The sequence below is a fragment of the Crocodylus siamensis genome, chromosome 4 (assembly GCF_052110815.1).
Source record: "Crocodylus siamensis isolate JL-2025a chromosome 4, ASM5211081v1, whole genome shotgun sequence".
NCBI lineage: Eukaryota > Metazoa > Chordata > Crocodylia > Crocodylidae > Crocodylus > Crocodylus siamensis.
The window spans coordinates 26,881,520-27,441,505 of record NC_143398.1 but is presented as its reverse complement, the minus strand read 5'-3'; the positions used below and the strand labels follow the sequence as shown (position 1 = coordinate 27,441,505).

At 45.1% G+C, this 559,986-nt stretch overlaps 5 protein-coding genes and 3 pseudogenes across 15 annotated transcripts; 6 read left to right on the top strand and 2 right to left on the bottom strand.

The window, feature by feature from the left end:
• The first annotated feature begins 14,086 nt into the window (after nt 1-14,086).
• LOC149865591 (fibrous sheath-interacting protein 2-like) lies at nt 14,087-60,614 on the top strand (annotated as a pseudogene).
• Nucleotides 60,615-100,478: 39,864 nt separating this feature from the next.
• LOC149865590 (uncharacterized) lies at nt 100,479-106,193 on the top strand (annotated as a pseudogene).
• A 42-nt stretch (nt 106,194-106,235) lies between these two features.
• LOC149865589 (uncharacterized) lies at nt 106,236-107,076 on the top strand (annotated as a pseudogene).
• Nucleotides 107,077-149,354: 42,278 nt separating this feature from the next.
• On the top strand, nt 149,355-259,087 carry LRRK2 (leucine rich repeat kinase 2). The gene is made up of 51 exons (XM_090042051.1): nt 149,355-149,708; nt 149,797-149,882; nt 155,442-155,548; nt 163,884-163,972; nt 165,494-165,628; nt 166,736-166,870; nt 171,438-171,569; nt 175,732-175,851; nt 176,845-176,969; nt 177,949-178,028; nt 179,550-179,656; nt 180,870-180,999; nt 182,546-182,670; nt 184,312-184,445; nt 185,652-185,796; nt 185,915-186,054; nt 187,443-187,571; nt 187,668-187,838; nt 191,102-191,360; nt 191,626-191,814; nt 193,348-193,466; nt 194,009-194,078; nt 194,559-194,779; nt 195,346-195,596; nt 197,921-198,069; nt 199,729-199,822; nt 204,988-205,174; nt 205,633-205,814; nt 206,233-206,462; nt 218,601-218,728; nt 221,165-221,383; nt 223,009-223,210; nt 223,767-223,855; nt 224,726-224,913; nt 227,366-227,520; nt 228,970-229,116; nt 229,825-230,016; nt 233,087-233,233; nt 233,550-233,650; nt 233,819-234,009; nt 235,310-235,470; nt 239,738-239,908; nt 246,202-246,302; nt 247,346-247,540; nt 248,567-248,760; nt 249,045-249,117; nt 250,675-250,859; nt 252,619-252,771; nt 253,309-253,517; nt 255,734-255,808; nt 257,289-259,087. The coding sequence occupies exons 1-51, from the start codon at nt 149,576-149,578 to the stop codon at nt 257,408-257,410; spliced, it is 7,572 nt and encodes a 2,523-aa protein (XP_089898177.1). The 5' UTR covers nt 149,355-149,575; the 3' UTR covers nt 257,411-259,087.
• Nucleotides 259,088-282,974: 23,887 nt separating this feature from the next.
• Nucleotides 282,975-324,010, bottom strand: ERGIC2 (ERGIC and golgi 2). 6 transcript variants are annotated; one of them, XM_090042046.1, is made up of 17 exons: nt 323,838-324,010; nt 322,064-322,111; nt 320,762-320,847; nt 320,440-320,486; nt 317,754-317,899; nt 313,591-313,699; nt 312,729-312,775; nt 311,403-311,473; nt 309,830-309,870; nt 308,636-308,737; nt 307,915-308,010; nt 306,805-306,860; nt 305,230-305,328; nt 303,870-303,967; nt 294,742-294,904; nt 290,411-290,490; nt 282,975-290,003 (listed from the first exon to the last, which is right to left on the bottom strand). In XM_090042046.1, the coding sequence occupies exons 5-17, from the start codon at nt 317,857-317,859 to the stop codon at nt 289,938-289,940; spliced, it is 1,134 nt and encodes a 377-aa protein (XP_089898172.1). In that variant the 5' UTR covers nt 317,860-317,899; nt 320,440-320,486; nt 320,762-320,847; nt 322,064-322,111; nt 323,838-324,010; the 3' UTR covers nt 282,975-289,937. The 6 variants fall into 6 exon arrangements, with proteins under 6 accessions (XP_089898172.1, XP_089898173.1, XP_089898176.1 ...); XM_090042047.1 differs by lacking the exon at nt 322,064-322,111 and adding an exon at nt 318,401-318,491; XM_090042050.1 differs by lacking the exon at nt 322,064-322,111 and having other exon boundaries at nt 282,975-289,781; nt 289,949-290,003.
• Nucleotides 324,011-342,506: 18,496 nt separating this feature from the next.
• On the top strand, nt 342,507-439,470 carry LAMB4 (laminin subunit beta 4). Of its 6 annotated transcripts, XM_090042038.1 has the most exons (34): nt 342,508-342,584; nt 344,016-344,081; nt 346,460-346,617; nt 365,109-365,244; nt 367,528-367,601; nt 368,710-368,898; nt 369,323-369,386; nt 370,948-371,162; nt 372,613-372,733; nt 374,836-375,024; nt 379,834-380,013; nt 381,280-381,389; nt 383,453-383,532; nt 385,672-385,822; nt 387,034-387,165; nt 388,910-389,031; nt 391,405-391,525; nt 393,546-393,723; nt 401,766-401,909; nt 403,120-403,351; nt 404,762-404,919; nt 407,791-408,015; nt 408,421-408,641; nt 413,037-413,133; nt 413,917-414,289; nt 415,765-415,925; nt 420,431-420,636; nt 422,078-422,281; nt 424,963-425,107; nt 428,029-428,236; nt 428,852-428,990; nt 429,217-429,393; nt 430,680-430,833; nt 432,949-439,467. In XM_090042038.1, the coding sequence occupies exons 2-34, from the start codon at nt 344,048-344,050 to the stop codon at nt 433,086-433,088; spliced, it is 5,238 nt and encodes a 1,745-aa protein (XP_089898164.1). In that variant the 5' UTR covers nt 342,508-342,584; nt 344,016-344,047; the 3' UTR covers nt 433,089-439,467. The 6 variants fall into 6 exon arrangements, 5 of the variants coding, with proteins under 5 accessions (XP_089898167.1, XP_089898168.1, XP_089898164.1 ...); XM_090042041.1 differs by lacking the exon at nt 430,680-430,833 and having other exon boundaries at nt 342,507-342,584; nt 432,949-439,470; XM_090042039.1 differs by lacking the exon at nt 374,836-375,024.
• A 2,165-nt stretch (nt 439,471-441,635) lies between these two features.
• Nucleotides 441,636-512,300, top strand: LAMB1 (laminin subunit beta 1). Its single transcript, XM_090042037.1, has 33 exons — nt 441,636-442,119; nt 442,249-442,424; nt 447,380-447,515; nt 450,700-450,773; nt 453,722-453,910; nt 454,011-454,074; nt 455,265-455,467; nt 457,873-457,993; nt 458,187-458,375; nt 458,732-458,911; nt 459,335-459,447; nt 460,634-460,713; nt 466,083-466,218; nt 468,878-469,036; nt 470,121-470,248; nt 470,772-470,895; nt 472,352-472,556; nt 473,356-473,499; nt 473,763-473,994; nt 475,260-475,423; nt 475,996-476,220; nt 477,647-477,864; nt 478,718-478,814; nt 495,480-495,849; nt 498,071-498,255; nt 500,073-500,314; nt 502,668-502,871; nt 503,271-503,415; nt 505,434-505,641; nt 505,845-505,986; nt 508,323-508,499; nt 510,418-510,577; nt 511,881-512,300. The coding sequence occupies exons 1-33, from the start codon at nt 442,080-442,082 to the stop codon at nt 512,015-512,017; spliced, it is 5,367 nt and encodes a 1,788-aa protein (XP_089898163.1). The 5' UTR covers nt 441,636-442,079; the 3' UTR covers nt 512,018-512,300.
• A 2,130-nt stretch (nt 512,301-514,430) lies between these two features.
• DLD (dihydrolipoamide dehydrogenase) lies at nt 514,431-536,990 on the bottom strand. Its single transcript, XM_090042044.1, has 14 exons — nt 536,870-536,990; nt 536,035-536,110; nt 535,763-535,842; nt 532,336-532,404; nt 530,361-530,430; nt 529,822-529,922; nt 526,155-526,298; nt 525,890-525,991; nt 523,931-524,121; nt 521,783-521,953; nt 521,081-521,270; nt 517,862-517,999; nt 516,053-516,142; nt 514,431-515,937 (listed from the first exon to the last, which is right to left on the bottom strand). Exons 1-14 carry the CDS (start codon nt 536,906-536,908, stop codon nt 515,872-515,874), a joined length of 1,527 nt encoding a protein of 508 aa, XP_089898170.1. The 5' UTR covers nt 536,909-536,990; the 3' UTR covers nt 514,431-515,871.
• Nucleotides 536,991-559,986: the final 22,996 nt, after the last annotated feature.

Below are 559,986 nucleotides of genomic sequence, written 5' to 3'. Positions count from 1 at the left end.
AAGCTTGCACAGAAGCACTGCAGAGTCCAGCAGCAGTGAGCCACCCTGAGGCTGAGCCAGGAAACTGGATCAGAAAGCACCAGTGGCAGCTCAGGGAGGCAGGTGACCAGCAAGGGGTGGGGCTAGGATGATATACATAGACACAGGCCCTGAGCCAGAGGAGGCCAAAGGGGAAGGATCCCTGCAGCAGACTGCTTGCTGAGGAAAGGCAGAGAGAGATCCTGCTGCCCCAGAGAGAAGCAAGTAAGGACCCGAGGGCTAGCAGAGAATGAGACTTGATACAAATGGGGAATTTCAGATAGCCAGTGTGCAGGGGAATTAAGTTGGAAACAGTGGACTGATGTTTTTATTTGCATTTTGACTGGTAGCTTCCAGACGGGACTGTGAGGAGTGGTCTGGAGGGCCCATGAGTTCCCTAGGGGCATGTGGTTGCCTTGAGCCCTGCTAGGGGCAGGCTTATGGCATAGTGAAAGAGCAGCCATCCCAGCACGGGGCAGAGTGTGGGCCCAGGAGCCTGGTGAGAGCCAAAGCAGGCTTAGTGCCTGAGGAGGGCTGGGACATGACTGGGACCCAGAAGCCAGGTCTTGTGCAGTGGGCCTAGATTACAGGAACCAGTGAGAGAAAAGGGGGCTGAGGCTGGGAAGGCTGAGTCCCAAGAAAGATATAAATGCCTGGGGTGGCCTAGTGTTGGGTTAAGGCCAAGTGCCTCAAAACCACTTAATTAGCCCAGGGCTGGCTTAACCCTTTAGTGGGCTGTAGACAAACAAACTTGTGGGCCCTGGGCCAGTTGAGACCCTGCTTCCCACCCTGGCACTGCTGCCAATGGGGAGTGGGGCTGGGAGCTACCACTAGAAAGCAGCCACTGTGGTGGCAAGGCCAGCAGAAGGGAAGGGAAGTGACAGGAGGTGGACAGGACCATTTGTGCTGCCACTGTGGAGGAAAGAACTGTCCACCCCTGCAGCTCAGGGCCCTAGGCATGTGCCTATTTTGCCTATGTGTTTATCTGGCCCTGATTAGCCCTTAAGGCAATAAACACAAATACCAGTGTCCAGGAAAGTAAATTTGACTTGGGAAGCCCTGGGGCAGCCTTCCTTTTTCTAAAAGACAATAACATCAAGGCATGGTGGGCAAGTGAAGGGGAGCCCAGGCCGTGGCTGAGTGGCCACCCCCTGGCTGCACAGTACAACCACAGCAAACAGGTTTGCTTTAAGACCCTTGGACCACCTGGTAGAGTCTGGGCAGAAGTGCTTCTGGAGAAGGAGCAGAGAAATCACAGTTTCTGTGGCTTTCGGCTCCTGCTCTTCAAGCACAGATGGCAGTGTAAGAATGGAAATCAACCAGAGAAGTAGCAGCAAAGACCTAATGCATTTGTAGTGTCAGGTTCTCTCCCCACAAATATTGCCAGCCATTACTGTTACTCCCATCAGCCACTAACAAAGTGGCCTAAAAAGTTTGCCCAGCCTTGCCTGTGAGTTGGATTGGGTCTCATTCTCTCCAAGCTACCACCTATCCACACTTTTCCTGGAACAGAGACACCAAGCCACCAGCTGGGGACATTCACCATGAAGCAATGCAACAGATGTCTAGTAGCAGTCGGGGTCCCAGGCAGAATGGCCTCAAAGCAGCTGCATATAGAGAAGTCATAATAATAATAACCTCTCTCTTCCCCCTCCCCCGCAAAAATAGGGAGGTATTGGTGCTACCTCCTCACCTTTGTCCATTACTATAAATCTGACACTCTCCCTGGAGCATGTCAGTATCTTCTGTCACTATGTCCTTATCTGGCAGCACTGCTGTAGCTGCTCTGCAGACAGTAATGAGGAAGAAAATAGCAAGTATCAGAGAACATGTTCTCAGACATGTGGAGGAAGGTAGACCCAGCTATTAGCTGGGACTTAGAATGGAAAGGAATCATGCTTCAGCAGCCGCAAAAGTAGCAACTGGAGCTCAGTAAGCATGCATGGGAAAGGATGGTGCAGCTTGGGGACCAGACATGGCAGAGAAGTCAACACAGCCAATACTGTGCTCTCCTCTTCCACCTGTCTCCCTGCAGACTATTGAAAATATTCAGTGTGGAAAGTTATATAACTCCCTGGACCCCACACCACAGATGCAAGCATTACTCACCCCATCTCCCAGGGGAACATTCTACATCCAGGGTCCAATTTTGAGTTCTCCCACACCAGCCTACAGGAGAATCAGCTCAGAGCACCCTGCCCCATTTCAAACTGTCATTGTTCTGTGGCTTGTTGGTGTTTCTTTGCAATTTATTACGGGTTGGTTTGTCACTGAATTATATACTGGTGAACAACCACTTCATAATACTTAGTTTTTGAGTTTAATAAACACTTATTTTTCCCTTCTGGACTTCACTTTTTGAGTAAAGTACAGGAAATGAATGCTGGCTCCTCCTCCACCCCTACCCCACTGCCCCAAAACAAATCCACAACACCAGATGTAGCCCCACAGGCTACTATCCCTGCTATTAAGATGACCCCAGTGTCCGTCTGCTCAAAATCTGTGGCAAGCTGCTGTACTCCTTACTACTCTACTGCTCTATGGCTAGAACCACCCCATTGGTCACATTCAGGTTGTGGAAGATGCAGCAGACTCTGATGTCCACAAGTATGCTTGCTTTGTACCTCATTATGAGACATCTCCAGTCCTTTCAGACATCCACAAGTACAGTCTACTACCATTCTGTTGTGGGTCAGCCTGTAGCTGAAACTCTCCTTGCAACTGTTAAGGCAGCTTCATGAGTCATGGCCTGAGGGGGTTTGCTAAGTTGCTATCAAGACAATAGGCATGATATCCCTGCTTAGTTGTGAGGATCGAGAAAAATATGTTCCTACATGCAATCTGCTGAGCAGACCTGTGTCTTTGAATATGTGAACATCAGCAGTATAAACAAGAGAGGCAACTAGGCAACAAACCTAGGAACTTACTTTTGGCATGGGGAGATGCAGTTTGCAAAAGCCACTGCTGCAGCTGCTAGCTGGCTACACCACCACCAACAGTGATGCAGCAGCTAGTGCAATCCTGTATGCCAGAGCTGCCGAGGGTGTGGAGCTGTCCTGCTGTGCCTCCAAGCAGCCTCATCCATTATCCCCAACCAGCAAGTAGTAATGTAAATTAAGTGGCTCCTGTGATCCAACACCCGGCACTGGGCACAGACACAAGCAAGCCAAAGTGCATATTGGTGTCGCATAGAGGGGGAGGATCACCTCCTTGGACTTAGGTCTACAGCTTAATTTTCTAATTTCAGCAATGATTGGCTGATTATAGAAATCAATGCTGTAAGCAATCAGAGTTTCAGTAATCTGTACTGGATTAAAACATGACTTCAGTGCACAATGGGGAAGACAAGATTTACCCAGTGTATGATACCACATGTGCAAAAGGACAAAACATGACTTAGCATCACACATTTTGCAGAAGAATTTAATAAAGCTCAGGGTGAAGATCATTTTGCAGAAGAATTTGATAAAGCTCAGGGTGAAGATCATTGTTTGGACCTTTATTTCAGATTTGGAAGTCGCTCATGTTTTAAGAAGTAATGCTTTGAGTAGGTCTGGAGAATGTCTGAATTTATCAGTTTTTAATAAGGTGAGAGAAGAGAGCTTCGATTCAAACTCAGTTTTTCACTGTAATCCATAATTTCAAGGGGAGAATTGGGAAAATTTACCATGTCCATTATTCAATCAAGATTTGAACACAACAGGTATGTCTATACATGCAATTAATGCGACTGAATTTATTCTGGTGCAATTTGCGCCAGAGTAAACTAATCCGGGTACAGCATCTACACGTGTATTTAATCACAATAATTTACTCTGTCATCCAATAACACCTGTGTCTGACAGGACTTTCCTAACACAGTAGTAAATTAGTCTACTGCACCCTAATAGTGGTACATGTGTAGATGGTGATGCTTTACTGAGGAGCAAATTAATCTACTCTGAAATAAAGTGCACTTGTAAATGCACCCCAAGGCTACAAAATTATTCAGTCTTGAAACTGTAATTTCTCAGAAATGTCAGTTCAAGACATGCTTCAGGTGTAAACTTCCAGCTGTTTCCGCCTCATGTCTAGTTAAGATGATGTGACTTCCATCTGCTGGATTCTTATTGAGACTAGCAGGAAGGGCACTGAATTAGGTTAGCATCCTGGTATAACTAGTTTCATGTTTATACATAAAAAATACTAAATTTTCCATTCTGTTGTCCATTTCCTTTCCCTTCAAATAAAGGAATCCATTGTTCCACATTGCAAAATAGACGTGTACTTGTGAATGAGGAAAACCTTCCTGCTAAGACTAACCAGAAATCGCTTCTCACTTTTCCCTAGTGTTAAAACTGAGTAAGATTCTGAGGTGAAGAGGAGAGCCACACGCATAATTAGAGTCAAGAGAGGAGGCCTTATGAGGAAAGGCTGAGAGGTATGGGACCCTTCAGCCTGGAGAAGTGAAGGCTATGGGGTGACTTTGTGGCAGCCTGTAAGTATATAAGGGGTGTGTACCAGGAACTGGGAGAACATTTGTTCACCAGGGCACCCCAAGGGAAGACAAGGTCCACTGGTCACAAACTCCTGGAAGACCATTTTAGATTGGACATAAGGAAAAATTTCTTTACTGTCTGAGTCTCCAGAGTCTATTATAGACTCCCCCCAGAAGTGCTGCAAGCACCTACTCTGGAAACCTTTAAGAAATGCTTGGATGCTTGTCATGTTGGGGTAATCTGACCCCAGATGACTTTCTACCCCTTGGGCAAGGGGCTGGACCCAATGATCTTGCGAGGTCCCTTTCAGCTCTAATGTATATGAAAGCTATCACAATTAATTTTCAGATTTAAATGATCAGTTATTTCATTTCATAAACACTAGTTGGGAATTATTATAATGCTAATTTAATAGAAAAGAACCTGGATTTCTACTGCAAAAAATAGCAATGCAGCTAGTGGAAGTTTTAGATAGAAACTATTATCTAATTATGAACTTGGGGTAGATGGGAAGAAAGATAGGATAATTGATACTATGTCACAAGAACATAGGACTGGAAGGGAACACCTGGGTCACTGAGTCTAGTCCTCTGCAACTGCCATTATTCATTGCAGTATTGTTAATGTGAAAAGGCATGCAATTAGTGTTGTACAAAGAATGTTAATAAGCTTGTTATATGAGTATTAGCTTTAATTAGTATAAATTACATATATGCTTTACACTGAGAACCATGAAGAATAATGGGAAACACTTAGGATAATTATCAGCATGCAAGAAACAGCTAAGACAAAGAGCAGGGTGTACCATCAGAGGCATAGCATGTTCATTCAGTGCCTGGGGTAGGTGGCGAGGGGAGTCAGCATATATTAGTCAGCATGCCAGTCAGGATGCTAGGGGGAAGAAAAACTGTCCCACTTGCCTGCCTCTTGTTCTCTGCACAGGGAAGGCTAGTGCTACTGCTATGGACACTGCCTTTGCTACAGAAGCACCAGCAATGGCAGCAGTAGCTTTCCCTGTACAGAGAAACCAAGCAGCAGCAGAAAGAAAGAAAGTCTAGTGGCAGCAGCCCTGTGGCGCAGGTTCCCTGGGAAGCACCCCTAGCACCCTACTTGCTCTCCTCCACCCCAGATATGCTTCTAGGCACAGGGCTGTGCCCAGTGTAAGAAAAACTCCCCAGGGGAGGGCACTGTTCAACTGCTGGCTGCTGGGCTGCACTATCCAGGTCCTATAACTGGGCAGCACCTGTGCCATGTTAAAGACTCTCAAGGGTATATTCTGGCACCCCCTCAGAGTCAGTTCCTGGGGCTGATGCTCTGCTCACCCTCTCTCCCCCTAGCCACAGTACTGCTTGCTGAAATCTTTCTAAACCTTTTTGCAAAATCACAAAAATGTAGGGGCCAGAAACAACCTCAAGAGATCACCTAATCCAATCATTTGCACCAAGGCAAATACACCTAGATCAGTGGTTCCCAGCCAGGGCCTGCAACACCCTGGGGTGCCACAAGACCCTCTCTGGGTGCTGCAACACGGGCACTGCTTCTACAGCAGGCAAGTAAAACTGATCTGTGTGCAGGGCTGAGGCACTTATGCACTCCTGCATAAGGGTTAACCCTAGAGCAAACAGCTGGTTTGAGCTGTAGTCCTTCCCAGTAAACCCCTCCTCTGATCACTCGTCTTGGAAACAGAGGCATCTGGGACAGTACCACTGGCCTGACAGGGAAAAGCCAATTCTCCGGTCTGTGTTAGGGTTATCATAGAGCTCTAATGCAGCAGGAGTGTGTGCACATGCCAAAGTCCTTCCCAGGATGGCTGTGCAGCACGCAACTGGGACAGTTTTACCTGGAGGCAGCAGTACCCAGTTGAGAAGTCCTTAAGTAAGTTAAGGCAGCACCAACAGTGGGTCTCAACCAGGGCTATCTCCACATTACAAAAATGGAGTGGAGGGATATTCTGGCTGTATAAAGGATGAGAACCACTGGTGATCCCCACAGGTGTTTATCTAATCTTTGCTTTAAAATATTCAATGCAAGAGGTTTCACAGTATCTCTAAGTGGCCTAGTTTCACCAAGCTAGCAGCTAGACAGATTTTATTACTATCCAGACTTCACTGTATTTCTTCTGGTCCTTCCCCCAGTCAATATGGAGAATAATTGATTACTGTCCTCTTTATAACAACTTTTTGTCCCTTTTAATTGTTTTCTTGTTTCTCTAAACATACCCATTCCTTCAACCTTTTTTCATAGTTCATGCTTTCTAAAACCCTTAGCATTCCTGTTGGTCTCCTCTGGACTGTCCAGCTCATCTATATCTACATCTTCTTGAAGTGTGCTGCCCAAAACCAAACTCAGTACTCCACCTGAGACCTCATGAGTGCTGAGTACAATAGAACAATTGCATACAACACTTGTTAAAACATATTAGAACGAGATCTGCCTCTTTTGCAAAATCATCACATTATAAATGCATATTCAGTCTGTGATCTACTACAACCTTCTGGATGTTTTTCTCAGTACTGCTGCATTGCTAGTTATACCTATTTTGTTGTTTTGCATTTGCTATGTCCTTCTTAAGTGTGGCACTTTGCACTTGTTTTAACTGAATTTCATGTTGGTGATTTCATACTCTCTTTCCAATTTGTCCAAAGTGCTTATAATCCCACTCATCTTAGTGTCATTCACAAATAAATAACATAATTATATATTCCATCATTCACTTTTTTGAAGAAAATATTGAATAAAACCAGGCCCAGGATAGATCCTATTTGAGATACTCTCCCAGTTTGACCATTGATAACTCCTCTTTGTCCACATGCTTAACAATGACTTCATTTATTACCCTGATTTTTTTATGAAGATGTCATGCAGGACAATGTCAAAACCCTTATTAAAGCCAGAATCTGTCATACCTACTGGTTATCCACTACCCTGGTCATCCAGCAAAAGGAAATTAAGTTACAGGTGACCCTCGTCATTCACGGGGAATATGTTCTCATATCCCCCGTGAATGGTGAAATCCGCAAATAAGGCACAGTAGTCATGAATGCCGTCTGCATTCATGAACTCAGTGCCCCGGTGGCTGGGGGGCGGGGGGTACATGGCTGCTCTGGCGACGGCAGGAGTGCATTGGCGGGAGCGCGGTGGCAGTGGCGGGATCCCAGAGGCAGCGGTGAGAGCCCGGCAGCGGCAAGCGCCGAGTTCCCGAAGAGCTACTTTAAGTGTATTTAAGAAGTGGGTTTGGCATTCGCAAATATTTAAAATCATGAATGCCGAACCTGAGAATAGTGAGGGTTTCCTGTAGTTTATCACACTCTCTTCTTGACAAATCTGTGTTGGTTATCGCATCACGTTTTATCCTGGGTGATTATAAACAGATTGCTTAATAATTTAGGTACCACTACCTTGCTAGGTACTGAAGTTAGACTAATTAGTCTGTAATTCCCTTGCTTTTCCTTTTTCTGTTTTTAAAGATATAGTCTATTTTTCCCTTTCTCCGCTCCTCAGTTTTCCTCTCTCATTCTCCATGAGTTATCAAAGATAGGTCCTTATGGTTCACAGTTCCTTTAGTATTTTAGGATGAATTCACCACTCCCTGCCCACTTGAAGGCATCTTTCTTATCTGAACATTTCTTAACCTGTCCTTTCTCCATGCTGGCCTTCACTCTTAGCTTTTGATTAAAGTTAATTTTGTTAAGCACATGAAGACTGAAGCACAGCAAAATAATTAATTTTGGAATCTGCACAGGGATGCTGCATATGTTGTCATTTTGTAACAATTGTAAAAGGAACACAGATGATATCAGTGAGTATTTCAAATTGAGCTCCTTCTTTCTCTCATCTGGGTGCATGTATGCACACAGGCACACACACACACATGCATGTGCACGCACTCCCATAGAATCCAGCAGTATCCCTCCACTCAGTTCAAATCCTTGAGTGGCCTTGCCTTTGCCTTCATTTTAGGGCAGTGCTAGGGGACTTAATGGTCTCTTGCTGTCCTAAGTGACTGGTGCCTCCTGGGGGGGTGTGGGAAGGGAGGGTTTCCCCAGTGGCCAGTCATTGACCCTGGAAGTGCCGGTGGCAAAACTGGAAGTGCCACCTGTGCTTCTCTCAATGCCCCCACTACCTGGCTGGCATCAATCTCGGGGGGGGAGGGGCACTGGTTGGCACTTCTCTTAGCACCCCCACTCCCCAGCCAGCAAGGACCAATCTTGGGTGGGGGGGAACATCCCCCCCATGTTCCCCTGTGCATCACCAATGTTTACTGTTAAACCTACCTGCCTTGGTGAAGTTCAAAGGAGCCTGCAAAAAATGCTGCATTGACTTTGTGGGCTCAGAACAAGCCTGTGTGCAGTGCTATGTGAATATGCACAGGCGAATGGTAGGGGGAGCACAGGGGGGCACGTGTCCCCACTGAGATTGGCCCCCGACTTGGCACTGCTTAGGATGGGGCAGGTTTTTTTTGTCACGTGGTCTGGTGGCATGTTGTGGGGGGCGGGGCACTAAGCCATGGCACAAAAGTATAGGAGTGGATATGGCCCACCCACAAATTGTGCCCTCCCCCCCTCCAACTCAGGAGGCATTAGTCACCCCTGTGAATATGGCTATGTTGCTTCTGGTCCTGAAGCCAGTGACATATCTGAGGATGGCATTACTTTGTGGTGTGTGGGCTGTTAGGCACAAAAGGCAACTTGCCCAAAGTTTCAAAGGTGACTGTAAAACAAGTGGGAAGAGAAATCAGATTCTGAGACAGTCCTGAACTTTAACCAATAGACCATCCTTTTTTCACCCACTAGTATTATTTGTTTTGCTTTTTCCTCTAAGAATACTAGTGCTGAAAGAGAAAAAGTCAGCCCACTAGGCATAAGCAAGGTAATATAGAAGTAGGTCAGCAACATTCCCTTTGATTTTACAGTATTATATCCTGAGAACGTTAGACTCTGATTACAACAATAAATATGATAATAGCCTTCATGCTGCATGTTAGTTTTCAATATACAAACTGAACACTGGGGGAAAAATATGTAAAGTAATTATACAGACTGGGGGATAATTTTATTTTAACAGCCTCATCTCTAAATCTTTTTTTTTGACTGGCTCCAATAAGGCAAAGATAATTGTTGTTCCAGGCCCTGTGGTTGAGTGGTAAACATCAAGTATTTAAAGTTGACTTATCTAATCATCTTGTAAAGAGATGATGATAAAAAGAAATGCTGAAGAGTTATTGCAAAGAAGCTAGCCAATCTTTCTCCAGTTAAAGTAATATTCCTGAAACTGTCCAGAACTTATCTATTGAGGATAGAAAAGCCATTTCTTACTTTGCAATTGTGTGAATTTTTTAGGGCATTTTCAGCATAAAAAGAAACAGAGATCTTTCTGTATGAGAACACTAGCAGCACTAGGAGGAGATTTGTTTGGCCATGTGCAGATGAAACGAGGGGCATGTGTGCACAGCACTTTAAAGGGGGTTAAATGCTTTTGCACCGCTTTAAGAGTATTGGTGTTTGCACACATCAGCAGCGTATTGCACGTAATTCCAGCTGCTGTAGCAAATTTGGTGGCATAATGTGCCTTAAATGACTTGGAGTGCAGCAAACTAAAACTCCTCCAAGGACATGGCCTCTGTTTGCTGCCCTACAGCCGCAGAGCAAAGCACCAAGCTCCATGTAGCTCAGGGGCTCTGTAGAAAGCCCGTGCAGGCAGCCTGGCAGCAGCCCAGGAAGGCAGGCTCTGCCCAAGAAAAAAAACCAAAACAGCAATCTTTTTTTTTTTCCTGGAACCTGCCTGCCTGCCTGCCTGAGCTGCACGGGTGCTTGGTGCTTCCCTCTGTGGCTGCAGTGCCCTCCGGGACTGTCTGAGCTGGGTGCCACCTTGCAGGGGGGACTGCCATGGAGGAAAGCACCAGCCCTCCCTCCCCCCCTGCATCCCAGGGACTGTTCTGACCACCAGCAGCTCGCCCTCCCCTCCCCGCCACCAGAATGGCAGGTAAGTGCATGGGTATGTGCACGACACTGGGGTTTACTTGGCCCTAAATTGAAGTGGTGTTTTTAAAAGCCCACCGCTTCAATTTAGGGCTCCCATTTTGTCTACACACGGCCTTTGTTTCTATGAAGGGTTCATTAAAAACCACAAGGTGGATGCAAATCTCCTCTGAGTACGTCTTTGAAATACACAGTGCAGAGGGAAGGAATCTCACTTTACAGACAGTGTGTTTTTACTGAGACAGAGGTGGTTTTCAGAGGTTTAAGTGCCAAAAAAAGAAGCCCAAGTGGGTCGTGGCATTGCCAGTGCACAGGCAGCCTATGGAGTGGAAAAACAATAGGAGTATGTCCTGATGTTAAAGAAAAACAGAGGCCATGTTCATACTTCCTTTGAAGTGAGCTTAGGGGTACCGAAGAGAGATTATCCATACCAGTCCCACATACTCCTGGCTCTGCTTAATTTATGGAGTGTGGACCATAAGGAGGAACAGCCATGTTAGGACCGCTGGGATCCAAACCCAGAGTGGCAAAGGCAGCAGACAAAGGTAAAGGCTACAGCACCACTAAGTCACATGCTAGCCCCAGCCCAACCTGGTCCCTCCCATGAGACCATTGATGAGGAGTCAGGTGACCAGAAGGAACCTATGGGAACCAAAAACCTCTGACAGGGGGACTATAAAACCCCTCCTACGTTCTGTGGGACTTGTCTCAGAAACAACACTCTTGTGTTTACTCCTTGGACTCCTGCCCGATCCCAGCCTTGTTGAAGTCCCTGCTGTGTTTGGACATCCCGGCTCTGATCTATGGTACTGTCTCAGTCTTCAGCCTGATGATTCTGACCGCAATGGACACCTGGTGACCAAGCCTGCCTACAGTAACTTGTTAAGTGACCACGTGTGGGAAGCCATACAGACATGCCCATAGACAACCTGGTTGCTCTTTTGCTTAGGTTGCTGAGCCTTGCTGGTAGCTTTAGCTGTAGGAGTCCTGTCAAGAGTTCCAACCACGCACAAAATAAAGTGAAACTGGATTTGTTTTTAAAAAGTAGCTTGCATTTTTTAGTTGCAAGTTGCATGTTTTGGGGCTTGTTCTTCTGTGTGTCACTAATTTTGGGTGCTTATTTGAATAAAATAGCTTAATAGCATCTTTTACCAACAACAAGGGTGTCAACAATCTGGTCTGTGGGCTGGACCCAGCCCACAGAGCCTATCATCTGGCTGGTGGTATGGGTCTTAGAACAGACCTGCATGCTGCATGCTCCAGATCACCCCATGGGGCTGAATGTAATGTATGTGCTACATGTGATACAGAAGGCAGGATCCATTGTGTGCTGTATGTGGCAGAAAGCCACTTTGGTTTCTCCCCAAAATCTCTGCCCTGTGACAATGTGATTAGATGGGCCAGCGCAGAGGATTCACACCTCACACCTCAGCCTGTCTCTTTCAGTAACCTGAGCTGGCTGAATTCCTGAGGGAGGGGGGGAACCTGCTCCCTCTGCCTACGGGACTGGCATCAGTTACCTGGGTGAGGGGTTTCTACCTGGGAAGCTGGAATATGCCCGGTAACAGGTGATGTATTTCAAATTGGTTGGCTGATGGGGAGGAAGAACCGGCACCACACTTACAGGTTGGGGAACTCCCCTCTTGCCAGCACGGAGACGGAAAAGGATCTTGGAGTCGTCATTGACTCCACGATGAACATGGCCCGGCAGTGTGGGGAGGCAGTCAAGAAGGCCAACCGTACCCTGTCATGCATCCACAGATGCATCTCAAGTAGGTCCAGGGAGGTGATCCTCCCCCTCTATGCGGCACTGGTCAGGCCGCAGCTGGAGTACTGCGTCCAGTTCTGGGCGCCACACTTCAAGAGGGACGTGGACGATATGGAAAGAGTTCAGAGGAGGGCCACTCGTATGATCAGGGGTCAGCAGGGCAGGCCTTATGAGGAGAGGCTACGGGACCTGAACCTGTTTAGCCTCCACAAGAGAAGGTTAAGGGGGGACCTTGTGGCCTGCTACAAACTGGTCAGGGGGGATCAGCAGGTATTGGGGGAGTCCCTGTTCCCCCGTGCGCTGCCAGGAGTGACCAGGAATAACGGTCACAAGCTGGCGGAGGGTAAGTTTAGATTAGATATTAGGAGGCGCTACTTCACAGTCAGGGTGGCTAGGGCCTGGAACCAGCTTCCAGGGGAAGTGGTGCAGGCTCCTAGCCTGGGGATTTTTAAAAGGAAGTTAGATGAGCACCTTGCCGGGGTCATCTGACCCCGGTGCTCTTTCCTGCCAAGGCAGGGGGTCGGACTAGATGATCTACCTAGGTCCCTTCAGACTCTAGCTACTATGAAACTATGAAACTGGGGCTGACCTCCACTGGACCAGGTGAATGAGGTCACAGGGGCTATATAAGTTGTGGTGGGGGAAAGAGGTGGTCTCTCTCTACAGCCATGAGGTGAGGCAGCAGCCAAGCAGGGGACACAGAGGAGCCTTGCCATCTGAAACTGTCTCTCTCTCACCCCAAAACTCACGAGCTAGAAACTGCCTGCTTTCAGAGGGGAATTGCACCAGCCTCTGGAAGATGCTTGTGAGTAAGCTACTTGAGATCTGATTAGATATTTAGCGGGCAGTAACTCAGATGCGTAATCAAAAGTCTACCTCAGCCACACTGTTTGCTCTTCAGGATTTCTAAGATATTGCTCAATCCTGTACCCTAGTTTACCCTACCCCTTGTAATCAATAAAGTTCTCCTTTGTGACCGGTGTGGGAGACTTATTGAGGGGTGGGTCTAGTTTATGCCTAAGAGACCCCTTAGGTCTGTGGACTAAGGGAGACTTTACTTTTTGGCCCCTGACTTGGGGAAGTGCCCCAAGTGCCTGTACCGGGTCGAGTACCCATTGGACTATTAGGCCTGTGTTTCCCCGAGGACACAGGGCCGAGACAGTCCCTTCTCGGGGTGGTGGCGGCTACGTTACCCCCAGACTAGTGAGTGTGCTCCGGGAGAGGGGTCGGCCGAGCATAAGGCACCCTTAGGGAGGCATTCGGAGCCTGGAAGGTGGGTGGGTGCAGGGAGGTGGGCGGCTCAACACAGGAGCGCCCCCTACTGGCCCGCCACACGTGGTGGGAGAGGTGGGATACGGATACCCTGCTGTTTTACCAGCATTATTTGGGAAGAGTAATAGAGTCACTGAAATTCCTTTAGCAAACAATTTCTAATTTGGCATCGGGTTGACTGGATATTATAGATAGCCAGGATGGCAGAGCAGTATGCCCAAAAGACCGTGCCTGAGCTGAAAGAGCTGGCGAAAGAGAGAGGCCTTCACATGAAGAAAGGGCTAAAGAAGGAGGAACTGATTAAACTCCTGTGAGACAATGACTCAGCCATAGAGCAACCTCCACACACACCAACTCCTGAGTCCTCCCCAGAATCACAGCGCCGCATGCCAAGTTCGCTGTCCTCGGGGAGATCAACCCCTACGGAGGAGCGACAGGGCAAGCTCAAGTATGAGCTGGAGCTGAAAAAGATGGAGTTGGAGTTGAAAAAGATGGAGATGGAGGCCCAGCGTGAGAAGGTACAGCTGGAGAAGGCAAAGATGGAGATGGAGGCCCAGCGTGAGAAGGCAAAGATGGAGATGGAGGCCCAGCGTGAGAAGGCACAGATGGAGAAGGCAAAGATGGAGATGGAGGCCCAGCGTGAGAAGGCACAGATGCAGATGGAGATGGAGTTGAAAAAGAGGGAGATGGAGGCCCAGCTGGAGCTGAAAAAGATGGAGCTGGAGGAGAAGACAGCACAGCGAGAGGCACCCAGTCAGCAGCCCAACGGGGGAGGTGAGAGCCCTCCGCGAGCACCCGGGGAACGCCCCAAACCAAATTCCTAGCCTTTGCTCGCTACCGACCCGGAGATGACCCCAACATATTCCTCAGAATCTTTGAAAGGCAAGCCCAACGGTTAAAGGTGCCCGAGGAGGAGTACATGCTACACATCGCCGTTTTGGTAGATGGCGACCTGGCAGTGGTCCTGAACAGCTGCCCACAGAAGCAGCTGAAAACTATGATACCTTTAAGCGGGCTGTGGCTTCAAGGTTCAAGTTAGGACTGGACTATTTTCGGAAAAAATTCCGGAATCTCGTCCCACAGTCCAAGAAGTCAATGACTAATTTTATGACCCTGTTGTGGGATGCACGCATTAAATGGGCGGACGGAGCCAAGGCTGACACTAGAGAGAAGCTGCTCCATCTTATGGCGCTGGACCAATTTTACTACCGATGTCCAAGGGAGATTAAAACCCTAGTCAAAGACAGGGGCCCCAAAACCAGCCCTGAGGCCGCTGAAATTGCGGATCAGCTGTTGCTTAACCGGGAAGGGTCAGACAAGAAGCCTCCCTACTCTGGGAAGGAAAATAAAGGGTTCCAAAGAGGGGGGAAGGGAGGGCCAGGTCCAAAAGGGGAAAAGGGGCCATCTCAGATGGAGCGTAAGGAGACCCCTGATTCGACCAAACCTCCCAATTCGGAAAAGAGGGGGTGCTATAACTGCGGGGAGCCGGGCCACATCAAGCCCAACTGCCCAAAGTTAAGCTTGATTCAGCATGCAGGACTGATTTGTGAGCCTGATCTGGCCCATGGATCAACCCCGCTTTGTTCATCCAGGCCACAGAGCCTAATGTGTTTGGCACCCCTGACCTACAGTGATCAGCTTTGTTTAATGCAAACTATATGCCATTCAGCAAAAACGAATCCCTCTCAGAACCACACGTCCTCAATGGAGTGGGTGAAATACAGCAGAGAGTAGGAACAAGTGATAGACTTAAAAGATGAGGTAAAGCCCATGGTAGGAAACAACAGCGAAACTGGCTGCAGGTATTATACATGTGAGCTTTATTTGCACCAATCTGCCCTTCTTCAGGACACAGGAATGACAAATGAAAGATGGATGTGGCACCATTTGCTTTAATCTGCCTACTAATGTTGGATTGACAGCGTCAAAACCTTCTGCTTGACTGTAAACCAAGCAGAGCTTATATTCAACTGTTGCTACCCAGTGTTTAGTCCTGTTGATCACCTAGAGATACTGGGACTGTACAGATATACCAACTAATCAACAGGGAAGGAGGACAAGCTGGTAAAGCCTATTCTGCTATCAGTCACTAGATGGCTCTCTATTTACAAGAGCTATATACAGGCACTGTACCCTATTGCAGAATATTAAGTGGCATTTTCAGCTTAGCAAGGCTAACCAGCAATATATTGCAAACCTATCAATAAAATGTATGTCCAGTGCCTAAAAATAGTTCTGCAAGAAGCAAGAAGCTATTCCAAATCAACTCTGGTAGTGCTTATAAAGTGCTAGACTGCCTCCAGTCTCTTCATTTTTTTCAGTCATTTAGATCAAGAATTTGTTTTAAAGAAGTGTCACCTTACCCGATAGTGAATGTCTTGAGGTCAACTCCAGTGAACCAGCCAGGGGTTTGCTCCATTTGTTGGGTCTGGAACTCTTTTTACTGTTGGTTTAGCAGATGCGAAGTTTGATAAGGCTGTTGAAGCTAATCTGAAAGAATACTAGACTTTCCCCTTGAAGCTACTGAACAAGTACAATCAAGACTTTCAGCATTTAATAAGCTGCGGACCTCCACATCAGCATTTAGCTCAGCTCTTACTTTTATAGGTCAGACCTAAACTGCATGATGAGTATTTTCATGATGAGGACAGCTTAGGAGATTTGGATTAATATCAAGCCATCAGTTTTCAACTTGATGGCCTCAGGAGGAGAACCAGGTGAGCAGTGATTTACTGACAAAGCCTCTTAGTAATACTGATGAAGAATGAGTGCTCTGTTATGGGTTAAGAAAACCAGGGATTTGCTGTAAAGATCTTGTCCCAAGGACAGATATGTTTTAGCACACTGCAAATTCAGCAAGGCAGCAGAAACAATGGGAGCTGGAGGCAGTAAGAACAAGCTTTTATAGTAAGAGTAAAAGTCTTGGTATTTGATTAGTTATGCCCAATGTATGATAAAGACATTTATATTTTGTATCATGATTTGTTTTACACATGCAGGAGAACCCACAGTTTTCATAGGGATTGTTCACTAGCTATTTAATTTGCCCACCAAGAGACCCAAATTTGGACTATTAGCAATGAATTCTGGGTTTTGCTGGTAAAAAAAGAACAAGTTCCAAATGTAAACATTACAACATGTATAAAGCCTGATAGTGAGAATTATACATGAGGAACACTTCCTGGATGGCAGTCACTTTAAAGGTTATGGATGTGGCTATGCATAAATATCTAGGATCAGCTAGCCAGTAAAGGTATGCTCCAAAGGCGTTTATGGACTCTCAGACCTATTTTGCCTTCACTGCACAGAGCAGGAAGATCAAAATGAATTCTCCAGTTTATTCTGGAGAATTCAGGTTGACTGTTTTGACATGTTTTTAAAGGACTGGCCTACCCTGACGACAATTTGTGAAACAAACCAGGATAAAACAGGTGGAATGCTCACAGCCAAAGTAGTCAACATTTGACTAAAGAGAAATACAGAGGATGTGCTGAGGATATGTTAAATACAGAAGCGGATTTTCATAGTTTGGATAAACTGCAAGAGGCTGGTTGCTCTATTCTTGAGAGTTTTTTTCTAAATTCCAACAAAAAACATTGCAGACTGAAGTACCCGAACTTGAACTATAGGTAGTGAAGGTGCAAATGGATCAAGCAGTTACTTCACCTCATTTTAAAGCCACTGTCCTCAGTAGAAATTCCCAGACTGGATGCCTGCCTAGATAGGAAGGGGCTGTTATGATCTGGGCATCTAATAACTGAACAGTCAGTCATGCCACTCATAATCAGTTTTAGGGTTGAGGGTAAGCCATGCAGTTTTAGGGCTGATGGCAAGCTGTGCTCATTAGCTGCTCAGGTTTTCAACAGCTAAACTAAGCAACTAAACTGGTAGGACATGATGGTTAAGCAACTGGAATACAAAGGCGTTTATGTCAAGATTGGGTTGCAGTTCTTACTTGCTGGGTGTGTGAGTTCGATGCTGAATTATATAAGGACTGAATTAAGCACAGGCTCAGACCTGGATGTTCAATTTAAAACTTTTATTGTTTCACAAAGTCATAAACTAAAGGACGTCTGTTGGTTCACGAAGTTCCCAAAAAGCCCTTGCTCTCTAACCTGGAGGCTAGATGAGGCTGCCTGTTTCAGTAGTCTCAGAACTGGTCAACAGCTCATTTAAAAGGAGTCCCTTATCTTTTTTTAGACAAAAGATACAAAACTGTCCCCATGGTGGAAGTGAGGCATCTAACATAACTTTACTATTAGTTATATATGATAACACTTATACATATGCATTTCTAATTTTTACTTCTATTGGTTATTTAGTTAACTTATCGATATTATAATATCAGGTGATATGCTTTGTATTATAATTTTTATGCTTCTTGTGCTAATTCTTAATTACCTTTATGTTTCTTATGTTTTTAGCAGGGTTAAAATGTCAAGGGTTACATAATATGCGGTTTTTCGTCATTGTGGTTTAGCCATACGGTTTCCTGTTTTGACAATATAAGCTGCAATTTTTATCATTGTTCAAGGGTCAGAAGGTGAGCATTTTTATCTAAGGGTCAAAAAGTGATTACCAGAATGTCAATCGCTGACTCCTCAACCTCCTTGAAGCATTCTGGGAGTTTTAGTGCATTGTTCTTAATGCTAGGCCTTGCTTAGCATAAGCACTATCTCACACTGGGCCATGTGAGCAATCACCAAAGAAGCAAACCCTTTCTGCTGGGCTATGGTAACCAGGGGGGTGTTTCAATCTTTGGGGTTGGCTGCTGGGAGTAGTAGCTCTGGTCTTTAGAGCACCATGTACAGTTGCCTCCTGATTCTTGGTTTGTGTCTTGCTTCTAGATATCAGCCCAAACTGGCCATGCCCAAGTTTTTAATTTGACCATCCCCTCATAGACCACTTCGTTGTATCTGCTGAGGCCAAAGTGGCCTTACTGAAACATTTCTGGGGTTGGACTGTGCAGCTGGGAATGAGTGAACAGAGGTGCACTGGCAGCCACCCTACCTGCGGCATGCTGCCACCATAGTACAGATGTATCCTGAATGCCCCTCAGCAGGCCCTGGCCATGCAGCCAAGTTGGTCCAAGGTCCTTGTTGCAGAGCTCTCAGGTGCCCTGCGACTGAGAGCAGAAATGGCTTCCCCCTTGTGGCGGGAAGGGGGAAGCTCCGCTGCCAGTCACCAGGACTGCACAGGTGCTGGTTGCCCTAGCAACCAGGGAAACCTAGAGACAGGAAGGGGTGGAGCTTAGCCCTTCTTAAGCCCAGGCAGAAGGCCAGGAGGGCAGTTTTCCCTCTGGCGGCCGAGGGAGGAGGAACTCAGCCAGCACAAAGGGGAGCACTCTGACGGTGGGAACATCCCCTGGTTCCTGCTGGGGGTTGATGTGCTCTCTCTCTTCCTGGTAGGGATGGATTCTTATTTTGACCAGGACGGTCTAGCTTTTATGTTGTAGCCCGGGGGCTTTGTGTTCTTGTGTTTATTGTTTTACCAGAGGACCGGGTGAGGCTATTAGGTGTTGGAGGAGGCCTCATAGGGACTCCACAGTAGCGTGGGGGTTCGTGGCACTGGAGAATGCACAGCATTGTTTGGGGTGTGTGGGCCCCAGCCCTGGAGTTAGGGGGCAGGGAGGAGCCCCAACTGAAGGGGGCAGTGAGGAGCCCTGGAGCTGGCAAGAAGTCCCAGAATGGGCAGTGCGGGACGAGCTAGAAGGCACTGCTAGGGGCGCGGGCTGTGAGATGAGCTAGAGGGTGCCGGCAAGGGTGCAGGCTGAGGGACAAGCCAGAGAGTGGCCGCGTGGCGCAGAGAGAGGAAGACAGACCCGAACAACACCAGATATATCTGTGAGGCTTGGGCTGCAGTGTAAGGGGAGGAAAGGAGCCGCAGATAGCGCCTCAGGCACCGAGACAGAAAATAGGCAGCCTCCCACTTGATTAAATCTTCCAATCAAGCAGATAACAACAAAGCATGGCAGGTGAGAAGGCGGGCGGTTGGCCCTTGATTGGTGTTGCGGGACCACTAATAGACGGCCCTTGGTGTTGGGGGACCACTAATAGACGGCCCTGAAGAGGCACAACTGTCACAGTCCTATTACTGAAAATGCACAGCAACAACTGTTGGCAGTTTCAGAGGGTTCTGAATAGGGGTTAGCCACTGTTTCTGTTGAAGCCAGAAATGTTTGTTATCAATCACACCAACATGGATCTGACTATCAGTCTATTAATCAAGAACATACTGGATTTGGCCTCTGCTCCTCAAGAACTGCAGCCCTCTACTTGAAGATGATTGTCACAGCCTATGTTCAAACCAGTCAACAACCCCAGTAATGGGTGTACTGCCAAAGTGGTGCCACACACCCTAAGGAAGGAACCACACCGTAGGTGCTGAATACATGGGGCCCAAGGGCCCTGGCCCCACCTTGGGAAGCCCATTCCTAATTGGGCAAGATAAATGCTCCCATTTCGGGACTAAGTCCCAGTCCCAGGCTGCATTATTGTGGGGCAGCTTTTGTCCCAGATTTGCAGTATTGTGCAGGGATCTGGGTTTTCTGTTCACTGCAAAAGTGCAGAAAATGGTTGGTTCCCCCTTGCAGGCTGACAGAGTTGCAGCCAGCAAGGGGCTGTGGGGAGCAGGATGCAGGGAGTGCCACATGCATGTGTGTGCACACATACACATGCATGTGGCCAGGAATACAGCCCCAGGCAGTGGTGGAGAGCAGCTCCCCCAGCTGCCTACAGGTAAGTTGGGTGGGGTGGGGAGGGGAGATTGAGACCCTCATGGTGAGGCAGGCACTGGGCTTGGGTCACTGCCCAGCCAGGATGGTGCATGGGGCCTAGGGCTGGGGCTGGGAGTGGGACAGAGCCATGGACAGCTTGTCTAGGGGGCGTGGGGGAGGGGGGGCAGTTCCAGCTGGTGCATGCGCTCCCAGGGCGGGGAGCATCAGGCACTTGCCCCCCGATTTGTATGCAGGGTAGGGGCAGATGTGGGCCCAATCAAGGGCCAACCGCCTGGCTTCTTACCTGCCATACTTTGTGGGGCAGGCAGGGGGCACCTCACCATGGCAGCACAGCCAGTGTGGAGCTCCAGGGGGCGAGGGCAGCAGGGCAGGGAGGCCCGAGCCCACAGCGGGCAGCCCACATTCACCCCCACTCCCCCAGGGGCTCTGCTCAGCTCTGCTTCGGCCATTGAGAGGGGCTGAGGGGGGAGGCATCACCTTAGGGTCCCCTGCCCCCGGCAAAAATAAATGTTGCCGCCTATGAGCCACACCTTGTTTCCAGCTGTGCTGCAGTTTCAGCATCATGTGTCCGACACCTCATGGAATGAGGAAGCCCAACATTTTAATTCCCCTCAAGGTCTAAACTGTGAAATTAATTGTTAGTTCATCTTGCAAAGCAGGGCTAGTGCAAAGCAGATTGCAAGCAGGAGGTCTCCAGCTCAGGCAGGCTCATACTGCAGGTATCCCAGAGATGCAGACTGCTCTTTGTGTTGCTCCTTGAAAAAAATACACTCAAAAGGAAACATGCACGTTCTGCTACCTGAGGAAAATGTAATGCATTGGTTATTAGCCATTACTGGCATATAAAGAGTAGTCTGTTTTTAAATGTTACTTTGTGTGTGTGCCTCCTTAGGCACCATATTTTCTTTCAGTTTGGGTCCCTGAGCTACATTAGCTGCATGGTACTCTCTTTCTCTCTCTCTTGTGTTAGTCTGAGCCCCATCACTGTCAAGGCACAGGGATATAACAGAAGACATGAAATAACTTCTAAGCAGCTGGGTGAAGCTGGAGGGAGCTGTTTCTACTGAAAGCACAAGGTCACCTGGAAGATTGCAGTTGCCTGCCCATCCCTACCCCATGCAAAAATCCTGCTAAGAGTCTTCTCACATTATTTCTGCAGTCAGGGCAGCAGCAGGCCTCTTGAGACACCAACACAGGCATGGCACACAGCAGATGGTAAGCTGAATCCCTGCATAGATTCTGAGCTGGTGCAAGTCTTCTCTCAGACAGTGGGGAGGGCAGAGATGATCCTTGCTCAAGTGTGGATGAGTGAGAGGGGAAGTGGGGGTAACAGCACTGAAAACTTCATGTTAGACTGGCTTCTTTTCCTTTAACCACAGGCTCAGCAAATGTGGAGCAACCACAACCCTGTAAAATACTTGCAGAAACATCTCTCACTGCCATGCCAGAGATGTCCTGTTCTGCATGCAAAAGGCAAATTTTGGGTCTGTGTCCTGGAGCTGTGGAACCTACACCCATGTACAGAAAGAGCAACCCATATGAACTGTGACCCCCGGACTCTCCCACCAGCAAGGTGGGTACTGGGAAGAGTGGCGGATGACTGATATATAGGTGCTTGAAGGTTAAGTCTCCTGAACTCTGGGCTAAAATCCTTTATTACCTGTGCTGTTCTACACCCAGGGCAGATTTCTGATATAAATCATAATAAATGATCCACATAAAGATAATGACGGTGGCCAGCAAACCAGCTTGGCAAGCTGCTAGCTGGGAACAAAAAGCCCTATTTAACCACAAAGGAATGCTCCCTCCTGGGATCCTTGCCAGCCAGTAACTGCTCGGCCACCCCCTGAATGCCATCAACAGTGTTCTGGATGCTGCTTCTGAGCTAGCCTTGTGCCATTGTGACAGTTGTGATCTTTGTCGAGAATCAAAATCAGCACAAGATGATGTGGCCAGCTAGTATCAAAATGATTCCACCAACACAAACACTGCATAAAACTGGAAAAGTGTGAATTCAACCAAACTCAGTAGAGTGTTTGGGATACTTCATCTCCTTGGATCGGCCAGTCCTGGGTCCCCAGGAAGTGTCTGGTATCCAAAATTAGGACCTGTCAGAGGACAAAGGAGAGCAGTGCTTTTGGAGGTCTGAAAAATTTTACCCATCCTTTGTCAAAGACTTTTCTGTCTGGTAGCTCCTTTGACAGTGCTTTTTGAGGAGGGTCCTCTTCCTTTAGTTTCTGGAAGCACAGCCCATACTGAACACAGCAAAGCAAATATTTACCTCAGCTCTGCTCCTAAAATATACAGATTCTTCCAAGCTATTTGCTGAAGAGACTGACACTTTCAGTTTGGCATTTTGGGTGCTCCTCCAAAAGAAGTATATCCCCAAACCTGACACCCCTTCAAAGTCCCAGATTATGCCAGTACTCTCCCCTTGTTAGGTATTCAGTTTGTTCAAGAGTCTCCAGCCTGAACCTTTTGATAGTTTAAGATGTAACCCAACATATAAATCTGTCTAGAACATCTTGATGTCTCCACCTGAGCCAAAGTACCCCAAAGAAGATCACTCATTCTCTTGTAATCACTGCCCCCACACCAGTCCTAGGATCAATGTTAACTTGCTTGTAGACCTGCCCGAGTATGGTAATAGTTGGGACTAGATCTGAGAATGGCCATGGCACTCCTAGTGACTCAACTAATCCTGTCCCTCATTCCAGCTCTTCAGTGTACTCCCTCTATCTCTCCTGCCATGTCTTGATGTAACCATCATAGTGTGTATAGAAACTGCCTTGAATCTTGGAGCGTTCCTGGTGGTACTGCCTATAGGTTCACATCCCTCACTTCACCAGGCCCTTGGTGCCCCTCATCACTAGATCTTCCCTCTGCTGACAAAATGCACTACTTGCCCTGCTGGTACCACATTTGTCTTCTCTGCGCTGATCCTGGCTCTACAGGTCTTACTGTCTGGGGCAATAATCACAGCATTCTCAGCCCCTAACTGCATCTTATAGGCTCTAATTATGGCCTCTAGCCGGGTTGGAAAGAATATCCCATGACCCACATCTTAAATTGAGCCTGGTGGGATTCTTAAATCAGATGTAGAGGACTGTAACTTGAACCTGGGACCAGCCAAGGATAGGAAGAACCAGCACTTGCTTGTGTTTCTAGCTGATAACTCAGCTGAGCTTATCTCCAGTAAGACTAGCTGACAGATTATTGATAGGAGCTAAAGAATATGAACACTTTCCCAGCAGATGATCATAGAATAGACAGTATAACAAAGGCAGGAGGTAGTGAGTGCAGTTTAGGGAAGAGGCAGAAAAAGGTAAACAGTAGACATTGGCTATGTGCTAGATAGTAAGAAGTGGCAGGAAGTGGAAATTTATAGTAGGGCATACAGTATAGACTCAGGCATCAAGAATACATAGGCTACTATGGATCCTCATCACAGGCTTAGGAACAGGCAATTCTGGGGTAAAGACAGTGTTGTGGAAAGGGATACTGGTTTTACAACTCCCACTGCTGCAAGTGAAAGACTGCGAGGACAACTGGTGGCTACAGAACATACCCTATAAACACCCCTATGAAAGAGAGAACTTGAGCTCAGTAACCATTGATCATAGTGTCCTGAAAAAGTCTTGAAAAGAATGGGTTATTTCCTTGCTTCAGTTTTTACCAAAAAGATCCTGGGGAAATTGCTGCATTTGACCTGTTCCATAAATGAAGATTTATTTCTGGTAATAAACATGGGTTACTTTGAAAGACTAAGATGTCAGAAGAAAAGGTGAAGCATGTTAATCTTTTAACAATCAGTAAGTCAACTTTATCCAGCTGGTATACCATCAGGATTTCTGAAGGGCTTCAGCATGAATTCAGGATGGTGACAACAACTGTCACAATTCAGTTCAAGAACTAGGTGAATTAGAGACACACCATAACTTCACATGACAACAGTATCAATATGCAGAGGCTATCAGTTTTTAAAATATCGTCTACTAACTATATAAGAAGTCAGGGGCTTGGGGAACTGCAAGTGGAGTTAGTGAGTGTTTGTGTGATTTACTGTCAACTCACAATTAAATCAATACATAAGTCTATCAATACACAATTAAATCAATACATAAGTCTATTGTATTAAATCAATACATAAGGACCATGGAAGTCCATGTTTACTGTATTAAAAGTAGTTTATTCATATCCAATGAAATAAGATGTTACTTATGAAAGCTTATACCTCTATGACTTAGTCTATAAAGTGCCACTCTGCTCTGCCTTCTGCCTGACTTGACACTAATACAGCTAACTACCTCTCAGTAGTTTACAGCATTAGATAACTGCACATGTACAAAATTGGCAGTGTAATTGATACCTTCCTCAGATTAGAGCTGTGTTTTACAAAAATGAGTATCTGTCCAGGATGAACAAAGAAAATATATACGCATTCAGATTGCTTGCATTTGCTTAGAACAGACCACCATGGGAGATATGAGCTGGTAATTGAATCTCTCTGTACCACGACTTGTCAGAGCTTTCTTTTTCAGTGCACATGCCATCTGGAACTGTATAAATAGTCTCCTGCACCCTGTAGATTTGGTAAATTCTCTCCATATATCTCCCTTTCCTCCATGCTCCCTTTTATTGTTGCTGTTGTTCCAATTTCCCATCCCCCACTTCCACATATAATCTTGATTTTGGTTATGGATTTATTAATACATCAAACTACATATATTAGGTCTTTACTTTGGTAGCAATGGGAGATAAGCACAATCAAACTCTATGTTGATGCAAGTGCTAGTATATTTCACCCTCTTCTCTTATGTTATGTGGATGGCTTCCAAGCCCGGTTACGTGCTGGTTGTAATGCCGAGTTTAATTTTGTAACCTTACTAGCTGTTACAATGGAACTAACTATAATGCTGATGTGAAGAAAAACAGGAAATAAATAAAACATTCACCCCAGGGAATGAGTCCAAGAGATAGAGAGAGACGAGAACACCACTTCCAGAGCAGCTGCTCCATAAAGATACAACAACTCCAAGAGGGGAGGGGCGGGGAATGGAAGGAACGGGCGTCAGAAGACATCCTGGAGCAGAAAGCTTGGGAAGAGAGTGGGGAATAAAAGAAACCCCAAGGATCTGGCTCAAGTGGGGAGAAGATCTTGAGGAGATCCAGGTAAGCTGGGAATCACTGGCAAAAAAAGGAAAGAAAAAAAAACCTTAAAAAGTAATACTCGAACAGTGAGCGAAAGGGAGCCGAGGAACATGGCTATCAGCTGCGTTACAGTGATGGCGGGTCTTGTTTTTTCTTTTAATTGGACTTTGTTTTGAGTCATTCATGCTCTATTGAAGACAAGGTCTAAAAGAGACTGGGTTATGACTATTTCTTAATGAGACTGTGACATATTCCAAGTTCTTGGGAAGGAATAACATGCCTAGAGACAACCCCTTCCCCCGACTAAATAAATAAATAAAACTCTGAGAGCTATAAATGGGACTGATTAAAAATGCTATGTTGACATTATAGATGTTAAGTTAAGATTATATGCGAGTTGAATTCTGTCTAAGTTTGACTGAACAATACGATACTGGTGAGAGATGGAGAAACCCTGGAATGGCTTGAATGTTGTTATAGCCAGATGGCTTAGGTTTATGGTATAGCCAAGAGGCTTGTGTCTTGTTTACTGTTTATGACCGGTGGTTTGGGTGAGGCTATTAGGGGTTGGAGGAGGCCTCATCCAGGACCCATGGCCGTGTGGGAATCCCAGCCCCAGAGCCAAGGGGGCAGCGATTTGATGAGCCCCAGAGGGCGTGGTGAGAGACGAGGGCTGCGGAGAACCCGAGCGCCAGGGAGGGCACAGAGAGAGAGACACAAGGGCTGTGGCTAAGATGAAACAACGTCTGGTACATGAGTGAGGCTTGGGGTGTGGTAAAGGGACGGTTGGAGCCACGCATAACCCATAAGGCTGGGGTGCACGGAAACCCCATTATAAGAACAAGACAGTAATAGCAGGAGAACCGTAGCCAAGAGGACAAAAGGCAGCCTCCCTATTATACCATATAAGATCAAGACATGGCAGGCGAGATTTGAGGATGCTTTGAGGTGAACTTGGTGCGGTAAGGGGGTGCTAGGGGAGATCACGGCCACCCCTAGGACCCCGCTCCATGACAGCGCAGCATGGGGAGAAGCGTCGCCGGCATCATCAAGAAAAGCAGTGAGTGGCTGGAGCACAGGGTCTGCTCTGACATGTGGTGCAGGAGTGGGTGGGGAGGAGTGGCAGCAATGGCAACACCAGTGAGGAGCATGAGCACGGGGCCCAGGGCCAGCAGGGCCCAGAGCTGGCTGGCAAAAGCATGGGGTCTGCTCTAGCATGCTGGAGGGAGGCTGGTGAGTGGGCAGGGAGGAGCAGTGGTGGTAAGGGGTGGGGTGGGGTGGGAGTGGGACAGCAGGAGCATGGGACGCAGGCTGGCAGGGTTGCAGGAGTGCGGGGCCTGGGCCAGGACCCAGGGACAGGGCGGGCAGGAGCATGGGGCCCAAGCCAGCACCTGGCCCCCAGGCTGGTGGCACAGCAGGAGTGTGGGGCCCGGGCCCAGGTCCAGGGCCAGCAGGAGCGTGGGGCCCACGCTGGCAGGGCGGCAGGAGCGTGGGGCGAGGGCTGGAAGATAGTGCTGGAGCAGTTGGCAGGCAGGCAGGCATGAAAATGGGTTTTGCTTGGCATGATTCCACTTTTTTTTTTTCCCAGAACCAACTAAAAGCGGTAAGCAGAGGTTGCCTGTATAGACCAACAATTGGTAGCATTACAGTGATGCAGCTGCGATGGTCCAAGAATTATGTGAGAGGCAAGACTTTCTTGAGATAATATCTTTTATTGGACGAGTTTTATTACACAGGTGTTTGGATGCACGACATTCTTCTTTAGGTCTTGCATTCAAAAGCTTGTCGAACTCTATCTCAGCTATGAAGTTGGTCCAATAAAAGATATATTACTCTAAGAAATCCTCGTCTCTTGTATAGACCAAGAGTTTTAACTGTTTTTGAGATTGTATACGTATTATAACTGAAAATTAGAAACGATTATGGGTCTATAATAACCTTAACTATAAATAATGACGATTAAACTCTTCATTGTCCGTAGGTAAGATTTTTTTTTCAGAACCATGTTATAAAGGAAATCAATTTCTTTTAAGAGATTCATGATATACTCAGACTCTTCTTGCTTCTCCCTGGGATGGAATGAAGGTCTTTTTAAGGTGAAAACTACAGCCTTTTTTAAAATTAGAGGTAGAAGTTGAAGTGCTGTTGTTGCCACGATGGTTCAGGAAATGTGCAAGAGACATGAATTCTTGAGTTGATGTCTTTTATTGGGCCAACTCTGTGGCTGGAATAGACAAGGACAACACTTCAGAAAATGGCCCTCCTGAATAACCTTGTTTTTTTCCCCTTATCAGGCTGTTTTTCTTATGTCTTGTTTTTATGTACAGATGGAGTTTCACACAAGGTTTTGTTCTATCTGCCACTTAGTTCTGCTGTGTCGTGTTCTCTCACAAAGACCTACTGTGATACCTGAAAGCTCATCTTTGTCTATCCCAACCGTGAAGTTGATCCAAAAAAAGTTATGAGGCAGAATTCTAATTCCATTTGAAAGAAACCATGTGTCAGAGTTTGCACACCTAATAGAGCTAATACTAAGCAGCACCTCAGTTGAGAATTGCTGCTTTCTAGGGCAAAGTCAGTGTTGCACATTGTGATTGTAAGATTGAAAAACGCAGCAGTTCAGTTTGATGCCTGAGGGAAAGAAAAGAACTTGGATGATGGCTGGTATGTCCTTGTTAGGCCTCCCAGTGGAAGAGGGGACCCATTGTCTTTTCTGCTCTCTGTAAAAGGATTATTTTTGTGCTGTTCAGTAAAAGCTCAGTTGATCCTGGTCCTCCAGAACTCAGTCTCTTCTCCCTCTGTTCCTCTTCATCTCTTTGGGAAAGGATGAAGACTGTCAGAACACACACTGATTCTATGATAATACAGAATCTGTCCCCAGGGAAATTATGGAAGCTGACTGACAAGTTATGAAGCTAATAAACTTAGTCTGAATTCATACTATATAGATTAAAAGAGTGCTGTCCAACTTCTGGGCAGCCGGGGGCCACACACCATGTGGGCTGCAGTCCCAGAAGCTGCATGAGGCACAGGCCACAGACCCTGGGGCTGCTCATTGCATGCCCTCCCCATCCCCATCCACCTAACGTTTCAGCTCATATGAAATAATAAGACTTGCCATTAAACCTCTAGCATTTATCTTTGGCCTTGAATTTTTGGCAGTACAACTTAGGAATAAAAAGTATTAAAGCACCAGGAGCACAGAATTAAAATATTACTTTAGGCTGATTAAATACTTTGGCTATCAGACATTTCTCTCTAGTATGTTGGATGCAAAAGGTAAGTTTTTGGAAATAGTTGGGCTATAAAATCTATTAGATTAACTGAGGCAATTGGCATCTTCCAAGGAACAAGAGATAAAAACTTATCAATAGTCCCTTTCAAGGGTAAGAGATTAGTGTGAAGTATTTCATTATTCAGTTATTAAGAAAAATGAATGAAGTTAGAGTAAATCTTAATCCTTTAATTATGAAACTGACTAATGATTTATGCAGATGGCAGGCCTCACATCCCCTCTTATTGTTGGATAAGAATTAATCCAATTAAAATGACTGTATTTCCCACATTACTTTTCATGCAGAGTACATTACCTGTTTGTGTCACTCCTTTCAAAAAAACTAATAATAGGTTTAAAACCTTTCTTAGTAAATAAACAAAAAGCCAACAATGTCATTAGGAAGCTTACAGCTATTCTTAGATCCAGCAGAGGGAAGTTAAATGACCCAGTATTACCATATTTTCTGACATATAACATACCCCACAATAAAATATACACCTTGTTTTTGAAAGGCAGAATAAAGGACTTTTTTTTTTTTTTGCCTTATAACAAGTAACTGAGTAGCAGGAACCTGGTCATTGTTCTGCTTCCTGTGAGCCCTGTGCAGGTTTTATTTCAGTTTTGCTTGGTAACTAGCAGAAACTGTTCTTACTATTTTTTGCATGCAATGCACACTGCATTTTCTATCAGCTGGTTTTTGGGGGGGGGAAGTGGCAAGTCTGTGGGAAAATATGGCAAGTTACATCACCCCACTGCTATTCTGGAACAGGCCATTTGATGGGTTAAATTATTATTGTTAGGCTGCCCAGCATGGCATTGAACAGAAAATGTAGAAAATTTATCTCCCCTGACTTTGCAGGTATAGCAGATTATGGGAGTTATTGTGATAGATCTGTGTTAACTGTGTCTGTGTTGATCTAATATTGTATGACAGGGTTACCTATAATGCTAACACTCAGGGAAAGAAGGGTTTATAGAGTCCCTGCCAAGTGTCATGGTTGGCCACCTGTGGAACAATACAAGATGTACATAAATGTATGCAGAGTCCTGAATAGCTTTGTTGTGAAGTGACATGGTCTCCAGCCAGGAGGCTGGGGGAGAGGGGAAAAGGGAGTTGAATGAGATAAGCCTTAAAGTGAAGAGAGGGCTGTGAACAAGCTGGGGTGTCCTATGAGGAAAGACTAGGAAGAAAGCCTAGGGTCAGAGACCAGCTTTGGGACTTTGAGGAGCTGAAGGGACTGGAAAGGAAACAGCTGAGTATCTTTGGGGGTGCCCTGGCCTGTGCAGACTGGATAAGGGACTGCTTAACCCTTTGAGGGGGGCCAGAGAACTTTCGGCTGCTGTCCTGATAAATATTGTGCTTGCAGAGCTGTCTGTTTGCTGCTTGAAGACTTTGGATTGGGATAAGTCTCCCCAGCACAAGGTAAGTTTCTCTCTCTCAGGAACAGAACTGGATGCTGGCTCCTTGAGTCAAGGCCAGGATGAGCCAGGGAGTGTGAAGTCAGGATCTAAGAACAGTAATTCAGAATTCCAAATAGGGCAGTCAAAAACGGGACACAAGGCCGGTGAGCTGCAATCAAGACAATGAATTTCATTGTATCCACATAATTAAATATTCAGTGCAAAGAGTTACTGATCAATTTTAACATACTCCTAAGATCTAGTATTTGCTATTGACATCTCACAGGAGGAAAAGAAGTCCTGGGCCAGAGGCTATGCTTAAGGTGACTGAAGAAGGAGGAAACTTAAGATGGTAGACAGAGATCATGAAATCAGGAGTGTTTGAGGTAGGCTGTAGTCCAGGGATCTCTCTAAGCTGAAGGAAGTGCTAGGTCTGGTGAGGCTACCTTCACAGTGGCTTAGGGTCCTGGACCAGGGTCGGGACCAGGACCAGGATGAGCATGGGTCCCCCAAACCTGGCCACCAACCTTGGCAAGAGGCAGAGGCAGATGTGGTGGGGTGCACTGGTGCACTTGCACCTCCTTTTGATTCTTGGTCACCCAAAGTTTAAAACAACTGCCTGGAAGTGGCAGCACCATTTTGAATCAGCTAGTGCTGAGGGAGACAATTGACTTCATGGCTCATTACAGTCTTCCTAATGCTTTTTAAATTCTTCATTCCACAAGTGTTAATGACCCTCTCCTTTTTTCTGTTTTTGATATTCCACCAATTAAGTTAGCCTTTGTTCTGCAATACTGCTGTCTGTTTGATGCTCCAGGTAATGAAACTCATCTCACAGCCCCACAAAATATTTTTAACTCATTCCAATTAAGTTATATTTGTTTTTGCTTCAGTCTTAAACTGAATAATGCAGCCATGGGTCACTAGCATTTAGCATCTAGTTTCTGATTAACTGGAGAAAAAAGTGTTGTTTTATATGTGATGATGATGCACCTCATTATCTGCATCTCCGTTTCAAAATTCTAGATCTGTCCATGGCAAGAAGGATATTTGCTACCATCTCCCCATGGTTATGGTGATTATATTGGAGCAGTACTGGTCACATAAAAAGTGACAACTGTGATATAAAGAAGGCATCAAAAATGCCCTGCACGTCCCACAGCCATGGGACAGACCATGCTCTAGAGATACGCATGTTATCAGCGTCACTGGAGCACCTCCAGCTTGGAAGGGTAGGGTCTCTTTCCACAGGGGCTAAATAAGGCCTGGCTTGCTGATCCTGATTCTATAAGACATCCTGCTGGAGTGGTAGTAATGGTTCCTCCACAGACACATCATAGATGAATTCCCATGCTGAGACATAGGCATCTCCTCCTCCAGTTCAGAGATGCAGCCATGGGGCAATGTGGGGGGGTAACCCCCGCTCCCCCCACCCCCACCGCCACGAGGCATGTAAGGCTAGTCGTGGGCTCTTCCCAGCCCTGGAGTGCCACTGTCCCATCTCACTTATCTGATCTGCTCTCCTCAATAACAAGCACCTGCAACTCTCACACATGCTAGGTAACACAGGCAAGGCTCCACTTTCACAGCTAGCACTGTGAAGGCAGAGTGACTTTGAACTCCCTGTAACAAAACAAATGCAGTCAGCATTTTCTCTTCAGACCCGAATCAGGGCCTCATTCAGAAGCTGGCAAGTAGGAAGGAAGAGGATGTAGGAATGGGTAAGCAAAAACACTGCTCTCAAATAGCCAAACAATACAGCTTTGTCCAGTAATTCCCCAGCTAGATGTCCTCCTCCCTCTCCTACAGGGCTTCTGATCAGCACACACAGTAGGCACAGTGCCAAGCACAAGATACTTGTTCAGAGAAATAAACCCTAGGCTTTAGGCAACAGAACTACAGATCTCTGTGTTTGTCATGCATATGCCTTTCTTAGCAGAAGATCCAAGAAGCCTACAGCTGCATCACACCAGCACACATGTACATACTTCACCATGCAGTTGCTTGCATATTTCAAAGAAAGAGTCACATGGCTGCAAGTTTGCATTCCAGATGAGATGTCAAGTTCAGCATTGTGGGAATGTGGGGCTGTTGTCCAGACTACTGAACACATCATTGCCCTTTTCTGTGTCTTCTGGTGGTTGGGCTAAATTGAACTGAAAATGAAAATGAAACTCTAAACTCTTCATTGCACAGATGTTAACGGCACCCTTATCTTTTTAAGAGTCATGATGTTCTACCAATCAAGCTAGCCTTTGTTCTGCAGTTCTGCTGTCTGTTAGCTGCTCCAGGTAATGAAGCTCCTATTTCACAGCCCTGCTTTTAATTCATTCCAATGAAGTTATATTTGTTTTTGTTTCAATCTTAAACTGAATAATACAGCCTGAGGCCCCTAGCATATTAGCAAAATTTCTAGTTTATTTTTAACTGGGTAAATACATGTGTTGTTTCATATGTTTTAATGAACCTCACCAACTTCACCCTCCTTTCCAAAATTCTAGATCCACCCATGGGCACATATCACACATGGTTACAAAGCAAGTTACAGAGGGTATACTTGCAGGTGAGGTTGGGTTTTCAGGTACACAGAGAAATAAAGGAAATTAGAGAATTTTGAACAATGGTTCAAAGAAATAGGGAGGAAGAAGATTTTTCATGAAAGGATGGCAGGCGTAGGTCTCAGTCATGGTCAGGTGACAAGAGCAGGCTATGGACTCAGCATAAGCCTAGATTATGACAGTATGTACTTAAGTATGCATTTGAGCCATAAGCAGTAACATGCAAAAAAATGAAGCCTGCTGGTCAAGGCCACTGGTATTGGGCCAGACCAGGTGAAAGTAATTTTTTTTTTTAAAACACTAATGGTAGAGCTACCAGCTTTAATAATTTGATGTTTTATTTTTTGCTGAGAAGAACTGAATTGTGTGTAGCTAATTAGAATCCTATTAAAAGACAGTACATTTTTGTTGACTGAATATGGTAATATGGAAATGTATAATCACTGGTTGCCAGTACAGATCATTTTCAAAGGGCCAGTGCCAGGATACAAAGCAGCGCTAAAGCAAGAGACCAGAAAGTCTTCTTCTGAGTGACCGTAGAATGAACCTTGACAGACATGACAACTAGCAAAGGAAAAACAGCAATTAACATGTCCAGTAGAACCAGAATAGATTAAACAGAGCACAAGGCCTTAAATTAAATATCTAAAATATACAGTACATGGTAGTTTTAGCTTATAGTTATCATTGGTGTAACCAAATGGGTTGAATATAGTTTTATAAAAGAGATTTATGTTAATTTTCTTAAGTTATAAAAACAAAGCTGTTTTGTCATGAAAACTACAAATAAGGTGACATGGTAACAGGACATCGTCAGACATTATTTCATGGCTGCAAAGGGAAAGAGATTAGAAGTCTTTCCCTCCAGAGTTGTAACTTTCACAGGAATATAAATCTCAACTAATTGACACTTTCCAAGTCCATAAGGCAACTAATTCAGTTCAGTTCTAAAAGTTTTAGTGAAATTTGAATAAAACCAAAGAAGGAGCAGTTATTAGAATATTAGAAAAAGTCATTCTTAAATATTGGGCATAAGCTGTAGGGAAAAGGAGGGGGAGCTCCCAAATTCAAAAAGACCTGTTGCCAGGCTGTGTGCTACCTCCTGTATCACCCATACACTCCCCAAGATGCTGAGAATCTTTATTAAACTGTATTATTTTGTGGGGTGGTTATATGGGCACTGGAATAAGCGTTTGTTCTTGTGCCTTTGAAGTGTGACAATGCAAGGTCAGGCTGTTGCTTTGTCTCTTGCTTGTTTTGCTGACCAGCTGGTGATAATTAAGGGAACTGTATCTTAATTCTGTGCTTAAGCTGGCAAAAGAGGGCCTGATCATATATGTGCTGCAATCTTTTCTCTCTAGAGGCTGAATGGTAATGAGTTTTTGGTAACACGCGGACAGAGAAAAATGAAGATTAGTCAGGATTTTTCAATAAACTGAAAAAGACAGGAAATAAGGGAATGTGGTATTTGAAGGATGAACGGGGGGGCAATACAGGGATGTGAAGCACATATTGGGGGCTCTTAGAGGTTTCTATCAGGATCTGCATACATGTAAGGCAGAGCACAGGTTGTGCTTGCCACTTTAAGAGGTTTCAGACAGGCTCTGAGTAGCTGGCCGGTGTAGTTTGACCCAATTAGATGGTCACATGACCAAAAGAGGTCCACCAGATTAGAGGAGGGCTGTGCAGCATCAGTATAAGCCCAGACCATAGGAGCAGAGATGGCAGTTACACCTAGAGAGCCAGAAGAGCTAAATCACTCAGCCTGCAGACTTCAGCTCCCCAAACACCTGCAGGTTATGGTAGGATCTAAGGGGATAGAGGAGGGGCATGACCTGAAATGACACCCTGCTGGGGTTGGGTGGTGTGGTGAGGCTGCCTGTGGCAGTGCAACCTCCAGGAAATGCCACACTTGTGTGTCCCCAGTGAAAGGTGAGGATGAGGCACTGGAAAGCCTCAGCCCCCACTGCCTTATGGGTACCCTGTGGAAGGGAAAGGCTAGGGGCCAAGGCCCATAGAGTAGGGCCTGAGGCCCAAGGGGTGTAAGGCCTAATGGCCCCAGTGAAGGGGACTGTTGCAGAGCACTAAGGTGCCTGTTCCTTTAAGGGCAGAAACTGCTTAGAGAGAGGGCCCCAGCAGCTAGGCAGAAACCCCACAGGTGCAGGTTACTGTGGCAGCAGGCTAATGAGGGAATTACCCTGCACCTGCACCCAGCCAGCTGAATGAAAGAAGGCAGGGCCCTGGACACATATAAACCCCAGGGCTGGGACTAGAGAGCTAGTTCTCTGGCAGCAACCAAGGGGAAAGGAGCTGTCATAGGGGAAGGTACTTGGAGATGCTTGACTGCCTCTTATGATGCCGGTAGGATTAAGGGGCTGTAGGAGCTCATAAGTGATTCCGGGGAGGCCCATTAAGCTGAGAGAGAAGCTTGCCTTCTTAAAAAGGGATAGAGTGTGGACCCTATGTTATTGTTGTGTTGTAGCCCAGGGGCTTGTGCTTTCTGCTGTTATTTAAACTGGTGGACTGAGCTGAGGCTACTGGGGACGAGGAGGCCTCATCGGGGCAGACTACAGTGTGGAAACCCCAGCGCCAGAGGGTGCGGTGATGGGGTGGGGTGAGCATACCCCAGCACCAGAGGGTGCAGTTACTGAGGCCAAACTAAACTGAGGCCTTAACATGAAAAGACAATGTCTACATACCACCTGTGTGGCATGGGGTATGATAAAGGGGCGGTGTTCTAGTCACACATCTAGCCCAAAAGGCTTGGGGGTATCATAAGGCACTTCCTAAGTGTGGGATCCAGTAAGGGGGTCCAACAACCCACAGGGTTTAGAGGAGTCTGTCAGAACTATGACCAAGCAGCAACTCAAGGGCAGCCTCCTGATTCATCATTTATATCAGATGTAGCAGGCAAGATTAGTAGGCACCCATAGGGTGGAGCTGGCTTGGTCATGGTCCCATAGGGAGATCTCGGCCATTCCTGGGGCAGTAACATGACAGGGGCAGAGAGGTCAAGGCACGTGTGAAGGAGTGAGACAGAACTTGCAGCATGAAGGGCTGGCAGGGCTGCAGCTCCCAGGAGTGGCTGTGATCTCTCCTGCTGCCCGCTACCATGCCAAGTTGGCAATCAAGCACCTTTGTTCTCGCCTGCCACGTCTTTGATGATAAGGCTTATTAATGGAGGCTGCCTTTTGTCCTCCTTGGCATGGTACCCTGGCGTACTCCCACCAGTACCCCATCTACAGATGATTCTGGGCACTCCTGCCCCAGGGCTATGTGTGGCTCCTACCACCCCTTATACCACGCCCCAAGCCTCTCAGATGTACCGGACATTGTTGAGTCAATTATTGTTGCCCATGCCCTCGCGGACTCCCTCTGGGCTTGACTTCTACTTGTGGCCCCACTGGGGCCCTTCTCCTAGTGCTCTCGCCCTTCCTGGGGCTTAACGCAAGCACCCTCTGGGCTTCTTGCCGGTGCCCACACTGGTGCTCCTCACAATTGGGGCTCAGGTGGCCGTAGCTGTGCCTGGCCCCCAGACCCCCTTCTCGGGTCTATGTTCCCTATCCGGCTCAGGCGGCTTTGGCCTTACCTGGCCCTCAATCCAGACTGCTGTGCCCTCTCTGGCACCAGGAACCCCCACACTACTGGGGAGCTCCTATGAGGCCTCCACCAACCCCTACAGCCTCATCTGGTCCTCTGGTGTAATAACAAACAAAACCATATGCCAATCAGTCCCAACTCAAAACCAAGCCTCCTGGCTAATACGCAAATTCTAGCCCTCTGACTAAACATCACTCAAATGCCTACCGGGGTAGCTCCTCCCATTCTCTGTGAACCAAAGCTAGCCATCTAGCTTGTTTAGGCTGCAATGCTGCAGCCGAGCTCCTTCACCCTTTGATGTTAGTGGGGAACTCCTGCTTGGCCTCAGCCTAGGCTGTTTATATAGGCCAGGCCCTGGCCCCTTCCGGTCAGCTGACTGACTGTGGTTGCCCCAGCAACCAGTACCTGTGCCTTTCCTAGGAGCAGGCACCTGAGTGCCCTGCAACAGAAGGAAAATACCCACCCAATTTCCGGAGCAGCATCTCACTCAGGATTGCTGGAGTGAGGCCGCTCAGAGGTATTTCTGGCCCCAGAGAGGGGCAGAGAGGGGATCAGCTCCCTGCAGGCCACAGAGACAGAGGAGCAGCTGAGCATCTCAGCAGGCAGAAACTGCAGAACATGCCTAAGGAACACTGCGGGAGTGACCCTGAGGCAGGTGGAGGCCTGCAAACACAGGGCTAGTGGCAATCTATGGAGCGGAGCTGCAGCTGATGATCCAGAGTGAGCGAGTCCACAAGGCCTGAGAGAATCTCTGGAGCGGAGGATTCCAACAGAGGATCTGGAGGAGGCCCTGAAGGAAAAATCTACAGCCACAGGTAGAGCTTTCCTGCACAGGGAGGAAACCCCAAAGAGACTGTGAACATTCATAGGGGTGCAGGGTAGGCTAGCACACAGCAAAGAATGGAGTAAGGGATTGTTTTGCCTGAATTATGGTGACTGGGAGGTTGAGCACCTGATCACAAGAAAAAGGGACATTGCCAGAGCCTGACAAGAAGACTGAGAAGTAGCCAGGGTTTTCTGTGATTTCTTTTTGGCTGTTTATTTTGATTATTTTTTTTTTTTTTTAAGCACAGGCCAAGACTGGCCCCTGGAAGGGTGCACCCAAAGAGGCACTAGGACACCCTGGGGTAGGGTCAAATAAGGTTAAAACAGACAGCACTACAACCTGACTGCAGAAGAATACTGCAAACACCATCTGGAGAGGCTAGGCTGGGACAAAGCGGATGTTTGGAGCCCCACAGAAGACACAGGGATCAAGACCAGGCAGGATCACTGTGGGCATTGCCTCTCAGAAATGTATAGGTCATCAAAGTCATGGCAGGTGAGAAAATGTAAGATCCACTTCCTGGCAGATCTGGTGATCCAAAGCCAAGGTCTACCCCATTGCCACCTGTAGGCAGACAAGCTCAGGACAGTACTAGCAAGCCCTATAATACCTACAGATGTCACAGCACTTCTAAGGACACCTGAGGTCAAATGTAGGCCAGAGGCAGTGTGGCCCAGCTAAGGGGCCAGGGGACTTGCAGATGGCATCCAAAATCACTTCCAAGGCATGGGACATGTTATGGGGTGATTCAGAGCTGTGTATTATGCCCTTGGCATCGGGGCATTAAATGGGCAGCCTCCCACCTATGAACAAGTTTTTAGTTGCAACAAAGGCATGGCAGGAAAGTCAGGTGGATGGACTGCCATAGAAGGGTAGGCAGGCCAATGTTGTAAACAGCCTTGTGACAGCCCCCTGTCACAGCATGATCTACCTAGGGGGATTTAAGGGCAAATTAAGTGAGGAGGATGGGAGGAAAACTAAAGTAGAATGGAAGGTAAAGGAACTTTACAGATCCATTGTTGAGCTTAAAAAATGGAGAGACGGGTTCCCAAAAGAGTTTTATGCTCCTTTTGAGAGATCCTAGGGCGAGATATAATAGAGCTATATAGAAGGGGGAGAAGGTACAGACAGTTCATGGCAAGAAAAGGGGTAATCACATTGTTGGAAGCCCATCATATTATTAATACTTTGATTGTAAACTTTTGGCAAAGATGATGGAAAACTGCCTAAAAGATTCTTTTACAAGATTAAAGATGTGCAGTACTGATTGGGTCAGTGAGTTCATTATGCTCTCTTATGATGGAAAGATGTGATCTGGTTTTGTAAGGAACAGAGGATGGGCATGGTAGGGTTAATTTGGATTTGGAAAAAGTGTATAATCATGCAGTGTGCAACTTTCTTTTGCCACACTGAAAAAGTGTCCCTTGCCTTTGCAATCTGGGTCCAAATATTGTATACAGGTGTAGCCAGCCAGCCAGCCTTTCATCCTTTCCATTCTTTTTTGTGTCCTTGCATAACAAGGTATTTATAGGCTTGACAGGATTTGATTTTTATGGATAAACATTGATAAACATACATTTTGATAAAAGTTTACATTGATATATATCGAAAAATATTCATTTCACCTCACACTCGTGGACTGACGGAAAAATATTCCCATCAGTAACAATCAAAATTTATAGAAAGGGGACTGTAACAGGGGACCTTTACTTCTGTTACAGACAATGGAGAAAGAGGGAGGGACAGAGGGCGGAGGGTTAAAGAGGAAAATAATGGGTGGCCTAATGACTCTTCAATTCGACAATTAGCTGCTTCATCACAGATGCAGGAAGCAGGGGAAGCAGGCTACTTAAACCCCTACCCAAAGAGGGCAAGGGCTTGGAAAGAGTATTTGAGGCTCTAACCTGGTGGCAGCAGGGTCTTGCCCAGGCAGGGCCAGCCAAATGCTGGGGACCAAGTGCACCCACCACCTCTCCCCATGTTTCCACAGCTCTGGAAGTGCCACTGCCCTCCTCTTCTGGTCCCTGCCTGCCTGGCTCTTTCCTAATGAATGAACAGAATGATTTAAATCAGGCATGATTTATTGATTTATGGACATTTACTTTTATATTTTGACCTGTGATTTTCTTTTTATAAAGCTTTTAACAGTATACTGTCATTACTAAATTGTCTGCCCCCTAATTTTGCTCAATCCTGAAAATTTAAATCAATAAAAATCTAAATAAATTCTTTAAAAAAAATTGATTTTAGCCAATTATTTAAAAAAAATAAAAATTAAATTCTGCCAAACCTACTTGTTTAGCATAATTTGCTTATTTGTTGAAATCTGACAGGGCTGTGCCATGAATGCTTCTGTTAGAGCCCAGAACTTGCAACCTCTGGGTTGTCAACTGTGTGCCTTAGCACCCACACCACCTCCAGATCTTAGTCAATGTTTAACACTGAAACAGAACAAGTAGAAGTGTTGTCAGATATGAGACTGTGTCCCATGTCTTCAATCTTGTTTGTATGTGCCGTGAAACTGCTGGTAGTGATAGGGTTACCATACATGTGGGCTTTCCCAGACATATCCTCATTTTTTACTCCTTGAGAGAGCCCTAGGATTTTCTGAGTGGTATACAAAAAATGGTTTCAATTTAAAATCCCCTGAAGCATTACCACCAAGCAATAAAGTAAGTCAATCCTTGGACACTAAGGCTGTGCGAAACTTCAGTCCCTGATTTGATTTGGCAGAGATTTGGCTTGATTCAGTGGCGAAATCTCCAAATCCAAATCAAATCAAATCAGGAGACACTTTAGTCTCTCCGAATCACACTGGAACCCTCTGAATCAATTTGGAGAGCTTTGGCAATTTGGACATAGACACAGCTTTAAATATTTTTTCTACATACCTGAAGGTACCAGAGGCTTGTATATCCTGAGATGTTGGGGCAGTATGGCCTATTCACTCAGCTAAAATGGAGTCTACAGGCAAAGTACAATGGCTGAGTGATTACAAGAACGGACTGGAAATCCAAATGTGTTTTCCCCGTACAAAATCAAATTCTGTCGACAGGAGAGGTTTGTGTCTTGAGGAAGGACATTGGACTAAATGATCTCTGGAGACCCTTGCTTTATTCTTCTATATTAAGTGACTGCTCTCTTTTCTCCGCAGCAGCTGCTGCCAATGTTCCCCCAAAAAATCTTCCTTTTTTAAGAAGATATCAAATGCTCTATCCAGAGTGCACTGTTGCCTACAGCACTACAGGAAATTTTGGAACATCGTACTAGAGATTATACCTACATCCAAAATTTTTTTAGGAAAAATATAAATAGAGTTAGGAAAAAATGTGGTCTGGCTGCTTATTGTACTTTGTGAAGTTGTTTGCAACTTCATTCCCATGTAGTTAAACTCAACAAAGAGGGCAGACAGAGAAGGCAGACGGGAGACCTACCTGCACAGGGAGGAGCGAGGCTCCTTTTAGGATGCATTATTCAGGAGTTAAGGTGCACTCCCAAGCAGTTGGCTGTACCATAGGAGGGGTGTTGGAGAGAGAGGTCAGGAGACAGCCCAACCAGCGGGTAGTGCCACAAAAGGCCAGAGAACTCCTTGAGGTAACTTGGAGGTACCACCTAGCAAGGGTGGGGAGTTAAAGCCAGCAGATAAAGCCATTTGGAGATGGCAGCTTTCTCCACCTGGAGTTGCAGAGTAATCAGAAGGCGCCTGGAATCACAGGTGCTGACATGTCATTCTCAGTGCCAGCAGAGGGAAAAATCTTCTTTAGCTACAACGACTGGGGTTTAACCCAAGCTCTCTAACCAGAAGAGCAGCATGGCCCAGCTGCCTGAGGGGAGCAAACACCCAGGACTGAGGACCAGTCTGTCTTGGCCTGGCAGCAGGGAGAGGTGAAGGGAATGTTCATGTCCCTGACCCCTGCTGTCCCTTGGGAGCTCAGGGCCAGCAGGGGCCTCCAATGAGTTACTGCACAGTAGCATCACAGTTAGTGCTGCCCATGCTATGTTGCCATAGGGACAAACTATGTTGCCATCACTCATTGCTATGGCCCTTGTTGTAGATGCACTCAGGGAGTGGCTGCTGAAAGGGAGAGTGAACAGGCTATGACCAGGGTTTTTTCCATTGTTCCTCACTTACAGCCTCCAGCATTTAAGGTTTAGGTCAGGGGCGATGCATAAGGGGTGCATGGGGGTGCATGGTCACCCCCTGAGAGCACCTGTGCCCCCTCTGTCAGGCTGTGCTCCCTGTGTAGCCGATGGGTAGGGGGGCAGGCAGGAGCACCAGTGCCTCCCCTGCAAGCACTGGCCAGGGAGCAGGGCTGCCAGCAAAAGCAGCTGTGCTGCTTCCAGAAGTGGCCGTGGGAGCTCCAGAAGTGGTGCAACTCCCCACCCCCCCAAGCCAGTGGGATCGGCTGCTGGGAGACCCCCCCCATCTCCGGCCAGCAGGATTGGCCACTGGGGGAGCCCACCGGTCACTGACTGGTGTCAGGGGGGCATGTGCCCCCCCGACTCAAGAGGCACCAGACACCAATGGTTTAGGTAGTTTTAATTCAGAGGCTGTACCCCTAACTCCTGTGTCTGCCACTTGGTTGTGGCACTTGGTCAGTTGGGCCACCTATAGACATGCAGCAAGGCTGCTCCAATGCACTGTAATTACAGCACGTGGGAGCAGACTTGAGTGTGCTGGAGCATGGTAATTACCATGTCTATCAGTGTCCTTGTGCTGAAAAATGGTGGCAGGGGTGCTTTAACTAAAGGTCTTTCAACAACCTGTAGCTAAATCACTCCCACAACCATTTTTTAGCATGGGGACACTGATGCACATGATGGTATGGGAGCTTTAATTAGAGTGGCTCTCAGAGCCACTCTAACTAAAGTGCCACCTCCCCCTGCCCCAACACACACACTGATGGAGCATGTGTATAAACACCCTTGGTTATGTCACTCGCAATGCTGGACAGCTCATACTCACTACACAGACTTTAGCAGAACTGTCCCATCTCTGACCAGACTAGTCCCCCAGTTGTCCAGGATTGGGTTTTCTTTTACTGTTCTCTCCAGCCTCTGGCACTGGGCACCATCAGGGATGGGATATGCTAGACTATACGGTGATGGTCCTGCTACAGATAGGGGATGAGCACAGCTGGGTGGGGATGGTGCTGCTACAGATAGGGGGTGAGCCCAGCTGGGTGGGGAGGGGGTGTGTGGGAGGGCACTGTTTCTGCCTGCCACTTTAAGGGCCTGAAGACAGCAGCCAGCAGGTGCCTGATTAGGGCAGTCATTTTGGATTCAGGGCTACCCATTTAAACAGGGCATTTTGCTGCTGGAAGGCCAGGCAACAACATCGCTTGGCTGCAGGGCTGCTGTTATCATCTGGAGGAAAGGGAGGAGCTGTAGAGGATGGTCAGGAGGCTCCTTGGTCCTGGGCATGACCTAAAACTGCACCCTGCTGGGAGTGGGTGGCCTGGTGGGGCTCTCAGTGGCAGGGGAGCCCCCAGGAAATGCCAGGCCAGTTACCACCCCAGTGAACAGCGGGTCAGGATGCCTTAACCCCAGCTCCCACAACCAGGTAGGTTACCACCTTGTAGGGTCTGGAAGGTGGGCCCCAGTGAGAGAGTGGAGCCATAGACTCAAGCCTGTCTCAACATCCCCCAACTGGTCCATGCTGGGGCCAGAACTGGAAAGGTCAAAGGGCCGGGGGCCCGCCGCAAGGAATGCCCAAGAGCTGAGGGCCTGGGATTCCAACTGGCCTGGAGGTGGGCCAGGGCCAGGGCCAGTGTCGCCAAAGGTCCTGGGGGGACCACAGCCATAAGGGGGAGCAGGTCAGGGAACTATGCAGCTGGGAATGAAGGCAGAATAGACTGCCTGAATGGAGGGATCTAAGTGGGGTTCAACTAGTAGGATTCTGGGGCCCTGTGTGGAGCCGGTGATGTTAGTAACATCTGGATGCCATCTGTGAGGCTTGGGCTGTGGTGTAGGGGAGGAATGGAGCCACAGATAGCACCCCCGCCATTGTGGCAAGAAATGGGCAGCCTCCCACTTAATTAACATCAATTAACAACAAAGCGTGGTGGGCGAGAAAGCGGGCAGTTAGCCCAGAAACAGGTGGGCGGGCCACAGTGAGATCGGCCTGGAGCAGGCCCCCTGCTACAGTGGGACAGACAGTGAAATCATAGAGATGCATTGGTAGGATACCAGGCATTGGGCCAGAGAGACAGTGACCTCATAGTAGGCTGACATCAGCCAGCAGGGCAAGTTCCAGAACCCCAGGCCAGAGGCTCAGACCTGAACAGACCTTCATGGTGGCAGGTCTCTCTGGCTGAAGCTGATACAGGTGAGGGAGAATCTGATTCCTAGTTCTGGTCCCAGGGCCACCTCTCTTATCTGTCCATCCTTCCTGCCCCCAGGAGGTGTCACTCCCAATAACTCTCAGGTTTGGGCCAAGTAGTGCAGTTAGGCCCTTTCTCTCTGCTTGGTACCCCAACCCTTCCTTGTAGTTAATGAGTTCAGGATTGTGGCCCTTCTCAGTCACTGTCTGTAATTTAGGCCCAGGTCACAGGGCCCTAGCATGAAACAACATGGTAATAACTTTGGTGTAAAAGCCAGTTGCGAGCTCTGTCAAATCTCAGCCAGTTCAGGCCCTCTGGCATGTCTGGGCTTGGGATAGAATATCCAGTTGTACCCTTTTGATGGATGGGGAACTTTCATCCCCATATTCCCCTGGAGCTCTGTCTGTCTCTCCAGCTGTCACTCTGACTTGGGTGCTGCTGCACCAAAAACAGGGGCTGCTCCAAGTTTCAGCCACTGGGGATCAGGCACAGACTGCTGGAGATCCAACAAGAGCTCCCCCGACTATCCTCTGACTTCCACCAGACCTTTCCTCACTGTTCTCATTCTTCCTTCCCTTCTCCTCCTTCCATTTCCATATTCCTACACTTCTTTCTGCAGAGCAGCTGAGCTGTGCCTGAAGAGATCTGGGGAGAGGCAGCAAAGGACTGGGATTCTCCTCAGGTTCCTTCCAGGGGGGCTCAGGTGAGTGGCAGAGACTCAGGGTCAGGAAGGTGAAGGGTGGGGCAGGAGGAAGAGGTATTTAAGGAAGTCAAGCATGAGGCTAGGGACTCTGTGTCTCCATGCCTGATAAAGGCAGTGCAAGTGAGAAGCAAGGGAGGGAGTCTTGTGGGGGGTGTCTTATTGGAGCAGGTGTAAAATTTGGGAGTGATGTTAGACAAGGGCACAGAAGAAGGTGCCCAGAAACTTGTCTAACTAAGCAAAAAGATTGTGACTGGGAGAAAAACAACAGAAAAAATAGAAATTGAAGTGGGGAATTCTTTCCCACCTATACAGTTGGTCCAAGAAAAGATGTCCCTAAAATCACCTTTATCCTTGCATATTGCCCAGACCATCATGGCTTCAACAATATTCAAACCCTACTGGGAGGAAGGATATGGCTTTTATTTAAATTAGACAGACATAGCCAATCATGGGGCAGAGCATTTGATGCTAGGAGACAATGGCCAGGTGGTTGCTTAGCACAACGTGATTGTGATCCAATTACTGCCAAAGAGAGTAGAGATTAAACCTGTAATTATATGGCCGTGACATCACATTACGTGATCCGTGTTTCTAATCATCTAATTCCCCCAAGTTGAAGATAATGAGGAATACAACTGATAGGAGGAAAACATTACAAAAAAAAAATACAAATGTAAGTGAAGAATCCTAGATGAATAGTTCATCATCTGGCCAAAGAGCCATGACAAAGAGAAATCTTTGTCTACATCCCTCTGCATTCAGCAAGAAAGGGAAGGCACCAAGTAAAGACCAAGCAGCAGTACCTGGCAAGGAGAAAAGGGGTCAATAAATGGCACCTGGTAGAAATTAGGAGAAGTGGGTTGACTCGGGAACTGACAACAACAATGGGTTGTCTGCCTCTCTGTCCACCAGTCTAGAGAGAGAGGGGAAGAGAGAGAGAGAGAAAGGAAAGGCGGGCGTGGCACACTTTATGAGTAAGGCTCACAAAAATTTGCTGACAGCAAAAAAGTGGGGAGACTCATGGATATTCAGGTCTATCCCGGGGTACATTCTAGTGACCCCAGGGCCCTGTGTCCATTCTTCCTCCTCAACAAACCTGACCTCTGCTTTTGGGTCTCCTCCAACTTGGCCTTGTCCCTGTTCCATTTTTCCTCATTCTTGGCTCCTTGCCAAGCATCCAGGCACTCAATTGGATATCTATATCCCACTGTCAGGCCTTACTATAAAATGCACGGAGAAGATGACTTAGAACATCTCATAGAAAAGAGAGATATGGACCATGGTCCTCTTCCTGGCTCAGAAGGGAAAGGTGCATCCTTCCACTCTCATTGTGCCTTCAAAAAGACAGGATGTGGCCTGTGTTAATTCATCAGCAATACACTCCACTGAAAGTTTGCAAACCTCCAACCTATAGCTGACAAATGGTATTAGCAATTTATTGGAATCTGTTTAAAAAATGTTACAATCACTTTAGCAAAAAGAAGCCTAGGTAAAGGAGGGGATGGGTGGAGCAGAAATTGATTGCAGCAGAAGTGATATTAACCAACTGTTTACATGTTTCTCAGGAGATTTAGCCAGGGTTTACAGTGACTATGAAAAATTCAAAAGCTTCTTAGAAGAAAAACATCAGATGGATGGACAGAGAAAGCGACAGAGCAAAAAGAAACAACATATGCTTCATAAAGCAATGAAGGTTAGAAAAAAGCCATAGTACAATTTTTATATATATATATGTATGTATATATATATATATCATATATACCTTAACGAGGTAATTAGTAAACAGGTAGAGTCAATAATAGCCAAGAGGGTTGTGCAAAACTTTAGTCACCGATTCAATTTGGAAAAATTCAGCCCCTTTTGGTGGCCAAATCTCCAAATCCAAATTGAATCAGGAGACCCTTTAATTTCTCTGAATTGAATTGGAACCCTCCCAGACACCCCCTCAGCAACCGCCGAGCCCCCTGCCGACCCCCAGCACAGCTGGAGGTAAGCGGGCTCGTGGTGGGAAGGGGTTAACTCCTCGCTCCCTGGGAGGAGGCCGCTGCCTGGTGCCGGGCCGGCTCAAGCCCCCACCCAGGCCCCTACTTGGCCCAGCCCCCCAGGGAGCCAGCTACCGGAGCCGCACGAACAGGCTGCGCAAACAGGTGCTCGAGTTAGCGTGGAGTTCGCACGGGGGAGGGCGCGGGAGGGCACGAGACCCTGCCTGCGACCCCCCCAGCCATAGCCAGCCCCAGCCGTAGCCAGCCTACCAGAGGCATGACACGGATGGGCACGCACCGCACCCCGAGGGTCCCCTCGGGCTCTGCGGCCCCCTCATTGGGCACCTCAGAGACGGCCGCCCAGACGGAGCCCATGGTTCCAGGCTCCACACAGACGGAGCCCCTGGCTCTTAGCTGCAGGGGCTGCCTGTCCCTTTTTCAGGCTCTGGGACCCGGGAGCATGTCCACCTCCCCTTGCGGGGTCTGCTCCCTCCTGGGGTCTCTGGCGCGCAAGCTGGAGGAGCTCCAGGCCACAGTCCAGAGACTGCGTGCCATCAGGGACTGCGAGCAGGAGATAGACTCCTACTGCCAGGCCCTTCTCCGGGAGCTGCAGGGGAGAGCTCCGTCTCCCTCCACGACTAAGGAGGACTCTGGGACCTCCCGCTCTGCCCAGTCAGGGGCATGGACCAAGGTGGTCAAGGGCCCAAAGGCTCGCCGCACCAAGGGCCCTCCCTCGCCGGAGCTTAGCAACAGGTTCACACCTCTTGCAGCCCCAGCAGAGACTGCTCAGTTGCCAGTTCCCGCAGGCAACCCAGGCTCGACTGCAGCTACTGGCCCCGCTCTCCCCAAGTCAAAGTGAAAGGTGTTTGTTGTGGGAGACTCCATCCTGCGGGGGACCGAGGGGGCAATCTGCCGCCCCGACCCCTTAGCTCGGGAAGTCTGCTGCTTCCCGGGGGCCCACATCCGAGACATTGCGGAGAGGATCCCGCAGCTCCTCCGGCCCACAGACCACTACCCCATGCTCCTTATTCACGTGGGCACCAATGACATGGCTTGGAGCACCCCCAGCCAGGTCATGAGGCGCTACGGGGAGTTGGGAGTGGGGCTTAGGGGTCTGAGAGCTCAGGTGGTGTTTTCGTCGATCCTCCCAGTCTCGGGCTATGGGCTGAGGAGGGAGAGGAGGATCCACGCAGTGAACCAAAGACTGCGGCGCTGGTGTCATCGGGAAGGCTTTGGCTTCCATGACCACAGCCTGCTCTTTGGTGAGAGAGGCAGTGAGCTGCTGGGAAGAGATGGCCTCCACCTCTCTCCCCTGGGGAGGAGGCTCTTCTCAGCCAGGCTGGCTGACCTGCTCCACCGGGCTTTAAACTAAGCCCGCTGGGGGATGGGGGGACTACTGCCCCTGCTGGCCCACTGAGTGACCCTTGCAAAGCCAGCGGACCAAGGCACTTAAGGGAGCCGACCCCTGCCTCAGCCCTGGCACAATCTGTGGGCAAGGCAAGAGCCCCCAAGGGGACACTTGCCTGCCTGTACACTAATGCCAGGAGCCTGGGCAACAAGCAGGACGAGCTCGTCCTCCTGCTCAGTGCAAAGAAATATGATGTCACTGGGATAACGGAGACCTGGTGGGACTCCACCCATGACTGGACCACGGGGATAGAGGGCTATACCCTGTACAGGAGGGATCGTGTTGACAAAAGCGGCGGGGATGTAGCTCTCTATGTGAAGGAAAGCTACATGTCCCTGCAAGCTGATGTTGGCGACCGGCATGGACAGCTAGAGACCCTCTAAGTAAAAATTCATGGGGAATACGGCACAGGGGACACAACGGTGGGAGTCTACTACAGACCTCCCACTCAAAGTCCTGAGCTTGACCAGGAGTTCGCCCGGGAACTGACTGAGGCCGTTTGCTCCAGGACCTTGGTTGTCATGGGTGACTTCAATTACCCGGACATCTCGTGGGAAGATCACTCAGCAAAATCCGAGCGGTCGCAAAGCTTTCTCTTGTGCGTGGATGACTCTACCTGACTCAAGAAGTCTATGGGCCAATGAGAGGCAAAGCACTGCTCGACCTGGTACTGGCTACAGGGGATGACCTAATCAGCGACCAAGTGATCGATGGGAAGCTGGCTGACAGTGACCACGAGCTGATCACATTCACCATCCGCCGTAAAGCTGGCAAGTCAGTCAGCAACACAGAAGTCCTTGACTTCAGAAAAGCCGACTTTGACAAGCTCAAGAGGCTAGTCGGTCAGGCCCTCAGGGACCATGACCCCAGGGAGTTGGGAGTTCAAGAAGAGTGGTTCCTTCTCAAGGAAGCGATCCTCAGTGCACAAGCTAAATCTATTCCAACAATGGAGGAAAGGCAGCAAGAAGGCACAGCAGCCCCCCTGGCTCTCCAGGGACCTAGCGGACCTCCTGTGGCTTAAGAGGAAAGCCTACAAAGGATGGAGGATGGGATTCACCTCCAAGGAGGATTACTCCGTGCTGGTCCGGTCCTGCAGGGAGCAAACCAGGAAAGCCAAGGCTGCAACTGAACTCCAACTAGCTTCAGGCATCAACGACAACAAAAAGTCCTTTTTCAGATATGTGGGGAGCCGGAGGAAAAGCAAGGGCAATGTTGGACCCCTGCTAAACCAGATGGGGCAACTGGCAACTGACACCCAGGAAAAAGCCAACCTATTAAATAGGTACTTTGCGTCAGTCTTTCATCAGTCCCATGGGACGCCCATGCCTGCTATGGGACAGGGAGATCCAGGTGAGGGGGATCCCCTACCCTCCATCAATGCTAACCTCGTGAAGGAACATCTTGAGAAGCTGGATACCTTCAAGTCAGCCGGCCCTGACAATCTGCACCCCAGGGTACCCAAGGAGCTGGCGAGCGTCATAGCCCAGCCCCTGGCACGGATCTTTGAAAACTCCTGGCGCTCTGGTGTAGTGCCGGAAGACTGGAAGAAGGCCAATGTGGTGCCGATCTTCAAGAAAGGGAGGAGAGTGGATCCGGCTAACTACAGGCCCATTAGCCTGACTTCTATCCTGGGGAAGATCCTAGAAAAGTTTATTAAGGAGGCCATCCTTGAGGGACTGGCCCAGGCTAACATTCTAAGGGATAGCCAGCACAGGTTTGATGCGGGTAGGTCTTGTTTGACCAATCTCATTTCTTTCTATGACCAGGTGACCTATCATCTGGACCAGGGAGAAGAGATTGATGTCATATATTTTGACTTCAAAAAAGCTTTTGATCTGGTATCCCATGATCACCTCTTGGCCAAACTGCCCAGTTGTGGCCTTGGCTCCCCCACGATCCGCTGGCTGGGAAATGGCTCCGTGGTCAGACCCAGAGGGTTGTGATTGATGGCAGTCACTCATCGTGGTGCCCTGTGACCAGTGGGGTCCCTCAAGGCTCTGTCCTGGGACTCATACTGTTCATCATCTTCATTAACAATGTGGACATTGAAGTCAGGAGTGGACTGGCCAAGTTTGCCGATGACACCAAACTTTGGGGCAAAGCATCCACGCCAGAAGATAGGCAGGTGATCCAGGCTGACCTGGACAAGCTCAGCAAATGGGCGGACGAGAACCTCATGGTGTTTAACACCGAAAAATGCAAGGTTCTCCACCTTGGGAGGAAAAACCTGCAGCATCCTTATAGGCTCGGCAGTGCTACGTTGGATAGCACTACAGAAGAAAGAGACTTGGGGGTCATCATTGACCACAAGATGAACATGAGCCTGCAATGTGATGCTGCGGCTAATAAAGCAACCAAAATGCTGGCTTGCATCCATAGATGCTTCTCGAGCAAATCCGAGGACATCATTCTCCCCTTGTACTCGGCCTTGGTGAGGCCGCAGCTGGAGTACTGCGTCCAGTTTTGGGCTCCACAATTCAAAAAGGATGTGGAGAAGCTTGAGAGAGTCCAGAGGAGAGCCGCACGCATGATCAGAGGTCAGGAAAACAGATCTTACGATGACAGGCTGAGAGACATGGGACTCTTTAGCCTGGAAAAGCGTAGGGTCAGGGGTGATCTGATGGCCACCTATAAGTTTATCAAGGGTGACCACCAGGATCTGGGGGAACGTTTGTTCACCAGAGCGCCCCAAGGGATGACGAGGTCGAACAGTCACAAACTCCTGCAAGACCGTTTTAGGCTGGACATAAGGAAGAATTTCTTTACTGTCCGAGCCCCCAAGGTCTGGAACAGTCTGCCAGCGGAGGTGGTTCAAGCACCTACGTTGAACACCTTCAAGAGTAAATTGGATGCTTATCTTGCTGGGATCCTATGACCCCAGCTGACTTCCTGCCCTTTGGGCAGGGGGCTGGACTCGATGATCTCCCGAGGTCCCTTCCAGCCTTAATGTCTATGAAATCTATGAAATCTATGAATTCAGGAAGATTCAGCGATTTGGACATAGACACATCTTTAAATGTTTTTTCTACATACCTCTAGGTAGCAGGTAGGTCATGAATGATGCGATGGTGGGGCAGATGGAGCATCCCACAGCGCTCGGCAGCAGACCTGGAAGTGGACCAGAAACACTTCCAGTCCACTTCCGGGTCTGCCAGGGAGCATGCTGCCTCCTCCTCCCCCCCGTGTGCTCCCCAGCGGACCCAGAAGTGGATCAGAAGTATTTCCAGTCCACTTCTGGGTTCATTGTTGAGCATGCAGGGGCCACCCTGCGCTCCTGTGGGTGGCTCCATCTACCCCACCATCACAGCATTCACAAGCTGTGCCTTGTACCTTGAGGTATGTAGGAAAAACACGTAAAGCTGTGTCTATGGTCAAATTGCCGATTCTCTGAATCAGCATTGAATCTTCAGATTTGGATTCAGCCGAATCGAATTGGGGACAGTGATCCGAATCAACAAATCAAAGCACTCCCTGATTTGAGCCAAATCTGAATCCAAATTAAATAGGGTCTATTTTGCACACCCTTAGTAGCCAATGGATTTGCTGGCAATTTTGTTTAGAATTTCATAAAGAAGTTGATGATTACAGCTCCAATCTAACAACACGCACATGCTTTATTTCAAGAGTGTCTGTGATCCCAGGGAGCTCAGTAGGTCTGCTCCCATGATTGTTTCTTAGCAAGCTGCATCAATGTTTGCAGGATCAGGGTACAACACAGAAGGAAACTGGACCCTGTCGGTTTATAAATTTGATGAGTGGAATTCTATAATGCTTGAAGGTCCTGATCTCCAGGTACTATCTCTACTGTCGTATCTGTCTTTTCACCATCTTTCCATTAAAATGGTTATGCACCTCAGGCAAAACTCTGGCTACACCCAAGTCAACATCAAAACTCCCATTTAATTCAGTAGGACCAAGTTTTACCTTTACTCACCCCCAGAGTTGGGTTTTTATAACAGAGTCTGGGTCAACAAGCAGTTTACACTCAACATTTAGGACTATCCTAGAATTTATTGTTTTTTATGTCAGGTAATCAGCCTAGATTTGTGCCAATTATTAATAAAAACACAAATGAGAAAAGATCATCTGACAGGTAAGAAGTCAGGGCATGGGGAGATGTCAAAAGTGGAAGCTAATGATGTCAAAACTGAAAGATAAAGTTCACCCTGCCATGACATGTATTGTTGTGCAGGAGTCACCAAATGCCATCGTTCCACACAATCTTACACGTTCTTTTTTGGAAACAAGTGAGCAGGATATAATGCTAGAAGACGTGCTGTATTGTAATTGGTTGTGTGACAGATACTCTTTTCTTAACACCAAGGGAAACAACAGAGGGACAAAACTATAGAAGGCACTACAGCCCAGTGGCCACAGATTAGTAGATAGTAGCATTAACCCACTTCTGCTATGTGTAAAATGGGGAAAGACTCTTTACCTCCTGCACCAGGGGCTACAGGTTTAATTAGCAAAAGCCTGCACAGTCCTTGAAAAGCATAAAAGCTGCACAGCAGATGAAGTGTTTAGATGCCTCATCCTGAGAGAGAGCAGGGAGCAGCACTGCCCAGGGAAGACACAGCTTTTGAGTTTTAGTGCAAGATGGAGAAAATGTCTGCAAATTAATTGATTCTTTTCTGTAAGGAGAAGTGAACTAATTGATCAGTGCTTTCTCAGGGGGTAGGAGGGGTGGGGGTTAGAGACAGTCCCAATGCCAGGCCTCATCACCTGGTCAAATATGAAACATGGAAGTAAGATTTCCTGTCATTTCCCTCTCAGCACGTGGCAGAGTCTCTGGACACAGGGTCCACTGCACAGAGTGTGTTGAGAGGTGTATCCAACTCCTAGGCCCCCTGACACTTGTAGTAGGGTAAAGTGGCAAAATTAGGTAATCTGTAGGCTCATGTGGGGGAATCCTGGCCCTGCTGAAATCGGTGACAAACCTCCCCTGGCTTCAAGATGGTCAGAATTTTCTTCCATGGTCTTCAGGCTGCATGTCGGCCCTTCAGAAACAAACTCTAAGAGAAGCAATGCTTATCCTAGTTTGTCCTTCACTGACCTTTCCTGAACTGGCTGTTTCTTTATTTCCTATATTTATTCTGTTGGATTTATATCCCACCCTATCCAAAAGGCTCCAGTGAATACATGTCACTTTTCATGGGGGGCGGTTATTGTTTATCCTAAAAGTTTGAATCGCACCTAGTAAACAGCTGTTGCCATTTACAGAAGGGAGAATGAAGGAATTAGTTAACACACTTACTGTCCTTTCTCTTTTGTCCGTTACAGAAAAACAAATGTAATGACATGGTTTGTGGCCGAGGTAACAGACATCATATATCCAGCAATAATACAATATGAAGAGAGAAAAATAGCTGAGAGAGACATGAGAGAGGAGGAGCCCAAAGCCAAAAAGTTTGCCCCTGCAGACAAAAAGGGAACACCCAGCAGATCACTAGGATCATCCCCCTGGACACACTAACCAAGCCAAGGGCAGTCTTCTCCAGAGTAACTCTACCCCAGATTGGCAGGCAGCTTGCAAGAAAGCCCTTCTTTTCATCATGCAGAAAGATATTTCCTGAAGAGGAAGTACCACATAAGGCAGTGCAGGGAGCTCACAGAAAGCCCCTGCCAACATACGCAATTGAGCCTCAGCCCTTGCAGTCACTGTCTAGTATTTATGCTGATGCTTTTTTGAGAGAAATATGTGATGAACTAATGAGCAAATTGGTCCCTTCACAAAACCTACATGCTCAAGACAGCGCAATCCCTGGAAGTGATCCTTCAAGTCTCAGCACAGATTACATTGATTCAATGTTAAATAAGTGATGCATGTCAGGCCACAGACCTGCAGCCTTCTGAAGATCAGGGTCTCCCCCCCGACATAGACACCTTGATGGCAAAAATTATTCACTCCAGTTTATCTGACCTTCTGCAAGAAAGTGCTTCCAAAGTCTCAGTTTATGCAGACATGAAAAGCAACAAGAATGTGTCAGCAGAGATCTTACGTGTTTTGATAAGGAGAGAAATTACTGATTACCAACAGGAAGAACCCTTAACAAAAGCACCCTCTTCAGCTCTGTATAAACCACTAGAATGTGGGGAAATTGATGAGACGCTTTTAGAAGATGCTACCAAAAGCAATGCCTGATGCCAAAGTCCCACACCATCTACTCTGGGGGTATGCCACAGATTTCTGGAAGATATAATCAGCAGGCTTTTATCTAACATGCCCCCTGCCACCGCCGGCACATCTTCCGCTACAGAAAAGAAAATGGAACTTGCAGAATGTGATTTGACTCGCATGAAGGTAATCAGCAAAGTTCAGGCAAAAATCTCTGAAGATGAGAACTCTTCCAGCCAACATATCGAACATCCGCATTCCAGGGAGGATGGTATGATTCAAGCAATTGCTGATTTGGTCTATAACAAGCTTTTGACACAGTTTCAGTCTAAATTCAACATGCAGAAGTGTTTAAGAAGTAGGTGCATGATTATTTCTGAAGCTCAGGGCATCCATTGCAGAACTCTTTTTCTGGAGAATTACCACTTCACCACTGTGCTGAAGCTGCCAGTATTGTTGAAAATACACTAAGACACATTACTGAGCCTTTGGATAACCCAAACAGGTTATCATCAGATCTTAGTAAAATAGTTCTTCTTATCATAGAAAAACTAGCAGCAAATCTTTTGTCATCATTTTCTTCCCGCTTTCCCACTGTGAATTTGGATGCAGAAAAGACTTTGTTACTGAATGATGCAATTAGAAATATACTACGTGCTTTGCAAGTACTCCTGTCAAAATATCAGATCAACATGAAAGAAGATATCAGTGAAGGAGAATTTTTAAACACTGAAGACAGCCAAGCTATGGGAGACCTGTTCCCTTCAGTTTGCACAAGCACTGGAGAACATTCCCATTCTGACATTTTTGTTTGCAGAGCCCTAACAAATAGGAAAGATATTTTAGCTCATAAAATAGCAGCTTCAATAGCAAAAGAAGTTCCCAAACCTGAATTTCAAACCAGTTCAGAGGAAGAGGCATTGCCTACATCATCTTCAACAACAGAAGGTGTTAGGATTGTCAAAAAACTCCCTGCTGATCTTAGCATGATAAAGAAGATTCCAAAACCAACTTTAAACCCACATATTCCTGTGGTCTTAAGTTCAACTGATGACAGAAGCCCAAAATATAGAAGATGTTTATCAAGAGTTGAAGTGAATGAAATTGCTGAGAACCTTAAACATGCCATGGGACAAGGCCTGTCCAAACATAAAATCAGCCTTGTGGCAGCTACAGATAAAGAACATCTCCATCCAGAACATGAAGAAGCAGTTAATTGAGTTGTTCTTTCTTTTTCCAGGAATATTTTACAAAAAACTGGATCTGAGTAAGACCTTTATGATGATGTAAAAGATTTCAATGTACTTTTTCCTCAAGAAGTGGCTACTATAATAATTGAGGAACTCTCCGATTGCCCCCTTTTACAGGCTGTTAGTGCCAGTCCACCAACACTGAGCCAAAGTATGATGAAGCCAGACAGAATTGCTGACAAAGCTCTTTCCCAAGAGTCTGTTAGTGCAGAGCATAAGACAGGGAGTTCTGAAAAAGCTATCCGGGGTTCAAGTGCAAATGAGACCCCATCAGAGACAGAGGAGCTGCCTGTGAAAATAATCCCTCATGTTAGAATCAAACGTACCCATTGCTCAAGACTTGGTGTCTGATCATTTACGATTCATTTCCATAAAAACAGAACCTCTTGAAAAACTACAAGAAGCATTTGTTGCTCAGACTGGGGATGGCCTTAGAGACCTACAAGCATCGCTGGCTGAGAAGTGTCTTGAAGATGAAAGTTTGAGATCTGAGGCACAGAGAAAAGAAGACAGTCGTTCCTCTCTGGGTAGCACAGGACAACTGGTTGTAAGACCAGGGGAGGTAAGTGGAAAGAATAAGACAGGGGCAGTCCTGTTTTATGAATGTCATTTTGTTTCTAACTGGATCTTTTGTTAAGATTTTCACGTGGCATTGAAAGTCCATCTAGTATGAATACTGAATTCTTATATAAGAAAAGGCTTAGTCCATCTGTCTGTCTGTCTGTAATGCTCTTGCAGCACTCTGATTGGGTAGTGAAACAACCGGAGTGTGGAAGCATTGCCATGACAGTAGAGATGGAGGGAATGAAGTGGGGGAGTTAGGCCAGCACTGCTGGCCTGGCCCCTCTCCCCCTGGCTGTGCTCCTTGGAGCAGAAAGCCACCATGATTGTAGGGATGGAGGGGACAGAGTGGGAGGGCGAGGCCAACAGCATTGGCATCTCCCCCCCCCGCAACTCCGTCCCTGCCATTATGGCAGCACTCTGCCTCCAAGGAGTAGGGCTGGGGGGGCAGAGGGGCAAAGCCAGTGATGCTGGAAGCAGCGGCAGCATGTGATGCTGGTGGAGAGGGATGAAAGGGGTGGCAGGGCAAGCTCCCCCCCAGCTCCTGATAAGCGGTGGTAGCATGGTGGGTGGTAGTGCTCCTGCATCCCCGCCTGCCCCCCATCATTCTTGATGGGCAATTCACTAGTGCTCTTATAAAGATGATGGACCCCTAGAGAGCCTGCAGTGGGCCATTAGTGTGGAAGACCCTTGCTAGCTGGGATTCTGGGTTAGTGGTCAGTAAATTCACTAAACTTGAATCTACCTTCTTTCCAAGAAATCTGGGGATAAGGAGAGGGCTGGAATCCCTTGGGCTAAGCATATGGACAAGACAGCTGTAGTTCTCTGCTTTGCTTACAGATGGTGGAGACTGGTTCAGACAGCTGCTCTTCAAGCCACAAGGGCCATGTGATCACTAGGAAGAGAAGACCACATGTGGTCTAGTGATCACATGACTCCATTTTGGCTGAGTAATTATAAGACTGGACTGGAAATTCAAAGATGTTCCCTGTACAAAATCAAATCCTGTCCTGTGGAGAACCCTTGCTTCATTCTTCCATATTAAGTGACTGCTCTCTTTTCTCTGCAGCAGCTGCTGCCAATGTTCCCTAAAAAAATCTTCCTTTTTTAAGAAGATATTGAATGCTTTGTCCAGAATGCACTCTCTTCTCTCCAGTTGCCTACTGCACTACAGGAAATTTGAGAAAGTTGCACCAGAGGTTATACCTACATCTAAAATGGTTTAGGAAAAATATAAATAGAGTTAGGAAAAAATGTGGTCTGGTGGAGGCTGCTTATTGTACTTTGTGACTGTTTGCAACTTTATTTCCGTGTAGTTAAACTCAACAAAGAGGGCAGACAGAGAAGGCAGATGGGAGACCTACTGCACAGGGAGGAGCGAGGCTCCTTTTAGGATGCATCATTCAGGAGTTAAGGTGCACTCCCATGCAGCTGGCTGTTCCATAGGAGGGGTGTTGGAGAGAGAGGTCAGGAGACAGCCCAACCAGCAGGTAGTGTCACAAAAGGCCAGAGAACTCCCTGAGGGCAAGATCTTCTGGCTTTGAGGTCTGCAATCTTCAGGGGGGTCATTGCTTGCAGTCTTCAGCCATCAGGGTGAAGCATGATCTAGTATTTGGTAACTGACTCGACGTCGCTGCAGCCTTTAACCATTAAATCACAAAAGGCTATTTTCACCTGCTGCAAGAGGACTGTCTTCCTTCATGTTGTTACATACATACATCATTCACTCTTTTGTTACCTCTTTCCACATATGCCAGACATGCCACAAACCTGCCACAAACCATGACTCACTCCTATGAGGACTGGAATCATCTCTGACCCATCTCTAATTTTCCCTCAAGGGCTGGAATTACTCTGGTGCTGGGGGAGGGGGTATTGCCAGCTTCACTGCTGCCCACCCCTAAAATTCAAAGCTTTGGGGGAAGAGCCCCCAAGTTAGTGCTGGCCCCCAAGTCATGAAGATTTCTTTAATATGGGCTACCTATACACATGTTCATTGGTGTTCTAATTAGAATACGTTGTAGCAGACATGATTAATGGAGTCTGCTCCACGTTCTAATTAGAATGCTGCAGCATCACCACAGCATCACATGTATTAAGCCGCTGCGCATTTTAAAATGGCCACAGGGTGCTTTAACTAAATCTCATCAAATGAAGTTTAGATAAGGGTCCAGCAGCAATTTTTAACCACATGGGTGCTTAATACATGTGATGGTGAGGCATTTTAATTAGAGTGACTGCCTGGGAACCGCTCTAATTAAAATGCTTCCCCTCCCCACCCACCCCCAAGCATGTGTATAGGCAGCCATGATTTCTTTAAGCTCTTGCTTTTTGAACTCCCCCACTCCAGAAGTGGGGACAGTTTCCAGGCTGATAGCTGCCATATGGGTAGAAAACGAAACTCTGATGCCTGCTCCCACCAGGAGCTTGCACTGCCTGCCCGAGGGCACCGCTGCTCCACAGTGATGTTCTAGCGTAAGCCACAGGCTGTGGGCTACTGACACCTGTTCCAGTGAGTCCACTTTCTGCTCTCTGCTGTTCCTCTTGCACCTTTAGTTTCAGGAGTGTTTTCCATCCTTTCCCAGGCCAGGAAGGGGCTCTACTGAAACCCCCCATACTCATTCTCAGGCCTCTTAGAAAGAATGGGCCTGCCTGACTTAGGGCTCACAGGATGAAAGAAGATGGGGGAGTGGTAGTGTCTGCACTGGCATTCTCCATCATCCTTCCATATGAGGCATATTGGGTTACTAGAATGAGGAGGGAGAGCTGCTGCCTCCTGAAAAGCCTAAGGTTACTATATGCTTGGGTTTTCCCAGGTATGTCCTCTTTTTTGTACCCCTGTTCTCATGGCCGGGTGGGCTTTTAAAATGCGAGCAAATGTCTGGGTTTTTACTTTGCCTTTGTGTTTCCTAGGCAAAAGCAGCTTGGATGCTTGGGGCTGGGAACAGTGGGCAAGGTGAATGGCTATTGGGGGTCACATGTTCTGCACACAGGTGTGTGTGTGTGTATGTGTGCAGGAATGCATGGGCAACAGGGCTGGAAGAACAGGGGTCTCTGGGTCAGTAGTGAAGGGCACTGGCAGTGCTGGGGGGCAGGGCCTTAGGAGTAAGGGGCAGAGGCAGGGGAGGGGAAGGAGGGCACAGGCCCCTCCCACAATCATATACACACACACACCCCCAGCTCCCTGACCCATTCCCCCCACAGCTGTCCTCTTTTTTTATCTTGAAAATATGGTAACCATAGCATAGTGACAGTGGCCATGTCTACATGAGATGCTGACTGCGCAGTTGTTACTGCATAGTCATTTTAGTACTTGCATGTACTAAAAGTATACAAGTACTAAAAGTAGTGTCCCTGCCTGGTTTCTTGGTGATGCTGAGTGTGCAGTAGCTCGATACTACTGTGCAGTAGCGTCACATCATGCTTCTTGCCGCTGACACTACTGTGCAGTAATAAAGAGGTACTCACAGTCAGCATCTCGTGTAGATGTGTATTGTGGTGCACTGACATATATAGTGTCTCGTGTACTGTGGTGCAAAGAATATTGATGCACAAAGCTCATCACTTATACAGATGATATAAACATGGTGTCCAGGGATAGATGATCCCTGGAGAGGGCATTAGGACACACACTGCATATGACAAAGTGGCTGGGACAAAATTAAATTTGTTTAAGAGCACATCCATGGTGTTCAGAAACATGGAGGCCCAGTGTACACCAGGGGTCATGGTAGGCAAGGAAAGGGGACAGGCATTGGGGGGGGTAGAGAGTGGTGTTGATTTTTGACCCAGAGTTGAGGGACTGAATAGCATGGGAAAATGAAACAGCAGCTGAACCTCTAGAGTCTTTACAAGTTGTCACTGGATGGGAGGGTTGCATTAACAAAGACTATGATCCTGCCTTTGCTGTTATATATGCAGGTGGTGTTCTTGCTGCTGTGGAGCATAATGTGCATTATTCAAACAAGTTTGTTTTCTTTTTTTTCCGTAGGATGGGAAGTATGGGTAGAAGACAATTCTAACCAAGAGAGTTTAATCACAAGAAATGCTGTACAGAGCACATGGGTGTAGGGGACTGGGATTTTCCAGATCTCCTCATTTTATTGTGGAAAAATACACAAGTTTTTGTTGTTTACTGATGGGGAGAGGGAAGGAGTCTAAGGTGGCCTGCTTTACCCAGCACCTTTTGCAGAGGAAAAAGGAAAAGTTATGGAGGAGGTGGGGCATGCTTATGTGACCAACCAGGTGACTGTATACTGGGGCAGTCATCATAATCAGGCACTGTTTTAGAGTCATTTAGAAACAGGCAGGACCCAAAGTGTTGCAAAAAATTTAGAAAAATCTGCAACTTTGTTAGAATGAAAAACAGACTTATACTGGTTGGGTGACTTACAGCCTAGAGATCACAGAGCACCACATTATGTGTGACAGCTTTGCCAATGATATCTTCCTATCAGTAGAGCAGGGTATAGGTGAAAAAGAAATTATCCCTGTTCTCTTTTCAAATTAGGCTATACCAATATTTAAAAAGTTAAAGCTGAACTTGAAACCCAGAAATCTGGGGGAAGGGAAAAGGAAATTAAACACTAGAGGTCAAGGAAACATGCAAATAATATAGAATGATATAGAAGATGGAGAATATTAAAACCTTAATAAAAAGATAAGTGAGGATGGTGGGCCTTGGTTAAAGTTTTCTTTCAAGAGAAGTAGTAGAGAGATGCCAAAATCAGGCACACTTTAGCCACTTATATCTAAAGCTGCAACATTTGAATTGGCAAATGGGACAAGGGTTTTAATTAACAGAAGAGATAAATGAAGTCAAGTGTCAGTTAAAGGGATGGTTTCAAGAAAAAGTGGAAGCTCTCTCACCTTGAACAAAGGAAGGGGCAGAATGATCCCATTATTTTAACATCAGAGGAAGGGCAGGTAGAAGGGAAAGCTCTGCCATTATTGATGAGAATAGATAATGTTCCAGGCCTGTGTGTCTTTGTCGGACAGGTGTTCATTTATTCTTCAGTGTAGTGATCCCCCAGTCTGTCCAATGCAGACAGCAGAGGAGAAACTAACAAGAAATGCTGCGATGTACTGCATAGTGACAAAAGAGGGATATGTCACTGTTCAGGAAAATAATGCGTTTCAAGGCAGTATTATGGAAGATGACGGATCTTCTTTGAATGTTTGGAGTGCACAACAGAAAACTGTCTAAAGCTAAGATTAATGTATTGTGTGTGGGACCATGAGGGCCTCTGGGAAGAGTAGGCAAATATTTTATGGAGAAAGAGAGGCTAGTCCTTATTGTTTGATTGAGTGATTTTTTAAATAAGAAAATCTATATACTGTGTATACATATGCATATGGGGAATCTGCTTAATGAGTAAAGTTTTTCTTTCCTCTGATCACCTTCACCATTTCTGGGGTGATGCAGATGACTTACGACAGGGATGTTGAATGTTCTTGTGTATGTTTTCTTATGTTGTGTTCTTTTTATTCACTTTGATACTTTGCCTTAAAGATACTTTTATGCCTGAAAACTTTTAGGACTGCTGTACGAACCATAATGGAGAGGAAGCTGGTGGGTCTTGAGTAAGTCAAAGAGGGGTTGGAAAAAGGAAAAGTATTTGTTACGTATACGAGTAAGAGTAGGCTTTATGACCCTGACCATGACCCTGTCCTGACACCATGGAACCTGGACTGATATCTGGCTTTGACCTTGCACCCTGACTTTCACTTTGGCAAGTCAGTGACACCAGGTAGGTCTAGCACAAACCATCAGACCCAACCACCTACACCCCAGTCAATCCTTATGTGTTTTGGTAGATGTCTGTCAGCTCTCTCCTCTGCTAGGGAGAGGAAGAGAAGGAAACATTATGTTATCTGCCTCTTTGGGAGTTCGTAGATGCTAGAGTCTGAAGGGACCTCAACAGATCATTGAGTCTGACCCCCTGCCTGGCCAGGAAAGAGTGCTGGGGTCAGATGACCCAAGCCAGAAGTCTATCCAGTCTTCTCTTAAAGACCCCCAAGGTAGGGAAGAGCACCACCTCCCTTGGAAGCCCATTCCAAATTTTGGCCACCCTTATTGTGAAGAAGTTTTTCCTGATATCTAGCCTAAATCTGCTCTCTGTCAGTTTGTGACCATTGCTCCTTGTTACCCCAAAGAGGCACCCTAGTGAACAGAGCATCTCTGATCCCTTGCTGCATCCCCTAATGAATTTGTAGGCAACCACAAGATCACCTCTCAGCCTTCTCGTGCAGAGGCTGATGAGGTCCAGGTCCCTTAGTCTCTCCTCATAGGGCTTGGCCTACAAACTCTTAACCATACGAGTGGCCCTCTTCTGGACCCTCTCATGGTTATTTCATAGATTTCATAGATTTCATAGACATTAGGGTTGGAAGGGACCTCGGGAGATCATCGAGTCCAGCCCCCTGCCCAAAGGGCAGGAAGTCAGCTGGGGTCATAGGATCCCAGCAAGATAAGCATCCAATTTACTCTTGAAGGTGTTCAATGTAGGCACTTGAACCACCTCCGCTGGCAGACTGTTCCAGACCTTGGGGGCTTGGACAGTAAAGAAATTCTTCCTTATGTCCAGCCTAAAACGGTCTTGCAGGAGTTTGTGACCGTTCGACCTCGTCATCCCTTGGGGCGCTCTGGTGAACAGATGTTCCCCCAGATCCTGGTGGTCACCCCTGATAAACTTATAGGTGGCCATCAGATCACCCCTGAGCCTGCGCTTTTCCAGGCTAAAGAGTCCCATGGCTCTCAGCCTGTCATCGTAAGATCTGTTTTCCTGACCTCTGATCATGCGCGTGGCTCTCCTCTGGACTCTCTCAAGCTTCTCCACATCCTTTTTGAATTGTGGAGCCCAAAACTGGACGCAGTACTCCAGCTGCGGCCTCACCAAGGCCGAGTACAAGGGGAGAATGACATCCCGGGATTTGCTCGAGAAGCATCTATGGATGCACGCCAGCATTTTGGTCGCTTTACTAGCCACAGCATCGCATTGGAGGCTCATGTTCATCTTGTGGTCAATGATGACCCCCAAGTCTTTTTCTTCTGTAGTGCTAACCAACGTAGCACTGCCGAGCCTATAAGGGTGCTGCAGGTTTTTCCTCCCAAGGTGGAGAACCTTGCATTTTTCGGTGTTAAACACCATCAGGTTCTCGTCCGCCCATTTGCTGAGCTTGTCCAGGTCAGCCTGGATCACCCGCCTATCTTCTGGTGTGGATGCTTTGCCCCAAAGTTTGGTGTCATCGGCGAACTTGGCCAGTCCACTCCTGACTCCAATGTCCACATCGTTAATGAAGATGTTGAACAGGATGGGTCCCAGGACAGAGCCTTGAGGGACCCCACTGGTCACAGGGCACCACGATGAGTGACTGCCATCAATCACAACCCTCTGGGTCCGACCACGAAGCCAATTTCCCAGCCAGCGGATCGTGGGGGAGCCAAGGCCACAACTGGGCAGTTTGGCCAAGAGGTGATCATGGGATACCAGATCAAAAGCTTTTTTGAAGTCAAAATATATGACATCAATCTCTTCTCCCTTGTCCAGGTGATAGGTCACCTGGTCATAGAAGGAGATAAGATTGGTCAAACAAGACCTACCCGCAACAAACCCATGCTGGCTATCCCTTAGAATGTTAGCCTGGGCCAGTCCCTCAAGGATGGCCTCCTTAATAAACTTTTCTAAGATCTTCCCCAGGATAGAAGTCAGGCTGATGGGCCTGTAGTTAGCCGGATCCACTCTCCTCCCTTTCTTGAAGATCGGCACCACATTGGCCTTCTTCCAGTCTTCGGGCACTACACCAGAGCGCCAGGAGTTTTCAAAGATCTGTGCCAGGGCCTGGGCTATGACGCTCGCCAGCTCCTTGAGTACCCTGGAGTGCAGGTTGTCAGGGCCAGCTGACTTGAAGGTATCCAGCTTCTCAAGGTGTTCCTTCACGAGGTCAGCATTGATGGAGGGTAGGGGATCCCCATCACCCAGATTTCCGTGTCCCATAGCAGGCATGGGCATCCCGTGTGACTGATGAAAGACTGACGCAAAGTACCTATTTAATAGGTTGGCTTTTTTCTGGGCGTCAGTTATCAGTTGCCCCATCTGGTTTAGCAGGGGTCCAACATTGCCCTTGCTTTTCCTCTGGCTCCCCACGTACCTGAAAAAGAACTTTTTGTGGTCCTTGATGCCTGAAGCTAGTTGGAGTTCAGTTGCAGCCTTGGCTTTCCTGGTTTGCTCCCTGCAGGACCGGACCAGTGCGGAGTAATCCTCCTTGGAGGTGAATCCCGTCCTCCATCCTTTGTAGGCTTTCCTTTTTAGCCACAGTAGGTCCGCTAGGTCTCTGGAGAGCCAGGGGAGCTGCTGTGCCTTCTTGCTGCCTTTCCTCCGTGTTGCAATAGATTTAGCTTGTGAACTGAGAATCGCTTCCTTGAGAAGCAACCACTGTTCTTGAACTCCCAACTCCCTGGGGTCACGGTCCCTGAGGGCCTGACCGACTAGCCTCTTGAGCTTGTCAAAGTCGGCTTTTCTGAAGTCAAGGACTTCTGTGTTGCTGACTGACTTGCCAGCTTTACGGCGGATGGTGAAGGTGATCAGCTCGTGGTCACTGTCACCCAACTTCCCATCAATCACTAGGTCGCCGATTAGGTCGTCCCCCTTAGCCAGTACCAGGTCAAGCAGCGCTTTGCCTCTCGTTGGCCCATAGACTTCTTGAGTCAGGTAGAGGTCATCCACGCACGAGAGAAAGCTTTGCGCCCGCTCAGATTTAGCTGAGTGATCTTCCCACGAGATGTCCGGGTAATTGAAGTCACCCATGACAACCAAGGTCCTGGAGCAAGCGGCCTCAGTCAGTTATCCACATCCTTCTTAAAGTACAGCACCCAAAACTGGACGCAGTACTCCAACTGCGGTCTGACCAATGCTGCATAGAGGGGAAGTATCACCTTCTTGTATCTATTTGTCGTGTATCTGCTGATGCATGATAAAGTGTGGTTAGCTTTGCTGACTATTTCCTCACACTGACGACTCATGTTCATCTTGGAGTTCACTATGACTCCAAGATTCCTTTCCGCTTCTGTGCTGCTGAGAGGGTCATTCCCCAGCCAGCAGGTGTGCTGGATATTTTTATGCCCTAGATGCAGAACTTTGCATTTGTCCTTGTTATACTGCATCCTATTGTGATCTGCCCACTTTTCTAACCAGTCCAGGTCTGCCTGCAATTGTTCCCTACCCTTCAGGGCATTCACTTCCCCCCACAATTTAGTATCATCTGCAAACTTAGACAGAGTACACTTCATGCCCACATCCAAGTCACTGATGAAGACATTGAAGAGTACAGGTCCAAGGACCGAGCCCTACTGTCCACATCCTTCTAGGTCGATATCTACCACCACTGTCTGAGTGCAGCCCCCAGACCAATTTGCCACCAACCAGATGGTGTAAGCATCTAAGTCATAGCTTCTTCATTTATTTATGAGAATGGGATGAGATACAGTATCGAAGGATCACTAAAAGAAGAGCGAGCTGGGGTCAGAGACAGGCTCTGAGGCTCAGAGAGCAAAGGAAAAGCAGCAGTTTGCCTCTTAAAGTGACAGATGCTTATTTCTGTTAAAGGGTGTGAAGGAATTATTCAATAAATGAAATCCTGGTGACTGGCTAGAATTTAATCACAAACGTTGTATATTTCATTAAAAGGGTATTAATTCTTCTTTCTCCCACCTTAAAGTTATAGCAGATGAGTCCCCCAGAGGAGTCAGAGGGTACAACATCTCCACCCCTCCTACACCCACGGTGTTCTCAATAGAAAATTGTGGGCTTAACTGCGAGACAGATGTCATGAAATGATGTCATGATGGGTGTTTCGGGGCACCCTACCCTTATGGGCTATGCATGGCTCCAACCACCCCTTTACCACACCCCAAGCATCGCAGATGGTACTGACGTTGTCCGGTCTGGGCCTTGTTGTAGTTTGGCCCCCTTGTCCTCCCTGGGCTCTCCGCAGCCCTGTCTCATTATGCACCTCACTGGCGCCTGGGGTCTCTGCAGCCCTGCAAAGTACTGCACCCTCTCTGGTCTGTGCACCCCAAATGCCGTGCCCTCTCTGGCACCAGGGTCCCCACGCTGCCGTGGGCCCCCTATGGGGCCTCCTCCTTCCCCTAATAGCCTCACTCAGACCACCAGTCTTATACAACAGCAAACAAAACACAAGCCCCTGGGCTATAACATAAATTCAAGCCGCCTGGCTATAACATCATTCAAGCCACACCGAGGGTGCTCCGTCCCTCACCAGTATCAGAAGCTGTATCTGCAGCCAGGCCTCTCCCTTTTGCTTGCTCTGAGAGAGCTCCTTCCCCTTTGGCTGCTGGCAGGAAACTGCCCTCTAGCTCATTCTGGCTGCCCTGGTAACCAGCAGCCTGGGCTCCCAACTCACTGGTAGGGCTCTTACCCTAGCAGTTTCAGATCTTTAAAGGAGCAGGACACCTTAGTGCCCTGCAAAAACATCCAGTCCATCCAAGTGACTCTGCACTAAGTCAGCATCAACAGTTGGTAGGCTTGTGTCCCTCTTGACGCCCATCTAAGAACCCATTAGGAGACTTATCTTGACCCTTGTTCAAGAACACTGAGGCAAAAAACTCATTGAAGTGCTCAGCCTTGTCCCCGCTGTCTGTTACTAATTGCTCCTGCTTGTTCAGTATGGTCCCTATGCTGCCCTGCACCTTCCTTTTACTCGCTACATACCTAAAAAAAAGACTTTTTGTTGTCTTTAATTTGTGTTGCCAGCCTCAGCTCTGTAGTTGCTTTGGCCTTTCTAACTGCCTTCCTGCAAATGAGGGCCAAGTAGGTATACTCCTCCTTGGTAGCTTCCCCCTGCTTTCACTGCCTATATGCCTCTTTTTTGCTTTAGATGTCCCTGGATTTTTCTGTTTAGCTAAGGAAGTTTTTTGGCCCCTTCCCCACTTTCCCTCACAATGGTATCATCTCCCTCTGTGCCCAAAGGATCGCTTCCTTTAGGAACAACCACCCTTCCTGGACTCCCATCTCACCAGTACTTGGCCAGTCTGCTTTTGACACCAATGTCCACATCATTAATGAAGCTGTTGAAAAGAATATGTCCAAGGACAGAGTCTTGGGGGACCCCATTGGTCACGACACACCATGATGATTGACTTCCATCAGGTACCACTCTCTGGGTCTGACCTCAGAGCCAATTTCCCAGCCAGCAAACTGTGATGTAGCCGAGGTCGCAGTTGGCCAGTTTTTCTATGAGATGATCATGGGATACCAGATCAAAAGCTTTTTTAAAATCAAAATATATGATGTTGATCTCTTCTCCCTTGTCCAGGTGATATGTCACCTGGTCATAGAAGGAGATGAGATTGGTCAGGTAAGACCTACCCACAACAAACCCATGCAGGGTATCCCTCAGGAAATTGCCTTTAGCTAGTTTGTCAAGAATGGTGTCTTTGATGATTTTCTCTAAGATCTTCCCTGGGATAGAGGTCAGGCTGATGGGCCTGTAGTTCCCTGGATCTACTTCCTTCCCTTTCTTGATGATAGTTACCACACTGGCCTTCTTCCAATCTTCCAGCACTTCATCTGAGTGCCATGAGTTCTCAAAGATCTGTGCCAGTGGCAGAGTTATGATGCTTTTCAGCTCCTTAAGTACCCTGAGGGGTAATAGGTCTGGGCCAGCTGACTTGAAGGTGTCCAGCCTCTCAAGGTGTTCCTTTACATGGTCAACATGGTTTGCCAAAAGGGCCAGAGCAACCTTTGGGGAGTGGCTTAGCCACCATATCCGTGATTAGCTTCTTTATTATAAAAAAACTATTTATATATATATATCACAATTAATATATTAGTTGAAATATATATAGTATTTTTTGTATACACACATATATATACACACATATATACATAGTATTTTGTACTATAGTAGCTGGTAAGTCAAGCAGTATCTTGAGAAGCCAGTCTGAAGTTTAACTCTTTAGGCTGAACCTAACAAAAATGCCATCTGACCTAAATAACCATATGGCCTGATTAGCTGTTTGATTGGCATTTGGCAACCAAAGCAGGCCTACTAATCCCATTACTGAATCAATCATCATCCTCTTTGAGACAGCTACCTATTCAAATGCTCTCCACTTGGCACTGTCTGTTGTCATCCCTGCCACTGTGTTTATAGGTAATCAGTCCAGGCTTCTACATCACCATGCCATTTCTTCCTTGGTCAACTCCTCTTTTCTTCCCTGCCACACAATCTTCTAGTATAACCTTATGTAGGCTTCTCCCATATTCTTCTCCCATCTTTAAAAAAGACTCTAAAGGAGGTATAGGGAACTACAGGTCAGTGAGCCTAACTTCTGTTCCTGGAAAATTGGTAGAAACAATAATAAAAAAAATGTTCAGGAATAATACAAAAATAGTTCATAAGTTGCTGGAGAGGAATCAACATGACATCGTCAAAGGGAAATCATGCTTTACCAACCTACTAGACTTCTTTGAGGGTGTCAATAAGCAGTGGATTGGGACAAAGTAAATTTGGCCTTTGACAAGGTTCCTCATCAGAGGCTCTTAACAAAGTTAGGTAGCCATGGGATTACAGGGAACATCTGCTCATAAATTAGAAATTAGCTTAAAGATAGAAAGCAAAGAGTGACTATAAATGGTCAGCTTTCAGGAAGGAAAGAAATAAACAGCAGGGTCCCTCAGGGATCTGTGTTGGGACCTGTGCTGTTTAACATATTCATTAATGATCTGGAAAGTGGGGTGAGTAGCAAGGTGGCCAAATTTGAGGAAGACAGAAAATTATTCAAAGTGATAAAGACCAAGATGGACTGTGAGGAATTACAGAAGAATCTGGCCCTGTTGAGTGAATAGGCAAATAAAGGGCAGATGAAATTCAATGCAGGTAAGCATAAAGTGATGCACATGGGGGGACCACACTCTTCCCTGCTCCCCGCCCCCGCAACTACTATCCCTAGACTATGATGGGCTCTACATTAGCTGTTGCCACAGGAAAGAGATCTGGGAGTCATTGTGGACAGTTTGTTAAAAACATCAGCTCAGTGCTCAGCAGCCACCAAAAAGGCAAACAAAATGTTAGGGATTATTAAGAAGGGAACTGTAAATGAAACTGAAAATATCATCATGCCACTTCCTAAATCCATGGTGCATCCATACCTTGAATACTGTGCCCAGTTCTGGTCCCAGCACCTCAAAAATATAGAACTATAGAAAGTCCTGAGAAGGGCAATGAGGATAATTAGTGGTATAGAGGCGCTTCCATATGACACTAAAGAAGCCAAGTGTATTCAGTTTAGAGAAGAGATCTGTGGTGGGGCATAAGGGTTTACAAAATACTAAATGGCAAAAGAGAAAGTAAATAGGGATTTATTATTTACTTTCTCACAATATAACAACTAGGGGTAATGAAATGAAACTAGTAGGCATTAAGTTTAAATCTGTCTAACAGGGCCCAGTCCCATTGAGGCAAGGAGGAGCATGTCTTGAGCCACCTCTGGTGGGAATTGTTGGGCATGCTTGCTCAGTGGAAGACATCCCAGCTTAGGCCTGAAGCACAGAGCAGTGGAAGCATTGACAGCATGAGAGAAGTAACGGGCAGTCCCCAAAGTAAAGGCAGCATGAGAGAAGTAACGGGTTTTTGGTGTGACAACACTGGGCACATGTCCAAGGACTCCTAGAGTAACACAGGTCATCAGGGGAGGCTAGAAGGAATGCCACGACCACTTTCAGATAAGCACATAGATGACACAGAGGCCGTGGACTAATCAACGGGTAGACGAAAATGTGAGTTGGAGCTGCCCTGTAGTCATTGCCTGGGTTAGGGGTCAACATGTCCAAGCTGCACTAGATACAGGATGTTTGCAGTTCCTGATTAGAGCTGATGTGGTACTGCAAGAACAACTACAAGGATCCACTCCCTTCAGGCTGAAGTGCATCCATGGAGAAGCAACACAGTATGAAAGGAAGGTCGTGCCCATAAGGGTAATGGAATATCAGGGTGAATTGAGAATCCCTGCCCTGTTGTCTCACTGTTTATTGTATCGTTATCCCTTCTTATTCCAAGTTGCTTGTCAATAATAAATCTTCATTATTCAACCTTTATACCCCTTTGTATCATCATTCAGGCCAATATAAAAAAATCAATCCAATATTGTAACCAGCAGCATTCAAGGGAATGTCAGCATTGTTAGGTAGCCCTTTCATCACCTCTTTCCAAGCCCAGTGAGGTTGGGGTAACACCTCCAAAACCTGCCTACAACAGATTGGTGTCTGTGTGTTGGAAAGGGTTAATTCTACACCCTTATTTATTTATTGGACATTGAAGGATTACATTTGTGTATTTCTGTAAATGTAAATTTCATCAGATTGGCATGTGTCCTGTCAAATTTGGCTATTAAAGGGTTAAATTCTCACAAAGTTGTAATTGAATGATTTAAGAGTCAATTATCCAAATTATCTATTTTACTAACAAACTAACCAGCTAACACCAGTGTATGTATGTTCATGCATGTTTGGGGGTTGGGTTTGAGTGTGAAATCTGTGAAGTGCATGAAGTAAAGGCGTGCTGGTTTGTTGGAGTGTTCTGGACCTGCAATAATTGGCAAATGATGTAGTTGTTTATATATGGTTTAATGATAGATTTGAGTGTTTTGTCATTTGGTTGTATTTGGAACTGTGGTAAATGAAGAGGGAAGAGCTGCTCCCTTTGTGGAGAGGGAAGAACTGCTTCACGGGAAAACCCAGTCCGCTTAGTGTTAACTACCACCCTCTCACCATTACAAATTCATCTGTTTTGTTTCTTTAAAGTTTAGTGGGTTTAGTGTGTTAGTGGTGTAGTCATAACGACCACTAAAGATCAGCATGGAGAATTTAAGTAACTCTAAAACTGAGGTTTTTGAGGAGTGATTTAAGATAATGATATGGAAGCAGGAAAACTCCTGATCTAGTCTTGGGGCAAGACTAGTTTGCAGGATAATGAATCCGCCTATGAATATTTTATGAGACAGAAGCCGTGAATAATTTATGCTGCGCATCATTCAAGTGTACAGTGCATTGGGGTTAAGGTTGAGAAAGATCATATATCACACTTAGTTACGTCTGTCCAGTGGGTGGTTAAACTGCACTATAATAATAGTTTTTCCTTTTGTCTCATTTCAGTAACGAGTCACAAAAGAAAATCTATAGAGGAATAGTGCAGTGAACACCCTGACCTAGAATTAAAAATGATAAAAAAAGACTGGCAAGGGAGACAAGGAGATTTTGCACTGCATGGTTTCTAAGATAGAAGTCACCTGACAGGCAAATCACATTACTGAACATTTGAACAGTAAGACTATTTGAAATTAAAAGGAAGGCAAACAAAGACAACACAGGCTATGATGGAAGCCTGTTTGGGAAGAACGAGACAACAGAAGGAGACAGCAGTGGATTTTCCTCACGATCGGATACATGTATTGTGCTCTGGGGCCATTCCAATGAATGTGGAATGGGTTCAAGCTATTTATTTGCTGTTTCACAAATGTGCATCAGCAGCTCGCATTTGCCCAGAACCTCATCAGCTGGAAGAAGAATACTTTCCTGAAGTTTTTGCCCACCAAAGCAGTATTTAAGGAACTTTTGAGCAGTGAGAAATGTTCTTTAGTAATTAATGAAACCCCTAAGCTTGCAGGATAGCTGGCAATTAATGCCCTTGCAGCATATAGGTTAGAAGGAGATGCCCTGGCCAGCATAATGGCAGAAAGGGACCTTGGGGTTATGGTTGATCACAGGATGAACATGAGTTGCCAGTGCAATGCTTTAGTCAACAGAGCTAATATCATACTGGGATGCATTAGCTGATGAGTTGTAAGCAGGGCCAAGTGATACTTCCTCTCTACAGTGAGAAAAGTACGTCTGTAAATAAAATTCTATTTAAATTCTCTGTTATTCTTCAGTGCAATGCAGGGGTCATATCAGTTTGGATTAATAGTATCATGGAAAATTAGGGTTGAAAGGGACCTCAGGAAATCATCTAGTCCAACCCCTTGCTCAAAGCAGGACCATCTCCAACTAGATCATCCCAGCCCAGGCTTTGTCTCTATCAGGGTCTTACAAACCTCCAGGGATGAAGATACCACAGCCTCTCTAGGCAATATGTTTCAGTGCTTCACTTAGCTTCCTTGTGAGAAGTTTTTCCTAGTATCTAACCTAAACTTCCCTGGCTGCAACTTGAAACCATTGCTTCTTGTTTTATTAAAAAACTGGGGGATTGTGGATTGGCAGAGTCCATGGTCAGGTGGAGTGGAATCTGGCTAAGGGGTTGAACCCAGAGAGTGTTAATGGACAGGTCTGTATAGTTTTGGCAGGAGGTGGCCAGTGGTGTCCCACAGGGTTTGGTTCTTGGCCCTATGCTGTTCAACATCTTTATCAACCATTTAGATGAGGATGTAGAATGCACACTGGCTAAATTTGCAGATGATATTAAATTATGGGGGAAAGCAGTTATGCTAGAGGATAGAATATGGATCCAAGTAGACCTGGACAAGCTGGAAAGATGGGCAGAGTGGAACCAGATGCAGTTCAAAAAGGACAAATGCAGAGTGTTGCATCTGGTGAGAAGTAACCAGCAACAAGAATACAGGTTAGAAGGAGATGTCCTGGCCAGCATGATGGCTGAAAGGGACCTTGAGGTTATGGTTGATCACAGGATGAACATGAGTTGCCAGTGTGATGCTTTAGTCAACAGAGCTAATATTGTACTGGGATGCATTAGCTGATGAGTTGTAAGCAGGGCCAAGTGATACATCCTCTCTACTTGGTGCTGGTGGGACCCCAGCTGCAGCACAGTGTCCAGTTCTGGGCATTACACTTCAAAAAAGACATGGAGAATCTTGAAAGGGTCCAGAGAAGGGACCCTTCTCTGGATGATTAAGGGCCTGGAGGACAAACATTATGAGGAAGACTGAGGGATCTAGAAATGTTTAGCCTGGGGAACAGAAGACTGAGGGGGGAGTGAGTGGCTGTCTATAAGTATGTACAGGCAGTCCTCAACTTACAATGGTTCGAGTTCCAACGAACCACAGTTCCGACATTTGTAAATTGACACGTAGGTTTTGAAGTTCTGACATGGGTTTCAACTTTACGATGCTGAATGCAGGATACAGGTCTGTCAGTGGAGGGGGAGGGGGAAGGAAAGGGCTGTTGGGGGGGGCAGATCAGGGCCCATGCGGGGGCGGGGGCTGGAAAAGTGGGGGGCAAATTCTTCTGAGTGGGAGCTATAGGTGGCAGGAGAAGCCGCAGTTTGTCCACCTGCTCCCCCAGCTGCCCCACCAGGGTGAAGCAGGCAGTGCCAGGGCTGCACCAGATGACCGTGGAAGAATCTGCAGCTCAAGCCACGGCTCATCTGCCTGCTCCCCCAGGTGCCCCTGCTGGGGCAAGGCAGGCAGTTCCGGGGCTGAGCCGGGCAGCTGCAGGAGAAGCTCATCTACCTGCTCCCCTGGTTGCCCCCACTGGGCAGAATAAACTGCCCAGAATAATGGCAGAAAAGCATAAATCCAGTGGAAGTGATGTTTCTTCTTCTAAGAAATGTAGAACAATTACTATCGGAACAAAAATGGAAATAATTAAGAGGTCTGATAAAGGTGAGACCTCAACTGAAATGGGTAGAGCTTTGGATATCCCCTGCACTATCGTGACCATCCTGAAAGACAAGGCAAGAATTCAGGAGCAAGTTAAGGACTTGGCTCCTATACACTCAACTGTGATAACTAAGCATTATATTGGACTTATTGCTCAGGTTGAGAAACTGTTAATTATTTGGCTGGAGGATTCAAAATAAATGCTGTGCTCCTGTGAGTTTAGGCATCATTCAGGAAAAGACTAGGAGTCTTTATGATGGTCTGAAGAAACAACAGGGGGAGAGTTCTAATGCTTTTACTCCAAGTAAGAGGTGGTTTATACATTTTAAAGCCAGAGCCAATTTGCATAACATCAGGGTCTCAGGTGAAGCTGCCAGTACTGATGAAGAGGCAGCTCGTGCTTTTCCCGAGACATTGGCTGAAATCATTGAAGAGAACAGCTATTGTGCTCAGCAAGTTTTTAACATTGACAAAACTGGACTCTTTTGGAAAAAAATGCCGTTGAGAACCTACATAGCCAAAGAGAAGAAATCCACGCCAGGGTACAAAACTGCTAAAGACAGGCTCACTCTTTTGCTTGGTGCCAGTGCTGCAGGTGACTTTAAACGTAAACCTTTACTTGCGTACCGTTTGGAAAACTCCGTAACTTTGAAGGGACATTCCAAGGCATTTCTCCCAGTGATATGGAAATCTAATCCTAAGGCATGGGTCAATAAGAACATTTCTGAGGATTGGTTTAATCATAGTTTTGTGCCAAGCGTCAGGGATTATTGCAGCAAAAACAATCCTGCATTAAAAGCGTTATTAATCCTCGACAATACCCCTGGTCATCCAACCATCCCAGATGACATGCATCCGGACATTAAAGTGGTGTTTCTGCCTCTCAACACCACCTCATTGTCGCAACCTATGGACCCAGGGGGTTATTGCATCCTTCAAGGCCTACTATTTTAGGCGCACATTTGCCCAGGCCATCAGGGCAGTTGAGAAGGAAGGTGGACCAACTCCAAAGGGATTCTGGAAGGGCTTCAACATTTGCCATGAAGTTAAGAACATTGGTCAGGCATGGAATGAAGTCAAACAATCACATTTGAATGGTGTTTGGAGAAAATGGTGTCCTAAGTTTGTGTCTGACTTCCAAGACTTTACAGACACTGTTGAACAAGTGATTAAAAATGTTGCTGAAATGGGCAAAGAACTCAACTTAGATGTTGCACCAGAAGATGTTGATGAGTTGCATCCCATTCTGACGAATTAACCAATGAGGACCTCATTGAATTGGAACAGCAAAAAGTGGCAGGGAAAGAAGATGCACCCACTGCTGAAGAGACTCCTCCTTGTAAAGTCTTGACAACAAAAGTATCGGCTGAAGCATTTCAACATTTAAAAGCTGCCATGTCCCTGTTTGAGGATCATGACCCTGGCATTGAATGCAGTGCATCAGTGAATAGGGGCATATCCAGCATGTACGGCTGTGTCACGGGTGGGGCCTAGGAGCGGCTGTGATCTCACTAGCACCCCCCTGCCGTGTCAATCAGGCAATCCAGCACCCTCTACTCACCCGCCACGTCTTTGATGTTACAAGGTTCAATATGGGAGGCTGCTTCTTATCGCCCTGGACACCGCGCTAATACTATTCCCCGTTCCGAGTGGGGTGCCTCAATGCACCCCTGCCTTATGGGCAATGCGTGCCTCCTACCTCCTCTTTAGCACGCCCCAAGGCTCGCAGCTCTTCCTGGACGTTATCTGGTCCTTAACCTTCTGCGCCCTACCTGGCGCCCCTGGGCTTGGCCCACAACCAGCGCCCTTCTCTGGCACCCCTGAGCTTGTCACGCAATCTATCAATTGGGCTCAGGCGGCCTGAGCCTTACCTGGCCCCTCTGGCTCCTTGGGGTTCCTATTGGTGCGGAAGCCCTCTGGAACACCTTTTAGACCACACCTGTCTTGGGGTGACTGTCAATAATACATGCCCCCCTTGGGGTGGCTTTATACCATATGTGCCCCGCCTGGGGCCCCTCTTCAGCACATGCCCGCTCCCACGGCTTCTCGGCACCTTCTCCGGGCCCTAAATAGCCCCTGGGTCGCCCTCACCAGGCTAATCGTCTTTGCAGCACCCACCCTAGGCTTCCACTCATGTGGCTCCCACACCTGGAGCCCAACATGAGTCCCTACAGGCTTCACTCAGGTGCTCGGCCCCTTGAGCGGGGTCCTCTGCCCTGCTCGGGCCTCTCACTATCATTCGCTCAGGGCTATCCGCTGTGCCGCCTCAGCACTGAATAGCTGTGCCGCCCCAGGCACCACTCTGTTGCCCACACAGGGCACTGGGAACCCCCACGCAGCTGGGGAGATCCCGTGAGGCCTCCTCACGCCCCTATAGCCTCACCCGGTCCTCCGGTATAACAGTAACTAAACCATGAGCCAAACGGCTGCAACTTAACAACAAGAAGCCTTCTGGCTTATAACATACGGCCTACGCTTCCTTGGCTCTCTGACCATGCCGTAGCCGCTCGGGTGGTCGTGTTGCAACCATCAGCTCCGCTCTCCCGCAGAGCTCCTGCTCCTGCCAGAAGGGAACTGCTCCTTAGGCTCCGGCCTGGGCTGTTTATAAAGGCCCGGCCCTGCCCCCTTCCGGTCACATGGCCCGCCCGGTTGCCGCAGCAACCGGCACCTGAGCTGCCCCTGGAGATTGGCAGCTCCACTTTTCCACTTCTAGGAACAGGGCACCTCAGTGCTTCCGTGACAAGCTGCTACAGATAAATTTACAAACAAGAGAACATCTGTCCGAACTTCCTTGCACACTTTCTTTAAGAAAGCGGACAAGACTCCTGAGAAGACTCCAGCCAAGAACCTTTCAAAAAGTCTCAAGTCACCTCAAAGTCCTTCCAAATAAATATGATTGCTATTTACAATATAAATACATAAATAAATACTTACAGACAAGTAATATAGCTATATTTATTTATTTTATATAATTGAGTGAGTACTGTACCTAATTATGTGTTATTTTGTGTGAAAATAGGGTATTAGGCCTTGGTTCAGGAACCAATTTCCCATTTATAACTGTTTCCCATGGGAAAATTGGTTCCGAGTTACAACGTTTCAACTTAAGACGTGGTTTTCAGGAACAAGTTGTGTCATACGTCTGAGGACTGCCTGTAAGGAATGAATATTGGGGGCTGGGAGAAAAACTGTTCACTAGGGTGCCCTAGGGGAGGACAAAGAGCAATGGTCATAAACTTTTAGAGGATGGTTTCAGGTTGGACCTAAGGAAGAACTTCTCTATGGTAAGGTGACCAGAATCTGGAACAGACTTCCCAAGCAGGTGGTGCAGTCCCCAACCTTGGAAGTCTTCAAGAGGAGACTGGACAGACACTTTGCTGGGATCATCTAATCTCAGCAGTATTCCTGCCCAGAGCAGGGGGGCTGGACTTGATCTTTTGAGGTCCCTTCCAGTTCTTAATTTCTATGATTCTATGAACCCCCCTTCAGGTAGTTGAAGGTTTCTATTAACTCCCCTCAATCATTTCTTCTCCAGACTAAATAACCCCAGTTCCATCAGCCTCTCTTCAGAAGTCATGTGCCCCCGCCCCCTTGCCATTTTTGTTGCCCTCTGCTGAACTCTCTCCAAATTGTCTACATCCTTTCTGTAGCGGGGAGCCCCAAAACTGGACACAGTACTCCAGATGTGGCATCACCAGTGCTGAATAGGGGGGAATAATCACTTCCCTTTGTCTGCTGGCAACAGTGCAGCCCACTATGCTGTTAGCCTTCTTGGCAACAAGGCAGTCTTGGCTCATATTCAGTTTATTGTCCACTGTAACCCCCGGTCCTTTTTTGCAGAGCTGCTGCCCAGCCAGTCAGCCTCCATCCTCTACTGGTGCACGGGATTGTTTCATCCTAAGCGCAGGACTTTGCACTTGTCCTTATTGAACTTCATGACATTTCTTTTGGTCCAATTTCTCAAAGTTACTCTGAATCCCAGCCCTACCCTCCAGCGTATCTACTACTCCCCTGAGCTTGGTGTCATCTGCAAACTTGCTGAGGGTGCACTCTGTGCCATCTTCCAGGTCACTGATAAAGATACTGAACAAAACTGACCCCAGGACCGACCCCTGGGGTACTTCACTTGATACTGGCAGCTAGTTATACATTGAGGCATTAACTCCAGGCAGTTTTCTATCTACCTGACAGTCTATTCATCAAACCCATACTTCCTTCACTTGCCTGCTAGAAAGTTGTGAGAGACCATATAAAATCTTGCTAAAGTCAAGATATACCATATCCACTGGTCTCCCCACATCCACAGAGCCAGTCATCTCATCACAGAAAGCAAGCAAGTTGGCAAGGTATGACTTGCCCTTGGTGAATCCATGCTGACTGTTCCTAATCACTTTTTTCTCCTCCAAGTGCTTAGAAACGGATTCCTTGAGGATCTGCTCCATGATTTTTACAGCAACTGAGTGAGGCAAACCAGTCAGTAGTTTCCTGGATCTTTCTTTTTTCTTTTCATAAATATGGGCACTATGTTTCTTCTTTCCAATCAACCAGGACCTCTCCCAATCACCGCAAGTTTTCAAAGATTATGGCCAGTGATTCTAGAATCACATCAGCCAGCTCCCTCAGCATCCTCATGTGCATCCCATCCAGTCCCGTGGACTTTTATATGTCTAGCTGAGGGACTGAGGTGAGGCTGACTGGTCTGTAGTTCCCTGGATCCTCCTTCTTTCCTTTCTTAAATATGGGCACTATGTTTGCTCTTTTCTAATCATATGGGACCTCTCCTGATCGCTATGTGTTTTCAAAGATGATGGCCAATGGCTCTGCAATCACATCAGCCAGCGCCCTCTGCACCCTCAGCTGCATCCCATCCAACCCCATGGACTTGTACACGTCCAGCTTTTCTAAGTAGGAGACCATATAAAAGCTGGTCCAGCTTTTCTAACCTGCTCTTTCAGCACTGAGGGCTGCTCACCTCCTCCCCAAACTGTGCTGCCTAGTGCAGTAGTCTGGGAGCTGACCTTGCATGTGAAGACTGATGTGAAATGCCATTGAGTACTTTAGCTTTTCCTGCATCACCTGTCACTAGGTTACCTCCCTCATTCAGTAAGCGACACACACTTTCCCTTATCTTTCTCCTGAAGGTAACATACTTGTAGAAACACTTCTTGTTATACATCATCTCCTTTGCTAGCTGGAACTCCTATTGCACTCCCACCTTCCTCTTTTAATTCCAGTATTCCCAGGCCATACTCTTATACTACTCCTCAGTTTTTTGTCCAAGTTTCCACTTCTTATAAGCTTCCTTTTTGTGAGTTACCTTACCAAAGAGTTCCCTTCTAAGGCAAGCTGGTCTTCTGCCATACTAACTAGTTTTCCTGCACATCAGGGTGGTTTGCTCCTGCACTCTGTAAGGTTTCTTTAAAGTACAGCCAGCTTTTCTGAACTCTCCTTCCTTTGTTTCCTCAGGATCCTGAACATAATCATCTCATTGACGCTGCTGTCCCCATTGCCATCTAGTCTTACATTCCCCACCAATTCTTCCTTTTGTGAATAGAAGGTCAAGAAGAGCATGGCCCCGAGTTGACTGCTCCAGCACTTGCACCAGCAAGTTGACCCAAACACTCTCCAAAAAGTTCCTGGATTGCTTGTGCGCTACTGTATTGTCCTCCCAGCAAAAGTCAGGGTGATTGAAAACCCCCATAAGAACCAGGGCCTGCAATTAGAAAACTTCTGCTAGCTCTACCAAATCTCTGTTATTTCAATCATGTCACAGTTCTGTGACTGTGCAAGGACTTCTAATTCCTCCTGCTTGTTTCCCAGGCTCTGCGTATTCGTGTACAGGCACTTAAGGTGACTAGCCAATTGCCTTGATTTCTCACGAAAAATGAGAATGCCTTCCCTGTTGCCCATTCCTGCTTGTGTTTCCTCCAGATCACCCATTTCCCTCACCACTTCCCTCAGGGTTTTGGTCTCCATCCCCTGGTGAACCTAGTTTAAAGCTCTTCCCACTAGGTTAGCGAGCCTGTCTGGGAAGGTGTTTTTCCCTCTCTTCATCAAGTGGATCCCATCTTTTCCTAGTAACCCTTCTTCTTGGAACATCGTCCCGTGGTCAAAGCCAGGACACTGGCAGGAGAAGCAGAGCAGGGATCGGAGACGGGCTCAGAGAGCAAGGGAAAAGTGGTGGTTTTTCTCTTAAAGCAACAGACATTTATTTTTGTTAATGGGCTTGAAGGAATTATTCAATAAATGAAATTCTGGTGACTGGCTAGAATTTAATTACATACATTGTATATTTCATTAAAGGGGTATTCATTCTTCTTTCTCCCATCTTAAAGTTGTGGCAGGTGAGTCCTCCAGAGGAGACAGGGGGTCCAACATCCCCAACCCTCTTACAACTGGTGCATTGGCCGGGAACCCATGAAGTGGGGAACGACTGGCAGGCAGGATGGATTCCATGGAGGTACAAACCCCAACAAATTGGCAGTGAGTGCATACCATGATGCTACATATACTTCAGGGGCAACAAGCCCAGGTAGAAGAAATGGTGAGAATCAGAACCAAGGAGGCGGAGGCCCAGATCTGCCTCTTCAACCACCAGCAAGACTTAAGTGAAAAAATCAAGGCGCAGCAGGTAACAATGACCTGGGAAGGGGAGGGGACCAGGTTCCCTAAGATATGCCCACAAGACAACCCAGAGATGTTCTTAGAAGCCTTTGAACAGACAGCCATAACCCTGACATGGAATCCAGCTGGGTGCGCAGTAAAACTCGGACCCCTACTGATAGGGCCTGCCCTAACCAGAACGGAGGCTTGGGACTATGGGAAAGTGAAAGCCATGATATTATACCAGCTGGAGATGTCCCCCAAGGTTTATCGGCAAAAGTTCAGGGATAAGAAAAAGGTGGAGGAGCTTAGACCATGCATACTGGCTCAGAGTCTGAGGGACTTGGCAGAACAGTGGCTCTACCCCAAGGAACAGACAATGGCTGAAATAATAGATCTCACTGTATTAGAACAATTCCTGGGAGACCTAGGGGGCCAGAATCAGAGGTGGGTCCAGAGGCACTGAACCAAAACATGGAAGAAGTACTCCAACTGGCTGAAGACTACATGGTGGCGGAAGCCGCAGGGGATTAACCCAAGAAGGGAGAGAGGAGCAGGGACATCCCAAACACTGAGGCCCAAAGAGGGCCAGAAGATAAGGATGGGGGAAGTGCCCCAGTACTCCACATGCAAGGGCAGAAGCTGGGAGAACAAATAATTCACTTGTTACCAGTGTGCAGAGAAAGGCCATGTGCCAGGGCCTGTCCCCAAAAGGCATTACGGGAGATGCCCTCCAACTACTCCTTGAAGAACAGATGGATTGTAGCTTTGAGAGACACAAAGGCCCCTGGAGAAACAACAAGCCAATGATAGAGGGCAAGATATGGGGGACAGTAATCCCCACTGTGGTTAATACAGGTTGTTCCCAGACCATGGTCCAGGCAGATTTAATACCACCCTGGATGGGGAGCCCTGAAACCACCATAAGCATGATATATATATACAGATTGTCATATACATATGAAAGGAGGCAGGTGATACTCATGGTGATGGGGTGGACAGCTGAACTGGCAGTAGGCCTGTCCGAGACCCTAACCTGCTCCATGTTGTTAGGGCTAGACTGGCCTTATCTCCAGGAGGTGCTGGATCGGGCCACAGAGTCCATCAGAGGAAGACCTGACCTACAAGTACCACCCAGTGTGCTATGGAGACCCTGTTGATTCTGAAGCTGAAGAGCTCGACCTGGACCAACTCATAGATGGGGACCAATTCCGAGAAGAACAGAAAAGAGAACCCTTGTTCAAAAACATCCTACAAGACCAAATAGCCAGATAAGAAAGAAAAGTGCTGGATCCAATGCGGGCAGGGCAACCCCCCATTTTGAGGTATGAGATAACATCCTCTATCGGGTTGAGATTGTAAAAGAGGGAATGGAACAAAGCCTAGATGCTACTGGGGAGACTTATTGAATGTGGCCCACACCCTCCCCATGGGGGGTGGTCACCTGGGCTGAAACAAGACTGCTGCCCGATTAACTAAATGAGCTTACTGGCCGGGACTCTATAAGATGGTAAAGAAATACTGCCAGAAGTGGCTGGCCTGCCAAAGGACAGGAGAGGCACAAACCTCCAAGGTACCAATGATTCCCCTTCCCCTGGCAAAGAAGCCTTTCAATTGCATCGCATTTCACACAGCAGGTCCTTTCCCGGTCAGTCAGGCGGGTCACCAATTTGTATTGGTAATCATTGATTATGCCACCCGATTCCCTGAGGTGGTGCCTCTACAGACAGTGCAGCCCTGAAGATTCTGAATACTTTGATGAAACAGGTGGCCTGGGTAGGGCTTCCCCAAGAGATATTAACTGACCAGGGATGTGGGCAGTGGAGTCCCCCAGGGCTCAGTCCTCAGGCCTGTACTGTTCAATTTCTTTATTAGTGACTTGGACAAGGGGGTGAATAGCATCCTGTTCAAATTCACTGACAACACCAAGATTTGGGGCGTGGTAGGCACGCTAGAAGGGAGACAGGATACAACTGGATCTAGACAAGTTACAGGGGTGGGTGAATGTGAATAGGATGAGATTCAATACTGACAAGTGCAGGGTACTACACTTGGGCAGAAAGAACCAGCAGCATAGCTATAGGCTGGGGAACTCCCTTCTTGAAATCACAGTGGCAGAAAGAGGTCTTGGAGTTATTATTGATTCTAAAATGAACATGGGCTGCCAATGTGAGGATGTGGTCAGTAAGGCTAACCATACCTTGTCGTGTATCCACAGATGCATCGTGAGCAGGTCCAAGGAGGTGATCCTCCCCCTCTACGCAACACTGGTCAGGCCACAGTTGGAGTACTGCATCCAGTTCTGGGAGGGATATGGCCAGCACTGAGAGGGTCCAGAGGAGGGCCACTCACATGATCAGGAGGCAGCAGGGCAGACCCTATGAGGAGAGGCAATGAGACCTGAACCTGGTTCAGCCTTCACAAGAGAAGGCTGAGAGGGGATCTATTGGTTGTCTATAAACTTACCAAGTGGGAATGGGTGAGACCCTGTTCCCCCGAGCACCTCCCAGAGTAACAAGGAATAATGGCCACAAGGTGATTGAGAGTAGGTTCAGGCTAGACATCATGAGACACTACTTCACAGTCAGGGTGGCTAGGATCTGGAACCAGCTTCCAAGGGAAGTGGTCCTGGCTCCTACCTTAGGGGTCTTTAAAAGGAGGCTTGATGGACTGGCCCAGGCTAACATCCTAAGGGATAGCCAGCATGGGTTTGTTGCGGGTAGGTCTTGTTTAACCAATCTCATTTCCTTCTATGACCAGGTGACCTATCACCTGGACGAGGGAGAAGAGATTGATGTCATGTATCTTGACTTCAAAAAAGCTTTTGATCTGGTATCCCATGATCACCTCTTGGCCAAATTGGCCAGTTGTGGCCTTGGCTCCACCACGATCTGCTGGCTGGGAAATTAGCTCCGTGGTCGGACCCAGAGGGTTGTGATTGATGGCAGTCACTCATCGTGGTGCCCTGTGACCAGTGGGGTCCCTCAAGGCTCTGTCCTGGGACCCATACTGTTCAACATCTTCATTAATGATGTGGACATTGGAGTCAGAAGTGGACTGGCCAAGTTCGCCGATGACACCAAACTTTGGGGCAAAGCATCCACGCCAGAAGATAGGCGGATGATCCAGGCTGACCTGGACAAGTTCAGCAAATGGGCAGACGAGAACCTCATGGTGTTTAACACCGAAAAATGCAAGGTTCTCCACCTTGGGAGGAAAAACCTGCAGCATCCTTATAGGCTCGGCAGTGCTACGTTGGATAGCACTACAGAAGAAAGAGACTTGGGGGTCATCATTGACCACAAGATGAACATGAGCTTCCAATGCTGCGGCTAATAAAGCAACCAAAACGTTGGCTTGCATCCATAGATGCTTCTTGAGCAAATCCCGGGATATCATTCTCCCCTTGTACTCGGCCTTGGTGAGGCCGCAGCTGGAGTATTGCGTCCAGATTTGGGCTCCACAATTCAAAAAGGATGTGGAGAAGCTTGAGAGAGTCCAGAGGAGAGCCACGCGCATGATCAGAGGTCAGGAAAACAGATCTTACGATGATAGGCTGAGAGACATGGGACTCTTTAGCCTGGAAAAGCGCAGGCTCAGGGGTGATCTGATGGCCACCTATAAGTTTATCAGGGGTGACCACCAGGATCTGGGGGAACGTTTGTTCACCAGAGCGCCCCAAGGGATGACTAGGTCGAACGGTCACAAACTCCTGCAAGACCATTTCAGGCTGGACATAAGGAATTTCTTTACTGTCCGAGCCCCCAAGGTCTGGAACAGTCTGCCAGCAGAGGTGGTTCAAGCACCTACATTGAACACCTTCAAGAGTAAATTGGATGCTTATCTTGCTGGGATCCTATGACCCCAGCTGACTTCCTGCCCTTTGGGCAGGGGGCTGGACTCGATGATCTCCCGAGGTCCCTTCCAGCCCTGATGTCTATGAAATCTATGAAATTACCTAGCTGGGGTCACATGAGCTTAAATTTACTATGGATCATACAAGCCCAGGGCAGGGGGTCGGACTTTATGATCTGCTCAGGTCCCTTCCGACCCTACATCTATGAACCTATGAAAGAACTTTATGTCTAGTGTCCTGAAGGGCATATGCAGGACACTTCAGATCAAGCAACTACAGACTTCAATCTACCACACCCAGACCGACAACCTGGTGGAAAGATTCAACCAGACTTTGAAAGGTATGATTCAGGTGTGTATCCAAGGGGACCCCAGTAGGTGGAATGAGATGTTACCCCCCTTATTCTTTGCTAAGAGGGAGGCCCCACAAAACTCTACTGGGTATTCACCCTTTGAACTGGTGTATGGGCACCAACCACGGGGGATCTTAGATCTGATCTGTTAGAAGTGGACAGAACCCAAGCTGGGGAGACCAAGATGGCCCTGAGTGGTGACAGACTTCCAGGAGAGGTTAAAGAAAGCACAAGACATAGCTCGAAGTAACCTGGGGTGAAATCAGACACAACAAAAGAGGAACTATGATGCTCACACAAAAGGGAGCTTGAAGAGGGGGACTGGGCTCTCGTATTACTACCAGACAGCACTTACAAACTGTTAGCCTGATGGCAAGGGCCTTTTCAGGTCTTGTGGAAAGTCAGACCTGTCAACTAGGAGGTATTGAGAACACACCCAATTAGAAGGAGACAGGTATACCACATCAATCTATTGAAGGCATCAGCGAGAGGGGTGGCTAATGCAGAAGGATATGAACACTGAGGACTTTGAGGACCTAGGAGTACCCGGGGAACAACAGGACCCACCTGGGGAACTAGAGGTAGGTGGGGACCTAGGACCAGATCAAAGAGAGGCAGCGAGGAGAATCATTAGGGAATTCCATGGTGTCTTTAACAGATGCCCATTAGAAGTCAAAGGTGTAGAACATGGAACAGACACTGGCTGGCATAGTGGTACGGAATCATCGGCGAAGGCTGCCCTGTAACCTATGGCCAGTAGTTAAGGAGGAATTCAACAAGATGCTACACCTAGGGATCATTGAGGAATCCCATAGCACCCTAGCGTAGCCTGATGCTGATCGTTCCTAAACCAGACGGATCCATATGCCTCGGCACAGACTACTGAAAAGTAAACAAGATTGCAGACTTTGATGCTTTTCTTATGCCCCAAATAGATGACATATTAGAAAAGATAGGCCAAGCCCGGTATATTCCATGGTAAATTTCACCAATGGCTACTGGCAAATTCCAATGACTCTGGCAGATCAGGAGAAGACAGTGTTTGGAGACCCCTTCTGGGTTGTGGCAATTTAAGTGGATGCCTTTTGGTCTCCACAGGGCAGTGGCCTCCTTTCATAGGCTTATGGATAAGATACTGGGTGCCCACCAGGGCTATGTGGTGGCTTACATAGATGACATAATAGTCTCCAAAACCTGGAACAAGCATTGCCAACACCTCTGAGTGATTCTAAAGGAGCTTTGACAGGCTGGGTCAACAGCTAACTCCTGCCAGTGTGTTCTGGGGAAGAAACAAACCCAATACTTAGGATTGATAGTGGGACAAGGGAAGATCCAAACTGTGGTGGACAAAGTGGCTCCCATATGTCAGTATAAACTACCCTGAACCCTGAGCTAAGGTTCTTCTTAGTATTCGCTAATTATTACCACCATTTTATCCCTGAGTTTTCCAGAATTGTGGTTCCTATAACTGAGCTAATGAAGGGCAGATGGAACCCTGTAACAGGGTCCCCGAATGGAGCCCTGTTACTTGAGGAAATTCCCTTGGCTGACAGTAATAATGCCCCAGCAGGGGCAGGGCAGGGAGATGCCCCATGCCCACAGTGAGCCAATGGGGCTCAGCTTCTGGAGATATAAGAAGGATGAAGCCCTGGGAAAGATGCCTTTGGGCACCAACGAATTGAAGAGGGGGTAGCTTGAGACCCCAGAGGGAGAGGACCTTGGCAGAGGGATTGGAGGCCCAGAGCGAAGCTGAGACTGAAGGCCCACAAGGACGACAAGTCGGCAATACCGATGGTTACTTATGGAGGAACTCCCACCGCCTCAGTGAGACTGGTGAAAAGCAGAAGCGTTGTACAGTGATGAGGTGAGAAGGAGCCTCAGGGTGAGAGAAGGAGAGAAGGATTAGAGAAGGAGCCTCAGGGTGAGACTTGGGAGGAGAAGCTGGCCACAACCCCAGAGCGTGGGGGGAACTGTTCCTGGGCCCACAGTGCTAGCTTGGATGGCAAGGGAACTCCCAGAGCTGCACCAGCATGAGCCATGGGGAGAGACCGCGGGATACCAATAAAGAGCCACTAATGAAGCAATCAGACTGAGGCACGGGCGTGGGAATCCCTTTTAGCCACTTCAAAACTGAGGAGTGACTAAGTCAACACTGTAAAGCACGACTGAGAACTGAGGGGGATTAAATGGGGTTGCTCCCCACATAAGCAGCCGGTGTGGAATAAGAGACGCCGTGCTCGTGGGTTGCTAATGAAGTAATTAGCACCGCCGGACATTGGCCAGCACTTACTTCAAGGATTTTGAAGCTGGAGATCCACTCCTGAGCCCAAGGCCAAGAACCAGTGGAACAGACGGTACCCCGTGGACATGATAACAAAGTGCTGCATTGGCCTGGAAGCGTGGACTGCGTGATGGAAGCATGGACACTCAGGCTCCCACAGATTGGCAGCAAGCTCATAACCTGACATTAAGACACCTCCAGGGCCAGCAGGCCCAGCTGGAAGAGATGGTAAGAATGCAGTCTCAAGAGGCTGAAGCAAGAATCCCACTTTTTGCACACCAACAAGACCTGTGTGAAAAGATCAAGGCATAACCAACGTTAATGGTACAAAAGGGGCTTTGGGCTGCCTCAGATGTCGGCTGAGGATGACATAGAAGCCTATCTAAAGGCATTTGAGTGGCCTGCAAAATGGGAAGTTGGGCAGCCAAGTTGGGGCCCCTCCTTATCAGGCCAGCCCAGGCTACCTACCATGCCCTCAATACGGTGGAGGCATGGGACTATAACAAGGTGAAAACAGCAGTTTTATACTGTCTGGAGATCTCACCGGAAACATACTGACACAAATTCCGGGCCTAGAAGGGCCCTGAAGTGGGACGGCTTCGATTACTGGCACAGGCCCTCTGGGACCTAGCCAAATGGTGATTACAGCCGGAAGCACGCACCACTCAAGAAATAGGGGACATGATAGTTTTGGAATAGTTCTTGACAGACCTCATGGGCAGCTCCCAGAGATGGGTACGGCATCACCAGCCAAAGTCTATGGAGGAGGCGCTCTGCCTAGCCAAAGATTACATGTCAGCAAAAGGGGAAGGGGAGACCCCCAAGAGGGACTGAGCTGGTGGCCCTGCACCCACTCCACAACAGACCATCACTGCGCCTTGCAGATGGGGAGAGACCGTGTGGAGGGAGGGATGTGCAGGGGGCTACCAGGAAATGACCTGCTACCGCTGTGGAGAGAAGGGCCATATGTCCCAGTTCTGCATTAGGCCACTCCACGCTCCGACCCTGCAGCTGAGACGCATGATGAGAAGACAGATTGTAGCTTCAGGCAGCACCAAGGTCTGGGCCAAAAGACCAAGCCTGTGGTGGAAGTTTGGATAGCCGACACAATCATAACAGCAGCTGTGGATACCGGCTGTTTCCAGTCAATGGTATGTAAAGATCTGCTCCTCCCTCATCTAGGGAGTCCTGTAAACCCCAGATCCATGATATGTATGCATGGCACGGCCTACATATATCAATGGAAAAGGGTAAAACTCTTGGTGCTGGGGCGCATGGAAGAGATCCCTGTGGGGTTGGCTGAGATGTTACTTTGCCCCATGCTGTTGGGCATGGATTGGCCACACTTGAAAGAGGTTATTTGCCAGCTGATTGCAGACACGCCCAAGGAAGAAGAAAGGGACCCCCTGGCCCTTTGCTTCGGGGATCTGGAGGAAGACCTAGACATGGACCAGAATATAGGACAAGGGGACTTTCATCAAGAACAACATCAGGAACCCTTATTCACAAATATATGGAGATCCCAGCTCACTGGACCTGAGGAAGAAACCAGAGATACGCAGAGACCCCCCCAAAACCCACACTATGAGGTAAGAAGAGGCCTCCTCTACTGCATAGAGGACCAGGAGGAGGAAGGAAAGAGAGGCCAGATCCTGGTGCCCAAGAGATATTGGGAGGGCTTGCTGTGGGTTGCCCATACCCTACCCATGGGGGTGCACCTAGGGAGAGACAAAACGAAGGCCAAGCTAAAATGCAGGTCTTCTGGCCTGCCATATACAAGATGGCAGAGAAGTTCTGCGCAGAATGCCCAGAATGTCAAAGAACTGGGGGAGTAAGGCCGGCAAGGGTCCCCCTGATACCAGTGTCCCTGATTGAACGGTGTCCCGGGGAAAGAAGTAACAAGGGATACTTACCGGCAACAGGAGACATAGCACAGCAGGGGCAGAAGGAAGAGCCCACGCAGCTCATCAGGCACCTCTTTATTCAATTAAGGCCAGTCGGTGACGTCAGCTCTGTAGGAGTAATTTAGTTGAACTTCTGACCTATTTGACTAGAAAAACAGACAGAGACCAGAACTGCTTATTTCAGTTAAATGTTCTGAGATAAGAAATCCTGCATGCCTTGGGTTATCCTTAGGTTATCTTGATATATTGCCCTGTGCATAGATAGTTTGTTTACGTAAACTTCCTAAATTTCTGTGTAATTTACTATTGTTTTGTTTCTCCAAGGTCGTATTTTTTTATCTCTTTCTCTGTCTTAAGTATAAATACGCTTGTAAACTTAAAGAGTCTGAGAAATCCTTTGAAACAGACAAGTGGGTGATTCGCTTTGCTGTATGGAATTCTCCCTGTGATCACAGTATGGCCCTAAATAAAGAAAAGCTGGTTCTGTCAGTTCTGATTCAACCGCAATGCGAAGTTTGATTTCTTCCACAGCTCCAAACACCGGCCGGCAGAGATAAAAATGGCGACTGATGCTGTAGAGAAGGGGGAAGAGAGCAGCAAGAAAGGGGAGTTACAGCCACCTCCGGGAGAGGCGAGATCTTCCCCATGGGACCTGCAGAGCCTGACGAGCTGGGGGCAGACATAGGCAGACTGGGGCAGAGTGCCCCGTCAGGAGCACGCACGGGACAGCAAGGGAGCGATAGGTACTCCGGACTTGAAGACGGAGCCAGAGCTACACCCAGAGCCCAAGCAGACCCCAGGTGGGAGTACTGAGACAACCAAGGTGAGGAGGAAGCCACACCAGAGGGAAAAGACACTGGGAGAGCCCCGAGGGGGTTACAATCGGGGTGGGTACCATCCCTGGTCCCAGCCGGGCCGACGGGAGAATGGAAATGAATCCTGGAGGTGATGGGCGAGGAGTAAAGCATCCCCAAGCTAGAGCAAGGGGAAGGATAGTATGGGGACAGGGTGTAGCCACGTCAGGTGGTGGCTTATCATTTTAGTGTTTTGTTGACACGTTTTGTTTGGTTGCCCTGTGTGAAGGGGGAGAGTGGAAAGTGCAGGGGTATCCCCGAGGAATGGGGCCGAGGCAAAGCCTCGGAAGGATTTTTTGTGTTTCGCCAAAAGAAGGGGTGGAGGCAAGGAAGGCAGAGGGGGCAGACCCACACGGGCAAACTTGGCCATGGGCAACGAGCATACAGACATCAAGCCATGAGATGCGATCTCACAAGAGGGGATGAGGCCGATGGAGGGACAACTCACCCGAGGGGGCGCGAGGCTGGGGTGTAGGGGTGGTGGAGCCCCATGAATGACCACTGGGCGAACCACGGGCCACCGAGCACACCTGACAAGCCATCCCGTCTACTGAGGAACAACAAGTAGTGGCAGGTGAGAATGGGTGAGGCGACTCGAGGGGGAGACACCTGCTCAGTCAACAACACGAGCCCGTACGACACCTTATGTTTACCACCAGGGCGAAGGTAGCACGAGAATGAATATTCGAAGCCCGGCGGCCACAAATGGCCATTTGACTGAATTGCTCTGGACATAGCCAGACCCTTCCTATGTAGTAGAACGGGGTACCAATTCATCCTTGTGATCATTGACTATGCCAGTCGGTTCCCCAAGGCAGTACCACTGAGGTCCGTGATGACTCTGGCCATAGTGATGACACTACTAAGATGGATTGCTTGGATGGGGATACCCCAGGAAATCTTGACAGACCAGAGGAAAAATTTCACGTCAAAGATTTTAAAGTGGGTCTGTCAGGTACTGAAAAGAAACAACTGCACACCTCAGTTTACCATCCCCAAACTGACAGCCTGGTGGAGTGGTTTAACTGCACCCCCAAAGGAATGATCGGGGCATGCATACAGGGAGACCCTTGGGAGTAGGACTCCATGCTACCCCCACTACTCTTTGCGATAAGGGAGGACCCCCCCCAGGCCTCAACCGGGTATGCCCCATTCTAATTAATTTATAGGCACAGCCCTCGAGGTCTATTGGACCTAATATGTGAGGAGTGGATGCAAGCTGGGACCGACTCATCTCAATCACGGGTGGTAGGGGAGTTCAGAGAACAACTGCAGAGGGCCCAAGAAATAGCACAAAAAAACCTTAGTCAATGTCAAGAGAGACAGAAACAATGGTATGACACCTGATCCACTGAGAAGAACTTCAGGTAGGGGACTAGGTAGTGGTATTGTTCCCAGACAATACTCACAAGATCATGGCCTGCTGGCAAGTGCCCTTTCGCATGACATGATGCATGGGGCCCATAAACTATGAGGTCTTACAAACAACACCGACATGGAGGAAGCAAATATATCACATCAACCTGCTGCGAAAATGGAGTCAGGGAGAAGGGTGGTTGATGAAGTCAGTAGACAAGATTGAGGAAGAGAATGGGACCACCATCTGGGACCTGATGGAAGCTCGAGGGGAGCCCAGAATAGATGATCAATTAGACCCGAGCCATCAAGCTGAAATGAGAACACTGATTGCCAAATTTCATGATGTACCCAGGAGAAGCTAGGGGGGGTCCACCACCATATTGTGACCTTGCAGGGACGCATAATTAGGGATCATTGGAGGAGGCTACTGCGCCACCTGTGGCTGGCTGTCAAGCAAAAAATTGCATAGATAAAGAGGCTGGGGATTATCAAAGAATCTAAAAAGCCCTGAAGGAGCCCCATAGAAGTGGTGCCAAAACAGGATGGGTTGATCCATTTGTGCATTAACTACTGGAAACTAAATGAAATTGCCACGTTTGATGCCTTCCCGATGCCCCAAATTGACGACATGTTAGAGAAAGTGGGACAGGCATGATTTATATCCACCCTGGATCTCACCAAAGGGTACTGGCAGACCCCGATGGCTGAGGAAGTCAAAGAAAAAATGGCCTTTGGGACCCTGTGGGGCCTCTTCCAATTTAAAAGGATGCCATTTGGGCTACATGGGGTGGCTGCCTCCTTCCAACGGTTAATGTACCGTACACTTGCCCCACACCAGGACTACGTGGTGGCCTACATAGATGATACTATCATTTTTTCACCTGACTGGGAAGCCCATCGTCGAAATCTGCAGCAGGTATTAGAAAGCCTCAGGTGGGTGGGTCTCACTGAGAATTCCAAAAAATGTGCCCTAGAAAAGAGGGAGACGCAGTACCTTAGTAGGCAAGGGGGTCATAATGCCAATGACAAAGTGGCTGCCATAAAACAACATCCCTTACCAAGGATGTTGAAGCAGCTCCAGTCCTTCCTAGGGTTTGCCAACTACTAACTGTGGTTTATACCCAAGTTCTCAGAAAAAGCAGCACCACTGATGGAATTGACTGAGGGGCGGCGCAACCCGGTCCTATGGGATCCAAGAGCCCTCCAGGCCTTTGACTAACTAAGGAAAGCCTTATGCCAACCCCTGGTCCTATATACACCTGATTTCCAAAAAACCTTCTTTTTACAAACAGACACCTCAGCAGTAGCCCTGGGAGCTATACTATTCCAAAAAGAGCAGGGAGCAGAAAGACCAGTGGCCTTTGCCAGTAGAAAACCCAACAGAAGCCTGTTATTCCACAATAGAGCAGGAAAGCCTGGCAATACAATGGGGCATAGAGCTCTTCCAGTACTTTCTGTTGGGCAGGGAATTTGTGCTCATCACGGACCAAGCTCCCCCCTGATGGTTACAGACCGCTAGGTTGAATAACGCCAAACTCATGAGATGGTCTCTGGCCTTACAACCGTTTTGTTTTTCAGTGGAACACTGAGCGACCCAAAGGAACAAGAACATAGATTTCCTATCCTGCCACAGAGACGACCCCAACAAAGACACACAACCCACTGGAGAAGGCACGCAGAAAGATCAGGTACCAAACCCGGACCTTATTACCTTCTAACTCAAGCAAGAGTTACCGAAGAGAGGTTTCTTGTTTCCTTTTTGGTTCCCCCTCCTCCCCTTTCTTCTCTCTCTCACCCCTTTCCTTTTGGTTCCTTCTGGATGGACCCCTCATTTCTGCTCCCCTTTGGGGCGGCCTCAGCAACCCCTTCTCCAAGCTGAACTGTCTGACACCCTCCAAAGGGAAGGGAAACCAAGAAACCAGAGGGGAAGGTGTGTAACAGGGTCCCCGACTGGAGCCCTGTTACCTATGGAAATTCCCTCAGCTGACAGTAATAATGCCCTCGCGGGAGCAGGGCAGGGAACTGCCCGCCCCATACCCGTGGTGAGCCAATGGGGCTCGGCTTCCGGAGATATAAGGAGGATGAAGCCCTGGGAAAGATGCCTTCGGGTACCAATGAACTGAAGAGGGGGTTGCTTGAGACCCCAGAGGGAGAGGACCTCGGCAGAGGGATCAGAGGCCCAGAGCAACGCTGAGACTGAGAGTCCATGAGGATGACAGGTCGGCAATACCGGTGGTTACTTATGGAGGAACTCCCGCCACCTCGGTGAGTCTAGGGAAAAGTGGAGGCTCCATGCGGTGATGAGGCGAGGATCCCCTGATTATAGAAGAAGCCTCAGGGTGAGACTCGAGAGAAGCTGGCAATGACCCCAGAGTGTGGGGGAACTGTTCCTGGGCCTGCAGTGCCAATTCAGATGCCAAGGGGACTCCAAGAGCCGCACCAGCATGAGCCATGGGGAGAGACTGCAGGATACCAATAAAGAGCCACTAATGAAGCAATTAGCGGCAATAGACTGAGGCACGGGCATGGGAATCCTTTTTAGCCACTTCAAAACTGAGGAGTGACTAAGTCAACACCATAAAGCATGACTGAGAACTGAGGGGGATTAAACAAGGTTGCTCCCCACATAAGTAGCCAGTGCAGAATAAGAGATGCTGTGCTCGCGGGAATGCCTGATTGCCAAAAAGGCGGCATACAACCGGTGGAAGGGGGGTGCTATCTCCAAAGAGGAGTATACCTCCTCTGCTAGGGCCTGTAGGGGGGCTGTTAGGAAAGCTAAGGTGGACATAGAGCTAGGACTTGCGTCTAAAATCAAAGATAACAAAAAGTCCTTTTTCAAATAAAGAGGGAGGATGAAGAAAGCACCGGGAAATGTGGGGCCCCTGCAAGATCCTCTGGGCAATCTGGTGGTTGCGCCACAGGAGAAAGAAGACCTCTTTAACCAATTCTTCACCTCTGTTTTCTTGGGCTGGGACCGGGACTTCCCAACCGTGATGCAAGACGGACTCGAGGGGAATGCCTCCAGACCTCAGGTTGGGGAGGACTAGGTTAGAGAGCTTCTGGAGGGGCTGGACGTGTTCAAATCACCAGGTCCAGATGCTCTCCACCCCAGGATGTTGAGGGAGCTAGCTGGGGTTATAGCAGAGCCCTTCGCATGGCTTTACGGTGCTCCTTGGTGCTCGGACCAGGTGCCAGATGATTGGAAGATAGCCAATGTGGTCCCCATCTTTAAAAAAGGGAGGAGGGAGGACCCAAGCAACTATAGGCCCATCAGTCTTACCTCAATCCTAGGGAAACTCTTTGAGAAAATTATCATGGAGCACATCTGCGATGGGCCAGACTCAGAGGTGATGCTCAAGGGCAACCAGCATGGTTTCATTAGGGGGAGGTCATGTCAGACCAACCTGATTGCCTTTTATGATCAGGTCACAAAAGCACTGGATGCAGGTGTTGCCGTGGATGTAGTCTTTCTGGACTTCAGCAAGGCCTTTGACACCGTCTCCCACCCCATCCTCATTAAAAAATTGAGCGACTGTGGCATTAATGCCTACACAGTCAGATGAACTGCAGATTGGCTGAAGGGTTGCACTCAGAGGGTGGTGGTGGATGGGTCATATTCGACCTGGGGGGAAGTGGGCAGTGCAGTCCCCCAGGGCTCAGTCTTTGGGCCTGCGCTGTTCAATTTCTTTATCAGCTATTTGGATGATGGAGTGTGTCTTGGAAAATTCTGTATACGTATGTGCTGACAATACAGAAACCGCTGAGTATGTGCCATGGAAACAGACCTAGCATGTGCCCCCTGTGTGACCTGCCGGCTTGCCACTCAATCCTGACCTACTTTTAGTAAAGTGCAGGCCCAGCTGCCACAGAGAGCTTGCTGCTGAGCATGCTCAGTAATTGATTGGAATGAGGTAACCCCTCTAGAAAGTTCTGACCACCACGCAGCCCGATTGGTTGAAGGACTGCTTTAAAAGATCAGTGAGCCCCTCCCTAGGGGGGGAGGCTCGCTAAACTCAGGGCGGAGGCTGGTCTCAGTGACTGCCCCTCAGTAAGGCCATGCGGCCTATTAGTCTCCTCCATAGCGAATCCTCGATACATCTTTATCCTTGGTCGTGTTTTGTGTACTGGTTCCCTGGCTTTGGACTTTTGACTTTGATTCTTACCTCGACCTCTGATCGCCCTGATGGTTCGACCCTTGATCCCAGCATTCTACTTACCTGGCTTCCGTTTGATCTCGGCTTTGTGTACTGACGATTCATCTCTACTCACCTCGGCTAGTTGCATCTCGGCTGTGTTTCATCGCGACATGTTACAGTTGTCGTGCGTTTGTAACCTTCTGATGAGCTGTTGACCAGCCCTGAGACTATCCAACAGGCAGCCGCACCTATCCCGTCAGGGGTAGAAAGCAAGGGCTTGTTGGGGAACCTCGTGGGCCAACAGACCCCTTTGTTGTTTGTCCGTTTATCACTGTAACTGAAGAATCACCGTGTCTACACTCCATAAAGCATAAGTTAATAAACCCACCTTGTTATTTACCAACACGCCTCTGTGCTGCTCAGAACTCCACCGCCGTTAACCCCAACCTGTTCGTTGGTTTCCCAATTGCCACCCTGTTCCACCGTGACCTCTGGGACCTTCACGAGGGGGGTATCCCAACATGTCATGAACAGGATCCATGGGAGGCGAGGAGTCTGAGCTGATTAGAAGCTGCCCATGGTGCAGCGGCATCCGCCCCATTAATGGTCCAGATGATCTACGGGCTCACAACATTTATCAACAGGCCATCGATTCAGCCAAAGTGTGATTAGTGGGTACCTGTCCCTCCGTGGGACAAGCGGGCAAGAATGGGCAGTTCGGCTCAATACCGGGGCATACCACTGCATACTGCAGAACCCCCAAGCTGTTTATTGCCCCGAGGAGGAAAACGGGACCGTACCTCCAGCCCGTACCATCCTTCCAGCCATGGCACGTCTCGGCCCGGCTCAGGAATTTTGTCAATGCATTCGGTATGTGAATGAGAGAGGTGAAATCGCCCGGGAGTGATTCTGGTGCCCAAGTGTTATGACTGGATTGAGGGGCCACGAGCTCCTGATACGACTCTGAGAGACTTTATAACGGGATGGCAAGAAGGCCAAATGGATCAGTGTTCGAAAATAGAAAAAGGGCTGTATAATAAATGTGTTGTTCAGCGAGTATCTTGCTTTACTGGGGGAATTTTTAGAACAGGGGAGACAGCTTGAACTTACTACCTGAGCTCTTAACGAAAAATTGGCTGAGCGGCCATTACGGGATGGCCCCAGCGAGGGGTGGGCGCGTGAAAAGACGCGCTGACGTCACCACCGGTTCCACCCAACTCGAGCCCGTCTCTTGCTAAGACGTCACGATGCCCAGCCCCACCTCCCCCCAGCCAATCCTCCGTTGTGGTCCCACCTCCACCTACTTGGGACCCACCTCCCTAGTCTCCTTTGTTATTCGTCACCACCCCCGAACCACCCCCACGACGTCATCGGCCTCCCGCAACAGCGCCACCTACTGAGCTCACATCGCCACCGCCATATGCCAGTTGGCACCGTAAGGAGGATGTGCAAAAAATTCATTCACAAACCAAGGCTAAGGAGGATGATAATGCAGGAAGACCTACCAATGACGGAGCCTGAAGTGTCGATGAAACAACACACAACCACTGTGTTGAGACCACTGCGGGTACACAAAGAACAAATAAAGAAGGAGTGGAGACACAGCAGAACGACAAACTAGAACTAGTCACCGCCTATCCTATCGCGGTCTGTAAAGTTGTTGCAGGCCCGCAGGGACAGAGCCGAGTTACAGTGACAACAAGGTCCAGAACTCGTATTGAAATGAGTGAATTGAAGAAAGAGACAGGGATCCGACACCAAGAAACTCCAATTGCCTGGTTAGGGAGGCTAGTAGCTGAAGCCAGCAGCAAAACAGTAGATCGAGATGAGGCCCTACAGCTAGTCCGCAGTGCGGACTGGAGTCGAGCCAAGGTAGTTGATCCAGTCCCAGTACTTGCTAATCAGTACTGGCCCATCCTGATTCCGGCTCTCATCGCAGAAGCCTTACAGCACAAGGTCCATTGCTGGCACAAGGGAGCAGCGACTCGGAACATTACAGCCACCACGCTCATTTACGCAATCATCAGGGCATCGTATCTCCTGTGGACTCCAGGCCACCAACCTCTGAACCTTACTCCTGCTCAGGTACAGGGAGCATGGCCCCATAGGTTTGTAACAATACCTGGGGACGTACCCTGCCTCAGCAAGGCAGTGCAAGCCGCAACCGAGATTTACGGGGGAAGCCATAGTATGACCGCCAAACTTTTGTTAAATCCGTCAATAAATGACCCAGTCATTCATACACTAGGGCTGTCAGACCAACTGCAAGGGGCGATGAGAACGAAGCCCCAGCGGGACGCCCACCCCGTCACCAACGAAGCCACCACAATCTACCCCATCGAGAAATCGTCTACATGCTATCGAAATGTAGATTCAAGAGAGAGCCAAGTGAACCCCGGCAGGAGGTTCCAGTCAGCTCCAACACCACCGCAGAGAAAACATCACTTCCATGGTTTGCCGCGTTCGTCCAGAAGACCCTCGTTCCACGGAAATTACTCATCATGTCAGCGGTCACCCGTGGAGAGGGCCATGTTTGGATTTCTCCTCGTGAAAACCGGGTTAACCAAGGAGAAACTGAGACTGTTGGGAGAAGATGGACAGAAGGATTTATCAAAGGCGTTAGGTTTTACTGAGTTTCGTGACAAACCAAAAAACGAATAGACGCCGTTGGTGTGGGTCTGGCGACCGGTGGCTGTTTAACCTCTATCCAGTGACCAGACAATCGAGAAATGGACTACAAACTATATCAATACGATGACAATTTAGGAAGCAGTGCATCCCTACGAAACAAACAAGCGACCCAAGGCGTGGTACAAATCGAGCACAACCAAAACAGATCCGAACGATCAGAAACTGAGCGAGTCGAACAAATTGAATTTAAAACGGGACAACTGGAACCTAAGCGGAAAGAGAAAAAAACCGTAACATTTATGAAGCCTGAAATACAAGAACCAATCAAAAAGTGCGACGAAGGACAAATCACCCAAATAGATGATGGTAAGGTTGTTGTGGCCGAGAACCACTCAAAGCTACTCAACGATGATCCACGACCTTACGTGTCAATAGAAGTACAGAACCCTGAGGACCCACTCGATATTACAACTGCCAAATTTCTCTTAGATACAGGAGCACAAGTTAATGTCATTAAGCCGTCTATCCTGCATTATTGAACTAGCAAAATCATAATGGTCCAGGGTCTCAAAGCCACTACAGTGACAGCTTGTGTTAAGTTCATTGTCAAGGGTTATACAAGGCGATTAGATGCAGTACTTGGAAGTCTTAACATCCTAGGGATCCCTGGTATCCGCGCCCTAAACTTGAAATATAAAGTTTTGGACGTACTGCCTATCACAACTATACCGAAACCTGAATGGCACAAGCCTGCGCTACGAATCAGCTCTCTATGGCGTTATACCCCGATACCTACCAAACCGCACCTACAAGACCCTCTTGACACCTTGTTAGAAAGCCTAGTAAAGGAAGGATCAATCAAACAAATACATGCAAGTGCTCACCTCTCCCCAGGCTGGGGAATACCAAAACCAGGAAGACCAAATGAGGTTCGCCTCGTGGTAGATTACCATGAAGTTAACAAAAAATGTGTAGTACTAACTCAACCTTCACCTTGCACTTCACCTCAAAGTATATATAACATGGCAGAATACCGGAATACCAAGACCGTGAGTGGGTAGGAGCAACCATAGATCTCAAGAACATGTTTTACTCCATACCCATAAATGATTTCAGGGGCATCCTTAATATGTGTGTGAAAGGCAAAGTCTGTTGTTGGAATGTGTGCCCCCAGGGCTACTGCAATGCTCCGGCGTTGGCCACAAGCGCCATTAATGACACCCTTGGAAGATTCGATCGGAGCAACCCAATGGCGTGGTCTGTTAAAATATGGACTTATATCGATGATATTGCCATGATGGGGCGAGACAGGGAGACAGTAGCACAAGTCATAGATGACCTCGTGAAACATCTAAACAATGAAGGCTGGGTTGTGAATGTCACAGCGCAGGGACCTAGGAGCGGCCATGATCTCCCTAGCACCCCTGCCATGCCAAGTAGGCAATTCAGCACCCTCTATCTCACCCGCCACATCTTGGTGTCATATAGTTTTATAATGGAGGCTGCCTTATTGTCCCCTTGGACACGGTGCTCAAGTATCTCCTGTCCCCTATCCTGGTTGTACTGACCTGGTGCACCCCAGCCTTATGGGGCTACGCATGCCTCCAACCTCCCCTTTAGCATGCCCCAAGCCTCGCAGATGTGCTGGACGTTCTCGTGTCTGTATGCTCACCCCTTCCTAGGGTCTCTCAATACGCGCCCCCCCCCCCCGGGGTCCCTCAGTATGCGCGCCCAATATACTTGCCCCTCCCGGGCTTCTGTTTACACTCCCGTGGGCTTCTCTCTTGTAAACGCCCTCTCCGGGGTCTTTCCAATATAAGCGCTCCTCTCCCAGGGCCTCTCCAGTATACACGCCCTTCACGCCCTTACTATATACGCGCCCTCTCCAGGCTTGTCAAATGTACGCGCAGCCCTGTCCGGGCTCCTGCCCGCGCGCTCAGCCCTCTCCAGTTTCTAACCGCGTGCTCAGCCCTCTCCGGCTCCTAATCGCGCGCTCAGCCCTCTCCGGCTTCTAATCGCGCGCTCAGCCCTCTCTGGGGCCTACGCTGCGCTTCTTGCGCCCCTTGCCCTCTCTGGGGCCTACGCGGCACTTCTCGCGCTCCTCGCCCTCTCTGGGGCCTATGCGGCGCTTCTCGCGCTCCTCGCCCTCTCTGGGGCCTACGCCCCACTGGGCAGAATACTTCCCCCCCACGGGGTCGGGGGTCACGACACCCCACAACGTCGCGCCTCTCTCCAGTGCTCACCCACAGTGCCAGCTCCAGCACCAATCGCTGTGCCCTCCCATGGCACCCAGGAATCCCCCACTCCACTGGGGAGCTCCTATTGAGGCCTCCTCCATCCCCTATAGCCTCTCCCGGTCCTCCGGTCTTTACACAAATAACACCACAGAACCATAAGCCAATCGGCTGTAACAGAACCATAAGCCTACCGGCTATAACGTACAACCCAGTCCCACCAGTCTCTCCTGCCAAGCCTCCCAGGGAGGGTTCTCTCTACCCTGCAACATGATGCCGCTACTCATTCTGTCAGTCTGCTTGACTCAGCCCGACTCCACTGCAGAGCTCTTGCTCCTCCGGCTGCCAGAAGGGAACTGCCAGCTAGGCTTTGGCCTGGGCTGCTTATAAATGCCAGGCCCTGCCCCCTTCTGGTCAGATGACCTGCTGCGGTTGCCCCAGCAACCGACACCTGGGCTGCCCTAATTTGTTCCTAGGAACAGGGCACCTGAGTGCCCCCGTGACAGTGAACAAAGAAAAATCCCAATTACGCCCCACTGACAAGATCACCTTTTTGGGGACCACTTTTATTTGAAGCACCCGTCGAGGGGTGGCTCATGATAATTTCACCCTCAACCTATGCGAAAATAAGACCTTATCGCGGAAAGTCAATTTTCAGTCTCTATTAGGAAAATTGAATTGGGTCCGACACTTCATCACACCAGAGCATTTACCAATCATAGCTCGGATCCAGCGCCAGGTTAGAGAGCAAACCAGGCGAAAAACTCCCTGGACTCCGGGAGATACCGACACATTGCGCAGCTTAGTTATGTCCGTTGAGAAAACAAGCCTTCATGCCATCGACTTGAGTACACCTTTAATCAGTGCAATTGAATACACAACAGAACATCTTTTCATGACCGTCAAAGATGTGGACGGAAACCTCGTATTCCTAGCACATTGCACTATTCAAGCGAGCCAACATCGGTACGGTACCATGGGGAAAACCCTTTTGGCTGCCCAACTGGCAGAAACACTTGCTATTGGAAAAGGAAAGCTACAAGCAGTTGGAGCAACCCTCATACCTCGCCTAGCACACAACTGGCCAGACCCATGTTTCCAAGGCGAACTGGCTACTTGGAGTGCCATGGTACTTAACCATCTTTACCAGTGGCATGCCTGGAAACATAAGGATTTACCACCACCACCGGTTATCGGAAAACCACGGAACATCATATTATTCGGGACAATGCAGCCAGCTTGGATGGCATCGGATGGTTCCACCCGTGAAAGCGGGAGGTATGGCTTTTACTGCCATCCATGCTCCATACATGAAATCCATCCTGGCTGTGGATTGGCTCAAAGGAATGAACTTCTCAGATTCTGTGCGGTCATGGAACACTGTCTAACAAATCATGATGAAACTCTTCCTGTTCCAATCATCGCCACAGATTCCCATTACATATATAAAATCGTAATGGGCACTGCCACGCTGACTGAAAATCTTGACGTATGGGAAGCACTGTACCAACTACTATCCCAGTTTTCTATACTACCTCTGATTCCACATACTCGCTCACACAGGAGTGATACTGACCCGGTGCACGCCCACACTGATAAATTATTAGAAAGTTCAGCCAATGATGAAGTCCTCATTATTAAGGACACCAACGACGCCGTGTGTATCGATCCGTACCTTAAGTGGCTTCACGAGTCTTGGAGTCACCCAGGCCCAAAGGCATGCTACCTTAGATGGCGCCAGGCATCCAGACAGAAGTCCAGATACGGCTTACATCGCAATTGCAAATGGGTCATCCAGGCTTGTGCGGCCTGTGCCAAAGAAAAAGTCCACCCGACAACAAATACCAGAGGCGCTCTTGATAAAGACACTTTCATCCCGGGTCGATCCTGGCAAATAGACCTTTTTGGCCCGTTGCCAGGGGCATCAGTCCCTAATAAAGGATTACTTGCTGTCGATCTAGGCACGCGCCAGGTGACTGTCGTGCCGCTCCGAAAATCACATGCCGCAGCAGTCGTCACAGCGCTGACAAACATCTTCGCCATATGGCAGGTGCCCGCCACTATTCAATCAGACGGCGGGCCTCCTTTCACCTCAAATACCATTGATAAATTTTCAAAGTCGTATAACATCGAGTGGCACTCACCTTATCACCCCCAGTCCAACGGAGTTGTTGAGCAGGCAGTGGGACTTTACAGGGAGGCGCTACGGGTGACTGGTAACGGCACCTACAGAAATTGGACATCCAGGAACCATGAGATCCTAATCAACCTAAATTCAACGAAACAACTTTGGGTACAAACTGCTGCGAAACCAATTGAACCTTGGATGGAAAAATTTACAAAGGAAGAACTCATATGGGTATCACTACCAGATCCTAAGAATCGTCACCCGCGAATCCTACAAGCTATAATTTGATCCGCAGAAAAGTATCCGAACACATACTCGGCTACCCTTGAGGACAGCGGACGTACTATCTTAGTGCACCACAACTGGTTGGCACGACAAGCTATCACAGACTCAGTAACGTAGTACCGAGGGATTGTAAATACCACTATTATTTTCTCTATTACAGGACTCATGAGACTGTTATGCCCTACAGTTCCTACGACTGAGGACAGTTGATTACTGCAGAGAAAAAGGCACATGCAGTGCTATTCGCATTAATGACAGTTTGTTTCCTGATCAGTATAACGTGCTTGTACTTTGCATTCCAGTCCGTAAAGCGAAAATTACAACTCACATTGGCTTACGTTTATAAGAAGTTACCACCCCATCTTGACGTCAAATTTGAACGTGATGTCGAGCAACCGTTATAGTTCCTGTGTTTCCAGCAAGGGGGCACGTATTTGTTCCCTTTTTCATCAGGTGCTGGAAAACACAGGAAGGACAGGCTCGCAAATAGTTAATGAAGATTAGTTTTGTGAAAGAACACGCTCTGTCTTGTTTGTATTTTGTAATTTCAGGTCTGTTTACTGTTCGGATAGGGAGGAAATCCCGAAGTCAGACTGGTACAACCATTTGAATCAGGAAACGAGACCACGAGAATGTCAAGGAGACAAAGAGACTTTGGACTGATTTGTATCTTAATGTATATATGTTGTAAGCGTGTTAACCCCATACATGTAACGTCGGTTACAGAATTTGAACAGCCCAGAAATTCGGTTCTATACCTGCTATCGATTTGGGCTAATACTACCGGAGACGAAGGGACAGGGAACGGCTTGACGGCATGTTTGAAAATGCCTTTGTCCGTTGAGGACCCGGTTCTCGACCCATATTTGAGCCCATATAATGTATCATCATGGTTCTGGGAAGTGTCGAGTAGTCCCATGTCACATTTGAATATCACTCAGGGGCCATATGATGATGGAAGTTTTGAAACCATTCAGTATGTCTGGAAGCCGAACTTTACTATTTTTGATTTAAGTAACACGAAACAGGATAGATGCAAAAAGATTACTATAAGCGAGCCTCCGTCTAAACTGCCGTGACCGTAGAAATCCCGTGTTCAAAGAACCCCTTGGGAGTGGACTCCGAGGAGGATGCCAAGTCCTGACCCGATACTTCACTAAGTTGGGACCCTCGTACAATAACCTCTCCTTGGGTGTTGTCACTTCCCCCTAAACCTGGTTCCGGTTATGTTGCTGCTGTTACCCAAGGACCTCTTGAGGCACCCCTACCCAAAATTCGGTGGGAAGTGAAGGGGGACGATGTGTACCTCCCTTATTATTATCCGATCCTTTGAGCTAAAGTATTGAGTGCTGCTTGCCACAGAATTAGAAGCCCCGTGGACGATTCAAAGAATAACTACCCAGAGCACCTGTTTCAATTTGGGGGAAAATGTTTGAATTTGAACACGCCTGCCCCCTAGGACTTGCTTGGGCTTGTAATGATGGCCAATTGTGGACAAAACTCCCAGCCATCCTTTCCGGGGTTCAATGTTTCTTAAGTTCGGTCATGTTTTGCCCACTGCTGAAGGCCTCAACAGCCCACCCGCCTAGTCCTGTTATCTCACACCGGCACATGAGATCCACTACTCCAGTGTGGAGCTCATTAACACATAGGGAGGTCACCCAGGGGCTCAGTTGGGCCTTTGAGGGACCCTTTTTATGGGGACTTGGGATTGCCAACGCCCCCATTGCTTTGGCCCAGTTATTGGAGTGAGTTGACCTGTTAGCAAATCATATGACCACAGGCTTTGAGTTGATAGACCAGCAGCTCCAGGCGACATCCCACATGACCCTACAAAACCGATTAGCACTGGATGCACTTTTGATCCAGCAAGGGGGGCTGTGTCAGTACCTGAATTTGACTCGTGATATGTGCTGCATAGCCATCCCCAATATTAGCATTGCATTGCAAAATCAAATTGTTAAAATTCGAAAGATTGCTGAAGAGGTAAACACTGTGGCAGGTATAGGCCAAGGCTGGTTGTTGAGACTCTTTAATCTGTTGGGTTTAAATGTTTCATCTTGGTTTGTAAATTTGCTGACACCGTTGTTGTCATTTCTATTCATTCTTATTATAGTTATTGGTATAGTAAGTTGTATATTCCGAATTATTTCCCGAAGGTTTCTAATTTGTCTGTTTGTATGTACTCCGCTATCCCTGGATACAAAGATGTTAAGAATAAAGACGAAACAGAAAAAGAGAGAGAGAGAGATCAGATTTGGAGGTCTGATTCAGAATTCAGGCAAGTATGCTCCTGTATTGACAGCAAGGGGGCATGTCTTGGAAAATTCTGTATACATATGTGCTGACAATACAGAAGCCGCTGAGTATGTGCCATGGAAACAGACCTAGCATGTGCCCCCTGTGTGACCTGCCGACTTGTCACTCAAGCCTGACCTACTTTTAGTAAAGCACAGGCCCAGCTGCCACAGAGAGCTTGCTGCTGAGCATGCTCAGTAATTGATTGGAACGAGGTAACCCCTCTAGAAAGTTCTGACCACCACGCAGCCCGATTGGTTGAAGGACTGCTTTAAAAGATCAGTGAGCCCCTCCCTAGGGGGGGAGGCTCGCTAAACTCAGGGCGGAGGCTGGTCTCAGTGACTGCCCCTCAGTAAGGCCACGCGGCCTATTAGTCCCCTCCATAGCTATTCCTCAATACATCTTTATCCTTGGTCGTGTTTTGTGTACTGGTTCCCTGGCTTTGGACTTTTGACTTTGATTCTTACCTCGACCTCTGATCGCCCTGATGGTTCGACCCTTGATCCCAGCATTCTACTTACCTGGCTTCCGTTTGATCTCGGCTTTGTGTACTGACGATTCATCTCTACTCACCTCGGCTAGTTGCATCTCGGCTGTGTTTCATCGCGACATGTTACAGTTGTCGTGCGTTTGTAACCTTCTGATGAGCTGTTGACCAGCCCTGAGACTATCCAACAGGCAGCCGCACCTATCCCGTCAGGGGTAGAAAGCAAGGGCTTGTTGGGGAACCTCGTGGGCCAACAGACCCCTTTGTTGTTTGTCGGTTTATCACTGTAACTGAAGAATTATTGTGTCTACGCTCCATAAAGCGTAAGTTAATAAACCCACCTTGTTATTTACCAACATGCCTTTGTACTGCTCAGAACTCCACCACCGTTAATCCCAACCTGTTCGTTGGTTTCCCAATTGCCACCCCGTTCCACCGTGACCCCTGGGACCTTCACAAGGGGGGTATCCCAACAGGGTGAAAAGCAACCTATTTAAATTTGCTGATGATACCAAAATCTGGGGTGAGAAGAGCATGCTAGTAGGTATCTTGTACCACACCCAATTTAAGCTGCCGTAAGCACAAAGTCAGACATCTAGTCACTGACATAAACTTAGAGGCAGTCAGGAAGAAAAAGTGGCAGGAAAAGCATCATACCATTTGATGTCATAGTAACAAGGGGGAGAAGAAGGGCAAAGCCTTTAAAAGCCGTGCCCAACCCGTGCCACAGTAGAAACCATCTTGGGACCCACTCGATCAGTCCCATCTGCCATGGTCCGGACAACCACGACACCGCTTCTCCGCCACCGACCGTCCCGGCGTACCCCTTCCCTGCGCATAGATCCGATTTATGATCCGCGAGTAAAGAGAGACATTTTGTTTGATTTGTAGTTAAACAGTTAGAACAGAAAGTATTTATCAAGCTGTTACACCTATGCATCTCATTCTTCAGCGTGTAAGTAAATAAAACTCATCTTTATTACAACCCATAAAGCTTGTATCCTGGTCTGCAACAGGAAAATTCCGCAGTCCGGAGCTAGAGAAAATCCAACTCCCTCCCTTAAAGGCAGGCGAACCTTCTCATTGTGCCTCAGGTCCTGACCCTGCAGTGCACAACATGGCATCAAGAACAGGATGCCAGAAAGGAGCGGAGAACATGGAGGGAACGTTGGTGAACCTCTGCCCTTGGCGGGAGGGCTCCCACTCAGTTACTGACTCTGATGACCTCTGGGCTCACATCATGTATCACCAGAGTGGGGGACTAAGCCAGGAGAGCAGAATAACTGGCTACCTCTCCCTGAAGTCACCGGGGGGAGGGAAAGAGTAGGCAGTAACTTTGGGCCCTGCAGCGTTTGGGTGTATCATGCGGTCACCCAGTCATATATCAACCCCAAGAGACGACTGCAGCATTAAGCCTGAGCAAAGTAAAAGCAGCAAGGGCCGTTAACCCCACCCCGGATCAGGAGTTTGCCCACTGCATCTGGCATATCAAGGAGGGCGGCGAACCAACCCCGCCTGACAAGTTCAACTGCCCGGGCCTAGAAGAAGGGTCCCACAGGCATGAGTTATTAACATGGTGCCGCAAAAGTTTAGAATCAGATGGCCGCATGGCTGTGAGATGGTCTGGGCCGATATGGGATAAGGGAAAAATGATTAATGCGTTGTTCCGCACTGTGTCCATTCTGTTGCGTGAGAACAACGACCTCACATCCCAGTTACGAACACTAGCACAGACGGCTGTTTAACAAGCCGCAGGGCCAGTGCCTGAAAATGGCGGCGGCAGCGTGATGGCGCCAAACCCCGAAAATGGCAGTGGCAGGAATGGGAGCGGGGCGGAAGAGAAGGAGAAGCCACTCCCACCGAAGCATGAACCGCCCACGGCGCCGACTACCTCTTACATAGAAGAGGGAGGGGTTGCGAGCAGAGGTGAAAGGAAAAGTGAAAGTATTTTTCCAACCCTCCTCCTGGAGACTCCGAGCCGTCACCGCCCACGACCGCTTATCCTATCGTGCTAGTCAAACACGTGGCTGATGGGCAGGGAGTGACCCGCACCACCATCACATACCACACCCGCACTGGAGTGGAGATGCAGGAATTACACAAGGAGTCAAACATTAGATCCGATGAGACACTTATGATTTGGTTGGGTCGTCTCGTTGTGGAGTGTGGGTTGGAGCAAGTAGACTTAGATGACTGAATCCTCCTACCTGACCCGCCAAGCCTCATGGAGCAAGAGGCATGTTACCGATCTAAACACCGTGATGGGTAATGTACAATGGAACATCCCGCTCCCATCCCTTGTTGCAGGACAGATCTATCACAAGTCCCATCTATGGCACAAAGGACGCCCTTGCCAAACCTACCACCGAACAGCTTTTGCTGAGCATCATAGGGCCGTCATATTGTACTTGGAATCCCAGAGTGTACCAACTAGGATTAACCGCAGCTCAGCGAAATGGGCCACGGCCTCAGCGGTTCCTAAGAAACCCAGGAGCCGTACCAACAACCATTGAGGCAGTGGAGGCCTGCGTGGAAGTTTATGGAGGAGACCACGCACTCACCCTCCACCTCCTTTTAGCCCCACTAGTTGGCCAGCCAGCAGGAAACATCTTGAGCCAACTACCATGACTCCAGGCACTCCCAAACCCTACACCCACTACCCAAACGCGCCCTGCCGCCACTGCGGACACAGGGAACTGGAATGTAATGGTGGCTGGCGCCCCAGCCCAAGACATCAATAGTGGATGGACGGGACCCCGAGGGGCACTTTACGAGTGGCCCAACCGCTTTGAGAGAACTCCACGAGAACGGGCCATGTTCGGATTTCTACTTGCAAAATCCGGACTCAGCAAGTCGCAGCTCCGAGCACTCAGAGACGCCGAACAAGAGAAACTGGCCGAGGCATTGGGATTCCGAGACAAGGCAAAAAACGAGTAGTTGCCACCGGTCGCCCTGGCGGCGATGAAGATCAATGACCCTATTACAACATCCACATACAACACCCAAATAACCAAAAACAACCAATTCCAGTATGATTCCTATTGGACACCGGGGCCCAAGTCAATGTTATACAACCGACTGTTCCTCATATACCGACCTCTGAAAAGATCGTTTAGGGCCTTAATTTGGTTAATCAAGTGCAACGAGTCAAGTTCTTTCCAAAACGCTGCCCAAAAGGCCTAACACCGGTACTTGGGACAATCAACCTACTCGGTATCCCAGGAATACAAGCCCTACAACTAAAAGAACAAATCCTTCAGGCTCTGCCCATTCAAGTGTCGCAGACACACACGCCCAGACTTACCCACCTCAGCCATTGGCGCTACAAACCGATTCCAATAAAAGGGACTAACAAAGCCACTGTAGGAATACTGCTTCAACGCCTCCTAGATGAGGGCAAGATACAATGGGAGACAACAAGCACATACCTGTCAGCAGGACGGGGAATATCAAAACCAGGAAGTAAGATGGCGGTGCGCCTTGTTATTGACTATAGGGAAGTTAACAAGAGGTGCCACACCTTAGCCCTATCCCAGTCCAAGACCCTATCACAAATCATCCTCGAGATGTCACAAGTACAAGCAAAAAACTGGGTGGGCTGTACAATTGATCTAAAGAACATGTTCTTCTCGATCCCCAACAACGATGAAGAAGGTCTCCTCAACATGTGTATTGACAGAAGTATGTACAAATGGAATGTATGTCCCCAAGGTTATTGCAACTCTCTAGCCTTAACATGTTCAGAAATGAACGCTACTCTACGATAATTCATGACGAAGGCAGGGAGGGAGGATCGAGATGTCAAAGTCTGGAATTACATCAACGACCTCGCTATCATGGGCTTTGATCTAAGCAAAGTCACCCGAGAAGCCAGCCAATTAGTCGCTCATTTACAATGAGAGGGGTGGACAATCAACAAGAACAAGTCAAGCCTCGAACGGACAACACGGATCCAGTTCCTAGGTACCACCTTCGATAGATCGACCCACCAAGGAAAGATGCATGACCTCCCTAATGAGCAAAACTGGGAAACTCACCCGCCCAAAACATGGCAAGACTTCCAAACTCTACTAGGCCAGCTAGTATGGCTCCGCTCTTACATACCCTCTCAGCACTTGCCAGCTCTGGCCAGAATACAAACTCAGTTGCGAGATAAACAGCGGAAAAGGCATCCTTGGACACCTTGGGACACAAAGAAACTGTCAGACCTACTCACTGCAACACTAGAAACCCACCTCGAGGCCTACAATCCAAGCAAACCAGTACACATCATAGCGCACCCTGTTTATACGACTGCAAAAAACGCCAAAGGGGAGCTGATCTTTAATATGCACAGGACACTCCAGACTTGCCAATTCCACTACAGGATTATAGGAAAAGCGTTATTCGCCCTTGAATTGGCACAACCCCTACACGGAGGGCAAGGGTCTGTCACCTTACCAGGAGGGGCATTATTACCACTTCTAGACCCAGGCCGACCGGACCCCACTTTCAGAGAAATGTCTATGTGGAGCGCTCTAGTACTCGAACATCATTACTGTTGGCACAACTGGCGTCACCATAATTCCCCAACTCCACCAGAAGAAGCACCACAGAAAGTAACCCTTTACGGAACGACTGAAGCAGCTTGGATGGAGTCGGATGGAACTTCCAAAAGGGGAGGAGCATTTGGGTTTTACTGCAAACCTGCCACGCCCTTGACATGCGTGTGGCAGATAACGACACATCCCCACAACTATGCCAGCTACAAGGATTCGCCCTTATGTTGCAACACTCTCTTGCCGATCATGATGGCACTTCACCTGTTCCAGTCATGTCCATTGACTTCCAATACATCTACCGGATAGTAACGGGGACAGCTGATCCCTCCGAGTACATAGATCTGTGGGAAGACATCTTTACAACACTCGCCAATTTCAAAAGACTGCCACTAATCAAATACACCAAGTCCCACCAATCTGAGACAGACCCCGTCCACGAAGTCATCGACAAGATGCTCCAAGACCCACTCCGCGAGGACACTACCTTGCCTCCACTACACACTCCGAGGCATACATCCGATGGCTGCACGAACATTGGGGCCATCCAGGGGCCAAAGCCGGATATGACTGCTGGTGGTGCACAGGGGATAGTCAAGAATACAGCCCGCAGCACCTTTGGAGACAAGCAGCGATGGCGTGTGAATCGTGCGCGAAGGAGAAGGCACACCCTCACAAAGCAGAATAACGTACCTATGATCCAAAATATTTTGCCCAGGGAAAGTTTGGCAGATCACCCTCATGGGACCCCTGCCCAGAGCAAAAGGGGCAACCAAGGGACTTGTCGCTGTTGATCTAGGAACCCGCCAAATTGCAGTATTACCCTTACATAAGACCCGTGGCAATGACGAAACCAAAGCCCTCACCAACATCTTCACAATCTGGCAAAGCCCAACAACAATCCACTCTGACGGAGGACCACCATTCACCGGGAAGACAATATCAACTTTCGCCACATTGCACAATATCGCCTGGCACCATCACCTCCTGTACCACCCACAGTCCAATGGAGTCGTAGAATGCGCCATCGGACTTGTAAAGGAGCGAATACGAGTCAAAGGAAATGGGACCTACAAAAACTAGACCGAACACCTAAATGAAGTCATACTCAATTTAAACACTGGAAAGGCCCTATGGGAGCCACGAACAACAGAAACACCTCTCCCATGGACTCCAAAATTTCAACCTGGAGAACTCGTTTGGGTCGCAATGCCGCATCCTACACAGAAACGCCCATGAGTATCCCAAAGAGAAATCGTATGAAAAGGAGACCATCCGAACACTTACGTAGTCAACATAAAAGACTCTGATACCCGCTTGTTAGCGCACCACAACTAGCTCTCCAGGCACTCAAAACAGAGCGTTAACCTATCCCAAACTCAGTTACTGTTCTTCCCTTTCTTATGTTATTTCCAGGTTCACTTTCGCCAACCTGAGACTACTCCTCACCTTACTCTCGCTCGCCACCCTGCCGGTGATGAAATGCGCAAGCCTGAGTCCCACCGCCGAGAACACCTTCCTAAATGCACTCTCCTTGATAGCTACTGAGTGTCTGACGACAGGAAGCGAAACCAATGCGAGCACCACTGAGTACAAACTGTGTTTTTCCCGAACAAAAAATTTGTATCAACTCTCTTTACTTCTCACTGTTTCATACCCAAACTGTTCTTTAAGCAACTGTACTTTTCATTTTAACAAATCTCATTGTAGTGTACCCCGCCCATCTGCCTTAGAAAGCACTAGCGTAGTCACGCAGTTAACCTAGTTCATAGATTTCATAGACATTAGGGCTGGAAGGGACCTCGGGAGATCATTGAGTCCAGCCCCCTGCCCAAAGGGCAGGAAGTCAGCTGGGGTCATAGGATCCCAGCAAGATAAGCATCGCATCCAATTTACTCTTGAAAGTGTTCAATGTAGGTGCTTGAACCACCTCCGCTGGCAGACTGTTCCAGACCTTGGGGGCTCGAACAGTAAAGAAATTCTGCCTTATGTCCAGCCTGAAACGGTCTTGCAGGAGTTTGTGACCGTTCGACCTCGTCATCCCTTGGGGCGCTCTGGTGAACAAACGTTCCCCAGATCCTGGTGGTCACCCCGATAAACTTATAGGTGGCCATCAGAACACCCCTGAGCCTACGCTTTTCCAGGCTAAAGAGTCCCATGGCTCTCAGCCTGTCATTGTAAGATCTGTTTTCCTGACCTCTGATCATGTGCGTGGCTCTCCTCTGGACTCTCTCAAGCTTCTCCATATCCTTTTTGAATTGTGGAGCCCAAAACTGGACGCAGTACTCCAGCTGCGGCCTCATCAAGGCCGAGTACAAGGGGAGAATGACGTCCCGGGATTTGCTCGAGAAGCATCTATGGATGCACGCCAGCATTTTGGTCGCTTTACTAGCCGCAGCATCGCATTGGAGGCTCATGTTCATCTTGTGGTCAATGATGACCCCCAAGTCTCTTTCTTCTGTAGTGCTATCCAACGTAGCACTGCCGAGCCTATAAGGATGCTGCAGGTTTTTCCTCCCAAGGTGGAGAACCTTGCATTTTTCGGTGTTAAACACCATGAGGTTCTCGTCTGCCCATTTGCTGAGCTTGTCCAGGTCAGCCTGGATCACCCGCCTATCTTTTGGCGTGGATGCTTTGCCCCAAAGTTTGGTGTCATCAGCGAACTTGGCCAGTCCACTCCTGACTCCAATGTCCACATCGTTAATGAAGATGTTGAACAGGATGGGTCCCAGGACAGAGCCTTGAGGGACCCCACTGGTCACAGGGCACCACGATGAGTGACTGCCATCAATTACAACCCTCTGGGTCCGACCACGGAGCCAGTTTCCCAGCCAGCGGATCGTGGTGGAGCCAAGGCCACAACTGGGCAGTTTGGCCAAGAGGTGATCGTGGGATACCTGATCAAAAGCTTTTTTGAAGTCAAGATATATGACATCAATCTCTTCTCCCTTGTCCAGGTGATAGGTCACCTGGTCATAGAAGGAAATGAGATTGGTCAAACAAGACCTACCCACAACAAACCCGTGCTGGCTGTCCCTTAGAATGTTAGCCTGGGCCAGTCCCTCAAGGATGACCTCCTTAATAAACTTTTCTAAGATCATCCCCAGGATAGAAGTCAGGCTAATGGGCCTGTAGTTAGCCGGATCCACTCTCCTCCCTTTCTTGAAGATCGGCACCACATTGGCCTTCTTCCAGTCTTCCGGCACTACACCAGAGCGCCAGGAGTTTTCAAAGATCCGTGCCAGGGGCTGGGCTATGACGCTCGCCAGCTCCTTGAGTACCCTGGGGTGCAGATTGTCAGGGCCGGCTGACTTGAAGGTATCCAGCTTCTCAAGGTGTTCCTTCACGAGGTCAGCATTGATGGAGGGTAGGGGATCCCCATCACCCGGATCTCCCTGTCCCATAGCAGGAATGGGCATCCCGTGTGACTGATGAAAGACTGACGCAAAGTACCTATTTAATAGGTTGGCCTTTTCCTGGGTGTCAGTTGTCAGTTGCCCCATCTGGTTTAGCAGGGGTCCAACATTGCCCTTGCTTTTCCTCCGGCTCCCCACATATCTGAAAAAGGACTTTTTGTTGTCCTTGATGCTTGAAGCTAGTTGGAGTTCAGTTGCAGCCTTGGCTTTCCTGGTTTGCTCCCTGCAGGACCGGACCAGTGCAGAATAATCCTCCTTGGAGGTGAATCCCGTCCTCCATCCTTTGTAGGCTTTCCTTTTTAGCCGCAGGAGGTCCGCTAGGTCCCTAGACAGCCAGGGGGGCTGCTGTGCCTTCTTGCTGCCTTTCCTCCGTGTTGCAATAGATTTAGCTTGTGCATTGAGGATTGCTTCCTTGAGAAGCAACCACTCTTCTTGAACTCCCATCTCTCTGGGGTCATGGTCCCTGAGGGCCTGACCGACAAGCCTCTTGAGCTTGTCAAAGTCGGCTTTTCTGAAGTCAAGGACTTCTGTGTTGCTGACTGTCTTGCCAGCTTTACAGCGGATGGTGAAGGTGATCAGCTCGTGGTCGCTGTCACCCAGCTTCCCATCGATCACTAGGTTGCCGATTAGGTCTTCCCCCGTAGCCAGTACCAGGTCGAGCAGCGCTTTGCCTCTTGTTGGCCCATAGACTTCTTGAGTCAGGTAGAGGTCATCCATGCACGAGAGAAAGCTTTGCAACCGCTCGGATTTTGCTGAGTGATCTTCCCACGAGATGTCCGGGTAATTGAAGTCACCCATGACAACCAAGGTCATGGAGCAAGCGGCCTCAGTCAGTTCCCAGGTGAACTCCTGGTCAAGCTCAGGACTTTGAGTGGGAGGTCTGTAGTAGACTCCCACCGTTGTGTCCCCTGTGCCGAATTTTTACCCAGAGGGTCTCTAACTGTCCATGCCGGTCGCCAACATCAGCTTGCAGGGACATGTAGCTTTCCTTCACATAGAGAGCTGCACCCCCACCCCTTTTGTCAACACGATCCCTCCTGTACAGGGTATAGCCCTCTATACCCGTGGTCCAGTCATGGGTGGAGTCCCACCAGGTCTCCGTTATCCCAATGACGTCATAATTCTTTGCACTGAGCAGGAGGACAAGCTCCTCCTGCTTGTTACCCAGGCTCCTGGCATTAGTGTACAGGCAGGCAAGTGTGCCCTTAGGGGCTCTTGCCTTGCCCACAGATTGTGCCAGGGCTGAGGCAGGGGTGGGCTCCCTTAAGTGCCTTGGTCCACTGGCTTTGCAAGGGTCGCTCAGCGGGCCAGCAGTGGCAGTAGTCCCCCCATTCCCCAGCGGGCTTAGTTTAAAGCCCGGTGGAGCAGGTCAGCCAGCCTGGCTGAGAAGAGCCTCCTCCCCAGGGGAGAGAGGTGGAGGCCATCTCTTCCCAGCAGCTCCCTGCCTCTCTCGCCAAAGAGCAGGCTGTGGTCATGGAAGCCAAGGCCTTCCCAATGACACCAGTTCCGCAGTCTTTGGTTCACTGCGTGGATCCTCCTCTCCCTCCTCAGCCCATAGCCCGAGACTGGGAGGATCGACGAAAACACCACCTGAGCTCCCAAACTCCTAAGCCCCGCTCCCAACTCCCTGTAGTGCCTCATGACCTGGCTGGGGGTGCTCCGAGCCGTGTCATTGGTGCCCACATGAATAAGGAGTATGGGGTAGTGGTCTGTGGGCCAGAGGAGCTGCGGGATCCTCTCCGCAATGTTTCGGATGCGGGCCCCCAGGAAGCAGCAGACTTCCCGGGCTAAGGGGTCGGGGCGGCAGATTGCCCCCTCAGTGCCCCGCAGGATGGAGTCTCCCACAACAAACACCTTTCACTTTGACTTGGGGAGAGCGGGGCCAGTAGCTGGGGTTGAGCCTGGGTTGCCTGAGGGAGCTGGCAACTGAGCAGTCTCTGCTGGGGCTGCAAGAGGTGTGAACCTGTTGCTAAGCTCCGGCAAGGGACGGGCCTTGGTGCGGCGGGTCTTGGGGCCCTTGACCACCTTGGTCCGTGCCCCTGACTGGGCAGAGCGGGAGGTCCCAGAGTCCTCCTTAGTCGTGGAGGGAGACGGTGCTCTCCCCTGCAGCTCCCGGGGGAGAAGGGCCTGGCAGTAGGAGTCTATCTCAATGCCAATAGCACCTGAGAATACATATGGAAGGGTGACGGTCCCCAAGCCCCCAACGATCACAAAAGTTGTGCCACCAATCTAAGTATTGTTTTAAAATCCTGTGGCAGGATGGCCCCTAGGGGTGCCGTGACCTCCCCTAGTGTACTTGTCTACCGTGCCAAATCTGGGTCTTTCACATCCTCCGTCTCGCCCGCCACGTCTTTGCTCTTATTTGTTCAGTGAAGGAGGCTGCCTTCCTACCCTTCTTGGCACGGAGCTGGTCTTACTGTGCCGGGATTTCCTCTGAGTCCCGATGCTGGTCTTATCCCGGGGCCAACCCAATACACGTGCCCTCTCCTGGGGCGGCTCTCTCTGACTGTGCCCCTTCTCACCCAGCACGGACATCCCAACCGGCTTACTCCCCTCTCGGGGCTTCGTATCTCCCAGGCAGCGCCCCACTCGGGCCTGCCTCCCTTATATTCCGCAGCCACTCGCGTGCTGGCCTGCGCCCTGCGGTCTCTACGCCTGCACTCAAGCCTGTGGTCACCTCTCAAGCTCTGCTGCCCACACTCAGGCCTTCTATGCCCCCACTGGGCCCTTGCTCGCGCCTCTTGCACTTGCTGCCCGCAGTCGGGCCTGTCTGTGCCCAACTTGGGCCTTTGCTCGTGCCTCTTGCGCTCGCTGCCCGCACTCAGGCCTTCCTATGCCCAACTTGGGCCTATGCCCCCCTGGGGCTCTTCCCAATTGGGGCTTCCAATTGGGGCCTGTCCCGGTACTGCCCATGCTGGGGCCGGGGTCAGGACCCCCCACTCGCGGCACCCTCCTTGGTGCCAGGAACTCTCCCACCTTACTGGGGAGCTCCTGCTGAGGCCTCCTCCACCCCTATAGCCTCACCCGGTCCTCTGGTGTAATACTCACAACTCCACAAACTAGGAGCCAGCCGGCTATAACGCATCATAAGCCCCAAACTCATAATGCCAACTCCACACTATGCTGGCTTTCTCTCTACCCCTGCATCATCGTAGCCGGTCAGGCTGCAACCACTGACTTGGGCTGCTCAGCTCTCCCGCAGAGCTCCTGCTCCTGCGGCTACCAGAGGGGAACTGTTTCTGGCCTCCGCCTTCCCTTCTTTATGAAGGCCAAGCCTCACCCCCTGGCGATCAGCTGATCTACTCAGCTCCAACAGCTAACACCTGCTGCCTTACTAACTGGCAGCTAAGCCATTTCCTGTCTTCAGTAGCAGGCACCCTAGTGCCCTGCTACAAAGCCCTACAGTTTAATCTAACTACCCTTAACCGCACCTCATTGTTATACCCTCATAGATAAAGCCAGCATTATCGCATGGTTTAGAAGGCACAGCATGCCTGTAGCCATTTTTTCTGGTCCGGTCCCACAAGAACTCTGTGTGTTTCTTTCTTTCTTAGAAGGCATGAACCGTGTGTGTGCCCCAAAACGCATCAGCCAGCCAATCAGGAACAAACCTGTTTGTCGCAGGCAACCTGAATGCCTCGTGCTGTTATAATCTAACAAGCATTACCATTCCACCTGGTGGTTATGAAAGGGTCCACGGTTCGGATCTTGACTGTCCTGCCTAAGAAATACTAACTATAGTCCCGATTTCACCATCTCCCTTTCAACCACTGTTGGTCAACTTATCAGTGGAATAGGCTTAAACGTACATGCATCATCGCAACTCTTCGACACTACATATTGTCCTGAACCCTATAAGCCCCACAACCTTTTACCTCATGGCTGGTTGTGACTCAACCTAAACACTTCTACCGTTTCACGTCATCTACCCCCAGCCACTAACACCTCCTTTACGCTCATCATGCCACTCCTTCCCCTCCCTGGTGTGTCCCTGTCTAACTGTTCAAGGGGGCACAACCAATCACCGATTTATGGCCACCAAAAGCATTCTTTAACTTACGAGCAAACCCTTATGGGCGGGTGGGATAAGTATGGACTCTGTTTTCCCATGTGGGGTTCGAACCAAAAGTCCTACAAAATCGTACTCCTCACTGAAGCCGTAGAAAAGCTAGCAAATATGACCCAACTTGGTTTCCAGAAAATTGAATCGGCGATCCAAGACCTTCAGCAAGCGGTCTACTACAACCATTTAGGGTTAGACTACCTCCTGACGACTGAAGGGGGACTATGCTCAGTCCTTGGAAACGCATCCCAATGCTGTCTCACTTTCCGTACAAAGTCCTTCAAACTTTCGGACATTGTCGCAGGCATTGACGAGGCCAAAGCCCTAATCACGCATAAAGTTAATGATAACAATGACTGGTTAGAATGCCTCTTCGGATGGACCAATTGGTTTAAGTGGGGAGGTCTAAAACGGGGTTTAACGTTGTTACTCTTTCTTATATTGTGTTTTGTAATCAGCATTACCTGCTTGTGTTGCTTAGTTGAATGGCCGAAACGCAAAGTTATACACTTATCCGCTTTTGTGTACACCCGCTTGCCGGCACAAGATCAAGAATCTATAGAAGGCGAAAGTGAGTTGTAACTTTGTGCTGTATGGCAAGGGGCCATGTCTTGTCTTCCACCTGATTTAAGCTGCCGTAAGCACAAAGTCAGACATCTAGTCACTGACATAAACTTAGAGGCGGTCAGGAAGAAAAAGTGGCAGGAAAAGCATCATACCATCTGACATCATAGTAACAAGGGGGAGGAGAAGGGCAAAGCCTTTAAAAGCCGTGCCCAACCCGTGCCACAGTAGAAGTCATCTTGGGACCCACTCGATCAGTCCCATCTGCCATGGTCCGGACAACCACGACACCGCTTCTCCGCCACCGACCGTCCCGGCGTACCCCTTCCCTGCGCATCGATCCGATTTATGATCCGCGAGTAAAGAGAGACATTTTGTTTGATTTGTAGTTAAACAGTTAGAACAGAAAGTATTTATCAAGCTGTTACACCTACGCATCTCATTCTTCAGCGTGTAAGTAAATAAAACTCATCTTTATTACAACCCATAAAGCTTGTACCCTGGTCTGCAACAGGAAAATTCCGCGGTCCGCAGCTAGAGAAAATCCGACTCCCTCCCTTAAAGGCAGGCGAACCTTCTCATTGTGCCTCAGGTCCTGACCCTGTAGCACACAACATTAGGGAGGGAAAGACCTGGATAGATTACAGGGGTGGGCTAGCAAAAAACAGGATGCGCTTCAATACTGACAAGTGCAGGGTGCTGCACTTGGGCAGTAGTAACCAGCAGGACACTTATAAGACGGGAAACTCCCTTCTTGAGAGCACGGAGGCAGAAAGGGATCTTGGAGCCATTATTGACTCCAAGATGAACACGGGCCGAAATGTGATGTCACGTTTGGCAGGGCTAACCAGATCTTGTCGTGCATCCACAGGTGCATCTCTAGCAGGGACAAGGAGATGATCCTCCACCTCTATGCAACACTGGTCAGGCCACAGCTGAAGTATTGTCCAGTTCTGTGCGCCCCACTTCAGGAGAGATGTGGACAACCTTGATAGAGTCCAGAGGAGGGCCACCCGCATGATCCAGGGACAACAGGGCAGACTGTACAATGAGAGACTGCTGGACCTGAACCTGTTCAGCCTTCACAAGAGAAGGCTGAGGGGGGACCTGGTGACCATCTATAAACTCACTAGGGGGGACCAGAAGGGTTTGGGAGAGACCTTGTTTACCCTAGCGCCCCCTGGCATGACAAGGAACAATGGACACAAATTATTAGAGAGTAGATTTAGATTAGACATCTGTAAGAACTACTTCACAGTTAGGGCATCTAGGATCTGGAACCAACTTCCAAGGGAAGTGGTGCTGGCTCCTACCCTGGGGGTCTTTAAGAAGAGGCTTGATGCCTACCTAGCTGGGGTCATTTGAGCCCAGTTTCTTCTCCTGCCCAGACAGGGGGTCGGACTTGAAGATCTACTAGGTCCCTTCCCACCCTACTTCTATGATTCTATGATGATATCTCCAAGAATGGTGGATCCAACTGGCGCAGTTATCCCAAGCCGAAGTCATGGATGTCTTCTTGTTGGAGCAGTTCTTGGTGGATCTGGAGGAGGATACGCAGAGGTGAGTGCGGCGACACTGTCCCAAGACATCGCGGGAAGCACTGCAGCTGGCGGAGGATTTCGATTGCGCCCAAAGTGAGCTACCTTGAGAGAGGAGAGACAAGAGTGGGACAGTAGCAGGCACTAGACCTAGTGAAAAGAAGGGAGACCGAGAGAGCCGGCTGCCCGCTCGAGCTTCAATGGCTGGACATACGTGTTTCTGATGCGGAAAAAGGGGACACTTCGCACGGGAGTGCCAGATACTTCCCCAACTCTCAGTAGCCAAACTGGAGGGCTGAAGAGATAGCCAAGGCAGCCACCCTGTGCCACAGGATTCTGTCCCAGTAAAAATGATGGACTGCAGCGTGGGAACTACCACAGAGGCAGTCTCCTGAGACAAACCCACAGTGATGGCCGTGGTGGCAGGAAGGGCAATCCGTGCCATTCTTGATACTGGCTGCGATCAGACCCTAGTTGGAGTGGGTCTGATACGATAGGAAGGAGCAGAGACCAACCCTATCAAGATGCTCCGCTTGCACAGGCAGGTTGCGGTATACCCCAAGTGGAGAATTCAAGTGAATGTACCAGGGTGATACCAGAGGGGATGGCAGCAGACATACCCTACCTAATGGTCCCCAGCCTGGACTGGCCGGAAATCTACATGATTCTCAAACACCAACAAACCCAGAGGGACTGGAGATCAGGTCTGATAGGAGAAGAGCAGCTAACTGATCCAGAACAGGAGATATGGACCCTCTGGAACCATGAAGCACTCATCTGTGGAGACCAGTTCTGGGAGACCCAACAGGATGAACTGCCTTTCGGGCCGCCTGGGAGACAGAGATTGCCCGCAAGAACAAACAAGTGGTCCGGCTGGAACTCTGTGATCAGATACCCTGTTGTGAGATGAGAGGTGGCCTCCTGTATCATGTCATAGGAGGATGGGGAGGGGCAGAACATATAGCTCAGCTCCTGGTTCCCCAGCGGTATCAGGCAAAGTTGTTACGCCTGGCTCATACTCCCCCCCTTTGGGGGGCAGCTAGGCCAAAAAAAACGGTGGCCAGGTTGACAGGAAGGTTCTTTTGGCCACATCTCTACCGAGACATAAAACAATTTTGTCAAAAGGTGAGCCTAAAGAAACCACTCCGGGTGCCACTACAGTCCATGCCAGTGGTGGAGAAGCCATTTTCACAGGTGGCTTTAGATATCATAGACCCATTACCTAAATCGTCAGGAGGCCACCAGTTTATATTGGTGCTGATTGATTATGCCACTCGTTACCAGGAAGCCATTCCACTTAGGTCAGTGACTGGTCCCTGAGTGGCAGAAGAGCTACTGAAGTGAATCTCCTGGGTGGGAATACCCTGGGAGATTGCCATGGACCAGGGTACTAACTTTATATCCCATGTGATGAAGAGGGTTCTGTCAGATTTTGCATATTAAAGCACCTCTGCACTTCCATAATACCACCCCCAGATAAACGGGGTAGTGGAGCAGTTCAACGGGACCCTTAAGGCCACACTTAGGTGATGTATACAGGAGGACCCATGTCAGAGGGACCTGTTGATTCCCCCTCTACTGTTCATCACTAGGGAAGCACCCCAGACGCAGCTGGGCTTTATCCCAATTGAGTTGGTTTTCGGACATACCCTGAGGGGCCTATTAGATGTCTTGAGGGAAGGATGGGAGAGCATAGAGGAAGGAGGAAATTCCCCCTGCCAATAAGCACAAGTGCTGAAGGAGTGGCTGCAAAAGGCAAACTGAATGGCCAGAGATAATCTTAGGGAGGCTCAGAGATGCCAAAAAAAGAACTATGACAAGAACTCAGGAGAACTTGAGTTGCAGCTGGGGCAAAGGGTTCTAGGGCTACTACCTAGCTCCACGACTAAGTTTCTTACCTGCTGGCAGGGCCCTTTCCAGAGGGTTGGGCCTGTGGCTTATGAGGTGCTGTGGCCTGGACATAAAAGAGAGAAACAGGTTTTTCACATTAACCTACTTAAGCGGTGGCAGGAACCGGAGGGGCTGTTAGCTATGCCGATTCCCGAGGAGGAAGATCTAGGGGAGACGGCAAGGAGGGGAGTCTCTATAGGCCAAAACCCTGACCATGGAGCAAGGCAGCAAATGGTGAAGATAGTGCAGAATTTTTCAGATGTGTTCAGTGAGGTCCCTGGAAACGCCCAGGGCGTGGTCCACAAGATTGTGACACCAGAAGGGGCCATAGTAAGGGGAAAATGGCAGTACAGTGCACCTTGAGAATGACCAAAGAGTGTACTTCACTGAGGAAAATGCACATGGTCACGCCCAGGTTCCACAAGACACAACTCTCACTGCTTTCTTCAGTCTCTGCAGGGATGATGAATTCACTCAGACACTGTTGTATCATCAGGTACCCACGTATTATAGTACTATACATGGAATGTTGACACCAAGAAGTGGGCCCACCACAAAGCAGGACAAAATATGCCAGATAAGCCAGACATCAAAGCCAGCGATGCACTTGGCCATGTGTACATTGTACATTCAAACAATTTTGCATGCTTTTACCTGAGACTGCTTCTGCATGAGGTCACAGGTCAAACATCATTTGAGAACTTGCAAATAGTGGATGCTACCATCTGTGAAACTTACAAACAGGCTTCCAGCTCAGAGGACTCCTGGAGGATGATACACACTAGAACAGCACATTGGAAGAGGCAACTGCAACTCAGTCACCAGGGATGCTGCGAAACCTGTTTGCCATCATGCTGCAGACACGTGCCATGTCAAATCCTCAACAACTACGGGGCAACCACAAGGAGAATCTGGCACAGGATATTTTGCATCAGGCACGAGTGCAAAATCCAAACCTTGAACTGGATTACAGTGACGCCATCTTCATTCAAGCTCTCGTTATCATTGAGGACAAGATCAAGGCTTTGGGTGGCTCTGACCTCAAAGCGTGGGCCTTCCTGACCCACGAGACAATGATAATGAGCTGATAAATTAAATTTTGACAGAGACCAACTACAACATTGACCACCTTACTAAATACATGCAAGATAATAAGCCGAGTCTGGTCCCAGACCAAAGAGGAGCCTTCAACAACATTACTCAAGCAGTTTTCAATGGCAGAGGTGGCATCTTCTTTCTGGATGCTACAAGTGGAACTGGGAAAACTTTTCTCTTCAGTCTTCTTTTGGCCAAAATCCAGCAAACAGGATTACTCTTGCAGTGGCATCATCAGGCATTGCTGCCACACTATTGACAGGAAGAACAGCTCACTCAACCTTCAAGTTGCCTTTAAATCTGGCAGGTGCAGAGGCACCAACCTGCAACATTGCCAGGGGTACTGGCAAAGAAATGGTCCTGCAGGAGTGCCAGTTCATTGTCTGGGATGAGTGCACAATGTCTCACAAAGCTGCCTTAGAGGCTCTTGATCACACACTCCAGGATCTTCGACATAATGACAAAACAATGGGAGGAGTAAATCTGGTGTTGGCTGGGGATTTTTGACAGACACTGCCAGGCATTCCATATGGAACCAAAGCTGATGAACTGGAGGCCTGCCTCAAAGCTTCATACATTTGGAAAAACATTCAGTGACTCAACCTCATGACCAGCATGCAAGTGCATCTAACAGGTGATGCATCTGCTGGAGAGTTTGCTGCAAGCCTACTCATGGGGCCATGGTTATCTGAGAATCAAGTTGGAAATATCTCAATGAACAACATTGGGAAAACAGTTGCAACACTTCAAGATCTGAAAGAGGCAGTTTTTCCAAATGTTGAGGAACTGAAAGAGGCAGTGTTTCCAAATGTGATGCACATCACTTTCATGACCACAAGTGGCTATGCCAAAGAGCCATCCTAGCACCAAAAAATGATGCGGTCAATACCATAAACAAAGACCTTCTTTCTCAATTGCTTGGCACTGTGAAAAAACAGAAGTCACTGGACACTGTCCCAGACACCACCGAGGCAGTCAACTACGCAACAGAATTTCTCAACTCTCTCAAACCACCAGGTATATCTTCACAGAATCTGGAGCTCAAGATTGATGCACTCATCATTCTTCTCAGGAATCTGGACCCACCAGCAGTGGAACACAGTTGCCTGTCAAGAAGCTCATGCCACATGTCACTGAAGCCACCATCATGACTAGCCGTGCAGCAGGACAGAATGTCTTCATTCCATGGATTCCAATCATTCCCTCTGACCTGCCATTTCAATTTAAATGACTCCAGTTCCCGATCTGCTTCAGTTTTGTCATGAGCATCAACAAGGCACAGAGACAATCACTCAAAGTTGTTGGCTTCAACCTGTGAAGCACATGCTTTTCTCATGGCCAACTCTATGTTGGTTGTTCCAGAGTTGGCAATGGCAAAAAACTTTTCATCTTGGCAACAGATGGCAAAAACATGCAACATTGTCTAGCCTGAAGCTCTACACGGATAAAAAAAGTGTCAAAAAGTGTCATAAACTGGGATAGAAAAATGTGATGTGAAATCCTCAGTGCTATGCTAAAATCTTACAAAGCGAACAAACAGGTAAGAGATAGCGGCCAGGGTAACGCTGGGACTAGGGGGTCAGTGCACACATCCACAGGAGGCCTGCTGGGAAGAACAGTCAGCCAGGTCTGAACGCTCATGTAGGTTCTTGGACAGAATGAAGGACCTCCATCTTACCCAGGAAGTGCACAGCCCCACCAGGGGTGACGCCTTGTTGGACCTAGTGCTGGCCACGGGTGATGACCTGGTGAGGGGGTTGCAGGTGCTCGACCACCTGGGCGACAGTGATCATCGCCTGCTGGAATTCACCATCCAGCGCAAGGTGGCAAAGGCATGCAGTAAGGCAGCGGCCGTAGATTTTAGGAGGGCAAACTTCAACGAGCTAAGGAGGATAGTTGGAGGAGCACTGAGGTCCTGGAGGGGAGGGGAGCCAGGTGTCCAAGGAGAGTGGTTGCTCCTTAAGGAGACGATCCTCCAAGCCCAAAAGTAATCCCAATCATCAAAGGATCAAAGGGATCAGGAGAGCACACAAGCCTCCGTGGCTCACCAAAAGCATCCGGGAATGTCTCTTGCTAAAAAGGAGGCTTACACCCAATGGAAACAAGGGGTCATCACCAGGGAGGACTATTCTGTAGTTGCTCGGGGATGTTGGCGGGTAGCTAGGAAGGCCAAGGCAGAGATGGAACTGGGACTAGCTTCCCAGATTAAGGACACTAAGAAGTCCTTTTTTAAATATGTAGGGGGTAAAAAGAAGGTCCTGGGTAATGTGGGGCCCTTACAAGATGCGTTGGGAAATTTGGTTGTCACACCAGACGGTAAGGCTAACAAGTTTAATGATTTCTTTGCCTCTGTCTTCCTAAGAAGGGACCAGAACAGCCACCTCCCTGCTGGGCCCCCCTCGGGCCCCAGGGGAGGCACACCTGGGCCACGGGTTAGCGAGGATTTAGTTAGGGAGCTTCTGGAGGGGTTGGACGTATTTAAGTCAGCCGGTCCAGATGATCTCCACCCTAGAGTTCTAAAGGAACTGGCCGAGATCTTTGCAAGTCCTCTGGCACGGCTTTATGAGCACTCATGGTGCTCTGGTGAAGTACCGGAGGACTGGAAGAGGGCCAACGTGGTTCCCATCTTCAAAAAAGGCAGGAAGGAAGACCCAGGAAACTATAGGCCAGTTAGTCTTACCTCAATCCTAGGCAAGCTGTTTGAGAAAATTATGCTGGCACACATCCAGGAGGGGCCAGCAAGGAACTGCATGCTTAGGGGCAACCAACACGAGTTCATCAGTGGCAGGTCCTGTCAGGCCAACCTGGTGGCCTTTTACGATCAGATCACCAGATCATTAGATGCAGGGGTAACAGTGGATATAGTCTTCCTGGACTTCCGGAAGGCTTTTGACACTGTCTCTCACCCCGTTCTCATTAAGAAACTGGGGGGCTGTGGTGTAGACACCCACACAGTCAAATGGGTCGCCAACTGGCTGGAAGGCCGCACCCAGAGGGTGGTAGTGGATGGGTCCTTCTCAACCTGGAAGGACATGGGCAGTGGGGTCCCCCAGGGCTCGGTCCTTGGGCCCGCACTGTTCAACATCTTCATCAGTGATTTGGACAAGGGGGTAAAAAGCACCCTGTTCAAATTTGCTGATGACACTAAGATGTGGGGGGACGTGGGCACACTGGAAGGATGCAACAGGCTACAATCAGAACTAGACAGGTTACAAGGGTGGGCGGATGAGAATAGCATGGGTTTCAACACAGACAAGTGCAAGGTGATCCACCTTGGGATGAACAACCGGCACCATACCTACAGGTTAGGGAACTCCCCTCTTGTCAGCATGGAGGTGGAAAAGGATCTTCAGGTCATCATTGACTCCAAGATGAACATGGGCTGGCAGTGTGGGGAGGCAGTTAGGAAGGCCAACCGCACCTTGTCATGCATCCACAGATGCATCTCGAGCAGGTCCAAAGAGGTGATCCTCCCCCTCTATGTGGCACTGGTCAGGCCGCAGCTGGAGTACTGCATCCAGTTCTGGGCGCCACACTTCAAGAGCGATGTTGACAGCATGGAGAGGGTCCAGAGGAGGCCACTCATATGATATGGGGACAACAGGGCAGGCCCTATGAGGAGAGGCTATGGGACCTGAACCTGTTCAGCCTCCACAAGAGAAGGCTGAGGGGGGATCTTGTGGCCTGTTATAAACTAGCCAGGGGGGATCAGCAGGCATTGGGGAAGTCACTGTTCCCCCGAGCACCGCCAGGAGTGACCAGAAATAACGGTCACAAGCTGGCAAAGGGTAGATTTATTTTAGATATCAGGAGCCGCTACTTCATGGTCAGGGCGGCTAGTGTCTGGAACCAACTTCCAAGAGAAGTGGTGCAGGCTCCTACCCTGGGGGGTTTTAAGAGGAGGTTAGATGAACATCTTGCTGGGGTCGTTTGACCCCAGTATTCTTTTCTGCCATGGCAGGGGGTCGGACTAGATGATCTGCTCAGGTCCCTTCCGACCCTAGAAACTATGAAACTATAAAAAACCTACCTCCATCAGAGATAAAGAAAAGCCCTGGTCAAACAAGGAGGCCTAACAACCCTCTACCCCATTAGGTTCACTATAAGTGATCAGTGTCCAGGACACCTTATGTGTCCAACCTTTCACTCCTACTGCTGCTTCTTCTATAACATCAGTATTACAAAGGGTTGCCCAATCAACATCCTCAAGTAACCAAATATTGCAACCAACTGTATACAAAAGACTCTCAATAGCTTCATTTTCATTTGTAGACAAGATGACACCTGAGGATCAGGGAAAAAAATGACCAAGCTCTTGCAAGAGCAATATATTTTTCTCCGATGCCATTGTCAATAACTAAAAATGCATACTAGCAGGAAGCTTTTAAATTACTAAGACCATCATACCATTTGCTAAGCAGACATTCTTTGAGCAAGCCTCTTTTAGAGTCAGAATATAAATATGTAATGCAATTTGTGCAAGGAAAAAAATCAATGAAGCACTGTGTCTTGCAGTACTTACTGATGGATGGACAAATGTGCAGGCAAAAGGAATCATAACCTTTGTGATAACAACACCTCAACCAGTTTTTTACAGAAGCACTGAAACAGGAGAGAACAGGCATACTGCAGAGTATATCAGTAGTCAAATATGTGAAGTCCTACAGAAGATTGGGAGTGGTAAAGTATTCACTTTGCTGACCAACAATGCAAGTAACATGAAAGCACCATGGGAGATCATAATGGATAAGGAAAGGTGGAGGAGTAGCACTCTACATCAAGGAGGAATATACTTCCTCGTTAATTAGCAAGGGGGTAGAGCGGGGGCACTCTGAGGTGCTCTGGGTTAGAGTAAAAGGCAGTCCAGGGGAGAGAGACTTAACGGTGGGAGTCTACTATAGACCTCCCAACCAGGGAGAAGAGCTCGACCAGGAATTCTTAGGTCAGCTTACAGAGGCAGTGAGGGCTAAGGATGTGGTCATCATGGGGGACCTGAACTTCCCAGACATCTGCTGGGAGGAGCAGTCAGCCAAGTCTGATCGCTCACGTCGGTTCTTAGCCAGAGTGCAGGACCTCCATCTAACCCAGGAGGTGCACAGTCCCACCAGGGGAGACGCCTTGTTGGACCTGGTGCTGGCCACAGGTGATGACCTGGTGAGGGGGCTGCAGGTGATGGGCCACCTGGGAGACAGTGATCATCGCTTGCTGGAATTCACCATCCAGCGTAAGGTGGCAAAGGGCTGCAGCAAGGCAACAGCCCTAGACTTTAGGAGGGCTGACTTCAACAAGCTAAGGAGGATCGTTGGGGAAGCGCTGAGGACCCAGAGGGGAAGGGAATCAGATGTCGAAGGTGAGTGGTTGCTCCTTAAGGAGACGATCCTCCATGCCCAAAGGGAGGTAATCCCAACAAGGGTCAAAGGGAGCAGGAGGGCACATAAACCCCCATGGCTCACTAAGAGCATCCGGGAATGTCTCCTTGCTAAAAGGGAGGCATATACCCAATGGAGAGATGGGGTCATCGCCAAGAAGGACTATGTTATAGTCGCCCGAGGATGTAGGGGGGCAGTCAGGAGGGCCAAGGCAGAGTTGGAGATAGGACTAGCTTCCCGGATTAAGGACAATAAGAAGTCCTTCTTCAAATACATAGGGGGTAAAAAGAGGGTCCCGGGTAATGTGGGGCCCCTGCAGGACACGATGGGCAACTTAGTCATCACGCCAGATGACAAAGCTAACATATTTAACGATTTCTTTGCCTCTGTCTTCCTAAGTAGGGACCAGTTCAGCCACCTCCCTGCTGGGCCCCCCTCGGGCCCCGAGAGAGACACGCCTGGGCCAAGGGTTAGCGAGGAGTTAGTTAGGGTACTTCTGGAGAGGCTGGACGTGTTCAAGTCCGCTGGTCCGGACGATCTTCACCCTAGGGTTCTACAGGAACTGGCTGAGGTCATTGCGGGACCCCTGGCATGGCTCTATGAGCACTCGTGGTGCTCTGGCGAGGTGCCGGAGGACTGGAAGAGGGCCAATGTGGTCCCTATCTTCAAAAAGGGAAAAAAAGAGGACCCGGGAAATTACAGGCCAGTTAGTCTGACCTCAATCCCGGGTAAGCTCTTTGAAAAAATTATCCTGGCACACATCCAGGAGGGCCTTGCGGGGGAATGCACGCTCAGGGGCAACCAACATGGGTTCATCAGTGGCAGGTCTTGTCAGACCAACCTGGTGGCCTTTTACGATCAGGTCACCAAATCATTAGACGCAGGGGTTGCTGTGGATGTAGTCTTTTTGGACTTCCGGAAGGCTTTCGACACTGTCTCTCACCCTGTCCTCATCAAAAAGCTGGGAGACTGTGGTGTCGATGCCCACACGGTCAAATGGGTCGCCAACTGGTTGGAGGGCCGCACCCAGAGGGTGGTAGTGGATGGGTTCTTCTCGACCTGGAAGGATGTGGGCAGTGGGGTTCCGCAGGGCTCGGTCCTCGGGCCTGCATTGTTCAACATCTTCATCAGTGACTTGGATGAGGGGGTAGAAAGCACCCTGTTCAAGTTTGCTGATGACACTAAGATGTGGGGGGATGTGGGTGCACTAGAAGGGTGCAATAGGCTACAAACTGACCTTGACAGGTTGCAACGGTGGGCGGATGAGAATAGGATGGGGTTTAACACTGATAAGTGCAAGGTGTTGCACATGGGGAGGAAGAACCGGCACCACACTTACAGGTTGGGGAACTCCCCTCTTGCCAGCACGGAGACGGAAAAAATATCCAAATATTACTGCAATAGGATGTGCATCCCATGGAGTAAATTTGGATCTTAATGACATCATGAGGTTGGATACCCACACATTGAAGAGATGCTTGTTCCTTAGAGTTCAGCAGCTTGTAGCTCCATTTGTAACAAAAATTAAAAATTCACTTTGCTGACCAACAATGCAAGTAACATGAAAGCACCATGGGAGATCATTAAATATCCAAATATTACTGCAATAGGATGTGCATCCCATAATGACATCATGAGGTTGGATACCCACACATTGAAAGATAAATTCAATTAGTAAACTTCTAATTCTTATCTAAATAAACTAAATGTTTAAATTTAATAAATATACCCAATATAGTAATTTTATGAGCAAACCAAGTTATACATATTATCTGCTTAATGTAGCAAATGAATTTAGTTCTGTAAATGGTGCTAAGAAAATAAGTATTGCATATATTTCAATTTCCCACATTTCCAGGGTTTTTTCCCAGAAAAAACCTTTTTTCCCCACCATGACTTCAAAATTTCTGGAAATTTTACATCTCTGCTCCTGCCGCACACAGCCCTGCGGCTGCCTGCATCACGCAGTGCTACACATGGCGCAGGGCACCGACCCAATGCCACATGCCCCACCTCAGGCAGGACAGGGTTGGTTCTTGCCGCCACCTGGGGCTACACGGGGCAACAAGAACCATCTTGGTCCTGTGCGACATGAGGGTGTGTGGCATCAGGCCAGGTCAGTGCCCTGCACCATGTGCAGCTCTGCAACCCAAGTGACGGTGGGAGCTAATGGGTGTTTCTGCCTGCAGTTGGCTGTTGCTACACTCACGGTACAATAGTTACCTACAATAACAAGTTAACAAACCACAGATCAACAAGAGGAAGAAATCAGTCGAAGCCAATATAGCAGCTGGGAACTCCCTGACCCTTCATTGTTAATGGGACAGAAGCCCCTGTTTGAATTAATAAGAGCTAAAGATCAACTTTTGGGGCTGAATATTGCCAGATTGACCGCTCCCAGAGCCCTATTCCTGACAGCAGCAAATTCATCAAAATTCCTCAACGGACTCCCGAAACTGCACGTACCCGCAGATGTGACTGACAGCTGCCATCCAGTAGCCACCAAGGGGGACGGTCCTACAAGGGTCACCGACCCCTGGATTGGGCAACCCGAGAAACAGGGGAGTCACCAAAGTCTGCCAAGGACAGATAAAAGGCAGTGAAGAGTGACCCTCAGGGCACCCTCTTGATTTCCAACTTGACTAGCACCTGACTTGTCCAACCAGAAGGACCAGCCGGCAACCCCACTCTGGAAGATAACACCACATTGGAAGAAGCCTCGACTGGCCATCAACAGCAGGGTCCAACACTTTGGGGATAGGTATACCCGACACCAGTGCTTTACAAATATTCATAGCTAGGTACTCTGTGTGTGCATGCACATGTATGTGTGTGTGTATTTGAGGGGATTGGCCCTAAGGTTTATGATTTGATTTCATTGCAATATTTCAATCCATCTAAAACCAGAATTTTAAAGATCCTGAGTTAACCATTTGTAACCAACATCTAAATCAGAGACGGGCAGTGTTGTGACTGAATGAGCTGAGGCTCCATTGTCCCTGCAAACAGCACGGTGCCAAATTTGAGGAGTGGTTAGAGCTGCGACTATGACAAAAGCATGCATGGTCATTTTCAGCTAAAGAAGTCACATTTGGGAAAAATGTGGACCTAATAGATACAGAGCTAGCCTATGAGAACTTATGTAGCCATTCGGTTACATGGATGGCCAAGAAAAAGAGGGTTGAGGAAGTGTGTAAAAAAGCGCTGCTCTTAGGCATGGTTGCTTGTGTGAAGAGCTTGTCAGCAAAAGCAAAGAAGGAGGTAGTCGGTGTCGCTAAGGAAGGTTTACATCAGGGAGTGATGGCTTTGGAATCTGACAAGATTACGGAAGTGAAATGCTTTCAAGGCCAGATTAGTGCTCTGCAAGGGGGTGTGTTGAAAGGCACCCAGGAGATTGCTATTTTAAAAGATGATTTGAAAGCCACCCGAAAGCAGTTAAAAATAGAAGTTAGCGATAGAAAGATGTGAAAAAAGGAGGCAGCTGAGTTGGAAGCAGCTTTCAAAATTATGAGAAAACAACACCTCTTGGAAATATGAGAGATAGAAGCTGCAGCTGTGAGACAGAGTAGTTGCCATCTTGAGTGAGAAAGGCAGATTAATGAATTGAAAGCTCAGTTTGGAGAGCTGAATGGTCATACTAAGGTGAGCAATAGACCGTTGAGGTATGAGAGTTCTGATAGGCCCGAGTCCTCATGCGGCAGCTTGTTCAGCTTTAAGGCAGGAAGGAATGGGGATAGGTCAATGCAACCTATTGCCCCACCTGAGGAGCCAGCACCCATGGCTCCTATGCAAGTGAAAGAGGTTTTTAGGACAGATCTGCGGGGACTGCACCCACAGGGAACAATAGAGACAGTTGTGGTTCCATTAACCGCAGAACAGGTAAGGGCTGTGGGAAAACAGCTTGGACCTCTCAAAAGACAGACATCTATTGCATGGTTAGTTGAATTAGCCATTCTAAGGGAAAGTGAGTGATATACAATCCCCGACCTAAATGACATCGTTCAAGAATACCTGGACAGCTGTAGTAACACAGATGGGACCCGTGTCATGGTCTGCATACTGTGTAGAGATACTGCAAAGTAGGTAGTGCTCTGACCTTTGTGTGACCTTTTCCTCAAAGGATTAGGTCATCACGTGAGACCCCGCCTGTACCAGTGTCATGCACAAAAATGGTGCCATGTGCTATAGGTAAAGGGTGTCGTATGCAACAGTGATATATAAAGGTCTGTGTGGGAACAGTTGGTTGTGTGTCTCCATCTGGGTGTGTTTGTGACTGAATGGAACCAAGACAGAGAGAGAGAAAGGAAGAGAAAGCTAGAGGTAATAGGGTGAGAGAGTGCCCATGAATGTGGTGTGTGCGTCTTCAAGCTGATTGAGGATCAGGAGCGTGGAGTTCCAGCCTAGTCGCCATGGACTGAGGAGGCCTCCTCCACCACTGGAACACTCCCGGGGATTATGATAGGGAGAGGCTGGCTCCCCAGTATCTTCCCACTGGGTGTGCTTGGCACAAGTGTAATGGCCTCCCTATCCTTTTCAGTAAGTATCTCCCTTCCCTCATAGCTTAATCCTTAGTGGATTGAAACAGCTCAGGAAGGTTCTGGCCGCTCCGGAAAGCCAAGGTCTTACCTCAATCTTGTTTGAATAAAGTTCACCCCCCTCCCTCCTCTTGAATAAACTCTTTGTGTTGGTTGTTTCTCAAGTGTTTTAACTTCTGGTGGTATTGGTGTTATTGTTTATAAGTGACTTTAGCACCAATGGTATGTGTGTCCAAGTTTCCTTTATTAATAAACCATCTTCATGAAATATAACATCTGTTATAACGCCAAAAATAGTCAAAAAAGTGACAGTGACAGCACCAAGAGTCATCCAATAGCCAGGCAAGGAAACAACAAAGAGCAAGTATATACAATGCACCTCACACTTAAAGAGGATACAAAAGCTGGTGATCAAGACAGGCATAAGTCAGTGCAAAAATAACAGAGATGGAACAATAATGATAAGCGGGAGCCTAGACCCACAAAGTTTGAATTATGAGACTCCATATGGAAGGAGGTCTTAAGATATACCTCCAAGCTGGCGATAAACGGGTTACCTACATTAAGGCTCCTGGAGATGCTGATACAATACAAACAGCAGGAAAATAAGACAAAGCATGAGGGTGGTGCAGAGGGATTGCTGCCACCTCTGGCAAGCCATAGATCTGACTAGGCCAGCCCAGCGCTTTCTTCATCCCAGGAACTGGCACCAATTATTTTTGATTCCTGGGGGCATCCAACAGGTTTAGTTAATTTTCAAGAAACGGACAAGGAAGTGCTGTGGCATTCACAGAGAATGCTGGTGGACACTGGTGCCTCTTTCAGCATGGTAAGCAATGAGATAATGCTGTTTTTGAACTGGATACCCAACAGGGTCAAATTATTTGAAGGCTTTGAGGGTTCTGAGAAAGTGGTTGGCTTCTCAGGCCCCAAAGTCACCAGAATTGGTATGAAAACAAGGACATTCAATTTTGACTTACTAAATTTGGGTCAATTAAGAATAATTGGTATTGACCTGTTGCACAACTGGGGAGTCATTATTGATTTACTTAATAGGGTCCTACGATGTACCAGTGAAGCTGAGGGCTGCCATACCAGTCTGACGAGGCATCGATGCGCTGTTTTGAAGGTGGCAGGAGCATTGAGTTTTCCCGACGAGTCAGGATGTGAAAGAGCTATCATCAATGATGTGTGTAGACTAAATGATATTTCCTGTTTATGCCAACGCAGTTGTGTTTGTCTTTGCACAACCTGGGATTTCCCACCACTCTAAAAGTCCATTTAGTGCCTTTAACTAACACTACTCAGAGAGGTGTTATTTTGTGGAGCTCCCCAGTTACACTGCCCCAGCTATGAATTTGTTTTGTCCAAAGAGCCAACAACTCCGAAGAGTTCTAATTAATTCCCTTTGCTGTGAGGCGGCACTGTGTTCCGGCCTTTAACTAGTAGGTGCTGCTGTGTGGCTTTGTTTTGTTTTTACCCTTGCTCACTCCTCCCTCAGAGAGCACAGAATTTGGCTCACAATTTTTTTCTTTTAACAAAATGAAATGGCAGAAGAACCCAATATCCCCCAAATTATTTACTACCCCTCTTAATTCTTCCGCTGCCCCCCCACCTATAGTTTATGTCTTCCCACGCATGCACCCTCCCATCCTCCTGCCCCCTCCCATGTATCATCCATCTGCGCCTCCCACCATGCTGCCGCTGCAGTGGGCATAGCTCCTGACGACAGCTGCAGCAGCATCACCATAATGATAAGTTTTTTGCAAGTTGTTTGAAACTTTGGAGCCACTGTGGCATGACTTCCTTCAGTATTGCAAACCTTTGGAACTTCGTCACATTCCATTTCAGAACCACAACCAATAGTACATGTGCAGGATGCTGCCTGCCATACCCAATGTCTTGGGTGATATTTAGGTAGTATTTCCCACCAACCTTTTGGTGGGGAGAGCACTGGGGGGGGGGGGGGGGGGGGGGGGGGGGGGGGGAGTGTCCTGTTTTTCTACTGTGCTCCAAATCCCACTGCTTCTTTCCCTCTCTTTCCCCTTCAGGCCCTGACCAGCTTTGTGTCCAGCCCAAGAAGCTACTGCACCCCTGCCCCTTGCTGGAGCCACTCGCTTCCCAGAGACAGCTCATCAGATTTTGGTCAGGATTGCTTTGTTCTCCCTTGCCATATCTCTCCTCTCAGCTTTCTTGTCTAGGACAGGGAGAAGGGAAGAGGGAAGCGAGAAGCAGCAGTTAAGTGTACCGCAAGTTTGGGCACATGATAAATTGGAATGTTGGTCATGAAGGTTCAACAAGATTGGAGTGCAAGAAAGGGATCTTGCCAAATTACTTGTGAAATACAGAGCAGGTGTTGAACTGATTTAGAAACCAGTTATGGATGTTTTGTGTTATGTTGTGTTTTGTATGGTTTTATGCTCTATTTTTATGGAAAAACCAATTATTATCGCATTACAATTTGGTCATACGATCAAAGGAAAGGCCCATGTGGACTACCAGGTCCAACCCTGGTTTCCCCAGGATCCTGCAGGACAGCTATACACCTTTGAAAGGAATACTTCAATATCTTACAGTTTTGTCAAGGGGATTGAGTTACAGTGTGAGTAAGTGTGATACCCCAAAAAATATAACTAGCGTTTATATGAACTACACAGGGATGCTACAGGCTGTTGAAGAACTAGGATCTTTTAGATGGTGGGAAATCATTGGCCCCACAGGGTTCCAAGATGTATTTTTTGTAAATATCCGAGTTCCATATATATATATATATATATATAAAATGCTAATATGATTTCTAAATTAGAGCATAGATCACAAAATTTTAGTCAATCCAAGTAAGAACAGTTAAGAAAATAGCCTTATCATTAAATTATACAGATACTGTTGTAATAAATCCATCCTGTGGTAGGTTTTTAAAACTTCTCCAGGAGGGGTGGAACTTATGGCTAGGTAAGACTGATACTCCCAATGCCATCCCTCCCAATATGGTACCTAGGTCACTTTTTGAGTTTCTTTGTATTAGAAGGGACGGCACTGGGAGTAGGCACTCCTAATGCCACAGATGTAGAAGTCATTAAAAGTAAATTATCTTTGATTGGATCAATTAGATAGTTTATCCAACCCAATTAATGATTCTTTGGTACAATGGGGAATGAGACTCTGGTTAAATTCTGAAATCTTACCACTTTGGGAACAAATGGAAGAAAATGATCACATATTGATTCTTGAGGCTGTCGATAAGAGTCAAGTTGATCTTTCACTGGCCTTATCATGCCTTCAAAAGCAACTGTGGGTGCAAACTATAATAGCACATCTGCTCAGACCTGGATACGAAAGTCATATTCCTATGGAAGTGTAAAAAATTATATGGGAAGTAGCGACCCCCAGGGAAAGGGAGTATTCTGACTGGTGGAAGCTAATCCATTTCTAATCAACATAAATGTATTACTGTATATGCATTGACACTAATTCCCATCATAGTCATGAAGGTATATCCACTAGCCTCAGTTGGAATATGGGTCAACCGATCTAAATTATTTACCATTATTGCCTAACTATGGGCAACGATTAATAATAAATGGAGGGCAGTTGATCTTAGCAATTGCTCCCTTGGGCCTTGTGAAAGTTTCCTATGTGAGGAACATAATTTAGAGGTTAAGAGCATGTGTGTAGACCTGACTACTACTGGGGAGTGTGACATGGTCGTCACTCACAAGACTCATATTCATCCAAGGTGAAAATGACCAATCAAGATAAGTTCTGTATTAGTACGATATGTCGTAAAGTCTTAGTTAATGAATGGTTTTGATTCATAGTGGGTGATCACAATAGAACCTTTTGCATTTTCAATGTCACTAAAGTGGAAGGATTAGATTTTTCCATCATAGTTCCCACCTTCTCTACCATGTTTGTTGAGCATAATTTTGCATTGTTTACAAATGTTGAACCCATTCCCATTGGCTTAGATATTAATTTATTGGAAAAGCATACATCATCCAGAATTACAGGACATCTTAAAAAAGAGTGCGAGGAGATCTTAACTGATTGCTGTTAGGCATAATGGTAAACACATCATTTCAGTACTACACTGAATTAAGAGTGTAGGACACAACCATTGGTGGGAATCAATTATGGATTGGTCCCCCACTGTGAGTGGAGTGCTGAATATTATGGTGCATCTGATTATTGTAGTATTACTATGCCAAGTATGTATCATTGTGGGCATGATACGTGTGTGGTATTGCAGGGTGAGACTATATAAACAAATGAAGCGATTGGTGAGAGAATGAAAACGTGACTAAGATTTACCTTTGTTATCCCACAAAGTTGTGTCGAGTTACATTGGTTGACAAGAGCCAAGTTTACTGTTGTTGTTAATGGTCATACTTGTGTCCTGCAGACAGCACTGCCCTACCAACATGTCTCCGTCAATGCTGCAATCATTTGGGCATCAAGGACATGGAGTCTACAGCCCAGGACATCAGAAATAGACTAATGGTGTGAAGTATTTTTGGAAGTTCCTCCTAAAGCCATCAAGGAGGGAAACTGTAAACAGTACGAGTCTTGGCCTAGTCATGACATTGGTTATGCATGCATAGGATGGCTAGAAGTTAGAAGTCTCTGGAACATCTAAATTTCTGACCTTGATGACGCTATGACCTACTTACAAGACTTAAAACATATGCAATTGGAGCCCTGTTACATAATACAAAGGCAGGAAAATTATATGAATAAGTTTATGTGGTGATGATCAATATGAGTGGTCCAGGAGAACAATGTTAACTGACAGTGATTCACTGGAATAGATGAACTGTGATTGGACCACTGGCATGAGTGACAGGTGGCGTAAGGTAGTTATCATAAAACTTGTTATGACTGTTACCTCAGGGCATGATTGACCATGAGACTGAATGCGTGTGTAGGGTCTGTATGCATCGTGACTGGGAGGCTGAGAAATTGAATCTATGCAGGGTAGTGATATTGATTAGTGCGCCTGCAGATACATGAGTCTCACCTGAACATACCTGTTTCCCAAAGAATGAGTAATCTATCACCCATCCCTCAGAGGTTCCAAATACTTCATATGTGAACGAAAGGACAGAAATCCTCTGCCTCACTGAGAACTAACAGGAGACCAGTCAGCCTGTCAGTATTCTTGGCTGCCACTGCTGGTGACAGGCCTGTACTGATTTTTGCCTGCACTCTCATGTATATGGTATATTCCATTAACTGTTTGCTTGCCTGTTTGTTTGTTCTTGTGATACCTTTGACTACTTATTTTATAATAGATGTTCTTGTTAACACTTACTGTAACAGGGACTCAAGCAGGAGCCCTGTTACTTGGGCACCCCAGGAGGAGTGACCTTCAAATGCACCCTGTCAGGTGGAGCGGGTTGCACACCTGAAAAGTGGTCAGATGATTAGCTCACAAAAACCAGGGATAAAACTGGCAGCAGGACATTTACAGATTGCCTTTGGGCACAAGAAGATGGACATAGGGGTGACCGAGACCCCAGGGAGATAGAAGAAGCAAGGGAGTCTAACTTGTGACTGAGAAAAGCACCAAGGGATTGGACTTCAGAGGACACACCAGGTCTGACACAAAACAGACGACTACCCTGGGAATCACAGTTGCACTGGTGAATGCGGGAATGTACTGAGGCGCCGGGAAATGGCTCTGCCAGGAGACTAGTAAGAGACAGCGTCTCTGGGACAATACACGGAGAGACAGAAATTAAGACAAGCCTCCGATCTCGTTGGGATGACTTCTTTTGAAAAGAGCAGGATGAAGTGTGGGGGGAAGCAGCAGGGGGCTGCTACCGGCATAAGCCACGGGCGAAGAGTAAAAGATGTGGAGAACGTGCTCCGCTAATGAGGTAACTGGCAGTAGAGATTATGTGAATTACAAAGTATCTTTGAAATATCCACTTGGCATTTTCCTCATACGCAGTTCAGGTTTGCCTTGCCAGTGAAGTAATTGGCAAGATTACCGTTACTGTATCTTGTATTTTGAAAAATAAACCAGCACCTTGAGCGTGTAACATCAGGGTGGCATTTATCAATCACCTTACTGATATCCTTCCTTTTCTTATTAAATCCAAGTCGTGGCAGGCGAGTACAGGAAGAACAAGTATATCACCCAACATGTTCACAAATTGATGCACTGGCTGGGAAACTTTCCTCAATCACTCTCAGATAGTATGGAGACCATGGACACTCAGGACCCAACTGACTGGCAACAAGCACACAATATTACCCTGCGGCTCCTACAGGGCCAACAAGTGCAGATGGAAGAAATGGTGCGAGTCTGTGCCCCAAAGGCACGGATTCGGCTTTTTTCCCCAACAGGAAGATCTGTGCGAAAAAACTGAGGCTCAGCAAATGTCACTGGGAAGAGAAGGGGAAGGAACAAGGCTTCCTCACATGTCTCCAGATGACGACATAGAAGCCTATCTAGAGGCATTCAAATAAACAGCTACAGCTGCCAAATGGGATCCATGAAGCTGGGTGGCTCAGACTGGACCACTCCGTATCAGACCAGCGCAAGCAGCCTATTGAGCCCTCAGTAGGGTGGAGGCCAGAGATTACAAGAAGGTAAAGGCAGCAGTTTTATATCGTTTAGAGATTTCTTCTGAAATGTATCATCAGAAATTTAGAGCCCAAAAAGGCCCTGAAGGAACCCGTACCCGGCTACTAGCCCAGATGCTAAGAGACCTGGCCGAAAGTTGGCTGCAGCCTGAAACGCATACACTTCAGGAGGTGATAGACCTGATAGTCTTAGAGCAGTTCCTGACTGATCTTAGTAGTAGTTCTTAGCGATGGGTGCGGCGTCATCAACCCAAAACAGTAGAGGAAGCTCTACCTCTTGCTGAAGACTATGCCACTGCGGAAGGTGAGGCTGAAGCCCCCAAAAGGGATTGTCTAGGGGATCGACATCTGGGACCCGGCAAGGAATACCCAGTCAGATGTGACGGAGTGAAAATAATTGGAATGCTGGACAAGAATCATGAACCTGGGACTCTAGAGAATTGACATGCTACAGGTGTGGGGAAAAAGGGCACATTTCCCGGTTCTGCCCAAGAAAGACCCAGATAGAAGTTCCCATCGATAGTTCTCATGATTAGAAGATGGATTGTAGCTTCAGCTGACATAAGGGGCCGGGCCACCAAAACAAACCAGTGGTGGAGGTGAAGGTAGGAGACACCATCGTACCAGGTGTGGCAGACACGGGCTGCTCTCAGTCGATGATACGAGCGGATCTCTTTCCCTCTCACCTAGGGAGCCCTGAAAGCCCAATGAGTATGATCTGCATTCACAGCATCTCATATACTTATGAGCACAGAAAAATAAAGCTCTCAGTACTGGGTCATACTGAAGAGATTGCCGTGGGCCTAGCAGAAACACTACCCTGTCCTATGCTCTTGGGAGCACACTGGTCATATCTAGAAGAAGTCATCACTCAAGTTGTCCCAGCCGCCAGCGGGAGGGCTCAGGATTGAGAGTGGTCAGGAATAAAAAGGTAGGAAAGGTTTGACTTAACAAACATGCAACTACGCGTAGTATAACAAGACAACGACAGACAATAACAATTTGTGGATTTAGCCTTTCTTGCTGATTTAACCCCAAAATTAAACAGTTTGAAACTTGAGCTTCAGGGAAAAGACAAATATGTGGCTGAAATGATCAGTGCTGTAAATTCTTTTCAATCCAGACTAGTCTTGTGGAAGTCACACATGGAAAGGAAATCTCTTCTGCATTTCCAAAATATGAGACAAATTATTGGGAGAAACGATTTCAAAGCCACACCATTTGTAAACCACATTAAAATGCACCATTTGTAGACCATGTTCAAAAGTTCACTGACATAATAGGGACACTGCAATTTGTACCAACAGTCCCTTCCTTGATGGGGTTTTTCCTGAAACCTCAACCAAGGGAAAGTTTGAAGAAAAGGTTCCAACAGTTTACCATAATTGAACGAATTGTACCAATTTTCTTGAACCCATTCAGCCCAGTAAAAATGACAGATACTGCTATGTTTATTAGAGAGGCCCTGCAAGGAGGAGTTGAAGAACTAGAACTTGAGATTTGGGATCTACAAAACAATCCGCTTCTGAAATCCCACTTAAGTAATAGTAATTTTTGGAACCTGCTTAACCAAACAAGTTTCCTTTGCTAAGAAGTGCTGCTTTTAAGGTAAAATCTTATTTTGGCTCAATGTACCTTTGCGAGTCAATGTTTTCAACAATGAAAATAAAAAACAGACACAGATCACCAATCTGGATAATTGTTTTTGAGCAGGGCTATCATCTTACGCCCCAAATTATGAAAAGTTGGCTGATGAAATGCAGTGTCAGTATTCATATTAGCACAGACCTGAATAAAGCCATGAATACCTCAGAATTTAATTTTGATTTGATTTACTTCACAATTTTTTTAACTTTGTATTCTTTTGAAGTTTTACGAATGTTTTCTGGAAAAATAAAATAAGTAGCTTGGCATTTGTCTTTTTTACCTAGAAATTTCTGTAAGAAAAGGGAAGCTGCATTTTGAAGTTGCAGATCTAATGCAATTAAGTAATGGATGAGATGATCAGATTGATCTAAATATTTTAAATTCATATTGGCGCCCGCTGCTTTGTCCTTGCAATTCAAATGTGCCCATGGGCACATAAGGTTGGGAACCTGTGACCCAAAACCTTGAAACAACTTAGGTATTTTCTAGGTTTTGCAAACTATTACAGGAGATTTATTAGAGTGGGGTGACCAATCAGAGGCTCCAGAGCCACATGTGGCTCTTCAGAAGTTAATATGTGCCTCTTTGAATCTTTGCACAGTCACATGGTGACCAGCTTCTATAGCTGTTAAGTTACATCATGTCACGTGATGTGACTGTTTACAGCGAGCACATTACTCAGTTTGGACTCAGAAATGGGAGTGTAAACAGTTGTGCTGCTGTGGAAATTTTTATCACAAATTTTTTGGATAACCATCTAACAATGGACGGCAAATGCAAATAGAAAAGAAAATACACAGATGAAAATCAAGGCTTCTAACAGGAGTGGGAGAATAAGCACTTTTCTTTGAACGTAATGGTAAGGCCACGTCTTCTTTGCCAGACGTGTATCTTTCAGTTCAAATCTTCAAACTTGCAGTGTCATTTCACTTTGAGCCATGCACATATGGGTCAAGAATTCCCACAAGGTTCTGAACTCTGCACTTTAAAACTAACAACTTTGAAAAAACAAATGGATGTGCAAGCCCAGTTCTTCACCAGATTTGCCAACCAATCACAGACTGTAATGTTAACCTCCTTTTATGTGGCCTGGCACTTGGCCTGTGTGAAAAAACCCTACTCTGATGGCAAGTTTATAAAAATGTTCCTCACTGATGTGATTTAAGTTCTTACCAGAGAATGAGAATCTGCAGGAGAAAATTTCTGGCCTGCAGGTTTCATGCCACACAACAGAATGCAGAATCTCATACCTGAACAGTAACATTGAATCACAACTGCACTCGCAACTTCAGCAGTGTGAGTATTTGAGCATCGCTTTGGATGAAACGTGTGATGTACAGGATAAACCTCAGTTACCGGTATTTGTCCACACTGATTCTGATGACTGTGTTGTAGGGAAAGAACTCCTTGATATAGTTTCAGTAAAAGACAGAACTCATGGATGAGATCTAAAGAAGGCGTTGATATTGGTAGCTGCAAAAAACAACTTGCCTTTGCAGCTCACAGCCATTGCAAAGGACAGTGCTCCATCCATGTTGGGATCTGCAAATGGATTAATAGGGCTTTGCAAGTCTGATGAGAGCTTTCCCAAATTTTGGACATTTCACTGTATTAGTCATCAGGAGCACCGGGTATCTAAAAATCTGAAGTCTGATCACATCATGAAACCTATCTTGGACACTGTAAATTCCATTCATTCAAATGCACTCAATCACAGACAATTTAGAAATCTAATTGAAGAGCTGGGTGAAGATGACTCCCCTGTTGATTTGCCATTTCACTGCACAGTGCAGTGGCTCTCAGAAGGTAAAGTTATTTCCCATTTTGTCAAGCTCCTGGAACCCGTAAAATTGTTTATGAAGCAGAAGCACAGAATACACTCCAAGCTTACAGATCCTGGGTGGGTTCTAGATTCGGCATTTCTTGCAAACATGCTGCTGCATTTGGATAAACTAAACATAGACTTACAATGAAAATTATGGCTGCTGTCTGATCTAGTGCAAAGTGTATTTGCGTTCATTAACAAACTGCAGTTGTTTCACAGACAAATGCCTGAGTGAGAACACACTTTCCCACAATGTCACTTCAAGCCAGATTAAAAGATCCCACAGAACACCTAAAACAAAGAACAACTAGCTATGCAAGTGTGATTAACCATCTTAAGGACAGTTTTGAAGAATGATGCCAAGATTTGCTGTGGAAAAGACCTCAAATCAGATTTCTGATTGACCCTTTTAGCGCTGAAGCCGATTGTCTGAAGCCCCCTTTAGTCACTGATGAAACATCCCAGATGGAAACAATAGAACTTTAGGAAGATGACAGAAGACAGAGGGACCCTTATGTTCTGGAAGTCCATTCCAAAGGATAAATACCCGAACATCAAAGATGCAGCCCTAAAATTAATCTTGATGTTTCCCTCAACCTATCTTTGCGAGTCTGTTTTCTCAACACTCAAGCATGTGAAGTCCAAGCACCAATCCGTTTTGACAGACAGCCACTTAAAAGAACTTCTGTGTGTGCACGCAACTGAACATAAAACAAACTTGAAGGGAACTGTTGAAAGCAAGGATTGCCAAAATTCCCACTAAGTAAAAGGGTACGTTTTTGTTATTATAGTAAACTATACATTATAAATGTATAAATTATTTATAGATTTAAAAATTATACAATGATTATGTGTGTGTGTGTGTATATATATATATATATATAAAAATATATATATATAATGATATATATATGCAGACACGCATATATAATAGTTACATATTACTGTGGCTCTTTGTCAATGTACATTGCTAATTTCTGGCTCCTTCTCAGGCTCAGGTTGGCCACTCCTGTATTAGACACTATAACAAAGTTTGGTCAACATGTGTGATAGGAACTATTGTTCAGCTGGTCCTCCACAGATACCAGGGTGTTAAATATAACATTACATCTAGTCATTGTTGTGTTTGCTGGTGAGATTGTTACATGAGTTAATACGTACGGAATGTGGTGTGTTCTGTTAAAGATGTATAAGAGGATGCAAGTGTTGACAAGAGAACAAACATATGGGAAGTTATGAAACAGTGAATATTTAAGTGTATAAAGTTTGGCAACACATTTGTCATTAATCATCGTTGGTTTTGCAGTTTACTGTAGTCCTTATTGAAAAGCTTTCACCAGCCAAGTGCTATCAGCAGTTTTAAGAACAGCACAGCCTCCACATGATATTGCTGGTGCTGCTACACAAGGTGGAATACACTGGGGGAGTCTGCAGTCTTGAACACTGCAACTTGGGTTGAGGTGGTGCAGGATTCTGGAAAAAACCCACCAAGGGAATGTCTGACTGATTGTGGTTGAATGGAAGATTGATAGGAATGGAGTGATCAGAATGGGTAAATAGGGCTGATTCTGAGGAACTGAGCATGTTTGGCGTGTGGGTGCTGCTCAGAGCTGCCATTGTGCAGTCACTAGGTGTGATAGATGGCTCGAAGGTTTTACTACAGTTCACAGAGTCAAAGATGATAATATCTTTGACAGAATCTAAGCCTAATCTTGGTGTTGAACTGTGTGCCTGTGACAGTCAGCAACACTGCAGCTGTCACAAGTCTGAGAGCACCGCTCTATTTTGATCTATGTGTATACAGTCTTCTAGAATCCATTGTATATAATTGTATTATTGTTCTTTCAATTTACTTGCCATATTTATATATCTTTTTAAGATTGTTTCAATATTGTTCTGTTGTTTAAGTGTTCATCTGAGTTTGTGGTCTTTGGTAGCTAATTACATATCCATCAGTTAGAGCTGGGCTGAAAGCTTACAGCTGACATTGTAACAGCACCCACCATTTAATTAAAGGAACACACATTTGCATAATTATTGTGTCTCCCTCATCACAGGCATGCATAGTACAGATTGAATTTTATTAGTAAGATTCACGAACAAAAAAAAGACAAAGCCATAAGGGAAATATACAGTGCCCAAGCAAGGGACTAATGTAAGAAGGATGGGGGTGAAGAGGGGAAAAACAACTAGGTTACAGAAAATACAATGTTAGCCAACTAAGCACAGGGGGGGTAATGATGTATGGCACTACTCAGTTTGACCTTTCTGTGATCCTGTGACTTAGATGGCTGTGGAGAATCACTGGGACTGGGACTCAGTATGGGTGAGGTTGAGCAAGCTGCATGGAAAGTTTCTGGGGCCATGTGCAGTTGGAACATAAAAGGAATTTTTGCCTCAGAGAGTATGGTGTGCTTGAGAGGGTGTATGAGAAAAAGAGTGTGTGAGGGAGGGAAAGCTAAGGAGTTGTATGGCCTGAGAAGTTGTTGCCTGGGAGGTGGATGTGTAAGATGTGTGTATAATAGGTAGTTTCAGTTGCAAGTGTTGTGAACTACAAACCAGGTTGTGTTGATTTACGGGATTTTGGATGTGTGGTCCCTGCTATGCCTTCCAGTACGTATACTGTTGCTGGTTGAATCAGGCTACATGTAGAGCGCGTGGGTGTGGGTGGGTGGCCATGAGTGGAAAGGGTGCAATTGGAATAGAAAACAACTGATCTCCAAATTGAGCAACCAATTCCATCTACCTGATGCAGTGATTATGATCCACCACTGGATAAAGGGGAGACTGCTAGAGTTGGTCCCAGTTTTCCTATCATTCCCTGGTAGTTCCAACTTGGGGTGTCCAAGTATCGCTCAACCCCCACACCTTTTCCTCCCTGCCTTAAATGTTCTCTGTCCTGTATGTCTTGTGACAGTTTTGTAAATAATCTATGTAAACAGTTAGCACAGACCAGTAAAATTTATGGATGTAATCATATGGAATTTTCTATTTTCCCTGAATAAACCACTGCTATTCATTTCAGTTAGTGATGGTGTATAGAGACTTTCTTCAAAATAGGTAACTTCAGAATTTTCCATACAGAGTAGTCAGGTATCAAGTTGATAGATGTTGGAGATCTGGCTAAGCTCTGTAGCGTCTGCCCATCAAACCCTTCTACTTGGCTGTGAAGCTGGATTTACCCAAGTCTCTTGAGTGTAAATCTCCCCTTGGAGTTTTCCAACAAACAGTGAAAGTGTGAGATTGGAATGCTTGATGAATGACAGGTGATTGATGACTCATTTGGTGCTTCTAATCATGCCCTCCCTACATGTAGAAGAGAAGCACCAGCCGCCAGTGGAGATGCTCTTGCAAGGACACCACCACCATTGGCTAGCACCCTCTACACATGCTGCGAGGGGCAGTGCTGGTGGGAGGTTTGGGGTGGGAGGGGCTATAGCCACCCCAAAATTTCCCTTCCCCTGTAGCCACCCCTCCCAGCACAAAGGTTGAAAGTCTTTTTTTTTAATTATGTGGATGGTGCTGGACACAGTGTTGATCCATACGTATGTAAATTTTAATTGCAGCAGCAAGTTGGTGACTTTCTCTGGCAGCTGCAGCATTATTTACAGGCAGTCCTTTATACAATACCATGACAGGGACAAAGTCCCACACCTGGTCACAGTGCTGGCACGCCCACCTGTCTTTTGGGCACACCACCTGCCTTACTCACTTGCCACGCCTTGTTGTAATTAGGATGTTACTTAGGTGGGAGGCTGTCCTCCAAGCACCTTTATGTCAAGTGACCATGCATACATGACTCCGACCTTCCCTTAGTTGTGTTCTATCCCTCACATATGACATCTGAGTTGTGCTATGGTCCAGCTTGAGGCTGAGCCCAACCTGACACACTGATAGGCCTCATACTGCCCTGTTCTGAGCCTCACACAACACCCCCCTCTCACTGGGGCCTCTACCACTCTGCCCACTCTCACCAGGCCTCTTGCACGCTTGCTCCTCACTGAGCCACATGCACCCTGACCTGTCCCCTGAAGCAGATACCGTAGGCCATTAGTCTTGTTTCTACACTCCTTGGCCAGTCGGCGTGCAGCCTTTTGGGCCTCTCTCATGACCCACACCTGAACGGTGGCCAGGCAATTCAGCAAACACTGCACTGACTTTACCCCTAGCCCATTACTTGGTAATTCAACCCACAGGTTCCACAACTGGAGCCAATTACTCACCCCTTCTACTCACGGCTCCCTCTGAGTCGGCGCACTCAGCGCCAGGTCCACTTGTGGCCTCACGCACCCAAAAGCTCACCTGAGCCTCACCACTCACCCCATCTCCCTGGGGCCTCAATACCCCCACAGGCATGCCTGGCACTACTCCTCTTATTAGACTCAGGTGGCTCCAGTTGGGCATGTCTGACCCCACTATTCTCCACAGTCTTTGACCCCTATGGACTCAGGTGCCATTCCCATGGGTATGCCTGGCCCTGCTCCCCTCTGATCTTAATAACTCACTGAAATAGGGAGGGGATGGGGTTTTTAGGCACCCCTCGTCACCTTTCACCAGAAAGGTAACTGGCCTGGCATTTCTGGGGGACTGTCCCACCACAGCCAGTCCAACCAAGCCGCCCTTCCCAGCAGAGTGCAGTTTTCAGTCATACCCAAGACCACGAGCCTCCTGCCATCCCCAATAGCTCCTGACCTTAACTCCAAGATGTTCGATGAGCAGCAGCGTAGCTGGGTGTTGTTGCTCCCTCAGCTGCTGGCAGCAAACTGCTGCCCCAGCCCTGAGAGCCAGGATCTTAAAATGGCTGCCTCACCGGGGCTGGCCTCCACCTGTCTGCTGCCTGCTCTCCTCAGACACCAAAAATGCTCTGCCACCCACCTTCCCCCTTAAAATGGTTCCTGGGGGAGACTTTCCCTGGTGTTTACAAAGAAATCTCACTCAGAGCCTGCAACAGCCCTTAAGTGGTGAGCGTCCCATTGGTGCTCCACCACAACTACATTACACAAGTACAAACTGAGCATCACTGTGAAACTGAGCAATAAATGGTAAATATTAGCATAATCTCATAAAACATCACATGACAATAGGTTGAAGATCAACAGCATGATAGAGTGAAGCAGTGAAATTGAGATACCTACATTTGTTGCTTGAGGGTAGTCAGGAGCCTCTGACTGAAGTGGATCTATTTCTATTAAATTGACTGTGTCATTATGGGTGCTTGCACTAGTCCAGATGAAAAGGCACTCAACTAGTTTCTAAAAATGAATCACTGTTCCATGCTTAAATTACCCCAGGTTCATGTTTTGTCTTCTAGACCTTTGAAGGGAGATAAGATCGTTCATTATGGCCAAATGTAGTCATAGTATATGGTCTATAATTAAGAAATGGTACAAAAGTTTCTTTGAACAAGTCTTACAGTCGAGAAAGTACCAGCATTACAACAAAAGCTGACAGCCCTGACACTGGCTAGCTACTAAGTATTTGCAATAACCAGAGATCCGAATGCAGTTCAGAATGCTTGTCACTCAAAATAACCAACCTTTTTAATAAAGGAGACTTCCCTGAACAGACTGCCCAAGAGCCAAGCATTAAGAAAAAAAATCAAGTAAGATAGCTTCAAAACAGCCAGATATTTTCAGCTTTTGTTGTTATTGTTCAAAATGACTAAAACATTAAAAACCAGAGATAAGTTTGCTGAAGTTATTCATTTCCTCCCTCTTTATTTAGCACTGTTCTGTGGGAGCTAATGTTCATTTGATGACAACTTACGAATTTAACTTCTAGCAATTTAGTGATAGCTGCCAGCAGTTTAAGTTTGCACCTTGCAAGAGCAGCGAAAAGTGCCAAAAATAAGGCAGTTAGAGGTTAAAAAGTTATAGACAGTATATATAACATTTAGCTTTTCTACTATTAATATTGCTCCATCTTGCCTTAAAATAGTTTGCTAATCATGGCAAAAATATTCCCATTTCTTATTCTTGCAAGCCACGCTTTAGGAATGATTTGATGTTTAGTGGCAGCTGTTATAACTATTATGAAAACACATCAGGTTGTGTATTTGAAATTCGTTAAATCAATTTGATTAAAATATTGTAATTTTGATTTCCTTAAAGGTGTTTACGTAGGCACAAAGGAAGTGTGCACTGATTTATAACCAGATAGATACATTAAGGCTAGAAAATTTGCTTTGATTTGAAATTTGCTTTTTCAGATGGCCTACCATAAGAGGTTATCAGTATTTTCCTTACTGAATTGACCAGTTGTTTTGTGAGTTTCTATAATTAGATATAATCAAGTGGAAGCTATTTTTCTTCTGTGCAAAAGCTCTACAACCCCAGTTTGGGAAACCAGATCACACAGACTTAGCTCTCCAAAATACATGTCAGCAAGATGAAGGAGCACACCACTCTCCACCTCTTCCAAACACCCTTATTTAGTGAGACGGGTTCTATTCACCCTTTTTACCACCATGAGGCCCTCCAAGTCGTGTTAGTTGAAGAAAAATCACCACCTGGTCCCCAACAGCCACACAGGGAGGTAAACAGGTCACAGCCCAGGCTTGCTCCTCCCTTCAAAGGGGTTTGTTACCTTAGCTGCATGGTTCCCAGGTTTGCTTTCTTACCCCGCCCCCCCTTAAGAACCTCTGTACTAGCTTAGGCTAAGGAGCAACTTAGGTATCCTATACGTTGACAGTGGCAAATAATGGATGTTTTAGAGAAACTAAAAGAACCAGGGAATTTGTAGAATTCTATCTGCGATCATACCATTTTGGTTAGCAGCAGCATAATAACATTTTGACTTTGAATATTATATGCAATAGCCCCCTATAAACCTGTCTTCCATAACCTAACACCTAACTCAGTTATATTACTGGCTTGAACATCCCGGGACAATGAATTCCACAATTTAAAATTATACATTGCGTAAAGAAGTATTTTTGTTTTAGGTGACTCCTAGCATTGGATGTGGGTTAAGAAATAAAGCTGTGTAGAAGGATATTTTCATTGGTCAGGGATGAAGAATGCAAGTGGTTGGGGCGGATCACTTTAGATTCTTCCTCCCACTTTAGGGAAGAGGGGAAGGGTTGTACTTTCTCATTATTATTTTATTGTCTCCCTTTTGTCATAAGCCACCCCAAGACTGTGTGAAAAGGTGTCACATGTACACAAGGATTGCTAGATTTAAGACACAGTTCCACCAATTTTTTTTTTCATTCCATGGATTTTTCTAGATGGTTGTTTCCCCCCACAAGCCTTTTAGCCTTTTCAGCTTCTCCTTATATGGAGGCCTTTCCACAGGCCTGATTTAGCTTTCTTGCCCCCACTCTCTTCCTTCACTAGTTGCAGCGTAGGAAAGTTCACCATGGACTTTCTAGTGACACAGCAGCACCTCTGCTTCATTCCCTTTCCTAGCAGCACTTCCTATCCTGTTTGCCTTGTCAGCTGGACGCTCACAGCAGCAGCCTGTCCTTGGAGACCCACCAATGCCCTTCAATCCATCTCTGGGGACAGGGAACCCACAATTTAGTCCCATCCCTGTGGGCAGCCAGGCCCGTGGGGTTGCTCAGTGCAGTTTTATCTGCACTTCCGTGGGTTTGTAAGTCTTTCTGGAACTCTCTGCCTGGGTCTGCCTGCAGCTGGGACTCGCTCCTCCCCTCCTCATGGCGAATGCCCAGGCCCCCTCCCTACTCAACAGACTACAGGGCCCCGCACCGCCTCACGCCGGGGCTGGGACGGCGACACAGCGTCCTGCACGCTGCCCTCTCGCTCAATGCCCTGAGAAACGGTCGGACGGGTGAGGAGACACCCCCACCCACAATGCACCCCCACCCCCCTTGCGCCGACCTCCTCTGCCTAGGGCGCAGTACTAGCTGAGCCCCGCGGAACCCTCCCTTATAGGGACGGGGGCGGGCCCGCAGGACCAGCACCGCCACCGGATTGGACTGCGCGGCTGTCAGTGGCACCGCCCCCGAGGATGGAGCCGCGGCAGCACCGCCTACAGGCGGTCGGGGATAGTGCCGGCCCCGCCCGGGCGGGACAGAGGCGGGCGGTGCGGGGTGATGGCCGAGTCGCAGGACGAGGCGGCCCTCGCCAAGCTGCTCGTGCGGCTACAGCACGTGCGGGACGGGCAGCGCCTGGACACGCTCGTGCAGACGCTGCGGGACGTGCTGGCGCTGGCGGCGCTGCCCACCGGTGAGACCTCCTCCCCTCCGCCCCGTCCCGTGTCCCCCCCCGCCTCCCAGCCTGCCGCGGCTGTAACTCGTCTGCTCTCCCCGCGCAGCCCCCGCGCTCTTCCGCGGCCGCGCCGCCCACGTGCCGCTGCTGCTGGTGCTGGACTCCTATGCGAGCGCCGCCGGGCTGCAGCAGGTAGGTGACCCCGGCCCGCGGGGCCCCAGCGCGGGGGGGCTGGGGCTGGAGGTGCTGCTCGGCTTCCCCTGGCGCGCAGCCCGGGCTGGGTGCGGGGAGGGACCGCGGGGAAAGACCGATGGGCTTTTGTGGGGTCACTCGGAAAGTGAGCTGGGTCTGAGCAGGGGGTCCTGTCCGGTCCCCCGCCCGCGTTCCTCTCTCATATGCAGCCTCCACATTTAAGGTCTGGGACAGCGGTTCCCAAAGTTTGACAAATTGCGCACCGCTACTTTAAAAGATAGGGCCTTTGCGAGTACCACCAGCAACTTTTTGTCCTATCGAGTCATTATAATAGGTCTGTTAACACGTACTTCTGACAGGTGGTCTGTAGCCTGTACTGCAGATTGGGAACCGCTGGTGAAGGTGGGGATGTCCAAATCAGAACTGCCTACAATAGCTACCTCTTCTCCAAGAATTTGTCCCTGCCCCTTTTTGTATCTAGGTAAATGGGCAGCTGTTGGTGAAAGTGAGCACCACGCTTGAATGACTCGCTGCAAGAAAAAGAACTTCCCTTTTTTTAGTTTTAAACTGACGACTTGGGCGTTTTCTTTTACGACCTCTAGTTCTTGTATTGTGAGCGTGAACGAGAAATCCCTGTGTACTTTCTTTCTTATTTGCATCCCCCAGCCTCTCTTTTATAAATTGACTAGGCCTGAATAGTTTTCAAGTTTTCCAAACTGAACAGGCACTATCTTCTCAGCAGTCAGATAATTTGATGCTTTACCTTTAGAGGATGTTTACAGATGATACAATGTTTGGATGTGTGCTTTGCATTTTGAAAGGAATTGGCATCATTAGAACCTTCTTGGTGTCTTTTAAAATGTCAGGTTGTTTAGAAGCCAGACTTAAATCATAAATAGCTGATCTAAATAATGGGGAAAGAACAAGTGAGAATTTGCGATGTTAAAAAATTTTGATTAAAGCAGCAGTTGGGAACCTATACCCTGGGAGCTGGATCCAGGCCACAGAACCATTGGATCCAACCCATGGAGCTGGATGGGGCTTTGGAAACAAGCGACTTCTCCTGAGCCATCAATGAGCTGGCAGAGAAGTACTGGCAGTGGTCAGGTATTAATTCAAGCTTGCCTTGTAGCCAAGATGGATCACTGTATCCTGCTGCCTAAAACCTTTGCCAGCCACTGGATTAAAGTATGAATTTGTGTCTTTGCTTCATTCTATGACATGTAGTTATTACAATAATAATAATTCCAACTGCTGCTTTAATTTGAGAACCTCTAAGCAATTTGCAAATACAAAACATTTAAGAAATTAAGTAATTAAGAAATTAAGTAATTAAGAAAGATATGGGGATTCATCTTCAATCCATTTTAGAGTTGAACAGGGATTTAATAATACTTAGCCAGGCCACATGAAAATTTAGAACAGGAAAGGAAAATTATTGCATCCATCAAATAGCAGCGGTGCATAGTTGTGCTACTAGTACATGTCTGTGGGGAACACCTGTGCCTGTGTGCTCTGGTACATGGCAAGTTGCCCCCCAGTCAGGTAGGGGAGGCTGGGACCAGCACGCATAGGCTGTCCTCAGCAGCCTTACCTAGGTCCTGGGGGCCTCCCAGGGCTCCAGCGATGGTGAACTGAGCACACGGAGCCTGACCGGAAACTGAAGAAAGGCTCCGGTAAGCTAGGCTCTGGTTTTGGATGTCACATGCTGCCACCATGTGCACTACCCACTCTTTTTTTGGCATGGGTTTTTAAATTAGCAGCGCAGCAAATATCTGCATGTGCAGTGCATGTGGTTTGTGGCACCACTGACAGGTATGTGGTGCTGCAAATCACATGTGTGCGCTCATCTAGATGCCTCAGTTTTATTTCAAGTGGTGAGTCCTCAGCCAGTATAGAACTCATATCTTTAAAATGCTGTAACTTTACTTTCCCCACTTACTATTTTCATGATATTTTAGAAGTATAGTGCACTAATGTATTCAGTGCTCTTTGCTATGTCTAATATGACTCAAGCGCAATAGCTGCGACATTTGAGGCTGAGTTTACTGCTGTGGTGGTGTACTATAGTCCTGGATTTTGAAGCAGTGTGCCTACACTTTTCAGTTGTCTGGACAAGCAAATGGATCAGTAGCTCTTCTGGTTTTATGGCACTGAAATGAATGACCTGCATTTTTGGATAACTTTGAGTAAGGGCTGCATCTGAGGTGATGGATATATTTCCTCCTGGTTCAGCTGGTCACAAAATAACTTGCTGTGTTGTTGTCCATCAAGTGTGCCAAGTAAAAGTCTCTTTGTCTCCTTCTTTCAGATTAATAGTGTGGGCACCAATGCAAGTTGGACTGTGCAAACTTCTCTGTAAGAAGTGAAAAACTTTTGGATTTTAAAAAAGTCAAAGGTGATAATGCCTTTGACAGAAATAAAGAACTATATATTTAGCTCTACAGCAAATATGGTTTCCTTCTGCAACCACTGGGTGTCAGTTATTGGCACTCATATCAGCGGTTCACAAACTCTGAAAGATTGTGCACCACCAATTTAAAATGATACAACCTTAAGTACCACCAGCAAATTTTTGTCATGTAAAGTAATTATAATAAATTTGTTAACGCGTACCACTGACAAGTTGTCTGCATACCACTAGTGGTACCTGTACCAGAGATTGGGAATCACTGCATTATATGATAGAATAAAAGACGCATTTAAATTCAAGTCAGTTGATGGTTATCATCAGCTTTACTTCTTCAGTTAGAGATTTGAGCCAGTGTAATACAAATTAATTGTATGCTAGGAATGAAAAAGGAGCTGATTTAAAACAAACTAGATTTGAAGACTGCCATCAAGTGTGGCCATGTATAAATGACATACTTCAGTACTTATAAGATTATGTTTGTTTGTTTTTTCCTTCCAATTTAAGATTTTTGTTCTATGATGATTAATTTGGAACACATACTTTTTCTGGAAAATTATTTAATAATTCTTCTGCAAAAGATTTAACAAGTTTTCAAGATCAGCAAACCAAATAGAAATAACCTGATAACATTTGAATTATGTAAGGGAAAATTTAAAGCCATTATTAAACTAATGTTTATCATATTCTGAATGTTACAAACAGCAGTGAGGTTTTTAAGAAGAGGGATTTAAAAATGCAGTTTATTAAGCAAAGCAAAACATTCATTAGTGACTATCAGTACCATGTTTTTATTATATAAATCTGAAAGTTATACCCTGTTTACTGTTACTAAGAAATTGTGTTTTGTCCTGTTAGTAACAGGATATAGTTGTAACTTTATACATAAATTAGTTTGGTTTTGGAACTACTCAGCATCCAAGGGGCTAAATCATTGAAATACTGTTCAAATTTGCTGATGACACTAAAATGTGGGGGATGTGGGCATGCTAGAAGGGAGGAATAGGCTGCAATCTGACCTAGACAGGTTACAGGGGTGGGTGGATAAGAATAAGACGGGATTCAACACAGACAACTGGCACCATACCTACAGGCTGGGGAACTCCCTTCTCGTCAGTACAGAGGCAGAAAAGGATCTTGGAGTCATCATTGACTCCAAGATGAACATGGGCCAGCAGTGTGGGAAGGCAGTCAGGAAGGCCAACTGTACCTTGTCATGCATCCACAGATGCATCTCCACCAGGTCCAAGGAGGTGATCCTCCCCCTCTATGCGGCACTGGTCAGGCTGCAGCTGGAGTATTGCGTCCAGTTCTGGGCGCCACACTTCAAGAGGGATGTGGACAACATGGAGAGGGTCCAGAGGAGGCCACTCGCATGATCAGGGGCAGCAGCGAAGGCCTTATGAGGAGAGGCTACGAGACCTGAACCTGTTCAGCCTCCACAAGAGAAGGCTGAGGGGGGATCTAGTGGCCATTTACAAACTAGTCAGGGGGGATCAGCAGGCACTGGGGGAGTCCCTGTTCCCCCGAGCACCGCCAGGAGTGACCAGGAATAATGGTCACAAGCTGGCAGAGGGTAGATTTAGGTTAGATATCAGGAAGGGCTACTTCACAGTCAGGGCGGCTAGGATCTGGAACCAACTTCCAAGAGAAGTGGTGCTGGCTCTTACCCTGGGGGTCTTTGAGAGGAGGCTAGATATGTACCTTGCTGGGGTCGTTTGACCCCAGTACTCTTTCCTGCCATAGAAGGGGGTCGGACTAGATGATCTACTTGGGTCCCTTCCGACCCTAGAAACTATAAACAACATCTCTAGCACAAATGACACCTCTTATAACACTGTCAGCAGGTGGCAGAGACCACTTGACTTTCCTGCTGTCTGCCTCCCCACTGCCTACTCCCTTGCTGCTGCTTTCCCCTCTTCATCAGTGTGGGGGATGAATTTAGGATGACCCTCCAATATTTAGATTCTGTGCATGGAAAATTATAACATTTATTTTAATTTTTTAATTTAATTATTTCAAAAGATTCTTTTAATTATTAGGGGTCATCTTAAATTCAGAGTCATCCTGGGTTTGGGTAAGTACAGTGATCCTGTCTTTGACTGGACAGAGTTAGTGTGGTGTTCAAATGTTGACATATGCAATGGGTTATGATTCATTTGACTATCATATATTTCTGAATATTTTGAATAAATACATTCACTTTCAAGATGTGAGTCTGTATATCTAAGACTCAGCATGCATTCACAATAAGCCAAGCACATTTGCCAGTGTTTTTTCTCCAGCACAAAATGAATAAGGAAGAACTCTGCATTTACAGTATTGGGTATCTTATTCACAGAGATATTTAAAAATCAAAGACTGCATATTATTGAGCAGTTGTCAAGGAAACATACTTCCTTTCACTGCTAGCTTCCTATTGGTTCTCTGTTCCTTGTACTTTCAAAAGTTCCATTTTCTTTAGTATGAGTTTAGAAAGTTCATAGATTTAAGTAGGGTTTGGCAATATACAGTCTGTAGGCTACACATGACTCACAGAACCAGGAGGCTTCAGCAGTGTCCTGATGGCAGGGGGCTTTGCCTGTGGCCAAGCTGGAAAGGCACAGTGAGGAGAATTACATCTAAGGGGAGGGAGAAGCAGTGGCAGGAAATACAGCTGTAGTGGCTAGTTCATAACACCAGCCTGCCTTGGACCTGAGCTTAGGAGCATTTCAGAGCCACAGGCCAAAACAACTAACTGCTTGAGTTCAGGATTGAGGATCAAATGTTTAAAAATGTTTAGGTGACCAAATTATCAAACTTGTTGGACACCTGAACACCTGATAAAGCTTGGCTTTAGCTCCAAAGTTTATAGGTGAACTAGACAAAACACTGAAAAATATGTTCAGGAGTGCACATCTGCACCCTTATTTGTTTCTTCGCTGTTAACTTTTTATGGCTTCTGTCTTGTCTTATATTAGCTCATTATATCTTATTTAGGTTCTCAGGACAGGTCGTATATGAAACAAAACATCTCCTTCCTAAAGGCAAGAAGAACAGGAGACAAAATTTTAAAGTTTTAAGTAGGAAATCTGTTCCTTAGAGAAAAAACACATAATAAGCAGTTTGACATGTCTGTTGGAAAATAACTACATTTTTTTACTTTTCAGGTGGGTTGGTCACTTCTTTGTAAATTAATAGAAGTTTGTCCAGCCACTCTGCCAAACATAGTGCCTCATGATGTCGGGAAAGATTGGGAAGTACTTGGTGTTCATCAGTAAGTAGAAAAGTTTTACAAACGGATGCTGTATGTATGTTGGTTTCTAGAGTTCGTCTAGATTGAAGTAGGAACGAAATGTGTTTTCTAGCATATCTTCAAAGAAAATGGTTATTTCTTGTATTCCTTTTAAATTATCTTTAGAATTTTATCATCGAAATAATGCAGAGTAAAATAAAATTTCGCTGGGTTTCCAATGTAATGAATGTGCTGCTAAAAACAGAATGATTGTTTGGAAAACCAACTAAAGCATCCTGCAAGACCGTTTCAGGCTGGACGTAAGAAAGAATTTCTTTACTGTCCGAGCCCCCAAGGTCTGGAACAGTCTGCCAGCGGAGGTGGTTCAAGCACCTACATTGAACACCTTCAAGAGTAAATTGGATGCTTATCTTGCTGGGATCCTATGACCCCAGCTGACTTCCTGCCCTTTGGGCAGGGGGCTGGACTCGATGATCTCCTGAGGTCCCTTCCAGCCCTAATGTCTATGAAATCTATAGAAACTGGCAGCATAGAGGAAGGAACACTTGTATAGAATGATTTGTCAGAAAGTGAACCAATAAATAGTGATTTTGTTTGTTTGCAACTCCCATGGTAGGAAATCCTCTTGAATTAACTTGATCTAGTATGCTATTAGTACCTTAGATATTGATCAGGGCGTTATGTTTGTGTCAAGTGATGTTAGTTAAAAGTTGTAGTGTCAGCTGGATTTTCTTCAGTTTCTATATATTCATTTCATGGGGCGTGATTATCACCAGGGATCCAGATCTTCCATTTCCCATGGGGAAAATGGAAAAAAAAATGTGGGTTTTTCTCCTTTGACCAAGAAAAACGCAGATTTTTCAGTTAAACATAGAAACATAGATTTTCTACTTTTGCAAAGAGCTGTCTGCAGGCTGGCAGAGTTACAGCCTGCAAGGGGCTTGGGGAGCGGGGAAGGGTAGTTAGGCAGGGTGCACCATGTGTGCACTCACACATGCACATGGCTGCCAGACAGCTCCCGCAGCTAAGTTTGATGGGGGGAGAGCAGGGATTGAGGCCCCCATGAGGAGGGAGGGAGGGAGTTGGGCAGGGCTGAGACTGCTGCTGCTGCCCAACCCAGGCAGTGCTTGGGGCCTGGGGCCAGAATGTGGGAGCAGGATAGGGCCGTGGACAGCTCGTTTGGGGGCTGGCGAGGGGGCTGACTCCTGTTTGCTGTGCACGCTCCCAGGGGAAGCATGAGGGGGCGTGTGCCTCCAGATACGTTCCCAGTGGGAGGGCAGGTCTGCTTGCTGCAGGCTTGGGTCTGCTGTCCTGCCTTGCTGCCTCCCCATTACAGGGCCACCATGGCCCAGCGGGTGGGACCCGGTGCAGCAGGCCAGTCCAGGGCCAGGCGGGGAAGCTTCTTGCTGCTCTGAGCCCTACTGCCATGGTGAGATGCCCTCTGCCTGTCCAGCAGCAGTGGGGGTGGCAGCCTGGAGTAGTGGCCCTTGCTGCTGCCAGGTGGTTAGAGGGCACCTTGCTAGGACAGCGCGGAGCTTCTACAAGTGGCCACGAGCTTCCCTGCCTGGCCCCACTCTGCCCTGCTGCACCGGGTCCTGCTCACTGGGCTGCAAAGGCTGTGGATGGAGAGCAGAAGGGCAGGGAGCCTGAAGCGCGCAGCCTGCCCCCACCCCACCGTGGGCTCGGCTTCAGCCATGCCAACCATGGGGCAGGGGGAGTCAGGCTCTGCTCTGCCACAGTAGCCACCACCTGCTACAAGTGGCAGCCGGGACTTGGGCACTGCTGTGGGGGCCAGGGGGCTGTGGGCCGGAGTCCCTAGTCCTATAGCCCTGACAGCTGGAGGCCCCCTCTGATGGGAGTTGGCGGTGCAGGTAGCCTGTGCATGAGCAGGGTTGGGGGAGACTGAGTGAGGTGCAGTGGCAGAGCCAGGTGGCTGTGGCTTGGGAGTTACGGCCTTGGGAAGCTCACCTGCATCCTGGTGAGCAAAGGGGGTGGTGGGGGCACGACCCTGATTTTTCCATGATAAAAAAACCCCAAATCAAATACCAGAATTTATAAGTACTTTAAAATGTATTATAGTGGTTGAGGCACTGATAGGCTTCCAAATGCTTTGTGTGTGTGTGTGGACTTGGCAGGGTTTACTCAGAATTTGTGATTTTAATTTTTTAAATGGAGAAAACCAGGATCCCTGATCGTCTCATGCCTGAATCTTTTAAAAGCATGGACAGGCACTGTGCCCTTGTTAGGCAGAATGCGCCAAAGGTGGATGAAGGCATATCCCAACCATTCAGAGAATCGGGGTGCATGGGTAGGCAAATGCCTTCAAAGGAAGGTAGGGTCATGGTGATGGCCTGACCTTCAAATTAATTAATTATTATTATTATTATTATTATTTTTTTTATCATTAACGTTTTCCTTAGGTTCGTATTCCAGAAACTGAATTTCATTCAGGGACTGATCTAATATAGGGACAGGAACAAGTGCCATTCTTAGCACTTAAAGTGTAAGAACTATAGTTGCGTAACATCTACACACTGCAGACTTAGTTGCAGGAGCTGCTCTTCAGGCTTTCTGCATGTGTGAGTGCGCACATGGTGCCCCTTGCCTAACTGCCCTTTTCCCATTTCCCCCAGTCCCTTACAGGCTGTAACTCTGCCAACCTGCAGACAGCTCCTCGCAAAAGTGGAAAATCCACATGTTTCTGTTCAGTAGGTCAGATATTTGATGTATTTGCCAAAGATATAACATACATATATGTTAAAATGGGGAGAGGAGAAAGCTATATGGAGTTCTGCAAATGAGGACTTGGAAGGTGGAGGTCCAGCATCTTGTTGCCGCCTTCTGGGAGAAAGTTAAATCTCAGCTATCTCAGCATACTTCCATTTGCTCTTACCAACATGACAGGATTTCAGGCATTAGATGCAGTTGCATCATACTGTAGTATGGGTTTGGAGGTATGTCCGTACCTGGCTAAGAAAAATAAGTTCCCTGATATGTTTACGTACACAGTTCTGGTTGAATTTGGATCTGTTGTCGGTCAGCTATCGTGTGACTACTCTTTGTAGTCTTCTCCATTATGCTCAGAAGGATACAAGATCTTTTGTAAATGGATTAGCTCAGATTTCTTCAGCAGTCTGAAGGCTCCTTGTTGAGTGAAGGGCCATATTCTAGGAAGAGAAGTGATAGTAGGTACTGCCATCCCTTAATGCATTCTAGAAAGACTGTCAACATTTGTGGTGAAATATTTACACAAGCTTCCCCAGAGGCCACACTTGTTGCCAGTAGAAACAAAGCTCTAGTCTAAACTCAGTTTCAGCATCCGAGTTTGAGAAATGTGGTCCACTGCTGATGTCATTCAACATCATTTTTTCCATGTACAGATAGTTTGGCAAAGTGTTCAATCCTGATTGAAAGCATGACAGTTCTGCTTGTTGAAGAGACTAGTAGATGTTCTTTGCATGGCAGGTATTCTGCTGGTGGCAAAAATAGAGCAATTAGATTATCTAGAATGCCTTCTGAGCATCAGTTGCAATGTGTTCATCAGTAAGTAGAGAAGTTTTACAAATGGATGCTGTATGTATATTGGTTTCTAGACGTCCTGCATGATGTTTGCAGATGAACAGAATACAGTGTAGTAGAGATGAAATATACACTATAGTGAAATATATCATCTATATACAAAATGGAATACTTACAGAGAATGATTTGTCAGAAAGTGATCCAATAAATAGTGATTTTGTGGTGACAATACATAAATGTATTGTTGGAGAAGTGTGTGTATTGTTGGAGAAACAAAATTTTAAGTTTAGATGTTGCATTTGGTTTATTGTTTCACAACATGCCCTGGCTCAGTCAAGTTACAGTAACTGCTGCAAACATCAGTGCAGCTAATATTACTGTTCCTTTTCTGATACAACTTTGAGTACTTAAAATAACCACTTACAAAGAGAAGGAAATTCTCTTAGCATGTCCAACCTCTTTCTAAATACACAGAGAAATTTCTTCAGACCTTTTGTAATCTGTGACATCAGGCCTTCAGAAAGTAGATGAGAGTAAGTGTTTCACTTCCTTACTCTTAATTACTCTCAAGATTAGAGGGCAAGTGAAAGGAATTTTCTCTTTGTACTTTTTAAGCATGGCTCAGCCTTTTGATCATAATAAGCATGTTCCATTGTATATGTATTTTGTGTTACTCTACTGAACTTGTCATGTCTTCAGACTGCAGGCACTTCAGGTCTGGAACTTGTTTGGCACAGGTGAGCTATTGTAAAGTGTCCTGCATACAGGACACATCTATACTTGTAACTAATGTACCTGAATTTTCTGTGCAGAAAATTCAGGCGTATTAAACTGTGGCCCCACATGCATCTGAACCCATGCCCATCAGAAGCAAATTTGCTCCTGACAGGAGCAGTTTGGTCCAGAGGTGCTCCTGCCCTTCTCTGCCTACCCTGTAACAGCCAGGGAGAGCTCCAGTCTCCCTTGGCTGTCAGCCTCAGGCTGGCAGGAGGCACGAGGGTTGGTCCTGATCTTGATGGGGTAGGGGAGAGCTGTCTTAGCTGCCAGGTATCTGCCTCCCAGCCACTTGGAGATCGGGACCCATCCCAAACTCCACATAGCTGGGAGAGCTGTCCTTATTGTTGGGCAGCTTCCTCCTAGCCACATGAAGATAATCTCGATTTCCATCCAGCTGAGCTCTCCCTGCCCCATGTGGCCCCTTGCTGCTTAGGCTGACCAGGAGCAATTTTCTTCCAGTCAGTGTCTACACAGTTTAATGTGCCAATTTCTAGTACCTGTATCTACAGCTACTAGAACATGGCACATTAGATTAATCTACTGTGCAGTAATTGGAAGCAGCAGAGCAGCTTGCAGGTGGCTGCACTCCCAGTCGGACATCATTGCCTGATTGGGAAGATCTAGTGTCGTTGTCCAGCCAGTCCTAATCTCCATTCCTCATAGTTCTTCAGACCCACTCTTCACCCCTAGGTTTTCTGTCTGACTGAGTTTGAATTAGACAGTAGGGCTGTGTGAAATTTCACCACCAGTTTTGATTCAACACTGTTTTGACTCGTTTCGAGGTTGAAACAGCAAAATAGAAATGAAACAGATATGGTCGAAGCAGCCTCGAAACATTTTGACTTGCCTCATTTTGTTTCGCTGCTTGTTTCAACATTTCACCCATAAGCTATAATGGGGAAGGTTGAAACAGCCGTTAACTTTGTCATTTCTGGCCTGATTTGGATGACTCTTACAGGAATGGTAGCCCCTGATGAGGGCATGAAGCCTGCCAAGTTTCAAGGAGATAGGTGCAGGGGTTTGGGGGAAACTGTACCTGAAGCTTCAGACAAGCAAAACTTGTGACATAGGTGACACTGTGTGTTAAGGCACAGCAGGGTGAAAGCTGCAGGCCTGCTAGCCCCTACTGAGGCCGTAAAGCCTGCCAGCTGTCAAGGAGATAGGTGCTGGGGTTCTGGGGCCCTGCACCTCTAGCTGCTGACAGGCAAAACTCGTGTCATGGGTGCTTTTGCATCTGTGTCTGTCTTGGGGCATGGGGGGGCGGTGGGAGGAACTGCTGCAGGGCTGGCTGCTAGGCCCTGCTGCGACTACAAAGCCTGCCAGCTGTCAAGGAGATAGGTGCAGGGGAGTTCTGGGGCCCTGCACCCCTAACTGCTGACGGGCAAAACTCATGACATGGGTGCCTGTGCAACTATTGTCCAGCAGGACTGAAGCTCCCTCAGCACTTGCCACCACAGACCCGGGGGTAATAATTAACCCCAGTATGAACGTGAGCCGGCAGTGCGATGCTAGAGCCAGCAGGTCCAATAATACCCTGGCCCCAGACCCCCCTCCCCCCGCACCTATCTCCTTGACAGCTGGCAGGTTTTGTGGCCACAGCAGGGCCTAGCAGGCCTGCAGTGGTTTCCCCCCACTCTCTGCCCCAAGACAGATACAGTCAGGTGTACAAGCACATGTCATGAGTTCTGCCTCGCAACCTCTGCACCTATCTGCTTGACAGCTGGCAGGCTTCGTGGCCTCTCAAAGGCTAGCAAGCCTGCAGTTTTGACCTTGCTGTGGCTTAACACATGCAAGTGACACAAGTTTTGCTTTCAAGATTTTGGGGTGCAGTTTCTCCAAAGCCCCTGCATATGTCTCCTTGAAACTTGGCAGGCTTCATGCCCTCCAAAGGGACTACCATTCCTGCAAGTTTCATCCAGATCAGGCCAGAAATGACAAAGATATAGGCTGTTTCAACCTTCCCCGTTATATCCTATGGGCAAAATGTTGAAACAGCAAAACTGTTTTGACCGAAGGGAATGGGCCAGCTGTTTTAATTTGAAATAGAATTTGAAACAGAACGCTGCCATTTCTCACAGCCCTATTAGACGGCTTTCTCCATGCTTCCTGGATGCATCACTGGGAACACAGTAGAGACAGGATCACTACTTACAGTAGAAATGCTTTGCTTAACAAAAGTCAGGAGATGTTAAAAATGTAGAAGGATTGTGCTCAGTAGAAAAGAAACACATAGTCCATTCATCATTTGGAGTTTTGAAAGTCTCAAGTATGCCCAGTGGGTGTGGAAGCCTCAGCTAGTTTAGCTGTAAAGCTCCATCATGTCTGTACTTAGCATGAGCTAACTGTGATTTTTCACACTTGGACAAATTAGGGGGGATTTTCATAGGGATACCAAAAATCACGTCTTCACACCAGAATTTACTTAACACTGAAGAACAGAGTATTCTTCCCCAGTCTCATTCTTGAAACAGTTGGATTATTTTGACTGCAGTTTTCCAAGATAATTCTGCCTGAATTAATATGTGTGAAAATGTGTGAAAAATATACGCAGTTCAGAGCAAGGTCTTATAATTGAAAGTATTATGCATCCTTAATAGCAGGGAATGCTACTAGCCCCTTTTGAAATTTTGGTGTTTTCACATGCACGTCACTCATAAAATTAGGACATCTAGACATTTAACGTCATAGATTACACTATCACACATTACTGTGAGAGATACAGAGTATTGTAAATTGTGACTTAAATTCCCTGAGCCAAGAATGTCAAGGCCATTTGGCTTTTCTGACCTAAATCCATACCACAGGGCTTCTTGTGAGTTAGATCTGTGCTACAGGGCAGGCAGTGTCAAGGAACTGCGAGGCTAATGCAGCCGTGGCTTACCCCACTGCTGCTGATACACACCTCTGTCCCATGTCAGGCTCCCTCGTCAAATTCCCAGTCCTTCCAGGAGCCTGGCAGGCTGGATGATATGGCTCTACAGGCCAGATCTAGACCCCACCAGCCATATATTTGACACTCTTGTCCTAAGCTTATGATGAGTGAGTAGATTTGTTTTGCTTAATGCTTACCCATGGCTGATGGGCACAGGCGGTACTACTATTCAGTTGGAGCTTTTTAGCCCTAAAAGTATGTTTGAGAGAGAAGGACAGAGAGCCAAGAAACAGGATCTCCACAAAGTAGCCTTTTGGGACCAGCAGCCTTCTAAAAGGAAATGTCTCTACTGAGCCACGCAGGGAATCCTACTGCCATGAGGGACAAGGATGTCCAATGAATTATGCAAAGTCCTTGGGACTTGAGGAGGTTGTCCTGTCTTCTGAGACTATGAATCTCATATGTTTTGGGGGTGGTACATGTGCAGTCCATTTAGCAAGAGGACCCAAGAGGCTCAAGGGTGCCTTTCTGGAGGTAACTGTCCATATTTTAAGAGTTAAATTCTAACAAGTCTGTAGTGGGCAGGGGCTCCAGGGACAGTGACGCACTCTTCTCTCATGGGTGGGACAGTTGTGAAGGAACTTGAAGTGGGAATGAGCTGGGGGGTGCTTAGTTCCTCTCCAGGAAAACCCAGCAACATGTGGTTATTAAATCTTCCTTATCACAGTACCTTATGTGTATGACATTAGTCATGCTGTGGAATCCCTTTTTTGTTTTTTTTATTGTCTTACTACAGGTCCAGCTACAGCTCTCATGCATGCACATCTCTGATGGCATCAATGGGAATTGTGCACATGTAATGACAATAGTTGTTCCTCTGCAATTAACAATTTATAAGTAGCTTTGCTCTTTCTTTTGTATGTCCTTGTATGTCATTATACTTAAAAGTACATAAGAAAAATATTTTTAAATGGTGATAATTATATACTTTAAAAAATCATCAAATGATAGAAATGGTGTGTTTCTACTTAATTCCTTTGCATAGGAATTTAAAAGGGCTTTAAAGTTTTCATTAGTTTTTTTTTAAAAATAATTATATTTCCTCAAGCAATTTCATGATGAATCCCAGTATTTGGTATACTTTACACTAACATTTCATTAGGCTTAACGTTTTTTTTTAAATTTTAGACAGATTCTCAAAATGCTCACAATCCACAAAGGAAAGGAGAACCTCTCAACAACAGGACTGAAAGTCTTAAATTTACTCCTTACTTCAGGTATTAGGCGTTTTACTTTCATAAATGGTATAATGTATTTCTGTGCAGAATATATAAAAATGGGTTATTAAAAACAAGCCCGATTCCCTTCTTCCTTGGACCTTGTGTAGTTAATTTACAGCTGTGCAACAGAGATGTGAAATGCTACAGAAATGCAAAAGGACGTATTCTGCATTTGCTTGCACAAGAATCATAATACCCTGGGCTGCAAGGCATTGGAGAATACAGCCACCTATACGCCCCCCCTCCAGTTTAAAGCTGTCAACATTAGTAGAGACAAATGCTTGCTGATAAGTAATTAAGCAAGAATCTATTTTTTCTTACTGACTAAAAGTGCAAGCTACTGTAAAAAGAGAACTTGATTAACTCTTAAATGATAAATTTTATAGTGGTATTTCTGAAAATACCAGATTATCTCTGACCTGGCAATTCTTATTCTGGTTTACAAGGACTGCCAGACAATAAGAACTTCTTATGAGCTATTGAGCTTCTTGACCTGAAATTAATGGGAGTCTGTGAAGTTCATATTCTTTCCCCCTTACTCACACTGAGTGATATCTTACTGTAAAAACAGCAGTGGGTTTAATCGAAAGCTGAGTGAAACCAGTGGAAGTCTTTCCATTGACTTCAGTAGGTTTTGGATATGGGCTTATTTTCACACCAAGGCACTATGTATGTAATAAGATGGCTGAATATGACCATTAAATGAATGAATCCAACAAGCCATTTTCCCTGTCTCATATCACAAGGCTCCTGAGCTATTAAGCTAGTTATTCCGTGCAAGTTATTCCTTACAGATGCTCTTCTTCCCAGGGATATAGTAGATATTATTGATTAACCAAGTTTTATCCTTCTTACAGTTTTTTGATTGTTTCTTCAGTAAATATAGATTTCATAGGCATTAGGGCTGGAAGAGACCTCACGAGATCATTGGCTGACTTCCCGCCAAAGGGCAGGAAGTCAGCTGGGGTCAGATCACCCAAGCAGAATAAGCATTCAGGAGCAAGGTAAGCATCTCCTGGATCTTCCTGGATTCTTCTTTGTAATGTGTCCAACACCAACTGGATTTACTGATAAATGGGAATAAATATATTTGAAAAGGTATGTTCTGTCTTTGGGTGTTTTGCCTAAGGATTGGCTTAGTGACAGGAAGTGACTGGGAAATCCAAGTGCACTCACTCTACCAGTTTACAAATTTACATCAGAGTGAAATACATAGTTACTTTTAACAGTATCAAAGAATATGTAATTTTGATAGTCAAGTACAGTGTTTCAAATAGAAGAGATCATTTGGAACAGACTGCCACCGGAGGTGGTTCAAGCACCCACTTTGAACGCCTTCAAAACACATTTGGATGCTTATCTTGCTGGGATCCTATGACACTGCTGCCTTCCTGCCCCAGGGGCAGAGGGCGATCCTCCGGGGTCCCTTCCAGCCCAAATGTCTATGAAATCTGATAGAAGAGATCAGCTGATTTGTGTAGCGATCAATCCTTTCTTGCCTTCTTTTCTGTTGTTTAGATGCAATTACATTTTTGCTCTTGGAGGAAGAGACAGATGTATTTTTATTGGTATTGGATGCTATGAACATCTTTCCTAAAAATGAAGAAATCCAGCAATATGGTTGTAAAGCTTTGCACAGACTTTTTGAGAAAGGTATTTCTCGTTTGTACTTTAGTAGGGTGGAATGATTTACAAACTAGGAATTGACTAAAGAAAAATAACTAGCAGCAAATAATATATGCTGTGAGTTCTTCTGGGTTTTGTTTTATTTCTGTGTGAGTAAAGAAAGGGTCATACTTCATCTAATGAGGTGAGTTAATACAAAACATAAGGAACGTGCATAGCCTTAGGACAATTTTCTTTGCTATTGCACTATACATGTGACTGAGTATTGTTCGAAAGAATAGCTGTAGGCTGACAAACAAAAACAATGGCACTCAGAGAAGCGCTGGACTTCCAAAGACATTTCTGCATTATTGGGAAGCTATTTTTAATGCAACAAGGTAGTTTACTGTATTTTTTTAAAGTGCCAGATTTGAGAATTCAAAATTTTTTTTAATTTTGAGAATTTTAGAATTTTGAAAGCCGGATTTATGAGGTTATATCACACTGTTGATTTTGAAGCAGTTTTTATCACTGATCTGAATAAAATTTAGCTTCCAATTTAATGTTATGAAGTATATCATAATTTTAAAATGTAAATAAAGTATTAGCCTTTCACGCTGTTATAGGCTATGTTAAAAATGCTAAGGGAAACTAGCCAAATGTGCTAATCCATATATCGGTGTTTCTCGACCTTTTTAGACTCAAGGCACTCCTCCAAAAATGCCTGCTCTTAGCTGTCATTCATTTTTTGACTATTGAAACATAACAGAGCAATTCTTTTGTTGCAAAGAACTCAAAACCCACAACAAGGCTGAATATTTTTGATGCTATGAATTCTTATTTGAAAATCCAAGTTTCTTATGCCCACCTAACAGTGCTAATACTGTGCAGCACCTTACAGCACACTTAAAGGTCACTCAGTACCCTAGGGTGCAATATAAGACTAGTTAGACAACAAGTTTTGTGACTCCATTTTTGTTAGCTGTATAATGAAAGTATTCTTGCCAACAGGAAGCTAAAGGTTTTTGTATAAAGAAAAAGTGACCTTATGAAAAATGTGTTAGATAAATATCACAAAACTGTATAAAAACTATTGTTTTACCTAATATCAAATTGGGCAAGTATATAAACTCTCTCTTTTTTACTTTAACTCAGTTCCAGAAGAGCAACTAACTGAATTTGTGGAAAGCAAAGATCATATGGTCATACTGAATGTATTAAAACAGTTTCAAGAAAAAGAAGATTTAATACTTCTGGCACTTTATTCTTTACATTCCTTAGCTGGTCCATGTAAGTGCATTATAACAACATGTGGGGTTGTTGGTCAGTTGTAGTAATTCATTTCAAGCCATTCAGTCTTTCTGAAAAATACTTTTTATGGTCTTGTACATTACCAGGACAGTGCAAAGAAAGGTCATAGCACTAGTGTGATGATTATAGATGACTTTTGGCATCTGGGGAGGTCCAGTTTCAAGTGGCTAAGCAAAGGCTGAAAAGAAGGCAGATGCCTAGAATGAGAGTGGTGTTGCAAAGAGAAATTGTTGTGAATTTTGTAATAAAATGCTTTTTAAAATCATTAAATATTGATTTGTCAGGACCAAAACTTGCCATGGAAACCTGCATAGCAGTTTTAATAAGGATGGAATTTCTTGTTAAAACCAGAAAGAAGGGCCTCCATCTCCCCGTAGTGCACTCACTTGGGATGTAGGAGACAGATTCAAATCCCAGCTCTGGCACCTTTTGCTGCCAGGGTTCAAAACATAGTCAAGAGACTTTCCAATTGAATACCCCAACTAGTAAGTTATTGACTCATTTAGGGTGGGTCTCTGTCCATGTCTCTTGTTAGAGCTGTTCCATTTCATATAAATAATGAATTATGTATTGGATTAGGGACTTGAACTACAATATCTACTGGACTAAAGACTCAGTCTCTTAAGCTTACCTGATGGAACTGTTTCATTCTTTTTTACATATTGATTGGCCGAGAAGGAGACTGACTGTAATCCAGTGGTTGTGCAACTCACTTAGGATGTACACAATGAACGTTCAAAGTGTTGTTCCAATAAATATTTAATTATTTTTACAAACTGGAATAGTGCCAACAATAGAGGCTCACCTGCCCCAGGGCATTCATGCGAGTCAAGCCCCCGTTCTGAATTGGGCATTTGTTTCTCAAGCACCTGGCACACATTACATTAATTGTGCCATAAATAGCAACATGCCACACACAGCCAATTTATTGGGTCATAAAATGGCAAGCCAGCCACAAAGATGAAACATCTTTATGGGTGGTTTGAAAGGAGCTTTAAATTGAACATGTGGCATGCCCCATCATTCTGATGCTGACAAGCAGCTGATTGTCAGCATCAGGACTTGGGCATCCTCAGGTCTGGAACCCTTCCCAAGCTGCCCTAGTCCCAATGCTAACAACTGATGATTGTCAGCATCAAACCAGGCTAGCTTTGCTACCATGCCAACAATGATCTATGGGGCACATGGGTTGCAAGCTTTCCAGTGAGCAGAGCTTCCCTTACCAGAAACCTTGTAACCCTTGTGCTTTGCAATTTAAAACTACCCTTTGGGCAGTCTACGTGAGACATTTACTACAGAGTTGACTGATTAGCTCTGCAGTAAACATTGTGTCTACAGGTGTGCCCCTATTAGGCTGGAGTAAATTAATTCCACAGCAGAATAGTACTTTTTTACTCACAGCAGCACACGTGTAGATGCTGCTGCCCCAGCTGCCTGGGGCACTAGGATTCTTCAGTGCAGGGGCTGCCTGCTGGCTAAACCCGTGCTGAAGTACCCTTGTATCCCAGCTCTGCAGCAAATTGGGCATCTTTACACATGCTCTGTGGGGAGGGGGAAGGAGGGGCCACACTTTATTTAGAACAGCTCTCAGGAGCCATTCTAATTAAAGCACCCAAAGTGTCTCATGTATTCAGAGTACCGTGCTTCAAAATGGTGGTGGGAGAGCTGCCATTTTGAAGCACATGGACAGTGAATACATGTGATACCAAGGCTGCTGGAGCATGCTAATTAGCTTGAACGTATCAGAGCAGGTTATTGGGCATGTGTAGAGGTGCTGACCCCTGGGGTTTCCTGCCATTCGGAGTGCTCCAACCCAGCTCAACATGCTATAGTCCTGGGTGCACGTTCAAAAGGCACACCCAGAAGCAATAAACAATAAGCACTGGGGTTTATTGCTTCTCATTAATTATACATGTACAAGTGCTTGTTATGTTCCAAGTGCCTATTGTTAGCCAGTCGCTAGGGATTGGGCTGGAGGCGGTCTTCTTACCTGAAATTTATGCTTCGTCCCAAATGTGCATCCTGCCACATGTGTCTGGCTTGTCAGGATGTGCAATGTTTGGGACGAGGCATAACATCTCTCAGATTCAGATTGCACGATTATTTTAACATCTGCCAGGGGCTTCAGTCTTTTTTTATCCCTGACAAGTCCCTTACCATACAATGGGTAAGGATTTTAGATTCTTCCATTTTTCATGAAAATCAGAGGAAGGTCTTTGAAGATTGAAAACATTATGAAATCTTGAGAAATTTCAGGAAATAAACATTTCCCAGCCATCTCTACTTGCAGCCTGCTCATTTACCCAGTCCTGGAAAACTTCTGGTATCTTGCAGATGTATAACTGCACAGTTGTTTGTCATAGTAAGAAATAAAATAAGTCAATTTTTGAAAATAAAGGGTTTCTAAATCATGGAGATTGTCACAATAATGAATAGCTATAACCGAATATAGCGGGTGGAAAAATGTTTCAACTAAGATGGTAAGATTTCTAAAGCAATTCATTTCTGAAGCAAAGTAGGTCACTTATTTTATTTCATTACCATTATGACCAAAGTGATTTTGTGAATGTCAAAGGCACCTTCCAGGCCTGATACTATTATGGCTCCACCCTCGTCTCTGGGCAAACTGCCCATCTTGCTTGTCTGCCATGCCTTGTTTGTAAATGATTATAGTGTCAAATATGTGGGAGGCTGCCCTCTGTGCAGCCCAAGTGACCACAGGCAATCAGTACACGTTCCTACCACCCCTACACGTGTTCCATGTCTTGCTGATGTCACGCTGTAAACAGAAACTGCTCCAGCTTACAGCTGACTCAGATAGCCCCTTGTAAGGCCCCTCACATACCACCCTACTTGGGCCTCTCTCTTACTGCCCCCTTTTACAAGGGCCTCTCACACGCTGCCTATCCAGGCCACGCTCCCATCACCCTACTCCAGAAAGATCCTCAGGCTTGTCCACTCATACTTCAGACAGACCTAGCCTAGCCTTTTGGGCCTCTCCCGTGACCCTCATCTAGACGGTGACTGCCAATTCATCAGGGAGGTTCTCAGTACTGGTATTTACATGGCCCTGCCCCAACACAGGTAGGACCACCAGGCCTCCCTATCCCAGCAGGGTGCAGTTTTAGGTCATGTCCAGGACCAATGAGGCCTCTTCCTTCCCCATAGCCTCACCCTTACCTCCAAGATATTCCTGGAGCAGGAGCTCCACCAGGCAATGTTACTCATAGATCTCAATAATGCTCTGCTCTTAGAGCTCTCCCAGAATGGCCACTCTCGTTAGCCACCTGGCAGCTCCCTGCTCCAGCCCTCGAAGTGACAGACACCCTAAAGGGGTGTTCTGTCACAGTTATTTAAAGATACGGTAATTTAAGAATTTGTTTTAAAAAGGTTAATGAATTAATCTGGCTTGCAAGTACTTAGTAAAATTTAGTAATATCCTCATTTTACGTATCAGAAACACAATGCGGAGAGGTCAGTTGACCAAGGTAACCCAGCAGTTTGCAGTGAAGCTCAAAATAGACCTGAATGGTAAAATCTTGGCTCCACTGGAGTCCATGATGATTCTCCTGTTGAGTTCAATAGGACCAGGACTTCATCTGTGATCTTTGAATTCATAGGTAGATCTTTCCTTACACACCAACATTAAACATATCACAAAGATTAAGATTCTTTGATTCTGCCTGCACACAGCAGTGCAAGAAGCTGCAAGTTTTATTTGGTAACTACCATTATGCACTTGTGACTGAATAGGCAAAGTGATTTTTTTCACCATCATTAAAGCATGATTTAGTATGTCTCGCTCATTTTTAATCTGAATTAGCTATTGTTGTTTTCTACCATACTCCCCACAGTGCATGTAAGTATAAAATTATTTGTAATTAAATTTGTATTTAGGAATATCATTTAAAAAGTTAGAAGCATCACTTAGCCGAAAACCTATAAGCACTTCTCATATATTAAATAAGCTCACTATATACTCAATTGTCATAGGCCAAAACTAGAACCAGCCAAGAGAGTAAACTTTTATAACTTGCCACAGAAAGAGAAGAGGTAGGAGAGACAGCAAGGATTTATGAAACAGCATATCTGGGGTTTTTTCTGATTCTGTTACTGAATTGTTTTATGGTCTTGGTTAAATCACTTAAATACCATATCAAAAATTTACAAAATACCACCACAAAAACTAAAATGTGAATGGGTTCATGTTATCTACTCATGCTAGTGCAATTAAATGTAATTACTATCTGTAAAGCACTCTTTATGAAAAGTACTTTTTAGTAATAAGTGAAGGTATTTTATCTGTTAAATAGCTAAACATGTAATGGCAGCAAATCAGTAACAATTTATGTGGAGTCTAAATTGACCTGAAACGGCATGTCTAAGTATAAATAATGATAAAAGTTGAAGATGATGATGAAAAGAAATACTCAAATTTTTTCACAATGCCAAAAGCAGGAACTATATTTTTAAACACCTATGCATATTCAAATCATATATGTGATTTTTCAATTTAATCATAAAATTGGTGTTATTTTTATTTTAGCTAGTAATGTTGAAGTGCTCATGTCTGGAAATGTTCGATGTTACAATATCATTGTTGAAATAATGAAAAGGTTCCCCAACAGTGAACCAATTCAGGAAGTGAGCTGCTGTTTGTTCCACAGATTTACATTAGGTAAGTTCATGAAACAACATTTTAGATATTGCTGATATTGTCTTTCTGTTTCTGTATATTAAATGTCTAATCAAGATAAAGCCTGCTTTTTTCTTAGCTCGTATTTTTACATTAAAATTAGAGAAGTGGTAAAAGCCTGCAAATTCAGTAGCTTCCTCTGAAATGAGATCGCCAGGATGGCAGACCTGAACAAAATAAAAATAATTTTATAACGCCTACAATACATGAAGTATCTTGCTCTTTTAGATTGCCTTTCACCAGGAAGGGAATCTGACAGTTTCTTACTGCCAGAGGGATATACACAAACAATCCACAATTGAAATGCAGAGGAAACAGCCAGGTAACAGAACACAGCCACACTACATAACAGGGCAGGGAGTGACAAAATATTGTATGCAGCTGCATTCACATGAATTAAGAGGAATAATGGTTCTGATTCTCCAGAGGGTTTCACTTTAAGTGCATGTTTAAATACTTTGCTGAATTGGGGCCCAGCAGGCTCAGTCCTACCTGGTGATAAGCACCCTTCTGTCCCTGGCGATGATACTGAAAGTGAATGTACTCAGCACTTTGGTTGATCAAGGCCATAACGAATTGGAGTAGACAGGTTTAACTTTTTGAGTATCAGGAACTCGCCATCACACCTCTTATGACCGCAGATGGTAAATTCCTCAGTTTTACAGCCCACCTGAAGGGCTTCAGAAAATGATTAGATCCCATAAATTTCATAATCTCATAATTTTTCCTGCCACTAGGGTGATTCTAATATTTACCGATTGAGACCCATTAAAAAAATCTAAACGTTGTAAATACAATAGAAAGATGAGCGACTGCTGGCAGATTATTTGTTTTCACAATAGGAATGAGGTAGTTTACTTTGGGTATGGACAGATGTTCAGTTTCAGCAGAGAGTGTCCCTGCTGTCTCAGGAGAAACTATGAGTATACAGAAGCTAGTAATTTTTCTCCCAGAGTAAAAGGATGTAGACAAAAGTGACAATTTTTGCCTGATCAGGCCCCTGAAAGCACTCTAACACAAGTGCATGGCTGCAGAGCACTGTAAAAGGGCTAATCCTGTGACAGTCTGAACCCTCATTACATGAAGTTTCAGATGAAGGCACTCCAAAGTGGAGCGCCTTCATTAACTTATGGCTGCTCCCATTGCTGTTTTCAGAATGGGAGAAGGGAGCAGAGGGAGCTTGTTCTGGGAGTTGCCCAGCCAGCACTGGAGGGTAGGATGGGTATATTACAGCACCCCCACAAGGTGGGGGGGGGCGTGCTTCAGTCTACTCACCCTTGCACTCCAGCACAGGCTGGGGAAAACCCGGAGCGGACCTCCCTCCCTCTCCCAGACAGCACAGGAGGATGGGAGACTGGGGGAAGAGCTAGGGGAAGAGGCTTCAAAGAGACCACTTCTCTCCCTGGATCGGTCCCAAATTGGAACTTGATCCCCCACCCTCTCAACCCAACAGCTATTGGGCTGGGGGGATTGGTCTAAGTCATGGTGCTTTCTGTAAAGTACCATGAGTTAGACCAGGAGCTGCACTTCTGTCTACACCCAAGGTGGCTACACTGGTAGAAAAATAACTTGGAAACAGTCCGAGAAAAGTTGCTTTCTGGAGAATATATCCTAGGAGACAGAACTTCCATACAGGCATCAGGATGCTGAGCCAATCTCTGCAATCTCAGTGTGTTTTGCTTCCTTGTTCCTCCACAGGTGGGGAGAGAGAGCATGTGTTAGTCTTAGCCAAGCAGGGAATATCACGCCCCCTGAGTGCTTCAAGCTGAAGCAGTTAGGGAGTATGTTCTGCTCCTAGTTTGTTCCCTGCCTGAATCACATTGCAGTACTTGGGTGCAGGGAAGTATACAAGCATATAACTTGCCTAGCCTTAGCTGACCTCCAGCACAATACAGAGGAAGAGAAAGGGCTTTTCTGTGCATGGCACAGACCCCAGCCCCACATTCACTTGAAAAAACAACACCCTCACCCCTCCTGCAAACTCTCTGGGCTGTGCGCTCTAGGGATGCATGGCAGGCCGGCATCCATATTACAGGCTCTTTGCTTTTCACTTTGAACTTCTGTACAGGTCAGTTTTTCTCTCAGGAAAACAAACTTGGGAGAGTTGTCCTGGATGATTTGAATGTGTGTATGCAGCCTTTATTTTCTGCCAACATTTCTTAGTCTGCACTTATGACAAGAAATACTACATACATGGTGGTAAATGTTCCTTTTTAGCAACATTTATTATAATAAACATTCTTTTTTCTAAAAGTCTTTAATTAGGAGTTTGTGCTAAACTCTGCTATATTTTGTGTGGAAAGATGCATATTTCAGAATAGAAGTTAAACAGCTTCCTAGCTAGGGTCAGTCAAGTGCCAGTTTAGGAGTCTACTATTAGTTCCCTTCTTGGGTTGCTCACTTCCAAGAAGGAAGTTATTTGATAAAAGGCATAATCAGCATTGGCATCAAGAACCAGAACTCAAGTCTTCCTCCCTCCTAGGGGAATGCCTTACTGAGCTCTAGTCAGGTTGCTTCTTGTTTGTTTTTCTAATGCCCAGCGACTGTTGCATTTGTTTCCACACAATAGTCATGCTTCAGCAGGACAGATACAGGGTGCCATTGGTCTTGCCTAACTGAAACCTGGTAAGTAATGCAGTTTCCAGGGAAGTGGAAGATGCAGATTTAAGACAGGATGAGGAAGGCCTGAACACAGGTCTCCTACTTCTTAGGCAACTGCCCTAAACACAAGGAACAGAATTTTATTGTATACATTCAAATAGCAGTTACCCACTGGTGTAAGTGCCAGATATGCATCTCCATATGTTCCTGCCCTAGGCCATGTTCCTCCATATGAATGTTCCTTCCATGAAATTGTAGCCAGGCAAAAAGCTGTGACTAGCAAATGAGTAGGGTCCTCCAAGATTCGGCCAGTGTGCTGCTTTCTGGCTGGATAAGTACCATGTGGGTCTGTAAAGTGAAAAGAATTCCAACCAAGGTTCTTGGGGACAGGTAGTTGGACCCTCACTCTGTTGTTCAGGTAACCATTTCACAGGGTAGAATAGGGTTGATATGGAGCCCTACATTCAGATACCTCTGTGCCTAGAGTTTCCTATTGGCTGCTAGTTGGAAATTCCCTGCATACCCTGGGTTGCTGATTAAAAGAATGGAGGAGCTATGCACCTCTGCAAGTCAGAGTCAGATGGATCTCTTGATGTACGTGGGCACAGCAGATGATAGGGCAAAGATTCAGGACTGCCTTGACAGCCTGGATTCATGGGCAGAACAAATAGAAGTGCAAGGTCCTTTACCTGGGTAGGAAGAACCCTCACAATAAATACACGATGGGTGGTAGTCCATTGGCTGGCACAGCACATGAATGAAACCTGGGGGTCGTGATCAACTGGAAGATGAATATGAGCCAGTAGTTCAATGAAGTTGCCAGAAGGGCAAACAGAACTCTGGTGCGCATCAGCCGATGTGTGGCCAGTAAATCCGGAGAGGTGCTTCTCCCTCTCTATTCAGCACTGGTGAGGCCTCAGCTGGAGTACCGTGTCCAGTTCTGGACACCACAGTTCAAGAAGGATGTGGGTAAGCTCAAGAGGGTACAAAGAAGGGCCACCCATATGGCTAAGGGCAGGCCCTGTGAGGAGAGACTCCAGGAACTGGGTCTGTTCAATCCAAGTAAGAGAAGGCTAAGAGGTGACTTGATAGCCGCCTACAAGTACATCGGGGTGAGCATCAAGAACTAGGGAAGCAACTCTTCAGGAAGGACATCAAAGGAGGATGAAGACCAACAGGCATAAACTAATAGAGGGTAAATTCAGGCTAGACATAAGAATCTTTTTCTCTGAAACGGTCACCAGAATCTGGAACACACTCCCAGCAGAGGTGGTGCAGTCACCCTCCTTGGAGGTGTTCAAGATGGGACTTGACAGGCACCTTGTTGAGCTCATCTGAGCCCAATAACTTCCTTCCCATAGCAGGGGACTGGACTTGATGATCTTACAAGTCCCTTCCAGTTCTATGTACAAGTTGCATCTCCCTTTGTGGAGTCACCTGAAATGTAGCACATAATGTTTGGCCATATCTATTAGGTGGAATAGGATCTGGGCCATAATTTTTCTAGATAGCAGATTCAGCTAACTTGTGTATTTATTTTTAGGAAACTTTTTCAATATTTTGGTTTTAAATGAAGTACATGAAGTCATTGTGAGTGCTGTTATAAGATACTCTGCAAATGCAAAACTACAAGCTGCAGCACTTGGTTGTTTAGCTCTTCTCAGTAAGTAAATTCCTTCCTATTTATATAAAGTCGCTGAATAAACCCATGACTATTTTTAATGGCAGCCATTGTGATAGGAGTTAAGAAATAACAGGAAATTATACTATCTCTGTTTCTTTTACACGCAGTTTTTAAAGTGGAATAGAGTTTAACAGTTGTGAACACGTTTCACTGTTTGTTATTGTTCCATGGCAGTACCCATACTCCTTAACCAGCATTGCTTATGCAACATTTAGTTGGTATGTGACGTCGTTGAGCCCTAACAAAGCAACGTATCCCCTCATAGGTTGCATACAGTATAATCCCTTCTTAGTTTAAAAATTCCTTGTTGCATTAGAATTGGAAATGCAGACACTTAAGCTAAGTTTGATGTTGAGAGTGTATCCATTACTCATTCTTTCAGGTTGAAGTCAGTGAGTGCCAAAGATAGCAGCTAACATACATACTGATATTCCTTCACAATTATAAAACAACTGTGCACAAGTGCCAAAAATGACTTGCTGTAAAATAACTTCTATTAAATGGAATTTTATTTTAGTTTTGCCAAGTACTTCTGTTTTAGCAATTTCAGTTTGTCCATCTTTTCCTAGTGACAAGAAAGTGCTGGGAGATCAAAGTGAATTTATAGTAAATGATGACATACAAATGTAATACAGCCATATTTTACCGCCTGCATGCAAACAGGACAATAAATGCATGAACATACATTTTTCTATTAGAATTATTGACTAATATATTATTGTGTACTTAACTGAACACATTGTAATGAGCTTCTGAAATCTTTTCATAATGACAGCTTATTCAGATACATACCAGAGCTCATGTAAAAGGCTTCTTGCTTCCCCTTCTCAAAAGAAAGGGATTTGCCACTTTTTCTGGTATAATCAGCTTCAACTGATTTAGGCATATAACCAACTGTATACTTCATTAGGATCAAATGTTAATCTTGTATTTTCACAATAAGAACTAAGTGTACATGTCTTACATTTCAAGCTGAAACAATATTTTTAAATCAAGACTTAGAGGAAAGAAAAGAGGAGGAGGAAGAAGAAAAAATATGTTGGTTGGAAGCATGCTACAAAGCATTAAAATTACACCGAAGAAACGTAGATGTACAGGTGAGAATTTCTGGTTGATATGGGTGCAAAAAAATAGAATTAATTAATTTAGCATTAATTAAGATTTTCAGCAAAATAGTTTTCCCTCAGATGTACCAAACATGTAGTCTAGAGAGACAAAAACATTGGGTAGGATGAATTACTGATAATTATTTCACATGAAAAGTTTAATGGTTATTACTCCATTCATTTTCACATAAAGGCTTACTGTGCCGTAGAGGATGTTGAGATACTGAGAATCAAGAGAATTCAGAATGGAATCATATGCATGATTTAAAAAAAATTGAAACCCAACAGGCAGTAAAATCAAATGTTTATTGGGATACAATCTCTTTTGTTGTCCTCAAATTACACTTTTGTAAGAGTGATGTCTCTTTATAGTACAGAATCGTCTTCTGTATGTAATTGGAAACAGGAATTAATTTTTCCTCAAATCAGTGCTGAATGTCAAGTAATGTTTATAAGTAATATCATTTATTGATAACAAAGGAGAGTTTGTATAAATGATGTATCATATAGTTATTTCGAGTAGCTGACACACAGGACAAAAATGACTTATCCTGGATGCACTGGAAAGCCAGAGAAATTTTTTAGGAATTCTATCAACTTGATATATGTTTTATTTCGTGTAATAAAACAACAAATAATTGGAATGTGACATACACATGTGCTTTTGTGTGCTTGAATCTTTGTATAGGTATTTGTAATATATTCCACAATTCAAGAATAAAAACACTGTTTATGCATCTCGCTAACAATGAAATTAGAGCTTCTATTGTTATAGCAATTAGAATACTTAGGACTAAATTAAAGCTTTTATTATATTTTGTTGTTTTTTATCTATTTTGACATAAAAACCTCCACTAGAAAGTGATGAGATGAAACTATTTTAGAAAGAAGATTTTAAAAAACAAATTTTCTCCATTTAGTATTGTATTTGTTTTAAAACTATTTTGTTCTGCTCTTGTTTTAAATTCAGGAGGCTGCATGTTGGGCTTTGAATAATCTGTTTATGTATCAGTGTAAACTTCATGAAAAGATTGGAGATGAAGATAAACAGTGAGTATTCCTTACTTGAACTACACATTTGGGAGTGCAGAAAGGTTTAAAAGCTCAGTTTTAGGTCATTTTGGCATCCCCAGATTAACTTTATTTCATTTTCCATTACAGTTTTTAGTTTGTGAAACAAGACATGGCCTTGTTGCTATTTCCAGTGGCAACAGCATCATGCTAAAATGAAGGATTCAGGAAGAGCTTGAACTCCCTGGTATCTAGGGAAGAACAATGAGGATAGATTAAATGGAAAGCTGTAATAGGGAGAGTACTACTAGAGTCAGAGAAGGAATCAAGATATCATGGATATATAGTAGATGAATCTGAACCACCAGAGATGCACGTTAGAGAGGGATGCAGTGAAGCACAGCATACCTGCTCTGCTCGCAACACACCCAGGAATGATACAGCAACAGTTCAGTCTCGCATGTGCTTATTAGAACATGCTCAGCATGTGCCCAGCCTGCTTTACTGCAGCACCGTTTAGTACAGTTTTTTGACAGAATAGATATGTTAAGAAGGACTCTATCCTATGTCCTTCTTAAAGTTTCTACGATACCCTAATTTTAAATAGATTATACTGTATTTCCTAATGGCTTTCTGCTCACCTAGGCAAAAATCCCTCTGATTTCAATGGGTTTAAGTTTAGATTAATATGTATGCTGTGCAATGGGCTTTCTCTTCACCTCTCAGTGTAGAAAAAACATTAGTAACTTGGTACTGAATTTTACAAATAAAAATTTACTCGGTGAAATCATTAGGAAACTATATTATAACTAGCAAATTGCCTGTCAAGAATGACAGGGGAAGGGGGGCTGACTGGGACCCAGTGCGGGTTCGACCCTGTTCCACCCCTTTTCCCCCTGCTTCAGGTCTGACCCTGCCCTTCCTCTGATCCACCCACCTCCACCCCCCCCCCCAGTTTGGTTCCAACCCCACTATCCCCCTCCCCCCATGGTTTGGGTCTGACCATGCCCCCCACTCCAGGTTCGGTTCCAACCCTACCTCCTCTGCCCCCCGCACTTTGGTTCCAGCCCCACCCCCCATCCTGGTTCAGGTTTGACTCCACTCCTCCTGGTGCAGGTCTGTCCCCTCCCCCTCCTGGTTAGGGTCTGACCCCAGCCCCCCTCTCCCCCCCGGTTTGGGTCTGACCCTGCTCCCTCCTCCCCCACTTCAGGTTCATCCCCACTACAATGGAAGGGCTCCTGCTTTTCCTCAGCTAGCCCTGCCGCTTTTTAAGTCCTCTACCCAATTTTTTTTTTTTTCCCCTCTGTGGAGGTGGGGCAGAGGGAGCCGCCACACTAGAGGCTGCAGGAGGAGGCAGGGCCGACAGAGGGGCTCCCATTTTAACTAGGCTAGTCCCGCCCCTGGCCACCCAGCCCATGCAGCAATTTGGTGCATGCGCAGTTGTGTAAAAGCGTTAGGGACAGACAGACACACAGACAGACAAACAGACTAAGCCTTTTATTATATTAGAATTTTAAGGTAATCATTGTAATATTCAGTGATTTATTTCTCTTGTGAAAGGTACCCAGCACACAGAGAAGTGATGCTAGCTATGGTGATTCATTCTGCATCAAAAGAAGTGTTTCAGGCAGCTGCTAATACTTTGGCAACTTTATCCAAACAAAATGGTAAGGGACTATGTTCACCTTCACTTTGAGCCTTCAGTAGTGCATTATAACTGTAATATTTTGGGATATTAGGAGTGTATTGTCATGTAATACTGTCACCTCTTTGGGTTGGGGAATACTTTTCTCTGTTTTTGAAATTATACAATTGTATATAGTAGGAAGTGTATTTCTTATTCTGATTAATCTGCTTTTAGCTACTGTTGATGGGAGAGTTTTTTGGAATGATGAACCGTTAGTTTATTTTAGCCAGCAAATACCAATTTTTAGAGAGTGAGGTAGACAGAGAAGAAAAGGTATCTTTCCATGTTTAATTTCCTCAGTCCCTGACCAAGTTTCAGTTTCATCAAGACAGAAGTCATCTGAGCTATGATTATGGCTTTAATACTACAGCCACTTACATGCTTGCTTAACTTTCAGATGTGATCAGGCCTTTTGACCTCAGTGGATCTACTCGCATACTGAAAGTTAGAAGTGCATGTGAGTTTTCAGAATCATGGCTATAGTTTAGATCAGGGTAGTCCATCTTCCAAGTACCTGAGGGCCATATTCCCCACAGGCCTTGCCAGTGGGGATCACTGCTCCTGTTCTCTCTCTCCTGCCCTCACACCATGCGCGTGGGTTTCCTGGCCCTACCTTCAGCTTCCCAGCCCCAGAAAGCTAAAGAAACTGAGTTATAAGCTCTGAACTCTGTAATATACAGGAAGAGCACACACCAACTGCAGATGCTTCCTCAGCCTGACGAAGGGTATTTGTAACGGAAAGCTTGCAAAGAAGAATTTTTCCAGTTATTTCAGTTGATCTAATAAAAGATATCAGATTTACCCAAAGAACCTTGTCTGCCTATGTCCTTAGACCAACATGGCTACAACCTATACCCCTGAACTCCATAATAATAACTTGACATACGTAGAAATAGGGAACATGTTTGCACTTATTAGGTACTTAAACAATTATAAAATGTATAATTGTGCAAACACAAGTCTACTTCAGTCCCAAGTCCCAGTCTAGTATGTGACTGTGTATATGGAAGATATTTGAAAATAGAGCATTGGTTCTGCAAAACCTTGCACAGCTTTTGAACTTTTTTCAGAAATATGAGTTGTCTTATTAAAAATTAACCAAAATAAAAGACATGCATCAAACATTTTCAGGATCATAACCTAAATTATTATATACAGGTTTGCTTATGCACTATTTGTAATTTGTTTTGTAGTTAGTATTAGGAAGGTTCTTTTGGCAAAAGGAGTACACATGAATGTTTTGAACATAATGAAGAAACATTCGCACGTCCCTGAAGTTGCTGAGAGTGCCTGCAAAATGCTGAATCATGTTTTTGAAGGAAGGTAATATATTTTTATAGTCCTGTGATCTCTTCCAAGACTGAATAATGTGGAAATCCAGTATTATAATTGTTTTAAATGTATAAAAATTGACAGCTAGAGTAAAATTTACTCCAGGCCCAAGGTCTAGTCTGTGTCCAAGCCTCATGATCAAATGTACAGATGAGTAGCTACAGAAACAACTCATGAGAGTATCTGAATCTCCTGAATAGCAAAATCAGAATGGACCTTCTGGCCTGCCCTTAAACTACAGTAAATTCCATTTATTGTTGGGTAAATATTGAAATCTTTTTCTACAAATAACCATTTCATTTGTTAAAATAACTTTGATTGTGTTCCTATTTTTTATATTTAATTTTTGTGAATATTCTAATGCACAAATTTATTGTCCAGTATGTTGCCTAAAATGGAAATATTAGCAGGAAACAAACATAAAACTCATAAACATAAGTATTCACAGTAGGAACTTGATTCTAAGTTTGTATCTATAAGTTAAGGAACAACAATATTGTATGGGACTTCTGTACCAAGGTCTTCATGGATAAGAATGATTCAAAGAAATTTTGTAGCAAATAATTTGGAGTACCAAAAAAAGGGGCCTGATCTGCCTCTGCAGGAGGGAGGGTTGGGGGTTAGCCCAACCCCCATCTGGCAGCATGGGAAAGAGCGTGGCCTGCCCCAATCCTGCTGTGTTGGGTTAAGGGGCATGGCCTGGCCCTAATCAAGCCAACAGGGTTTGGGAATTTGGCAGTCTGGTAGGGGTGACAGTATTAATTGCCACTACTTCCTGTCCCCAATTTCCTGATGCCTGTGGGCTGAATGCCATGACTTCATGGGCCAGATTTATCCTGCAGGCCAGGGATTGAGCATCCTTGTTTTAAAGTAAACATTGCTACTGAAGAGAGAAAGAGGAATAAATGAATTAATGAAGTGAATTGCAAGTTGTCAAGGACAGCAGCCCTGATGTGTTTAACAGCTAATTTTGCCATATTTAAAATAACAAGAAATACTTTCAAACAAATAAAGAAAATGTCCTTGAAAGTTAATTAGAGGCTCTGCTACCAATTGCTAATACCAAGCTAGAATTTTTTTTGTCTTAAAATATAATGCAAATATATTAGATTGTATTTGTAATCTGTCCATTCATTGACAACATATATAAATTATGAGGAAATGGAAGTTAACGAGAACATGTATCCTTTCATGTATCTTGACCAGAGTCTAAACTGGTACATGTGAAATGTTCAGTTCAGTCCCCAAGAATAAAATAACCTACCACATGTATATTACTATCCTGAGCTACGTTAAAAACTTATTTCTGATTGTTCTGGGACAGAAATAGTTTCATGCTGCATTATAAAATAAGTTTAAAAGCATGAAAACAGTAGATGTGCTAAATGGAAGGAAACTCTAGAGGAAGTTGTTTACTGTGAGACTGAGATTTACAGTATACGAAACTCCTACTACTTAATGCTGTTTAACAGAATAAACAAGCATACAATTTAGAAAGACATTTTTATTAGTTTTATAAATTATTATTTTTTCGCAGTTTCTTCCATCTGGATGTAATGACAGTTACTGCCTCAGAAGTTGTAAAAGCTATGAGGAAACATGAAAAGTTGCCATCTGTTCAGCTGGAGGCATTTCGAGTCCTTTTACATTTTATGGTCACTGGTAAGTCATCAAAGGAAAGCAGTTGACATAAGATTATTATACATCAAATGGGAGAAGGAAGAAGGCAATTTTTCATTGTTTCTTATTTCACTGCGAAACCTTCAGGTTGGACTTTTTCAGTGATTTTTATTTAGGTCTTAACACTGAAAGAACTTTTGTGACTGAAAGGTTAGGAACAGAGGAAAAGGTAGAAAAAAAACTTGAAAGGCATTCACCATCTCAGGTCCTAGTCATCACTGCTGAAACACTCCTGACTGTTCATCAACAATGATGAATTCAAGCCATTGCTGCTTACCATGCCATTACTGATGGACTCAAGAAGTATGGATCCATTGCCATCATTTTGTACCTTAACCATAAATGACAATAGGTAGTAGTAATGAACTTTCTGTCAAAATGGATTTACAAATATTGCTTTAGTACAGAGTCAAATAGAATATCATCACTAGCTTGTCTACTGACACCAAGAAGTTGGGGGAACAATTTCAAGTTTTGAACTATATCAGCTCTTGCCACCAGCAAACAAACAGGCAAGCTGGATGATTAGGAAGTTCTTGTGAAGACATTTCTTAAAGGCAATCTGCCAATACAAAATGTGTGTTCTCTTTTGTTCTTTGAGATCAGAAAAAGAAGGGTTGGACAAGGTTAGTAAAAGTTTTGAAAGTGTTTCCTGTTTGTCACCTTATTTTTAGTCTGTTTTTTTTGATTTTGCTGGTAATCTCTTTAGAGTAGAGTAGCAGCTTTTTAATCTTAATGGAAGATAAATTCCAGACAGCTTTCTGCAAGTGTTTACATGTCATTTTAGTTAAATATCAACAAAAACATACTTTTAAACAGTTTGATTAAAATGCAGGTTATTTGTATTAACTCAGATTTCAGTTTCTTTTCACTTGTGGTATAGTGTTCTTATTTCTCTATTCAATAAACAGGATATTTAATATGTGAAGTATTTACTATAGGAAGAGAAGCAAAAGAGAACTTCTTTTGCTAAAATGCTGGGAGTGTTTGTATAGCATAGTGAAGTAATAACACACATTTTTTTCATTTGCATATAATCATAGTTGGAATTTGAAGCATAACATGTGAAGAAAAGGCCTTTTATAAGACAAAATAATCAGTAGAAACTTGAATACAGAAGGGTCCTTGAAACAATCTCAAAGTACTTTCTGTAGTGCTACTTGGTCATGAGTGCTGAAATCTCCGTAATATATGTACTCTTTTATGTGTACTTGCCTTCTGCTGATGTTGTCTATGGGTATGATTTGGTTTCTGATGTGCTGCTAGGAAGAAAAGGATTTATTTCTAGTCTTTTCCTTTCAAAAATATCCAAAAGAAGGAGGCATTTTGAATTGGGTAGTAGGTCTACTGAAGAACATAGAGCTCAAATAAATAATTTCTTGCAGTGTATCACAACCAAAATTCATTGCCATACTAATTAATTCACAGCAAGTGGCAACGTGGCAAAACTGTGAGTGCTAACACTAGGTTCTTAGTCCAGTGTAAATGTGGAGTAACTCAAGTCAGTATTGTTAAATGGGTGTGAACACAAAAACAGAATTAAGCATTATGAGTTATTTGTAAATAACTGCAGAAGTTTAATTAAACTTGTTTTCCTGAAAAGCATTTTCCTTTGTGTTATAGGTACAGTGCAAGAACATCCAAACACTCCCTTCAGAGCTGTGGGAGGTGCTGACCTGGATCTTACGTTAAAAGTAATTAAAAACCAGTGTTTGCTGGAAGGGACTCACACACTGGTGCTTGATGCTTTGAACAGGGTATGGTTAAAGTCTTCATCCTGTTTAAATTTGGTCTGTGCATTGTAGTTGCAGGTGTTGTTTATTGCTTTGAGTACAGTAAAGTGATTTTCTTACTGATTTCTTAAACAAGATGAAATAAATTAATTCTCATCTCTGTGTCCAGCTGCATTTTTTTCTTACTTTGCTGTGTTCTGAAATATGTCAAAAGGTTCATCTTTGCAGTTATTTTAAAAATAATTCAAAAGAAATCATTAGAGAATTCATGGTATTCTTTAGACACTTCTGTTGTATTTTTTTATGGAATGGATGATGTTTTATAAATTAAAGACCATCTTATCCAGGCCCTGTATAAGCTAAAATTTAAAGTAGCTTGAATAAATATCTAGCAGTAGTTCATTAATGTGATTTACTAGAAAACAGATCTCTTGTTGCCAATGGAAACTTTTTTTGGCTCCCTCTTTCCCCCCACCCCCTTATCCTTGCTATTGGGAAGGGTAGGCTCATTATAATGCCTTAAAGGGAAACTTTGAGAATAAGAGGCCTGCAAGCTTATTCTACCTGAGTAGGGAGAAAACAAAATAGTTGGCTCCTTACTGCAGTAAAATAGCAGTTCTGATAAAGATGCTAAATCTTGTAGCACATCAGTAAAATGTCAAATCTGATAGCCACAGAATTTATCAGATCCACAGGGCTTTGAAACACCTGAAGTTCCCTCCCATAATATAGTCTTTAGACTAAAAATGGAAAAAAAGGAAATGGAGAAGACCAGTCATCAATTGGTCACATAGCTGAAAAAGAGATGTTTTAATAGCTTATGTGTATACTAGGCCTTGCCCAAAGTATTTTGACAGTCTTACGAGTTTATCTGCTTGTTTCACATTTTGCAGAATTCTTTATTTATACTTTTTAATTTCTTAAATAACAGGTCTGCTTTAGGGTGTTTTTTATTTTCTTATGCTAGCTGAATAGCTTCTGAGCAAACTTCCTCAAAAAAGCACGCTTGTGAAAAAAATTCAAGCATGGAAAATTTCAGCTTAAAAGGTGAAAATTTTAAAAAAGGGAGTTATAATAGAGAGGTTTGAATATTTAATTGCAGTAATTACTGTCAGATCAGCTATAATTTCACAGCTGTTGGAAACAGGAATCATAAGCAACTCTCCTTATACCATTGAATATCAGAGAAAAGACTGTGATCACCTTATTTTCTATTAATTTCTCTTTTAGTTTATTGGGAATCCTGCTATTCAGAGATGTGGACTAAAAATACTTTCATCTGTAGCAGAATGCTCTGGTGCATTAGAAATTTTATCCCAGCAAGGTGCTACAGATACTATACTTCACACACTACAGATGTATCCAGATGATCAAGGTATATAGATCTTTTTTACTTATGCAGGTTAAGATTCAGGGTTAAATCTGCAGCATATTTGTGTACTACATATTTGTCTTTCTGAGGATCAATAATTAACTATCAATCTTTTTTCTAGAAATACAGTGTTTGGGTTTGAGTCTTCTAGGATCTTTGATTACAAGAAAGAGTTTGTGTATCGCTACTATGCACGTGCTGGCAACAGTTCTGGTTTCTACTTTACGGAGGTTTAATGAAGTCACTGAAATACAGATGCACGTATGTGGTATCTATTACTGCAAAGATAAGAATGAATGAAAGAAGTGTGTATATGGGAACAGTTTTATTTTTTTTAAGTCACCTGAATTGTAGATCTTTATTTGAAATACCTGTTTTTTTTATTTTATTATGATAGCTAGGTAGCGAAGCAGACAAACTCTTAGCAGTATATTGAGGTTGTTATAGTGATGCATGTTTCAGTGATGCAGGTTGTTATAGTAAAGGCATGAATTCAGTCCAGAACTATGCAACTACAAGTTTTAATGTTGGTCTAAATCTGTGCCATCTGCAAAACAGAGTAAAAATCCCTTGATAACAATCTATCAGTCAGCCTTCTGATCTGTTACCATTTTATAAAGTGCCCATCATTGTGGTACCTGAGTGTGTTTTATCAAAGTAAACATGAAAACATCTGTTTTCATGCCCTACCAGCTGCAAAAAGTTTACAGTTATTGTATAGATGCTTTAACTATAAATGTAAATAGTTGTCTGAGAGAAGGCTATTGTGAGAATGATGTATTGAGAAGGTAGGGTGGGTTTCACATATGGTTTTGAACACAGTGACGACAGTACTCTTTATTCTATCTGGCAGTGAGTTTTGTAGCTCCTATGGAAGTGTTGGTGTAGTGTTGGAGTTGGTGTGGCTCACATGAAAGTTCTGCCTCTTGCAGATGTGAGGCTTTCCCTGTTTGTCATCCCCTAAATATTTCTAGTAAAGCAAAATTATCGTGTCAGGTCACTTTTTTGTGAGAGTTCCAGTACTTTAGTTTCAGCCCACACTGGAAATATCACAAGTATGACCTCTCCCTCACAAACTCCCTTTTTTCATTTCAAGCTTAGTTTAATGACTGGCATAGAGACACATGATTCACTCTCAGTGAGTTTGAGACAAATGTTCTTATATTTAGTCTGTGTCATCCATCTCTGGCTTATTGCATGAGATTTTACTTTTGCAATCTGCAGGGTTTTTTCTCATTGTTTTTTAAATTCACTCTCAGTATTTTTAACAAACTGATTTTTTAACATCATAGTGCAACCATGCTAAGACAGGGCATTGTCCCCTTCACTCCTTTGCTTTGTGTGGCAAGTGTTCTTTGCAAATTAATAGGAGGCAGCTGGCAGTTTCTGAACATTGGAATATTATTTTGTGTGACCCTTGCGCAGTGTATACAGAAAGAAAGGGAGAGGTTTTGTGACTTCCTTCTCCTATGTGTTCATGCCAGAGCCAGAAATGATTTGGCTGTATGCCACCATGCACAATATGACTCTGAGACTGCATGTATAGCTCTGTTCATGCTGCGAATTGAATATTTTACTGATGGGATTTGTCTGTTTTGTCTAACTTTAATTTCTTTGTTGCCATTCACATCATTTTACTATCTTTGTAGGGTTTTCGCACAGTCTTGACAATACTTGACTTGTCACCTTGTTTTGCTAAGCTACTGATACATGAATCATTTGACACAGTAATTTTCTATCAGATGTCCATGTTTTTCACTGAACAGAGAAATCAACAGGTATCTTCTCTCTATTGTTTACAAGTCCATGTCCACTTATTCTAAACCATTCTGACGTGTGCTACCCTAATTTCTATTATTTTTCTCCCTATTTAGTGTCAAAGCCTGTGTTGTAAATGCTTTGCCAAAATAGCTGACAATGATGATATTAAAAACGTGATGCTGGAGAAAGCATGCACTGAGTGCAATAGCGTTATGGCCGAATGTTTGCTTTTACTGGGTGCTGATGCTAATAAGAAAACAAAGACAAGCTCTTTAATTTATCAGGTAAGCACATGAATATAGAAGGGATTGCACACTGTTGAAATGTGTTGCTGTTTGGATTCTAAATTGTACGTGGGTATGTGAGCCTGCTTCTAACTATGACAATTGTTTGCTGCAATCCAGCAATTCCGTGAACATCCCTTAATGAAAGCTGAGTTCTGTCACTCTGTGGCTTTGGGCAAAGATCACTGAAATGAACAAAAAGACAACCATTGATTCCCTCGTTGGGAAGAATTTCAGTACCTAAGGGGCTTGGGTGCCATTGTCACATACACCTTCCAGAACTCCAGACTGATAGAAATCCCATCACATCTTTTACCATTTCTTCCTTTATACTGTTTTTTCTTTATTTGACTGATAACTACAGTACATTTAATAATAATTTCCTAACACTGAATATAAAACATGCATATCTTGTTATTCACAACTATTTTTTGGCAAATATTTTCACATACTGTTTTGCAGTGATTCATACATTGAAGCATCAGGGGAAATATTTCATAAACCGAAGCAGAACAAAGACTTTTCTGTTTCTAAAATGTCTGCATGAGTGTGTGAATTACAAGAGCTTTTTTAAACTTGAAACTGGTTGAGTAAAAAAAGGCGATTGAGATATGTTTAATTTCAATAAGAATTTCAAAACACTGCGTGTACGGACTGTTTTTTGATGTATGATTGACTGAAACTCACTAACCCACTGCAGTCTCCACTGAACAGGACCAATATTTAGAAGGCATGAATTAATATTCAAACTGGAATTTATGGGCACATTGTCCCTGTGCACCAGGGAGTTCAGAGAGGAGTTATGCCTCTCAGTCAGTGCTCTCCCTAGATTAGTGCTCCTTTTCTCTAGGTTGTGCTTAAAGACATGGTGCAGCCCTACAGCCTAATCTACACCTGGTTGTTGTGATGGTTTAATTATTTTGATATGGGTTGTAACTGTCAGTATAATGGACATACTGATGCATTAACAGGAATTTTAAGAATTGTTTTGAATGTTCAAGCTAAATACCATTCACTGCAGTGACAGTGATAGGGAATGTGGAAGGAGTAAAGCTGACTAAAGCCTTTAAGGCTAAGTACAGACAAAAAACCTGAGGCTGAATCGGTTCAGTCCTCACAGGTTAGTTTAAACTGCGTAGATTGAACTGATAAGTAAGTGAATAGACATTCACTTTTGATTCTGGAAATGCAGCCACATGCCTGCAGTGGCCCATGCCACAAGTCAGGGGGTGCTAGAGCAGCTGGTGCAGACATCTTAGACCCAGGTTAGTCTACCCACCCTGCGAGTTGGGGCTTTGCAAGGGGGTGGGGAAGGGGTACAAACTAGGGCTGTGCAAAGCTTCAGTTGCCGATTCATTTCAGAGGAGATTCGGCCCAATTCGGGGGCCAAATCTCCACATCTGAATTGAATCGGGTAACCCATTAAAAGCTCCAAGTCGATTCAAAGCATCCAAATAGTTTCAGAAAAGATTCAGATTGGCCAGGGAGAGCTGGGCAGCTGCAGGTTCTCCCATGGTTCATCTAGCTGTGCCTGCCTCTCCCCAGGTGGGGGGAGTTGCAGGGGAAGCCCCCGTGGCTGCTCTACCCAGCCCCAGCCCCCCGGCACTTTGAAGGGGAAAAAAAAAGAAAAGAAAAAAAACCCCCATACTCAATGTTTGCAGCAGTCCCCTGGAGCCCAGCAACGCTCAGCCCCAGTGGCCCCAGCTCCGAGACAGTATGCGGCGCCCTGCCGAGTTGTGCTGCACCCATGCCATGGGGCAGCTGCCGTGCAGGTGCCAAATGATGTGGCGGGGGCGATTCCTGCTGCCCTGCACTGCACAGGGGGCTCTGCCACGAGCACTCGGAGGCCCTGATGGCCACTGCTGCAGCCAGTGAGTGCAAGGCTTTTTTTAAGTGCCAGGAGGCTGGGGCTGGGCAGGGTAGACATCGGGGCTTCCCCTGTTGCTCTCCCTGGCCAATCCAAGTGATGAATCTTTCCAAATGAGCACCGAAACTTTCAAAGCCAATTCAGCTGAATCGAACGGGGATGGTGATTTGATTCAGTGAATTGAATCATTGTCCTCCGAATTGGCTAAATCCAAATCTGAATCGAATACTTCCCTATTTGCACAGGCGTAGTACAAACCATCCTGGGATGCTGCGGGACTGTGAGTTAACTTGAATCTGTAGCAGTTCTGGGACAAGTTCAATAAGCCTATTTAACCTAAACCTAAGTCTGATACTGCATCCATCCAGGTTTATCTTAAACTGGTTTTGGCCATTTTGAAAGTGGTTTATGTGCACTGAATTTCTGTTGTGTTACACACTTGAACTGGTTTCTGATCAGTTTATGTAATTTTTTTGTCCCTAGCCTAAGTGCCATATGCCAGGCTGTTTTCATTGGTATAAATCAGAGGTGTCAGACATATGGCCCCCAGGCTGGATCTGGTCTACAGAGTCCAGTCATCTGGCCCACAGACTTTTGCCCCAACTGTGGCTGTGATGGCAGCCAAGTATCTGGGTGAGAATTGCAGTGCTGGGGCCCTAGCAACACTGTGGGAACATACCCAGCACTGCATCTTGTTCCCACAGCTGCAGCCAGGCACCCACAATACTGAGCTTGTTCTTGTGGTGCTACTCCGGATCTAGCACTCTGACTCTCGCTCACTTGGCTGGCAAGCACCTGGGAGACAGCATCAGTACTGGAGCCCTGGCAACACTGTAAGAAATAACCTGGCAATGTGGCTTGTTCCTACAGCAACAGCCAAGCCCCCAGTATGCTAGACTTCTCCAGCTGGGTTCCCAACCAGCTGGAGCAGGTGCCACATGCTGTGCCCATCCCAGACTGGCCACATACAGCATCACAGATGATTTAGTCCCCAACAAGCCAGAAGCGCTGCGTGCATAGGATCCAGCATGTAGGGGGAGGGTGTCCATGGGCCCATCCAGCCTGAGGGGCTGGCTATGCATCATTTATCTGGCCCGTGGGACTAGGTAAATTTAAAACGCTTGCTATAAACCACCATTTATATGAATCACGGCAGAAAATTTAAATTACAGATGTCAGAGAGTTGTTTTAAATTTTGGAGGTCTGTCATCATACTTCTAGGTAAAAGCCATCCAGGAGCCTTCAGTAATGGAAATTGGCATTCATATTTCTTAAGCAGGTTTAGAAATCTCCATTGTGGTGTTTAGGAAATTATTTTATGGTTCATGAGGGGATACCAGGCCAAGAGGTCGCATGAAGTAAAAAACTGCTTCATATGTGCTTTTTTTGATAATAGGTTTGTGAGAGAGGAAGCAATTCTAAATTGGTTGAGCTCTTACTCAATAGTGGTGCTCGAGAGCAAGATGTCCGGAGTGCTTTGACAATCAGCATAAAAAAAGGCGATAGCCAGATCATCAGCTTGCTCTTAAGGAAGCTTAGCCTGGATATAGCGAATAGCAGTATCTGTCTTGGAGGATATGGCATTGGGAAAATTGAGCCTTCCTGGCTGATTCCTTTGTTCCCAGATAAACCTGCTCCTTTAAGAAAACAAACAAGTAAGTGTTCGTAAAATTTGTAATAACTGTCAAAATTCTAACAGTGCCTAAGCGTATTATAAAAACTTCCAGAAAGATATTTAAAATTGAAGCACAGGTAATTTGGGATCAGATATTTAGCCCTTGTAAATCTGTATACCTTCCATTGTTTCTAGGGTGCTCCCTAATCTTTAAAAATTAAAAAACAAAGCCTTTTTGGTAGTTTTAAATCTTGGTGAATCCACTGAAAAATGGGTTACCTGTTGGTTTTCTTTTACACTGTTAGATGCAGGTTCTGCATTGGCACGAATGGTACTCAGATACCAAATGAAGAGTTTTTCAGAGTACAGATCAAGATCCTGTTCTGATGTGACTTCCTGTGATGATCCACTGGATAAATCTTATGATTGGACCTTCCTTCCCGACCCGTTAGTGGACAATGTTTTTCGCTTGAGTGATGATCTTGATAGTGAAGGTACATTTACTCTAGCAACTTTGTCTTTCCTATGCAATGCTGATCTGCAGTATGGATTCAGATTCAAAAAAAGCTGTTTAATAACTGTTGGACTAATCAGTAAAAACAAACAAACCATTTTTTCCTTGCAATAAAATGCTTTTTATGTAAAACATTAGGATATGTATCTACAATTTTGTTTACGGTATATGTGGAAAATAGTTTTTGATAAATAAATATGCATATTCATTTCTACAGGTTCAGCAAAATAAAACTAAAGGTCTGTATTCACTTATCCACTCTCAAACCTATTATCAAAACTCAAACCTTGTGTGAATCCATGAGCTTTCACACAAGTCCAGGTGTCTATCTGATCTCTTGTGAAGAAAATGTACATTTTATGACTAGAACTCAAATTCTTTCCCAACAGCAAAAAAAATGTAATATTTGTAAATAGTTTTAAAACAACATTTCTGCATTTAATGGCAGTAGTATCTTAAAATTAGCTAGATGTTATTTAGTTTTGCTGTTTTTACGCAGCCTGGATTTTGAGCTGTTTGTTTGCTCATGGCACAGCTCCATGGCTCCGCCCAAGAAAAGTGGCGAGCCTGGGGCCCAATGCTTTCCTCCACGGCTGCAGTGCCTCCTGGGACTGCGCAAACCAGGTGCCTGCAGGCAGGTGCCGCCACTGCTGTGGAGGGAAGCGCCAGCCCTGCCACCTCTGCAGCTCAGGGACTGCTCTGCCTGCTGGCAGCTCGTCCTCCCTTCCCCACCGGAGAGGCAGGTAAGCCAGTGTGGTGTGTGCATGACATGGGGGTTTAATTAGCCCTAAATTGAAGTGGTGTTTTTTAAAGCCCACTGCTTTAGTTTAGGGCCCCCGTTTCATCTACACACGCCACATATTCCTTTACCAACAGCCAGGGGAGTAATGCCAATGCCACTTGTTTCTGCCACCAGCTGCCATCAGTTTTTATCACCAGCGGCAATCAAAGATGATAAATTCATTAGTGGGGGAAAAAGAGGAGGTGGAGGGAGCATGGTGGTGTTTAACAGAAGAAGAACATAAGAGGAGCCTACAAAAGAGGGCTAGAACTGCCAGAGGGAGGAGAGGGAATTGTAGATTGCCCAGCAGCAGCCATCACAGAGCAAGTGTTTCTAAGGAAATCTGAAGCCTCAAGTCTGAAATTCCCTTTAGGAGCCTATTTGCTGCCCCCATAGCTCAGATCTCCCTTGCTTTGGAAGATTAGGGGGAAATTTAAAAAAAAAGGTAAGTTATCACAGCTCTAAATTCATGAAAATTATATCATCATGAGTACAAAAATGCCATAGAAAACTGAAATGTGTGTCTGGTACTTGTTAACTGCATATAGTACCTATATTCTAGGGTATAGTAACATTTTCAACATACTGCACATTGAATTAGCTAATCCTGTTACTGTTAATTTGCCTGAAATGTACAGCTACAGTGTATATGTCTGTACCTCTGTTATGTGGTTGAAATAGGCTTACATTTTGACAGGTTGTCTTATTTTTTGTTTTCCTATTTTGCAATAGAGAGTGAAAGTTCATTTCATATGAAAAAGAAATCTAATTCCATTGCTGTTGCTGACCTGTACAGAGATACAGCCTTACAAAGATATTCTCCTACTTTGCGAAGACATTCTAACTCTGTGGTAAGCCAAGTTACTATCTACTATATAGCTATCTTAATCCATCATGTATGTAATCTGATGGAAAACTGTATTGGGAAATGACAGGTTATGACCATAAATGTTCTCCCTTCACTTTCACTATTTAGAAATATCTTATGAAAGTGATCCATGGCTGTACAGTGACTATACACATTCAGATTTCTGCGACTGATAAGATTTTATTTCAGGAAACTTTTATGAACAAATATAAATAAGCTATTTTGAGAATTGTTTAAACAAGTGCAGAAACAGATTTTTATTTTAGGCTGCCACATAAAAAGAATGTGTTAATTAATTTATATTTAAAATGTATTACTGTTTTAAATTTTGTGGTACTACAATTTAAGAAACACCAGCGGTAAATTTTCTGTTAGATTTCTAATGTAAAAAATTATCCACTTTTTTGTTGCAGCCTACATGATGTGCAAATCACTATAGAAAGAAAACTAACTGCATTCACATAGTTTTCAAGATATACAAATATTCACACCTGTCACTTTTAATTATATTCTGGAATTTTCCAGGGGCCTGGTTCAGACTATGAACCACACGTGAAGCAAAGGAGGAAACTACTCTCTTCAGAAGAATCTCTCAGTAAGCCACCGAAATTTTTGTCTAATAGGGTTATCATTTTTAACAGTGCTTGGAGATAGGTATAGTCTGTTGAAGGTTTTAGTTGCATTAAATGCTCTTTTACAAAGATTGCTCCGAATTTAACAAAATATACAAATACTGCATACACAGTGAACTACTTTCTTTTGGGCTTTGCAATGGATATTTGTAACTTTAAGTGGAATAACATAGGTTCATGCCTTAGAAGCATTTTTAAAAAACATGTTTATTCTGTAGCCAAAAAGTATCTCTCTCCTTCCTCTAAAGGTATTCATTGCTCCTCTTTAAACAGAAGTCCTGACTGGCTGCTGTTAAGTCAGTATCCACATAATAATTTGCTGTACTGGGTACAGAATTGGAACTCAAATTCTTTGAATCGTAATTAGAAAATTAAATTGCGCTTATTACATTTGTTGCATGTTTTCTCAGCAATGATGAATGTCTATCTTTTTGTTTTAATAGAAGGCATATCAAAACTCTCATCATCTGCAAGGCAATCAGATAGTCTTTCTTCACTGAGCTTGGAAAAAGAATACATTAAGTCACTAGACCTTTCATCAAATGAGCTGGAGAACATTGATGCTATCAGTCAGAATGGCTGCTTAACCAGTCATTTGGAACATCTTGAGAAACTAGAGTTGCACCAAAACACACTATCAAGCATTCCAGAACAACTGTGTGAAGTAATTCTTTGTCATTTTACGTAATGCAGGGCAATATTACTTGAAATACTCTATTGTACTTTTAAAATTAAAGATTTAATTTAAATAATCTCATATATATTCATATGTATGAGATTTGTACATATACAATAGGCATGCATAACTTACTGCATTTATTATTTTATATGAATCCCATAATCCCAGTAATCGAATGTCAGATTAACCGTTTACTTGTACAAACTTGCTCAGGGAGACTCCATGGGACATCTTTAGAGAGCCAATTTGGGAAGGATGTTACAGATAGTGTGCATGATTTCATTAAATAAATGGGAATGATAACAGATTCTTACATGCTAAAGCCATTTAGAATTGTACTAGTTAGATTTATTACAACATGCCTGCATATCATATTTTTTCTAATAAAACATAGCTAACCATATTACTATAATTACTATTTTCTGTCATTTTACGTGATAGAGAAAGAAAATAAACATGAATTAATTGACTAAAATATTAATTCAGTTTAAAGATTATAAATTATTGTTTCTGGATTGTAGTTTTAACAACAAATTCTCCTTTTCTTTCAGACTTTGAAATGTTTGACTTGCTTGGATCTACACAGTAACCGATTTACATCTTTTCCTACTTACTTACTGAAAATGAATTGTATTGCAAACCTCGATATCTCTCGAAATGACATTGGCCCTTTCATAACTTTGGACCCAAATATCAAATGCCCATCTCTAAAGCAGTTTAATTTATCATATAATCAGCTGTCATCCATTCCTGAATTTCTTGCAGATGTTTTAGAAAAACTGGAACAGCTAATAATGGAAGGGTGAGAATGGCACCAGTTAGTTTGATTCTTGCTAAACAAACATTCCAGGAAAGAATGGATGTATTTGTCATCTAAAACAGTGGTATCCAACCTTTTTGCCCTGCAGACAGGATGGGCAGTGCGTGGTCCATCTGCAGGCTGGATCCTGTTCACAGGCCAGGCATGAGGGGGCTGGAGCTGGCTCATGGGGGCGGGGGGAGGAACGTGGCCCAGCCTTTATCCAGTCATGCAGGTGTACTGGGGGGCCAACCTGGGCCCAGTCTGGCTGCATCGGGGGAGGGAGCATGGTCAGACCCTGATCCAGCCATGCAGGTGTAGAGGGAAACCAACTTGGGCCCAATCTGGCTGGGTGGAGTTTAGAAATTAGGCAGTGGGGGACAGGTGGCAGCATTAATTGCCACTGCTCCCCCACTGCCAAATTTCCCAACCTGCGGAGAGCTTTGTAGGCCGGATGCCATGGCTCCATGGGCTGAGGCTTGAGCAACCCAATCTAGACTATTAAGCGGTGTTGGATTTAAAGGATTTTCTAATCAGCAGCAAAATATGTTTTAGTGTGTAAATCAGCAGTTCCCAACCCTGGGTCACAACCAAAATGAGGGTTGCAGGGGCAATGCCGCACACAAAAGACTAGGCGTGTCAGGAGCTCTCCTGCCCCTGGGCTGCCGCCACCACCACCACACTCTGCTCCTAGCAGCGGGTCACAGAAGAAAAAGGTTGGGAACCACTGATCTAAATGTTTAATTGGTGACGGTTTCTGTTGGGATGACCACTTGCTACATTGTGATTTAGCATTAAGTAAGTAGTATTCTGGAGGGGGATGTTTCAAACAAATTAATAAATATATTGTAGTACTCGGTGGGTGTGTCTACACAAAATGTTTACTGCGCAGTAACTATCTCGGCATCTACGTGTGCACCCCTGTTAGGCCTGGAGTAAACTAATTTACTCCACAGCAGGTAAATTTCCTCTGCAGTGGGCACATCTATGTGAAATGCTACTGTGCAGTAGTTACTGTTCCATGCGTTGTCCATGAATAAACTGGGAACTTATTGCTCCAGAGTTAATTGCTCCCAGGAGCATGTTCAAATAATGTGTCCAGAAGCAATAAACTCCAGAGCAGTAAGCTCTGCAGTTTATTCATGCAACGTCATTTGGCATATAGACTCACTCAGTTCCTTTCTGCACTACGGTACATCACCAGGATTGTCTGATTTGTTTAGCTTTTGTTTCCAGTACAAGTTACTTTTTGCTGTTTTAGGAGGAAAGAGTCTGGCCAGCCATGAGCCCTGTTCGGATGGCTTCCAGCTGGTCTCCTTGGAGACCCCATAACAAGATCCTGGGGTCTCCATGGAGACCAGCTGGGAACCATGTAGGCAGGGCACTCCATCGGGCAGATGCGATCAGAGTGCCTTGCCCTCACAGCTCCTTGTTGGTCTCCATGGAGAGTTTGCCCCAAGATCCTGGGGTCTCCATGGAGACTGACTGGGAGCTGCGTTGACAGGGCACTCCACTGTGTGGATGCAGTCGCAACACCCTGCCCATGTAGCTCCTGGCCAGTCTCCATAGAGACCCCACCCCAAGATCTCGTAATCCTTGTGATATTGGCAATGCCAACCATTCCTTGAATTTTCAAATATTTCTAACTTCTAATATTCCTGAGGTGGTCTCATTTTATATTTCAGAGATAAATCTTTAAATGAGTACCCGGAGTAACAAGGAATAACGGTCATAAGTTGACAGAGAGTAGATTCAGGCTAGATATCAGGAAGTACTACTTCACAGTCAAGGCGGCTAGGATCTGGAACCACCTTCGAAGGGAAGTGGTGCTCACTCCTACCCTGGGGGTCTTTAAAAGGAGGCTAAATAGACACCTTGCCGGGGTTATTTGACCCTGGCATTCTTTCCTGCTCGTGGCAGGGGACCGGACTTGATTATCTGCTCAGGTCCCTTCCGACCCTACCAACTATGAAACTGTGAACTGTTCATGTATTTAACATCAAACACATGTTGTTACAAGGCTGAACCATAGTGAGTAATCAGAAAATAACACCTTAATGTGCATCCTGATGTTTGATTTATACGGTGAACCTAATGGTCTTCATACCAATCACTCTGGTATTCATATTGTCACATGTATTCATACAAATGACATACAAATGTGAATCCCAGTCTTTCAGGCCTTGAGCCAGGTTAGACTTGTGATACTATTTCACCTGCATAAGGGTAGTAGAATCAGGTTCATACTTTTAACTTTCCGTTTATTTAGCTTTTTCTATTAGTAGTTTTGTATAAAATCTTTTATTATTCATTTTACTTTTCCTTAGAAACAAAATTTCAAGTATATGTTCACCCATATGCCTGAAGGAACTGAAAGTTTTAAACATTTCTAAAAACAATATTTCATCCCTTGCTGAACATTTTATCAAGGACTGTACAAAACTGGAGATATTCAGTGCCAGAATGAATTTACTTGGTAAGTCTTCAAGGATTGCTAATAAAAAGGTAGAGTGAACTATAGATGCTACATAATACTGTCTAGATAAGAGTAAAGCAAAGAAGATCAGATAACATAAAGAAAGCTTGAAATATAGTGTGGTCTGATATAATGTACTAGCTCACTGGTGTCCAGGGATAAATGAGTGGTAGTTTTTCTGTTAAGAGAGGGAACCCAATTCTTTCCTCCCACTAATATAACTCCACGGATTTAAATTCATATCAGTTTGGTTTAGATGAGCCAGGCACAGAGTACCCACATAGCTTTATGCCAGTACTGTCTTCTGATAAGTAATACATATTGTGATTCAGTAGTTTAGCACATTTTATGTAGAAATTTAACTATGCATTTACTTATGAAAAGATACAATAAGTCAAACATCTGATGAATTTAAATTATTGGAAGAATTTCTTTCTTCACTATCGAAGATATAGAATTTTCTATTTAACACTTTCTTATGATCTAATTTCTTAGTGTGTCAGAAGATAGCCATTATGCCTACAGTAAACAGGCAGACCTAAATTTTGAAGTAGTCATATATTATTCATATAGATATATGTAGGCATATATGCAGGTATATCTATAGGTATCTATATAAAGATATGACTACTTCAAAATTCAGGCTTGCCTATTAACTATAGGTATAACAGCTATACAAATATAGAGCTATATATATATGTACATGATATATTATTATATTGATTATAGGAATGTATTGTGTAAGCAGCGCATCAGAAGGTAAATGAGGTTCTAACAAGGGGTCTGCTGTACTCAAGATAGTGGCCAGCCAATTTTGCAGAAAGATCCCAGGGCTGGCAGCCATTTTTGCAGGTGGAGCAAAGCGGGCCACCCCACGCCTCTGATTGGCCAAGGGGCATGGTGGCCCTGTCCCTCACCATTGATTGGTTGTGGGAGCTGCCCGTCATGTGGCCATGCCCCTCACCACCAATTGGTGGAGAGAGACAGAGCTGTATGACAGATATCCCTCTCAACCATAAGCAGTGAGGGGTGGGGGTAGCAGCCATCTTGCTGTGCTGACAGCCTCTCTTCCCCCTTCCCCACCCCCAGTGGGCAGTGTGGCTAGGTGGCAGTGGCTGCAAGGACTGCTGGCTCCCCAGAGGCAGCCAGCATTTTATTTACAGTAAGACTTTTATTTTTCCCAGGGAGCCCACCAAAAATGCAGAGCGCATGGTTTTTCTCAGAGCCCACCCGATATTGTGGTTTCAGCAAGTATCATGCAATTACAATATTTGTAGGTCCCTAGTTGCACGAATATTAAATAACAATATGAAATTAAATATCAGCATGTCTCATAGAAGTAAAAGTTTTTGCCAAATTATTTTGATAAAATAGGTAGCCTTTTACAACTCCTCACATGTGGATCTCACTTATCAAATGAAGTCCTAAAAAAGTAATCCAGGTCCTGTCTTTGAGAGGTCAGTCAATATTTGGGTGCACAATGTAAATATTTGTTTTGTTAAATGCCAGTTCGTGTGGCTGCTTTGCAAACACATGTGCCCAGTTCTAATTTCTGATGTTCAATCCATCTCTCAATATAGAAAACGGAATCTTTATAAACTAAGTTAAGTACTGCTGAAAAATAATGAAAGAAATCATTTACTTTCTTTCCTGTTTTAGATACCATACCTGATTTATCATCTGGCATAACAAGTTTGAATTTATCTCAAAATCATTTTATTGATATTCCAGGTGCAGTTCTTCTTCTTCCACAGTAAGTTGTTGTTTCACTTGTTAAAGCTGATGTCATTTCCTCTGCATAGGAAAGCCTAGTAAAAGAGTTGTTAATAAGCAGGAAATTCAGAATATTTCTACTAAGAGAGTTTCTAGGAAATCATCTTAAAAATACTAAGTCTAAGGTCTGATAGGTAGCAACTGTGTCACATTTTCTAAACAAATTGAAGAAAGATTGTCTTCTTTAGATTAGTGATTTTCAACCTTTTGGACTTGAGGCACCCCTCTGTAACTCTTGTGAATTGAATGAAAAATAATGAATATATTATAGAGATTACCTCCTTACAGTGCAGGTAGGCCTTGGCCAGAGAGGGGGAAGCCTGAGTCTGTGCTTATCTCCTTACATCTTGCTTATTCCCTCACACCTTACAGCATGCTTAAAGGGTCTCACAGCAACCCAGAGTGCCATTGCACCCTGATTGAGAATCAGTGCCTTAGTTCCAAACTATTAATCTATTTTTTTTACTAAAGGATACATTTCAGGAAATTTTAAGCTGTACATTTTTGCCACCTAAACTAGAAACAGGTTGGTTTACCCTCATACTAGCAATCTACAGAAGATATTGGCAGTATGCCGTTAATTAAGTCTAAAGCTTTATCCATTTGCACCACGGTGTGTTCAGATGAGCGTGCATGTGCCTCTTGCAACATCTCAAACCTCTTTGAGATGCTGCAAGAGGCATGTGCTGGAACATAACATTCCAGGGGCTCTCCAAGGGTCAAAAAAAGTCTCTGCTAAACAGCGGGGCAAGGCACAGTCAAGACCGTGCCCCAAGGCAACCAGAGACTTGGGTCCTCCGCAAAGACACTCTGGTAGTCAGCCAGAGTGTCTCTGGCCCTTGCCCTGGTGCTGAAGCATGCTGCCTGCCCGTGCAGGGCAAACAGCAGTGCAGGCTGCAGCAACTAGGACCTGGGCTCTGCCAGGTAAGTAGGGGGCAGAGGGGGCTGGAGAAGTGGGGAGGGAGCCATGGGGGGACCCTCATCTGGCCCCAGCCCATGCTTACTCCCCCGATCAGCCCCTGCCCATCCCCATTCCCTGCTCACTCCCCCAACCCCTGATTGCTGTCCCAGCTGTCCGCTGGCTACTTCCCCAGCCACAGCCTCCAGGCACTCAAAGCCCCACAATGACCAGCTGTAGCAGCAGCCATCAGGGCTGCTGAAGACTCATGGCAGAGCCCCCCATGTGGCAGCGGGGGGCAGCAGGGGTTGGCCCTGACATTTCTACTACCCCATCTTGCAGGCGCAGCACAGCTCCCCATACTGTCTGGGAGCTGGGGCCTCTCAGGCTGAGCAGTGCCAGATACCAGGTGACAGCTGGAGCCACTCCCGGACAGTGTGCGGCACTCTGCCAAGTTGCACTGCACCCGCACCATGGGGCAGCGGCAGTGCAGGTTCCAGGTGGCAGGGCTGGTCTCTGCTGCCCCGCCCCGCCCCATGCCATGTGGGAGGGGCTCTGCCATGAGTCCCCAGCAGCCCCAACTGCCACTGCTACATCCAGTGAGTGCAGGCTTTTTTCTTTTTTTTGAGTGCTGGGAGGCTGGGTGGGGGGTCAGCAATGTGGGGGGGGCTGGAGATGAGCCCCTGAAGGAGCAGGATGGAGATGAGCTAGAGACGTTCCCCTGCTCATCTCCAACTTTGGGAGACTGGAGATGAGCAGGAGATCAAGCAGTGGGCTGGAGAGAACAGGGGAACAAGCAGGAAGCTGGAGACAAGCAGGGGAACATCTCCAGCCCCCTACTCATTCCCCTGCTCATCTCCAGCCTTCTACTCATTCCCTTGCTTTTTTGCAGCCTCGAGGCTGGAGACGAGCAGGAGAATGAGCAGGGGGCTGGAGACTAAGAGGAGGGGCAGCAGGGGGCTGGGTAGGGCACTCTAAGGGGAGTGCTGTAGCCCCTGGGGGCAGGGGCTGGGACCCTGCAGGGGGGACGATCAGTTTGCTGGGGGGGGGGGCTCTGCCCTGTGGGGGGCAGGAGAGACACCCCTTCTAAGCAGTCCCCACACACGGTCCCCTCACGTCCACAGCCCACCCCCACACTGACCCCCATATCCCCCAATTCCCTCCACACCCACCCACACAACCATCTACCTCCCTCCTCCTGCATACCCCACATCCCCCTATCATACACCCACCATGTGATAAAGAAACCAAAAACAAACATTAAAAATACACACATTTAGGTTTTATTTTATGATGATGATGGAGGTACTGGTAGGCTTCTAAATTGCTTTAAAATTGTAAATATATCAGTAAAACATTGCCGAACTGATTTGCGAGCGGTGGGGTATAGTGGTCTTTTGTTTTACTTGCGGAAGAACATGGATTTGGAGGTATTTTAAAGAGTGACTTTGAGATTTTTTTATCAGGGATTTTACAGTTTTTAAATAGGGACCACCAGAATTCCTGCTAGTGAGTCAAGTGGTAGGACCCAGGCAGAGAAGCCTGCTCAGAACTCGCACCCAGGACCCAGCTGGAGGTTGCTGACCTGCTGGTTACTTGGGGCTAGGAGGACATGCTTTGACAGTTCAAAGCAGGCCACCACGCTGAGAACATCATCTGGGCGGTAGCTGCCCAGATGGCCAAGCGGTGGCACAAATGGTAACAGTGCCACACAAAGGCCAACTGTGTAGCCACAGCCCACTGACAGCTGGCCCAGAGGTGTAGATGCCTCTGATGGCCACACAGTCCCCCTCTGGGTCTGGCAGGCATGCAGCCTTGGGGCCACATGCTGTCTTAGGTGGCAGCAGGTCACAACCAGGCCACAGCCCCCACTGCCAGACTGCTACAGTCAATAGACGGTGCCGGGAACTCTCAGGGCTGCTTCAGCAGTCCAGCTGGCACAAGGAGTTGTGTCCCCAGGTACCAATTGGCCAGGTTCCAGAAGCTTTTGAGAGCAAGTAGCTCTGAGCTACTTGCCAGGGCAGCTTCTTATGCTGCAGGGGCCAGCACAGGTCCTGGTCTCAGCCTCTAGCTCCCCGTGGCTGCAGATCTGAGAGAAGCAGGGTTATTTTGCCCCAAGTGGCACAATTTGCCCCACACAAAAGTACGTGTCTGGGCACGTGTTCTGAGGCAAAAAGCCCCAGGTCAAATTTACACTGCTTCTGTTTGAGCTGATGCAAGAGCACGTGCCTGCATGTGTGGATGTGCCCCATGATTGAGTTCAGTATTACACTTTGACACATAATAAGTGAAGGGTTGTTTTGAATGATCTCTTTCACTGAACCAGCTGTGTACTCAGTAGAGCTGTTAGACAAGCTCTTGGGCACAGAGTAGAAGGGTACTCTTTCTAAAATCTCTCCCAAATATACTTTTGGTCCACTGAAAGAAATTGCAAAAAAAAAAAAACCCTCCTTTCTCTCATATTCTCTGAATCATCACAGCTACAGCACTTCCCAGACAGCAATGCTGCATGTGCCTCCTGGATTGACTTTTTCAGTAATTGCATGTGTGACATACTATCCTGTTCCTTCAAAGCATTGTTCCATTAAATATTAAGCATATGATGATTTCACTTCTCTATAAAAGTAACAGTCTTCAGTAGATAACTGGTATTGGATACCAGAAGGAATAATAGGAAGGTGTCACAGGAAAATTGGTTGGAGGTAGATGGAGGTCCAGAGCTAGAGCCAGGGGAGATAATGGGTAGAGGAGCAGAACTGGTATCTGAAATGTAAGAGGGGAGGCGGTGGGTTAAGAGCAGTGCAGAGGCTGGGAAGGTAGCAAGGAAGAGTGCTTAATCAGTCTAGAGTTTGAAAGGATGATGGCAGGGAGACAGTGTGAAGGAACTGATCTGAGAAAAGATGTTGAGACATATTTGAAATAAATCAGGTGCTTGCGCAGTAAATAAATCTGGACTAAGTATTTCTCCCAAGCCTAGCAGTAGCGTAGTTGTAATTTAATGCCACGTAACATGGTAAAATGTAACCTCACTGAAGAAAATAGACTTGTTGAAGGAGTAACAGTTCTTATGCTCCAATTATCCCAGCCCAGGCAAGTTGGAAGGGAGTTGAATGAGTTTCTTGTACCGGGTATGTTGCACATTGAAATAAACACAGGTTCATTTGTCCAGTATGTTACACATTGGAAATAAATGGAAATAGAAGTTTCGTTATGTGTTTCTCCAGCATACATATTCAGAAGAATTTTTAGAGAAATGCAGAGACCCAAATCCAACTCCCCTTTGTCACGTAAATAGCAATTACATTTGTCCTGAACTTAGATACATAAATGGCACTTGGGGCACTTACACAGATGTTAGAGCTTACTCCACCCTGGGCATTTGGTTTGTCCTTCTGAGAATGTTCAGAAGTGATTCTCTATGGCCACTTCTATTCCTGTTTCACCTGGGAGAGTGCATCAGTCTGTGTATGTATCTGAAATGTTAGTAGGAAAACAACAAGGCTAGCAATCATTTGACACAACAGATGGAAGAGATAAAAGTAGACATGTTAGTATGGTGAATTTAAAAGAACGCTCTTAAGTTTATTTATTTTAGCAAGCTATCCCATTACATATTGTCTGCTTATTTGGTTGTGCAGTTGAGTCATAACCCAAATTTTTCTCTTTGACATACGGCTGTTAACCTGGAGTAATTCCTTTGATTTCAGGTGAGTTTCTCAGTAATGACCCAGTGTAAGTGCAAGCAGAAATTAGTTCTGTGTTTTTTTTCTCAATCTGGCCATCACCATGTATACCTGTCATACTGTGTAAATAATGAGTGATTTTGTTACTATCCAGTATTAATGTGAATGCATGTGCAGCAGGTTGAAAGTGTCACCTTTGATTCCATCACTGGAATAAATATACACAATACAATCTGAGTGCTGATTTCCATAGCCATGTAATTTCACATGTAAAGTTTAATTATAAGTATAATTTACTGAAGTAGTGTATTTCTTTATATTTTTCCTTTCTTATTTTTTTCTGAGATATCCAAAACTTATTTCCAAAATCTTGCAATATTTTCCAATCAGCAATTTACTGTTGCTTTCTACTTTACTTCCTTTAAGAAAATTTCTATCAGAAAGCTGTGTTCTAATGCCTACCCCCTTTGTTTATACAGTAGTGTGCTTATATAGTTATAGCTAGTCTTAATTTTATTTTTTTCTGTTAATTTTTTCCTTGTTTACTGCTTTTTTTTCTTTCAGTTTGCGGTCAGTAGATTTAAGTAACAATAAAATCATAAACCTACCTGGACCTGTGCACTGGAAATCCTTAAACTTAAGGGAACTCTTGTTTAATCACAATCAGATAAGCATCTTGGACTTGAATGAAAAATCGTGCGTGTGGTCTAGATTAGAAAAACTACACCTGTCCCATAACAGGCTAACAGAGGTAAAGCATGAGTTTTTAGATATGAAAAAATCAAAATACTTTTCATATTTATGTGTGGTCTTTAAATGATCACTTTGTTTTCAGATGAGCCCTAAATCAAATCTGTTCCTTCTTGCACTACTTTTTATGACTGAAGATTCTAATAGGAAAATAGTCTGTCACCATGCATATATTACATTTAATCTCTGTTTTTAATGTATGTATTGTATTTTCCTATGACAATATAATATTTGTCTTGTTTTTCTTTGTAAAATGTATATAGCATCTTTAAGTTGCTTTCTCCTCCAATCGGAGATACTAGATTTGTGTATGGAATAATTTTACAATAATAACTGGAAGGCAGGAATTCCAGACGTGTTGGGTCTTATCAAATGTTTGCTTGAGACAGTCATCCTGCTGCACAAAAATCCCTCACTTTTATAAAATGCATAGTTGTTTATTGCCTTTCCTTTATCCAGATCCCTCCTCAGATTGGCTTCCTTGAAAACTTGACCTCTCTGGATGTCAGTTATAATCCTGACTTGAGTTCCTTTCCAGATGAAATGGGAAAGTTGTCCAAAATCTGGGATCTTCCTTTAGATGGGCTAAATCTTAATTTAGATTTCAAACATGTGGGATACAAAGCCAGAGACATTATAAGGTTTGTAACCTTGCTTATTGACTTTCTTATCTGTTTTTATACATTGTCTTGGTTTTCATTGTGAGTTATGCCTTTTAAAAATAATCCTGGATTGTGCATATGATCCTCAGTTTAGTTGTGGCTTTGTTGAACATGTAGTTTCTCAAAGCAGCATGGTTCATAACCATATTAAAATGTAATAGTGTTACTTTATTAGCTGAATATGTGATGTTCCTGACAACGAATGTGTTTTCATTCTACTTAAACTCACAGGGTAGTTGTTTGGTAAACATTTTTTTTAAAGCAGGATGAATATATGCTGTTAAAATAACACATGGAAATTAAAAGCTTGACATTAAGTAGAAAACTGAGTGTGTGTTCCCTTGTTTGTTCTTCTTTTGATCTGTAAAATATACTTATGATTTATATTTTATGCCAGGTTTCTTCAGCAACGGCTAAAGAAGTCTGTCCCTTATAACAGAATGAAACTCATGATTGTGGGAAACACTGGCAGTGGTAAAACCACACTGTTGCAACAATTAATGAAATGCAAGCGCTCAGATATGAGAGCTCAGAAAGCTACAGTAGGTATAGATGTAAAGGACTGGACGGTTCAAGTGAAAGGCAAAGTGAAGAAAGAGCTGATATTAAATGTCTGGGATTTTGCAGGTATTTGGTTCAACAATATATTAAAATATTGCCCTTATTAATACATCTATGTGTTGCTGTTTCCAAGAAGCAATTTGTAAAATTTCAAATGTCATGCAGCAGATTCTTACCAGTTCACATTAAAGACAGAGGAACGCATTGTGAATTGCTGAATTTTGTAAATTAGTAATTAATTAACTTTTAAAAATCTCAACAGTAATTGTACTCTGATTGCTTTTTTTGACAGTAGATGTTTAATAATGTGACTTCCAAACAGCCAGGAGGGCTGTTTGCAAACATTTGAGGTTATTCTCATTGTTCATACCCAGGATCACAAGGATGTCCACATTATGCAAGCTGTGCTAGGAGCTGGTGATTGCTGGACAGATCACCAACTCATCCATTTGGTAATGTCACTCAGACTGGTTCCCAAATGACAGTTGCAGCAGAAGCAATGCCGACAGAAGATCAACATCACAGGACTCAAGGACCCAATCAAGTGAGACATCTTCCATCAGTGCCTCAGCAAAAAACTGGCACTGGTGGAATATGCCATAAACAACAATGGGAGAATGTCGATAGCACTTGGGGTGCCTTCAAGTCCACTGTCAGCACCTGAGAAGAGGCATTTCTATTCTCTACCAGGAAACTTCAGGACTGGTTTGATGAGAATGACGAGAGTTGATGGACTGCAAGTGCAAGTCTTTCTGTGCTTGACCAAACAACATTAACTCCAAGCAAAAGAAATTGAATTACCAACAAGCCAAGGCAAAGGTCCAAAAGAGGACCCATCATATGAAGAACAGATGGTGGGAAGACAAAGTGAATGAGATTCAACATCTCGCTGACATCCATGGTATGTGAGGGTTTTTTCAGTGCCACCAAAGCCATCTACAATCTGAGCACTCGGGGACCAACCCTTTGTGACGTAAGGATTGAAGAGACCTGATCAAAGAAAGGAAGGAGCATTTTTAAGATCTTCTCAATCAAGACTCTGTTGTTTAAGAGGGTGCTCTCAACTCTATCCCACAACAACCAGTCAGAGACGATCCCAGAATTCCTCCAACCCTTGACGAGGTGAGGAAAACCATCAAGCAGATGAAAAACGACAAGGCATTTGAAGCAGATGGAATCCCCATTGAAATGTTCCAGCAGGGGTGAGAGGAATTCACATCTTAGCTCTGTGCCCTCATATTAAGGATTTGGAATGATGAGGAAATCCCAGACGACCTCAGGGACACCATGTTTATGACGATCTTCAAGAAAGGAGACAAGTCCAAATGTGGAAATTACAGAGAGATCGCTTTGTTATCCATCAGGAAATATCATTGTGAGAACCATTCTGAACTGTCTCCTTCCACTTGCTGAAGAGTTTCTCCCATAATCTTAATATGTGTTTAGGGCATCAAGAGGCACAACTGACATAATATTCACAGCTTGCCAGCTGCAGGAGAAATGCCGAAAACAACATAAATCTCTTTACATGATCTTTTTGACTTCATGAAAGCCTTTGGCTCTGTCGACCAAAAAGCACTGTGGAGGATTCTTCTGAATGGATGCCCATCGAAATTCGTGACCATTCTTTGCCTGCTCCATGACGGTATATGATTGGTGGTCCGCAGTAGTGGATTTATCACAGATCCCTTTGCGGTTAAAATGAGAGTTAAGCAAGGCTGTGTCATTGCTCCAATATTCTTCTTGAGATTCCTTACTGTGATGCTATATCTGACCATCAACAAGCTTCCAGTTAGAGTGGAGCTAAACTACTGAATGGACAGTAAGCTGTTTAATTTCAGTCACTTCTGAGCCAAAGCCAAAACCACTCTGACATCAGTCATTGAGCTTCAGTATACTGATGCTACTATAGACTGTGCTTGCTCAGAAGGAAATCTTCAGGCAGTCCTCAACACCTCTATCAAGGCATACAAGAAAATGGGACTGATGCTTGACATTCAGAAGACTAAGGTCCTCCACCAACTAGATCTTAATGAGCAGTCCCCAGCTGCAGTAATTCAGATTCATGGTAAGACCCTGGAGAACACTGAGTATTTCCCATGCCTTGGAAGCCATCTCTCACAGAAGGCTATATTGACAAAGAAATCCAACATCACCTGAAATGTGCAAGTGTGTCCTTTGAATACCTGAGGAAACAGATGTTCAAAGATCACAACATCAGATCCAAAACCAAGCTTGTGGTTTATCAAGCATTTGTAATCCCCACCTTAGTGTATGGAGCTGAGATGTGGACAGTGTACAGGAGACACCTCACGTCACTGGAGAAGTACTAACAGCGCTGCCTGCAGAAGATCTTTCAAATCCATTGGGAAGACAGATGTACCAATATTAACATACTCTTGCAAGGAAACACTACAAGTATTGAGGTGATGATCATCTGACATCAAGTTCACTGGGCCAGCCACATCATCCGGATTTCTGACTAAATTTTTCTGAGAAAAATGTTCTATTCTCCCAGCTTAGTCAAGGTGTATGCCAAGAAGAGGGCAGAGAAAGTGCTTCAAGGACATCCTGAAGGCCAACTTGAATTAATTCAACATCACCTCATCGGAGACTATCACCCAGAACCACCCCAACGGAGGAAGAATCTGCTGTAAGTATCTCAGTGCTTTGAAACCTTACGATAACAACAGGAGATGAAAAAGCAAAATCCGGAGCCACCCATACCCATGAAAACATGTCCAAGTTGCAGCATAGTCTGTCTATCCTGGATTGGCCTTATCAGCCATCTTCAGATCCACAAATGAGGATGATTGTTTGCCATGATTATCTTAAGTGTGAGGGATTGCTGAAGAAGAAGGTTATGGCTACCGAACAACAGTATACAATGTCTTCTTTCTATGTGCTTCCTCTAAGTGCAATAGTGATGTTTGAGTTGATGGAAATGGATATGTCTCTTCAGTGTATATTAAACATGTTAGCTGATTTGTTTTGCATCTAGCCATTGCAGGTAATATGTTTGCATCTAAGCAACAAACAGCACGATGGAAGACTTCAGATAACCAAAAACCAGGGGTGAAATCCCAGTTCTGTTGACTTAAATGGGAGTTTTGGTAGGGTTTTATTCCCAGTGTTCTTTCTCTCACTGTTTTCTTTCTTCACCTAGGGATCTTTTCCCTAAAAATGGTCATTATTCCTGTGAAGCCTTTGTCAAAAAGATCAGTCTCAATTGCCTATGGCAGGATTGCCCAACCCACAGCCTCTCTGTGTGGCAGATTGGGGAGGGGGCAGGAAATAGAAAGCAGAGCAGCAGATTGGGCAAGGAGTACAGGCATGGAGCAAAAAGCAGAACAGCAGATTGATAAGGGAGACAAGGCAGAGAGCAGAAAGTGGAGCACCAGATTAGGCAGGGGAAGGGGACTGGAATGGCACTTGGGATGGAAGCAAGGCTTACCTTGTGGCATGCATGCCAAAAAGGTTGGCCCTCACTGACCTTGGTGGGGAATGCAGTAGGGGGTGGCAACTTGGGCAGCAGTGCCCACAAGGTGATTTGAGTTCAGGATCCTGAAGGAAAGGAAGAAAAAGAGAGCAGCAGAATAAGGACCCTGAACTTCAGAAAAGCAGACTTCAACTCACTCAGGGAACTTATGGGCAGGATCTCCTGGAAGGCCAGTCTGAAGGGGAGAAAAGTCCAGGAGAGCTGGTTGTACTTTAAAGAAATCTTACTGAGGGCACAGGAACAAACTATCCTGATATGCAGGAAGACTAGCACATATAGCAGAAGACTAGCTTGGCTTAGCAGGGAAGTCTTCAGTAAGCTAAAACACAAAAAGGAAGCTTATAAGAAGTGGAAATTTGGACAAACAACTAAGGAAAAGTGTAAGAGATTTGCTCGGGCATGCAGGGATGAAATCAGGAAGGTTAAAGCACAATTGGAGTTGCAGCTAGCAAGGGATCTGAAGGGTAACAAGAAGGGTTTCTACAAGTATGCCAGCAACAAGAGGAGCATCATGGAAAGGGTGAGTCCTTTAGTAAATGAGGGAGACAACCTAGCGACAGAGGATGCAAAAAAGACTGAAGTACTCAATGTCTTTTTCACCTCAGTCTTTACAGGTAGGGTCAGCTCCCACACTACTACAGCTGGCAGCACAGTTTGGGAGGAGATGAGCAGCCAACTTTGGCAAAGGAACAGGTTAGGGACTATTTGGAAAAGCTGGATATGCACAAGTCTATGGCTGGATAGGATAAACCCAAGGGTACTGAGGGAGTTGGCCAAAGTGACTGCAGAGCTTCTGGCCATCATCTTTGAAAATGTATGGCAGCGTTTCCAAACCAATGTGCCATCAGCCATGTCCAGGTGTGCCACGGCATTTTGGGCTGGAGCCATGCCCCTGGCCTGCTGCAGATGCAGACAGATGGGGAGCATGACTCCAGCCAGGCAGGGGCCATGGCTCCAGCCCAAAATGCTAGCTGGCTGGCTACCGTCCACCCTCACCCATGGTCCAGTGTACTGCACTGCTTTTTTATTTAGTTAAGTGTGCCCTGGGGTGAAAAAGTTTGGGAAACACAGATGTATGGTGACTGGGAGAGGTCCCTGATCATTGGAAAAGGCAGGTGTAGAGCCTAGCTTTAAGAAAAGGAAGAAGGCGGAAACAAGGATCTACAGACTGATCAATCTCACCTCAGTCCCTGGAAAAATCATGAAGCAGATCTTTAAGGAAGCCATTTCTCAGCACTTCGAGGTGAAGGTGATTAAGAACAGTCAGCATGGATTCACCAACAACAAGTCATGCCTGACCAACCCAATCGCCTTCTATGATGAGATGACTGGCTCTGTGGATGTGGCGAGACCTGTGGATTTGATATAGCTTGACTTTTTAGCAAGGCTTTTGATATGGTCTCCCACAACATTCTCACAAGTAATCTAAGGAAATATGGGTTGGATAAATCGACTATAAGGTGGATAGAAAACTGCCTGGATTGTCAGGCTCATAGGGTAGTAGTCAATAGCTTGATATCTAGTTGGCAGCTGGTATCAAATGGAATGCCCCAGGCATCAGTCTGGAGCTGGGTTTGTTCAGTATTTCCATCAGTGACCTAGAAGATGGCATAGAGTGCACCCTCAGCAAGTTTACAGATGACACCAAGTTGGGGGAGTAGTAGGTATGCTGGAGGGTAGGGCTAAGATTCACAGAGGACAAATTGGAGGATTGGACCCAAAGATATGTCATGAGGTTCACCAAGGACAAGTGCGAAGTCCTACATATAGAACGGTCCCATGGCTGGGAACTGACTGGCTAAGCAGCTTTGCAGGAAAGGGCCTGGGGGTTACAGTGGACAGTAAGCTGACTATGAGTCAACAATGTGCCCTTGTTGCAGTGAAGGCTAACAGCATATTGGGCTGCTTTAGTATGAACATTGCCAACAGATCAAGGGAAGTGATTCTTTCCCTCTATTCAGCGCTAGTGAGGCCAATCTGGAGCCCTGTGTCCAGCTTTGAGCCCCCCACTTGAGAAACTGTGGAAAAACTGGAGACTCCGGCAGAGGGCAACAAAAATGGCAAGGGGGCTGGGGCACATGACTTCTGAAAAGAGGCTGAGGGACTGATCTTGTTTAGTTTGGAGAAAAGAAGATTGAGTGGTGATTTAATAACAGCCTTCAACTACCTGAAAGGGGGTTCCAAAGAGGATGAAGCTGGACTGTTCTCAGTGGTATCAGGTAACAGAACAAGTAGCAATGGTCTCAAGTTGCAGCAAGGGAAGTTTAGGTTAGATATTAGGAAGAATTTTCTCACTAGGAGAACAGTAAAATGCATGTCCCCCCGCTGCCCTGGCAACATGCCCCCTGTGCCTGTCGCCACTTCGAACATAGCAGTCTTGCACACAGGAGATGCTTCACCAGGGCATCATGGTGAGCGGCAGTGAGAAGATCCCCACGTGGCTCCTCTGGTCCCTGCAGCCCCTCAGAGAACAGCCACAGGAAACTCCCTGCAGGGAACAGCTGCCACTCAGCTTCCATGTCCCTGCAACCCAGTGCTGCAGGAAGTAGAGGAGCCATGTGGGGATCTTCTTGCCATCACTTGCCCCGTGCTGCCCTGGTGAAGCCAGGCTGCAGAGGCACCCGGGAGTGGGAAGCAGAGTGGCAGGGAACGGTGGCTGCTCACCACTCCTCGCTCTGCCCTGCTTCCCTACCCCCTGTGCGTCTGCAGCCTGGTGGGCACAGCTGGGAAGAGCAGGGCCGTGCAGATAGGCTGCAAGCAGTGGCACACCAGGGGGTGCGTTGCCAAGGCAGCATGGGGCAAGCACCTTCTTCACGCAGCCCTGCTCTTCCCACTCGCACCAGATGGCACCCACTGGGTTGTAGAGGCACCCGGTGCAGGGTATCAGCAGCAGGAAATGGCAGCTGCTCACCCTGCTGCTCTTTGCGGAGCGCAGCCCCGCATCACAGCCCTCACTGCAGCCTCGTGCACAAGAGGCGCATCAACCAGGGCGGTAAAAAGTGAGCAGCTGGGAGCAGGCCCTGCTGTTCCCTGCTTCCCTGCCCCCAAGCCTCTGCAGCCCAGCAGGCATGACCTAGCACAGCAGGGCTGTACAGGGATCTCCATGCCGCTGCAAGCTCTGCACTGCCCTTGCAACATGCCTCCTTCACGTGGAGCTGCAGTGAGGCAGTGGCACCAGAGCTCACAGCCTGCCCCTGCCCTTGCCCTGCATACAGATCTGGGGGGGCATGGGTCCCCACTGCCCCTTGGAAGTGTGTGTGGTAGCAGGGAGCCAGCCCTTCCTCGATGAGCCACCCTAGGCTCGGGCCTGCTCCCTGCTGGGGCCCCGCAGCCACACACTGTGGCCCTGGGCCCCAAGCACCCCCTCGCTGGGCAGCAGCCCCAGCCCTGCCCAGCTCCTTCCCTTCAGAGGCCTCAGTCCCCCTCTTTCCCCCCACCTACTTGACAGAGCTACCCTAAGGCTGCCTGGGGCCACGAGCACATGCTGTGTACATGCACATGACGCCCCCTGTCTCACCGCCTTCTTTCTGCTTCCTCCCAGCTCCCTGCAGGCTGGAAGTAGTCTGCAGGGATCATTGCCGGCAAACTTTATTATAAAGGAGCTTTGCTCCCAGAGGCTTCACTGAAGTATTACAGTAATTATTTTTGAAACTTTGGGTCCCACATAGATGACCTTTGCACCCCACCAGTTGAGAAACACTGGACTAGATGACCTCTTGAGGTCCCTTTCAACTCCAATTTTCTATGATTCTATGACCTTTCTTATGTTACTACATGTTCTTGGTATTTTATATATAGATTTCATAGACATTAGGGCTGGAAGGGACCTCGGGAGATCATCGAGTCCAGCCCCCTGCCCAAAGGGCAGGAAGTCAGCTGGGGTCATAGGATCCCAGCAAGATAAGCATCCAATTTACTCTTGAAGGTGTTCAATGTAGGTGCTTGAACCACCTCCGCTGGCAGACTGTTCCAGACCTTGGGGGCTCGGACAGTAAAGAAATTCTTCCTTGTGTCCAGCCTGAAACGGTCTTGCAGGAGTTTGACCGTTCAACCTCATCATCCCTTGGGGTGCTCTGGTGAACAGACGTTCCCCCAGATCCTGGTGGTCACCCCTGATAAACTTATAGGTGGCCATCAGATCACCCCTGAGCCTGCGCTTTTCCAGGCTAAAGAGTCCCGTGGCTCTCAGCCTGTCATCGTAAGATCTGTTTTCCTGACCTCTGATCATGCGCGTGGCTCTTCTCTGGACTCTCTCAAGCTTCTCCACATCCTTTTTGAATTGTGGAGCCCAAAACTGGACGCAGTACTCCAGCTGCGGCCTCATCAAGGCCGAGTACAAGGGGAGAATGACGTCCCGGGATTTGCTCGAGAAGCATCTGTGGATGCACGCCAGCATTTTGGTCACTTTACTAGCCACAGCATCGCATTGGAGGCTCATGTTCATCTTGTGGTCAATGATGACCCCCAAGTCTTTTTCTTCTGTAGTGCTAACCAACGTAGCACTGCCGAGCCTATACGGGTGCTGCAGGTTTTTTCCTCCCAAGGTGGAGAACCTTGCATTTTTCGGTGTTAAACACCATGAGGTTCTCGTCTGCCCATTTGCTGAGCTTGTCCAGGTCAGCCTGGATCACCCGCCTGTCTTCTGGCGTGGATGCTTTGCCCCAAAGTTTGGTGTCATCGGCGAACTTGGCCAGTCCACTCCTGACTCCAATGTCCACATCGTTAATGAAGATGTTGAACAGTATGGGTCCCAGGACAGAGCCTTGAGGGGACCCCACTGGTCACAGGGCACCATGATGAGTGACTGCCATCAATCACAACCCTCTGGGTCCGACTACGAAGCCAATTTCCCAGCCAGCGGATCATGGTGGAGCCAAGGCCACAACTGGGCAGTTTGGCCAAGAGGTGATCATGGGATACCAGATCAAAAGCTTTTTTGAAGTCAAGATATATGACATCAATCTCTTCTCCCTTGTCCAGGTGATAGGTCACCTGGTCATAGAAGGAAATAAGATTGGTCAAACAAGACCTACCCGCAACAAACCCGTGCTGGCTGTCCCTTAGAATGTTAGCCTGGGCCAGTCCCTCAAGGATGGCCTCCTTAATAAACTTTTCTAAGATCTTCCCCAGGATAGAAGTCGGGCTAATGGGCCTGTAGTTAGCCAGATCCACTCTCCTCCCTTTCTTGAAGATCGGCACCACATTGGCCTTCTTCCAGTCTTCCGGCACTACACCAGAGCGCCAGGAGTTTTCAAAGATCCATGCCAGGGGCTGGGCTATGACGCTCGCCAGCTCCTTGAGTATCCTGGGGTGCAGGTTGTCAGGGCCAGCTGACTTGAAGGTATCCAGCTTCTCAAGGTGTTCCTTCATGAGGTCAGCATTGATGGAGGGTAGGGGATCCCCCTCACCCGGATCTCCCTGTCCCATAGCAGGCATGGGTGTCGCATGGGACTGATGAAAGACTGACGCAAAGTACCTATTTAATAGGTTGGCTTTTTCCTGGGTGTCAGTTGTCAGTTGCCCCATCTGGTTTAGCAGGGGTCCAACATTACCCTTGCTTTTCCTCTGGCTCCCCACATATCTGAAAAAGGACTTTTTGTTGTCGTTGATGCCTGAAGCTAGTTGGAGTTCAGTTGCAGCCTTGGCTTTCCTGGCTTGGTCCCTGCAGTACCGGTCCAGTGCGGAGTAATCCTTCTTGGAGGTGAATCCCGTCCTCCATCCTTTGTAGGCTTTCCTTTTTAGCCACAGTAGGTCCGCTAGGTCTCTGGAGAGCCAGGGGGGCTGCTGTGCCTTCTTGCTGCCTTTCCTCCATTGTTGGAATAGATTTAGCTTGTGCACTGAGGATCGCTTCCTTGAGAAGCAACCACTCTTCTTGAACTCCCAACTCCCTGGGGTCACGGTCCCTGAGGGCCTGACCGACTAGCCTCTTGAGCTTGTCAAAGTCGGCTTTTCTGAAGTCAAGGACTTCTGTGTTGCTGACTGACTTGCCAGCTTTACGGCGGATGGTGAAGTTTATCAGCTCGTGGTCACTGTCACCCAACTTCCCATCAATCACTAGGTCGCTGATTAGGTCATCCCCTGTAGCCAGTACCAGGTCAAGCAGCGCTTTGCCTCTCGTTGGCCCATAGACTTCTTGAGTCAGGAAGAGGTCATCCACGCACGAGAAAAAGCTTTGCGCCCGCTCAGATTTAGCTGAGTGATCTTCCCACGAGATGTCCGGGTAATTGAAGTCACCCATGACAACCAAGGTCCTGGAGCAAGCGGTCTCAGTCAGTTCCCAGGCGAACTCCTGGTCAAGCTCGGGACTTTGAGTGGGAGGTCTGTAATAGACTCCCACCGTTGTGTCCCCTGTGCCGAATTCCCCACGAATTTTTACCCAGAGGGTCTCTAGCTGTCCATGCCGGTCGCCAACATCAGCTTGCAGGGACATGTAGCTTTCCTTCACATAGAGAGCTGCACCCCCGCCCCTTTTGTCAACACGATCCCTCCTGTATAGGGTATAGCCCTCTATCCCCGTGGTCCAGTCATGGGTGGAGTCCCACCAGGTCTCCGTTATCCCAATGACATCATATTTCTTTGCACTGAGCAGGAGGACGAGCTCGTCCTGCTTGTTGCCCAGGCTCCTGGCATTAGTGTACAGGCAGGCAAGTGTGCCCTTGGGGGCTCTTGCCTTGCCCACAGATTGTGCCAGGGCTGGGGCAGGGGTGGGCTCCCTTAAGTGCCCCCTTAAGTGCCTTGGTCTGCTGGCTTTGCAAGGGTTGCTCAGCGGGCCAGCAGGGGCAGTAGTCCCCCCATCCCCCAGCGGGATTAGTTTAAAGCCCGGTGGAGCAGGTCAGCCAGCCTGGCTGAGAAGAGCCTCCTCCCCAGGGTAGAGAGGTGGAGGCCATCTTTTCCCAGCAGCTCGCTGCCTCTCTCTCCAAAGAGCGGGCTGTGGTCATGGAAGCCAAAGCCTTCCCGATTAATACCAGCGCCGCAGTCTTTGGTTCACCGCGTGGATCCTCCTCTCTCTCCTCAGCCCATAGCCCGAGACTGGGAGGATCGACGAAAACACCACCTGAGCTCCCAGACCCCTAAGCCCCACTCCCAACTCCGTGTAGCACCTCGTGACCTGGCTGGGGGTGCTCCAAGCCGTTCCTTGTAGCTATAGGTGAAGGCTGAAGTGGAGACTTCTGAGGGTTCTCCCAGTTAACAGTTGCCTGCAAATGCAGGGGAGTGGACTCAGTGGCCCAAGGAGGCCTTCCATATGTATGTTCCAATATACCTGGGAATGTAATTGGGTTTAAGTTGGCAGAGGTGAGGTCAGGGCTGAGACCATTCTGCCTAGAACTGGTAAGGAATTTTCTGATGGAATTTTGTTTTGTTGTTAAAAATGTCAGTTGGTTGAAATCAGAAATTTTTGTGTAAGTGTAAATAATTGTTTTGACAAGGATGGGATTTCTGGTAAAGGCAGAGGGAGAAGACCATGTCCCACTTAAAAATAGTCAATAGCTCAGTAGGCAGGTCATTTACTTAGGATATAGCAGACTGATGTTCGAGACCCTGTTCTTCTGTCAGACTAGGCTTGAACCTTAGTCTTCCTGAGGAGTGTGGGCTTGTGGGTGATCTGGGGTAGAAGAGGTTTTATCTTAGAGGCATATAGTTCCGTCTTTAGTACCAGTATTCTAAACCTGTCTCTCTAGTTCTATGGTCCTCCACAAGATAGCAATTTTTGGAAGGTCAAGGAAATGAAGCAGCCTCTAATGATCAATTTAATTGACTTAGACCCAATTAATTTACTTGTTGAAATTCTGTTGAAGCCTATTTGAAGTCCATGAATCTATCTTGGATTAGGCCTTTAAGTGGCTTTTAAGTGCTTTACAAATTTGGATCAGGACTCCAGAAGAGAAACAACTAAAGAGATTCATATATTCCAGTAAATTTTCACCAGACTCCTAATTTTTGCACTGAATCTTTAATATGTAGTATGAGAAAAGTTCATTCACTATGGTTGCCTCCCCTCTTTTTCCTCCACTCAACATATATATGATTTACATGGGGTCTTTCTAAGAAAGTCAGACAAGATCCTGCATATGTATTTCAAGAAATACATTTTAGGAAATACATAAGTAGCATAATTGTGATTTGATATTTCATTTTGGAAATGGTATGTTATCCTTTAATTATAGCTTCTATCATAATGTGCACAAGACAGGAACATTCAGATTACATATGTAACTTGAATTTTGGTGTATTTTGAGTGCTTAATCATGCAACCTTAGCATTCTTTTATTATAAAATGGTTGTTTTTTATTGACATGTAGTACAGGATAAATGTTTGGAAAAGTTATGTAATTGCAGTCTCACTTTTCAACAAAAATATTGCCTCGCAGCAGGGTAAATTAACCCACATGAAGCCTTGTGGTCCTGCTGGTAGTTCAAGTACCCAGAGCAGCCCAGCTCATTTAAAGAAAGCTTGGGTATCTATCTGTACACTAATTGAAGTCAGCCACCCTGTCTTACAAGGGTTCTTGCTGACTACATTGAAGTAACTTGTAAGAAACCTTAAACCTCTGTTGTTGTAGTTTTGCCTAGACAAAATTGTTTATTGTGTGAGAATTAACTGGGTTTGCAGATTAGCAAATCGAGGATCAAAGCCGTTCTGCTTTTTGTGATTTGTGGAAGTGAAGTGTGGAAAGTACTAAAGTATTTATTTCTGTATCATTTAGGACAAGAAGAGTTTTACAGTACTCATCCCCACTTTATGACCCAGAGAGCCTTGTATCTTGCTGTTTATGATCTCAGCAAAGGGCAAGCAGAAGTGGATGCTATGAAACCATGGCTGTTTAATATAAAGGTAGCAGTCTAAATTTTCTGTAATTTCTTTTTAAATTCCAAATAACTGTTTGTAACCATTATATTTACCTCATATTTTTGGGAAGTTGTTCAATTAGTAGAAACTTTAAGATCAGAAACTTTCTGGAATGCAAATTATTGTGTATGAAAATGTCTTTATAATTTTCGTAGATTTATGGATGTCATCCATAGTAAGAATTTAGCAAGTTCTGACATTATTTTGCATAAAATGATAAAGCACAGCTATGTCACAAATTCCAAATGCTGGTCCTGATTTTCCGTCCACACCAGTTTAAGCTCAAGCGAAGTCAGCATAGGCATGCTGACACTGATCCCTCCATACTGTAAAGTCAATAAAATTTCTATCTACACATTAGTGCTAGAAATGCCACTTAGAAAACAGCCATTTAGGTGCACAAAGGAAAGTAGAATTCCACCCTAAGACGGTGAGTATTTTGCTCTGCTTTCAGTTAGACCATATCAGAGGTTGATCAGTAGCTTTACCTCATCTTTCATCATTACTCGTAAATACTCTTTCCTTTACTCCTTAGACATCATTATATCTTAAGGGTAGCAGGTTATAGTGCACACTTAATGAGTTTTTGGTAAAGACCTTTGTTAACATATTGTCCTTTACCATTTTGGTGCCTTGCCTTTATTGCCCCACCATTTTTCACAGTGATTAATAGGGTTATTATTCAGTCTTATTTTCTTAATGCGAAAAATTGAGTTGCTGGAGTTTTTTTAAGTTCCTAGAGATGGAACTGAGCTGCAAAGATTGGAACCTTGATCCAAACACCCCTTTAAATAGAAGAGTGTTTGTATCCATATTTTGATTCAAGATCATCTCTACATGTTAAATAATGCTTTACAGGCATAATACGGTAACATTTTTATTACCTCACCCAATCTTTACTATGCAGTTTATATACAGCTTAAAACTACTATATTGCAAGATGCATTATTTCACATTTTGCTCTAATGTTTATTCCATAAACTCACCTAAATTAAACCCTATGACTTACAAAGTCAGGCAAAATGTAAAATTAAAATCAGTGTTGAGCTCCCAGTATTGTCAGTCTTCTTCCACTGATGAGAAGAAAATAGACAAATATAAATTATAAGGAGAGAGATAATAGAAATCAATCTGGCTGTATTTCCCCAGTCTTAGAGGGTGCTTATACATGTGAGGCGGGGTTTAGTTCCCCTAAATTGAAAATGGTGAATTTTTAATTGGTAGGTTTTTAATTGTGAGGATTAAAAACCCACCGTTTCAATTTAGGGGCTTCTGTCACTGTTATGGAACAGTGATGGCCCACCTGCAGCTCCCCCGCCTCCTCTCCCCAGCTCTGGGCACACTTTGCCAAGAGGAGGGGGGGAAGTGGCAAGGGGCCCAATCCTTTTTTTTTCTGTTCTCACGAAGCCTGCCTGCCTCTCCCACTGTTGGGGGCAAGCTGCTGGTAGACCTTGAGGTGCAGGGAGCCCCAGACCTTCCCTCCACGGTGGTGGTGTCCCCCTCACCACTCCCCCCACGTCCCCCTCCTCCCAGTCAGCAGAGCCTACCTGCACAAGCTGCTCCTGGGTCACACAGTCATTGAGCTGCAGGGGGGCCAAGTGCTTCCCACCACAGTAGTGGCACCCCCAGGGCTACCCCAGGCAGGGTGTTAGCTGCACAAGTGTTGTTGCAGCTCTCAGGCAGCACCAAAGCCGATCCAACAGTGCACGGAGCGCTGGAAGCCCAGGCATGCTCAGGAAAGCTCAGGCTTGGTGGGCTTCCAGCACCCCATGCACCATCCCCACTGCCTTCCTGCCACCTGAGACTGCCCAGAAATGGGCTGGCTTGCCCCTGAAGCAGTGTGGGAAGGTGGCAGAAAGGTGTCTGGGTGTGCTGGCGGCTAGAGAAGGCAGTGGGGATGGTGCACTGGGAGCTAGAAGTCCACCAAACTCAAGCTTTCAGCAGCCTGCCCAGACTTCCAGCTCTCCATGCACCATCTCCACCACCTTCTCCAGCTGCCAGCACACCCAGGTGCTCTCTTGCCACCTTCCCACACTGCCCCAAGGGCAAGCCAGCTCATTCCAAGGGCAGCACAGGGAGGCAGCAGGAGCTGTGTGATGTATATGTGCAACAGATTCTTTTGGCCACAGTGGGACAATTTGGTATGATCAAACTAAAAATACATCAAAGGTGGTCTGAGTTGCCATGCTCAGAAATTTTTTGACACAAAGAAAAATCATGCACGTATATATGGTGACACCTTTACGTTAGACAAATAGCGAATTCTTGTCACTTTCATCACATGTACATGGCCACATCACGTGTACAAGTGCCCAGAGTCTTTATGTTGTTCTGACTGAACTGTGCAGGTTGCTTGTGCACAGCCAAAGAAAAATTGGGTTTCGCCACTGAGATAATAAATTATATGGTTCTTGTTAACAGGCTCGTGCTTCATCATCTCCCGTGATTCTTGTTGGTACTCATTTAGATGTCTCTGATGAGCAGCAATGTAAGACCTGCTTGAATAAAATTACAAGAGAACTGTTGAATCAAAGAGGCTTCCCACTTATCCAGGATTATCATTTTGTGAATGCTAAAGAAGAATCTGATTCCATTATAAAGCTCCGGAAAACCATAATAAGGGAGAGTCTGAACTTCAAGGTAAACTGCATACTGTTCACTTCATAAAAAGCTTCCTAGAAAACAGACTGTTTTAACACCATTTTTTTGTATCTTGAAATCATAGTCATTGCACTTATATGATACCTTAGACCAGGGATTGTCAACCCCCCTCACATCCAACCGCTGCCACCAGAAGGGGTACACTTGTTAAAAAAGGTTGAAAACCCCTGCCTTAGACCAGTGTTTCCAAAACTTTTGATACCTGGGGCACACTTTTTTTCCTTGGATTAAAATTGGCTGCAGACTTCACTCTTAAACAGAAAAAGATGTATGTATATATACATTTTTTTTTTCAAAACATCACATATTGTGTTCCCCTGCCAGATGAAATCATACCAATGCTGAGATTTACTATTTAAAAAAAAATGGCTTAAAAAATCACTGTGCCCTATTTCCACTGTCACCCCCTTCCCAATCCCTGCTCTGGGAAGGGGCAGACAGTCTAAACATAGGGCCAAACTGTAGTCCCAATAGCTTCTGGAATATGTGGTAGGGGGAAACCTTTAAGTGTTTGAGAAGGCAGAAGTCTTCTGTGGGAAATATGCTGAGGTGTGGGATTTCACGCACCTTTACAAGGGTGTAGTCTGTATTCTTCTAGTGCAGATTTGTTGGTGCTTACTAATGCACAGGAGGTAAAGCTATTCTCCCGCAATATGCATACCACTTCTAGCATCTCCTTCCCACCCCTGATGCATCTGCACCCTTCCCTTCACATACTCCAGTCCCCTTTATACTAGGCATGTCTGCACGTGCATTAATGTGCTGTTGCTACTGTGCATATCTCAGGGTACAAGTGCAGCACTGTTGCTGAGGCAGTTCCTGCAGGGTCTCACGCTCCAGCAGACTTGATTCATTGAGTCTGCTCTGACATGCTGTAATTACAGCATGTCAGAACAGCCTCCCCACTCGTGTACAGGCACCCAGAGGTACTACACTTTAATGCACAGTAGCAACAGCACATTAATGCACATGCAGACATGCCTACACCCCACACCACTGCGCCTCCAAGGAGCAGGGCTGGGGGGCAAGACCAGCAGCACAGGCTTCGCCCCCTCACTCCATCCCCACCATCATGGCAGCACTCCATTGTCCCACTCCATCCCTACCATTCTCTCCGCCCCCCTCCGCCAGCACCCCTCGCCACCACCACGTCCAAGGAGCAGGGCTGGGATGGAGTGGGGGCGAGGCCAGCAGCACTGGCCTTGCCCTCCACTCCGTCCCCACCATCACAGCTAGGCAGAGTGCTCTGTCTGTGCGGAGCACTCTGCTTAGTTATTTCAATAAGTATTGTGATTGGCTGCTGAGACAACCAATCAGAATACTCCAAGAGCATTACAGACAGGCACACAGACACATAGACACATGGACTAAGCCCTTTATATATAAAATTCCTATTGTAGTTTATATAGTTATTAGTTCATTTTGTGAGTCTTTAAAAAGTTGTGGTTAACTATTAAATAACTCGGCTTTATGCTCTGTTGATATTGGTGCTTGTGCTCTGGGATAAGTCAGCCCTGTGCTTAAATGACATCTTGGTGGTATCAATCTGTAATTTATTAAGAAAACTAAAATAAAGTCTAAGATTATTATTCATAATTACACAGATCAGAGACCAGCCAGTAGTAGGACAGTTAATCCCAGACAGTTATCTGGAACTGGAGAAGAGAATTTTATTTGAACGTAAAAACGTCCAAAGCGAATTTCCTGTGATTGATCAGAAGCAATTATTAGAACTGGTGCAAGAAAGCCAGTTACAGCTGGATGAAAATGAACTGCCTCATGCAATTCACTTTCTGAATGAATCAGGTAATACATTTTCTTCCATGTGTGATGTTAGGTTTTAGAATTGTTTAGCAGACAGACTTATTTATATTGTTATTTTTCACAGGATTACCGCAACATGGTGAGCTGATACGTTAGTCTCATTTAAGGTTTCATTGTGTTATCTTAGAACCTAAGAGAAAGAAACTCTGTGAAGGATTATTCTGTTAACAGTTTATATCTTTTAATTCCCTTTGAAAGGAATAAGCCAGATAGATAGAAAACAGGATTTAGGAGAAAAGGTAAGAATAGTAGAAAAGCTTGTGAGTAGGACAGCATTTATAAATTTTAACTGCTTATTTCAGAATACAAACTGAGTGATTTAAGGATGCTTAAAACAAAATAATAATCAACACTGAATCTTTACTGAAGGAAGGAATAAATCAGATTATGAACATAAGTATGGCACTTGGAAATAAACTGACTCAACTCCAGTCCTTTGAGTTATGTTCATCAAAGATAACCCAGAGTTGAGCCCCTAAAACCAATGTTGTTTTATATGAATGTTACATGATCTTCTAATTATAGTTTCTTTGCATAGGTGTACTGCTACATTTTCAAGACCCAGCACTCCAGCTAAGAGATTTGTATTTTGTGGACCCAAAGTGGCTCTGTAAAATAATGGCACAGGTTAGCTTCTGATAACTTTTTTTATAGCCCTTGATACAGCTCTTTCCTGCATCCCCAGCTACTGTGGCTGACCTAGCCTCTTCTTTCCTCATTTATTCCCAATATCATGACTCACTTCTCCCTTCACCCTTTTCTCCTGCTTTGGACTTAATTATTTCTTCCTATTCCCTTTAGTCATTTTGTGACTAAGGTATGTCCCAGTGCCCCCTTTATCAATTTTGTTACTTCTGTTTTATAATCCTCACTCTGCAGTGACTAACAGAACACAGATAAAATATGGAGGTTAAAGATGGGATGTAGCATAATCCTGCAATATATTGTTAGAAGTTGAGGTGAAGGCTGGAGGTCTGTACTGTAGCAATGATAATAATCTGAAATGGAAGGAGAGCAGGAAAGAATGGTAATTAGGCTTTGGAGAAGGTGGAGGAAGAGGGGTGGGTGGGGGCTTCAGACCTAGAAACAGGTAAGAAAAGGGCCTGTGGAAACAGTTTAGCCGGAAAGTGTCCACCACTACTTTAGTAGTTTGGAACTCCACATTTTTTGATGGTTGTTCAGATTTCCAAATCCTTGAAAATTAACCTATTACTAATTAACATTCAGAATAATTTCCCATATGCTAGGCAGCATGTGAGTCACTAATGTACACTAAGATACTACCGTGCATGGATAGGAATTTAAATAAGATCATGAGATGTACTTGTTCACTGCTAGTTCCCTGTCCTTGGCTGGCTTATCCTGCAGAAATGTGGAGTTCTACAATGAACAGGAATATGACTTTTTTCTAATTAATCACATGTAAAATATTTCAGAAAGCTAAGTTTGTTTGAAAAAATGCAATCCAATTATGACTATAGAACTTTTTTTTTTAAGATTTTGACAATGAAGGTGGAAGGTATTTCTAAATACCCTAAAGGAATTATAAAACGTTCAGAAGTGGAAACATTTCTTTTGAAGAAGAGCAGATTTCCTAAGATATATATGTCACAATACTTTAAGCTTCTAGAAAAGTTCCAAATTGCATTGCCATTAGGAGAAGATCAACTGCTTATTCCAAGCAGGTAAACAAAGAGCTTAAACCACATATGTGCTATGAAAAAAAAATATTAGAAACTGATATTTCTGGATATTCTGATATTTTTAGGTACTTCATGCCAAAGTAAATTGTCACAAATAATCAAGATTTTGCTTTGTTACCAGGGGTCCATGCTTTCCATTCACTGTGGAAAAATGCAGGTTTTTCCTTTTAAGAAGAAAAACACAGACTTTCTCCTTAAATCACAGATTTTCTCCTTTAAAGGAGAAAAATGTGGGAAATGGCAGGTTTCCTCCTGCAGGCTGGCAGAGTTTCAGACTGCAAGGGGCTGCTTAGAGCTACAAGGAGTGGGAGGAGGGCTGTTGCATACACACATGCACATAGCAGGTAGGCAGCATGGAGAGCAGCTCCTGCAGCTCCCTGCAAGTAAGTCAGAGAAGTGGGGGAGGGCAGACTAAAGCCCCCCACAGTGAGGGGGAGAGGGAGTGGGCCAGGACTGGGGCTGGGATTGCTGCCCAAGTGGAGTGGGGCAGGGGCAGGAATACATGGCCACAGGGTCCGGTTGAGGAAGCGGGGCAGAGCAGCATATTAGGGGCCACAAGCAGATTATCAGGGGCCAGCAGTGGGGCTGGTTCCCCACTGCTATCTAAGGTTACCATATTTCTAGGGCCAAAAAAGGGGACACCTGTCACATGGGGGGGTGGGGGCAGTGACATGCTGGTGCCCTGCCCCTGCCTATTCTCTTGCCTCTCACTGTGAAGCCACAGTGCCCCCAGCCCTGCTGCTGCCCTTCATTCCCTTTGCACACACTCCAGCTCCGCCAATACCCCTCACTCCCAAACTGCAGTACCCTGCCCCCCCTGGGCCATGATGGTACCCCTCACTCCTGATCTGCCCCACCATCCCTGCTGGTGCCCCTCACTCCTGACCCACAGCTCCCTGGTGCTGCCAGTGCCCCCCACACTCCCAAACCACAGCCCCCTGCCCCCACCAGCCCTGCCAGAGGGGCCCCAGCTGTCCCTGTCCTGACCAGGCCAGATCCGGCACAGTGGCTCTGATTCATACAGGAATCAGCAGAGTGTGTCGGGCCCCAGCGAGGGCTGGAGGAAAGAGGAGCGGTAGCTTGTGGCACCTCCATCCCTGGGATGGGGCTCCCACACTGGGCCAGGCAGCCTGGCCATGGCCCCCCTCTCCCCTTCTTCCTCCCCTCCCCTGGGCAGCATCTCCTGGCCACTCATCCCCTGTGAGCACAGAGCACAGGCACCACCCCTGTGCTGCCTGCTGGCTGCAGAGTTTCCTGCTGCCCTCAGAGGGCCCTCACCCCCTGCCCCTTTCCCTTGCTGCCCCCCCTCCCATTCCCCCTGCCCTATCATAGCCCCATGCCCCGCTGCCCTGACCAAATGTATGGGATTTAGCTTGGGTGCAGGTGGAGGGCGAATGGAGGCAACAGGGGGCACCACATGGGTCTGCAGGCACTTCTGCAGATGCAGGCATGTATGACTGCTCCCTGCTGCCTCCAGTCACCCTCCTGCTTCTCCCACCAGAGGAGGAAAGTAAAATCCCAGACATTCAGGCAGATTTTAAAAACCCGCCCTGATGGAGATCAGAGGGCTCCAAAAGAGGCACGGCAGGAGGCTGTGGGTGGGAAGTGGGGGCACCAGCAGGGCTGGGGAGCTGTGGGTCAGAGGTGAGGGGCTACTGGCAGGGCCAGGAGGCTTGTGGATCGGGACTGAGGGGCACTGGTAGGGCCAGGGGGAACTGTAGCTAGGGAGAGAGGGCACTGGCAGATCAGAGCTGCTCAACTCCACAAAGCAGCAGAGAGGACAGCTGCAGCTGCACCCATGTCTTGGTGAGCAAAGGGGGCAGGGGGAGCTCTGATTTTCTGATAAAAACATGATAATCAAATTCCAAAATGTATAGGTATTTAGAATTTATTTTATTAAAACGATTAAGGTACTGGTAGGATTGCAAATTGCTTTACAAATTGTAAATATATCAGTAAAACATTGTGTTCAACTGATACCAGTAAATATAGTGGCATTTCATTTCAATCACAGAAAAACAGATTTTGGGGGGTTTCATCAGAGAATTTGGGATTTTTAGCAGACAGTTTACAAGTTTTAAACAGAAAAAAACAGGATCCCTGTTTATTACAGTACATTTCTTTACATGTATATGTTAAACCGACCTTGTGGAACAGAAGTCAGCAAGGTTTTGAGCCCAGTCCAGCCCACCACTGCCACTTCTCCCCTTGCCCAGCCATGGTGTGGTGCAGTACACACAAAGTCTTTTCCCATCCCCCCTGGCCTGGCCACAACACTTGCCGGCCACTCCATGTCTCCTTGCCTGAGCTGTGACATGCATAGAGCCCCTCACCTAACAGCAGGACAAGGGAAGACCCCAGATCCATGTAATTATTAAATTTGGAAAAAGTAACTTATGAAATATTGGAAGATATTTTTTCCTGTTTCTTCCAGTTTGTCTGATCACAGACCTGTTATAGAGCTTCCCCACTGTGAAAACTCAGAAATCATCATTAGACTGTATGAGATGCCGTATTTTCCTATGGGATTCTGGTCAAGGTTGATCAACAGGTTGCTCGAAGTATCTCCTTACATGCTGTCAGGAAGAGGTACTGATATTTAATTTCAGAAGTAATAGTGTGTGAATTTACTTTGATCACCTTGTTTTACCTGTCTGAATTCCAGTCCTTTCCAGCCCTGCAGTTTTGCCTTTGGTTTATTGCTGTCCATTTTAGGAATATGAGAAAAGAATGGGTATTTACAGATCTTCAGGATACCCTATGGCTCTGCTTAGGTTGACTCTGCAAGTGGAGCAAAATTACCCACTTGCTTTCTTGTACCTCCCCTTCTGTAGGCAAGCTATAGAAGGAATACTTCCATTTAGGCAATACTCATGTTAGCTTCTGCAAAACTATCAGGAAAGAGTAAGGAGGAAGCAGGGCCACAGTCTTCTCATACTCCATATTAGCCAGCAGACCTGGATGAGTACCAAAAAAGAAAAGACATTGTACTGAGTAATGCAGTTGCTGCTCTTTGCCATGACTCCAGATCTCCAGGAAATATTGTTTCTATTGTGACATGTCACCTGGATTTCCTGCCAAGACCATATGCTTCCACATAACTCCCAACGTAGGCTTATGGCTTTATGACAGAATTCAGCCCTTAAAGGGAAGAGAACTGCATAGGTAACATATCTTCTGAGCCTTATTTTGGAGAATGTCTATACTGGAACACCCATTTCCTTTTAGGAGTTCCCCCACTGGGCTGCAGGTTGGCAGGCAGCCAGCTCCTTTCTCCCTTCCCCCCCTTAAAAAATCTGGAGGCTTTTATCAGAGGTGTTTTTCATTTTTTCCGTTCTCTTCCCTGGTCTGGAGCAACCCCCCTTTTTAATAATGCTAATTCACTTCACTTTAAAGTGTTTATTTTTAAAAATGTGATTTGAAGAACATTTAGATACAGCTAGATAAAGACTACCTTAGCATTAGCCTCTTTGCTAACATTCTTCAAATGGGACTTAAACCTCTCTGCTGTTTTAGCCCTTGGTCTCTGTCATGTGAGCACAGGCTTTCAGTTGCATCAAAGGAAATGCTGATTATGTAATGTAGACAGATCTAGTCATGAACAAATTAAGGATGCCAGGCTTGCTTTATTTATTGTTTAAGACATTTTAGATTGAACTATTGTGAGCTTAATCGATATATGCCTCCACGAGCTGCTGTGGTTGCTAAGTATCCTGATTTTATACTGAACCTATGGATCTGTACTTAAAGACTTGTGCATTGTTTGCATTCATCACCTACTATATGACAAAGGAGTTGATTCTATATTTAGTATTATTTAATATGCCTTACTGGAGTGATAAAAGACATTAAAAGTGGGAGGGGAACACTACACCAGGAAATAATGTAGTCGCTACTTTTGCTTATGTTGTATAAACATGAATAACTATGTACATTAATAGGTAGATGCTTAGAATAACGTATTTTGGAGTAATTAGCACAATTTTACACCATTCATATTAGAAGTCTGATTTTGACTCTTAAGTTTGTTTTTCCTAGAACGAGCTCTTCGTCCTAATAGAATGTATTGGAGACAAGGCATCTATCTGAATTGGTCTCCTGAAGCTTACTGTCTGGTGGAATCAGCAGTGTTTGACAACAATCCAGCCAGCTTTTTGAAAATTACAGCTCCTTCTTGCAGAAAAGGTTAATTACTCCTAAGTCTGGTTTTGCTCTTGTTTCAATAAACCAGTTGTGCTCAGCCTTTTTTCCCAGTGCGCTAGTGTTGGGATGGGGAAGATGGGCACCATTTGGCCACACAGAAGGAGGTGAGAGGCAGCCCAGTCTCAACCCAGCCCCTCAGGAGAAGGGAGTATGGCCTGGCCACACAGTGGAAAGGGAGCATGGCTTGACACTGCAGTGGGGAAGGGGTCATGGCCTGGCCTTAGCCCTGCCGCAGGGAGGGGGCATGGCTTGCCCCACAGGGGAAAGAGGACATGGCACAACCCTGTGGGGGGAAGGGGGAATAGCCCTGCAGTGCAGGGATTAGGGTTTGGGAATTTGACTGGGGGAGGGTGGCTGTATTAATGGCTGCCCCTTCCCTGCTGCCAAATTTCGTGTCATGTGAGGAGTCCTGCGGACAAGATGGCATGGCTTCATGGGCTGCATTTGGCCCAGAGGGCCAGAGGTTGAGCACCCCTGAATTAAAGCATGTTGATTTGGTTTGCTTTTCTTTTACCATTCAGAATCTGCAGTATGTCTTTATGGGGATGGTTTAATCAGGGAGGATTCTGCTTTGAGCAGAGGTCTAGACTAGATGACTTCATGAGGTCCCTTCTAGCCCTGCTTTCCTATGAACTTAGAGTATAGATATGATAAACTAAGGCTCATTTCGCCTTTTCTGGCTTTCTGTAGGTTGTATCCTTTTAGGGCAAGTTGTGGATCACATAGATTCTCTTATGGAAGAGTGGTTTCCTGGCTTGCTGGACATAGATGTATGTGGTGAAGGGGAAACACTGTTGAAGAAATGGGCTTTGTACAGCTTTGAGGATGGTGAAGAGCACCAAAAAATACTACTCGATGATTTACTTAACAAAGCTGAAGAAGGTAGTGTTTTATTTAAGCTATTTTGAGGTACCTGTATGAACCTGTCTTCTGTATGAAGATGTATGCGTAATATCCACTGTCATAGCATTTAGGTGTTTAATATTATTTACAGGAATGTAACTAAAATAAGCAATGCCATTTTCACAGTATGGTGCAGTAGCCAGTACTTGTTTAGTTCTAGTGGCTTCTGTACACTGAGACCAGATCAGGTTGCAGATAATGATGTGTACTCTGCAGTTCAGGCATGGCGAGCTCCTGCAGTGTGCCAGAATGCTGACCTCTGGGGAGCCAGAGCAGGGACAAAGTCTTACCTTCCCCATCGCTCTCTCCACTCTGACAGCTGTAGCAGAATAAGCACAAGCTGCTACAGCTAAGAAGCAGGCTTAGCAGGGGAAACCAGAATGCCCCCTTTCCTCTCTGGGAGACTTTGCTATGGCACATACATCCCTGCACCTCCCAGCTGTTACCAGATTTGCCCATCACTTTGTGGCGTGCTCATTTATTAGGGATACGTTTCTAGGGTCTTTGTAATTCTATCAATGTGCTGCTTGTGTACTGGTGTTTCTATACGGAGCTGTATATCTCCCTTCTACAAGTCCTTACCCCTAATGGAGCTATCTTGCAGGACTCAGTTTCAATGGGGCTGGGTTCCTCCTGTGCAGTCAGACACAAACACACAGGTGAGCAGAATACCTCTGAATGAGGCTGGGTGTCCAGCTGACACCCTCGTGGGCCAACATTCAGTTCATAAGGGTATGTCTGAGCCAAACTAAATCACTCGGTCTGTGCTGATCCCCTTATGTGTTTCAAACTCAGCATGTTCCAATCTTTTGCCCTAACTGTCCTAGTAGTGGTAGCCTCTTGATGAGCAGACCCCACAGTATTTCTGGGCTTCACAGGGATCTTTAGCTTAGGTAAAAGAAGCAGTGCTGCAGAGCAAGTGGGGTAGGAAAAGTAGAGAAGGAAAATTATACCCAGTTACTACCAGTTTGACTATAAAAGTTATTTATTGCTGAGTATATGAAATGTATAATGGTACTAGTAATAATAGACATGCGAAAGAAAACAATCAAAGTAATTACAATACTACCTTGGTGTCACTAAGTATTTGGGGAAACTTAGCTCAAGCTTAACTAATATAGTTCAGGTTCAGAAATCTACGCCTAGAGAGAAGAGAGAAAGAAAAGAGCGAGAGCTGGGGTCTCTCTCACCAGTCCAAAACACTTGGGTTGAAATGCTGACAGGTAAAGATCTTAGCACATTCCTTGAAGGGAGATGATTTGTTTCTTCCAGCTTCTTGAGAACAACAGCAGATGATGTCAGAGAGATTTTTTTTCTCTTGAAGCACACCATTTACTGCTTTTATAGTTCTTTATACCCTCAGCTCAGCTTCTTCAGAGTATTCTTTTAATTGTGTAAGTAATTGTCTTTTCTGTTAACAAGGGGTTATCTGCTTTGGAACATCTCAAGAAACTGATTAACAACCAGAAAAAACACACATTTTTAAGGAGTAACCAGACACTTAGGAGACAGCTTGAAATTCTATGGAGAGCAGATATACTGGATGGGATACCTCATTGTTTCTTCTTAGATAGCTTGCAGCATCAGGGTTTTGTATTTTTACCTGTTGTGAATAAGCCTCAGCTTAGCATGACTTTTCCAGATCTTACTGTAGCCTTTTAACAGACTTAAGGGGATTATTGGAGTGTTCATAAACTTTGTGGGGAGGACTTCCACTAGTCGTCCCAGGAAAAGTATGACAACACATGTGGTCAGGGCTCCAACGGGCTAGATGCTGTGATGAACCCTTTACCATTGTTCAAATGTTGCCCATACCCCCTCTGACTTAGTCTCTTGCCTCAGCATTCCCTAACCCAGCAACCGAGTTTTAGTCAATCGAGTTTAAATAGACTTCCCATAGTGGGACAGGGGAATGTATGGCCCAAGATGCCTAGTAAACTTTACTTCTGTGTAGTTCTGGTTAGATGAGGTGTGTGTGGGGGGGAGGAAATAGAAAAAGTCCTTTGTAAGTCCAGTAAGCTGGGTGCCAGGGCTCCCTCAGGAACAGAGCTGACAGGTAACACAGCAATGAAAGCTGGGCAGCCCTGCATCCTGTAGTGCATGCAGGGACAGGGGGGTTGAACTGAATGGATTTAGTTTTGCCCCAGGAGATGCAACTGCACCCAGTACAGTATCTGGGGTGGGGGTGAGCGAACAGGGAACTAGAAACATCCTCTAGGAAACGTGTGCTGCTGTGGTGGTGCAGCTGTTATACAATGATCCTTCCCCTCAGTGCAGCAGTCCTGCTGTAGCCCCATACACTACTGAGCACAGGGCTACTTAGCATCTATGGCTGAGTGACATGGTGCTGTGCCTGGGTGGTGGGGGTGGAGCAGATGAAATTCTAGTGCCCTCTCTGAGTCAGTGCCCATGTCGGGTGCCCTGCCCTAGTTATGTTATTGTTGTGGGGTAGTGAAAAGAGCCATTCTCTTACTCAGTTATAAGGTCTGATCCTGTAGCCACTACTCTCATGAGTAACTATGACTCTTATGAATAATACAGTTGACATTAGCAATGTTGATTAGACCCTGAACAACAGTAATAATTAAAACAGCAATATTAACCAAGAGATGCCACACAGTTACTAGAATTCCCTCTTCTAGGTATAAAGAAAAGCAAGGAAACCTCAGTTTAGCCCTGCATGATACCTTTTGGCTAAACAAAAGCTGTTTTTAAAATTGTCCACTTTACATACCATTAAACTACGGATTGTAATTATTAATGCGTATAGATTATAATGATATTCTTTTATTGGTAGTGTAAGGGGTTTATGCGAAGTATGTATTGGTTGTGTGTGTGTGTGTGTGTGTGTATATATATGTATATGTATGTATGTATGTATATGTGTGTGTGTGTGTGTGTGTGTGTGTGTGTGTGTGTGTATATATATATATATATGTAGAAAGAGACAGATATAGATATATTTTCACTATGTGGAGTAGCAAATATGCTATCCTATCTCCTTTTTCAGGGCATCACATACGGTTTTTTTCCTTTTTTATCTACTTAGGTGACCTCTTAGTAAGTCCAGATCAGCCAAAATATACCATTCCAATAGCTCAGATTGCTCCTGACCTGATATTGGCTGATTTGCCTCGGAATATCATGTTGAACAATGATGAATTGGAATTTGACCAAGCTCCTGAATTTCTTTTGGGTAAATATACATTTTAGTCTCTGCCTAATGTATGGCAACCTTGTACAAGTTACAGAATTAAATTTTAAAATAAACTGAAAACATTTTTAATGCTTTTCCTCTTGTAAAAAACTCTTGTTGTTCTACTAAAATATGACCAAATTGCAGGTTTATTTCATAGTTTTTAAATCCCAATAATATGCATCTAAGGGCTGATTTTGCAGAACACCCTGCTGGCACACTAGTCCTATGCTTTTTTTTTAAATCAGACTCTTGTCAAATTGGGAAGATTTGCTATAACATTTTTAATGCTCCCTTTTATTTTATTCTTGAAAAGGTGATGGTGGGTTTGGATCTGTGTACCGTGCATCTTACAGTGGAGAAGAAGTAGCCGTAAAGTTTTTTAATAAGCATACTTCACTCCGACTCTTAAGACAAGTAAGACATTTTCTCCTTTTCTTAATAATGCAACCAACATTAGTGAACCATTTGGCAACATTTAAAAACAACTTCAAGTTTAATTTTGAATTTTCTTGCATGTATCACTGCAGAACTATAAATGTTATATAATATGTGGAGGATTTCACTTGATTTTACATTTTACAGGAGCTGGCGGTGCTTTGTCGCCTCCATCACCCAAGCTTAGTGTCTTTGCTGGCTGCAGCAATCCGTCCCAGGATGTTGGTAATGGAATTAGCCCTAAAGGGTTCTCTAGATCGTTTGCTTCAGCAAGATAATGCAACCTTAACCAGAACACTTCAGCACAGGATAGCTCTACACGTAGCCGATGGCTTACGGTAAACAGTCCTAAAATGCTCTTTTTAGCATGGAAAGATGTAGTTGGCCTGAAATTAGGAAAACTTTCTCCTTTCTCTTCCTTACCTTTTCCTCTATAGAAGGCAGGGTGCTTCCTTCGGGTAAAAAAGTTGCTATGCTTTCACTTTTGAATCGTTTAATAAGAAAAATATTATTTCTGTGAATTCTTGAACCATCATAAAATTCACTGAACCTCTATTAGGTTATTTAGGATTGTTCAAAAACAACAGGAAGGACATCATTTTCTATTAAATTCATTAGGCAACTATCCATAATGGATTTATTGGTATGGAGGACAAAAAGAATATTCTGTCAAAGGCATTTAGTGTCTTTATAATTTGAGCATCTTGTGACATTTGTAACTGGTATTCTCAAGATTTTAATAAACTATAAGGCCAAATATCACATGTTCTTAATGTGCATTATGAGTGGCCTGAAGGAGAAAATGTCAAGAAGTCTAAAAAAGAGAAGTGCAGCAGATATTATTTGTTTTACTGTTTTTTGAGGAAGGAATGAATGCACACATAGAAAGCATAAAGTGATGTTTTACCAACAGAGCCAGGAACCAGAACACCGCTTGCAGTCTTTCGTTTTGTATTTGGTCACTTCCCTGTTTTTACTTCTTTGTTGTATGTGTGTTCTAAGTTCAGAAAGGAGTTTGCTCAAATTCTTGACCTTGCCATGTGGCTGTGCAGCCCATTAAAAACATTAGATCACATTTATTTGGCCCGTTTTTTCAAATCTGTAAATGTGGAATTGTGATTCTAAAACCACATCTGGCACACACTCTTGGGGCTAGTGTAGATTAAGTGACTTTAATGCTTTTTAATAGACATCTTTCAGGAGGTCTCTTGAACTACTATACAAAATTATTTGTATATTGGTATGTTCTTTGAATAATTCCAAACCCACAATCAATCAAAATGATGCCATCTTGGTTAAATGTGACCTACTGATATCAGAATGGTGAATATTTAAAAGCCTTGTTTACTATAGTATTTATGATGCATTCTGTGTGTACAGGGTGGCACCAGCCTCTTCCAGGGAGGAGGATGTGGTGGGGGGGTCACTGAGCCTCTGCAGTTGAGAGTGGGGTGGGCTCCACTGCACAGGGTGGGTGGCAGTGGCCTGGGGGGGGAGGCAGGGCTGGGGTGGAACTGGCAGGGGTGGCTACAGGGGGGCTAGGGCACATTTTGGGGTAGCTATAGCCCCCCCCCCAGCCATCCCTTTGTGTATATGTGTAATATATACAGATTTTGAATGCGTTCTATGTGTTGACAGGTATCTGCACTCAGCAATGATCATTTACCGTGATTTAAAACCTCACAATGTGCTGCTCTTCACATTGTATCCCAATGCAGCCGTTATTGCCAAGATTGCTGATTATGGCATTGCTCAGTATTGTTGCAGAATGGGAATAAAAACTTCTGAAGGCACACCAGGTATAGAAAAAGTGTCCTTGTGAACTTTTGGCCTAAATAGTAATGCAAGTAAGCTACAGCCTGCGTCCCTGCAAACTTAAATACCTGTCCCAAGCCTGCTTCCCATTTTTTCCTTTTACAGGACTTTAATGATACAATAAGAGCACAAATTGAACTATTTTACTGATTTTCATTTTTTCTTCCATATAAATGTTTGATCTGAACATGCGTTCATTTTTCATGATTTTGGATTTTTGTATCATAGAAAACCAGAGCTCCCATTCCCCCTTTTGTTTCCCAGGATGCAAGTTCAGCTTCGGATGTTCCCCCTGCTACTTTGCAGTGGAGGACAGCCCTGATATGCTGATGCCCTGTCCCTGCCCAGACCATTGCCCTTCACTCCCAAGCCACAGTCCCCCAGCCCTGCTGGTGCCCCTCACTCTCAACCTGCTGGCCTCTGGTCCTGCCAGTGATCCTCACTCCCAGCCCACAGTCCACCCCTCCAGCCCTGCTGCCCATTACTCCTGACCTGTTATCCTCTGCCCCCCCAGCCCTACTGGAGGGGGTACCCAGCTGCCAGGGCTACAGGACCTGGCGGCTGCATCCTGCCTGGTCCTTGCTCCACAGGTGCCAGCCACAGCTGGTCAGCAGTGCCAGAGCCCTGACTGCCACATATGGGAGGCAGTTCCTGCTGCAGCCAGAGGAGCAACAGAGCATGGAGCCCAGGCCTCGCCTCCACTCTCCCTTCCCACGGGTGGCACTGCCAGAGTGGAGCCAATTGGAGCCCATAGGGGGCAGGAGAAGATGCACTGCAGGGCTCAGGGCTCCCCTCCCTGCAGGGACCTCCACAGCCCAGTGGGCAGGACCTGGCATGGGAGGGTGGGGCAGGGCAGAGAAGTTGGTACCACCACTGCTGCCTCCAGAAGCCCCATGCTGTCCGTACCGCCATGACGAAGCACCCTCTGCCTGCCTGGCAGCAGTGAAGGTGGCAGCAAAGAATTGTGCTCCCCCCGCCACTGCTTCCAGGAAGGCAGGGGGCACCTTTTCTTGGTAGCGCAGCTGGCATGGGGCTCCCAGAGTCAGTGGTGGCGGCAACACCAAGGGTCTCTGCCATCCTGTTCCGAGTCCTACCTGCTGGGCCACAGAGGTGGGCAAGCTGCAGCCCCGTACCTTCCTCTGGGCATACAAATCTGGGGAGGCACGTGCCCCCCATGCCTTCCCAATGAGTCACCTCTGGCATTCAACCTGTCCCCAGGTGTGAGCACAGAGGCGGGGAGCTGGCCCCCCTGCCACCTCCCAGATGAGCCACCAATGGTTCTATCTCACTGCCCAGCCGGGCCACACAGCCACACATTCCCTTCTGAGCCCTGGGCACCACCCCAGCTGGACAGCACCCCCAGCCCCTCCTGCCAACCTGCCCCTCTCCCTCCCTCACTGTGGCAGCCTCAATCCACACCCCCACTTCCCCTGCGTTGCTTATGCCCCTCCCTGTCTCCCATGTGTCACCTGTAGGCCCCCCTTAGACTAACCTGCAGGCAGCTGGGGGAGCTGCACTCCACTGCTGCCTGGCTTTGTTACTGGCCATGTGCATGTGTGCACATAAACGCACACGGTGCCCGCTACATCCCATTCCATCTATTCCCAAACAGGCTGGACCTCTACTTTTAAAAGAGAAAAATCTGTGTTTTTCCACAGCAAATGTAAAACCCAACTTCCTGGATATTACTAAAATGAAAATTGTAAATAAAATATATACCATATTTATTTGAGTATAAGGCAGCACTGATTATAAGATGACCCCCAACAGTTAGATTCTATATATGGAAAATGTATAAATTTGTTACAATTTTCCAGGTGTGGAATCTAATTATTGGAGGTTTGCCTTGAATTTGTCCCTCTCCCACTGCCACAGCAGGAAGATAAATTTGGAGGTCAGGTAGCCCCCTTGCCCTCTGTTCCCCAACTTTTCCTCTGTAGCCCTTTCTTTATTGTCAGACTGCTCTCCCTGAGCCCCAAACACATGGATGTGAGAAGCAAACTTGAAAACAGTGACCTAGAAATAAACATACCTACAGTCACTTGCATATTGGGCAATTACCATAGGTACCCATAGGCTTCATTCATTCATTCAGAATTGATGCAATTTACCTCTTTTGAAACTGCAGCTAGTTTTAGCCCAGGTATCCATAAACATACTTTTAAGTAGAACTTTTTTACCTGCTTGTATATATTATAATTATTGTTTTAAAAAATTAATTTCCAGGGCCAAATCCATTCCAAATTAAGTTCCAAATTTCTACTCAGCAGAGCTCAATCATTCAAGTCTGCATGGTGCTACCACCACCTAGTCTCACTTGCCCCTAGCCAAAGGCTGAAAGAACAAGTTAGGGGGAGAGCATGAGAGCAATGCCACATCACCAAAAATTACAATTTTTTTTTTTAAATGTTGTTTCTCAGGCCAAATCAGTTCCAAAAATCTGTTGACTGCGCAGAGTTCAGTCATTCAAGTGTGTCTGGTGCTATCACCGCCTGGTATCCTACCTACCAGACTCTTCAGCCTGGGGCTTCAGATATTCCCAAATCCATGGCAGGGACCCAACATGCAAGCCCCAAGCCCTGGTGTTCAGATGCCCCCTAGTCTCACTTGCCCCTAGCGAGAAACCTAAAGGAGCAAGCTACAGGGATTTTTTTTCCCCAAAGCGAAGACTCATGAATTACCATATAGCTCATTGGGCTGGGCCTAAGCAGAGACCACACCGTTTCAAGTCATGGTGACCCCACAGCTCTGCGCTGTTCAGTATGTGTATGTGTATACTTCAGATATCCCCGACAAAGGCTCTGTGTGCTAATTAACCCTTATTCATGACTGGAACCAGGTGTTCTTGTCATGAGTCCTGGAGTCCTCCAAAAACTGATGTGCAGATGAGGTGCAGAATAGCATTTCCACTTCATGGAAGGCAGAGCCACACTAATCATATGCACAGGCTGAGAATGGAGGGCAACAGAGGGATTCTGGGTAAACTGTTTTGCGCCCCATTCAGTGATGTTTGCCAAACATTTAAGGCTGGTAAAAAAAAAAAAAAAATGGGAATCATTGGAAATGGGAAAGATAAGCACAACTCAGCTGTGGGAGTAAAGAGGAAATTGAAAAATACATAATGTAGTAGCTTCATGACTTCAAAAAGAGCACTGAGGGTGACTGAGCGCAATGGGCTGTGCCAGATGGGTTACACTATGATCAACAGGTTTTCCAGGGTGAGGCCTGTCCATTGCACTAATGCAGGGAACCTGACTGCACAATTTTGTGGTAACGGGGACTGCATTTGTGCTTTCTCCCCCTGGCTTGCTCCTTTACCCTTTAAGCTAGGAGCAAGTGTGATTTGGGGGTATCTGAACTCCATACTTTTGGGCTTGGGGCCTCCACGTAGGATGCCTGCCATGGATTTGGGAAATATCCAAAGTCCCAGATTGATAAGTCTGGGAGGGAGGAGACTTGCCCAGTGGTAGAGTCACACAGACTTGAACAATTGAGCTCAGCTCAGTTTATTTGGAATTCAGAACTACTTCAGCCTTAAACCAAAAAAGGGGGGTAGGTTCCCATCAGTATGTTTGCTCCATATCGGCCATGTGTTTTATAGTCATGCTCAATATTGGTTGCATTTAATCAGTTTTATAGTTGGTTTCCATTACTGAGCACATGCTGCTTTTGGCAGCAGTCAAATGATAGATTTGTTTGTGAATGTAAGCCAAGGGGCTCCCCCATGTTGACTGGTGGGGAAACCTCATCTTATATTCAAGTAAATATGGTAGTTGTTTTTTAACAGTCAATAATGTGAACTTAGGATCCTGACTTTTCAGAGATACTGAGCACTCACTCACTTTAACTGGACTGTATTTTACATAAATATATAGGCCCCTTTGTACTGGTTGAGAAGTGAAAAGCATCCTTATCATAAGTGAGAATCAGGCCCCCGACTTAAACTTGAGGGCATGACATCAGTTGCCACATATCAAGCCCTGAGTTAGGACTTCCAGACTTTTCCTTCTTTTTCAGTATTAATCTAATAGTACAGGAGCTTACTAGCTGCCTTACAGCTTAGTGCATTTGTACTGTCCTGGTATCTTCTGTGACTTTCAGCATGTGGACCACTGCCAGTTCTGAAATAGCATGTAATTTTCAGTTAGCTTCTTGTGACATTTTTCATCAAGAAGTATTTGTTCTTAAAAGGACAGACAGGACGGTAGCCAGGCATGGATCATAACTATTAATGAATGATTCATTTTTCAGGATTCCGAGCACCGGAGGTTGCCAGAGGAAATGTTATTTACAATCAGCAAGCTGATGTTTATTCATTCGGTTTGCTTCTTTATGACATTTTAACAGCAGGCGGTAGAATAATGGAAGGCATGAAGTTTCCAAATGAATTTGATGAGTTAGCAATCCAGGGAAAATTACCAGGTATGTCATGTTTCTTCGTGGTTTAGTGCCAGAAAATAGAGATTGCCATCCTGCCTCAAATAGAACCCATACATTGAAAGTTGTCTCTGTTGCTGGTCCTCAGTGGATGATGCAATGCAACAGTGAGAAGTTTTTTAAATATTTTAATAATTATTTGCAGTTTTCAACAGCTCTAGGCTTGGAGACATTGTCCCACATCATCCCTACTGTTGGAGATAAAACAGGGATCAGGTTGGTTCATTGTGTAAAGAAAACAGGGATTATGTACGCTTGTCATTAAATTAGACCAGGTGAATCGAAGAACTGTATGTAGTCTTCACCTTTTTACACCAAGTCAATATATGACCTATTGTTTTTGTTATGATGCTGCTTTTTATGTATCTGAAGTAAAAGTCTAAAGAGATGTTTTGTATTATGATCATGATGCACAAAAAAAAAGAGAAGCAAAAATGGGAAGATGTTTATAAAATTTTAAAATCTTAGGGTATGTGTAGATGAAACAGGGGCCCTAAATTGAATAGATGGGTTTTAAAAAACACCGCTTCAATTTAGGGCTGATTAAATCCCCATGTCATGCAAACACCCCGCTGACTTACCCGCCTCTCCGGTAGGGGACGGGAGGGTGAGCTGCCAGCTGGCAGAGCGGTCCCTGGGCTGGGGGGGGCAGGGGATGGTGGTTCCCTCTGGCAGCAGCAGCGCCCCCCAGGCAGCACCCACCCACAGGCAGGAGATCAGGCTCTCCACTTTTCTTGGGCAGAGCCTGCTTTCCCGAGCTGCTGCCAGGTTGCCTGCAGGGCTTTCTGCAGTTCCTACAGAACTTGAAGAAGTTATAGTATGCTGCACCCCAAGTCATTTAAGGCACATTACACCGCCAAATTTCCTACAGCAACTGGAATTAATGCTCAGTATGCTGCCAAAGTGTGCGAACACCGACACCACTAAAGCAGAGCAAAAGCATTTAGCCCACTTTAAAGTGTCGTGCACACGCATCTCGTTTCATCTACACACAGCCTTAGTGTCATCCTCTGACAAGGAGTCAGGTCTAGTCAATCAGAACAGGAATCCATATTCACTGAGGAAAGCTTTGTCTGCTGTGGAAGACTGTGCTACTTTCTTAGAAAGGATCCCTGCCTATCTTTCCCTGTTTCTAGAGAGAGCAACTGGTGTGCCTTGTAAAGAACTAGCTCTGCTTATTAGAGATGGGTACTAGTAGCTTGAAAAACCATGGATTGTTCTTGGCAAAATACTCCAATAGGTTGCCACTTCTTGCTGCAGATTGCAGCACTCAGCTAACTTGAGCAGATCTCCTCTGTTGTTGTCCCAGTTGCACCAGGCATCCAGCAGATGAGATGATCCATTGCCCTGCGACCCCAGTAGCTTCAACCATAACCCTGGTAGGGGAGGCTGATGGGTACAACACCTTCCCTTAAGGGTGACCCAGAGACTGCAGTAGCTAGAGAGTATTTGTCTCACTATTACCCTAACAGTTAAAACTGGCCTGCTGCTGGAAGCATTTGAACATCATACCCATAGTCTTTCAAGAATTAAGAAAATCACACAGTGGCATGAAGGGGGTCCCTGATTTAAAAAAAAAAAAAAAAAGGTGAGAACACTTTGCCCAGTAAGGATAGTCATGTGTGACAGGTGACTCCTGACCGTCAGAGAACAGTCAAAGTGGCAACGTGGAATGTGAAGGCTCCACATCAAATTGGGAAATTGGATAATGTCAAGCATGAAAGATCAATATTCTGAAACACATTGGAAAGAGACTAGAATTACTGTTTGAGGAGATGTGAAGATCATCTATTCAGGAGGTCAGATGCATGAAAGAGGGGTTGATTTTGGATGAAGAAACCTCAAAATGTTTGAATGGTTTTGGGGCAATATCTGATGGAGAGTGATGCTTGTGAAAATAAAGTCTAACCCTTTCAACATTGCAAGTCTATGCACCAACAACTGAAAGTAGGGAAGGGGGCATTGATAGTTTCTAGGAAGACCCTGATAAAGCAAAAAAGCAATGTAAACCTCAAGAAGTGGTCATAGTGATGGGAGATCTAAATGTGAAAGTTGGGTGTGAATGAGTGGATAATATTGTTGGACCTCATGGACTTGGAGAAAAAAATGAAAGAGAAGAAAGATTGATTGATTGGTGTGTTGCAAATGATCGAGTCATTATGAACACATGGTTTGAACGCCACCCGAAAAGAAGATTATACATGGAAAAGTCCTGGAGATAATGTTAGAAACCAAACTGATTACATCACCATCAACAAAAGATTCAGAAATGCAGTTCAACAATCAAAAACTTTTTCAGGACCTTACTGTGGAAGTGATCATGTACCTGTAGTATGCATCATCAAGATGAGATTGAGGAAACATAAGAAACCAAAAGCAACAAAGAAGCTGGATTATTCAATTATAATGGGAAAAGGTCTGATTAAAGAAAGGTACACAGTTGCAGTTAAAAATCATTTTCAGAAACTTGAAGATGAAGGAAATATGTCAAACTGGGAAATTTTCAAAGCAGCACTAGGTTAAACAGCCAAGGAAATTATTCCATCAAAGGTAAGGCAAAAGAAACAGAAATGGATGACTGAAGAAATCCTTGAACTTATGGAAAAAAGATGAAAATGCATAGTTTGGAAGAGTAAAGAGACTGGACAAAAAAAATCGATCGATGTGCAATGGAGAAAAGGAAAATGGCATAATGAAAAATGTACAGAGATAGAAAAACAAAAGGATAAAAATGTTACATCAGATAGGAATATCAAGGACATCACAGACCAAGAAGGATGTACTGCTAGGGGATGTATAAAAGCCAAGAATGGCGATGTAATTATGGAACAAGAACAAATATTGAAATGAAGGACTGAGTATATTGAAGAGTTATTCCATGACAGTCAAGAAGAAAAGCCATTTGTTACAATGAACGTGGATGGTTTGAAAATTAAGTCTGACATAAGAAGTTATCAAGTAAATGATAACCAGTAATGCTACAGGACCAGATGAGATTGCAGTAAAACAGAAAAAAATGTTTGGATGAGTTTGGTATAGAAAAGTTAACAACTGATATTAGTGAGACTTATGAAAGTGGAAAAAAATGCCTGAAGACCTCAGTAAATCTTTATTGCCTCTCCCTCCCTCCCCTCCCCCCCAAGACCTGGAGCCATTGAATGTGAACTCCATTGAACTGAAGCCATCTGACAAAGATCCTATTAAAGGTGCTGATAATGAGAGCTAAAAGCAGAATAAGAAGGGAGATTGCAAAAGTTCAGTGTGGTTTTGCTGAAGATTGAGGTACAAGAAATGCTATGTTCATGGTATGAATGCTTTCAGAGAGGTCAATAGAAATGAGGAAAAACCTTTTTCCTATGTTTTATTGATTACACCAAAGCTTGTTATAGTCAAGCATGAAGAGTTAATAAAAATGCTAGAAGAACTGGATATTGATGGTAAAGAGTTGAGAATTTTAAGAAACATCTATTGGGACCACACTGCAGCAGTGAAGACAGAAAATTAACTAAGTGATTTCATCCAAATTAAGAGAGGCATGAGGCAAGGCTGTGTTTTTTCACTTGACTTGTTCAACTTGTACAGTGAGAAAATACTGAGGGAGATTGATGATTTACCGGGGCTGATCATTGGCAGACAGAATTTGAACAACTTGCATTACGCTGATGACACACTTGATAGCTGATTGAGAAGAGAAGTTGCAAGGAATTTTAGATAAAATTGTTAGTGAAAGCAAAAAGAAGAGTTTAAGTATCAACTGTAGAAAAACAGAATGCATGGTAATTACAGAGAAGATCATTTCTGTATACAACATCATTTTGGAAAAAGAATAGATAAGCCAGGTTAATAAATTTAACTACTTGGGAAGCTGGATAACATCAGATGGCAGATGTGATCATGAAATAAAACAGAGAATGGGGATGGCAAAAGACACATTTCTGAAAATGAAAAAGATATTGACCAATAGTAAAATTTCTATGGAGGCGAAGTTAAGAATTTTGGATTGCTATGTTATACCAGTCCTCATGTATGCATTAGAATGCTGGACAATATCATTAAATATGGAAAAGAGAATTGAGGCAAGTGAGACGAGGTTTTTAAGGCATATCTTGAAGGTATGTTAGACAAGTCGTGCTTCAAATTAAGATATTTTGTTAAGAACAGGCTGCAAGAAGAAGCTGTTGGTTAACATCAGAAAGAGACAATTGGAGTTTCTCAGACACGTTATGAGGAAAGAGGAAATTGAAAGTCTGGTCGTAACTGGAAGGATTGAAGGAAAGAGAGATTGTGGAAGTCGGAGGTTGATTTATGTCAAGAGTCTATCTAAATAGATGAATGCATCGACATTGGAAATTCTGTGGGCCTCAAAGAGAAGAGACCTGTGGAAGACAATGATCATCAGTGTCCTGTTTGGATATTGGACTGAGAGAGAGAGAGAGAGAAATTAGTACTGTAACTCATGACGCCAGTGACTGCCTGACAGTGGTGGATGTGATCATAGAGGTGATCATGCAGCCTTCTTAATGACTGCAGGAAAAAGTTGCTGCAGTTGACAAAGAGATGCAATTTGTAGTCTTGTGCTCAGCAGTGGATGTCCCATTAGGAAAGACAATGAGTCTTTGTGCTTCTGTGATCCCTTAGGATTCTGCCAGAGGAGAATTTAATTTACAACTCAGGCTGCACAAGGCCTCACCAATGGACAGTGGATGAGAGAGATACAGTGAATGTCTCAGGTGCTACCCTCCAGCTGGCGACTTTCTGGACTGCATTGGCCCTACGGAATAATTGGAATTATGAGAATCTTGTGCCATTGCAACTCTATCAGCGTGCATTTCTTATTGTTCAGAATGTCACCAGGAGAAGCTGCGTGTACTTAGTAGTAAACAGAGCCTATCAATCCTTTCTTACCAGGATATGTTCATTTTGTGAGCAGTCTTTCTTTTCTTTAGCCCTGTTTAATGCCATAACTGTATAAGGTAACATTGGTGACACCACTGTGCATTTTGATGAAAAATAAATTAATTACTATCTAAATTTGTGCCTGAGATGACAGTGTATATTTTCAGAACACTTAGTGATCCATAATGTGTATCTGGGCTGCATGTGATTCACTAACGTAATTCCAATGGGCCCACTGTAATACTCTCTTAAACCACTTCAGTTGAAAAAGATTTGAAAAGCAAAATAGCTTGTAATGCAGATTCATTAATTGCACTTGTGCTTCCATGTACAGTCCAGTTTCCTGCTTGCAGACATGCTGAGATTTTCCAGCCTTATTAGAAAGGATCACACTAGCAGTGGTCTTGTAGTGGGAAAGAAACCTTGCTGGTGGTCTTCAGTTTGAGTTGTGCACCCTACATTGTGTGAAAATTAAAGCCCCACAAATGTTATTGGGATCTGCTCAATCCCTCAGAACCGCATTGAAGATTCACCTCCTAGCTAAATCCATTCCCTTCCCCAATTCAATTTACTGCATTTTCTCACAAACCACACAACCTCAAACATGCACCTTCTTTTGGAAAGGCAGATGAAGAAAAAATGTTTAGCTTGGTAGGATCCCAACTCTGTGGCTCAATCCAGACCATCACTGTTTAGCCAAAATCCAATGCTGATGCAGCAACAGCTGCAAATGACTTGAAACTAACTCTGAAGTTTGCATGCCACCCCTCCCTCTCTATGCTTACAGAGAGAGGCAGAGCCCCAACAGCCATTAAAATATTTCTGTCCAGCCACTACAGTGTCTTAATACTTCGATTCTGGCTCAGAAAATCAGCTCACCCATTTGAGATGCATCACGTCAATTTTGGAGGGCTGATTTGTAGAGGAGAAGGTGTGTATGCTATGCAAGTAAATACGGTATTCCCATATTCTTTGCCCAAATGCAGAAGGGTACATTTTCAAAATAGTATGCACAACAATTAAATTCAGACTTCAAAACACCTTTAATGGTCACCAGTAATCCACAGTTGTTACTCACTAGTATCTTACAACCTGTTCTAAGCCCAGGAAAGTAGTGTGATACCTCTGACATCCCTGTGTGATAATCACTGCAAAAAGCCATTGTAAGTCACATATGCTGTCAAATGAGTTCAGCTGATTAATATCTATACAACTAGACATTTTGCCTGTTTGTTTGATATCTCTCTGGACAATCTGGATTTCCCTAAATTTAGATGAAAACTTCCAATCTAAAGACACATTTTCAGAAATCTCAGTCCTGAAATGTGAAAAATTATAGCTAAGAAATTATATAATATTGCAACACAAATTTTACATTTTAGATCCAGTCAAAGAATATGGGTGTGCTCCATGGCCTGAAATTGAAAATTTAATTAAAAAGTGTCTGAAAGAAAATCCTCAGGAAAGACCAACATCTGTTCAGGTTATTTTTTTATTGTTATTTTTATTTTATTTGTATTTTTAAGTATCTTTGTGTTAGCTTCTATCACAGACTTTCTGTTCAAGAAAAAATGGTGAACTTAAGTTAGTAAAGGGTATAGTATTTTCTCTCTGTCTCTTGAATTGACATGTTTGTGCAACTTTGGCTTTTTCTTGCCTGGACCAATTATACCATTTGATACACTAATCAGCTGCATCCTTTTCTGTATAGCCATGAAACACCCAAACCTTTTTCTGCTCCTTTATTAGTTAATCATAAATACTGCAATGTATTAGCCAAGTAGGATTCACACCACATGGAAGTTTTCTATTAATGAAAAACAAAGAGAAATTTAATTAATATTGAGAGTGCAGAATATTGAGGACGCAGTTAACCTATACCACTCTACAGATTGGAAGTGCTACACTGAAAATAGTATAATCTGAAGCCTGTGATAGTTTTGTTTTCTGTCTCTGGGCCATCTTGCTTTGTGACAGAATAAAATTTCCAAATAAGCTCCACTGACTTCCTTTCTGTAGTTTTACTTGCTATGAAAAACAGGAAGGCAGTGGTGCTGCTGCATAATGCCGACATAGAAGTGATCATTATGGGGGAGTGCCTTTTGTGCTGGGATCCTACAGACAGTCACATCCATTGTCCCAGTTCAAGTACCTATGAAGCATGCTGAATAAAATGTGCTGATAGTTTTTCCCAGGACCTTCCTGTGTGCATCTGAATTTAATTGTGGCTCACTTAACTAAATTGCAGTTCATTCCAAGGGCAAGCCTATCAGGCTGAGTGCTCTCCTTCACCATCTACTGGCAGAGGAACAGCTATGCAGCATGGGAGAGGGCTGCACCCCTCCTGTTTTGATCCAAGTCAAAACACAGTACGATCAAAACAATCTCAAATGAGATGTCTGTTTACAGTCTGTGTGCTGAAATACTGTTCACATAGTTTGTAAAGCTTTTTTTTATCCTGCAGAATGAAAAGTGCTCTCTATTTATCTCTGTACTGGCTGTTGCTATCTGTGGTGTCTTTTGCAGATTTATGAGATTTTGAATTCAGCAGAGCTTATCTGTTTGATGAGATACATTTCAATACCCTACGTCTCTACAGCAGAGTGCATTGTGGCTGCCAATCAAAGCTGCAAGAATGCAGGGGTCTGGATTGGTAGTGGAAACAGAGAAAATGCACAGCTTTCGATTATTAACTTGAATACAGATGGACACATGCTTGAGGTAGGGGTGAAAGTTGTCATTCATTCCAAACTTGTTTGAATCAATGGGCACAGATTACTTTAGATATTAAATAAATTCATTTCAGAGCAAGTTTTGCCATCCTTCTTTTCCTGTCATGTCTCTAGCCAACTCTTCTCACAATATTGCCTTGTCACTGCTGGATTTCTCTCTTCCAGTGGACTGGTTGGTTGCTAGTCATTACCCTTTTTGCATGAGGCTAAAATGAGAATGAATAATCATAAATAATGATAGCCCTTAATATTAACCAATCTTCTGACAAATTAATTTTGTCAAGTTGTCCGTCATCCCAGGACTCTTTCAGCACCCTAGGATGCACTGACCAGTTGTCTCCATTTTGTTTCTGGAATTCCTATATCCAGTATTGTCAAAAAAAGTAAAGTTGCAAACTGTACGGTGTTTTTCCAAGTTAGCTTTAAAGTGATGGACATGTATTCTTTTTCTCTGCCTGTGCTAGACATGATTTAACAAAGGGGTTGTTAAAGGAATGATTACTGTAATACAATAAAAAGCAGTGATCTTGGATGATTCAGTCATGGGATATTAGATATACTGGAGCTGGCGACTTTTCTAGGAAATATTTCCTTCTTTTTCTAAAAATAAAGTGACAAAACGTAAAGGAAATATTAAGCCAGTACTTCAGTTTCTGACAATTGAACTGTGCCATTGAAAATACACTAAATACAGTTCCATGTATTTGTTTTTTTCCTCATGGCTTTTCAGATGCTTATTAGCTGTAATACATTCAGAGAATTTATGTATTCCCAACATTTAGTTTGCTAAATCCTCCTGGATCAAACCCTCCTTCTAGCCTTTCTCACAGCACTGAGCAGGCAGCTGGTTCAGTAGAAAGTGTCAATTGGGAATTTCTTTTAGTGCCGGGGTGGAAAAAAGGCTGTCCTTCAGCACCAAGAAAGATTCTGCTGTCCTCTGTGTTCTATTTAGTAGTGTGGACCCTTGCTGAAACATAACAAAGATGCTTTAATAGGGTTTTTTTTCTTGACTCAGAACATTGCAGACAGTAGAATATTAAGTCTGGCCTTGGTGACCCTTCCCACTGAAAAAGAAAACTGGATTGTAGCAGGTACACAGTCTGGTTCCCTGTGGGCAGTCAGCACAGAAGATGAGAAAAGCAGACACTGTCTTCAGAAAATGTCAGATTCTGTTACCTGCCTCTACTGCAACTCTCTTTCCAAGCAAAGGTAGCATTACACATTTAAACACTGCGGGTTAAATTTTGGAAAGTTGACTAAATGGTGTTGTTCACATTTTACTTACAGACCCCTCTGTTATAGAAACAGTTAATGCTTTGCACGTATGTTTGCACATCTGGCAGGGTTAGGTGCGAGTTTTTGGATGTTTTGGGGTGATGTGTTTATTTTTAGTGGGCAGTTAAACACCTGATATGTCAGCCACTTGTGATTCTGTTGTTGCTCAATACGTGTCCCTTGTTGAGACTTTTCTGGAAATCCTCATCTCATTTCAGCAAACAGAAGAATTTCTTTCTGGTGGGTACAGCAGATGGCAAACTAGCAGTTTTTGAAGATAAAGCAGTAAAGGTAAAATTAGCATTTCCAGTAATTTTACAAAATGCGTAGAGTAACTGTTTCTAATAGCTTTCTTTCATGTAGCTTATTTTGAAAAAAGATGAAGTTCCATAACCAAAACCCAGTCCCTAATCTAATCTTTTAAGAGCTACAAGTGTCTTAGAAGTTGTATTTTATGGAACAAAGTTTGGTGATGTAATATGTTTCTGTTGTCTCCAATGTCTGAGGGTCAAAAGCAAGAGCAAACAATAGGGAGTGTAAACTGCAAAAACATTTAAAAGCATTTTATTTTACAAGTTCCATTAATGGCTGTGCATTCAAGGACTCAGTTTTGCTATATCTCTTCCTTACCTTTTTGATCAAATCACGTTGGCTGTGGCATATCAGGAAAAATGAGCACTATAGTCTAGATCAGTGGTGCTCAACCATTTTGCCAGTGTGCCGAATGGGCAGTGCCCCATCTATCCATAGACCAAATCCAGCACCCCATCTGGCCATGTGGAGGTGGGTGGGGGAGCAACTCGGCCCTGATTCACCTGTGCATGGGGAAGGGGGCATGGCCTGGCCGTAATTCAGCCACATGGGGGCGTGGGTATTTGGCAGCAGGGAGGGTGGCAGTATTAAAGTATTAAACTTTAATCCTTGAGCACCCTTTGTTTAGATTATCTTCTAGATCAGAGCTCTGGCATAGTGTTTGGGGCACCACAGCTCCCTGATTCTGAGGGAAGCCTCAGTCCAGAGGCAATCGGACAGTAGAGGAGTTATGCTAAGTTGCAAAACTGGCATAGGACCTGTTGCGGGTTCCTCTCAGAGGAGTACTAGTGGAGCACTGCCCATCTGTGATATACCTTCCTCCCCTCCCCTCCCCTCCAAGTGCCACAGGGTTTGGCCTTCAGACAAGGCAAGTCTCTACCAGACATTTGTAGTACTGGCGTAGAACAGGGCTCTCCAGCTTCAAAGAGTCTGGGAACCAAGTGACCCAACAGGAGATGCACACCATGGGGGTAGCACTAGCAGGGGCTCACACCCTCCCTGACTGCATGCCCTGCACGCATGTGTGCAAGTGGGTGCTCTCCCCACCCACTGTACATGCATGCAGGAAGGCCCTTTCCCACTCCACTGAACCACATGCAAGTGAGCAAGCACTCCCATACACAGTGCAGCACCCCACCTCAGCTCCCTGCAGGCTTTCCTGTGGCACCAAACCACATAAGCAATTTAGGCTGCCAGCTCCCCCATTACTGCGTGCCGTGCCGTGCTGTGCCATACTGCTCCGCCATCAGGGGTGGGGCGTGCAGCAGAAGCTGGAGGAGGGAGAGGTTGCCTCAAGACCCCAGCTGCTGTTGCAGGTGAAGCAATAGGGGTAGCAGCAGCTAAGTGGGAGCCCAGGGGTGACATATTAACCCCTCTCAGGCCACACGTAGCCCACAGGCTGCCAGACAGCACTGGTGTAGAAAATGTGGGCCTATGTATATCCTCCAAATTGTGTTCTGGCTATGTCAGTTTCCAAATTGCCTTGGAGAGCAAAATACAGTTTGTTCCTAATTGACACTGTGTTTCTTCTTACAGCATAAGGGTGCTGCACCTGTGAAGACATTGACCATAGGAAATATCAATACACCATTGATGTGCCTAAGTGATGCCACATGTTCATCTGAAAAAAACATAATCTGGGGAGGCTGCGGAACAAAAATAATATCATTATCTAATGATTTCTCTGTTCAAAAGCTTATTGAGACAAAAACAAGTCAACTGTGAGTTGTTTTTTTATAGTGAAGTCACTTTGTTCTCATCCTTGTTTCCTGTCAAGTGTTGTGTTTGGAGTGTCCTGCCAATGTAGCTTGCTCTTCATAATTTTCTATTTTCCTTTCTTTTCCTTTGACATCAAAGGGCATACAGTCTCTTGTTCAGTAAGATTAGCAGTATTACAATTTCCTCCCCATCACAGATGCATTTGTCCCTGTACTTCACTTGGAGCTATGAATTTTTCCATATATAAGTAGTGTAGTTATGTGGTATGTGTATACATCTGCTGTCTGTATATAAATTCTGCAATGATTTTTGACTTTTTTGTTAGTTAACAGCTGAAGTTTTAGTTTGATGAAGATGCTAAAGGTCTTACTAGTCATCAAACTGAGACTGAAGTTCTTTGTCCAGTTGCTGTAGACCTCATGAAGGCAAAATTCACCCTTAAGTAAATGGAAATTTTGTCTGAATAAAGCCTATGGTTTTTAGTGTTTTTATATAAATCAAGCTATCTCTGCAAAACAACGTGTGCATTAACGCATAAGCCAATGTTGTTTGGCCAGTAAGTAAAGCTTGCAGTATGATGCAGCTGAATGTTATGTGCATCTTTTTAGGAATTACACTAAAATATGTTACCAAAGACTATGAGAATAACAGGCGGAGAACTGTATAAAAGAATTTTTTTTATAATAGTAAATGCCAGTATGACAGGATAGCAGCTTATGAGTTATATTTTTGGCAGTGAGTGATTTTGAACAATACTGTAAAATGAGAGATGTACACCTAGATGAACACCTTGCTGGGGTCGTTTGGCCCCAGTACTCTTTCCTGCCATGGCAGGAGGTCGGACTAGATGATCTGCTCAGGTCCTTTCTGACCCTAGAAACTATGAAACTATGAGATGGGAAAATCAGTGAGGTAGAGGAGTGATGTTTTTATACTGCAGAGCCACTGCAGTCAGTGTGGCCGTCTCTAGCGGAGTGAATCAGGGTGACCACCCTGGGCCCCGCACTTTGGGGGGCCCAGCAGAGCCGGGGGAGCAGCCATGGCAACTCCACACCGCTGCCAGCTTCATGTCTGGCTGCTCAGCACCCGCTGCCAAATCTGTTGCTGGCTTCCTTTCATCCGGGGGCAGGGTCGCACACAGGTTGATTTTGCCCTGGACCCCACACCCTGCTTGGATCATCTCTGGCAGTCAGAATTTATGATTGGTAGAGATAAAGATAAGTATGTAGTGAAAATCATTAAAGAAAGCTGTTGGGGTATTAAAAATTAATAAAAAGCAAACCAACCAAATGCAGGCTGCACCCTTTTGGGCCTTTATCATCCAGCATGAGAAGAAACTCAGTGGAAGCTGAGGGTCCTTACCATCTTGCTGGAGTTCCCCTTTGCAGCTGCTTGAAGGCTCATGGGGAATAGCTGCATCGTTATGCCATCATCGCCCGAGTCATAGGTAGAGAAGATGTGTTAACACATATTGGACTCATTACTGCTTCTGTGGAAATTGGTGGCACAACACCTATTGAATTTGTTGGAAGCAAAAGCATTAAGAATTCTTTTATCTTTGGACCAGTACCCATTTTATAGGTATCCATATCCTTGGACAACCCTACTGACATGAAATGTTCACATATTACCCTTTAATTTGGGCTCTAAGCTACTTTGATTTTAGGCTGTAATGGTAGGTGGAGATGCTAGTGACCCCTATAATTAATATACTATATATAGGAGTATGCTATGCCTAATGCTTACTTTTCTCTTTCCTAGATTCTGTCATAAAGATTACAGTGATGCAAACATTATTTCAATTGCAGTAGACAAGTCCATCTACTTGGCTAAGAAAAACAGCCATTTTGTGGAAGTTTGGGATAAGAAAACAGAGAAACTTTGTGAACTAATTGATTGTGCACATTTTCTCAAGTAAATACTTTATTTTATTCTGGGTGGTGTGGTGTCTAATAAATGAATAATGGGGTCTGCTGGTAGATTTTACTTAGAACACATCATATTTTGGAGGTAGGAAAGGAAAATGATAAGATTAGCCATGTCTTTTCCTTCTCTGACCCAGAACATTAGTTATTTCACAAAGCCTAGCTTGTCTCATAACAGTGCTGTTGGAAGTGGGTACCATATGTGTCCTTTTCATTCTCAGGCTGATGTAAGGAGCTGCACCAGTGTCATCCTTAACTGCACAAGAATTCCATGGGGGATTTACATATATATAGTTCTGGGAGACAAAGGGAAAGGAGAGCTTCCTGTGTCCAATGTAAAGGCAATCTCAGATTGTTAACTGGTGGATCTTAAAGCTTCAGTTCCTTCTTGCCAAAATTGTATAATTTCAATGGTTAATTGGTTTGTGCAGCCTTTGTTGACAAAAGATTGTTTAAAAACTTGTTGTGTAAAATAATATTCATGTCTGCCACAGATTTATAATGCAAAATCTCTTCATATTTTTAGGGAGACAGTGGTGAAACTCAATAACGAATCAAAACACAGAGTGGCTTATTCTGGAAGAGTAAAGACCATTTGCTTACAAAAAAATACTGCCCTTTGGATAGGGACAGGAGGAGGGTACATTGTGCTGCTTGATCTGTCAACGCGGCGTCCCATCCAAATAATACAGAATTGTTGTGACTCTGTTAGAGTCATGCTGACAGCCCAGCTAGGTAAGTTTTATTGTCAAAAGGAACTGAACTTTCAGCGCAAAGCTAGGGCTATATTCATTCCTAACTGACATGGGATGACGTAAACTAATTTTATTTTCCATCTTTTTCATTCACTTTACTCCACTATTTGCCTGTTTAATCTAATCAATGCCAATATTCTTATATTAATAAAGTCCCAGATGAATGCAGTGCTGGTGGTCAGACACAACAGCAGCAATTCCCAGCATCTTTCAAGAAAACCCTTGATTATGACTGGCTAACACATGAGCCTGTCTCTCCCCAAGACCCTTTGGGCTGTGATGCAATGAGTGCATTTTTCTTTTGGTTTTCTCCCTCCTGCTCTGTCTGCCTTTCTTCTCACTTGTTGCATTCAAGTTTCAAATAATTGTTTTTACTTGCTTTTTCTGTGGCTTTTCTCTGGCCTCCACCCAGCAGAGTCCATTGGTGTAGCCATAGAACAGCTTGCAGCTTAGCTATGTAGAAGTGGAGTAAGAGATAGAAGTTAGTGGACTACTAGCTGAGTATTATACATATGAACTGCCCCTGAAGCCACAGTCAGTGCTGTTACGGGCAGCTGTGGGTGCAGGGCCTGAAAAAGAGGTTTGTAAGGAGTTAATGCTGCTTCATACCCAGCCACAGGACCATGTTTGCCTAAGGGGAAAATCTGAAGTGCTGTTACTTTCTTCAACTTGTTTTTTAATGTGATCCCAAACTAATCAACCCACCCCCGCTTTGGTATACCACGCTCTATGCAGGGGTGGCTACTTTAAACATTAATGTCATAACACTACCCTGGGGACTAAATTCTGTACTGCAGCTCCAGAGTTCTGCATTAGTGTGATTTAAAAGGTGTTCACAGTCAAGAAAAAAACCTGATATCGTATGTTACTGAATCTCATCATCTCAAACTATGGATTTTTTTTTCACTGCCATCAGTGTACATGTCACCCAGGATGTGCAAATACACCTGATTTCCTCTGCAGCCCCAGCTCTAATAAATGTTCTTCAGTGCAGCCTACCTAGTAAAGCAGCTGATGAGGATACATGAAGCAAAATAAGTTTCCACTAACTCTAATTTCACTTCAGCAGATATTGACTGTGCAGCACTGCAAGCAATTAAACAAGATTTAGTTCAATAAAGGAGGTAGAGAGTATATGAGGTGGGTGGGGAAAAGCAGATAGTTTTCTAAGGTTGTTTTTCTGACTGTAGCTGCAGTCATACAGGTAAAAGGGGCTAGCACAGCCTCTGGGCTGCACAGAGGCCTGTTTTATCTATTTGCAGGACTTGGGCTTACAAGAGCAAAAGTAGGGAGTCAGTTTTCGAATATTAATCTTGTTTGTGTTTTTTTAATCTGGATTCTAAAATTCCGAGTTCCAGGCAGCTGAATGTTACAAATAGACATAGGTAAACATTCTGCATATAAAAAACAGTGAACTAAAATAAAGAGCTGTTTTTTGTGTGCTGATGTAATGTACTTAGTTTTGTAAATTTAAAGAACTTTGGGAAACTTTGGGTGATTCAAGGAGAATGTGTACTGGGGCTCCCAAGCCTCCCAGAACTATAACTTAGGCAGTAAACCACAATCTAGCCTGTATCTGCCCTGTAAAACACACAGGGCCAAAGCCTTCCCTTACCTGCACTCATAAAACATTGACATGTTTTCAGTGTAATTTTTTCTTAATCCAGTAGGACTAGTTGATTGGAAATGAGGGTGATACTTTGTAACAGGTTATTAGCCTTTGATCCCTGATAAACCCCTTGCATTAAATGGAGGTGAAGATTGTGTCTTTATCAAGGTTACTGATTAAAGATAATGGGGCTGGTTCTTCTCTGAGTGGCAGTATTACATTTTTATTTTTCTAATTACTCTGGCTGATATCCAGGTTCAGTTCCCAAACACGGATATAACTACATCTATCAAGGCACTGAATGTCCAACTCAGTCTGGCTTTTAGATATTGTCTCAATGGTCTAAAGGGGGAATGAAAGATCTGGGCAGCCTCCACTCCTCCATAATCCTAGGCATATGCGTTGAAGGTCCTAAGGACCTCTCATGCATATACCGCGATCCAGAAGGATTTACAGTTGCCTACTGCTCCTAACGGAACACTGTATTATTCATACTATTTTATAGAACTAATACGAGTTTTACTAGATTAGAAGTAAAGCAGAAATTTAAGTTCTAGTTACAAATTAAAATGTTTTATTGTTAAAAGGGAACCTCAAGAACGTTGTGCTGGTATTGGGTTACTGCTATAAAGGTAATAAAGAAGACAACAAATATCCAAAAGGTATGAGCAACTTTGTTTTAATAACCCTTATTATTTATGTAATAGAAAATACTTGGTTACATTTTAAAATGTCTCCTAGAAGATTTGTTTACATCTTTTTTTTATGAATTTTCATTGCTGCCTTGTTCTGATTTATTATATATTGTGGTCCATATGTTTCTAGAGTTTATCCAGACTAATTCTATAAAAATGACAAGGGCACTGGTATAAAATGAAATGTCATGATTGTTTTTTATAAACCATTGTTAAAAATTCTAACTATGTACCAGAACTTCTTTTGAAGACCCTCAATTTGATTATTTATGCAGTAAAAGCTTTTGTAAAAATCCTTTCCTATTTTACTTTATTTAAAAATATTCATATGTATACATTCTGTAATTGGAAGTTTAGATTTTTATAGGCCTTATCCTACAGTCCTTACTCGTGCAAACAGGCCGTATTCCACTGAAACCATCATGAATACTCCAGAGAATAAGCACTGCTGGCAAAGTAAAGGTTGAAGAATTTAGCACAGTATCCAGTACAGTATGTGTCCCAGAAAACATGGAATTAAAATCAGATTTAATTTCACCTAATGGCAGGTTCTCCTTCCTAGGTTGCGAGGGGAAGCAACGCCTTTATCATGTTTTCCGGCTGAAAAGCATAGCAGTGACAATCTGTAATGATTTTTGTACAACTGCAGCTAGGGTCTGGGGAGGGGGACTTCATGTCCATACCTGTAACACTATTTTTGTAGCTCATTGAAGCACTGCAATGCTTGTAGCACTCCAAGGCTGCAAACAGACAGGCATCACCCTTGCACCTGTCATACAAAAATGCCCAAATTTTGTGATGATGACAACCCTAGTCATGGTTTATGCTGCCTTTGTGTAGCCCACATTTATTCCCTTATGTTGGGAGACCACAGGCAGGCTATGACTGCCCATGCTTTCCAGTTGCCCCAGGCAGAAACTCTCAGGGCTTCAGGGGCCCAATGTTGCAAGACAGCGGTCCCAGGTGACTCAGCCCAACACGGGTGCATGTCTGCAAGCAGGGAATTTCCTTCTCTTGCAATTACACACCCCATTTCCCTGAAGTATCAGCAGGGGCCAGACCCTGTGGGACAAGAGCCCCAGTGACATCTGTAGACATCAGTGAAGTGGATCAGTTGTGCCAGGACACATGGCAAAGCTGATCCCACACCAAAGATGACATCTGTTTTCAGCCCTGGTGTAATGTCTGTCCATGGCCTGGGTCATCTACAGTTTTCACTCTTAAGAACTCAGTTCTGTAAGGTGCAAGTACCCTTGATCCCTATGGAGAGCACTCAGAGCCCCTCAAGATTGAACCCTTAACAATGGCATGTTTTCTAAGAGCATTTTATATTTCTATTTGTGTTCTTCCTAACAGTAATTAACAATAAGCAGAAAACCACCTGTAAGCTGCAATTGCGCTCTTCTGTGTAGCACTGTTTAAAATGTTTTTAAATTATTTTTTACAGAAGTACAGTCATGCTTATCTGTGTGGGATATTAACTTGCCACATGAAGTACAAAACCTGAAAAAGCATATAGAAATGAGACAAGAATTAGCAGAAAAAATGAGAAGTTTTTCTTTGGATTAAAGACTCCAAGGCAAGAGACATCTTATCTCCAAATTTTCCATCATTTTAACTTTAACACACAAGTGACTTTTTGTGTTTTATTTTGTTACCTTCATGATTTTGGTGGGGATGAAAATCATTCTCTGAACTAGTAGAAGAAAGAAGAAGTAAAATCTCTTCCGAATCTCAGCATTAGATGTGTATACCTCCTAGGCAAGTAGTGCTGGTTTAAATTGAGCTCCCCTAGCCTATTTCTAATCTAATCTAATCAGAAGGATTTCTCTTGGGCTGGGTGCTGTATATAAAGAGTAACTCTACTGAGTGTTTCTAAATAAGAGTAAAAATGTAAGCCTCAGTCTATTTATTGCCACTTGCCTATATAAACATTTTTCATGGTTCCTGTTTTTTGTGGTACTGTGCTAGAAGGACAAGATGAACCTGTAATCTGACCCAGTATGGCATGTTTTATATTCTCGTGTTTTGTTGTACTCATATTTAGTATTCTTGATTAAGTGGAGGACAATATTTTCTATTATATAGTAGCAGTACAACCAATTAGAGGAACATTCACTTACTGTACAACAGTTTTAAACAGCAGGCTGAATAGGTCAGTCCTTTTCTCTTCCTGTATGTATCGGCAATTTGGTAATTTTCAGTCTGTTCAAAAAAGATTTTGGGCTGAAGGACCTGAAATATTGTCTTGAAATTCTGGATTAAAATGCATTGATAGACTTCCACAAGAATAGTGCCTTCTTGCAGTACTATGCAGTATCTAGTTTCAGGCTGCACAGTCTCATTCATATAAAGTATGCCATTGCAGAAAATATTCACACACCAGTGATTATACAGTTTGCCAACTTAGCTAAGCAGACACAGGGTTATAATGCCTGACCTGAATGTTGCCTCAAGAAATACACAAAGAATGGCTGATGCTTTTAAGGTAACCATCCAGTCAGATGCAAGGTAACCATAGAGTAGTCATGCAGTAAAACTATGCAGTTTGCTTGTCTCAATCTGAAAAAAATGGAGACTAAAGAATTGTTACAGTGCCTGCAGAGTTAACCATTCAGCCGTATTTTGAGCACCTTATATCTATATTTTTGTGGTATGCAATAGAAGCTGGAGGCATTTAAAAATGGGCTCCTTCTTGCCTTGCATAGCCCCACTGGGCAGCTGTACCCAGGCATATTCAATTAGGAGATAACATTTTATTGTTCTACATCTATTAACTTAGTCTTCTGTTATCCTGCACTAAGTGCCTTATTCTATCAGTCGCACAACAGGCAGATGCTTTTCTCTCTCCTTGAAACCAAGTGCGTCATCTCTGTAGCAACCCAAAATCCCAGGGACTAACAAACCCAAAGCCATTCCTGTATTTGTCTCCTATGGAGCCAAATAGAGTGTCGCTACCAAACAAGTTCTCTCCTCCAGTGTTTTTCGTTTTAAATTATTCCTGTAGTAGGTCAATAAGTTTCCCTGGACTTTCTCCAAATGTATTGGTATTTAACTATCTGCAGTTTGATAAGGACATACTCAGGGTACCTTTCATATATACACCCTGTTTTCATTGTGATCTTATATTATGTATATTGAGAATAATTTGTTATGTATATGATATGTTATAACTCGAAGTGTATATTGTTATAATGAAAAATAAAGAGTTTTAAAATATCAAGAGCATATTTCACAGGTTGAAATTATTCATGATCATGCCGAGGTGTAAGCTTTATTAAATCCTACTTTGTTGTTCTGTTACATATTCTCCTAGTCATAGTTCCAACAGCATGCTTTATTTCACAGTATTTCTGTTGAGATCAAGCCTAACCACTTACATACTAAGTATTTTGTTCAAAAGCCAACAGAGCAAGAGAAAGCAGAAGTTAGCAAATCAGTCAGTGTAGCAGTTTTTTCTATTATTGAGCTTTCACTATTTAAAAAAATATAAACCTCCCTAATGGTGGTGTCCCAGTATGACAAAGTAGAAGGCAAAGCCTTCAGGGTTAGAGAAGACATATTGAATAAAGCAAGACTGAAACCAGACCACCTCTCAGAGGATTTGCAGAACACTGTTCCTGTAACAAGAGACTCAAAATAAACCAGGGTGGAGGTTCTCATTTTCTACCACATGACATAGTGCTTGTGACTGTCCTCTCACTTCTGTCCTAGTGAGTTCAACATATTACTGAAAGAATCATGAGAGGTACTTAGCCATGTTAGTCTCAAAGTCAGACAGAAGGCAGGGTAGAGATGTACCTTAAAGACTAACTGAATCAGAGATGCATGAGTTCTTGCTTACAAAAGTGAATGCATCTCTATTTCAGTTAGTCTACAAGGTACATCTCTACACTGTCTTCTGAGAAAATGTCATGAGGAACAAGTTGTAAAACACAAACTACTGCCCTGAACAGCAGAAAGTCCTCCTGGAGAAGTGGGGAAACAGTGGCCCACAATAGCTTCAAATATAACTTTGCCAGGGCATGGAGGGTAACCAGCATTCTTTAGTAAGTGTACAAGATCAAGTGAGGAGAGCGCAAAGATGAGGCTTCCTGAATATCTGCTGTGGAACTGAAATGTCCTTTCCAAGCTGCAGTTCTCCAGCCATGAGAAAAATGCTATTTCCGTATCAGAATGCTTTCAATCCCAACTATTCCCAGGTCAGATTTCACACCACCATGAGCTTTGTGCAGTGCATACCACCCTCTGGCAGGCTGAAGACCCACCAGGTAAAGCATTTTTATATTCCACATTTGTGAGCAAAATGGAATGTCTGGATTTATTAGTTGTCCAAAAAGAACATAATAAAGGACAATAAAAGAAAGAGGTACTGAGCAGCAGACCATGTTCATGTTATATAAACTCATTTTCTCAAACTTCACTGAAAGTGTTTGTGAAAATAAAGCAAGCAGGATATGGCTATTATCTAGTACTAGGGCCACCCTTATACAGCAGACCACTCATAATTGTTATTTATTTGGAATATCTATAAGCAACACTCAGCCATGAGGACCATGCTGTGCCAGACATGGTACAAGCACAAAATGAAAGATGGTCCCTGCCCAAACAGCCTGTTTGCTGCGATAGGGATTCAAGTAGTGTGATTTATTATGTAACCGCTTCATTAAAGCTGTGTTTTAAAAATATCTCCAGCAAAATCATTCTGGGTACCGGAGGCATTCCAGAAAGGGACATTCTGTTCAGAAGGACCCAAATACTCATCCACTGCATATTGACTGTTCTTATTTGTCCCCCTCTAAGCTATAGTTTTGAATTGCCTGTTGATTTCTCACAAATGTCATAGAGCTAATTCATTTACACATTCATTGACATTGGTTTTTGAAACAACCCAGTATTTCCAGGTTAAGGAGATTGCTAAAAATATCCAGGAGAGGTTATATTAGGAAGATTTATCTTTGTAATGAGTAGCTGGTACCTTATGGAAAACTTTGAGAACATTCTACTTGGAAATAATCCTATTTCTTGAAGATGCTTTCTGGGATTTTCTTCCCTTCTGGCTCAGTTTTACTTCTGTTAACATCAGTGGAAGCACAAGTGGGCCCTTTATTGATAAGGATATTGGTAATAGGAAAGTAACCATGATTTAAAAAGCACTTTGCAAAACCATCTTTATGAAAGAAGATTAATTTCTTTTTTGTTTCAGAACATCATATACAATTAAGAGGGCTAAGTGGGGGTTGCCTGTAGACATACAAGTGTCTGTAGACACACTTACTTGATAAAAGGAGAGTTGGATTCAGCCTTTAACTCCATTTGCTTAAACTTCTTAACTGTTTAAAACCTTTCCTTTATATTGCAGTTGCTGAAGCAAAGTCAAGCAGAGGTGAGTCAGGTGTGCTCGCTTCAATGTTGCTATTTCACAAGGGAACCGTTTGATGAAAGTCTTTGGCTTATTGGATGTCCTTCTCACTTTCACCATAATGGGTGTCATTAAGTTATTTGCAGGACTGTAGTCATTGATTCACACCACACACAGCCCAAACCATGACAATTAAAAATTATTGTTTTTCAGTGAGTAAAACTGGAACACTTATAACAAACTGCTCATTGGCTCTGCCAGCATGCTACAGAGAGTTAATTAGCAAATAGGAGTTACAGAAAAGAACTAAAACAGCCAAATAAAAACAAGGGACTATATTATCCTATTTGAATGTGCAACTGAAGAGTGGTTCAGTAAATAAATGTATAAATAACAGATATGAAACTTAGATGCAAGATGATAAACTGCTTTTCTCAGATAAATTAAAAATGGATATGGGAAGGTAAAAAACCGTGTTAAAGAGTTCTTGGAATATTACCTTTTTTTTTTCTTTCCATAGAAGTAAAATCAAAGGAGAGATGTATTGATTTGTATAGTCTTCTCTGAAAGATAGACAAGAGCTATTTTTATTTATTTTGCTTGGGAAGCCTTGGGAGTTATTGGTTCTATCTTACGGATTCCAGAAGACGATCAATCTCCGAATGAAAAAGCACATTAATAATTCTGGTTCAGGCTGATTCTATATGTAATATGGTTTACAATTCAGAGGGAAAACACTGTGAATAGATGCGACAGCCAGATAGGGATCATGAGGAGGAAATATTGTGTGCTGCAGGAAAACAGAAGTTAGAGAAGGTTACGTTCAAATATACGATGCCTAAAAAAGTCATGCTAATAATAAAAGGTGGTGAAGTCCTGGCCCCACTGAAGGCAATGAAAATCTCCCAATGACTATCAGGGGAGGATAGGATATCACTCCTGAAGCATAAATAAAGGGATAAAAATATATTCCCAAGCTTGAAAGAGAATAGAGAAGGATTTAGGTGACATGTCAAAAGGTTTTTTCCTTTAACCATTGCATCCAAATACATATGAAGTAGATTACTGGATTTAATGGCTAGGTCGGAGATACCTGAAAACAGCTTAATTCAAAATAAAAGTAAGACTTTGAGTTGGTTAAATATCCTGTACGTGTACGTTGAAAGGTAGCAGTTCCATCTGTGACACAGGGTGGGACAGAGCTTTAGGGCTTCTGTTTGGTGGATTGAAGCAAACAGCTCCACATAATGTAGCCCTTTCTTTGTCCTCCTTTGCACTGTCAGCAAGGCTGAAATCATGTCTAAATAACCTCTGGATGTCTAGTGACTGGTGGCAGGGTCCTCCTGATGGATGACATTCAACTCTGGAACCTGCTTACCCTATTCATTTGACAGAAACTCATTCCTTGGCTTTTGCTGCCTGATTTAAAGGCATCCATTGTCTCGATACTGTGTCTTGCTAGATATTTGGTGGTAGTGAATAAGAGAGAGAGCCACCCTGGATCTTACTAATGGGACCCCAGACTGTATATCCCCTCTCTGGCAATGGCCTGCACCAGAAGGAAGTCTAACAAATGGCCATTTGTATAATAATCTACCTGTGGGGAAAGGTTCATCCTAAACCCCAGGATGCTTTCCATGTGAGGACTATATTATTTTGAGCTCAAATTGTCTTGCTAAGTAACTATAGCACTTTTTTTCCGGAAACAGCTCAGTGTTCCTATGCTAGCCAAGCTGGTTCTTGTAACCTGATTCAGTTTGTCTACACACAGCAATCCTTCTGTCCCTTCTGCTCCTGTGCAGCAGTGCCACAATGCTAGGCCAGTTCCCTGCAGCAGGTGCTTCTACAGCAGCATATTGCAGGTTGTTAATGCTATATTTTCACATATAATGAAAGCATGTGATTCATGGCTGGGATTTTGAAATGAACCTAATGGTGTGTACAGACATTCAGGAGGCAGTGTAACTGGTGCTTCATATAAAAGCACCACAGAGTGCCACTGAACCCAGCAGGTGAAGGCACTCAGCAGGCTCCCAGGAGACTGCCAATCCACTCCTTTCCCCAGTCCTGCCTCCTTTGCCAGCTGGCAACTGTCACGTACATGATTCAGTAACTAATTGCTGACCTTCTTTCCAGCCTTGGTAAATCTCAAGTTCCCCCACTTAGCTCCATTTTGTTCTAAACACTGGTACAGAGATCATTTTCCTGGCTCCTTCCATCAATGGTATGATCATCTCTCTTTCTAACTACTTGCCTTTGCTGTTAGGCTTCTCCCTGACCTGTCCTTACTCTGTCCATCATCATTCATGCCCTCTTGCAATGTCAGCTCCTGATGTGTGCAGGATGACAGTTGCCATCTCCCACTCATTACATTTTCACTTGCATCATCATTTCTTTTCTTCCATCCTGTTCCTCATGCTTGGGAGGAACTCCACATCCCCTTTGTCCCCTTGTTCTCCTGCTTTAGAACTCTCCACTCCTGTGATGCCTGAGCCATCTCTGCAGGAGCTGACTAGCTGCTGTGCCAAGATCATCACTTCCTATACTGAAACTGGTTTCTTTGTGCAGTTCTATGTCAGTTGTACCCATCTGTTGTCCCTTTTTTATTCTTGGATTATAATCTAGGTGTAAATATCAGCCCCTCTAGGCAAAAACTGTCCTTTTGTTCTGCATCTGTGTAACACTTAGCAAAATAGTTCTAGTCTGTGGTTTATTGTGGTAGCACTTAGAGCAGTGATTCTCAACCAGGGTGCTATGGCATCCTGGGGTGAAACCACATCTTTTGAAGGGTGTGAGGAGATAAGCGCAGGCTCAGGCTTGTCCCTGCCTAGACAGTCTTCTACCCCCACTGCCCAGCCTCTCTGCAAGGAATTAACAGTGTAATATATAAATCAGTTTTTGAAATTGGGTACCACGCAATTGACAACCATTATAGAGGGGTTCCTCAAGTCCAGTGTAGGGTGGCTCAAGTCCCAGAAGTTTGAAGGCCACTTGTTTAAAGACTAGTAATTTGTATAAAACATGCCCTCACAGATACTGCCTCCTGCCATGTCTTCTGGTGTGAAGGTGTTATGTAATAGCAGTAGTGGGAAATTTTCATAACGCCTTCTGCATATAGACAGTCATAGGCCTTAGCTTTATTAGGAAAAAAACTTTTCTTGATGGTCTTACATAACACCTGGTAACTAGTATTGAGAGGATTCCTAATAAAGACAGGTCAGCTTGTAGTTTTAACTGGAGTTAGCAGGTCAAGGTAAAAACTAGCCTCATCCACGGGTTTTTTTGTCTTGACACGTTTGAAGACTACAAGGAGATATTCATACTAATTCAGAGAAGGATTCACTATATATATAACATGGTCTTTTAACAATATATTTTAAAAGATTAAACTCTGCGAAGTGTCTGTTAATAAAAAATTACCGTGTTATCTTTCTACAAAATAGTTGAGTGAAATACTAAGAGGAGCAACCCAAGTATTTATATTATGTATATTAATAATACTCCATATGAGCAAAGTAGCAAATATGCTGTAGTGCCCGCCATAAAAATAATGAAATGTTAGTACTGTGTGGCCTCACCACAGTGCTCAGCTACTAAATCATTCTGATTAGTGGGATAAAATTGCCCTACACAGTGTACTTTTTTTAGACTTCTGGTGTTTGCAAATTAGCAAATTGCAAATTACTGATGTACCTTGAATTCACTAAGCTTTCAGAAACACTGACATACTCTCTAAATACTTTGACCTTGATTCTAACTTTGTACACTCCAAACAAGATACATTAATCTCACAGTTCTTTAGTGCAGACTGCCCGTCAGCAGAGTGCTGAGTCTGTGAATAGATGATACAAGATGAACATGCCAGGACAAATGCTGCTCTCACACCTGTGTCACGCTCAAACCTCATAGCAAAGCAAGGATAGAACTTGGGTACTCTATCACTTCGGGTAAAGGTGGATATGAATTTGTCAAGAAAGTTCAATTTAAACTCAGTGCCCTGGCAGAAGTCTGACAGTAGTTCATTTTTCTAGAGATGACACTCTCTGCTAACATTTTTTAGTTCAGAAATAGTTACACATTTCTAGAATTCCCTGATCTTGTATATATGCTGCTCCCTTTCCTCTTGATGTTAAATACCTTCATGGCTTCTTTAAGCCCTGACTATAAGAGTTAACCCTACCAATGCAGGGGATAGAAATTGTCCATACTAGCCGGTCTGACTCCCACTGTGGAAAAAGAACGTTGGCTATCTGCAGTGTTGGAGTAACAGCGATTCTTGTGTTTTAAAAGTTCCTTGGGCACAGGTTTTCTTCTGGCTGGCCTAAACTAAAAACTCACCATTTTGGTTTGCTTCCAGAAATGCCGGTGTGTCCAGTAACTCAAATACATACACACCATGGTCCTGCAGATCCAATAACTGTTCAAATGTTGTCCCAGTCCTAGAATCCTAGCATGCATGGGGCATGGAGATAACAGCCCTGAAGATAACTGATATGTCCAGAATGTATTTATCTATATTGGCCTTAAAATAGTTGTTTCATTGCTTTGTAAACCAGTCGAGTCTGATACTAAGTGAAACTTCTCTTTAATGCCATAGCCCTTCTTTAGACATTATTTGTCTTTTGTAGGACTGGGAGAGGAAATTAAGTACTTCATAAACTTAGTTACAGTAAGTCAGTGGTTCTAAACATTTTTGGACTACAGAAAAATAATAGAGCGATTCTTCTGTTGTAAAGAGCTCAGAAAGACCACAGTGGGTCAGAATGCTTTTGACCCTAGGGGTTCCTATTTGAAATCTCTCGGTTTATCTTAGGTATTTGCACGTGTAATTGTGCTAACAGTGCACGGCACTCCAAGGCACCCCTAAAGGACCTTGCAGCACCTTGCTTGAATAATCACTGCACTAAGTAGTCTGAATTTACTGCACTCATTATTTCTTTCAGTGTAAGTATTCCTCTGTTATTTGGTTTTCCCTACATGGGAGTTCACAGAGCAGGACCTGCTTGTTACAAAGAACATCAGCTATTGCAGTTAGTGCCATGTAATGCAGCATGATCTAGTTATTTTCTCTCCAGAGCCAGGACAACAAGTTATAGTCTTGATTGCTGGGGAACGTGCAGGGGGTGCATGTGGGTGCATGTGCACCCCCTGAGTGTGGTGGTGCACCCCTTGCAAAAAGGTGCCACTGACACTCATCGACACTCGTCTGCGGGCGGTTGCTGCTCACCACCCCACTGGCAGCGTCTGCAGGCAGTCTGTTGACACCGCCAGCGGCGCCCGCGGGTAGTTGCTGACCTGTGGTCAGCACTCCCCCGCTGCCAACAGCACTGGTGGCATCTGCGGGAGCTCCCCACTCACCGCTGTCAGGCTTCCGCCGATGCCAGCACAGCTGTGCCCCCACAGCCGCCAGGGGCACACACTGTGCATGCTTGATTGTAATGTTTTGACATCACCTGCAGAACAATGTTTCTTTATTCAGCAGAGCCTGTGCTTTGAGCCAGATCTTGTCAGCTTTTCTTAAAGAACCCTTCCTGCTGGCTTTCACTGGGAATTCAGCCTGCACGCTGGTGCAAGAATGAGGCTTCTTAACCTTTAGACTTATCAGTGCTCTTTTCATCTCTCTGTTCCCACTCTTGATTTCTAATGTGCCACAGAGCAGCTTCTGGGAATAGGCCCACAGCAACCTCACTGCCAAATGTTTGGCTTTGGAGCCCATCAGAGGGCACACATGGGCAGGGTATGTGGCACAACATGTGACAGTAGTGGTGTAGATAAGCCCTCTGTTATTTAAAGGTGATACAGCTTTGTTCTGGTACAAGATATTTCTTTAAGCAAAACCCATTACTTTTGTAAGATGTAACTTCCCGAGCTGCTTTGTGACAGTGACCTTGAGGTAAACAGGTCTGACATCCTTGGAGGAGGAAAACCAAAGAAATTGACCTTGGTAGCATTTAACTTCAAAAAGAACTACACAGAAGTGAGGCTGGTTGAAACTCTCTGTATCAAAGAACTGGAAGGTAGGTAACGTAAAACCAATCTTTAAAAACAATTCCAGAAAGTATCCAGGGAGCTACAGACTGGTGAGCCAAACTTCTGTTCCTGGCAAATTGATAGAAACTATAATAAAAAATAGGATTGTCCATCACATGAACTTGATGGAGGACAGTTAACATGGCTTTTGTAAAGGGAGGTCATGCCACACTAATATACTAGAATTCTTTGAAGGCATCAAGAAGCCCATGGATCAGGCTAATCCAGTTGATATAGTGTATCTGGACTTTGTTAACTTTTCTGAAACTCCCACATCAACAGCTCTTAAGGAAATTAAGCCATAATGGCATTAGAGGCAAGTAACTGGCTATAGGACAGGAAACAAGTGTGGGAAGGAATAACCTGAGATGCACATACTTGATTGGCTCTACGTTAGCTGTTATGATTCAAGAAGAAGACTTTGGAAGTATTATGGATAGTTCTCTGTACCAGAAGACTAAATAGGCTAGGACGTTTCAGCTTATAAAAAAGATGACTGAATGGGGACTTGATATAGATTTATGAAATCATGAAGGGTATGAAGAAAGTAAATAAGTGTTTGTTTTTACTGTATCTAATAGAAGCAGGGTACATACAATTACATTATTAGCAAGCAGGATTAAAATAAAAAAGAAAGTGCTTTTTCACAAAAGTGCAATTAACTTGTGGAACTTCTCATCACAAAATGTTATAGAGGCTAGTAATTTAACCAGGTTTATAAGAAGCTTGGAAAAAAAGTAATACAGGATGAATCTATCACTGGCTATTAAACATAATAATTAGGGATGCAACGTCCAAATTAAGATTTCCTCAGTCTCTTGAAGTTTGAAAGTGTAAGAGGTGAGGAGCAGAGGACAGATCTGTCTGGCCTCTTTCCCTTTGCACCCATTCTCTGTCACTGTGAGATACCAGCCACTGGGTCTGACCCATTATGGCACTTATTTTCCAGTGACATTCAAGATAGACAGCCATTTAATGTAACCAGCTGGAATTCAAAACTAAGAGCATCAACATGCCACGAGACAAACCCATGGTGCACCCGCATCTTGAATTCTCTGTGCAGTTCTGGTCCCTACCTCTCAAATCGGATGTCATAGAACTAGAAAAGGTACAGAGGAGGGCAACCAAAATGATCACGGGCCTGGATCAGTTGCCATAACATGAGAAACTAAAAAAGCTAGGGCTCTTCACTTTGGGAAGGAGAAGACTAAGAAGGAATATGACAGAGATCTGTAAAATCATGAAGGGTTTGGACCAAGTGAACAGGGAACTATTGTTCACCGAGTTCCAGAATACTAGAACCAGAGGGCACCCACTGAAATTAGTAGGTGACAGGTTTAAAACTAACTAAAGAATACTTTTTATACAATGTGTAGTTGACTCATGGCATTCATTGCCACAGGAAGTAACAGAGGCAGATAGGACAGCCAGGTTCAGAAAGGGACCTGGTAAATTCTTGAATGATAGATCTAGTAATGGCTGTTAAACAGAATGGTTGAGGTTGTTTTCTCTAGCATTTCTAAACCAGTAATGCAGATGCCAGGGAGGATGGTGAATAGGGGATAGATCACTCAAGAGAGATTTGGTTTTCCTTCTAGCACATTAATTTCACATTAATGGGCTATATGGCCCATTGGTCTGACCCAGTATGGCACTTATGTTCTCATTCATTCCCAGAGCCATTTCATGCGTGTGTGTGTATATATACATAGATTAAACTCTGCAAAGTGTCTTGCACTCTGACTTGTGCAGAAGGGCAGAGAACAACATGTATGATGGAAATTGTTGGTTTATATGGGACATTAAGGTTGGTTCATTCCATCCTGGGGCAAGACATTTCTGTTGCAGGTGCTTCAAATATAACGATGGCTCAATCCCTTCTCAAACACTACTGTCTAAAGACAGAGCAGAAGGCAAACATACAAGTCCTGTAATGGTAAATGGCCAAATTAAGTGATATATGCAGATCAGAGGACCCACATGTAAAGTGTTCTGCACATAAAAGAAGCCTCATCCATGCTCTTTTTCAAATTTGTTTTTCCAAAGCACAGGCACCTGCTACTTGATATACTCATTTCTCCCCCTCCCCCCAATAATGGTATAAATCAGTGAAGAGTTTGGCTTGATACAAAGCAGTAAAACAATCTAATTTTCATGGGGTTTGAGGGACTTTGTTGAATTGCTCAAGAATAAAAAGAATGTATCAGAAACCTTTACAAAAACTGAATCCCCTATGGAAACTGGTATCTCTGGGCAGTCTGAAAAATCAATTGCAATCCCGTTTGATGTGTGCTGTGGTATAAGGGTATTAGAAAAGTCCTGCTCTGAGATAAATGATAACAATGTGAGATTACTAAAAGCTTATAGTCATGGTAATACACTGCAAAGGTTAATTACCCAAAAGAACCTTTCTTCAGGGACAAGATTTACAAAAACAATCCCAGTGGAAGTTAATCTTCTAGCTGAAAAGCCAGAAAAGCACAAAAAGTACACCCAATATCTGGGAAATTACAGTCCCTCCAGTGCCCCTCCTATTTGTAGCACATAAGGTACTATCGTTCTGAAACCCCAAGGATTATGGCTGCTGCAATATGTCTTGTGTATATATACCTGTGAAGGTGACTGCTGTGTAGTGTCTACTCTGCCATTTGACTGACTTCAGACTATCATGACTAACTACCTTTCCTTGCTGTGTGGTGTCATCTTTGGCAATCCCTTGATTTGAGGATGAGCTCTACCTTGGCTCATTGATGGGTCTTGAGTTGACTTAATAGTCCAATCCTTGAGCCACAGATCTGCCTGCAGACGTTGCAGGTTTCTCTGCAGGGGAAAGTAGGTTGCAGGTTGGGATTTCTCTTCTTGTCCCTCCTCTACTCTCTCTTCTCTGGTTCAAGGGCAAGACGCTACTTTGAAATAGGCTGCCATTTAGTTGAGGTTGTGATTCCATTGGAGTCAGTTGGCAGCCAGCTCATCCCAGCTCTTGATGTGAGCATTCATTTGCTTAAAATATGCCTTCAATGTGTCCTTGTAGTGTTTCCTGGTGAGATCTCAGGCTGTTATTTAGCTGGGAGTAGAGCATTTGTTTTGGGAGTCAAGAGTTGGGCATGCACACGCAATGTATGAATCAGTGAAGTCGGTGCTTGAGGCTCACTGATTCAATGCTGGCAACACTGGTTTCAGCAAGGATGCTAGCATTTGTGTTGTTATCTTTCCTTTTGATATGGAGGATTTACCACATCAAATGTGAGGTATCATTGGTGATGCCTCTCCAGACTCTTGAGATGACAATAGGTCAGCCACTTTTCTTGTCTGTAGAGATGGGTCTGTAGAGGTGGGTGCAATACTAACTGCATTGTAGACCTGGATCTTGGTGTCTTTCTGGAGATTGCTATCAATAAAGAATGCTGAAACAATTTCCCAAAGAGGCACTTGCACATCAGATCCTGTGCTTGATCTCCTCATCAACGTTCACTGTCTGAGAGAGGTAGCTAGCAAGGTAGGGGAAGTGTTCAACTACCTCTAGGGTCTTTCCCTCTGGTAAGCTGGGGAGGCCCAGGCCACATTCATGGCCTGGGGCAGGCTGACAGAGTCCTTTATTCTTCTCAATTGTTGAGAGAGAGGCCCAAAGTTTGGTAGGCTTCTCCAAAAAGATCCAGCATGGTCTGGAGGTTTTCCTCAGTATGCGCAAAAATGTTGCAGTCATTTGCATACTGAAAGTCAAGGATTGCTGTTTTCAGTACTTTGGACTTAGTGAAAATGTCCTAGATTGAAGAGCCCTCCATCTGTTTGGTTATACTATGCCAGTTCCAGAAGGAAGGCAGTCCTTAATGAGAACCAGGGTGACTGTCAAAAAAATGGATAACAAAGTTGTGACAATGGTGAATCTTTGCTTGTCCCCAGTTTGGATGACAAACTATCTGTGTCCAATCTGCTACATAGAACAGTTGCAGTCATCTAGTGTGGAGAAGCATCAGGACCTTGATACACTTTTCAGGACATCCACATCAGGCTAGTTTTTTCCACAAGGCTTTGTGATTTATGGAATCAAAGGCCTTAGTAAGGTCAATGAAAGCCATTTACAGGTCCTGAGATTGTTCCCAACCTTTTTTTTGGACTTGGTGGGCAACAAAGATTATGTCAATTGCCTCACAGGATAGTCAGAAACCACACTGAGATTCCAGCAGGATTTTTTCAGCAAGAGGTAGAAGACAGTTCAGAAGGATGTGGGTGAGGATTTTCCCTGCTGTAGAAAGGAGGGGCAATACCTGCATAGTTCCCACACAGACTTACCTCCTTTCTTGAATATAGCCATGATGTTGGCATTCCTCAGGTTCCCAGGGATCTCTTTACTGAAATGTAATGTAGCCATAGCTGAGCTGAGCTAGTTTTAAATTAGCTAACTTGGGTACTAATAGCAATGTAGCTGTGGCAGCATGGAGCTCAATGGAGGGAAATGGCCTAAGTATTCACCCAGCTTCAGGTGGGTTTTTTCAGCCTGCACTTAGCTTGCTGCTGTGACTACATTGCTATTGGTACAAAAGGTAGGGAGCTGCACCTTTGACAGCAGTGTAGACATAGCCCTAGAAACACCAGAGCTGAATGAAAGCTTTGGTAGTGACTTCAAGCTCAAATAGCTTTATAGAAGTACTATGAATTCAATACTCTTATATGCAGTAGTCCTTTTCTCTGTGTGTGTGTTCTGGGTTGCATTTTATTCCTCCCACCTCCACAGACACACACAGACTCTCTCTCTCCTTTTGACCCCACAATACAGCCAATGTTTTTAAAAGGACATTAATTGGCATTCTTGGACTGCTAAGAAGCTCAGGTAGTCACAAAATCACCTTTCCCTATTAAACACTTCAAGCACTTTGGATTCAAATACTGGGCCTCTTAGGATCTGATAGTCTGTCATTGTTTTAAATGGGTGTTTTTTTCCCTTCTACAAGACTTGTTAAAAGTTGATCTACTTAAAGGGCTGTAGCATCCCAGAAGAGGCATGAAAGCAGAAGACCCATTCCTTTAAACAAAACTACTAGGGAAAGGAGAAGCAAGACAGTCCAATACTATTCTCTCCAATCCCCCCCACCCCCAAAAAAGCTTTCCTCTGAATTTTATTTAATTGGTTGGACTGTGAAGGCAGATTAAAAATTCTGCTCATCCCAGGATCATCTCTGCTGAATAAATTGCTGACATCCTCTGCATTAATAAACACATACTCTGACTGCACCATTAGGACAGTGTGGGGGTGGAAAGCCTGCATCTCCTACATGATGTTTGTTCTCCCAAAATTGTTTCCATAGGAAAGCATGGGACAGCCACAGTTCAGTAGGAGAAGAAAATTGGCATAGCAACCTAGTGATGTGGAAACTACCTTCTCCCAAATTAGTCTGAACTTGTCAGTGATTTCCCTCTAGAAGAGTGTTGACCACTAGCACCACAACCCTGCTCCACACCTTTCAATTTTCACATTTTTCAGACATTGAAGCAACAGTTCTATGTATCATATAGAACAGTGAAGGCCTGATTCAAAATATCCTGGCGTCAATGGGAATATTTCACTGTCTTCAGTTGGTATTGGATCAAGGCCTAGAACAGATGGGCAAGCTAATTATATGCACTATCAATTTTCTTATGTTGCTGTAAGCATTTCCTGAAGAACACCCCCGTAAATCTAATAGGAATGTTGCAGTTTTTAAGCCCACTTCTTTGATGGCTAAGCAGTGACTTTTGGTGATGACTGATCCTGTTTCGGAAATGTTGTCTTAAGACCTTTTGCTTCTGTGTTTATTCAAATATCAACTTGATTTTTAACTGTAAGATGCAATGAAAGTTATATAAACTGTGCTTTTTAGCTTGTTCATGAATGGACAAAGAAAAAATTGAGTACTCTGTTATATTTATAAATTTCTCCAATGAGAATAGTATTTGGCCTGTTCTGGTGATCAGTGGGCACTGCAGTGCTGTGTCAGCTATCTGTTAAGAAATGTCTGTCTCAATGGAAGGTATTTTGGTTTTTATAAGGCAAAGTTTGGTGTCTCTGTTTTGAACCCATGTTCTAGATAGCAAGCTGGAGCTCATTAGAATAATGTCTTATTGACTAGACACTTTGTAAGAAAGCAGTACTTCAGAAGAAGTTAGTATGCCTTCTGATACTGAACACTGCCCTATGACCTATCAGGGGGAAATGCGAGGTTGTCCCATTTGCTGAGGACATCTGGGTCAGGCCCCTGAAGCCCTGGGAATAACTGCATGGGTTTCTCCATTTCCCAAGGCACATCCTAATTCCAACTCAGGGTGCACTTCTGCAGACAGGGAAACTCCACCTCTGCAAGTGGAGAAACCAAGGATTTCCTTATTTGCAGAAATGCACCCCAAGCCAGAATTGGGATACGCTTGGGAAACAGGGAAACCTGAGAAGGCATTCCCAAGGCGTTGGGGGCCCAATCCTGCATGCCCCATGAATTCCCCTGCAGGACCAAATGGACCAGGCCCCTGAAGGCAGCTGGAGAGTTTGGCCAGCTGTGGGCTGCCCACTCACATCCTATCATAGTCTGCTGCATAGTTGCACACATAGATACTATCTTTTGGTCACAGTGATAAATTTGTGGCATGACAAAGGGCATAGACATATGCTTGCTTTTGCCTTGTGCTACTGTAAAAAATTTTTATGGTGGCACAAAGGCAATGTCTGTTTGTAGCCATATATGGTCCAAATTGTAGCTCATTCAGTAACAATGCCTGAAAGTTTTGGAGGTTCCAGGCAAAAGATAGAATCCTAACCCAAGGCTTCTTTCATGTACCAGCACATAAAGATCAAATACTTTAAGGATTCATTTGTGGTGTGATGGTACATCTTCTTGCCGGTACTAAGCAGGGAGGTGCTGCACTTGGAGGAAGCACATTCAAGCATGCTCAGTCTCCTGGCTAATTGAAGGAGTAAGGCTCAGAAACCACTCTTGTACCAGTGCTCTGGTGTTGACCAGTCCATAGTAGGGCAGGAAGAAATGCCAGCAAAAGTATGAACATCAGCCCTTGCACCTTCTTAGTAATAAGAGAGCTGTTATTTCGCACCCCTCTGGAAATACAAAAAAAATGCTCCTTGCCCCTTCTTTCCCCTGGCACTCTACTCTTGTGTGAGATTTTCAAAAGCTTGTAAAGGACTTAGTCACCCACCTCCCCCTGAGGGAATGTATCATGGGATTGTCTTTTACTGATTGCTTTTAAATGTTAAAACTCAATGGGAGTTGAATATGTAATTGCTGTAGGTATATTTGAACACCCCACCACCACCACCTTAGCCCCAAATTAAGTACCATTTCTGTAGTAAAAGCTATCCAAAATAATCGCATGGAATTTTTCTCTTTAGTATTCCAACATTTGGGGTTGACACAAACTTGACTACATTTTTTATTGCATGTTTACTTCCTATTATATGAAAATATATATTTTGGGGGGAATCTAACATTTACCATTAATAAGCTAAAACATTAAAGCTACCATTCCTAATAAACGAAAACAAAATGGGAGTTCAAAGTGAAAAGAAATGATGTTAACTGATGTCAGATCAATAACTTCACTACTTATACATTGATACTGCTTCCCAGATTTTGTAATTTGCATGCCAGCATATGTCAAAGTGTTATACCTGCTGTCATGGATGCCAAATTATACTTTAATTTGGGACTGAGATACTGTATGGGTTGGGTATACCCTGAAATGCTACACCCTTATTAATCAGTCTAATAAAAACTATAAGCTATGGCTGTCAAGGAAAAATCTTAAGTTTGGTGCTGCCATCACAGGGAGTTGAAACTACAGACAGGCCCCCAGAATGTGCCCTCTGGGTGACCTGGAGGCTTGTCAGTCACAGAGCATGAGGTAAGCTGATCTAACACACATGCTCAGTTCACTGACTGCATGATGTAATCTGACTAGAAATTTCTCTGTGAAGAGTGTTCTGACTGGCCACTAAATTCTTATAAAAGGTTTGCGAGCCACCACCGGCGTGTGGTGAGGTAGCGTGTGTATGTTTTGGAGGAGAGACTGTGCTCGATCCTGTGAGCAGAGGCTGTCTTTGCAGGGACTGTCTCACAGGGAGAGAAGGATCCTGTGAGCAGAGGCTGCGGACGGCGGGTGGAGTGACTCGTCTTTTCGATCTCAGTTACGGGACTGTTTGGCTTCAATTTTGACTTCGGCTTACTCCGTTCTGGCTTCTCATCTCCGACCTCAGTTTACAGACTGTCTTTTGGACTGGCATCACGACCCCGTTCCTCGATTCACTACATTACAGTTTTTGTTGTTTGCTATCCCGTTCATGAGCTGTTGACCAGCCCTGGGACTAGCTAGTGGGCGGCCGCACCTATCCCTCGGGGGGGCAGAAAGCAAGGGCTCGCTAGTGAACCCCGTGGGCCAACAGGCCCCTTTGTTGTTCGCTATACTGTAACTGCAGAAATATCTGAGCCTCCGCTTCCCAAGCGTGAGTAAATAAATCATCTTTGTTTAAAGTTCCCGTACTGCTCACACGCCGTCGCCACTAATCCCACCTGTTCGTATTCCAGTTGCCACCCCGGCCCACCGTGACCTTGGGGCCCGATTCACTCGGTGTTCGGTTACCCCAACAATGGCAAGTGGCAAAAATGATTTTTTTTGTTTCTTTTAAAACTAGTTGAAATTTCTAGTTTTAATCAGAATCATCATAACAAATAATTACTGGTAGATAAAAGGAAGTGCATCTGCCTGTATATTTCCTGTATCCATTTTTGACTATCACATGCAATGTCATTTTTAAAAAGTTGGTACATTTTGGACATATGATGTATATAGTCTGTGATTTAATGAGTTTCACAGCATTTTAGGAGAGAGCCAAAAGTATTAACATTTACTTTTTCAAACTACTCTTTTAAAAATCCTTCTTTCCAGCATGTGCATTTAACAATAATGGTGTAGAGCCATAGCATCACCTATTGGCCAGTCAGGTAACTGTGAAGGGACTGACTGGTTTCTATGAATATTTCATCAATATTTTTCTGCTCTTAATAGCTTTAGTAATAATTATTTTGTATTAACATCCCACCCAGTTTATTATTTTACCTTTATATATGTTGGTTCCTCAGGTTACTACCAGCCACATAAATAAAGCATTTGCCTTCAGTAAAAAAATTTCCAAAACATTATCTGCTCACAAAATACCTCCATTACTGATTTATTTTCAACTTGTTTATATCTGCCCAATTAAGTCTGCAAGTGGAGAATCTCATCTAGAAGCAATCTTTCATATTCTTTTATTTGTATGCTTTCTTAATAGAAGTTAACACAAGGAGCTGTGTTCAGCTTGGGGAGCTGGCTGGAGCCCTGGGTTTAGTCATTCTGTGTTAGACATGACCTTGCCCTGAGGAACTGAGAGCGCGAGTGCATTACAGTCACGCACCATACCCCACTCTGAGAGATGCAAATTTAAGTGTACAGCAGGGCTAATAAAGACATAAATACCACTCCAGCCATCCCAGGCAGACATTTCCAGGGCTTCCAGGACCCAAAGCTACGTGGCCTGCCAGTTTCCCAGCAGGAGTATCCCCAGGCATGCAGAATCTGGCCCTTGGCATCCCAGGGGCACCTGTCTGCATTCTCTGCTTGCAGAGGCATGCCCTGCAAATTCCCCCGCAGGGGATGTCCAGGTGCATGGATCACATGGCCACACTCCAACTCAGGGCACACCTCTGCAAATGGGGGAACCCTGAAATCGATTCCCCTGTTTACAGTTGTTCTGTAGGGTCAGGCCCCTGAAACCCTGGGAGTGGCTGGGGCCCAACCCTGTGTAACAGTAGGCAATATGCATCTTGCTCAGTGAAGTGAATCATTTGTGCCAAGACATCTTAGCACAGCTCATCCTGCTCCAAAGATGACATGTTTATAGACGTGACACTCACCTTGGCTGTTACTATTGACTCTCCTTACACAGGCATGCAAGTATCTGAAATGTGGTCCCTTGGTGGAAAGTGTTCCAGCTGCTGAGGATGTGGGCAGAGCCGCAAACAGCATGTCATCTCTCTTCTCATATTAGTTCAAGGATGTTTTCAGGTAACTTTCTCACAGCTAAAAGGGAGACCAGGTGCAGGAGAGGCACACTCCTTCCATCCCCTCCCCACCTCCTTCCCTCCCTCCCAATGCACTGTCCAGAAAGGGCTTCAGAGCATTCCCAGAAGGCAATAATGATTTCACAGAGGCACCAGCACCTCCACTGCATGCAGGAGAAAAGATACATTTAGGTCTAGAAGGTGACCTATTCTGCACCCTTCTAACTGGCTTCATCCGATGGACTTCTCACTTAAATTGAGTGGAATAAGATTTTATACATGTTACTTGTAGCCTGAATGAAGTATCTCATATAATCACTTTCTCATATTTGCATTCTACTTTACAACTAAGATTATTCTAATCTATATATAGACTGTATTGGATACCATCACAAATGCACAGAGTATAGCATAGATCCGTGGGGATAGGAAGGAAGACTAAATTTAAATGGGGAAATTTTATGTGCATATCTTGATGGTAAGTAGGAGTGAAGGATATCTGAGCGATCATTTCAGGGAGGGCACATCAGAGATGTACTTTCTGAAGAATATTTGTCCACCTCTCTGAGGTTTGTCTTTGTTGGATACATTTTATTTTTATTTGTTTAAAATATTTGTTTTCCTTATGCTTTGATTAAAACACTGTTGATGTTATAATGCCAAAGGAATTTTTAAATTATTTGCTAAAACTGTATGAAAAAAACCTCTAAAGTTGTAATTTCCCATGGATAGTCTGCATGCATCTGGGTATTGTGCAACAAGAGGAAAGTGAAACAACTACTTAATTAAATTGCATTAAAATCCAAGATGCAAATCATCACTCACTATTATTTGTATTTCTTAACAATAGCAGAGTTAAGAAAAGGGTCAGGTCTTCAAGCATGAAGTAAAAGCTTGCAACAGCTTTGGCTGATTTTTCAGGCACTGAAATATGGAAGATATCCTAACATGCATATGACTGCCTCGAAAGACTGGCTACCTTCAAATAGTGAAGGAATTTGTACTGAGCAGTCAAGGTAGCCATTGCATTCATGAAGAACTTTGAAGCCAAGGGAAAGAATTTGATAGATGGCAAACTGTATGCTAAGTCTAAAACAGGATCAGATTCTGCTTTGACACGTTACCCCTATTGCAAATATTTGGCTTACAGCAGAATCTAGCCCACACTAAGATGCTGAGGACAGTTTCTTTACATAGGTGATGCCTATCTGAGTAATGAAACAGTCAATGCAAGAAGACACTGGGGTAGAGCTTGCAGGATTGATGGTGTAGGTCTCAGATGTCAAGGCCTGACATCAGCCCCTTCAAAGAAAACACAAACAAACCCATAAGGTAAAACTGTGCCACTGCTGAAAGCATAGTTTGCTGTTAAATTCAAAGGTGCCAGAACTTTACAACTGTTGACTTCAGGAATGGCTGCAGCATATGCACTAACCTGCATGGAGATAAATGGAGACTACAAATGCAGGCAGAAGGAACTAGACATGGGGCAGGCAATTATTTCGGGCACAGGGCCACTTACTGAGTTTTGGCAAGCCATTGAGGGCTGCAAGACAGGCAGCCTGGGGCAGATAAACATGAATTTTCTAAATTTTTTAGGGGCCCCGCGGGCTATACTTTGACCACCCCTGAACTTGACTGATGCTCTGGCTCGCGTTCTTTATCTAGGCCTGGCTGATAGAGCAGTCATACTGCAGGAGAGGCAGCTAAAGAAATGGAGCAATAGCAAGGGAATCCAACTTGAGATCTTTTTCCAGTCTTGTGTTCCTTATAGAATTTGGGGGTGGAATGAGAATAAAGACGACATTGTGATTCTCTCTGGTCACTGCTGGGAGGATCATAGGTCTATTGGAATAGCTGTGAAGCCATGAGGAAGGTACAAAGGCTGCATGAAAACTTTCAGAAATACAATATTCATAAAAAATGCCTGTAATAGTCTACTGTTTCATCCACAGGTTAAGTTAAAGCCTTTCTACAAAGACCCAGATACTAGTGTGTCTCTTCACCCAATACAGCCTAGGTATTTCTTCTCCTTCCTCATTCCCTGAACAAATATTGATGAAGCCAGAAAGATTTAATCAATTCACATTAACAAGGCCAGGTCAGATTGGTGCAGAGCTCTGCTCAGCATGCTCTGTTCCTCCTCTCCATACAAACACTGGCTTATACCTCCCTCTTGTTCACCAACACTTTTGAAGAACTGCTATTTATCAGTTGCAGTAGGGGGCTGCACCATATAACTCTAACATCAGTTTACCTCCCATTGCACATGAAGCCAGCCACCCCAGCTAGTACTCACAGTTCAGCCAGGTTGGGTTTAGTACTGTACAACACCCAAAGCCTTCCAGCCCTCCACCCTGGGCTCACTTGGTGCTCAGCATGGATGCCTTCTGCATCCATACAGCGCCCCCCACCACTCACTTAGCACTCCACCAGACGGGTACATCCAGTGGTTCAGCTTCTGCTTACTGTGAGTTGGGGGTGTGCATGGAGGCATAAGACAGTTGATGGACACTGAAACCCACCGTTCCTTTTTTTACCTCAAGGGAAGCTTTTCATATAAATGCATTGGAGGCTGTATGTATCCTCATGCTGCCTCTAGGGAGAAGGGAAGTACTGTTGTTCCCCTTCACCACCACCATTGTTCAGTGGCAGCTGAGTATGGATTTTGAAGTTTCTAAATTTTAGACTTAGGTGCCTAAAGTGATAGTTAAAGGCCTTTTGTGGATCTGGCCCTGAACTCCTATGCCCACATAAAGCCTGAGGCAGCAGGGAATCATAGCCAGCCCCCTCCCTCCCCCCCATATCCTAGGCTAATGAGCTAACACCTGGACCATCCATTCTCCCTATACCAAAAGGTCCTGGAGAAAGGTAGTGATTCAGTGTATGCCCTAGAGATGCAGGTAATACGGCTGGCAGAGATCTTGAGCAAACATGCGGAGAAGGGTCAGTGCTGGCAGCCACTAAGGTCAGAATCCTGTTTTACTTTTACACGTCATTTTTGCAACCAAGTAACTGCTGTTATTGCACACACTGCAGTCCTTTCCCTCAGGCAGTGTGGAGTCGCATCCACACAGCTACTGAGTGCATGCAGCAGGCTGTGTGCTCTGGCTAAGCAGGTATGAGGCTTCATGTCAGATGCATAACTGACAGCATTCGTGCCCAGAGGAACCTGAGACTGGCAGGTGTTAGCACTCTCAGAGTGAATGGCAAGCAGGAATTTAAAAACCAGAACTTGACAACAACAAAGAAGGAAAATCCTCTGTGTAAGCAGGTCGCTGACCCTGCTGCCTTGCACAGGGGAGTCAGCTCCACTGTTTCTCAGGTCAGTTTTAGCTCAGCCTTTGGCTTTAGGAGGTGCAATTTTAGCCTTGGTCTTCTCCCCAACACTTATGTTCTGAGTTTTTAACTCTTTAAGGTGCCTCCATCGCCTCCCACCTGATCCCAAGCCTCCCCGCCAGGCAGACCTATCTGCCGACCACCTGTGGCTGGGTTCTGAGCCCTTAAAGGGCCACGTACCTCCTTACACTTCAGCTCTTGGTTGGACCAGCGTCTGCCCCACCGCCCACACACAGCAGCAGCTTCCCTTGGAGGTAGGGCTCTGGCTGGCACCAGCCCTGCAGGCTATTCCTCTGCCCTGAGAGCTGGAGCTGCTACAGGAAAAGATGTTAAATGCTGGGGGGGCGGGCGGGAGTAATGAGGGCACCCCCCAGCTCTTCCCCCGCTCACCTGTCTGTAGTTACACTACTGTTGCACACCAACAAGTAAGATGATCTTTAGTAGGAGGCCCTCACTCATTACCGAAAGTCCGCTAATAACAAAATATTGTACTTACTCACATATCACAAAGTTCCTTTCTTCCCAGTACTGAGGTGTGTATCCTAAACAGGGAAGCTGAGTTTTTCTTTGCTGGAATAGAAGGTGGAATAAAACAAGTAGACATTGCAATTCATGGCTGCTAAGTGCCACTTGTCCCCGGAGTTGCAAAGAGCAGGGGCAGACCCCAGTGTTAGTCCTCACAGCTGCTGACGGGGCAATACCTTTTGACTGAAGAGTCAATGAGCTGGCTGAGGGTGAGTGAGCCACTGCATATAGTCACTACTGGACTGGTGGTAAAAATAAATGCTGAGATGGCAAAATGTACTGTTAATTGCAAAACTTACTAGATTTTAGTGAAATAAGGCCTTGCAAAATTCTCCAAGGCTGGCTCAGCACCTTCTGGGGTGGTGGCCCAATATGCTTAATGGGGCAGTGACTAGGGATTTTCCTATTATACAAATTACATGTCCTTTTTCTCTTGGTGGTCAGGACTTTCAGTTGTTTGAGACTTCTGTGAGTAGCAGCATATTTTGAAATCTCACAGGAAACAAGATAACCTTATTAGTCTGTTGAACTGCAGTAGTTGGATTTTAGAAAGTTTCCTTTTGCTATCCACCTGCTGCTTGTTACTTCTTTTCTGTCCCCTCCCCAGCTGTATCCAGTGTCATGTGCACAGTGCATATCGTTGCAGTAGAGAAGTACAGAACAGTTCCCCTTTTCATCTCCAGATGCATGTGCACATAGACATGCAACACCTTGCATCTGCCAGGCCTGCAGCACCTCTGCTATTCTATTTTGCTAGACACTTTTCTAAAATTACAAGCCTGATTTAGAAACTTCCTTCCCCTGTGTACAAGGCTAATTTAAATTGGCATAGAAGTTATAAGGAAAGTGTTTTAAAGACATCTGGTACCTCCAAAGCTTGATATTTGGTTACTTTGTAAAATTAATCCTATGGTTTCACTTCATTTTTCTCATTGCCATTTGCCTGTCTGCTTTAGACCAAATATACACAATTTTGAAGTTACAGGCAGATAGCAGTAGTCTTGTATAGTTAAAGAAACAGATAATTATGCCTTAGCACTGAACTAAATCCTGAGGTCCTTACCTGAGACACTACCCCCTTGATTTTAATGGGCATTTGCCTTGCAAAAATGAAGTAAAAGATCACAGGATTTAGTTACTAGAGAAGGGACCAGATCCTCATTTGTTATACATCAGTGTAAATATATATTTGTCTAAGATGGGTTAGATATGGATGATCTTATCTTGAGCCAGGGGTTGGAGTAGACGAACGGCCTCCAAGTTGGAGTAGACGAATGGCCTCCTGAGGTTCTTTCCAGCTCTATCTACATTTCTATAGTCAAAAGTAAGGTGACCATAATTGTGTTTTGGCAACAGTCCTGTTTTAAAACACCTGTCCCAGGCATTCCATTGGTTTTTTCAAACCTCCCCTGCTGGGGGAGTAAAAGCTTCTGAAAGTGGGGGAAAAGCATTAATTTGAAGAAACTGATGCTATAACTGGGACTAATGTCTCACTCCCCTCCCCCCTCCCACTCAGCAGCATGCTCCACCGAGACTGGAGCTCAGAAACAAGCATGTACCTTTCCTATTTTGAGATTTGAGACACAGGGTCACCCTAATTCAGTGGAGCTACACAAGATGAGAATTTCTGGCAACACACAGTACTGTATGACTAACTTCACAGACTGCTAAGGGCATGGGGGTTTGCACCAATCCAGGAAAGCAAGCATTGGTTTAAAATTCATTGCTTGAGACAGGCACCTGCTTATTGTAATTGTATAGTGGCATTTATAAACACATCAAGTAAAAATGTTCAGACTTTCACAGCTCCTGCTATTTATTGACAGGAATTTGACAGAGTTGACAGCTAGGTAGCAGCTTTTACATCTGCAGTTTATTTAATCTTCCAGCAATAAATACTGCTGTAACACCTGCAATCTTTTATTTCCTGAAATGACACCCCAAAATGTTTTTACAATACTGACAAGAACTTCAAAATACAGTTCTCTGGAAAATTTCTACTGCGGCAATTATCCTTGCTTAAACACCCAGTGAAACGGACTGAAAAACCTTGCGACCAATACTTTCAGTTTATGACCTATATTACAGACACACTGCAACAAAAAAGCACATCTTCAAATTCCATGGCTTTTGTACAATAAAATAGTGATAATACTGTGGAGCTGGGAACAGTCACTGGATTTTTTTTATATAGATATATTTGAAGATTTAAACAAACAAAAAAAAGTCATTAAAATTAAAGTTGACATCAACCATTGATTCTTTGTAGCAGTAGGCAGAAAAATAAGCCTGACAATAATGGGACACAAATATGTGCTGTGCACTCCCATACCAAAAGGTTTCCACAGCATCAATAATGCTTCTACCTTCAGAGTGCATCATAAATATTAATCTATGCTCACAGCAGCCATGTGAGGCAGGTAAATGTCATTAGCCCCAGGACATGAGAAGGCAATGTGGCTCAGCCAAAGCCACAAAGCATGTCACCGGCAGAACAAGAATTGTACCCGGCTCACACAAAACTACTTTCCTTCTCTATTCACTCACCTCTTCTAATGCTCATGGGAAATGACTGAAAAGGCTTCAAGGAAGCATAGGCCAGCATTTTCTGACAAACGCGTAAAACATTTATAGATTAGCTTGCAGGTGTCATAGGAAATGCAGCAATATGCTGCACATAGCATCATCATACAAAAACATAATTCACTAGTTATTGTGAATGCATGTGTGTTGTGGGTGGGGGAGATCAGCATGGTGCAATGGGGGAAAAGACAAAAAAAAAAAAAAAAAAAATCAGATTCCTTATTACTCTTAGTGTCCATCAGTAAAAACCACAAACACAAAGTTTGGATCTTCCCCAGTTATAATTGATCTGGCCCTTGAACAAAGATTTAAAAAAGGCTCATGGGAAGGAGGCAGGAGATGGAAGAGGGAGAAAAGACACCACTTTAATTCTGTTTTATAATACCCATGTACAGGGAGCTGTGAGGAATTTCAGTCATACCTCTTCCCAGCAAAGGAGATCGTGCTCTCTCTTTTGTCGCTGAAAGGACCAAAATAAAAACATATGTTGTTCCTTCTTCTATCACAAACTACTTCATACACATTAGAATATAGGGGAACAAAACGGATAACACAGTCTTCTATGGAGCATTTGCAATATAAAATAATCTGATTCAGTGGGCTCTCAGAGCAAAAGACCACCACCATTTTTACTTAATCTAAGTGAGGAACTCAAGTATCCAGAAAAGTGTCCTTTTATTCCCCCAGGCTGGTATAGCACTTGTCAAACTGTTATGCATAATGATGTGCCATGGTGTGCTCGAGCTGCCACTGGAGTAAACCAAGAGCAAATGATGTTACATTATTACTCTTTAATACTTTGTTACTGGCCCCCTTCTGCTAGTCTCAATTCTCACTGCATGCGTCAAGAAAGATACTGGCAGTGAAAAGGGTGGCACATCCTTGGTACCTTACTCAGCATCCAGCTCTGCTGTGGAAAGCAAAAGCCTTGTACCGTCAGGCACTGCTAAGTGCAAGCAGGTTCATATACACAAACAGCAACACTTACTACTGGAGTCTCAAAAATTCCTTGCAAAATCTTGCAGGAGCTAAGGAAAAAAAAATCTCATTGGATGATAAAAAAAAAAAATCTTACAGTTTTGTCCCCAACCCAGCAGGAGCTGGGAGTCCTCGGGAGACAAGGAAAAGAGCCACGGTGGTGAGATGAAATGGAGTACTAGTAATTCCTATTAGCCTAGTCACTCCTGTTGGATTCAACACCAGCGTCAACTGAAGCAGCCCACTGATCCTCGCTGAGGCAGGAGACAGAATACGAAAGTGTTTAGCCTTGGATGGAAAAGAGCACTGGGTGAGCAGAGTTCACCAAGGCTCTGTGACATGTTCTTGTTTGCTGGGGATTTGCATAAGGTATAAAAATGTACGCAAACAAGTATTTTGCAACACCTCAGAATACTAGGTTACTGCCTGAGTCCTAACACCTGTACAGAGCTAGAACCAGAGAAGTTATAATGGAAGTACATAAGAGAGCTAAGTGCCTGGAGTAAAGTATCATGGCTAGAACAGGTGCACAACTGTCCTCATTTCGTGGAACAACATTTAAGGCAGGGACAGAGCTTTTTCCATGGACAACTGCCCTCCAAGCTCAGCAGTTCTGATACCACATCTTCCCAAATAACAACAGCGCTCTGTTACATTTAAAAAATATCTAACATTAATGCCAAGGATGTGACTGGTGACCTTAGTTACATCCCCAAGCTTTGTACTTGCAGTTTATTTTCATTTCTTAGAGGAATGCCTTTGCATTCTTTATACCAAATCTTCCATGTTTGCCTTCAGCTCCAGTTCAGAAATTTGTTTGGTCATCCCATGCATTATTACCTCCAACATGGATAGTTTGTGCAGCTGATCATACCCGAGTTCGCTCTGTAAAAACATCCAGTTGTGACAAGTAAGTAGCCACGCAAGCAAGTCTTGAATCCAGAGGGTCAAAGGACTCTCTGAAAAAGAATTCCTCGCTGGGATACAGCCCGTGGGGAACATCACTGCTTGAGGTTGCCACACTTGAGGTTGCCACACTGCTGACCAGCTAAAGTAGCTCCACCAGCAGCAACACTGGGCACTATAAAATGAAGCGCACAGGTCCCATGGATGTAATATAAGCTTTGTAGTCTGGCTCGTTCAATAACAGCAGAGATGCACTAAACTGCTACAAGGATAAGACACACCAAGCCAAGCCATTTAATACAGTCACTGCACAGCGATTTCTTTGCTCAGTACAGACAAGAGCCCGTTTCTTATCAGAATCATTTTTAACCTGTCAAACTTGTGGCTTCGCAAGCCTCAAATGAGCCACCTTATAAACACTTAAACAACAGATACAGACCCAACATTACCAAGGTACAGCCAAGCACCCCGCCTGACCCCACAAAATGGATACACATACTTAACAAATGGATGGTTTCCACCCAAGTGTGATATGTTGAGGTCCTATGATTTGAATGGTTGCTTTAAAAAGCTTCACTGATTTTTAAACAGATTAGGTCTCGAAGGGGAAGGTGGAGGTAGGGAAGGCAGTGGTGGGAAAGGCAGTTCAGTACATCTTAAAGGAAAAAAAAAATCTGCCAGTTTTGTTAATCCAGTCTTGTTTTCTGGTATATGTAACAATTCCCTTAAATTTCATCCCAGTTAATGCACTCTAAGATTACTTCCTTCTCCCTCTCATACACTCATCTGAACCTTATTCCCTTTACTTAGCACCACAGAGGCAAAGAAAAGAGGTAAAGCTGTTGCAAGACTCCAAACCAGTGCAGCTGCAACTAAACCAAGCTGCTAAAATAAGGAACTGCAACAAACTATAGTACACCTGGTACAAGTAGGATATCTGTGCACTGAAACTGGAAAAAAATGATGTTCTGAGGGCTACAAGTACAAAGGGATTATCAAGCAATTTTAATGTAAAGCCATAAGCAACCAAACCTCTGCAAAAACCAAAACTCAAGCAGCTACGATGGGAAACCTGAACAAATGTATCTGCTGAACGCTGTTGCAATTCATTCCCATCCCTGGCCATGATATATGATACACGGTTGCTATATTCCATTTTTTTTCCTGGTTTTCCCTCTGAAACATCACTTGAATTTCCTTTAGGGAATACAGGAGATAGGAGGTCAGATGACTTGTCCAACCTGTCTTGTATTCAGTCTCTGGCTGTGGCCTATGACTCAATTTAACAAAACACCTGATAATTCAGAATAGCCAGAAACATACTCATCACCACTGAGGAGAGGAGAATTTGTTTTTACCACAAATCATAACCAATTTTTACCCAAGTTACTGACTGCATCTAAAGATGCTTGATATTTTATTCGTTTCTTATTTTTTATTCTTTCAATATGCCATACCAATATCTTTCAGCAGAGACCCTAATTTCATTGTACTTTGCATATAGATTTTCCTTTTTCCTTCAAAGCGCTGACTTTGAAGTGCTGCTGTCTTTTGTAATACAAGAAAAATAAAAGCTCTTCCACCAACTTGACTGTCCTTATCTATTTGCTTTCATACCTATATATTTACTGATGTATACATCTGCTCATCTTTCTTGTCTTTCCATGCTGAAGTTATATGTTAAACATTTTCAGAAGTATTTTGTGTGGCTTTATTACTGATTTTCTGTCTGTGAACTCAAAAGAAATGTCTTATGCTTGATTCCTTCATACTGAACAGCCATAGCTTTAGACAATCAGTGAGATTTGTGGGTTCTCAGCAACTTGAGCTGTCAAACAAACCTGAAACTGCTTTGGAAGTCTGGCTCCCCACTCCTATGAAGTTTTGCCTATTTGAAAAAAATGTTTTGCCCTTCGTTTCTGCCTTAGACTTTAAGATGTGGCAAATAAGAGTTAATGCAGTTTGGAAGGACATGCCATTTTAAAATTATTTGCCAACTTCTGACTGTGAAAATGTAGTGTATTACAAAATAATCCTTCTTATGAATAGTCCCTCAAATCTATAACTGTCATCTACCATCACACGGCCCAGATTCACGTATAAAGCCTCACTTGACTACAAATGCAAGGACAAATTCCATCTGTCCAATCAATTGAATGCCAGCTTTCCAATTTTTCTGGAGAGTCTCGCTCTTTCCATTTTCCATCTTTTAGCTCTAACACTTTTGTCCACCTATTCAAAGAAAAGCAGAATTCCAAGAAACCACTGCAATCATTTGTCATGAACTTGTAGTGCTCTTTGTATCAATGCACAACAGCTGTCCCAGGAGTGGTTGTAAACCGTATCACTTCTAACACCTGATACAGTTCAGGTCCAGCTAAATTGCTGCAGCCTGCAACGACCTTACCTTTGTAGGGACAAGCAGCAACCAAGCTTGGCAAATGCTAGGGTAAATTGTCCCTCGTTCCATCCCATCATGCAGTGCTTCATATCTAAGACACCCTAAAAGCCCCGCTCCTAGCAGCAATGCTGAGCACTACAGAACAGAGTGCACAGGTCCCATAGGATAAGACTCGTGTGAATGCACTGATTCTTTCAAAAGCAGTACACATGCAGCACAAGGATGTGCAACACAAAGCCATTGACAAGAGCCTGTTTCCTACTTAAATCAGTTTTAATCCAGGTCAAACTTGCTTCCCACCTCAAATGACTATTTCCTTGAATTTGGTCTGCTACATTAGCCAAAATAAACTACAGTTTTCTCCCTTTCCCACTCCAACACTCACATAATGTTCACGTTAAGATTGTTTTTAGGCTTACAGTCAGGACAGGGCAAATCAGTTTAATATTTATACTGGGCTTGTGACTGAAATTCCAGCACTTTACAGAATATCTCAATAAAAGTAAGTAAATCTAAAAACAATCAACAGTAGGGGTATTCTTTTTCTCTGTTCAGTCCTCCATATTGTAATAACCATTGCACAGCATTGAGGGCCCAAGATTAGAATTAGTTCCTACAAAAGGAAAGGAACTATTATCAGTCTTTCATCTGGGTAGAGCAGCTGTGTGTAACTACAGATTTCTGTCAGTACTTCAGCTACAGTATGGTTGCCTTCATCTTATTAAGACTACCTCATTACCACTATCCACTCCCATTTGCATACTACAGCTTAATGCCCATAGTGTAGAATTTAAAAAGCTTTCATGGCTCAACATCTTTTCCCACCATTTATCTGCAGAGAAACAATTGATTCAGCGCAGTCACCTGTTTTTTGGAGATTGTCTCCAGTTCCCCAGATGGGCCAGCCAACTTACTGAATTGCCAAAATCTGTGCTTCCTGTGGTATTTAGCAAGAAGTTGCCTTGCTGTTCTTAGCTATTTGTTTCTCCAATCTCTTCTTTGTCCTCTGATCTCCATTTTTTATTTGCCATGTAGCAGACAGACATATGTGTCTGTTCTTTAGAAATAGATGACATTTCTGTATTGAGCTGGAGCAAAGAGGTGGTTTCTCACACTTCTGCTGGCTGAGTTTTGCACTGGGATAAGCAAACAAGTAATGACTCACTCAAAAATCTTTTTGAAGACATATTGTTCCTGGCTCCTCAACTCTAATGCAAAGATATGGGACCCAATTCTTGTTAGGCCTCAGGAACTCCTGGAATCAACATAATCTGATGGCTGATGAAGTAGTTGTGGGTAGAAATACAGAGAAATGTCTTGCCTGCTCTGTGTCCTTTTCCCTCCTGTAGGTAATGGTGGTATTAGAGAATGGTAGTGGCAGCTGCAAGGGCTATGGCTCAAGCTCCATCTCACCTCATCAAGGTTTCGCTTCTTTTCTCTAGTTCAGGGTTTCTTATAGCCCTCCTCCCAAAAACCTGTTGGCAGAATAACTAAGCTCCCACATCTGGTTAATAGAAGGTCTTGCATCCCATTTCTGTAAACCTGGCAGCAAACCCTGGCTTCATGAAGTATGACTATTGCTGCCAAACTACTGCATATAAATTAGTTTTTTACAGGAGTTTGACTTCATAGGCATGGACTTTAGATTCACTCTGGACATTGTCGTTCTCCAGTAATATGCCTGCTATATCAAGATGTTGACCTCATGGTACATTTTGGCTTCACCTGACTCCATGTGCACTTAAAAGAGAGACAAATTACACAGATTTTGTTTGGTTTTTTTTAAAGGCTTGATTTTTGCTGCCCGTCAGCACTGTCTCAACATATTGCACAATGTTTTATTATAAAAAAGTGTCTTCTGCATCAGGCAGAAAGAAAAGTTTCCTCAAGGAGTTGCTAATGCGTACCATTGTCTGTAGTTAGAGGTAAGTGGTTGTTTAGGTGGCCATCAGGAAGTGGGACCTAATTGGACAGAAACAAAAACTTATTAGTTGCCTGTCCAAAAATTGCATGCATTGCATAGTTTTGATTTGAATGCAGTCCCCTCATTTTTGGCTTTTCTGTGTTCTTGTGATTTCTCCTTTCCAGGAAAGTATAAACCATCTACCTATAACAGCCTAGCTTAAAAAATACAAAAAACCAAAAACAACCCCCCCCCCCCAAACACACACACACACGTGCTCCTCAAACTTTTTAAAAGCTTCTTATCATGCTTCTATTTAAGAGGATTCTGTTTGATCATCTTACACAAGAAAAGTTTTGGATGCTATCGTTCACTCACATAAGAGCTGTTTTTTTAAACAAACTGTATTCTGCTTGAAAATGGTTATACCATTTCTTTAAATTTATCACAAAACAATTACTCTTACCGATATAGATTTATATGAGCCCAATCTGAAACGACAGCAGATGATTTCCACTATGAATCTTCCAATGCCATGTAAAATGCCTGTAATATCAAACAGGGTTTGAGTTTTTACAGGGACGAGAGAAGAACTCTGCACTAAAAGCTTTTGAAATGACAACCACAAAAAACTATTTCAGGAACAGAAAAAAAAATATGTTTATACTCTTCCTGATTTCCTTAGAGACTTCTAAGTTGTAATGAAAAATATTTTAGTTCTTACAAATATCAGAACAAACTCTCCCCATAAGAAAACGTAAATTAATCAACAAAGAGATTTGCACTTATTCACTGGCTGAGTCAGGGGTGAGAAACAAAAAAACCTGATTCTTGATTGACAAGACGAAAAAAAAAATATCCACCCATAAAGAATGACTCTGTTTTCCACCAAGGACCTGACAGCTTTTTTACTAGCTTAGTTTTTAAACCAAAAGAAGTATAAGTGTACTGTATTCTACAAAGTGTCCCCTGACAACAGGCATGTGCTACACACTTGCACCATGCACTGAATAAGTCAGTGCTTTGAACCAGGGCTCGTCTATGATTTATAACAAGGAAGACACTGAACAAAATAAGTTCTTAAAGTGTAAATCCCATCCAGGACACTGGTAATCTGAGTTAAAAAGCAACTTTTTGTCCCAGGAAGCAACACAGAACCAATTAGCAGTTTCAAGCTACAGAGGTTTTCTATGGAACTGTTCCAGGCACATACATTTTCACACTTTTCTATTTCTATAGAAACACCAATATATTATTTTTTCCTTTGAGACTAACGGAATTTGTAAATAGTTTATTGGGCTTGGTGGTGGCTGGAAAATCCAGAATGGTCACTCAGTCAAAGTAGGAAAAGACTGAGTAACTTTCTGGGAACAAGGTCATAGAAAGGCTGTTTTCAGTACCACTGTGGGAATGGAAAAAAAAAGACAGACCAGGATATCAGCCTTGGTTACAAGCTGTGGCAGCAAAAACCAGAGTAAGACAAAAAAAAGATTAGTACAGCCCTTTTGCAAGGATGACCAGTTACAAGCTCAAAGAAAATTGGTTATCAGAGACTACTCAAGACACTACAGTAAAATCTCTGTTATCCGGCATTCGCCTTAACTAGAATACTTTATTAACCGGAATTTCAGTGGCAGGATGCACATGATGCTATGCTGCTTTGCTGTCTGCTGTGCCATTTTCAGCAGCAGGACTCACACTGCAGTGTTAAGTGTACTGTACTTTTACGTGACCTGGGCATACGCCATGCACTGTCAATGGTATACTACATGTAACTTTAGTGTACTATACTGTACATTACTGCCTCAGGATTTCTCTTCACTCCAGTGCTGTTTTACTACTACTCAGTTGGCGAGTACCGGTATACTACTTTATTCTTTATACAGTATGTTATACTGTAATGTATTGTACACAAATTCTTTGAAAATTTGCACTACAAGTATGGCACTGTTTTCCTTGCTAGGTATACTCTCAGATAACTTGCACCCCCGTCCCCTACTCATGCCAGATAACAGATATTTTACTGTATTAGCGACCTGTCTAAATTGGATGATGGGTATATTTTTTCTAATATTTTTAAAACAAAACAAAACAAAAAACACCCCTGCATTTGAGTCAGCACATCATTGCCTAGTGAGGGTGAGTAAATGCAGAGTATAATCTATACCTTTGTTTCACTAGATAAATAAAATATTTATAATATGGATATCTAACAGAATACAGGGGCCTTTGCTCAGCTTATATTAAGTCAGAAGTAATTACTGTCAGCAAACAGTCCATTCAAGATTTAACATAGTAAAAACCTTGTAGTAGCTTCAGTGAGAACTATACCTCAATATACCTTTACCAGCTTTGGGACTGGTTAGCAGAACTGGGCCCCAAATGCAGGAATTAGATCAATATATATCATTGTATAGTTTTATAGTTTCTAGGGTCGGAAGGGACCTGAGCAGATCATCTAGTCCGACCCTCTGCCATGACAGGAAAGAATACTGGGGTCAAATGACCCCAGCAAGATGTTCATCTAACCTCCTCTTAAACACCCCCAGGGTAGGAGCCTGCACCACTTCTCTTGGAAGCTGGTTCCAGACCCTAGCCGCCCTGACTGTGAAGTAGCGCCTCCTGATATCTAACCTAAACCTACCCTCTGCCAGCTTGTGACCGTTATTCCTGGTCACTCCTGGTGGTGCTCGGGGAAACAGTGACTTCCCCAATGCCTGTTGATCCCCCCTGACTAGTTAATAACAGGCCACAAGATCCCCCCTCAGCCTTCTCTTTTGGAAGGCTCAGGTCCCGCAGCCTGTCCTCATAGGGCCTGCCCTGCTGTCCCCTGATCATACAAGTGGCCCTCCCCTGGACCCTCTCCATGCTGTCCACATCCCTCTTGAAGTGTGGCGCCCAGAACTGGACGCAATACTCCAGCTGCGGCCTGACCAGTGCCGCATAGAGGGGGAGGATCACCTCCTTGGACCTGCTCAAGATGCATCTGCGGATGCATGTCAAGGTACGGCTGGCCTTCCTTACTGCCTCCCCACACTGCCAGCCCATGTTCATCTTGGAGTCAATGATGACCCCCAGATCCCTTTCCACCTCCGTGCTGACAAGAGGGGAGTTCCCCAACCTGTAGGTATGGTGCCAGTTGTTCCTCCCCAGGTGCATCACCTTGCACTTGTCTGTGTTGAAGCCCATCCTATTCTCGTCCGCCCACCCTTGTAACCTGTCTAGGTCTGATTGTAGCCTGTTGCATCCTTCCAATGTTCCCACGTCCCCCCACATCTTAGTGTCATCAGGAAATTTGAACAGGGTGCTTTTTACCCCCTCATCCAAATCGCTGATGAAGATGTTGAACAGTGCGGGCCTGAGGACCGAGCCCTGCGGAACCCCGCTGCCCACGTCCTTCCAGGTTGAGAAGGACCCATCTACTACCACCCTCTGGGTGCGGCCCACCAGCTAGTTGGCGACCCATTTGTCTACACCACAGCCCCCCAGTTTCTTAATGAGAACAGGGTGAGAGACAGTGTCAAAAGCCTTCCTGAAGTCCAGGAAGATTATATCCACCGCTACCCCTGCATCTAATGATCTGGTGATCTGATCGTAAAAGGCCACCAGGTTGGTCTGACAGGACCTGCCACTGATGAACCCATGTTGGTTGCCCCTAAGCATGCAGTCCCCTGCTGGCCCCTCCTGGATGTGTGCCAGCATAATTTTCTCAAACAGCTTGCCTAGGATTGAGGTGAGACTAACCGGCCTATAGTTTCCCAGGTCCTCCTTCCTGCCTTTTTTGAAGATGGGGACCACATTGGCCCTCTTCCAGTCCTCCAGTACCTCGCCAGAGCACCACGAGTGCTCATAAAGTTGTGCCAGGGGACTTGCAATGACCTTGGCCAGTTCCTTTAGAACTCTAGGGTGGGAATCATCCGGGCCGGCTGACTTGAATACGTCCAACCCCTCCAGAAGCTCCCTAACTAAATCCTCAGTAACCCGTGGCCCAGGTGTGCCTCCCCCGGGGCCCGAGGGGGGCCCAGCAGGGAGGTGGCTGTTCTGGTCCCTACTAAGGAAGATGGAGGCAAAGAAATCGTTAAACATGTTAGCTTTGCCGTCTGGTGTGACGACCAAGTTTCCCATGGCGTCCTGCAAGGGCCCCACATTACCCGGGACCTTCTTTTTACCCCCTACGTATTTAAAAAAGGACTTCTTATTGTCCTTAATCTGGGAAGCTAGCCCCAGTTCCATCTCTGCCTTAGCCTTCCTAACTACTCCCCTACATCCCCGAGCAACTACAGAATAGCCCTCCCTGGTGATGACCCCTTCCTTCCATTGGGTGTAAGCCTCCTTTTTAGCAAGGAGACATTCCCGGATGCTTTTGGTGAGCCACGGAGGCTTGTGTGCTCTCTTGCTCCCTTTGATCCTCGTTGGGATTACCTTCCTTTGGGCTTGGAGGATCATCTCCTTGAGGAGCGACCACTCTCTTTGGACACCTGGCTAAGGAGATATATATATATATCTCAGTATATCCAAGTACTTCCAGGAAAAAGCAGATACAGTTTTTAATTATCAACAAAAACAATGGCACATCCACCCTGAGTGCCCTTAGAGGTTATTTACATATTACCTTGCGATTAAAAATTGAATAGAATCTAACAGCCTAGTAGCTAGGCTCTCTAACATTCATGGCTATCTAACAGCTCATTTGCACAAACTCTTAAGAAAGTGTGACTGGTTAATGGAATCTTGGCTTTTAATCATGACACCCTACCCATCCGGTAAGGCTGTAAAAGAGAATGCATGGTACACTACCTGTAGTTGAGAAAATTCCTCCAATAATACCACAGAGTCTCACTAAGAACTGCCAAAAGGGCATGTGTTCTTCTGTCACTGTCACCATAAGCGAACTGATGTCATATTTCATGAATATTCCTGACACCCCATGGCTGCCAGCTGCATGGTTTATGACTCTTTCCTAAGGATGGGAGGCAAGAGAAACATACAAGTTATGGCAATACCACTAATGAGAATATCGATCACAAGCAAAGCATTATTTAATGGACAAGGTTGATAAAGAAAAAAAAACTTGTTGTTCAAATGATCAGCAATCAACATGAGACAACAAAGCATCAAAGGATTCTTAGTTTTAATTTCTCCCTGAAATCCTTTCAGGTTGCCAATTTTTTTTTTAGATTACTGAAGTAAGCCTTACGCTGAAGGGCCCAGAACTAACTGTCAATATTTTCAGCAGTCTCACTTGGGACCATTTACATGAACTTGTAAATGTAGCTCCAAGATGTTTATTTTTCCTGTTGCAAGTTCACATATCATTTTTTGTCCTGTATCTCCAAGAAGTTTGTATACTTTTTACCATTTTCAAAGTGCCAGTGTTTATGTATGTAAATTTGTTCTCCCCACCTATGATATTACCCTACATTTGCTTGGCTGATTCTTACCTTGTTAACTTGAATCTTTGTTACTCTTATAAATTACTGGTTACTGCTATTCATAATGTCCTGTTAAATTAAGACCGTTCTGTAAGCTTGAATATGCTTCCTACTATCCTTGTTCTCCCGACTGTTATTACGGTCGGCAGGGATATGCAAGATGGGCCGTATCCAATTCGGATTTGGCCCGAATCAAGGGACAGTGATTCAATTAATTGATTCAGATCATTGCCCTGATCCGATTCAGCTGAATGCAAATCTGAAGATTCGATACTGATTCGGAGAATCAACGATTCAGCCACAGACACAGCTTTAAATGTTTTTTCTATGTACCTCGAGGTACGAGGCATGACTCGTAATTGCTGAGATGGTGGGGCAGATGGAGCGTCTCACAGGAGTGTGGGGGGGCCCCCCCCGTGTACTTGGCAGCAGGCCTGGAAGTGGACTGGAAGTACGTCCATACCACTTCCAGGTCTGCTGCCCCCCACCCCCCCGCACCTCCCCTGCTCAGTGATCGGCCATGGGGGAGACCCAGGTGCCCCCCCAGACACAGGAGGTTCAGTTGCCAAGCCAGGGGGCAGGGTCCCCCACATGCTCTGCAATGGCCCCAGAAGTTTACTGGAAGTGCTTCTGGTCCACTTCTGGGTCTGCCACCGAGTGCGCTGGGGACCCCCCCGTGGTATGCTCCATCTGCCCCAGCATCTCGGCATTCACAAGCTGCCTGGTACCTTGAGGTATGTACAAAACACATTTAAAGCCGTGTCTATGTCCGAATCATCGAATCTCTCCAAACGGATTCCGATGGTTCCGTTTTGATTTAGACAGATTAAAGAGTCTCAGTTTGATTTGGGGATTCGGCCACCAAATCGGGCTGAATCTAATCAGTGACTGAAGCTTCGCACTAATGGTCCCCGACCCCTAATGGTCAGTGATAAAGCCAGTTAAATGGTTTTATCATAACATGCACAGTGAAACTCTTCAAATGGTTTTCAAGAGAAGCAAAGTCTGATCAAATTAAAGTTTCTTTGAACTCACAGAATCATAGAAAATTAGGGTTGGGAGGGACCTCAGAAGGTCATTTAGTCCAACCCCTTGCTCAAAGCAGGACCATCCCCAACTAGATCATCTCAGCCAAGGCTTTGTTTAGCCGGGTTTTAAAAACCTCCAAGGATGGAGATTGCACCACATCTCTGGGTAACCTGTTCCAGTGTTTTACTACCCTCCTACTCAAAACTCTTCCTAATACCTAACCTAGACTTTCCTTGCTGCAACTTGAGACCATTACTCCTTGTTCTTAGTGTTGGCAGATGACAGAACAGTCTAGCTCCATCCTTTTCGGAACCACCCTTTAAGTAACGAATTAAAACTATTAAATCCTCTCTCAGTCTTCTTTCTCAACTAAAATAAGCCTATGTCTCTCAGCCTCTCCTCAGAAGTCATTTGCCCCAGTCCCCTCAATATTTTCATTGGCCTCTGCTGAACACTAATTTGTCCAAATCCATTCTGTAGTGGGGAGGGCAGAACTGAGTACAGTACTCTAGATGTGACCTCAACAGTGCTGAATAGAAGGGAATAATCACTTTCCTTGATCTACTGGCAACACTCCTACCAATGCAGCCCAGTATGCCGTTAGCCTTCTTCACAACAAGGGCACACTGCTGGTTCATATTCAGCTGATTGTCCCACTAATCCCCAGGGTCCTTTTCTGCAGAGTTGCTGCCCAGCCAGTCAGCCCCCAGCCTGTACCGGTGCATGAGATTGTTCTGTCCGAAGTGCAGGACTTTGCACTTGTCCTTGTTGAACCTCATGACATTGTTTGGTCCAATCCTCCGATTTTCTTGGTCACTCTGAATCCTAACGCTACCCTCCAGTCCTCATGCATCTTTGTGTCATCTGCAAACTTGCTGAGGGAGCACTCCATCCAATCTTCTGGGTTGTTGATGAAGATATTGGACTATACTGGCTCTGAACTGACCCCTCAGGCACTCTACTTGATACTGGCTACTACCGGGCAGACAAAACAATTGATTACTACTCTTTGAGCCCAACAATCCTGTCAGTTTTCCATCCACCTTAGATGCAGTTTGCTACCTTTTGGTTGTAAATGGTCTTGATAAATATGCTGTCAGGTAAACACTGTTGTGGAAATATGCAGGATAGCAGAGGAGAGCTAGTTCACTGAAGGAAGACAAATTCAGCAACAACTAGGCTAATGAGATAAAGTAGATAAAAGTGAAAAAAACTAAACAAAGTCAATATATTACAGTGTAGTTCTACCCCATTTAAACACAATCCTTCCTGCTTGTTATTAAAAAACAAATAAAAAACTACAACCTGTTGATTCTGTTGTCAGAATCAAAAGCTGACAACAGCTAGGAAAACAGACATCTCTGCCTTATGCAGTAAAATGGAAGTTGACAGGCAGAAGCATATTACACTTATAATGTAAAGTCGCTCCTGTGACAGGATGCCAGTTTCACTCATCAATTACAATAGCTGCCACAGACCTTTTATTGCAACATTTAAAAAACTATAGCAGAGAAGACACTTAGGTTTATTTCCTGCTTTTGAAAACCAGCAGATTGCATTAAATCAGGGCTGTCCAATATCCCCAGTTCTGGGATGCATGCAGCACTAGCCACATGCTTCAGGGGGGTGAACCCCCCAGGATTTCCCATAATACTATGTAGGCAACAGACAGCTCCCCTCTGCATGGGCTGCACAGGCTGCACGCAGACTCACACCACACGGGCTGCACGGCTGGCACATTGGCCTCAGACCTTCCCCCACCATGCAGCTGTGGGAGAGGTAGCTACAGGGTCCTGTGGGCCAAGTGCTGGCCCCTTTTACGTGTGGCTCAAGGGCTGCCAGCTGGACAGCTTTGCATTAAGCAGAAAAACACAGAAGCAAGCATACATCAAACTGACACTGCATATGAATGAAAGACTGGCTCCTATTAGTAAGGTCACTAGGCAAAGCCAAGGATCATTAATAACAATTTTTTTCTGATTGGTATACAGGGCCCTACTGGAAATCCTGAACTGTCATACATCGGTGGACTTGAACAGAGCTGTAACATTTTACTAGCAGGGGATCTGTCTGCATCATAATAGAAACATGAAAACATATGACAAGCATTAGCCTTCACTCAAGTCTCATGTAGAACAGGATGCTTTAACAAATTCAAACAAAGATTTTCAAACAACAGAATTAGCTAATAATTCAAACCATGACTTTGCAATGACAGCTAAACCCTACTGAGGGTCAGGTTTAATCTGTGATGAGGTGATACAATATGGATCATGAATTTTTCAAGTCCTGAGCATTAGGGCTGTGCGAAGCTTCAGTAGCCAATTCAATTCTGAGGAGATATAGATTTCATAGACATTAGGGCTGGAAGGGACCTCGGGAGATCATTGAGTCCAGCCCCCTGCCCAAAGGGCAGGAAGTCAGCTGGGGTCATAGGATCCCAGCAAGATAAGCATCCAATTTACTCTTGAAGGTGTTCAATGTAGGTGCTTGAACCACCTCCGCTGGCAGACTGTTCCAGCCCTTGGGGGCTCGGACAGTAAATAAATTCTTCCTTATGTCCAGCCTGAAACGGTCTTGCAGGAGTTTGTGACCGTTCGACCTCGTCATCCCTTGGGGCGCTCTGGTGAACAGACGTTCCCCCAGATCCTGGTGGTCACCCCTGATAAACTTATAGGTGGCCATCAGATCACCCCTGAGCCTACGCTCTTCCAGGCTAAAGAGTCCCATGGCTCTCAGCCTGTCATCATAAGATCTGTTTTCCTGACCTCTGATCATGCGCGTGGCTCTCCTCTGGACTCTCTCAAGCTTCTCCACATCCTTTTTGAATTGTGGAGCCCAAAACTGGATGCAGTACTCCAGCTGTGGCCTCACCAAGGCTGAGTACAAGGGGAGAATGACGTCCCGGGATTTGCTCGAGAAGCATCTATGGATGCAAGCCAGCATTTTGGTCGCTTTACTAGCCGCAGCATCACATTGCAGGCTCATGTTCATCTTGTGGTCAATGATGACCCCCAAGTCTCTTTCTTCTGTAGTGCTATCCAACATAGCACTGCCGAGCCTATAAGGAAGCTGCAGGTTTTTCCTCCCAAGGTGGAGAACCTTGCATTTTTCGGTGTTAAACACCATGAGGTTCTCGTCCGCCCATTTGCTGAGCTTGTCCAGGTCAGGCTGGATCACCCGCCTATCTTCTGGCGTGGATGCTTTGCCCCAAAGTTTGGTGTCATCGGCGAACTTGGCCAGTCCACTCCTGACTCCAATGTCCACATCGTTAATGAAGATGTTGAACAGGATGGGTCCCAGGACAGAGCCTTGAGGGACCCCACTGGTCACAGGGCACCACGATGAGTGACTGCCATCAGTTACAACCCTCTGGGTCCGACCACGGAGCCAGTTTCCCAGCCAGCGGATCGTGGTGGAGCCAAGGCCACAACTGGCCAGTTTGGCCAAGAGGTGATCGTGGGATACCAGATCAAAGGCTTTTTTGAAGTCAAGATATATGACATCAATCTCTTCTCCCTTGTCCAGGTGATAGGTCACCTGGTCATAGAAGGAAATAAGATTGGTCAAACAAGACCTACCCGCAACAAACCCGTGCTGGCTGTCCCTTAGAATGTTAGCCTGGGCTGGTCCATCAAGGATGGCCTCCTTAATAAACTTTTCTAAGATCTTCCCCAGGATAGAAGTCAGGCTAATGGGCCTGTAGTTAGCCAGATCCACTCTCCTCCCTTTCTTGAAGATCGGCACCACATTGGCCTTCTTCCAGTCTTCGGGCACTACACCAGAGCAGCAAGAGTTTTCAAAGATCCGTGCCAGGGCCTGGGCTATGACGCTCGCCAGCTCCTTGAGTACCCTGGGGTGCAGATTGTCAGGGCCGGCTGACTTGAAGGTATCCAGCTTCTCAAGGTGTTCCTTCACGAGGTCAGCATTTATGGAGGGTAGGGGATCCCTATCACCCGGATCTCCCTGTCCCATAGCAGGCATGGCCTGATTCAGAGGCTGAATCAAATCAGGAGACCCATTACAAGGTCCGACTCGAATCATAAGCCTCTGAATCAATTCAGAAAAGATTTGGCGCTGATTCAGGGATTTGGCCACAGACTAAACAGGCAGCAATCCTCGACCATGCTGGACAGGACACAGCTGCCTCCTGCTGGTAAGTCTGTTGTGGTGGGGAGAGAGGGGAGGGAAGGGGTGTTGGGGGTGCAGATCAACACCCCCACAGCAAAGGAGGGATTGGGGCTGGGGCCAGGACCCAGGCTGGGGTGGCTGTACACCACCAATCTGGGAGCTCCTCATGTGCCAGCTTGTCAAGCAGCTCCCACCGCCGGTCTGGGAGACCATGGGGTGGGGGAGTGTGGTCCATGATCGGCGCAGGGCAGGTAGGGCTGTGGCTGGACCAGACAGAAGGCGGAACGTGCTGGGAAGCAGGGGCTATGCTGCCTCGCCACTCACCCAGCTGGTGCGGGGCCAGCGTGAGACTGAGCCACTACGGGGGAAGCCACTGAGGGCTACCTCTGTACAAGGGGCAGGAGCAGTGGTGAGAGCCACCAGATAAGCTGTCACATGAACATGTGACATGAACCAACGGTCCACAGCAGCACGAGCCGCCCCACCCCCTCCCTGGCCTGCGCTGCGCTCCAGGTGGCAAGCCCCCACTGGCAGGCTACTCTCTGAGGGGGCGGCTGAGCCAGGGTTGCACTCCAGGAGGCTAGTACTAGTCGCCTGCCGGCAGGCTGCCCTCCATGGGGCAGGTGGAGCTGAGGCTGCACTCCAGGCAGCTGGCTCTAGCCGCAGCCTGGAGCGCGCCCCTGGCCCCACCCACTCTGCAGAGCACAGCCCAGCAGTCCAGGCTTGCAGCCCATAGTACAGCCCTGGCTCCACCCGCCCTGCAGAGCACAGCCCAGCAGTGGGTGGCTGGGGCTAGCCTCTGGGAGCGCAACCCAGCCTGCCCCGTGCATATCCAGAGGCACACACCCACTCCCATGCCCTCCCAGACAGGGGCATGCAGTCCATCTCCTCCCCAAGTCCTGCACCACCCCCCTGCCCTAGCTAGGCAGCTTGTCCTAGTCCCAACCCCAATCACTCCCTTGTTGTGGCAGCGTTAACCTGCCTCTCCGCCACCCATCTTCTCTCCCCACTCTGCACAGCACAACAGACTTACCAGCTGGAGTGGAGGCAGCCATGTCCAGTGTCAAGGACTGCGCCAAATTTTCAGATCTGATTCGGCCAAATCAAAAATGGGACAGCGATTCGAATCACCAAATCAAATTGAACTAATCCAAATCTAAATTGAATACTTGTTGCTTCACACAGACCTACTGAGCATGTCCCAAGTGTAATACAACAGATTCACTCAAGTGATCTTCCTTTATAACTAGAGTCCTACCTAAATCGTGGCAGCAGTCCATGGCGCAGCAGCCCCTTTAACTTCACTCTTTTCGTTGCACACCCCCATCCACTCTGTGGCTGATGGCTGAGAGGCAAAAAACACGGCCTTAATTGCTTCTCAGCCTCTCAGCCGCATGGGAGGGAAGCTGCATGGTGGAAAGAGCAAGATTAAAGGTGCTGTTGTGCTGTCAAGGTCCCTATTTATAACCTCCCCTAATGCATTTTCTAGCTAAAAGAAAGGACAAAACAGTAGCAAGCAGGTTTGCTTGCTTGCTCTGGAGTACAACACAACCCCACTTAATCTCAGTTGCTTATAAACTGTTTGCTGAGACAACTTGTATTCCTGTAGCACCTTTCCTACAAATTGAATCACCCAGTAATATACAGAGCTCAGTATGATCACAGAGGTAAAAGATAAGTTTCCATAGCAGTGATACAGCTGTGAAAGAATTAGATGCATGGTCAGAAAGGCAGAGAAATTTACAAAGGCAGGTCTGAGGTGTCAGGGCCTGTAAATAAGCAACAAGACTGTGTAGGGCAGAGTGGCTTGGTAAAAATATTTGATGAGCTGGAGGGATGGGGAGACTAATAACATCTTACACAACGCAGATCACTGATCATTTCCCTACTTGTTGCCCCTATTTTGAATTCTGTAGTGAACTAACAGCCAATTTCCTCAACAGTCATAAAGGTCTTGTTGCCGAACAGCGGATTACACGTGCTCCTGACTGCACAGTACCCGCCGGCACACGGGTCATTTTCCACCCTACTGTGCAGCAGCAACAAGCCTGCAGCAGCAGTGGCATCATGGTTTGCGCCTGCCAACACTATATCGCCATAGCGATGAGATATGTCGCTGTAGCTCGTTGCTATGGCAAAGAAGCATCTCGTGTAGACATGCCCAGCATATCATTTCTTATTCCTCTCCACAAGTCTGGCTAATATAGTATGTGCACACAAACTCAAACACCCCCTCCATACCCAGCCACCTTTCCCTTAAGCAGTCTAGTATTCTTTATTCTCAATGCAAGATATGAAATCCATGTTTCAGTGTAAGTTAAAATTTAGTGATCTACCACTCCAAAAAACAAAACACCTTTCAAACACAGTAACCATCTGCCTGTCTTTTTTAATTCAAATTTTTGTAAGCCCATTTCATCACCTTGGGAATATGAAGATTTTTCTGAGTTTTATAATTGCCAAGGGAACTGATAACAGGACATCTTACTGTACTATGCTACAAAGCCTCTTCCACATAGCAGAATTTGGGAAGAAGTTAGTTTCCATTTTTTACAGATCTGGTTTTCTTTTTTTAAACATGCAGTATTTAGGCATAAAGATAGATAAGAGAACTAATCTTCATGGCTAAAGATGACAGAAGTCTCATAGGTAAGCATCTAAATGACTAGCAATAAGTACTTCAGCAAATGCACAGCAAAAGAGCTGGGCTGCAAAAGACAGAAGCTTTCTGTATCCTTGTGTTGCCTGAATAAATCACCCTTTCCATTTCTGATAATCTAGTACCAAGTCTAATCTATGAGAACTTCAAAGCCTTATAAAAGCTTCTGCTTCTCAAAAGGAAAAAAAATCTAAACATAGCATAGAACTTCTATGACAGTATATTGTTGCAATGATTTTTGTGAGATATTTTTCAGTATTAGCATCAAATGAAGTAGGAAGAGCAGGCTGCCAGTCATCACTTCTGATCAAGATTTCTGGAAGTTCATTTTTTTGTATTAACCTCTTTCATAGACATTAGGGGCTGGAAGGGACCTCATGAGATCATCGAGTCCAGCCCCCCTGCCAGAGGCAGGAAGTCTGCAGGGATCAAATGATTCTAGCAAGATAAGCATCCAAACGCCTTCTGAATGAGCCCTGAGTAGATGCTTGCACCGCATGTCACCAAACATATAACAGTTTGCATTCATGTTACACCATTTACAAACAACCCAACAAACCTTGAGATATTTCAGTGTGTGCTCATGCCCAAAGGGAACAAAAACCACACTGAGTTTAGATAAAAATGCATCGCTACCACACAGTCTCTTTGAACTGTTTCTATCTTGGACTTACCCTTTCTGTCACAGAAAACTGATGAGTTTCTGCTGAAATTTCATATGTATGGAGTTTTGTTGGCACAACTGTGATAAAATATTGGAACATCTGGTTGTCTGAAACACAAACAAATCTCACTAAAAATTAAACATTAATTATAGGTTATAAAATCATCTGAGAAATACTTAAAAGCATATTCTGAAAGGACTATGGGATAAATGTTACCTATTAACTTTGGTCTACACTGGGGGAATTCTGATTTCCAATGTCAAGGCCTAGAAGGAACTAAACACATGGTGCATAGCCCCACTGAAAGCAATCAGGCTGCTCAATTCCAAGGTTATGCAACCTCATGAATCTATTTAGAGCCCTAGAGTGGAAAGCCTGACATCGCTACCATTGTTATTAACCCCGCATCTTTAAACCTGTGTATAGCAATAGGCTCTATTGTCAAAAGCAGTTAAATGGTGACTTCAGCCACAGCACCGTATGCACAAGAGCTCCCAACACTGGCAACACCTAGCAAATTTCCTTTGAGGAGACAAATCCATTGAGAACACATAGTAAGCAAACAGTACTTTATAAAGTCCTTTCACCATCCTAACAAAGCACTGATCAAACTAAAATGATGATTTCAAGTTAAATATTTCAGATCATCACCAACTAATCTGCATAACTGTCTGATCAAAGAGCTAAAGTTATGAAGTTTTTTAGCAAGTCATTTAATTTCTTTTACACAGTTGGGTCAATATACCTACCATTGACAAGCACTGCTGCTACTATTACTTTAAAACAATGCATCCAAAGACCTCAGCTGGTTTTGAGTACTAATGAATGAGTGTGTCAAGTATTCATAGATTAATCATCATGATACTCCTGCGAAAAAGGTATGTCTTAAATTTATACATGAGGAAACTTAAATGATTGCCAGAGATGACACAGTATTTTAGCAAACACCACAGGAGCACAACCTGGAAATCCTGAAGCTCAGTCACATTCTAACAGATATTCTCTCCTTTAAAATAGCAAGCGGCTCTGTCTCCACCATAATATACAGCTGCAGGGTCCTTCAGCACTGTCCAAGCTAGATGACTGGCTCACTCATAATGTAAATATTGTGTATGCATAGATGTACATGTGTGAGAAATTGCACATCCGCTTCAGAAGTAGTGAAAAACCACCCATTGACATTGAACCAATTCATTAATGATGCAGTGTAAATAAAAACAGCAACTCAAAGCTGCATTACAGATCTCCAATTTAACAAAATTTTCCATGTGTACTGGGTAGCATTCAAGAAAAGAGCGCTAATTCTTTTAAGCTAAAATTAAAAGAAAGTCTCAGATTTCAAATTCACTTTCAATCACACAATACTTACGATCTGATGCAATTTTTTCTGTACCATCCAAAGGATTAATAATTCCTGGAATAAGCTCTCCAAAAGACAAATGATCTATTCTATGAGAGAAGTTGTATGCTGAAAGATAACAAACAGCAACCACCAAATAAGATTTTCTGGAAGAAACATCAAATACTATAGCTTACACAATCATCATAACAGGAAATGCATCAAGTTGAATATTCAACTCCTTTCAGAGACAAAGATAAAAATGTTAACAGATGAGCATTTACTCGAATCATAGAATATTAGGGTTGGACAGGACCTCAGGGGGCCATCTAGTCCAACCCCGTGCTTAAAGTAGGAACCATCCCCAAATAGATCATCCCAGCCAAGGCTTTGTCTAGCCAGGTCTTAACCTCCAAGAACAGAGAGTCCACAACCTCTCTGGGTAACCTGTTCCAGTGTTTTACTGCCCTCCTAGTCAGAAAATTCTTCCTAATACCTAACCCTAGACTTTCCTTGCTGCAACTTAAGATCATTGTCCTTGTTCTGCCATCTGCCAACACTAAGAACAGTCTAGTTTCCTCCTCTTTGGAATGCCACTTCAGCTAGTTGAAGGCTGCTATTTAATCCTTCCTTAGTCTTTTCCTCTCTAGAATAAATAAGCCCAGTTCCCTTAGTCTCTGTTCATAACACATGTGCCCCAGCCCCCTCACCATTTTGCTGGCTTTTGCTGGGCTCCCTCCAATTTGTCCACATCCTTTCTGGAGTAGTGGGGGCCCAAAACTGAACACAGTACTCCAGATGTGGCCTCACTAGAGCTGAATAGGTGGGAAATAATCACTTCCCTGGACCAAATGGCAACACACCTACCAGCCCAACATGCTATTAGCCTTCTTGGTAACTAAGGCACACTGCTGGCTCATATTCAGCTTATTGTCCACTGTAACCCCAGGTCCTTTTCTGCAGAACTGCTGCCCAGCCAGTCAGCCCCCCCTGTACTAGTGCATGGGACTATTCCATCCTAAGTGCAGGACTTGCACTTGTCCTTGTTGAGCCTCATGAGATTTCTTTTGGCCCAAAGCTCCAATTTGTCTAGGTCATTCTGACTCCTAGCCCTACCCTCCAGCATACCTACTACTCCCTTTCAGCCTGGTGTCATCAGCAAACTTGCTGAAGGTGCACTCTATGCCATCTTCCAGGTCACTGATGAAGACATTGAACAAAACTGGCCCCAGGATTTTATTTTCCCAAATCCCAAGTTGTACCTCACTACAAACATTTGCAATGTTTAAACAAAAGTATGTTCCATTTTGCCCTGGCACTTCTTGGAGTCAATCGTAAAGCAAAGTATAAAGGCACTTACAATAGCCCAAGAGTTAAAGATGAACAAAAGGTGTTTCACAGCCCAGGAAACCTCTAGGTGGTCAAGCAGTAGTATCAGTCTACAGTTTACACTTCAGATTTGTGAGACTAACTTTGTTGGAAAGATTGAGTTGTATAAATAAAATGCACAACATAATTCATTCCTGATCCTGCCAAGATGTGTGCGCACATTGATACTGTTTATTTGAAAGAAATTGGGGGTGTGGGTAGGAGGAGAAATCTTACTCTCATGGCTCACAAGGGCTGCCAAGTGTGCATGGCCTCTGGGATGAGGGATTGCCCTAAAGAAAGAAAAGAGAGATATGTTGTATGAAACACTGGTTTATGGAAAGAAGCTCAGTTAAAAAAAACTTGAGTTCCTCCAAGCAAGTTACCAGTTTCTCTTATTTTGAATAGGCAAAATATTTTCGATTGCTCATAAAAAGAACCAGAACAACATCTGAAAATGACACTGAACTCAAGAAAATCCTCCACCAAATAATCTATTTTTTGTGAAAAAAACAAACAAACCACAGACTGGCCAGCAGGTTGCAATGGAGAGAAATGTCAATCCTACATGTTCAAAATTCTGCATAATAGTCCAATTGCATTTCTTCATTGCATTTGTCCTTTGACTAGATACAGAGTCAGTCTCATTTGCAGGCCTGTGCAGTTTGTGCACTAGGACAGGGTGGAAGCAACAGAAAGAAAATTGGGGAGGGGGGCACCAGAAACAGTGGAGAAGGAGCAACATGAAATGAAAACTGGAATGCCCCTCTCCGTCACCCCTTTGGTACCACCAGACTTCCTTACCTGTACTTTATTACATCTTCATAACTAGTGCTGACCCCCACCGTCCACAGACAACTGAATTAAAGGAATTCCCCCTACACATTTTCACAAATGAAAAAATGGAGGGATAAGGGACTGGGAAACCAGCATAAGGATACTATGATACATTATGGGTAGAGGCCCCAGTTATAAGGCTGATCTGGGCAGATACTAAAAAGTAGGCAGCAACAGGATTTGGCAAGAGCACAGAGATTAAGAGAAGTGAAAAGCTATTCTTTCACCTAATCAGCTACAAGGGTTCACTGTAGCAATATTGGTGAACAAACAAGAAGCTGCTTAAATAGATTTTCAGGAGTTCAAAATTCTTCATTTTTAATTACAGTCAAAGTGGTGGTTCAACTGTACCAAAAGATAGTGTATGAAAAAAATAAGATCAAGAAGCAAATCTATATTAACAAGAAAAGCATCTAGCTATACAATAGGCACTCAAAGCGGTTTTTCTTAGTTATGAAGCTATCTGTCACAGTCAGTTTGTAGTATTTTCAGCAACTGAACAGAACATACTTGCCCACGGTTATGTGAAAGTTCCCTGCCACTTTATTGACATAAAGATGGCCATGAATTCGGCATGCATCTGGAGGCTGTAAAGAATTATCTTCCCTGTTTGAACAAGAAATAGTAAAGCAGCTTAAATACACAGCAATTGAAAATACCCTTCACCTAGGTGAAACAATGCCAGAAAGCATAAAATTTAGTACCCAAAGTAAAAAAATAGTTCTTGTATCCTTCTGGTACAGCCTAGCACATCAAGAAAACAAAATTGGAAACTGTGAACACTAAAGTATCCAAACTTCCATGCTAACAAGCATAACTTAAAAAGGCTAACAGAGAATGCATCTGAACACAGAGGTCATGATCCTCCATAAAACAGGGAGTGGAAGCGGAAAATTAGTTTACGCACTATCCTGATGCTATTCATATGTTCAACACATTAGTTTGGCTCACCAGACTATCTGGAAGGAGCTGGAAAGCAGTTCACCCAAAATGAATAAAATCATTTGAAATAAATGAAGTATTAGTTATACAATTTCCTTACATCACAGGAAGAGACCACTATGTCCTAAAATATTAAATAAAACTTTGGATTCAGGGACCCTGAACCAAAGCAAAGGCATTCAGGTCTTTGGCTTTGTAACTTTAGCCTAAGAAATGCATTAAAGAGCACATATGACAGAAGTTGAAGGCAAATTACAAAAAAACCCCAAAAACATTCTCTTTCTCTCACCTTGGTGGTAGTGCTGTCGAAGCACTTCTAAAAGCACTTTTGAATATTACATCTTGAAGAGAGTGTTCTTCCTGCAGCCTACTCTGAATTAACTGCAGCATCCTAAAGATCACACAGACAAGTACAGCAAGTATGAATACATGCAAAAGCATAACCAAAAATAAAGCCATAGTTAATTAACTGTTAGCTATAAACACATATATTAAGACACCCAAGATCAACATGGTATGTTAAATACCAACATGCTAAATGTTACTGTTGCTGCTTAAGCTTATTTTTAGATTGTGTAAATAAGATGTAATGCAAGCTCCAGTGTTTGACACTGTATATCTGAAGGATAGTGAAATTAGACAGATAGCTAAAGAATTTAAAGAGGCTTTAGTTTCTGTGACAGCTTTCAAATGAGAACATAGCTGAGGCTGGCAGGTCTAACCACTCTTTTACTTTGGCAGTAGGTCCAGCAGGAAAACTCAGCCTTTTAGGACTCTGGGTACATGTCACTGTCACCATGTGAGCCAACCTTCCAAGTCAGACAGGAACAAACAAGCACAAACTCTATGCCTGAATTCCTACTATAAAAAGTAGTGTGTGCAATATGCAGGGTTTCCCACTAGAGCACACAGGCACCTCTATTTGCTTACTGTTGTGTTCTATAATAAAATGGAGCATTTCTCCTACCCTCTCCTCAGGGAATACCTACTGAAGGAAAGATAATCTAAAATCCTTGTATATAATAATAATTAATCCAGGAATGTCAATTATTTTGGCTTTATGTCCCAATTAATTTGCTTTCATATGCCTCAATATGATAAAGGAGTTTATAAAATTGAACACACCTACCAAAAAAAATAACCTTATATAAAATTAAGCCAAACAAACATGCTGTCATTGGTTTATTACAAGGATTGATACTTGAACAAGTTTTGCATTAAAAATGTGAAAGATGGTATTTTACTCGCAATATAATATGAAATATTCACCACTATAAAAATAAATGACTTTCAATTTACTGGATCTGCACTGCTACCTAATGGGCAGCTGCTGTTCAAATGTAATATATGGCTTTGGTTGACAGAATTTAGGTATACTTGGGCTATATCCAGCAGTAAATGAAAAACAGACATACCCCTCTCCAATGCGTGTGTGTGTGCATATACACATACAAAAAGAGAACACTACATAATTCTCTATTACCTTTGCCACTCTCTTTGCTGGGGACTGAGTTCAAATATTACCTGCAAAGAAGAAAGATAGGTAAAACCATACATAAAGAAAGCATCAAAATCCTCCCAACTTAACAGGAAAAGCAGAATGATTGAACAATAACATCCTGTCTGGTGCCAAAGATAGCCATCTATGGGTGGCAGACAAAAATTCGTAAGATAACTTAGTTTTAGCTTTGTTACATCCATACACATCACCAGGATTAGTTCAAGCTGCAATTTAAGTCAAGACACTAAAGCAGGGTCCAACTCCCTTACTTTGTGAGGAATAAAACATAAGTATGCACAAAATACACATAGGAGAAAAGTCACCCTTCAGTACAGTTGCTGCTGTACTGTTGATTACACATCTAATGATTACTGGCTTTTCATTTCAATCTTACATTAAGCTTCTGGCAAGAAGCTGGCAGCAAACTGAAAAGGTGAACTGAAATAATGATCTACACATTTGCTCAGCAACTGCATAGTGAACATTCTCCAAGAGTGAGTATGTTGTTTTCTCAACCAAGATGTATGGGAGCTTGTGGACCAAAGAAGCAATAAGCACACTACTTAAATAGTTTAATTAATCAGATCTCCAACTAAACAAAAAATTGTTATGTGGCATTTACTCCCAGCATGTCGGGTAATTAGTCCCCTTTCCTTCAGGACCTCTGTGCTGACTTGAAGCCAGGCATATAAGCTACTTCTGGGAGGTGAAATGCAATTACTGTGCTTTCTGCAAGTAAGGGAAATGGTTTCTGGCAGATCTTATAACTAGACACAACATGGTGTATCTAGATGAAAAGAAAGGAGCCACAATAATAAAAAAGCTCATTAAGGAACTTGCAGTTGCTCTGCAAACAGTACCTGAAGATGGGTCTCCACAATATGCAAGAGATCAAACATGCATTCACATACACAAAATAGTACTTTAGGAAACAAAATGGGTACAGGCATCTCTTGGGGAATTTCAGGGAGAAAAAAAAAAATTAAAATCACAACTTTCAGACAACCCAAGATCCAACATTACAAGCACCTAACTGAAAAGACAAAAAAGATTCAAGAAAAAGACTAATAAGCAAAAGCCAGAAAAAACAAAACAAAAAACCAAGCAGGACTGCTTCTGGGACATCTTTGCTTGTTTCAAGTCATAGGAAAATTTAACACTTAATTGTTGCCCCTTATATTTTTACTGCTGAATTCTAAGTTTTACCTAATGGCGATGCAATTTAACAGCCATACGATACGCAAAGCTATTCCATAAACATATACCTGGGCAAGAAGTCTGATGTTATTTGCTTAGCTATAGTACACTGAAATCTGAGTGAGCATGCAGAACTCTGGAATTAGGCTTATTCTGCAACCAAAAAAATGGAGTTGAGCACTTGCGACATTGTGGAGTACAAGTATGACTGAGTGCAGTGTGACTCTTCATGGTCCCAACTGCAAGATCAGTAAAATCAATTTAGCAGTTGGGGGGGGGGAGGATGGGGGAGGAATCAAGCTTGTCACAGCTGGCACATGGCAGCATTTTAAATAAAAAGAGAATAAAGCTAACTTACTGGTTCATATGCTAGGCCATCTGCAGAAGCAACCATTGTTTCTGCCAAGTCCAAAACATCAGCCCCCACATCTGTTTCAAGTGAAAAACAAAGCGTTAGAGCAAGAGACATATATAACAGCTCTCTCTCTCTCTCTTCATTCCAATCATATTTGACAGCAGTGTTTCAAACCTATCAGTAAAACAGCACACTTTACAACTGGAATTTTTTTTTTTAAAGAACGAAAGTTCATTACAAAGTAGGAAGGAAAGTACCAATACATTGATGATTACAGGGCTATACAGGGAGGAACACACACACACTTTTCAACTTGTACAACTTCAGAATGTCACAGAGAAGAAAATCATTACAAAACTTAAATCTTTTCACTTTGACAAATATTGATATCATGTTCAAAATGACGTCAGTTTACATGGAGGACAAAGCTACTTATTGTTCTTAAAAAACAGAAAAAAAATCATAGAAAGCTTTATGGCCAGCATAAAATCCACAAAACTGATAAATAAATGTTAACTTTATATACGACTTTGCATCTCTTGATTCCATAGCAAAAAATAACTGTCATCACCACCCAATGAGGTAGACAAGTACTGTCCCAATTTACAGCTCTCTGCTTCAGCAGAGGTAAAGGACTTGCTCAGTACCAAAGAATCTGTATCAGCACAGTGTTCAGCTCCCCGTCTTGTATTGGATTAAAAAATAAAACAACTCATAAGAATAAGGAAAGGGAGAAGAATTTGTAAAACCATAACAAATATATCCCTCAGCAATACATGTTTAAAAAAAAACCTCAAGTCACACATTTTCAAGCTTTTATTTTAGATTAAAATGAGAGAGAGAGAGGGACGGGGGGGGGGGAGAGACTTAATATGAAACGCAAGCAAAGCTTATAGCAGCAAGCTGGCTAGGAAAACCTGCATTCTCTGTCAGTTCAGGGAAACCAAACAATTTTAAGTTTAATTATCTATAGCTTGTCAAAGAGCAACAAGTACACACTTAAAATGAGGAAGGCCCTCATTGATGGAAATGTCCAACTGAAGAAGAAACTAGCTTCAGTCTCAGTTTTAATGTAAACAAAACAAGTTGATGATCTGCCTTGATTTATTACTGTGATAGATTCCTCCATTCTCTTTTGGTTAATTGTGCCTGACACCACACTTGAAGTACAAGTGACATAGCTACAAAATAACTAGAACATATCAGACCTTCTAACTGGACAGCCAACCCCCCAGAACAAGTTCTGGAACATGTATTATATTGTTATCAGATTTGAAGAACAATAAAAAACCCAAAACCACAACACAGTCATAGGGATGGAATACTTACATTGACACTTCATAGCAACTGTAATATCTATGTTGATTCTTAACTTACTAGAAGACAAAAAAAAAGTATTTGCAACAGTAAACAACAAAAGTATAAACACCAGAATAAAATAGCTGGGAAAATACACACAGAAAAATTCCAAGGCCAAAATTTGTACCAGTAGATGTAAACATTGCCCTCAGTATAAAATATGAGAAACTGAGGCAGGAATATTTTGAGCAAATTATATTACCTGCTGTGCATCTAAATGGCTAGTGTTCTAGCTACATAAATGTCTTTTTTGGCGCTTATGCACAGGTTGCCGTTCTAAAACCCCTGCTATATGACTGGGCAGCATGCATGTGTAGACTGAGCATGCAGTATGTTACGCAGGTACAAAGCAGCCATGTGTACACCCTGGAAAAACTGAGGAGGGCCCTCCCATGTTTTTGCTCCAACAGTTAAGCGATTTAAGCATCTGCCTAGGAAGCAAATTCTAGGACCCTGTGGCCCAGAGGGCATTTGAACCTGTAACCCTTGTCTTCCCAGCAAAATGCCCCAGTAAACAGGCTATCAGTTAAGCACTATGCAGGCCCCTCTCCAGTATTCCTTTTGAAGCTGAGTCACTGCATTTATCAGCCACTAAATTCTGTTAGTTTTCCTGAGTATGGAAGTCAAATAAGTTTCTTTTTTTAAGAACTTCTGTGCCCAGGAGACTAATCACCAAAACAAAAAATAATTACCCAACGATTTCAGGTAGCATCTCAATCTTGCAACTGCTTATAAGTTTCAAGAACATTTTGAATTTGTTCCTTTTTTGAACAGTGCACAAACAGCAAACTTTAACTTAGAATTCAAAAATATTCTGAGGGGTAAAGGTTACCTAGTAAAATCCTTGTCTACTTCATATTCATATTTCATCCATGTGTCCCGATACACCATAAACTCCATTATTGTTAAGAAAGCCATAGTTGTAAATGCTATAAGGGAAACTGAGAAACCAAAAACAAAAACCAAAAAGGTTAGTTAGGGAGAAATTATTATATCCTGCCTGGATTTACCAACCCCCCCCCCCAAAAAAACAAAATACAAAGGATTTCGCATTTAAATTTCACATTTAAGGAAAACATTTTTGTACAGATAAATGAATTTACTTATGTCAGGTCTTGACCAAGATTTCTCCACCAATTCATAAAGTTAGTTTTCTTCAAAACGTGTTAACTCTACAGATTTTACATTAACGCAGGAAGTGAGAAGTGAAAGTTCCAAGACCCCAGATATCTTTGAGGTTGCAACGTGTGTGTCTTGTGAGAAAACTCCAACTGGTTCACAGCAATGATAGCCAACCTTTGACAGGTTTGCCACAAATTAGCCATGCACCCTTCCCAAGAGCCAATCTGATCCCCTTACCCTGCTCTATCTGTTGCTCTGTTTTCTGCTTCCCCCCCGGTCTGCTGCATGCCACACAGAAGCTACCTGTACCACTTGTGGCACATGACACAGATTGGCCAACCCTATTTTAGCATATTGTAACTACAGGGTACATACCTTATTCATTCAGAAAAATGATACAGTGGCTTTGGGAGAGGAGAGGGATGGAACAACCGGCACCATACCTACAGGCTGAAGAACTCCCTTCTCGTCAGTACAGAGGCAGAAAAGGATCTTGGAGTCATCATTGATGCCAAGATGAACATGGGCCGGCAGTGTGGGGATGCAGTCAGGAAGGCCAACCACACCTTGTCATGCATCCACAGATGCATCTCAAGCAGGTCCAAGATGGTGATCCTCCCCCTCTATGCAGCACTGGTCAGGCCACAGTTGGAGTACTGCATCCAGTTCTGGGTGCCACACTTCAGGAGGGATGTGGACAACATGGAGAGGATCCAGAGGAGGGCCACGCACATGATCAGGGGGCAGCAGGGCAGGCCCTACGAAGAGAGGCTACAGGACCTGAACCTGTTCAGCCTCCACAAGAGAAGGCTGAGGGGGGAATCTAGTGGCCTGTTACAAACTAGTCAGAGGGGGCCAGCAGGCATTGGGAAAGTCCCTGTTCCCCCGTGCACTACCAGGAGTGACCAGGAGTAACGGTCACAAGCTGGCAGAGGGTAGATTTAGGCTAGATATCAGGAGGCGCTACTTCACGGTCAGGGCGGCTAGGATCTGGAACCAACTTCCAAGAGAAGTGGTGCAGGCTCCTACCCTGGGGTCTTTAAGAGGTGGCCAGATGTACACCTTGCTGGGGTCATTTGACCCCAGTACTCTTTCCTGCCATGGCAGGGGGTCGGACTCAATGATCTGCTCAGGTCCCTTCCAGCCCTAGAAACTATGAAACTATGAAAGGCAGGCTTATAAATGCTCTTGGCCAATCTAGTTTATAAAAAGTAAAGCTCTTAATATCTGTTTCAGTGGTTCTCCAACTTTCTGGACTTTAAGCACCCCTCCATAACTTTTGTGAACTGCATGGCAACCAATTTCAAAAGCTATATATTATAGCGCTTACTTCCTTGCAGAGGAGCTGGACAGTAGAGGTGTGGGGCACTGACCAGGCAGGGACAAGCCTGAGCCATCTGTTTCTCTCTTCACACCTCACTCTACCCTCCAAAGGATCTGGTGGGACCCTGGTTGAGAATCACTCATCTAACTTAACCATAAGTATACTCAAGCACTGCAACAGGCTCCCTGGGGAGGTGGCGGAATCCCCATCGACAACATCAGTCAGGGATGATCTTGGTTGGAGATGTCAAACTCCTTTGGTCTCCTGGGCGAGTGACTGCTGCCACAGCGATTAACAAACCCATCACTTGCCCTTCTGCTGCCAACATATCCCCAGCAAGGTTCCATATGCCAGAATTAGCAGCAGGTCTCGTCCCTACTCACTTTACACCCACTTGCCCTCCAGAAGCCCCAAACCACAAGTGAGAGAGCTCCGCAGGCCACATCTTTGACACTCTAATCTAGGTATATTTAACCCTTCTTCAGAGCAAGAGGATGGACTAAGTGCCTCCTGAGGTCTCTTTGAGCTCCACACTGTATGATCTGAGTTTCTGTATCAGAGATTTCCACTTCTGGTTATAAAGCCAAGAAAACAAATAAGGGAAATAAACACACACTGCCCATTGAGGAAGAAGAGGTGCCTTGCTTAAGTCACCTATGCATAACAATGCCATGCAAAGTTCCCAGCTCTGGATTTTTCTAACAATCAGAGGCCAGGAAATCAGCTGACTTTATCTGCAGCTGCATATGCACTTAGAGAGCAAGAAAAGACTAATGGATTTTTTCTCATCCAAGACATGCAGTGCATATCTTCAAAGCAACCTCCTCATTGAGACTCTGAAATTGTGCATGCAAACAGAAAAACATACTGTGTTTCTATTTCCATGCACCACAGCAAAGAGCCACACAGAAGCACATGCTGTGCGCCTCTTATTAGAATCCTGCCTTTATTAGAAGATAAAAATATCTAACTGTAGGGCTGCATAACTGCAGAACATTTTTTTGTTTTATATTTTAAAATAAAGGCCTCTTGTCTCAGGGCTTCCTGTAGGGTCAGACAAGAGGCCACTAATTGTGGTCGACTTCCTAAGTCATAACTAGTTTCAAACCACAGCAGGCACTTGCATTACTGTTTAAAAGAAAAAAACAGTTATGGGCTATTTTGAGCAAGGCAGGAAGACCAATGTATAGCTATTTATTACTATGTTATTCTTTTTGGATCTTTGGAGGCCAAGATCCCCCTCTTCCAGAGCATATGAAGGTGGAAGATGCTATTGTCTGCTAAATGCCACCAAAAAACACCACAAGTACTGATGGGTTTTTTAATCAAAATATTTGTGAGGTTGACTGTGAGAGTGGGGAGGAAGTTAGATCCTGTTTTCTGAAGGCTCTGACAGTCTTATGAGCAGATGCCATGAGTGAAGGGGATTGGTTTGTTTAAAAGATTCCTTGTTTCTAACTCCACCACAAAAGAAAAAAGAACCTGAGAACACAGATTTGGCATCTTTTATCTCCTTACCTTGCCCAAAAATAATCTTTTTTGCACCTTAAATGCAATCCTGAGAGAAGTGATAATACAATTATAAAAGCTATTTCAAATCTTGAACAGAAAACTCTTGGAGCTGTTCCTTAGCATTAGAGGGTCACACTGGGAAGGCAGAGAATGATGACATACCGTATTCTTATATACCACATGCTCCCCAAATAAAAAACACACTTTGTTTTTGGGAAGGCAGAATGAAGAAAAAAAGATTTTTCCATTAAGTTTTTTCTAAAAAGTTATGGCCTCATACAGCAGGGACAAAACCTAATCTTCAGCTTACCCTCACTTTCCACTCAGACAAGAGCTACAATTTTAACCCTTTCACTGCTGGATTGTCAGAAGACCTTGGCTGGAGTTTTTATATACTTACAGAAAAAAAAGAGTGTTTCTTGCAGCTATAGGTATTTGAGATGAGCCCAGGTAAACATCAAGACTGGACAAATGGTGTCACTACACAAATATCAGATTCTTCAAAGAGCTTCTTTCATCCTCACACTGTCCAAACCTAAGCTTCAGCCAGCTGCTGATCTCATCCAAGCCCTTGGATAGCAAGGAAGAGGATGTTTTTGGATTTGATGTGAAAGTCAGTTTGGTACTATTTGCACATAACTGGCATTTTGGTACATGTTGCTGAAGAATTTTACTTACAGGCCTCAAAGATTTTTCAACAGAAGAGGTTAAAAAAAGGTGAACCTTTGCAGGGCTCAAAATATGACAGATTTGGGGAACAATTTATTTCCATGCTGGTCTGACATACTTAAGTTGCTCTCCCTTTAGGAGGTGTTGGAAAGGGTGCTTGTGAGAAGGGAAATAATCCCTAATTCTCTCTAGAGCTCATTTTAATTGTACCTGTCATGTGCTTAGTTTGTTTCCCAACAACTGGAGACAGAGTTTATATTTGTGTCTTCCTCCAGCATTAGCTTTTATCACCAGAACATGATAAACAGATTCAGCAGCCCCCATGTGTATCAGGCCAGCTGTTATAACAGTGACTCCATCAAGCCTACCTGTTCCTCCACTAGCTGAAGTCTCTACATAGCTCTCAGGAACCTTTGGAAAAGCATCCAACTCTTTCATCAAATTCAGGGTCTTCTTCCGATTCAGTCGCCTCATCTTCAGCAGATTCCCCGACTTCCTCCTTCATATATTCACACTGTGTCGAGAATTATATTCCAATTAAAAGACACAACAACAAACATTCTTCAACCCTAAAACTGACCACAGATGAACGTCTCACAATCTCTGCACTAGAAAAATGTATTCCAATTCCTGATGACTGCATATCAACCTTCCTGTCATTTAAAAGAGCTAAGGGAAGGGAAAAACTTTCCTACCTTGACAAGTATTTTGTTTCTTTGCCCTCCTGTTTTCCATTTTTGTTTCCTCCCACCCCACTCTCCCAAGGAAAAATAGCAGCTTTCACTGAAGGCAAACCAGAGCATCTAGGGCTGAATACTTATTTCATATGCAGGAGGAGACTCAACAAGGCAACAGCAGAAGCAAATGAAGAAGGTAAGTATTACGATACACTAAAGTTGCTTTACATGCATAGTAAGCAAGAAAGAATTGAGTGACATCAAAGATCTGCCATAGTCTGTAACCATTTTTTAACATACTGTAGCTCTCATGTCAGGCTAGAACAGGGGTGTCCAACCTTTTTGAATGTGGGCCAGATCATGAATGAATGTGGGCAGCTGGCGAGCCATATTCAAAGACTTCACAGGAAGCGGTATCACATCACCCCCCTGAAACGAAAGTACAGTGTTTACTTTCGTTTCTTGTCACAGCACCTCGGGCCTCAGAAAATGGCTTGGAGGGCCGCATGGCAGCCCGCGGGCCGTATGTTGGACAAGCCAGGGCTAGAAGGCAGTTTACAGCTCAGCTTGCTATACCTAGACTATTTAGGGAAAAGCACACATACCAGAAGATCCCCATCACATGCAATTATCCCATTATAAAATGCTTGGAGTGGAGAGATGCTAGAATAAAGCATTGGTGGAAAGAGGGCTGCAGGTTAGAGAGATTTCATAGACATTAGGGCTGGAAGGGACCTCGCAAGATCATCAAGTCCAGCCCCCTGCCCAAGGGGAAGGAAGTCAGCTGAGGTCATAGGATCCCAGCAAGATAAGCATCCGATTTTCTCTTGAAGGTGTTCAATGTAGGTGCTTGAACCACCTCCGATGTCTGGAACACCTGCTCTTGGGGGCTCGGACAGTAAATAAATTCTTCCTTCTGTCCAGCCTGAAATGGTCTTGCAGTAGTTTATAACCGTTCGACCTCGTCATCCCTTGGGGAGCTCTGGTGAACAATCGTTCCCCCAGATACTGGTGGTCACCCCTGATAAACTTATAGGTGGCCACCAGATCATCCCTGAGCCTGCGCTTTTCCAGGCTAAAGAGCCCCATAGCTCTCAGCCTGTCGTCGTAAGGTCTGTTTTCCTGACCTCTGATTATGAGCGTGGCTCTCCTCCACACTCTCAAGCTTCTCCACATCCTTTTTGAATTGTGGGGCCCAAAACTGGACACAGCACTCCAGCCGCGGCCTCACCAAGGCCAAATACAAGGGGAGACTGATGTCCTGGGATTTGCTTGAGAAGCATCTATGGATGCAAGCCAGCGTTTTTCTCACTTTACTAGCCACAGCATCGGCAAGAAGAAGTTGATATCCAGATTAGGTAGGATTACCATAGGTCTAGGTTTTCCCAAATATGTCCTCTTTTTAGATCCGCCAATCCCAGTCTGGGGTTTTGGTAAGCCCAGCTTCAAAGTTTTTGCTGGCACTTCCCAGCTTGCCCTAACAAGGAGATGCTTGGGGCTGAGGGTAGGGTGATGGGAGGCAGGGTGCGCACATCGGGTCAGCATGTAGCCAGACGGGGTGGGAGCAGCCCAGCAGCTGGATATAAGTAAGCCTGTGGGATGTGGGGGTTGTGTGTCGGGTGGCACGTCTGAGGCTGCAGCAGGGCAGACAAGGCACATGCCCCTCCAGCAGGGGAAGGGGGGGAGGGGGGGGGCTTCAGGGGCAACAGGGAGCTGCGTGGCTAGCCTGACGACATTGGGGACAGTGCTGGGAGGAGCAGGGAACTATGGGTCAAGAGTGAGAGGCACTGGGGGGGGAGGGGAGGCAGGGGGGCTGTGGGCCAGGGGCACAGGGCACTGGCAGTCCCAGGGGGTTGGGGATCGGGAGTGAGGGGCACCAGCAGAGATAGAAAGGGGCTGCAGGTTGGGAGTTAGGGGCACCATCAGGGCCCAGGGAGGCAGGGTACTGCGGTCTGGGAGTGAGGGACATTAGCAGGGCTGGGATGTGGCTTGGGAGTGAGGGGCAACAGAATGGGCAGGACATCGGCATATCATTGCCCCCCTCACAGTCATATACCACCTTCTCCCCCATATGACAGGTGTCCTTTTTTGGAACTTGAAATATTATAACCCTAAACTAAGGAGAGGACTAGAGAAAACTGAGCAGAGGCTGAAAATGTACAGGGAAAATACTGAAAATGGACAAGGCTGCTAGTGAAGGGGAATGAGAGGGAGGTGGGGGTAGTGCCAACTGGGTCAGTAGGTTAAGCAGGCTGAGAAAGGTGGAAGAAGAATGACTTGTGTTACATCTGGGAATTAAACACTGAATATTTTAATGCTCAGAGATCTGAAATTGTGAATCAACACTTGAAAAAACCTAGCAAGCAAGCTGCTTTACCTTGAATCTTTGTCTCTCTTGCTGTTCCTCCTTATTGTGAGCAAACCCTGAAACAAAAAGAAATCTAAACCAATCTGTGATGCATGTGCCTTTTTAGTACAGCAGGAATGCATACGTACCTTTAAAATAAGAGCCCACACATGCATTAAATCTTCTTTGGCACTGACAGGCATTCGTCCAGTATAACAGCCCAATCCGCCCATACTACAAACATGCACTTTTCTTTCTGCACATGCTCTTACTGTTGCCCTACTGAGCATGTGCACAGTGTGTGCACATGCCCATTAAATGAGTGAAGCCCCAGTGAAGCTGCTGCCCTTACCCTGCCCTTTGTTCTGAGTGCTAGCAGCGGCCTCCTCTCTGCAGAGCCCAGGAATGTTCGGCAGGTAGGCAGCAGCGAGGAAGGAACTGGCAAAGGAGGGGAGAGAGTAAGAAAGCTGACTACACTGAGCAATGTTGGCAAAATAAGGGTGGAGTATGGTAGTGAACAAGAGAAGATGCAGAGGCAAAAGATGTGAAATTGAAATGTAATATAGAAGAAAATAGAAAGCCAGCAGAAAAAGTTCACTCATCATCATCATTTTAGCTAGTTACTTCCCAAGACATGGTCAGCTACTTTTCCTATTATAACAAGCAGATTTTTCAAACATTTACAAACAAAACTAGGGAAATTCTGAATATTAATTTCTAGTTAATTGAACATGTTTTTACCAATATGACATAATGATCATATGCAATTAAAGGTACATTCAAAGCAGATGCAATTTTGTTCTTCTCCCCTTAACTGTAAGATCTGGGGAACATTTCATATGCTTCAACAAACAATAGAAGCTGTAGGCACTAGGAGAACTAAAATATAAGAAATACAAAAATAGAAGTAGAAAATAAATATAAAATATAATTACTAAAATAAATGAAATACAGAAAAAAATCCATATTTTTAAGACAGTGCACTGCAGTCAGAATTTGCTTTGTAGAGAGTATGAAAGAGGAAAAACCAAGCGTAAAAGGATTTTTTATTTTTTGCTCTTCACCTTTAAGGCTCCAGTCCAACAAAGATTTATGAACACACTTGATGGCCAGTACCATGGGACTCCTCATGCCCATTAAATTAAATAACTACACAAGTTAATCAAAAGGAAGATGTGGGCTGAATCAGGACAAACTTCCTCAGGGTGACAAGTACTAGAGCAATATCCTTCAAAGGAAAAGTATGTCACCCCATTGCCTTTCAAAATAAACAGGATAAACCACTTTTAAGACTATCCATTAGGTCATAAACACATTGTTCAAGAGACAAGGATGTTTTGGTGATACCTTTTATTGGACCAACTGTATGGTTGGGACAGCATCTATGTTACTACCAAATCCATATGATAGGCCGGGACTGTCCTCTCATTTGCACCAGAATAAGTCCACTGAATTCACAGGAAGTTACACTCCCCCCCCATCCTTTTTGTTTTTTTGGGCTTAAGAGCAGTGAAAATCCAGCCTATAATACAGTAACATGCAAATCAAGGGAGTATATCAGGCCCTTAAAATCAACAGGAGTGGCTAGGAGAGTTTAAATAGTTTTAATTAGAAAGAAATGGTTCTTAAAGTATGCAACAAGAAGAGCACATACCAAATGCAGATGCTTCCTCAGCCTGATGAAGGGTATCGTACCTGAAAGCTTGCAAAGAAAAAAGTTTCCAACTATTTCAGTTGGTCTAATAAAAACTATCAGATTTACCCAAAGAACCTTATCTGCCTATGTCCTTAAACCAATACAGCTACAACTATAGCACTGTGACAGATGTAGAGGGCCTTTACAAAGTGCTTAGCTACAGAAAAGAGAGCCGAAGCTTAGGGGAAAGTTACTGAATAACTTTCACAACTTTCAGGCACAGAGTTGCTTGTCAGCATACACATATATATTCTCTTACTATTAAAATATCCTCAAAGAAAAGATCCTATGCCTCACCTCCCTTAAAAAGAATCAACACCTGATATCACTGTACTGAATACCTACCATTCATTCTCAGAGATGACAAGAGAAACTGAAAAATCTTATGTCATTTTCTTGCCCTGTTCCAGTCAAAAGTCCAACGGACACCCCATAAACAAATTAAAAAATAACTAGCCTTAATACACAGTTGCTCCCCTTCTCCAATATTTCAAAGGAGAAAGTTCACCAGACAAAGGGACTCTCAGTGCAAGTGTCAAAGTGCACACTTTAGAAAGATGGAGCTTATCCTAAGTCATAGTTACATTCAAGTTTGTGAAAGTAAGAAAAAACAAACCAGGAAGCTAATATAAGGGCATGGGAAGCAGCTTCAGGGGAAACTGATTTATGACAGAGGAAAGCATGTAGACCTATGATGAAGCTCTTATTGTATTCTGATCAACTGATCTTTGGACCTGATTCATATCTAAACCAACTCGGAGCAGACAGATGTGCAAAAACAGGTATCATAGAAAAATGGGGCAGCAAGCACAGGACTGGGTCAGAAGTGATCGTATACCAGGCAGTTATTCTCCCCGGCCTTGGGTGAATGGGGCCCCACACGCTGATAGAAAGCTTGCAATTATAGGCTCACACAGACACGCACACGGTGACTAGTTTGCAAGGTGTGAATCTACCCGGTCTTCTACTTGATTTCAGACAAGGGGTGGGCAAAATAGCCTGTGGGCCAGACGTAGCCCGCAAGCCATTCTATCTGGCCTGCAGGGCCCCTAAAAAGAATCAGAAAAATCAATACTTATCTACCCCCAGCTGCCTGTCATGTGGCCCTTGATGGCTTGTCAAAACTCAGTAAGCAGCCCTCTGCCCAAAATAATTGCCCACCCCTGCTTCAGACTAATGGTGCAGTAGTCTGCGTGCATCAGGGTTGTATGTAGGCTTACACAGGGTTCAGTTTATGGTTGTACAGGGTGGTTCAGAGAGTGATGACTCTGCCTCAAGCAGGGGCTGGACTAGAGACCACTGAAGTTCTGTTCTCGCCTGGCTTCTCCATATCGACATGTTCACAAAAGCACCTTAGATACTGCAGTTTCCTTTAGTACTTCCTTAAGGTACTACCTGCACGCGCAGTACCTAGAGTGACGCTTACTCAGTGATGCCCACTGCACATCAGCCGAACAGCGCTGTACAGCAGGCGGCTGGTTTGTGCTGTGACCCGCAGTGTTATCAGGCTAGTGCACAGTTGGCAACACGTGTAGACGAACCCTCCCACCGGGGCCATCCCCACTGCCGCCACAGCCGGGTGCCCAGGGACCGTGTCCAGCCCCGGGCGCCCCCTGCGGCCGCGGCCCGCGCTGCCCTCGAGCCTGCGCTCCTCCCCACGCGCTCGGCGCCTCCGCAGCCAATCAGCGGCCGCCGAGTGCTCCGGGCCCCCGAGCCCCTGGCCGAGGCGTACCTCACAGCCTGCCCGGCTCCCGGCTAACGGCTCCGGCGCATCCCACAGGAGCGGCAGTCCCCAGCTGTCTCGGAGCTCCTGGCGCGGTTGCCTGCTCGGGACCAATCAAAGGCACCGACTTCCAGCAACCACCGAGGCGGCGCGGCCGGAAGGGACCGCAGCAGCGCCCTCCTAGCCCGTCTGCGCCTGTCTCTATGGTTCCGCTCCCCGTGCCCCGCCCCCTGGGTCTAGGGCTTGCCTGTCGGGGGGGCGGGCTCAAGGGCCGTTGTGGGGTTTTTTGCTCCCGCGTCTGTCCCGCTCCTAGTGAACGACGTTCTCGTCCTTTCCTAGGCTTTAATACCGCGGGCGGCTGCCCCCACACCGGCGCGGCGCCGACCGTGGGCGGCAGTCACGAAAGCTGGGGGTTGGTTGTGGCCGTGCTGGTCTGCGGACGTCGGCAAACAAGGCTCTTCCGTGGTGTCTGTGATGAGCCCAGCTGAGTAGCTGGGAAAAGTTGTAGGCCGACTTTGTGGCGCAGTCACTCTCTGTGCCCGAAGAAGGGTGACTGCACCCCATAGTTGGCCTACAACTTTTTTCCCAGCGACTCAGTTGGTCCCGTATTAAAGATGTTGGCCACATACACACCATTAGCCGTTGGAGGGAGATGCATAATGCTTAAGTGGCAAGGAGCTGGAGGTGTATTTAGGTAAAGTACTGTGAGACGAGAGAAGGAGTTAGGGGGGTTAGTCAGAAGGTAAGGGAGATGCACAACTAATTTATAGACTAATACATAAATAGGTGGGTGGGTAGATACTTTAATCTATAATGGTCTGCATGTCCCCTGTCTTTTGACTGACTACAGATTTAACACAGTTAAGTAGTGCACTGTATCTCTCTTCTATCTATCTGTATGTGGGTATATGCATAGAGAAAGGGATGGACAGAGCACAACCCTTCACAGGCTGAAGCTTCATCAGATGCTGTGAAGGACTCGCACATCTTTTCACGCAATCTGATGTAGTGAACTTCAGTCTACAAAAGCTTGCGTGCTCTCTCTGTCTTTGTGTGTGTCCGTCTCTATACTGTGTGTGTGTATGTATGCTTTAAGTCTATAAACCTACGTTTCTAGCCTGCCTTCTGGAGCACTTTGAGAGCTGCAGGTGAAAAACCTGTAGGCATGCTGCTTCTCTGGTTGTGTGATATGCATGTTACTTGAGGTTGTTTCTTTTGTTTAGCATACATTTGCTCTGGGTTAATTATATGAAAGGTGATGGTAGGTAGCGCATCCCTGTTTCTGATTTCTGATTCTTGTATTGTGATATGATGATGCACTGATTCTTGCTAGCAATAACAAACCCTCAAATGCCACTGTTCAGCTATCTTGAAGAGGCAACATAACAATCAGTGATTTATGTGTTTGTTTCTTTTAATCCTCTTAGTTTGGCTGAAAGACTTATGCAACTGAATAAATGGTTAATGTAATGACATCGGCTACAGTTAGCATTTATACTAAGATATTTACACAGGGTACTTGGGAACAGCATGACCTGTTAATACCTATTACACACTGAAGTTTTATCCAATATTTATGGAACTCTGTTTCCTGAATGAACATTTCGGTCATTAAAAACTACTTTTTCCAGAAGTTTCTTTGAACTTGCATACATCGATCACCTAGGCAATGGATTTCTCTCCTTAAATACTAGCTTGCTAGTAAAGAGAGATCCCCTTGTCTCCTAGCGTAGTGCCCCAGTTTTGAAATGTGTTCCATGCAGACAGAGTCTGTGGAGCTTGCTGTAGGATCGTGAAAGCCAATCTAGCCGCCGCCTTTCACTTGGCATTTCTGCATTTGCTTGCCTAAATGCTAGAGGACAGTGCTTGCCCAAGCACATGTTTCTTTTTTGCCCCACACTGATGCAACTTCTCTCCTTGCTTCACAAATGCACAACACTTTCCTCTTGTATTTACCTGGGCCTACGCCACTATTCAAACAGTGCTTTTCCACCAAGCCTACTCTACTTCGTTTATGCCACGTACCAGCTTATAATACTATTCTCTCTCTCACCCTTCCCAAGGCCTGTGGCCTTTCTTAATCGCAAGCACATTTCTTTGCCTATCTTCTTGCTGATATCCTTGCCCTCTCCTTCACACCAAGCCTGCCTCACTGTTTTTGTCATCGCCCTAGCCCTTGCTCCAGCCTCCAGGTACTTTTCCTTGTCTCTCACCTATGTCCATACCACATGTCCCTGCCTCTGCCTTCCTACAGGCTCATGCTATTTACCTCTGCCAGCCAGACTGCTCCTTCCCTCGTCACCCACATCCATAGGCGATGCGTAGGAGGAGGGGAGGGGGTATGTGCCTCCCCCCCAGAGATTGGCCAATGCTGGATTCTATAGGCTGTCGCCACTCACAACCCTCCCCCCAGCCACTGATGCCACCACCGGCATCTGCAGGCGGTCCCCACTCACTGTCGCTGGCACCACTGCCCCACTGCTGACACCACACCAGTGTCTGTAGCCAGTCCCCACTTGCCGCTCACCACTGACTACAAATGGTGCCCCCCCTCCCCCCCCATTCTCTGCAGGCACCAGTCGTTCACTTTTCTACTATTTCCAAGGTCACACCCCTTTTTCCCATTTTTGTCATACAGGCCTGCTGCTTCTTTTTGTTCCCCCCAACTTCTCTCCATCCTCAAGCCCTGAGAGATAAGCTGATTTTCACTGTCCTGAACTTCTGACACCCAATTCTCTACCACCCCACTTTTTGGGGTAGGTCTCCATAGCTGACAGCAGAAATCTATATATCTCCTCTGTTTAGGTGTTGGTATGGTCTGTGCCACTTGTTTCTCAGTTCCTTCTCTCAACCCTCCTCAATGCAGTGGGCTTGGATCAATTAGCACCTGTCCAATAAGAAAAAAGGGGCAGGTTACATTCAAGCAGAGGACTATTAGAAGAGTTGCTGTTCATGTGCAGTAGCATTTAGAGGACAGGCAGTTGAAGGCTACTTCCTACATTGTTTCCAGAAGCTGTTGCCTCTACAACAATAGCATTTGAAGGCAAGAGGTGTTTCCTCCTCTCACTGAGCGCTGCCAGCTGCTTCTGTGCTTGGTTTTGCTGTGTTTTCATCTGTTGCCAGCTGCTCCTGACTAGTGGAGATGCGGCAAGGTGAGGCCATGAAAGCAGAGGAAGTCATTATGTGCTTGTTTCTGTCTGATGCAAATAGCTTATGGTAGAGACAAATATGTATTTATGGGTCTGCTTAGATCAGTTGTGTAAGTGTATGTCTGGGTCCAAAAGATATTGTTATGATGAGTTCTGTTCTATGATACTGCTGAATCCCTTATAGTATTATGCAGGACCATGAAAAGGGGAATATTTGTTCTATGAAGATTTAGGTTTGACTTCTATATGATTCTTTTGCACCTTACCTACATGAGGCTGCTTCTGCCACAATAGGGAAGCTGACAGAGCCCATATACATCCATGTGCTTCCTCGTGGCTCTGTAGTTCTCCTGTTCTGTCTGTGTAGCTCTGCTGACAGCTGGCCTTGGAGAAACACCTGCCACTGGAGGGACTGTGGCAGATGTACTTAAAGATACCTGAAAGCTGCTCAGTGGTAACAGCAGCCTTCTTTTACCCGGAGAATTAGTGTTATTCTGCTGGCATGAAGACAGGCTTATGTTGCCACAGGGGGACCCTGAGTGTGGCTACATTCACAGTTTTGTTGGAAGAACCCTGGCAAAAAAATTCATAGTACAGTATAATCTCATAAATCCGGATCTCAAAAACCTGGAATTCTCAAAAATCCGGCATTGCTCCAGGACTGGCCACCGTTCTCCCCCCACTCTGCCATGGGGAAGCTTGGGGGAAGCTTGTACGCGGCAGCTGCTGCCGCCATCCACCACCCCACACCTTTGTTCCATGTGCAGCTGCTGCTCCGAACTGGCTGCGGCTTCCCTCCCCACCACCCTGCTCCACAATTGGCTACACGGGTTTAAAAAATCAGGCATTTTCAAATATCTAGCAGATGCTCGGTCCCGAGTACGCCAGATTTATGAGATTATATTGTATAGGCCAAGCCTTAGAGTTCATCATCTCCCAGGTATTACAGCAATGGGCCTGACATTTTAAAACAAGAAAAAGCTCTCCTCAAGAAAAAATCTCCAAAGTGTCAAGTTAGGTGTTCAGGGTCCCAAAGCTGGCAAAATACTTGAATACTGCTCACCAAAAAAGGAACTTTTGGAACTGATAAAAGAAATTTCTGCTCTGCATTTCCTTATTTGCTGAAGGAGATCTCGTTTAAAACAAAAACCAAACACTGTATTTCCTTAGTGATTATCTAACACACTTATTTACAGTAATGTACCACAGGAGATAGGGCCACTGTTATAGAATAGTGTTGCATGGAGTCTTGTATTTGTAAATATTGACTAGAGGCAATCAGCTTGATACTTGCTGCATTTACACGAGATGCTTACTGCGCAGTACCTCGTTACTACTGCACAGTAGTGTCATGGGGCACAAACTCTGGTGTGACACTACTGTGCAGTAGTGATAAGCTACAGTGCAGTCAGCGTCACCAGGAAGCTGTGAAGGGCTGCTGCTGCTCAATAATGCTCATTACTGTGTAGTCATTTAGTACTTGCGAGTACTAAATGACTGCGCAGTAACAACTGTGCCGTCAGCATCTGGTGTAGATGTGGCCACTGAGTATTTTAACCATGAACAAAATAGTACACAGATTGTTAATATAAAACAAGACTATATTTCAGCTTTTTAAACTAATTGGTGTTGGAAATACAAAAAATCTATTTCCAAGCTACATTATTTTTTGATTTACACAGTGGGTTGGATGTTTACTTAACTACCTGACAATGTAGGCAGTTCTTTTTGCATCCTGGTTCTAGATCCTCCTCTCATGCACCTGCACTGTGACATCATCTATTATGCTGAAAGCCTGTGTTGACTCCTTTTGTACTATTCTTTCAGAGCCAAATTGTGGTCATATTGAAATTCATGAAAGTGTTTCCCATTGACTTTAGTGGAATCTGGTTTTAACTCTAACTAGAAAGGATGATGCATTTTGTTGTCTTGTGGTGGAAGTGTATGCTAATAAATGTGTGATTCGTTGTTATGTAAAGCTTGAAAGAAGTTGGATCAGGGGGTCAAACCATGAGCTGGATGAGTGGTGCTGGACTGGTCCTCAAGCTGCACAAGCCAGCCCCTCAGGCAGTGTTTGCCCTGAACTGGCCTGGAGCACAGCCAGCAGTGCATGGTCCCAACTGACTCAAAGTGCAGCTGGCAATATGCTCCTGGGACTGAGCTGGAGCACAGCAGCAGCATGTGCCCTGGACTGGCCCAGAGTCCAGCTGGCATTGCGTGCCCCAGAACGCTCCCAAGCACTGCTTCCAAAGTGCACTAGGCTGGCCTTGCACTTTCTGTACAGCATGTGGATACATGACACAGTGGCATGTGGATCCAAACCAAAGCCCCAGCTAGCACTGGGGGCCAGATAATAGGGATCCACAGACCATATCCAACCTGTAAACTGTATCTTTGACACCCCTTCATTGGACAAACAGGAAGAATATGAATAAGGTGAGACCACAGTCCCAGCACCGTGGAGGAATTACCATGGAAATGGAAGCTAGTTGAGCAGGCACATTTCTCATTGTATGTCATGAAAGACTATGTAGATAGCTTTATTCCTGCTGAAGTGATTACCAGCTAATTATTAGAGACTTCTCTCTTCTAACACATGGGGATAGCATTTGAAAGGATTGTAATAGAAAAATTGTCCCTGGGAAGAGGCTGAAGTCATTCATTTCTTTCTAATTGCATCACACTTTGCCATTTGATCCTTTCTTCCTCCATCTTAAGCATTTGATCAGCTGTAAGAAAATATGTCATATAACATCATAGTAACAGCACATCAAGCAAAAAGCATGCTAATGCGCAGTAGATTCAGTCTACATGTGTATATAATGATTCCATTTTGATTTGCAGGTAGTGATTTCAGAAGTTATTGTTATGGCAGGATCGTATCCTTGCTAGATACACAGTTAGCAGCTTTGTATGAGAAGGGTTAAGCTTGTTGTAGAAATATGGTTTGCAACAGTTTGCATTTATTAATGGTTCGTACTATATGACTTCTGAGTATATTTGTGTACTAATCTTCCCTTACCTACCTTCCTTTTGAGTGTTTATTTCTGTACAGTTCACTGTAAGGAAATTTTAATATGCCTTGATACCCATACAAAGGAGTAACCTCACAGTAAAGATTATGCAGTTTTGTCTGCCCATTTGCTTGCCTTTCTGCATAAGAATAATCCTTGGTTTTAGGAAGCTCAGTGGAATTACTAATTCTACAATGTTTTCCTCTGCTTAATTATAAGCTTCTCTTTATTTCTTCACACATAGCCTATGCTTGAATTCCCAGAGATTTAATGACAGAAAGTTTTCAATGGTGATAACAAGCCCCTTTGAAGCTAGCGGGACACAGAGACCTTCTAATCTGGGTAATTAGTAATTTTTTGTAACTTCATAACGGTGTGATTGATTTTATTCAAACCTTGCAGAAGAGTTCATCTTAAACCTTGAGATTAAACTTGGCTAATTTTCAGGCCAACACAAGGAAAAGTTCAAATGAGGGGGCTTATTATGGGATTTGGTTGCAAATTAAAGATGAATGAAAATGCAGTTTCCTTTTTACAGTGTTTTCAGTGCCACATAGAAAATTAATCCATGTCCCATTAGTGGATATTATTATTATTATTATAGAAACAACATTCAGATTAAAAACTAATTTATTCATTTCATATTGCAGGCAGGCAGAAGTGAGGTGAAGGGCTGTTGCTGCATTAGTACCTGTATGTATCTTTCTCCTTGTGTATACTGTACTTGCAGTTGTAGTGGTATATTAACTCTTGTTTCAGTAAGAAAGCAAAGTCTTTGGATGTCTATTACAGTTTCTTGAAATGTGGTTCTGATCTTTTGTGTCACTGGATTTTTTTAAAAAGCCCAGTGGTAAATCTAGTCCAGTAGTTCAGCTGTGGCTCTTCGTGCTACTGTTTGTAAGATGTCTAAAACAAGAGGTAGAAAAATCTTTTTGAGTTTTGAGTTTTAATTGCATATTGTTTGTGATCAGTGCATAACCTACACTGAGCAAAAAATAACCTTCAAAAGAAAGAATATTTGTTTCCAGTCTGTTTTCTCAATGAAAATAATTAAAAATGCTACTTGGAAAAATGTTGGCCCAGGTTTTCTAAAATGACTAGTGATTTCAGGTAGCTAACATGAAGCATCTTAAAGGGTTTGAGTTTTAGAAAAGCCTGAGTGAATACCCACCTTGATAAAACCAAGCTCATCCTAGGCATTTCAAGTAGGGTACAAAAAATAATGACACACTCAAACTCACAGGTTGCTTTTGAAAATCTTAACCATCAATCTTATCTTAATTATAAATTACTTTTATAATTATAAATCTTTTCTTCATTATAAATTATTATTTAACATAGCCAATGTAGGCACTTTTTTTTAATGATTGAATTTCAGTACAAATCTTCAGTTTTACCCAATATCATGTTTTAGGTAAGAAAACATGCAAGCCAGTTCCTGCTCATACAGTATACATACAAGAACTGTATGGCTTCAGTTCAGATGCAATGACAACTGCATGAAAAAAGAAAAGTAAGTGATTAGAATTAATTTATTTGAGGGGTTTTAGATTTTTATCTGATTTATATTCAAAAGGCTCTACAACTGGGTTTTTATTGGAGATGTCAGCTTACAAGTTTGTTATGAGAACATACAAATGACTTGATGTTTTATGGTACTATAAGAAACTAGCCCTGGGGTGGGCAATTATTTTGGGCAGAGGCCCACTTACTGAGTTTCAGCAAGCCATCAATGGCAGCGTGACAGGCAGCCCAGGGCAGATTAATATTAATTTTCTAAATTTTTTTAGGGGCTCCATGGGCAAGATAGAATGGCCTGGCAGGCTGCATTTGGCCCCCGGGCCACATTTGGCCCACCCCTGGACTAGCCATATTCCTCACATCCCACTTCCATAAGCTTCCATTGTAAATCACTGTTATTGTGGCAAGAGAAAGCTCAGTTCAGTCCATGCTTGGAGACGTCAGTCTACGGGCCTACTATGGGGTTTAAATGGAACCAGTAATGAAAAAGGGTGAAATCTGGGAGCAGTTGTTTTCTTTGGCATGCTCCTGCAGGCAGTTTTGCCTTCCCATTAGAAATCCCTTTGGGAGGTACTGATGCTCAATCTACTAGGTTGTGCTAGTAAACAGAGGTGACTCATGACAAAAGGTCTTCGGGGAACAGCAGTAAAGTTGTATCTTTGCCCTGAACCTTGACCAGTGTCCCAAAATTTGTGGTTTTTGAGACATACTGGATTACAAAAAGGAAAATCACTACTGGTGGGGAAGTGGCTTGCAAAGAAATGACAAGGAGAAGGAAACTCCCTTGAGCTGGAATTCTGAGTGACATTCCCTTCACAAGATGGCTTTCATAGGGGAGCACATAGCTGTGAGGCAGAAAGTTTTGTTCCTTACTAGTTCTGTTAGCTTTATTATTCATTCATTATTATTCCAATTATTTAATCCCAGACTACACAAAATACAGGCCACTTATCTTCTTGTGTTAATTAATATTCAAAGATGGATTTTTTTTCTATTATAATTTCTTAATTTTTCAAATTGTTTTTACTGGTATGTCTCTCTCATTTTAATGCATATGCATTGGTTTTATGACAATAAGAAGGTAATTTAGGTAAGAACAATTAAACATGTGAAATGGATTAATGTACCAAGATTAGAAGAGTCTTACAAATAACAATAAGGGATTGTACTGCATAAAGTAAAAAATTCTGGGAAAGCAGCTACCTGCTGAATAGCAAAGACCCTTCTTATTGCAAAATATTCTTTTTTTATACACAGGATATACACAGTATGCACCTAGGAATATCCTACAGGCACAATACACAGAGTAGTTATAGTATACTGGGACTGTCTACATGAGATGTTTACTGTGGAGTAGACTAATTAGCTCTGCAATAAATGTGGTATGTCTTTGTGACAGAACACCCTTTTATAAGAGCAGAGTAGTGTGAAATCAGCCAGGGTGGAGGAAACATTGCCCTCCAGAGCTCTGGCCCCTGGAACAACTTGGAGGTAAAGGGTGAGGCTATGGGGAAGGAGGAGACCTCATTGGTCCTGGGCATGACCTAAAACTGTAGCCTGCCAGGATAGGGAGGCCTGGTGGTCCTGCCTGTGGCAGGGCAGGGCCACATAAATACCAGGGCTGAGATCCTCCCTGGTGTCAGGTCAGTTGGGTGGGTTACCAGGAGAGTTAATGGGGGCAGCCAAGCTTATTGAGATGTGCTTGAGTCCCATGGGATGTTGGACCCTGGAGGTGGGCCAGGCACACTCAAAGAAGAGCACCTGAGCCCAAGTGAGTATAAGACCCAGGGCCCTGAGAATTGCTGGGCGGAGTTGGGGGGCCAGTTAAGTTCAGGGAAGAGCAACTGAGTCCTAAGGGGTGGAAGACCTCAGGCCCTAGTGTAACGGGCAAGAGTTGAGGCCCAAGAGAGGGGTGTAGTGATCCAGTGAGGGCCAGGGGTGAAGTAGGCAGTCACTCAGTCTTGTTTGGGTGGGGGTCATGGGAGAGGCCCAAAAGACCGCGCCAGGGCTGATCAAGGGGTGGAGAGAAAAGCCTGAGGATCTCTTCGAGTAGGGTGGAGCGAGTATAGCCTGGATAGGCAGTGTGCAAGAGACCCTGTTGAGAGGGGGTGGTGTGTGTGTGGCCTGAGAAGGCAGAGTGGGAGAGACACTACTATGTGTCCAGTTTGACTCAGCTTAGAACCAGAGATGGAACGTACTGTGAGACATCAGCGAGCCATGGGACACATGTAGAGATGGTAGGAGTGTGGTCATTTGTGCACATGAAGGGCAGCCTCCTGCTGATCTGACATGATAACCACTTATCAACAAGGCGGGTGGTTTGCCCAGAGACAAGGGCAGGGCCAGACTACTACTGGGCCTGGAAGGTGCCCTTGTCACTGTCTACATGTTTTTTACTCTGCAGCAGAGCATGGGTCGATGCTGCCCTGGCTGGCTGGGGCATGGGCATAGGTGACATGTAGGGCGGGCATGTGCCCCGCCCCTGAGATTGGCTGCCACTGGCTTCTGTGGGCAGTCGCCACTTGCATCCACCCCCCACTTACCACCACCACCACCACTGGCATCTGTGGGTGGTCCCCACTCGTCACCACTGACACCAGCGTCTGCAGGTGGTCCCTGCTCGCTGCCATGGTGCGCCCCTCAGTCTTAGAAGGTACCAGTTAATCATAGGCATGAGGGTGCTTCAGTGTAAGGCTGCCTGCTGGCACATTGAGCTGGGGGGAACAGCCCCAGGCTGGCAGGCTGACCCCTTTACCCCCTGCCAGCCAGGGCCTCTCTGACCTGGTTCAACATTCTGCAGTCCTGGGCACACATGTAAACGTGGCACCCAGGAGCAATAGACTCCAGTACGATAAGTGTCAGAGGTTATTGCATCGCATTAATATGCACGTGTAGACATGTCCACTGTGTAACAGACTTTACTCCTCTCCCTGTCTTCACCTGCATACATTGGTACACAACTTGCTGCCAGTATGCTACAGGACATTCTGGTCAGTAGTCACTACATACGAGCCAAGAGTTTGTAAGAGCTACGATATATTGGTTACAAAGAACTGTTTGGCTCTACAGGGTTGCAGTTATGTGCCACGTGCTAGTCAGTTGTTCAGTCTTTTTCTATGCCTTGTTTCTGTGTGTAGCAGTGTTTGCAGCTTGTATCCTATGCTTGCTCAGGTCCTCTATGTTGTACGAGTATGGTGTCAAGGTGCATATCTTATGTCCTGTGCTCTACACCATCACTGGTAGATGACACAGGGGACATTACTCATTATCCCACACTTACATATGTACAAAAGTCTGACCAGGGAAAGGAAAAGCATGCATGTGTGCAAGGGAAATTAACCAGTCCTGTCACCTGCTTCTGTCACATAGGCAACCCAAAACCTTCCCACAGGGTGTGTCTACATGTGCAATTGATGCTGTTTGGCTTTACTGAGTAGTATGTTTACTACTTGCAAATGCAGGTAAAATTACTGCATATTAAGCACCTGTATGTGTAGACAGTAATGCTTTACTGCACAGTAGATTAGATTGTGTGACATGCTCTACAAGCATCGTGTGGCCACTGCTAGTTAATGCATGGGACTTTAGTTGAGTGACTCAGTCTTACTTGGCTAAGTAAGAGGAGTTGGACTGGACTGTGAAGGGTCTGTTATTTTTTCAAACCCATTACAGATGGTTGAAGCACACCCCTTTCTGCTCTTCCTGATCATACTGAACTGGGCCCTAAGACATGATTGTCTGTTGAAACAATGGTTGACAGTTAATGCCAGGAAGGATATGGCAGGGGATGGATCAGTCTAGATATGCCCTATTTGAATACTCCCCCTCTAAAGCATCCTATGGCTTGTTGGAGGCAGGATACTGGGCTAGATGGATCATTGGTCTGTCCCAATACAACATTTTTATGTTAACAAATAAATTGCATACTTCTCTGTTTGTCATTAGCTCTTCACTAATCAAATCCATCAAATATATATTTGCATTTAACACACATGCTTTTTAGTACATTGAGGGATGGAATTTTGGTGTGTTATTGTTCTGTATGACAGCTACTAAATATGTGCTAGGTGCATCTCATGAAACAGATAAATACATGGTCTTTCTCTTTCAGAGCTTATAAGTGAAATAGTATGTGACAGAATGAGTGAGCATTATGAGCAGAAAGGAGGGGATAGGAAATACAACAATATGATTTTGTTTACTCACTGTAGGCACATGCAGATCAGAATGGCTTATTTAAACTTTTTGTTATTTCAATATACATACAAAATTTGAGCTGATTAGGAAATATTTTCTTTCCCACAAAAAGAGTTAAAAAGAAAATTTCTGTTTTTTCCTTTTTTTTCTTGTTTGGTTTTTTTCATGTTTTCATCAAAAAGCTAACCATTGCCCAAATTTTCCATTTTGATTTTACATTAAAACACCCTTAAAATTAACATTTAATTTAAATTTTAAAAATCTCATAATTTTTGGCCTAAACTTTAATTTAGTTCTAATAAAAAAACATTGTAATTTTTGATGTTGGCCCGGATTTCTAAGCACTCAGTACTCTGTGCCAGTCCCTCAAAAGTTTTCAGAATCCAAGAGCTTCTTTTTTGTTGTGCCAGCTCTTTAGGCAATGTGGCCACTTATTATTTTGGTGCTTCAAGCTGAATGGGGTCTCTGTTTTGTTAGATGGGTAGAAGTTTTGTCTGGGTTAGATCTATAGTTCTTGACCCAGGTATTCTGCACCCTAAAGTACTGATACTGAGCATCTCCACTGGCTTAATGAGGGATCAGGCCTTTCAACACCAGGGTCTAATCTTTAGTTCTTAAAGCACTCTGAACTCTACAGAATGAAGGGTGCAGTGCAAATATATAATGTAGAATCTAAATGAAATCCAAATATCTACTCCTCGAATCTATCCTTTTTGTCACCACTCTGACCTAATTAGTCTTTCTGAGGGAAACTTCTGTAGGTATGCTAGCATTATTGTACTTTACTTACCAGCGGGCATATCTATATGTGCATAAATAATAATGTGATGCAATAAACTTTGGGGCTTATAGCGCCGGACTTAATTACTTTTGGGTGCCATGTTTATGTGTGCATCCAGGACATTGAACTGGGTTGGAACAGCAATGATGCGCTCCTGGATGCCACCACTGGGGCCATTCACACATTCCTGAGCCTCCACCCCTGCCGTCTGTCAGCTAGCCTAGCCAGCCAAAACTAGTGGCTGCACAACAAGCAGTGGCTCAAGTCATTCCAGACCCAGGCTACCTTCCAGGACCTCCTCATGCAGCTCCACCCACACCTGGAGCAACAGAATACCACCATGTGGTGGCCCCTCCCCACAGACACCCAGCTGGCCATTGCCCTGCTCAAGCGGGCCACGCCTGTCAGCCTCCACTGCGTCAGCCACCCCTTTGGTGTGGGCAAGGCAACTGGGGTGTCTGTGTTGGAAGTGTGTGGTGACCTCCAGGACGTGCTGGGCACATCGTGTTCCATGTGCATGACCCCCTGGTGGTGATGGTGGTGGGGTTCCGTACCCTGGGCTTACCTTAGTGGATCAGGGCCCTGGATGGGACCCATATCCCCATTATCTGCCCGTCCCATAACACCCACCCCTACTACAACCAGCGTGGCTTCGTGCATTGTGTTCCAGGGCATTACAGACCACCCCAACACCTTCACCAGTGTAAGTGCTGATTGGGCGGGCAGTGCCCACAATGCCCACATCTTCCACAACTCTGGTCTGCCTGCCCTGGTGGAGAGCAGGCATTTCACATGGGGGGGTACCAGACCTCCAGCTGGGTGTGGTCCCTCCTCATCAAGAGGCCTGCCTACCCTCTCTTCCCCTGGCTCATGCAGCCTTACATGGGCCAGCTGGACTCTCACCAGACACATTTCAACCAGTGCCTGGGCCAGACCCACACACTGGTGGAGTGTGCCTTCGGACAACTGAAAGGACAGTGGCATATCCTCACAATCTGCCTCATGGTCACAGAGGTCAACATCCCCCAGGTCATCGCCACAGCCTGCATGCTGCAAGGCCCGGGGGGAGGAGAGGCAGCAGGTGGAGGACACCTAGCACCAGGAGCACCAGCTGTGACAGCAACACACCCACCCCACTGAGGTGCAAGCTGCTCATCTGCTAATGAGGACCAGAGTACCTGGTGCATGAGGCACTGGCCAACCACCTCTTCTTGCACTCCCCTCTCTACCCTGCATGAACAGCCACACATGGACCCTCGCCCCACCGTGTACCCCCCCAGCACCAGGCTCACTGTGTACAGTTCTTCAAATAGCACTCTATTCCCCATCACAAACACAGTTCCTCAAAAAGCGCTTTGCTCCTCTCCCTCCCCATCAACAGAGCCTGTCCCCACTCCCTCCACACCAGCTGCCAACCCCTTCCTCCCCCAAGATCTCCACTTCCCTACCCCACACAGTGCCAATAAAACACCCTTTTTCCCACATAGAGCCTATCCAGTGCTGTTGCTGTCCTGGGGTGGAGGTGCCTAGAGGGTAAAGCCTGGGTACAGAACCCCAGCACCCCAGCCTCTGGCTGCACCCCGACAGGAGCACACACTGCAGTGAGGCTGGTGGGTGGGGAGCTTGCCCGGGGATGATGGCAGGCACTGCTCTGCTAGTGCACCCATCTCCCCGTCCTGCAGTCCTGGCCCTGCTGCAGGCAGATCATGATCTAGGGCCAAATGGGGTTGGGGCAAGCAGCAGGGCTGGGCCAGCAGCGGGGCTAGGTGGCAGGGAACCCAGGGTGGGGGCCAGGGCAGGGGCTCTTGGCTGGTGGACGCACTGCTGCACCTCAGCTCAGGCCCAGCCACAGGGGGCCTACTGCTGGGTGGTGGGCAGCTGCCAGGGAGCCAGTGGGGCTGTGGCTTCCACATAACTCTTCTCCAGAGCCATGAGCCTGTCCCTGAACTCCTGGTTTGCTTGGTCCCTCCACCAGTCCCTCTCTGCCTTGTGCTGGTCCCTAGCTTCCTTGTGCTAATCCCTGGCCTCATAAGCAAAGCCCTCTGTACATTAGGCCTGCACATCTGCCAGGCTCTTCTTGGCCATTGTGACCAGCCAGTCCAGCAGCTTGCCCTGGGTCCTGCACTACCAGAGCCAGCACATCTGTAGGGCCCTAGCTGAGGCTGGCAGTGACCCTGACAGTACATCCTGGCTGCCAACTGGTGCCTCTCCCCTGTGTGTAACTGCAGGTCTTACAGAGCTAGGAGAAAGAGCTTGTTTGTGAGCGTTTGCAACATTTCTGAGATAAGATGCTCTGTGCCAGGGGCCTGTGCGCTGTCCGGCCTCAGATCAGGGGCTGTGTGTGCACAGGTGCCTACAGAGCATGGTAAGTCAGTGAAGAAGGCCCTAGCACAGGTGGCCACTGGCTGAGCCCTTTGTCCCCGCTTATTCTGCAAGGGCCAGAGCATGCCCCTGTTGTAAGTGGTGTGAGGAGCTGTTGGCATGGACTGAGGGGTTCCCAACCCAGTATGCCCTGCTGATGATGATTGCCATGGTGCCCCAGGCACACATGTGAACCTGGCACAGAACCCTGAGCTTTGACAGTGTGGAGGGCAAGCCCACCCTGCACTGCATCCTCTGCTACCACCTGGAGGGCTACCTGTGGCTGCACTACACATCCCTGCCCCTCTTAGCCAAGGGGGGACATTGCTGCCAGCATCAGCCTGTTGCTTGGTGTGTATGAGGCCTGTGCCCGCCTAGCTGTGGGGGCACAGGCTGCTCAGAATAGGTTTACACTGTCTTCTGCCTCCCTGCATAGTGTTGGGGGGCTCCAGGGGCCAAGGGGAGCATGGGTGGGCCTGGCGGGGAGTGGGGGCAGGGGCAATATCAGGGAGGGCTCTCCCCACAGTGTAGAGCTAACCAGGTGGGTGTGGAAGGTGTACCCAGCAGCCTGAGTTGGTCCCTGCTGGCAGTGAGGATATGTGGCTCCCAGTGGTGCGGGGATGTGGTATCCAGCTTCCCAGACTGGGGCCCCCTCTGGGGAGGAGCTGGCACTGCTGGTGGCCAGCAGTGCCATGGCCAGCCTGATCTCCTGGGTGGGGCTAAATATGCAGAATTGGCAGGGCAGGCACTGGCCTGGGCTCTTAGGGCATTTATACACATACTGAAATCTGGTGCATTGAAACAGACTCGATTAATAGAATCAACTTTGCAAGCAAGCTGATGCACCTGGCAGTGTATTGCATACATTTGTATAAACCGTGAAATGTACATCAGCTCTGAGAAAATGGTGGTGGTGTGCTTTTGAACTAAACCATCTTTGATGTGTTTTAATTCAAATGAACACTGCTGCTATTTTCTCAGCACTGACATGCCTTTTGCTGTCTATACAAATGTACGCACCACAGCACTGGGCACTTTTAAAAGTGCCCAGCCCTGCAACACAACCATGTGTACAAATGCCTCCAGAGCTGCTGAAGGAGTCTGGGGTGGGGAGTACAGTGGAATGAGCTCCTGGTGGGCTGAGGGGCCCTCCCCTGGTGGCACATCACCCTGGGTGCCAGGTCAAAGTGAAGGCTCAGTCAGGCTGCCTGTGTCTGACTAGATGGCTCAGGGTCCCAGGGCATGAGGATGTAATACAGCTGCTGCATAAAGGGCATGGATTTGCGGGCAGTCCCTGACTGGCAGTTGTGGTTGGCGACGCTGACACACTCTTCCTTTAAGGCCTGCTCTACAGTAAAGTGCGTGTGTAGATGCACCCTATAGATCCCTTGCTAGAAATGGGGCCAGAGAAGCAGGAAAGAGGCTTCTTAATTTCTGTCTCCTGCAAATTGAAGACCTACTCTTCCCTGAGAGCCTGCATAATCTCAAAATACTGGAATTCATGTACCTGCTACATGACTCTTCCACTATATTTTCTCTCACGTAACTTAATTTTTGGTAACAACAAGTGATTTTCCTACCAAATATGTTAATAAAAGTGTAGCTACTATTATACAATACACTACTGTGGGAAAGTTTGATCTTTATTCATTATACATATGACACTGCTAACTCATAAAAACAGAATTTACAAGTTATAGCAAAGCTGATTTATTTATTATTCACTCCTTTGTGTTTATTAATTTATAACTTTGCTTACTAAATGTATACATTTGGACATAGGCAGACAAGGTTCTGTGGGTAAATCTGATATCTTTTACTAGACCAACTAAAATTTTAGTTAGTCTAATAAAAGATACTGGATTTACCCACAGAATCTTGTCTGCCTATGTTCTTAGACCAACACAGCTACAACCTATACCGCTGTACAATTTGTACAATAATTAACACCCAGGTAGGTGGATACACACCAAAGACAGGATTAAGTCAGCCTAAAAAGTTGTTATGCTCCAACACGTATTTTGTACATGTTCTTTAGGAAACCAGTTTTTAAGAATGTAGGCATGTGACTTATTTCTGCTAGAGGCAATCACAGCAACTGCAGAATACTTTTAACATCAAAGCTTTATCTTAGGAATGAAAGAATATGGATCTTTACTTCTTCCTGAAGAATTAAATACTAAATGAGAGAGAATACTAAATGAGAGATAAGAGATTGTTCAAATATAAAATAATTATTTTGTACATCTGTCTATTTGAGAACTTCAAGCTCCTTTGCAAACATTCAGAAGTTAAGTCTTACACCTGTGTGTGGCAGGTATTACAGTATTCTTCCCACTCTATACACAGGGAAACTAATGCACTTAAAAATCAAGAATAAAGCATGTCAAAAGTGGCCACAGGTTTTGGTTGCTTCAACAGTCAACATTTCCCAGGCATCCAACCTTTTAGAAAATTAATTTCAAAGTGTTTCAATTTGGAGACCTGAAAATTCAGGCACCCTAACCTGTGGCCACTTTTGAATATGTGGCTGTAGATGACTTTGTCCAAGGTCCACTAGATATTTGTGGTGATGCTTGTACAGTGAATCTCAACTTTTTAGACTCAAGGTACTCCTTGGAAAATTCCAGCTTTTAGTTTTCTTTCATTTTTTGACTACAGAAACATAATAGAGCATTTTTTCTGTTGCACAGATCTCAGAAAAATCACAACAGATCAGGATGTTTTTAACTCTTTGGGCTCCTATTTGAAATCTCTGGGTTTATCTTGTGAATCATGTCTGCACATCTAACAGCGCAAATGTTTCTTGATACCCCACAACACGCTTTAAAGGATCTCAAGGCACACTAAGGTACCCCAGCACCTGAGAATCACAGTGCTAGGAACGCAACTAGATCTCTTAGCTCTCTAGGACTACAATGTAACCATCCAGCCACCCTTGTTCTTATTTTTACTGTTTGAGTTTAAAGACTGCTCAAAAATAAGGAATAATTTCTTTAAGACAGCTTGCAGATCTGCTGTGAGTGCATTCTACTCTGACTTTAATTGCACCCAGTCAAATTAAGGTATGCACATGCTACTAAACTTTTGTTGTAAATCTACATATAAACAACCCACATTTTTGGGGGGCCCCTGATGCAAAGAAGCTGCTGGTGGCAGCAGGGAGGGTAGAGGGGTGTCAAGGGGCTGAAGAAGCTGGCCGCAGCAACAGTAGCAGCGGGGTGGGGGCGGGGAGGGAGGGAGGGAAGCAGGGAAGGGGGGCAAGTGGCCAGATGTGAAGTCAGTGGCAGTACAGTGGCAGTGGAAGAGGGGGGCAGCGACTGGACCCAGGGGGCTCCTTGGCTGCAGGGCCCCCTGCAGCCGCAGGTTTCACAGGATAGGGTGGGCCGGCCCAGCATAAACATACTGCTGCCCTCTTGGATTAAAGGTACAATTCAAAACACATAAGGCATCTATTTATGAATCATGAATTCATGATTTATACTATTTTCTACTATAATCATAGCTATCACTAGCTGTATTGGTTGCATGCATTTACTAGTGCCAAAAACCAAGGCAGAATGATTTCACAAATTACTGTTTTGGCAAGTTTTATACTAGTTCTCATTTTCTTTTACACCCAAGTGCCTCAGGCTAAGAATTTTTTCCTCACTGAAACTAGCAGGTATGTCTTTACTGCTTCCTTCATTTTGTTGCACTCACTTCTAGAAAACCTTTGTCTTTCTAAACCCAGGTAAGACCTTTTCTGACATTTAACTTTCCTGCTACTCACCAAGTTACAGCATGTCACCTTGATGATCATCATTTTCTGTGTTAAACCAATGCAGCAGCAAAGGTAGACTTTAGTGAATATTGTGAGTATTAAACCATGGTGTTTGTTAGTCAGAAATAGCAGTGATTAGCTACCTAGATAAAGAATTATTACTATGGGTATACATACCTTACTAATATCAGAGTACAGGGGCATAATTTAAAAGCATATCTAGATCTGTCCAGGTTAATAGAAATGTTTGATGAATTATGCCCCACGGGATTGGGTCTGTTGTGAATTTTTAGCTAGACAGCAAAAAATACAACTGCACATATGTTATTCAATTTTGCATACTCGTTAAGTTGATGTAAAGTAGGGGAAACCAAAACAACAAGATATTGCTGTAGAAGGTTGGTTGCCCTTTTACAGGTTTTCCAATTATTATAGCTGAACTATCTCTATAATTATTGAGATTATGATGCCTATATAGGGTCCAGGCCTGCAAAAGCTTAAATAACTGAATGGTTTTACTCATGTGAGTAATTCTACTAAAATGCATGTGATACCCTGGCATCCCACTTCAAATGGCAAAGGCTCTGCAGAGTTACAAGCAATGATGGAGTTGTCTGCCACATGTTTCCTCTGTGACCCTGCAGAAATTAATGCTACAAGCAGCATTAATGCATCTTCTTGTGACTGTTTTCCCTTAGCTTGGGAGGGGATATGAGGGGTACAAAGACAATTAACCAAGGACACCATGGCTTCTTTGAGGGCTAATGGGATGGCAGGCAAGTAGTGGGTTTCTTCAGTGTGGTAGCTATCCTTTGTTTTGCCCAAAATCCATGGGGTTTTTAATCCTTACCTTTTCTCCCATGGAGGTTGCTAACCCTTTCCTTGATAGGAAGGATACAGGGAAAATCCCACAAGAAAAACTAACCTGGGCTTTCCACTGTGGCTTCCCCTCCCACAGACCTGTCTGCATGATGCAAAAATCTGGCCTAGTGTCATTAACTATTTTCTCCATTAAACTTCCCCACTGATACAGTCGTTTTTGCTAAAAGCATGGGTGTCAGACAGCTGCTACACTGTACCTGAGCTGTTCAGGATCAGATGGGTTATAGCTAAATGATAACATTGTATTTTTGCTTATAGCCCTTTTTCATTTTCAATGACGTGAGAATAACCTTTCATAGACCTTTAAGAAGCTGAGGTATCCCTCTGCTTTTCATAGTTTTCAGGAATGAAAGTTGTGACATGAGACATGAGGCAAGAAACTTACGCCTGTATTTTTAAGTGTTTGTATTTTTATTCTGGTTGTATTGATTAACGTAAGGCAGCTCTAAACACCATGTAAACATGAGAGTGTCTTGATAAGATGTTAAATGCCATGCTAATTTTCTTCTCCTCTTGCAGACATAAAATTAGTTTGATTTTCACCTAAAAGAATGTTGTTTGAGCTGATCATTTTTTTAAAGCTTGGTAAGTGCAGACTTCACCTGGGTCTAGGCTAAATCTTTTTTCATACTATTATGTAATTTATGTTTTCCCAGCCTTTCATTATGTTATTTCATATACAAACTATTTCAAATTGTTATTGAATTCCACTGAAATACATTCCTTTTCATTAGCATCATACACTCAGGTACATCACTCCATAGCAGGCATATCTTACTTCTGGGCAGCTGGGAGCCATACCGAATAGGCTACACACCCCAAGGCCAGGTACAGACATCACTCTTGTACCAGTGATGGAAACTGGTCTATACCTGTAATAGAACAGAAGATTGGCACACAGACTGATTTAAAAAATGGCAGAACTTGGTCTAAGATTTGCCCCACTGCCACCAAAAGGCAAATGTGTGTTCTGTTTGCTTTTGGTCTAAACTATGCTGTTTACAGAAAACTGTGTAACTTAGATTGACTCCACCTTGGACTCTTGGATAGTCTGTACCTAGCCTAAGGCCATCTACCATGCAGGTGACACTCCCCTACTCTTGAGTTCCTCCCTGCTATACAGACAGCTTGGGCATCCTGGCCCTGCTGTGCTGTGCAAGCAGTGTGGGCAGACCGGCTCCCCTATGCGGCTGCCTGCTATGCGGGCAGTACAAGTAGTAGTCTTCCTCCAGACCACATGCTAAGTGCAGACAAACCAGCCACTTTCTTACCATGCGAGCAGCCCAGATCTCCCCTTGCTGCATGCGCAGAGCCCTCTGACCACCCATCCCTGTCCTGTTCCCAAGACTGGGGGCAGGAAGCAGACACCAGAGGAGGGAGGGATAGTTTGGAGACCTTGTGGGCTAGATGCAGCCCATGGGCCACTAGCTAGACAGCCCTGATTTACAGAGATCTCTTATTCCAGAATGTCCATTCAAAAGAGTGTGAATCCTGATCCAAAACCTATTGAAGTCAAAGAACAGCTTCCCTCTATATTCACTAGCTTTGGATCAGGCTGTAAAACAGGCAATCCATATCTGTCAGCAACTGATAGTGTGAACTTGGGGAGAAAAGTGAAGTAGAATAAGCAAACTCCTCTGTTACTTGACTTCTGAAAAGATTGCTGCTTTGTTGAAGTACATCCTGAAACCTAACAGCTTCAGCACTACCTTCAGACACTTTTCATTGACACTGTTGAGTTGCTTCTAAAATTATATGAATAATTTTTCTAGTTTTCCTTAAATTCCTAGTGTTCTGATTTCTAGATTCATAGACATTAGGGCTGGAAGGGACCTCACAAGATCATCACGTCCAGCCTCTTGCCCAAGGGGTAGGAGGTCAGCTAGGATCAGAACACCCCAGCAAGATAAGCATCCAAGTGTTTCTTAAAGGTATCCAGAGTAGGTGTTTGCACCACTTCTGGGGGGAGTCTATTCCAGACCCTGGAGACTTGGACAGTAAAGAAGTTTTTCCTTATATCCAGTCTAAAATGGTCTTCCAGCAGTTTGTGACTGTTGGACCTTGTCTTCCTTTGGGGTGCCCTGGTGAACAGATGTTCTTCCAGTCCCTGATGCACACCCCTTACGTACTTATAGGCTGGTTGCCATGAAGTCACCCCGGAGCCTTCGCTTCTCCAGGCTGAAGAGTCCTATGCCTCTCAGCCTCTTTTTTTCAAAGCATACTTTTTATCAGAACAAGTTGAGCCAAACAGTGTTATATAGATGAAACTTTGAAGGCTGCCATTCCTGTTCAATATTTCAGGACAGAACTTGTCGAAAAGAGCAAAACCGTATAACTTTAATGTAACTGGAGAAAAATATTGACAGTCATTTCAGGCAAAGCTATTCATAAGCCTTTGTAAATTTTACCTGATTCTCAAATTATTCCTTGTTCCTGAATTTTCTCATTATGGAAAATGTACTGTATGGAAACTGGCTTGTTATTCAGTTCAAATTGAATCACTGACTTAGTTTCCATCCTCAGTAACACTAGGATAATTCTGGAGTACTTCCACTGAACTCAGCAGAATTGCTCGAAATGTATATTAGTGGAAATAAGATCAGAATCTGGCCCTTGGTAAAATAAGTCTTTTAATGCTCTGCACAATGATGCAGCAACGCTTCTTATATCAGGCTACAAAGCATAATAAATTATTTTTGCTCGGCAGATTGGTGTCTTTATTGCATAGTAAAATACTGATGATCAAAATTTTAATACCGATATGCAATGTGTTACTTACTGTTTTTTGTAATGATATGAAGCAGGTGAATTTCATGACAGCGGGTCTTCTAAAGCTTACCAAAAAAATTTTTAAAAGGGCAGACCAAGGACAATTTAGTTTTTAGCTGATGTTAGAATATAACTAGTTTTCTCCAAAGAATATAGCTGCATTACAGCTGTCTTTCATCTTCTTTTGGATTCAGTACTGATAAGTCTCCTGTACGCACAGGATGACTGCAATAGTGGTTCCTGTCATCCAGTGATTGGAGATCTCTTAGTGGGTCGGAGTGAACAACTAACAGCCTCATCAACCTGTGGAATGAATGGCCCTCAGAAATACTGCATTATAGGTTATTTGGAGGTTGGTTTACTCTTATTTATAAAATAATTGAACTTACAAAAACTGTTCTTATTTATAAGATGACTAGACAGATTGTGAAGAGTCTTCAGGATATGTTTAATTCTCAAATGCCAAGTAACATGCTGTGACAGGCTCCTGTCACTTGAAGGAGAAGTGCAGCAGGCTCAGCTCACTGTGCAGGGTTGCAGCAGAGGGCGGTCTGGACGTTCAGCAAAGGGGAAACTCCTGTAGGTAGCTGAGGAGACACCTGACTGGAAGGGGCAGTGCTTAGAAGCATATAAGCCCAGTGTTTGGAGCAAGGTGGGCAGTCTGGCCCTGCATGCTGCAAGGAGTAGCTCTCCTAAGAGAGGGGCTGCAGGAGACAACCTGACAGGCCCCCAAGTCACCCAGAAGAACTGGGAGGTAAAAGCTGCAAGGACGGTACAGCTTGCAGGGTGACAGTGGCCTCAAGCGAGGATGACTTTGAGTTTGGAAGCAGAGGCTTGTATTTGTGGGGCAGTTAAGTTAGATACTGGGGGATCGGACTGTAGCTACAGGGGGTGTGTGGAGGCCTGATAGGGCACTTTGTGGCAGACAGCTCAGCCTGGGAGTCAGGGACCCGGGGAGCCAAGACCTGAGGCAGTGAGAGTAGCCTGGCCTGGGGGTAAGGCAATGTGAGGGCTGGCCCGGAGTGCACAAGATAGGGTCCAGGGTGAATTAGACAGGAATAAAAGAGCCAAGGCCGGGAAGGCTGAGGCCAAGACAAAAGTTCAGGGCCTGAGGGCCAAACGTTGTGTTGGAGCCAGGGGTCCCCTCTAAAATAGACATGGAATAATACCTGTGAGGCATGAGCATGGCTACGGGGGAGTATGGAGGCCACAAATAGTGCCCATAAGGCAGCTGGTGCCTGGCAGTGCTGACAGGACCAACGGGATACAGTTTGGTGCACTAGAGGGAGGGGCTAGACTGAGACTGGCTAGTTGAGGACTTGGGGCTCACTTTGGGACCTGGTGGCAACCTCCCTATACTCAAGGGAAGGTCAGAAAGGGAGGATACCCTGAGGAGCCAGAGTGGAGCAGGGGGCTGTGTGGCCACCAGGGGGTGTCATGGCTACCCCGGGGCCCTTAGTCCTGCAACACAAACCTATTGAAAGTATAAATCTTGTAGACCTGGGGAGAGTTTGCCAGAAAAAAATCAAATAGCCTTCAAAGGGATGCTTAATTTCTTGATAGACATAAATAATAAAGTATCAGTGGGGGGACACAAATTAATATAGGAATTGCTGAGAAACTTTGTTACCACTGTCCTGAAGTACTTTTTCTATAAATTCCTCAAAGGTAAAAGCCATAGTGTGTCAGTCTGACAAGCATTCAAGAATGCAAAGAAACGGGTTTTGTGAGTTGTTGGGATTTAGGTTTTTTGTGTAGTACAGCTGTAAATCTTTGCCTGAAACAACTGCCATTTTATGTTCAGTTCAAATGCAGCTTATAAGAGAGGAGGCATATACAATATACTCTCCCTTTCAGCATCTTGTTGCTTAATCTAAAATAGAGGTTCTTTAGACTGAAAGTACATAGGCATTCTTTACATATGGAAAACACAGCAGTGTATGAATAGTCTCTAGTTATGCAGACAGGATAGGCAGAGCTTCCTGACACTTTTGTGAATATCAGATGGAGTAGAAGCCAACTTGAAAGAACAGAGCACTCCCTCTGAAAGATCTGCTAAGATTGCTGGCTCACAAGTTTATTTGAATTATTGTGCTTTAGCCACTTGTTTAATTTAGACTCTATAGAGGTTTAAGAGCCTTTGCACTAGTCTAGTGGTTCCCAACCTTTTTAAACCTCAGATCAGAAGTGACCATGGACCGGAAGTGACCGCCGACCAGTCCACAGGCCAGAAGTGATCGCAGACCAGCAAACTGCAGACCAGCAAACTGTAGTCCAGAAGTGACCAGCATACTGTGAAGCAGCAGCCAAATTGGCTGCTGCTCCACAGTATGCCAGTCACTTCTGGAATTCTGGTCTGGCAGCCAACCCCCCTGTGGACTGACAGCCAGCCCTTCGTGGCGGTACTGGGCCATGGCCCAGGGGTTGGGAACTTCTGCACTAGTCTAGGCAGGGGCGGACAATTATTTTGGGTAGAGGGCCGCTTACAGAGTTTCAGCAAGCCACTGAGGGCCACATGACAGGCAGCCCAGGGCAGATTAATAGTAATTTTCCAAATTTTTTAGGGGCGCCGCAGGCCGGATAAAATGGCCTGACAGGCCGCATCTGGCCCCTGGGCCGCATTTTGCCCACCCCTGCTATATATCATTCTCTCTATCACAGTGGCTCTTAAACTTTTTGGGGTCATTAACTCCTTTGTAAATCTTTTACACTTTGTAATCCTATGATTTTAATATTACAGATAAGGAAAAGTAACTCTTTGTCATTATAACCACACTGTAACCTCTCCAACAACCTAAGAGTTACTGTAGAGTCAGTTATTCCTTTGTTACATTTGAATGATGTTGTAGCCATGATGATCCAGGAAATATGGAGTTTTGTGGGTGATATCTTTTACTGGGCCAGCTGCATGTTGGGATAGACTTAGATGTACTTTCAAATGCAGTACAAGAACAAATTAAAGTTTACTGAGTATTCTCTATTCTGGCATATATTGAATAAAATGTGATGCATTTGGAAGTAGGTCTATAAGTCTATCCCAATCATGCAGAGATCCAGGTTTTCTGATTCCTGTGGAAAAACCTGGATTTTCCCCTTTAAAAGAGAAAAACACAGACTTTGAATGTTATGTGATACATTTGGAACTGTGTCTAAGTTTACCCAAATCACGCAGTTGGTCCAATAAAAGATATTACCCACAAAAATCCTTGCCTCTTGTATTTCTTTATTTCTTTTTTTACTTTTCCTCCATTTCTTTTCTCCCTTTCCTTCTTTAAAGGAGAAAACCCCAGATTTTCCCCTTTGAAGTGGGAAAGTTAAAGTTTCTCTTTTCAGGCTGGCAGAGTTCCAGCCTGCAATTTGCTGTTTGGAGCTGGGGGGAGGCGGATCAGGGGTGATCAGCCAGAGGCAGGGCCAGGCTGTCCTCCTCCTTGGGGCTGGGGCTGAGGCTTGGGAAGTGCCTTCCAAGTTCCTTTCACTTTTGGGCACAGGGCTTAGGGTGGCAGTGCAGGCACCTGGGAGCAGAGAGGCTGTGGCAGGGAGAGGTGGGCATGGGGTGCAGTAGGCTGCGTTCCATGCAGGTGCTGCTGCTGCTGGTGCTGTGTGTCCTGCTGGGCAGTAACGACACATTGAGGGTAAGGCACAGAGGGCACTCGCCCTCCCAAATTTAATGTTCGTGGATTTTATTTATAGAAAGGGAGGAAGGGAGCAGGGAGGTAAAGGGGGAAAAAATCCGGGTCTCTGGGGCAGAGGGTGCCACATGCATGTGCCTATGGACACATATGCAGTTGGCAATACAGGCAGGCAGAGTTGTAGGAGCAGCCCCAGCAGCTGCTTGCAGGGAGCTCTGATTTTCCATGATAAACCAAAATCAAATGCCAAAATATATAGTATTTAGAATGTATTTTATTATAATGATTGAGGCACTGGTTGGCTTCTAAATTGCTTTAAAATTGTAAGTATATCAATAAAACATTGTGTTCAACTGATATAATGTGTGTGTGTGTGTGTGTGTGTGTGTGTGTGTGTTCAACTGATATACTGTGTATGTGTGTGTAAATTTCACTTTAATCATGGAAAAATGTAGATTTGGAGCTTTTATCAGAGAATTTTGGATTTTTTAAACACAGAAAATCAGGATCCTTGGTGATATGCAACTGCTCCCCTTAGGAACATGTTTCTGACACCTAGCTGGATGACTGCTGTTTCTTGAACAGGAGACTGAGGAATATTAAATAATTTAAAAATCCTTAGTTACCTTTTGATTTCAAGTAATCATACTTACCTTTTGATTTCATGTGAATGCAGTATTGCTCAGATGACCAGGTATTTCTGAGATATTTGTGTGGGAAGTCATGTGATTTTACTTTAGTTAGGTGCATCAGGCCTCCCTATAGGGACAGAAATTACACATTAACTGGTATAAGTGATCAGCAACCAGTTCAGATCTGTAACACAGCAGACATTTGATGCACATAAACTGGTTTCAGTAATTTTGAAAGCAATTTAAGATAAACTTGGATGGATGCGGTATCAGACTTAACTGATTTAAGTTAAATTCGTTTATTGAACTTCTGTCCCAGATCCCCTCCAGATTCAAGTTAACTCACAGTCCCCCAGCATCCCAGGATGCTTTACATCTCCCCCACAAACCCCCATCCTTTGCAGAGTGGGAGGGCTAGGCTTGGCCCAAGCTGTGTGCTCCAGACGAGCAGGGAGAATCATCCCTCAGCTTCTGGCCTAGGCCATTGCACTCATATGGCTACATTTCTAGAATCAAAAGTGAATGTCTGCTCACTTGCTTATCGGTTCAATCTGTGCAGCTTAGACACACCTGCAAAGATTGAACTGATTCAGCCTTGGGCTTTTTGACTGTCTGTAGTTAGCCATGACAGAGGATAAGAGTCTATAACTGCCCCTGTCTAATGCAGTTAATGATTTAGCTCCAAAGGTACAGGCATGTGTGTTGCAGACTCAGTCCCTTATCCAGCAAAGAATTTAAGGGCACCTACAGATGTGCAGAAATGCTGCTCTGATGTGCTGTAATTACAGTGCATTGGAGCAGACTTGATTAATCAAGTTTCTTGGAGCATGCTAATTATCATGCTCCAGTAGCCTCTATGTCTCACGTATTCAGCATCCCCATGCTTCCAAATGGCAGCAGGAGTCCTTTAACTAAAGCTGGTTGAACAAACTTTAGTTAAAGCACCCCTGCCAACATTTTGAAGTGTGTACTGAATGCATGAGATGCTGTGGGTGCTTTAATTAGAGTGGCTCTCAGAGCTGCTCTAATTAAAGCAGCTTTTCTCCACCCTCGGAGTTCATGTAAAGACTAGCTAAGTGTGTGCACAACTCAAAGAACCTTGCCTGCACAACTTAAAGCATATATGAAAGGTGCCACTGAACTTAAATGAAACTGCTCACCTGCATGCTATTAAGTGCTGGATAGAGGCCAGAATACCAACTATCGTGTAGAATCAAGTTCTGACTGCTGAAAGTTCCAGTTCTTTTCCCCCCACTCAGTGCCTTATATCAAGGGTTGTTACAAGAGCAAACCTGTTATAGGAAATGTTTGTGGTTAACAAAGATAGCACAACTGAGCAGCCAGCACTATTACTGCAGTATTCAGTCACCTCCAACAATGCTAAATAAATAAGACCATAGTGGTAACCATGATCAGATTAACATTGTTTTACACTGGATGTTTCTGCTTATGATTGTTTTATTTTTGAAGGCACAACATGGAAAACATTTTTCAGAATTGTATTTGATTAACAAAGCAATGGTGTTTTCCATACCTACATAACTGGAAGTTCTGAAGTGTGGTGGCAGAGCAATTAAGTTGTTTTGTTACTGCCTCAAAGATGTGAATGCTGTGGACTTGTACTAAAGTCTGCCCCCTGTAAACCTTGCTGTAAATGGTATCTGGACATTCAGGCTAGAGGATCAAAACTAGCTAGACATGATGCAAAATACATCACTCCTTTGTCCTGCTGGTAGGTAGCCAACAGAGGTAGCCAACCTGCAATTTGTGGTACAGGCAGCTTCTGTATGGGCATAAAGTAGATCAGGGAGGGCACTAGCAGTGGCAGATAGGGCAGAGAGCAGAGAGAGTATCAGATGGGGCAGAGAACACAGGGCAGGGAACTGAGTGCAGATAGGGCAGGGGAAACGGATTCAGAACGGTACTTACAGAGAATGCCAGTAGTGACCAGAGCAGTGTGCACCCCCTGACAGCCAGTGCTCCCCACTTAGGCAATGGGCAGGGGGAGGGCGGGCAGGAACACTGGTGCCCCCCTTCAAGCACCGGACAGGGAGTGGGGTTGCCAGAAGTGCCGCTGGCATTTCCAGGTGCCCCACTCACACTTCTGGGTTGGTGTGATCAGCTGCGAGGGGACCTCTCCCCCCACAGTTGCCAAGATCAGCCGTGGTAGGACCTGCCCCCCCACCCCAGGTCTGCAAGATTGGTGTGGGGACCCCTTGCCCCAGTCACTGACTGGCGACTGGGGGGGTGGCACATGCTTCCCCTGACTCAGGAGGCACCAGTTGCCCATGGAGCATGCAGTGCTAATTTGTGGCCTGCCAATCAAAATGGTTGGCCTCCAGAGTGCTGGAGGAATCAGTCAGCTGGAACTGGGGTAGGTTCAGACTGGCCTTTGATGTTACTGGTATTAACCCGCGCAGAAGAAGTTTCTAATTCCCACCTCACTAGCTAACAAATCCCATCATTTCTCACCCTCATTCTTTATTGCTGTGCAGTCACAAAGGCTTTGAAATGGGTATAGTTTATAATCCTGCCATGATCAGCCTGATACCCTGGCCATTAAGTGAAGGACAGAGAAGCAGAATCAGGTCCCACCCCCTCTGCCCTCAGGTTTCTCTTTAACAAAACCATCCTGAGCTTCATTCCTACCATGTTTTACTCACCAGCAGCTGTGTTATTCTCAAAAGACCAAGGAGTTAACTTAATAAAATAATAAAGCTTGTTTATTCAGAGAGCCTTCTTAGCTTACTGATCTGCTGTTCCTTCCTGCAATCCCCAGGCCAATGTAACAATGTATACCTAACACTCTTAAAGGTATCCACATATCTTCCCCCTTTACATGTTTACTTCAACCCATTGTTAAAGCACATTTGAACAGGTCTCTGTTAGTCTTTGTGTTGGCTTTTTAGCTCCAAGTGATCTCAGTTTATCTGCATTCTCAAAGGATATCCTCAGTTCTTGTTTGGTTTCTTTGTTCAGATGTCTCTACTTCTGTGTCATTTTCAGTCTCCTCTGTCATTTCTTGCTGCTTTGATGTTAGCTCTGTTTCCTTTGGAAAATCTTGTGATGCTGCTTCTTTTCTCCCTTTTATGAGCTGCAAATGTCATCTCTTCCTTCTTAACACCTGTCCTTCTGGCGCAACAATTTTATAGGATCTGGGCGGTACTTGATGGGAAACTTGTGCTTTTTGTTTCCACATTCATACATCTGAAATAAGCTCCATATTTTTGTTGTGAAGTTGTGGTAACTCCCTGAAACTCCTGTCATAGTACCGTTTTTGTTTGAGTTCGCTGATTTTTTTTTAATGTTATGGGGGTTTTTTTCATTCTGATGAGTATTGTCCACAAGATTGGGCATCCTGGTTTTGAGTTTCCTTTTAAACAGCATTTCTGCCGGGGATAATCCATGTTTCATAATTTAAGTGACAACTCACCATCGGTGTATGAATCTGTAACTTCTCTCCACAATTTCTTTACTATTTATACTCCATTTTCCACCAGACCATTGGATAGTGGGTATTTCGGACTTGAACTGTTGTGATGGAATTTATGTTTGTTTGCAAACTCTTTAAAATCAAGACAGTTGAACTGAGGGCCGTTGTCTATTCTCACAATTGTGAAATCCCATGTCGAACAAAAATTGATTTGATGTGAGTTATGACATAGTTTGCTGTTGTGCTTTTGAACAATGCAATTTCAGGATACTGAGGATTATAATCCAGCACTAATACATAATTTTTTCTACATGCATGAATAAACCCACTTGATATCAAGGAGCTACAGGTTCCTCCATGACCATCATGGGCTCTTTTATAGTACCTTTCTTAGCCTCAAGTCAGGTTCTTCCATAGTATTTCCCCAAATTAATACATCATCATCAATAGTTCCATCAAGACCTTCACAAATTTGTTGCATCTTTCTGTGAAATACTTCAGATGCAGAACAAAGTCCAAAAGGGAGCCTATAAAAGCAATACCCTCTGAAGGATGTATTGAAGGTACATTGAAGGTACTATTCTTTTCTACAGGAACTTGCAAAAAACAAGAAGAGGCATCAAAATAGAAAAATATTTAGCTTCTGCCATGTTGCCAAAAACCTCTTCCCTGCTGGGAAGGGGAGAATGCTCCCTTTTGACGTACTTGTTCATTTGCTTTGAATCCAGATACAATCTCAAGGATCCGTTTTTTTTCCCTCTTATGACCCATGAATGAACCTAAGCAGTTGGTTGCTTTACTTTTTCTATTACGTCCATGTTAACTAATCTTTCTAATTCCTTTTTTAGTTCTCTCTTAGCACAAGGTGAACCTTTCTTGGTGTCTCTATGGTGGGAGTATTTTGTTCTCTTAATTCTATCTTGTACTCACTTGACAGTTTCCCTATGCCTTGAAACACATCATAAAATCCTTCTTCTATCTTCTTGCTTTCTAGTCCTTCAGTGGGATCCATTCTCTGAATCAAACCTAGAGTTTTATATGTTCACAACCCAATAATTGGCACTAGCTTTCTTGGGACTGTTACAAACTGAACTTTTACTATACTACCGTTGTGTCTCACATGCAGTGCACAAACACCCTTGGTTCCAATTATGTTCCCATTTTATGCTCTAAGTTTTACTTTCTTACTCTTATAGTACACAGGTTTAGTTTTCATTTTTTGAATAAGGTATAATGATATTACATTGACCTGTGCCCCTGTATTTAATTTAAAAGTTACCATTAGTCCATTGGAGCATTTGTTGTACACATGCTTGTGCCACAGCACCAGGGCTTTTAAAAGCTCCTGGCACTGTGGCACATGCATTTGTATAAATGGCAAAATGCGCGTCAGTGCTGAGAAAATGGCAGCAGCGTGCTTTTGAAGTAAAACATATTGAAGATGTTTTAGTTCAAAAGTGCACCACTGCCATCTTCTCAGTGCTAATGTGCATTTTGCCATTTATACAAATGCATGTGATGTAGCACCAGGCGCATCAGTGCTTGTGCAGAGCAGACTCAGTTATTTGAGTCTACTCCAAAACACCAAATCTCTGTTGAATTGGAGGAGACAAATGTATGTGTATAAATGCCCTTGGTGTTTAGGGTGATTGTTCAATCCTCAGAAGAATTAACTTCTTGTATTGTGCCAATGAGGAATTCTTCCTTTTTCTTCATAGAATCATAGAAGTAGGGTGGGAAGGGACCTTATAGATCTTCAAGTCCAACCCCCTACCAGGGCAGGAGAAAAAAAACTGGGCTCAAATGATCCCAGCTAGGTAGGCATCAAGCCTCCTCTTAAAGACCCCCACGGTAGGAGCCAGCACCACTTCCCTTGGAAGTTGGTTCCAGATCCTAGCTGCCCTACTGTGAAGTAGTTCTTATGGATGTCTAATCTAAACCTACTCTCCAACAACTTGTGGCTGTTATTCTTTGTTATGCCAGGGGGCGCTAGGGGAAACAAGATCTCTCCCAAACCCTTCTGGTCCCCCTAGTGAGTTTATAAACTGTCACCAGGTCCCCCCTCAGCCTTCTCTTGTGAAGGCTGAACAGGTTCAGGTCCCACAGTCTCTCATTGTAGGGTCTGCCCTGTAGTCCCCAGATCATTCAGGTGGCCCTCCTCTGGACCCTCTCAATGTTGTCCACATCCCTCCTGAAGTGGGGCACACAGAACTGGACACAGTACTCCAGCTGTGGCCTGATCAGTGTTGCATAGAGGGGGAGGATCAACTCCTTGGCCCTGCTAGAGATGCACCTGTGGATGCACGACAAGGTCCGGTTAGCCCTGCCAACCGTGACCTTGCATTGTCGGCCCATGTTCATCTTGGAGTCAGTAATGACTCCAAGATCCCTTTCTGCCTCCTTGCTCTCAAGAAGGGAGTTTCCCATCTTATAAGTGTGCTGCTGGTTACTACTGCCCAAGTGCAGCACCCTGCACTTGTCACTACTGAAACGCATCCTGTTTTTGTTAGCCCACCCCTGTAACCTATCCAGGTCTTGCTGTAGTCTTTCCCTCCCTACTAGTGTGCTCACCTCACCCCAAATTTTGGAATCATCAGCGAATTTAAACGGGGTGCTTTTCACCCCGTCATCCAAATCACTGATAAAGAGATTAAACAGCACGGGCCCAAGGACCAAGCCCTGGGGGACTCCCCTGCCCACTTCTCCCCAGGTTGAATATGACCCGTCCACCACCACCCTCTGAGTGCGACCCTTCAGCCAATCTGCAATCCATCTGACTATGTAGGCATCAATGCCACAGTCACCCAATTTCTTAATGAGGATGGGTGGGAGACAGTGTCAAAGGCCTTGCTGAAGTCCAGAAAGACTACATGCACAGCAACACCTATATCCAATGCTTTTGTGACCTGATCATAAAAGGCAATCAGGTTGGTCTGACATGACCTCCCCCTAATGAAACCATGCTGGTTGCCCTTGAGCATCATCTCTGAGGCTGGCCTATCACAGATGTGCTCCATGATGATCTTCTCAAAGAATTTCCCTAGGATTGAGGTAAGACTGATGGGCCTGTAGTTGCTTGGGTCCTCCCTCCTCCCTTTTTTAAAGATGGGGACCACAATGGCTACCTTCCAATCATTGGGCACCTGGCCCGAGCACCACGAGCACGCATAAAGCCGTGCCAAGGGCCCTGCAATAACCCCTGCTAGCTCCCTCAACACCCTGGGGTGAAATGCATCTGGACCCACTGATTTGAACATGTCCAGCCCCTCCAGAAGCTCTCTAACCCAGTCCTCCCTAACCTGAGGTCTGGAAGCATTCCCCTCGAGTCCATCTTGCATCACGGTGGGGAAGTCCTGGTCCCTGCCCAAGAAAACAGAGGTGAAGAATTGGTTAAAGCGGTCTGTTTTCTCCTGTGGCACAACCACCAGATTGCCCAGAGGATCTTGCAGGGGCCCCACATTTCCTGGTGCTTTCTTCATCCTCCCTATATATTTGAAAAAGGAATTTTTGTTATCTTTGATTTTGGACGCAAGTCCTAGCTCTATGTCCACCTTAGCTTTCCTGACAGCCCCTCTACAGGCCCAAGCAGAGGAGGTATACTCCTCTTTGGAGATAGCAACCCCCTTCCACCGGCTGTACACTGCCTTTTTGGTGATCAGGCATTCCTGGATGCCCTTGGTGAGTCAGAGGGGCTTTCGGGCACTCCTGCCCCGCTTGCTTTTTGTTGGGATGGTCACCCCTTGGGCCCTTAGTATCGTCTTCTTAAGGAATGACTGCTCATTTTGGGCACTGAGTTCCCCTGCCCTTGAGAACCCCAGTGCCTCTCCCACTAATCTCAACTCGTTGAAGTTGGCCCTCTTGAAGTCTAGGGCTACTGCCTTGCTGCTGGCCCTTGACACCCTGCGCTGGATGGTAAACTCCAGCAAGCGATGATCACTATCACCCAGGTGGTCAAGGACCTGGAGGCCCCTTACCAGCTCATCGCCTGTGGCCAGGACCAGGTCCAACAGGGCATTTCCTCTGGCATGCACCTGCTGCTTCTTGTGTGGTGCATCCTGCTCCTTTCTGTAAACTCTTGCAAAGTGATTGAATCTTTTGCATTTGTTGCAGTGCTTACCAAATGCAGGGCATCACATGGGTTTGTGGTAACCCGCAATAGCATCTGCAATCAGTTTGCTTTGGCTTCCATTTGCCTGCTTCATAGTGAGGTCCACCTTTCTATATTGTGTGTTGCCTCAGGTTTTTGTAGTCTTCTATCTAGTTCAGCTTGTTCTGCTTTTTCCTCCAACTTCTGCAGCCTGGCATTTATTATCTCAGCTGCTTGGCACATGCTAACTGCTTTTTCCATATTAAGCTCAGTATCCTCTAACAGTTTTTTTTTCCTGAGAGATGTATCCCTTATACCCAATATATTTGTTCTCCCATCATCAACTCTTTTAGGTCTCCAAAGTTGCATGTCTGGCTCAGCAGTCTGAGGTCTTTGACAAACTCCTCTATTGTCTCATATGCTTGATGCTGTCTCATGTGGAAATTATACCATTCGGAGGTTTTCTTTTATTTGGCTAAACAATATTCCTCAAACTTTTTTTATTATGGTACCATAGCTTTTATGTTCTGCTTCTGACAGTTGTAGGCTATTATAAAGAGACAGAGCATCTGAGCCTGCTATACTGAAGAAAAAAAAAAAGAAAGAAAAAAAAAAAGTTACCTTGAGTGGGGATCTTCCTTTTCTGTAGCTCCACTGGCCATCATATATATGGTGAAACTCTGCTTAAATTTCTTTCAGTTTTCTGCTGTATTGCTACACAGCTTTAACTCCTCTGGAATTCTGAGATGCTCCATTTTGTCTGTCTGTCTTCATACCCCACTCCTGGTACCATGTGTTAGCTTCAAAAGACCAAGAAGTTAAACTTATAAAATGATAAAGCTTGTTTATTCAGAGAGCCTTCTTAGCCTGATTTGCTGTTCCCTCCTGCAATCCATAGGCCAATGTAACACATAACACTCTTAAAGGTATCCATACAGTAGCCTCTCCATATTCCCCCTCTTTTATTCACTTGGACCAGTATCTATTGCTTTTTGTTCAGCTTTTTTTGTCTCTCATAAACTGTACATTTCTTGGAGCAGAAGCATTGTCTTGAGTTTGGTGGCATATTGGGCACACTGGTTGTGTTATGTAATTAGTTAGCACTGATCACCTCTCTGTGCTTCCATTCTCCAGCTGTAAACTGGGGATTATAATACATTCCTACCTCACAGGGATGAGTCAGGGTTCAGTTGATTATTAAAACAAAACAACCCCCGCCCCTGAGATTAACTGTTGGAAGTTGCAAAATATCAAGTGTTTTTATTAGTGCCATAAAGGATGATAATGGTATGTGAGTAAAGCTAGTCATAGAAATAAGAATAGATTGCTTCAGCCGTAACATTTTGGAGAAGTAGACTCTGATTTTTGCAAATGCAGTTGGCAGCCTGCTGAAACATCATTAGAAATAAGTTGAAGATGTTTTGATAAAACAAATCTAGAGCAACATAGGGAAGAGAAATGCAGGTCCCAATCATGTAAAGCCTGGATTGACTTGATTTGTAAATGAATGACATGGCTTGAAAATTCAGAACAAAACTTGATATTTCTGTTTTAAAAGAAAACACTGTGTATATGTTAGTTCTATGACAAAAGGTGACTATATGGATTTCTAAATAATAGGTTTAGAGAAAACAACTGATTTGAGGTACTATCATTTTATTTAGCACATATAAGATTTAAAGTAAAAAGAAAAAAAATGTGCTACTGGAGTTGGCATAAAACTGCAGTCTTCAGAGGTTAATGGAAGCTGGCAGACTGTAGAAGGGCATACGCTTTTTGCAGAAGGAGCAAAAAAGGGGTACTTATATATGTGCTCTGTGGTGTGGGGTGGTATTTTAGTTAGAGTGGCTCTAACATCAATTAATCGAGTCTGCTCCAATGCGTTCTAATCAGAATGCATCGGAGTGTGTGTAAAAGTTCCCAAAATTTTAATGTACAAACTCCTTCTGATACCAAGGAAAAATACATTAGTGAACTAATTAACTTTCCCTGTTAAAATCCCCCTTATTCAAGCAGAAGAAGAAAAGCTGGGAGAAAATAAGTGGTTTTAATGGTCCCCAAATCTAGGCTCTGATAAGCACATGTGGTCCTCATCTGATGGGTATGTAAGTGCCCTTTGTACACAGAACAGTTCTTGCTGAATTAATTGAGGCAACTCACATTTCCAAGTAAGCATGTTGTAGCCAGCCTGTGGCCTCACGGTGGCCGTGTGGCCCCTGCTTGGCTCAGGGTCAGCTGCAGCCCCCTTCTGATCATTCACTCACCATACCTTGCTCTTATTGAAAGATATAAAAGGGAGAGTGCGTGTGGGCTCTGAGTGAGCCTGAGCCTATGTCAGTTACGCCAGGCCTCTCCTGCGTCCTGTCAGCCACAGTCCTGTGCCCACAGGCTAGCAAGCCCTCTCAGCCTGTCTGTACCTGTGCAGATGCCCCTCACTCCTAATCCACTGCCCTCTGATGCTGCCAGTACCCCGCACTCGTGACCCACAGTCCGCCATGCCCTGGTACCCCTCACTCTGGACCCACAGGCATCTGTTGCCTTAAGGGTTCCTTCCGTGGTTCCGTACCTCCCCTACATCATGTCCCAGGCCTCACAGGTGTTCTCTGTCTGTGATGCTGTTTACTTATACCCCCAGCCCTCCTTGGTCTTTTGGACCCCCTGGTCCCCGACACAGTCCCTTCCTGGACTCTTGGACCTCTGGTCCTGCATGCCAGTGCTTCCCTGGGCTCCCAGGCCCCAGGTCCTTCATACTGCCCCCTCCCTAGGCTCCCAGGCCTCTGGTCCTGCACGCCGTCCCTTCCCTGGGCTTCTGAGCTCTCTGGCATGGCTTAGCCCTTCTCTGGGCACATGGAACCTCTGTGGGTTCAAAATAAAACAAAGGCCACTTGCTTGTAAAACCCTGATTTCCTCTGGCTAGGTACCCTTCTTCTGTTCCCAGGCCTGCATGATTGTTTATATAAACTCCAGGCCTTCAGGAGCCGTGCTGTCCTGCTGCCACAAGTAGGTTTACCATATTTCCACTTCCAAAAAAGAGGATAGCTGTTGGGCAGGGAAGGGTGGGTATATGTTTGTGTGTTGGGGGAGAGGGGGAAACTGATATGCCAGTACCCTGCCCCTGCCCACGTCAGTGATCCTCACTCCCAAACCACAGCCCCACCTAAGCCCTGCTACTGCCTCTCACCCCCAACCCGCAAACTCCTGGCTCTGCCACTGCCCTTCCACACCCAGCTCTCACTACTCCCCCCACAGGGCCATGCTGGTGCCCCTCTTTTCCAACCCACAGCCGCTGTCCCTCACTCCTAACCCACAGCCCTCTGATGCTGCCGGTACCCTGCACTCATGACCCACAGTCTCTCATGCCCTGATGCCCCTCACTCTGAATCAACAGCCCGCCCAGCCCTGCCAGTGCCCCTCACTCCTGACCTGCAGCCCCTTGCTCCCCCCAGCCCTGCAGCATGTCCCAGCTGCCCCACCCCTTGAGCACAGGCACAAGCCCTGGTGTCACTGGCCCAGGCACACAGCTCCCCACTGCCCCCAAAGGACCCCACTGCCTCCTTCCCCCACTGGAGGGGCAGGGGCTTCCCTCTGCCTCCCCTGACCTGCTGTAGCCCCAGCACTCAGCTACCTACCCCCACTGCTGGCAGGCACCCACTTTCCCTTCACACACCCATCCCCTCCACACACCCCTGCCACACATACATACACACACACACAGCCCCCACAAACAGTCCCCAAATCCTGACCCTCCAACCCCCACTCCCCATAGACTTACCTGCATCCAGTATCCAGTGGGCTGCTCCCACCATCCTGCCTGGCTGCATGTTGGCCATGTACATGTGCAAGTGCACATGCACAAGGCACCCCCTGCATCCAATCACCTTCCCCCCGCTCTCTCCAGCCCCAAGCACCTTCTTGCTAAGCCAAGCTAGGAAGTGCCCTGAAAAACTTTGATGCTGAGCAGACCAAAATCCTGGACACTTGATCATATTTTTAAAAACTGCCTGGACATAAATCAGAGGATCCAAAATGAGGGCAGGTCTGGAAAAACCTAGACCTATGGTAACTCTAGCCAGGATTTCCTCACCTTGTAGCTCCCAGGGACTCTGGGCTTATATAACTTCAGCTTGAGCCCTCTTTCTGTCAGGTGAGCCTCTCAATAGCCCCCTGCAGCTGCAGGCTGCTAGCTCCCTTAAAAGAGGAGGCACACCACAGTGCCCTGCTACACATGTGTTTATACATGTTTGCAAGAGCAGGTTCTGAGAGGCAAGATGGGATGTTCCAAACCTATAGACACTTAGGTGCATGCTTATCCACCACATAACTAAGGCTGTACTAATAATTTATCTAACTTATTAGCAGTATAAGGGGTATACTTCTTGTCAGCTTTAAGACCTGTCCTCTGTTTTCTCATCAAGTAGGGCCTCTATAATGAAGACCAAAAGCCACAGTAAGTAAAGATAGCGTGATCAAACAGAAAAAGTGTGCATTAGATATGTATTAGAAATAATGAATGTATACCTAGCTTTGTTCTAAAGCAGATTTGTCACCAGGAGGAAAGTGTTTTCTTGAGAAAAAATAGTTATTTGCTGTTTTCCCAATAGATAAGCCCTCTGTAACGAAGACCAAAGACACCTACTCATGCAGAAAAAGGGGATATAGATATAGAGAGATAGATATATAGAGAGATAATGAATACATACCAGGTTCTGTCCTGAAGCAGACTCATCATCCAGAGAAAAGAATTTTTCTGACCCAAACTGTGGGGTTTATACCCTGTTGGGAATTTTTATTTCAAGTTTGGTTGGATGTGGTGACTAGTCCTTTGATTCTGATTTGTATATTGTCTCTCACTGTTTCATGCAGTGGTTAGACTCGTGGTTCTGAGTCATGCAGGTTGTGTCTCAGGCATTGATTCATGCCTGTAGAATCATTGTGAAGTGTTGGTGGAGTCTAACCCATTTGATCCTGATGCTGTACCACCCCAGCAAGGCCCACTGTAATTTTTTTAGGTGAAAACATCCCACCCTGTTGTGTTCAATAGGCCTGATTAATTGGGGTAGATGCTTATCAAAATTTTTCACAGGTTTTCAACTTTCCTCGGACATGTTCCAGCATTCTCTCTTGAGGGGATCCTATTTCTCCTCATCATGCAGGGAGGTGACAATACATTGCCCCAGCTAGACCTTTTGTTATGTTTTTAGGTCAATAGAATTGTGCCTATCCTTATCCTTCCATGGTTGGTGCATCACACCTCATACACAGACACACACCCCTGGCTCCCATCTCCTTCCCAAGAGATTGAATGAGCAGTACATGACACCAGTGAGAGTGCTTTTTTTATTTCCATCAAAATCTGTACAACATTTTGCTAGCCTTATAATAGTTCATGCTATATACTAGCTAGACCCTCTTCCTAAGTAGGGTTTTATAATTTATTATACCAGTTAAGTATTTAATATGGAGCACCAGAGGCTATTCCTTCTCCTTGATCACCCCATGTAGAGCAGCATTAAAGTCTTCAGCAAAATGAACAGCATTTAAAATTGCTATGCCCTAGGCTAAATGTTTCTCTGTAAGACTCAGACAATTAATGGCATAACCTATTACAATAACAGCATTTAAAACATTTCCCATGGGAATTCAGTACAGAACTTCCAAATGATCCAGTTTATATTCTCATTGGACCAGCTCACATAGTCATGGCTTTCTTGCCTGGTACATCTAGGAGACAAAAAGCCTTCACAAAGCCTCTCTCAGTCAATACTGAAAAGTAAGGAGACTAGCCCCATAGCCCACCTGAACACCTAAACCTGGACAGAACACCTGAACCTGGTGGTGACTGTGCACACATGGCGCTGATGCTGGAGCTGGGAAGCCCCGTGCAACTGTTTGCAGCCTGCCCACTGCCTGCTGCAGCTGCCCAGAGCCCAGGCTGGCTACAAACAGCTGTGCTGGGCTCCAGAGCCCAGTCACCAGCTCTGTTCCAGGAGCGGGAGAGAGACTGGGGTTACGCTCCCTCAGGCCCCTCCCCCACTGCCTGCTCTGAGGCAAACATGTATGCACCGATACAAAGCTGATGCCAGAGCTCCAGAGCCTAGCACAGCTGTTTGCAGCCTCCCAGCTGCAGCCGGCCTCAGCTCTGGGTAGCTGCTGCCAGCTGGGAGCCCGGGCTGCTCCTAGCAGGCTGTTGGGACACTGCAAGCCCTGCTGGGAGCAGCCTGGGCTCCGTTGCTGGCAGCAGCTACCCAGAGCCAGGGCTGGCCATGGCATGCTGAGCAAAATGGCCTCGCATGCCATGCTCAGCACGTGTGCCAGGGGTTGCCAACCCCTGTGGCAAAAGGTGTTGCAGGAGGAGCTTCCAGTGCCACAGACCATGTGATGGGGCAGGGGCTTCTGGGACCAACATAGCAAGCAATGTGGCCACCAATATGGCAGAAAAGGAGATGGGTTTTAGGGTCATATGGATGGAAATTCTGGTATCATGGACCATGTGACAGTGCAGGGGCTTGGCAGAGAACATGGCAGGAAGGGGAGCAGATTTCAGGGTAATGTGGGTGGAACTTCTGGGGCCATGGACCATATGACAGGGCAGAGGCTCCTGGAACCAAAATAGCAATTAAGGTGGCAACTAATATGGAGGCCAACATGGCAGCAAGGGGGCAGGTTTTGGGCTCATGTCAATGGAACTACTGGGATCAAAGATCGTGTGATGAGGCATGGGCTTCTAGGACCAATATGTTGGCCAAGATGGTGATCAACATGTCAGCCAACATCGCAGTAAGGGTGGGGTGAGGGTTCAGGGCTATGCGGATGGAGCTATCAGGTCAGAGACCATGTGACAGGTTGGGATTTCTGATTCCAAGATAGTGATCAAGATGGTGACCCCCTCCAAAGCGGGTGCTTCCATGGCAAAGGGTGGAACTTTCAGTGGCAAATGTCAGGGGGTAGGAGGCAGGACTTCCAGTTCCAGGATGGTGGCCAAGAAGATGGCCAGTGGGACAGGACACCTGTCCGGGGCAGGTTTGATAAGAGGTGTACCCTTCTACTATTATTGTTTTCTAGGGTGAACAGAAATGCTTCTTCTGTGACTCCAGATACCCTTATAACCCCTACACGCAGCTGAACAGTCACAGAATTGAAAATGTCATCACAACTTTTGAACCAGATAGGAAAAAAAAATGGTGGCAATCAGAAAATGGTAGGTTACCTTGAAGAAATATTCCTTTTTTTCTTGTTTAGTGTAGCTTACTTTAATCATCATTCATAAACATAATTTTATGGATCCTTGAGACAGTGCTGTGCACACTTTCTTTTCTCTGATTGTACATTATTGAATCAAAAGGTATAGTGATTTGTAACAGTGCAGAATTTGAAATCTTTTTAAAAAAAGCTGATTTATCAATAGACAAGTTCTAAATACAATACCTTGAATGAACAGTTGAACTAAAGGAACTGAAGCAGTATTTAATTACCTGCCTACTATGGAAATATGCATTCACATGGCATCCTCTTTTAATGAAGCTTGTTGGTGTGACAGAAGTTATATTAATACAGCTGTATAAACCACAGTAATGGTTCGAGTTCTAATGCCAGAACTGAAATAGGACTTTAGACACCTGACTCCAAATTTGTGATCTGAACAACCCCAGCTCATTCCCAATGCTCAGTTGTTGCCTAATAGAAGTTTGCAAAGCAGGCCCTATTCAATTCAGATTCAGCCTGAATCAGGGGCAGTGATTCGATTCATTGATTCAGATTACTGCCCCTGGTTCGATTCGGCTGAATCCGAATCTGAAGATTAGAAGCTGATTCAGAGAATCAGCGATTTGGACATAGACACAGCTTTAAATGTTTTTCTACATACCTCAAGGTACCAGCGCAGCTTGTAAATGCTGCAATGTTGTGGTGGACAGAGTGTGCCACAGGAGTGCAGCGGGGTGGGGGTGGGGGCCCTCCATGTGCTTGGCAGTGTACCAGAAGTGCTTCTGGTCCAGTTCCGGGTCTGCTGCCATGCACGCTGGGGAGCCCCCGTACTTCACTAGGACACTCCATATGCCCCAGCATTGGAGCATTCACAAGCTGCCTGCTACCTAGAGGTAAGTAGAAAAAACATTTAAAGTTGTGTCTATGTCTGAATCGCCGAATCTTCCCGAATCTCTCCAAATCGATTCAGAGGGTTCCTAGTTGATTCAAAGAGATTAAAGGGCCTTCTGATTCGATTTGGATTCAGAGATTCAGCCACTGAATTGGGCCGAATCTCCACCGAATCAAATCAGGGACCGTAGCTTCGCACAGTCCTATTGCCTAACCCTGTTGCTTACAGCAGGCACTTTCAGTTCCGCTTCTGTGGATCATGCTCAGAAATACCCTGGCTTAAGTTGTTAGTGTTACCCAACTCCCACTCAAGCCCACCGGGGGCCAGAAACTTGGCCAAGTATTGACTAGGGCCTTGTCTGCAGTGTGGCAGTGGCAGCATGGTAAGGACAGGACCAAGCACCACCCACCCAGTACTAATGCACCTGCTCATTCTCAATCTGGAAGTGAGGCTGTCCTGGTTCATTCCCAATGCCTGCTCTGAGATGCACTAGACACTGAGGGCCTGCAAGTGGGCATAACAGGGCAAGCCCAGAGCAGCTTTACTGATGTATCTCTGGGTTCAGAATGTGTCTTTGGAAGCAGGTGGACAGAATGTTCTCAGATGACTGTCATCACAAGGACCCACCACCATCACAGCATTGACTAGCCCTAAGACTTCTGAGGGTTCATACCTGGTAGGTGTATTCCAAGCACACCTAACATGTACCAGTAGGATTGGGCCCCTCACAGAATGCAATAATAGCTATATTCTTTTGTTTAAATGACAGTAGTGCCCCCACCTTTTATATAATTGCTAAGTGTGTAAAGGATAGAAAAGACCTGGGTTCTAGACCTTCAGCCTGAGGAAGGGTTCAAATCCACTTCTTTCACTTCTTAGAGATACCAAGCTATAAACTAAACCAAAGGGACACTCTCTACCCATCCTGTTAAAATGTCCATGCCCCACTAAAGAGATTCATGGGGCCTGAGGGGCAGAGTCCAAGACGAAACCTGACTTTGTAACCTAGTGATTAAGGCATTCAGCTTGGAGAAGGGAGCCCTAGGTTCTGGTAATATCATAATACTGGCAATAGTAATATGGTGCATAAGATTTCAGTTCTGCACACACAAGGGTGGCTGTTTTGGAGGATGCACCACTCCCAAAGAAAGACAGAAGCATTGAGATCTGCACCAGGAAAGAGCAGCTTGAAATTCTCTGCAGAAACAGTGGACCTTCATATATGCATGTGGTGACCATTCTAATCAATGCAGACACCTGAGAGCTGAATCTGGACCTGGGAAAGTGTTGTATGGTTTATATTCAGACTTTTAAAGTCTCTGTACTAAGGAAGGAAGGACTCAATTCACATTGCTGACCTTCACCTTGTTTTTAATGTATTTTCAGGCATCGATCATGTCAGCATCAGACTAGATCTAGAAACCTTATTCCAGTTCAGCCATCTTATACTGACATTTAAGGTATTCTGTATAGATATTTTACTTGAACCTTCCCATAACTATATGCAATAATTACATTTTTAAAAATTAACAATACAGGCAGTCCTCGGACTAATGACATGATTGGTTCCTGAAAACCGCGTCTTAAGTCAAAACATTGTAACTGGAACCAATTTTCTCATGAGAAACAATGTTATAAATGGGGGACTCATTCCTGACCCAAGGCCTGCTACCCTATATTCACCAAAAATGCCACAGCATTTTGTACTCGATCAATTATAGATGAGTAATATAGCTACATTAATGTATTTATATTGTAAATAGCAATCACATTGATTTGGAAGTACTTCTTTAAGGTGACTGCTGGACTTTTTGAAGGACTCTTGGTTGGACTTTTGGAAGGGTTCTTGGCTGGAGTCTTCTCAGGAGTCTTGGCTGCAGGTTCTTCTGGAGTCTTGTCTGCTTTCTTAAAGAAAGTGTCAAAGGAAGTTTGGACAGATGTTCTCCAGGTAGATGGGTGACACAGCAAACTTGCTCACTGGCGTGGTATCGTATCAGATCAAGTGTTGTAAAGTCAAAACTGTTGTCAAAGTTGAAACGGTGTCAATTTATAAACATTGTAAGTGCAAAACGTAACTCAAAATGTTGTAAGTCGAGGACTGCCTGCATTTAAAGAACATTAAGGTTGCCATATCATGCATTCAGAATTTAGGAAATACCTAAATACTCATTAAGAATGAGAATGCTCATTAAGCTTAAATTTGGTCTTTGTGTGAGTATATATTATGTTATGTTCTTTAATTACTAACTGACATACTATTGTTTCCAGAGGGCACCTATTTCTGTGAACTAAAATTGCATACTTAATATTGTTCATGTTTTTGAAGAACACTGACAATTCATTTTCACTGAAAGTTTAGTTGACAAATCTGTTTGTTATATGCTTCAACTAATATCTAGTATCTAGCAGTCTTTTTCGAAGAATCCAGTAGCATGCATAGTCAGCTAATAGACCTACAAGTCCCTGGGCAAGGAATTCTCATTATCCTTCACTGGAGCTTAAAATAAGCTACATCTCAAACTTGTTACAAAAGACATTTCAATGATCTTGAACTAATGTTTCTTACAGACCTTCCGGCCTGCAGCAATGCTGGTGGAGCGTTCCACAGATTCTGGTCAAACCTGGAAAACCTTCCGGTACTTTGCCCAAGACTGCGCTGCTGCTTTCCCCAACATCCCTTCCAGTCCAGCAAGAGGAGTGAGGGATATTGTTTGTGATTCAAGATACTCAGACATTGAGCCTTCCACTGAAGGCGAGGTAGTGCTCTGTGTCAATGCTTGTTTTAGTTCAGATTTTACTGTGATGTCAACCAGCTACATTGTATCCACCATATCTAATTCTCCTCTCATTTACACTGGTTGTAAATGAGGGTTGTAAAAGGGTTGACATCAATAGGGTTACACAGATGTGTGATGAAAAGATGACAACTAAGCATAATTTTGATATTAAGGGTTTACTTGTCTTTCTTCTACTTTAAATCATAAGCTTCTCCTGTCACTGGGTTTTGGCTCATTATAAATCTCTGCTGGGGCATATATATATATACATATGTGTGTGTGTGTATAGCCAAGGTTCTTTGAGTAGTTGTGATATATTTTATTAGACCAACTGTGTAGTTGGAAAAAAGTTCTTAGCAAGCTTATGTGTATATATATATATATATATTCATTTGTTTTTACAGGTTGTCTTGAAAGCTTTGGATCCCAGCTTTGAAATAGAAAACCCTTATGTGCCATATATCCAAGGTATGAATAATATGGTTGTTCTCACAGACATGTAGTCAATTTTGTTTGCTCTATGTTAGATGCATCAAACTTATCCAGCCCTGCAGGCTGGATGAGTGGTGCAGAACCACTCTGCAGACAGGATTGGATGCACAGACTGGCCCTACTTGCTAGATCCAGTCCATGTCCTGAAACAACCAGAAAGGACATTGTGTGTAACATGGTCCTATTCTGGCCACTCTGGGACTATACTGCACACAGTGGCCACTCCACCACTCCAGGGCCACATGCTACATGTGGTAGCTGCTCCAAGGCACAGTTCCAGAGCGGCCAGAGTAGGCACCATGTGCAGAGCCCAGGGCCCTCTGGCCTCACCCCACATGCTGCCTGTGAGTCAATTCCGAAACCCACAGACAGCACTAGGGGCAGCACCTGTGGGCCATATCTTTGACATCCCTGGTATATGTGTTAAATGGTACAGATATTTGGCTGGTACATATTAGGATAGATGGAATTTTTGTACTGAAACACGTTTAAGGATCTGGATCAGAAGAGAAATAACAATGGGAACTGCTGCCTCCTGAGTCTACCGTCCTTGCTCCCCCAGCAGAGAGTCAATGACTGGGGGTGGTCCCCTGCGGCCAGTCCCACGGGCCAGGGACACAGGGATCCCCATGCCCGATCCCACTGATCCACAACTGGCAGTGTTTAGCACTTCTGGGTGTGCCACTGGCACTTCTGGGTCAGCAGGATCAGCCGCAGTGGGACCGCTTCTCCTGGCATGCTCCCCAGCTGGCACTCTCAGGAGGGGCACCAGCACTCTCACCTGCCCCCCTACCTGGGAACGCTGCTGTCAGGGGGTGCACCAGTGCTCTTGCGGGGTGTATGTCCACCCCTGTGCACCCCCTACATGCCACCACTGTGAAACAACCAGATTCTGTGTCCTGGGTAGTAGCATCGGTGGGCAAGCCAGCAGTGGCTGAAGTTCCTGTGCCCCCTCTAAGTCTGAGGCTCATGCCTCTGTTCATGGGCGACTGGTGCCGCCTTAGTTGGGGGGGTACATGCTCCCCCCCAGCAACCAGTCAGCAACTGGGGCCAATCTCACTGAGGGGGGCAGGGGAATGGTCCCCCATGACTGATCTCACCGACCAGGGAGAGTCCCCCTGCAGCCAATCTTGCCGACAGGGGGTGTCCCTCCAGGGCTGATCATAAGACAGCCGATCACCGCACTTCCCAGCTGTTACTTGCAGGGGGGGGCACCAGCACTCCCGCCTGCCCTCCCTGCCCATCACCAAAGCGGCGAGCACAGCCAGTCAGGGAGTGCACCAGCACTCTCGGGGTGCACAAGCACCCCCTATACCTTGCCACTGCCCCTGTTGTCCACCTTTAGTTACACTACTGACCTGGGTCAGGAGGTCTACCAAGCTCTTCTACCTATGTAGATTCCCTTGGTATGGTAGATTTTTTGCCTGGTGCACAAAAGGCACATTGATGATTTATACCAGTTGAAGATTTTACCCTAGATAGTCTCAAATGAACAGAGTTTAGGATAATTTTAGCTCTTTTCTTTCTCAAATCACAGAACTCATCACCTTAACAAATCTGCGAATCAACTTTACAAAACTCCACACACTAGGAGATACTTTACTTGGAAGAAGGCAACGTGATCCCCTTGAAAAATATTATTATGCAGTTTATGAAATGGTTGTCTGTGGAAGCTGCTTTTGCAATGGACATGCTAGCCAGTGCAGTCCAGTGCAGAAACTGCGGGGAGATGTTTTCCATCAGCCTGGAATGGTAAGTTTTATGGAAGGAGATTCCCAATGTGGCAATTTTTTAAAGCTATACTTGAGCTGATTATTTACAATTTAAGGATTGAAAGGATTTTAACATTACCTTTTTGATAAAAACACTTGGCCAGATCATACAGGGTAGAGCTGTCCAATTTAAGCACAGCGAGGGGCGTCACCCAACACTAGTGTACAGCCCTGGAGCCATGCACTGCACAGGCTGCATGCTATGGGAGGGAGCCCCCCACCAGTAAACTGGCAGCATGTGAATCTCCAGACCCTGTCCCAACACACAACAGCAGGAGATGTGGCCACTGGGGCCCACAAGCTGCCTTTTGATTGTTTGAAGGCTGCATGTATCTTTCATGAGCTGTCCCTCCTGAGCCACATGTAACCCACAGGGCACCAGTTGGACAGCCCTGCTTCATTGTAAAGGAGATCAGTATCTGGCTACTTTTGACATAAAAGCAGTCTTTCTAAACTAGCTGTCACAGAACCTGTTGATAGTAGCATGGAATACCAGACCTGTAATGGTGCAAACATAAATCAATAAATAGCCTTGCTGTGTGCAGGCTCAAATGGCTCTTTTATTGAGCATGTTCTCTAACTCTAATAGGGCTTCCTAGAAACCAACAACTTAAAAGAGATTTTGGCAAAAGAAAAATCCTGTGGGTCCACATTTGACAGAACAAAATTTGTGAAAAATAAATTGTCCACCAATTCAGGAACATAATTTTATCTACTTCTATGTTTGGAAATAATATTTTTCCTTGATACGTTATACTTTATATTAAAGTGTCTAAGACTCATTTTTCTGTCAGTAGCAGTATGTTGCTTAACACTTGTTCAACTATTCTAAAATTGGTTAGTTATTGTCCAAGCCTCTTGTTTAAGTAACTGAGAATTGTTTGTGTCAGCTGAGGGAGCCAGAGGGCTCTAAATTTTCCTGCTCTTGCTGGCATAATATGAGCCTAATGTCACTTAGATATGTTTACACAGCATATTTATATGGCATATGTTGGGTTATAGCATTTAGAGGGGAATGTACCCAGCACATATAAGTACACTGAACTGTGCAAGCAGTAAACAATATATGGAAGGATTGCATGATTTAATTTGGGAATTCTGTTGACAAATTTGTAGATTTAAAGTTTGCATCTTCAGGGAAGGGAAAGTCAGTCTAAATCTGTAACTTTCTGGAGGCAAAATAAACACCAGGAATATAGGGTTGCATAATTTACATATAAAAGTTTTCCATCTGAGATGCAGATGGAAGCAACCTGATCTGATTCCAGCACTGTGGAGGTTTTCAGCTTGCAGAAAGAAAATACTGATGTATTATTATTCTTTGTGAAAGAAAAAAATGTAGGGAATGGGAGGGCAGGATACATTCCTCCTGTGAATGGCACAAAGCCACTGGATTAAAGAAAATGTGTTTTTTTTCTAATATGCTGCAGGTTCATGGTAAATGTATCTGCCAGCACAACACTGATGGCTTGTCCTGTGAGAGGTGTAAAGAATTCTACAATGATGCTCCCTGGAGGCCAGCGGAAGGATCACAGGATAATTCTTGCAAACGTGCCTGAAAAAATTATTCTTAATTTTCAACAAAGGGGTGGCTGGCATAGTACAATTCCGAGTGTTGCCTAAAAGAGGAACAACACTTTTTGTGGGGGCTCATTTCTCACTCTTAAATCCAACATAATGGAGGATCCTAAAGAGACTGATATGTCAGTGATACAGTGTGAAGGAAGCACTGTATCTACACCAATACCTCTCCTGGTGACATAAAGCAGCATTTATGTGGCTCTCAGGAAAGATAAGCCCTTTCAAATTACTATTTTCCAGAAAGAGTCAAAGGAAAGTGAATAGAAAAAGGCAATGATGATGAAAAGGATTATTTGTCAGTTAGTGCACAACCCTTTTTACCAATAAAAATATTGGTAAGCAGCATAGCAGCTGTTGTCTGCTCCCAAGCTGTAGTTCCCCCCTCCTTTTGAAGCTCTTTCAAGTGAGCATTTGTCCAAGCCCTGGGGTATATTTTATTGACAAAATTCTAACGGGTCTTCAGATTCACAGAGACATAGTGCTGGACAAAAAAGATGTAAGAAATTCTGGAACAGATTCACCAGGACACTTTAGCTCCTTTGTGCTTCTCAAGTGACATAAAGAGCCAAAGTGTGTTCTGCACCTGACCTCTGGTCACTAAGGTGCAGACAGAAGTGCAGCTCCCACCTGTAACTCAGAACAATTTCTGCAAAGCATTCTGAGTTACAACCTTATCCCAGACCAAACAGAAGTTCCCTGTTGGTTCCAGGGGGGAGGAGAATCTAGCTGTGGGCTGGGAGCCTGTAGCTGGGTTCCCATAGCAACAAACTGACCTCCTTCTGTTCCCTTTTCCCCCTCCCATTCTGAAAACAGCGACAGGCACCCTGTTCCTGTTCCTAAGATTGATTACATCAGTGAAAATAATGAATAACTCCAATGAGTGTTTACACTGGTGAAACTGCTTGAAATCAGAATCAGACAATTTATGTATAAACTAATAGATGAAGGAAAGAATAAAGCACCAGGAACCATCTCAAATAAAAGAGCATGCATTGCACGAATTGGGACAGGTCTTCCATTACTGTAAGCTTGACTTCAGTGGAGCTTTGTTATTTACAGCGCAATCTTTATACTTATGGAAACTTAGGACCCAGTTCTGCTCTTGTGGGCTAATTACCTGAGATAAGGTCATGCAATAGAATAGCTCTGCTCTATTGCCCTTGCAGCTGTCCAGGGTGAATCAGGGAAAAAATATTTGTGTCTGTATTCAAAACAGAATGACGAGTAATCAGTGATGCTTACGCAGCACTGACAGATTCAGAAGTTCAAAATCATGAGTCATACCCCCAAAATTGTGAGACTGGAACCAAATAACTTTGTCTAAAAAGGTACTATTTTTATCTGTCTTCTGATTTTTTTCAATTTCCCTCTGCCCCTGAACATGTTTGAGAGAGACTGAAACAATTATGGTGTCTCTGTAATTGGGGTCAACATTACATTGCACATTATAAAATCAGGAGTAACTCTCCCTTTAATACTTTGATTCCTGTATCTTGCAGTCACAACAGTCAGTGGATGCTTATGCTGATTGATTGTTCTATATTTTAAATTGTGCATCCTCATTCAGAACAATAGTTCAAAATTATTCACAACCATCCATGCTGGAAATTGCTAACTTATCTAATCAAGTGAATGGGCTGTTTTTACCGTCCCTTTGCCCTGCTGTTGCTACATTTATTTATTCCAGCTTGTCTTTAATTAGGCTCCAGTCCCACAATTGTAAAAATACAACCTTAACTAAACCTTAACTAAACACAAGTGAGAATTCCCCCTGAACCTGGTAGAGCCACTAATTTGCATCACTAGGCACAAAGGGAGTTCTAACTGAAGTGCCCAAAGTGTCACGTGTATCAGTGTCCCTGTACTGAAAAATGGTGGCAGGAGCACTTTAACTGAAGCTTGTCAAACGAACTTTAATTAAAGCACCCCTGCTGCTATTTTTCAGTGTGGGGACACACTGCATGTGTATAGACACTCATTGTTCCTGTTCAGGCCCTGGTCCTGTTCAGGGCATTGAGACATTAGTGTCATTCTACTGATAACTACAATTATACCACTGTGTTCTCTTTCAGAATGTGATTGCAATGGCCATTCTGACAGATGCCATTTTGACATGGCAGTGTACCTAGCTAATCATGGCATCAGTGGCGGCGTCTGTGATGACTGTCAGCACAATACCATGGGACAACATTGTGACCAGTGCAAACCTTTCTTTTACCAGGACCCACTCAGAATGATTTCTGACCCTCATGCATGCCTCCGTAAGGTCACTGTTTTCTCATAGGGATTGGTTCAAAATTAAACAGCTTCAGTTATCTCTATTCTTTCCAAACTCTTTTTCATCAGTTCAGTTAATTTTCTATACAGCTGTAAAAATAGTAACCTAACTCAAAAGAAGTTTCATATGAAGTTTCACATAATTAGTTTCATGATATGAAACTTCATATGAAACTTCTTTTGAGTTAGGTTCCTCAGGTTAGACCAGTGTCTTTTTAATACACCTTCTTCTCTTCACTTAACTTTAGCTATAGCTGATCATACTTAAGCAATGAAATCCATAAAAAAATTGTCCATTGTGCAGAAAATCATCACAAATGTGGGCAGCTATAAATAGAGAGGTAGAGACAGCATCTGATGAAGTGAGCTTGGGTTCTCTAAAGCTTATGCTACGATATATCTATCTATTTATCTATGTACAGATAAATTTATCTATGTATATATAGATAGATAAATAGATAGATACTGAAATTAAGTAAACAGAATATATATATATGTATGTGTTTTAGTTGTTCTGTAAGGTGCACATTACTCATCCTTCCTCACAAAAATTATTGGAAGAAACCGGGCACATCTACATGAGATGCTAAACTGAGCAGTAGCATAGTTTACTGTGCAGTAAGTGTGTGCATCTACCCACGTGCATGCTTACTGCACAGTAAAAACCCTTAATCATGTAGTTACTATACAATAATGCATGTATAGATGTAACCTGGGAGCAAATTTGCTTCCAGGTCAGCTCTGCCTCTATGGCAGCTCCTGCCTCAGGTTTTTAAAAGCCTGTGGGCATTTTGAACCCTGGGGCACACCAGCAGGCAACCTTAGGTGACTCCAGGCCCTGTGTCCATCTGGGCAAGCCACAGGCTAGCCTTACCAGCCTGCCTGCACTGTGGTGCTGCTGCTTGGCACTGCAGTGCCGCATACCTGCCAGGCCTGTGCTGTCCAGGCCTGTAGGCTGCTGCAGGCTCCAGCCAGGCCCAGCTGCAGGCAGCTTATGGCTGCCAGGGCCAGCTCCATCTGCCTGCAACTCACCCCCAGCACCCTGCCCTGAGCCTGCAGGTGCTGAGGGGCATTGCCTCAGCCGCATAGCTGTCAGTGCCACACCAGGCCCCTGCGCTGGGTTCTGTGGGCAGCTGCCCAGGCCTGGCAGCACAGGGACAAACACACAGAGGCCTGGGGAGGTGGCATGGGACCCCCAGTGGTGACATCTTCACTGACACCCATGCCCATGCCCATGCCTGCCACCTGGGGCCCAACTGGTTGCAGGAGGAGACTGGCGACCTCATGGCATTGTGGGGCAAGGCGGAGGCGCAGCATCAGATTGAGCGGGGCAGGCGCTCCAACACCCATGTCTATGAGGGGCTGTCAGGCCAGATGTGGGAATGTAGGCACAACTGGTCTGCACAGCAGGGCCACATAAAGGTCAAGGCCTTGTGGGCACAGTGAGTTGCCAGCACCAACCACAAACATTAGTCAGGGAGTGCTCGTAAGTTCATGCCCTTTACATGGCAGCTGACAGACATCCTCTTGCCCTGTAGACCCTGTCTACAGCAACATCAGTGGCCTGCCTGAGCCCCCACCCTGGCCTGGCACCCATGGTTACATGTCACCTGTGGAGGGCCCTTTGGGCATCCAGCAGCCCATCCTGCTGAGCAGTCTCCACCAGCAGTTCAGATAGCCCAGGCCAACATCTGCTATGCCAGCTCTGCAGCCCCAGCCCTGCCGTGAGGCACAGTCAGCTGTGACACTGCTGGCTTCCAGCAGCACCAACTCCTTCCTGGGGTGCAGGGCCCAGCCAGGCGCCCACTTGCTGCACCCTGCCATCCAAGGACACCACCCAGAGCTGCATGCCATCGCCGACAGCTGTGGCCACATGAAGCTGCCAGCCATGCTATCCCCAGCCACATGGTAAGGCCCACACTGAGGGGAGTGCCCTCCCCAGGCCCTGTCTCTGCCTCTGCCCCTGTTCCTACCCCTGCCCCTGGCCCTGGTCCTGGCCCTGCCCCCCCACCTTACCTGGCCCACCCACACTCCTCTGGCCTTGGGCTCCCCCCCACTTTCCCAGCATGGGGGAGGCAGGAGACGGTGCAGCCCTTATTAAGCAGCCGATGTCCCCACAGCTAAATAGGCATGGGGCTCTCACATGCCAAGGAGTGCATCAATGCTGGCAGTGATGTCTTCTTCAGCAGTAGGGACATGTAGCCCAGCCACAGGTAGCCCTCCAGACAGCAGTGTAAGTTGTGGGGCAGCCCAGGCTTGCCCCGCACATCGTCGTATCTCAGCGTTCCATGCCAGGTGCACAAATGTACCTGGGGCACCGTGGCCATCAGTGGCAGCAGGGCATAGTGGGTTGGGCACCCCTTGGTCTGCATGAACAGTTCCTTGCACACTGCCCGGGACACACACTCAGGGCACAGAAGCGCCATGGGGAGTGGCTGGCACCTCCCTAGAGAATACTTCTACAGGGAGGGCAAAGGCACAGTTGGCTCCTTGTCCCACTTGTCTGGGAGCTCTGCACCACCCCGAGCCTGGGCACCAGTGCAGCAGAGCGGTTGGCCTGTGAGAGGCAGAGAGGGAAACGGGGCTTGGAGCTGTGGCAGCAGGTGTTGCCAGGAGCCTGGCTTGTCCTGCTCTGGGAACGGGGTTGGGGAGGCAGGCCAGGATGGCACACAAATAACATTGTACATAGTTTTCAGGGGAGGAAGATTTTTTTATTGTTGGTAGGTAGGGTAGGTGATGAAGGGGCTCTGTTTGTTGAGTGGGGAGGGGGACTCTGTTGGGGAGAGATGGGGGAGGGGGGTTGTGGTTGATGTGAGAGAAATAAAAACTTGTTCTTCTGAGATGTGTCTGCAGTGAGTGTGGTGCTGAGGGTGGGCAGAGGGGGTGGGGGGTCCATGGGTGGCAGTGCAAGTAGCCTAGAGCACAGAGTGCTGGAGGAGGTGGTCAGCCAGTGCCTCCCACACCTAGTGCCCTGGCCCCCCCGGTGAGTGTGTGGCTGTGCTGGGACCTCGGTGGGAGTGTGTGTGGGGGGGGTGCCTGCCACTGCCACCTCAGGTGGCACTCCTGCTGCCAGGCATCCTCTGCTTGCCATTACTCCTCCACCCAGGCCTCATGGAAGAGCTGTTCCAGGGACTCACAGATGTTATGCAGCATGCAGGCTGTGACAGTGACCCAGGGGAGGTTGTCCTCAGCAAACTTGACATGGGCAGTGAGGGTGCACCAGTAGCCTTTGTGGCACCCGAATGCACACTCCACCAGGGCATGGGTCTGGCCCAAGGCAGCTGTTAAAGTGGGCCTGGTGGGGGTTCAGGTGGCCAGTGTAGGCCTGCATGAGCCAGGGCAGGAGCAGTACAAAGCAAAGTGCCCACTCTTCACCAGGCCCAGCAGGCTAGAGTTTCAGAACACAAGGACATCATGGGTGCTGCCTGCCAGCAAGCCCTCATGTGAATGAAGGCACTTTGGTCCACGATGGCCTGGAGAACTACAGAGTGAAAGCCCCTCTGACTGTAATAGGGGTGGTCTCCATGGGGCGGGCAATGATGGATCCAGGGTCTCAATGCAGTGGAGGAATCCCAGGGTGTGGAACCCTGCTACCACCACCAGGGTGTCATGTACATGGAGCACGGTGTCCCCCAGCATGTCCTGGAGGGTGCCGCACACCTCCAGGATGGCCTCCCCAGCAGTGGCCTTGCCCATGCCAAACAGGTGGCCAGCATACTGCAAGCCAGTGGGCATGGCCAGCTTAAGCAGGGCTAGGGCCAGCCAGGTGTCTGCAGGGAGGGGCAGATGCAAGGCTGTATGCTGCCACTCCAGATGTGGCTGGAGCTGCTTTAGAAAATCCCTGAAGGTGGCCTAAGCCACCCTGAAGGCCTCCAGCTGCTGCCTGTTGTCCCAGGTGTGCTGTACAATGTGCCGCCACCAGTCCTGGGTGGCCTGGCAGGCCCAAAGGCAGTGGGGCTGGAGGCCCAGAAGGGTGAGGGTGGCCCCAGCGGTGACATCCTGGAGCCTGTTGTCAGTGTCCCTGGTGGGGTCCAGCCAGTCAGGCGGGGTCCAGGTGCATGGCAGCAGCCCTGGATGGCGCATGGTTGGTGGACAGATACAGATAGGTGCTGCAAGTGGGGGAGCTGGAGGGGTGAGATTGCTGTGGGCCAGGGAGCATTCAGTGTGGTAGGTCATCAGGGCCAACGCAGTGGCCAGCAGGAGTAGGGGATGCTGGCCGTTGCTGCCAGGGGCAGAAACAGCCATTGCATGGGGAAGCAGAGTCAGTGAGGAGAGTGTTGCCACTATGCATGCTGCTTCTGGCTGGGAAAGTGGCTGGCCAGAGAGCAGCAAGCGGGGTGGGCCTTTGAAAAGGGCTGCCAGCTGCTGGCAGTTGCAGCTGGAGCCTGGAGTTCCCCCTGCTAGCAGCAGGGGCCTATTTCAGGGCCCTGGGACACGGGACCAGATTGGTGCTTTCCTACACATGTAGACACCTGCCCGGTACTGTTTATTCACGAGTAATTTACTTCTGAGTAAACTGGTGCTGCAGCAAATACATATGTAGATGTGCCTACTGTGTCTTTCTTCAAAGCCAGAGTACCTCCCACATCAGGGTGCATTATCTGGAAGCCCTTCACAGAATTCTTAACTAGGGGCTTTTCTTGTACAGTGTTTCACTTAATGCAGATCCTGCCTTCATTAAGGTTTCTAGGCACTGTCAGAATACACATATTTAATTAATGGCAATGATATAATGTGTATATAGATTCTTATGCCTGAAGTTATTCTTTTCATGTTTCTGTTTGTGTTTGTAGCCTGTGACTGTGACCCAGAAGGTACATTATACAGTGGACAGTGTGAAAGCCACACAGACCGCACTCTTGGAAGTCTTGCTGGTCGATGCCTTTGCAAGGAGAATGTTGAAGGAGTCCGTTGTGACAAGTGCAAGCCAAACTACTATGGGCTGAGCAGCAGCAATCCTCTGGGCTGTCAGTGTATGTGAACTGCCATCTTCTTCTTTCAAAACTTACTTTCTAACCACGAGAGGTAGTTAAAAATTACATACATATTGCCTACTTTAAACTTCATTTCCAGGCAATGTGATTGGTGCAGTATCTGAAACAAAGAGGAGCAGGACTGGAAATACACTAGCGATTTACTAAACAGAGTACCTCAAACAATCTGTGCAATGTTTTAATTGAAGTAGAAGGGCTTCTAAATAGGTGATTAGAATTATGTTTCTTATAAAAAAATAAGGCAAAGGATGTCTTAGTCATCATAAAAGAGTCTACTGAGAATCAGACATAGAGGAGATGGATTTTATGAGTGCAGTGTCTAGCACCCTTCTGGCAATGTATGTCCTTCCTGACTGGCACCACGTTAGTTATCCAAAGTTGCAATGCTTAGCTGTCATTTTAATGATTAATGATGGAGACAAATGCACACTACAAGCATCTTATATCATCTCTTGTAAAGTCATGACCTGGGTTACTTTTTCAAAAGAATTTTGAAGTCATCTACCAAGGAGGCAAGCCTATGTCCCCCAAATCTATTGGGGAATATCCTGTTCATATTTTTAAGGTATAGGGTTAAAAAATCCAGTTAACATAAATTCTATGTGCATCAACCTGGAGCAGATGCCAAACAAGCAAGGTCTGCCCTGCTATGTGAGAAGGGTCCTTGAGGAATGATTCAGGGCCCTTCTGTTGTTACAGAGCAAGTGTATTCCAGAGATGGTGCACTGGGTGTCAGAGTGGACAGGCTGCTGTCTGCACTACTCTTGAGAGCTTTCAGCCAGTCATTTCTTTGACAATTTTAAAGAAAAGTATGTGCCCTTCACCTCAAGCACTGTCTGATTTTTGTGAACATGTTTGCACTTATTATCTCTATTGTAAATGTTTGTTAAGTAGGATCATCTTAGCAAAAATGAAAATGATAATGTGTGGGTTGAAGGAGAATGCAGGACCATAGCAGAAATCCTTACAGAACTTTTTCCTAGGGTCTGATCCGCTTGCCAGTCATCCTTTGCGCCCCAGCAGAGCACTTCCTGATATCACTTCCACCAAAAATACCTGAAGAAAATTATCCATCCCTAAGGAATATCCAGTCTGCTAAGGGCTAACTGAATTCAGCAGGTGTTGTTCTGCAGTGTGATCTCCAGACAGAGGAAAGCAGTGGTTATTTGTGAATTCACTGCCAATGTAAATGTAGGATTTCTTTTTGGCAGTGGCATTAACAGAGGTGGTCCTGTTTCCTTACAGCGTGCAACTGTAATCCTTTTGGTAGTTTGTCTTTGTCAATCTGTGACCCAGTGACTGGAGAGTGCCTCTGCCAGCGGTTCACCACTGGGCAACGTTGTGAAGAATGCGTTGTATGTATTCAGCAGACTTCCATTGTTGCTTCATACAGTACCTTCTATCACATGCTTTCTAAGCTCTTTCCCCTCTTTTATCTCCTTTCTCCTTGTTAAAAGAGAATACAGAACAATTCTGAGTGGAAATACCAGATAGGTCATCTAATGCAGTTTCTCAACCTTTTAAGTAGCAAGTACCCTTTAACTTCTGAAAATTTTAATAAGTACCCCAACACTCAATTTTCCAGGGGATTTTATATTTACAGACTAATGTGTGCTATATGTTGGAAGAAGGGCTGTATATATAAGGCTGCGATATAACAGATGTCTGATCTGGTGTGGATAGGATTTCCACCTTTTACACCAGGGGTGCACAACTCAAGTATGTACGTAAGCTAGAGGTGATGTTTCCCAAAGCTGGGAGGGCTGACCCCCTAAACGCCAAATTATTACTGGGGAATTTAAAGCACTGTGCAGTGTGTGACGCACCAAATTTTTTGCTATAGTTTAGAGAGGAAAAAAGCGCTGTGCAGTGTGTGACGCACCAAATTTTTTGCTGTAGTTTAGAGAGGAAAAGAGGGCACGAGAGAGAGTATTGGTATACCCGCATACACCTTGCCTGTGTCTCACGTACCCCATACGTATACCACAGGTTGAGAAACTATGATCTAATGTATTGTAAAAATGATCCTTACTGTAAGAGCAGCCAGCTGAGGCTCTTCACCAATTCTGATTAAGTGTAGCCTGAAAAACTTGGTCTTCACGGGTGCCCATTATGATTTAATTATGTCTTACACCTTGTTCCTTCTCTTAATGAGGTCCGTAGTGAAATATCCTTGCTTTTGGAAGTCTTCAAGAGGAGACTGGACAGACACCTTGCTGGAATCAGTTGATCTCAGCCCTGAGCAGGGGGGTTGGACTCGATGATCTTTCATGGTCCCTTCCAGCCCTTAATTTCTATGATTTCAGCAGAACAGGATCGAGTCTTGAGATGACCTAACCCAAGAAGTGTTATAACCGTGCTGACTTTATTAGAAATGCTCAAAGCCATTCCCCAGCAGACTCCCCTAAAATTTCACTGCCTTAAGATTATTATTATTTTTGACACCAACAGTTTTTACAGCATCCCAGATAACCTGACTGGAAGACAATTGCCATCTCCTCACAAGAATACTCCTGAGTGACTATGGATCTAACTCCATAATCTAATAAATAGTTAAATAAATAATAATCACTCTCATAACAAAACTTGGCAGCTTGTGCCCATTTCTACTGTACTTTTTTTGCTGAAATCATAGATAGTAAATAGTTAGGTTTGGATACCTGTTGCAAAGAATATGATTCTTCACTTGGAAGTCTAAATGACTCACTTCACGTATAATTAGGAGTTTTTATGTTTACTTTTTGTGAACACTTGTGCAATCCAGTTGATTGAAATCAGCACTCAGAGAAAGAAAATAAATTACAAAATCCCATCTGCAAATATCTGTGGAAATCAAATGTTGAGTTTTACACTGGGGAGAGTTCAAACTGTAAGTGCTTGCACACTACCTGGCTGTTTAAGTAATGATATGTCCCTTGTTTCTTTACTGTTTGAACACCCCTCCTGGCAGGAGCAGGAACAGTACCATGAGGCTTCTCTGACCAGTCACAGCTAATCAACCTAGCAACAGTAATGAATCTCAAGCTTTAGATAAACAATAAGTCTTATCTATCCTAGAGTTAAAATAACTCTGAAATGTTTAAATGCTTTCAAACAGTGCCAGAGCAAGGGGGGAGGTCAGTGAGTGGGGTGTCTGCCCCAGGCACTGAAATTAAGGGGCACCTACAGGCGCTACTATTTAGTAATATTCCACTCAGTTTTGTTACAGTATTGTGTAGTTTACTGATATGTTTTTCTTTTGTCTTGAATCCTGTCTATATTTACATACGTGCATAACATTTCACTGAGGCAGTTACATGTGTAATGTTCACTAAGTAAAGTATATTCCCAATCAAAGTAGAATTGTTTTCCAGTTGTAATTTAAGTTTTTAAGTATTTACAATTAAAAAAATCAATGCATTTTCTTTTATTTTCATAGGTAGGATACTGGGGACTTGAGAACAGTTTGTATGGCTGTTCTCCATGTGAGTGTGACATTGGTGGAGCCTACAATAGCCTGTAAGTTTGTTCCCATTTTGAAGTTTCATCCAGTTCTTTAATTTTTATGAAATATTGTGCCAATCTAGTTGGGTTATAAGATTCTCAGTGTAAATGGAGAGACCAAATAGCTGAAAGACACAGTTCCATCATATGTGAACAATATAAAATCATTCTGGTATGTAAGAGTTTGTAAAATTTTTAGTGAGGTTTAAATGGAGTCTTAGGATGATTGAAAATCTTCTTGTCTCTTTCTCTAAAGCAAACTTTGAACTATTAAGTATTGAGATTGTTTTGAAAAAAAGTACAAACCATTCTGACTCAATTCGGGAGGCACAGGTCCCCCAGTTTTGTGCAATTAGATAGGAATGATGTTTTTGAAGTTGAGATTTGTCATTCATGTTTGAAAACTTAAAAATGCTTTATTTTCACATGTACAGAACTATTTTTGCTTTAAAAATGCTTAGCTTTAGAACCAATGGCTGCCCATACACGTGCTTGGGGGGGCATTTTAATTAGAGCAGTTCTTGGTGAACTGCTCTAATTAAAACACTTGTCATGTTTATTAAGCCTCTGCACATTTACAAATGGCTGTGGGATACATTATCTAACCTCATTAGACAAGGCTTAGATAAAGTGCCCCCACATCCATTTTAAAATGTGTGGGGGCTTATACACACGATGGTGAGGCCACACTGGAATGTTCTAATTAGAACATAGGCTGCCTAATATGTGCCTAGGCAGCCAGTCTTTTCAAATACCAGTGGCCTAGACTTTGTTCAGCTAGAGCCTTTTCTACTGCTTGAAAGCAGACACTAGCATATATAGACTTAAACCATGCAACAGTAGGTTTACTATATTCATGGGCACATGATGAAGTAAACAGCTGATTAAGAAAGTGTATGTCTCTCTGAATTAGTTGGTCTCTAAGGTGCCACTCTGCCCTGGCTTTTTCCTAGCTCTGCTCATATGCTCACAATTCAGTAGTCAAAACTAGTGAATACCCAACATGTTGCAACTTGTGGAATGGGTAGATTGATGACGCAGGGATCCAGGTTTTCCATTCCCCATGGAAAAATGGAGAAAACCATGGATTTCCCCTTTTTATCACAGAAAACACAGATTTCTCCTTTTAGCAGAGAAACCCATGGATTCCCTGATTTTGCAAACAGCTCTGCAGGCTGGTTGAGCTCCAGCCTGCAAAAGCTGTTTGCAAACAGGGCAGGAAACCCCCAGCCCTGCCCAGAGGGGGAGGAGAAGGGCAGGGCCTGAGATTCTCAATCAGCCATGGCTCTGCTCAGCTCAACTCAGCCTCACTCTTCTCCTGTAGCCTGTGTGGTAAGTGGGGCTTGCAGGGGGGCTGGGAGCCCCTCTGGAAGGGCTGGAGGGTTGCAGGCCATGGCTGGGGGGCACTGGCAGGGCTGGGGAGGAGCCAGGAGCCAGCCCCATCCCTGCCTGAGCAGGCAGCATCAGTGGGGGAGTCAGCTCCATGCTGCTTCTGCTGCAGCTGCCTGCTGTTGGGGGCAGGGAGCTGTAGACTTGGGACCTTGGCCCCATAGCCCTGGCAGCTGAGGGCCCCTCTGGCAGGCCTGGGTGGCAGGGGCTGTGGGGGGGGCAAGAGTAGGCTGTTATGGGGCAGTGAGGGTCACCAGCAGTATTGGGGGAGCTTTGGGGGCAGTGAGAGGCACCAGCAGTATTGGGGGAGACTTTGGGGGCAGTAAGAGGCAACAAAAGGGCGGGGGGGGGGGGCTTTGGGAGAAGTGAGGGGTACCAGCAGGGCTTAGGGATGCACTGGGGGTTGGGTAAGGGGCACCAGCAGGGTTGGGGGTGCTGCAGGGGGCTTTTAATTTTAATAATGGATTGGGGGGGTTGTCAGATAATTCATGATTTTTCATCAGAGAATTTGTGATTTTTTATCACAGAAAACCAGCATGTGAGCAGCTTTTGCTTCTTTTAACAGATTAATAAGGAAACATGGGCATTAGAAGCAAGAAATGGCAGTGAGCTGCTAGAAAATTATTTTTAAATGGAGGCAGTTTTACTGAGAAAGGAGCAATAAGGACAGAAAGCAAAGGTAGAATAGCTGTCCCCTGGGTGGGCTGTAAAGATACATACATTATTAATTCTTTTATACCACACCCTTGCCATTTCCTCTGTCAGATGCTCATCAAATGACGGTCAGTGTGAATGTCTCCCTAATATTGTGGGCCGTCAGTGTAATGAACCATCCCCAGGCTACTTCTTTGTACCACTGGATTATTATACCTATGAAGCAGAGCATGCAAAGGCACTCTCTGGATCTGCACTGCTGGTAGGTTGTTTTGTTTTCATGAACAGCATGCATAAGGTGGTTTAAATTGGTGTAAGAGAGTCTCAGCTGCTGAAAGTGAAAAGTGGGTGCCAAGGAGAGGGTGCTGTAGCTGAAGAAGAAATTAGTAGGAGAAAGGAAGATGAGTCAGGGAAAGTAGATTCTCCACCTTTGCAAGTTTAAAAGGCACTCCTCCTTCAGTCAGTGAACTCCACTGACTGAAGCACTTACTCCTGGAGCTAAGAGAAATACACCCAGGTGTCCTTTGCTTTCTCCAGTTATGGGCCCTCCCTGCTGTAAATCTGAGCATCCTAAGGATCTTTCTCACTGGCCAGTGACCCCAGGAGGCCATTATGGCAGCTGAATTTGCCAAGGGGCAGGAATAACCTTAGCCATAGTATCTTATCTCTGATGTTCACACAGCTTGTGTAGAAAGGAAGCTCTGGCAGTGTGTGGCAGCTGTGGAGTGGATGGTCTTAAGGAACTTTTTAGACAAACGGTTGCTTGCAAACACAGGGAACTATATTTGAAAGCTCAAATGGCCTTTTCCTGTCCTATCTTTCTATGGCACCTGAGGGGATGGTAATCATCTCTGTTTCATTATGTCAGCTTTAGGGTAGCTGTGATGGGAGGGAGAATCTAGTTCCATTATGATCCCATAGACTCACTTACATGGTTTTAGAAACTGACTCTGAACTGGCCAAGTTTTTCAGGTTTTTATATAACTAAGTCATACTTCAGTTTCCCAGAATATTTTTGGGGGAATATCCAAATATAGACAGTTAATTTGCATGCAGAGTGCAAGCCTGTTTCTGCTGGAAACAAGATTTCTACATCGCCAAGATTTTTACCAGTGTCACTCCTTTATGTCATCCAGAATCTGCGAGGAGTAATAGTAACCATTATTTAATTGCAGTTTACATATGAAAATGTTCAGTTTTAATTGCTAGCACTTATCAACCTACATGCCAATAATGATATAGAAAACAGTTTTCTGGGATATAGTCTAAAGCAATGTATAATTGTGCACATGGAAATAAAAGTTATTTATAACAAAGTGAGTGGGAGAGTTTTAAACTTTCTGTGCCAAATTCTTAGAGTTATATAAATGTATATCAGCAAATAATTTAGCCTATTTTTTTAATTTTGAAATTACAGAGCAGTTGTTCATTTAAAAGTGCTGTCATCTAAATGCTCCATTTTTTGCTTTTAAGGTTAAACCAACAGCTTTTCCAAGGTGTGATATCTATTTCCAGCAGCAAGGATATGATTTCACAATTGAAAATGGAAAGATTATACTTAACAGGAGTAAGAAACAAAGCATGAGAAAAATAGGTCTGAAACAGGTAAGCTAATACAACAATTGAATGACAAAGGATGCAACAAGTGCTGCTGATGTTTAACACTGCCACAAGAACACTGGGGCTGGGATAGAGTAAACCACTGCTGACTATAAATGTAGAATATGCAGGCCTGCACCTCACAATTGAGTTTTTCAGTACACAAATGGGTTGGATATTACATAAATCATTCAAGAAAACCTGTCTACATACACAGGTAATTTTGCCAGGTATAGACTATAAGCTCAGACCCAAAGATTTCATTACAAAGGAAAACCTAACCAGGAGAGAAGAAAAACCCTTTTTCATAATTTGAGGCCTATTTTCAATGTTTACAACTTGCTTGATTCATTTCTGTTAGATATATGAGGGTGGGGGTTAATAGCACATATTTTGCTTGTTTATTAGGTGATGCTGACTAGCTGCTGAAGGTAATAAAGTACATGGCAAAAGTGCACAATTTTTCAATTAAAGAAGATAAGAACTGCCATTTACTATTTTGGGTCAAACCACAGGTCCATCTTGCACACAGACCATAGGTCCATCTTGCTCAGAATCCTGTGTCACACAGTGGCAAAGAGTGGATGCTGAAAGGGAGAATGAACTGGGTATGACCAGGATTTTTTGCCACTGTTCCTTCTCACTTCAGCCTCCATCATTTAAAACGTCTAGGAAGTTCTAATTCAGAGGCTGTATGCCTAACTCCCATGCTCAATAGCTACTGATGCCCCTTTCCTCCAAGAATTTGTCCAATCCCTTTTTGAATCTGGCTAAACTGTCAGCTTCCACAACATCTGGTTGCAATGAGTTCCACACTTTAATTACATGCAGTGTGAAAAGAACTTCCTTTTGTTAGTTTTAAACTTACTACCTACTAGTTTCATTTTGTGACCCCTAGTTCTTGTATTGTGAAAGACCAGTAAATAATAAATCCCTATTTACTTTCTCTTTACCATTTAGTATTTTGTAAACCCTTTCATGTCCCCCCCTCAAGTGTCATCTCTTCTAAACTGAATAGACCTAGCTTCTTTAGTCTCTCCTCATAAGCCCCTCCATACACCCCCTTGTTGCCCTTTCTGGCCCTTCTCTAGTTCTTCTATATCCTTTTTGAGGTGTGGGAACCAGAACTGGGCACAGTATTCAAGCTGTGGATCACCATGGATTTATAAAGAGGCATGATGAAACCTTTTGGTTTTGTTTACAATTCTCTTCTTAATAATCCTGAACATTTTGTTTGCCTTTTTGATGGCTGCTTAGCAGTGAGCTGATGCTTTTTAGCAAATTGTCCACAGTGATTCCCAGATCTCTTTCCTGCCTGTAGTAACAGATGATGTAGAGAGCCCATCACAGCATGTATATAGTTTGGGTTACTTTTGCTCAGGTGCATCACTTTACACTTTTCTACACTGAATTTCATCTGCCATTTAGTTGCCCATTTACTCAGCCATGCCAGAATCTTCTTTTAGTTCCTCACAGTCTGCCTTGGTCTTTACCACTTTGAATAAACTTTGTATCATTCACACATTTGGCCACCTCACTATTCACCCTTTTCCAGATCATTTGAGTATGTAAGCATAGCACTGGTCCCAACACAGAATCCCTGGGGGGCCCTGCTGTTTATTTCTTTCCATCCTGAAAACTGACCATTTATACTCACTCTTTACTTTCTATCTTTGAGCCAATTTCTAATCCACAAGTGGACATTCCCTATAATCCTATGACTACCTCTAATTTTTTCCTACCTGCTTAGTCTTTAGAAGACTGGATAGCGAGTATTGCCGTTAACCCCCGTGGAACTTTAGCAAATGAATGCTGCAAGAACAAGCCAGACCCACAGAAGCCATATGCACTGGCCCTACCAGCTAGAAAGAGGTCTGGATATTACCTTCTTTACCACTCTTTTTTAATGTTCATGTGCTCTTATTAAGTTGTTGTGATAAGTTCCTAGGAAAGTGAGAATATTCACCGAATACTCCCAGAATTGGGATGATCCATGTGATCCTTCACACTGTCAGGACACCATAGACAGCCATGTGATGCAGAGTGAGAGTTTGACACTTTAGCAACTGTTCCAGCAAAAGTCTACTTTGGCTCAAGTGCACTTTTGCATCCTTGAGGGAGGAATGCAAGCTGAGATCCTGCCCATATAGTGATTCTTTCTGGATAATAGATCAACGGTTCAGACACAATGTCAGGGATTAGGACCCGTTTCATTAAAGAGATGGAAAAATTGATTGATACCAGTGTTGTCCCTAGCATTTCACTCTCATCAGCAGGGATCCTGGTTTTCCCTAATAAAAAATTGCAAATTCTTTGATAAAAAAATCAAAATGATCTAATAAAACCCCCAAATCCATGATTAAAATGAAAGGCCCATCACTCCTTCCCACAGCCTATCAGGCCCTACTGGTGCTTCTCACTCCCCAACCCCACAGCCCCCTGGACCTGCTTTTGCCCCTCACTACCCCCACAACCCCCTAGCCCTGCTTGTGTCCCTCACTCCCCACCATAGCTCCCTGGTCCTGCTTGTGCCCCTCACTCCTCCCCACAGCACCCCACCCAGCCCTGCTTATGACCCTTGCCCCCTAGCTACAACCCTCTGCTACCCCCAGCCCTGCTGGAGGGGGCCCCCAGCTGTCAGGGCTCCTGAGGCCAGGGAACCAGGTCCACAGTCCCCTGCCCCCAGAAAGAGGTGATGGCTGCTGCAGTCAAGCAGAGCCTGGCTCCCTCCCCCTGCTTGCTAGCTGCCTACTGGACGTGTGGGTGGGGGGCCCAGCTCTCCTCCTCTGTGCACACGCCCAGGCAGGGGTGACCTGTGCCCCCAGATTTGTGGTCAAGGGTGGACGCAGGTTGCCTATTGCGGGCTTGGGCTCTCCACCACGCTGCCCTCCCCTGTGCCCTCTGCAGCCTAGTGGGTGCGACCCGGCACTGCAGGGAACAGTGGAGCCGTATGGGGATCTCCTTGCCACCATGAACTCCACGCTGCCCTGTTGATGCGTTCCCTGCAAATGTTGCAGCAGTAAGGGGCACAACCCTGTGCCATTGCTCCAGCTGCTGCTGTGTGTGTAGGGGATGCGTCACCAGGGCAGCACAGAGCTCACAGTGTCTGTTCCCTGCAGTGCCAGGTCACATCTGCTGGGCTGTGGAGACCCTGGGAAAGGGCAGCAGGGTGGGGAGCCCGAGCCCACAGCAGGCAGCTTGATCTTGCCTCACACACAGATCTGGGTGGCATGGGTCCCCCAGCCAGCGCCATCCCACAGGTCCCCGGATAAGCTGCCTGTGGCCTTGTCCCATTCCCTGCCAGAGCCCTGCAACAATGCATTGCAGCCCTGGCCCCCAAGCCTCACATACCGCCCAGCCCTGCCCAACTCCCTCCCTCCCTATGGGGGTCTCATTCCTTCCCCCCCTACACACACACACACACACACACACACACTCTCTCTCTCTCTCTCTCTCTCTCTCTCTCTCTCTCACTTACCTGCAGGAGTTGCTCTCCAGGCTTCCTGGTGGCCACACATACATACATGCACATAGTGCCTTCTGCCTGACCGCTCTGCTCTTGCTCCCCCCAACCCTTTGCAGGCTGGAACTCTGCCAGCCTGCAGAGAGCTCTTTGCAGAACTGCAAAATCAATAGGTTTCTCCAGTAAAATGACATATCTGTATTTTCCTCTGGTAAAGGGTAAAATCCATGGTGTTCTACATTTTTCCATGGGAAACAGAAAACCTGGATCCCTGCTCGTCAGACTGAAATAGTTGGCAGAGAGGGGCAGAGAGGGCTTCAGATTAATATCTCTTTCAAACAAGAGTGGTTGGAAGTATACATGTATGACCAGTGACTTATAACCTCCACAGTTATCCTAAGAATGATTATGTGAGCATTGCCACCACAGTTTGGGAGTTAAGAGAGCAGCAATTAACAGAATGTTTTTGCAAAATCATCTTTTTAAAACCAAATCAGATTTATGTTTATAAAATACCACTCTAGCCTTTTAACAATCATGGAGACTGTGTGGTATCATAAACAAAAATGACATTAAACATGGAAACCAGTTACACGCTCCTCCATATTAAACGCCAACATGGTATCTCCTCTCCTGAGTATGTGTGTGTGTCCCCCTGCCTCTTTAAGACAAGTGAACACAGAAGACTATTCCAAATCCTTTTCTTGAGTAAATGGCTTCTACTTATTGACTGTCTGATAAAGGAACATTGACTTTTAATTTTGGTTTATTCCTTCTAACAGAATTGCACTTCTACAGACTCCTTTCTGCTTAGAACCAGGAGTAGGGTATTCTGTAGATGTTTATTTTTCTCAGCCTTCTGCCTCTGACTCAAAGACTAAATCAGCCATCTTGATTGATTCAGTAAGTAACCGTGCAGTAGACTTCCTTTAATAACATTGTATCTGCTTCCAACTTTTACAGAGGCATATTCCAAATATTTGCTAAATAGTTTTTAGAATGCTAGTTTTAATTACTGCAAACAATTATTTTATCAGAAAAATAGATATTTCTATGTACTAGTTTATATTTGTATACTAATCTGTGTACAAATTCTGTAACAGCATGGTCAGCTTAAGTAATTGCACATGGTAATAGCCAGTTAGGTGTGAAATGCACCATTTTCTGTGAGTGCGCTCCAAACAGGCTTAGGAAGTATTTTACTTCTGTAACTGTACACAGGACTTTGTGCACATGATTTTTTTTGAGAACCGAGTCTAAAATGTATGATACTTTATTTTTCTATGATTCTGTTGTTGCAAAAAGCGGTTTGTTTCTTTGGAGGCCCGCAAAAATCACAGACACACAAACATCAGCCAGTACAAAAGGATGTATTTGTTTGCAAACAAGGTCAGAGTGGGGCATTGATGCCCAAATCAGCTTCTGACAACCTAATTGTGTTTGCAAGCGGAATTTATCTTCTCTCTCCTGAGCACGTGTGCAGACACCGGAACTCTTACAGCTACTTCCGTTTCATACAAGCATACATGTAGTTACATCATTACATACATCGCATGTATAGTATAATTAGCTACTTAAGTATGCGGGGCGGAGGGGTAAATATGCATCAGCTCATTAAGCATGCCCAGAAACTACAACAGTTCGCCAAAAGTTCATATCCCAAGGCCACAGTCAATTGAATTCCAGCTTCTGTATCAGCATGAGAAAGGCTAAGGCGGATGAGGGGGAGAAAGGAGCCTTGGGCAGTATTTCTTTCTTATCAGGTGCAAGATGCAAGCTGTGCATTTCTAACAATATTCCATTTCTAACACTGTAATGATGTAAGACCAAATGTGCACAGCAGGGCAGCCCCAGTTGCTGGTGCTGATGGCTGCAGGGCGTTCACATGCCACTGTGGCAATGACCATTTGTGCTCCTTTCCTGCCCCCACCCCACAAAGGCAGTGCCCAGGACTGCTGCCCTAGTTGTCCCCCATTAGTTACATTACTGCAGGGGTGGGCAAAGTCTGTGGAGACCCCAGGAGCATGGGGCCATGACAGCGCAGGGTTAGTGCCTCCATGGAGACCAGCCCAAGGAGCATGCTGGCAGGGCACATAACTGGGTGCGGAGCTGCTCTGGGTCCAGGCCAGGACTTTGTAGTGGTGACAGCATGGGCTGGAGCCAGGGCAGAGCTGTGATCTGCTGCCCCAGGGGCATGCAAGTAGCAGATTGCGGCTCTGCTTCAGTTCTGGCCTGTGCTGTCACTGCCACAAGACCCCAGCCCTGGCCCAGAGCAGCTCCACACCCAGCCATTGGCCCTGCCAGTGCACCACTTAGGCTGGTTTCCTTGGACATGCTGCCCCCCTGCTGCCACAGCCCTGCCACTCCTGGGGTCTCCATGGAGACCGGCCAGCACAATGTGGGCAGGGTCTGCTAGAAAATGGAGTCCTCCACAGGCCCAATCCGGCCCATGGGCCAGACCTTGCCCACCCCTGCAGTAGTGTAACTAATGGGGGACAGGTGGGGCAGCAGCCCTGAGTGCTGCCTTTGTAGGGGTGGAGGGCATAAATAGTCACTGCCACAGTGGCAGATAACTGCATAGCTGCCATCAGCACCAGAAGCAGGTGCTGTCCATGCTTCGTGGCTGCACTGGGTACAGAGCTATCATGGCCCTGCCACTCTTGGGGTCTCCATGGAGACCTGCTGGAGCAATGCAGGCAAGGGCTGCTGGAAAATGGAGTCTGACCACCAACCGAATCCTCCATTTTGCCTACTCCTGGCCTAAAACGTTAGAAAAAATGTGGGATGAAGTAAAGGAGCAGCAAGGTAGAGGATCTAGAAATGGCTGAGCTCTGGGTCTCTAACCATAAAGTGTAGAATTAAGTAGAAGGGACCTGTACACCTACACAAATATCTAATCATTTCTTTCTTGTCAAACCTCAAGCTTGGCCTTATTCCTAGAATCAGTTCTGTGGAGAACTTGTGTAGTAAGAAAGATTTGGATGAGTATCAGCGGTATCATTGCACTGAAATTGCTTCAGAAGTTGGACCTCATATTTTACCAGAAGTATGTGCAAGACTCATAGTGAGCATGTCTGCTCATATTCACAATGGAGCAGTTCGTAAGTATCAGTTCCAACAGGATGGTATAGGTGCTTCTGCTGCTTGCTGACTTACTGTGTTTTCTGTAGAATACTGATATTTTAACAAGAGTACTCTTTAATTATGTATGTGTAAATAGTCGTTTAGTAAATCTTGCATTGAACAACTAGAGGAATGCTGATCAGATATTCCAGTATGCTTTCCTGCAGGGATTCCTTGTGGTTGGAGAGGCCTTGAGATTCTAAGTGCTTGTCTCAGTGAGGTCATCAGGTCTCACTGCCACATCACATTTGAAACTCATTGGGCACATCTACAAAAGATGCTACATGACTGTAGAAATGAGCTATGTCACTGTAGCTCACTGCTACAGCGACGTAGCATCAGTGGGCACAAACCATGACGCTAACACTCCAGCTTGTCGCTACTATGCAGTAGCATGAGAAGAAACCCTGTGCAGCATCAGGACTGTGCAGTAATGCAGGTTACTGTGTAGTCATTTAGTACTTGCTTAAGCAAGTACTAAAGGACTGAGGAATAACAACTGCACAGTCCAGCGCATGTGTAGATCTGCCCGTTGAAAGGATGCCAGGACATGTGAAAAATATCTTTGAATTAAATGCCTGTTGTAGTAGCTATCTGTTTGGCAATGGTCTTTACATGTGAATCAGAGGCTATGCCAGGAGACACAAAGAAACTGGAGACTACAGGACCTGACTTGAAGCAGTTCCAAGTTGACTGCACAGTCTACTTACTGTGAAATGCTTACTGGCCCATGCTAATACTGACAATAACCAGTCTGAATGAAAACAAAAGTCTTTTTTCATCAATGTTTGTCTTTGATTCCTGACTAAATCTGGAAAAAAGAATCTCAGCGCGTTTACACATGACACTACATTGCGGTAGCAATGTGCTATGGCAACATATCATTGGTGATTGCAAACCATGACACCACAGCTATGTCACCATAGCAATACACTCCCTCATTATAGTGCATTGTTTTGGCAACATAGCAACTGAAAATAACTGCATGGTGCACACGGCACAGTATGGGCTGTTACTGCACCATCGTTTAGTACATCCATCTTATCTGACAAATTTACTATTCAGTGGGTGCATCTACATGAGTCCCTATGGTGCCTTTGTTACTGTGCTGTTATTTAGTACTGCCTTTTGGAAATTTCCAAAGGGTGGGTGCAGTAACAAAGGCACCATAGGGACATGTGTAGACGCGCCTACTAAATAGTAAATTTGTCAAAAAATGGAGTTCTGGAGGAAGTGAAATTACTTGCAAAAATTGGTTCAAATGCACCATATAAATTCTGTTTCAATAAAAGTGGGCTGAAAAAATTGAAAGTGTCAAAATATGTTGTTATGGTATTCTCATAATGGAATGTTTTATGTTGGAAATTTTAAAATGTTCTATTTGAATATTTTCAAAACCAAGCCAAAAAGATCCACTGTTTGCGCATCAATACCTGAGTATTACCATGTGGTATTTTGTGTATATATTGGCCACACCTACACAAGATGCTTACTACATAGTAGCTCATTACTACTGTGCAGTAGATCATTACTACTGTGCAATAGCATTGCCAGGCACTAACCATGATGTGACATTATTGTGCAGTAGTAATAAGCTACTGCTCAGTAAGCATCACTAGGCAACCATACTGGGACACTAATGGTGGTTACTGCACAGTCGTTTAGTACTTAGTTTGCAAGTACTAAATGACGGCACAGTAACAACTGCACAGCCAGTGTCTTGTGTAGATGTGGCTGCTGTGTGGTCTGTGTGTTTTTAACATAAGGCATAAGACCTTAGGAAAGTAGGGCTGGAAGGGACCTCACAAGGTTATCTAGTTTAGCCCACTCTTCAGTGTAACTAAACCATCCCAGCCAAGTGTCTGTCCAACCTGTTCTAAAAAATGTCCAAGGATGGAGATTCCACAACTTCTCTGGGTAGCCTATTCTAGTGCTTGACCACCCTCAGAGTCCAAAAGTTCTTCTTAATCTCTGACCTAAATTTCCTCTGCTGCAGCTTCAGCCTTGCTCCTAGTGTTGTCCCCCATGGCCACAGAGAAAAGCCCATCTCTATCCTTTCTATAATCATTCGTCAGGTATTTGAGGACTGTTATTGAATTCCCCCCTCAGTCTTCTCTTCTCCAGAATAAATTACCTTAGCTCCTTCAGCTTTTTCTCAGAAATGTTGCTTCCCATTTGTGATGCTTTGCACCGGACTCTTTGTGATCTGTCCACATCCTTCTTGAAGCATGGGGCCTAAACCTCCAGGTGAGGCCTCACCAGGGCTGAATAGAGTGGAGGAATCACTTCCCTTAATTTGTAAATGACATTCTTGTTGGAAAAGCCTAGTATGCTGTTGGCTTTTTTGCAACAAGAGCATATAGTTGGCTCATACTCAGCTTAAGGTCAGTTATAACCTCCAGGTTCTTCTCTGCAGTACTGCAACCTAGCCAGTCATTCTCTAGTCTGTATTTGTTCATATAATTATTCTATTCCAAGTGCAGGACTTTGCCCTTGTCTTTGCTGAATCTTATTTGATTCATTGCAGAACATTTATCCTGTCTATCTAAGTCAGGAGTGGGCAATTATTTTGGGGAGAGGGCCACTTACTGAGTTTTGGCAAGCCATTGAAGGCCTCATGACAGGAAGCCCAGGGCAGATAAATGTTAATTTTCTAAATTTTTTAGGGGTCCCATGGGCCCGATAGAATGGCCTGGAGGTCCACATCTGGCCCCCTGGGCCACATTTTGCCCACCCCTGATCTAAGTCATTTGGGATCATAGCCCTGTCCTCCACTGTGTTTGCAACTATACCAAATAGGTGTTGTCCACAAATTTGCTAAGTATGCACTCTATTGCATCATCCAGATCAGACCCCTAGGGAACCCCAATTGATACTGAGCCATTGATGATTACTACTTGAGCACAATGATTCAACCAGTTATGTATCTGCCTTACAGTATGTTTGTTTAGTCTATATCTCCTTAGCTTGTTAATGAGAATATTGTGGGAGACACTGTCTAACGCCTTGCTAAAGTCAAGGTATATCATCCTCACTGCTTTCCCCCCATCCAGAGCCTCTCACTATCAAAGAAGAAAATCAGGCTGGTCATGCATGACTTACTCTTAGTTAATTCCTGCTGGCTGTTCCTGATCACTTGTTCTCTTCTAGGTGCTTTACAATAGATTCCTTGAGAACTGCTCCATTATCTTTCCAGGTACTGAGGTCAGGCTGACTGATATGTACTTCCCTGGATCCTCCTTTTTCCCCTTCTTAGAGATGGCCACTATACTAGCCCTTATTCCTTCATCCAGGACCTCACCCAACTTCCATGATTTCTCAAACATGATAGCTAATGGCTTGAAAAATTACTTCAACCAATTCCTTCACTACCCTACATGCATCCCATCCAGCCCTGCCAACTTGAGAGTATATAGTTTCTCTAAATAATCCCTAACCCAGATGTGGGTAAAATATGGCCTGCAGGCCAGATCTAGCCCACCAAGGGATACTATCTGACCTGCAGTGGGTTTCTTGGTCCCGCCTAGCCCAGATGTGGGGGCAGCCCGGGCCCTGGTGCGTGCAGCTGGTGCCACCACACCACCCCCAGGTGTGCAGCAGGGCAGGGGTGGCACAGGAGCCAGACTCAGCTTCCTGGAAGCCCCTGTGAGAGTGCCTCGCCCAACCTGGCTACCAGTGTCTCTGCTGCCACTGCTGGACCCAGCCCTACTGCCCAGGCACCCCAGCCTATCCTCTTCTGGTCTCACATTCTCATCACCCCACGATCCTGGCCCCATCCAACCTTCCCACTCCCAGACGTTGCTTCCCAGCCACCTGTGGCTCCATCCCATCCAACTGGCTGAGCACACCCTTCTCATGGGGGTCCTGGGCCAGTTTCCATGGAAACTCTGCCTGCCTGCCCACCTGCTCCGTCCAGCACCCTTGGCTGGGAGTGTGGAGTAGACAGGTTTGGTGCCAGATAGGATCAATTGCCACTACCTCCTGCTACACAAAGCCAGGTTAGCACCCCTCACCCAGCCTGTAACAGCTCACCAAAACATCTTAAGTGCCATCCAGCCCAAATAATTGCTCACCCCTGCCCTAACCTGTGCTGCCATTACTCTAGATTGTTTCTCTTCTTCCCTATCTTTGCTGCTAATTATACTCATCTGGCAGTTGCCCCTATTTGTGAAAACTGAAGTAAAGAAAGTGTTAAATACTTCAGCCTTCTCTGCATCTTCTGTAACTAGATTACCTACGGTTTCACTGGTCCGCCTCTTATTTTTGACATACTTTTAAAATCCCTTTTTACTGTCTTTTATATTGCTTCCCAGTTGCATCCCAAATCATATCTTAGCCTTCCCAGATCACACCTTGGCCTTCTCCATGCATGCCCATGTAATAGTTTTATACTGTTCCCTATGACTATGTCCAGGTTTCTACTTTTCATAACTTCCTTTTTGAAAGAATTTCTGTCTAGCTAGGCTGGTCTCCTGTTTCACACCCCATTCTTCTGATACATTGATACAGCTTGGTCCTTCACCTTTAAAAGGGCATCCTTGAAGTACAGCCAGCTCTCCTGGATTCCTTTACCACTCTAGCTTGCTTTTTGTGGGTACTGCCCACCAGGTTCCTGACTCTGCTTTTTCTGAAGTACACTTTTTTTTTCTGATGCTTTTCTTCCTTCCCTTAGGATCCTGAATTCTGTCATTTTGTGGTGGTTGTCACCCAAGTTGTCTTTCCTCTTCATATTTTGAAGCAATTGCTCCCTGTTTTGGGTAGCAAATCGAAAGAACTCCCCCCACCCTGAGGCTGTCCTGTCTACCGTATATATGAAAGTTATCCCCAACACACTCTAAGCATCTGCTGGATTGCTTGTGCTCTGCTCTTTTCCCTCTCAGCAAATGTTCTGATAATTAAAGTCTCTCTGAGAACCAGGTTCGGTGATTTGGAAGCTTCCATCAATTGTTTATAATAGGCCTCTTCCTCCTTCTTGTTTGGTGGCCTGTAACAGATGTCCACCATGACATCCCCACCCCCCGACATCCTCTTCTCTGACCTTTACCCAACAGCTTTCAACAGGCCTACCTTCTGCTTCATATTGTACCTCAAGAACAAGGGTATATTGCCTCTATATGTAGGGAAATAGCTTCTCTTTTTTTCCCTACCTATACTTTCTGAACAAGCTATATCCATATGTGACTATATTCCAGTCATGTGACCTATCCCACCACATCTCCCTAATCCTAATTACATCACACTTCTGTGATTATACTAGGACCACCAGTTATTCCTGTTTGCTTCCCATGCTTCTCACCTTAGTATATAAACATTTTGGGTATCTAACTGATTGTCCCGTCTTCTCCCCCCAGAACATTGCTAAGGCTTTTGCTATTGCTTCCCCTTACTAAGTTTTTGTCTAGGTTCCCTGACTCTTCACTTACCACTGGGCTTTTTTCTCCAACATCCAGAAAAGCTAGTCTAATACCAGTCATACATTGAAACATGTCCCTGGCTTTCCAGTTGTGAATTTCCTAGTCTGTGAATTGCACTTAAATTAGCCTATTCATTTAAATTCTTTTGGTTTTACTTCTTGCCCCTTTCTTGCCTCCTCCAGGTAAAAAGGCTAATTACATTCTAACATTTATAAGACCCATTGTTTCATAGAGAACAGTAGTTTCCTAAAGTCTTGCCAAAAATATGATTTGGAAAATCTGATATTTCATTTTTCCATTAGAATTCATTTCCAAAAACTTTATATTTTTATTGTAAAAAATCAGTAACAATTACACTGGAGTAATCCTGGATTCTGCAAACACATCTCTCCTTAACTTTGTTACTTGAGGTAGTTCCACTGATTTCCATAGGATTACTCAAATTAGCAACGCTTGACATATATGTATGTAAACAATCTCAGGATCAGGATTTAAGATTGGAACTAGAAGAATGGAGCTAGGCAACCAACCTTTCACCCACACTGTTCTGTGTCCCACTTTGGCAGCAGACCAGCAGACTCAAATAAATTTGAAGTGAAACAGAAATTCTTAATATGCTTGGCTGCTAGCAGGTGCTGCAAAATTGCCTACAAATAATCATTTAACCTGACATGCTCAGCACATGGAAAAGTACTTCCTGTGCTGCAAACAAATGTCTTACAAATTAGACTGAACAGACCAGTTCAAATTGCCATAAAATATTATTCATTCCTCAAAATGAACCAGAAAATTATTTCAACCACCTGAAAAATTCAACGTAGTTGCATGTACTTAATGCTCATATAAACAATTTATCTAACTGACAGGAAAACTGGCTTTAGCCAAGACCAAAAGTAGAATTACTATAAGAGGTGTAATTATTATTATAGTTCTGCAACTATTATAAACACCCCTAAATTACTGTCCACTGTTAAATTTGCTGTTCTTGTAGCATTACAAATAAGCATGGGAATGGGTAGCTGAACCTAAACCACCACCAACTGGACGATGATATCCCTAAATGGATTTGTGAGCCTGTTCAAACATTAGCAAATCACTCTTCCATAGGTATTAGATACAGATAGACCCAAAGCAAATACCTCAGACTTTAAGGATATTTGTACTTGGATCCAAATTTTATATCCTTTATTGTTCCCACAATGGACTGAGGTAATACCTTCACCTATTCAAATCCAAATCTGAATTTTGAAGCTGTGCTGATGATTCATATAAGATCATTATTGGCATAACATTATCAGATAGTCCAAACCCCATGATTGGGTGGCAACCAGTCCCATTGTAGGCATGTCTACACAAGATGCTTTGCTGCACATTAGATTAATCTAATGCACAGTAAAGCATCACTGTCTATAAGTGTGCGGCAATGACTATGCATTAGATTAGTCTAATGCAGTTTGCTAGTACCGATAGATAAAGGTACTAAAAAACAGCGTATTAAACTACTGTGCCATACCACAAGTGTAGAGGCTGACGGGGAGCAAATTGCTCCCAGTTGTATTGTTCTCCAAAGACCAAGGAGTTAAGCTTATAGAACGATAAAGCTTGCCTGTAGTTCTGCTGTTCCTTCCTGCAATCTCCAGGCAAATGTAACGACCTATACATAACACACCAGTCAGCCCAGGCAGCAAGGGACCAAACTGCTGCCTGGCTCTGGGCACAGCTCCTAGCCCCCGGGGGGGGGTGGTGAGGGGCAGTGGCAGTGGGGCCCAGAGTTTCCTTGTGATGTGTGTCCAAGGGGGAGATGCAAGGCACCAGGGACCATGCTGAGCAACCGATCCTGTCCCTGGCTGGGCTGTTCAGGCCACTGTTCCTCCATAGTATAATTGCAGAGGCAGGCCCAACCTGTCACCAGACGTGCCTGGCTCTGAGGGTCCTGTGGAGCAAGGGTCTGCACTGTGGTGCCTCCAGACCTGCTGCCCCTGCATGCTTACCACACTGGTGCGGTGCTGTGCCCAGTGCACCTGCAGAGTTCCCAGGCAGAGAGCAAGGAGCAGGCAGGCACAGGGAAGCGCAGACTGGGCACACAAGCACTTGCCTGCCCCTTGCCTGCCAAGAACTTTGCAGGTGCACTGGGTGCAGCCCTGCACTGGTGTGGTAAATGTGCAGGGGGCAGCAGGCCTGGAGGCACACCAGTGTGGAACTCTGCTCCACCCAAACCTGCCCCAAGTCCCCTCCGCCAGCTCAGAGCTGGCACCTGGGGGAGTCTGGAGCTCTCCCTGGCTGCTGCTGAGGGGCAGAGCAGGGCAGGAGCAGTCCTGGACTAGGCTGCTCCTGTTGGGCTCATTTTGCTCCCGCACCAGGCACATGTGTAACTGTGCACCCAGGAGCAGTTTAATGAGCCTGAATTTACTGTGCAGCAAATTCCATTAATTGCACGTATAGACGCACCCTGTGTGAGGTCCTCAGGGTCTGTTTTATTTTCTTAAGCCCATCTCTGGTAACATTTTAAGGTAATATCTCTAAAAGTCTGAGCACAGTAAACCTGATGTTTGTGTTGTCTTTCTTTTTAAGGAATAACCTGTATTTTTAATTCTTCTTGCCAACAGCATGCAGGTGCCATCCTCAGGGGTCACTGAGCTCCAACTGCAGTAAGCTGGGAGGCCAGTGTCAATGCAAGCCTAATGTTTTTGGCCGCTGCTGTGACACATGTTCAGTCGGGAGTTACGGTTTTGGATTCCATGGTTGTTACCGTAAGTGCTAAAGCTATGAAACAAATTGAATTCTTGCCTGTTCCACTAACAGCATTTCATTTGAGATTCCAAAACCATGGCTGGTTTTTCTCCCAACACAGATTTCTATGCCTGTGTGCTTCCTAGCTCCCACAAAGAGTGGAAATGGAAGTGCTGAAGAACCGAGCTAAAAAAGTGATCTAGTGGTAATTCAAGCCTAGCTAGAAACAGACAGTCCCAGAAGTCTTATAAGAGAACTTTCATGTACATAATTTATATCCCTCTGCTTGCAAACTGAAGAGGCTTGAATAAGTCTGAGTCCCGGAGTGATTATTTATGCCAAACCTTTTGGCCTGGCATGGGGGATATTAGTGCAGTCCCTGACTATACAAGGGGTAGCCGCTGCTTGCAGCAGGGAAAGGATCTCCTGGGGGAGAGAGGCTGCTGGAGACAGACATGTAGGCACCCAAGCCACCCAGAGGATCTAAGATGAGATACCTCCAACAGAGGTAGGGCCTGTAGGCAACATTTACCCTGAGGGAGGGAGACATTTTTTCGTGAAGCCGCTAGCTTGTGTTTTTGTTCCATTTTGAACTTGAAACTGGAGGACTAGATTGTGGCCATGGGGGTGGAAGAGGCTATGAACAGGGGTGCATGGCTGGCACTCCACGGCTATCTGTGCCAAAAGCCAGCTCCAAGCCAAAGAGGTGGAGACTGGCATGGTAAGACTGGAGCCCCGGGAGGGGCTGCTGCCAAGGCAGGGCCAATACTTGGGAGCCCAGGTTTTAAACAGTGAACCAAGGCAGAGGGTGCAGCCAGAGAAAAAGGGGGCCAAGACTGCAGTAGTTGAAGCCCTGACATGCTCAGAAGCCTACAGGAGCACTGCCTTAAAGGGGAAGCACTTGAGGGAAGAGCACAAGGCCCCAGGTGGGGGGCTGGCTTGGCTGGACAGGCAAAATGACCAGCAAGGCTACTGCCAGCCCCAGGGACTGCCTCCCACAATAAACAGCAATATAACATCAAGTCATAGCACGTGAGAGACTGGAGGTGACGTGGGCTGAGAGAGAGCCAGCAAACAGGCTGGACCACAGTGGGGGAACCAGGTACAAGGGTGGCAGACCCCCAAAGGCACCACAAGACATCTCAGTCTAAAGGCATTCACTGGTAATCAGTTCAGGAAAGATGCAGCTCATCCTTATCAAGACTTCTTTATTTGCTTTCATTTATCTAGCCTGTCAGTGCCATCCTCAAGGATCGGTGAGCACTCTCTGTGATCAAGTGACTGGGCAATGTTCATGCCGGCCAGGAGTTGATGGTCTGCGGTGCAGTCAATGCCTCCCTGGATATTTTGGATTTCCCAATTGTCGACCCTGTTCATGTAATGGCTACGCAGAGCTTTGTGACCCAGTGACTGGGGTGTGCCTAAATTGTAGAGGCTTCACAACTGGAAGTAGCTGTGAAAGGTAGGTTACAGGCCTTCCTGACATTAGTGACCCATAGACCTAGTGTTATTAAGACTTGTAGCCATCACAGTGGAGCAGTGTTTCTAGCATCACCTCCAACTACATTTGATGCCCCAATCCAAATGACCAGTTACCCATTTACACCTGGATTGACTGGGCATGACCTTTGCCACCACTCCAAAAAAAGGCTTGTAATCACAGCTCTGGAACTACAGGAAGATTCCTTACCTACTTTGCCACTATGCCCCAGGATGTAATCTAGAAAGTGTGTTTGAATGTTAGGTGATAGTTTGGTATTTGTTCCAGGATAAAGCACTGTAGTTACAAACTACTGGGTCCAGTTCTACCTTCAGTCACAGAATTGTATCCCTGACATTAATAGCAAATACACATAAAACCAAGAGTAAAACTGGACATCACTACTGAGGGACAACTGTGTATTTATTCAGCAAGCACAAGCATAAAATGGCAGCCACAGATTAATTCTCAGCACTGTAGGGCCAGATCCAATGAGGTTGCATGTACTAGCTCCAGAAAACATTCAGCAGATTGTTATGGTCCTCAACACCTCAGAATATTGGGCCTTCAGTGCCCTGCTACATGTGACAAATGCTATATATATCATTCATTTGTGAGTCCTAAAAATGTTTTAGCTGCTTAGTATTATAATAAGTTTTCAATATCAGTTTTATTACTAGGGTGTAGGTTGTAGCTGTGTTGGTCGAAGGACATACGCAGACAATGTATCTAAAAAACGGTGTGCCTCCTTTTTTCATTCATGCAGCCTTAGGGCAGCATGAATGATGTCAGTACAGCCCTGGCAATAGGGCTGGGCAGTTGACTAGTTTAATTTGGTTGGAGCATATCCTCCCAATTATTTTAAAGAAGACTTCTCTGTGGATTCTATAAGTAGTACCATTTTGAACTGGATAATCCTTAGTCAACAAGGAGCCTTTACTGACTAGTTAGCTAACTTGGAAGCAGTCCAACAAAAATGATACAGATGTTTTTACAAATAATAGGTACTTTTGTTTTGCAAAATATATAAAAAATGGTGTAGTTAAAGTTACTCTTAATTACACATTGTATATGTGTAATTCTTACATTATTGATTCAGATTGTATCAGGGGAGGTGGAAGATTGAATCAAAAATATTGGCCAAACTCTCTAGAACGTAAAATGCATAACTAGAGATTTCTTGATCCAGGTTTTGGGGATACAGCATTGATTTTAATTGAATCTGTTCAAGACCAGACACTTCTGTACCAAACAATGGAAGTAGTATTGCAGTGACAACTGCTCTCAGATTAAAAAAGACCTAATTGAATAAACCAATCTACGTGCAATGACTGAGAAGCACATTTGTCAAGAAGCGAATTTAATATGTTTCCGTGGTGACTGTTTTGACAGATGTATTGATGGTTATTATGGGAATCCTCTAAAAAGAGTGCCTTGTTGTCCATGTATGTGTCCAGAATCTCCTGCAAGCAACAGATATTTTGCACATTCCTGTTACCAAGATTTTCAGACTTTGCAATTAGTCTGCAATTGTCTCAAGGGCTATTCAGGTATGACACAAAATGTACAAATTGACACAAATTGTTTTTAATAATATCATTGTTCTTAATGAAAAGCTGAAAAATTACAACTATGTCCAGTTTATCTTCTCAGGGATATTGCAATCATAAGAATAACATAGATAAATAAAGTTAACGGCTGCTTGATTAAAAAACAACAGCCCAGTAGCCCTGCAATTTAAGTTCTAGTAAGCAACTAAAGGTAAAAAAATGGATGCAATGAAACAACCCATCCCCTCTATTTTGACTTTCACTTATTTGTAGATAAACCTGTTGTCTATTCTACGTATTTCTTAAATATAGATTTTTTATATTGGCTGCCCAATTTGAGGCTTCTACAGGGAGACGTTTAGTTGATAAATTCTCATAGATCCACTGAAGTAGTCAAAATTCATACTAGCAGGGGATCTCTTCTTTAGGGCCTCATTTTCAATGGTGCTGAGATAAAGACAAGTAGGCATTGTCCCTGAAAAAATAAGGCTGGGGTACCCAAATCAGAACTGCTGCCAAAATTTAAGTCACTCTAATTAGTGGACTGCTTTGAGAAGTGTGGATTAAAATGTTTTCCCATAAGGGTATGTCTTTATAGATGTAGAATTTTGACCTGGTGCATCATTCAGAGCAGGGGGTTTTCTTACTTTGAGCTACTTTTTTCACAATTGGCTGCTTCATTCTCAATTATCTTGCATGCTACTATTTTTTGTAGCAAGCTAACTCTGTATTTCTTAATGTCATGTGCTAGTCTGAATCTCTTGGGGGGGGAACTAACAAGCTTTCTCATTCCTCTGTACATTATAATTAAAATTTCTTATATTGCTGGGATGGAAAGCAAAGGTAGATGGAAAGTGTTGCCTTAAATGAATGCTTAAACTGAAAATAAAATTAGTTGAAGGTTCCATCAAGCAATCATCTTTAGAAAAAGCATAGTTAATCCTTTCTCCCTCAGCAGCCTCATGATAGAAACAGTAGTGCTGGACCTATTTGTTTCATGCTATTCCCAGCATGAAATTAGGACAAATCCTTTGTTTTCAAATTTTGCTGCCAGCTTCTGTCATCATACCCACCTTTACTTAGTCAAAATTAAATGCTAAGACACCCAAACACTGGGCCTGTAGTCTTTACTTAGGTCAAGTTCCCTTTCAAAACAGGGGAGTAAATGCTGTGGGATTATACTTGACTTAGCCATCATTTGTCCAGAGGATTTCTGTCATAATAATTATTTTGGATCAAGACATACACCTAACACAGGGGTTCTCACAAATCAGATCCCAGACACCATCCGGGTAAACAGCATGTGAAGGGGCTCCTAAGACTCTTGTGTACCAAGCCCTGACAGTAAACAGCGCTTTTTTGGTCATGAGCCAGTCAGGAGGTTGAGTGGGCTGCCTGTCCCACTTGGAAGATAAGGTAACATTGATAAGGTATATTGATAAGGTATATTAAGATAAGGTATATTGAGGAAGGCTTAGGACAGCTGCAGGTGGAGGAGTTCTTTGTGGTGCAACTCCCTTAGATCTATAATAAAATCAGAGAGCTAGGGGAAGAAGGCCCAGAACCAATGAAGAAACACACTTCCTGAAAATGGCCTCCAGCAAGGTTCCCTCTAAGGTACACGCGTGCATGGCTGCGCACAAGTAAAAGGCTGGCCGCGCACAAACTTTTTTAGGCTGTGCACCCACTGGGATAGGAGCTGGGCTGCAGTGTGGGACACTTACAGAAGGCAAGGCGGGGCGGGAGCCTGGCAGGGGCAGGAGCCTGGCACGGGCTCCGCCAGCTCCAGGGAACTGCTCCGTTCCCCTGCTTCGCCTCGGGGACTGAGGAGGCACGTGGCATCAGGGCCGGGGAGTGGAGCAGTTCCCTGGAGCCGGTGGAGCTTGCACCAGCCCCCAACGCCAGCCTCCATCCCTGCCCTGCCTCACCTTGGGGAGGAGCCACTGCCTGCCCCGAGTGAGGCTCTGCCGGCTCTGGGGAACAACTCCATTCCCCGGCTCTGATGCCACGTGCCTCCTTGCTCCCTGAGGCAATGCAGGGGAGCGGAGCAGTGTCCCAGAGCCAGCAGAGCCTGCAGCAGGCCCCCAAGCCTCCAGGCCCCTAACACCTGGCCCCCTTGCCCCTGGCCTCCAGGTCCCAGGCCCTAGCCCTCGCTGTCTGCCCCGGGTGAGGAGTGAGGAGCTTACCTTTGGTAAGTGTCCCACGCCACACCAAAGCAGCATACTAATGGACCGCTACTCTTTAGAGGCAACATTGGCCTCCAACATGTCCCTTAGATGATTTATAGACACTGGCTGTGTCTACACAAGACACTGACTGCACAGTCATTACTGCACAGTCACTTAGTACTTGTATAAACATATGTGCTGCTGCTATTTGTGCCACGGGAAATGTGCAGCCCTGCATGTGCATACTTGTCTGGACGCGCCCAGAGATTTCAAATAGGAATCCATAGCATAAAAAGCATTCTGACCTGGCGTGCTCTTTCCGAGTTGTTGGCAACAAAAGGTTTGCTCTCTCATAGTCAAAAAACAAGTACAAGCTAAGAGCTGGTATTTTCAAAGGGGTGCCTTGAGTCTAACAAGGTTGAAAACCATTGTTGTAGGCACTTTTTTGGCCAGAGGTGCTGAGTGAGGGTGGGAAGAGCTGCATATGTTCAACCTTTCTGCTGTTTGGGTCCATGTAATCTTAACCTGGTGGCCAATTAGAATGCAACACCACCAAACTGCCTGGTATCATTTTACTCTAGAACCTTGCATCTACACAGACAGGGAGAATTTTTTTACACTTTTAAGGGAAAAAAAAATAAGAGTTTTACGTGTGTTCACAGCACTCAGCATTTTTTCTTTTTTTAACTTTCCTTTCTGGTAGGCAATCAATGTGATGAGTGCCCTAGTGGATTCTATCTGAATGCAAGAAGTCCCAGGACTCAGTGTTTGCCCTGCTCCTGCAATAATAACATTGATATGACAGATCCAGAATCCTGTAACAAGACTACAGGAGAATGCTTAAAATGCTTAAACAATACACATGGGCCCAACTGCCAATTCTGCAAGCCAGGCTACTTTGGATCTGCCCTTATTCAGAGCTGCAGAAGTAAGTAAATAATTCAGTTACAAACAGATATTGCCACCAAGATTGTGCCTTAAGGAACTCATGGTGCACAGAGAACTTGGCTTTTACGGAGCTAATAAGACACTTCCTAGGAACTGAGCAACTCATACTATATTGGACAAATGCCTGTTAATGGCACTACTATCATGCTAGCACTGTCAGTTAAATTCTATTATTGCTATTCTTAGTCACCTTTTTAGGTTTCTTTACACTGTACATGTCTCATGGGAGGCAGTTTTCTGAAGTGATCATGCTATACTCTGCTCTTGGAAAACAAGCATATGCTCATTCTCTTCAGGGAGGAATCAGAGCGGAAGGAATTAAATTCATTTCAAATTCTGGTATAGTTAGTTATTCTCTGCATAATAACGGACTTTCTCTTTCCAGAATGCACTTGCAATCTTTCAGGCGTGAGCCCAGCAATATGTCCATCTGAAAATGAAGCTTGCCTCTGCAACCCAACAACTGGAGCTTGCCCTTGCTTACCTAATGTGATAGGTTCATTGTGTGACCAATGTGCTCCTGGCTACTGGAACCTGGGTAGCAGGAAAGGATGTCAGCTCTGTGGCTGTGATCCAAACAACTCTCAAACTAACCAATGCAACCAGGCAAGATAACAGTTCTCTCACAGCTCACATTTGGCAATGATATGTTGAAAGGACACAATCCAAGACTCTCATAACTTTTTTTTCAAATCTTTGCTTTGCTCCCTGGTAACAACAGCCTCTTAGAAATCTTAAATTGCCAGAAATTGAATTAAATGTGTCATGTTTTAGTCCATCATGCATTACAGGCTGACTTGTTGTGATGGGATTGCTCTTGAGCAATGAGTTCTTTAAATTTGTGCTTCCATATGGAGCACTGAAGTACTGTGAACCAGATCCAGTTTGGTCTTGGGGATGCCTACATTTAGGTTTTCCAGCACATAAAATCTAAGCATCTTTTACCCAAGACAGTGACTTATTTGACTAGATTAAGGCACCTAGGATCCCTATACAACCAATGAAGTAACTTGGGTGCTTCCTAAGAACAATCAAATGTGACTAAGGTTCATTGTGTAGGCATGCTAACCAGATCATGGTGAGAACTAGGCATCTCCGCGGGGCAATTCAGAAAACCTAGAGGCATGTAGGACTAGCCAATAGGAAATGTTAAGCCTAGAGATGTTCCTGAACTCCCTGCTCCTCTTAAGACTTTAGATGTCTGATCAGGTTGTATAGTCAGCATTTATAATCACTTATTATCCTCATTGACTGGTGGAGCTAGCAGGTGCTTTTGGCCCAGTAGCCTAGCTGTTAGAGTACTCACCCTAGAATAAGAAACCCTGGGTTCTAGGCCTTTTGCAGCCTGACTTTAATCCACTTCTTTCACTTCCCAGGGCAGTGCCCTAATTATTAGCGCTTAAAACAGGATGCATGTGACATTCCTCCAACTATCCTGATGCAGCTGGCCACTGGGGCCATGTCCAAACATATGTGGATGTTTGGTTCGCTAGGGATAACTTGCAGCGGCACACCTTGTGCCACCACTAGTTGTCCCTGGGGAATGCCTGTACTATGCATGCTCTGGCATGTAGTAAGTTACCCTGGGTGGGGTAGAGGAGGCTGGAGCCACCACTGGGCTGGCCCCAGCAGCCATACCTGGGGTCCTGGGGGCCTCCTAGAACTGCAACAATGGTGATCCTGCCACATGAAGCCTGGCTAACAACAGAGCATGGCTCTACCTGGCCAGGCTCCAGCTTCAGGTGGCACACACGGCCACTGTATGCACCACTTCCACCTTTTTTTTCCCCACGTTTTTTTGACCTCTGGATATCCCCAAAAACCCTGGATATCCCTAGAAACCCTCTGCACTGTTCCCTTGTAGCACGGAGAACAAATGAACATGTGGTATGTGGCATCTGCGGCACCACATACCACACAGCCACCCTCGTCTGGACGCGGCTTGGGTGGCCATGAAGGTAAGAGTCTTAGGGACAGAATCAAAGAAAGCAAGAGGGAGCCTGACTGTAGCCTCATGATTATGCCACTCCTCTAAGGGGAAGTTGTGGATTCAAGTCCCTGCTGCCAAATTTATTTGTTTGTTTAAGCAGTGCTTGTCTAATATCACATGCAGGACCATAACTAGGCTTTCTGAGGGAGTACTGTAACCACTAAGCCACAGCAGCTTACTTTTTTTTGCTTGCTTTGCTTCTGTTACATGATTTGTCCTCTTAGTTAACGAGTAGCCAAGCTTCAGTTGGATGGGGAAGGTGTGAGATTTCTTCATCAAACTCATTCCCTTAAGTGTAGTGATTTTGTGGGAGACATAGGTTCAAGTCAGTTCAGGTAAGGAGGGTATAGAACCTAGTTCTCTCAGTTCCTGACTGAGCGTGCTAAGCTATTGAGTAAAAGGTAAGCAGAATCACCACTTCCTCATTATTTTTACCTGAATTCAGTGATGTTGATACAGGTTGGGCATGCTCATAGTATACCTAATCAACAGTGTCTGTTGGGAGACTTAGGTGGAATCTGAGCCTCTGGCATGATCAGTTTGAATGGGGTGTATGCTGGAGTTAAGTGATGAGGTGTTCCACCTGATTCCTTTCTCAATAGGTGCCTATACATGTGCAACTAATGTGCCTGAATAAACTCTGGTGCAGTCTGTGCTGGAGTTTATTGCTCCTGAGCACGGTGTTTACACATTCATCCAGGACTGCAGCATGTTGAGCTGGGGCAGCACAGCCCTGCTGGCTGGGAGCCTGCAGGGGATCAGCCTGCCAGCCCAGAGCTGCTCCACCCTGCCTCAACATGCTGTGAAGGGGCTAGTTGGGCCACGAGGGTGTTACAGTGCAGGTCTAACCAGCAGGCAGTCCCCACACTATAGTACCCTAATGCCCCAACAAGCCCTGGTCACTGTCTATATGTGCATTGCAGTGGAGTAAATAAGTCCACTGTAGGATAGTACTTGGATAGTTAATTAGTTTACTCCAACCTAATAGCTCCACATATGTAGACAGTGACACTTTACTGCAGAGCTAATTAGGCAACACCACAGTAAGCGTCTTGTGTAGATGCCCCTACTGTATCAAAAAGCCCTAATAAAGACACCTGGAGATGCTTTGCAGTTCAAAATGGAGGTGAATAATGATTTTAGGTACTGAGGCTAGGAACAGACATTACACATAAACTGGTTTAAGAGATCAGGAACTGGTTTACACCTGTAACAGAACAGATGTTCAGTGCACATAAACCAGTTTGAAAATTGCTGAAAGCGGTTTGAGATAAACCTAGTTGAATGTAGTATCACACTTAACTGATTTGGGTCAAACCATTTATGCAATATCTGTCCAGACCCCTTGCTGGTTTAAGTTAAACCAGACTCCCTCAGCATCGCACAATGCTCTCTGGGCTGGGCAGGGCTGTCTGCAGAGCTGGCCCCTCCCCTCTGCTCCCTGGCTGGAGCTTAGCAGAGACTGCAGGCATCTGCCTGGCTTCCCCCTACTGCCCCCCCTCCAACTCCCTGCTAAGCAGGGATTGTCCTGTCCCCTCTGCCTTACACAGATACACAGCATTAACTAGCAGATCATATGCTGGCTATGGTCTGTGCTGTGGCAGATGGGACAAAGGCAGAATCAACAGGTAGCTAGTAATGTTTTCTTAATGAACTGATAAACACTGAGTTAGGGGTGATAAACACTGTTATCAATTCCCTGCTGGGCTGATCAGAAGCAGGGGAGGGGAAGGACCCCTCACTAATCAGAGCATTCTGCCAGGGCCTGGCTACTACCCCTCAGCTCAGCATTATGGAAGGGAAGGGAGGGCTGCTCTAGCTCCCCCGCTCTGCCCCTCCACCGCCCAGCTTCTAACCTGAGCCACTGCAAGCATGTGCCTGTATTTCTGGGATGTCTGTGCAGTTACAAACTGATTCAACCTAGCCAGGTTAGACTAACCTGCAAAGATTGAATCAATTCAGGCTCAGGCTGACTAACTAACTAATTTGAATGTCTGTCCTTAGCCTGAATGCATTTTCTCCCTGCTGGCACATGGCTAGATCTTATAATGAAACATACTATTACTGATTATCTGAGTTGTACCAATTATCCAATCTATAATCTCTGTTAATTAGTTTATTACTTGACTAACAAAATGTGTTTTCTAGGATAATCTGTTTCTGGACTCTTGAGAGTCTAAGTTACTTTTTAGGCATCCACAAGTTGTAATCCAAAGATCAGTAGTTTACCCTGTGAGAAATAAGATCTTGATGAAGAAATGTTGTTATATATAAAAGGACAACCCTACCTCATATGGGAGTTGTAAAGGGGGTGCACGTACACCCCCTGCAAAAAAGCACTGCTAACACCATCAGCAGTGCCTGTGGGTGGTCACTGCTCACCACTTCACCGCTGACGTCGTCTGTGGGTGGTCTGCAATCCCTGCTGGCCATTACCGCCACTGCCGGCAGCAGCTGCGGGTGTGTGCCGACCCTTGGTTGGCACTTGCCACCTCCCACCACTGACAGTGCTGATTGCATCTGCAGGAGCTTCCCCGCTTATTGCCACCTCTGTTGCCACCATGCTGCCACTGCCACTGTGCCCCCACCCCAGCCACCAGGGGCATGCACCGTTCATGCTACCTCAGATGGGCTGGAAACAGTCATTCACATTTAAGACGCCCTCCCACGTACCTTGTCAAAGTCAGTATGGAGGTCCAGAGTGTGTGAAAACTTTAATATTAGAAAACTAAAATCATTCCCCTTATCCTTTTTGTTTTCATTTCCATCTATGCTGTTTTCCAAACTCTAGCCATATGATACTAAGCAACTAGGAAACTTGAACCAGATCTCTGTAATCACTGTGCTCCAGAAATGCACAGGAACAGATCTGGTGCATTCTTTGTGCAGCTATATATTGTAAATCTCAGAGAAAAAACATGTCTACTGAAATAAATAGTTATTAGTGTGCTTGGTGCTGTTTCTTCCTCCTATTCATTATATATGTTGTTTACTCTTGACTGCCTTTACAGTTTACAGGCCAATGTCTGTGTAAATCAGGCTACCGTGGAAGGCACTGCGATGAATGTGAGGAAAATTACTTCGGCAATCCACAAACACATTGTATTTGTAAGTACTGCCAGATGACACAGACTGAACCAGAATCTGCAATTGCTTTAATGGTCGATATTCACATTCATATACTAAACAAGATGTACAAATAGAGAAATCGATTTTAATACTTTTGCTTTAGTGTTATACCTGATATTTGGCATAAGGCAAGGTAGATTTGCACCTTGTAGACTAACTAAATTAGATGTGCATAAACTTTCATAAGTAGTAGCTTAGTCCATCAGACTAACATGGCTAAGTACCTCTCTAAACATGATACGCAACCCTGGTGAATATGTAAGGTTATGACAGAATTGTGAGCTAGAGTTGGAAAAGACCTATTAGATCAAATTCAACATTGTTCAGCCTGGTACATTTTCTAGCTCTTTGTCCTGTCATCTGTGGAGGTCCCAAGGGAGATGGTACTGAGGCTTTTTCTAAGAACACTACTATTTATCCTAACTCATCTCAAGAACAGATATGATCATTTCTTCACTAACTTACAGTCACAAGAAGATGATAGCAAAGTATAGGAGTATACAGATAGAACTAATACATAAAACTACAGCAAACAAAAAAATTTTTATCCTGCTTTATTTGATTAATGAAGTTAAATTCCTTAGACACCTTTGAAAATACCAGCCAAAATGGTCAAACAACAGTATGTCAGTAAAAGGAGGGGCGGGTTGTTTTACTATGCTGAACAGTATTTTCTGGGTTATTTTTTAAAATATTTTATCACTGTTATTTATCTAAAATTGAAAGACAAAAACAAACTTATGCTGTTTTCTGCCTCTGCAGCATGTAAGTGTAACCAGGAAGGAACACTCAACTCATGTGACAAAGTCACTGGAGCCTGCAGCTGCCACGCTGGCATCACAGGGAGGTTCTGTGACCAGTGTGGTCGAGGCTTCAAGCAAGAATTCCCCACGTGCCCTCGCTGTCACCTTTGCTTTGATCAGTGGGATCATGAAATCACTGCCCTTTCTCAAGCTGTTCAAGGGTTAATGAAATTTGCTGCAAATCTGGAAGATGAGAAAGAGACAATGCCCAGCTGTGATACACACTTTAAAAGCTTTGAAGTGATGATTTCTGAAATAGGAAGAATTTTAAAAAGTCCTGTTCTTTCACTGAAAATGTTCTTAAACGTCAAGGATTTCTATGATTACATTTGGTAACACTTTCTTTGTAGAATAGGATTGCACTATACATATTTCTGGGGTGGAAAAGCAGTCTTCCATTGTACATAATTAGTTGCACAGTTTTTTTTAGTCCTATTTCTGATCATGTTACAAGTGTTAGATGATCAATTAATGATGTTCAGTGTACTTGTAAAAAACCCCCAGCACATTTATTATTTATCCCAAATCTATAACTTCATCGCAACCCTGTCAAGTGCAACTGAAATGAGGAAAGAGAAAAGATGGCTTTACTTTCTCACTTCCCCAAAAGCCAAGAGCTCCTGCAGACTGGTCCATCCCCTGGCCTAGCATTATTTTATGTTGCCTCAAGGCTGGTCTAAATTGTGTGTAGCTAAAGGCTTAAGAAGTTCCACTTCTACGTTCTTATATAAATGTCAACCTCCTGTTGATCAGAATCCTTAAGACCCCCACAAAGATTGCAATAGCTGTCAGATCCACTCAGTCAGGCTGGTAATGCAAATACAAGCAGCCCAGAGCCTTTCTTGTGCCAGACACACTGGTTTATACATAATGTCAATGCATGAATGAATCTTGTCTTTACCTTCTACTTTGCCTGCAAAACAGAGAGATGTGTTTATTAATAAGCCAGTCAGCATTTAAATGCATAAATTAATAGCTAACTGATGTGCAAGAGCATTATAGGATCAAGTCATTATATTACTGCATTACTAATATATGACTAATGGAGTACTGGCTTCTCGTACAGAATGAGGGAAATTAAGCTATAATGTACGTCTTGACATTAGTAGACTCTCCATTCAGAGCAATGGACAAAAGGAAAGGGTGCAATGCAGCACTTACTAACACTTTATGTATGAAACACTTAAAGACATTTGAAGAAGCACAAAGCTAAGAGGAAGCACTGGAAAAGAGAGTGGACCTCTCTAGCTAAATACTAAACAACAGGTGAAAGATGTACATTAGACAAGTTAAGAGAACTTGGTTAGACACATTTTTAGTCCAGATTTCAAATCCACAATCAATCATGTGATTGCAAAACTTGGAACTTCTGTTTGCATACACTAATAGTGTGGGTGATACCTAATAAGATGGGTTGCAATTTGCTCATTTTACAAATGCAAATCCATACATGAGCACATACATTTGGGGGTTTATTAAGGCATTTGGTGTTCAGACATTGTTTTCATTACAATTTTTAATATCATTTGGTGGCTTTATGCATTTTGGGAATAGAAGATTAGTAAATCACAATAGGTTTTTTATTATACCAAATCCAACCTTGATACATGAAGAATGCCATCCTTACAGAATATGTTGCTAAAATTGGACTTTACATATATTTAAATGCTGCCCTTTTTTACTTTGTCATAAGAGTGAACTAAATATAATGCCACATTTGAATATTTCTTTGATTTAAGATAAGCTGTTTTCATTTAAAATAATTTGTCTCTCATAGGTAGTGTAAAAATATATTTTCCTTCTTCAGGCAAAAAGTCACTCAAGTGGACCTGTATCACAGTGTAATGAATCAATTTCCTGACCTCATTGGGAACATAGAAGATATTTGGAAAGAAACTGACCAGCTACATGCAGTCCTGCAACAGAAAATGCATCTATATCACAGTTTTAATTATTTGAATCTCAAAGGTAAAAAGGCCAACAGCTACTCAGAATTCATTAATACATTTTATTCAGTTTCACATGCAATTTTTCACCAATTCATTCTGCATGGTTTTCAGTCCTTTGGTTTAAGCACTCCATGATGTTTTACTTTTCTTAAACACCAGCTTCAAAATCTCAAAATTCAGCTATCTTAAACGGGCAGAATGTCAGACAAGTCAGTCATACCAGTCAGAACCCTGGAGAAAGCTGAGCCCAATAGCCCCCTGGATTAGTGGCCTAAATTAAAGGATTGAGAATGAGCAAGTACCAGGGTCCCAATCTTGTTTTTTGATATTGTGACTCAATATAGTGGGAAATACAAATAGTCAAACTAGCTTGGATACTCATATGCAGTACAGTGGCAGTAGCATGACACTTCCCCATAACCAGTTAGCTGCACTATCCCCTGACTGTCCTTTGTAAACCTTTGTAAAGATCTTTCTAAATAAGAGAATTATTTAATCAGGAAGCAGACCAGTTTTGTAACCTCACAGTTTGTACATGAAGGCAAAACAGAGCGCAAGGTGGGAAAGAGAATTGCCCAACATCACAGAGCAGCAGTCCAGTGCTAGAAGTAGAGTTGTATTTATGCTATGTGTTTACATGAACTGTGTTTGCTATTAACTCTTGTTCAGGATAATTTTGATTGGCTGTTAATAGTAGCGGATCTGATGCCTGTTTCATAAGCTAGTCTTTATAACCAAATTGGAAATAATTATGCAGATGCTAGTTCATCCAGTAAGAACAGTAGAGTACCTAACAGCCTACACCTGGAGTAGTCAACCTTTGGTAGACAGGCACTAAGACATGGCCACTGCCACTTTTTGTCTCTGTAGTGACATGGAGAGTGCTCAAACCTGAAGCCCCGCACTGCTGAATGCCTCCATGGGCTGGATCCAATGGTTCCGTGGGCTAGATCTAGGCTACGGTTTGCCAGCCCCTGGTCTACACTACACTAACTGATCAAAGCAATTTACTTCCAGGAAAGACAGACCTTGGAGAACTACGGCTGGTACTTCAAACAGTGCAGCACACAATAAGAAGCATATTTTACAATACTGCCAGAAATTTAAAAATGAATTCCAATTTATAGAAATTCCATATTCGGGGGCGTTTTTTTATTGTTGTTTTATCAGTGACAGGCAGACAATGTGCTCAGGGGTGTACCAGCACTGCTCTAAATTCAGAGTCTCTTATGGTTTCATTTGCATAAGAATAAAATGGGGCAAAGGAAGATAAAAGAAATGAAACATGATAAAAGGAACTAAAGCTCCAGAGACGAGCACAGCTGATTAGGATTTAGAGCTTTCATCTCCTGAGCTGCTTTGCAGTATCCCCTGGTGCTCTGCCTCTCAGTTTGGAGTAGTGCAGTAGAATTTCAACACAGCTTTCCTATGTTATATTTAGGATCATTTCTTGCACAGACTTCCTTAAACCAGTCAGTATACCTGGAGGAACTATTTAAGGGGGTGGCCAAGGAAGATCCTAACCTAAACGACAAACCCTGATGGAACATGGACCTTTGTAGCTCGGACCTTGATGCCCCCTGCTCAGGTGCAAGCCCGTTTCACCTTTTTAACCTTTTGCAGAATAGCACTAGTGTAACAAGAAAAGTTGGCACTCTACTCAAATCCTGCAGGAGAATGGGGGGGAGGAGAAAGTGTGAGGAGGATGCCCTAACAACAGGAGCAGGCCAATGGCTTACCCATGCTAAGAACTGCAAAACAGTCTCTGGCTGAACTGCTGCTGCCTCATTCTCTGCCTGCCAACCCTGTTGCTTTTAAAGTAGGGTGACCATACATACCAGACTGGTCAAGACAGTCCTGAATTTCAGAGGCTGTCTTAGTGTCCTGGCCATTGGTGAAAAATGAAGGAAAAGTCCTGGATTGGTGGGAAACTCCTAGACGTGTCCAGCTCCTGACTCAGGAGCCAGGCATGTGCAGGTGGGTTTGGGTGAATCTTGGACTTTTGCTTCAACTTTCTCCAGGGAGTCCAGCTAATGGGCTGCTCCCTGGTCCAGACTCTGCTGGGCTGTGAGTGGAGTCACTTGCCCAGGAGACTTGGAGGCAGGGTCATTGCCCAGCCCCACTCCTGGAGCGGTAGGGTTGGGGCTGTGTGTATGTTTGTGTCCCCTGCCCAACTCCACTCTTGGGAGCTGTGGGGCGTTGGGGGGGGGGGGGGCGGGGGCAGGGCATGGGTGTGCATGTACAGCTGCACTGCCCTGCCCAGAGCCCTGCCCTCTACCGCCTCCACCCCCATTCTGGATTTCCCTTAAATTATTATGGTCATCCTGTCTTAAAGCAGCAGCAGCAGCTGGGGACTGTTCTGGAGTTCTCCATATGGGAAGCTGTAGGAGTACATTTGCTGCTGGGGCATGGATTCTTTGGGAGGGGCACAAAGCTAGCACTCTCCTAATTTGGTGCCCAGGGCAGATGCCCTTCTCCCCCACTCCTAGTTATGCTACTGCAGACTGACATTTATATAAAACAGTGGTTCTCAACCTGGGGGCTGCATGCAGCCCCAATCAGTGCACTACTGCAGTCCAATCAGTGCACTACTGCAGGCCATGTGACATCCTGTTAAAAAAAGGTAAAGACATTTAACAGTGTAGACATTGGAGGTATTACAGAATACTGATCTGTATTGCATTACTGTCAGACAACAGATGCAACACATTTTTTAAATGGATACATAGGAAGTAAGTTGTGTGGGTGCAGCCCACAACACATGGAGAGCTGCAAGTGTGGCCCACTATGGCAAATAGGTTGAGAACTACTGATCTAAAATTTGCGTAAGGAAGGTTCCCAGTTTAGACTGTATGTTCATTCAATGCCCCATGTACCCATTCGCTTTACTTCCAAGCAGTACTATTAATAGACTGGCTGCCTGGTATCTGAACACCTCAGGAGCCCATCTATAGCTGAGTGCCAGCTCCATGCCAGGGTTATCCTCTACATTTATAGTGGCTTTGGGGAGTGTGATGTGGTCAGGGTGAGGCTAGAAGCAGTGGGAATCCATGTGTTGTCTGTTTTGCAGAGAAGCCACAGAACAGTGGTTCAGTAATGTAGAGACTTCTCCCAAGCATTCATTTGGCTGGCAGTCTGAGAAATGCCAGCATTTAAATGATTGATTAAATTAGAACTGCTGGAAAGGCAAGAACATCAATGTCCTCAAATGAATGTTCTCAATATATAAATACTTATTAAATTAACATCTTTACAGCTCTGGCGCTGGGCTTTGTAGCGGTTGTGACATTAAAACATGATCAATAAGCTTTTCTGGAATGTAAATCAAGTCCGTGGCAAGATGCTGCTTCTAAAATAGAACAACTCTGAGACCTTACCATCCCCTGCTCCTTCTGATTCATAAACTATGCATGTAAAAATGTATGTGGGCTAGTTCATGAAGACGCAAAACATTGTAAATCATTCACACAATGCAGTTCTTCATTGTAAAACAGTCTTTCCATCAAGTACGTAGAGACAAGCCAGAGTCTAGGGGCAGAGTAGTTAAGGTGTCTGTCTTACTACGGTTCCAGAGGCATGTTTTCAAGGCCCTGCTCTGGACTTGTACTGAAGGGAGATCCCTGCTATGGAGGAACCCAGGGCTGTCTGGAATCTGTTGAACCTTCACAACTTTTTCTTGGAATTTTTAGTTTTGTAAAATGTTTGGGTTTCAGAAATCAGTTCTCTTTAAGCTATGCTAAGCTATAGTTTTTTTAAGTAAATACTTTATTTTTGCTCCAAACCTTTGTGTTTCTAACATATATGAAAATTTGAGCTAAACAAGCAGGAAAGATTTGGACTTGAAAGGACTTGCCATGCTTATGGGCTTAACAGACAAACACTATTTTTAAAAAGTGCCATGAAACTGCATTTTTTCCAGAGTCAAGTGAAACTCAGAAATTTCAGCAGTATGTCTAAATTAGCTCCCACTTCAGTAAAACATTTATTTAATTTTCAGAAATTCTGCTGAATAGGGAAAGGATTAAATATCAGAATAAGAGTTACAGAACTCTAGTGGGTGTTACATTTCAACCATACCAAGCTCAGAACAGCATAAATGATAGAGTATGCCATTCCCCTCTAACCCATAATGACATCAGCTGCTGAGCTATTGATGAGTATAAATCAGTATCTGTCAGAACCATTAATCAGAGCTCATTCATACCTTTATATCTTAACTGGCTATATAGCTGGTGTTTCCAAAAATGATGCAGGTGCCACCCAATTATATTCATTTTCAGCTGTCATTAGTTGGCATCAGTAAATCCTGCTAAAATTAAAACACTCTCTCTGGCTGAACAAAGGTTCACAAACCTGACTGAGCAAATCACAGTTCCTGCCTTCTGGGGTATAATTTCCTGTACCATCCACAGCCAAGCCCAGCTGACAGCTTAGTTCAGCCTAGCATTTATCTAGAATGCATTTATTCAATACAATAATGATTGTCAGCCTTGCCTATATAAAATGTTTTTTCTGTTTGTGTAGAGTCTTTCACCAATATCAGAAAGTATTACCAAACATCATCATTTGCTGAAGAGAAAATCAGTGAAATAACTGCTTTGATTAGGGACTCCAGAAACACCAGAGATAAAGTACTTGCTATGTTAGATGATCAAGCCTCAAAAAAGGTTTACGTGTTGGAACAACTCGAGATGATCAAGACTCCAGATATCCATAAATTTAATGAAAAGGTAAAGGGTTGTGGTTTTCTTTAAATGGGGAAAGAAATAAAATACTAGGTTTTGCTGTTGCTAGTCAATAACACAGATCTAAAGGAGTTATTTTTAAGGAAATTTTACATTTATTTTAAATTTGAAAAAGGAGACCTTGTGGGGGTAGGTTTCAATCTAAGCATCAGTATTAAAATACCTGGACAACATGGGCATGCTGGTCAACTTAATCTTTCATTCTTGTGGTTCTTGTGATAAGGCCTTAAAAACAGGCCCTGTCTGCTCAGCATGGACATTAAAGCCCTGCCAAGTCCATAAGCAATCATGTCACAGAATCTGAGCACTGCTCAGGTGCCTAGCATGGCTTCAAGCCTGGTTCCCAACTGTAGCATAGATTTGCCTTTAACTGTAACCAGGCTAAACTAAGCTGGGCTGACAGTTTCTTCATTATTATCCCTTAGTATTTTCACATGATTAAGGTTTGAGTTGTGTTTTAGATATGAACCATCTTTGTCACCAGGCTGTGGTAAGATGGAGTGCAAAGACAGAGTGGTTAAAGTTTTTGACTACAACTTCAGAAGTATGAATTTGAGATCCACTCAGGTCTAGAGCCTGAGGCTACCTCCTGATGACCCAGCTTTAAATGAATTTGGGTAGCAAAGTCCAAGGTAGCCAGATGTGAATACTAGCCATATTATGTCTTTATGCGGGGTTGGCGACAGAACCTGGTGTGCCTTAACAACACTGACACAATAGGTTGCTGAACTTGGGATGACCTTTTTACCCAGTGAATAATCAAGTAGTCATTAGATTTATGGTTGACAAGGCAGTCAATATTTTCAATATACCTGTCAATTGACTGCTTATTTTTGACTGGTCAAAAATTACAGCAATTTTACCAAAAAACCTACATTTTTTATAGTTTTCTTGATGGAAATATGATCTTATTGTTTTCTGACACATTTCTTAGTGGAAAATTTGTGCTTTTTCTGTGTATTATTTAGACCTATTGGCAATTTTTTACAATTTTGACCGATATTTGACTGGTCAATCGATTTAACTTTATTTAACTTGGTATTTGTCAAATACCCAAACTTAGATAGATTCTTTGATGTCTATAAGGTAGATTAGACCTGAAGATCCCCTTTCTGTATGAGTAGCTGTATGAGTAGCTGTGTTGCCTAGCATTCTTGGCCAAGATCTTCCTTCACTGTATCCATCATTGCATTGTTTTTTTGTGTGCTACATACCAGCTGAGTCTCAGCCCACTGTCCTAAAGAAGAGTGTCTCAGTGGCAGTTTGTTTATATAACTTGAGAACTATGTTTGTATCCTTTAGGAAGCAGTCACCAGTCCAGTGTCCCTTACCCCTCCAACCCCGCTTCCCAAAGCTGTTACATTTCAGAATCATTAAGACTCCACACAAGTGCTGCTTCCTAATATTTAATATGGTTTTATTTCAGATTTGTGGACTACCAGGAAACCTGCCATGTGTTATAGCAGATTGTGGGGGAGCTTTATGTCGAGATAGTTATGGAAACAGGCAGTGTGGTGGGCCATCCTGTAATGGAGCTCTTCCTCTCTCTACAAGTGCAGTCAAGAAAGCTGTGGAAACAGACATGCTGTTAAAAAAATTGACTAGCTGGCTACAAGAACCTGAGAAGCAGGTACTGTACCATCAAATCTATCCCATTCTGTGAATTTATTGGCAGGTAAAAAACAATGTAGTGATTCATATGATAAGCATGAGTCATTAAAATTGTCGTGTCCATAAGCTAAGTGCACTATTAGTTTAAAAGAGACACTGTCAAAATTAGTGAGCAACTGGTTATATACTATCATTGTTTTCCAAAGCAAATCTCTATGGCTGCTTGTACATGTGACAGGGTAAGTTTAGTCCCTAAATTGAAACAGTGGGTTTTTAACTGGTGCATTTTTAATTGTGCTGATTAAAAATCCACTGTTTCAATTTAGGGGATTCTGTCACGTCACAGTGATTGGCCCCCATTAGTTCACTCACCTTCCCCCTGCTCCCCCGCCCCCCCCCCACACATTGCCATGGGAAGGCTCCACAAGAAAAAAAAGAGCCATGAGGGGCATGATCCTTTTTTTCCCCCAGAGCCTGCCCACAACTCCCACAGCCGGTGGGCAAGCTGCCAGTGGGCCCTGAGCTGCAGGGGGCCTGGCCCTTCCTTCCTCGGTGGCTGCATCCCCCAGAACCACCCAGGTGGGCTACTAGCAGGCAGGTCTGCTTGGGGGGCACCACTGCCATGGAGGGAAGGACCAGGCCCCCCTGCAGCTTAGGACCCACTGGCAGTTAGCTCCCCAGTTGCAGGAGAAGCAGGCAGGCTCCGGGAGGAAAAAAGAAAAAGATCAGGCCCCTCACCGCTTTTTTTTTTTTTTTCCTCAGTGTAACTTGCCTGCACGAGCTGCCACCGGGTTGCACAACCCCTGAGCTGTGCAGGGCCTGGTGTTTCCTTCCATGGTGGCAGTGCCCCCTGGGACCACCCAGGCAAGGTGCTAGTGGACGGCTGCTGCCTGGGGGCCACCGCCACTATGGAGGGAAGGTCCAGGGTCCCACGCAGCTCAGGGGCTGCTTGGTCCACAGACCGCTCACGCCCTCGCTGCAGGAAAGGCTGGTAAGCTCCAGCACTCTGTGCACTGTCTGTGCCTTCCTGCCTGGGACCGCCCAGGAATGGGCTTGCTTGCCCCTGAGACAGTGCAGAAAGGTGACTTCAGGGCAGCTGGGTGTGCTGGCGGTGGAAGAAAGCAGCAGGGATGGTGCATGGGGTGCTGGAAGCCCACCAAGCCCAAGCTTGTCTGAGCACATCTGGGCTTCCAGCTCCCCATGCACTGTTGCAATTTGTTACGTAGCAAACTAAAATACATTGGATGGGTTTTACTTTGCTACGTAACAAGGTGATTTACAATCTGAATCCTCATTACATGAGGGTTCAGGTGCAGGTGCTCCAAAGCAGAGCACCTTCATTAACTTCTGTCAGCATGCCCCAGGATCAGGGCTGGGCTGATATAGCCCAGCCCTGCCCTCAGTGTTGCCTTCAGAATGAGAGGGGGAGAAGGGAGGGGAGGGAGTTCCAGCTCGGGTTTGCCCAGCCTGCACTGGGGGGTTGGGGAGGGTGGATTGGAGTCCCCCCACATTATGGTTCAGTCCACCTGCCCCACCCTCCCCAAATGGAACTCCCTCCCTCCTTCTCTTCCCCCCTCCCATTCTGAAGATAACACCAGAGTTGAGGGTGTGGGGGGAGGTTCAGACATGCAGCTACTCCAAACTAAAACTCAATCCTCCAGCCCCCAGACCCAACAGCAAACATCTACTGAGTCTGGAGAAATGCTGTAACTCATGGCACTTCATGCAAAGTTCCATGAGTTACAGTGGGGAGCTACATATCTGTCAGCACCCTTCACGTAGTCAGCTATCCTTTAATGACTATACACAGAAAAAGTAAAACTATGTACAAAGGCCTGTTAGCATTGTGAATGGATTAAACTGAAAAAAAAATTACAGATGATTTGTTCTTGCTAGCTTCTTTTAGTCCTAGTCATTAAAGGTCTGCATTTCAGGGAGAAATGTGCTTGTTAATTAGCAACACATCTTTTAGTTTCTCTGAGCCTCAGCTTTCATGTTGCTAAAATACAGAAAATAAATAGCTATACTCTCTCAGGGATATTGTGAGAATCAGTTAATATATGTGAAGCATGATATGAGAGAAGCAGCAGAAAAGGAAGCTATTGTCATTGTCCTTGTGATTAGATGGAAACTGAATTTCCTTTCTCCTTGGAGTGCAGAAAAGCATTGCTTGGAACTTTATATAAAGCAGAGTATGGCCCCTAACAAAGAAAATACTTGTTTTGTTCTTTAAACTGTTAGATCATTACTAATTAAAGAAAATCCATCAATTCAGTGCTTACAATGAATGGAAACCTACAACTTTTCAAAGCATGTTTTTAAACTCTGATAGCCTTGACAGTGTCCCTTTAAATCTAATTTTAACATTAATTCCAAGAAGATGGGGGAAATATCATTACAAGTTATATCTTTTCTTTAATATGAATTTCCATACAGTATATATTTGCAATATTGAGTGATGTACAGCATCTTGTTTTAGAGCTGTAGGCTTTTTAACTTCAATATAGCAACCTTTGAGCTGTGTTTGGAAATGGAAGGATGATGTTGTTTAGTCTTGGGTCCAAATGAAGCTAATCTTCCCACTAAGTTCTGCAGGACCAGCATCTGTCCCTCAGTCTTGTATAAGGATTGTTTTAGTGGTTTCAAATGGGACCTAAGTTTGCCAAGCAATGATACCACTATATCTAAAAATATTTCCAGATTGGAAGCATCAGAAAAATAGCAGAAGACACCAAGTTGAAAAGCTCACAGTTAAATGGGAAACTAGAGAATGCTAAGAATCACATTGAAATGGACAGAGAGATCACAAAGGAATTCATCAGGAAAGTGAAAGACTTTTTGTTAGGTAAATATGTAAGGAAAGTTCTTCTTTGACTCTTATTTCTTTTGTTTATCTCAATATAGTATGGCATTTATCTCTCCAAGCTGTAACATGATGCTTCATCATGTGCAGCTCTAGAGGGCACTGTCTTTTCCTCCTGTGAAAACGGCATTCAACATCCTTGTCTGATCTGCTGTCTTTTATCAGATCTGAGCAACCTACTTCCTCATTTTACTGTTTCCCAGATTTCCCCCCACTTTCGGCATCTGAGTATTTGGGATTTTTTTCCTCCCTCAGAGATCTATTAAAAGTCCTGGCTGTCGCCATGTATTCAAGTGTTTCATTTGAAGCATGTATATCCACTGACTGCTGGCTCACATGAGTCATGCACCATTGGGATAATTTTTTTTTCCCTCCAGTCAAGCTGATGAGGCCTATAGCAGTCTTTCCAACTCCCATCTCCTGGCCAGAAAATACATTATCTCTGAAGATCCATATGTGGAATGTGATAAAAAGTAGCTGATGAGGAGATCAGCCAGGCCAGGGCACAGGGAACACTAATCTTTCCTTTCCCCATTATTCCTGCAATACTTATGTGCATGATAGTGTATTGGCCCAGCCTTGAATAGACCAGCAGAGTGCAGTTGTGAGGGCAAGTCAGTGGAGGAGCAGAGGAATGATCCGTATGCCAATCTAGCAACTGTAACATGCTGTTCAGGTGGTGCAAAGCAGCTGCACCTGGTACTTCTGCCTACACGTACAGGACATCTGCATCCTCACACTTGGGCTCCTGCATGGAGGCCAGGTTTTACCTTCCACTTATGTAAGCATCTGAGCACCTTTTGTATTGAAGCCTTCCTCTAAGGCACTTCCAAGGCACCAGGCTGACTGTAAGGTCAGGAAAGGAACTGTAGTGTTTACACACACACACGCGCGCGCACTTCAATGAGTATTCCTGCCTGCCTGACTTCCTTGTTTCCTCCATCCCTCTGGGAAATTGTACGCACAAAACAATGAAGTGTGGTCAACTGTTATGATTTTATTCTGAATTCAGGGGTGGATTCAGGATTTGGCGAAGGGAGTGTGGAAGCAGCCACTTGTGCTGCAGAGGTACCTGCACTGTGCTTCCAGCCTCTTCCTCCCCACTTCCCCGTACCTACAAGTGTGGGTAGACCATAACAGCAAAGCCTCTGGGGACTTTTCTAAAGAAAATCCCCTCCAAAAAGTATTTGGAGGCACATCTCTTTCCATCCTTTGCCTGCTGCTACTACTTTCTCCATAGAGCCCCTGCTAGCTGGGATCCCCAACTCCTGCCACCCTGCTCTGGGCCCCGCTGGTGCTGGCCCTGGGACACCTGCATGGGGGCTCCACTCCCACCTGGCTGCTGTTGGCTCCCATGCGCCCATTCACTTCCAGTGCTCCCGCCCCAGCCCTGTGGTACAGGCGGGGAGCAGCACACAGCCATGACCCCATGCTCACCTGCAGGGAACGAGCTGGTGCTTAGTGCGGGGGAAAAGCACCCCCACCCCTGTGGCTAGTGCCCCTGCTGCAGCCACTCACAGCCTGCATGAGGCTGTCCTGCCTCTCTACCACATCACCGCCACCCCATGAGGCAGCAGTGGCAATGGAGAGCAGGCACAGGCAACTCCGCATGGGCTCCAGCCAGCTGCAGCATGGGGCTCTGGCCATGGGGAAGGGGAGCGGCTTTTCCCCCCACACTGAACACCAGCTCATTCCCCACTGCCACTCCTAGCCTGGGTGGCGGAGATGCAGCAGAGAGGCAGGACAGCCCCGTGCAGGCTGCGAGCGGCTGCAGCAGGAAGCGCTGGCCATGAAGAGGGGAGGCTGCTTTTCCCCCATGCTAAGCATCAGCTCATTCCCCATGAGCAAGCATGGGGTCAGGGCTGTGCGCTGCTCCCCATCTCTACCGCAGGGCTGGGGTGGGGTACTGGGAGTGACTGGGCATGTGGGAGCCAGCAGTAGCTGGGTGGGAGCATGGGGCCCACGCCAGTGTCCCAGCACCAGCAGGGCCCAGAGCAGGGTGGCAGGAGCGTGGGGTCCTTTCCAGCAGGGGCTCTATGAAGCCAGGTCAGCTCCCCCCTCTCCCTGCTGGTGCAGCCCAGCCCACCTCCAGAGACCCCTGCCAGCCCACACCCCATGTTCCTACTGCCCCACTCTGGGGCCTGCTTTCACTGGACCCAGGACACCAGTACAGGCCCCATGGTCCCACTCCCTTCCACTCCCCTCCACCCCCACTGCCGCTTTCCTGCCCACACACTGGCTTCTGGCTGCATGGCCATACCATGGGGCTTAGCAGGAGCTGGCTCTGCCCCAAAGACTGGGGTGATCCCTGCAGTCCTCCTGTGCCTCCCCCCGCCTCCCTTCTAACCTGAATTTCCCATGCTGGCACAGCCACGAACAGCCCCACAGACCCGAGCCAGACCCTGCTAGGAAGGGGCTTCCGGCTGGGCGGGGGGCAGGGCTAGGTGGGTCCTGCCGTTGCAGAAGCCTGCCGGGGCTTCCCCTGGGTTCTACTGCCCCTGGCTCCTGTCAACTTTGACAGAAACCAGGGGCAGATAAGTATTAATTTTCTAAATTTTTTAGGGTCCCCACAGGCTGGATCTGGCTTGTGGGCCATATTTTGCCCACCCCTGATCTAATGGATGAAAGAAATGGGCTTTTCTGTGTTGTACCATGATGTTGAAGGACCAAGTTCTAAATCGGAGCATTCATAACCCAGTTCAAGTCCTTTGTCATCCTTTTCTGACAAAACTAAGAGCAGCACCTCACAATTATTATAGTGCATTATGAAAAGTTCGAGAGAATTCTCTTGCCCTCTTGCTGTGCTCATCTACTTTACTGTCTGACATAACTCAGAGGACACAGCACTAATGTTTAAACCTAATGATTCACTTTACCCTGTACTCTGCCCCAATTTTTTCAAGATGAGAGTGCATCTCCAGAAGACATAGAAAAGGTTGCAAATTATGTTTTACACATAAACCTCCCAAGGATTACACAGCAGCTAGCAAATACACTTGAGAAAATGAGAAACCTCATTACACACTGTGAGGACTATGAAATAAATCTGGACAAGCTAAATAAACAAGTGGAGGAAGCTCAGGCACTCTTGGTGGAAGCTAAACAAGCAGAGTGAGTAGAATCTTCTCTTGCTGATGTGATGAGTCTGGATAAAATTGTAATGCATGCAATACAAACATATTTAATTAGTGAGGTCACACATCAGTATGTAGGGAAGGGGTTATGCTGGCTATAAAGAAGATAAAGTTTAGGGCTTTGAACACAGCAGGTTTTATATTTTCATGTTCACTGGAGCCTCTCCAGTGGTAATGATCCATGTCCTTTCTCACCACGTACATCTGCCTAAGTCAGAAAAGGTTACATCTTTGCTAAATCTTGACTCCTCTCTCTGCTGAACTGGGAACTATTGAGACCTTATATCTGGGCTATGGGGAGGTTTGCTTCCAACATAGGAATTTTTTGGGGGGTGGAGGACGAGAAATTTTGTTCATGTCCTGGGCTGCTCCTTAGCCACCCTTTAACTTTAAAAGCATCAGCCTTTAACTTTAACTTCTTTGAAGAAACAGGTAGATGTTGCATTTTGCTTTTGGAAACCCACAGTTCCAGGGTTTTTTGAAAGAGCTGATGAATGCTGTTTGGTCAAGGATATAGGGCTCTATTGATGCATTTCTGGATTCATCTGAGGATGTGTCTTATTATGCCAACACACTGCAATTATTTATTTAGGGAAGCAGCTAAAGCTCTACCTCCTTCTGATGAAATGCTAAATAACTTGAAAAAAGCTAAAAACACTCAACAGCAAACTAAAGACACCGTCAGCAGGTTGAACGGAGACCTACAGGGAATCGGAATAAAAATCTCCCAGGTATTTCTGGGTATATTTTTCTTAAAGTCTTTTTTCTAAAACAAAGGTTGCATTGGCTCAAAGATCTCAAAGATAGATTGGTGTAAATGTACACTAAATGATAAGAGAATCTGGCCCAGGTATGGTCCCCAATCCACTTTAGAAGATACATCTTCTTAATTGTTTGGTAATAATATCCTTCAGCAGTGAGGAAACATGTTGTGTAAAACTTATTGTTTTCCTTTAGGCTGAGAATCAAGTAAACAAGGGAAATGATGAACTGGAAGACTTGTCAGAAAAGATGTCTCAGTTGGACAATGAAATTGCCACATTACAGGCAAAAATGGTGACTAACAAGAACCAAGCAGCAGAGGCCAAAGCAGATACAGAAGGGGCACAGGAAACAGCTCTGGACTCTGATAAAGTAAAGTATTCAAGGGGGAAAAAAAGTGTTCCTTCCTATGTGGTTTGTTGCACTTTTCAATACAAAGTGTTACAGTACAATCATGCTCCTGTGCTCCTCTTGAGATTCAACCTTTCCTTTATGACAGATCCAGAAGCATTTATTTCTAATTTAATTTAAACAGCAAATTATAGTCCTGTTTGCTTATAGCAGTATAAATGAACACAAGTATTGAGTCTTTTCATGATACAAATGATTGCACTAAACAGAACTTCATGTGAGAATGGAAGTCAGTTAGTGGTAGAGTAAATTATTATTTATGCTATGAGTCACAAGTGTTCTGTGCCTTACTCTGTCCCTTGTCCTTCAGAGTAGTGGTTCTTTCCTTCCGGCCCTAAAGACCAGATGAGTGGTATAGAGCCAGTCATGAGCAAGATCCCACAAACCAGATCCAGCCATGAAGCAACCCTATGCACCAATGAAAAGGGCCGTATCGTCTGGCTTGCAGGATTCCCCAGGGGCACAGAAATTTGAGTGGGGGACTGGCAGGTAGCATTAATTGCCACAGCTTCCAAAGCCATGCATTGCAAACAGGTTTTTCACATTCCAGAGATGTGGCAACCCCTCCTTTGCTGCCAAATTTCGGAATTGGGAGCACCACAGGTAGGCTGACATAGCCCTGTGAGCTAAAGGTTGAGCACCACAGCTTTAGAGAAAACAGTGAACATCTGTTCTGTTACAAGCTTAAATCAGTTTCTGATCACTTAAACCAGTTTGTGTGTAATATCTGTCCCTAACCTAAGCAATCCAGTAGTAATCAAGTTTTGGCTCCCACAGCGCCCTAAACCAGGTAGGGATTGAGCCAGAAAGTAAATATTATGTAACCAAAACTATAAAACTTGTGTTATGACTAGTTTATTAAAGCTAAATTAAGCTGTGTGCCCAAAAAAAGAAATGTAAACAAAACAATTAAAGGAAAAGAAACTAGGGAAACATGCTTTTCAAAGCTCACTGAAATGATATTTGCTTTCCATCTTCATCCCCTCTGCATTATGGGCTGTTCAAATAATAGTTTATTTTGATTTCTGCCATTTTTTTGCATTGTCAAAGCTTCTTCCCATGTGTACTTGTCCTAGGTGAGGGTTTTTTAGAATTTAAGAGAATAAAGACCATAGGTATGCTCCAAGTGAGATAATTAAAGGAGGTAGAAAAATCCCTGCTCTCTTCATATATGGCAAGTTAATTACAGGGTGCATTGTTAAACAGAATAATTTTTTTTTGTTTGGTTGGGGGTTTTTTTGTTATAGGAATTTGCCAACCTTAAAAGAAAATATACCATTCTGCAAGAAAAGCTAAAACAGAAGGGGCTTCTGAAGGAAACTTTAGGGAAAGTGAAGCAGCTGAAAGAAGAAGCAGAGAAACTAGCTGAAGAGACTGAAGAAAAAATTAAAAGAATAACAGGTGTCACTTTTCATTTTCATGCCACCAGTGAGAGACCCAAGAAAACTGTGGAAACTACAACCTACAGCAGGGTTTCAACCTTTTTAACAAGTGTACCCCTTCTACCTATGAAAGGATACAAGTGTACCTTCATAGGCAGCCACCCCAAAATTTGCTGTAGGCCCCCAACCTCCCCTCCCAGTGTTGGTGCTGCCCACCCTGAGCACAGTGTGGCCCAGCCCCTGCTGGGAAGAGCCCAGTGCCACCCTGGCCCCAGCCTGCAGTGGCAGCCTGCCCTGCCCCGTGCAGATCCAGGGCACATGCCCCACATGCCTCCTGGGGTGCATGCAGTGGTAGGAGCTGCCACCCCCTCCCTGCACCCCCTGGACAAGCCACAGCTCTGTCCCGCACTCACCACGCCCTGGGCAGTGCTTGCCCCAGCTTCACTCCCTCCAACCACCCCCATGGCCCTCTCCCTTCCCCCCACAGACTTACCTGTTGGGGGGCGCTTGTGCTCAGCCCCCCAAATTTTTTTCTTCCTTCACCTATAGCAGTCAGTCGGGAGACCAAGCTGGGGTAGGGGGCAGGGAGGCACCACAGTGTGCTGTGTGGGGCCAGCAGCACCCAGGGGAGAAGCTGCCACCACACACCAGTCCATGCCCACCTGCATGTACCCCCTACAACCTTTCTAAGTACACCTGACCCCCCAGTTGACATCCCCTGACCTAGAGACAAAATCTACCCACACATGTTACAATGATTTACCTAAATCACTTAAAACAGGGTTTGCACCACAAGCTATATTTCTTAAAGCCAAGTCCAAGGTGTTGTGTATACTTAACTTGCTCAGCCATCTCCACCAAGCCACCAGATCACATACACTTCCAGATGTTTCTGTTGGGTTCGTATGAATCCACTCAGCAACTGTGTCATCAACATGCACCCTGGGAAGGCAGCAGCTGCTGAAAACACTGTGTACCAGTTGGCAGAAACTATGGGAGGGTGGTCCATGCCTGCCTTTTGCTAGCTGATGCCTCATTCCACTGGCAGAGATAATGTAACTGCTGGCAAAAAGCAGGTTGCTGCTACATTTGAACATGGATGAAGTCATGCAGTTCTGCTGGCAAAACTCTCTAGGGTAGAAGAGACCTACATCTATTTAAGAGTGTGGGTCCAGATGTTACAATGATAAAATTAATTGATTTAAAAGGAAACCTAAGACAACAGTTGTTTAGACCAAATCTCTAAACATGACCCTGCTGAGTAACTACAGTTTCTATTGGAATCAGAAGGTTTGCTTGGGAACTGGGGGAAAAAAAGCTTTGAAAAATGTAATACGGAAGGAGGTCTTACCTGCAACTGGAACCAGTAGGAGGGGAGGGTGCTAAGCATCCAGCAGGATCAGGTTCTTGATGTCCTAAACTGACTCTGTGTACATTTTCAAAATACAGGTGAATGAAAACCTTGGTACCTGGGAGCCTCTGTAGAATATCTGCTTCAGCATCAGCCTCCCATAGCTGTTTACTTCTACTGTAGTCACATACAATATAAATAAGAGTTTCAGTAATGTCACCACATGAGCAAATCTCCAAAACATATAGCAGAGTTCTGCCTAATGGTCCCAATCCTGTTTCTGCCGAAAGGCATGATAATTCTGTCATTGCTCTTGCAATGGCACAGGGTTGAGCCCCAAAATGGATGTGCACCTACTATGTTGAATCCATAAAAATATTACATAAAAAAAGGAAATTAACCCTGGAAGCAATTTTTTCAGGATAAAGAGGAAGCGAAAGAAGAGGAACAAAAGAGAATAAACCTAAAAACATACTGAAAAAAATAGTTCCATTATTTCAGAGCATTCCACAACCATTCCAAAACCCAGCTGCTACAGAACCATAGGAAAGTAGGCCTGGAAGGGACTTTGCAAGGTCATCGAATCCAATGCCCTGCTAGGTAGGATGACTGGTGTAATAGAAGTGAAAACAAAACAAAACCTGTCATTCCAACCCTGCATAAAACATTTCCTTTTAGAAATATGATTGTTTTTCTAAAACGATATGTGAAGAAAATGGATTTTATCCCCAGATATTATTTACACAATATTAAATATTATTAAATGTCACTTTCCTCTTACAGATTTGGAAAAGAAGCTCCAAGATCTGAATCAAACTAGACAAGATAAGGCTGATCAACTAAAGCAACTAGAGGATCAAGTAACAGCCATTAAAAACGAAATAATGGAGCAAGAAAACAAATATGCTACATGCAAAAGTTAGGACCTGATAAAGTATCATGTCTCAAATGCTGCTGGAAATTTGTTGACGCCTTAGTTTGTCTTTACCATTTCTGATCTTTTCAGTATCATATGACTATATTCTTTCTGTGTGGTGCTTTATAGAGAGAAACTAATTTTCTGTTGATTATTAGTCCAATTTAATGTACACAATGATAGTTAATGATCTTTCAGTAAAATACTTCATGAAGTAAGCAGGGTATGGTTTTCATGCTGGCTCAAAGCAATGAGGCCATCCCGCTTCTCTTGCTGTAGCAGAAACCACCAAAAAAAAACTCAGCCAGTAACAGGCTCAGCAAATCTACGTGATCCTCAAGGATCAATCTCCCCTGGGTCTGCCACCAGTTGATACCTTACAATCCTGCCCCCAGGCCTGCACATCTCCCTCCTGTGCTCCCCCAGTTCCCCAAGCTCCCTGCCATGTTTGTAGAGAAAATTACACAATCCAATGTGGAAATCTAGTTGGAAAGGGGTGCTGTAAGGGTAGAGGTTACAGGACTGAAAAGAAGATACATTTTTTCTTTGTCACGCTCCCATATGCACATTCCCATACCCAATTTACCTTTGCCACAGATCCACTCTCAAACTCTAGTCATCTTAGCTGGGAAAGAACTAAGAGAAGTAAGCCTGTCATAGCCAGTAAAGCATGAGCACATGTGCACCCTGTTTTTTCTCTGAAGATACACATAGGAGCAGGGGGCGACACATAGGGGGTGCATGCAGGGGCACGTGCACGCCCTGTGCGTAGTGGTGCACCCCCTGCAAAAAGGCACCACCACCACTGTCTGCAGGTGGTCCACAATCGCCCCTGGCCGCTCCTGGTCAGCACTTGCCCCCCGCTGCCAACAGTGCCAGTGGTGTCCACAGGAGCTCCCCGCTCACCGCCGCTGGGCTCCTGCCACCATGATCCTACCACCACTGGCGCAGCTGTGCCTCCCCAGCCACCAGAGGCATGCACTGTTCATGTGTAGGAGGCATCTCACCTTAATCTCATGCAGCCGTGGGACATTATTAGATTGAGATGGGTAGTGATTTTCCTTTCTCCCACTAGGTGGAAGCAGACAAACGAATTGTCCCAAATGACACTGGGGAAATAATACTGTAAATTCACTATTTTCAGTTTACTTTGGTATGAAAAATGTTTTGAAAAAAAATTTCATTTGGGATTATTTATCTAATCATGTGAAAAGGAATATAAACAGGCTGAAGTACTCTAAAATAAAAATGACACAGCTATAAAAGTTTATGCCTGATTCTGCAAACGCTACGCAGGCATAGAGATTACCACCAAGAAAAATCCCTAATAAATTTGGAAATAAGCATGGAGCCAGACCAGATGCTAAAATGGCTATCCACTTAAATGGCCAAGCAAACTGTGCTGAGGGTAACTGGCTATACTCTTGACATTTATAAGCCCACAACTGGACACTTTGATCTGAAGTGGGAAAGATCCAGGTTGTTCTAACTGAACCAAAATAGAACCAGTGTTTCTAAAAACTACTAGATCTGCCATGAAACTGCAATTGTATCAGGATTTGAACTCTGTTTTTGTATTGGCTACAGTGAATTCCGTTAATTTGCTTCATACCTATGAACATTGACAGCCTGATCCTATTCCACCCTTGGGGCATCTAGATGGTGTTAGGCACCTAAATGCAATTCTATTTAACTTTGTTCAGTCCCTGAAAATCCAGTAATGCATCTACTCTTGTAACACCATCATTTTACCCTTCAGTCTGCATCATGAAGAAGCAGGGAGGAACAGAAAGAGGACTCCCCACTTTTTGTATTAATAGTTTTTCAGGAACTTGAGCAACATGGAATCAGTTTGCACTTAAGTGCCTAAGGGGACTGCAGCCAGGATTGTGGTGAGTGGGGCCACAGTCCTTTCCCCTCCCCCCACAGACTTACTTGCTTGGGAAGAGGGGCATCTATGCTGATCCCATAAGAGTAAATTTACCTTGCATATAACAAACTATGGGTCTCAATATGCTCATTGCATAAGAGCAAATTCGCATATAAAGAACCTGCATGAATCAAGGGAAACCTGTATACCACTTTGGCTACCATGATATACAGTTTTGAGTAATCACGGTTTCCTGTGGTTGCGCATCAGCCTGCCACCTGCCATTTTTCCCATAAGCCTTTTGTCTTGCCAACCATGGTTTTCTCAACTACGGCAGTTTTCAAGAACCTAACCCCAGTGGTTGGTGACGGAAATCTGTATAGGATTAATACTTCCTTTTAATATGAGAAACTAGCTTTAAGGAAAATCACAAGAAAGAACATTTTGTGCTGGGATTTTCAGAAGGAAATGAGGCTCCCAAATCCCAGCCTCAGTGTTAAGTATTATCAGGGTGATATACCACATATTCCTCCATGAAGATCAATCTTATCTATAGAGTAACAATATTTTTACCTCACTTGTCCAACACGGGTATCCTATTATCTGATTTGTCTGTTTTTTTTCTGAAGGACAATTATAGCTATAATTATCCAGAAGATTAGAGGAACGAGTTGAGATGGACCCCAGGCAACTAAAGCCGGCTTTTGCAGAATGTAGGATTCTCTGCAGCAATAAACTACATAACATTTACAGGTTGTAACACTGGGAGTGTGGTCTAAAACATTCCTTATCTAAAGGCAAGCATTGTTTTGATCCAGAAAAGATAAAATATCCAGAGTTGGATTACTGTGTTTAAGAACTGAAGTAACATTCAGGGAATTATTGGCATAGATGAGATTTTTAGGGATATTGTTCAAACCAACTGCCCTGGGCAAAACAGTGTGCCTTAACAGTATAATAGATTTTATTGTGCAAAGTGATGCAACCAAATTACTACTTTCATTAAATCTAAGAAAGACATCTGCATGGAGGTATGCATATATTTTTTGGTTTAGTGCGTATATTATTCTATAAAATTCTAGTGCTTTTAAACATTTTTCTTCCATGTGGAAGACTTCTTTACAAATGAGTACAGTACAAATAGGTAAGAATATAGCAACTTGACTTACTTCACTATAATGAAATCAACGAACTACATTTTAATTGGAAAACGAGCCAACTGCTTGTACACATCCCTTTGTCTAATTAGAAAGAAAGTACTCAACTTTTTTGTAAGCATCAACATAGACAACTGTACTTCAGCTGGCATCCAGTGGAAGGGGCTTATCCTGCTGCTTGTTGGGGTGGGCATACCCTGCTGAGGTCCCCCCGGATGGGGGTGGAATAGTTCCCCTCCCTGCCCCTGTCTAAGGGGCTGTGCCGGCAAGGCTCTGGCCCTGCTCCCCTGCCCCCGGAGCGGTGAGGGGGGAGCAAACGTGATGGGGGCAGCAGCCCCTGTCACAGTGTCCCGGAGTGCAAGCCTCTTCCCGGGGGGTTGGGGCAGGGGAAGCTGTCACGGATGAGTAGTGGCAGTGGTGCTGGTGGGGGAGCTATGGCCCCCTCCGAGCCCTGGTGCTGTCAGTCCATGGCAGCGCTGACTCAGGGAGAGGCTCGCGCTCCCCACACACTATGAGTCTACTATCTAGTGCATTCATCAAAGCAAGATATGGACATAACCACTTAGACTCATTGGGAGAGCTGGCTAGTGGATAACAATCCCATTTACCAAAACTTTTGAAACTTCTAAGTGTTTTCACTGCTCCTTGGAATGAAAACAAAATCATTCAGTGTTTTTGCAAAATTACATGTGATAGTTTGAAAATCTAATTCAGAGTCTTATTTCATTCCTAAGCATTATTACCATGTTCAGACAGAATTGTGATAAATGAACTTGGTTACGTTCTGTGTTGGAATAATCTAATCATCATCATGCCAGCTATCCCAATTCCTGTTACTACAAGGCATGTCTATACTAAAGATTGAAGTGGTGAGACAGCCAGGCTAGCTTTGGTACTAGAATCAGTCTAGTCACAGACATGGAGCTCAACGTGAGCTAATTTACCTACCCTGACATTTTGTAGGAGAGAGCAGCCCTAAGATACTGTGAAGAAAAGAATGGAGAGGAAAATTCAGTGAAGAGACCGGGGTGAAAAATGGGATAGAGGGGATTAAAAGAGAAAAAATCAAAAGAACATTAAACAGTACTTAGACCAAGACACTCACTCACACCTACTGCACTAGGTATGGGGCATAGATGTGCTGCAAACTTACTGTGCCAGGCAGTGTCAAGCTAACTACCCTGTGCTGCTCTGTGCATGCTACCTTTCGAGTCAGAAGCAGGGTAGCCATATTCATGACATCCTGGCAGTGCTAACCAGCATGAGGTGCTAGAGCACACTGTTGCCGCCTTAAGACTGTTGTGTGGACATGCCTACAAAATATCTGTTTCCTTTATAGCTAGGGACTTCTAGGCACAACATATTCCAATGTTTTCTTTTTTGCTAAATGAAGTATTTATATTTATTAAGTTGTAGTACTGCTTTAAGGACATAAGTGAACTGTGATTGAAATAGGTTTTCAAACCTAAAAAAATGTTTATTGGCTATCAGAAAAGCAGGGATTTCAGAAAAAGCAATCCTTTCCCCCTTTCACTTAATCATGCCTTGTTTCCTGGACATCTCTAATGCAAAATACCCACTGCTTCTCCGGTCAAGTTTTCTGTGTTTTATTCTAGACCAGGGGTTCCCAAAGTTTTTATGCTGTGGCCTGGCAAAATGTGGCCCTGAAGTGGCCCGGGCAGGGGGGAACAAACCCTGTACTGCTGTGGGCCCTGCAGGAGCCACGGCCTCTCCACCCAGCTCTGGGGCAGCTGTGGTTTGCCAGTCCATGGCCACTTCCAGTCCAGCAGCCAACCATGCTGCAGATTAGCAGCTGGCCTGCCATGGTCTGGCGCTGGGCTGCAGCCCCAGGATTGAGAACCCCTGTTTTAGACTTTACCACTGACTGGGTGTTTAACTTTTAGAGTAAATCATTTTGAATCTCGGTGTTTGCTTATCCGTCTGGTAAATGGGCATCTTTACCTACTGCAAAGGGGTTCTGTGAGGCTTAACTTTTGAGATCACTCGCACATCTACACATGCAATTAATACAAAGCAATAAACTCCACTGCATATCATACCAGAGTTTATTGCTCGCAGGCATGCCATTTAAATGTGTGCTCAGGACCACAGCACATTGAGCTAGGTCAGAGCAGGCCACCCCCCCACCACACCCTTTTTTTTTAAGAAAAATTTTCGTGTCCCAAGTCAAATCAGCCAAATCAATTCCAAATTCATGAGTCATGCAAGAACCACATGTGGCCCTACTACCAGCAAGCATCCTCCACCCCAGCCTGGGGCTTCAGATGCTTCCAAATCCTTTGGCCGGCATCCTATGTGCAGGCCCAAGCAGAGCAGTCCTGGCTAGCAGGGGGTCCGGGGTAGTCAGCCTGCCAAACCAGGGCTGCTCTGACTCAGCTCAGTGTGCTGCGGAGGGGCTGGCTGGAGGGCAAGAGTGCTCCAGTGTGGGGTTAGCTGGCAGGCAGCCTCCGCACTGAACCACCCTCGTGCCCCAGCCAGCCACGTCAGCACCTGCATGTGCAGTGCTGAGGATTACATGACAGTAAACATCTCACGTAGATGGGCCCATTGAATGACACAGGGCATCCTTAATCCATGCTCTATAAGCGTGCGGTAGTCCTTAAAGCCACCAATCTGGCATAAATTTAGATCCGTGTGTAATATTTATTCATGTGTCTAGTTCCACTGACTTTTCATCTGGGTAAGCATTGCAGGACAACATCCAGATTCATCAAGAAATTCCCTGGATCACCATTTCACAATAATGCTCCATCATCAAACTTAAATACTTTTTTTTCTTGTTTCTCAGTCTCCAGAAAGTAGAAGCCACAGCAGGAAAGGAAATGCTTTCATCTTTAAGACCAGCTTACAAGCATTTATTTACTAGTAAAACTTTCCTCTCTGTACTAAGCTAACTTTGTTGCCTAATGATTAAGCCCATGTGTGCCCCTTTCTCCAACCCAGGGAGTTTAATAATTAGGTCAGAGGAGGAGGGGTGGTGTAGTCACTGTTTGCCCCTTGCAGCCACATTCAGCCCTCCCCTGCTTTTCCCAGGGACTGATAAGGAGGAAGGATAGCTCCCACTATGATAATAAACTGCTTCACACTTCCAGCAAATCCTGTCTCACCAATATCCCCTCCTGCCCCACTTTCCCCCTGAATCTACGGGAAGGAAGAAGAACTCTTTGTGCAACAACACTCACTTCAGCATGCACCACTAATGAGAAACAGTACTCAGTTCCTGTCTGCTTCCATTTATACTGTAGATGAGGCCATACCATGTAGGCTCTTGTTTACATACCAAGACCCCATCCCCAATGTAACTCCGAGGTGCCTCTAAACAGTTCTGGGCATGGCTGGTTAAACACATGACCAGAATTCCCCCCTTACACACTTACTAATTGGTTACTAACCCCCGAATATTAACTGAATAGTTAGAAGCCTAATGTGGCACATGGCAAAATGACTGAATGTCCTGCATTATTGGTCCTGATGTCTCCAAGGACCCCCTGAAACGGCACTTTTGTCCCAAACTTGAAAAATTTGTCCTGGCTTGGTCAGAAGCATTGTTCTGCTGAAAGGACATGGACTGGCACTGTCTGATGACATATGAATCCAGCCCTACGCCTTTGAGTTCAGGAGGTAGCCACAGGTGGAGCCGAGTGGGGCAATGGTGGATGTGGGCTGTGTGCTGCAGGCTTGGGGCTCTCAGCTCTGCTGCCTTTGCCCTGGGGACCCCACACAGGCTGTGCATTCGCTCCCTGCCCCATAGCAGGAGGCACAACTCACCACCCCCACTGCTGCTGGGTGGGCAGGCAGTGCGTGGCCAGCACAGGGCTCCCAAGGCAAAGGCAGCAGGGCAGGAAGCCCCATGCCCACAGCAGGCAGCCTGCATCCACCCCACACACTAATGCAGGGGGGCATGTGCTCCCTCCATGCCTCCCCTTCAGGGTGGATGCAGCAGCAGGGAGCCACTCCCCCAGCAGCAACCCCTGGATAAGCTGCCTGTGGCTTCATCCCACTCCCTGTCCTGGCCCCATTCACTGCTTCTGGGCAGCACCCCCAGCCCCAGTCGCTCTTTCACCGTGCCTTGATCTGCCCCCCCGCCAATATACTTACCTGCAGGAAGCTGCTCTCCACAGTGCATGGCCGTGTTTCAGGCTATGTATATGTGTGCAGCTGTGCACATGCACATGTTGCCCCTATGTCTCACTCCAAGCAGCCCCTTGCAGGCTATAATGCTGCTCACCTGCAAGGAGAAACCCATCATTTCCCATGGGAACGCAGGCATCTGGGGGTCCCTGATTGGCAGGGGCCCTGGGCCCAGGCCCTGCTGGTCCATGCGTTAATCCACCTATGCATTTATAGGGATGCTATCCTGTAGGGTCTGAGCAGTAGATGCCTGTGCATCTTCCCCACCTAAATCCTAGCAGAACGAACACGGGGAGCAAAACCCAAATACTGAAATCTCTGGCACAGGCTTCTAGTGCTCAGACCCTAAGGGGTAGCGCCCCCCAAAAATGGTACTCCCATACATGTTAAAGCAGAGGGAATGCCAACACACAGGGCTTCTGAAAGAAGTGCTGTCAACAGGGCTGCAGCTGTGGTGGTCCAGGAAATGTACAAGAAAAATGTATCCAGGAAATAGATAGTCATGGGAAATGCTGGGCAATTCTGGGGGCACAATGTAGTGAAAGCTTGTGTTGTTTTGGTGGTGAGCGGCAAATGCCCACAGGCACTGCTGGCAGCAGCCAATCTCAGGGGGTGCACATGCCCTCACGTGCACCCCCTATGCATCGCCAACGCAGACATGAACGGAGCTGTGTGACTGGTAACAGGCTACAAAATGTCAGTTGCTGCTGCAAGCTGGATAGGATCAAAATGGATCTGACTGCATCTGTGTTAGAACCAGACCCGCTTCCACCTTCTCCTTTAGCAAAGCCCTAAAAGCCCCTTACACCCACACGCTTCACACAATTAAACACACATGTCCTCTCATTTTGTCCTTTGACATTTTACTGTTGGGTTAAAATAACATTTTAAAAAATTCCTCTCCTGTATTGTTAGTAATACCTGAGATTAGTAAAAACTTAAGCTTTTGGCTTTTACATTGTTTATGTTTCTGTGCTAAGCTTAGCTGTGGCAGGGCCAACAGGCATCTATCTCTCTTTCCAGATCTCACAGCAAGGCTGCGGTCTGGGTTGCAGGCTGCAGGGGAACCAGCAATGCCAGTGCACCCCGTGACCCGGCTTGCACGGAAAAATGGTGCAAAAACTTTTTCAATTTCACCCTTTGTCATCCTTTGAACACACGCCCAGACTAACACTCGCTGCCAGTGCCACTTCAGTGCTCACCTCTGCAGAAAAACGCTTCTGCACACAAACAGCCTGGGGGCCTCAGGACAAGTCACAGACGAGAACTGGCCATAAAGCGGACCCGAGTTCACCCTGTATAGTTTGGGGGCTTGGCCAGCGCGACGCGGAGGAACTGCCCCGATCACATCTCGTGGCTTTTTCATCCCATGCTCGGGTTCCTGTCCGCACCCAATCTGCCTTTGTCTCCGGCCGCCGGCGGTGCCAGCCCGGGGCATCCCCGCCGCCTTCCTGCCCGTGCGGGCACCCAGCTCGGCCCCGGGGGCGAGCGGGGGCTGCGGGAAGGACTTCCCCTCGCCCCGGCGTCTCAGTGCCGGGCACCGCCGCGAGCCCCGGCTCTCCTGGAGCGGGACCGGGGCAGCGGCCCTTCCCGGGACCCCCGGGGGCTCCCTCCCCGCGGGCCCAGCACGCCGGGGCACGGCCCTGGGCCGCCCCCTCCTCACGGGACCTGCCCCTCGCGGCCGGCCGCCGCCCCCAGCGCCTGCGTGCGCGAGCCTCCCCTCCCCTCCGGCCCGCCCCGGCCCCGGCCCCGGCCCCGGCCCCGTGTGCGCGGCGCGGCGCACTCGGCGGCGGAGCTGGGCTGCGGCGGCTGCTCGGACATGGGCGGGCTGCGGGCGGGCGCGTGGGGGCTGCTGCTAGGTAATGCGGGTGCGCGGGCACCCCGGGCCGCTCCTTCCCCTGCTCTCCCTCCCTCCCTCACGCGTGTCCCGCTCGTCCCGCTCCTTCCCCTGCTCTCCCTCCCTCACGCGTGTCCCGCTCGTCCCGCAGGGCTGTGGGTCGCGGTCGGCGCGGCGCAGGAGCCCGAGTACAGCTACGGCTGCGCCGAGGGGAGCTGCTACCCGGCCACAGGCGACCTGCTCATCGGCCGCGCCTCGCAGCTGTCCGCGTCCTCCACGTGCGGGCTGCGGCGGCCTGAGCCCTACTGCATCGTCAGCCACCTCCAGGTGAGCGCGCCGCGCCCCGGCCCCGCCGCCAGACCCGGGGGTCTGCCAGCGCCGCGCGTGGGAGCCCGGGGGAGCGTTTCCCCACCCCGGCCGGGAGCGCGCGGGAGGTTTCCCGTTGGTTTCCGCTGGGTTTGGCGCCGCAGCCGCAGCCCGGCGCTGTCGTTGCGGGCGGGCTGTGGGGCCGGGCGGGGCCCCGGGACGCAGGAGCCGCCTCTGCTCGCAGCCCCGCACGCGCCCAGCGCTGGCAAGAGCCGCCGGGCACCCACCCCGTGTCTTGACGGGCCTGAGCAGCTCCGCACCCAGTTCATGCCTAACCCTAGTTCGCGCCAGTAACGGGGTGTCCCTCTGCCTGCCTTCGTGAAGGGCTGGATGTGGTGGAGGCTCTCGAGCCTGTCAGTGACTGCTTGTGGTTTTGTCTTGGCTGGTTTTTTTAAAGAGCTGATGATGAAAACTTGTCGAACTTTGTCCCAGCTACACAGTAGGTCCAACAAAAGATATTGCCCTGAGAAATCCTTGCCTCTTATGGAAAAGTCTTGGTAGCAGCCCCTGATCTCCCCTTTCCTGGGTGACGGCCTTAACTACCAGGGTACAGGGTCTGACTCTCATTCTTTCTCTCTCTGGCCCAATAAATCTTGAATTTTCTTCTGGCCAGTGCACAGCTTTCATTGGAGGATGCAGGGTACCCCACCCCCAAGTTCAGAATAGCTTTTTAGCCTGTTTGTTAGGACCCTTTCCTGGAAGGTGGGAGATGTGGGTTTGAGCTCCCTCAGGCAGAGATTGGAATTACACCCAGGCAGTCATATCCAAGGATCTGACTTTTCTCTGTTTAAAAACTGCAAATTCTCTGATTTAAAAAAACGTGCAAATTGTCTGATTAAAACCCCCAAAATCTGTGATTAAAATGAAACACTACTAATATATAGATACAGATAGATAAAACTTGAACACAATGTTTTATTGATACATTTACAATTTTAACGCAATTTGGAAGCCTACCAGTACCTCAATCACTATAATAAAATAAATTTTAAATTCCTATACATTTTGGCATTTGATTTTGGGGGGGTTTTTAGCATGGAAACCCAGAGCTCTCCCTCCCCGCTTCACTCACCAGGTTACGGGTCCAGCTGCAGCTGTCCTCTCAACTGCTTTGTGGCACTGAGCAGCCCTGATAGATACACCTGTGCCCTGCCCCTGTCATTGCCCCTCACTCCCAAGTCACAGTCCCCAAGTCCTCCTGATGCCTCTCGCTCCCCACCCACAGTCCCCTGCTCCCCAACCCTGCTGGGGGGGGCCCCCAGTTACCAGGGCTATGGGACCGGGGACCCAGGTCTGCAGCCCCCTGCCCCCCGCAGCAGCACCCGAACCCCAGCTGCCAACTGCAAGAAGCTGCAGCTGCTGCAGCCCCCGTGGGGAGTACAGCATGGAGCCTGGAGCCCAGCTTCCTCTCCCCAGTGAGGCACAGCCAGAGCAGAGCCCGTGGAGGGGCCACAGATGCAGACTGCCCACTGCGGGCTCAGGACTCCCTGCCCTACTGCCCTCCCACTGGCACCTCGGCAGCTCAGCAGGCTGGACATGGCAGAGCGGGGCAAGGCAGAGAAACTCAGTGCCACTGCCACTAGCCCCATGCTGTCATGGCAAGTGCCCAACTGACAGTAACAGGGGGCACAGCCCCACACCACTACCCCCGCTGCTGCCAGGTGGGCAGGGGGCACCTCTCCATGGCAGCGTGACAGCAGCTTGTGACGGCAGCACCAAACATCCCCGCCCCGCTCTGCCCTGCCACGCTGAGTCCTGCTCACTGGGCCATGGAAGCCCAACTCGCTTCCTCCTTCATTATGGGGGCCTCAATTTCCCCCCTACCCCCAGGCCCAGACTTATCTGTGGGAGCTGCTCTCCAGGCTACTTGGCAGCCACGTGTACATGTACATGTGCACAAGCACAGGGCACCCTGCCTGACTACCTTCCTCCTGCTCCCCACAGCCCTCTGGAACTCTGCCAGACTGGAAGGGGAAACCCACCTTAACCCACACTTTTCTCTTTTAAAGGAGGAAATCCAGGTTTTTCTCCTTAAAATGAGAAAATCTGGGTTTTACCACTTTTTTCCATCACAAACAGAAAACACAGATCCCTGGTCATAACCCTGGCTGTGATTTAAAAGTAGAAAGAGCCCTGATCAGGTCTTTGTATGAAAGAGTACAGGGGATCATTTGGGGCTATAGACAGAAATATCTCCCAGAAAGTCCTGAGTGAGGTATCTGAGAGAGAACATTCAGGACTCACCCCTGCCCTCAGTCTGTCTTGTTTGGTTGAGCACAGCTGCAGGCTGAGCTTACTAACATAGGTGTAGCTCCCTGAATTTTTGGCTCAAAATATTTAAATGCAAGAAGTTGTAGTTTATATATAAAGTGTGACCATTTTAGAAATAATATGCTAGAATTCAAGTAGACCTTTGTTTTTATTCCTGTAATTAAACATTCAGAGGCAAATGTGTCCATGATTGTTTCAGCACCAAAAAAGGTGCAGTGTTACTCTGTTAGACTGCGGATTTGGAAGGGTGCTGAGTGCTCTGACCTCTGCCTGGCAAGAATGGGATTTAAACATCCTTTGTGCTTTGCAAGAGTGGACTCTAGGGTAATCTGTTCTGCTTCAGCTGAAATAACTGACATTTATTATAAGGGGGGAAGGATTGGATCCTTCTTTTGGAACCATATTCTGCAATTCTGGAAGATTCTTGGGCTCGTGTTTTAAATGGGAAGATAATGAGCATAACCAGGAGTCACGATGACACAGACATTACTATTCCATGATTCCAGAGTCTGGTTTGGGTAGGCTTCCTCCTGGCAGGACTCCTAGGCTAGCGACAGAAATTACACATAAACCAGTATAAGTGATCAGAAACTGGTTCAAATCTGTAACACAGAGACATTCAGTGCACATAAGCCACTTTCAAAATGGCTAAAACCAATTTAAGATTAAAAAACCTGGATGGATGTAGTATCAGACGTAACTGGTTTAGGTTAAATCGGTTTATTGAACTTTGTCCCACATCCCCTCCAGATTCAAGTTAACTCACAGTCCCCCAGGATCCCAGGATGCTTCACACCTCCCCGCCCACAGGTTGGGTGGGCTAGCCTTGGCCCAAGCGGTCTGCTCCAGATGAGCAGGGAGGTGTGCTCTAGCACCCCCCAGCTTCTGGCCTGGGTCACTGCAGGCATGTGGCTGCATTTCTGGAATCAAAAGAGAATGTCTGTTCATTTACTTATCTGTTCAATCTATGTACTTTAGACTAACCAGCAAAGATTGAATTGATTCAGCCTCAGGCTTTTTGACTGTCTGTACTTAGCCCTAGAAGGTACATGGAACAGAAGCCCCATGAGTTAGGGACACCTAGGAATAAGGGTGCACTTCAATATCACTTACTAGAGCAACATGTCTAATGCTCCAAATCATGGCTGTTAAAGTATACTTTTTATTAAGGGCAGAATGAATATATGGCCTCCACTCTGCTAACACCGCTTCCCTTGATTATCCTTGTCGATTTCTTTTGGCATACACCCTATGCTTTCCTGGGGATGCCCATCATGCTTGGAAGGAGTTCTCTGGAAAAGCTGACAAAGTGCCACATTGTTCTCCTCAAACCCACCTGAACTACAGTGCCTATTTGACATTTGACATAATTCATAGCTGGTGTGCTGGAGCTGCCACTGACTGCACTGTTCATAGATCTCTTGCCACTACCTCATGTTCATCCTCCTCTGTTGTATCTACCTATTGTCTCTTGTCTTAAAATGAGAATCCCCACCCTCTTTTGGGCAAGACCTGTCTCTTTGTTATATTTGTACAGTGCTAAACACAAATGGGTCCTGGCACGTTAGGTACCTCTGAAGTACACATATAGTATTATTAGTAATAATAGCTGATATGTTACTGTTGTTCTATTTGGGAGGGCTATTCACTAAGGCCCCCATTTTCAAATTGGGGCAGGCCAGATTGGCTCTTCTTAATCACCTGTTAGTCAGTCTTCTGTGGGGGGTCCACCATGAGGTGCATGTCCAAATTGGGGTGGTAGGCTTTAAAGTTTTTGTACTGAAGGATGAAATTTCTTCCTTGCCAAAAGGACCCATACTAAAACTGTAATGGGACCTGAGGCCTATGGACCTTGCCCAGGCTAATTAAAATGGAGAGAATTTCGCCTCCCATTATTAGAAGCAAACACTGTGTTGTTCAGTGTTTGGGCCTGTGGTTTTAGGGATGTCAGCACAGTCCATTTACTAGTATTTTGTATATATCAATATTTATATTTGAGTTGTGCTAGGATGTCAGTATTACAAAGGATATTGCCTGACTTTGGTTTAAATAAAAACATACTTCCAGTAACACTTACATGTTATTGAATGCCTGTCGTAATTTCCCTCTTGTCCTTCAATTTACATCAATTCATCAGAGTAAATATACTTCCTTTCATTTTTAAAGTAAAAAAAAAATTATTTTGATTCATTCTGCACTGGGTAAAAAGCTGAATATAATATTAATGTGTTGATCTAAAGTACTAAAACTGTTGTTGTTTAGATCAGTGTTTCTCAGCCCGTGGGCTGTGACTCAAAAGTGGGTCACAAGAATATATGAAAGGGTTGTGAACAAACTTTAAAAATGGATTCGCCTTTAAAGGAGAAAAATGTGGGAAACTGCAGCTTTTCCCTTGCAGGCTGGCAGGGTTCCAGTCTGCAAGGAGCTGCTTGGGGCTCCATATGCCCAACACACCCACTCCCTGCCCTACACACTGGGAGGCTAGGGTCTGGGGGTGGGGGGCAGCAGGTTGGGAGTAAGGGGCACTGGATTAGGACTAGCCATCAATGTTTACAATGGGTCCTGGTACAAAAAAGGTTGAGAACCACTGGTTTAGATAAAATAATTGATGCTGGATTAACAAACGAATGGTCTGCATGTTGCAGGAGGACAAAAAGTGTTTCACGTGTGACTCCCGTGATCCCTTCCATGACACTCTCAACACTGATAGTCATCGCATTGAAAATGTGGTCACAACGTTTGCTCCAAACCGCCTGAAGCTTTGGTGGCAGTCAGAAAATGGTATGCAGTTCATCTAGGAATCATTTCCAATTATCATAATGGATTATCCTTGATTGATTTAAGGGTTCCTCTGTGTGTAGTATTCTCCAAAGCAGCCATGTCTGCCTAGTAATTACTGCTGCACAAAACTTTAGTCCCTTGAGCATGTCTGAGTAAAATTAGATTAATTTCAAGTGATTCTTTTTATTTTAGCAGAGTTATGGACTTTAGATGAGTATTGGTAAAAGCTATCAAATCCTTTTTTAGACAAACTGCTTCCAAGCTTTTCAGTAATAAAAATCTTTGTAAACTAGGTCTAACAGAGTAGAATCACACTGTTGTTTTTAGAGAAAGGGGATGTGGATGATGCTCCAACTTTTTTAATTGGGCAGACAGATGAGAAGGATCTGGCAGCTGCTTCAGTGCATGCTGGGAACTGGACAGATGTAGCATCCATTTATTCTCTCCCCTTCTGGAGGAACCAAGAATCAGGGCTGTTTGTTCCTGTCCCACTGCTTCTACTCCCTTACATTCACAAGACTGTATTCATCTTACAAAGAACAAAAATGAGCTCTGAAACAAAGCAGACAGAAAGCCATGTGCTCTTTTGTTCCTTGTAAAATTCTTTTCCAGAATTTGTCAGTCACTTTTACTTTTATGGTTGTGCTCTTGGTCTGCCTAAATATGGAACATAAAGAGGCTGTACTTCCTCTAGATGACTTAGTCTGCTCTAAAGTTTGTAAGATGCACTTTTTAAATGAGAATAGTGGCTAACAGGCTAACATGTTTGCCTGTTACTGTAAGCTCAGTAACCTGATGATGTTTTGCAAAACTGTCTACTGAGGAAATGTTTACATTTAAATCCTTTTTAACAAGTTAGATTAATTCAGCTATCTGTTTCTAGCGTTTCTAGTTTAGCATTCCAAATAACTCATGTTTTTTGCAATAGACTTGGCAAGCCAGCAGGCAAAAAAGTTTTAGCTCATAAGGTCATGCAAATGTCCCTCAACAATAAACAACACACAATGCTTTCTGTCCACTTCCTATTTTCCTGCACTTAGGCATAAAGCAGCGGAGATCATCGTGCTATATTCTGAACAAAACTGTAAAAATTTGGAAGTGCTGTATTATTCTTAGCGGGCTTTTTAGTCTTTTCCCCTTCCTTGACATTGTTTTATTTAAATGTTACTCACTGCAATATAATCAGTATCCAGCTGTTTCAAGAGATCTTTTCGCATGCATCAAATAGTTTTTGGAACTGATTGCTTTTTGTTTCTGGCAATGGTCCAAAACCTTTACTACACATAGTTATATAACACAGCTTGAAAAATGCTCTCTTACTTGTCCCTTGTAAGTGGACAACTTTGGTGAATAAGGAGACTTGAATAAGTAGTTTCTGAAAAAAAAATGAAGCTTTAATTTTAGAACATTTCTACCCCTGAAGGTTGCAAAAAGAACTACAATAGAGCTGGGCCTATAGGCTTCCTAATTGTCTGTTTTTGTTTGCATCTGCTCCAAGTTAACTTGTCAAGATTAAGTGGCTGAGTGAAATCAGCAAGATTTTTGTTTGGCAGTAGCATAACTGAGATGTGACAGCCTGGGCAGCACCCTTGGGTGCTGTCTTTGTGACTGGGAGCACAAAGAGAGCCAGTGATGCCATGGTGGCTGACTGCGCTGCTGCAATTGGCATTGCAGAAGCCAGCACTGCTCTGTGTGTTTGCAGCTGTCCCGGATGCAGACATGCCCTGCTACATCTCCAGTGCTCAGTTTCGTTCCTGATATTTGCCCTAAGGGACAAAACTGACCTGCATCATGTCAGTGGCTCACTACCAATCAGAAGACTAGATGCTGGCCAGAGTTTGGTCATAGAGTTATACCTGATTGAGGAGGATCTAATAAAAAGAGATAATAAAGAGATTGGAATGACACCCTCGTCGTTTTCAGGCTCTGGAGTGGGGCAAGAGAGAGAGATTGAGGGTCTTGCAATTGTAAGAAAAACCCCACTAGACAGTAACTGATAGAAGAGGTGGAGCCTTTTGCAGAGGCTACCATTTAAGTGTTGCCAGCAACTAAAGATGAGTGCAGGGCTTCTGCCTGTCCCTTTCCAGCCCCAAGCCCTCCCTTGTATCATCTTTTGTTTAGCAACTTTAGCTCATTTATACATTCTAAAATAAAAACAGTGTTCCCCAAACTTCTGATACCTGGGCACCCTTTTTCCAGATTAAAATTGGCAGCACGCTTTACTCACTTGTCTGCAGCTCCATATCTGGGTTGGGGGCCCCATCCGGTCCATGGGCCATCTTGCCCATTTTTCACAGCATGCTTCACACTCTCTGTGGCACATCCTTTGGGAATCACTGGGTAAAAGTAATGCAGTTTCATGTTCTTCTACATGGGGACAAAAGGAAAATCACTCTGCACTTTGCAAATGGCAGCAAGTGAAATGGACATCCCTACATGTGAAACTAGAATAGATGCATACTGGGCAAAGAACATGCACTACAGAGAACCTACTGTATATACCCACTGGGTACTGAGCCAGTGGATCACTGCTGTGTATAAGTGTTCATTCCTATACTGTTTCCAAACTGTTTCATAAACTCACATTCCTAGGCAGAGAACCATTTGTGTGGTACCAGAATTCTTCTGATTGAGTTCTCAGAGGTTATAACTCCTAGTAGGAAGAATCGTGATTTATTTCCATTGAATAAAGTCCTTGTGCACATGGGGAAGGAAGTGTCAGCCAGGGTTTCAACCTTGTAAAATTGCAAAGATTCCCTTTTTTTTTTTAGGTCTCTGCAGAAGGCTTGATCCCAGATGAGTTATGCACATTGTGTATGACTTTGGATGAGACCCTTAATTTCCCTGTGCCTCAGGTTCCCATTTATAAAGCATAGCAACTTGTACCACAAATACTGGGCAAAAGTTAAATGCAGTAAACACCATAAGACCAAGTGCACTTACAGCACTTCATAAATGCAACAGGCAACCCTGCATTGCATTACATTTAGAAAATTGTCAAATACTGTGTCTTCAGCATCCCCACAGCAAATCCCTAATGTTTGTTATAACGCTAATCTGATTGGCAAGGAAAAAGGGTCTTTATCCTAACATAGTGAAGAGCTCTTTAGAAAATATTTGAGTTAAATCTTAAGTGACAAATGCTCTTATTTACTGTGCAGCTTCCTTTTTCTGTTTTCTGTAGGTTTGGAAAACGTAACTCTTCAGCTCAATCTGGAGGCTGAATTCCATTTCACTCATCTCATCATGACCTTCAAGGTGAGGAATCCATAGCATTCTCACAAATCACAAACCAGAGCACTGTGTAATCTAATGTTTGTCATGGATGGTAGTTGCAGTCTTAACTGGCTGTGTACCTCCTGGCTTATACCTATGAAGATACTTATATAGGTCAAATATGTAATGTCCCAGATTTGAAGAAGCAGGCCTTAATATGTGCAATTAAAATGCTAATAATTTTGGAATGTAGGGGAGATTGAATTTATAAGAATATTAGCTTCAGTTATAACTGACTCTTCCAGTATGCACAGATAAATTCTGCTTTGGGTGAAGCCCAAACTTTTGTAAAATGTAAGATTAAAGCCCTCTTATTGCTTGTTTGAGCTTTGTAACAAAAATGGAAGAAATGGCCTGACTCTTAGAAGGGCTGACCACACCTCTATTCCTCTTGAACTCAAATAGTAGGGATGTTTTGCAAATTATTTTTTGACGTTGAGATTGTGGAAAGCAGCAGAAAGAGTAGCTGGGAAAATCTGCTTATGTGGTTGTTTTTATTGTGTGTGCTTTACAAAATGATTATTAAAATCAAATTATATCAGCAAGGTCTTTCTTTAAAATTGGCTTTAGTATTTCTTTTCACTTGGCAAGTGAAGACATTTCCAGGAAGAAAGAACATCTGTATACAAAGTGCCTTTGTTTCTTTTCAAGCAGATGTCTTGGAAACACAGATTATGTACCATATGTCTTAAAGTACGTGGAGGCGTTAGCAGCAACTTCTTAGTTCACATTTTGCTGATACTTATATTTATTGTAGGACTAAAATTCTAGTTCTTTTCCATGTAAATGATGTTATTCAGGCTCCAGATTTTACATATTAGGTTTTAGGATAGCTGTATTTTTGGTAGTACAGTACATTGGCAATGTGTAGGGGATACACACAGGTGCACCTGCACCCCCTGAGATTGGCTGCTGCCAGTGTGTGTGTGTATAACTTGTCAACTGTCGTTACATGTATATTCATATTTCTAAACTGGATGTGGAAGGTGCAGGACTGGACTTGGGCATGTGGAAACAGGACAGCTAGAGGGGGTGACCTGCAGGTAACCATACCAGGCTGAAAGGAGTTGTAGACTGTGAAAGGATTTCAAGAACAGTGTGGCAGTGCAGGGATCCATGGGCTGTAAACTGTTAGTTGAAGCATTGTCTTTGTCCTGTACTTTTACTCAGTACAGTGAATTCCCTGGTTCCCAGAGACTGGAGCTCCTAGGGGATATAGTAATATACAGTACACAGTAATAAAACTTGAATAGCTCATCACATACATAAATATTAGCATTGATCTATGGACCCAGGAGTTTTAGGAGGAGGCATCTAGTCTTGACCTGAAGGCATCAGGAGGTAGGAATTCACTGTTTTCATTTACTTATTCAAAACCCTGTGGAATTCCCTTTCATCTGCAAAAACACCAAAACCTAAACCAAGACTTAACTTTGACCATAGACCTTTTCGTGGATAAATGCTTCATTCATTGTATACATTTCCAGTGCCACATAGATATGTGTTGGTAAAATATCACCATTTTTGACAGCACCATTGAATGAGGTTGGAATTAAGGTGTAAAGGGTGAATATAAGTGGCAGGGATTAATATGTGCATTAAAAGAAAGTCCATAGTAAAAATGAAAGCCTATATGCTGCATAGTGATGGATGTGGGTAATACTTTGAGTGAGAAGCACTTGACACCACTCAGGGAGGTGCATGTTACTTTGAGTGATGGCATTCTTCAGTTTGTTCTGGTGCGATTTGCACTTGACCAGCCATAAGTCTTAAATTGCTAGATTTTTGTTTGGTATGACACAAGTCTGTAAATTGGATGTCAGTTTTAGGTATGAGGCACCAATAGACTTTGCTTGTAGCTGTAACAGTAGTGCTCTTATCTGGCCTTTTTAGGATCTTCTGTAAATATATAACACTTCGGTGAACCTTGTCCTTACTGCAAGCCATATATTAAATCCATGTTTGAATTTTAAATTTCATTTAATGTTTTAAGTGATTATAATTCCAGATTAGCCAGGATTTTAAAGATGGGATTGAGTTAAGAATCTTATTTATCCCAATAGCTAATTCTTCTTGTAATTGCTATAATACTTGTAGGCAAGTAGAAGAGCCATCCACCTTAGATAAATATCTAATTCCAGAGTTTGGTCAAAGCCAGCTAAAACAATAATTGGAAGTGGAGCGTATTTGTACAGAATGAAGATGAATTTCATACTTGGGGATAAAACAATTTTTAGTTCAACCAACAGGATAATAAATAAGGTACAAAGGAAGATAGTACAGACAGATATCAGAGGAAAAGGTGGAAAGTCTTATTACACTTCTCCATGCAAGAAGAAACTTAGCAAGGCTCTCAGAGAACAATGTTAAGAAGGGAAAAAAACTATAACTGGATACCCACCGTCCTTCTCATCCTTCCCCTGTGTGACAGGAAATGAGGGGCCCATTAGGTTTTCCTGTGGGTCTGGACTGAATGAAGAACAGATGAAGAAATAAGTAATGAGGGAATGTGTTTTCTTCACTGAAGAAAAGAAACTCAAAAAATGTTCTAAAAAATGTTACTCTCACATTGATTTTGAATAAGACTCTAGAATCTTACCAGCTGTATATTTAAAGACATGTTTTAAATTTATTGCATTACTTGCTTGTTTAATTATCCATTGTTAAATATTATTTTAAAGAAATTCCCTGGTTTGTGTCTGATTCAAAAGAAGGCTTGGCCATATTCGGTTTCCAAAGCCTGTCCTGTAGTAGTAATAGTAGCACAAACAGGAGGAAAAAAAGAAAAAAGGGTAAAATTAAAAATATTTGGGGTAAAGATAGGGCTGGAGTTTAAATCCTGGCACACTGGTTGTTTGTTCTAATTGAGTGATGGAGATAATCCAAGTAACGCTTACATATCATCTGATTCATTCTTCTCCTTCTTTCAGGCATTCCGCCCAGCTGCAATGCTTATAGAAAGATCATCTGATTTTGGAAAAACCTGGCAAGTATATAGATACTTTGCATATGATTGTGAGAATTCGTTTCCTGGAGTTTCAACTGGACCCATGAAGAAAGTAGACGATATCATTTGTGATTCCCGATATTCTGACATTGAGCCTTCAACTGAGGGAGAGGTTGGAGGGTTTTTTATATATACGATAAAGACTTTTTCTTTGAAAATTTAAGCTTCCTTAATTTAAAGGCTGATTCTTTAATTTTCCGTTCTTCCTTTAGGTCATATTTCGTGTTTTAGATCCCGCTTTTAGAATTGAAGACCCATATAGTCCAAGGATTCAGAGTACGTGCAGTTACCTTACATTTCCATGTTAACAAATGTTTTAATTAATTTTTAACAATCAAAATGATCATCCTTGATCAGTGACATGTCCTGCAACAAGAGCACCACACTTATGGAACTGTTCTCTCTCCATGAGCTTTAATGGGGGTCCACATAGGGATAAAAACCAGTGTCTCTAACTCCCAATAATTTTATCATGAGTTATATTTGGTGGTTTTCTTAAAGCCTCAGCTGCTGAGTCATAGGATTATGGTGGAATCTTGGCTTTTGTCAAAAAAAAACCAAACAAGTTTCTAACACTCTCTGTTGTAGATGAAAGCTTAAAAATATGACCCACTGAAAGCGTAACAACAAAAATACAAAGGGAACTGTAAAATTATTACTTTTAAACCTAACATATTTTTGCCATGCTTATGATTTCAGGAATATGACTCATTATTCTTGAACATTTGGGTTTAACATTATTATTTAATATACTATTAAAGATCTGCCTGACACCTGATTGCAGGATTATCTCTCGAGACATTCAAATTAATGTAGTGGTCATTTAGAGTCAGTGGGATGAAGGAATGCAAGTACACAATATACAAGTGTATTGCTATATGAAATTATAAAGTGTGAAAGAAACTTGCTAGGTGCTTTGCATCTGTAAAGGCTGCAGGTTAATCCCTTAGTTTGAATTTTAATATCCATTTTCTCTCAAAACTTGCATTAATTTCTGTCAGTATAAAGCTGGATCAAAGAGCAAAGGAAAACAAGTGAAGTAAAAGCCTGTCTGCTACACTGGTCAAATGTTTCTGTTTGATCAAAGCTTGCAAAGAGAAATGAGAAGGAATATCTTATTGTATAAGTGTGAGTAGAATGTTTTACCACTCCCAAACATGAGAGAAAAATGGGTTTTAATAATATTGATCAATATGTAAACAAAAGGTCAAGTTAATTTATATTAATGTTTGTTACCTTCCTGGGAGATCTTTCTGTTAAAAAATAACACTTTCTTATTTGGTCTGTGTTGGGATACTGGTTTCTGTCATCCAGGTAGAACTAAGCATATGCTTTGTTTATGTGGGCATATAAGGAAGTTTGTATCCTAAATATTTTTCCAGTTTCCAGCTCAAGTTGCTCCAAGCATGCAGCTGTCTTGGTTTCTTTCAATTCAAGGAGATGTTTGTTTGTATTTTTCCCTGCAGACCTATTAAAGATCACAAATTTAAGAATCAAATTCACCAAGTTGCACACTTTGGGAGACAACCTTTTGGATTCTAGAATGGAAATCAAAGAGAAGTACTACTATGCCATTTATGACATGGTGGTTCGTGGGAACTGTTTCTGTTATGGACATGCCAGTGAGTGTGCACCAGTAGAAGGTTTTAGCGAAGAAGTGGAAGGAATGGTAAATACTTGCACTTTTTCACAGCAAAACCATGTTGGAGCCCCTTGTACCCGACTCTGCTCCATTTGATCCTGCTGAGTAGTGACATTAAGGCAGGAGCAGAGAAAATATGGCCCACAGGCCGGGTTTGGCTCTCCAGGCAATTCCATCCAGTCTACAGATACCCACCAATTGTATCCCACTCAGCCCCCACACCTCGCTCCTACCCTGCTTCCTGGTGGGGCTGCTTCTGACACTGCTGCAGGCACTGGGGGACCTGTTAGGCTTCCCTGGCTTCCAGTGGCTCCTCCTCATCTCCCAGCTGCAGCACTTGCTCCAGCCAACAGGTAGAGAAACGGTGGCAGGGAGCTTGGGGCTGGGACTAGCGGGAGCTCAGACCTGTGTCCAGGTGGCAGTGAGAGTGCAGAGCTCAGGTGGGCAGTATGCAGGTGGGAGTGTGTGTGTGTGTGTGTGTGTGGACCCCCCCCACAGTGCAATAGTAGGTGGCGGACACTTGCGATCCGCACAAGTGCTGCTACCTAACTGTGCGGCTCTAGCTAGAGCTACACATGGCAGCAAGGAGCACAGCCTGCGCGACTCTCCCGTATTGCACAGGGTTCCCTGTGACACATGTGCAGCTCCCAGCACTCAAGCGCCACCAGGGGAATCCCCACACGATGGAGCCAGTGGCCTTCTCTACTGCCTGCCGCCATGGAAGCCGGGGGTGGAGCTCCCCACCACTTCTGGCAGACTCCTGGCAGCTGCATATGGTGGGGAAGGCAGCTGGCTCCATCATGCAGGGCTTCCCCTGGTGGCACGCGAGTGCTGCAAGCTGCATGTATGCCACAGAGAGCCCACCGTGATAAAGGTGGGCCAGGCAGGCTGCATTCCTTGCCACCATGTACAGCTCTGGCCGGAGCTGCATCTGGCTAGGCAGCAGCACCTATATGGGCCATGAGTGCCCCAAGGGCCCTGCCCGCTGCTCCTGATGCCACTGGCAGGAGCTGTGCACCATGGGGGGAGTGTATTGGGGGTCCCCACAGCTTCCCTCACACCCCACAAACCCCACACCCTGCTTCCACAACCCCGCCACACATACACACACCCTGCAATGTACTCTACACCCATTCACAAACCCCACATGCACCCACACCCCCCACACCCCATCATACACACACTCCCACCTCCAACCACACCCCACACACAAAATAGAAGAGTAAGACTTTATTTTTGACCTATTATGCAGTTATCGCTATATATGCTACATAAACTCAAGGAATGACAAAAACATTTTTGTAATAAAATTAAAATATGTTATAGTAGATGTTTGACTTTTAGTATATGCTTTGGGTTTTTTTCTGGTTCAGGTGGCAACCCCCTCCAAAATGAGTACTTCCAGGGCCAGGGGAGGGACTTCTAGTGGAAAAGGTCAGGTGCTAGGAGTGGGACTTCTGGTCCCACAATGGCACCTGGGGGCTGGGCCCCTGTCAAGGGGCGGAGCTACCCTCGCAGCCCTTAACAGATCATGTCAACGCATTAAGTGGCCCCCCCAGCCAAATAATTGCCCACCCCTGCAGTAAGGTGTGAAGCCAGATGGCCCACCAGTGATAGAAGTTGGCCCTTTATTTGGCTTCATATAAAATGATACTTACCTTTTAAAATGTATTATGTTGGTCAATCATGAATAGTGAAGAACAGTTTTAGATTACTTTAATGTCCCATTTTCTTTCTAATTACATTAAAGACCTGATTAAATTAACAGGCAATGACTTGAAATGGATATAAAAACGAATATTTTTAATGAAACCTTGCACTAACTTATACATGTTGTAAGAACCTTGCACTTCTTTATACCTCCAGTATTTCTATAAATACTGAGGTCTGAGCCATGGTTTTGATAGCTATATAATTATGACTTGTATGGGTTTCTCCCCATTTTCACCAAAGCATCTTTGATAGACACTGCAGATGGGAAGATACCAAACTAGATGAATCAGTGTTTTGGTAACTTAATTTTATGTTGTTAGCTAGTAGACAAGTAATGATTTGGCCCTGATGAGTTTCTGAGGTCATGTTAAATCAAACTGTGTGTCACTTATTCTTTCTGGTAGATATTTACTCATCCAAATAATTCCATTGAAGAAGATGGGTCTCCTTTTGTGCAAGTGAATTTTCATTGACTTGAACTAGGGGCTCACAGTCTGGCCTTTTGTGTACAGGATTGTGTCCTCCTTTAGGGGCATTCATTATCCAATACATGTCAATAAAAGTCTGTTGAATATACATTGGACATTCTGCAAGTGGGTGGAACATAATGACTTATATTTCCATTCAAGTGAATTCTCTGGATTGTGTTGGGTATTCCCCACATCCCTTCATTGTCTATAACTAAATATATTGCATTTGTTTTCCTTTTCTTGCAATAGGTCCATGGGCACTGCATGTGCAGGCATAATACCAAAGGACTAAACTGTGAACAGTGTTTGGATTTCTACCATGATTTACCATGGAAACCAGCTGAAGGCCGCAATAGTAATGCATGTAAAAGTAAGTTTAATTAACTAGAAATACTGAATCGTGTTACATTTAGAGTTTGATGCATTTTTACATAGGTGGCTTATGGGCTTTTTGGTTGTTATAGAATAATGTCTTTGCAGTTCATTTAAGAATAATGTTACATTGAAAACATATTTCTTCACTAGAACTAGGTTGTTGCTTCCATTTTTGTTTTGAATCTCAGGGTGCAATTGCAATGGACACGCAACCCAGTGCCATTTTGATATGGCTGTATACATCACAACTGGAAATACCAGTGGTGGAGTGTGTGATGACTGCCAACATAACACAATGGGACACAACTGTGAGCAATGCAAACCTTTTTACTTCCAGCATCCAGAGAGAAATATACGGGACCCAAACATCTGCGAGCGTAAGTGCAACACCATCCCTCTGAATGCTAGAGCCCACTGTGTCTATACTTTGACCACCAAGGCATTCAGTTAAAGTATTCAGAAGCAGCAGCTCCTGTATCCTTCTGTCGTGTTCCTCTCCTTCCAGTCACTGAGTGATCTTGAACAAAGGTTCTTCTTCAGGAGATCTGGGCTAAACTTGTTCTGTTCTTTTTTGTGTGTTTAAAATGCTGGATATGGAAACTATTCAGTCACCTTATGTTCAGAATAATAATAACTAGCTCCTACATGGTGAATGAACAATAGCAATCCAGTCTAGGTGTTGGCTGTTTCTTTTGGTGTAATTAGTAAGACATATGCATTGCTTCCGTTTTAGCTTGTACTTGTGATCCAGCGGGTTCCCAAAATGGTGGAATATGTGATCGTTATACTGACTTTTCTGCTGGCCTTATTGCTGGACAGTGCCGCTGTAAATTTTTTGTGGAAGGGGAACGATGTGATATCTGCAAAGAGGGATTTTATGGATTAAGTTCAGATAACCCAACCGGATGTCTATGTAAGTAGAAATCCTATGAAATAGCAACATACCAGTGTTCATATGCATGTGATCAAAAGTGCTTCATGAAAGAGTTAGGTGCAGAGGAAGAATCTCTTGTATTCACCGTGGATTGGGTGAAGAGGGAAGAATGTGACCTGAAGATGTCATGTGACTGGGATTCCCCCCTCTTCCCTCAGAAGTTATTTATCTTTAGTATTAAATTCAGTTGAAACATTTAAAGTATCTTTTTTCATTTATTTTGATTTAAGCCTTTAATTTAAGGAAGTTTCGCTAGGAGGAACATTGGCAAAAAAAGTTCATAGTAGATCTATTGACTGGGAAGTGAAAGAAAGCCTTATTGTAAATATTTGTATTAAATAACTTGTAAAATATAACTAAAATCCAGTGTTCCAATGTATTTAATTGTATTTCTCAATAAAGCTTGTGCATGTAATCCTTTGGGGACACTTCCTGGAGGGAATCCTTGTGATTCAGAGACAGGAAACTGCTACTGTAAGCGACTAGTAACAGGAAAGCACTGTGACCAATGTTTGGTAAGTAGTTTGGCTATAAGAATAGATTTATAATAGACTTCCCTGAAAGAGGCAGAGTGGAGAGGGAGATGGTGTCAGGGATTTGTGACTGACTAATAATAGCCATGTGGAAATAGGTACTTCTAAATGTAAAGTGATGTTGAACATGTTTTAAAATGAGTTGGAAAGTAAGCCAGAAAGGGAGTGAAAAATATTGGAAGACCAAAACAATCAGCCTCATTTTGTGGGGATCGAAGTTGGAGCAGACTATGCAGTTTTCTTCTTACAAGGAACTTCTGGGACAAAGTCTAATATGTAGAGATCTGACAGTTGGCATTGCCTGCAAATTAGGCAGGTAGCTCTGGGATATTCAACACTTGCATAACTCACTAACTGTAGTCTCCAATCTTTACTTGGTTATAAAACTTAGACTGAAAAAATGTTATGTGAGGCAGATCTCTAAGATGTGAAAGGCTCAGGTTGAAGCGCTCCTGTTGAAAACTAGCAACCATATAATCAGACGGGCTGTTCCAGCTTTGGGGGCATGGGCCCCATACAGGTGCATTCATGCATTTGAGTTATTTGACAGTAAACCCTGTGGAAAATCTGAGCATGTCAACTGTTTCTCTTGAGAACATGCTGTAGAATAACAAGAACAAAACTGTGCACTAGCAGCATTTCCCACAGACAGAGCACATTAAGCCAGTGCTCTGTTAATCCCCACCTACAATTTCCAGGTGGAGGTAAAGTTATCAGCTTGAACTAGTTAAGTATCCAGGTCCCAAGCCAATGAAAATGCCCCTTTTCTGGTGCCACACAGCCCTGATTGTGAACTGGAAACCTTTCAAGTCAAAGAAAGGGTGGTGGCTAGAACGGCACTTTCTGTCAAGGACACTCAGCTTGGACCTAGCTCCTGCCTGTACCCTGCTTCTGCAAGGGCCTAGATTTGTTAACTTCCAGGCATGATGCAGACTACACTGCTGCTGGCTTTGGGGAAACAAGCAGGCCAACAGCATGTTGGTTATGTTGCAATGATGGCATTAGAAAAGGGTTGGTGTAATAATTGTGTGTTCAGTTTCTGTGTCTATGATTCACTTGCATTATTTTGTAGTGTTTAAAAATAAAAAACCAGGGATATGCTTAGGATGTGGGTAGGCTCTGTTAAATCAACACCTCACTGCAGCTTTAATGACCTATTGTTCTGCAGCCTGAACACTGGGGTCTGAGCAATGACATGGATGGATGTCGGCCTTGTGATTGTGACCAAGGGGGAGCGCTAAACAATAAGTAAGTTCATTTCAGGTACACTCTCTTAATCATTCACCACAGAAGTAAGTTCTGCTTCATTTGCCACCACATTGTTTAGGGTTTATCTCTTCTGGGGAAATTCATGAGGGGCTAGCTCCAAGCTGCAATGTCACTTGGTGATAGTGAAAGCACTCCCCGCCTTTTTATGTTCTTTGATAGCACTATTGTGCTCCAGGCCACCCAGGGTGTGATGTTAGCAACAGGGTTAGTTGTGATTGTGCCCCATGTTTGAAGAAACATATAGCCACACTGTTCCAGGAACAGACCATAGATCAGGCTGTCTCAGATTCTGGGTACTTCCCACTTCTTTCCTGCACCAGCCCCAGGGCTGATGAAGCATTTTGACCCTGGAGCACTGGCCAGGCTACATTGCTAGGTGTACTGGGGGTGAATCAAAGCTCTGCTTGTGAGCTCCCCTCCTCTTAGCACAGGAGGGAACACCCTGTCTGCTTGAAACAGCTCTGCCTTCTGGAGTGCTGTCTGTGGTAGGGGGAGTATGGCCTGTTGAAAAATTCCCAACCTAATTGTTGTTTTCATTCAGAAAATTATCATTTTATAAAACAACCATTTTGTGGAAAGGGAGCAGTTATAAAGAAATTCTCATCAGGAAAGACTTTTCACAACCAAGATGGAACTTTCGTTCAGAGACAGGTCACTCTTGAATTGCCAGGGTCTTGACAGGGTCTGCAGTGTAGGAGATGATAGTACCAAGCACATGCTTTCTAAAGCTAGGCTCTGTTTTTTCCCTCCTCCACATCATCGCAAAATGCTTTGGTTTTGTCCCACTGTGGAATGAGAGACATTTTTGACAGTTTTATGGGACAATAAAACCACTTCTTTCAGGACTTTAATGGCACCAATGCATGAGCGTAAAGAACAAACCATATTTGGTCCAAAGTTTCATGATGATTTCAGCAAACTATTTGTTCCATAAATATAGCAAACCAGTGAGATTACCTGCAGTTCATAGCACCATGTCAACATTATCTTCCCCAAGTGATCTTCCCTATCTGTATCTGAATAACTTACATAGTTGTAGTTACTTAGATTGCAAGTTTCATTCCTCCTTACCTTTTCCCCTTCACAGGGGATATCATCTACACTTAATACATTTCTGGATCCAACTTTTTTTTTCCTGTCTGGTGGGGGTGGGCAGGCATATGGAGTGTTGTTGACTATTGGAGTAAGGATTTGCAGTCTCCCCCAGGTATGCTAATAGCAGCAATTGCAAAACCATTTGGGGGAGGGAGTTATATGGCTGGCAGGAAAGCAAGCAGCTGTACTTTCCTTTGGGCTCTGTAAAGCTCCCTGGAGAGCTGTGCACTCCTTCTGCCTGGCACACAACAATCAAACTGTTTGCTTCTCCCAGGTTTGTTTACTAGTTTACAAGTAGCCCTTTGGGAAGAGGTGAGGTTTGCCCAATTGAAGATTATTCCATTCAGCTGCTTCATTGCAGTTTTCTGGCTCTTTAATTGGGGTGTGTAGATGGTGCTGAAACACTCATAGCTGGCTTGAAAACCTAGTTCTGAATCTGGGAATATCACCACAGGAGCAGAATTAAGCATAGCCCAGGAAGTGAGCTCATTCTCCTGATAGGGCAAATATCCCATAAATGTTAAAATCAATCCAAAGGATAACTTTCTGGGTACTCCTTTGGGACAGCTAAGGCATTCCTGGCTTTCTTTACATAGAATGGCTTTTCCTTCTGGAGGAAACTGAAAGAAGCTAATGGAGACAGAGCTTCAAGTTGTGGCTGAAGTAACTCTTGGTTTCTGTCCTGCTTTCTTAAACATTGGTAAAGAAAAAAAAAAGGCTCAGTATAAAAGACTACGCATCATTTTTTAGTTTTTTCTGTTTTAAGCGGTTTGCAGAGGACCTGTTCTTCAAATTTTAATTGTTTTTTTTTATAGCAAACTTTTAGTAAAAGCTTTTATTACTATTTTTATTTTATTTAAAATGGCGATTAAAACATCCAGAATATTTAATGAGAAAAAGAAGTTTTAGGGGGTTTTTTCCTGCAAAAAGTTTGATTTACACACAAAAAAAAAGGTATTTCTCATTGAGAAAGCTATGTGAAAATGTTTGACCAGTTTAATTCAGGAATGGAATCTGCTTAGAGAGTGGAATCCTTTAAATATTGCATGGATGCTTTCAGGGTAATCAAAAGAAAGTCCTAGAAACAAGGTTAGTATCTTTAGTATTTAAAAAATAGAGAAAGGTGACTGAGAGTCACTAAGGCTAAAAACAGATTCGTCTTTGGAATGAGATCAGTCATGACATCAGCTATGTCCCAATACAGTTGATCTGCTTCATTCGTGTCTACAGGTGTCACCCAAGGTTATTGTCCTGCTAGGTTGGGCTCCTGCTGCTTCAAGGACTTCAGGGTCCTGATATTGTAGGACCATGGCCCTGGGTGTTGTGTCCTGACCCAGTGCACAGGTCTGTAAGCTGAGTAATCCTCAGGATCATGGGGATTCCTCCACTTGCAGTCACATACCCTGGATCAGCACACAGCATTGTGACATGTGTGCAGTGTGAATCCCCTTCAGGAGTCCATTTCATGGTGCCATACCCTGCATCTGTAACATTGGGCCCCTGGGATCCCCCTGCAGGATCAGGCCCCTTCATACTTGCAGTATGGAAATTCCCCTGCAGAGCAGGAAACTGCACTTCCCCACTCTGCACCTGCACAGGATTTCCCAGGGAGTGCATTTGTAGGCATGGAGTAGAGGAGCTCGTGGGGTTTTGCACTCCATACCTGTAGATACAGGCTCTGGGTTGGAGCCAGGCATCAGGGACAGTTGTCTTGCAGTATCAGGCCCCTGAGACTCCAGGATGGCTGGAGAGCACAGGTAGCCCCTGCCTGCCCACACTCTTGCATCATAATCAAACAGACATCCACTGTGAAAAGGCAGCATAAATTATTGCTACAGATTGTCATGGCCACAATTTCGGGTATTTGTGTCATGACAAGAAACATGGACATCTGTATGCTCGGATTCTGTGCCACCATAAAACATTTTATGGTGGCACAAGGGTGATGTCTATTGTAGCCTGAGTGTCAGTAAAACTGTTTTACTCAGGTAGAAGGCAGGGGAGAGGTACACCTTGTAGAGTAACTGAATCCGATGCGTAAGCTTTCATGAGCAACAGCTCAGCTTATGCATCTCTGGTTTATGTAGAAAATAAAAAAGCTAGTTGTGAAACAAGGAATTGCATTATATTAACTTCTGTTAGGACTTTTTCCTATCACCACATTCCACTCCATGCCACAGGGATTGGGTTACCATATTTCCAGTTCCAAAATAGAGGACACCTGTCGGGGGGGGCAGATATGTGATTGTGGGGAGAAGTGATATGCTGGTGCCCTGCTCCTGCCCATTCCATTGCCCTTCACTCCCAAGCCACAGCCCATCCCCTCCCCACTGCTGCCTCTTACTTCCAACCCACAGACTGCTGCCCCTGCCAATGCCCCTCACTCCCAGCCCGTGGTACTATGCCACCTGGGCCATGCTGATATCCCTCACTCCCAACCTGCAGCACCCCATCCCTACTGGTGCCTTGCACTCTGGACTTACAGTTCCCTGCCTCCCCACTGCCCCTTGCTCCCAAGCCACAGCCCCCCCAGGCCTGCTGGTGCCCCTTACTCCCAACCCACAGCTCCTTGCTCCCTCCAGCCCTTCAGCATCTCCCAGCTGTCCCACCCCTGTGAGCAAGGACACCAGCCCTGGTGCTGCTTGCCCAGCCACGCTGCTGCCCCTGAAGGCCCCCCTCCGCCCACAGGCACATCCCCCTTGTCTCCCTTGTGCTGCAGCAGCCCTGGCACCCAGACAGCTTCCCCCAGCACCAGTAGTGCCCCCCCAATCCCCACAGCCCCCTGGACAGTAGGGCTGTGAGAAATTATGCCAGCTGTTTCATTTCAACATTGTTTCTACTTGTTTTAAGCTCAAAACAACAAACTTGAAATGAAACAAAAGGGCTTCGAAACAGCTTTGAAACGAAACAAGGGCAGTCGAAACATTTCAAAAGTTTCAAAATGTTTTGAGTTTCACAGCTAGAGCTGGGCTTTCCTGCAGGGAAACAGAAAGTAAGGAGAGGGAGGGTGAAGAGGGGGGAAGGACACAGTGAGGGCATGCCTTAATACGCATGCTGGAAAAGAAGCTCCTGCAGGGGAGGGAAGAAAGGCTCTATCACAGTTTGACTATCTGAGATGCTGCTGGTGCCACTGTGGTGCTCCTCACTAACTTATTATTTTACCTAAAGTCATTTAAAGTGGTGGACTGGACTGAGGCTGTAGGGGAGGAGGAGACCTCACTGGGGCAAACTACCATGCCACGTAGAGGCCCCAGCACCAGCGAAGGCACACCTTAACACACACACGCAGTCACACGTCACAAGTTTTGCTTGTCAGCAACCTGAGGTGCAGTTTCCCGGAAACCCCTGCACCTATCTCCTTGAATGCTGGCAGGCTTCATGGCCTCGGTAGGGCTACCATGTCTGCTGTTTTCACCCCACTGTGCCTTAACACACACACATAACATGAGTTTTGCTTGTCAGCAGCCTGGGGTGCAGTTTCCCAGAACCCTCTACACCTATCTCCTGAAACTTGGCAGACTCTGTGCCCTTAGAAGGGGCTAACATCCAGAATCTGCCAAAAAATGACGAAGTTATAGGCAGTTTCGTGCTTTCCCATTATAGCTTATGGGCAAAAGAGTGAAACAGGTTCAATGAAACCAGATGGAACAGTACTTTCAAAATTAAAACTCAAAACAAAACACTGCCATCAAAACGGCAAAAAAGAAGTCGAAATGAAATGGTGCTGTTTTGACAGCCCTACTGGATAGTCCCCAATCCCTGGCCCTCCAACCCCTGCCCCCCACACCCTTACCTTCATCCAGCTGCATGGCTGCTCCCACCATCCTGCCTAGCTGCATCCCAGCCACATGTGTTATCCTGCTTCCAATCAGCCCCCTGCAGCCCCAAGCAGCTCCTTGCTAGGGCAAGCCAGGAAAAACTTCAAAGCTGAGCTGACCAAAATCCTGGACATTTGATCATATTAAAAAACAAACAAACACCTGGACAGCGATTGGAGGATCCAAGAAGAGAACACATCTGGAAAAACCCAGATGTATGGTAACCCTAATGGGGATGGCACTGTCCTCTCCACAATCTTTTAACTTAATTTCCAAATCATGCAATGCTGGTGAGGATGAAGTGCTCTTTGGAAGGGCTTTGTCCCTCTTGTAGCATATAATGGGTATGTTAGAATCTATTCCTATAGTTGTCTCCATCTGTAACACATTTTCTCTCTTGATGCACGCTATACATTCAGTCTTCTTACATTGCAGCTGCTCAAGTGAATCTGGACAGTGCGAGTGCAGGCCACATATGATTGGACGTCAATGCAATGAAGTGGAACCTGGCTATTATTTCATTTCATTAGACCATTATATCTATGAAGCAGAGGAAGCCAACTTCGGTCCTGTAAGTTGCAATGTCAGCATACAGAGCAAGAGAAATGTGGAGATCTTTTAGTTCACTTTAAAAAAGCGTTAGTATGTTAACTATTTAATTTTGCAGAGATGATATAGAAAATGCAAAATCAAACCACATCTGAGAACTCTCAAGCCAGAGCTCCCAGGCTTGGAACTGGTAACAGTGTGTGGGTTACCCAAAGGAAAAAGGCCTTGGTATAGTTCTGAAATGTTTCTTTTTAAATTCACTTCTTTGATCTCTTGATCTCTTGCTGCATGGATGAATATGTAAATCTGCCTCCTGACAGGGAGATTTTGTTTGTTCCATACACACCTGGAGTGGTTGTGTCACTTCTCAGGAATGCTGTCATTGACCTTTTTGCTTGTTTTACTAAAATTCCCAAAGAGAATTGTATGGCTTTTGTGGACATTGAAGCCCTACAGCCATTCATTTAGGAGGTTTATAACCTTTTTTTTTGGGGGGGGGGGGAGGGGGGAGGTGGGTTATTAATTGATAAAGATCCAATTTGCAATCTAAAGAGGTGTTTGACAAATAGGGTGTCATTAGTTGCCATTAGTTTAGCCCTCTGTGTCCAAGATGCAGGTCTGCTGTTGGAGAATCTATACTCTATTAGTCAAGAATGCAACCTTTGTCTTAAGCTGACTAGATTCTAACTATAATTATCTCAGATATACTTAGCTCCAAGAAGAAAATACAGAAGAAGGCATGGTCTCTCTGAAAGAAGCAGATAAAAGTTTCTCTTAACTAAATCAATAAAGGCAGCTACTTCATAGTTTTAGAAGAACCAGCCCTTTTTTTATTAAGTTAGGTTACACAGGGAGACCCATAAAAAGCAAGTCAGTATAGAATAGGACTTGAGCCAATACGTGAAATCTTGGCTACAGCATGTAAGTGTCTTCGCTAAGTGGAGGGGGAAGTTCAGGAACACTTTTACATTCATTTTCTGACTAGTTCTGTCCCTAGGGAACCTATTTTTGTGAAGATGTTTGGAATGTTGAAATTCTTGTGAAACTGTTTAAACCAACCCTGTTTTCATTTTGGTTTGCTAACATTTAAAAATGTTTATAAAACATGGAGATTGCATAAATAGTTTTGCACTTGCATATAGGGTACTAGCACGAGATGGAGTGGCCACATCCAGATGTGCAGGAGCATGGATTTTCAGCGGCAACAATTGTAGCAGAACAAATCTGTGTCAGCACATGCCCCTGTCTGTCGAGGGACAAACTGTCCCACTTTGCCCCTTGCCCAGCTCCTCCTGGCTCCCTGTGTGCTGAAGGAGCCAGGGCACAAATGAAGTGTTCTGGCCAGCCAGCTGAGCATCTCCCTGGAGGACCAAGCCTCTGTGTGCGCGAGTACATACCCCTGTCATGTGTGCCATGCCACTTTATTCCTCATTCTTTTTTTGCTACCAGGATTTCCCGGTAGTAAATTTTGACACCGCACTGCAGATTTGCAGTACAGGGCGCATTTTAACATTCCCTGCGTGTGGTTTGTGGTGCCACTAACTGCATACCTCTGCTTGTCTGAATGTGAGTCTGAAAAACCAGCCAGTGAGTCTGAAAAACCTGCATCTTGATGTAATATTTTAGACCTGACTCCATCTCACAAAATAGTCCTGGAGGCTCCTTTCTCTCCAATGGAAGGCTTGTACTGTATGACCCTTTTTGAAAGACTATGCCCTGCTGCCTGAAGTCTAAGGAACACACGCAATTTCTCTCTAAAAAACACGTGGGAAAGCTTGAAGGGGCATCCTGACCTGCTATTGACATTTCTTTAAAATGTGCCTCTTCTTCATGAGACAGTATCCTTAGGAATGTGCAGGATGTTATTTTATTTATATACAGATAAGCATGGGCTTAGATCTGTTTGAAACAGGAAAAGTAAATACTTCCATAGCCTGTTACTATATCCCTTACTGGGCTTGTATAAAGGGTATCAGATAAAAAACAGAAATCTCTTACCAAAGGAAATAACCATATATTTCTGGCTCATTTGTTCCCGGAAACCCTACTGTTTGATGGTCCTCTTCTGCCTGGACTGCCATTGTTTTAAGTTTTTTAAGATATGTCCCACTAATTACTGTTTTGGTTTAATTTGGCTTATTCTAGTTAGACAGGTCTCAAAAAGTAATTAGCATTCAGATAGGGCATCTAGGTATATGTTTACGTGTCTGATGTGTGATGAGGCAAATTCTAGTACAAATAATACATGAAAACTTGTAAGTAAAGAAGAATCTGTTATGGAATGGAACAGTAGCTTTTTAGTGACTTTGTGTGTCTGTTTTATTACAAACTCAGTTTCATTTGTGATCAGTGGTTTAAAGTAGAATGGAATTATAAATTTAATGTCTCATCACAGTGAATAAACGTATGAAGAATTGTGCAATAGTTTCAGTCAATCTTAATGTAATGAGAGAGGCCTATTTTAAACAAAGGACAATAGTGTTTTCATTTTTAAAAGAGTTTAGGTTCTCTAGAAGGCAATTTATAAATTAGTGAACCTAGAACATGTAAGTGCAGAGAGAATCTGCTACTATACGTGGTCATTGAAGCTTCTGTAACTATAGATTTCTGTTGCCTCCATTGAATGGGACTGATTTAAATTTGTTTATCAATATTGCAATTGCTTTTCCCTCTTTTTTTAGGGAGTGAGCATCATTGAACGCCAATATCCTCAAGATCGTACCCCATCGTGGACTGGAATAGGATTTGTAAGAGTCCCTGAAGGGGCATTCCTGGAATTCTACATAGACAATATTCCATATTCTATGGAGTATGACATTTTGATTCGTTATGAGCCACAGGTAAATGGCCATTCTTTCTATGTTGTTTTTGCCTTTGAATAGGTGATGGCAAACTATAACTATATTTAATTCATGCCTGAATTGAAATGATATAGGCTCATAGGCAAATTGATAATCTTCTTTGCTATAAATCTAGAAATACAAAAGAATTGTACAGACATCTAAGACCATTTTCATCGCAGTCAAAATCACCACTGTTCATTTATTATGATTGTGCAGTTGAGGTGCATGGTACATAAGTGGAGAAATAATGACAGGTTCCTTCTGGGAGAGCTTACAGTATAATTTAGACTTAACACAGCAAGTCAACTAACAAACACAGGATGTGGAAGTAATGCTGGTCAAGGACAGAAGTACTTTTTAAAGCACTCCAAATAGTGAGAGTACAGACATAAACAGCCAAAGCAGCACTTAAAAATGGCCCTAAAAATGAAGAATATTTTTGAAGCCCTTCCTGAACCATCTGTGCACTCCACCAGTTGTGTAGCATCACACAGGGCTACTCTGTCCCCACTCATCTCTGATGGTGAAAGGAGGGGGGCGGGGGGAAATGGAATAAGTATTTGCCTGTGTGCTCAGCTGTCCTCTGGAAACTGGAGCCTGAGAGGCATGTAGGGATTCTGTCTCCAGCCCCCTAGCTTGAGAGCAGTGCTGCCGTATGCCTTCATGGCCATTTTGAAGTTGTGGAGGAGGCTGGAGGGGATAGGTAGCCATATGTTTGCACAGCACCCTGTATTTGAAGTGCTCTGTATTTGGGGGTTCTTCAAATATATGCCTCTCTATGGCCACTGTGTAATTTCTGGAGCTATTTGCACATTTCAGGTATTGAACTCTCACCTCAGAGTTCACAAGCACTCTATTCTGTTTGCAGATACTTCACAGGTAGGAAAAAAACTACCAAATATTTGCAACACACAGGGCAGCCAGCTCATTTCATGGCAGTAAAACACTGAAATGTAATTATTGTCACATGCACATCTTGTAGTTTCACACACATCTTGTTAGTTTCCTTTTTCAGACTCCTTTTTATGTCAGGAGAAATGTAATAACCTAATCATTCAGTGACACTGATCAATCTTTCTAGTTACCAGACCAATGGGAAAAAGCTGTTATCACTGTGTCACGCCCAGGCAAGATTCCAACTAGTAGCCGATGTGGTAACACCGTTCCTGATGATGACAATCAGATGGTATCATTATCACCAGGCTCAAGGTTGGTAAAACTATAGCTGTGTGCTTGGTTTTTTTCATACAGCAGAAAAGTCCAGAAATGAAATGTTTTGGTTTTTCATTTTGAAGATTGCCAAAATTTAATTTGAAAAGGGTTAAAGACCCAGACATAAATAATTTCATTTTTGTTGATCTGCAAGCCAACAGACCCCTTTTCTTATACAAGAAAACCTGAAACAAATTAATTTTGGGTTGAACAGAAATAAACTATTTAGGTTTTTTGGCTCAGCTGTCACGCAGAATGGTCTTTATTTGCACAGCTCCAATTAAACAATTCTAGTATTCATTATATGATCTTTAGCGGGGGGAGGGAGGAGAGGGAGAGAGAAAGGAGGGATTGCTTTTGATAACACAAGTTTCCAAATCATCTCTTTAAAAACTTACCGTTCATTCATCTTAAGAAAAAGCAGACAAGAAAGGGCAGGAAGGAATGTTTTACAAAGCCCACCAAAAAAGTTTATTGTGCTGAACATCTGAATTAAGAAATACATCCTGTTCCAATACAGATACGTAGTCCTCCCACGCCCAGTGTGTTTTGAACAGGGACTGAATTACACTATTCGTCTGGAGCTCCCACAGTATTCCATCCTGGATACTGAGATGGAAAGTCCGTATACTCTCATTGATTCTGTAAGTGCCAGTTACACTGAGAAAGTTTAAAAGAAAAATGTACTTAATTCTTTGAGAGTTAAATTCTTCTGTTGTATCCTTCTGTAGAAGGCACTGGAATAGGAGGATGTTCCATACACCATTGGCTGAGATGGGACATACGCTTAACAGTTTCATAGATTTCATAGACATCAGGGCTGGAAGGGACCTCGAGAGATCATCGAGTCCAGGCCCCTGCCTGAAGGGCAGGAAGTCAGCTGGGGTCATAGGATCCCAGCAAGATAAGCATCCAATTTACTCTTGAAGGTGTTCAATGTAGGTGCTTGAACCACCTCCGCTGGCAGACTGTTCCAGCCCTTGGGGGCTTGGACAGTAAAGAAATTCTTCCTTATGTCCAGCCTGAAACGGTCTTGCAGGAGTTTGTGACCGTTCGACCTAGTCATCCCTTGGGGCGCTCTGGTGATCAAACGTTCCCCCAGATCCTGGTGGTCACCCCGATAAACTTATAGGTGGCCATCAGATCACCCCTGAGCCTACGCTTTTCCAGGCTAAAGAGTCCCATGTCTCTCAGCCTATCATCGTAAGATCTGTTTTCCTGACCTCTGATCATGCACGTGGCTCTCCTCTGGACTCTCTCAAGCTTCTCCACATCCTTTTTGAATTGTGGAGCCCAAAACTGGACGCAGTACTCCAGCTGCAGCCTCACGAAGGCCGAGTACAAGGGGAGAATGACGTCTCATTGGCCCATAGACTTCTTGAGTCAGGTAGAGGTCATCCACGCACGAGAGAAAGCTTTGCGACCACTCGGATTTAGCTGAGTGATCTTCCCACGAGATGTCCGGGTAATTGAAGTCACCCATGACAACCAAGGTCCTGGAGCAAGCGGCCTCAGTCAGTTCCCGGGCGAACTCCTGGTCAAGCTCAGGACTTTGAGTGGGAGGTCTGTAGTAGACTCCCACCGTTGTGTCCCCTGTGCCGTATTCCCCACGAATTTTTACCCAGAGGTGCTCTAGCTGTCCATGCCGGTCGCCAACATCAGCTTGCAGGGACATGTAGCTTTAAATCACTATAGATGTTTTTAGACTTAAGAGTGTGTGCTGCTCTATTTCTTTTCTAAACAGAGCTCTGTTTTGTGCTTTATAGGATTGAAAATAGTCTCCTGAACTGGTAAGAGTAGTCTTTGGGAAAAGGTATATTTATACCTCAAAAATATCAAACTTGGCCTTTCTAAACACTGGGTTTGCATAAATTATAAAATTGTCGTCCTAGCAAAAATACTCCATGAAAATTAAAGCAAGCCTATCGTTTTAATTCCAAGTTCAGTCTCCACTTGTTACTGAGCATTCTGTTTTGTGAATTTTTGTTTCTGACCCTTAAAGGTCAGTGTAATAGGAAATGACAGAATACTGAGTTTGGGCAAAAGTGGACTGTGGCACTATACATGGTAACACTTTGTCATTGCAATACTGTTTCACAGCTTGTTCTTATGCCTTACTGCAAATCACTGGACATATTCACGGTTGGAGGCTCAGGAGAAGATGTAGCCACTAACAGTGCTTGGGAAACCTTTCAAAGATATCGATGCCTGGAAAACAGCAGGAGTGTGGTGAAAACCCCAATGACAGATGTCTGCAAGAATATTATTTTCAGTATCTCTGCATTGTTACATGAGACAGCATTAAGTATGTATAAACTCCACCGACTTGCAGAGTAAATGACAATTTTCTAGTTGTATGTGTGTTGAGCAAAAGGTGATACTTGGATTTATTTTACTGTATTTACTTGAATCCAAAATGAGGGTTTTTTCCCCCATTCAATATTGGGGGGGACACCAAAAAGGCCTTACCTTGGGTTTGAGTCCCGGTCCGGGGCAGGTAACAGCTCTGGGTGCAGCCCTCACAGAGCTCTAACTCATGCCCTGGGCTGGGACTGAAGCTGGAGCTGCTGCCTGGAGTCAGCAGCAGTTGCAGTGGGTCTAAGTCTGGGGCCAGTGCCTTGAGTCAAGTGATCGGGTGGGCCAGGGCTGGGGCCAGAACCACTGATGCCACCTGCCTAGGGCCAGGGCTAGAGCAAGCAGAGCTCTGTGCCCCAGGTTGGAGCCAGAGATACCCCATACGATACATGGGGTGGGCAGATGCTGTTGGGGGTGGGGTAAGTGGTAGGGGAGGCCAGGGGGCAGTGGGCTAGGCACCAGGCTGGGGGAAGGGGCAGGAGTCAGGCAGCTTGCCTCTATGCTGCTGCTTTCTCTGATACAGTGGTGCAGAGACTAATTTAAGATGACCCCTGAATAATTAGATTCTTTACATGGAAAATTATAAGAAACTTATAATTCTTAATTATTGGGTGGAGGGGGTCTTAAATTTAATTCTTAATTATGGAGGGGTGGAGGTCTTAAATTTGAAGTTGTGTTGGATTCGGGTAAACCAGGTATCTACTGGGTGCCATGATCTTCTTCAAATTCTGTTTTCTTTTCCTGTTCAGCTTGCCAGTGCAACCCTCAAGGCTCAGTAAGTTCAGTGTGTGACCCTAATGGAGGACAATGTCATTGCCGTCCAAATGTTGTTGGAAGAAAATGTGACAGATGTGCTCCTGGCACTTACGGGTTTGGACCTAATGGCTGCAAAGGTGTGTTAATTTGTAAAACCTGAGCATTCATTCTTGTCAGACAATAGCTCATAGAATAATGGGGAATATTGGCATTTAATGCAAAGGTACTCAGTTTAAAATTTGTTTTGTGTTAAGTGCTAAATTCTGTTACAGTTTTGTCCTTGCTTGAACAAAACTCAAGTGGGAGTTTTGCCAGACAGAGCTGCAGAATCAGTTCCTGAGGCTGGGGCTGTGTAAATGTAATAGAGTTTTTGTTGTTGCTTTTTTTCTTTTTCTTTTAGCTTGTGAATGTCATGTTCAAGGCTCTGTTCATTCCTTCTGTCACTCTGAGACTGGCCAGTGCCACTGCTTCCATGGAGTTTATGGTCGTCAGTGTGATCAGTGCTTACCTGGATACTGGGGCTTTCCCAGCTGTCAGTCTTGCCAGTGTAATGGCCATGCGGATGGCTGTGATCCCTACACTGGGGAGTGCTTGAATTGCCGCGATTACACAATAGGTCACAACTGTGAAAGGTATTGTCTCTATTAATATTGTAGCCAATATTAGTTTGCATGTAAGCAATTATCTACTCTACTGTCCCATGCAGAATTAACGGACCTCCTCAGTCATGATTGAGGTGAATCCGTCCCACTAGGGACTGATTACTATCTACATGTCCAATTACTGTGAAGCAATAAACTCCAGAGCTGTTTGACCCAGAGTAAACTGCAGACCAGGCCTCTGGCTGGCTGGGCTAACCAGGAGCAATTTCTGCCCATGGTCAGTGTTTCCACATGTTTCAGCGCAATAAATTACTCACCATAAGATAGTGCTGTCAGAGACTGTCCCTGGCAGTACTATCTTACAGCAGAGTTAATTAGTTTAATGCACTCTAATATTGGCCCAATGTGTAGACAGTGACACTTTACTGCAGAGCTGATTAGTTTATCCCCCAGTAAAGCACACTTAGATGTACCCACTGAGATCAGAGAAAAAAACCAATTTGATCAGGCACCTTTATTTGTAACAAGGTGCCCTACCTACCCCGATAACCCTTCAGAAAACACATGCCATTTGTTTTTGAAGTGCTGATGGCCCATATATAGATATCTTGGTTTGGCCTGAATGTAAAGATCTTGGTTTACCTAGCTGGACAGCTGGGTTCAGGAGGACTCAGAGGACTTGTATTCCCCAAGAAAGGCCTGGAGTCATGAAAGGAAAAGAATGATATTAATTTAAATACAGCAGTCTTAGCAGGAATATGTATGGCTGAAAGTACTGCACAACAAAAGCCAAACTTGGGGCCCTCATGCAGAACTGGCCAGAATTCTCTGGTGACTGGTGTGACCGATTGTAGCCAATGAAAGCCCCATCCTTTGGCAGCAGCTCCTGAGTACCTGTGTGGTCTCCTCTGTCTGCCCTTGCCTGAGTACAAGAGGGTGTGCTGAGGAAGAACATGCTCAGTAAAGGGATTTCCCCACTGAAATATTTCCAATAAAGCTACTAGAATAGGTTTTAAATCCTGAATTAAAAGTGTGAATATCAGATGATGCATCTGAGCTGCAGCAGTCTGGCTTGGCTTTGTTCTCGTATTCTATGCTTGTGTGAGCCAAACAAAATATGCTTATGGTAGTATTATTCAAACTATGAATAGCATTTGCAGACCTAGAAAGATATTGTTTTCTTAGCCCCTCTCTCCTCCAGTCTTGAAAACCCAAATGTAGTGTCATTTTCCTGCAGAAAAAATGTTTTATACAGTGTTTACTTACAGTCTCTCATCTGCCTTTACTTAATGCAGATGCCTTGGTGGCTTTTATGGAGATCCTGTCCTGGGATCAGGCGATCATTGTCGGCCTTGTCCTTGCCCAGATGGCCCAGAAAGCGGGCGTCAGTTTGCCAGCAGCTGTTATCAGGATCCTATTACTCTACAAGTTGTGTGCGTCTGTAACATGGGGTACATAGGTAAATACCAAGGGCATTAAATGTCTTGCACCTGTTGATTTGGCATTACAGTGAGGGGAATGTGTATGTACGTTTGGGACAGGTTGTGTCAGTATCAGTATTAATGCATGTGCCAGTTCTTATTCACACATTGTGGACCAACCTCTGCCAAGCAGCATCTACAAACATTAATAAGAAAAACAATGTCAAAGAAAGGGGAGAGGTTACTTTACTGATGGTGTCTCTCTCATAATAAACAGTTAGAAGAATCAGTTCTAAACAGGCGGCAAACCTGCAGGTTAAGGTGGAACCTTAAAAATGAAAACAACTTCCACGGTCAAAATATCTTACCTCTTTCAAGCTTAAGTGAAAAGTTATGATGACTCCCTACCTGTGTTGGTGCAACTCCATTAAAACCAGTGGAGCTATCTATGGCAATTTAAAAGAAGCCAGCCAAATATGATGTTTTGCTACTCTGAATATGTCAGTAACTCAATTAATATCTGTCATCAACCTATCAGTCTTTCTGTTTATTAAGTTATATGTTAACAAGCTGCAATAATAATTCCTGTCCTGGTTGTTTGTTTAAAAAGGAAGCAGATGTGAGGCATGTGCTTCTGGCTTCTTTGGAAACCCCAACGAGATTGGTGGAGCCTGCCAGGAGTGCCCCTGTAACGACAACATCGATGTGACTGACCCAGAGGCCTGTGACAAGCAGTCTGGGACCTGTCTGAAGTGCCTGTATCATACAGAGGGTGAAAACTGTCACCTCTGTAAAGATGGCTATTATGGCAATGCGCTGCAGCAGGACTGTAGAAGTGAGTGAAGTTCCTGTTCCTCACCTGTGAAGTTCCCATTCCTCTGGCCACAGTTCACTTAGCTGCCTTAGGCTCTAGAACCTCATACAGTGAATAAATTATGGAGGTGCTGACTTTGCACAACAGCTCAGCACTTTATTGGATGGCAACAGTAATGTGAGCTATTTTTAATTTACCTGGGTCTATTTCTGAGTAAGCCGGGTGCCAGAAATTTAATTATCTTTCACCCCAAGTGAGTTTGCAACTTTTCTTCTGTTCCCTGTGACTCCTCAGCAGGCAGGGCTCCTTACATTTAATGAGGAGAGAAGGGTTGGCCACCATTTACATGTCCTGAAAGGATGAGGCTTTTATGGGATAAGGGTTTCTTGCCTTCTTGTTAGCATTCTTTGTTTCCCTCTTATCAAGAGAATCAAGCATGGCCATTTCCTGCTGCTTCTTAAGCCCTGAGGACTTGGCTTTTGTTTACACAAACATTCCTGCCATGTTAAAAAACAGCAGGAGCAGATTCCTGGAGCTGGAGTGAAGGGCTGCATCAAGGAATGATAGTTAAGAATGGTTATGGGCCAGTGAGTGAACTCTTGAGGGGGAAGGGAGGAGGGGGAAGCCATGCTGTTGCTGCTTCTTGCCTGTTTCTATTAAAAGGCAAGAAAAATTCCAACTTCTACTAGCACTACTTTGGGAGGAGCTGGGTTCTTATCTGGTTTCCAAAATATGAGTGAATCTGTTTTTCCATGGTCTGTTTGTTGCTCTATTTCTCTTGGTTATTTGGTGAGCCAGAAAAATCAACTTACCTTTCAGATTCCATGAGGAGCTTGAGGGACTGCCACTTGGAAATAATCTTTTCACTCAGACAGCATGGTTGCATGGAAGTAATGAGAAATGGTATACCTGGGACCCCAGGGCATTTGTATGCAGATTTGGTCCTGCAAGATGTTGAGAATTTTCAGCTCCCATCAGCTGCAGCATAGCTCACAGAAACACTCTGTAGGCTTAGTTAAACTGTTGTTCAAATACACTTGGAAACAGATGTCGTAGGACTCTTTTGGCTTGTGTCTTGCAGCATAAATTCTGTAACATAAATAGAGGCATTTTAATGAGAAGGCAGTTGACTGTCCAGATATCCATCCAGGTGTTCACCGTGCACTCAGCACTGCAGGACCTGGACATATTTGAAACGTAACTAAGTAACTCTTCCATTCCAAAGTGCCCCTGGTTTTTTTTTTCCAATTCAATTTTAAAATGTCCAGAAATGCCAGTAGGGATGTCAGTGTTACTTTCCCCATTTGAATTGGATGGCTTTGTTCCCTGAAATCTACCTCCTGCTTTAAAAACTCACCAGTGACAGACGACTCAGTTTGAATTCAAGTTAACATTTGGTTGCTCCAGCTTGTCCTAGGTGTTCATGCTTCCTGCTCTTCCATTGCAGAGTGTGTCTGTAATTACTTGGGCACAGTGCAAGAGCATTGTAGCACCTCGGAGGACTGTAAGTGTGAGAGAACAACGGGTCAGTGCCATTGCCTTCCCAATGTAATTGGGCAGAACTGTGATCGTTGTGCATTGAACACTTGGAAGCTGGCTAGCGGAACCGGCTGTGAACTCTGTGATTGTGATATCGCTCGTTCCTTTGGGCCATCATGTAATGAGGTAAGAGACAATACATATCTCAACAAGTTGGCCTTGTTGATGCCAATTTGAAAAATACCCTGCTGAAAAGATATTGGCTGTAATCCTAGCAAAGCTGTATGATCACTCTGGAAATCTAGATTACCTTCTGCTTCTTGAAGAAAAGGTTGGAAAGTTATCAGTATTCCATATAATTGTTAGGGACGCAGACTTTACCAGAGTGACCTAGAAAAAGAGTTAGATCAAAAATGGCAGTCCATGGAAATGTAGCAGAAGGATTTTAAATGTGTTACAGGTATTTTCTTTCTACTCCAAATCACTTTTGGAGTTCATACCGTGTTGCAACAAAGGTTGAGTTTTCGGAAGTGCTGACCCTGTAATTTTAGGCAACATGCCAGAGAGCCCATTTTGTGGTGGGAAAGACAATTCAAATCTGGCCAAGGCATATACAAAACATCATATTTTCTTAATTTTTTGTATCATTCATCTTCAGACAGGGTTCAAATTACACTTTGACTCTTGGGAAGGTCTGCAAAAAAAAAATTAAACCAATTCATTGATTAACAAGTCCACCTAAGCGAAGGAGCAATTCAATCGGAGACTCACACCGATTATGATTTTCAAATCTTACAGAGAGGCTCTCATTTCTTATGGGGGTGGGGTGGCTCAGCCCCTCTCAAGCTCCCCTTTAATTCACACCTTGCTTTCAGAATTTGTCCTACCATTTTGTTGAAAATTGGTTCTTTTGGTTTGTGTGCTCAGCTGCTGAAGAGATCACCCTGACTCTAAGCACTGGGAAGGGTTTCTAGGCCTTTGGTGATAGCCTTTTCCAGAAAAGACACTCATTTTGGCTTCTGTGGTATTCTTTTAATAGTTCACTGGACAGTGTCAGTGCATGCCTGGGTTTGGCGGTCGCACCTGCAGTGAGTGTCAAGAGTTCTTCTGGGGTGATCCTGATGTGGAATGCCAAGGTAAGTCTTGTTCACCCTGCCCCTCTTGTGTTTTGTTACCCATCTGCACTTTTAGTTGGAAAACTTTATCTTATTGTTAGCATCAGCCCTTACTGTGACCTTGCTGGCTAGTTTATGTAAAATTGTTCTGTAAATCATGCTGAATATAGTGAGCTCTATTCTCCCAAATGGTTCTGCTACTATCTGAGCACACAGAAGGTAACAACACTTCAAGTCATTTCAGCTCCCCTGCACATTCCTGGGTCCATGGGTGGTCAGGCAGGTGTTTTCCAAGAAAAAGTATTGTCAGATCTTTAAGGTATTTGGAACAAGAGAGGAAGGTTTTACAAAATATGTGGCAGTGCCTCTCTGTTTTGATACCTCCATTGTAATGGCAGGAAGAAGCCTGTCCATGTTTGGTGTCCGTTTGGCATAATGGCTTAGGAAGGATCAGCAAACACAACAGAGTTCTTGCTAAGTCAGTTACAAAGTAGATTTGTGGATGTTTATTAAAAAAAAAAAAGTGGTAATTTTTATTGAAATAAACCTATTAATTTGGAATCCAGCGATTCTGTAACCTTTTAATTTTTCTTTCTGCTCAAACAAACAAATAGTATAAAAGGGCCTGTTTAAGAAATGGAATTTGTGGGTTTAAGAGTCAACGTGGGGGTTTAAGAGTCAATCTTTTAGGGTTTTAGTTTTGATTTTATATAGTAAAACATGCTTTGGATTTAGAATTTTCCATTTCTATCTTTGCAAAGTCACTTGCAATTGAAGAAAGGTTACCAAGGCCTTTAATCTTCAGCAAAGGATTTTTCACTTTGTTTAAAATTTTCTGCAGACAGTGGTGCAGTTAACAAGTTAGATGGTATGCTACAGCCAGCAAAGTGTAAACCTAGTTAGGTAGATTGTTTAAATCCTACGTTCTTTATGCCACTTCATTATAAACAGGCCTGTTCATTACAAGGGAAAAGAAACTTGGAATGCTGTCCATACCAAACAAATTTGTGCCTGGGATCTGTTTAAATATGAGAGTTGGCCAGGAGGGTTTGCTGAAAATTATTTCTATTTTCTGCAAGAACAGACTTGTGAGATCTTTTAATAAATCTTTTGTGAGTGGATTTCTTGGGGTCTACCGTTTAAAAAGATAATGGGTGTCACAAGTATGCAGGAGTTCACAGTGAAAGACTATTAAAGACTGTGGTAGAGCAGGTATTACATTTATTTTCTAAGCAAACCAGCATTTTAGCTGCTTTCTGCAGAGCTGCATGTGTTCTTCTAGTTAAATGCAGCTGACTGCATCTTCAGTCTCAAAAGCTTCAGGGCAGTGATTGTCTCCTGATATCTGTTTTCTCCATCGAGGCTTTTTGATGGAATCCATCAACACATGTTATCAGCGACATTTTGCTCTATGCCAGGGTTTCTGACCTTTTGCTTTAGTTTCTGCGCTCTCATTTTGAACATGTAAAAACCTGCTTTTTAATGTCTATAAAATGAAAAATGATAATATACTATTATTTAGAATACAAGGTAGCCTTAAACTCCTCTATCAAATCCAGTAACTCTGCCCTGCCTTCTAATGTAGTTGACAAATCAGACTTATTTGGGTATAAAATCTGATCTTTCTTGGAGGTCTCATTCCTCAAGGAGAATCCTTGATTTTTCTGATTTGCATGATCTGTGACAGGCCATAGAGATCAGCTTGTCATGAGGCAGCATATCTGGTAATGCTTCACCTGCTTTAGGTGACCCAAACCAAGCCCTGTGCGCTGAAGAACTGTGGAGTACTCGGCTATAGTAACCCTGTGTGTTAGTTTAAGAAGTAAGGAGGCTCAAGTACTAGCCTGCCTGTGGGTTATTTTGGTGGACTGCATACTACCTGCTCTGTCCAGCTGACTGGGAAGCATCTTTCCCTCACCCTAGGCCATGAAGCAGCAGTAGAAAGAATAAAGACTTGGTCTCACTTCCAGTTTTATTGGCCAGCTGCTGTAATGAATATAGGTTCCTCAGTCTTCACCACATTGTGGAATATGATGCAAATCTGATTGGAGTCTCAGCTTTGTAACAAAACCCTGAACTGTATGAGTTCTGTGATATGATGGGTTTCATCCCTCATATTTGCCACAAACCTAGTGTGGAGACTTGGGCATTACACTTGTTACCTCTGAAATAGGATCTTCGAGCAGCTGGTGACAAAGGCTTTTACCTAACACTAGGAAACTCACCTTGTTTACAGTACTGCTCTGATCAGATTGTATATTGAAGCTTTTGTGATAGATTTTGAGATTGCTGACTCCAGTGGAAACAGGATTAGACCCTTATGAGAAACTAGTGATGGAAGGAATATATTGCCCACACTGATCTGACTGTCCAGACTGCAGATTCTTTATGCAAGGATCCTGGTTTCTCTGTTTTAAAAGTGCCGCCCCTCCCACAGGGTCCTGAGGGCCCTGCAGGACAGAGAGACAGGCCCTGCACAGCCTGTTATGCCCGTGGGCTGTGGGGGCTGGGCAGTGCAGGCTGCTTTGCCCCAGGCCATGGGGGCTCAGAGAAACCAGAAGTGCCACAGTGGACTTTTCCAGTTTCACTTTACCTTATAAGCCAGCATGCTGGTTAATAGAGTATGCCGGCTTGTAAGGTGCTGGTTACCGGAGCTTTTACTGTAGATAGGTAGATACAGGGATATGAAGATATATGTGGTTGTGTGTATCAGTTGAACACAATGTTTTATTGATATATTTACAATTTAGAAAGTTTGGAAGCCTACCAGTGCCTCAATCATTATAATAAAGCATAAATTCTAAATACCTATATATTTTGGCATTTGATTTTAGTTTGCTTAATCATAGAAAATCAGAGCTCCCCCTGTCCCCTTTGCTCACCAAGACACAGGTCCAGCTGCAGCTGTCCCCTCCACCCCTACTTTGTGATGCTGAGCAGCCCTGATATGCAATTGCCCCTCACTCCCAAGCCATAGCACCCCCAGTCCCACTAGTGCCCCTCACTCCCGACCCCTAGTCCTGCTGGTGCCCCTCACTCCTGACCTGCTGCCCCTAGCCCTCCCCCAGTGTGTGGGTAATAGGAGTATGTGTATGGAGCACGGGGAATATGTATGTGGGTACCCAACCATAGGTGATGTGTCAGGGGGGCAAGTGCCCTCCCAGATTTGTGCACCCACAGCAGGCATTGGGCTGCAGCCTGGGCGGACCGGCACGGGCAGGAACCGCCCCTGCAGCCCAACAGGCAGGTAGAACCTGGTGCATGAGGGCAGAGTTTCATAGTTTGTAGGGTTGCAAGGGACCTGAGCAGATCATCAGTGGGGCAGCAAAACTCATTGCCTCCACTGGCACCACCCCCCATGTCACCAGCAGTGCGAGGAGTAGCAGGGGAGAGGGGGAGCACACTGCCATCACCTCCTCTAGGTGCTCGTGCAGCTCTACCTCACTGCCATGGCCCAGCTGCTACTCCCTTCAAGCCATGCCTCTACCCCACATGGGAGGTGGTGCTGGGGGGGCAGCGCAGGCAGCCCGAGGGGTGTGGTGGTGGTAACTGGACCATTGTGGTGAGGTAGAGCCACAGCTTGGCATGCAAGCAGCTGGCGGCAGGAGGAGGTAAGGGCAATGCAACCCACCCCTCTCCCACCCAGTCTGTTACTCCTTGTGCTGTTGATAGCACTGCTGGTGCGGGGGTCCCAGTGGTAGTAGCAACAAGTTTCATTGCCCTGCTCTGCCCTCCTGTGCTGGGTCTCACCTGCTGGGCCATGGAGGCAGTTCCTGCTCCTGCCCCTGCCAATCCAGCCAGGCTACAGCTCTACACCCCACTGTGGACACAAAACTGGGGGGCCACATTCTCCCCCCATTCCCCATCTAACACGTTACCCCTGGCTCCCAACCCCTCCCCAGGAGTACACGCAGCAGCGGGGACCCACTCCTTCTCTCCAGGGACAAGCTACCCATGGGTCATCCCACTTCTCAAATGGGCCCCATGGCCACGCATTCCTGAACCAGCCAGGGCCCTGCACACCACTTCAGCTGGGCAGCGCACCCAGCCCCAGCTGCCAACCCTGCCCCACTTCTTCCCTCACCGTAGCTGCCACTACCACCTCAGTCTGCCCACCCCTCCAGCCTCCTGCCTTGTCTATCTCCCCCTGCTCCCCCACGTCTCATCTGTGTCCCCCCATAGACTTACCTGCAGGGAGCTGTGGAAACTGCTTTCCACCACACCACCTGGCTGCCACATGCATGCGTGCATGCACACATGTACGTGGTGCCCCCTGCTGTGATCGCCTTCCTCCCACTCCTCACAGCCCCTTGCAGGCCAGAGCTCTGCCAGCCTGCAAGGGGAAACCTGCTTTTCCCCTTCATTTTTCTCCTTTAAAGGAGAAAATCCATATTTTTCCACACCAAACAGAAAACCAGGTCCCTGTTTATCAATAGTGAGGAGAGTTTGTGAAATGGAGACCACTCACTGAAAATGGAGGAAGTGCTGTTGGAGAAAGACACAGAGGTGTTCATTTCCTGAAGTACTGTACAAAAGACCAGGATAATCAAACAAAGAGTGAAATCAGATTGACTACACAGCATGGAAATTGGATCTTGACACACCTGGTACAGGAAAAAGAGTCTACATCTGGGGGAGTGACTCCATTGTGAAACCCTGAGTATTTCAGACTTCCACCCCCTTCCCAGAAGAGCTCACCAGCTGGGAAATGGGGGAAGAAAATGGTGTTGTGGATTCAACTGCTAAGTAGGAGGCTTGAGCATCTGGGAATTTGGGGAGTTAAATGAATTGCAGCTGTGGGTCTGAAGCCAGAGATGGCTGGCACTGCTCTGCTGGGAACCAGAAATTCAAGAACAGGTTTCCCCATCATAATTTCCACTGCTAGAGCTGACAGCTGCTGCAGGGCTGAGAGCATGCTTGTCATTTCTTTTACTAGGGAATTAGGGTTAAGAGGTTGAGGTCTTAAGGCCTTGTGCCCGTCCGTGGTGAATGTCACTAAATGGGAACCACACTATAATTCTACCCTGTGGTAATATTTATGTTAATAGTACTCCTAGCCCATGTGGAAGACTCTACATTGTTTAGTTTATTATTCAAACTCTTTGTGTGCATGACTCTGTGCACACACATGCATGTACACATGTAGACAAATACCTGCTCAGATAGCAGTAAAATTTCAGGTTTCTTGAAGCACAAACCTCTCAATTATTTCAGGGCTTGGAGTTTTTCCAAACCCTTATGACCAAATTGCAGGTTCAGTGCATGAGTCTTCTAAGGTTTGTACTGCCCTGTTTTTCACTCGCAAGAGGAATTTCTGAGGAAAGTCTGAGTTCCTGAGGACTGCTTGGGTTGTTATAATGGAGCCACTGTGCACTCCAACAGTAAGGTACAGCATTTTAAAATAATTTTAAATATAAAATACAAAAATTAACAAATGGTAAAAATAAATAGAAAATAAAATTGCTGCTATCTCTATTGTTGTAAACAAGAACAGAGGTATGGTAATTGGAGAAGGATCCTGTGAAATCAAAAATGAGGATGTTTTAGGTTTGTTAAAGGAAACTGGAAGTTCTCCAGACCAGGACCCAAGAAATTTTCTCTGACTCTTTGGAGGCACATGTGCAATATCTTTGGCCACAGGTTTATAGGAGTGGCATCTCAGCCCTTTGTAGAGTATCAAATGCCTTTTCATTTAGAAGCAATTAACTATGGCCATTGTGTCTTGGTTTAACTTGCTGCTGTATGCTTGGCCAACTGCAAAGGGAAGATCTATATCTCCTTCATGAATGTAAAGAGGGAGTGTGTTTTGCTCCATTGCCGTAGACTGTCTTGCCCCTTGGTAAGTAAATAATCAAGCTTTGCTGTTACTTGAACTAATACAATGAAAGTAACATTTGTATCATGAGCTGAAAGCAGAGAAGGGTCTTGACAGAGATTTGCTTTCTTTTGTTTTAGGCATTCATAGGATGAAGTTGAAATAGTAGGTCTTTCCCTGTGGTTGGTTAGCTACATGTAATATAAACTTGCATACTAACACTCTCAGCTCTAATTTATCCTTTTACAGACACAATTTAAGAAACATTTTATGCATGAAACTGTTGCAAAGTAATGTTAGCACTTCATAAAACTGCATAAATCAGAAGCTGTAGAAATGTTTCTGAAGTCTCCTGTGGGTGGTCTGCATCAGCATGCAGGCAGAACATCAGAATGCCAAGGAGTTAACAATAAGTTTATAGTGTAATTTGAATCAATAGCTGATTATTCAAAGAAAAAGATCTGCTAACTATGCAGAAGTTTCAAGCTTACAAATTGCTGAATAGTCTGATTATCATAATGGCTTGTTACACCCAGGAAATCCATGCCAGGCCTGAACAAAACCTATTGCTGTTTTCCTTTGGGGGACAAAGCATTTAATGCTATCCATCCACAACTGAAAGGTGGAAAAGGGACACGTCTGTAGCACCTTCTGGTGAAGTGTGGAACAATATGACTAACACCCATCATGTGATGCTTGAGTTACTTAAAGAAATAAATGTGTGTGTGTGTGTGTGTGTGTGTATGTATATATATATATACACATATATATACACAACACAAAAAGTTGAATGAGGTGAGCTGTTTTTATCCCATTCGTACTTTATTGCTTTTGTAAGATGCAACTTCTGGCCTTTAAAAATTAAACCATGAGGGTTAGGTTTTGTGGGGTTTCTTTTACAAATGTTACAAGAGATCACTGATATTGAACTACTCGTTACCCACTCTCACCTGCAACTATTAAAATGATCCACTTCTACCTAAACCACTTTTATCTGGAAACAGCAGCCTTCCTAAACTTTGAAAAGTATGGAGTGTCAGATAAATAGGACTGAGATTCAACAGAGCCATAATTTACAGAATCAAAGGCAATCAGTTTATCTTGTCTCTTGGCCAATTATTAGAAATCTGGTATTTTCACGTTACAAAGACTTCACTGGGTTAATGAAATCTAAGAAGTGCCTTGTTTATCACTTGACTTGAAAACTGAAATACAAAAATGTAAATACAGCACTTCTGTGAATGTTTTACATGAAAACAAATAAAAGATTTTTAATTCCTGTGCATGAGAGAACAGGGCATGGGAAAGAAAGGAAGAAATTCTAGCACCACATATATTGGGAGACAAAAAGGAAGGGTAAGTTGCTCCCAGATCTGAGGGGAGGGTGTCTGTCCATGGCCTTAATTAGATTTGGACATCCTGAAATCACTTAATTTATTAAATTCCAGTGTGCATTAAGAATAAAACATTGTAATCTAAATATATTGAGTCCTCAGCATAAGACAGTGATAAAACAGTTTGTGCTTTGCCACATATCACACATTCAGTTGTTCTCTGCTTTTCAAGGGAGCAATGTGGGGGGAGGGCGGTGTTTGACCACTGGATATCCATGGGGTTCAAAAAAAAAAAACGTGCAAAAGAAAAAGCAGAATGGCACACATGGGGGCAGAACACACAGCTCAAAACTGGAGCCTGAATGGCCAGAGCCATGCTCTGGCTGCCAGCCTGGCTCTGAGCAGCACGATCGCTGCTGCTGCAGCCCCCTGGGTTCCCGGGGGCCTCGTGTAAGTGCATGGAGCTGGCTGGCCCCAGCCTCCCCTACCCCACCCAGGGGAACCTGCCACGTACCACAGGACTCCTGGCACAGGCATTCCCAAGGGACAACTAGCAGCAGCACAAGCTGTCCCCCTGCTAACTGTCCCTGGGGAACCAAACGTCCATGCTCATCTGGATGTGGCCGCTGGAGCTAACTGCTTCTTACTGGGAGCAGGCACATTTGTATCTTTTAAGATCAGAAAAGATTTTGCTAATGACCACAATGAGCCATAGGAACTGACCTATGGTTTAGGGGTTTAGCAAATGAAGATAAGTAAAAAGGAGCAGCTTACTAACGGGCAGAGAGGGAATACTACCAAGTGATCAGGAGAGCTGGTCACAAGTGTTTTTCCATGAGATTTTGTTTCATCTAAATTAAAATGTTCTGCAGGATAATGAACAATTCAATTGTTTCAATTTCCCAATCAAAACATGCAAATGAAACAAAATGTTGTTCCAAAATGATATTTCATGACATAATGACAGTTTGTTCATTCAGAAGCTCTTCTGGCCAGACAATTTAAGGAGGGGACTTTTTCCCATTACATGTTCCAAAGAAAACACTTGGGTTTTTCTGACTTTACGTTTTGTTTACTGGTTGAACACTAACAGATATTCTTTAGCTAGTATAACAAGAGATTTGGTCACTATGTCCTTTTCTGCTTAGCAAGGGACAGGTTTAATTATCCTTTCCTAACTCATCCTAATCTTCAAAGCAGGTAGTTTTATGTGTATTAACTTGCAGCTTTCTGCCCCACCCTGGGTTTTCTTTAATGTGAAGAAAATAATCAGCTATTTGTCCTGAAGACTGTTACTAACCGAAGCCGGTTAAGGCAAAAATGTAAAAACCAGAGACTCCTCTGTAATTTCAACATCTGTGTGGTTTTAAGGAGCAGAATGAAGCATTCTTCCCTATTTCTAGTCATGTGACTGCAGGAATGTTTCTTTTTTCTTTTCTTTTTTTTTTACCTTTGCTTAAAAGGACCTTCAGTGTTCTTATGAGATTTGAAGTATTAGTCCCTAATACTTAGTCTCCCAAGTGACATCTGGGAGCCATTTCCAGCAACATGATAGGCTCTGAAACTTTTGTGTTGCTGGATATCTCTGTTTGCCTGCTTGTTCTTTATGGAGGAAGGGAGATAAGATGATCGAGTTTTGGCAGATAATGTAGTATTCCCCCTCTTGCAGTACTGCCAACCCCATTGTGACAAAAATCATGAGACACTCTTAAAAAATCAGTAGATTGGTATGTAAATCATGGTGCTATTTTTAAAGTGTGTGTGTGGGGGGGTTATTTGAAGGTGTGGGGGGCTGTGGGTCTGTGTGTGGGGTTTGGAGCCTGGGGAGGGAGGGTCCTGGCAGGATGCAGGGTGCTGTGGGTCAGAAAGTGAGAGGCAGCAGCAAGGCTGGTGGGGCTGTGGCTTGGGAGTGAGGGGCAGGCACACAGACAGACACACAGAGACAGAGCATTCAGGTGGTAGGTTCATTTTATCTCCTGCTCCTTTAACCTCTGTGGAGCAGAGTGAAGTTATCCTAACACTGACTAGGTAGCACATCCCAAAGATAACCATCACTTGAAGTGGTATAACTTTGAGATACTCAGAGGGGCCTTGGGACATATAGCACAAGTGAATGAGTATTAACATGCTGACATTAAAAGTACTACTCCCTTTTAAGTGCCCTTGGTATGCTCTACATGTAACTTTACCCTAAGTGAGGGGTAGGCAAACCCCAGCATTGGTGCCAGAGCATGGCACGCGAAGGCATTTTGCTTTGCATGCATACCTCAGGGTGGGGGCTATGCTGCCAGAAAAAGGATCAGGCCCCTCACAGCTTCTCCATTGCCTAGCATGTCAACATCTTACAAGTTGAGGTTGCAGGTGTTTTTTGACAGCCTGCCCAAAAAAGTTGCCAACAACCCCTGCCCTAAGCCACCTCTGGGGGCCGTCATCATGTTTGGTCGTGAACTAGAAAGCTCTAAATACCCTGAGACTGCCTTGTTATAGGGATTGCCTCTCTTCAGGTACCCTTACAGCTGTGGTCAGCAGGGACATTTGTTCACAATTTCTCTCATGTTATAAAAAAGAAACATCTCCTAGCCTGATGGTGGTGTTTCCTTCCCTTCACGACAGTAATGGGGATGAAAGGAGTTTCTTTGGGTTTCTGACTAGTTCTCTTTGATATACTGCCAGGGTTTTATAGTATCATTATGATGTGTGAGGGAGTGTAGGTCTGGATTTTTAGAGGTCTGTGGTGCCTCCTGTGCTAGGTACATGAATGCCTTCCAAAAATCTGTAGTAGGTCAGTGTGTTACATGGCAGCATTTCAAAGCAACCCAGTCAGCCAGAACCTTAGAGAAACTCCCCTTTACTGTTGGGGGAAGTGCTGGGCCCTGGATGCTCAGAGAGGAGTCTTTTAAAAAAAATAAACTTTAAAAATCTAAATTAAAATACAATAATTACTGTTATGTGGTTGGACCGGTGGTCAGGGGGTAGGATGTTTCCAAGTCAGTAATATGCTAAACAACACTGTGAGAGTGCTGCCACAGTAGGGGAGCCGGAAATAGGCTTTAGCCAGGGACACCCAACAAACATGTAAAAGCTCCTCCCAAATTAAAAACAAATTCATAAACCAAAGCCCTCCTTTTGGTTTCTGTTATTTCTGATTATCCAGTCTTTGGGATGGCTTTTTCCTTGCTTTCCCTTAAATTGGGATTGTTTTACTTGGCAAAGAAAAGTCTTTGTTTCTGGTTTTATCTTCTGGAGGGGGATGAGGGTACAGTTCTAAGAACAGTTCAAGACCTGGGTTACAGAGCATCACAAAGTGATGCAAGTGTAAGAACAAATTTTTTAAACCCCATTTTATGCAGAGTGGAGTTCTGATGGGTCCTAAAGGGGAGCTGTAATGTATGGCCACTTACGCCTGTGATGGGAGTTTAGTCCCCTAAATTGAAACAGTGGGTTTTTAATTGCAACGATTAAAATCCTACCATTTCAATTTAGGGGCTTCTGTCACTGTTACAGTGAGGGGTCTGATCTGATCCTCTGCAGTGGCACTGCTCCCTGGGCCGCCTGGGTAGGATGCTAGCTGCACAGGGCCTGCCCCAGCTCACAGATACCTGCTAGATCCAACTCTTCCCCGAGCCTACCCACTGGAAGCCCACCAGGCGCTGCTCCCCACACAGGCTCAGGGAAGAGTTGGATCCAGCAGCTGCTGCCTGCGGGCTGGGGCAGCACCCACGCAGCTGGCATCCTGCCCAAGTGGCCCTGGGAGGTGCTGCCACCGTGGAGGGAACTGGGGGCTCCCACAGCTTAGAGTCCACACAGTTCGGTGGCAGCTCATGCAAGCAGGCTCCGCTGGAGTGGTGGGGAAGCGGTGAGAGGCCTGATCCTTTTTTCTTTTCTTTTTTTTTTCCTTGAAGAGCCTGCCCACATTTACTGCAGCTGGGGGGGCGAGCTGCCACCAAGCCCTGAGATGCAGGGGGCCCAGGACCTTCCCTCAATGGCGGCGGTGCCTCCCAGGGCCACCTGGGTGGGTGCTACCCTCCCTCACAAGTAGCACCAAGCCCAATCTGGCTGATCCTTGAGCCCTAGCTGGGGCAGCACCCACTCACTAGCCACCCTCCCAGGCAGCCCCAGGGAGCACTATTGCTGTAGAAGGAAGGACTGGGGCTCTATGCAGCTCAGGAGCCACTTGGCCCACCAGCAGCTCACCCTCCAGGCCATGGCAGATGCGGCAGGCTCCATGGGAAAGAAAAAAAAAAAGAGGATCGGCCTCCTCACTGCTTCTGCCTTCAGCCCGCCTCTCCCCCAGCAGAAGGGTGAGCTAAGGCTGCAACATTACAAATAGCTACTGTTGCAAACTAAACTAGGTGGGGATGTGGTTTAATTTGCAATGTAGTAAACTCATTTAAATCATAAAAAACCCACGCACGCGTATAATGTAACACAATTAAGTCGCAAAAATGGCCAATTTTTGTTATGTGTACAGGCACCCTATAATTACGGTGTGTTTGTCTCAATCCTGTACAGTTTCCTGGTTGGTGCTATATAGCTCTACAGTGTTCCATTTATTTTATTGCTTTTATAGCAAAGTACTTGCTGCTGGCAGTTGGATCATAGAGCTAGGTTTATACTGAGAGGGTTTGGGGATTGATCAACATTTACATAATTTAATTCCTTTTTTAGCATATTCTCCACTATTTTGTAGCGCCCAGAGTATTGGATTGACTTTATCATGCATATATTGATACTTCAGTGTCCTGTACCTACTGTGATCTTGTTGGATTTCACATCAGAGTTAACAAAAAGACCTGCTTTTTAAATCTGTGATTTCACTTGGTAGAAGCAAGTGCCCATGTAATCTGATAGTATCCTGGGATCTTTGAGGAGAAACAAAATGCATACCATTTACTTTGCTCTGGAATTTGGATAATTGATCATGATACTGAGTGCCATATTCCCAGCAGCAATACTTGATGAAAGGGTTAACTGAGCCTCCTTCAAAGAGTAACTTGACAATTTGCCTGGGGGGATATATTCCATGGCAAGTTACTGTGGGAATACTTAAGCACTTTGATGTGAAGTAAAAACAATCTCTTGTGTCAGAGTACAATTCAGAGAACAAAAGGACCATTTTGTTAAATTGCACGGACATAAACTTGCTCATAAGAAACAGAAGTCGTCTCTGTATTATGGTGTATTTTGTATCCATATTCTATAAGAAAGCTGGTTTTGTTTATGAAGCAATTTGTTCCTTTAAGGGCTTTTTAAAAAGCTGGTTAAGAATGGAGGCTATATTCTGGCTTGAAAGCAAATGGTAAAGATCATCATGAAACCTGCTTTATTTTGCCCCCTTGCCAATTTCTAGGGGGAATGCTGCATTAGCAAAGGCTGATGTTTTCAAAAGAGTAACCTGCTAGTACTCACAGGTGCTCTAGATGGATTTATGGGCCATTTGTATGTGTTAAATTTATGAGGTAGTCCTGAAAGATGTGATGTGTAACTGAAGGCTTTAATCTGCTGGGTGTCAAAGCCTTGAATGTTAAAGGAATGTATGTTTGATCTAGTGTGGATTTACTCTGCCCTGATGATAGGAAGGGCACCTCCAGCATAGCTGCAAGATCTCTGAGACCTTTTGTTCTTTGCTGCTGTTCCTTCATTAAAAGCTATGAACATTGGTAATTGTCTCTTAGCATCTTCTACCCAGCTATTTAAGAAGAGGTCCAGATGGAAACTTCCATTTCTACCACTTGAAAGCTCTTCTTTTTACATGGATTATGTCTGGCTCAGACCAAGTGTAGTCCTATGCTTACCTGGCAGGGGAAACACCGTGACCACCAAGGTGGTTTTCCTAGTCACACCCAGGGACACCCACCCTCCGGGCACGGGGGTAGTACCTGCAAAGGTAATGTAGAGTTAATCTCCCACTTAGCTGCTGGAGTGGGAAAATCTTGGCTTTTTGCCCACTTTACGGAAATGGGAGACTTCTCCCTAATTTGCTCCTGTAGCCATATGGCTGAGGGCAAGCAAAACTCAGGGGCCTCCAAACCCCAAGCCTCCAGGCTTGGGCCTGCACATAGGATGCCTGCCAAAGGATTTGGAAACATCTGAAGTCCTAGCTGGGGGTGGAGGATGTTTGCCGGTAGTAGGGCCACTTATGGTCTGGACTGACTCATGGTTTTGTAATTGATTTGGCTGATTTGACTTGGAACACAGGAAAAAAAATGTCCTATATGCAAATGAGTTTAAAAATATTGTAGTGTGGCACACTGAATTATGCTAAGTGAAAACAGATGTCAGACATGAGCTTGTACAACTGGGGAGCTCAAAATTCACGGCACTGATAGGAGCTATGTTGAGCAACCTACTGGGAGCTCAAGGACCATCCCTGACTGTCACATAAAAGTTTCCATAAAAGTCATTGTATTTGCTTGTATTCACTCCTTTTTGACTAGTTAAACAGAAATTACTAGAGGTGCGCCAATGTATCAGTGGCATATCAGATCGACAACAATAAAAGGAAACTGAATATTATCAGTTATCAGCTTTTTTTTGGCTGGCATAGCTGATAATGTCACAAATAAATGCTCTGTGTGTGTGTGCAGTCACAACATGCATGTCACTAGGAATGCAGCCTGGCAGCTTGGAGAACAGCGTCTGCCTGGTAAATTTGTGGGAGGGAAGGGGTGTGGGGAGGGCAACTCAAGACCCCCATGGTGAGGGAGGGAGTGGGACAGGGGCAGGCACTGCCCAGCTGGGGCAGTGAATGTGACCATGCCGGGAGCAGGGCAGAGCAGACATCCGGGGAAGTGGGGATGGGGGTGGGTCCCTGCCAGTGTGCGCACCCCCAGGGGAGCCATGGGGGACATGTGCCCTCCTGAATTTGTATGTGGGATGAGGGCGGGCTGCCCACTGCAGGCTTGGGGCCACAGGCTGTGCTTGGTGTGGGTGGCAGCGACAGTGCTGGGGAGACATGGCTGGGGGGGTAGTGTTGGGTCAAAGCCTATGCCAGCTGCCCGTGTCGGGGCCACCTACTGGTCACCGAGTGTATCCTCACCTTCAGTTGGATGTATCACATGCACCTGCCTCGCCTGCCATGACTTCAATGTTAACGGAGTTGGTTTGTATGTCCGATGCGTGCCGTCAAATTATGAGTCTCCTTGGCATCCCGTGGGTCCCGAGTTTCTGAGGGCCCCGCCACCCCTACACCCTCGCCTGTTCCACCGGGATGGTGGCCGCCAGCCTGGTTTGGCCATGTGTCCATACGTCGCCTGAGTAGTCCACAAAAGAAAGATAAAAATCAACACAAGCACCACGACCAAGGGGTTTCCCTTGATCGGAGTGGCTGCTCCAGCCATCTGCAATCGTCCTCCAATACCAACTTGCCCTCTGGGGGGCGAACCCCCTTTTTGGCTCTCAAAGAGTCCCTTTGGAGGGCTTGATCAATTTCCCCTTTTGCAGTTAAAGCTCCCTGTTGAGCTGCGCCCCTATTACAGGACCTACGGTACCCAAAGTCAAATAGTGCCCTTCTATTAGGGTCTTTACAGTACCCAGCTCCAGCTGGGCTCCAGCCGCTCCCAGCTGGTAAACAAACAGTCCTATGCCCCTGAGAGGCCAGCAGACTGGGCTCAAAAACCCCACTGGGGCTTAGCCCTTCGCCAGAGGTTCCTACCGGCACTCAGTGTTGCTCACATCCTTTGCAGCGTATGCCGGCATGCTCCGTCACCTCCACGTCCTCCTTCCGGTTCTGCGTTGCCCCAGCTTGTTGGCCCCGGCCTCTCTTTTATGCCGGCGAAGGAAGTACCGGCTCATCCCTTCCCCACACACCTGGGTAAGGGGGGTTTCTGCCTGTCTCCTTGGGGCTGCGGGCCTGGGGCCACTGGCCCTCCGCTCAGGCTGGGAGCCAAGGAGCCTGCTGGCTCTTTCTCTCCCTCACAGGTAGGCTACAGAGAATTTTGGGGTGGCTGTAGCTCACTGCATGGCCCCCCCCAGCATCACCCCCCCACTCTGCCCCTGCCCACTCTGAGCACAGCCCTGGCCCAGCTCTTGTTGGGAAGAAGCCATTGCAGTCCCTGGCCCCAAGCTCGCAGTGCACAGCCTGCCCTCACCCTGCACACAAATATGGGAGGCACATGCCCCCCATGCCTCCCCCAGGGGCCATGCAGCAGCTGGGAGCCACCCCCACGTCCCCACGAGCCGCCCATGGTTCCACTCCACTCCTGGGGTCACGGTCACTGCCCTGGCTGGGTAGTACTTGCCCCTGCCCCACTCCCTCCTCACTGTGGGGGCCTTAATCTGCCCCTCTCCGCTGCCCTTCCCCCCCACAGACTTACTGGCAGGAGGCTGCTCTCCAAGCTGCAGGGCTGCATTCCTGTAAATCAGTTATCAGATCGGTATCAGCAGATACGGTTGGTTAATAATCGGCCATTGGTGTTGGCCAAGAAAATCTTTATTGGTCCACCCCTAGAAATTACTTGTCTGATTTCAATGTTAATAAACATTTGCAGCTGATCAACTTTGCCCTCACACTCCCACTACAAGGAGGCTGGCCTCTGGAGAACCTTGGCACCTATGTGCTAGAATCTTGTGACGTTTGTCTACCTTTTCCACATTACAAGCAAGAGCTCTTTACGCCCTGCTTCCTGTTATCTGAACTATAAATACAAACCAGAGACAGAACAGATCCAAACTATGCACTTATACAGTAGCCTAACCAAGGGTGATGGTGAGAGGGGCATCAAACCCAGGCACCAACTTACAGGAGGTCCCAGAACGGCCTGTGTCCTCTCCTCTCTCACATCCCCCTCTTTCCTGGAGTCTTTGTTGCATCAGGAACAAACCTGTGCTGCTCTTGGTGTGGGGACATGGCAGGAGTAATGGGGGGGGGTCTTTGAGTCCCCAGGGCACGTAAGACCTTCTCTCCCTCTCCCCTTCCCTTTCCTCTCCCTCTCCTCTCTGGTGCTCAGCACAACCCCACCCACCCACTCTCCATGAAGTTTTGCCTGGGCTGCCAAACTTGATAGTTAACACTTCTGCATTTTTATGTGTACATGAATGTATATAGACATGTTATCTTATTCTGAATGTGGTTCACAATGGGGAACCAGAGTAACAAGATGACCTCAAATTAGGGCCCACTGGACAGGGCCATCCCTCCTGAGTAATGTGAAATAGGTACAGAGCACCTTTCTAGTCTTCTCCACACACTTGCCTCTTCTTCCTTTTTTTACACCCAGCCTAGCTAGAGAAATTGTGGAATCTCCATCTTTGGAAGTTTTCAAGAGCAAGTTGGACAGACACTTGGCTGGGATGGTTTATTTAGTCAGAGAAGATCCTGCTTTGAGCAGGGGGCTGGACTAGATGGCCTTGTGAGGTCCCTTCCAGCCCTACCTTACTACGTTTCTCCCCCCCCAGTGTGCTAACATACTAATTTCACATTCGTGTCATTACAGATTCTTGGCTTGTGTTAAAAAGTTCCTTTCAGCTTCATCTTTGGTTCCATCTGGCTTTGTCTTTTCAGACTTAGTTTCTTTTTTCTCCCCCTCACCCTTCCAGCTTGTGACTGCGATCCCCGTGGCATCCAGACCCCTCAGTGCAATCGCTCCACAGGGTTGTGTGTCTGTAACGAAGGGGTCGAGGGCCCTCGCTGTGACAAGTGCACCCGTGGCTACTCCGGCATCTTTCCTGACTGTGCACCATGCCATCAGTGTTTTGCTCTGTGGGACATTATCATCCACGAGCTGACCAACAAGACCCAGAGGTTCCTGGACAGAGCAAATGCCCTGAAAGTCACTGGGATCAGTGGCCCTTATCAGCAGACACTGAACAACCTGGAGGAGAAACTGAATGAAATTAAAAATATCATTGCTCAAAATCCAGCTGCTGAGCCCCTAAAGAACATTGGCAATCTCTTCGAGGAAGCTGAGTGAGTATGCTACCAGCTTTGTGCATATTTTGAGTTCAATTAGGGCTTGGTGGTATTTAGTGGGAGTTCTGTGCCTAAGTCCCTTTGAGGATTGGGCCCAAGGTATTTAATAGGGTCAGGCCAGGGGTCTTATTAAGGCTGCTGTGGAGAACAAACAAAAAACTCCAGGAATGATTTCTGAAACTCAGGGAAGGGGAATCCTGCTTGCATTTTGTCAGCCTGCCAAGCACTTAAGTGGAGATACTTGTGTTGATGCTGTATGTGCCCCAAGGGCAAAGGACAAACATTGCTATTATGTGAGAGAGAATGCAGGGGGAAGAGATTAAATTCTTGGAATTTCATTTTACAGCCATCTAGATAACAAGGCAGGCTCCTTCTGCTAATCTAAGGCGAGGAGCATTGTTAGCCAAAGGGGCCAGTATTGCAGTATGGTTTGTTCCCATGTTATTAAGTGTTGGAACCCAATATTCTGTTTAAAATAAGGGTGTGGAGAAGAGGAGAGTGAGCCCCTTGGATCTTTGTGGCATTTTAACACTCAGTGCTACAATTATTGTTAAAAAGAATTGCAAGACCCCCCCAGGCATAAACGAGTGAGGATAAAATGTTTCATAGTCAATAAAATCTAGGCACCTGCCCCTCCACCCCAGTTCCACCCTCCCTTCATGCTGCAGGACAATGAAGAATTGGGGCTCTGGAGGGGAAATACCATGACCACTCAGTTGTAGGTGAAAACCACTTTCTTGGCAGGGGATAGTACCTTGACCAAGGTAAGGCATAGTTAGCTTTCCACTTTCACTTCCAGTGGGAAGATCTTGGCTATATGCCAACTTTCAGGAAATGGGAGAATTCTGTGGAAATGGAACACTCCTCCCTAACTTGCTCCTGTGGCCATATGTTGAGGAGAAGTGAAACTCAGGAGCATCCGAACCCCAAGTCTCCGGGCTTGGGCCTGAATATAGGATACCTGCCAAAGGATTTGGAAGCATCTTAAGCCCCAGGTGGGAGGTAGCAGGATGTTTGCTGCTAGTAGGGCCACACATGGTTCTTGAATGACTCATGGATTTGGAACTGATTTGGCTGTTTTGACCTGGGACCTGAAAAATATTCCTTTAAAAAAAAAAAAAATTGGGCTCTATGTAGGCCAAGAGAGGGGAGGCCATACTGAGGGATCTTTCCTCCTTTTCTTGTCCCCATAGATAAGAGGAGAGTGGTGAGTCTGTAAGGGCACCTTGAAAATGCCCAACTACTGATTTTTGGTTTAAACACAACACTGCCTTGTTCTTCCCAGAAAGAGATGCTTGGGTTGATGGCAGGGAGAATGGTTGAAATCTGTTAACTGTATGCAATAGAATCAGACTCTGCTGAGCTCCTTTTAGTCTTCTCCAAGCTTTTTGGCCCTGGCTCTGAAGTCGTTAGGGTCTTTTTGTTGGCTTTTGTTGAGAGCCTGTATCAGTCTGCTACCTACAGCTGGAGTCTGATAGCCCCTGTTTTATTACTTGCTAATTATTGTGGAATCCCTGTCTATATGAGAGTGTACTGTAGCTGCAAGCGCATTTCTTGGGCTGGAATAGCAAAAACTGGGCTTACTTTTTAAGCAAAACAAAAAAAAAGGATAGCAGGAAGGTGCTTGTTGAATGGAAAAGAAAGAGTCGGTTTCAGTCTTACTGGAGGTCGGATATTTCCTGTCCACACAGTCCATCCTGCTGGAAAAGGGGAATCTTTACAAAGTTGTTAAAAGAATCCATTGTGCTCATGCTGGATTTTTCCCCCTGAAGTTCAATCCTTTCTGTCCCATAAGTTTGTACTAATAAAAATGCATTTGTAGCTGTGTGGGATGTGAAGCAAATTATGTATGGATCATAGCAGTCAACACACTGACCTATGCAGTTGCCATGGTTTGGGAGCATTACACCAGTGTTCTGGAATCTGCCTCCAGTTAATCTTACACAAAGCAGCTGTTTTCCGAGTAATTTGGTGCTTTGAGTTTATAAACGTGCTGTAGATTAAAAAGTGTTTTTTGTGATAAAGGAAACAAAGCAGACTTCTGGTAGGCAAGCTGTTACAAAACATTTACAGCACACTGGGGGGAAGATGTGTCCTTATGTGGGGCGTCAGAAGCAGAGGGACAACAGACATTACTTAACTACTACTTTATTCTTAAAAATATTTCAAGGCTAATTTTTTCCTTGAATAAATGTATGTTCTGCCTTTTTGCTTACAGAAAACTCAGAGCAGATGTTACAGAAAAGATAACCAACCTAGAAGAAGAGCTATCGGTGATAGCACTAAATAGCAATGGCACAGATACTGAATTGAGCGCCCTCGAGACAGATGCCAAGAGCTTAGACCGCGTTGTGAAACTACTTGCGGAACAACTAGAGTTAATAAAAATCTCTGATGTGCGAGGTGAGTGTATCATGGTGTGCAGGGAGGCAGGGGGTGGCAAATGATTAAATGTGTATGATATTAATCTTCTGAATAGTCTGAATAGAATATCTGAATATAACTTTTGTTCCTGTGAGTTTTCTTCTGAGCATTAGGAAGAGTTGCTGAGTTAGCAGGAATGTTTGTGGCCTCTGTTTCTCAGCATGTTGCAAAGCTAGCTCAGGATCTCAGGCAAAAAGTTATCTTAGAATCTTTGTTTAAGTTGTAAAGCAGTCAAAAGCCCAGGCTCCCAGGCAACTTTCCATCAGCATCCTGTCTGAGATCTGACCTAAGCTGCTTGAACCCAAGACATTTCCACAGACCAGTTCCAGTTCCATGAATCAGCAATCTGACAAAATTCTCTTCTGTTGGAAGCTTACCCTACCACTTCCACTCTTGGGAACTCGCAAAGCAAAGCTGTCCCAGTGAAATCAGAGAGTCTCCTCACAGGCATGGCCCATTAGTAAAATAAACTTTGCCTTTTAAACCTGGGGACTGATTTTCCTTTGCTTTTAGTAGAAGCAGAATTTGACCCTTAGACCAGAAGAATATTCAGATTTTCATATTAGAATCACATTCTGTAGATTTTTAACTGCATCTCCCCACCCTTGCTGAATTGAAGGCAGTTTTGCTCAATGAAGGATTGCAGCATTTTTTGTTAGTATTTAGCAGGCTTCCATTACTAGGGTTACCATACATCCAGGTTTTCCCCTACACATCCTCTTTTTGGGTCCTCCCATCTCCATCCAGGCAGTTTTTAAAAATATCAACAAATGTCCAGGATTTTGCTTTGCCTCCGCTCAACATTAAAGTTTTTCCAATACTTCCCAGTTTGCCCCAGCAAGGAGCTACTTCGGACTGAGGGTAGCGGGGGAGGGCGGTTGGAGGCAGGGGCATCATGTGTGAGTACACATGGCTCCAGCAGCTGCAGGCAGGTAAGTTTATGGGAGCAGGGGTTGGAGAGCCAGGGCTGGGGAGAGTGTGTGTATGTATGCATGGGTGGCAGGGCGGCCATGTGCATGTGTGGCAGGGTGTGTGTGCACGCATGGCAGGAGGTGTGTGCATGTGACAGGGTGCATATGCACACAGGGTGTATGTGCTGGGGATTGTATGTGGCAGGCAGTGTGTGCATCTGTGGCTAGGTGTGCAAGAGGGACAGATGTCTGCCAGCAGCTTGGGCTGCAGCAGGGTAGGGAGGTGCCTTCCCCTCCAGTGGGGGAAAGGGGTGGGGGGCTAGGGAGGGCAAGGTGCTGTGTGTGGGTCAGGAGTGAGGGGCACCAGCAGAGCTTGGGGGGGGGATGCTGCGGGTCAGGAGTGAGGGGCACTAGTAGGGCTGGGGGGGCAAGGGGCTGCAGGTCCAGGGTGGGGGGGGCACCAGCAGGGCTGTGGGAGCTGTGGCTTGGGAATGAGGGGAACCAGGGCCACAGGAGACTGAGGGTTGGCAGCATGGGTCACAGGCAGGGCCGGGGGAATGCAGGTTGGGAGTGAGGGGCACCAGCATGGTCTGGGGAGTGGGGTACTGTGGATCAGAAGTCAGGGGCAGCAGCAGGGCTGGGGGGGCTGTGACTTAGGAGTGAGGGGCAGGGGTAGGGCATGGGCATATGACTTCTCCACCCCCTCCCCCAGCAGGTGTCCTCTTTTTGGAAACTGGAAATATGGTAACCCTAACATTACATTCCACCTGGTATCCAGTTTGTTAAAAGAATTGCTTTGTATGCAGTGTCATCCATTAGGCTCCTTGTGCTGTTAGTTAAGCAAACGGGGCTCACTGCTGAACAGCCTGCTCTGAATTCTTGCAGGAGCCTTGGATAGCATCACCAAGTATTTTCAGATGTCCCTGGAGGCAGAAGAAAGGGTCAATGCCTCCACTCTTCACCCTGACAGCCTGGTAGAACAGTCAGCTCAACTGCGAAAGGAAGCAGAAGACTTGATCCATGAGAGAGAAGCCCAGTTCAAGGCTAAACAAGAGGAGCAGTCACACCTCCTGGATGAACTCGCAGGCAAGCTGCAGAATCTGGATCTTTCTGAAGCAGCTGCAAAGGTACATGGTTACATTTTCCTGGGTGTAAACCAGGGGTGGGCAAAATGTGACCCACGGGCTGGATGCAGCCCGCCAGGCTGTTCTATCCAGCCCACGGGGCCCCTAAAGAATTTAGAAAATTAATATTTATCTGCCCTTGGCTGCCTGCAATGCAGCCCTCAGTGGCTTGCCAAAACTCTTAGTAAGCGACCCTCTGCCCAAAATAATTGCCCACCTCTGGTGTAAACCCTACAGAGAAAGAATAATCATCTTGGTGAGGAAGTGACAGGAAGGGAGGCTATTTACAGCTGATACTTTCAGCAAGATCTGCATGTGAGCCACTGTCTCCTACTCTGGGCAATACTTATCTAGTGAACTGGAACAGGGTTTCTCAGCCTGTGGATAAAAATGCCAATTAGCTCCCAAACACCTCCCATCAGTCCTCCAAGTCTTCCTGTTTCCTTCCACCTCCATGTTCCAAATCTCAGAATCCTGGGCACTCCCAAAGGGCTAAGAGACATGGCTGGTCATAGGACATTTTGCAGGGAGGATGGGCATGAAAGTGGGTAGGCATGAGACCCAAAAAAGGTAAAGCTGACTGAACTGAGACTTTTGTCACCCTTCAGAGACTGTTCCCTTCACTAGTTCTCACTCTTGCATCTGTAAATCCAAAACATCCTAGGAACCCTCATATATACTCGCTCTCCCTGCTATTTCCATAATGCCCCACTCTTGCATATTATTTAGCTAGTTGAACACTTTGGGCTTGCCCTAAATGCCTGTCTGGATTCCTCAACTCCCTGTCTGATGTGTTTAAGACAAAACAGAACTTTTAGCGAGCTCTTAAGGCAAAAGGCCTGCCTGCACATCTGTAGATACAAGTCAGCCCTGCTGTTCCACTGGAGATGCAGGGTGTTCCTTCTGCAGCTTTCCTTTGAAGTAAACCAGCTGCAGCTGGAGAACAAATCTAGCCTACACCCATGATGGAGGCAGTGTTTATAAACTTAAGTGGTTAGAGGCAGTAGTAAGTTAAAGGATGAGTTCACTAAGGATTGATGTCTCCTGTCCTCCACTACTCTTTCATTTTATGGGGAAGGGGTCTTTTTGATCAGGACTCCCTCCCCCACATTTCTCCAGCAGGGCCTCTAAGCTTGAAACTCCTGTTTGAATACTCTTTATCAAGGCCTGAGACAGCACTGGCAGCTGCTGGGAGCTTTCATGAACTGCAGGACCTTCCATTTTCCAGCTGATAGGGAGCTGCACACCAAACAGGTCAGAAAGGACTTAGCACTTCCCAAGAGAAAGTCAAGACTCAAAAAAGGTGACCTTTAAACATCCTCTGGTTTGGTCTGACCTAGGTTCCCTAGCAGGGGTCCAGATACAAAATGCTTGTCACTTTGTGCATCTGTCCTCCATCAGCAGAAATTTAAAAACTGCAGAATAGGAAACTTAGGTCTCACCTTTCCATCTGATTAAAGAGTTCCATTTGTCTGAACTGACACACCAAAAAAAGCACTGATTGACACTCTGGTTACAACATTGTGTGGGATCATCTGTTTTGTCAAACTTTTGCCTCAGAAAAGTACTGTAATAATAATTGAATTGGGCCTTTATTTCATTAAAATATTGAAAAAGTTACTTTATAGTAAAAATTGAAACAAAACTCTCCTGTTTAGATAAACAGTGCTTGGATTGGCTATGAAATTATTATTGTTTTGAAAATTTTATTTCATAGCACATTTTAAATCCTTTGTTGCCATTTAGAGCAGAAAAGGGTTTGAAATGCTGGGACTGTTCCCAGAGTGGAAATTTTGTGTTTTGGCCTTGGTGTTGGTAAGGAAATGACAGGCAGAAAGGGAGGTAGAAAGCTGAAGGGGGCCTGGGTTTTCAGTGCAAGCCGCACCGCAGATAACGCTGATCTGTACTGGCTGATGAGATTCATGGGTCTGCTTTCAGGCTGGAAGGCCCATCACTCCGCTCCACCCCACGTATGTAAAGTAAGTATGAAGGTAGTTTATCATTGGAAAACCAAGAGGTCAAGAATGTTTCCACCATACGCTGACAATTGTCATGCCACATCCATTAACTCTGTCTGGAGGGTTTGGCATTTATGCCTTCCTTCACCATCACTTCTGTAACAAATGCTTCAGATACAAAGCAAGTAGTAGCCTGTTTTAACAGTTTTGGAACAGTAACTAAGCTAGGATCTATTTCATGCAGTCTCCTGTGATATCACTGCCAAGGGCAAAGAAATTACCAAGTTTTTCCAACATCATCAGAAAACTTCAAGCTATTCTACCCCCCCAGCCTCTCTTTTCCCCAACAAGGGTGATAAAGTGCAACTATTCTCTGTGTCTAATTTTGTCTGCTGCAGACATGTGGAACTCCCTCGGGGGCTTCCTGTGCTGAATCAGAGTGTGGCGGTTTGAACTGCAGAACAGAAGAAGGAGAAAAGAAATGTGGAGGCCCAGGCTGTGAGGGGCTTGTTACTATGGCTCACAGCACGTGGCAGAAAGCCATGGATTTTGACAGGGATGTACTCAGCGCGTTGGCAGAAATTGAACAGCTCTCCAAACTGGTAACATTTTCTAAATTGTTAAACATTAATTTAAACAAGAGAAATTCCCTCATCAGGGCTACAGTGCATGTCTAGACAGCAGAACATTTTGCCTACAGACACCCATTTCAAAAGCTTTCTTTTCAAGTTGTGCAACTTCCCTGGCACTGTCTTTGTAAGATCCTCATGAAGTGAAGTTGTTTATATCGAAATCCCTGGTGTGATCCATAACATTAGCTGAAGTTATTTAAAGTAACTGGCATTGTGGGTTCCAACATGTTTTTAAAAAGTGTTCTGTGAGTTTTGAGAACAAGCGTCCCACACCCCTTGATTTTGATATCAATTGCATTTTGATTTGTCAGATGGGATCTTCAGATATACAGAAGTATGAAATGAGGCTACTTCCTTTACTTTCTGTAGGTCTCGGAGGCAAAATTGAGAGCTGATGAAGCAAAGCAAAATGCACAAGAAGTTTTGCTCAAAACCAATGCTACAAAAGAGCAAGTTGACAAAAGCAATGAAGATCTGAGAAACCTCATTAAGCAAATCAGGGAATTTCTGATGCGTAAGAATGATCTGTTACCGATCTTTACTGGGTTTGTGCCTAAAAACCAGACTTCCTGTCCTTGAAATCATTCCTTCAAAGTGTAACATGACAGCTTTCCACTTATCTGATATCTTAAACATATGTCTGCTAGAACTCTTGCAGCAAAAATGAAGAAAAATAAGAAAAGCTTTTCTAAAACTTTCAGTCCTTAATCTGGCATCTATATGATGAAACTTAAGTCTTTAGATTTGGCTAAGTATGTCCAGGCATTTTATTTTGGTTAAACAGAAGGTCTGGGGAAAGTGAGGGAGGGTGCTGAATGTGTGGTTCCCTCCAGAGGACAGAGAGAGACTTTTATTTGTAGAGTGGATAAACAAATTTTCATCCTTATATGTTAATTCATGGTTCTGTTCAGCAATAAGATGCAACATGCAAAGTTCATTCTTTCCTGTGTTTGTACAAGGCTAAATAGCATTAGCGTTTACAAAAAATATTAAGTACAACTCCTGGCCTACAAACTGCAGAGCTTTTCCAAGGAAAGCTTTGGTCCCCCTGCCAAGAAGCCTTCGACTTTCCTTGGCACAGTTTAAACGCTGATTTCAAAGCAAAGAGACTTAACCATACAGCTCCTACTAAAATTACTGGGAATTGTACAATTAGTCTCCCAGTTTGCTTTTCTCTGCTTCATATAATTTTCATAGTGCAGAAAGCAGTCTGGTATGGCTGCAAACATGGTAGAATCGAAGGGATTGGTTGACAGAAAGGATTATCTTATTTCACTTGAAAACCTGAAAGTGTATCTCGTCATTTATGAAAATCTAGATGTTGATGAAGTACCATTTAAGTATTCAGGAAATACTGGCATTTAGAAATGATTAAAAGTTGTTTATAAAAGTACCCAGAAGAATGCAGAGAATTTCACCTGTCCAACTCTGTATGTGTGACTTTGCATCTGTAAACATTACAGAACCTCTTAGGTAGCACCCTAAATTTTATGACGGCTTCTCAGAACATAGGCTAGCAAGACAGTTAGTGCTTCATAAAAAAACATCTGAGCAAAGGTGCAGCTCTCATTTCAAGCACTTCCACTGCGAGCCATGACATGGTGTTACAGTTAAACTGAGCATGGCTCTCTTGCAGTAGGGCTACATGAATACGCACCAAGAAATTAACCTCCAGCTCAATTTTACCTGTTACTGTGTTCCTACTTGGCTCATCTCGGGTGTATCCAGACAAGTGCACACGTGCTTTTCCCCAGGGATAAATAGCAACAGCACAATATGTGCCGCTGCTACTTATTCCTGGGGAATGTCTGTGTGCACACACTCTGATGCATAGTAAGTTGCCCCATGTGGGTAGGGAAAGCTGGGACCAGCATCTAGGCTGGCCCCACCAGCCTTACCTGGGGTCCAGGAGGCTCCCCAGGGGCTCCAGTGGCAGGATCTGGCAGCAGGGGCTCCAGCTGGCCAGGCTCCAGTTCAGGGCAGTGCACACTGGTGCCACATGCATCACCCCACTTTTTTCAGTCATGGAGTTTTTTTGACACAGGGATCTCCCTCCACTTGTGCACTCATCTGGACCTGCCCATCATGTTCAAAGCATTCTATCAACATTGGACCAAATTTGAAACACTCCCTGATATCAGTGGAATTGTTGGTCTGTTACCTAATAAATGCTCCAAACTTCCCCCTATTACAGCTGGAGAAACTGGAGCTGATCAATTCTGAAATCCCCTGAAGCTACAGCATAGATCTGGCTATAGAATTCCCAGTCTTGTAGTGAAACCACTGGAGTCCTGTCCCCGAGGGTGGTGTGCTCCTTTTGCCAAAGACCAAAACTGGACTGAAGCAAAGCCCCAGGCTGTTGATTTCTGTAGGGTTGAAGTTCATTAAATGAACAGGGGCTAGTTTAAGCATGTTCAGCAAAGCCTCTCTCCCCTCTGTCATTCATCAGTTCTACAAGTTTGCAGACAGGAATGGAGTACACTTGACCTGCCAAATCCCCTCACCCCCTCTGCTTTTGTGCCATCATAACAGAGGAAAGTGCAGATCTGGACAGCATTGAGGCAGTTGCTAATGAAGTGTTAACCATGAACATGCCAAGCACCCCCAAGGAATTGCAATCCTTGACGGAAGATATTCGTAAGCATGTGGAAAGCCTTTCTGATGTAGAAGTTATCCTTGAACAAAGTGCTGGAGATATTGCCAAAGCGGAGATGCTGCTAGATGAAGCTAAAAAAGCAAGGTACTGAGTGCTACACTGATCTCTATTGCCTGTCTTTTACATCAGTGTGTTTGAACCAGACTATCGATTTCAATCTGTCTAATGCTTTATAAAATATTGAACTGAATTCATCCCTGGCATAATTTTACTATGGGTAAACCTGTCCCATTCCTTTTCATGCTAAAAGGAAGCATGTCTCATGTTTACATATGTTTGTTCCACAGCAAGAGTGCAACAGATGTTAAAGTCACGGCAGACACGGTGAAAGAAGCACTGGAAGAAGCTGAGAAAGCTCAAAATGCAGCTGAAAAGGCCATCAAAAAAGCTGATAAGGACATCAAAGGAACCCAGGACCTGCTCACCTCTGTGAGTCCCAACTAATCTTTATAAAAATATTAACTAAGAGCAGCAATAGTGAAAAAATTCTGTTTGCTGACTCAGTCAATCTAGGAGGGGAGCTTTTGCAACTGCAAACTCATCTGAATAAGAGCAAAAACAAAGAAGTCAAGATACATCTTCATATGAGCAGCAAATAGAAAGAGGTAGTTTTGCACATACAGTGACAACTGGGGCAGGAAAGAAACCAGATCCCAAGGAATCATTTGGTCATGAGGCAGATGCATCTTCCCTGCACTTGTCTCAGTAATTAAAATGGACATTTTGCCACTGGAGTCAGTACCAACAGAACCGAACCCCAAATGCACAGGGACACAGCCATCCAGCCCAACAGATGGCCTGTTTTGGTAGTATCTGCTCAGATGCAGCTGTGCTGCCAACACTATTCCACACTTGTGGAAGACTTTGCTACTACAGTGCAAGACGGCATGAGAATTAATGCTGTGTGAAAGCCTTCACTGCTGTGTATTTTCCAGATATGGCATTAAAGGCTGGTGAGAGCTGCTTATGATCCTTCAACCAACACACAGCCTATTTTCTATGGAGTGTGACCACTTCAGAAGATAGTTAACTTCAGAGCCAATATACCAAAATTTCTTGAATCCCAGCTGAGGTGTTTTCCCTTTCAGTTGAACAGGGGGAAAAAAACCTTGTTTTGAATTCAAGTACTGGCCTTGGACAGGTGACTGCAGTGGCTCCAGCCAGCTGTGGCCTGTCCTGGCCTAGGGCTGGAGTGGTCACCACTGCTGCTGCCTAGCCAGGTTATGGTGCTTTATACAGCAAGGGAGAGGACATATGGTGTGTGTATGTGGGGGGGGGGGTGGTATATGGGGAAGAGCATGCAGTATGTGGGTGGGGGACGCAGGGAAAAATACAGTATGCAGACAGGGGGAGGGGTGCAAGAGAGACCCTGCAGTGGCAGGGGAAGCTGCTGTCCCTGCTGCTGCCTGGCTGGGGACAGAGCTTCTGTGTTCTCTGTGACCCGAGCCAGGGCCATTGCACATGTTAAGCAATGGGGAGGGGGGTCAAGTGGCAGGGCAGGATGGGCAGAAACCATCAGGGACTTGGGGAGGTGGGGAGAGGACAGGGGAGACAGGACAAGTAGCAAGGGATCAAGCCACTTGCCTCCCTACTGCTGCTTTCACTGTCACAATGGTGGAGGGGTGGGGGGAACAAATTTAAAGAAGATCCCCCAATAATTATACTCTGTGCATGAAAAATTCTAACATTTATACTTTTCCATGTGTAGAATGTAATTACTAGGAGGCCATCTTAAAATCAAAGTTGTCTTGGATTCAGGTAAATGCAGTATTACTAGTAATAGGTCCCAAGTATACTGGGGGGATTCACATACACAAGAGAAAGGTCAGTTATACAAGGCAGCTCCAGATTATCTACACTTCACAGCCAAGTCGAACTTTAACTCTCCTCCTTAGGCCTGTTGGTTGCTTGCAGTAGATTGGGCCTACGTGATCATTTTCATATTAAAAATGTTTTGGCCTGTGTAACCAGAGGCATGTTAAAACGAGAATTTAGGCCAGTTTAGATTTTTGAACTGGACTTGTTGAAAAGGAAACTGTCAGGTTTGATATCAGTGAGTCTACAGCTACATAGCAGTTGTCTGTTGCTGGAAGGATAAGACAGGAGTATTTTCGGTTTTTATGGACAATAGATCACCTACTGTTGTTGCTGTTCCCTAGGCCTCTTCAGGCCATGTTCAACTAGATTGGCTCTTTAATCCTTTAAACTGAGATTCCAAGGTGCATTTTACACATTATGTTAACTTTTAACAACATGAAGCAATGAGTTACCAAAACGAAAGATTAGATGTCTTGGTGAAGACTTTCCTGGGTGCTGTATTGGTCTGGGATGTCTCTCTGCCTCTTCTAGCAGCAGCACGGTCTCAAAAATTTTCCCATAGAAGTTTGGAAATAACTCCACCCCTGACCATTACAGCTCACTATAGCTCTAGTCTTGCATTCCTAGACATGCAAGAGATTAGGGCTGTAGAACGGTTGCAAAATGAACTCCCTTTGGTCAGCACAAAGATCTAAGGGACACTTTAAAGTGATGCAGTTTAGATAGTTTTCAAAAGGGACTGTCCTATGACGTTTAGTCAAATCTATGTGGTTTTGATAACATATACTGAAGACAGTTTGCTATTTGAGTTGCACGTATGGCCAATACATATTAGACACAGACACTGTAGCTAGTTGCTAAAAGATTCTTCACCAGAAAACATATTTGAGAATTTGAAAACTACACTTTTTGAAAGAATATTTAACTTGTCTGTTGCTCCTGGTTAGATTGAATCTGAAAATGCAGCATCTGAAGAAACACTAAACAATGCTACTCAACGTTTGACTAAGCTAGAGAAGAGTATGGAAGAGCTTAAGCAGAAAGCTGCTGCCACTTCAGAGAATGTGGAAGAGATTGAACAAACAGTTTCTACTGTGAAACAAAATGCAGAAGAAGTTAAACAGGTCAGACCCCTATCTCTACAGTGAGGGGGTGGGGGCGGGGAATAAAGGGCATTTTAGTGCTACTGTTCAGAGTTCTGGAAGATTTATTTATAAGCCTGCCATGCTGGAGTACTTTTCAGTGGTCTAGGTCAGATTTGTTTTGGCTTATTTATTTGTTAGTGCTAGATCTACATGTTTAAATGCTTTACCAGCATATGCAGACAAGGTTCTTTAGGTAAATCTGATATCTTTTATTAGACCAGCTCAAATAGTTGGAAAAATTCTTCTTAGCAAGCTTTCCGATTTAAATACCTTTTGTCAGGCTGAGGAAGCATCTGCACTTGGTGTTCTTCCTGGATGGGGCAAATAGTAAAGAAGCCAGAGGCTGCATGCAAGACAGGCAGTCAATGAAGATGTAAACTGAGGAGTCAGTTTACTTACCAGCATACTACATTCTGTATCACAAAAGGGAAGTGATAGTGCCTGGAACCTCAGCTTTTGTTTCTATTTCTTAAGCAGGCAGAGAACCGCTGGGTCAGAGGGGTGCATGATGGCATGTAGGACTCTACCCTTCAGGAAACTTGTGCTTACTATGAATCACAGGGAAGGCACTGGCAGTTGACTAAGTCTCATCTACACAATGAGAATTAAAATTACTTTCAAGCCCTTTTGTTGCATCTATGAATGAAACAGCATTTCAACCAAGCTGCTTGTAATTTGGTGCTCTCTAGGGGATTCCCACATCACATTAATCTCTGCAGCAAAGATTCCAGATCTCATGATAAAACCAGACATCCTGTCTCTATAGTTAATTTCTAAATTTATAGTTAATTTCTAAATATCACAAAGATGTGGCAAATATAGAAAGGAGGCTGCAGAGTTCTCCCCAATATGTGTTAGTACATTTGTGACAACAAAGGAATACCAACTTTGTTGTCAATTGTTAAGGACAGCACTAAGGAAGTCTCTAAACTATTTTCTACAATATGACCCAGCTCTCTCAAAGGAGGAATTCTTTCTGCCAAAAAGCAATACATTAATCTTCAAACTAAGCTATTAAATCTCAACCAAAGGCATCTGAAGTGCTACTTAACACTAGTTAAGTACAAAAGGTACACTGTTCATTGGGAAGAAGAAAACAAAGGAAAGACTTGCAGTAGTTATTCAATTTTGGTATTGTGCTGCTAGTCACTTGCAGCAACAAGTCCTCAGGACTCCAATCCATGAATTGGACCCAAAGAGCTGCCTGCAGTGACCAATATACGCTCCCCTTTCCTGCCCAACCCAGGTCCTGAACTGCAAGGACTGCCTGACAGTTAGCTCTACCCTTGCTGGACAACCCTAGCAAGCTACCAGAATGTTTCCACTCTGTACGTTGACTATGTGGTGCAGACAGCAAAGCACAGCTGAGGTGGCAGCCCTGTATCAGCCTCATGTGCTTGCACCAGTGTTTGTAAAATAACAACTATTCATTTCAGAACTGTTCAGCATCACTGGAAGAGCACAGAGGGTGCCTGCTTTAAGTCCCAGTTGTTTGTTTATACAAGCAATACCTGTTTGCTTTAAGTTAAGAAAATTGCACAGGATTCAGGCTCACAGTTCCCCTTAATTAATGGAAGTGCTGTGGCTGAATCCTGATAATATATACACTGCCATAAGCTAAAACTGCAGAGATCAGGCACAGAATTGGAGAGCATAGCTGAACAGCAGGAATACCAGCCATCAGTTATTAAATACAAGCCATAGTGCTAATATAAAGGAGGAAAGAGGTAACTACAACAGAAGATGAATGCTGCTGGAACAACAGAGGTTACAATAATGAACACTTTATGCTATGCTATCTAATGAGGATAGCAGATTAAAGTTCCAAAATGTGTATTTGCTTTGCACACTTCTCTAAACAATTAACTCCACCTTGTGTTCAAATCTGAAACTGCAGGTACTGGACAGGGAGTTGAATGACAAATATAAAAGAGTGGAAAACCTGATTGCCAAGAAAGCAGAAGAGTCTGCTGAAGTCAGGAAAAAAGCTGGAATACTGCAAAATGAAGCTAAAGCACTGTTGGCCCAGGCAAACAACAAACTCCAGCTACTCAAGGGTAAGATGTCATGTGTAAGAAAAAGGGTTTCCTTTCACAATTGAAACCTTTACTATTGCACAGCAAGCTGCACTCATGATCTTATCAATGGAAGGATGAAAAGAATAAATTAACTTATGGCACTAAGTGGCGTGAAATTCAGGCATAAATGTATGCGCAATATTTAGAACTGCCTTCCACTGAAAAGGTCCCAAAATATTTTAAGCTGGATATCAATTCAGCCACCCCCAAGATGCAGCCATTTCTGATGATTTGCAACTCCTAATTCTCCAAATGGCCTGAACTAGAGCTAATATACTTTTAAAAAGTGTTGTGGCCCCAAGATGAACTGAATACAAGTTCTGTCCAAAGGATTGTGTTTCCCACCACCACAAATAACTTGGCTTTGAGATCCCCAGCCCAAGTGCTGGCTCCAATTCATGCACCATGATCACAATGCAATGCTTCAAAAAGTGAGTTTTGCCAAAAAGTTGAAACAAATCCAGCATCACAGTTTGAGTTCCACACTCAGCCACATGCAGTAAATAAAGCAAAGTGAAACATTGTACCAGCTAGGAAGAAAACAGAGGAAAAGATCTGCTTCAATGGGAACCTATTCCTCAACTTCAGCTCAGTTGCAGAAATTCACTGTATAATATTAAAAGTCAGATCAACCATTTATTTTTATTTTTTTACAAATAGCAGCCCATTTTTATTGCATGAATGAAAAGGATCAAATCTCATGTTTATATTTATGGTTATTGTTTCCACATTACCCATTTGTTTTGTATAAAAACCTACCAAATTTACAGCAGAAGCAGGGTGTGCAGAGGCTCCTTTTATTTTGCAGGTTCCCCTGCTCTTCCTCCCCCTGCTCCAGCTGCTCACTCCTGATCAGCCAGGAGGCAAAATCTGCCTTTTTAATATGCTGCTGTTTTTGCCTTCTGCCCAGTCTGCAACAGACAAGTGGCTACCAGGGCCCGACAGCCAATCAGCGGCGAGAAGCAAAAATGGTGCCATACTTAAAACTCCAGTTTTTGCCTCCCCACCGATCAGGTGCAAGCTGCAAGCAGCAGGGGCCCCTCTGCCAGTTGGGGGTAGGGGGTGCACAGGGGAACCTGCAAGATTAAAGGATACCCTGTGGAGCCCATTTCCACCATGAATTCAGTAGGTCCCTACAAATGGGATAAACCTGGAGATCCAGACTAGGCAAATCTCAGGTACTTTTCCTCTACTTCATAGACTGAATATATACAAATGACTGATAGCCAACTACTCAGAAGTACTGTTGATAGCAGAAAATAATTCCCCCCTGTTCTTGCAGATCTGGAGGACACGTATGAGAACAATCGAAAAGTGTTGGAAGACAAAGCAAAGCAACTGGTGGAGCTGGAAGAGACAGTGCGCTCCCTCTTGCAGTCCATCAGCCAAAAAGTTGCAGTTTATAGCACATGCTTGTAACTATGTGTGGGGAAACTGCCTGTTCAAGCATTAAATTTGTTCACTATTGACCTCACATGAAGATGGTGACAGGTTCTAGACAGACTTTAAGTCATAAAACCAAAGACAAGTAACCTTTTTATATTGAAAATAAAAGCACAGTACTTTTGTATCCCTGTATGTATGTAGTATGATTCATTAACTCCATTGTTAATTTTACTAATGCAGCTAGAGACCATACCTCTTTAGCTTCTGAAAATCTTGTTTAACCCAGTTAGAATATTCTAATAAAACTGTCACTCAAGCTGGGCTTCAACCAGTTAATTCTGATTAAGAGCTGCATTTTCTGAAGTACAGGATTTTTAAAAACATATTTTTACCTTGAGTGAGGAAATGCTGTCCCTGTCTGTTTTTAACCAGAATTTCTACTCTGTAGTCTTCGGAGGAAGACTGCTTAATTACTCGCCACATGCTATCCATTTAGACGCCCAAGGAGCTAACAGATTTAACCCACAACTTTCAATTCACTGATCATGGACAAGCATCTCATTTGTGCTGTGGAAACAGAAGTCAGCACAGATGAGGCTTTTTAGGTTTTTTCCCTTAAACTTGTTGCTAGAACCCAAAGCTGGTTTTAGCCCCCTATGTCAGAAGCACAGGGCAAGCCCTCTACAACTGAATACTTCAGGAAAAAGTGAACTGTGTAAAGGCAAATACCATTCATAGTAGGACCTGGTTATGCCATATACGATAACATATCCTATTGTTATCGTATCAGACAGCCAGAAAACCTCTAAAAATATGTAAGGCTACTGCACACAAGTAATTCACTGACTTGCTCACTAATAGCCTGCATAATGCAGTGCTAAAGACTGTTTAACACTCACTCTCTCCCCACATGCCAAGAAAAACGTGCAACACTCTCCAATGCATTCTGAGACAGCATGGTCTGCAACGCTGGCCCTGTGCAGTCTAATTAGCTAAGTCAACTTCACGCAGGGTATGTTTTGCATTTGGGGAAGTCCGACTGTCAGGTACCGGCCAGGGAAAAATATGCAGACCTCTTTCTTGGGCCAATTTTTCCTGGATGTTTTTTTCACCTTCCAAACTGTTACATTTGAGATGCACATATAGCTGACTGCTAGGCAGCAGCATTGATCTTTTTTGACACAGACTATCAGAACATAGACCTCTATAAACAAAAAGGTTTGGTAATCAAGACTTACTCTACTTTGCTCTCTGCTTACCCTTGATTAAATTGTGAAGGTTACAATTTAACTCAAGACATCTAATTGCACACCACAGTTCATACTGGATTCAGTGGTGAAGTTTAAACAAAAGTTGTACCCACAACTTCCATCCCCATAGAAGACACTACTGTATACATTAAATTGTGTGGCATACATGCTTATTCCCAACACAAGGCATCTGTTACAACATCACTGAATGTTGGTCTACGCTTAGCAAACTTACCTGCAGTTAGGTTTTCTTAGTACCTTTTTCTTTTTTCACCTTTTACAAACATCTTGTGTGTGATTCAATGGCAGCAGAGAGATGAATGATACATTACCAGAATTCAAGGCCTTGCATTGTATTTAATTTTAAGAGGGTTTGGAAAGAATCAATCCTCCAAACATATTCAGAGCAATAAGTCTAGTCAAAATTTGTAAGTTTTATTTCTGTCAGAAAGAGCATAAAGTTTGTTCAATCAGCTATGGAAAGTATCAAATACTGACAAAAAGGAAGAATTTTTGCAAGAATTTGAACATTCCCATTTTTGATCACTAGAGAAAGCAGACAGCAGGCCTTCTACAGAGGGTACTTATTTGGAGCTTACATAGTACCACATGAACATCCCACAGCATTTAGCCAACAGGAAGAGGTGGCTTGTCCTAGGCACAGGCTTTCCTTCTGTTCAAAGCCTCCCAGAAGTCTTTCGCACTCAAAAACCACCTCACCTTGGCTTCCCTCCAGGACTTGCTGCTAGCACTTCCAAGCACACTCACAAGGAGACTTGATTTTTAAACCAACTCCTGGCTGAATTTGCCTCAAAAGTGCACTGGCTTCCATTCACCTCTGCACACACTGAGAACAATGAGGACAGAAGAGAGTCCTATTAACGAATTTTTTTCCTGTTTGCCCTTTTCTAGAAATACTGATTAGCCTAATGCTATCAATTTCCATTAATTAACATTCCATACCGATCAATACAGGCTCAATAGCTATATAAAAACAGCTGGAGGATACAACTAATGAAATCTGACAAAGCTGAGCACAAAGTGGTGCAACTTTCTCAGTCATTGTTGCCTGGGAGCAATGATGCCATTTGGACAACAGCAGCTCCAACTGTCACTCTAGAAAATTCAAGACAGTACAAATAAGCCAAGTACATGAAGGAATAAACCCATAAAGAACTTTCAAATAAAGCAAGAGCTATTAGAATTGGGCATTTTACTCTTGTACATTAACTGGTCAGAATACAAACATCATCTTCACCGATAAGCACTTAAAAACAAAATGATCTTATTAATTTGTAGTTTCTTCCTTTCACAGTCAGCCATTACCTATCCCCAGCAGGTAACAGGTGGTCTGGTTTCAGGAACACTGCTTGAGCACTTCCAAAATGTCTCCAGCATCAGTGCAGCTTTAGATGACATGATGGTAAGCACTAGACTAGCATTGGTGAGGCTGAGTCTGTGCTAGAACATGCTAAGAGAATCTCATGAAGTCCTTAGTACAAAGCCTAAAGGAGCCATGACAAGTAAGGAGTGTATGGAGTTAGCTACATGGAACTCAGCAGTACTCCAACCAGCTTTTCTTTGTTCACAGCTCAAGGAAGGAAAGCCAATTTCTCTATAGCCACATCTTCATAGAGACTAAGTAGGATCCTCTACCTAAAGTACAAATATTTATTCATGGAAGGCCACAGACTTTTTTCTGCTACAAAGGGGCACAAGTAGTAAAGGAGCAGAGACAAAACAGTGCAGGAGACAGCAGAGAAGGAGAAAAAATATCTTTGATTCCTTTGTGGCAAAGCAGCACTGCTGCAAACCTTGTCTGGAAGGAGCAAGAGGCATCTAATCCCACTTCTGTCCAGTGTGTTTGGAGCTAATGCTGCATGACTTGCCACTTCAGGATTTTGTTTACTAAAAATCACCAATGGAAAATTCTTAGAAATGAGATCAAGAGACAATGCTCACCAAATTCCCTTTACTGAATTTTGACTTGTGGAACTACTTGATTGTTTTTTGTTTGCAGAACTACATTTTAAATCAACAGGTTTTCAATATGAAAACATGATGCATGAAGATAAAAGTTACTCACACAATCAGATTTTCTTTCCGAAACGAAAACTACAAGGTACTTCAGTCTCCTCACAGTAACCTCATCCAAGCAATCCCAATTCTACTAGTTCAAAGTAACCAAAAGGTTTGGTTCTTGCATTTTAGAAGTACTTATAATATATTAAGTTAACCCTTTCAGTAAAGAACGCCATAACATTTTTGTGCGGAAGTGACAGAGGCATTTTAAGTGTCAACATTCCTCTGGGCTAGCAAACCAGGTGCGCAGGATGACCAGAGCTCTGGTCAGGTTGTGCTGCAGTGAAATGTTGTTTTACATTTTTTTTTGAAGTTCTCTCGAACTTGTTTTTGCAACATTCATAATACACAAACAAGGATGTTTCTGTATTGAATTTACAAAGCCTGGCTAATTCCATTTGCCCAAACCCTACTGTTTGTTTAAATAGTTGACATTTAACAAAGATTCACTAACTTCTGTCCCAGAAATACTCAAGAGCCCCAACCTTGCATAAAAAGCCTGCAGTTCATTTACAGAAGAAATGTACTGTATCTGTACAAACGACAGCTCTCATTTTAGAAGTTGATAGCTTTGCCAAAAGAGGCTGCTAGGTTTGCTTCCCTGAAGGCTTCTGATACTGTCTGTAGAGAGACAAAACAAGGACAGAAGTCACTAGAGAATAAATATTTCTCTCAAAGCTGTTATATACCCAGACCCAAAAGCTCAGATAAAAAAAGTACTCTATAACCAACTTACTGGGTGGGCATGGCAAACTCTGGCCACATCTTCACATGATGCTCCATATTCCATAGCAAGAGCAGCTTCATTAACCATCTCTCCAGCACCCTGTAAGTAACACATCAGGTCTAAATAGTATAAATGTCTTCACACCACATGCAGCTTATTTTAACAGACAATCTACCTATGAAACATACCAAGTGCCTGCAAAATTTATCTTTTATAATCTAGTCACATTCAAAAGTGCCAACTGTAAGCATGTTCAGTGACTCTGCTTGAAGCCTGTCACACACACTGAATGACTGCAAAAAATAAAATACAAAATAATTGCATATTACTGCACTTTTCTATATCTTGACTATCCTACACTGCCATAATTCCCACCACAGCAACCACAGGCTGCAAGAACACTCTCAGAGATTGGTGGCGGTGAAGAAGAATACCCCACTTCTACACAAATTGTCAGTAGGGCAAAAATGTCATTCTGGCTCAACCTGCTCTAAGCTGCCTTTGTTGATATTAACAGTATTTAGCAGCAGATGCATACACAGAAGTAGTATGGCTAACCTGATAAACTAGCAGTGTCCCAAACAATTAAGAAGTGTGTTTTGAGTGAATTAACCTTATTTACATTTATCCAGATGACACTGCCAGGAGGATGATAGCTGAAAACAGATGAACCTGCCCAGCTAGTTTTAATGTTAAACTACGTTTAGTTGGAAGAGCTGTCTCCATCAGGAGCCATTAGTGAGAAGAGCAGCTATTCAGGAAAGTCCTCTGACTTTCACTCTAACAGACCTAACTTTCAGCATTCCTAAGAAAGTTGTTTCTTTTTCTCTTTGAGTGGCCACAGGTGTGAACAAACTAGCAAGCCTCTTCTTTCTTTTCAGTCTCTTCAGAAAAGGACCAGATCAGTTCACATTCCCCTAATGCTGCTACACACTCCCATAACCTTCAAGTTTTCCTTCAAACTGATAACACTGCTGTCCATCTCCCTTAACTCTGGCGTTTGGTAGAGTGGTGTGAGGTGTTTTTACACTTTCCAGTACCTAAAATTCTGTAAGTTTGAGACTACTGAATGATTACAGTAAAAGCTCTGTTATCTGGCATCCCCCGGAAACAGGGGACACCAGATAACAAAATATGCCAGTTAACTGAGCGGCCCCAGCTGCCGCTTCTCCCACCACGTCTGGAAAGTCGCTTCACCACTTCTGCAGCATCGCCGCCTCTCCTACCACATCACCACCCCACCTGCGGGCCCACAGGACAGGGAGGCGGGCCCTGCACAGCCTGTTATGCCCCCGGGCTGTGGCGGCTCAGCAGTGCAGGCTGCTTTGTCTCTGGGCCACAGGGGCTCGGAGAAACCGGAAGTACCACGGTAGGCACTTCCTGTTTCACTTTATCTTACAAGCCGCCATGCTGGTCAGTAGAGCGTGCCAGCTTGTAAGATGCCGGTTAACAGAACTTTTACTGTAATTAGATATCGAACTATGAAATATTAGGTCCGATTCCAAGAGGCATCATTAAGATTGTGCAGGGTATATGAATCTATCAGTTGTGGAAAAGCATGGCATTTTTCATTTTATTAAAAATACTTGTGTAATCAATTGAAATACAAATCTATTCAAGAAACAGAGAATCAAATTAAACCTTTGGGATTGCTCATTCATGTCAATATGACACTACATAATTAACACTGCCAGGAGTAAAATCCAAAAGACTGGCAAAGCACTTCTGCTTCTCAAATCCTAGTAACTAATTATTTTCAGATTTACAAAGAGAAAGGCTAGTTATGTATTCCCGTTTCCCATGTTCCACAATACTCACTGCGCCAAGAATGTGTGCACCGAGCATCCGGTCTGTTGATTTCTGACTAAGTATCTTCACCATGCCATCAGTATCAGCATTCGTCTTTGCTCTGCTGTTAGCAGCAAATGGAAACTTCCCGATTTTATACTCTATCCCCTACAAAGCACAGGTCCAGGTTACTGAGCTGTTATTTGCTTTGCTCTCCAGTCGTAAAACTCTTAACAGATGCTTAAAGTTAATGTACTATTATTGGGTTCAAAACGTAAATCAAGAGGATGACAGTAGATCATTAGCATGAATGATAAAGCAGCAACAGTTCATGTCCAAAGTAAAATGGATTAAAAGGTGCTTGGCAACATTTGAGTCATCTCTCACCAAAGACTAATTCCAGGCTCTTGAACTACTGCCTCCCCAACACTGGTAGGATTTCTCTTTCCATGGGAGGGCCCAAGTTCAACTCTGAGCCAACACAGAGCTAGCTTTAGGACATGAATTGCTAATGAGTTCTTGAAGTATGCTGGGGAAAACTATTTTTTTCATTAGGTGGAGGCAGTCAGTAGGGAGTGAGTGGTTAGATTAGATTTGATTCTAAGTAATAGGGAGGAACTTGCTGAGACCTCAAAGGTGGAAGGGATCTTGAAACAACAGGCTCCTGATTCTATCTAGAGAAAAGTGTGTGCACAGCAGCATAAAGACAATTAGCATCCAAGAGAAAAGAAGGAGGGGGAGAAAAAAAGGTGACGTCAGAACACTCTGGGAAAAGATATCATCTGCTGGGAAGAAATTCCAAAGCTAGGCCAAGAAATTATTTTCCTGCAACACAAAACCAGTGAACAAGCCAGAGTGGGGAGGTAGAAGGAATTTTTTCAGGAAGCAGCAGCAGAAGAGAACCAACAACAGGATGGCTAGACAATGTCACAGTGCCAAAGTCCCTGCTGTATGAGTTTCAGTCATGCTAGACTGTAGTTATGCTAAGCTATAGTTAAGCTAAGGTGCCACAAAGGCCCTTGGGAGTAGGCAGGCTTCACTGACCACTGGACAATCTGATAAAAGACAGTGAGCCAAAACTTCGGAGATACACAAAATCAGCACAAAGTAATCCCTAAATGCCTGAACTTGGCAGGGGGGGAGGCGTAGTCAGTAAAGGAATGAGCAACAGGTGCCTGGGCTTGGCAAAGAGTCAAGTCAAAAGGGAAAGACATAGGAATTAGCACAGGGTGGAGGCATCTAAGCTACACAGAGGTTGCAAGACTCACCCTTTTGTAGCGACTTGGGGAGCATCAGCACATGTAATGCATTGCTTACCATTGTCTGGGCATTTTCACTGAGCCAGGCTGATTGCTAGACAGACCCACTAGAGTACTGTCCTAAAAAGACAATAACCCTTATCTAAGCTTCCACCGTTGAACGTAAAGAAGTCGAGGAGGCTGGCTGCAGGCAACTACCTCTTACAGCACACAGACCCAAGCAGCCTTAACACCACCAACAACAGCAGGCACAAGGCTCGCTGGAAACCCTCCCAACCCCCAAGCACCTAATACCAGTGGATATATAACTGGATGGATTATTGTGCTCAATAAGTAATTAACAAGGATCTTGGTTATCTCTGATAACCTCCCCCCCCCCCCCCCAATTTTCAGTTTAAAAAAGAGTAACTGAAAATCCACATTTTTCCATGATTAAAATGAAACACCACATATATAAGTACTGTTTCATTTTAGTTTATGGAAAAAATGTTACTTTTTTAAAACCAAAAATTGGGTTTTGGTTTTTTCTTATTTTGCTTTTAAATCAGAGAGAACCAGGATCCCTAATAATCAACTATGGCTCAATGCCTAGCTGGAAAGAGGTATCCAGTGGGATTCAAAGGGTCTGACCTAGGTCTGGTCTCATTCAACATCTTCATTAATGATTTAATGAATGGGCCCACGTACATACTTAGCAAGGTTGCAGATGACACCAAGGCGGGCAGAGTTGAAGACATTGTGGAGGACAGGACTAGGATCTAGAATGACCTGGATATGCTGGAGAAATGGTCTGCAATCAACCATATAAGTTTCAAAATCCTGCACTTGGAATGGAATAATCATATGCACAAATACAGACTGCAGAATGACTAGCTAGGCTGCAGGACTGCAGAAAAGGCCCTGGGGGTTACAGTAGACCATAAGCTGAATATGAGCCAACAGGGTTCTCTTGTTACAAAAAAAGCCAACAGCATACTGAGTTATATTAACAGGTGTGTCAACTCGCAAATCGATGGAACTGATTCTTCCTCTCTATTCAGCACCGGTGAGGCCTCAAGTACTGTGTTCAGTCTTCAGCCCCACATTTCAAGAAGTATGCGGACAGTTTGGAAGGAGCCCAGTGCAGAGAAACAAAAATGATTAGAGGCCTGGGAGGCAAGATTTACGAAGGAAAGGCTGAGAGAACTAGGATTCTTTATTTTGGAGAAGAAAAGGTGGAGGGAGGATTTGATAACAGTCTACAAATACCTGAAGAGAAGGAGAAGGACTTTAAGGGACAGGACCAGGAGCAGTAGTCTCAAGCTTTATCAGGGGAAATTTAGTCTGGAGGTTAGAAGGAATTTTGACTCTGAGGGTGGTCAAGCTTTGGAACAGGCTGCCTAGAGAAACTGTGAAAACTCCACCCTTTCAAGAAGTTGGACAGACACTTGGCTGAGATGGTTTAGTCAGGGATGATTCTACCTTAGCAGGGAGCTAGACTAGATGACCTTGAGGTCCTTTCCAGTCCTACTACCTTATGATCCTACAAAAGCTACAACACATATGCCAAAGTGAAAAACGTGGGGGGGAGGGGAGAAGAGCAGGCAGAGAGATATGGTATGCCCCCCCCCAAAAACAAAAAACAAAAACAAAAACAAACCCCAAGAAAATAATATTTATTAAGGTCTAGGACCATATCTAGATTATCTTTATTTTCTGCCCCAGCCTCAATTCATAGGAGCTCTATTTCTTGCCTTGTTTGCTGAACACTTCCTGAGCACTAAGAAAGAGCCTCCCTTTGCCAAGTGGTACTTATATCAAATTCCTTTCAGTGGTGCATCTACATGTGCTATTAAGTTGAAACAATAAACTCTGGCGCTATCAAACCAGAGTTTATCGTTTCCTGGGTGCCATGTTTACAGTTTCTCCACAGAAGTGTGCGTGCTCTGAACAGAAAACTTAACAATAATGGTAGACTCGCACATTAAAATCTCTCTTAGCCCAGCAGTACCTCCTCTTTCAACTGTTCCTCTGATTTGCCAACCCAGGCAACTTCTGGATGTGTGTAGATCACTGAGGGCACACAGTTGTAATCAATATGAACGGCACCTCCTGCCATCCCCTCCACACAAAGAATGCCTTCATCCTCTGCTTTGTGAGCCAGCATAGGTCCAGCAACTACATCACCAATAGCATAGATGCTAACAAGAACAAAAGCACAGCCATTTACAGAGATAACTTACAATATATTCGGTATACTATAACAAATAGCTTTAACACAAAATGTTTGTAAAGCAAGAAAGTTATAAAAATTACCCCAATTTGTCTATCAAACTGAAATCATATTCTAACAGTATTGACAAAATAAATGGCTGAGCTATTACTGTGATTTATACAATGTTCAGTTTTCATAAAAGAGCTCATTTAGTACAAGAAGAGATACGGGAAATCACACTGTGAATCCCATTTTACTTCCTGTGTGTCAATGAAATACCAAACCTGGTAACAATTTATTTTGAAATACAAATTTTGAATTTTTCTTTATTGCAACTACATTCAGCTACCATTTAAAATAAGAGATAGCACTTCTGTAGGTTAAATAAACTTAAATTTTTAAACAAAAGTTCTATTATACTTTACTGGGAATGTGTGGAAGAAGTGTGGAAGAAATAATACAGAACAGTTATTGAAAATTTGTTTTAAAATTTCTTACTTTGGAATTTTTGTTTGGAATCTAGTATTGACTGGAATTCTCCCCTTGTTATCAAGTTCAACTCCAAGATCTTCCAGACCAAGGTTCTTAGTGAAGGGACGTCGACCAATACAAACTAGAAGTACATCACAGGTGATAGTTTCTGCCTTCCCACCAGCAGCAGCTTCAATACTGAAGAAGGATTAGAAAAATAAGTGAGATGGCTCCATAAAAATGTTAAACAGAACTGGAAATTGCTTATTACTTTGTCTAAACAGCAGTTGAGATGAGAAGGTATTTAAAAGTTCTCAATAAAATACATGGAATCATTTCAAACAACAGCATACTTCATGCTGAACTGGCACAGTAGATTCCTCTTTAGCACATATCGCTTATTCATATACTTTAGAACAAAAACATTTGCTATCTATTCATGGATCGGGGTGCTGCGAGGGGACCCTTCATTTTAATCATGGATTTGGGGGGGTTTACCAGAGAATTCATGATTTTTTTTTTATCAGGGAAAACCAGGATCCCTGATAGTTAGGCATAAGATGTGACTGAATAACTGCTACAATTTTCTTTAGACAGCAAGTCTTTAAAACCTGAGCAAAAAAAGCTGGGGGGTGGGGAAGGTGAGAGGTTGGGTGACTTGCAGTGCAGGGTCACATTATTATTGGAAATTAGGCTAAAACAGACAGTTAAATAATATTTTAATCCCACACCTAACATTTTAAAACTCTATCTAAACATTTTATAGTTATGGCCAGAGCACTTACATCTCCAAAGTTAGATTTCATCATGTAAATGCTTCAAATAAATCCCCATTGAAAGATGGCTATTTAGATATCCCACATTGCAGAGAACAAGATAAAGTTATTTGATAAGCTTGCCTCCAGCAGAAATCTATCCAGCACCAAATTTTACACAATTTTATTAGGGCCTTAACTTGCTCCCAACCTCACAATACCCAAATTAAATGCCTCTGTGGTCTCCAGCTACAGCATGACCAGAAAAGAAATGACGTTTTTATCTCCTCTGAACTCAGGATGTGGCCTGTGTCGATTTTGATATTTGAACATGGTAACTGCATTTAATAATAAAAAGCACCATTACTACTTCGATACTGATTTACTGGACACACTGCAACTGTTTGTCTGTTCACCTAAAAATTCAAAAGAATTGTCTTCTCCTTATAGCTGTTTGTTTGCAAAATCTTTGGTGCTTGCACTGGAGAACTGTGTAGTCAAAAGTGAATTATCATACAAGAATCTGACTTCCAACAAGGGACAAAGAATTTATGAGTTCTGAAGAAGTTAAAAAGCTTACTTAATATACAAATATTCTAGTAGTATTAGAATGAGCTGATGGTCCAGAAATTAAGCAAGAGGCAAGGATTTCTTAGTGTGATAACTTTGACTGGATCAACTCCATAGTTGGGATACAGGCATTCTTCAGGTCTGAGGAGTAAGAAGTTTAATTTCTTAAAGTTTGACTACTTTTTCTTCAGACATGAAGAATTCCTTCCATTAAAAGCATGTCTAACTCTATTCCAACTATGCAGTTGGTTAAAATAAAAAAATATCACCCTAAAAAATCCTTGCCTCTCATTTAATAGTCTATTGAGAATGTATTTGTAAAGCGTGTGTGTGGGAGGCTTCCAATGAGGCATCATCTCTTTTGTATGTTTCTGTATTAGCCACTTTGTTAGAAACCTCCTCGGTAGTTGTTTTTTAGCTATGAAAATTTACCATGGGATGTACTACCTAGCTCTCTGTAGTACTCAAACCTCCCTACCCTCCTTCGGCAATCCCTCAGAGTCGAGAATTGTCTTATCAGTGCATCTGAATATGGTTGAGGAGGCTTATCCAGGATCAACAAGTTCTACTTCAGCTCATACATGTTTTGCAGTTGCATGGAAACACATGGTATACAGGTTCCCAGCAACTGCAGTTTTATATCCTATGCATATAATGCCTTGCAGCATTGAACAAAGCAAGGCTGCTGTTTCAGGTCTAACTTGGAAGTGAATTCATTTTGGGACCTCAAGTCCCACTGTGATTAGTCTGTAGTTCCAATTATACACAACAACATGTAAAAGCTGTAATTTTAAGTGGCTTTCCAGAGGCAATTCATATCACATTTATATTTTACATGTTAAACACTTACAAAACATCTATCTTTCCATCTGGCTTCTTGGTAGCACCGGTAACTTTGGTATTCAGTTTAAACTTAAGTCCTTGTTTTTGAAGAATACGCTGAAAGTTTTTAGATATCTCCATATCGATCCCCATTCCACCAACGTGGCCCAAGAACTCAACAGCAGTTACTTCTGCACCAAGACGCTGCCACACGGAACCCTTCAGTCAATACATTAAAAACATATTTTAAAGAAAACCTGTAAGCTTCCAGGCTTTATTATTTACTGCTTGGGTTTTAAGTTCTTTCAGAAAGGGGTAGTCTCTACCATACCAACATCCTCTTTGGGACTTATAGTCACAATCATGACAGGAACACAGAAAAGCACCTATAGATCCTCAGACAAAAAAAGCTTATTTCTATTATGCTAGGACAGGGCTGTTCAACTTCCAAGCAGCCAGAGGCCGCATGCCTCATGGGCCACACCAATGGGGGGCTGTATGACCTACAGACCTCACCAGGGCTGCAAAGTCAAAATAATGCCAAATTGCTTTAACTATATTTAAGAGAATTCACTGTCAAATCATTGCTCTAGACGTAGATAAGAAAATACAAAGACAACAACTATAACTATGACTATCAGCCTAACAAGTTATCCACCCTCCAACTTGAAAGGAGAGGTAAATATGGTACTTCTCCATTATGATCATCATCATAAGAAACCGCTGAGTGGATTTTGTACCTGAGCTGGCAAATTTTCACAACAGCTTTCTAAGGCCAATTTTTAACCTGTTTTTAGATATGAGATATATGGAGGAGATGGAAACTAACTTAGCTGGCCTGCATACTTTGCCATTGATTATTAATTATGGGTTGGCTAACATCAGGAAATCTTATCATAATATGGCTAGATGCATAAGTAAATATTTAGCATATGTAAAAGGTGCTAAAACATGACCCATGAAGAATATAGCTTCCCCTTCATGTGCAAAGCAGATACAGTATAGCAACTGCACTGCAACTTCCCACATGAAAGTGAGAGGGCCTCTAGAGTGCAGCTGGCAACTTTTCAAGCCGGGTCTGGTTCAGCACAAGCTGGGTGGCTTCCTCAGCACATAAATGGCAGGGGGGCTTTCCATGCTTTCCCTGCACCAGTGCTGGCATGAGGCAGCTGGGAGCTTTAAGCTGCACCCACAATGCTGCCACTTGTCTCAGACCCCATTCATCTGCTCAGGTATGGACACAGCTGCCGGGAAACTGCGCTGGGGACCGACAGCTGGAAGTTGTGTCCATCTTGCTACTGCTTCTGTATTGCAGCTGGGAGAGGGAAGGAAGCAGCAGCAATGTGCATGTAGCCAGGGAGAGGCTAGGGGGAAGAAGCAGCAGTGGCAAGGGTGCAGCTAGAAGCTGCCCAGACCTGATGCTTAGACCCAGAGTGGGCACAGGCAAAGCCCTCAGACTCTGCAAGCTGAATCCAGTGGCTCAACATGCCATATTGACAACCCCACTCTACACTCATCCAATCCATCCCTTTTCTGCTAAGACTGCCAGGTCACAGCAGTTATAATGACAGACACATATCCATCAAGAAATGAACTACAGCTAGGCTTTTATATAGAGCAAACTGTGGCCAGCAAAGTTGCAGTAATTTGTCTGGTCCATAAGAGCACCCAGGCCCCCTTCCTTCAAAGGAATGTTTGAGGACAAGAGCATATGGCGTTCTGTCAAGAATTCTGAGAGCCAACAGTGGTTGACAGTTCAAAATGTTTGGGAATTGGAGTCATCAGACCATAATTTTAGGATAACCTGGGATAGAGATCAGAACCAGGGAATTAGAAAAAAAATCCCTCATCCATCCTGTCTGATTAAATACTACCACAGCCTACAGGCTAAAGTATGTAGTTCCAGATCCTTTATGGTCAAATGGCACCATCGTATTTCTCTGTATATAGGAAAGCTAAGTTGTATATAAAAAAAAAAACCTCTCACCAATTCTACACCAATGACTCCTGCACCAATGACAACCATCTTTTCAGGAACTTGCTTTAGAGACAGTGCACCAGTGGATGATACAATAGTGTCTTCATCAATCTAACAAATAAGAGAAGAAGAGAAGTCTACAAGCTTATGTATCTGAACCCCTATCCCACAACAATGGCTGAAAAGCTATATGAAAATACTTCTTGGTGAAAATTACCAATAATAATACAATAATGAAGGATAAAATGCCAATAAAAAGTTTTCATTTATGTACCGTAATTCCAGGAAAGGGAGCAACTTCTGAACCTGTGGCTATAAGGATGTTCTTTGTATTGATAAGTTGAGTGCTGCCATCTTCTTTGGTTGCTGTGACTTGGTTTTTGCCGGTTATTTTTCCAAACCCAGATACATGAACAACCTTTATAAATGAGAAGAGAGTAAACATGATGTAAATCAGGATCTCATTCAATCTCTAGGGAAGCACGCATTCTCCACTAACGAAGGTTAGCTTGACACAGTGTTAAAAACTGAAAAAGTGAGGTACAGTCAGGCTCACCTCAGTCCCTGGAAAAAATCATGGAGCAGGGCCTCAAGAAATCCATTTCTAAGCACTTGGAGGAGAAGGTGATTAGGAACAGTCAGCAAGGGTTCACCAAGGGCAAGTCACGCTTGGCCAATCTGATTGCCTTCTGTGACAAGATGACTGGCTCGGTGGACATGGGAAAGCAGTGCATGTGGTGTACCTTGACTTGAGCAAGGCTTTTGATACGGTCTCCCGCAACATTCTCATAAGCAAGTTAAGGAAGTACAGTAATGTGGTTGGATGAATGGAGTAAGGTGGAGAGAAAATGAGCTGGATCACTGAACTCAAAGGGTAGTAAAATCAATGGCTCAATGTCTAGTTGGCAGTTAGGATCAAGTGGAGTGCCCCAGAGGCTGGTCCTGGGACCAACTTTGTTTACTATCTATATTAACAATCTGGAAGATGGAACGGAATGCATCCTCAGCAAGTCTGCAGAAGACACCAAGCTAGGTGGGGTACTAGATACAATGGAGGGCACGGACAGGATTCAGAGAGACCTAGATGAATTGGAGGACTGGACCAAAAGAAATTGCATGAAGTTCAGTAAGGCAAATGCAAAGTCTTGCACTTAGGACTGAACAATCCCATCACAGGTATAGACTGGGGACTGACTGGTGAAGCAGCAACTCTGCTGAAAAGGACCTGGGAATTACATTAGACAATAAGCCAAATATAAGCCAAGTTGCAAAAGCAGCTAACAGCATACTGGGCTGCATTAGTGGAAGTGTGGCCAGCAGATCAAGGGAAGTGATTATTCCCCTCTATTTGTCATTGGTAAGGGCACATCTGAATTACTGTATCTAGTTTTGGGTCCTCCACTACAGAAAGGATGTGGACAAATTAAAGACAGCCCAGCAGAGGGCAGCAAAAATGGCTGGAGAACATGGCTTATGAGGAGAGCCTTAGAGAACTAGGCTTATTTAGTCTGGAGCAGAGAAGACCTAGAGGAGATTTAATAGCAGCCTTCAACTACTGGGGGTGGGGGGTTTGAAAAAGGATGGAGCTAGACTGTTCTCAGTGGTGACAGATGACAGAACATGAAACAACGGTCTCAAGTTGCAGCAAGGGAAGTTTAGGTTAGATATTAGGAAGTATTTTCTCATTAGAAGGGTAGTAAAACACTGGAACAAGCTACCCAGAGAAACTGTGGAATCTCCATCGTTGGAGGTTTTTAAGACCTTTTAAAAACAGCCTTGGCTGGGATGATCTAGTTGGGAATGGTCTTGCTTTGAGCAGGGAGCTGGAATAAATGACCTCCTGAGGTCTTTTCCAATCCTAATTTTCTATGGCCGCGTGTAGACGAAACAAGGGGCATGTCTGCATGACACTTTAAAGCAGGCTAAATGATTTTGCACCAGTTTAACTGCGTCGGTGTTTGCACACATCGGCAGCATATTGCGCATTAAGTAGAGCCACTGTAGCATCAGTGGCGTAATGCGCCTTAAATGACTTGGGGCACAGAGAGCTAAACTCCAAGGAGTCTTAGTTTGCTGTCCCTACAGCCTTGGGGCAAAGCACTAGGCTCTGTGCAGCTCAGGGGCTCTGCAGGAAGCAGGCAACCTGTCAGCAGCCTGGGAAGACAGGCTCTGCCCAAGAAAAGTGGTGAGCCTGATCTTGTTTTTTTCCCCCTGGAGCCTGCCTGCCTGAGCTGCACAGGGGCCCGGCACTTCCCTCCATGACTAAGGTGCCTCCCGGAACCCTCTGAGCCAGATGTCTGCACGCAGGTGCTGCCTGGGGTGGGGGCTGCCGCTGTCATGGACAGAAGCACCAGCCTCCCCCACAACCCAGGGACTGCTCTGCCCACCAGCAGCTCACCCTGTCCTCCCTGCTGCCAGAGAGGCAGCTAAGTCAGTGTGGTGTGTGCGGGGTGGGGGTTTAAAGGGCCCTAAATTGAAGCGGTGTTTTTAAAAACCCACCACTTCAATTTAGGGCCCCCGTTTCATCTACACATATTCTGATTCTATATTCAACTGACATGCCATCCTCCCCCAATGAAGGACAGCTTACAACATTACAATGAAAAACAATATATTACAAAAATAATTTTTTATATATATTTATATATATAAATTTTATTTTTGTGTGTATGTATGTATGTATGTAGTTCTTATTATATAAGAGTGGGTTTGGGGACAGCCACAGCCGGGGGGGGGGGGGGGGGGGGGGGGGGGGGGGGGGGGGCGGGGGGGGGGGGGGGGGGTGTACACGCACACAAAATCGAACTCGCATCCAAAAGCACTCCTCCCCACCTTGTTCTGCTGCTAACCCAACCTCACTTCCCAATCCACATTCACTGCTGCCATAAAAGATGCACATTTTCTTCCCATGTGGTCTCCAACAACACCCATTCCCACTTCCCTGCCTCATAAGGGAGGAGGAGGGCTCCCATGGGTAATGTGCCTCCTAAGTCCTTAACTCCACCTCTCACAGGGAAGCTATGGCTTTCCCTAAAACCCACTAATCCACTCCTCCCCCTGTACCCTCCCTGGAAAAAAAACACATTATTTAATTTAAAGTTATAGCAAGTAATACAATAATAACCTCCTGCTCCTACTGGAGGGCAATATCAAGGGGCACCCTTGAATATCACCCTCTAGCACTAGTCTGCAGTCCCTATAAAGCCTGTAGACTGGCTGAGCCCTTCCTCTTTCCAGCTAAAGTGGCATGTAGTAATCTACATGGAGCACATCACGGGCCACCGCCAGTACACCGAACCCTCCAGACGAGCCGCCGCCGGACCGGACCCGGAAGATGCTGCTGCCTGAACTGCCCACGCCCCGCTTCGCTTTGAGAGGACTTCGCCGCCATGGACGACCCCGCCCCACCCGAAGAGGACCCCCGCGATCGGACTTTATGGACTGAGATGCTCTCTCCGAGCCACTTCCTCCAACATTGCGGACCACTGTAACGGGTTTGTGTGTATCTATCTCCTTTCCCCTTCCCCCTTCCACATCCCCCCACCCCCGGGCTTAGTTGGCTAACATTGTATGGTATGTAACCTAGTCGCGTTCCCCTCCTCTCCCCCATCCCTCGATTGTTAGTCCCTCGCTCGGGCGCTTTTATTTCCATCTCAGCTTTGTCATCTTTTTCCTGGATTCCCCATCCAAAACATCTACTAATAAAAGTCAATCTGCTGAGCTGTCCTGTCCCCTCCTCACCCCCACCCAGCTCAGACCCCACAGTAAGGAGTGGGGGCAGGCAGAGATGTTAGCTTCTGCTCAGCTAGAGGGAAGGGTGGGAGTACAGGAAAATCTGGCATCATATCTGACAGCTAGATAGTCACGCTGCAAGTTAAGTGTTCAAACTCCATCACTGAAACAAAAATATAATAGGTGTTTTTGCACAGACCCAAACTAACCTTATTCTGTTTAAATAAATGGGCAATTCCACCTGTTAAGGCCTTCACGGCACCACTCTTCTGCTCCATCATCTTCTCTAAATTCAAGCGGAGTCCTGTAACTGTAATTTCCATATTTTTAGCTTTCCTTATATTTCAGTATCTTTATACAGCTCCCTAAAATGATGTGAAAATGAATAACACTTCTTTGTAATGCAGTAAGGGATGCTGAACAGCCACACTACATGCACTAAAGCAGCATTCCACAGTTAACGTGCTAAAAATTACATATAGTTTTCAAACATGACAACAGGCCAGTTCCATGTTGTTGCAGTTACAAATTGCACTCTGCCACGCTTATCCCAGATGCTAGTTCAAAGGAAGAGAAACACAACTTTTAACCTCCCAATTAACCTAGTACTTACAAAACAGCATGTATCCTACCTAAGCTTTCCTACCACCCTTCCAAGGAAGTTGTAAAACAAGCCAATATTTATATTTGCATGTGTGCAAGAGACCACTTATATTTAGAATGCTACCAGTCTATGCTGTATACTCACCTTCAATTCCTCTACTAGCAAAATCCTTTCCGTGGGCCAAATGATACAGATGCGAGTTGTTCAGCAAAGCCTGTGACACACAAAAAATAAAGCGTGAATGAGAACTTACATTAAAAGACCCAAGAGGCCAAGATTTCTCTTCATTCCAGTATCAGCAACAATATATTTTAATTCTGGCTTTCCAATATAATTCATCATTACTACCAGTCTGACATACAGAATTTAAACAGCACATTTTTACTGCATTTCTATTCTAAGGCTACTTGTACACTTGACGGAAGTTTAGTTCTCCCTAAACTGAAACAGTGGGTTTAATTGGTGGGTTTTTAATTGTAAGAATTAAAAACCCACCATTTCAATTTAGAGCCTCTGTCACTGTTAGGAGAGGGGGCCTAATCCTTTTTTGTTTTTTTCCATCAGAGCTTGCCTGCAGCCAGGGAGTGAGCTGCCACGGGGCCCCAAGGTGCTCAGAGCAAGCACCCAGCCCGCTAGCACCCTGCCTGGGCAGCCCCGGTGGATATCCCTTCATGGCAGTGAAGGACCACCCCCCCCAGCTCAGACACTGCCCGCAGCTTGCTTCCCACCCCCCACAGTGGAGCCTGCCAGCAGCTGGGGGGGAGAGCTGCCAGTGGGCCAAGTGGCCCCCCACAAGCTGCGGGGGCCTGGTCTTTCCCTCCATGGTGGCTGCACCTGCCAGGGCCATCCCGGTGAGGTGCTAGCAAGCTGGGTGCTGGTTCCGAGCTGGGGCAGCCCCCAGACCACTAGCACCCCATCCAGGCAACTGCAAGGGGGCAACACCACCGCAGAGGGAAGGACTGGGTCCCCCACAACTCAGACACTGCTAGCAGCTCGCCATCTGGCTGCAGGAGAGGTGGGCAGGCTCCACCAGAAAGGGGAAAAAAAGTAGGCCCCTCACTGCTTTTTTGCTTTTTTCCACCAAGGCTTCCAGCATCTCATAAACTGTCCCTGCTGCCTTCCTGATGCCTGAGGCCAGGCTGGCTTGACCCTGGGTTAGTGCAGAAAGGCAGCAGGAGACTGGCTGGGTGTGCTGTCAGCTGGAGAAGGTGCACTATGTGCTGGATCTCAAGGCACTCCAAGGTGCCATAGAAATTCCTCTCACAAACCTTACCCCATTCCATTAAGTGGAAGAAGGTGACAATCTTAGAGTTGTCAATGTTTTACTAACCACTTAGAACCTATACCTTACAACATTTATGTCCTTCTTCCACTGCCTTTCAGTCTGGACGATTCCAAAATACTTTATCAAAATTAAACCACAAGGAATATTCTACACAAGGATTAAATTTAACAATGGCACAAGAGTAAAGACTACAAAATACTATGCAATTGAAATGGAGGCGGGGGGAGAGAAGATGTATCCAAATATACTACTTCTCAAAAAGGAAATTTGGCAAAAACACCAAAATGAAAAGCAGGAATAAAAAAAGTGAGCAGGACCCAGGTTTACGTTCTACAAAAAACAAAACCTAAAGGCAATTTAAAAGTCAGTGGGGCTGGGAAAAGAATAATTTGATGAGAGAAGGAGTCTAGCTTTTCTGGAAACTAGTGGCATTCTATGGGCCCATAAGGCTGCAGTTGCACAAGTGCAGAAAAGGATCCCAAGGGGAAACGAGAGTTATTAATGTGGCAGTGTTACTAGCTGAAAGGCAATAGCTTAAAAAAGCAAGTATTTCACAAAAAGGTGAATACAGTTTTCTGTAAGTGTGGAAAGCTCACGATAGCACATACCTGTTAGGATGAAAAAGTTAATATACACTATGGTCATTCACAAAAGTATTTAAATGGTATAACTCCTTAATGTACCATTTTGTTTATGGAAGAAACGCATACCAATATCACTCCTTTAATCGCAGGAGTTATGGCAATTTACACTACTTGAGAATCTATGCCTGATCTCTTCTCACTCCCCAACCCACAATGAAAATGAGCCAAAAACAGACAGATGTACACTTACCTTGGAAGGAATGCATCCAACATTCAGACAGGTCCCACCCAGGGTTTCATTTTTCTCTACACAGACAGCCTGGATGAGAAGAGAAAATTCTTTTATATCCAGACCACACTCTTAAGGTACATCTATGCTGCTGCTGCTACTGCATGTCCCAGCTGAGATGCCCCTAAGCATTCCCCATCCACCTGCTCCAATCCCACTCTCCAGCATGTTTGTGCACAGCTGCTGAAGCTGAACACAAGACTAGTTTTAGAATCGTCTTCACTGATTTTCAAAAGAAGGCTGATAAACATTTGTCCAGGGTGATAGAGGAATAGCATGTCCAGCAGTTATAGACTACATGACCCTTGATGTCCATCCTGCTTTTTTATTTATTTTAAATAAGCATAATTGCCAACTGATCCTTGCTCTGTTTTGGACAAAAAAGCAAACTCAAGCAGGTACTGAAAAGGGTGCTGGAGGGCCTAAGAACGGACTTATCTATCACAGCTTCATTTAAAAGACAGTTCTTTGGTCCTGCTCCCTTCAGCACTGTAGCATTCAGTGTGAAGAGTCAATGGTACATTTTTCACAGGCTGGGCCAAAACAGGACCTGAAAACACAGCAATCCTATTGAATGGGCTCCTATTCAAGGACCCTCCCAATTGTAGTCCTTGTAAATTTCTTTACCAGATTTAGTTAGAAGCAGCTTTTCTGGAAAGCTTTTGCAAAAACTGGAAAAAAGAAAGGATTCCTCTCCTGCAGGATCACAGTCTCAATTCTCCTCCACAGAGAAGCATCTGGCACCAGATGACTTCACTGACTCATTCAAATCTCACAACCTTAATTCTCAAGGTGGTTCTTAAATCAAATGACTGAAACACACTAGGCAATGACTCAGGGGATGGGAAGATGGAGACCTCAAGCATCACAAATGCTACTATATGAACTTCTAATAACTAAGCCATTGTTTCTGTGCACCAATGCAGGAAGTGACAGTGCCAAGGACAGAACTTCTTGTGTTGAAAACATCATGGCAAAAAAAACCCAAAACACCACACTCCAATCGCCCCACAAATTTATACCAATAGTGATACAGGAGAAAAACAACGTGAGGCTGGCATCATGGGCTTAATGGCAGCCTCACAAAGGATCAGGAATAGCCAAACTAGTTTGCAGGGAGTATACTAATACCCCAGATACCCATCTCCTCCTCTGCCTGCTTCAAACGCATGAATTCAGGAAAGGTAATATAGGGGCTTTGAGGGCTGATTTTAGAAGCTGTGACTCCATTAGTACACCCTGTCTCTAAATTGTGTGGAAGCCCTGCCCCATCTGCTGAGCCATATCTCAGTATCACCAACTTCAAGAAAGCTCCACCAAATATGAAAGAAAACCAATACCCCTAGGTAAAACTCTCTTCTTCAACAATGGTGTAGTGAAACCACCACACTGGAATTTGGGGGCAAGGCCTGTGTTGATGGAAGTGGCATGCACACTGATGTAGCCATATCCATTCAGGCCTGACTTGGTGGATTTGACTTTTAAAGAACTCCAGCCCATCCATTTACAAGTCCCAGAGGAATTTTCTACTAGGTTCCCTCAAGAAAGACAGAGGCCCTTCTCTTGTTTCTGCAATGTTCAGCCTGACATGGACAAATATTTCCAGCAGCAATATATTCTGTAGTTGACTCCCAAGGCAGACAGTGTGACAAGTTTAATTGCCTGAGACACTGGTCTGCCATGACAGAAATGAAGCTTCTGAGTTGTCTCTTTCCCTTCTCAAAATCATGTTTATGATAATAGCATACTAATAATCTTGAGGGAAATGTTTGCCTGCTTGTTAATCCTACAGCCACAAAGCAGAAATTTAGTTCTCTCTCATTCTTTTGGTGCTAATGTGCCAAATAACTTAAGGCTCTTGATAAACTCTACTGACAAACACATTCAAGCACTGGTGGCTCAGGCCAAGAAATATCAGCAAACAAGACCTCAATACAATGCTGAACAGCAAGAAAAAGAAACAGTTAACAGTAAGAAATTCTTTTGTACAGCGAACTAGAGAAATCATTAACGGCAACAGACTCTTATTCGGCTGAACTTTACCAGAAACAACAGGAAGAATAAAGAATATTCAGCAGCACTTCACTAACATTCAGAAAAAACAAGACACTTTGCTCACTGCTGCACTTGGAGGCAAACCTGGGTGCAAAAGGAACATTTAGAGATCAGTATTTAGACATGACAGCAAGGAGGGACCTAGAACACACTTGTCTGCCACCACAGCCCTGCAAGATTAACAAAAAACAAACAAACAAACAAAAACTTATAGCAGAGCTGCAATCCTATTTCTTTCACAGAACCTTAAGGCAGAAAGAATTGGAAATTAGTTGTTCCTGAACCATGTCCTTATTACAACATTGTCTAAAAACTGCTGGTAGATATTACTGGTCAGAACCTTGCAGTGTGTTTTCCTGGAAGAAACTGTTCTCTAACACTTGCTACTTTTACAAACATATATACTCTCACAGGCTACCCTATTTCTTTTGTTTTAAAGCTTAGCTGGTGTATTCATTATTGACTACTATATTTGTTATTGATTTTAATCTATTCCATAACTCACATTTAGAAGTGGATAGGTTGAACAATGTACAACAAATCATTTAACCTTTGTTGGTCAGTTTCCACATTAACCCTTTATTTGTGAAATCTTTTATCTAGATCAGCAGCCAGCAACCTTCTCAAGCCTCAGGTTAAAACAACCTAGCTCTGGTCCAATGTGGGTCAGGTGATTTCTACGGTGCATCAAAGCAGCAAATCTATCCCTGTGCCCATACTGGCACCACACAGCTGAAAGCTATATCTATGCCACCAAGGCTTCTCCCAACCCCTGCTCCCTGGCTGAGGCATGGGCACAGCTTCCAGGTGGTGGGAAACTGCACTGAAGCCAAGCAGCTGGAAGATGTGATCACGCTGATGTTGCTGCTTCTATGCCACAGCTGAGAAGTAACAGAATGTGAGGAAAAGAGGGAGAAGGAGAAGCAGCAGCAGCATGGACGCAGCTTCCACCTACCCAGCCTGGCACAGCTCCCCATTAGGGGAAGCTGCATCCATGCCGAAGCTGCGGAGAGGCTAGGGGAAGAAGCAGCAACAGCAACAACAGTGCAGCTGGAAGTTGCCTGGCCCTGGTGCAACTCCTTGCTGCTTAGCCTTAGCATTAGCACAGGCAAATCCCTTCGGCCATATCTGGCCTGCAGGTGATATGTTGCTAACCTGTGACCTAGATTGCAAGCTCCGTGGAACAGGACTCTCTTTTACATACATATGTAGTTCTTAGTGAACTTAACACTCAATAGGATAGCTTCAGTTCTCTGGCCCTGCAGGAATCCCTCTTAGTGTACCTGAATTACGCTATTTTCTCTCTTGCACCCAGTACAAGTTTCCATCTTACCTTAAAGCCAAGTTGAGCTGCTTTGATAGCAGCAACATAGCCTCCAGGACCAGAACCAATGACTGTAACATCTGCCTCGACTATGGAAAAAAAGAACATCACTTTTAAGTTAGTGTTGTTTCTATAACTTTGGTTTACTGCAGTTTCACTGTGACAGCCTAGAATGCACCACACACTGACCACCCACAGGGCAAAGAGAAAGCTAGTTTTAGAACTACACTTGAAATGCTACTTCAGTTCCCAAAAATGATTTCACAACCATCAAGTCTTACCTTGCTCTGCAAAGGTCCTCTGTGGCATTGCGCAAATCCCTGGAAGGCCATGTCGGACTTGGCTAAAACAGCTTCTCTAGAAAGAAAAAGCAGCGTCGGCAAAGTTAAGCATCTCGGCAGGGCAACGGCAGCCTGGGCCACCTAATGCAAGTCTCTCTATTTCCCAGAGCCACTGCTGCTGCACGCAGGACTGACCATGGTTATTTGGAGTCAGGGAAGAACATCACAGTCAGAGCAATACTGAGCACAGGGGTTTTGCCTTCCTCTGTAGCGGGGGACAAAGGCCTCTATCCAGGCCCTACTGAGCGTGCAGTGACAATATTTTATAGAAGCAGGATGCCAGTGGCCGGGGCTCCCCTGCTTTTGCTGCGGCACATTGGGGTGTTATGACCTGTGTCACGTGAGGGCTGGTGGTAGTTTTACACAGACTTTAGGTGCAAGATCGGCCTGTAGGACCCATCCTGCCTCAGGCACCCAGTTGCACATAATGACCTATGCACTCCCCTCCCACACCCTTGGCTTCACCTTCCTGACCCTGAGCAGCCATGACACTGAGCGGCCTTGACCCCAAGTGCAAGGGTAAGGCCCAGGGCAGCCCCCCCAAGGGAGCCCGGTAGCTTGCACCATTCGGGGGGAGGGGAAGTGGCTGGGGAGGGAGGCGCAGGAGCGGTCCCACACAGACCCCACCCGCCTAGGAGACACTCCATGCAGGGGGCGGGGAGGAGGCGCCCCCCGCCTGGGAGTGGGACGGTCCATGCAGGGGGCGGGGGGCCGTGCCCAGGGAGGGGCTCAGCGAGGCGCAGGCAGCGACGCCACCCCCACCCCCCCGCGGTACCCGGGCGAAGGCCCCGCTGACGCGGCTCCAGCTCTGCATCGCCCCAAGGTCTCCGTGCACTCGCGCAGGCGCGCTAGGCCTGGGGGTGGAGCCGCGGAGCAGCCGAGGAGGATGAAAGGATCCTGTCGCAGCCAGAGCGCCCCCTGGCCTGGTGGCCCGCGCGGGGGCGGGGTTATGCAGACGAGCCCCAAATATGCAAAACTACCCGAGGCGGCTCCGCCCCCCCGGCTGCGGACCCGCGGGGCGCGCGTGCGACCCCCGGAGCGGTTTCGTGTTGGCGGGCGGGGCCTGCACGGCCTGTGCAGGAACAGTGGGGAAAGCCAGACGGCCTCTCAATTAAACTTCACCTCTACTGGTGTTTCGAGGGTCACTTATTTTCTAATGATGCCAGAGGCATCTACCAGTAACTCCACGTGAGGAACATGCGGAGCAGTCAACTAGATGCCAAAAGAGTAATACTATTATCAGGGGAAAACTCTTACTAGAACTCATTTCTTTAAGGCAGTCTTTAAAATGTCTGTGGCAGTTCAGTCTAGGATTTATGCCAACAATTCAGCCTTTGCCAGTTCTCATTCTCTGCATACGACAAAGGCTGCCAGGAGGTGGCAGTACTTGATTAGCTCCCTGAAGGAGGTGGACCTCATTGTATTCATACAATCAGGGAAAATTAGGGTTGGAAGGGACCTCAGGAGGTCATCTAGTCCAACCCCCTGCTCAAGGCACGACCAGCCCCAACTAGATCATCCCAGCCAGGGATGGGTCTAACTGGGTCTTAAAAATCTCCAAGGATGCAGCCTCTACCACCTCTCTGGGTAACCTGTTCCAGTGCTTTACTACTCTCCTGGTGAACAAGTTTTTCGTAATATCTAACCTAACCTTCCCTTGCTGCAACTTGAGCCCATTGCTCCTTCTTCCGTCATCTGCCACCGAGAACAGTTTAGCTCCATCCTCTTGAGCCCCCTTCGAGTAGCTGACAGCTGCTATTAAGTCCCCTTCCAGTCTCCTGTTCTCTAGACTAAATAAGCCCTGTTCCCTCAGTCTTTCCTCATAAGTCATGTGCCCCAGCACCCTCACCATTTTTGTTGCCCTCTGCTGGACTCTCCAATTTGTCTACATCCTTTCTGTAGTTGGGGGGTGGCGGGGGGCAATACTGAACACAGTACTCCAGATGTGGCTTCACCAGTGCTGAACAGAGGGGAAGAATCACTTTCTTTGATCTACTGGCAACACACCTACCAATGCAGCCCAGTATGCTGTTAGCCTTCTTGGCAACAAGAGCACACTGCTGGCTTATATTCAGCATGTAACCCTCATGTCCTCTTCTCCAGAGCTGCTGCCCAGCCAGTCAGCCCCAGTGTACTAGGGCAAGGAATTATTCCATCCTAAGTACAGGACTTTGCACTTGTCCTTGTTGAACCTCATGAGATTTCTTTTGGCCCAAACCTCCAATTTGTCTAGGTCACTGAATCCCAGCCCTACCCCCCAGCATATCTATTACTCCCCACAGCTTGGTATCATCTGCAAACTTGCTGAGGTTGCACTCTGCCATCTTCCAGGTCACTGATAAAGACATTGAACAAAACTGGGCCCAGGACTGACCCTGGGGCACTCCGCTTGATACTGCTGCCAACTAGATATCAAGCCATTCATTACTACCCTCTGAGCCCAATGCTCCAGCCAATTTTCTATCCACCTTACAGTCCATTCATCCATATGCTTCCTTAGTTTGCCTGCAAGACTGTTGTGGGAGACCGTATCAAAAGGCTTGCTAAAATCGAGGTACATCACATCCACCAGTCTCCCCACATCTACAGAACCAGTCACCTCATCATAGAAGGCAATCAGGTTGGTCAGGCATTACTTGCCCTTGGTGAATCCATGCTGACTGTTCCTGATCTCTTTCTTCTCCTCCAAGTGCTTAGAAATAGATTCCTTGAGGATCTGCTCCATGATTTTTTGAGGGACTGAGGTGAGGCTGACTGGTCCGTAGTTCCCTTTCTTAAACATGGGCACAATGTTTGCCCTTTTCCAATCATCCATGACTTCCCCTGATCACCATGAGTTTTCAAAGATTATGGCCAATGGCTCTGCAACCTCATCAGCAGACTCCCTCATCACCCTTGGGTGTATCCCATTTGGCCCCATGGACTTGTATACATCCAGCTTTTCTAAATAGTCCCTAGCCTGTTCTTTTGCCACTGTTGGCTGCCCACCTCCTTCCCAAACTGTGCTGCTGGTGCAGTAGTCTGTGAGCTGACCTGGCCTAGGAAGACTGAGGTGAAATAGGCATTGAGCACTTCAGCCTTTCCTGCATCCTCTGTCACAAGGTTGCCTCCTCCATTCAGTAAAGGACCCATACTTTAACTGATTCTCCTCTTGCTACTGACATACTTGTAGAAACCCTTCTTGTTACTCTTCACATCCCTTGCTAGCTGTAACTCCTATTGCTCTTTGGCCTTCCTGACTTCATCCCTGCATACCAGAGCAATGCTTTTATACTCCTCCCTATTTATTTGTCCACGTTTCCACTTAAAAGCTTCCTTTTTTGTGATTTAGTTTACTGAAGAGTTCCCTGCTAAGCCACGCTGGTCTTCTGTCATACTTACTTAGTCTTCCTGCGCATTGGGATGGTTTGTTCCTGCACTCTTAGTAAGGCTTATTTAAAGTACAGTCACCTCTCCTAGACTCTTCTCTCCCTCAGTCTGGCTTCCCAGGAGATCTTGCCCATGTGTTCCCTGAGTGAGTCAAAGTCTGCTTTTCTGAAGTCCAGGGTCCTTACTCTACTGCTCTCCATTCTCCCTTCCCTCAGGATCCTGAACTCTATAATCTTGTGGTCACTGGTGCCCAAGTTGCCATCCACTACCACATTCCCCACCAATTCTTCCCTGTTTGTGAGCAGCAGATTTTTTTTCACTTTGTTCGTTCTCCTTTATTTAGCTACAACAGAAGTACAAGAGCAAATCAAACCCTATTCAGTGGATCCCAGCCGTCTTTCCTGCCCAAGTGCAGGAGAACTCGACCTGCTGATCTGTAAGGTCCCTTCCAGCCCCTAACAACTATGAAACTATGAATCCACTAAAGAAAAATAAACCTGTTCTGCATACAAGTCCGTGAAACCAAACTAAAATATATAGAAGGATGTAGCAGAACCTTTCTAAAACATAAGGAATCACATTGGAATATTTCTTAAAGTAAAATACAATAGAAAATTGACCGTTTAAGAGAACACATTTGTTAAACAACAAGTTAATCCACTCAACAGGTTCCCACTGTACCATTCCATTGGCTCTTTAAATACCAGCACAACTCATTTTAGATGTAAAATTGAAGCTTATATGGCAGTTTTTTATCTCAATTGAAAATAAAAGGTAACAGAATGATGCTGTGATGACAAAGGCTGGACTCTGGCCCCTTGAAGTCAGGACGCTCTGGTCAGGAACTGGCTCTGGTCAGGAAAATTGCAAGCAATGGTCTACCTCCCTTTCCCAGCTCCCATATTAAATAATACACACCAATTCAACTTGTTCTTGGTCTGTAGCACCCTTGCTATTGTAGAGTCTGCTCTTGAGCAAAAGCTGCCCTTCATGCCAAAAGGAATAGTGCAGTGGTTCTGTGATATGGATAAAACTCCACAAGAGACTGAGTTAAGACCACCAGGCACACCTAACCACTGCAGTGAACCCAGACCTCTTGTATAAAGCTGGTTAATCTGATTTGTCAACACTTTGTTCAGAAATATAAAACCCAGAATAGAGTTTACAAAATAATTTCCTTATAGAGCATCTTAATGTCAAAATATTAACAAAAACATAGTTTATGTTGATGCTGAAAATAGTGGGTTTGGAAAAGTAAAACAAAACAAAACAAAGCTGTTGCTAACAATAGACAGAAGTACACTAAACTTTTTTAAAAAAGGATCCAAGGTACTTAGCCAAAATGGAATCATTTGAGACAAACTGTTTATGAAGTGAGTTGTCCATTGCACATAAATCTATCATAAGTGTTAACATCGACTATTTCAATTTAATTTTCGGACAAGCTGCAGCCACTAGACTTAAACGAAAAAAGAATGCTAATGCAAAATGTAAGAAACCTGAAGCACTTAAGCTTTTAGACAAATGTTTAAGTTGAAACTGTACCTATGCCTCAGTTATTTAAGAACTTAAAATTGAAGTTGGCATAAACCCAGCTCAGCTGGGTTATTAGACCCTTTCCTCCTGTCCCCAGACTAAATCATGAATCCTTAGAAAGCTCCAGTCTCAGTCTCCCATGGTCTGTAGTAGGGTTTGCCCAGGTTTTCTGAGTGCATCGGTGCAGATAGGCTGAGTGCATTAGGGGACAACAGATTTCACAGATTTCATAGATTTCTAGAGTTGGAAAGGACTTTGTAGATCATCAAGTCTGACCCCCTGCTCTATGCAGGAAGGAACGCTGGGGTTAAATAACACCAGCTAGGTGCCTGTCCAATCTCTTCTTGAACACCTCCAAGGTAGGGGAAAGCACCACCTCCCTAGTTTCATTTAATTTAGATAGGACAAACTAAATAAAAAAGGGAATGCAGAGAGAGATGCCATGAAGGAGAGCAGACAGAGAGTTTGGAAGTAGAGGTGATCCCAGGGAGCTGCCATTAGGGGGCACTCTCAGTGAAGAAGTTTCAGCATGAGGAGCAGCAATGCTGCTCTGGTGATGTGGTGCAGTGGAAGACGCTGTGTAATAGTGTTACCATGCCCATTTTGAGGCACTAGTAATGGGTGAGAGATGTGAGTGTGATGTCCAAAGGCACTGCCCCAAGCAGTATGTCCGATGCCAGTTTGCACATTACTTTCTGCTTCCCATTGAAAGGCATAATTATTCAGGTGAGACACAAGTCGCCCAATGACTTGACAATGTCTTAATCATTTTAGGATCCTTTAGATTAGTGGTGCTCAAGTTTTTGGCATAGTGGGCCAGGTGAGCAGTGCAGGGCCAGTCCCAGTATGCCAGGATCGAGCATCGTTCTTCCCCTACCTAGCCCCACATGCCCAGATAGGGCCTCATGCCACCTTGACTAGCTGCCTGAGGAACTATCACCATATCTTTTAAACTCAAAAGGTGGCTTGTCCATATGGGCCTTGAATTTCTCAAGCATATTTTAACAACCCTCAAAGCAGCAGAATGTTGGCCACCATTGTCCCCCTGCTTTATCTGTGGCAGGTTTGAGTGTTATGCCTTGTAGTTGTGTCAGGGTTGACTGCATAGTTTTGCTAATAGGTTAGACAAGAGGTGCTCTATCTGGGTCAGGAAATTTGGCAGGGGGGAACAGTGGAAATACTGCCAGCCTCCCCCATTACCCGGTTCCCAAGCCTCCTGTAATGGGTCAGAGCTGAACCATGCTCACTTCCCTCCACAGGTAGGTTTGGGGTTGGGTCATACCCCCTTCCCCCTGCACAGCTGGACTGGGGGTAGGCTGTCCCACGCCCCTCTCTGTGTGGCCAGAAGGGGCCCCACCGTACCCACCCTGGGTGCAGGACTGGGACTACCAGATGGATCCAACCTGTGCATAGACTGAATACTACCCATCTGGCCCACCAGGCAAAACATTTGGGCACTGCTGGGTTCAACAATGGATTTGCATAGGGTGATTTAGATAGGGATGATCCTGCCTGTGGTGGAGGGTTGGACTGGATGACATCTGAATGTCCCTTCCAGCCCTGTGGTGGGATACTGCTTTGTGATTCTATGACATCAAGAAAAAGAACAAGGACTAGGTAAGTGAGGAACAGGAACAGTGGGCCAGAGACTGCACTGTTTTTCTCTCTTACCCAACAGCCATTACAAATATATTTATCTTGTTCACAGAGCCCTGATGGTTCTAGGAGCAACCACAGTCAAGAGGAGTCCTTGGCACAAAGTAGCTGAAGCTGTCTGCTGTGTGAGGGAGAGATTTCACCAGTGACTACAGCAGCTGCAGTCACATTGATGGCCTTGTATTTCTGCAGGCCTAGGCAATTTGGGTATCTGCCAGGTTAGTAGGAAGGCACTTCACTGTATTTTATGAGAAGGCAAAACTCACCATATAACCAAAAGGTAGGGGATTCCTCATGGGGAAAAGGTACCCCACCATAACTTTGTCTGGTCTCTCTCTGCATTGTCCTAAGAAAAGCTGCATGTCCTAAGAAAAGCCACATCTTCCCATGCATTTAAGAACTGTCACCTTGTTTCTACCATCTATATTTTTCCCACTGGTAATTTAGCAAAATGTTTACACTCCCATTCACTTGTTAGCTGTGTAATCTTTCAAAACATATCTGAATCACTTGGTTTGCTTCTACTAGTCCCACATTTTCTGGACCTTCTCACAAACTTTGCCAGCATTTCAATATGGGAAAAATATGACACGTTACTGCCATTCAGTAAAAAAGTTTGGTTGTCAGTAAAAAGTTTGCAGATTGTCAGTAAAAGAAGTTTTAAAAGAGAGGTTTTACAATCTGAGTCATTTTACAAGACAATAAAGATCCCAATCCTGGTGCAGAAAACTATAAATGTAGTGCTTTTTTATTATTCTTAAGTTCATTTTTAAGAGATATTATTTGCTCAGTTTTTATTTTGCTGCTGTCCCTCCTTTTACCAACATTAAGATTATAATTGGCTGGTATAGTTCCACTCTTCCACCACTGCCTTTTATTACAGTATGACTGTTAGTACTTACAAAAGGTGATGGATTAAGATTCCTGGAGAATGAAGCTTTCCAGACAGCATGAGAGTGGGAAAGCAGAGCAGCACAGTACAGACTTGTCTCTGCTGCCTTGAAAATGTGATTCAGCCTAAACTTGGGCAAGAGAAAAAAACAGTGCAGCTATGAACTTCTGTTAGTAGAGGGCAATGTGTTTACAAATACTGTGTTACTTGCCACACAGGTCATCTGGAGATTCCTATGTTACACCTCAGACAATGGATTTTCTACAGAAAGGCCTAATTGGAGTGAATATACCTGAGTAGTAGGGATGGAGTGCCCAAGGCCACGTGTAGATGAAACAAGAGGCATGTGTGCACAACACTTTAAAGTGGGCTAAATACTTTTGCACTGCTTTAATAGTGTCGGTGTTTGCATGCCTTGGCAGCATATTGCGCATTCATTCCAGCTACTGTAGGAAATTCAGCAGCGTAATGCATCTTACATGACTTGGGGCACAGCAAACTAAAACTCCTTCAAGGAGTTTTAGTTTCCTGTCCCTACAGCTGCAGAGTGAAGCACTGGGCTCTGTGCAGCTCCACGGCTCCACAGGAAGCCTTACAGACAGCCTGGCAGCAGCCCAGAAAAGGAGGCTTCACCCAAGAAAAGCAGCAAGCCTGATCTTTTTTCTTTTCCCCCCTGGAGCCTGCCTGCCTGCCTGAGCTGTGTGGGGGCCTAGTGCTTCCCTTTGTAGCTGTGGTGCCTCCCGGGACTGCCTGAGCCATGTGCCTGCAGGCGGGTGCTGTCTGGGGGGGGCTGCCAGTACCACGGAGGGAAGCACCAGCCCCTCCTCCACAGTCCAGGGACCTCTCCACCCGCTGGCAGCTTACTGCCAGAGAGGTAGGTAAGCCAGTGTGGTATGTGCATGACACAGGGGTTTAATCAGCCCTAAATTGAAGCGGTGTTTTTTAAAACTCACTGCTTCAATTTAGGGGTCCCCATTTCATCTACATATGCCCCTAGGGAGCAGAATAGACTCTGCCCATGTCCAGCTGTCTGAGACTGTGTTCAGGTGTTCATTTCTAATGGTGGAAATTTTTGAGAAATTTCCATCACTAGAAATTGTTCTAGGAAAGACAGCAGTACAAGTATTCAGCCTGCAGTTGCCACCTCTCCCCTGGTCTCCTCACCTTCCTAAGAGCAAGAGCAAGGATCAGTCTGGGGAACGTGTAGGGAACACAGGCTCTTTCCTTCCTCCTGGTCCCAAGGGGACTGGTGATGTTGGTCTTAAACTGCCCTCTGGTGGGGAGCCCACACGCAGAGCTACACGAGGCCCTGAAATATCACACGGGGGGGCTTCTACCTCCCAGGGCATTTCAAACTGGCACTCGCAGCCCCTCTGAGATTTGAGGGAACAAGGAGCAAAGCCTCCAAGCGGTTTTCCAAACCAGACAGTCTGCTGGTTTTCCCAGACTGGCAATACTGCAAAGCTGTGCTTCCTGTTCCCCTCTCCTCCTAGACCAGGCCAGAAGGGGAGAATACAAAGGTTCATTCTTGCAAGAGAAATTCTCTTGCAAGGGAGATATTCCAGGTTGGCACCTTGAAGATCTTCTCCCAGAAGTGGTATATTTCCCCAGAAGAAATTTAACATAGACTGTGACTCTACCAGCCTAGGTTGTAAAAAAGGTTGTTTCCTTGGACTTGGTCATGACCTTAAGGTTGATTACTCAGCATCCAGTCTCTGGCAGTGACTTGTATCTGAAGTTTCACAGTATCAGTTGTTCAGTTTTATGAAGTGAAAGAGGGGCACCTGTCTATTCTAAATAGGGTTGCCAACCCAAGAAAATATCTTTTACTGACAACCAAACTTTTTTACTGGAAGGCAGTAAGATGTGTCATGTTCAAAATTAGGCATTTAATATCAACCATAGTATAAAAAATTGTTTGGCAATAAGAAGCTTGCAGGTTATCAGATTATCAGGAAAAATAAATTTCTTGGGTATGCAATCCTGCTTGACTGCAGCAATGGTTTTATACCATACTACCCCTGCCCCAGGAGTCCTTTACTTACTCCTACACCCTAATAACCCCAACTGCACCCCACAGTATGCTGCCCCCCAAGCTTACCTACCACCTCTCCCCATTCACAGTTTCACCCCAGATGCACCACCACCCTCCCTGTACATTTGAGACAAGCAGCTACTATAGCCTGCAGGCAGGCTCAATCCCTACCACCCCGCCCCTGTGATCCAACCCCCTGTTGGGTCAGGGGGTGCTCTAACTTACAGCACTTCACATAAAGCACCATGAGTTACAGCAGGGGCCTGCACATTTGTCAGTGCCCAGGGACACAGCAACAATACATTTTCATAGATTTCATAGACATTAGGGCTGGAAGGGACCTCGGAAGATCATCGAGTCCAGCCCCCACCCCAAGGGCAGGAAGTCAGCAGGGGTCATAGGATCCCAGCAAGATAAACATCCAAATTTCTCTTGAAGGCATTCAAAGTAGGTGCTTGAACCACCTCCAGCAGGCAGTCTATTCCAGACCTTGGGGGCTCAGACAGTAAAGAAGTTCTTCCTTATGTCCAGCCTGAAACAGTCATGGAGGAGTTTGTGACCGTTCGACCTTGTCATCCCTTGGGGCGCTCTGGTGAACAGACGTTCCCCCAGATCCTGGTGAGCACCCCTGATAAACTTATAGGCAGCCACCAGATCACCCCTGAGCCTGTGCTTTTCCAGGCTGAAGAGTCCATGGCTCTCAGCCTCTCATCATAAGGTCTGTTTTCCTGACCTCTGATCATGCACGTGGCTCTCCTCTGCACTCTCTCAAGCTTCTCCACATCCTTTTTGAATTGTGGAGCCCAAAACTGGACACAGTACTCCAGCTGCGGCCTCACCAAGGCCGAGTACAATGGGAGAATGACATCCTGGGATTTGCTTGAGAAGCATCTATGGATGCAAGCCAGCATTTTGCTCACTTTACTAGCTGCAGCATCACATTGAAGGCTCATGTTCATCTTGTGGTCAATCATGACCCCCAAGTCCCTTTCATCCATAGTGCTAGCCAGCATAGCACTGCCAAGCCTATAAGCATGCTGCGGGTTTTTCCTCCCAAGGTGGAGAACCTTGCATTTTTTGGTGTTAAACACCATCAGGTTCTCATCCACCCATTTCCTGAGCCTGTCAAGGTCAGCCTGGATCGCCTCCTGTCCTCAGGTGTGGACACTTTACCCCAAAGTTTGGTGTCATCAGTGAACTTGGCTAGTCCACTTCTGATACCAATGTCCACATCATTAATGAAGATGTTGAATAGTATAGGCCCAAGGACAGAGCCTTGAGGGACCCCACTGGTCACAGGCACCACAACGATTGACTTCCATCAACCACCACCCTCTGGGTCCAACCACAGAGCCAATTCCCCAGCCAGCAGATCATGGTGAAGCCGAGGCCGCAGTTAGCCAGTTTCGCCAAAAGGTGATCATGGGATACCAGATCAAAGGCTTTTTTGAAGTCAAGATATATGGCATCAATCTCTTCTCCCTTGTCCAGGTGATAGGTCACCTGGTCATAAAAGGAAATAAGATTGGTCAAGCAAGACCTACCCGCATCAAACCCATGCTGGCTATCCCTCAGGATGTTGCCATCAGCCAGTCTGTTAAGAATGGTCTCTTTGATAATCTTTTCTAAGACCTTCCCTAGGATAGAGGTCAGGCTGATGAGCCTGTAGTTTGCCAGATCCACTTTCCTCCCTTTCTTGAAGATAGGCACCACATTGGCTTTCTTCCAATCTTCGGGCACTTCACCAGAGCACCAGGAGTTCTTGAAGATCCGTGCCAGGGGCTGAGCTATGATGCTTGCCAGCTCCTTGAGTACCCTGGGGTGTAGACTGTCAGGGCCGGCTGACTTGAAGGTGTCCAGCCTCTCAAGGTGTTCCTTCACAAGGTCAGCATTGATGGAGGGTAAGAAATCTCCCTCACCTGGGCCTTCCCTGTCCTGTAATGGGCAGGGGCGTCCCTTGGGACTGGTGAAAAACCGACACAAAGTACCCATTTAGCAAGCTGGCTTTTTCCTGGGCGTCAGTTGTCAGTTGTCCCATCTGGTTTAGCAGGGGTCCAGTGTTGCCCTTGCTTTTCCTCTGGCTCCCCACGTATCTAAAAAAGGACTTTTTATTGTCCTTGATACTTGTAGCTAGTTGGAGTTCAGTCACAGCCTTGGCTTTCCTGGTTTGCCCCTGCAGGTCTGGACCAGTGCAGAATATTCCTCCTTGGAGGTGGATCCAGTCCTCCATCCTTTGTAGGTCTTTCTTTTTAGATGCAGGAGGTCCGCTAGTTCCCTGGAGAGCCAAGGGGACTGCTGTGCCCTTTTGCTGCCTTTCCTCCAAGATGGAATAGACTTTGCTTGTGCATCCAGGATCTGCTCCCTTGAGGAGCAACCACTCATCCTGAACTCCCCTCCCCTTTGGGTCGTGCCCTTAGGGCCTCACTGACAAGCCTCCTGAGGTTGTCAAAGTCAGCTTTCCTGAAGTTGAGGACTTCTGTATTGCTGACTGACTTGCCAGCTTTACAGGCAGATGGTGAAGGTGATCAGCTCGTGGTCACTGTCACCCAGCTTCCCTTCAATCATTAGGTTGCTGATTAGGTCATCCCCCATTGCCAGAACCAGGTTGAGCAGCACTTTACCTCTCATCAGCCCATAGACTTCTTGATCAGATAAAGCTCATCCATGCATAAGAGAAAGCTTTGCAACCATTCAGATTTGGCCAAGTACTCTTCCCACGAGATGTCTGGGTAGTTGAAGTCTCCCATGACAACCATGCACCGGGAGCGTGCACACTTCAGCCAATTCCCTGGCAACTCCTTCTCAAGCTCTTGATCCTGGTATGAAGTCTGTAAGACTCTTGTGTATGTGCCTGTTCCCCATGGATTTTAACCCAGAGGGTCTCCAGCGTAGCTTTCATTGACATAGAGAACTACACTTCTGCCCCTTTTGTCCACTCAATCTCTCCTGTACAGGGGATAGCCATCTATGCCTGTGGCCCAGTCATGGGTGGAGTCCCACCAGGTCTCTGTTATCCCTATGACATCATAGTTATTTGTGTTAAGCAGGAGAACAAGTCACTTCTGTTTATTCCCCAAGCTCCTGGCATTTGTGTACAGGCAAGAAAGTGTCCCTTTGGGGGCCCTTGCCTTGCTGACAGATTGTTCCAGGGCTGGGGCAGGAGTGGGCTCCCTTAAGTGCCTTGGCCTACTGGCTTTGCAAAGGTTGCTCAGTGGGCCAACAGTGGCAGTAGTCCTCCCCATCCCCTGGTGAGCTTAATTTAAAGCCCAGTGGAGCAGGTCAGCCAGTCTGGCTGAGAAGAGCCTCCTCCTCAGCGGATAGAGGTGGAGGCCATCCCTTCCCAGCAGCTCGCTGCCTCTCTCGCCAAAGAGCAGGCTGTGGTCATGGAAGCCGATGCCTTCCCAATGACACCAACACCACAGTCTTTGGTTTACTATCTCGATCCTCCTCTCCCTCCTCAGCCCATAGCCTGAGACTGGGAGGATTAAGGAAAACACCACCTGCACCCCCAACCCCTTAAGCCCCACTCCCAAATCCCTGTAGCGCTTCATGACCTGGCTGGGAGCGCTCCGAGCCATGTCATTTGTGCCCACATGGATAAGGAGCATAGGGTAGTGGTCAGTGGGCTGGAGGAGCTCAGGGATCTTCTCCGCAGTGTCTTGGATACGGGCTCCCGGGAAGCAGCAGACTTCCTGGGCTAAGGGGTCAGGGCGGCAGATTGCCCCCTCAGTCCCCCTCAGGATGGAGTCTCCCACGACAAACACTTTGTGCTTTGTCTGAGGGAGAGTGGAGGCAGTAGTTACAGTTGAGCCTGTGTTGCCTGCAGGAGCTGGCAGCTTGGCAGGCTCTTCTGGGGCTGCATGAGGTTCATACCTGTTGCAACGCTCCAGTGGGGCGGGGACCTTGGTGCAGCAGGCCTTGGGGCCCTTGACCACCTTAGTCCAACCCCTTGGCTGGACAGAATGGGAGCTCCCCAAGTCCTCCCTTGTCCTGGAGGGCAACCTTGGTCTATCCTCCGCCTCCAGGGGGTGAAGGGCCTGGCAATAGGAGACTATCTCCCTCTCACAATCCCTGATGGCACAGTCTCTGGACTGTGGCCTGGAGCTCCTCCAGCTGGCATGCCAGAGACCCCAAAATGGAGCAGACCTCACAAGGGGAGGTGGCTATGCTCCCAGGCCCCAGAGCCTGAAAAAGTGTCAGGCACCCCCCACAGCTGGGAGCCAGGGGCTCCATCTGCCTGGTGGGTGGAGGCCTCTGAGGCACTGAAGGGGTGGGGGGGCTCACAGACCCCAAGAGGACCCTCAGGATGTAGCGCATTTTACCAGTGGTAGTCTGGCTACTACTGTGACTACCTACCCTAGGGGCTTACAGGCAGGGCCGCGGGCCCTCTCACTCACCTTCCTGCACAAACTCCTGCACTAACTTGCGCATCAAGCAGACAAGTGTGTCTGTTTGCGTGGCCTGTTCGTGAGGCTCCAGTCACATGGCTCCCTGGGGGCTGGGCTGGGCGAAGTAGAAGCTGGGGGGGCATGTTCCTCCTCAGCTCTTACTCAGCTGCCCCGCAGCTGTCTGGGTTGGGGTCCCTCCCTCCCTGCCATGGGCCCCACCTACCTCAGGCTGCACTGGGGGTCCAGGTTGGAGTCCCGTTGGGGGCTCCTGGCCTCAATGGGGGTGCAACAGGCTTCCGCCTATGTGTCTGACACCAGAGCCAGGGACAACCTGCGGCTATGCTGTCGGCGAGCCCTTTTTAAACCATGCACATATGCAGAAGGGCTCACTGACATCACCGTTCTGCTCTAGGGGCTGGGGGTCCCTGCCCCACAGAAGAAGGGGATAGGTGAGTACCTTCCACCCCTTCCCCTGTCTCATGCACTGGGCAGGACTGGTTGTATGGCTCCCTGGGGACTGGGCCAAGCAGGAGCAGGGGTAGGAGGGGTGTCCCTTCTTGGCTCTGGCTCAGCTGCCCTGCAGCTGCCTGGGTTGGGGTCCCTCCCTCCCTGCCATGGGCCCCACCTACCTCAGGCTGCACTGGGGGTCTGGGTCAGGATCCTGCTAGGTGATCCTGGGGGTCCCTGGGCTCAACAGGGGTGCAACAGGCTTCTGCCTGTGTGTCTCACACCAGAGCCAGGGACAAACTCAAAGGATCCCAGCAAGATAAACATCCAAATGTTTCTGAAAAGTGTCCAGAGTAGATGCTTGCACCACCTCTGGAGGGAGTCTCTTCCAGGTCTTGGGGGCTCGGACAGTAAAGAAGATTTTTCCTTGTGTCCAGCCTAAAACAGTCTTGCAGGAGTTTGTGACCATTGGACTTTGTCATCTTCTGGGGTGCTCTGGTGAACAGGCGTTCCCTGAGATCCTGATGCACATCCCTGATGTACTTATAGGCTGCCACCATGTCACCCCTGAGCCTGTGCTTCTCCAGGCTGAAGAGTCTCATAGGTCACAGCCTTTCTTCATAAGGCCTGTTCTCTTGCCCTCTGATCATGCACATGGCTTTCCTATGGACTCTTTCAAGCTTCTCCACCTCCTTCCTAAATTGTGGAGCCCAGAATTGAATGCAGTACTCCAGCTGTGGCCTCACCAAGGCTGAGTACAGTGGGAGGATGACATCCTGGGTCTTGCTCAAGATGCATGGGTAGATGCAAGCCAGAGTTTTGTTCCCTTTGCCAGCTGCAGTATTGCACTGGTGGTTCATAGTCATCTTGTGGTCAGTCATGACCCCCAAGTCTGTTTCAGTTGTGGTTTCATAGTTTCATAGTTTCATAGTAGCTAGAGTCAGAAGGGACCTAGGTAGATCATCTAGTCCGACCCCCTGCCTTGGCAGGAAAGAGCACCGGGGTCAGATGACCCCGGCAAGGTGCTCATCTAACTTCCTTTTAAAAATCCCCAGGCTAGGAGCCTGCACCACTTCCCCTGGAAGCTGGTTCCAGGCCCTAGCCGCCCTGACTGTGAAGTAGCGCCTCCTAATATCTAATCTAAACTTACCCTCCGCCAGCTTGTGACCGTTATTCCTGGTCACTCCTGGCAGTGCACGGGGGAACAGGGACTCCCCCAATACCTGCTGATCCCCCCTGACCAGTTTGTAGCAGGCCACAAGGTCCCCCCTTAACCTTCTCTTGTGGAGGCTAAACAGGTTCAGGTCCCGTAGCCTCTCCTCATAAGGCCTGCCCTGCTGACCCCTGATCATACGAGTGGCCCTCCTCTGAACTCTTTCCATATCGTCCACGTCCCTCTTGAAGTGTGGCGCCCAGAACTGGACGCAGTACTCCAGCTGCGGCCTGACCAGTGCCGCATAGAGGGGGAGGATCACCTCCCTGGACCTGCTCGAGATGCATCTGTGGATGCATGACAGGGTACGGTTGGCCTTCTTGACTGCCTCCCCACACTGCCGGCCCATGTTCATCGTGGAGTCAATGACGACTCCAAGATCCTTTTCCGTCTCCGTGCTGGCAAGAGGGGAGTTCCCCAACCTGTAAGTGTGGTGCCGGTTCTTCCTCCCCATGTGCAACACCTTGCACTTATCAGTGTTAAACCCCATCCTATTCTCATCCGCCCACCGTTGCAACCTGTCAAGGTCAGCTTGTAGCCTATTGCACCCTTCTAGTGCACCCACATTCCCCCACATCTTAGTGTCATCAGCAAACTTGAACAGGGTGCTTTCTACCCCCTCATCCAAGTCACTGATGAAGATGTTGAACAGTGCGGGCCCGAGGACCGAGCCCTGCGGAACCCCACTGCCCACGTCCTTCCAGGTGGTGCTAGCAAGTGTAGCATTGCCAAACCTATGAGTGTGATGCGGGGTTTATTCCTGAGGTGGAGCACCTTGTATTTCTCTGTATTGAATGCCATCAGGTTTTCATCCACCCACCTTGCAAACCTATTGAGGTCGACCTGGACCAGCAGCCTATCCTCAAGTGTGGACACTTTTCCTCAAAGTTTGGTGTCATCAGTGATCTTGGCCAGTGCACTTTTGACACCAGTGTCCAGATTGTTTATGAAGACATTAAAAAGTACAGGTCCAAGAATAGAGCCTTAGGAGATGCCACTAGTCACCGACTGCCATGTTGATTTGGTTCCATCAACTACCACTCTCTGGGTCCGACCTCAGAGCCAGTTCCCCAGCCATCAGACTGCGGAGTAGCTGAGGCTGCAGTTGCCCAATTTTTCCGTGAGGACAATCCATCATAGGACACCAGGTCAAAGGCTTTTTTAAATTCCAAATATATGACATCAACCTCTTCCCTTTTGTCCTGGTGATGTCACCTGGTCATAGAAGGAAATGAGATTGGTCAAGCAAGACCTACCCACAACAAACCTGTGATGGCTATTCCTCAGAATGTTGCCTTCTGTTAGCCTGTCAAGAATGGTTTCTTTGATAATTTTTTCCAAAATCTTCCCAGGGATTGAGCTCACACTGATCGGCCTGTAGGTTCCCATGTTTTCTTTCCTCCCTTTATTGAAGATGGGCACCACATTGTCCCTCTTCCAATCTTTAGATACTTCACCTGAGCATCATGAGTTCTTGAATATTCTCCCCAGTGGCTGCACTATGATGTCTGCCAGTTCTTTGAGCACTCTTGGGTACAACCTATCCAGACCAGCTGATTTATGAGTGTCCAGCCTCTCAAAATGCTCCCTTACAATATATATTCATATATTCATCTTCACCCTGGTCATCCCGCATCATTTTCGGCAGGGTGGTCCCTTTGGGCTGGTGAAAAACTGATGTAAAGCAATCATGAAGCAGATTGGCTTTTTCCTGGGTGTCGGTAGTCAGCTGCCCCAGCTGGTTTATTAGGGATCAGTTTTGTCCTTGTTTTTCTTTCAACTCTGAAGAAGGACTTTTTGTAGCCAGATGGACTCCTTGATTTGTGTAGCCAGATGGAGTTCAGTTGCAGCCTTGGCTTTTCTAGTTCACTTCCTGCAGGTGTGGACCAGTGCAGTAGACTCCTCCTTGGTGGTATTTCCTGTCTTCCATTCATTGTATGCCTCTCTTTTTAGATGTAGGAGGTCCATGTGTTCCCTGTTGAGCCAAGGGGGTTGCTGAGCCCTTTTACCACCATTTGAATGTGCACCTGGGAGCAATTAATTCCACAGCAATAAGCTCCAGAGTTTATTCATGTGCAGTACATGAAACTTGGTCAGAGCAACCCTGTCTGGCAGGAAGTACTGGGGGTCAGCCTCCAAACCTCAACATGCTGTGGAGAGGCTGGCTGAGATCCAAGAGACTTTCAGTATAGGGCTATTCAGCAGGCAGCCCTGCACTGAAGCACCTGTGTGCCCCAGCCAGCCCCTCCAGTGTCTACATGTGTACTGCTGCATTTTTTACTACACTGCAGAAAAGTACTTGTACTTATACAAATACAAGTACTGTCTTGTGATGGAGTAAATTAATTTACTCCAGCCTAATAGCAGTGCACATATAGATGCTGAGACATTTGCTGTGCAGCTAATTAGTTTAGTGTGCAGTAAACATCTCATGCAGACACACCCATTGACTCAGATTCTACACTGCAGTAACCAAGGGGCTCGTCATTACATCAACTTAGCTAGGAATTCTATACACTGAGAGGTCACAAAGATGCACAAGAGAGAAAGAATGTCTTGTGTTTCTCAGTCAGCCCCATGTTCTGTGCTGAGACAGAAAAGCTTTGAAGTAACAAATTCCTTGCATTAGAGTATCTTTCCCTTATGAAGATCAAAGTTCTCGCTGACAGACAAGATTATCATTCAGCTTCAAGCTTTCTCATAGATCATGAGGGCAATAAACAAAGCATGTTTTCTATGTCTAAGACCACCTGTGAACACTGGCCAGTATCAGTAACAGTATCAGTACTGCACTTTGCTTAGACAGGCCAAAGGCCTGATCTAATATAGTAAAATGCCTGGGCTGGTGGAAAACAAAGTCCTTATTGTGAGGTTTCTTCTCAAGGGCGATACAATAGGTAGGGGATTTTCTTCACTTATCATTTGGTTATGATCTAATAAGTCAGGGAAAAAGTTTTGTGTTGCACCATTCTAAATCTAGAATAAATCCATTGAAGGCAGGGGATTTACTCCAGAGCTATTTTATCATGTTCCTTTCCCACTCCCTTTGAGATTTTTATTTTCTAGCAAAAACAAATCCAGTTCTTACAATCTTTTCTCACCAGTCACATTTTCCAAATCTCTTACCATTGTTGTTGTTCTTTCTAGCTTGCCTGTATCTTTCTTAAGAGTGTAGTATCCAAAATGGAAACAGCCAAGGTCTCACCAGCACCAAGTACAGTGGAATTGTCATCGCCCATATCGCTCATGTAACACTTGTAAAAGCATATCCCAAAACAAGATTTCCCTTTTTAGCAACAGCATCATTTTCTTTATTTACTCAAAATACATCTAAATACATCTAACTGGGAAACATCTTTAACTCATCTTTAACCTTTGCTCGAGAGGTCTACTGCCTTCCAGGAGCCAGGATCCAAGATGTTACAGCGAGGATCCCTAAACTGGTCTGCCCTATGAACCACTACTCCATGCTTCTTGTCCACATGGGCACCAATGACACAGTGAGAAACGGCCCTGGGAGAATCATGAGTGACTATAAGACCATGGGGGCCAAGCTTAAGGAACTAGGAGCATAAGTTTGGAGTGGGAGATTTGAATCCCCTCCAGTTGGGCTGGGAAGCCAAAGGAGGCACACATGTTACAAGCACACATGAGCCCTCAGCACCCCCTTGATCCCACAGAGAGAAGCGGAGAGACCAAGCCAGCAGCGCCAGCAAGGTAAGCTGAGCCAGGCAGAGGGAGGTGGAATAGGGGCAGTCATAGGTCTTCAGGAAGGGGTTTTTTCCCCCCTCCCATCCCTATTTAGCTGCACCAGGCGGGAGCTGCACTCCCGAGCCAGGTGAGCAGGCTGGCAAACAGGCACACTCATCAAAGAGTGCGCCAGAGTTTGTGCAGGAGTTTGCACAGGGAAGAGAACAGCAGGGGCCAGAGGCTCCATGCATCAGACTCGGAGGCTTCAGACAGAGTCTACAGAGCCCTCAGGTGAGTGTACATAAGAGAAACTTTAATGAGGGTGGTGACTCGGAGCACAGCCAGGGACCTGCCCTGATGCTGCCTCCCACCTGGGGCTCCACTGAGGCCTCCACCCAGACAGAGCCTTTGAGTGGATCAGTGGCACCTGGGCCCCCTGCCTGCAGGAGAGTTGCCTGGCAGATTCATGAGGGCCCAGGGTAGTGGAGGGGCAAGGGGTCCCCTCGCTTGTCCCACATATTTCATAGACATTAGGGCTGGAAGGGACCTCAGGAGATCATCGAGTCCAGCCCCCTGCCCAAAGGGCAGGAAGTCAGCTGGGGTCATAGGATCCCAGCAAGATAAGCATCCAATTTACTCTTGAAGGTGTTCAATGTAGGCGCTTGAACCACCTCCGCTGGCAGACTGTTCCAGACCTTGGGGGCTCGGACAGTAAAGAAATTCTTCCTGATGTCCAGCCTGAAACGGTCTTGCAGGAGTTTGTGACCGTTCGACCTCGTCATCCCATGGGGCGCTCTGGTGAACAGACGTTCCCCCAGATCCTGGTGGACATCCCTGATAAACTTATAGGTGGCCATCAGATCACCCCTGAGCCTGCGCTTTTCCAGGCTAAAGAGTCCCATGGCTCTCAGCCTGTCATCGTAAGATCTGTTTTCCTGACCTCTGATCATGCGCGTGGCTCTCCTCTGGACTCTCTCAAGCTTCTCCACATCCTTTTTGAATTGTGGAGCCCAAAACTGGACGCAGTACTCCAGCTGTGGCCTCACTAAGGCCGAGTACAAGGGGAGAATGATGTCCCGGGATTTGCTCGAGAAGCATCTATGGATGCACGCCAGCATTTTGGTCACTTTACTAGCCACAGCATTGCATTGGAGGCTCATGTTCATCTTGTGGTCAATGATGACCCCCAAGTCTCTTTCTTCTGTAGTGCTAACCAACGTAGCACTGCCGAGCCTATAAGGGTGCTGCAGGTTTTTCCTCCCAAGGTGGAGAACCTTGCATTTTTCGGTGTTAAACACCATGAGGTTCTCGTCTGCGGAGATTGAGGCCCTGGAGGGACAGGTGAAGGAACTCCAGGCAGAGGTGAGCAGGCTGTGGGGATCAGGGTGATCAAGGAGGAGATTGATGGGTACTTCCATTCACTGCAGGTCCGCACACCTGGAGGGGAGGGATCACAGGAGAGAGCTGATGAGGCCGGATGGCAGACGGTCACTTCAAAGACTAGACGTTGCAAAGCCAGGGCAACTCCCTCTGTTCAGCTGGAGAACAGATTGGAGGCCCTGGTGTCACTGCCAGAGAGCACAGTAGTAGAGGCTGCACTTACAGATACCACCAAGCCAACTGAGAGAGAACCATGCAGCCGGAAGAGAAGACGTCAGGTCATCATGGTAGGTGACTCCTTCCTGCAAGGAACGGAGGGAGCCATCTGCCTCCTGGATCCCACAGAATGGGGGTTCGTGATGCCACAACGAGGAATCCAGACTTGATCAGGCTTTCCAACTGCTATCCCATGGTCCTCATCCATGTGGGAACAAATGATGCAGCCCAGAGTAGTCTGGGCAGGATCATGAGTGACTGCACAGAGCTGGGAACCGGGCTCAGAGGTTCAGGAGCACAGGTGGTCTTCTCATCCATTCTGCCAGTCAGAGGTCAAGGACAGCACCACAGCAACTGCACTGGAGAAGTCAACTCGCAGCTTCAGAGCTGGTCACTGCATGAGATCTGACTTCCTTGACGACCTATACTTCCAGGATATGGCCTTGTTTGGGCAAGATGGAGACTATATCTCTCTCCAAGAAGTAAGAGTCTCTTCTCTTACAGCTTGGCTGATCTCCTTAGCAGGGCTTTAAACTAGGTTCATAGTGGGGTGGGGATGATGACGACAGGGAGAAGCCAGGTACGACAAAGCACATGCCATGTGCTGGAGCAGTCCAGGTAAGTAACAAGAGCCCCACTAGGCAACAGAATGGGCTATTAGCAAGGGCACCTATCACGGGGGTTAGATGCCTCCATACCAATGCTAGGAACATGGGGAACAAGCAGCAGGAACTTGCACTCCTGCTTGCAAATAAAGAATTCGACCTGGTTGGGCTATCAGAAACCTGGTGGGATCCTACCCATGACTGGGCAGTGGGCATTGAGGGCTACAGGCTGTACGGACAGGACAGAGTGGGAAAAAAACGGGGGGAGTTGGTCTCTATGTTAAGGAACAATATACATCTTGCAGGGAAACAGTGAGGAGAGCCAAAGCAGAGATGGAGCTTAGGCTGGCGACAAAAGTTAAGGATAACAGTCATTTTTTAAGTACGTAGGCAGCAAAAAGAAAGAGCAAGGTAACTTAGGACCACTTCAGGATGAACAAGGACAACTGGTAACAGATAGGATGGCTAAAGCAGAGATTCTAAATGAATTCTTTGCATCCATGTTCCTGGATATGAAAACGCATCCCATTCGGACTTTCTACAAGCCCAGGATATATACCAACCCACCAGCAGTTCAAGCGGACCTAGTCAGGGGGCATCTGGAGGGGCTGAATGTATTTAAGTCAACAGGCCCTGATGATCTTCACCCTAGGGTACTTAGAAAATTAGCTGGAGTCATAGCAGACCTGCTGGCACAACTGTTTGAGCACTTGTGCTCAGGACAAGTCCCAGAGGATTGGAAAAGGGCCAGTGTTGTCTCTATTTTCAAGAAGGGGAGGAAGGAGGAACCAGGTAACTATAGGCTCACCTCTATCCTTGGCAAGACCTTTGAGAAAATAGTTAAAGATCACATTTGCAGGGGACCAGCAGGTAAAGTAATGCTAAAGGGCAATCAGTATGGGTTCATAGCAGGCAGATCCTGACTAACCAACCTAGTTTCATTTTATGACCGGGTCACAAAATGCTTGGATGGGGGAACAGAGGTAGATGTTGTTTACCTAGACTTTAAAAAGGCCTTTGACACAGTGTCACACCCAATTCTTATAAACTAAAAAATTGCAATGTAGAGTATTACACAGTCTGGTGGGTGGAAAATTGGCTTATGGGATGCACCCAGAAAGTGGTGGTAGACAGTTCGGTTTCTACCTAGAGAAATGTAGGCAGCAGAGTCCCCCAAGGCTCTGTCCTGGAACTGATACTATTCAATATTTTCATTAGTGACTTGGAGGAGGAAGTAGTAGGCACTCTGCCCAAGTTTGCTGATGACACAAAACTATGGGGGGAGGTAAACACACTAGAGGGCAAGGAGCAAATCCAAGTGGATTTGGACAGGCTGGGGAGGTGGGCGGAACAGAACAGGATGAAGTTTAACAAGGATAAGTGTCATGTATTGCACCTGGGGAGGAAGAATCATCAGCGCTCCTATAGCCTGGGAGGGACCATTTTAAGCAGCACAGCTGCAGAAAGAGACCTCGGAGTCATAATCAACTCCAAAATGAACATGAGTCACCAATGTATGAGTCACCAACAATGAGGTAATAAGTAAAGCTAGCCATACTCTTTCTTGCATAAGTAGGTGCATCACAAACAGGTCTGGGGAGGTTATACTTCTCCTTTATGCGGCATTAGTCAGGCCGCAGCTGCAGTACTGTGTCATTTTGGTTGCCGCAGTTCAGAAGGGATGTAGATAACCTGGAAAGGGTTCAGAGGAGGGCCACCCGCTTGGTTAAAGGCCTACAGAAAAAACACTATTTGGACCGATTGGGGGACCACAAGAGGAGGCTGAGAGGTGATCTTGTGGCCGCCTACAAACTCATCGGGGGGGTCAGCAGGAAGTGCGGGATACAGTGTTTACCAGGGCGACAGTCAGGGTAACTAGAAACAATGGACACAAGTTAAAAGATAGCAAATTCAGGCTGGACATCAGGAAAAAGTTCTTTACAGTGAGGGTTGCCAAAACATGGAATAGGCTTCCAAGGGAGGTGGTGTTGTCCCCTTCCTCGGAAATATTCAAAAGGAGATTGGACAGACACCTAGGTGGGGTCATCTGACCCAAGCACTCTTTCCTGCCCAGGCAATGGTCTAATAGGTCCCTTCCAACCCTAATAACTGTGAAAATATGAAACTATAAGTTGTCTTCTCCTCAATCCTCCCAGTCAGAGCACGTGGCCGTCAGAGGGAGGAGCACATTGAGGAGGTCAACCAAAGGCTTTGGAGATGGTGTCACTGTGTAGGCTTTGGATTCCTCAACCTTGGTATGCAGTTCAATGACAGTGGTCTGCATGCAAGAGACTATATTCACCTCACAAGCAGACGGAAGAAGCTCTTCTCTATGAGAATCACCAACTTGTTGAGGAGAGCTTTAAACTAAGCACATCCAGGGGAGAGGAGGAAAGTGCCACAGCTGTACACAAATCCCCTGGCCATGATGACTCAAAGGAGGGCATTCACGTAACGGACACCCA

What these genes read in the sequence shown, in the direction of transcription:
- LAMB4 (XM_090042038.1), top strand. Translation starts at nt 344,048, where the DNA reads ATGTTGTTTGAGCTGATCATTTTTTTAAAGCTTG. An exon ending in AGCCTTCCACTGAAGGCGAG is followed by an intron (nt 368,899 to 369,322) that starts GTAGTGCTCTGT and finishes TTGTTTTTACAG; the next exon opens with GTTGTCTTGAAAGCTTTGGA. An exon ending in TACAAGAACCTGAGAAGCAG is followed by an intron (nt 422,282 to 424,962) that starts GTACTGTACCAT and finishes AAATATTTCCAG; the next exon opens with ATTGGAAGCATCAGAAAAAT.
- LRRK2 (XM_090042051.1), top strand. Translation starts at nt 149,576, where the DNA reads ATGGCCGAGTCGCAGGACGAGGCGGCCCTCGCCAAGCTGCTCGTGCGG. An exon ending in AACTTTATCCAAACAAAATG is followed by an intron (nt 179,657 to 180,869) that starts GTAAGGGACTAT and finishes TTTGTTTTGTAG; the next exon opens with TTAGTATTAGGAAGGTTCTT. An exon ending in AACTTCTGAAGGCACACCAG is followed by an intron (nt 235,471 to 239,737) that starts GTATAGAAAAAG and finishes TTCATTTTTCAG; the next exon opens with GATTCCGAGCACCGGAGGTT.
- ERGIC2 (XM_090042050.1), bottom strand. Translation starts at nt 317,859, where the DNA reads ATGAGGCGACTGAATCGGAAGAAGACCCTGAATTTGATGAAAGAGTTG. An exon ending in TCGACAGCACTACCACCAAG is followed by an intron (nt 308,011 to 308,635) that starts GTGAGAGAAAGA and finishes TTGTTCAAACAG; the next exon opens with GGAAGATAATTCTTTACAGC. An exon ending in ACCTCTAACTACAGACAATG is followed by an intron (nt 289,782 to 289,948) that starts GTACGCATTAGC and finishes CTCTCTTTTAAG; the next exon opens with TGCACATGGAGTCAGGTGAA.
- DLD (XM_090042044.1), bottom strand. Translation starts at nt 536,908, where the DNA reads ATGCAGAGCTGGAGCCGCGTCAGCGGGGCCTTCGCCCGG. An exon ending in TTGGATGCATTCCTTCCAAG is followed by an intron (nt 530,431 to 532,335) that starts GTAAGTGTACAT and finishes TGTGTGTCACAG; the next exon opens with GCTTTGCTGAACAACTCGCA. An exon ending in CTCCCTTTCCTGGAATTACG is followed by an intron (nt 525,992 to 526,154) that starts GTACATAAATGA and finishes CTTATTTGTTAG; the next exon opens with ATTGATGAAGACACTATTGT.
- LAMB1 (XM_090042037.1), top strand. Translation starts at nt 442,080, where the DNA reads ATGGGCGGGCTGCGGGCGGGCGCGTGGGGGCTGCTGCTAG. An exon ending in AAAAATCTCTGATGTGCGAG is followed by an intron (nt 498,256 to 500,072) that starts GTGAGTGTATCA and finishes GAATTCTTGCAG; the next exon opens with GAGCCTTGGATAGCATCACC. An exon ending in TTGAACAGCTCTCCAAACTG is followed by an intron (nt 502,872 to 503,270) that starts GTAACATTTTCT and finishes TACTTTCTGTAG; the next exon opens with GTCTCGGAGGCAAAATTGAG.